This window comes from Ammospiza caudacuta, chromosome 16 (assembly GCF_027887145.1).
Source record: "Ammospiza caudacuta isolate bAmmCau1 chromosome 16, bAmmCau1.pri, whole genome shotgun sequence".
In the NCBI taxonomy this organism is placed as follows: domain Eukaryota; kingdom Metazoa; phylum Chordata; class Aves; order Passeriformes; family Passerellidae; genus Ammospiza; species Ammospiza caudacuta.
This window is the reverse complement of record NC_080608.1, coordinates 10,280,242-10,856,957: the sequence shown is the minus strand read 5'-3', so window position 1 is coordinate 10,856,957 and position 576,716 is coordinate 10,280,242. Positions and strand designations below refer to the sequence as shown.

Sequence of the window (576,716 nt, the reverse complement as noted above, 5' to 3'; positions counted from 1 at the left end):
ATATTATTTCAAGCTCTGTAAAGACATAATTATATTAACACATTGTTTTAAGGGCAGGTTTATGGAATCCAAGGCTTTAGAGAAACCTTGGAGATGCTACTACTGTTGAGCAGCTTTGTTAGGGAGCGCATAATGTCATTTTCTCTTAACGTGTGGGGCCACTTTAAATTTGTGCTTCTGCATTATTAAACCATCGTGGGAAGTGCAGCAGGAGGAAACCCGGGTAATTGGCTGCAGCTCCAGATGCAGCCGCTCGCTCATTGGAGAGAGGAGGATTCTCCCGAACTAAAATTAGACCATCCCCGCCCTCCAGAAATGCTTCTGGAAACAGCGAGGGGAGGAATTGTACCACAGCCCGGGGAGCTGGGAGGGCAGGGGCTGTGCGGGCCCTGCTCCCAAACTGAGCCTGGGGCTGCCCGGGGAGGTGCTGCTGTGGGGTTCGTGTCCTGGGTGCCTGGAAAAAAATTACACAATAAAGAAACTGCAGGAGATTCACGTTCACAGTGAAACACAGATATTAAATTCAACATTTCTTATGTAACAATAATTCTGAAGTGTTCATGCAGGCAGAGGAAGCCTTTGAACTGCTAAATTTAAGCAAGGGCTGTCAGACTTGTGCTCATTGACTTTGAAAAGAAACGAGTTGCTAGAATTAACTCTGAACTAAACTAAAAAACTAAAAACTCTTTCTATCAGCATTTCGTAAAAATAAAACATGTTTATCCATTATCTCTGTGATGTTGCAGTGTTTACAATGTCTTCAAATGAAATATTGGATAGGGTTAAAGAAACAAATGCCACGTGGGCATGTTGGTGAAGGAAAACCTGTATCTGAATTTGTCTTGTGCACTTGGAGCCCTTATTTTTTAAGGTTATGAATGTCAGTCTTCGGTTTTAAAATATATTTCAAGTTGACTGCAAGGAAATACCTGCATATTTTTATTTCTTGTTTCTATATTTATATTATTCACATTACTCATGAAAAAGGTTAAGGCAAAATTGGCTTTTCTTACACTAAAACCAGCTTTTGCTGTAAACTCGCTATTTCCTCACCTAACCAGGGCACAGAGTGTCAGCACCTCTGGCTCCAAACCCTAGGGGATTTTTCGTCTTTCCTCCTTTACCTTTTTGAGCGTGATACCATTAAAGTTCAATGCCTGCACACCTGTGTTTTCTCCGTGTCCCTTTGTCAGTGTCACCTCAAGGGTCTGAGCGCAGTTTTGGCTGAAGTCAGCCGCGAGCCCCGGGTGTTCGAGCACCTGGGATGGCAGAGTTCGGTGAGCACACGGTGAGGAGGAGAGGGGACGAGGCTCGGGGGGAGAGCGAGGAGCAGGGCGGCGTTGGCAGCGCCGCGGTTATCGGGGCCGTTCCCCACCCACGCCCCGATAGCGCGGGGCCAGCTGGCCCGGCTCCACCGGGAGCGCCGGTAAACAAGCACGGGAGGTGACACCGGGCCACTACGGGTCATGGTGGGTGGACAGCGGACACTGCACAGGCAGTTCCTGCCAGCCGACAGCCCCAGAGAGCCGGGGAAATAGGGCATGTGTAGGCAGCAAAAGCGTTGGCATCGCGGCGCGGTAAAATTTGGGGAAAATCCCCAGAGAATGCGGCTCCCCAGCTCTTCTTAATGCCCAGCTCATGATGGTTTAACGCACAGAACGGTGAGGGTTTCCTGATCGTTACACCTTTTTGTTTTAAACGTGAAGTGGCGCGGAGAGACGCTGTAATTGGCTCGCAGTGCCGAGAGCCACCATTAGAGAGCTGTGGCTCGGGGCAGCGCTCCGGCTGTGAGGGAGCTCCCGCCCGCCGCCGCTGCTCAGGCGCGTCCGCAGGAACGCTTCCCACAAGCCCTGATAAATGACCTGGAACGGCTGCTGGCTTTTCCTTTATTCTTTCCCCGCCAATAAACCGCGCTACGTCGCTTCACGAGCGTTTGCTGTGAGCGCGTGGCTCCCTCAGCAGTTCTGAGCGTGAGGTGAAACCTACATAAAGGTTTTATTGTCAGGAAGGTTTTTGAGATGAGCCCCGGAGATCACAGCACTCCGCTCTTTATTCCCGCACCACCGCGGAGCCCATGCCGGGACAGCCACGGTCTCCCGTTGTGTGCTTGGAGCCCGCGGCCGTCGCGGGTCCTGAGGCGCGCTCCGCCTCCGCCGCCATCACCGCGCTGCTCCCGGCCGCCATCTTCGTCCCGCCCCGCCGAGGCCCGCGGGCGCCATCTTGTGTCCGGGACCGGCCCCGCCATCGCCCGGCAACGGCGGCGGGTCCGGCGGAGTCCCGGAGGCCGGGATAGCAACCGCGATAGCAAAGCCGGGCCGGGCCCCAAGGCAGGTGGATCTGGGGGTTACAAGCCGACTTTGCAGCAGGGAGCAGCCAGGCAGGGTCTGCGTGTCTGGGTCTGGTGCTGGGCGGATGAAGAGAGCCAGGGCTGGGAGCGTGGGGACACGGCGGGCAGCGGGCGAGGGTGCAGGTGCCATTGTGTGCCGTTCTCTGAGGCTCCGTCAGGATCCCCCGCAGCATCCTGCGCTCGCAGTTCTCTCTGAAACGTTAAGAGAGCTGAGGGTGTATAGCCTGGAGAGGCAAAGGTTCCATGGAGACCTTCGACCCCGTCCGAGTGCCTGAAGGGGCTCCAAAAGAGTTGGAGAGGGACTTGCGACCAGGACAGGGAGAGTCAGGAAAAGGGTGAATGGCTTCCCACTGACAGAGGACAGGGTTAGGTGGGATACTGGGGAGCCCTTCTTGGCTTTGAGGGTGATGAGGCCCTGGCACACGTTGTCCAGTGAAGCTGTGGCTGCTGCATCCGTGAAATGTTCAAGGCCAGGTGCGATGGGGATTGGACCAACCTGGGATAGTGGAAGGTGTTCTTGCCCATAACAGAGTGGAACTGGATGGTCTTTAGGGTCCCTCCCAACCCAAACCATTTCCTGGTGAAAAGGTTACAAATGGACCCAGGTCTGTCAGAAACCCCCTCACTGGTTCCACCACTCTCAACACAATTCTGTGCTCTCAGCTTGCCAGGGCATCTGCTCAGTCAGAAAACCAGTACTTTGTCTGGAGCCTATAAATACAGGAATTAAATAACCATTGAGGAATTACCAGCTCCAAGTCATTAGTCCCACCCACAGACCTCATGTGTGAGGATACAGATTTGGGGTTTGTAGGAGCCCATGGTGGATGGAGGGTGTGGGAGCACAGGGAGCCCACATCAGGGTGTGTGATAATGCCTCTCTCTCCTCATTCATTGTCTAACTTAGTGAACAACAACATTAAATTTTGGCCTTATTTTCCACAAAATGCCACTGCACTGAAAATGGGAATGTGAACTACAGAGTGCTAACTTGTCCAGAGAACATCTCATGGATTTTGTGAGGTGGGTGTGACCCTTTCTGTTCCTGGAGTACATGGTGAGTGTCACCATAGGTGACTGTGCAGTAGACAAATTCCAAATGTCATGTACTGGTGTCATTGCAGTACGAAAGGGGCAAGTGAATTCTAATATAGAAGCCAGGATGGAGGTCTTAATGCCTGAACCTCAGATTTATGTGGAGAGAACTCTGGCTATCATCAAACCAGATGTCATTGATAAAGAAGAAGAAATAGAGGATGTCATTCTCCGATCAGGATTCTGCATCCTCCAGGTAACAGGCTGTGCTCCAGAGAAAATAGCTGTAGTTTATAAGTCAGGAAAATATTTTTCTAGCAAGCAAGCCAGTAACTAAGAGCTTGTGTGTCCAAAAATCGATTCATGTTCTTCATATCATTAAACATTTCTGCCAGGTTCTGTAAGGAGATGCTTTTTGGTGCATGGGATGGAACAGAGCAGACCAACTATATTGCTGACCACAAGAAAACACTGACTTTATTAATAAACTCAGATTTAGTAAACATATGGAACAGATGTGTGAGCTTTCCAATACAACTCTTTGGAGAGGATATAATTCAGATCTAGCAAGATTTTGTGCAGTGTGCAAGAAGATATTAGAGAATTAATTGAATTCGATAGCTGGCCAGTTGCAGCCTAGCTAATTTTTTGTTTTCATTGTTTTTACAGTAAATAGACTTTATTAATATTGAAATGAGCTTATGAATATTTAAATATGCCTGCCCGGGGGGCCGCTGGGGGGCGCTGCTCCCTCGCACCTGTGGGCGGCAGGGCCCCCTCCTCCTCCTCCCGGCAAAGACTTGTTTTGTTTTTTGTTTTGTTTTGTTTTTTTCACTTCCTCCCTAACCTCTCTGGCCGTTTTATTTATGTGCATTTATTATTTGTATTTATTTATTTATGGATCTCTTGGAGCTACTCCAGAAGAGTTAATGAGGATGCTCCCTGGGCTGGAGCCCCCCTGCTCATCAGAAGATGAAACAAAATCGATTATTTATTTATTTAATTGCAATATGTTAGTAGAGTCTTCTGATGTCTGCAGTGACTTTTGACACCAAAGTTATTACGACTCTGAGTATATGGAACTCTTGTGTTGTACAAGTTTGAGCTCAAAGAATGCACTTTGAATTTTATTTTTTGTTGACTGTGGTTTCTGATAAGTTCCCAAAGTTGTCCTGATCCTGGCCACCTGCAGGCTAGGCAGCTACTGGGACAGTCACAAAGCACTGAATGAAAAATAGAACAATTGCATAATTAACAGTGTGGGCTGGAGAGAAACTTGTTTAAAAGTAGAACATTGTGCTATAGCAGCTGAGTAATAAAATCCTGCCCTGGTAATGCTCTTCACTTTTCCTGTACAGTGCTCTGTCATCTGCAATGGCTGTAGTTTGCCTGGGCTAAAATCACATCTTACTCAAATGGGCTCTTCCTTAATTAGCTTGGAAAACTTCTGCTCTTTGTTACTCTCTATCTAGAGGATCCTATCTGACAGAATCAGAGGAATTTCAGAAGTTACTCTGTGTTCTTCACTTGAAGATATGACTCCAGGAGAGGACTCTATGCTGCTTTTAATTCTCTAACCTGTTTCAATGTAGCAAGCAATTTTAATTTTTTTTTCCTTCTACACTTTATAGAAACGGAAGCTCCAGTTAAGCCCAGAGCAATGTAGCAACTTCTATGCAGAACAATTTGGAAAAATGTTTTTTCCTAATTTAACAGCCTATATGAGTTCTGGTCCTATAGTTGCTATGGTTCTTGCTAGAAATTGTGCAGTCTCATACTGGAAGGAAATGCTTGGACCATCCAACAGCCTAAGAGCCAGGATAACTCACCCTCACAGGTAACTCACTGGCTGGCCTTGGGCAAGTCAGTAGGATTATTTTGTCATTCTTTGGATTCAGACCAGAATTCATTTTTTAAAATTTGTTTGTTTGTACAGTACAGATACAGGCTTCTTATCTCTTCAGTTTTCTGCAACAGCTTTTCACTGTTGTTTTTTAGTATGCAAAGTTCTCCTATTTTATGAGGAATTCTGAATGTATCAATATTACATTTTGCTTATGTTTAAAGCAACAGCAAGCCAATGTCTTGTTAATTGGTCCATGTCTATTGCTTTTCTGTGCTCTCAGGCTGCAGAGACTTGGAAGGGATTGCAGTTGCCCTCCAAGCAGTTATTTCCCTTGTTTTCAGCTTAAGAGCTCTCTATGGCACTGACGAGCTGAGAAATGGGCTCCACGGCAGTGTCAGCACCTCCTCAGCAGAGAAGGAAATTCGGTTCATATTTCCAGAAGGTAAAATGGGGCAGTTGGTTCCCTGCCAGTCCTGGGGGTGTGGAGCTCTTCCCTGTCCTGCCCTGACTCCACATACAACTGATTTAGGAGAGGTTGGGTTGGTTTGTTTGACAGGATTGTGGGTCTCTTTATGTATAAACTGACATTTTCTGCTTTGGAAGGCTTACCAAAAATCTGTCTGAGGAGCCAGTGTATTTACAGAGATTGCCTCCACCTTTCAAACTCCGCTCTGGGAATTGGAGCAGTCAAAGCTGGTAAATGAGAAGAAATGGGAAGCTATTGCACTCCAGCAAGTGTTTCTGGCACAGTCAGCCTCGGTTGACTTGAGAGACTGACTCTTTTCTTGGATTCAGTCTGAGTAATTACTATTCAAAAGCAGCTGGATGCTCACATGACAGTGCAATTCCAAAGTTAAGTGCCAGGAAAAGGGCCCTAGAACCTGGAAAGGCTGCAAGAGGATCTCTGGTTTGTAATGTAACAGGATTTGCTCTGACAGAAAGGTGCACATGAAACTGCTAGAAAAGGGTGTCTGATACTTTTTGTCAGTTGTATCACCGAGTTCTATAAAAGATGTTGCAGTTCCTTACAAACCTTACCCGTTGTGTAAACCATGTCTCTTCTCACCCTGACAATCAGAACATGACTAAAGGTGAGATTTTTAGGGTCTTCAGAAACCAGCTTCACACTGGAAGAAGAAAGTGCTAAACAAGGGATATACTGTTTGTCTTCTGCCCCAAATGCATCTTCAAGGATTCAGGTTTTCCCCAGATGATGTGACTTCCTCCCTTTTCATAATAGACTATCATTAGTACAATTACCCCAGGGACAGAGTGAAGAAGTTTAGGGAGTTCCTTTGCAGTTTGTTGTGGGAGAAGCTATAAAACCCATGATGTATTATTAACTTACTAAGGAAAAGAGCAGCTCGCATATTTACAACCTTTGAAAGGATGTTGTGTTTCATCACTGCAGAGGCTGCTTTCTAACACCCGTGCTTCCTCCTGCAGCAATCCTGGAGCCACTCCCCACTGGCCAGAGGGCTCGGGATTACCTGAACCTGTACGTGAAGCCCACGCTGCTGGCAGGGCTCACTGCCCTGTGCAAGGAGAAGCCAGCAGAGCCCATGGTACGTGCAGTGCCCAGCTCTGGGAGGCACTCACCAGCTGTCAGTAACTCCCTGTTCACAGCAGAGCTGCTCTGCTGGTGATGAACTGTGCTGTCAGCTGATGAGCTACTCTGTTATTTGGTTTCAGTAAGTTGATTTGTTTGTTAGAGGTGACACAAGAGCGTGTTATAAGTCCCTAAACAAAATCAGTTTTCTTACATCTGGAGAAACGTGGTTAATGTATCTTTGTTAAAGCTCCAGTCATTCACACCAATAGTTATTTAAGCATGCAGATAATTAATGTGCAAGTTGCTGGCAGTTGTACAGCAACCAGTGTAATGATTTTACATCATTATCACATTTATAGTCAACACTGCATTTTTCTAAAGGATATTTTTCAGAAAAAAAGCCTTAAAAATCACTTGGGATGTTCCTATGAACTATGTGATATACATAAGGCCATGTTTAATGTACTTTGATTGTTCCAGCTCTGTAACCTGTTCACTTTGTATGTCTGGCACTGTTACCATAGAAATCTAGAAAACAGATGAAGTCCATTCCTTTGCCCAAAGGCCAAACCGATTGTAACTATTCCTAACAAATGTGTGTCTGGCCTGTGGTTTAGCACTCCAAATGATGGAGAATCTACAGTCTCCCCAGGCAATCTGTTTCAGTGCTTAATTATACTTGTTAAAAGCTTTCACTGAAAGATAGCCTAAATCTCCTGGCTCCAATTTTAAGCCCATTACCTTTTTTTCCTTTTACTATCCCCAAAAGACATTGGAGACAATGTAATATCTTTTTTTTAAGCAACCTATTGCATATTTGAAGAGTATTCTCATTTTCTTTCCCTTCAGTCTTCTCTTTATTAAATACTGATTTTTTTGTTGTTGCATGTCCCATCTTTCTAACTCATTGTTTTGCCTTCCAGTTAATCTGCATTCTTAGCACAATTTTCTAGTCAATTATGAGGTATCTAACAGTATATTTCTCTATCATTGAGACAGTGCTTTCCTTCCTTGCTTGTAAGAAAGCTGGATGAAGCAGTGTCAGCAGCTTTGCTAAAAACATTCTATTTGCATCTTCTTTGTTGTCCATAATGTCTGTGACCTTGTAACAGAAGGAAAATAGTGTTGATTTGATACTGCTTCAGAAATAAATATTGCCTGTTGCTTTTCAGTTTGTGTTCTGCTAGGTGGCTTACAGGGAGACTGTTGGGATGCTTTTTTTCCAGTATCCTTTTCTTCTTTCCTCTCATTTTGCAGATGACATCAGAAAGTGTCTGTGCACTCAGAAATACTTGCTGTTAGCACAGAGGTTCTCTCAACCAGTTCCTTAAGCAATACAGGATAAATTTATTTGGTTCAAATGATTTGAAGATTTCTTTTTTTCCAAAGTAGTTTTCCTAAGGAGTTTTGTGTTTTGGGCTATTTTGTTTGTTTTCCATTTCTGTCTTGGGTTCTTACCACTGTGCTGTTGTTTTACCTGTCCTAGTGCTCAGCTTGGCTCTCCCTTTGCAAACCTTTAATTCGTGGTAGTAAAAGCAGAGTGTTGCTTACCTTGCCTGTCTGCTGTTCTGTCAGCTCTTTCTTCACAGTGTGCTATGAAGTTTGTTGTTCTCAGCATTCCAGAAACCAGTTGTCAACAGCCTTGTGAAGTAAATAAGGATGTGTTAAAAACTTTGCTTTACAAGTGGAGAAATCGAGGCAGAAGGTTAATTTGCCTCAGGCCAGGCCCAGACTGGCAGATGGAATTAGGACCCAAGGCATTCCTGCCTCCCACATTCTCATTTAAGTACAATGCTGGAAAACTTAAAAGATGAATTTCAAAAAGCAGCCATGTTTGGGTTTTATGTTTTAGGTACTGTAAGGTGATTCAGTGCAGAAGGCTGGCACTCTTAGTGAATTAAGTATCTCTGAGTGTTGTCAGCAGTAATATTTCATTAAGCAGTTTCATGCATATTGTGCAGCAGCATTCCAAAACAGAGCTGGCTGAATTATTTGAACTATGGCTGTAATGGTCTTATACTTTCACAGAGATAAACATTGCCAGGACAAGTTGTCTTCTATAGGTCATGGTGCATTGTTCAAAAGCAGCGTAGGCTGGGAAGATTTAATAAAACATTTTTAAAAAACAGGTTATCTGCATGTCCATTTCTTTCTAAAAGGGCTGAATTTTGTAGCACAGTAGGAGAGTATCTGTAGCAGAGCTTTCAAATAATGCCTTTATATATAATAATGCTTTTATAATATTCTGCTATGAACTTAATAGAAAGCAACAGAAAGCTGAAAACATTTGGGTTTTGTGTTTTTTGTTCACAGATTTGGCTTGCTGACTGGCTGATTGAACACAACCCTAACAAACCTAAGCTACAGTATCATGTCTCTCAGCAAGAGCATCAGCAGTGAGAGCCTGGGGAAACCATCTCACCCATTCCAAGTTACAGATGTGTGTTGTCATTTTTGGTGTGTCCTTGGACTCTATAACCACCTCTGTCTAAAGTAAATGCATTTGTCATAACTGCTTGTGTCCTCATGGGATAAATAACCCTACACTTAGCCAGGATGTAGTGGTTCTAATACCTTCTCTACTGACAGAGGGAATGTAGAATTACACAATAAATTTATTGCACTGGGTGATTAGAAAAAGACAATGTTCTCAGTGGTTGTGACTTACTGCTGTTGTCCACATTTTTCTTAGTTTGGCTGTGTGGGAGAGCAAAATCATTTACAGCAGTGTGGATTCCCAAATGAAGTCCACCTGGCCTGTGCTTTGCAATGCCAAGGGTTGTGTTTCAGCAATTTTTTAGCATAAATGCAGTTATGAAGGGAGGTACTTGGATATAATGTAGAAAACAATTACTGGAGGCATGTTAGCAACTTTGGAATTTTAATTGCTGATGACATCACCCAGCTAAGGTTGTCCTTGAAGATGATTCACTGAAGTCTGATGTATTTTGTCAGAATGTAATCTGAAGGATTTATTTGAAGGTACATTCAATGCACCTTTCCCATCTCAGTGGCAAAGGGCTCAGGGGCTATAAATAACAAGAAGATGTATTTTAGTCAAGTACTAAGGTTGTCTTCCAACATTTGTTTGCAATAAAGGTGCTTAATTGGAACAGCTCACCTTAAGAGTGTTTTCTGTGTTCTCCTGTTCCTAAATGTACACAAATTTCTGTTTTTCTCAAACTTTCATGTGTTCTGTTGAAGAATTTCACAAGAGTGCTCTTCCAATGGGTTAATCCCATGCTGTTTCCTTTATGAAGTAACTAAACTGTTTTTTGGGGATGTGGGGCTTTTTCATTTTCTTCAAAGAGCTGTACTTATACTGTTAACTTCAAGCTTTGTATCTTATGGTTTGTCTGGCTATAATGAAGAAAACTGTAATTTTCATAACTCTGAAATAAGAGTATGCTTGACTAATACTAAACAAACAAGCAATTTCATAATTTGTTTCATGAAAAAACTTGCTTCCCCAATTTGAGTAATTATGAGAAACATAAGTCATTTTTCTGTAACATCAAACTTTGTTGAAGTGAATTGTTTATCTTCTCAGTGGAACAAGCCACTATTGCCAGCCCAGATAACAAACATTTATAAACTGGTCCCTACAGTTCCAAAACCTAAAAATCTTGAAACTGCCAAGATAAGGAAAAAAAAGAAAGCTCAAACCCTCAAATAATGAAGAATAAAAGTATGAGGTGGTTAGAAATACAGTAAATAGATCTGTTTTCAACCAGTTTATTTTGCCTATAATTATTGTCCCCATATGTGTCTGATTGCTCCAATTACAGGACTGTTGTGCTTTGTGGTTTCCTGTCAGCCAAAGAAAAAAATATATTTTCTGAAGATGTCAGAAACTAAAACTTGGTGAATTCGCAAGGCATTCCCCTGTATTTGGTTAGTTACTACGACATTTGCCTGCTTATTTTAATGTGCTACTGTTTGACAATAAATACATCTTTAATGTTCCTGCTGGAGTTTTCAGTTTTGTTTTTATGCCAGAGCTGTGTTATGTTGGATGAGAATAGGTGGGTCCTTACCCGGGGGGTGGGAGCAAGGACAAGGGCAGCTGGTGTTGCAAATGTCACCTTTGTCACCCACACAGTACAGACTCTGTCATTCAGGTGTTCATCTCTCATGGAATTACTCTCTCCTGTTGGAGCTAACACCCTCAATTGCTGGCTGGTGTTTGCTTCCATTTGCCTAAGGAAAAGGTGGAAAGAGAGAAGCTGCCTTTATCCCATGGGTGCCATCCTGAGTCCCTGTGTCCCTGCACACAGGACAAGCATTGGTCAGCGGCTGTCACAGCTGAGATCTGAGGAACCTGCATTAACGGGGATGTGGGCAGAGGGTCAGTGCCGGGAATGTGCAGTGGCAGAGCAGCCTGATCCCGTGGGGGGAGCTGTGACACCACAGGAGAGGCTGCTGGGGCATGTGCTGCTACATTTCTTACGGACTTTGAGTTTTTTATTTAGCCCAGAGTGGTACAGGCTTGGCCAGGGTTATAAATCTGTAGCACAGAAAATGGAGCTTTGGGGAAAAGCCCAGATTGACTGAAAGATGTGTTTCCATTCAATGTCAGCAAGGTGAGATATTCTCTGTGGGAATGAGTGACCTGTCCTCTCCCTCTGTCAAACCAAAATAATTACCTTGCCTTTTAAGTTCTATTGGGCATTTTTAGCTTTGAGGGAGTTCATTTCAGTTTTACTGCCTGAGTGCTGGAGTGGATCTGTGTCCATACAATGAGTAGTTCAGTCTGTTTCCCATAATTCTGTTTTTTCAACAGAGCTCCTCCTGGAACTTTGCTTATCATATACTTGCTATCACCTGCACTGGAAGTTGTTCTTGGAACTATACAGATTGAGCTAGGCTTGAAGTATGTGATTGTTCAGCCTTCCTGTCTCACAAGAGATTTATTATCTTCAGGAAGAGTTAAACTGCCAGGAACCTTGGATGTACTTTAGAGATGGCAGAAGCCTCAGCCAAAGGCAGTTTCCCATTGCCTGCATCTATCAGAGCAATCCAGCGTGCCAGGCTTCAGAAATGAGTCCCTGGCCAGAGCTTGGGACTGTCATTCAGGAAATTTAAGATTGTTTCATGGAGATTTGCAAATTCCTGCTTTTGTCATGTAGGAAAATAAGAGAAGATTTGTGTTTATTCCTTTATTTAAGCTATTAATCCTCACCATCCTTTAAACAGTTGATGAGGGTCAGTGTTCAGTCATTCAGAGTATTCAGATCAAGATGATTTGTGTTCTGCGCAGTAAATGTTGGCTATTTTTGGTGGTACCCAACAACAGCTCATCCTCTGAAAATGTGAGAGTGGTTCTTCTGTTTCCTTTAAAAAAAACAAAATCAGAAGAGAATTTTTTGTTTTTGTTGTTGGAAAGACTTTTTGCACATCATATAAAGATCATCATAAAGAGATAACTTGCAATTGTTTTTGCAGTGCCATTTCCTTTTAGTAGATTTGTCCTTGGACTAGAAATAGGACTTCAGTCCTCTCTACTCATTACATGATTTGCTTTACTCAAGCAGACTCGACACAAGCCAGCGTGGCAGTGTCACCAGCGCCATCAGAGCAAAGAGGAGCTTCCTGATTCTGCTGTTGGTGAAACAGGAAAACCTGCTGCTTTAGGATGGTCCATCAGGAGCAGCTGCCTGCACCCAGAAACCTCCTCTGGTGTGGAGGAGCTCCTCCGGGTGTGGAGCGTGTCAGCAGCAGTGACTGATGTGTGCAGTCTCCTTGGGGGATGCCTGTCACACCATTGTCATGCTGCCTCCTGCCAAGTGATCATGGGGACACTGCCAGAGCTCAGGGGAGAGCTTCTTGTTGGTCTTCTGAGCCAGAAATGAGGTATTGTTGTGAGACAGAGCAGTTGGTGGGAGAAGAAGGCAGTTTGCAGACAAGTGGGTGAATGATACTCTAATAATGGTAACGCTGAATGATGGAGAATTCAGTTCAGTGCTTGTGAGTGTTTTAGGGCTGAGGGAGGCAATGCTTTCTCATAAAGATCTTCATGCTGTGCCTTGCTGGGTGTGCTTATACTTGTCTAGTGTGGCATCAAGTTGTCCCTTGAGAACTCCTGAGAACCCCATCTTGCTCAGCTGTGGTGCTATTCTGAAGGATGATTATTAAACAAATAAACCCAAAACACAGCTCTGGTATAATGTCTGCAACTTTGTTACCATCATATTTAATTTATTGAAAAGTCTTTTCACCTGGGATTGGAATCAACCTGGATGGATCCTGTGTGGCCAGAGAGAAAAGTTGGGTGCTGTCTGTCAGCTGCAGACTGCCTGAGCAAGCAATCACATGTGAACTCACCCTAAGTTCCAGGGAATTTTTATGTGCAAGAACCTAATTTGGCTCTAAATTCTCCTGGCTTTAGTAAACTACTCTACAAACCACCCATGCTTCTTTATTATCTCTTTATAATCAATACTTAAGCTCTCATTTCCTTGCTAGGGGACAGTTGTGTTTTTGTCATCCTTCCAGAATCTGCACGGATTGTCAGGTTACGAAATTCTGCTTTGTCAAAAGCAACATCTTACTGCTCTGCTGGCTGGTGGTTCTTATCTCCCTTAGGTGTTGTAAAGTGTTTTCTTTCTGGGTGGCATTCCTGGTGCTGTGTGAATGAGGCAGTGTTTTGTCCATGTTTAGTTTTGTGCCAGGCCTGGTCTCTGTGTGAGAGAATTCCCAGCAGTGTTTAACTCACGCGTGTGGACAAATCTCCTGCTTGCCCCATAAAGCACTTTAACCATGGGCCACCATAAAGCACTCATTACAGAGCAGTGTTTAAACTTCTGAGATTAACACAGTCTCTCAATTGCACTTAACTTATTTTTATAATGTGTAATTTAGCAACTGAACTGTGGAAAGTTATGGCATAGCAAGGTCTTCTTAAGAACAGTGGTTTCAGCTGTGCTTTTAGGTGCCTTCGCTGTAAATACAGAGCAATTCCATTCTGTTAGTTAAAAGAGAGAGGGAAAATAGGATAATTTCTGGGAGCTGCTCAGATGGTGTGTGTGCATCTGAAATGTATTGTCAGGTGTTGGCACGGCACATTTTCCACATTTATGGAAAGCAAAGAGCTTGTGCCTGATTTCTCAGGAGCCAGACTTGGACAATGCTGTTCCCTGCATGCAGAACACTCTGGCAGTTGCCATTTTGCTCAGGGAGTTGTGCAATGCTATTTTTGCCTGGATGAAGAAAGTTTGATCAAGCCTCTGTTTGAAAACCAGATGCTTTTTCTGTAGCCAGCACATATCTCGACAGCCATGAGATCCTTCCCTGCTAGTTCCCAACTGAACTATCCCAGGAGGCTATTTCAGAATACTTGTTTTCTTCCCAGCTCTTCCATGTAAATATACTGAATTGACCAGCAAAGTTTTGACCGTGACTGTCTTTGTTTTGCAAAGTTCTCTTGTAAACAGGCTCTGTGGGGCTTCCCCAAATAGCCCCATCAGTGCAACTGAATGGGAGCAACAAAGGCATAGGAAATGAAATGTCCATTCCTTTTCTTATTCATGTAAATGATAGTTCATCATACTGTTTATTAGCTTCATATAGTCAGGATCTGTGATGGTTCTTAAGGCTTTTATTGCTTTTTTTTCTCCTTTAATGAGCTGCAATAAAACATTGCCTTGCCAGGGTGCTGACCCAGTGCTGAGGCATTCTCCAAACTTAGCATTATTATTGGTTTTAATTAGTCGTTACCCATCACAGCACAGAACAGCCATGATATATCTTTACTAGTTGTTCTCTCTCTCTGCAAAATGTTCCTTTTTAAGGTGATTTGGGGATTCTTGGAATGAACAAGTCATCCATAAACCTGGTTTTAATAATGATACTTGGTTTCTTTATAATATCTCTCCTCAGTGGATGGGCAATGACGTAGAGAGGAACTGGCGGTACACAGGTGGTACAAGTGTGAAGGTGAGGAATGGAGATGTGAAAAGACTCCTTGTGTCCTCCCTTGGAGCAGCAGGAGGATCTAGAATCACAGAATCATGGAAAACAGGGGCAAATGCACGAGCAGATGGTTACTGCACGTGCTCTGTGAAAATGCCTACTTGGAGGTAGGGATAGGGAGTTAACACCTGTGTTCTCAAGGTCTGCCAGTGGATTGATTCTTGGATCACTTGGCATCTTTCATGTTGAATCATTTCTTTGGAGGCTTTTCTACCTGAATATGGGTAGAGGGTTTCTCTCTGTGGTATCAGGTTTTAATGAAGACAGCTCTATCACTCCAGTAATGCTGTTGCAAGTCTGCTAATCACTTCTGGACTCCATAAAGCAGTCATCAAAAATGAGCAGTCAGTTTTCTTTCATCTCTGGGAGTGGAATCAGGCAGAGCTGGCACAGCTGTGAGCTGTGCATGGAATGAGCAGGTTTGAGCACAGCTCCTGGGTGGGAGTAATTCCTCTCCAGGGTACAGATGGGTCTGGGGCTGGGAGGATCTGTGCTCCTCTGCCCCAGCTGCACCTCCAACTGCTTTCTTTTGTGTTCTGTTCTGTGTTGCTGTCTACAGCCACCAAAGGTGATGATCCAAGGGGAAATCACACGGAGTTCACGGACATGTGTTTAGAGCTGTGAGCAGAACAGGTAAAGGCCAAATGAGGACATGTGTGATTCCCTGCTCTGTTCCAACACAGAAATGAAATGTTTCCCTAAAACAGGAGATTCACCCTTCAGAGCTCTGACCGAGCTCCTCTCAGCTCAGCCATGGTCACAGCTTCAGGAGGACTGGCCTGGGCACACAGAGCAAAGGCTGACAGAAAATTAAAATTTGTAGCCATTTTTATTCTGTTCCAGCTGTTGGGTTTCTTTATAGGTACAAACAGTTGTGACTTTCATCAGCTGACATGAGGAAAAAAGGGGTAAAGTAAAGTATATTTTTAAGTTTAAACATTTTATGTGTGCTCTTATCTTAGAGATTTGCTGCAGAAGATGATGTTTGGTCATGTCCTTGGGGCCTACCATCTGGTATAATTCTACTGACAGATTATATTAATTTGGGTATGACCTGAGATTTAACATCCTGACAGTATAAACTGGCAGCTTTTGATTTTCATTCCCTTGTACTGACAAGAAATTGGATCTTTATTTAACTATCTATCCAGTTCCAATGAAAATTAATAGTTTCATTGTCACCTAGTATTAATTTACAATTCTGTTACAGGTTTTCTTTTAAGGTTGAGAAAGTTTAAATACAGAATAATTTTCATTTGTGTGTGCCAACCCACCCCTGGATGTGAAATAGCTGTATTTGGTGCCAGGGGAGTTTTCCAAATATCCAGTATGTCTTTTATGTGCCCACATGTGTACCATTAAAGGGTTTCTGCTCATGGAGGCTGTAGGATTTCCACACTGGTCCAGAGGTGACACATTACTGATGAGAATTTGCTTATTTTTATAGAAAAAATTATCTTCTAAAAGTTTTGACTTCCCCTGGTCCATAGTGCCAGGGGAATATGTTGAGGCATGCCCTTTTCTGTTTGCTTTCAACAACAATGGGAATTTTTCAGTTAAGTACAAAAAATGGAAATTTCCTTTCTTTCTGCCCCTCTCAAGGATATTTAGGTAACTGAAGCACATTCACACTTGGAGAGATGGGGCTGTTTTGCAAGGGAAAACCAAAACATTCCAGTGCAGCTAATATTGCAGCTCCTCTGGTGTCTTAAGTTCAGGCCACAGCAGGAGGTGCAGATATCCAAGGGCAATGCAGTAACTTTTTGGATCTTTTCTTTGGAAGAAATAATAAGATGAGTAACAGTTAACCCATTCAGCTAAGTTAGTAAGGCTCTGGGGGATGAGAGAGAAATGGGATGTTCTTAGTTCTAGTGGTTTGCTCTACAGAAAATAAACCTTTTCTCTTACATCCCTTCAGGTCCAATCAATACATTTGTCTTCATTGCAGGCAGCATAAATTTGCTTCTTTCCTTACAACCTTCTCTTCCACCCCTCCTTGAGATGTCCAAGGCTGATGAGATGATTGTGCTTTGATTATCCTGCTCTGCCAAACCAGTGGGCTCCACTCTCCAGGAGAGAAGGGCTCTGCAGGGCAAGTGCCAGAATGTTGGCACAAAGCATTTTGTTCCTCTCCCACGATGAATGTGGAAGGAGTGTTTTTAAGCAGTTTGTAATTTGTCACAGTGAGACTTGCAATGGAAAACATGCCACAGCAGAGGCAGCCAGGGCCATAAAGTGCTGCTGCTGGGAAGTGAGGATTATTCTAACACAGGTGATGTCTCCAGGGGGTGTATTCCTCAGGAGCTGGGGCGTGGATGAGCAGTCAAACCTTTGAGGAGCAGGGTGAAAGCAAATATGTCCATGGTGACAGGGACACAGCTGGAATTAAGAAGGATGACTAGCACATCCAAACCTTTTTTAAAGGATTTTGGTTGTTTTTCTCTAATGATCTTTTCTGGTTTCATTTATTTAGCTGTCTTGAGAGTTCACATCTTTCAGGCAGCAGAGAAGCGTCTCCCCTGGTGTCTCAGAAAATGGGGTTTTGTGTTTTGGCCTCTCAGAGGGAGCTGCACACTGGTGCCAGGGGCGAGCAGGGACTGTGCCTTTGCTCTCTGCCTGTCTCTGGCACTCAGTGCTTGTGCAGCTCCTCTCAGCAGAGCTTTGCTGCTTTCTGCTTTCCTTTCTCCACCTCTGGGCCTCAATGTCACCGTGTGGCTTTGGAAAGAAATCAGTCACCCATCCTTCAAAATGCAGGTCAGGGTGCTGCTTGTTCAAGGAGCAGCACCTGAAGGTCAGTTCTGTTATTCCATCACTCCTTAATTGATATGTTTTCCTAAAAGCCAGTAATCTCCTAGGAAGGCATGTCCTGTCTGGGAAAATAAAGCAAGACATATAAATTGCTTTAATGGGGTGCTCTAGTACATTTATATCTTCTTAAAAGGAAGCTAAACCACATGCATGAGATGATAGATGAGTTTATTTTCACATGTGGATTTAATAACCTACCAAGATGTAGCTGCATATTCAGTGCTCAAAGTCATTCCAGGAAAACAGCTCCCTGGGGTGAGGTCAGTGTCTGCTTACAGCCAAGAGAATGAGTGAAGGGTTTGTCAGTGGTTAGCTTGGTTAGGAGGCAGGATGGTTCATATGACACTGAACTGATCAGGGTGATGTGGAAATAATTTTATCTTCTGCACATGACAGAGAGAGTGGAAGTGCCCCTGAGACCATCTGGGGTTTAGAACTCTGAGGAGCTGGAAGGAGCTGACTGTCACTCTGTTCTCTTTGTAGCACTGTTTGTTACTCTTCCCAAATATTTATTGGATCATAGTTGTAATTAAATTTGTGCTGAAAATGTACAGAGCACTCTGTACTTAGTGTAACATGAAACCAGAGATGCTCTGCACTGGAGCAGTACAGTGGCAGGTCTTGGAATGGGAGATAATCCAAGAGCCTTCCCTGTTGATATGGCACTTGCAGAGTTAAAGCACAGGAAATTGTGAATTTTGGCTCCATCCTGTTTGACCATTTACACAATCTCCTTATCAATGTACCTGGCCTGGTCCTGGCAGATTGGATGGTGTCTGGATGCAAGAGGCACAATTTAGTGCTCCCAGCTGCTTGAAAGGGACTGGACAGTGATTTGTGAGCTCTCTGCTGATGGGTGAGATAAAGGGATGTCCTGTGCCCTGCCAGAGCTGGGCCAGCTCCCCAGGCACACCTTGGAGCTGGAGCTGGGTGCAGGCTGTGCATTGATCATTCCTGATCATTCCTGATGATTTCTGATCATTCCTGATCGTTCCTGAATTCCACACTCAGCTCTCATGGCCTGTGCTAGGTGAGAGAAGGAAATCAGTGTGCCAAAAGCATACAGATGTTTATCATGGAATTCAAATAGCAGGTTGGTTGGTAAATCAAGGGCTGAGGCCTGAGATGACAGCACTTACAGCCCGTGGGGGAAAGCCCATGGGACAAACAAGAAACAGGACAGTGAAGCAGTCCAGGCTGGGAAGCACAACTGTGTTTGCCCTGGGATAAATCTTATTAACTTAAGCACATCAAAGCATAAATGTATTGTCTTAGTCCTGAACTCGAGCTGGCTTGAGCAAAGCCATCCTGAGAATCTCTTCCCAGTGCTCCTGTCCAGGACTGGCTGGTGCTCCTGTGCCACATCTGCAGCCTGGCCCTGGCTGGAATTACCTGCTCTCCTGACACCTGTGGTGCAGCTGTGATGCTGGGAGTGCTTGGGGCCTCGGGAGGTGTTCAGGGCTGAGTTAATTTAATTATTCTCCTGCTCATTGGCTTCAAAATCCACTTAGGGAGGAGGTGCCTTGTCCCTATCACAACTGATGGCAGCTGGCCAGCAGAAATCTGCCTGGCAGGAGTGGGAAGGAAGAGCTGGGCCAGAGTAGGTTTAGCTTCAAGGCACTGGGCAAAAGGGAGAGAAATAGAAATTACTGCCTTTAAAACTGCCAGCTCTGCTCTTGATGGATGATCCCCTGGAAGTGTCAGGCCAAGAGCCCCAGCTCTGGGAGTTAGAGAAGCCTGTGGAATTGAGAAGAGATGGGAGAAGACAAAATGTGTCCAGGCTTGATCTGAGTCAATAGAGTCCCACTGACACCACAACGCAACATTTCAGGCCAGGCACTGCTCAGAGCCCAGTCTGGGTGCTGGCAGCCAGGCAGGTGGGACAGGCAGTGCAGCCATGGTCCCAGCAGAGCTGACAACCAGCAAACTCAGCCCATGCATGGCCTGACTTTGAGCCCAAGAGAGGCAACCCCTGTGCCTCTCCCCACTGTTTTACTGTCCTTCCACTGAGCTCACCATTACCATCTTTTATGGCATCAAATGTGCTGTTGAAAGCATCAGAGGAGGAAATGAAGGGCCCTTTACTGTCCAGGCTCTGTGCTCACACATCCCCTGACGAGCTATTCTCACAAGGGGCTTCAATTAATGTTGCATGGGACACTAAGGAAAGAATAGGGAGAAAGAGAAAGAATAGCTAAAATACTATTAGAGATCTCCCTATTTCCCATCACATCCTACTGCTTGTACAGCTCTGCTGTCCCATTTATGACAGATTTAGGGTTAGTATCTTTCATTTTTTGACTCTTTCATTCTCTAACTCACTCTGTCCCACATGATTGCAACTCATCTTTGCCTCCTGACTGCATTTGGTGAACATTTCTTAGCTGTGGCCATCAATCTCTGCTCCTTACCTGACTTAGAGTTACCACTACTTCCCTCTCCTTTCCTCTCTGCATTTCAGACCCTCTGGGAGGAATGAGTGTGGGTCCAAGAGTCCAGTGAGTGTGGGTCCTGGTGCACACTTTAAAAAGGTCTTTTCCAATCTCCAGGAGTGTTTGAACCAAGTCCACTTGGTCTGGCAGAGCTCTTGTGTGAAGCTGTCCCAGGATCCGTCCCTGCAGATACACAATTGTTTAATTAGGGAGCACCTCATCCTTCTTGTTCATAAAATATGAGCCACTCTGTGTGTTTGGTGAAGGGGGAACGGGATAGGAGAGGAAAAGAGAAAGAAGGAAGCAGTTAGTTTTGAAAGTACATTGCAAGTCACATTTATCTGATTTTCTCTAATCTGTCAATCTTCTGTTATATGGCCGAGCTCCTTGGGGCTTGTTTGAAAAGGGGGAATTTACTGCACTGTAAGCCAGCAAAGTGATTTGCAAAGTGGATTGTATCCTAGGAGAGAGCAGGGAACCAGAAAAGGAGGTGGGGGAGCTTGTGCATGCCCCAGCAGAGGTGTAAAGACCCTGTACATCACCAAAATTCCCTCCCAGCCACCACGGGGGCGTTTTTGGAGGGACCAACCTGCTCTGTGTCCATTCCTTGTACCACTTCATACCAGGCATATGGACCAGCAATGGGCAATAAACTGACACCCTGGCTCCCTGTACACCTCCTTCTCCTTGGACAAACCTTTGGAACCTTTCCCAGTAGATCTGTGCTTGATCAGGGCTCCTGGCTGGGAGGGCAGCATGAATTCACACTGAATATGCAGAATTCCATGTTCTCTCCATCCAGGGAAAGCAGATGCAGCTCATCCCAGTTATTGTAGGTGTCCTCCCCAACCGAGAAATGGTTGGGAAACACTTGTAACTCTTTTTCTCAGGTGTTGCAAAGAGGATTTGTTTTGTAAATAGCGAAGCTGTTAATTGCCCTGACTTTATTAACAGGGAGCCGAAAAGGCGTTAACAAGTTTGTGTTGCTCTGCGCTGGCACTGAGCCAGCACCAGTCCCTCTGTAAGGGGAAGGTGCCAAAGCTCCTCTCAAAGTCCCTTTGCCCTCTAGAGGAAAAAAAATAAATTAGGCACCCCTTTAGCCAAAGACTTGGGGTAACGTGTGAATTTTGTAGGAGGGATTTAACTCGGATCACCACGCAGCTCAGCCCCAGGGGATTCACTTTCTGTCGGTAACAGGGACTGGGGTGTCCCCAGGCAGCACAGCTGGGAAGGCAGAGCTGAAAAGAGCTTTAAAGGTTGTTTTCTGCCTCAGCTTCTCCCCAGGCACAGGTAGAGGGGAGCACCTGGACACAGCTGTGGGAAGCCCAGGAGTCCAGCAGCTTTGAAAGTCAGGCCGGTTTAGGGATCTAACTTTAGCAATCTCACGTAAAAATGTATTGCTGAAAGCTAGAGTTGAGGTTTCCAAGTCACTGTAGTCACTAACTGGTCACAAAAATCTTTCCTGTATACTCCAACAAGCCACACACCCAAATCCTCCCATCTTTCCCTGAAAATTCCTGCTGACAAATCCCATGGATTTAATCCCATAAACGGATGCTTTTCCATCCTCCTCTCTGGGACTGGCACTAGCAGCAGATAACCAGGGGCTGATTCAGGCCCTTTAACTTTTTCCTGCCAAGGGTTGGTTTTGCAAGTGGAAAAGGACCTGTGCCTTGTTTTCTAAGGCTTGAGGGAGTTGCTGGCACTCGCTGGTTTCCCTGCAGCAGATGCAGCGTGACCAGGAATCTACACTGCATATGAAAAGGTCACTTACCCTGCTCAAGAGAGGAGATTCTAACACTTGTCAGCTTGAGTGATGGAGGCTCTGCATGGAGAGCCATAATATTCATGTCAGGGAATTGCCAAGCCCTCACGGAAGTGTTGAAGATGGATGGCCTGGGGATACACTCCTGACACTTTAATACTGGGGGAGGATACAGCACAAACATCTCATGCAGAATTATAATCCATGAAAGGGCACTGGGGGCATAATTTAAAGGTAATCCAGCAGGCAAGGAGTTTAACAGCTGGAGGGAAGCAGGCTGGGGGAAAGGAGGGATGCTGTGGGATGCAGGGGGGCTGTGGTGGGGCTTTGGGGGAGGGAGCAGTGCCAGGCCAAAATCCATCCCCCTCCACGCTGCTTGGCAAAATAACCTGCAGAACCTGCACTTTGTGTGTTAATGAATTAGATTCTCTGCTTGCTGGTGGTCACTGTCAGCAGTGTGACCTGTTGAGGGGACAGCCTGGGGCAGGTGCCTCAATCTCTGAGCAGAAAAGTCCCTGCCAGCCTGCTGGGAGGGGCTGTGGGGCACACAGGGGCAATGCTGGTGTGAATTCCCTGCCAGAGCCACCCCTGCTCTCTGTTCTGGCAGAGGGAGCAAAGGAACCAGCCCAGATTCAGCTGCAGTGCCAGGTGCCACCCTGAGCCCCCACAGGCACAGCCCCAGGCTGGCTCTGGGTGCTGGGCAGCCCTGGGATGGGCTGTCTGTGTCCATTGGCACCTGCACCCCAAACTTCACCTTCCTGCCTGCCCTGGTGGAGGTGACCCCAGCCAGGGCCACCTGAGTCTCCTGCCTGAAGGGGAGTGAGGCTGGGCAGGCATTTCCAGCTGCAGGGAAGGAGAAACCAGAAGAAACCTGGGGTGGCTGTCCCTGGTGAGGGTGCTGGGATGGACACCTGGACAGCAGCACAGCATGGCCAAGGGCACTGGTGAAACAGGGACAGGGATAGCCCTGGGATAGATGGGAAGGGCTTGTGGGCTTAGCCTGGGCTGTTATCATGGTATGAGCACCCCAAAACTGACCCTGTGTATTTCAGCAGGCACCTCTGACATAAACCTGCCCTACTCTGTGCTGATGCTATAGCTGGAATGTATTATTTCATCATTTGAAGTATGTTTCTCTTTCTCACTAGAAATGGATGGTAAAGCATCCCTCTCCCACAACAAAGGCACAAATACACTGGGGGAACTCGGGTGTCAAACCTCCAGAAGGGCAGTGGTGATGCTGAGCTGATTCCACAGATTTCTCACCCCAGAGGATGCTCTGTCTATGTCAGTAGCTGGTCAAACATGAAGATGCTGCCCCAGAACCATCCAAGTGTCCCCACAGCCCTGCCTAAAGTGCCCCTGCTCCAGGGCAGAAGCAGTGCTGTCACTCTCAAGGGACAGGCAGCAAGATTTTGCTTTGAGTTCATGCAGCACCCAGCCCAGATTAGAACTTTTGGCTTTTCATTGTAATTAGGATCAAAGCTGTTACAATACCATTACTGTGGGACAGTGTCAGGTTCCTCCTCAAGCCCTTAGAGAGCCAGCCCAGCTCTTCCTCCATCCCTTCCTCCATCCCTTCCTCCAGCCCTTCCTCCAGGTGTGCAGTGAGTTACAGGGATTCGGATCAGTCAGATTGGAGCTGACTTGTGTGATGATAAACAAACCTGTGCAGGTTTGAAGGCATCACCAGGCCCTGCAAAAGCTCTTCAAGGAGCCTTCACAGGGCAGCAGTGACAGGACACACAGCAGTGACTGTGTGTGCTCCTGTTTGCTTTAGAAGCTGCTCTGCCGGGGTAAAAAATCTGCCCAGGTAAAATCACAAGTGAAATGATGAGCTCAGTCCTGTGGCATCCTCAGTTTGTTCCCCTGTGCCCCATGGCATTTGTGAGGGTTATTACAGAAAGCACAGCAGCAGGCAGGGGTGTCAGGGCTCCCTGACAGTGCTGTGATGGATTAAGATGATCCTGAATTTCTATTGTTTTGTAGTGAATGTAGTGAGAATTGATGGCTGTTGTATCCAAGCAACAAGGAGGAGGATAAGGAAGCTTCAGCTTCTCCAGGACTGTAATATCTCTGGCAAGGTGCCACTCTAAGCCATAGAGTTGATTTTTGTATTTGTTCAGTCTTGGTATTGTCTCTGCAAGGTACAAAAAGAGAGAGGAAATCTGTGAAATCTGTGCCATGGGATGGTGTGTAACTTTCTCTTGAGTTTGCTTCAGTTTGCATTTGGTCTCTGGCTTTTGGGGTGATTTGCTCGGGGCCTCAGAGAGTCTGGGAACCAGAAATATAAACGGCTTTGATGACAAATTTAAGGAAGGACAGTTCATCTCCAGCATTTAAGCACAATGGGGTGGATATGGATGCTGAGTTGGTGGGAATGGGAGGGCTCAGTGGGAAAGGATTGGTCTCAGCAGTGGCATCTCTGCTTCCCTCTCCAGCCCCATCTCCCTGGGATGGAGCCTTTGTGGGACAGAGGTCTGGTCTGGTGCTGTTGCCACCTACAAACCTGTTCCTTCTAATTTTCTGTGTTCATGTCAGTTTGAAAAGGTGCTGCAGAGAAATGGGTAGGATGTCACACAGCATGTCCTGCCTATTCTTGCTCTCTGGGAGCCCTCATCTCCCAGGATTTTCCTGTGTGCTTCATTAACCTGCTGCTGCTATACAGCAGGAAGGTTTTTGTGTGCTTGGGAGTTATCCTGGTGAAATAGTTTCCCTCCTCTGGGAGCACAACAGGGACTGTCCTGTATATCCTCATTTTGTGGGATTTTGGTGGCACCCTGTGCCTGCAGGTGCTGGGGCTCTGGAGCACAGTCCAAACCAATACAAAAAGAGACCCTGGGGGTAATATTAGTGCAGACAAGTCAACCAGTGCTCGAGATGCAGGAAAGCAGCTTTGCTTGTCTGTTTTTATCACTCCCAGTTCAGCCTAAATTTTTGGGGCTTGCTACTGCTGTTGTGGCAACACTGTGCAAAAATCTTGGGGTATTTTGGTTTGGTAGGGTGAGTTACTAGAAATAGCCACCCTGAAGGCAGCATAGCCCCTCTAATTGATGGGGGCTTTAATAAACCCCACTTTCTATAAAATAACTGCATGGGAGTCAGCTGTGCCTCCCAAATGTGTGTTCTGCAGGCTGAGCTCCCTGCTCTGGCTCTGGTGTGTGCCCAGGCTGTGTTTACACAGGGAGCCATAGGGAGCCCTGGATAAAACAGCACCGGAGCATTTGCAGCGTGGGTGCGGCGTGCTGGCAGAGCTGTGGGGGCATTTTTACACTTGTCTCTCCTCCTCCTCCTCCCCTGGCTGGAGAGCAAGCTTGGCGGAGCACCCTTGCTGTGCCATCCTGGGTGTGGGTGATGGCACAGCCCGGGGCAGCTCGGATCCCAGGAGCAGGAGATGCTCTGGGATGGGACAGCAGCACCAGCGCTGTCCCTGCTGCCCTCCCCGGGCTGCCGGCACCCCGAGCCGCAGGGAACCAGCAGGGAACCAGCAGGGAACCAGCAGGGAACCAGCAGGGAACCATGAGACACATTCACAAGTGTCCCCGAGGTTTCTCTCCTGCCCCAGTTCAAAGGGTTCCTCTCGTGCCTCCGAGAAATCCGCGCTGAGCGCCGCTGCTGGCGCTTTCCACATCAAAGCGGGGCAGCCTCGCTTTGTCTGGGGGATGTCGGGGCGAGGCGAATTAAAGAGAATTTGGGAGCTTCAGAGTCAGCTTTAGCCGGGCTGTGTCTGCATACTCAGCGCTTGGAGAGGGCGAGATTACGGCGATAGGTACTAAAGCCAACCCTCCGGGGACTGGAGGCTGGAGCCAACTCACTGAGACCCAGCCACTGAACTCACTGCCCTCATTGGATTAATGATGAGGAAATTCCTGGAAGTGCTGGGTTTTACACAGAAAGGGACAATCTTGCACCTAAAATCATACTGCTAGGAAGCCAGAAAGGAAAAAGCCAATTATTTTCATTGTGGTTTATTGCAAAATACAGTCCAAAATCTAACTCTTAAAGGATACTTTAAAAAATATAGTCAAAACAGATTGTGCTAAGCAATAATGCAATTTATTAATAAACAACATTAGGCATAAAGAATTCTGAATTCTTATCTGTTAATTAAAAAAAATATAGGAAGTGTAAAATGCTTAATTTTATCCAGTACAAATACATGAAGCTATTGTCTATTTGGAGCAAGGCTTCTTGTGCCAGAGTACAAAATTCAAAAAGGAGGAGAAAAAAAAGGCGGGGAGGGAAATATGTAAACACTGACTGTAAACTTTCCAAAGCCCTCAAAAGGCTGCAGCTGTCGTAACGCACACCACGACACTGTTAAACCTCCTCTCACATCACAAAGTGCATAAGTTTTCCTCCAGAGATGCTGCCAAGCAGCTGCTGTGCACCAAGAGCAGGGACCTGAGGCTGCAGGGATGGGATCACCTGGCTGGACCTGCCACAGCTCCCATTCCCACCTCTGGCTGGGGGCTGGAGTCCCACTGCTCCATTGGCAGACCACTGGCAAGGGCACGAGGGGTTGAACCCACATAAACCATGAAATTCCTCCCTGTGTCCAACACACAGATAAAGTGACTCCCGAGAAGAGAGAAGCTACTGGTAAACATTGAGGAAAACGCATGGAAGCAAGATGGACCCTCAATGCCCGCACCTTGAGCTCCCTCCATCCACAGGAGACCCCAGCAGCTCACAGGGTGCACGCCCAACCCTCTGGACCCCAACATGAGGACCCCAGAGAGCCTCCCCTATCTCCTGTGGGCCCTGCTCCTCTGCCGGCTGTGGTTGGGCGCGGCGGGGTCGCGGCGGGTGCAGAAGTGCTTGGCCACCATGGTCCGGCACTGCTCGCAGCGCACGGTGCAGCACCAGTGGAACTTGCAGTTGCAGCTGGACACCACCTCGGTCCTGCGCTCCTCCACGCGCAGCCCGCACTCGGTGCAGAGCCGCCGGCAGCTGCGCTTCTCCCACTGCGACAGGTTCCTGCCGCTCTGCAGGCACTCGCGGCCCTCCGTGCCCTGGTGGCCCAGGCTGGCGTTCCTGGTGCAGTAGTCGGGGGAGTCCTCCAGGAACACGAGCTGGGTGGCGTGGATGTGGTGGAAGGTCTCGGCCGTGGCGCCGCGGCTCTCGGCGCTGTTGCCGGCCCTCAGGCGCCGCTTGTCCATCTCCAGCTTCTGCGCTTGGTCGTACTTGAGCTTCAGCAGGTTGCCCACCTCGCGGAACTCGGCCAGCTGCAGCCAGCAGGTCTGGATGCTGCAGCTGCCCGACACCCCGTGGCACTTGCAGGCTCTCTTCATGGTGTCTTTCACCGCCTTGGGGGGATGAGGTGAAGAAATTAGGGAATCTCAAAATCAGGCTCTACAGCACTTATAATGTGGGGACACTGCAGATAAAGTGTCTGGTTCTTGGCATGACTTCAGATCCTTCCAAGAGCTGACCTCTTGGAAGGTCAGCAAGCTCCTCCCCATACCCAACTAAAGCATTTACTAGTCCCAGTATAGGCGATAGAAAAGACACCATTGGTGCGATAGAGACTACGTACTGTAAGGGAAAGATGAAATAATAATGAAAACTAAGCTATAAACAGCAAAAATCAACCCTTGTACCTTTTGCTCTTAGTTCCAGGAAAACATCTGTCCCAGGGCTAAGTGGGCACAAGCTATTGTCCTCAGCCCTTCCAGGAGAATCCAGGCCAGGAAAAAAGTGCCTTTGTCAGGTCATGCCCTTCTCACGCCACTCACCAGCATCAACCCATGTCCCTTTCAGAGGTTTCATTCAAAATGTGTGAAACTCCTTTGGAATAATCATAGCCAACCTCTCTGCATCTCCTCCAGGCCAAGCACTTCACAGATATTATCTGCCTATCTCCCTCTGATATTTATAAGGTCCCAATCACTGGTATCTATGTGAGATTAAGCCTTGACACACCCTATGAGATAGGTATGTTAAGTGTTGTCATCCTTGTTTTTACAGACAAGGGAAGATGCTGAGAGCTTCCATGGCCCAGGCAGGAGTGGGGGCGAGTCTGGCTGGCTTGTGAGCAGGGCCAGCTCACACCTGGCTGCCCAGCCAAAGAGCTCAGAAATGCATATTGCAAGAAAGTAAGGAAGGTGCTTCTGGCTTTGTTTTACAGACCAGACAAGCCTAGAGGGGAGTACAAATCCCATGCATTTCTGAATAAGTGGTGTGTGCCAGCAGTTAACTGCATTACACAGCTGCAGAAGCTGGAAGGGGGAACAGCTCTTACTGTGATTCCTTGAGTTGAGGTTCAAGGCCAGATCCTGGCTGTGTTTTTTCCCCCATGCAACCACTACCGGGCCTGGATTTTCACAGGGGCTTGAAAATGGGCACCTGAACAGCCTAGATTTTGTTTTCAATATAGACATTATTATTATTACTATTATTATTATTACTTACAAGTCTCCCAACCTCATTGTTGTGCAGGTTAATCAGCGCGCGGGTGTCGTGTCCCGTTTCCAAGGCATCCACAAAGAGCTTGGAGACCTTCTCCCCAAACTCCACGTTGTCACTGCACCCTCCCCAGACCCAGCCTCGGCCACCTGCAGCACAGACACAGGATTATGAACTGACCTGCCCCAAATTATGCCCTGTGTATGGACAGAGGAACGGGTCAGTCTGTCCTGGCTGGTCACTCACCCACGCGGCCGTTCCGGGAGTCGTCGCAGCCGCAGCTGTCGAAGTCCCCCAGGCTGCAGTTCCTGGTCAGGGTGTACATGACCCCGGCCGAGCTGATGGCGTGCACAAAGGAGGTTTCCCGGGTAGCTGGGGGAGAGCAGGGAAGAAAGCTGTCACATGCAAAAGCTGTCACATGCAAATATAGACATCAATCCCGGATTATCAGGAATGAAGATCTCCTGTGCTGCAAAGGTGCAAGAAGAAAATACCCACATGCTCTGTGCAAAAGGAAAGGTGCTACAGAAATGAAATGCTCAACACTGGATCTTTTCAGGCTTCACCATCACAGGGTACAGCAATTTGCTGTCATATTATGCAGGTGTCCATACAGGGGATGGAACTTCTTGCCAGGGGTAGGATTTTAAGGAAATGCCATGGTCCTGCTGTGGCCAAGGTGAGTTAATTCTCCTTTCACCTGGCACTTGGTTCATCCCTGTCCTTCCCTGCCTGGGGGTATGTTGTGCTTTGATCTTGCCTGCTAGAGAAAATGGTCATTGATCCTTTGAACCTGTGCTAACAGCTGTCTGCACTCACACTCCTAGTGTAGTCCTTTGGCTTTCTGAAGACATTCAGATAGACTTGCTGCTCTGGGTGAAAGGAGACTTCTGCCCATTGAAATAAATTATATTGAAATATATCCACAGCTTCCTCATGAAGGCAGTTTCGTAGTGCACATCTCTGGTTTCTCCCTTTGCCTCTCCTGCACTTCTCCCCACTGGAAGCTCGGGTGTCTCTTGCACTGCACTCCCCGGGATGCTGCACACAAAGGGGCAGGAGCAGACACATGGAGCAGGGAAACACTGAGCCTGGGATCCCTAGGAAAATGTTAGTGCTGTCTATGACCCCGGTTAATACAGCTAACGGAAACCAGCGGTGATTTTGGGGCAGGAAGGCCCTTTTCCATCCCGCCCGCCCCGCGCACCGGGCGGAGCGGGCGCAGGTGCGCGCACTCACCGCTGCGGAGCCGGTTGTGCGTGGAGAGCTGCAGGGCGCTCTCGGGGCAGTTCCAGCGCTCCCAGCCGAACTGGAACTTGCACTCCTCCATGCCGCTGTGTGCCCCGGCCGCCACGCTGCTGGAGAACGTCAGGTACGCCTGGCACGGGAAACAGCGGGTTAAAATCCACACTGATTTAGCGTTTATCATTGAGAACAGACATAAGCACGTTGTGAGTCTTTTCCCTCTGTACTTGGCAGGACTTGAGCCGATATGCTCTGGGAAGTCTGGTTCCTTGGAAAGCACTATTTCCCATTTGCAATACAAAATCACTCCATTTAAATTCCTGACAGTCCATGTGTTAATTACCTTAGGTCCTGTCATCAGAAAGTTATTCACAGACCTGAAAAAGAGAAAATAAAATAAATCACCTTACCACAGGCTGAAGAGCATCTCTAAAAAAATGCCCCTTCCACCAAGTTGGACCCTACCATGCTGCTGAGTGGAGAACGGCGCTGTAGACCCCTGTGATGGAGAGGATGAGGAGGGTGCTTCTCTTCATGGCTGTCACAAGGAGTGGGGTTGGATCCCTTTGGCTGCTCCGTAGCTCTCCACACCGCAGGTCTCTGCACAAGCAGGGCCACCTCCCTCCACTCCTTCCCAAGGTGAGCTATGGGGATGGAGCAAAGCTGCAGGAACCTCCAACCCTGATATTTATAAGGTGAAGTTGTGAATAGTCAAAACCCCCCATTCATTTGCTACCCAATGACTTAATGTGATAAAAAAGCTCCCGCTCCAATGGGTGACAAGGAACCGCCTCAGGTTGCACTTCAAAAGGCGGCGGGTGTCCCTGGGAGAGGGATGGTCTGAAGGAGAGCAAACTTCCCTAACAATGGGACACTTTTAACTCTCTTCCCCGCCACCAGCCATCCCTTTCTGCTGGCCCCGAGTCCTCTTGCCTTCTCCTTTTCATCTCCTGCTCGCCAGCAGAGGCTCCATCCCCACGTCCCTCTGAAATAACAAGCAGATGCATTTCTATAGTTCCCCTGCTCCCTCCTATGAGAATTCCCCGAGGAGTTTTAACAACCCTTCTGTAAAGATCTATAGGGGATGGACCTCCCAGGCCTCCTTGGTTTGCAGAGATGCGTTTGAGGGCAGGAATTTTCCTTCTCTCCTCTTTATGATGAAAGTTTCTGCATCTCCATCCTGATACCAGCGAGCGTGGCTCGGTAGCATTTGGAAATCTCTCTCATTTACAGGGCTGCAGCTTGGGAACACTGTGTGAATCATTTATGTGGTTTTCTCCATGATCCAAGGCTGTAATTAGGGGAGCAGTTTTCTGGGGCTGGCAATTTCCTTTGGGTGAAGGCTGCTGCAGCACAGGCACAGCTGCTGCTGCTGCTCCAGGCAGGAGCTGCCCATAGCCTGAGCAGAGTGAGGGGCCTCTGCTGCAGCTGAGCCATCAGCTGGGCTTGGGAAAGGAAAATCCTTATCAGAGGAAACCCAAAAAACCTTTTGGTAGTTACAGCCAGTATGGTAAAGGGTTGTGAGGAGATGTGACGCAGCTGATGAGAAATGGGGGGATGGTGTTTATGGAAACTTCTTGGTCTGTTTTGCGGTGGGTGAATGGTCCTGCTGGCTCACCCTGGGCAGGGATCCTGGCTGCTCCAGGGGCAGTGTGGTGCTTGACCCCAAAGCAGTGCTGTGCTGTGCCAGCAGTGACAATCAGCCCCCTGGCTCTACCTGTCACTGTCCCACTGTGCCACACGGGCACAGCATCTGCCCACGATGACTCTCTGGCCCCATGGCAGGCAGAGGTGCTGCCTTTCTCCTCCTGCTCTCAGCTTCTTGACTGACCCTGGGGTACCCTGAGTTAATCAGTGCTGCTGCAAGGGGACTGATGAAAGGCAGCAAAGTGAGGTTCAGGGGAATGGGTCTGCACTGGAAATGCAGTGGGGAGCTGTCCCACGAGCAGAAGGGGACACACTGGGATAAATCCCATTTTCACACCCAGGCAAGTGGCCACAACCAGCAGTGCAATGGCCAGGCAGGGGGATGTACCTCAATACCTTTGAGAAGTAGTTTTCTGTCCTGCCATGAAATGCTCAAGAGCACTGCAGAGCCAGCAACCTGCCCTGGGGTTTGACACCTCACACCTGGTGTCTGAAGCCGGTCTGTGGGCTCAGCTCCTGCTGCTGGAGACCTGTCACTGCTCTCTCCCCTGCCTGCAGACAGAGCAGCTCTCTCTGCTCCTGGCTGCAGCAAGCACAGGGATTCTCCCTGTCCTGCTGCCCCTCAGTGAGAGAGGAGAGAGCCCTCTCCCTCCAGACTCTGCACAAGGGAAACCTGGAGTCAGCTGGGCAAAGCCACAAACAACCCCTTTGTAACCAGAGGATTAAAATTGCAGATTGGTTAAAAAGCAGGGATGCAAAATACCTTCCAAGTGAGCACAAAGCTGGTGCAGTCCCATCAGCATGGAAAACCCTCTGTGAGTCAGCATTTTAATCATTACCATCCCAAACAGATCCTACTTGTTGGAGCTGTCAAAGGACAATTACTGGGAATGAAGTGTTTCCCATGTATCAGGGGAGCTCATTGATTACAGGCCATGCATATGGCTTGGAAATCTGCGTGCATTTTCTGCATGCACACAGGTAATTCTGGGGGGTTGTGTCTGGCTGCCCCTGAGGCCATTTAGATGGGCTTTTTCCTTGTCTGAGACAGCTTGTGCAGCTAAAAAAAAAATGTTGGCATGTCTGCTCTGTCAGTTCACACATGATACTGCTATCACATGCCAGAGGAATAACAGCGTCCCTGGGCGTGAGCAGCCGCTGGCAGGACCACACAGCTCTCTGCCCAGCCTATTAAAAATGTCCTTTCTAATTAAAGTCACAGCCATCCCAAAAGTCACTAATAACGTTGTCACTTGCACTAGTTGTCAGCAAACAGAGCAGCGTGCTGGGACAAGCCTCCCCACACTGCTCCAGGTTTTTCCACAGGAACTGCTCAGGCCTGGCAGGCAGCACTTCTGCAGGGTGCCCAGCAAGGAGTGCACTGATCCAAATTCTATTTCTGCTTGACTCTTCCACCTTAGGCAAAAGCAGACCTGAGTCTTGCTGTGTTAATAAATTTGCACTTACAGACCACTTTGTGCGATGTCCTTGCAGTAGAAGGGATTAAATATTTGCAGCTGGGTAAACTGAGGCACAGGAACGGGTGGTCTGGAGATCTTGGGGTGAATCAGTGAACTGGGCAGAGCTGTTTAGAAGCTGATTTTGGTACTTTGCTCTGTAAGTCACTGGGCACATGTGGCTCTGGAGGCTGCAGGGTTGGATGCTCCCCCATCACCCATGGGAACAGCCCACTGGTCACCCCATGGTGACCCACCCCCTGTGGGCCATCTGAGAAATGCTGCTGAAGCTGGTTTCCCTTTGATTTTCCCACTGCCTAGAGACTGCTTTTGGCTTGGTTCTGGATGGGGAAAAAAAGCCTGGAAGGCAAATTCTGTTCAATTTACCTTGTTGTGAAGAATGTGCACTGCCAGTGGTTCTGGGCAGCCTCATGAGCTGCCCAGCATGGAGGCAGCACCAGACCCTGCACCCAGTGATGCTGAGGGACAGGCTGCCTGCAAAGCAGTGTCTTGAGTGTCAGCTGGAGCCCCTCGGCTTAACTGATGAAATGTTTCTTATTTTTGTGCTATGTAACCAAACAGGCAGTGCCTTTCATGGGATCGTCAAAATACTAAAGCATTTTGGTATCTCCCCTAATTAAAAAGATAACAATAGCATATACAGCCCCAGACACCCACAAAACCCTTTCACACCACAATGTGGGTTTTCAGGGAAGGCAGACATGATGTAAATCAGTTTATCAGGGTGGCAGGTCCCTGGCTTGTGCTGCCCCGTGGCTGTGGACAGCAGGAGAATAAAGCACAGGCCACTTGCTAAATTGCCCCTGGCAGGTGACACATTCAGAGCCCTGGCGTCAAATCCTGCATTGCTGCCCTCCTCACAATAGAAACCCACCTGGGTAATTAGAAATCACCCCCTCTCTGGTGAGGTGCAGGATGTTTTATGGTGCTCTCTCACACTGCTCACCCCGGGAAGCCCCCCAAGCCCCTCGGTCTGTACACAGCAAAGGGGATGTGGCCCTGTGCTGCACAACCCAGAGCCCTGCAGCTGTGGGGCAGCCCTCCTGCACACCCAGCTCTTCTAGGAATTTTTATTTTTAATCTTAGACTTCCTGTGTTGGGGAAAATATGTCCCCATTGTTCTGCCTGCTGCACAGTCCCCGTGGGCTGCTGCAGCTCCCAGCAGCAGCAAACAGAGGCAGGACCCAAGCCCTGGACCTGGCAGTGCCGGGGGGAGTTTTGCCTGTATAATGAATTTGTTTTAATTAATGAATAGTAATTGGGGATGGAGATGTAACTGGAATCAGGTATTGTGCCACACCTACCCCACAGGCTTGGTCCTCCTCATGCCTGTTTTGACACACAGAAGCAGCCCAATATTTACTGAAAACAAGATTAAACCACCCAACAGAGCTGGCTTAGGGTGTGCTTTCCCAGTGAAAATAATCATCCCGAGGATTTGCTGTCTCTCAGCAGCACTTTGTGCCCTCAGCTGTACCAATGCACCCAGTTTTTCTGTCTTAATTTTCACCCTGGTTCCCAGCACAGCCTCGGGCATTGTGATGGGGTGAGCAGTGAACTTCATTAGTGAGGCCACAAAAAATCAAGTCCAAGGTAAGAGCCTCTTCCACTGAAGGAAACTCATCCTGGGATAGAAGTCAGCACCACAGGAAGCCCCAGGTTGTGTCTTTTGGTTCTAGGAAGGAAAAAAATTGAGGTTTGGAACCAAATTCTGATCTTTCTAGACACAAACTGGCCAGGGACATAGATCCTTCCCAGCAAGGGCTGTCAAGGTGATGTGGGAATGTCCTGAATGGGGTTGTAGAAAAGGCCTCAGAACATTGCAGAATTCTTGGATCTGTGTGCACAAGATGATGTGTTAAGGCTAGAAATGAGAAAATAGAGATGGGGAAACTTATTCCATCAACAAGAGGCAGAGCAAGGGGCTCAAGATGTAGATTTAATTTGCTGTGGGCTCACCATGTGTCAGGAAGGAGGTGGGTGAGTGCAGCGGGGAGGAAGGGCTGTGAAATGGGTCAGGACCTCTCCAGCCCAGCTGGCTGTGGACAGTGGCTGCAGGGGGATTTCACCCTGCCAGCAGCAGTGCCCATCTCTGGGGGAAGCTCTGAGAGCACCTGGCTGCCCCATGACCTCATCAGCCTCACCTCACCTGCCTCCTTTAGGTGTGTCCCCCAAAACCCACAGGGCTGTTTACACAGCAGCCTTATAAAGCAGGCACAAGTGTTTTGTTTTTCTCTCCCTCTTTAAAGGAAGTGTCATGCAAACAGAATCAGTGCAGCTGATAGGTTACTGCCCGGGCATGCATGCAGGGACCAGATCTGTGTCCTGGCAAGGTGTCACCTCCCAGGTGAAAGCCTGTCCAGGAAGAGATTGGGCACTTGATACAGAGGAAAATTATCACATCCTTCTTAATTATTCCTAGCCAAACTCAAGTTAAATTAACTGATTACAAGCTGGCTCATGTGGAGCTCCCCATCCTTTCCCAGCATGGGTCCTTGTATTGCCCATTTGTAGCTCAGGCTCTGTCATCCCTCCTGTCCCCCAACCATTTCATGTCACAGATCAAGCCCAAAGATCTGAAATTCTGAGTTGGATGATATGGGTGTTGCTGCTGGCTCTGTCTGGCACACTCAGTGTGGGAGGTTTTGAAACTCACAGAAGAAAATGGTGATTTGAGCCATGAATATTTTCTTTAAACTTGCCTTTGTTTCTTTGGACAGAGGTGATTCCAAGTGAAGAAAGCTGTGGCTTCCTCTGGAGGAATCTGGGCTGAGAGCAACTTAAGAAATTCTTTGAGTTTTTCTGGGAAAAACAAAGTGAGGAGAAAGGTTGCTTCTGGCAGCAGCTTTGCCCACGAAGGCAGTGGGGAGCCTGAGCTGCTGTGGGGTTTGTTCCCCCTGGTGCCCACCTGGGCTCTGGCACTTTGCTGTGCTTCCCCTAAGGAAACCCCTCTTGTTTTGCCTGTCTAGGAAATGGAGAGCTGGGCTGGGCTCTGTATTTCCATTTCTCAGTGCAGCTGGGCACTGATGCCATGTCCATACCTCACTTCTATCACTCTGGCAGTGCCTTGAATTTCTCCATCTCTGAGGCAGGAGCAGACAGCTCTGGTGTTGCCTGAGGTCAGAGTGGGATGACAGCTCTTTGCAAGGTCTCTGGTTTTCCTAAACCGGTTTGAGGCCTTTGCTGTTCAGTTTAAAGTTGATCCAATGGGAATGCCTAAGGTGAGGATCAGGCTCAGGGCTCCATCCCATCAGCATCCTCCAGGCACAGAGAACTGCTAGGACACTCCATGGGGTGAATGACACCCTTTGGAGACAGATTTCCTTCATCTTATTCTGGTAAATCCCAGATCTGCTCTGAACAGTGAGCCGTGGTGGCTCTGGAGAGATCTCTGCCCTGCCCTGCGAGGATGAACGTGCTTGGCTTTGCATTGTAAACTCTGGGGGGTGGAAACGGAGCCCCAGCACCGGGATCAACCCAGCCGGCACCAGAGGGGACACTGGAGATGGCAATGTCCCCGCAGCGTCCCAGCAGTGTCCCTGCAATGCCCCTGCAATGTCCCAGCAGTGTCCCCTCAATGTCCCCACAATGTCCCGGCAGTGTCCCAGCAGTGTCCCCACAATGTCCCGGCAATGTCCCAGCAGTGTCCCCGCAACGTCCCGGCAATGTCCCCACAGTGTCCCCGCAGTGTCCCCGGCAGTGTCCCCGGAGGCTGGTGACAAGGCTCCCCCCTGTGGGACATCCCCGCACCGCACACCGTCCCCAGCCCGTCCCCAGCCCACTGTGCCCGCTGGCAGTGCCCGGGGCACACGGGGTGGCCCAGCCTGCAGAGTGTCCCCAGCCCGCAGTGCCCGGGGCACACGGGGTGGCACAGCCTGCAGAGTGTCCCCAGCCCGCAGTGCCCGGGGCACACGGGGTGGCACAGCCTGCTGCCTCCATCGCTGCCCTCGGGCTCAGCCCCACAGGCACACACCTTCAGCCAAGGCTCCTCATGCCTGATTTCTTCATTGCTAAATGAAATGTGTGATTTTGGACCTGCACACTTGTTTCTTTAACTCTTTGTGGTGGTGACTCCTCCCTGTGCCAGCAAGGATGGGGGGACCAGCTGTGGTCAGGCGTGACCTGAGGTAGCTCCCGTGATTAGATAGAAAAATAAAACCCCTATTCTTCTCTCTGAGGAGAAGAATTATTTCCAGCATCATGAGAAAACAAAGCAGACCAAGGAGGATTATTTTCCCCAAACAAGATGCTGTTTGACAACACCCACTTGGAGTCACACACAATTTTTTTCCTCCCTTGTTACAACTTCACCAAATCAAAAATTTTGATACTGAGTTGGCTTCTGAATTTGTGAGATCAGCTTAAAATTCCTGATTTTTTTTTTTAAATTCTCATTATTTTGTTCAGTGCATACTGCTGGAGCCTTAAGAGACCTCATTTTCAGGTGTCCCTTTGACCAGAGCAGCTAGAATCCTCTTTTGCTCCCCCCTCCTCTTCCTCCCTTCCCGATTCCCCACAGACTGAATGAATTCTGGCCCCGGGCCTTGAAGCAAACACGAAGCACTGGGAGATCTGCAGTTGATGGTAGGAGTTGTCAAGAGCTGTTGTCAGCACAGCTTACAAGATGTGCACCAACCTTCCCCAGCAACTGTTCCTCACCGAGCCAGCTCTGCTGGCAAGGCAGCAGCACGCGGAGCCGGGCACAGGAGATGGAGGCAGAGCTTTCCCTGCTGTCAGTGTGAGCAGTGTTGGGCTGGAGGAACACCCCAGCACACGGGCTGCCACCCAGCCTGGCCCAGCCCCAGGCTGCTCTCAGTCCCAGCCCTGCAGGCTGTGCTGCTGGACACCTCGGGGCCCTGGGTGGGCTGGGAACAGGTGGTGAGGCCAGGGCTGCTGCCCGTGCCAGGGCTCCAGGAGGACACAGAGCCTTTGTTTGCCCTTGCACAGTGTGGGAGGCTCCCCCAGCTTGGCACCAGAAGGTTTGTGCTTTTCAAAAGACTATTGTTTTCACCCTGTGTTTTTGGGAAAACAAGGGGTGAGCCAGGCAGAGGCATGAGAACCACCCTGGCTTCTTCTGCCTGGGGTTTCTGCTGCTGTGGGCACCTCCCTGGCTGCACTCCCAGCCCTGACCTCCTTCCCACGTGCTGTGCTTCACTCCTGATCCCACAGAGCTTTTGCAGATCTTCCTTTGCTCACATCTCTCCCTGGTTTCTTTCCCTGATCTCTCCCAGCAGGAGAGGTCTCTGCTGCATCAGGAGCAGCTCTTAGGGCAGAACAAACACACAGAGGCGTTTTCCAAAGACTTTTCCAGCCTTGGCCTTGCACAGGCATCCCAGCTTTTGTTGTGGTAGCAAAACACTGGCCAAAACCCACTGCCCTTGTCACTGTGGAGCTGTGGCATGTCTCAGCAGTCACATTTGGGGCTAATTACCCAAATAAGAGAGAACACCCAAATATATTTGAAAAAACCCGACATGTGCTTTGAGACTCGGCCATGGTACCTGAGCTGGGGCTGGCAGGGCCTGCAGGGCCTTCACCAGGCTCCAGCTGTGGGGGAACACACAAATGCCCTTTGCCTAGGAGAACCAGGCTCTGGGCTTGTTCTCCCTGGCTTTCACTGCTATCAAATGCCTGCCTAATGAGATTTATTAAATCAACTCACTTTGGTGTAACAACGACAGGAATGCAGATCTCTCTGCCGAGCCAGGGCTTGCTGCAACTGTGCACAGCAATTAGAGGTGACTCACAAGGGCAGGTGGGCTTGGCCAGGATCCTGAGAGGCCTGGCCCTATCCCTGGCATCCAGGGGGCAAAACTGCCTTCATGGTGATGCCAAGAAGGTGGGTGTTTATCTGCATATAATGTTCAGCTGCATTTAATGATTTTTCTTGCTGTAACTGCATTAGCATGGGAGGTATTTTTCCTTTGGAGGAGTTGCAAGGTAACACCTTGTTCCTGTACCTTTACATAACAGCAAGGGGCTGCTGCTACTTGGCAGAAATATTTAAGTTTCCCACCTGGAGCTGGCTCTGTTTATTGATGAGCTTGTCTCCATCACCATGGAGGCTGGGAAAGGGCCTCAGTTCCTCAGCTGGGTGACTGTTGGGGAGCCTTGAGCTGGAAGATGCTCTTCCAGGGAGTGAAGGTCAGGTTAACACCCAGAAGGTGTTTCCTAGGTGTGGGTAAGGTGTTTGCTTTGGTTTAGCTTAGCTTGGCTCTGCTTGTAGCTCCCTCTCAATGGCAGCAACAAATATTTCCTTGTGTAATGCCTGGAAGGATGAAAATTCCCTCTCTCAGCCTGAAGTAATGAGCAGTTGCCTGGTTGGTGTCCCCAGCTTGCCCCACAGATAAGGCCTTTAATGCTCTTAAGATAACAGGGAGCCAAACCTGTCCCTGCTCTTGACAAACTTTAATCTCCTGATGCAGTTCCTGGGTTGAAATGGTGTCCCCCAGCAGCAGAGAGGGATGTTCCTCAAACCAGAGTACTGCAGCTCTGTGTTTGTAACTCTGAGCCTCTCTGAGCTGCTGATTGTGAAAGCAGCACTCCCCAGCCCTGCCATAAAGCCATGCTCCACCTGGGGCAGGTGGGGAAAGCTGGGAAGATCTGCCCTTTAACCTTGAGGGGTTTTTCCAGGTGAGCAGGTGTTTGCAGCCTTTGTAGTCAGATCCTGGGGTGGGGAATGTGACTAAAGTTCTTCTCAGTCTATTCAGTGGGGTGAGATGTGTGGATAAAAGCACTGAGATGCTGGTTTTACCATTTCAGGTAATTTCAATTTAAATTTAAACAGCTAAACTGGGAGCAGGCTCCATGGAGGGAGACTGAGCCCTGCAGCAGCATCAGGAGCAGCCCTGAGCCAAGTGCTTGGGCAAACCTGAGCTGTGCTGCCAATCCTTTGTGTCTTGCAAACACAAGAGGAGAATATCTGAATATCTCTGTTGTGTTCTTGCTTTGGCCAGACCTCCCTTCCCTTCTGCCCAAGAAGTGCAGGCTAAGAACACAGCCCAGGCCTTTGATTTTTGGGAGAACTTGTTGGCACAGAGACCAGCCCCTGTTTCAGTGGTGCCAAAGAAGTTTTTGGTGATTTACAGTGTCTTTGCTGAGTGAGTTGGCAGATGCTCTGAACTGGTAGAGGTGGAGGGAGATCATCACGTGAGACAAAACCAAGGATAAACTCTCATCTGTGGCCTCTCTGCTGAGTGCAATACAGAGCTCCAAAACCATCCTGGGGAGAGGAACAGGCTGAATGAAATCTGGTTGAACAGTAGGAACCCTACAGATTTCCATAGGTGGTGTTGCTCTAAGTGCTATCTCTAAATGCTTCCTCCATGAAGGAGCCATCATCAAAGCAAGTATTTGAATAATGTCAGAGACTCCTTGACCCTGGAGTATGCAGAGTGAGGGGAGGCCATGAGTTACAAAGAAAAGATGAGTGTTTTCTTTGTTGCTGGACCTCTAGCATTCCTTACCTTTTACACAAAAATCAGCATTAGCAAATCCAGCTGACCTGAAAATAAATACCCCTTTGAGTCAGGTGCCAAGGGGTCCTCAAATGAGGATGTGAAAAAAACCCTTCATCATGAAAAGAAAACATCATCAGTGTTGAACTGATGAACATGGATTGAAACAGCAATCTCATCCCTTTGAGCAGCACCACATTAGCAAAGCTCTGACAGAAATCAGTGCTCCTCTTGCCCTGTGTTTTCCTTTGGTCTCCTGGTCACCTCTGGTTACTTTCTGTTGTCACCAGAGATCACAGTCTTGTGGATCCACTGCTATTTTAATTGCAATTCTGACTATCCACATTCAATGTCAGGTGTCAAACAGCCCTTAGGCAAACAAGAGCTTTCTGGCCATCATCCCAACCATTCCCCTTTGTTTCCTGAAGCCTGCAGGCTGCTCTCTGCCTCACCCCATGCAGGTCCAAGCCCAGACTAACCCTGCTGAAGTACACAGAGCTGCTCTCACTTCACAGCACAAGTAGGATCAAACTGAAGCTCCAGGGACAGCAGTTTATCTGCCCAGAGTAAGCATTTGTTTTTCTAATATGATTGCAAATTAATTCCAGAGATAATGTGATCCCATGTAATTGAGAGTCCCCCGAGCTGGTACCAGTCTATTTTTGCCTAGTCCTCTGCAGACCAGTGAGGATGTTATTGCTCCACCAGTAATGAAATGTAGGGAGTCCTTTCTTGCTTTGAAAGTTTGTGTCTTACACCCCTGTGCTGCTAAAGATCTTCCTTTCATCCCTAAAAATTAATGCAATACTTAATTTTCTTTCTTCCTTCCACCTTCCCTCATTCTTGTATTGCTTGGTATGAGATGGGCCAAAGGCTGTGTTTGTGCTGCAGTTATCACAAGGCTGACTGGATCTTTGCAAGTTAGAGAGACAAAAAAGCTGTGGAAAGGGTGCTGCAGGCCTTTTCTTCATCTGGAATGTTAATTTGAATATGTCCTCAGCCCAACCATCAATTTGGCATGGAATCTGTAAGTGGGTACCTGTCTCTGGAACTTCTAATCTACTGCTGGGCAAGACTGAAGCAGGCCAGTGGCTTCCCCATGCCTGCTGCCAGGCTGGGGCTTTCAAAGCTCCTGGCACCCCCAGTTTGTCCCTCAGGGCTCCCATGAAACACCTTGAGTGCCACAGGGGATGGGGGTGAAGTCTCCAGGCTGCTGTGAGGGCACCCAGGAGGTTTCTGTGGATTGGTGCCATGTGGGGCTCTGGGATTCTGCAGGATCCAGGGATGGAGAGGGGCTGTGCTCCACCAAGGGCCCTGAGAGTGCCTGGGGTGAGGATCCAGGGATGGAGAGGGGCTGTGCTCCAGCCAAGGGCCTGAGAGTGCCTGGGGTGAGGATCCAGGGATGGAGAGGGGCTGTGCTCCACCAAGGGCCTGAGAGTGCCTGGGGTGAGGATCCAGGGATGGAGAGGGGCTGTGCTCCACCAAGGGCCCTGAGAGTGCCTGGGGTGAGGATCCAGGGATGGAGAGGGGCTGTGCTCCACCAAGGGCCCTGAGAGTGCCTGGGGTGAGGATCCAGGGATGGAGAGGGGCTGTGCTCCACCAAGGGACCTGAGAGTGCCTGGGGTGACCCTTCCCAACCTGCCCAAACCCTTGGTCTGCTGAGGAAATGCAAACAAAGGAGGAAGGATGTTGGTAAGAGTTGCAGTGTAAACTTGATTTCTGCAAGGCTCAAAGACAGTTGGTCAGAAGAAACTGTTTATTGTGAGGTTTAGGAAAACAATTTCTATGCAAATTGCTCTTTTTTTGCTAAGTAATGGGGTTGATACAGAACTTGGAATTAAAATTTTAAGAGTACAAATACATGTATATTCTTCAACAAACACAAAACAAACTTCTCCAGGGAACATTAAATGAACAAATGTTTCCTAACATAAATGGGCAACAAATATGGGGTGGGAGGGATAAAATAAAACAACAACCCAACTCAGAAGCCAAAACCCCACTGAAGAAGCAGCAGTCACATCTTCAATTTTATGCTCAGGCTGTACTTTCACTTTGCTTTTCCTGTTCGATAGCTGGCAGAAAAACAGGAAACAAAAACACCATCAGTAAACTTTACTGTTTATGAAAAATAAACTCTGCCTTCCTATAGAGACAGACTGAGGGAATTTTGGGGTGTACAGCCTGAAGAAAAGAAGGCACTGGGGAGAATTTAGAATCCCTTCTAGCACTTAAAGGAGCTGCAAAAGAGATGGAGGGGGACTTTGGACAAGGGGCTGGAGTGGCAGAAAAGCAGAGAATCTCTTCACACTGACAGAGGGCAGGGTTAGATTGGATGTGAGAAAGAAATTCTTCCCTGTGAGGCTGGTGAGGCCCTGGCACAGGTTTCCCAGAGAAGCTGTGGCTGCCCCATCCCTGGAACATCCCCGTTCTAGGCCAGCTTGGAGGGCTTGGAGTGACCTGATCTAGAGAGATGTCCTTGCCCATGGTATGGGGTTGAAACAAGATGATCTTTAAAGTCCTTTCAACCCAAACCATTTTGTGATTCAATGATAATGGTTCTGCAGGACACCAATTTCTAGGGTCCTACTCAAAGCCAGAGAATTAAATCCATAATTGGTTGTTTGGATCACCCTGAAAATGACATCTCCTTCCCACATCTGCATAGCTAGAAGGGAGCAGGTCATGGTGTGCAAAGCTCCTCTTGTATTTACAGCTTTAGCATTGGCAAGGATAATAAAACAGGGGAAAAACAAGGGAAAAACCAGGTATCTAATGTTGAGACTGTGTGTGTGCATGGCTATCAGCACACACATCCACAGTGATTAGCAGTTCTCTTCTGAAGGAAACTGCTCCCAAAACCTGCTCCAAATGCTCTTTTCATGTCTGAAGCTGAACATGAATCCCAGCCTCACCTGGCTGCCTGTGCACAGCAGGAATGGGAGAAGAGCCTGCATGAGAACAGCTCAGGGTGCTTTTCTGAGGGAGATTTTCTGTTAGATGAGGATGATGATGGGTTTGCTCACTGCCTTATTCCCACAGAAGGTGCCTGCAGGTCTCCTGCCCAGGGCTGACAGCAGGTACCAGTGGGAGGCAGCAGCTCATCTGCCTGATAACATTAAATCCAGAGCCCAGCAGCCCCTGGGGATGCTGCCTGGCCTGCCAGCGATGGGCAGAGGGTCCCCTGTGCCTCCAGGGGGGCTGGGAACAAGGTCATTACAAACAGACTGATCCTGTTACCAGCACCCAGTGGGAACACTGGTCTTGCTTTCAGCAGAAGGAAGAGCAATCCCATCAGAAAGGGTTTTTCAGACAAAATGCACTGCTGGTTATAATTACTGATATCCTTGGAAGCCCAGCATAGAGTCTTAGTATTATCCCCACTTAAAGTCAGGGATGAGTTTGAGCCTGTAATCCTGTGATTAGTATTCATTCTGCATATGAACTGCAATATGGATTATGTCCTTGCTACTCGTACTTCAAATAGCCTCATAAGCACTTACTTTCTTTAGTGGGCAGTGGATTTTTCTCTCTGGTTTCTGTCTTCTTCAGCTTGGTCTTGTCAAATGTTTCAATTTCTGCAAAATCTGGTTTGTCGGACATGATGGGTCCTGACAAAGAAAGGGAAAACACACCCATGGCTTCATTAGCTAGTGCTGTGATACCAGCCATCTGCAAAGCATTTTCTCCTCAAGAGAAAAAATATTAAAATACCATAAAAATATTTATTCAAAAACCTCCACAAACCTAACACTCAATCTGGGACCTTTCCCTGAGGCTTGTCTCTTTTAGAGCAAAAGAAGAAACACATAAATAGAATTTTCTGTAGATTTCACACATGCAATTTCTAAAAATTGTATTTTGCACATGGCAACAAGAATAACTGGTAATAAAAGAGACAATGATTAATTGCCAGTAATCCACAGTGCCCCCTGACATAAACCTGTATTTTAAGAAATGCTGCTAACTGGAAAATCTACAATAAACCCCAAATCCAACAGGAACAAAGAGCTTAGATTATGATTTTCTTTTAATTAATAGGATTTGTCTTTCATTCTGAGCCCCCTGTACTGAGTACATCCATGCCCTGAGCTGCTGTGGACACTTGAACATAACAATAGAGGACCGGTTCCCCCAGCCCTTTGTTTGCTCTTGCTCCATATCCCAGTCACAGCTCAATGGCTTTGATTATACTCTATTATAATAAAGAGAATTCCACAAAGCACACCAGCATTTCACCTGTCAAAACTTCCCTAATCCAATTCCTCTTTTTATTAAGAAATTCAAGTTAAAATCCAGCCTGGGCATTATTCCCCTTATTTCAGTGGAGCTTCCCATCAAGGCAAGGCTTGGCCCGGAGATGGCTGATATAATTATATTTTTTCCTTCCTGCAGAAAATCAGATTTCATTGCTATCTGCACTGAGACAACAGAGTAAATATTCACAAGGAAAAAAATAAAAAAAAAAAAGAAAAGCTACTAAAACCACATGGCATTACCGTCTGGCTGCTCTCTCTTCAGCTGCTTGGTGGCCGTCTGAGGCAGTGTGAGTTGAAAAAGGTCAGGGTAATCCCTCCTCTCCTCTCCTCTCCTTTCCCCTCCTCCCCCTCCCAAACCCATCGCTATTAATATTGATTAGTTTAGTGCTGGGATTGCTCAGCGTTCAGGGAAAGGACAGATTGCTCCTGTAGAAAGTGCATGAGGGAGGGAGATGGGAAAACTGACATGGAAAACTGCCAAATTACATCTTGATTTTTCTTTTATTCTGTTCTCTTCATTTACCATGACAATCATATTGAAGTTTCCCTTCCCACCATTTCCCGGTGCTGAGGTTTGGGGTGAGGTTGAGGTTTGGGGGTGGCTGCTGCCAGATTGCTTTTTCAGGGGGGGATGTAGGTGCATTCAGCCACACTCCTGGATGTCGTGCCCCCCTGCCCAGGCTGGCAGAAGCACAAGCCTGGGGCTCTGAGGGCTCGCAGCACAGCCTTGGTGTGATTGCCATGACCAAGGGCCAAGTCTGAGATTAGCACAGCCCAGGCACCACAGTGACACCCAGGAATGTGTCCTAAAGGGATGCACAGTGAATTTCTGCTTGTGCCTGGTTTGGTAGCTGTTAATTCACTTGCTGGTGCCTCCCTCAGCCTCAGCTCAGGAAGCAGGGAGAGAAGGGCTGTGTGCATCCTCCTGGATACTGGTGTGGTTTCCTCTTGTGTACCTTTCAGTGTCTCACCTGAAATTCCTGTCTAGACTCCATGACAGTCAGAAGGAAGGAAATGAAGTTGGGATAAAATTGATTGTGCCCTAGGAGTAGCTGGTTTTCTCTACTGACTGTAAGACAGCTGAGTGAGCTCAGAGGCACAGAGATGTCTCAGCTGACTGAGAGCCCCTGGAAAATCTGTGGATCTTTCTGTTGGCACCACAGGCTTAGGTGGAGTGGGTTTGAGTTTGACACGTGCGCATGGAGAAAATGGGTTTAATGTGCTTAAATGAGTCTTAAGGATCTCTTCTTACAATGTTTGTTTAAACTAAAACAATGAACAGGTTTGTGGTTGGACTTGATCTTAAAGTTTTTTCCCAGCCTAAGGGATTTGTGCAGGCTGGCTCAGTTATCTCTGCATCTGCACTGACCACACCAAATCACTGGGTGTGTGTGTGCGCACCATATTTAATGTCAGGGCTCAGTTCCTTTGCTTCCATCCTGCATTTCCAAGCAGTTGTCACAAACAGAAAGCTGAGTTCCTGACTGAAAGCCCCAGGGAAAAAGCAGGAAGGCAGCCACTGGGTGAGTATTTGGTGTAAGCTGTAGCTGAAATTTGGCACTGAGGAGTCTTCGTGTGTCTGTTTGAAGAGAGAGCATTAAACTCTTGTTTGGCTGAACACAAGATTTAGATCAGAAAATACTTTAAAACATAATCTGAGTGATTCATGAATCCAGGCAGCTAATGAGTTACAGTTTTTAATTAATATTTAATATTTGTCAATTTTTAAAAATAACAATTATAATTCTGATTATGAAGAGAGACTAAAAGGACAAAACCTCTTAAACTTCAAGAGTAGCACAAGTTCTCTCAGTTGCAGACAGCAAAGTGTTCCGAACAGCAAAGCAGAAGAACCTCACTTTTTGTTTTCTATGTCCAGTCACAGGCTCTGCCCCCAGGACCCACAGCAGAGCTCAGGCTCTTCTAAACATGCTAAGACAGGGTGAACATGCTTGTTTTCACCACCACTACCACTTTAATTGCCCAATTTATTTTCCAACCTAATACTTAAACAGTTTCGGATACATTGTTTGGGTTTTTAGGCTAAAGATGACCAAGTTTTTAATTGATATTGGGTTGGGTTTGCAAGGAAGGTGCAACAGTGTTGAGAGAAATAACATAATGATGAGAACTTACACATTCTCACTCTGCTGAAATCAGGAGATACTCATCTCAATAACAAACATCTTGACCATTGCATAAAGTGCTTGTCAAGTTTCTGCAGCTTGTAAATTCAGTGCTGTGGTCAAACACAGCTCATGTGGGATTCAAACCTCATGTTTATATACTCAGTGCAGCACACACAGCTGGATGCAGTTTACATATGGAAAATTTGGAACTTGGCCTGAGGGCATTGCATATTTTGAGGTAAAGATGGGTAGGTAATATCATACTCAGATGCCTTTTCCTTTCACTAGTAATGGAAATACTTTTGGTATATATGAGCAGCAAAGCTGTTCTTTGTCAGGTTTTTAATTGCAGGATTTCAGTCACTGTCTTCAGTAAGGGGAACATGGCATTTACCTGGCCTTGGGAAGACTGTGGTTGCAATGAAAACCTCAACTTTCTACATGTTGCTCAGAGGCAGAAGAATGTAGTGTATAGAAATGTGAAAAACCAGGAAGCCAGTGGAGCACGCAGACTGTAGAATCTTTATACATGCTCTACACATAAAGCATATAAAGCTACACTGCTATGGCTGTGCCTGAAAAGCTGCCCCATACAATGGAAACTCTATTTTATTTCAATTTGTTGCCAAAAGATGAAGGGCTGAGTCAAACCTGCCAGGACTGACACTTCTGATACCAGTGAGTCACCTGCCATTGACAGCATTAAACCATGCCTGGCAGCACAAGGCACCGAGTCTGTCAGACACCCACAGAGCAGCAGGAAAAACAAACACTCGCTCCCAGGATTCGGTAATAGGTGAGAGGAAACATTTAGAGAGCTCAAGTGAAAAGTCTGAAAAGTGAAGCTGGGAGGTTTGGATGCTGCTGCCACTTGCCCTTTTCCCTTGGCTGCTGTCACTTGGAAGCAGCATGCCCAGCCCATGCATATACACATATATACATATATGTATATATGCACACACATATATATGGGCTGTAGCCTTCAGTGGGCTGGGGGATGCTGCGCTCATGTTTGGCACAAGAGGTGCTCTGGAAATGCCAAGTTTCATAGAGATGAGGTGGGCAAGTGCCAGAAGAAAGGGTTTCTTTCTCCTTAGTGGGAACCAAATGGTCTCAATTTCCACGGGGAGCTGAGGGGGGACAAAGCACCCTAAGGCGAGCAGGCGGGTAGAGGAACAGACGCTTGAGCAGATCAGTGTCTGTAGCTGAGCCAATAAGCTGACACAACTGATTTTATAATCACATTAGTGCTGTCTCGAAATAACACGCCCACTCAAATATAACAGTGATTTCATTTTCAAAATGCTGTGGTATTTTTGGTGCTAAAGGTAGGGGATCAATTTGTCAAGGCTGAAAGCTGGGCTGGAATCTGCACAGACCCTAATTCCTGTAGGTCCCTGTGAGCACTGAGCACCTTCCAGGCAGGTAGCAGGATTGGGTGTATTATGAGCTGTCCTTAGAAGGTTTCCCGTCCTCAGGGGAACAGGAAAAAAAAAAGACTACAGCTTCACTGAAAGGGTTTTCTTAGTTCTCTTTGTGCCTTTTGTTCCGTCTTGCTGCCAAAAAAAATATCCCTGTTTGGGAACGGAGACAGGTTCCCAGGCTAAGAGACAATGAATCCTGGGGGTGTAAGGAAGGCACCGATCCCTCTTTGGCAGGCTCTCTGCTGTAATGCTGCACTGCCACTCAGTAAATACTCCACACTTGTCTTACAGTGGACATTTTAGCATTACCCAAGGTGTTTCATTTTCCTTACCAAGACCATTGAACCTTGAGGGTAGTGCATGCAGAAGATGAGGGGCGAGGAGAGGCAGTTGTAGACAGTCCTTCTCCTTGGGTTATTTTTACCAACCCCATGTTTTCCAAATAGCTCAAGAGTTCAGACAAGTCTATACCAGAAGCCCTGTTGCAGCACAGAGCAAAAGGAGAAAACATAAGCTAGTGGGAGTAGAGTTTCCTCTCTCTCTCTCTTTTCTTTTTTTTTTTTTTTTATATTATAAAACTTGGTATGGGAGTGAATTTTTAAGAGTTTAACCAGATGGAGATTCTTGCAACAGAGCTTTCTCAAGAACTGACCCAAAAGTGTCTTCCAGCACAAAGCACTTGGCTCTGGCCTGGCCTCTTCTAGCAAAATGTGTTGACCCTTGAATTAATTATTTAAGGAAAAAATAGAATTAATACAGAATGTCCATGCACAGGCTTCTCTCCCCAAAGCCAGGGTGGGGAACAAAGCATGTGATGTGTTAGTCACATTAGTTAGTGCTACAGAGCACATGACAGTTTGTGATGAATACTGGTCTACAGACACAAGTTTAGCATGACTTTGAGTCTTTAACAGTCTTTTTTTTTTCCCTCCTTTCTGTCTCTGGACAGAAGCACCTCCTGCAAGCAGCAGTTTAGGGAAGAAGTAAGACAGGGAGATCTTGGATGAGCATTGGGAGTGTGCTCAAACATGGCTTTTCTCAGTGGAGCTGGCTGCTCTGAAATTAAATAATCCACTCTTGAGATTCTCCCTCTCTTTGCTTCAGAGGAAAAACATTACCATTCAAATTGTGGCACCCACTGTGCAACAAATAGATAACCAACATAATCCAGGAGAAGACAGATCAAAGATCATAAAATCCAGACATTACTAGCTTTATGTTAACTTTACATTTTCCTTTTGTCCAGAGGAAAAAGGACAATAGGTGGGTCTGTTGTTACAATCTGTGCTGTGCTGGGGTAGCTACAGAGGTGAGAAATTCTTCATTCCACTGGGCTGTGGATGTAGTTTTGAGGGGCACCTCACCAGAACTTCTCTTTGTGTTGCCAAATCATTCCACTCTCAATAGCCTGGAACCCCTGGTAGTTTGGTTTTATGTTTCAGAAGAAGATAAACCCTGAAATTTTTCAGCGGCTTAAGGAAACAAGGCTGCTGAAGCAGAGGAACAGAAAAGGCAGCCAAGTTATCTTTTCTAGCTGATTACTCTGAGCAATTTACAGAATAAAAACATGTATTTCTCCATCATCTTTTCAAAAAATAATTTTCCAATTTTATAAGCTTGTTATACAGTGTAAGTCAAACATATAGGTATTACATGTTGTGTACAAGGTGAACAATTATGTAAGAAAATGGTAATAAGTGAGTTCTACATGTGTTAACTTCTGCTTTTTCCATGAACGCTGCAAGTATTTTACATTAAACACTGGTTTTCTTTTTTAGAATGTGAAAAAGAGAATGAAGAAAGATGATACCCTTTACCTCTCCTGGCATCTGAAGTGAACATCTCTTTTTTCAGAACCTGAGTGAACTAGAACATTTTTAGTGAGTACTCGTATGATTTTTTTTTTCTTCCAAACGTGTGCAAAGTGCCAAAATCAGTTGGATTAAAGCTCTGTCTTCATCCCAGGGTTAACCTGAGCTCTGTCAAAGTGACTCCCCTGGAGTTAGTGTACCTTGGGCATGAGTGACCACACCATGAAATAACATGGGAGCAGCAGAGAGTGATTGTGTTGGCACTGACAAATTGTGGGAACGGGAACTGCAGCCTTTGCTTACCCAAGGTAAAAGCAGCACAGCAGCTCGAGCACAGATTCCACGTGAGGGCAAAGAATGGCAATTCAACAGTGATGGGGACACACAAGCTTTAATTTGAGTTAACTTTAGCCTTGCATGAGTGTGTGTATCCACAGCCCAAGCTGGTGAATGCAGAGAAAAGCAAATAGGAAGTAAAAAATGCAAGTGTGCAGTACTGCAAGTTTCGCTTGCCTGGTGCATACACTGAGTGATTTTCCCCTTTGGATGAATACTAGCTCACACAAAATTCAAATAACTCAGCTGTCTACAGATGGGGGGTGGGGAGGAGTGTGGGAAGGGGAACAGACGGAAGGAAATGGAACTGAGAAGACTGAATTAACCTTTCGATGTCTTGAATTTCAAGGAGGGAAGAACTATCTCTTGTTAAATCTGCAACCATGCAATTAAAATATGAACAAGCCTTAAAAGACACGTTTGACCCATATTCCTCGATTTCTGCTTTAAAGACAGATCTTCTAAAACCGAGATTCAGATCCAAAAAGTGTTCAGAGGCAGGGAAAAAAAATCTCATGCTGTAAACGTTTATTTTAATCACAGAACTCTAGTAGAAAAATGAGTAAAAATGTCTGACATTTACGCAGAACGTGTGCCTTTGATACTGAATTCAGTTTTTAAAAAATCCTTACATATGTGTCTAGTTATGGCTGACAGGCTTTGAAATGATGAATGGTGTTCTCTCAGCTGGAGTTTGTGTTTCTATAAAACAGATCTTTTAACCTGTTTGCTTGAGCATTGTGAAGCCTCATTTTTTAATACAGGGCAAAGATTTAAAAATGAACTTTGCTTCTTAGGTGCCCTTTTGGACACCATGAGTTAGAACAACTGTATACTTGCTGATATGAGAGTTTCCATGGAGACTTATGGATGTTCAGCAAGGCCAAGTGTCATGTGCTGGGCATCCTGAAACAAAATGTTTGTTAGAAAATGCTGGAAAAGAACAAAGTAAAGACTCAGCTTGGGGACATGTCTCTGTTTATGGATGAAATACACAGGAAAAGAAAGCTCTTTGTAGAGCATCCAGCTGGAAAGGGTTTGCTAATTTTCCCTTGGTGTTGAAAGGACTCACATTTGTCAATATTTTTTGCAAGGTATCAATAGGATCCACTTAAGGCAAAAAATTGAGCACTTCCAAGTTCAGAAGAATGTATCAAATAATTTGTAGGTGAAAAATTAAACCCAAAAGCAAACACCTTGCTGACATACAGATAATCTCCAGGAAAAACTGTTTGACATATAATACACAGGCATTACAACACAGTGTCTTGTTTTGCTACGTGTCAGATTCCCATTTCCTCCTAGTAAGATAATAACCCAATAGGAAGGTAAGGAATTGCATGGCAGGCTATCAACCTTCCAAGGATTCTATGGCTTTGCAAAGCTGATTTCAGTTCTGAAGTATTTTAGCTCAGTTTGTACTAAGCCTTGTACAACCCTGAGCACAGTGATAAGGATATTTTTCTTTCAGTTTCTTTCATTTCTGATGAGCTGTAATGCAGGGCTCTTGCTGGAAGTAGACTTAATTGGAAGCCAAATTCTTCAGAGAATATTTATTCTAAAGCCATACTAGGTCATGATGGGAGCTGGGGATACATGAAGGAAAGAAACATGGCTCCAGTTCTTCTGTGACACATACAGGCAACAGTGATTTGTGCTTATGAATGGCTTTTCCTGAAAAGAGAGGAATTACACCAGTAATTATTTCAGATTTACTGAGTTACTTTGTAAGCACTTAGCAGTCAATCTCTGCAAAACTTTTACACTGAACAATTTAGCTGTAAGGACTTGTAGGAAAACACACTGAGCTGCAGAAATGGCTCCCCATTCATGGTGTGGCTCTGGACATGGATTTACTGATGTGACAGGGATGCCAGGGCACTCTGGCTCTTCAGTCCTAGGGGCCAGATGCTGACCAGTCACACCTGCCAAGCCCCTGGAGCTGTGCAGCAGCTGCCTCTCTTCTCTCTCTATTTACTATCTTAGAAAATGTGGCTAAAGCATCAGACAGAGACTAAGATGGTGAAAAGTCTCAAGGGAAATTCTTACAAAGAGCAGATTAGCTCACTGCATTTGTTCAGCTCAGAGATGAAGAGACAGAGGGGGGCTCTCATCACACCCTGCAGCTTCCCTCAAAGGCAGGAGGAGATGCTGATCCTCTCTTTGATGACCAGTCATGGAACCTGAGGAAATGGAGTAAAGTTGGGTCAGGGAAAATTCAGGCAGGACATGAGGAAAAGGTTTTCACTGAGAGAGTGGTTGGCCACTGGAAAAGACTCCTCAGGGAATTGGTCCCAGTGCCAAGTCTGCCAGAGTTCAAGGAGCATCTGGACAATGCTCTTGGTCACATGGTTCAGCTTTAGACAGTCTGTGAGGAGCCCTATCCTTATGGGCCCCTTCCAACTTGGGATATTCTATGACCCTCTGACTCCTGGGTTGTCCTCAACCTTTCAAGCAGACAGCAAGAACACAAAGTGAGCAGAAAAGCCTAAAATGGCAGCCTGGGACTGCATATGTCTGCCCCCTGCAAGGAGCCTTGGAAGCCTTTGAAAGAGGTAGGATAAGCTGGCATGGAATGGTGTATTCAGAGCCAGTTCAGAGGAGAGAAACCACTGCCTTGGACTGAAAAGCAGCAAACAGGTGCTGTGCAGTGCCTGCCTACCTGCCTGCCTCTGCTGCCTGTCTCTCTCACTGCATGTGCTTTCTCTGTCAGGTTCCTTGCAGTTTTGTTGCTGTCAGCCAGCCAATGGATCTGCTGAAGAGCCAGCTGGAGTCCGCTCTCCCCCATGTTTCATCAACAAAATTGCCAGCTTGTTCTGATTCAGTATCTTTATTGTTGTTGATGAGGCTAAATGAATCAGAAAGAACACGGCTATGTATACAAAATACAAATTCAGAAACCTCATCCTGATGCGAGGAAATTTTATTAGTGCTTCAAGTAGAGAAGTCTGCTGTGGAAACAGACAGAGAGCACACACAGACCATTTCCCCTGACCCTACATGTTTTATTGGGTTTGTGTGGTACCTCCTAATGGCACCAAATCTTCCAGCAGGAAAACGGAGTTTTAGATCTGATTAAAGCCAGGTTAATTTACTGTGGAGTTGTGACTCTCCCTTCTTTGGATTCTAAATGCAAAACCTTTTAATGAGTCTTGTAAATGTATCTCTAGATAAAATTCAGAGCCCATGCTGGAAAACCTGAAAAAAAAAATCCTCCCAGCTATTGAAAATACAGAGGTTTCAATTAATCCCATCCTGCCTGTATAATTTTTTCCCCTTTCATATACTCTTTGTCAGTTTTTCACGGGAGGAAAAAAAAGCTTTTCCTGAGAGGATTTTTACTAACTAAATCCAAGTTTCCTTAAATGCCTTATTAAACCCACCACCTATGGCTGCTGGCACTGCATGACAGAAAAAGCTGTTGTAGTTTCAGCGTGGCATGTGGGAACCACAGACTGCCAGGCACTGCTTTTAACACTTCGGGTGTAAGCTTGCATCTCCTCTCTAACTTATGCTAACTCACTTTAAGGGTGCTAAATTTTATGTTTCAAAATGCATTAGCTCTTTGTCAAAGGGCACTTCATTACTTCTGGCACACTCGCATTTGGGAAATGTTTGGCAGTGATTGCTCTTGATGCTTCAGTTCAGAAGATTTACAGGAAATATCTTAATATGGTTATCAGAAAAGCAAAACTGGAAAATCAGAATCAATTATGCCAAAAAAGACTTCTGAGGTCGTTGAGTCGAACCTATGTCAACCAGGCCATGGCATTGAATGCCTTATCCAGGTTTAAACAGCTCCAGGGACGGTGTCACCACTACCTCCCTGGGCAGCCCGTTCCAATGTCTGATCACCTTTTCTGGGAAGAAATTTCTCCTCATGTCCAACCAAAGCGAGCAGGGTACGAGCCTGCATGGTGGCACTGCTGGCCATGGTCACACTCTGGGCACCCCAGGATGCGAGGAGAGTCTTAAACTGCACCAGAGGTTTAGGTTGGACGGGAAGAGGAATTTCTTCACGGAAGGGGTGATCAGACATAGGAAGGAGCTGCCCAGGGAGGTGTTTAAGGAAACAGCGGACGGGGCACTCAGTGCCGGGTGTGGTGGGCGCAGTGATGCTCGGTCCAAGCTTGGGCTCGATGAGCTCAGAGGTCCTCCCCAAGCTGTTTCACTCTGTGACTCGGAGCCCGCACAGGCCGATGCGGGCGGGTGGCTGAGTTACCGTGAGGGAACATGATGAAAACGTTCATTTAGGGGCGATCCCCGCTCGCCCCCCGGACCGGGCCGGGCGCGGCCGCCGCCGCCTCAGGGCGCGGGTCCCGCCCGCCCTCAGCGCCCGCCCCGCCCCGCGGCACGTGACCCCCGGGGGGAGGCGGGCGGGGGGCGCGCGCTCTGCACCTGTCAGTCAGCGCGTCACTTCCGCCCGTCGCCGCCGCTGCCGTCGGGGACCCCCCGCTCGCGGCTCGGAGCTCGGAGCGGCTGTGAGGGCACGGACGGCGTCGGCTCCGGCAGCGCGGCGGCCGCGGCACACGGCGCGGGCAGCGGCCGGCGGAGGAGGGCTGCGAGGAGAGCGGAGCGGCGAGGAGAGGCCCGCGCCGGCCCCCGGGGTAGGAAGAGGCGGAGGAACCTGCCGGTGGTGCTGAGGACGGCGGGGAGGGCGAGTCACCCGGCAACGGTGAGGGGCGCGGGGCGCATGCGCGGGGGGTCCCCGCTCGGGCCGCTCGGTGTCACGTCAGGCTTCAGGAACCTTCTGGCACCGGCCCGAGCGGGGCGCGGGAACTTCCTCCTGCCCAGCCGCTGCAGCCGCGAGCTGTCAAGGGGCGGCAGCGTCCCCCAGGCTGCTGTCGGTGGGACGGCAGCGCTGACAGCCCGGCTCCTGCAGGAGTGTGCGCCCAGGCTGCGCCCTCCTGCCACGGAGCGGCCGGGTGCCCCTGGCAGGGCGCGCTGACAGCCCCGGTCCCGCTCCCTCACAGCCCCGGCCCCGCTCCCTCACAGCCCCGGCCCCTCTCCCTGACAGCCCCGGCCCCTCTCCCTGACAGCCCCGGCCCTTCTCCCTGACAGCCCCGGCCCCTCTCCCTGACAGCCCCGGCCCCTCTCCCTGACAGCCCCGGCCCTTCTCCCTCACAGCCCCGGCCCCTCTCCCTGACAGCCCCGGCCCCTCTCCCTGACAGCCCCGGCCCCTCTCCTTCACAGCCCCGGCCCCTCTCCCTGACAGCCCCGGCCCCGCTCCCTCACAGCCCCGGCCCCTCTCCCTCACAGCCCCGGCCCCGCTCCCTCACAGCCCCGGCCCCGCTCCCTGGCAGCCCGGTGGATCTCAGAAGTTGGCACAAGGGCGGTCACTGCATCGCCTGGGTCACCAAGGCAGCGCTGGGTCATGCACTGAACGCGCCAGGCTGTGACCGAATATATCTTCCGAGTGGTTTGCTGCTGTGGGTTTCCATTGTTCATGGAAGCTCCTTAGGGATTTCAGTGGAAATGTTTCTTGCTATCAAAAAGTTGCTTTAATATGAGATGGCCCAGTGTTGGGGTGCTCCTTCAAGATTTGGAAAAAAACAACAAAACCCGACAACAAAAAACCCTCCCATCACAAACTGCAATGCCAGCTTTCAATGCACAGCTCTCTTATTCTCAAATTCCTTGGTCTGGCTGCATTTTAAGAAATTTGTATAAAATTTCTTACTGCTGCCAGGCTCAAGATGGGGAAAAGAGGTAACAGATGAAGAAAGTAAATACCACATTATAACTCTTGCCTGTTAAAAAAAAAAAAAAAAAAAGAAAGTGAATATATGAAGAATACACAGTTGTTTATTTTTTTTTTGGCATGTGTTCCTGAATGTCCTCAGGGACAGAATTGTTAGTTTGTGAATTTAGAACAAATTGTTAAACTGGATTAGTGTTTAGGTTTGAAGTTTTCCTGTCTTCCATGCAGTTTAATCTGCAGTATAAAAAGAGCAGAAAACTGATTTGTTTGCCTATATTATAAGCAGTTTAGCTATTTTGTTTTCTTTTTTTTTTTACTGCTCATAACTAGTAAATTGCTTTATGTGTTCTTTGTTGCATAGACTTTAAGATATTTAAGATCTCTTTTAATCTTCTTTGTCTGTATTTTGTACATTGTTTGGCTCCATAGGGATTCTTTCCTTGTCTCGACTATGTAACAATAAGGAATTAAATACCTCAATGCTTTGAAAGCATCAAACTGGAAATTTACAGTATTGTTTTAGAAAAATCAATCAAGTAGAGTGTCCCATGGTTGCATTTAAGGAAGCTGACTCGGAGAGGCTCCTGGTAGCTTTTAATGCTTGCAGATTTTGACATGAACAACATGTCAAAACATCTGAGTTTGGCAAATGATCGTTTTTACCTGCTCTGTGTTAGTTTGGGCACTTCATTTTTGTGTTGCTTGAAACACTGGAGGATCTTCTTGCACTCATAAAGACTGAATTTAACATTTGTCATGTGTGGCTCATACCCTGAGAGCCTGTGCAAGCAGTGAAGCATTGCTCTCTAATGTATATAATGGCACGTTTGAAAAGCAGGTGAGGCTGGAGAAATATTCTGTGTGTTTGGAACAGACATCAGAAAGTTTTGAGTCCCTGCTTGCTGCGTGGGAAGGCTTTATGGGCTTGGGTTTTTTCCTTCTCTAGTACTCAGCCTTTGGATTTCTGCTCAAATGCTACAGCTGAGCAGTGATGCCCCTTTCCAGGGGGAAAGTAAGAAAAACCCACCAAGTCTGAGGTGATTTTTTTTTTTTAGTTTGGATTTTTTATATTTTTGTGTGGTGATTCTCTTTTTTCCCCCATCCCCCACAAAAGAAGCTGTGGCTGCATGGAGGAGGAAGTGATGTTGGTTCAAGTTGTCCTTTAATTCCGTGCATAGCAGGTTAACCCTACTGCCATATCAGCACACAAAAATCTCCTGGCCATTTGGGTGGGAGTGAATCAACTAGTGCAGGGCAATTCTTCATTTCCATCTGTGAGGATGAAGGATGGAAACTTCTTCAACTTTTTTTCCTTGCATTGCAGGCCTAGTTGTATATTTATTGATAAATTCAGACTGTTATTTAAGAACTGAAAATTAACATTTTATCCAAAACATGAGGAGGAGATACAGAAGTGAAGGAATATTAAATCTTTTGTGAAGGGCTACAGAAGAAGGAGATTGTTACTTGTCATGCAGTTTGTAAAGTGATGGCTCTATCAGTTTTTCAGCAGAGGGGCTCTGTGTCTCTTGTCACAATTGGATTCAGGCAGAGCATACAAGAATTTCACATTGCTCCCCGGAAAGTTAGTATAATTGAGCAATTCAGTCTTGGTAACTGTTATTTTCTGTAAGGTTCGAGATCAAAAATTTTGTTTGAGAATGAGTAGCTGTCTCAAGGCTTGGTAAATTCAGATTTATCTTCACAGTTTGTACTGGCTTGATAGCCAGCTCTTGAGATTTGTGGAAGTTCAGTTGGTTCAAGTGAATTCTGTGGATTATTGCACTCTAAAACATAATATATTTGTTACTGCATCTTCTACCAAGCTTTTTTTTTCTGTCAAGCTGGTTTGTTTTGAAGTCTTAAAAACATAGTTTAGAAGGTCAAAACCTGTTATGTTTGCAACATATGGGTGGAGTCATTCCCTACAAGAAATGGGTAATATTTTGCAGGCCCATGTTCTGATTAGTGAAAATAGTTCTATTGTGATATTAACAGTTCTACTCTTGTGGTCTTTCCCCTGTGAATGTGTGAAATCCTGTGTATTTGTCTTAAGAAAAAAACAAAAATGTGCCATTTGAACTTAAAATACAGATAGGGCTTTATGTTTGTGTTCAAACAGCTTGTAACAAAGACTCTGGTTGCAGAGGCTTTTTCCTATAGAGAGCTTTGAATGGTTTTTATTTTCTTCTCTGTTTGGACATTTGTAAGGACATTTGGGTGGGGCATGTGCTGGATGTGAGCCCTGGATGTGGTGGGAGCCCTGCACTGATTGTCCAGGTTGCAGTGCTGCTGGCAGCTCTCCTCATGGGGCTCTTCTGTTCACAGTTCCTGCAGTGGGCTAGGATTAAAATTTGTGCTCAGCTGTGTAGGACAATAACACATGGACAGAACTGAAAAGGTGAGAGCTGCAATCTTATCAATGTGGTTCTTTCTTCTTTTATACCCTTTTTTAAGTGTGTATTTTTGAAAGGTTTTCTCTCCTTTCTGCTGAACTTTATATTTAATGAAATCTTTTGTTGTCTTGGCACTCTAGAAATATAATCAGGTTAGTTAATTTTAGTCTGCAATGTAACTCTTAACCTTGTGATTTCTTCAAATTTAGTCATAATTAAGTTTTGACAGAGGACCTCAGTACCAGACCCTTTTTTTGTGGGTTTTTTGGGTCTTTTTTTTTTTTTTTTTTCTTTCCCCATCTCTTGAAATTCAGAGAATCATTGCTGCAGCACTGAACTCTTGGTTGAAATGTCTCTCTCCTGCCGTGGGGGTGCTGAGCCTGTCCTTTATTTTGGTGGCACGTGCTCGAGGCTCTGCCAGAGGCAGCGTTTGGGTATCGAGGGGCTGTGAACCATTTGGTGATTGCTGAGTTCCAGTTTGTGTTTCTGCTGACCTGTTTGGGAGGGCAGCAACAAACTGATGATAAATGTATGTAATAGGATAACTTATGTATAATGAATTAAGTGCATTATATATTTATAGTTTGCTTTTTTGGTGTCTCTGAAATAGCTTGGCTTCTGTTCCAAAGTCTTTTTTAACAGCAGTGACAATTGTTAAACTGCTTTGGTTTTATAACGTGAAGCTTGCAAGTTGCATAGTTTTGCTGATGATTTCTTCCTGTCTGCTACTTTACTGTACTTTAATGCCATTGCAGCCAGGTTCTGCATGATCTGATGCAGGGGCAGTGAGATTTGTGTGCTTGTGGAGTAGAGCTTTGCATTGGGGGGTGGCGAGTAGGATGAATATAATTAGCTGTTACACAAGATACAAAAGCCTTTTTATTTATTAACTACTGTTGTTAAGAGTGTGATGGGATCTGTGTGAGCAGGAAGTTTCTTTAGAATTCTGCACATGTGCATTGGCAGCAGCAGATGAGAGCAAATCTGGCAGTGTGTGGTGGTGGGTGTGAGCACTGAGCAAACAGCTACTTTTTCTGGGATCGCTGATGGTTTTATTTTCTTGCTACAATGTACTTGGAGGATTCTAAGTTGCTGTAATGCTGGTAAAAAGCCTTTGGATTTTATCTAGTAAGTGAATATAAAACATTCCTTTTGCTTATCAAAATCAGCTAACATTTTGATGACCTCTCAGCTTGTTCTTTAAAAGTGTAGAATATTTTTGGAATGTTGCTTAAATCAGTCACTGTATTTGGGGTTTTTCTAATGGATTGGTTCTGTCTCTCATGAGGGTCTGTGAGCGATGGGCGTTTTCAGAATGTGCTCAGGTTCTGTCAGCTGAAATTGTAGACTAAACTTTAATGACTGGAAAATAAATACTAATCAGTATTATGGTTTCTTGGCTTGTAAATAAATGAAAAAACCCCACAAATTCCCAAATGATATTAGTTTTAGTTATATCTCTTCCAGAGGAGTTTTCATGAGGTGTTTTGTTTCTTTCTTGCATGGAAACGACATAAAGGCTTAATTTAAATTGTTCTAATTTGTAAATTAGAAGGCTTGCTGCCACATTCCCAGGGAGCAAAAATTGCATTAGAATTGCATTCCACTAAATCTTCTGGTGCATTTTTTGTGCTTCTACTTGCTGTGTCAGTATGAGCAGTATTTTGTCAGTTGAGTGGTTTTGAGACCATCTCAGACGTGCTGCTGGCCAACGATGGAGAATTTCTGTTGAACAGCACTGAGGTTTAATGTGTGTGTGAATGCACATGTGAGGGCATACACAGACAAACTGCTCATTAATGAGAGCTGCTGTTCATGCTTCTGCTGGCTCCTTTTTGATTGTGTGCAAAACTGCAGTGGGCTGGTGTCCTTCTGATTCCTGCTTAACCAGAAAGCAAACAGGGCAGTGAAGGGTTGGGAACCATAATGAGCAACAAAGGGAGCAGCAAAGTCACATCTGCTTGGGAAGAGATTTATTCTAACATGGATTCCTTCAACACTGCAAGTGAAATTTTGTAGTTCTACCTAATTTCAAACAGTATGCCTTAATGGGGATGGGGATTGTGTTCTTAAGAAGACCAGCTTATTAAATTTAAAATAATAAGTAGCCCAATTTGGCAGTCTAGACTTGTGGCTAAAATACCTCTTGATAGCTGATTTCACTGAGCCAGAAAGAGGAAATCTTGCTTTAAGAGTCTATTTTAAGCTGATCTTGCTGGTTTTAAAACTTTTATTTTAAATAATTATTGTTTTGACTTTCAAATGTATTAATGAGTACTTAAATGTGATTATTCTTTTTCCATAGAGGATGCTCTGTGTCTGTTCAAGCACTGGCACATCTCTGCATGCCTTTTACTGTACTCTTGAGACAAATTTGTTCTTTCTGTGTCCTGTAGATTCTGTTTGTGGGATTAATTTCAGTTTGTCTTTTGTATAAATTTACTGCAAGCCATGTCCCCTCCCCAGCCTGGCCATCCTTGCAATTTTGACTGGACTATTTCAAACAAGCAAAATGCTCTGGTTTTACTTGTTAGCTGAACAAAAGCTGAAAATCAGACGAGGAAAAGCTCTTTTGCCCAAAATCTTCATCCATTGGGAATGCTCACAGTAATTTGAGTATACAAATGGCATGAAAACCAGTCAGTGCTAATTGTTACAAAATTCAGTTTCCTTTTAACTCAGCAAAACTAAAGAGTGAGATGAGGAGTGCTGGTTGCCGTTTTTGGAGGCAGAAATAAGTGCAGCAGTCAGCGAGTGGCTCCGTGCGCTCTGCGGAGCTGGGACTCAGGAGTGCCCAGGGAAGGCTCCTTGCTCTGCCCTGCCTGGCAGCTGCCTCTGGGTGATGTCAGGAGGAGAGTTCCTGGGATTCCACCTTGCAATCTGGCTCTTAGGTTTTGGCCAGCATTTAGAAATTCTTCTTAGAAAATCTGTTTAAAATTTGATCATTTCCAATTTAGCAAAAAAATCAATTATTTATTTGGATTGGCAGTATGTTTGCTGTAGGCAGCCAGGGAGATATCACAGGTTTTGTCTATAAGTAAACATAATACATTATTTTTCTTCATCAAATCTAGAGGAAGAAATCAAAAACTTTGGGACTAATGTTTTTGTGGAATTTAGTTTGTAAATAATTATTGCAGACAAGGAGCATTGATCTCTTTGCACTGCAGGATGTGTTTGTGGTCTGTTAGGACTCAGTTTGCAGGCATGTGATGCTTCACAGGGTCACAGCACTGCAGCTGAAAAAGCCAAAAAAACTTGAGGTGTATTTCCTGAGAAGCTGGGATGAGCCATTTTGTTGCTTTTTTCCCTATCTAAAAATCTTAGTTTTTACTTTTTTGTATTAAAAACAAATATTCACTGGCGATGTTTGCTAATGCCATGAAATAATGTATTAACACAGAGCAAAACAGCAGTCAGTGTTAGCTTTGGGTTGGTTTCAGAGACAATACGAATTTCTTGCTACATAAAATGAGCAAATAAAAGAATTGCTGAAATAGTTGAGACTTGTGGCAGACATTGTACACACAAAATTAATGTTTTCATTCCTATGGCACAGTTTCAGTTTGCAGCCTTTCTCTGTTTATTTTTGCTTGTTGCTTCATTCCTTTGTTTTAAGGAAAGGTGGTGGAACCCTGAGGACTTTCATTTAAAATGATGCCCATATATTATTTGTACTTCAGTCATTAATGTAAAAGCTGAACTAAATGTAAATCTAAATTTTCATGTGTATTCCTCAAATATTAGCAGTTAGCCATGTATTCTGTGGGGTTTTCAGTGGCATTTCATGTGTGGGTGTAAATACTTCTCCAGTTGCCAAGATAAGTGAATGCTGTTATGATGGCAGAATGAAGCTCACGGTGCTGTTTTCCCAGCAGACCCTATAAAGAACTTGCCTTAATTAAAAAAAGCAACCCAAATTTTTTTAAATAACACCAGAGAGCACTGAAATCCACAATACAAAACAAACCTCTGTATTTTACCCTCATTTAAGATGCTTGGGCTCAACATGTTACAAAGGACATAGTAAGTTTTTTCAGTCCCTTGTAAAATTGTGGTGTAATATGTGGTTATAATAAGGTGTATTTTTACTTTCCTGCATTTATGTTTTGTACGGCATGATTGTAGCTTAAGGATGTGTGGGAACTAAGCACAGCAGTCCTGATGTGCAGAGTCACCGAGACAACCCTTGGGGGGCTCGGAGGTCCTGGAACGTTGCCAGAAGTGTTTGGTGGTTGGACTTTGAGTAACAGCTGTGTGAGGATGGGAGGATCACACGGGGATAAATGGTGAAGGGATAGATTAATTATAAAGTGAAAACACAGGTTTTAGAATCTCAGTACAGGGGGGTTCTAAGGGGACAAGATGGAGGAATTAGGGCGTGTCCTGTCCTTCTTCTTCTTCTTCTTCTTCTTTTTCTTGTCATCCATCTTTGGTGGTGATGGTGGCATTTTGAGATTGGTTCTTACTGAATGTGCACTTGTCAATAAGGGTGAAAGGTACTGGGGGAAAAGGGAAATATCTTACTCTTAGTTTTGGGTATAAGGATAAGTGACCACCCTGAGGGCAGGCAGCGTGCGATGGCTGGCGTGCTGTGCGGAGCTCTGTCAGGCCGGGGGAAAATATTGTAGATAAGAATTCATAAACAACACTGGAGACAGAAAAACCTGAAGACTCCTCTCGTCCTTTGGAGCGGGGGCTGCCCCAAGGCCATCCCGAGCCTTCCAGGCCATTGGAACAGCCGAGGAACGGGACAAGGATGTTTTTAAATGTTTGTAGTAACAAGCAGGGGAAGTAGATTGAAAAAAATGCAACCAGAATGTTTATAATTAAACTCAAGCTAGGTAGTTTTCTTTTGTGTGGTTTTGTTATTTTTTTTTTTTTTTAAGTTGCTATTTTTTGTCTTTTTCTTGATAGAACTTGTGAAGCATTTAGGTTATGAAATTGTGAGGGAGAAACATGCGCTTAGAAGGATCAGGATAATATGGGCAGAAGAAGAAAGAGTAGAATGAGTGGGTTAGCTCCTGTTTGATTGGGGCAAAAAAAAAATAAATTAAAAAACTCCACAGCATTGCTTAGAATTTGTGAAAGACTCTGGAAATAATCCTGAAAGTTGCATGTCCTGTCCTGGTTCTCGTGTGTGCCTGCAGTGACGTGCTGCACTTCCTGAGTCACGGGAGGGCAAACGGGAAAGCTTCTGATCCACAGAAAAAGGGCAGATAAAATGTTTAATTATTAACAGTTTTTACAATGTTGGAAATAGCAGGAAGTAAAACTTGCTGAAATAACTTGAATAACATTCAGAGTTTCTAGCTCTTTCTAGATTTGGTAAATGTCAGATTAATTGTATCACAGCCTGTGGAGATAGCAGAGCATGAACTAAAAGGGAAAAGACTGAACTGCTCTGAAAATAGATTGTTGTGTATAATGATATATTGAAATGTGTGTGTCTGAGAAGGTGAAAATGGGGCTTTCACTAATTTTTCTAGGTGATAATAAGCCATATAAAGCTTTCTTCAAAGTATAAACCTGGGTTGTAAATCCGGTTTTGCTCTAACAATGAGACAACCAGGCTGTTTCAACTTCATTCTTACCTTGCCAATCCAGTTAAAATAGAAGTTTGTATTCTTTTTCTTTTTTTCATGCCTCTTGAATGAAATTAATATTCAGGCAGCCTGTTCATCTGCTGAGCTTTCATGTCAGTGAACTGAGCACAAAGTTACCTCTGCTGAGAAAGCTGGGCTGTAAGATTGTTCAATTGGTGCAGAATTATGAAGAAGTGGTTACTTCTAATTTGGCCTTTTTATTAGGTGATGTTTGTTTTGAAGGTTTGTTTGTTGGTTTTAGTAAGTCAGCCTGAAGCATTGTGGCAGATCCATCAAAGGTTTTCTGCCAGGTGCCCTTGACCCCACAGCTGGCCAGTGAGAGGTTTTCTGTTCATTGTGGGCAAGCTGACTTTGGTAGAGCTTGAGAAAATAAACTGTGTGCAACTTCATATTTTAAATTTTGCTTGATATGTTTGGATTGATTGAAATCTACTTACATGCAAAGATTATGTTGACTTTCTCTTAAAATACCAGAACAATAAATAAAAATGGCTGTACCAGGCCTCCATAAATTATAGGAGGTCATGAATTGCAACTGCTTCATTGTTGGAACCTGGTAGGATTTTTTCGTAACCAAGAATTTGCAATAACAGATTTTAATATGATAGGGTGAAAAAAAAAAGTCAAACCATTGACTAGAATATAACCCTTCATTTTCTGTTGTCAGCTCACCTGGAGCCCTGATCTCAGAGCAGGATTCACTTGTGTGAGGCTTAAGAGATTTACAGCCTGTGTGTAATTCAAGGCACAGAGACCATTTAAACACTTCTAAGCCTGAAATATTTTTTCTCTAGGTCTCAATGCAAGAAAATGCTGAGGAGATGGAAGCAGTCTTACATAGAGATTATGACCAACTCCCTCAGCACATGGATGCACTTTGGGGAGGGTTGGGAGCAGCAAAACTGCTTTATTCAAACTGCTGAGAGTACTCTGGGCTCCTGTTGTGATAGCTAATGAATGGTCTGGCATTTTGGTACTGAAAGCAGAGGGCTTGGTTGTCAGGAATTTGCAAGTGAAGATAAAGTTTATTTGTCCTGATGTGGAACAGAAGCAGGAGCTGTGGGAGAACAAAGGGAGGGAAGGTACTTGTCTCCAGGCTGTCATATCAATCTCCAGTTATGAAACAAAAGGTTTCAGTGAATGTTTTGAAGCTGGGGAAAGCCTCTTTGTTATCTAGTTTTGGTGATGAGTGTTGTGGTTATGTGTGTGTCACGAGCTGCTTTTGCCCAATCAGAGTTGCTTGAGTTTATTTAGAGCAGGCAGTGGGGAGATCAAGGGGCTGATGTGACTCTGACTGATTCTGGGCATTACATTGGCTCCACTCTGCCATGAAGCTGCAATTTAAATTTTTAATACCACAGAAAACCAGAAAGGCAATTTACTGTGGTTTATAGCTATTTTGAGAGCTGAGAACATGAAAAATGTCCAGATAATCTGGATTCTAAATAAAAGGTGGCAAAAGTGTGGGTGGTTCTGTGGAATCTGACATGGTGAAGTTGCTTCCTGTATCCAGACCTGATGATCACTTGGACTCTGAACTGGCAGTTAGGACACGTAATAACTTCCTAGAAAGGATGATCAGTACCATCAAAAACTGCTTGACTGTAAAGGTTCCTTAGTTAGGATTTAGGTTTTGCTCTTGCTGTTTAAAGATGTTGTATTAGACCAGTGCCTGAGATCATTCTAAAACTTTCATAGCCATTAAATATTTTAGCATGGTAGGTACTTTAAAACACTCTGTGTAACCTACTTAACTCTCCTTGATTCTTTGGAAGAGGATTGAATGAGTCTGCAAATTATTTCATAATTGTTAAGACTTAGATGTCCAATGCTAACTTTCACTTCAGATTTGGTTAACTCATAAATGAAAGGAGGGATTTGCTGTTTTAGGGGCTCTCTCATAAGCTGTGCTAATGTGGGCTTTATGCTTTCTTGTTCAGAACAAGAAACTGATGATTTGACAAGAATTCCTCTAACGTGATGTTTGGATTCCTGACTGAGTTGAAAACTGTTGAAAACTTTATGATCTAATAATATTTTCCTTCTTTTCAGATTAACTGCTGAAGTACTGATCGAGTTCTGCTATTCTTCAATGAGGAACTACAGGCTGATCTTTTGCCATAATCTTAAACAACCATAAATGACAGAAGAATGCTTGGTCAGTGAGGGCAGCTGGCGCAGAAAGCGTTTTTCAAACTCGGCTGTTTAAGTACTCTGAGGTGGGTTTCTTAACTGTTTCTTAACTTGCTTTCCTGGGGAAAAAATAAAGGAAGAGCAAGTGTGAATTTCAGAATGTCTAATCTATTAGAATTTACCTCTTGGTAAACAGAGAATTTTAGTTTGGTTGCAGTGCTTTGACTAACAGCATTTACTTCATGTTCTATGTGCCAGCTTCTGTCAAAGTGACTGCTGGCATTTAAGCAAGTATGTTTTCTTTTCTTTTTATTAGTTATTTTGAAATGACTGTTTTTTCTTTCCTAGGAGAAATATTTTGGTTTTGACAGGATTACAGCCTGACTGACTTACACTGCTCTTTGTTATCGATCTAGATCCTTTATCAAGCAAAGACTTGCAAGTGAAGCTCAAGCTTCTGCATGATAGAATGGTATCACTGAGCATCTAGAAACTAGCTTTGGGGGTTTTCTGATCAGTAAAAAATTTAATTTGATTCAGGTGTGGAAAGCTTTATTATGTAGACCAGAAAATGCCAAGTATATTTTAAAATTATTACAGCCCAGTTGAGTATCACAAAGTACTTAATCATTTCATATGATTGAAATTAGGGTTTTGGTTTGGTGTGATCCACTGGTTTCATTTCCTGTTGAGAGACTTTTGTATTGAGTTCTGAGAGCCTGGTTACTAAATACTGTCAGAAAAAGTACTGAGGAATTTACCAAAATACCTTAGAACTTAATTAGAAATGTGGTAACTAGAATTTTCTGCATTTTCCTTCCTGCTGTATACATTCTTCTCAGTCCTCTGTTGAGGGCTGGACAGAACACCTCAGTGGTAGTCATTTATTGAGCTGGCTGTGTTTGGAGACATTACAGAACTGTCCATTAAAGCAGTGCATGGATGGAGGCAGACTAGAGAGTATTTGCATTAGGTAATTAAAACACTTTGTGTTACAGATTAATGCTTTCCAAAACATACATTTAACTGGGCCTTTGGGTTTTAATTTCTCCTATTGACAGAAAAGACAGCTTTGATTTTTGGCTGCAAAAAGATATGAGGAAGAGCTCCTCCCCTTCCTTGAGTAACTGCAACTCTGTTCTTGCTAACAAAATATTTGGAATTCCACTTGATGAGCTGCAGCAAGAAGGGCAACCAGACAATGAGGTTCCATTCATAGTCCGCCATGTCGTGGACTATATTGAGGAACATGGTATGTATCACCTTGCCTTATTTAAAATAATGTATTTCACTGGCATTCTTACAGAATGGATTGTGGGGTTTGAAGAGTACTTGTTTCTGAAGTTAATTATTCAGCTGGATGTGATTTGGCTGTTTTGGGTTACTTCCTTTCTTTGCTCCTTCTGTTATGTGTATCACAGTAATGTAGTCAGCTCTGCAGGGCACCTCATAGGAAATGCTGTGGTTTAGGTACTGCTAACATGTCCCTTGTTATTTTATTGTTACTGGACACATGAATGTGTGTGTTGGGAAGGGAACTGTGGAAAACTGTTGTCCAGAAAATGTTTCAGTCAGTATGGGAATTGTACATAGCTGATTATCACTATTTTCTCCAATATATTTGTCCATACCAGAGCTAAAAGTTTATTTATGCAATTGTTTTCCTGACTCAGGGGGTCTGGAACAAGAAGGACTTTTCCAAGTCAATGGGAATGCTGAGACAGTGGAGTGGCTCCGGCAGCGATACGATAATGGAGAAGATGTGGACCTGGTTAAAGAAGCAGATGTACCCTCAGCTATCAGCCTTCTTAGATTTTTTCTTCAAGAACTTCCAGAGCCAGTTATTCCAGGCAGTTTGCACATACATTTGATGCAACTTTCTCAAGGTAATAACTCTTTTTGATTCAGTGTTTTTATTTGATGATTTTAAGAGTAAAACCCAGGATTGAATTGAGATTTGTAGTGGCACTAAGGTGTTTTTTGTGCTCTGTGTAATAGTAAGAGTGATAATATTGCTGTGCACTTTGGCAGTGTTATCTGTCAGGACTGGAAATGGGACTGAAGAATATTCACTTGGTGTGACAGCAGAATTCCCTTCTATGACTGTAAAATCTAGTGTGAAAATTGTTTTTTTCCTCTCATCTTTGTATAGATCTCTGTGGATAGGTTTACACATGGATTGTTTCTAGCATACAATTCCCCAGTTAGTTCTCTTTTGTTGAAGATAGAGAGAAACTTCATTTAAACTTGCAGCTTATTGACTTTACCGACTTTTTTAAAGTGTAAAAGTTATTTCAGAAAACTTTAAAGTTATCTGTAACAAGGGAATCAAACCACATAAACCCTGAAACAGTGCTTTCAGATGCTAAAATGATACTTTTGATTTTCTCTAACTGGGTTTTGCCTGTCTGATAGACATCTCAGTCAGTTTTCGGAATTACATCATCAGCTGCATTTGAAGCAGAGGAATTGCTTAAAAACCTGCAGAAGGCGGTAGCAATTGTTGAGCCGTGTGTTAGTTCTGCAGTTAGGTCAGGCTCAGTTCTCAGGATGCCTTCATTGCACAGCAGGGTGTGGCCTGTGTGCATCGTTAGGAGCTCATTGCAGGCAGGTGGTTCCTCAAAGAGAGGTGATTTGGCTAATTGGGGTGTGAATGTGGTCATCCCAGAGCACGTGGCCCTGCTTTGCTGCCAGAGGACTTCAGTTAGGGTAAAAATGTTCTGCTTTTGGGTCTCTGGTTGTTTAGAACTCAAGTTTCAGGAGGGATTGCTTAGACAAAACATGGAGATGTGTCTGTTCAGAGTGGTCTCATTATCACCTTGCTGTGGTCTTCTTGTAAAAGTCTACATTGTTAATGTACTTTTTTTTTTTTTTTTTCCTGTTCCGTTTCCAAAGTGCAATTTCTAGAGTAAGAGCTGTCAATGAAATGTTCATTTTAATGTGTAATGTGTTTGGACGACCATTTCCTGTGCTTGGTTGCCTGTATTCAGGTGCTGTAGGTGTTGACTGTGTCTGAGCAAATGAAATCCTGCAGATCCTGCTTGGTGCTCCTGTACATGCTCAGCAGGGAATTTACTCACTCTTTGCTCTGATATCAATAACTACTACGTCTCTGCCCTCTCATCTAGAGGGGCAGAGATGGTTCATCATCTTCAAGCATGCTTTTCCCTCTCTAACTAATCTTAGAATAGTTTTCAAGAGTCTGAGAAAGAAAGAGAGGCCTCTTTGTATCAATTTTTCTCCCATTTTGCTTTCCTGACATTTCTTTTCCTATGGATGAAATTTCTCAGTTAGGTACAAACAGCTGTAAATCTCTGAACCTTGCTGCCTGTAAGGCTGATGGAGTAACAAATAAGATTTATGGGGACATATTTTGATGAAGAGTATAGTTAAATGGGGTGAGAAAGACGAGATTTTATGGTGACCCTTTCTCAGATCTGAAATTGAATCAGCAAGCTTCAAGCTGAGCACTATGAAGATGATTACCTTGAGATAGCTTGGATTTATCAGTTAAGTATTATAAAAGCAGGTAGAGTGGTGAGAATGGGATGCTTGTAAAGGAAAAGGTGTCAAAGCAGCTTGTTGCCAGAAGAATTTAAGTAGATGGCAGTTAACTCACTGTTGGAGCTGTTGCTATCTCTAGAGCTCTTCTGTGGAGCTGCTGTTATGTAACAACGGTAAAACAAAAACATTTCAGAGTTTGCCCTCTGAAATCAGGAATTTGAGTGGGCATTAATTGGGGAAAACGTGCAGAAGAGAATGTGGTGGATTATGAACAAATGCAAGAAAGTTTTCACATTTTAGGTTGTGGTTTGGTCAAATCAGTTGTCTTTTCAGAAGTAAGTAATTGTCAGAGGCAAAAAGCTGATTACTATCAAATAGATACCTTCTTTGTGACTAAAATATTTTTATTACTTTTTCAGATTATAATAATGAAGATGAATTTGGAAGAAAGTTGAGGTTCCTCTTGCAGCAGCTTCCACCTGTTAATTACAGTTTGTTAAAGTTTCTGTGTAAATTTTTAGCTAACGTAGCATCACATCATGAAGAAATTTGGTCAGCAAGTTCTTTAGCTGCAGTCTTTGGCCCGGATGTTTTTCAGTAAGTTAATTATAAAAGTTAATTCACTGTTTCTGTGGGAATTTGAGTGTCGCTTTGTAATTTTAAGTCATTCCTGGTCCCTGAGCAACAGTAATAAAGTGCACAATATGTTTCAGGCAGAATCCTTTTCTGTTCCCACCCACTCTCTCACCGCAGTTTGGTTTTATAATTTTTGCTGAGATTTAAACAGCAGCTTGTCTCTGGACTGTGGCATGAGAAACCACTGTTTTGATGATTGCATTGCTGTATTTATTCTGAGGTTCAAATATTTTAGTGGTAATATATAAGGCTACTATATGTAGCAAGAAAACAGTTCTGGAAAAAGGCTGGTAAAGTACCAGCTTAAACTGTTGTTTCCTCTCCACAGGAAAATATTTGACTTTTAAATACTCCTCATGAAAATTTAATTAACTGAATAGTTGCTAATTCATGCTTTTTAAATATAAAATAGTATAAAGCTTTATAAGGCACTAGTGTGAGGGCATGCCTAAAGTTCTGTGTGTTCAGAATGGGTAGGGGGCAATGGTGTGAAGTATAGCACTGAGTCATAGGAGACTTTCAGAGGTGTTCTTTGGGGAAATGTTGCATTTAGATTTTTAAACTAAAGCAGTGTTGAAATCTTTAGCATTTACACAGATGTGGAGGATCTGAAAGAACAGGAACTAGTTAGCAGAATAATGGCAGGACTTCTGGAGAACTACTATGAGTTTTTTGAAAATGAAGAGGAAGATTTTTCATCTACTAATGATTTAAGCTCAATAACTGAGCAGGTAAGAATATTTTGAATGGCTATATGTTACCACTTAACTGTTATACACATTTATATTTATGAAAGATTTATTGAAATACAGGTTCTTTAGTATGACTTAGAAGTTTCTTGCAAACTGACAAAACCTGACATTTTCTTAATGGTTGTGAAATTCTTGATTTTATAGTAAGTGTAGCTGTACTGTATTGAAAAATACATAGGAACTAAACCAACAGTGATATCCTGCCCAACACAGACACTTATAAACAGCTTTCTAATTACCAGTTTAGGAATAAAGAACTGTTTTTTTGATCAAATGAAGAACAACTCTGTTGTTGGTCTTGGTCAAGAGTGTTTCTAGATGTGTCTTCCAGGAATATGCAGGGTCTCACACTCCACTTGATGATGTTATCAGTGGTGCTTTCCTGTGCCAAAGTTTTTGAATGGTGTTTCTGATTCTAAGAGTTGAAAACTATGGATTTTCTGTAAAGAGGAAAAAGGGGAAAAATAAGCAGTTGCTAAGGTAGGTAACAAAGAGTACTGAATTTTACAGCCTATTTCACAAACCCCTCCTCTAGCAAGACAGGTAAGGCAAGTACTGGGGCACTTGGCTGCTTCCTCTCCCCTGCAGTAGGTGCTGATCTGGTGTGCCAGGCTGGCAGCAGGTTCTGGAGTGAGCAGTGTGTGCTGTGAGAGCTCCTGGGGCAAACTCTGCCCCTCTGCAAAGCAGGAACCTGGCACTGAGAGCTGCCCCAGCCCTGCTGCATGCAGGGAGCTGCTGAGCAAAGCTGGGCTGTGGCTCCTGCAGCTGGAGGAGTCACTGGGTTGGGATCACTGCTCTGTAAACCAGAGCTGCTCTGTGCTCTCATGCTTTGAAATTATTGCCTTGGCTGTGCCTTGTTGTGTTTCAGCAAAAGGGTTTCCTAAGTACAGAATCTCTTTGGTGTGTGGTTTTGTTTGTTTTTTCCCTTAGCCGGAGGACTGGTGGGGTGTCCCTTTAATTTCGTGGTGTCTCCAGCAGATGTCAACAGTGCACTTGTGTGAGGCCAGAGCGGTGGGACAGAAGGGCTGCTGTCCCTGCAGGGCGCAGCAGCTGCCCCAGTGTGTGGGTGGCCTTGCCTTTGCTTCACTGGCACATCCTCTTGCGATTACAGAGCAAAATCAGGGATAAATACATTTCTTGCGGGGAATGTGGTGCCGTATAACACGTTACACCCCTTTGAAAAACTAACCAATATCTTCTCTCTGTCTTCTGTGTAATTTTAAACTTCTGAAGTTTCAATTTTTCTTAATTTAGTGTTTTTGTTTTACACTGGTGACAGAAACTATAAAGCATATTTTCTTGAGGCTGCTGCTTTAATTTTTGGGTTTGCAAGATTGGGAGATCAGTAATCAGTCACAGAGACAGCTTGGGAGTCAAACAGAATCACTTTTTTCTCTTTACCTTTCCATGTTTTAGACATAGTTTCCTTTAAAAAATAAAGTTTGCTGTCTTGAGTTACCACTTGGTTATATTGTTTTGCTTTTTAAATTTGTTATATTTTGCTGCTTCAGTAAAAACATCTGTGTTTGGAAACAAAGAAACAAAAATAGACGAGAGCACAGAAACTTTGTAAGTTTTCATTCTGAGCTTTGAAGTCTGGGTTCATAGACGTCTGTATTGCCTTCCCCTAGGAGGGTTTGATACATGGATAAGGCTACCTGTGGAATAGAGGAGAATGATCAGTTTTAGACATAGAAGAAGAAAGGTTGTGTAGTTCATTATTTCAGTGTGGTTGGGATTTTATTGTTCCTTCATTCTGCTTGTGTTTATTTTTGGCATCAGAGGTGCTTTGTGCTTTTCAGTTTTTGTCCAGTGTTCAAGAGCAGCTTTTTAATGGTGTAGAATTTACAGTTTTACATAAAAGCAAGTCTAGTGTGCCTGGTTTTTCCTAAAATTGAAAGGTATTTCCTTCTTCATGTTACTTTCATCTTTTAATTCCCTGGACCTCTTGGAAGGAGCATTTCAAGCCCTTAACTTTGATGAAATATTTTTTAGATCAATGATCTCTTGGAAGAAGAGGAAGATGTAAAGCTTGAGCAGTCAGAAGAACTTCCAGAAGACAGCACAGAGAAACCTGTGGAAAGGCCAGCTGTGGTGCATCTAGATATGACAGGGAGTCTCTCAGATTCCAGGAATGTTACAGCATCAACAAGGTAACTTGGTTCTGCCTGGAGTTTGGGTTTAAGGTTTGGATTGTAATTTATTCTGTCTGAGAGAGAAACTGCCAGACTTTTGAAATAAATGTTGGTGTGTGCAAAGTGAAGCTTTAGAAGTAGGTGCAGTTCTTATAATAGTAAAATGTGGGTTAAAATAACTGTTCCCAAATTCAGCAGAGGAATGCCTGTAGGATCAGATGAGATTAAGTATGGGAATTTATGCAGGGAAAGTTAAAAAGAGCATATTTTAGTGAAACTGTAAAGTGGTTTTTAAACAGTAAATTCTACAGCAGAAATAAGAAGAATCTGCATACTGGTAGATACAAAGCTGTTCTGTACCATCCTTGCAATGGGAAACCCTGGGACTGTTTCTTGTCATGTGGTGCTGGAGAGCTGTGGGCAGGTTTGGAAGTTGCAAAATGTGATGTAGGCAGGAATGTTGGAGGGTGACCCAGCTTTAGGAGCAACTCCCATAAAAGAATGTGTAAAATTAAAATCATACTTTCATTTGAGAGCTTATTGGTGCTTGCTTAATACACAGATATATATTTTACTTGTAGTATGCAAGGATTTATTGCTTTATTTGTACTTAGAGTTTACATTCTGCAGATGGTGAGTTTTACCTCTTCCCCTCTGCAGCATGTGTTTAGTATGGGCATTGCATGTAAGAACTTGTAGGGATGAGTGAGGAGGAATGTATAATAAAAATGTGACTAAAAGCAGAAGAAATGCAGGGAAAATCACAAGTAAGTCACTGCCTAAGAATGGGTAGTGGATTTTTGGTTGGAGTGTGTTCAGCTGCTGGCTGCATGCTTCATTCTGCTTCATGGCAAGAAACTGTAAAATACTAAATAATGCTTGAATCATTATTCTGTTTTGTATTTTTATATTTTAATAGTTAATTATCTTTATCAGTAATAAAGCTTCTTATTTTTAGTTTGAATTAAATTTTAAAAAAGTTGTTAAAAAAGTTTACCTATTCACAGGTATTAGGTTGCTTTTGGAATGTGTAAACACAGCAGTAGTGACAAACTCAGCATGTTTGAGAGTTTAAATTGGATAGCCTGAAGAGGCAAACATTTTTACTAGATGTTTAAGGTTAATTAAAAATGAATAGGCATTAATTATGGTTGGCATTGTAAATAATTTGTGGGGAAGGATAAGGAGGAATCCTTTAGAAGAAGGAGAATCTTGACTGTAAAACCAGAACAACTGCAGGAAACAGTTAAAAAGAAATTAAGTGAATGAGAAAGTGCTCTTTATTAGACTTTTAACCACTATAAATACTGTAAATATTTTCCCAAACCTGATGGCTTATATGTACACATTCAGTGACCTTTTTCTGGTTTTAGTTTCTTAATGTAAAAAAAAAAAAAAATAAAATTAAGAAAGCAGATGTTAATTTGAATTTATTTGGATTATTTATCTTTGTTCGATGTAGAGCCTTTGGCAGTTTTTACAGGAAGGAGGAGGAGAAGTAGATCTCAAACATGATTCTTGTAGCTCTTTAAGATGGGGTTTTGTTTCCTTTTTGCTGTTGGGAACCAAATATCTGTGTATTTTGGTCTCTCTATGAAGAGTACTAAAAGAGATTGTTTATCTTGATTTGTACAATGGGGCATCTGACCTTCCTCCTTGTTATTTGCTATAACTTGCTTCTAATTTTGCTCACTGTCTTTTTTCTCCACTCATTCTGTTTGTTCTTGCTGGAACCTATGACCTTCCTGCACTGCATGGTGTTAATTTGACTGAGTTAGAGATCTTGTGAGAACGTGGATAATCATTAATGCACTTTGGTTTAGTGACTGCTTGAAAATGGTATTTCTCATAAACCTGGGGAGTGATCTTTGAGCCCATTACCCAGCAGGGAGCATTTGTTGCTCCCAGGTTGGTGTTGAGCACATAAAGGAAATTTGTTCTCCTTTACCAGGAGCCTTTTCCCCACGGCTCTTTGCCTTGTGCTGTCCTGACTTTTGGAGTAAAGAATTACTGACTCAGCATTACAGCTGAAATTTAAGACATGCTGTTGAAATAAGTACTTTAGAATCCTCCTCTGTCATTATTCCCAATTTTTCATCCCTGAGCCTTGCCAAGCAATATTTGCTTTAATTGGGCAGTTCATCTCCAATGTTGTCAGTCAGAAGCCTAATATAAAATCTCTTTGGTTATATGTGTAAAAATACGAGATGTGACAGGCAGTAAGTTATATAAACAGTTTACATTGTTTCTACTAAATGCAGTGACAAGGGCAACATCCTCACTGCTTCTGGGATATTTTTGTTAACCCTTTTGATATTTAACTAGCTCTGATCAGAGAGAAGTGATAATGCCAAGGGAGACAAAATCCATGGTATAGCTGCCTGAATAGAAGAGCTGCCTAAACTGCTAAAGAATACATTATTCTTTTAATGTAGTGCTGTTTTTAGCATCCAAATACTTTTTCCTCCTTCCATCCTGGAAAATGTGTAAACAACACGTTAGGAGAGCTTTCAAGTGTTGATTGGGCAGCTTATTGTCAGGAGTGACCTCATGTTGCAGTCGATTTCTATTTAGACTGCAGCCCTTAGTGCAGCACTCCAGAGGTGCCGCTCACAGGCAGCCCCCGAGCACAGGCAGCAGCATGCACAGCCAGCAGCCCTCAGCACGCTTTGCTGCCTTCCACATGAGGCATTTCTACCTGAAGTGCTCTTTTGGGATAGCAAAAATTATCAGAATGGCCTGCAAAGTTCTGCTGCACAGGTAAATATACGAAAAGAAAATGTCATTTTGGTATGATCTCAAGTAAGGGTTGAACTTTTAAAATGATGGGAGATTAAATGTGGTTTGGAGATAAAAAATGAAATAATAGCACAACTGATTATTTTAATGAGAAATATGAATCTGTGTATGGTCAGGAAATTACCAAGGAAAACTTGGACATGTTTTATCTCCAGTTAATGTATTTTTCTACTTGAGATATGTTTTTACTGGGACCTTTTCTGGCTAGGGAGCTAATGCTGGAGGGGTTCTCAGGAGGGAGTTAGCATTATGAAACAAAGATGTTTACCTTTCTGTGTCTTGCTGTGTCATGCTGCGTTAAGGCTCTGTCTGGCATTATAAATTACAGCTTTTAAAAAGTATTCTGGAACTGTGGTAGGTGGGCTTAGAAGTTGTAGTGGCTTTTCACTTAAAATTGTCACATTCGTTTCAGAAAGTGCTTAATTGCTAAAGTGATTTGTTGAAGATGTAAGATATTCTTCATGTAGTAAGAGGATTCTTTAGGATTTGTAATACTGCTGATTTATGCACAGCTTTTGCTGAGTACCTCTAATGCTCCCAAAGGTATTGAGTGAAAGCACTGGAGAGCCATCCTTTGCTGGGGGCTGAAGGTTACACACTAGGATGGAAAATTTTCTTCTGAACCATGTCTGGAATCATCTGCATTCTTTGGAGATGAGTTTGATTCTCCCTGTTCTTGACACATTTCCTCATTGTCTCAAGTGGTAGAAGAAAAGGTTTTCAAGTCATCAGTTTCCTATAAATAGTGTTTGTACTTGTGCCCTTGACTGAGTTTTTCTTGCTCTCTTTTGCAATTAGGGTGTTGCAGTGTTCTGTGCTCTAATTGCCTCATTTTTTTCTACCAATCTGTCCAAGGAGTGACTGTTTTATTAGTAATTCAATTTCAATCTACACAATTGTGTATTTGTACCTTTAGAATACCAGCATACCTTTAATACAACTTTGTAGAACTTACTGAGATGGATACTAAAAGCTACATTTGTCATATTTTGAAATATTACTGGGATTTTTTCCCAAGATTATGCTTCTTTTATCTTACTTTGTTCATGAAGCTAAACTTGTAGCTTCAAATTTTCATTTTTTATTTCAAGTATTGTTAATACAGAGTATGTTTATCAGGAAATTGACTTTGTACAGGTCATAGGGCTGTGCTGAACTTCTGTGCATGGAAATACAAATGACATGTAAATATCCTAAGCTGTAAACTCCCTCCTGCCACTTTTTGTTTGTAAGAAAAATATAAAATGTCAGCGTGTCCCCCCTCAGTTATTTGATCTGCAGCTCTGAAATCAGTGGCTACAAGATCTGGCTTCCATGTCAGGTGTTTTAATTTCCTGAAGCTGTGTCTGCTTGGAAATAGAAGTGGAGTGTTGCCTGTTCTGTCAATGCATTTGCAATAGATCAGCTTTGGCTTTTCACCAGGCAAACACACACACAAATCATAAGATGAACTTGATTTGTCAGCCAGTTTCCATTTTTAAAAAAGGGAAGAAAAGAAATTAAAAGCATCTATGAGCACCTGCTTGTTCACTTTGTGTCATATGGGCTTTAAATGCTGTGCACTCTGCTCTTGGCCCAAGGTGCAAGTACAAGGTGTCTAAGGCAAACTGGCATACTTATTTTTAAATAAATACTTTAACCACTTTATCACCTTATATTTAATTGAAAGCACTTTATTGCTTGTGTTTCACCTACTTGGAGGAAGGAAAAATAAAGAGTCTGCTTGAGGTGATTTCTCTCTGGTGATGGAACTACTAATAAACCTTCTAAGTTCTAATCAAGGAATTCTTTGCTGTGTTGAAACTATTCTTGGGCAAACAGAGAGACTGTCTGCATTTTTTTAGTGCAAGCAAGGCTCATGGCAGTCAAAACTGATAGTGCACCTCACAGAGGTAATAACTTGCTCAGTTCTCCAGGGGAGTGGCAAGCTCCCTTGTATTTCAGGGTTTACCATATGCATTCATGAAAATAATATTTTTAATCAACTTTGGCTGCAGTGTTGTTGCATGGTAAAGAGTAGAATAAAATTTTCTTCAGCTTTTTGAGCTTAATTATCTGTAATAGAAAGAAAAAGCCTTTTTTAACCTCCCTCTCTGCCTCCAACTTAAGCTGAAATTAATATTAAATTTTTTTCTGAGTGAGATGTGTGTGTTGCAATTCAGGGCTGTTTATAGCAGATTTCTCATCTTTTATTCTTTATTGTCACTTCGTCTGAAGTTTTAAGTATTCTGTTTATAATAAAATTTTAATCATATTAATGAAAAATTGTAGAGGGACCACACACATGAATGAACTGGCTTGTGTTAGTTATGTTGATTTCCACCCTCCCACCCCTCCTCGAGGAGCTTTCTAGGCTGAAGTGGCTTTGCCTGGAGATTTCCAGATGCTTTACAAAAATCAGGCTCCTGTCCCAAAATCTGCCTTCTACTTGGAATGTTGTAGCTGTGCTCAGAGAGTGTTGTAGATCTGTTGAGCATTGCAGAACAAAATTATGCAACAGTGGGAAGAACCTGTGGAGGAAAGCAAAGTAATTTGGAATTTGCTTTAGGCAGCAAGGTTAAAATCTGCATTCTTAAGCAAGGTGTCAGGAAATGTTTGACTACAGAATGATTAGTATTTCCCATGGGAAAAACCATACATCTGAGAGCTTGGAGCTTCATAACACAACAAATATTGGCTCTTGAGAGACTGAAATCTGCATTGCTGCTTCTACAACTTTCTGCCTCGTGATGCTGCTCCTTAAGATTTTGTTATTTAAATAATAAAGGACTGCAAATCAGGGTGTTCCTTCCATGTTTATTCTACTTCTGTTAGCTGCATCACATGCAATATTTAAGTATTTTTAGGTTGCTTTCTGTTGACTTCAAGACTTCTATTTAGTGTGAGAAGTTTCTGCATTATATTAATTTTTCTTTCTTTATTGCAGTGCTCATATCTCTCCCATAAGTATCTTGCCAGCCTCTGCAGAGTAAGTATAATGAAAATATCAAATGTTTGAATTGTGCTCTTACTAGAACATGCATAGAAGTTATGTATCCTTCCAAATGAATGCAGTAGGTTTGATTACAGTTATGAAGGAACATATTTTAGTCTGAAGGATTTCACTGGTGGCATTTAACACTAATGCAGGAAATACCAAATGCCTGTCAGCGTTGTTGGCTGCAGGAGCATGAAAGCAGAATGTGCTCGCATCCAAAGTCCAAAACTTTGATTTTACACTTAGGTACATCTGAAATTTTTTACTTAACTTTATAATACCATTCATATTGTAATTTTAGCACAAGTGATGCTGAGTAAAGTTCAGTGGAATTCTTTGTACATGTATGGAGGAAAAAATAAAAGCACCATTTCAGTTAAAATGGGATTAAATAGCTTAAGATTTTTACAGGAGGATTTTTAGAGGCCTCTTTTGTGTTGGGGAGGAGCTGCCTGAGAGGTGCTCAGCAGAGCAGTCTGTTTTTAAAGAATACTGTTCTTTTCTTGATGAAATTTTGGGTGTATCCTGTGTCCTTTATCGGGTACTTGCTGATTGTTGCTCCTATTTGTTGGCTTTTGCCTTTTAAGATGACAGCCCTGTTCAGGAGAGGGTGCAGCCACGTGAGATGAAGTGGAGCCTAATCCAGGGTTGATTCTGACCTGTTATAAACACTGTATTTTATTGTCACATTAATCTCTAAGGCTTTTATAAGTTTTTGTGTATAGTTGTTAAAAAATAGGTTAGTTATTTTAGTGTGTTGATTACTCTTAAAATACTGTTGATAAACTTCATAATACTTCATGTAAATGCGTGATTTCCACTGCTTTTTGGAAAAGCTAGTCTCTTTTGCCTTGAAGTACTGCCATCAAAGATTATTGTCGTGTAAGGTTTATCTGTGCCTTTCTGTCTACATGATCAATGCAAAAGTAGATCTCTTACTAGGACTTTTCCATCTTTTTTTTAGCATTTTAGAAAGAACAATCAGAGCAGCTGTGGAACAGCATCTCTTCGACCTGCAGAGCAGCTTAGATAACGATCTGAAACACATACAGCAACAACGACTGGGCTGTAACAATGAAACAAAAAATCCCGGTGGGGATGAGGAAGGATCTAACAACCAGTAAGATTTTGTTGTGTCTGTAATGAATTCTGTAGGGTTGTGTATCTTAACTCTTCCAAAAAAAACTACCCTAATTCTCCACCTCGACCCAAAAGTTACAGCTTTGGCTGTTGAGTTCAGTTTTATCTATTTTAAAGCAAATCAACTTCCATCAGGTGCCAGTAATCAATAGCTCTTGAAGCAAGTATTTTAAATTGATCTTGTAGCTAAGAATGTTGTAAAGTGTAGTATCGGCTGAATTCTGTGCAAATAGCACAGAAACTTAAATTTATTCAAGTGCTTTCATTCTTATCTCATCAACATGACTTACAACAAAATTTTAACATCTTAAAGCTATTGCAGAATCTGTTTCATAACCCTGTCTTTCTGTGTCAACATAGCTACTTTACTGCTCTGGCTGCCAGTGGCAATGAAACAGCCAGAAATGGATAGAATGACCACTGTGGGTCTATTTGCATGCAGTTCCAACCTTATTTGATCAGATTTTATTTTTCTTGTAAATCAGGACAGATTCTGAGTGTAGTGATTGCCATGGCAGCATTTGGAAGCTGATACATTTTGGTACATTTCATTAAAAATAAGTAGTCATGATTAATACCCAGATTTCAAAAATGTGTGAAGATTTCAATACCTAAATTTCTTTGTTACTCAGAGCTAGAATACATGAACAGAACCTGAAATACATGAAAGTGTTCAGCGACTCAAATGCTCTTTTCTAAATTGTTCAATCTTTAGTGGTTTTAGAAGACAGGAATAAAGTTTGCAGTGGATCATAAAAGTAATAATCATTGCTGGTAATGATCAATTAAATCTGAGTTTAGTGCTAAAGATTCAATGTCTTTGAAGTAATTTGTAAGTGGGTAATTGCCTCACAGCCCTGGAGCAGCTGAATTCCTTCAGTCCCAGTGTAAGTGCTGTAAAGGTTGGCTGATCTCAGAGGGGGAGGCTCCAAGTGCCATCACTGCTGGTTTGAAACCAGTATCCTCCTCTGGCACAGACACTGCTGCAAATGCTTCTGATCATCATTCCACTGTGGATTAACTGGGAGAGAGGATACATGATATTGTTCTTCAAGGGGGTGTCTGGGTTCTTTAAAGCAGCAGACTGTGCACAAGGCAAATACACAGTTAAATTAAGAACTGAAAAAAGCAGTGATCCAGTGCCAATTTCTTAGTGCTAATTTAATGGCTGGAATTAAGAAAAAAGAGCTAAAATGTTAATTTTCAACCCATCCTGTTTATTTTCTCTATATCTGATAGAGAAGGAGATTTCTTGATGTGGTCTGGAATTCTGTTTGAGTGAGGGCAAGGAAGGCAAAGCAGTCAAAGGCTTGTGATGAATGACAGAGTCATGTGGTGGCACATAAAGAATATATGTGAATACAAATGTGGTGTCAATTAGTTTTAATCTGGCTGTAATGTTACATGCCTTAAGTTGAAGTCTCAGCAGATTAAATGTTAGAAATAATGGGATTTCTCACTGGAGGGGAACCCAGTGACAGTAGCTATAAACTAACTGGCTTTGGTACTGAGAGGAGTGGAGCCACAGCAGTGTCATTGAGTCCCTGTAGTTTCAGGATGTCTTTGCTTCTGGCTATTGTGTTTTAATTCCTTAGGCTGGTATAGTAAGTGTGGGGTGTATGCCTGGCTCTTCAGACAAGAAACAAATAAATACATTTTAATATGTCTGTCATGTCTGGATGTATAAAACATCACATTAATAATTAATTTTGCCTACAGGTCAGAATAATTCTGTTCAAAAAGAAACCCAAGCAAAAAACATCCAGATGTTTGATAATGTTCAAGGGCGGGGGGGAAGTGTTTATTTTTTTTTTTTTTTTTCTTTTAAAGGTGTAACAACAAATTTCTAAAGTCTTTCTGTTTGTATCTTCAGGAATGATGTTATTGAAGATAATGACACTGGTAGCAGTGAAAACACAGGAGCCTGCTCTGAAGTATTGGTTTGCACTGATTTAGACAGTGAAGCTATGAAACATGATACTGTAACTGAGGAAGAAGAAAGCATTCAGGTGAGAGGAAGAATCTCCTGTATATCAAATCATAAATTGCTGCAACTTTAGTGCTCTAGAGATCCAAGTTCTCCTAGGATCTCTGATGTAGCATTACATAGTGCTCTTGCTCTGTCAGTTGTCTTCTGTTGTGCCATGTGCACTGAGAAATCTCTGTGTCTTTTGGTGGGACTTGTTTGGTCCCTGACTGATATTTTTCCATTTTTCTTTCACAGACACCAGCCCTTCCTTCTGCTGAGGTAAGTTGGAGTATGAGGCAGCATAGCACTGGTTGGAACAGCCTCTGTGTTAGTGAAGGCTTCCTGAGGAGCAGAAGCTGTAGAGCTGAGATGGCAGCATAGCCCAGAGTCACCTTGCATGGATCAGGAAAGGGGAGCAGTCACTTTGAGACTTTGCAGCCTCTTGGCTGTGCTTGTGCTAGGAAGGTTTGGTTTTGTCATTAGCTAATTACAGCCTTTCCTCTCCATTTTCTAGTTTCTTTTGTGGTAGGCAGAGATGTTCTGTTCTTTTCAGCACATCTTTGTCTCTTCCCTAGTTGATGCAATCAGGGAATTCTGCAAAATATGTGCTGACAAAAATGAAATCAAGGATAACAGTTAAAGTGCAAGAGAAGAGAGTATTATGCCACTCTGCATCAGGCATATGCAGGTGTCAGATAAGACCTTCCAATGGAAAAAACCAAATCTATAGTTCCTTATTTATTTGGTAACACTTTTGTTGCTACAAATCTAAATGATAAATTATGTGGGTGGAGAGATTTGTTAAATGTGTAGAGAAGTTTCTGCAATGGTTTTCAGCTTCTTGCCTGTGAGTCCATAAATCTTCCTGAGAGTTTCCTGAAAGATAAACAGATAAGCAAACCTATTGTTTGTAGACTTAAATTAACTAGAAGAATTTAATAGGTCTTTGAACTTGCAAAGATGGGAATGGATTCCTAAGCACAGTGCAACTGAGTTGTCTGGAATCTGTATTTTTATTAAAACAAAATGTTTCTGTAGTGCTTTTCACTATTGTGATGTGTTCTGCTCTTGGGCTTTTGTTTGCTTTTGGGGATCCCAAATGACTCTGAATCACCTAGCAAGCCAAATTTTCCAGTTGTTCCCACAAAGTAGCATATTGTTTTGGAATCCCATTCTGTAAATTAAATTTCACAGAATGTATTAATTGTCCTGGTTCTTTCCTTTAGTGCCAAAACTTGGTCTAAAAAATAATTAGATTCTTATCCTATAGCACAAAATGCATAAAACGTGGTGTTGGATATAAAAGGGAATATGATGCTTGTGAGTGCACAATAGAAATATTTTCTTGTCAAACCTGGTGGCATTCTTGGCCTTTTTTTGCTTTTTGATGGACTTCTGTCCATTGCTGTCAGTAGTAAGGTGACATTTTAGTGTGGAGTTTGGCTTTTTTCAATGTTAGTTTTTACCATCTTTTTAATACACTGTTTCAAATGCTCTTGGAGAATTGTACCATTTATGGAGAGGTTAAAGAGAAAACGTGGTGATTCTGCTGTGTGAAAGGAGTTTGAGAGGAGTGTGTAGGGTGGTAGGAAAAGAAAGCTCTGCATGTGAGTTCTCCTTTGGGCCCAGAATGGAAATAGAAGCAGCTGTTTGCACAACTCGAGTAAGTGTGACTGTGCAAGACTTGTACAGCTCATCTCCAGGCTGGAAATTATCTGCTGGAGTATGACAAATGCACTGTAATTAAAAATTGTTTCCCCAGATTGGAATTTGACTTGAGGACTGAAATAATATCAGCAGGAGAATGATGTTTTTTCTGACGGGGGTGTCAGTTGCTGTCAGCAGCATAAAACTGGCAACTGTTGGTGTGTTTGAAGTCTCCTGGTAACTTGATGTTATCTTCAGGCACTGGAAAGATAATTTTGTGAGAATTCCTGAAGTCTAAAACCAAATGACATATTTTATATTTCAAATTTCTTTTATTCCCCCAAATAAGAAACTTTTCTGAAGAAATCAAGTACTGGGCCTTGGCATAAATACTTTTAGTGAACAAAGTTGTGACGTGGATTCATCTGAACTTGTTTTGTGAGATGGTGTCATAGAACTGACAGCACTTTTTCATCCCCTTCCAATTCTTTCTGCTTTATTTAGTAACAGGGATTAGTAGCTCCTTTAAAAAGTTTGTCAGACTTGTTTCATTTCATATATGTTAGATACAACAAAAACTCAGAGGTTTTTGAGACTAGGATGTACAAACTGCCATGATTTTAGTCACCCCAAAACTTCATATCATGAGTGACAATTTTAGGTACAACTTTTATTGAAGAAATAATAAAAATGGTTTATCTGAAGATGGAAAGTTAGTATCTGAGTTCTGGTGATTAAAACACCTGGACACTGGCCTTAATTGAGATGTAAAAATGTCACATGGTTAAAAAGTGTGATTTCCATTGCCACACACAAGGAAGTTTTAGTTTTTGAGGGCATTTTGTGGTCAGAGATGATTATGCAAATGTTTTCTGTTGAGAGAGCCATTCCCAAATCTTTCTAAACGTTCTTTTTCCTAACAGACTGCAGACATATTATTGAAACCATGTGTTGAAGATGAAGATGTTGATGAAGAAAATAATAGTGAAAGGTTTGTGGTTTTTTATACTCATACAATCTATATGATTAACCTACAGATTTTTTTTTTTTTGTGATCAGCCCTATGTTCTGGGCAAGAGAAACAGAAGGATAAAAATTTATTTTCTACAAAATATTTTGACACATTTTATTGCTCTTAATGATTGAAGAATTGATGTTAGCAACAGTGACTAGCCAGAAAGCCTTGTTAATTTGCAGCTTTAGTTCAGCACTGATTGAAATTTCAGGTTTTTTTCAGTTGAGTTTAAAAATGTTGACTATTTGAGAATAAAGGTCTGAGCTGGTTTTATTTTCAGCTTTGTTCAAGTCTAGTTGTTTACATGCTATGACTTGAAATCCAATATGAAGATCAGAAAGTGGAAAAAAGGTAATATAACTTTTATCCCTCAGAGTTTTAATTATTGCCTGAAGTAAATACATTGGCTATCTGCTTAAACTGCATGGGGTTTGTAAAAAAAATATAAGGGGAGTGTATAGTGTTTACTGTCCATTTAAAATGATAATGTCCATTTAAAATGATAATGAGGTCTGTCTTCTTTTTAGGGAAAATAGTATATTGCTTGATGGCAATGATAGAAATTCTTCAGAGGCATTTCTGGTAAGAAAGATTTTGTTTGTATACAGATACACGGCATCTTATAAGATATTCAAATGTGAAGTAACACAAAAAATTTAGTTTTTAACATCTTATGGTGTTTGGTGCTGCAAGGCTTGCAAGACCTCTGTTAGAGAGCTCATCATGTCACTTCACAGAAACTTAGGGCAGCACAGCAAGTTTGTGCTTATGCATCTCATGTAAGAAATGTTTTGGAATGTAAATAATTGATTGCTGTTGCAGTGTGTGTGTCTATTTTTAATTCCTTGTGTTTGGAGAGATTTCTTTTTTTCCTTAAAGTTTCTAAAAGTGCTGGAGCTGATTAAGTACCTGATTTCCAGCTGCTGAGTAATAATAAACTTGTTCTGTTTTTTAAATACAGGATTCAAGTAGCAAGCCCTGTGATCTCAATGCAAACCCTGATTCAGAGGTGCTGGGGGACGGCAGCGTTCACGTTCCCGAGGAAGCTCCGGCTGTCCAAGTGCCACATCTGGATCTGAAGAATGTGTCTGAGGGTGACAAATGGGAAGGTAATTCTCACTCTTTAGCTCACACTGTAGTTAGGGAGGAGTGATAAATAAAACTATTTACAGAGTAAAAGCAGGAGATGACAGCATGTTCCTGTACACATGGTAAGATCAACCAAGTCATGACATAGGTCTCATCTTGTTTCAGAACCATCTGCAACTTAATTAAGGACCTTAAAAAATATAAGGAAAACTAAAGAAGGAAAGCAAAGAAGTCCAAGTTTCATTCTAGGTGGCATGTTTTGTTGCTGTTTTTTATTGACCCTGAGTCTCTCATCCAAGTCTTTAAAAACACTTTGTCAAGTTATATAATTTAGTTAAAATTATCATTGTGTCTTGTTTGTCTTTTATTTTATTAATTATAAGCTATTGAATTGGCTGAATTTGACTTAAAATCACTAACCTGCCAAACACAGCAGTTCATACTTCAGTTTTTCAGAAAAATTTGTCAGTTGTTTTGGTTTCCATGTCATTGGAGAATTTGAAGCAGCTCTGAATTTTCAAATAAAGGCTGAAGTTGCAGATGTATTTTTTTCTGTGCCCCTTCTCCTTCCATGGTTTGCATTTTAGGAGAAGAAAAATACTTATAACAGTTTTCTCTCAGACAGGATTCCCTGCGTTTGTGACCATATTCTTCACTGCCTTCCAGGTTTAGCAATCCCCTGAGCTTGTGACTTGACTGAATTTTATTGCTCAAATGTTTAGTTAAACTGTTAAAACTTTTGTTTTACTTAAAACAACCATAAGTTCTTTGTGACCAGAGCAGAACACTCTTGTCAATACCTTCTTTTCAAAATACTTCTCTTTTTATGTCTTCCTTATATCATGTTTCCTCTGCCTGGTGTTGGAGTCATCACACCTTAAAAAATGCAAGTGATCTAAGCTGCTAAACCACAGTGAGCTGTCACTGACAGTGCAATGGCCACAGGCCACTCAGTTCTGGTTTGGAAAACCTGCAGTACAACTTGATAGATGTATGCAGGTTAACTGTGCAGGGACAGGGTTTTAGCTTTCAGCAGGCTCTTCCAGTGACAGCTGTTCCTTGAGATGCCTTAATTGTCACAGTGAAACCTTAGCAAGGCACTGGTAGCAAGGAATCACTGCACTGAACTTGTGGTTGCAGTGTTGGAAGTATTAAAATGAGGGAAGTAAAGCTGGAATGTGTGTTCTGTACCAGTGCAGCTTGGAGCTGTCAGCACATACAGCTTTGTCCTGAAGCTCAAGTGGTGAGAACTGATTGTTGGTTTGTCACTGCTGTTGACTGTCTTGCAAATTAATTGACTTCATCAGCCCACACTTCTCTTTTAACCCTTTTGCAAATAATGAGGTTTTCAACTTGTTATTGGCTTCATTTGTTTTGTGCAATATTTGCTGGTTGGTGCTCTTGAGCCCTAGCAAACTGCACATTCAGGGTAAGTCCTGGCATAGAGAAGTCAAATTGCAGGCACCCAGAGACACTGAGTCCAGGTTTCCATCTTGTTGCCCAGGTTAAGAACAAAAGCTAGAACATAAAAATCCTGTTTATGTTTTCAGTGTTTTATTTAGTTTAATTGCTTACTTGCACATTACATTTTGTTGCATCCTCTATTTGTGCTAAGATGACTTAATATGTATTCTCAGAAGGTTTGTGGCATCCATTTTCATTATTTCCTTAAATCTGCTCATGAAGTTGCTTTTGGTTTTACTTCCCCAAATAGCTTTATGACTCTTGTTTTGAAAATAGAGCAGTGTATCTCTTTATAAATTTATATTATAACTTCTTGGTATTAAATCATGTTCTTTGCAAGAGGTCTTAATCTCACTGTGAAGTATTTGAACATTGACTGTACTTCAGTCCTGTTTAGGATGGTTATTAGGAACTCAGCCTTCCAAGGCACTGCAAGTCCTTGTGGCATTCCACTGAAGTAGAGTGATTTTGTTAAGAAACCTCTACTAGTCCAAATTCAGTTACAAGGTTTGGGTAATTAAAGCAAATCTAGTAGAAAACTAAAGGCCTGTATGCAACAGAGTTCTTGAAAAGCAACATCAAATGCTTGCTGGCCCAAGGTGAAAATGCAGAATGGTTGATTTATATTTCTGAGTATTTTTTCTGCATTTGCTCTGCTTTTTGGAAATCACCACCATCTCTATTATTTACAAGCTCTGATCAAAAACATTGGAGCTTGCCTTTGTTCATGTGAGGATGCACAAGTCTCTCATTAAACTGCAATAAGTCTTTACTATTCCTCTACCAGTTCTTTGTAAACCTTTCCAGTAAAAGTTCAAATTGGCTGAGGACTGAGCATCCTTACCTGCCATGGGAATTGCTTGGAAGCTGAGAGTGCTCAGGGCCTGGTCCAAAACGATGGGATGTTTTTCCCTGGTACTGTATCTTCCTGCTTTACATGTTATGTATAGTTTGTTCTGACTGTGCTGTGTGTTCACTTTAGTATTTTTGCCATTCTTTTTCATTTTATTAGCGCCATGCCCTATCACTTTCCCCCTCATTGATTTCAAAACAATGCATCTGCAGAGAGAAGGGGAGGGTAAGTATGGTTCGCCATACGTTCAGTTATCTGCCTTTTGATAGTTGATGGTTTGCTTTCTGACTAACCCTTCACCTGCTGTCCCTTATATCTTGGGAATATTCTGATCTGCAGCTTTTTTTGTTGATTCAAAAAGGTCCCCTTCTTGTATCTTGTACTGTGCAAACAGGCAAGATCACAGCTGAAAAACAACAAAAAAATTCCCAATCATACTTAGTAAATGTGCAGTGGAAAGCAGGTACAAGGGTTATTTTTTTTTTTTGAAGATTACTTTGTGGGTTTTATTGTTGTTCTGCACACTTTGAACCCAGTTTTCAAATTTCTGATTTGAACTAGGAAAAAGAACAGGTAACTCTGAAAGGAAAAGGGGGGTGGGATTTTAAATTGAAGTAATTGAAAGGCTGTGTCAGCTTTTTTTTAGACAGCAAAAAGCCATGCCAATTATAAGAAATGTTAGCAAGGAGCTTTTCATAGGGATTTGAAAGAATTGATTGTTTTGGAATCTCCCTCCTAAAAAATCACCTTCCACAAATTAAGCAATCTCTTTTTCTTAGTGTTGTAAAGGTAGATTTTATCATAAAACCCAAAAACACTCCTTGAAAAAGACTTAAGCAAATGGGCATTGTCCCTAAACCTTCTTCAAAACCAAGAAGACCAACTTTCAAAGTACATGCATACAGTATGAAAATGAATTTCCACAGCAAAATACTGCAATGGACAATAAACATATTCTTCTTATTTGATGTATATTTCTGATACATAAATAAGGCTCTCTTACACTGTTGAACTGCTCAGAAATGCATACTCCCAAGATACACTTTGAAAAAGGGATCCTAGTGTGCATACTTCATTTCAGTACCTTTTTCTTTCAGTTTTATGACAGAATTTGTAGCTTTCTGATGCATTTCACTGTTTTTATTCACTTTGTGTATGACACCACATCCTCTAGAGCATACAAGACTAAGCATTGGGTTCGCATTTTTGTTTCAACTCTTGTTGATAGTTCTGGTAACAGAAAAGTACCATTTTGTGTCTTTTTTTTTATCTCCTAGATCCATTTCCTGCTTTCAAGTCTTGGCAGGAGGACAGTGAATCTGGAGAAGCTCAGCTTTCCCCACAGGCTGGGAGGATGACTAACCATCCATTGGAAGAGGACTGTCATCCCATTTTGTCACATCGGAGTTTGGATTTTGGGCAAAGCCAGCGTTTCTTACATGATCCAGAAACGTTGGACTCTTCATCCAAAGCACTTTCTTTTGTTAGGTGTGTATTTTATTGCAGTCTGGGGGCCAGGATGTGTTAAGCCAGGATGAAAATACATCTGTTTGAGATTGCCACGAGTTTTCATGATCTGAATGAACTGAAGACCAAGGTCAAACACTGTGTGACCATTTGGCTGCTCTGCCCGCCCAGGAACTGCTGCAGAGAGTTGGAGCAGAGGTTCAGCTGGGGTGGGATTGTGGCTCTTCAAGTGGCCTTTGACAGATGCTGAGGGAAAGAGGATAAAAATAGGACAAGATTGCAGAGCTTTCCCTGGCATTTGGTCACAGCTTCGGACAAATGGCACTTCCTGGGCTGAAAGTAGTATTTATATCCTTTGTTTACCAGGCTTTGCTAGACTCTGGTCTGATTTTATGTAAGCTCTGGCATTTTTTTTCTTTTATTTTTTTAGCCTAGTATATTAGAGTTGTCACTAAACAAGCTGCAGGTTATTTGTATTTGTGAACTGGGCAGTGTGACTCTCCAAAACTGTAAATAACTTGTGAGCTGTACTGTCTGCTCCTGTTACTGGGAAAGGGAAGTTGAGAAGATTTTTCATGCTTGTTAGGGAAGAAATAATGTCATAAAAATGAGAAAGCCTGAAACAGGAGATTGGAACAAGTTTAGAGTTTATAGTTGTCTGTCTGGCAGATTTATTGATGCAAAAAGATCCTTGTGCAAGTTTTCTCCAATTAACCACAGAAGACATTTTACCAAGTACTGTTAAAATGATGTAGAAGACTGACCTGCAGAAAGTGCTGATGATAATAGCTCTTCTCCTCATTCTGAAACGAATAAGGATCTGCTCTAGTGGATTATTAGATTAGTATTGCTAATATCTTGGACTACATAGATTCCACTGGCTGTGTTGAGGGATGTTTCAGGCACTTTGTATAATAAGTGTTCTGGAAAATTCTCATGTCAGTTTTGAAACAAAAAACACTTTACAAGAGCAGCAAATGTCGAGGAGCTGTGTGAAAGATGATGTAAAACCAAAGCCACATACTTTCTAAGTCTGTTAGCAAAATCTAAGAAATGTATTAGTAAGACTAACAAATTATGTGAATACTTTTTGGCTTAATTATCTCTTAACTTACCTGAGACAGTTGAGTGAAGCTGTTTAATTCATTCATGAAGAATGAAATTATTAAACTCTTTCTTAAATATACATGTTGTTTGCACTCATTAATTATCTAAATTACATTTTAAAAATGTTTTTAAACAGAACACGAAGAGCATCCTTTAGCTCAAAAGATGACAAAAGGGAAGATAAGACACCTTATCAGCTTGTCAAGAAATTACAGAAAAAAATAAAGCAATTTGAGGAACAGTTTGAAAAAGAGAAAAACAGCAAGGTAGGTTAGCACTTCTGTCTTTGTTCAGGATAAACAACTGCATGGGAGGGCTGAGTGACTCTTGTGGTTCATTATTGAATAACTGTTCACAAATGAGAATTTTGTTACACACTTCTTTCTGCAAAGGGAGCTGAGCAACAGCAATATTAGAAAATGTGCCAGAATGCCAGAGCCAGAGGAGGAGAGTGACAGTTCTGCTGAGAGACTGAGGCCATTTCAGATGTGTGGAAAAGCAGAAGTGTCTTACCACTCTGTGGTTCAGCTGCTGAAGTTGCTTCAGTTTTATTTTCAGAGATGTTGTCACTGAGATCTGAACTGATACTGAGTGGCATTCCTGTTCACATTCACCATCACAAATCTTACCAAATCTTTAAAGAAGTATTTATAAACAAGTTTTAGTGTGTTTGTTTTAATATGTAGTTTATTTGTATTTTTTTTCAGCCTTCCTATAGTGATATTGCAGCCAATCCAAAAGTTTTAAAATGGATGACTGAACTTACCAAATTGAGAAAGCAAATAAAAGGTAAGAGATTGCTACAGTTTCTTCTTCTCTTGCAACACAAATTATCTCCATGACTGAAATGGCTGTGTCATTCAGCATTCAGCAAACTTCCACAGCACAAAAATGTTTCATTTCTACATTCTGCATTATTCAAAAATTGAATTATTCTTATGGCTTTAGTTCTTTAGGAGGGAAACTTTCCATATGCAAATTGCTGTGTTGCTGTACTTGCAGTTAAATAAACTGTGTTATTTTAAACCTTTGGACTGAGCAGTTTTTCTCTTTTCAGATGCAAAGCAGCGGAGCTCAGAGGGAGAATTCATACCTCAAACACGTCCACGAAGTAACACTCTTCCAAAAAGCTTTGGTTCCTCTCTTGACCAAGAGGATGAGGAAAATGAGGATGAGATGAGGGTTGTGCAGAAAGAGAAGAAGCCCACCAAGGAAGCTACACTTGAACTCATTTTGAAAAGATTAAAGGAAAAACGAGTTGAGAGATGTTTGCCAGAAGATATAAAGGTAAGCATAAGGTTCTTTCTGAGACAATAAAGGGGAAATAGAGCACTTGAGATACCACTTTATCACATGATGATGCCTCTGGCTAACAGCCCCTTGCCAGGCCATCATATTTCAGACTCAGTGGGGAAATTATCAACATGAACCACATTCTCCTTGCTCTATATTAAAATGTTTGCAAGTTTGTGCTGACAATATTGAACAGCTTTAAATGGACGAAGGTGGGTTGTATGATGTTAACTAAGCTAAGTTTGGCTTAGGCATCTGGATAGCGAATAAAAGTGACTTGTGTTTGATTAAATGCTAATTATTCTTGATAGAAAATGACAAAGGACCATTTGGTAGAAGAGAAAACATCTCTCCAGAAGAGCCTCCTGTATTATGAAAGCCAACATGGACGGCCGGTAATGCTTGGCTTTATTTCAAACTCTGCCATTGTGTGCATAGACAGCAGTAACTCTTGAGCAGTACTAAGACCAGAACTTAATGCTGGTGTGGGGGTTCTTCTTTTTCCTTCTCCAAAACACAGAGGTATCTATTGGCCTCCATGTTGCCATCTGAGGAACTTGCTGCATTGACTTCTTAAAAAAGAAAAAAAGTATGTATGAATAGGCCCCCTTTTCAGAAATCAGCAGTTGATATGAGTCTGCAAAGTGATGGGTGTCATTTGGTGCCTTATATGTCTGTGAGGCAAAGAGATGTCTGAAAAATAAACAAGATTATTGAATTTCCTCAGAAAAGACCAGAAATGTTATTCTGGATTTCACAGAAACAGAAATGAAAGGACAGTTCCCACCCTCCTTCTCTACAGTTCCATCTTTTTCTTTTTTCCCTTTCATTTCTGTAGAACCATCATCATTGCCAGGCACACATCTTTTCCCTCACTTCTTGGTCCCTTTTTGCCTCTTTTCCACGGATATTTAAATACAGGGTTTGCCTGTGCTGAGGCTCCCTTAAATTTTAGGAACCGCTTAAATCTTTTCCCTGAAAAATACAGGGTGTTAAAGTGAGAGAGAATGAAAAAGCACCGAGTTATTCCCTTTTATCTGCACAAACCCCCTTTCATGCACACAGTGTAAGGTAGTTTTATATTCCTAGCTGGAATGTTGGTGGCCTGGCAGGAGAAGCACACAGCTTTGTGTTTGCTTGTCTGTGATGGAGTGACCGGTATCATTAATTCTCTGGTTTCTCTGCCTCTAGGTTACTAGAGAAGAAAGACATATTGTGAAGCCACTTTATGACAGATACAGACTTGTAAAACAAATGTTAACTAGAGCAAGCATTACTCCTATTCTTGTGAGTAAAACAAATGCTATTTCTGTTTATTTTCCCACTTTTGAACTGCGAGGCTGCCTTTAGAAAAGCTAGTGACACTGTTGTGTGAAACATCTTTCTTGTGAAAGATACAAGATATTGTTGTCATTGTACTTGAGGCATTTGATTGATTTACTGCTGAGAACAGAGCAGTTCCAAGCTTTCTGTGACCTTGATGGCTCTTGGGAATTAAATGGTTCTCTGTGGAAGTAAGTGAGCTGTGCTAACTTGCTGTGGCTGAGATGTTCCCAAGTGCCTGTGCTAGGTATGGATCCCCAGGACATACTGTACTTTCAGTCCTCCCCAGAATAGTAACACCAGTTGCAGTGCAGGTTGCTGTCAGCAGAGGCTTGAGTGACAGGATTGCCATCAGAACCATTTCATTCCTTCATGCTTCCTCAGAGAGAGACATGTTACAGCACCTGCAGCATCTGTACAACATCCCTGCTTTTTCATTGTGTTTTCGCTTCATTTCCTTCTGAATTTTCTATCCTCTCTCTGTGGTCTTCTAAGAGATGAGGAAGAAAAGTTTTCATACTGTGCAAGGAAATTGATGTAACCTTGTTTATAGTACCTGTAAAACAGCTGGGGAATTACAGCCAGCTGGTTTTGTTCTGCATGAGCCACAATCCAAGCCTTGCATACTGACCCAGACTTGCAAAATACCTGTTTGGATGTTGGCTGCTGACCCTTTTGGAAGGAAGGGACTGCATAGCTGACACGAGATAATCTCTTTGCATACAGACAGTTCTTCCCAGACACAGGTAGCTGGGCTTACTCAGCAGCAATTTAATCTGCTGTTTACATTGTCACTGACAGTTCTGAGCTCTCCCCTCTGAGCTGGAGTACACTGAGATAAAGGGACCAGGTCAAGATTTTGCCTTTCTTGCACATACATTGGTTTTGGTGGCTCCTTTTAAAGAAAAACATGATTTTTGTCACAGTCAGGTTTAAGGCTTTTCTATCAGAATCCCTTTCTGAACTCCATAAACACAGGCTGCTCTTAGGGACCACTATGTTTCTGTGGGGCTGGTGAGTCACAGCTTTTTGGTAGTGCCCTTGATTGATTGAGCTCTATCCCATCTCTCCCCTCAGAAATCTGACTTCAGCTGAGATGGGTTTTACATTCTGGGCAGCCTTATGACTGTACCATAGCCATTCTGACTTTCTGGCTGTGAAATAAAGGGATGGGTTACAGCCCACCAGAAGGATTTTAAATTCAGGAGAGATGTCAGTGACATGATTCCTAACCTGTGCTGTAGGCAGCACCTGTAAAATCTCTTTCACAGGTCTTTGGTTTTGAAACCTATAAGAGATATGAGGAGCTTTCTTATATTGCCAAGGATTGTTCAGGTGTAACTTCTAAGTAATATATATTCAATAATGGATTTTTAGGTTTATATAACAGTTAATTCCATGAGATCTCTTACTGTATTCTGGTACACCAATGACATGCACTGAAGCCTGTATGGAAATGTCCAGAAAAGCAGAAGACTATTTCCCTTTCATGAACTAAAGTTTTTGACAGGTCATTGTCTGTGTGGCTTTTGTGTTTCACATTTTCCTGTCCAGAGAACATCTGTTGGAGCTGCTTCTGCTGTCTGGGATAAGGGATGAGCAGGACATTATGGCAGGTGTGCAGCAGGCACCTGGACAGGGACACTACTTTAGGCTGGAGTTTAAAGGATTTTGGCTCTGAGCTGGCAACACATAGCTCTGATTTCACACTTCCACCTGCAGGGCTTCAGAGTGGTCTGGAAAAGGAACCAGGCAGGGTTATTCCCAATGAATGCCTGGTAGGAGCATCCAGCTCTGCCTCTGTAACTGTGCTTTGGTTTGGGAGGAACAAGAATAAATACAAATTCAGAGCTATCATTGCACTTTATGAATCTTCTACAAAACATGGAGAGAGCAAATTCTTTTTAGTCTGAAAATTAATATTGTAAAATAAATTATAAGCTACAACAATTATTTCTGTGTCAAGGATACTTTGGGTACCTGAGCTTTGTGGGTTGTGTGGTTGTTTGATTTGTGCTCTGTAAGTATGTTCGTTGTCTTTTATTCATCTTAGGGAGGAAATATTGGGTGTCTTCAATGTAATTCTGACATCAAACAGCACTTGATGTCTTACTGTACCTTTTGAAACAAATTTCCATTTTTTCAGGGCTCACCATCAACCAAGAGGCGGGGGCAGATGTTACAGCCCATTATTGAAGGTGAAACTGCCCATTTTTTTGAAGAAATTAAGGTAGGTGCAATGCCTTTAAAAATACTCCCAGCACTTGTAATAGGGAACTGAAATACATCATATTTGTTTTGAATTTCTGTTTTCACTTTCAGGAGGAAGAGGAGGAAAGTGATGGTTTGTCTACAGATCTGAATGAAATCTTAAAAACTGCTGCCCAAACACAGCCTGTTCTAAGCCCAGTTGAAAACTCTGAGTCTGATATTGAAGATGGTCAAGAGAAACTCACCCGGGACCTGAGGCTCTCCAGCACCCGAGCTGCTTCTATGTATGGACAATTAAATGGATAATTTAATTATGATAGTTGTAATTATTGTAGTTAGAGTCATGATACTGAATCTCTGATGATGGGTGAAAGGAGTGACATGTTCAGCAATTCTCAGGAAATGTTTGGATTGAATGAGTGTTCTTTGCTCTGACATGTCTGACTAAGATCTTTTTGTACTCAGTGAATTATTTAGTATCTTCTAAACCTTCTTCAGCCTTACTTGAGCTGTGTAGACAGCAGAAAATTTATACTCCTTTATTAACTGCTAGTTTGTTCTCAATATTTCACTTTCAAACTGACAGCATGTTCCTTATGAGCCAGACAAATAAATTATTAGTGCAGCTATCTCAGTTGTTTCTGAGGAATTGAAGTTCTATTGTAAGGCCAACATATTTTTCTTTCACTTGAAATTTTTAGGCCTGAATTATTGGAGCAACTGTGGAAAGCCAGAGCTGAGAAGAAGAAGCTACGTAAGACATTACGAGAATTTGAAGAGGAGTTTTATCAGCAGAATGGAAGGTTTGTTTAGCACAATACCAGATGCTGGGCTGCAGCCTCATTATGTAGCCAAGTGTGTTTTCTAACTTTGAATCTTGTCAGCTGGAATCTGATCTGTTTTGATCTGCTGTGAATAATCTCCTGAGGGAGAAAACTTTGTGTATTTTTAACAGTTCCATTGAAAAAAACAGCATTTAAAAATACCTACTAGAAAGTATGTTTTTGTTTATTTTAAAAACCCCATATTATCTCTGTTCTTTAACATGGGGCAGGGAAATTTGCCCCTTGTTCCAGTAGGTCAGTTCTGGCAGTGGATATTTGCTTTACCAGTAAAAGTTTTTCTAACTTTTATTCTCCATATAGTTTAGTTCTTTTAGGTTTCTGATTTGAATTTGTTTTGTCATGAATGGGATTGCATTGCTGCCCATTGTATTTTGGAGATGTCTCATGTCATGAGCAAACCTAACAACAGTCCTAAGAGGTCACTTCCTTGACTGGCAAATGTTCTCACTTGACTTTGCCTTCTCCTGTATTTCTCCTGAGCTACAAACTCCTGTAACGTGGCTTCATCATGCACTTACTGAGTTTGGAACAAAACTCCTTTTGACTTCAATGGCAAATAATGAGGTTAATCATATTAATAGATTATTTATTATAGTCCAGCAAGAATAATGCTCTGCTGCCAATTTGTGGGTCAATCTTCTTAGAGTAAAAAATGTAGGTTGACTTAAATGTGACTTTTTCTGTAGTGTATACCCAGGATCTGAAATGAAACTCTTCATATCCTGTTAGTAAAATTCCCAGGAGAGCTTAGGGCAATGGTTGTTACCCAATGCTGCAGCAGTTCTGCTGAAAATTTTCTGCTGGATTTTCAATTCAGTTTTTTAGGTGATGGCAATTTTAACTACTATAAACTAAAATATGTCATGCCTCTTATTGGTGAACAAGCTGCCAATAATATTTTCACCTGCCCTAAAATAACTTCCTGTAGCTGCTTTTGTGTTTGGCTTGCTGCAGGATGGATGATTTAGTTGAAATTTTGATGTTTTTCTTTTTACAGGAATGTACAGAAAGAAGATCGGGTCCCAATGCTGGATGAGTACAGGGAGTACAAGAAAATCAAAGCCAAACTGAGGCTGTTGGAAGTCCTTATCAGCAAACAAGATTCTTCAAAATCAATTTAAATTATATTGCTCCAACCTGTTGAGTAACATGCTGTTTCCATATACTACCCCTGTACTTATTGGGTGCTTGTGTTCATGTGTCATGCACTGTTGAAAGAATCCAGTTTGTGCACTTTACTGTGGTGCCACTAGGACATGTTTGAAGGGTAAGTAGGTCCTGTCTAGAGAGCAAATCAGGTTTCTGAGTTTGAGACTGCTCTATCCAACTTTAGCAAACACAGTTTCCATCGAAGTTTTGTATTCCAGATGCATCCATCCTGTTCCAAAACAACCATAGCCTTTTTTTTATCTTTAGCATTCAAGAACTTTGAGACTTTTGTTATTACTAACCTTTTGCATTGTTGAAGAAATTATTAATATTGTAATGCTACACCGAACTATTCCTCTTGCCTAAAAAAATCAGCAAATTAAGGGTACAGCTCTTAATTCTTGGAACACTTAAACAGACTGTAATTCCTTTCAAAGGACTGCTGTGGAACAACTTTGATTTTTTGGTATTCTAAATTGCACCTGTACACAGTAATAATTAACGTCTATGGATTTTGCTCATTAGCGGTCACGTTTCCTCCTTGATAAAGATGACAGTGGACAAACCAGAAAGTGACCTTTTCTTAGTGGCTTTTAAACCTTGGAAAACTGAAAAGTTCAATCACATGCTGCCTACAGGACTCATGTCATTGTTGTTCATTTGATCCCTTTTTGGGTTGCTGTTTATCAGCCAGTGGTGACGTAGTGTTTGGGCTGAATTGGATACGGCATCTCCGCTTTCGGAAGATTTGAGGAGCACAGTGAACAGTGTGGTGGTTGGGAAATCTGGTGGTGCTCAGACTTGTGTGGCTCCACAGAAAGGAGCTGGCTTAGGACAGTTAAAATCCCACTGTACCTGAAATGAGTATGGTGTCAAGGGCTAAAATCAGAGTAGTTAACACGCACCACAGGGAGAACCGGCGGTTTGGAGTGGAAAGATTACTGCTGTTTATCACGGTTTTGTTTTACAGTTGGAGAATAAAAATACATTATCTAATCCTTACGATGTAAGCAAAACAGTTTATGGGCCTTGCATGATTTAGCTTCAGAGTTGAATCTAAATAATGTTTTGAGTATCACATCTGCTGTGCTGAATGATGATTTAGGGACTAGCTTTGCTCTGCAGCAGCCATCCGCAGCTGTTTCTGATCTGGCAAAATCAAAATGTTAATTTCAGCTGGTGCTTTCTCAGTTGTTTTGTTTTTTTTTATTTCAATGTATCAGTTTGATTGTGGCCATGTTTTGCATGCACCTACTCTCACTGCATGTTTTTATGACTGGCTAATGTCAACATAGCAACGATTCACTCTGCTTTATGAAAGACCAAAAATGAACTTTCTCACAATGTAAGAAATGGCTCGCAGTAACCTCAGAGACTTGCTGTTCTGTCATGAAGCATATGAAATAGGTTGCAAGTAGGATTTTTAGTGCTCAGATTTCATTTGTGTACTGTAGAATACTTCTTGGTTTGTTTTACTCTGCTTGTAGGCATGTATTTTTGGAATTCAGAAAAAAAAGCACTAAAACTATTGAGCACTGGTGGTATGCCTTTTTTTCTTTTATTTTTTTTTTTTTTAACTGCAAAGTGATCTGGGACCTTAGAGAATTATGAGGTTAAAGTAGTCTTTGAGACCATTTACCAATTTTATTCAGTTCCATTGTGCAATGTACACTTCAGTTCCTTTTCTATCAGTCTGCAGACACGGGTGTATCCAAACATTGAAACTAATGTGTACTGTATAGTGTTGTACATGAATGTTTGTGTTTTATATACCACATGCAAAATGTCAATATGCACTATTTAAATGTTTTAAATAATATATTCCTCCTTTATAATGCTTAAATCTATATGATTCCAATATTTTTATAAGTGAGTGAGTGATCAGACTGGTTCCAATTCAGAATTAACAGCTGCTTTGTGTTTGTTATGCAGTGTTTGGCTGTTTATTCAGTATAGTAGATAAGCATGGCAACAGTTATGCTGAGTGTGTTTTGTGCCATCCTTGTTGAGCAATAAATAAATGGTAGAACTAGGCATTTTGTGATATAACAGTTTTACTTTGGTAAAAGCAAAACCTATATATCTATATGGATATATAGATATGGAATATATATAACTAAACCAGATATAATTGCATTGCTATGTCTGGTGCTCATTGTATAGACTTTTATAATAAAAGTACCTTAACCTTTATTGTCTTGTATTTTTGTTTCTCATTATGCTTTTTCCTTCACTGCCATCTCTTAAAAGGGAGTGCTGAATCCTTTACTGCAGGGTGCTGTGAGCAGGGTCTGGATTCCACGCCGTGCCCTGGTGGTGGCTGGGGTGAAACTGCATCCCCTGGGGCCGTGCGGGCTGTGCAGGGGAGGGGCCCCAGCTCCTGGACGGACGGCGGGGATCGTGGTGCCGGCTGGGCTTCCGCTGCTGCTGGGGTGACAGGGAGCACACCGGGACACGGCTCCTGCCTGCCCCAGCAGCAGCGGGTGGGTGCAGGAGCCAGCCCGGGACCGGTCATTCACTGCCCTCGGCTGAGCACATCGGGTGTGTGTCTGTAGCCGCGAGGATCTCTCAGCCTGGAATCAGAACTGCAGCTCTGTATCCATGAGGATCTCCCAGCCCTGGAACCAGTACTGCAGCAGTTACTGCTGTTTGTGGCCAGGAAACATTGCTCTTGCATGTGGTGTTTGTGAGGGGTCCCCAGGACAAGGAGAGAGATGGGAATCTACTCACAAGTTCTTAGAAGGCTGATTTATTATCTTATGATATTAGGTTACATTATATTTAAAAAAATGGTATACTAAAACTAAAGAAAGAGGAAGGATACATCAGAAGGCTAGAAAAGAATGAATAATAAAAACCTGTGACCCCTCAGAGAGTCACTCACAGCTGGCTTTGATTGGTCATTAAGTAAAAACAATTCACATGGAGCCAATCAAAGATGCACCTGTTGGTAAACAACCTCCAGAGCACATTCCAAAGCAGCAAACACAGGAGAAGAGAATCAGATAATTATTATTTACATTTTTCTCTGAGGCTTCTCAGCTTTCCAGAAGAAATCCAGGCAAAGGGATTTTTCAGAAAATATCATGGTGATGCTTGCACTCTGCTGTACACACCAGAAGATGCTTTTCCTCTCAACCAAAGAGCCTTTCATAGTATGTTGTGAGCTCACAGAAAGTGGTCAAGGTCTTTCAAGCTGACTCTTGTGTTGTGCTCTGTGAAAATCCATCTCTCTTCAATCTAAAGCGTGGCAGGGACTGAAGAACTCCTGAAGGTGAAGACTGCACTGCAGGTAAGTGGGAACAGGAAACCAGCAAGTTGAGGGAGCAAGGGAGGAAGAGGAGATGGGAGGCAGCCTTGGGCATGTTCTTTGGGTTGGGACAGGGTAACCTTCCCTCTGATCACATGGCCTTTCTCTGAAAATGGGGGAAAGAAATTCTTGGGACATTGGCCTGTAGAATGTACAAGGTTCCTACTGATCTGTTCTACAATCCCCCATTTTTCCTTAAATCATCATTTACTCAATGAAGCTTGCTGTGAGCAGGATGCTAATAGGGAAAAAAATTCCCTCAAAGAATCCCCCATTTTTCCTTAAATCATCATTTACTCAATGAAGCTTGCTGTGAGCAGGATGCTAATAGGGAAAAAAATTCCCTCAAAGATGGTTTAGTGGGAACTGCTGCAAATCGATGTGCAGTGAAGTAGGATATTAATGACGAAAATAACTGTGTTGAACACTGTTAGTTAAAATGGAGGAGCAGCATGTTTCTGAGGGTGCAAAAAGCTCAGTTATATTAGGAAATCTATTACTGGAGAACCAGTTCTGAGACAATGCAAGTCGAGGGTTTTCCAAGCTTTCCCTCTCCAAGCAGATTTGTGTCACTGCAGGGAAATGCCAGGCAGGGTTTGGAGAGGGTGTCCTGTGCCCCAGGGTAGTGAGGTGAGATTGAGGAGAGCTTGAAAGCTCTTTTGGGAAGTTCTGGGAGAGGAAATGTGTGCAAAGGTTTTGAGGCTCTGTAGGAGAGGGCTGCCAGGAGGAGGAAAGGTTGGAGATGTCACAGGTGCCACACACCTGCTTTTCTGCTGTCATGCTATTGAGTAATCCAGATAAACAAATCACCAGTGACCTGTGTGTTCTGGGACAAGTGTCCTGGGCTGCTGCCTGGCAGCAAGATCCCTTTGGAGGGAAGGGAATAGGGGTTTAGTTTTTAAAACTGGTCCTCTTAGAAGAGAGTGGATGGCTTGGCTTGGCCAAAGTCCAAAATCAGTGATCCCCGGCAGGGCTGCTGTGTTCCCTGACTGTGCTGTTGGGCTGGAAATCCCCTCCTGGGAGCCTTGGAATGCCTCTGCTCCCTTCTCTGTGACCCTGCTCCTCCACACTGGGATCAGAGACAGGGAGAGCAGAGCCCGTGGAGCAGCGTTAGCATTAACGAGGTTAATTAGCATTAACCCCGGCAGCTGATGCATGAAGGGAGCAGGGGTCGGGGTGGATGTGAGCCAGCAGGTCCGGGATGCTCCGGAGCTCGGGATCTGCCCCTTGGTCACTCAGCTGAGTCTCAGAGCTGCCCCAAACAAGGCACAGGTAGCCAGCTGCTACCTGAGGAAAAGTGACTGCAAGTGCCTGAGGTGCCCAGCCTTTCCTTGTGTCTTTATGGAAGCATCATGCCTCACTAAATTGGATTTCACACATAGTAAAGGTAAGAGCTCCCCTGATTATCCAGAAGAGGTTCACTTTAGCATTACATCTAGAGAAATACATATACAGGATATGGGTTTTGAAATACAACCGCTGGTAGGATTAGTGTAAGATTCGGGGGCTTGGGGGCCGGGCTGTGTGTCCTGCAGGAACAGAGCTGGGCAGGGCCTGGGGGTGCGGGGGGCGCTGCACTCCCTGCTGGCCCCGGCTTTCCCCGGGACACTGTCCGGATGGAGCCTGGGCACGTTTTCCTCCTCCTGCGCTGAGTCCTGGCGACAGACGGACAGCAGTGACTGCCTGGGGTGCACAGCCTCTGGCCTGCCCGTAACCTGTCCCCAGGGTTACGGGAATACAGGGATTGAGGGATAAAAGGGATGTTCCCGGAATTCCGGCTGGTGCGAGGATGGAGCGAAGCGCCCTCTGGTGCCTGTGAGCTCTGAGCCGAGGAGAGAGATTTGGGGATTTCCCTGAAAGCTTAAATTGATCCCTTTTCTCTGACGGTAACAGATAGCGGGGTAGGAATTGTTGAGAGATTAGCATTAACCTCTCGCATGAAGGGAGCAGGGGTCGGGCGATGTGAGCCAGCAGGTCCGGGATGCTCCAGGGCTCGGGACCTGCCCCTTGGTCCCATAGCTGGATCTCAGAGCTGCCCCAGGGCTCGGGAGCTGCCCCTTGGTCACCCAGCTGAGTGTCAGAGCTGCCCCAAACAAGGCACAGCAGTTGATGTCATCCAGGCATTTGTATTTCCAGCAGGGCTGGGCAGTTCTCAGAATAGCACCTGAAAGGTTCACAGAACAGACCCAAAATGCTGTTTATACATTTATTGAGAGTCCTGCTCCTCTTGTCCAGAAATAGGAAAATAAGGGGGGGTAGTTGGTTTTAATTAAACTGTGTGACCAATCTGTTACCAGCTGAGCTCAGGCATTTTGCTGTGCCCTCTGTGTCCTGAAGCTCTACTAAACCATTCCCTCCCAGAGGGCAGCTGTTGCCAGCCAGTATAGAAGCACTTAAAGCATCTTAACATCACTGACTTGGTGCAGTTCTTCTGCCTCTGGGGCTGTCCCTCAGTGAGGTTTCAGCACGGCTGCAGCTGCCAGGGGATGGGGACAGCATCTGCAGGAGCAGCGTGCCCCACCCTGCTGGGATGCTGCACTGGAGATGTCGCCCTGAGCTGGGACTGGGTCTCTTCCTTCCATTCCTGAGCTTTGATAACTCCCAATTCAACACCAAAGGGATTTAAAAAATAAAGTAAGTCTCAAAGCCAGCATGGCTGACTGGGACAGCAGTACCACAATCAGTCCTGCAGGAAGAGATTCATGGAGCTTTGTGGGGAAAAGTGTTCCACATCTGGCTGAAAGTAGACTTTCCTTCTGGCCCTTCCAAAAAGACAGGATACAGAAATACACTTTTTTTTCAGATTGGAGAGTGATGGCAGGGATTGTTGTGCAGTAATGTTTACAGCCAGCCTGGGGGCTTTAATTTTCTTCTTGCAGAAGTGATTTTAAAATAAAAATATGTTGTACAGACACAGACTTAGCCCAGTGATGGAACTGGAACAAAGATTGCTGGAAACCTTTTAGCAAAGCAAGAGGAAGGTGCAGTAATATTTCCCCTTGCTGTAGATGCAGCCTGTGACCCAATAGATTGCTGTGAAACTTGTTTGTTTTCCATACATCTGCTTCTGGTTAACATTTGGGGAAATGCTCAGCTCACAACTTTATACAGTCACTAGAACTCACTGATCTTATCCTGCTGCCAATTCTGCTGTTCTGTGTATGACCTGGCCTGAACAAGCTTTTATTTGACTTTATGGGCATAATTGGTGATTTTTCTTTATTTATGGGTTTAGTTTTGCTATTCTTATGATGTTAAAAATAGTATCCTGTGGAGAAATAGCTTTTGTAAGTCACAGTGGGGGCAACTGTGACTCCTTTTGTATTCTTCAATTTCCAGAATGCAACCAGCAGTTTCTAAGATTACAGGAAATAATAAAGCCCACCTTTTCCTCAACACTGTCTCCATTGGTTTGGCCCCAGAGCACCTGGTTAGGAACCAAGGTAGTTCCTGGTTTTGGAGAAATATGCCCTCTCTGTCCAGAGGTCAGTGTGTGTATTTGCAATTAAAAATGCAATTAAATTAGGTGTGAAGGCAGTCCTGAATCAAGGTCAGAACATTTTGCCTCCTTCTGCAGTTAAGAAGTAGCAACTTTTTAAACAGCTTTTGGCTACAAAGCTATGACTGCCTTGCTCTCTTACAGCCAGGCTGTCTGTACAGGTCATACCTGGCTAACATGGGTCTAGAAAAGGCTGAGTTTAGGGAGGCTTTTGCCTGTGGTGATTTCCCAGCTGCTCCAATGGAGACAGCTGCCCACGTGCAACGTTTTTTTAGCTGAGCTTGGAATTTGCATGACCCATGATCATGAGGGGGAGGTAATTTTAAACCCCTCTGGAATCTTATAAACAGAATTCTCCCTTTGAGCTGCACCTTTGCAGCTCACCCATGGAAAGGTAAAAGTGAGCGTTCATGCTGTGCTGAGGAGCACTGTGATTCCTGAGTACAGAGAAAGGGAATCTGAACAATACTTTATCCAGGGAAGGAAGATGTTGACAGCATGTTTACAACATGGTGTTGTAAAGAACCAGGATGCAAGGAAACAGAAATCTGGAGAGACATTGGCATAGCCAGCAGCTCTTCCTTTAGCAGACCCTCCTCCAGGGCAGGAGATGCTGGAGGCAAGGGCAAGGATGGATCCTGAAGGAAAGCAGGAGCAGGGAGATCCAGCCCAGCTCCCTGCCCTCCCTTCAGGCTGCCATTCTGCACAGGGAGGACTGGATTGGCTTCAAAATATGGCTAGATTTGAGGAACCTGAGCTTGTTGGGTGTTTTGTCATAAGCTGTATATCTCTATGAGGCTTTTCTGGCCAAACCTCTTGTGTTTGTGCTGTGTCACCCATCCCAGTTTTACTGTGCCAGCTCTGCTGTGCCCCAGCCCTTCCCTGCTCTGCCAGGTTCCAGGCTAAAGCAAACAGGGTGGGTAATGAGTGGGGAGGACACAGAGCCACAGCCAGGCCAGCAAGGGGCCCCGGACCCTGGGCTGAGCAGCCTCTCCAGGGCAGGACAGAGCCTAAGCAGTTACTTCAGGTTAGACTGAGCCTGACCAGGCTCACCCTGGGGCTCTTTCTGCAGGGCTGGCCAAGGCTGGCAAACACAGAGGTGAAATCATGGGGCAACTCACCCCCACAGCAGCAAATGCAGCCAGTTCTGGGCACTTCTGGAGCATTTCTTTCTCAGTTTTACCACGTTTGTAGCTCCCTAGATGATGGGTGCAATGACAAAGAGGCAACATGAGACTTGTCAAGGCCACAGGATTCATCACCACTCGTGACTGATCTGATGGACTCCACGTGGGAGGGGTGTGGGGGGCTGAGAGCAGCCCTGGTGTCAGGAAAAACAGGGGGCTGGTGATAAATGCAATCCCTTTGAATCATCTCAGGCCTTAATTGACTAATATTGCTAATAACAAGGACTAATAATCCAGTCTTTGACCTTGAAAAGGCTGAGAAATCTTTCCCAACAGCAACCAGAGTACAGACCGGACACCAACTATTGCCAAAAAATGGGAAGGATGGATCTGGGTCTGTTCCCTGATCTGAGTTCTGCATTTTTAATGAATTACTCTCTTGCCAGCTGCTACCTGAGGAAAAGTGGCTGCAAATGCCTGAGGTGCCCTTATGGAAGCACCATGCCTCAGTAAATTGGATTTCACACACCATAAAGGTAAGAGCTCACCTGATTATCCAGAAGAGGTTCACATTAGCATTACATCTTGAGACATACATACACATTTATGTTTATGAAACACAAACACAAGTATGATTAATGCAGCTCTGGTTCCTGCAGGGATCCAGCTGTTCTGCCTGAGAAACACCAGCTTCTCCTCACCCTCCTGCTCTGATGTGGGTGAAGATGTGTCCTCCACTGCTGTGCCAGCCCATGGATCCCAGCTCCATGGGGATAATGAGGGGGCTGAGGAGTGCTTCCATCTCTCAGAAATGGGGAAACAAAGCAGCTCAGCTTATGGGACCTGAACTGATGTAAGCCTGGATTTTTATTTTGTAATCCTTGTTAGTCCTTGTGTTCTTCTGCATGCAAAACTGATGACTAAAGGCAGACCTTGAAATAACATTTTCTTTACATGAAGTTCTCAGGAGATACAGAGCCTTAGCATATTCCCAGTGCCTTTATTTAGTTACTCAGCACCTTCACAAAACAACAATTGCTTATTAATCTGGATTTCACCCAAGATGGGCCAGGCAGTTTATTACTTTAAAATCTTATTTCATTACCTTAAATGAAACAACTCTGGTTTACATAGTTCATTGTTACTTAGGCATGTTCACATGGTCTCTCTTATGTTAAATCAGTGCTAAATGAAGTGTGTGAAGCAGGGCATTTCCAGAGTATTTTTGCCTGATTCCAATTTATAAATATGTGATTTAAATTAAAGCCTCCCTTTAATTGATTCCTCCAGAGATGATAGAGGAGATAGAAGCACTAACATGTGCTTCTGCTCAACTGGGCTTGCTCCTTCCAGTTCTTCCTGTCTCTGCCATGGATTTCCCATGCCAAATACCCATCTTTAATGTTGGCACAAAAACAAATCCATGGTTTATCTCAATGTAAACAAGAGAAAAGCTCAGCTAATTGCACTCATGGCTGTTACTGATGCAGAATCGTGGCACTTTCAAACATTTCTGTGCTCAGACAGGATTACTTGCTCAGATTGATTCCTTAGACCGAAGTCAGATCTGTCTTCAGCTCAGTAATGACATTTGCTGTAAGTATGCTAAAAAAGTGTGGAATTACAGGAGATGGATCCAGTGTTGTTGCCTCCTTTCAGCTGGTGGACCTGGGCTGTTTCCAACAGCGAATTCTTTTGTAAATATGACTGTTGTTGTTTGGGAGGGTTAATGTTGTGTTGTGGTAGCATTTGTCCCAGCAGAGTCCATCCAACAGGAATCCCTTTGCAAACTATGAAAATAATTTTTATTGAAGTCTTTTTCCTTGTGTTTTGTGTATGATGCAGCAATTAGCTGGCCTGTTGTTTTCCTAGGCTGGTTATTCAGAAGTTTCAGCATTGTCTGTACCCAGAATTTCTCCAAACGCATTTGAAGGATTTCGTTGCCTTTCCTGAGCTGAAAACACAACATTTAGCACAAGGTTTTTGGGAGCCACGAGGTGAGGTTGCTCTGAACTTTACTGGGAGCATCTTCATTTGTTTCTCTGCATGAAAACATTTCCGAGGAAAGCCTTGCCCTCCAGAAATCCCAGAGCTGCTCCTGCCATCCTCAGCAGAGGAGAGCTCCAGGCAGAGGTGGGACATGGATTTGCTCTGGTCTGTGCTCAGCACCCTGAGCTCACCAGAGAGGAGGGGCAAGGAGGGGATGGGTGCTCACAGGCTGAATTTGGAGGGTGACAGCAGCTTCTAAGCTTGCTCTGCCATTCCCACTTGTCACTAAGCTGTGCTGCTGGGAACTGAGAGCCATTTCCACTGCAGGGACGTTTCTGGTTGGATGATGTGTGGGGTGAGGAATGAGTACTGAACGAGGCACAGCTGACACTGTGATTGCTGGTAAAGAGTGTGAGGCACCTCAGGTATTCCATTTGTGTGTAAAAACACCTGCCAGGGAAATGATGCAGACTTTCCAACCTGCCAGTGGAACCTGTGGGCAAACTGGGTGCTGATTTCATGTGATCAGCTCCATCTCCAAATGTGCCAGAGGGGAGTTATCTCAGTGTGTTTCATCACTTGGGCAGCCCAGAGGAGATGTGTGATCATAGAGCTGCAGGATTTTTGGGGAATTTAACAGTCAGTGTAATGCAGTTCAGATTTGGGGGGTTATTTAATGGTACAGCAATGCAGGGTGAAACTGAAGTCTCATTTTTTCTGTTCTGGAAGATGCTTGAGAGGTTTGCTGACTGTGCACCTTGATGAGGAGGTCAGGTCAATCAACCCCCACAGATTTTCTTGTAGCAAGTACAGTTGAAAGACCTCCAGTTTTGGTTTTATTCCATGGTATTTAATATTGTTTTTGAACAAGGTCTCTGTGAACAGCAGCACACAAACCACTTGGGTGACTCAAATCAACAGCTTGTTGAGAGTCAACAGCAGGATAAGTTGCAACCACTCCTTGATTAAAGGAGGGAAAACATGATAGCCCTAATGATTCATATCATGGAGGGCAGCTTTTGGGTCAAGTGTGCAAGGAGAAGAAATATTGATGTTGCCTCACTGGCATGGTGTAGTGTTAATAGGGTGTCAGCATTTAGTTTATGCTAAATATTTGGTTTATGCCAGATGACAAATGACAGTGGGAACAGACAGGGGAGGGGACAAGTGGAAAGCTCAGGAGGGTAAGCACCCATCTTTCCCAGGCTGCAGCTGATGCCAGGCATTCAAATCTGCTTTTAACAGATCAAGCAAGGAAGAGTCACAGCTGATTGGTTGGTTATTTAAAATTTTATTTGCCTCTAATTTATTCTCATAAAAACACTCTACTCTATTTGGTTTTAGTATTCAGACAGTACAGACTTCTGATATTACCATGAGTGATATTAGAGAAGCAGCACAAATCAAGCTACCTTAGCATGTAACCAAGCGCAGGTGGAACTAAGCCCACCCACACTTGTTAAAACTAAATCACCTGCTTTCTTAGGCTTTCTAGTTCAAATGCAATACTCAGTAATGGTTACAGTCACCAAACCATATAAATAAAATCTAACATGGTAAAACAGGAACAGCTGAATGTGCAAGAGTCAAGGTAAAAATATGCAAGTAGGTATTTTGCTAATTAGAGCAATCACCAGTTAACTGCATCTATGTTGTAACTGTCTCTTATGGGTGTGAGGTTTTCCTCTTCATTTCCAGTTAAAGTTCATCACTTTCATACAGTCCAGACTGCTCAGCCAAACGCTGAAACTCCCCTTCTGGTGAGAAAGCTTGTTTCACATCCAGTCCTCTTCCATTGAGTGCCAAGTACTTGCTGAAGGTTGGTCGAACCCGTAACTGCTTTGGGGCTGGAAGTGGCTTATTTGTATGTGCTGGAAGAGAGAGAAAAAACCTCTTTTAGTGCCTTCCAGAGTGCACAGAGACCCATGGCAGGCAACCCCATTGCTTTGGATCTGCAATATAAACCAGCAAGCCCTTGGGAAGAATTTAGCAGACAAACCCATATCTCAGACACCAGAGATTTATATCCACCCTCTTGCTTGTTGGAATTGTAGTCTTTAAAGGAGCAAAAGGACACTCCACAGTGTTCTGTCCTAAACAAAAGAGCTTTTCCCAGGATAGTTACTATCTATCTGGGAAATAAATCCTCCCAGCAGTCTGAACATCATGAGATTAATCTTGAGGGCCAGCTCTGAGTATAAGATGCACTTTCTGTGGCCCTGGGACCTGGAACTTACTTGCAACCTCTAGCCTGGCATGGCACGTGGCCACCCCTGCCCCGTTGACAGCAGACACGGTGTACCAGCCAGCATCCTTCTTGGTGGCATTGTGGATCAGCAGGCAAATCCTTCCAGTATTGTCATGGAGCAAGCTGAAAAACCAACGTGTTAATGCCCAAGTGCTTTGAGGGGCAAGGAGAGAAAGCAGAGTTCGCATGCTGAGGAGCTGAGAAAGCCCCGGAACAATCCTCGCACACTGTTCAGACATGAATATTTGTGTTAGAGCCAGCAGTGATTCACATCGTGGCATCAGTGTGCAGCCCCACACTACACATTTTGGCCCTGAATCTGCGCTTCCCCAGGGCCCTCTGCTGCTGCAGGCACTGAGAGGAGCCCTGGGCACAGCTCTGTCCCCCTGTGTCCCCAAAGGCTCTCAGCACGTGGCCTGTGCCCCTGTGTCACCCCCCAGGGCAGATCCAGCCCCCAGCCTGCTGCTTACAGACCCAGCCCATTTACACCTGACTGAGCCAACACTGGTTGCTGTTTGTAACACCCCGATGCCAGCTGAGCAGTGGGATACCTTATTCGGTCTGTATTATATTGTACCATTTCGTTGTTTCTTTTCCAGTAAATCCGAGGGGTTGGGATGGCAGAGATCTGGCATTCCAGCCTGGCTGTGTCTCCTTCAAAAACCTTTTTGCTTTGGGGCTTGAAAATGAAAGTTGGAGGCATGTGATGCTCTTTAGCTGAATTAAAGAGGAGAGATAAGGAGGAGTTACTGGAAGTGTGGAATGCTCATGTCATGCTTGTTTTTTAAGATTTTGGGTTGCTAAATTCAGGAGGACATGTGTTCCTCACTGCATCTCAGCCTGCAGGCAGCTCCCATGAGCTAAAGGGTGTGGTGAACACAGTCCACCTTAGAAGGAGAGTCAATTAACACATGTTATCAATCCTGGAAAATTAATAACATCAATTAAATTAAATTCTGGACATCTCGCTATATCTAAATATATATTCTGGATATCTCACTTTATCACTATATCTAAATATCCCAATAGAAGTGTCTTGAAGAAATACTGCATCCTAGATGTAGTTATTGAAATAGTCTTGGAATAGTAAGTTGATTTTAATTGTTTGAGCCTAAATTGATTTTTATTGCTTGATCTTGGATATGTGGAGTGCTACCTCTGCTTCTTATTACTTGAATGTCCCAAACACAGGGAGAAAAGCAGTAGATTGCTGAGATTTCCCAGTGTGTCCAGGGAACTATCAGTGCTCTCAGTCTTACCAATTACTTCCACTTTTACTGTGAAAGATGCTTCTCCTGCACGGTTGACAGCCACACATTCGTATGTCCCTGCATCAGCTGATTTGACTGCTTCAAAAATGAACGAGTGGAACCCCTTTTCTGACACTATCATTTTGTGGAACTGATCCTGGTGAACCATCCTTCCATTCTGGTACCACATCACATCTGGAGTGGGGAGCCCACTGACCTGTGAGGGAGAGGAGAGCAGGGAAGAGTTAAAGATGATAAAATCCCTCCAACACTGCAGGGAGTTTGATGCTGATGGTTGATCAAACTGCAAAGCTGTATAGTGTTTCCTAGTTCTGAATATTAATGTGATATTGCACAGAAAGGCTCAGGGAGTGCTGTGGAAAGATGAGCTTTAGCTACAAGACAGTGGATGCTGTTCCTGCAGCCCCCTGTGGTTCCCTTCCTGCAGGTGGCTTTGATCAGGCCCAAGATGCTGATTTTGGGTTCAGCCCTTCGTTCCCAGAGCTGTCACTGCTGCAGTGCTGGCACCCACAGCTGATAATGGCTGTAAATGAGCTCCAGCTCCTCCACAGCATCCAGAAGTTTGGGCAACCTGGAGGGAGATGGCTAAAGGCCATGTGTAAGTCTGGCCAGAGTTTACTGAAGCAAAGAGGTGGGCACTCATTAGGAAACCTGTGAGGGAGGGCAGGGTCCTTTCTCCCCCCAGGGCTGGTACAGCTGCCATGAATTTTAGGCCATTCTTGAGTTTTGTTTCTATTTAGGGCATTTCCTTGCTTGTCTGCTCCAGCAAAGGTACAGTGAGTCGTGGAAGACTCACTGAGGGGAGGTGAGTCCTGCACAGACCTTGCTGGATGTGTGTCCACTGAAGCAGAGGAGTCCCTGTGCAAAGCACAAGGTTCCCTGACAAAAAGCCTTTTTTCAGCAGGGCATTAATAGTCATTCTTCCCAAGGAGGTCCAGAGACATTCTATAGTGGTCTGTATTTACCACTAGTTAGCTTTAATCATAATCTTATGCAGATAATTCCACTTATATTTTCCCAGAGAGAATGCTGACATATTTAGCCATCTCCTGTTTCTTGGTTTCCATAGCCTGGGGAGACCCTGAACCATCTTCCCTTAGTGCTCTGGGTTATGAAAATGCAAAGGCACTGCAGAGACCTCTCTGCATGTCCCACACCCCAAGAGGGAATGGAATGGGAGGGAGAGGTTGGCAAAGGAATTGGGAGAGGTTGGCAATGGAATTGGAAGGAGAAGTTGGCAAAGGAATTGGGAGAGGTTGGCAATGGAATTTTGGGAGAGGCTGGCAATGGAATTGGGAGGGAGAGAGGCTGGCATTACTTTAAAGTCCAGCCTGCAGAACCGCCCCTCCTCGATCACCACATCTTCAGGCACTTGTGTGAAACGTGGCTGGAAAAACTTCTCCTGGATTGAGTCATGTCCACGATCGTCGCCTCTAGAGGATGGTCTGCTCCTGAAAATGGGACAGGAACAGTAAATTGTGTAAAAGCTACTGTAGCACAAGTGGTATCAAAGCTCTGATTGCAGCTGGAGTCCCTCAGCTTTAGGAATCTAACAGTTCTGGTTGGTTTTTCAGTTGTAAGTCATGACTTTTGATCAGTCACTTCTCTTGCTCAGGTTGTTCATTTCAGCACACAAGAATAACCTTCATTATGGCCTAATATCCAAAAGACTTGACAAGACAATTTTCATGTTTAATTTTCATTATTTATAACAATTTCATTCAATATTTATGTATTTATTATAGAAATATTATATTCATAATTTATATAATTTCATTCAATATTTATATTTCTTTGACTAGAAATTAATCTTCTAGAATACAAAGAGTATTTTTCCAATGTGCATGGGAATTGCATTTCCCAACTCCCAAGGAGTTTTTAAACCTCTAATGCTATGCTTAGAATTCACTGGATTAAGATCATAGGCATCATCACCCATCCAAAAATGGTAGCATTTTAGTCAAAAAGGAGTGAATTTAGTAATTACTACTTTAGGAAGAGTGATAAGTAGTGAGATTAAATCAACATTGTCTAGAAATGTTTGAAATAAGATCTTGAACAAGTTTTTGCTTTACCTGACATGTGTGGTGGGAACCTGCAGCCTGATGTTTTCTGCATTCTGGTGCTTGGGAAGAGAAAGAGGAGAGGTGAGTTCACTTGGAAAGATTTATCTGTAGACTGAATCAGAAGCCTAAGTTCATTATCCTGAGTGCTGCTTAAAAACAAAATGAATGTACTTCAGAAGTCCTTGGGACAGGAGGCAGAGGAACTTGCATGAGGATCTGACACACTCTGTGCTCACCGTGGGCTTGCCATGGCAGAACTTGTCATTGCTGCCCAGGTGATGGGTGCAGCAGCTTTGTCTGGCACACAAGGTTTTCTGCCAGCCCATAACCTTTGTGAGAGAGGAGCAGCACTCCTGGCAATGTCTAAGCTGAGAGCTGAGTACAGAGTGTCCTTCCCCACAGCAGGAATAGCAGTGGGATTGCTGGCAGGAGCCTCGTATTGTGCCCACTTAAATGTGGTACCAGCAGCCATGGACACATGCTGAGCTGGAAAATACTTTTCTTTCTAGATCACAGCACCAGCTAAGCTCGCTGACAACTCTGAAATCACATGGCTAAATCTGCTAAAGTACCCAGGATTGATTCCTGTTAGGAGCCAGGATGTTTGGAAAACGCGACGGGGTTTGGTGCCAGCGACTCGTTTTAGCAATGGAGTCAGAGAGAGCAAACTCTACATGGAAATTTCTGGAGTGCTTGCCTTGGGCCATCCCAGGGCTTGGTTCTGTGCTCTGCAGCCCAGCCCTGTGGAACATTTAAGCCTGGGTTTAAACTTGAAGCAAGGAGGCAGTTTTAAGTTCGGGGGGGAATATGACATGAATGAGGGTTTTGCTGGGCTCAGTTCATGTACAGTCCAAGGCAATTGCCTGTATCTGCTCATTTACACAAGTTCTGTTATTACTTGTCCTGTGAAATTATGTTGTAGTGGTGAAGCTACTGATGATTCTAATGACCTGTTACATGGACTGAGTTAAGTTCCTGAGGAATCAGTGAATGAAATATTTAAAAATAAGACTGAACAATGGAAGTAAAATGTCCCAAACATAAGCCAATCTCTGCTTCCAATGTTCTTTTTTAAAACAGCATTTCACACATGCTGAAAAGTTGTCAGTCAGCCTGTTTTGACTGAATATTTCATTGCTGTCAGCAAAAGATGAGGCTTCCCCTGCTCTCTGCCATTCATGATTTCTCCTTCTTTCCTGATCTTGCCAGGTGATTGCTGGGGAGAGATAGCTCAAACTGTGTATCCCTCCTTTGCTGTGATGCTAAGTGTCTGTTCCATGCAGGAGTTTTGCTGAGGGCTCTCTGGCAGGTGAGTGCCTGCTCCTGGCTCTCTGCTGCTGGCAGCAGGAGGGGTTTCTGTCCTGCACAGGTACCCAATGCCACACCATGGACATTTCCACTAACCTTGAGCACAGAGGCGCCAAAGAGAGCTTCTAACTGGCTTGAATAACCAACAAATGATGCAAATCTCCAACTAAAACTCTTTGGAAAATGCCAGTAGTGATAAATTCTTGTCTATCAGCATGTGGGCTGCTGAAATAACTGCTTTGCATTCTCTTAATGGCTGCAGCCCCCTGCAAGGGCTAAAACCCAACCAATCTCAGCCCAAGGCCACGACCTCTTGAGGCCAATGTCACTTGTTCCCAGCAGTGGCAGGTGTAAATCTTGTTGTCCTGGCCCAGCCTGCACTCAGGCTGCTGGGAGTGGGTACCTGGCTCCCTCGTGGTGCTGCTCCCTGCCTGTCACAGGCACTGGGGGCTGTGCTGTGCAGCTGCTGCTGGAATTCCTCCCTGGAGAGGTCATTCCTACAGATCAGGCACAGCAAGGGAATGGGGCTTGAATTTTCCCTCTGTGAAAACACCAAACCCCTGCCACGGAGAGCTCTGCCTTTGAGAGCCACCCCTCACCTGCACTGGCAGCAAATAAACCCCATCTCTGCCCTCCCAGGTACAAGCAGGCCACAGCAGAACCCCAGGGAACCCTTTCTGCAGAGGCAGTGCCCAGTTACCTGTGCATTCTGCATGCTGTCTTCACTCTGTGAGTCCAGCACTGAGGCAGCATTCACTGGTCCGAGCAGCCTGCGAGCCATCCTCTCCTCATAGGTCAGTCTCTGGGGGCACAGTGCACAGCAATTCCAGTCACAAGCCCATTCACTGTTTCAGATCAGCTTGTTAAGAGCACGTTAATATGCCACAAGTTCACATTAATATGCCACAAGTTCAGGATGTTGTCAATGGAAGCAGGAGCTGACCACGTCTGGCCCAGAGGGTTTGCAGTCTGTGATGCCAACTGAAGTCAGCCTCAATATATACAGCACTGAAATGCATAAAAGATTAAACTGCCTGTTCATCAAAGCCTCCCTAATGCCATCTGTGGCCTTCCACTCCTCCTCTTTCTCTGCTGGGATTATTTATGGGTGGCTGATGGCATCATCCACAGAAGCCAGAGTAAGTCCCAGGGTACCTTTCTGTCAGGGCTGGGAAAGCTTCCCAAGCCATTCAGCTGTGGAGCTGGAGGCATGATGGATGCTCCCAAAAAAGCCACAGCAGAGACAGGCACAGCCAGAGGGGAGCACCTCTGCCCCTGCAAGCACTGGGGAGGCTTCTGCCAGCACATCTGCAGGGTGAAATGCTGGGCAGGAGGCAAGGAACCTTTCAGGCACGGCACAGTCGGTGCCTGCACTCTGGATGTGGCACACAGGGATAAAAATGAGCAGAGCTAAATCCAAGCTCTGTCAGTTGTGTTACTTTAGAGAAGCATGTTAGCACCAGAACTCCTGACACTTTGCTGCCCACAAAGTTTCACTCGGGTTTGGATTTTGACACAAGGGTGAGCTCTGACTGAATTTCTGCTCTGTACAGATACACATGAGTTGGCTGCTGGCTGGGGAAAGCTTTGGGAGCCTTGAGGGACTTTTCTTTAGAAGAGAGCACAAGACCTTCAGCAAAACCTGTGAGAGCTGCCTATCCCTGAGGTCCTTATGTGTGTGTCAAGTGTGGCTGAGATTGGCCAGTTGGCTCAGGCTTGTTGGAGGACAAGGGGAGGAGGACACAGTGGTGATTGCATAAGACTTATTTTTAGCCTGGCTTCTTCCTATGGGAAGAAAAGCTGACTTGCTATGACAAGGTTTCCTACAGCACATAGGACATTCCTGTTTAGGGGCATATTCAGTCAGATTTGACCTATTTGTTTGCCCATTCAATATTTAAAATTATATATATGACACAAAGCTGTTCTCCCTGATGATCATGAGAATACTCCTTTCTGCTTCAGGGGAAAGAAGATGGAAACTGAACGCTGAGCTTTTACCAGTCTGCCTGCAGCCAGCAGAAAGGCTCCCACATTAGAAACCTGCCTGCTCCAGCTGCTACTGGTAGCAAATTTTCCCCCTGGATTTTGATTTATTGGTAAGGGGGATTCTATTGTGAGCCTCTGCAGAATAAATAAGTACTGAGGCTAAGAGGCCTTCTTATAGGAGACAGGCTTTATGATAAAAGCTCATATAATTTCTTTCATTTATTGTTGTTGATATAAAAGAAAAAAATTTACCCCATTTAGTGGTGATCCCTAGAGTGAACTTTCACATATTCCAATTTTTCTTCAGGTTCTAATAATTTTGAGATGTTTATTAACCCCAGTGCTGAAAACCAGGTTGTAGTCATGTCTAGAGAACTGAGGCATTCTCCTTGTGTTTTTAATTTCCTGTGGATCAGTCCAACAGGATCCCCAGAAGAGAGTTCAAATTTGTGCCACAGCTCTAAACATGTTCCTTTCTCTTTCACATTGAAAGAATATTCTGGTCATGAATGGCTTTTGCTCTGGTGGGATGTGTCGAGGTTCTGAGTAAAGGGCAGTGCTGCTCCTGCATTTCCTTCTGCTTTTAGCTCAGTTTGGAGGCTCCAGCCCCTGGAGCAGCACCTCTGCAGCCTGCCTGCCCTCCCAGGAGCTCCTTGATCCCTTACCTGGTTGCCATTCTGCAGGAGGCTGTCCTTGCATCTCAGTTTCTTCTCCAGGTCCTGGATGAGGGCCTCCTTTGTTCCTCGAATTTCTTGGTCTGATGTCTTCTGCATAGAGTTGATGCTGGCTTGTTTGTTATACATGGGCTGTGAGTAACTACTCATACAGGAGGAGAAAACAAAGTTATTCCTGAAGGCCTGATGGATTATTTGCTTCACAGAATGCACAGAAAATGTGAGCCTGCCCCTGAGAACTGGGGCTCAGATGAACCCACAAAGCATGTAGGAGGAGAACAGGCCAAGTTGGGCAATTGAGTATCAAAACCTAAAGGGGAAGAAGCATCATGGTGCAGCCAAACCACTGAGTGTCCTCACAACACAGCATCCCTGCATCCTGCAGTGTCCCTCCCAGCCTGGCCCTGCCATCCACAGCCACGGATACAGCCAGCTCCCAGGGCTGGGTACCACATCTGGTTCTGGAAGACACCAGGAAAAGAGGGGCAGCCATCAGAATGGGCTGCAAAGGTCTGCTGGAGGTCACAGCACTCTGTGCTGACAGGTCTGACCTGGTCTGTGACCTGCACTGGGGTCTCCTGTGCTGCACTTGTGTTCAGAAATTATTTCAATTCAAAATCCTCTTCCTCCTGTGGCTTGGGAATTGGTTCTGCTGGCTAGACTAGAGTAGGAGGGTTATAATTCCAGAATACTCCCAGCACTGCTTGGGCTTAATAACTTAATGTGAGTTATAAAACTTGAGTGATTTGCCCCAAAGATGAACACACCTCATGTCCCTGTTTGCTCATTAGTAGTGAGATTGGAAAAATAATTCCTCAACTCATTGCATGTTGTATTTAAGAGCAACTTATACAAAAATCCTAGTGAGGCACCCAAGCCCTTTGCTATGGAAACAAACAGCCCCACACTACAAACCCAAACCCCAGCAGGGTCCCAAACCCTCCAGAGTCCTGCAGGACTTCAGGAAACTCTCCCCAGATAACCCAGCCTATCTTACCTTTCCCCTTCCCTCAGTGCCGTGATTCAGAAAACAGACAGAAATATTCTGATTTCCTGAATGCAGACTGACACTCAAACCTGGGTTTATATCCAAGTCAGCAGGACCCCCTGCCCCTATCAACTTTCCAATATCTCACTTTGTGTGTATTCTACCCTGACTTTCCCCAGGACCTCCAGCTGATATTGGCAGGAATACAAGTTGGTGAGAAGGCAAGGCCCAGCTCCCTTTGAGAGCTCACTGACCTTGGAAGATATTTGGATTGCAGCCCAAAGGCAAAATGATATAATACATATTTAGGAAAGAATTTATTCTTTGCTCTAAAGGGGTGAAATTTTCAAGGGGCTGCCTTGCTTTTGCATGCATGATTAATAAAAGGGGTTTTGTAGGTGAGTTTAGATCCACATCATGATGTGGAACATGAAAATATTGCTGAGACTTACTAGACTCTCTAAGTTGTGTTGGGGATATTACTGTCTTTCCCTGTTGGAAAGAAATTAATTTGAGATAGGTGCCTGTCTTCTGTTCTAAATAACCTTAAGAAATTTCTGTCAAATCCAACTAAACAACTCAAACCAGCTCCAGCAAACTCAGCCAGCAGCCTGTGCCATGCCCATGGTGCAGTTTGACTCCCACACAAGGGCGAGCACTCCTACCCTGACCTGTGCAGCTCTGCCTTGCACAGCGCAGTCAGTGGGAGCTGTGCAGGGCCACGGCTTTGCCAGGGCGTTGTTTTGGGGTGGGCAGCGCTGGGACAGGCCGGGGGAAGCAGGCAGGGTTAGCAGCTGTGTGTACTTACGGAGGTTCCACGGGAGAAGGAGCTGGGCTGCTATAGCCGGGCTGCGAGGGGAGCACGGAGCACAGGAAGGCTGCGGGGGATTGGTTAGGCATGGGCAGCAGCCTCTGGCCAGATGATGAGCTAGCAGGAGACTGTGCAGATGCAGGAGTGATGGGATAGGTGGATTCCTTAGGGGCGCTACAGGAAGGCGAGGAGAGCGTGATTGAAGAGCTCAGCGATGACGAGGAGGAGAATTTCTGCCCGCTGGGGTTACGAGGCTGGATGAGGATGGAGGACTGTTTGATTTCTCTGCTCGGCTCTGTGGAGGCTGCCGCAGGTCCTGGAGGCTGCTGTTGCCCTTGGCACACGTTCTTAGACTGGATAAAGTGTTTTGGACGTTCGTAGTTAAACATGGTTGGTTGGCACATAGAGGAAACGGATGGGAGATTAGGGACACTCATAGGAGAGGTTTCACGGCTGTCCTGGGTTTTAGTTGGTGGTAACTGGCTTTGGATAGGTGGCTGGTAAAAGCTAGGTGACAGGCCACAAAAGTTTTCCTGGCTGGGCTCCTGGATAGAATGGAACCCTTGCCTTGCAGAATAGAGGCTTTCTTGGAGTGGATTTTCCCTTAAGGAAGACAATACAGATAAAATAAATTGTACGTCACAAGCTGAATCACCAAAATGCTCTGTTCTGAGCAGCCACTAGCAATCCAAACACTATGAAGTTAAAGTTCAACTTGATTAAAGCTTGAACTTAAAATAAAGTTATTTAGGATTTATTAGAACTGTACCATGACTGTATGAGCATTTTGGGTCACAGAAACAAGCCACACAGTCTGCCTGGCTCAGGTGCAATGATCACCAGGCTTGTCATATGTGCCAGAGCCCAGTAAATGCTAAAGGAAACAGCAATTGGTTACCACCTGCCTAAATCTATAGATAAACAGAGATTATCTACTACTGCTAAGCCAGGTAATTTCCCGTGTATCATCTTAACTAAAGATCCCTGGATCCTGCTGCTTTGTGCCCTGTCAAAAGGCTAAATGTACTATTTCCCAGAACCAGCTATCTCTGCCAAGAAATTCCTTGTACCATAGGGAAGCACAAAAGTTTCACTTTCAAGTCTAAAATGAAACTTTTGAAACCAAATCTGATTTCTTCTCTAATGGGTTTTGAATTCAGAGTTTCTAATATCCAGCTGAGATTTGGGATTAGAATGCCAAGGACTTCGTGTCTCTGAGGTGATTTCCTGATATTTGCTATTAAGGCTGCTAATTGCCAGAAGGACATGAGCTGCAAGATAAGGTAGGGCAAGCTGAGCTGCTCAGAGTCCTGATTTATTTTGCAGGTAGGTGTTTGATATCTAAAAACCCAGGCTTTCCATCAACTCAAAACCTGGGAGAGTTTCATTTCGCAAGCTTTTTAAAATGGACAAATTACTCCAGCTCCAGGATAAAAAAAATAATCCCCCCAAATAAGCATAAAGCCACTAATAAAAAGAAAAGGAGAAGAAGAAAAAAAAAAGAATATAAATCCCCACAGTTACATGTGCTGGAAAAAATTGTAATCTTGCCCCACTGAGATCAGCTGTTTCACTGCTATATATACACCCAGTGTATTGTATTCCTCTCGTTGGAGAGCCCAGAGAAGGGCTCCACGAGGTCATAAATTCCCATGGGGGGAGATAAGTGGAGACGTTGCTCTGATATTAAGGACTCAAGGCTTTCACTTCCTGCAGGTATTCATCAATATTAGTTGTGAATTAGCTGTAAGTAAACAGAGGCCTTATAGTAAAAATTCCCTAACTTTTCCCGTGTCATACTCTTGGAATTTGAAGCTGGCTCAAACTTCTGGAGCATGTCCACACTATGTCCCCATTCACTAGTGCAGAAAACTCGTTCAGTCTTGTCTTTATCCCGTTTTTATATCACTACCAGTGCACGGATTTGTGCGTTCACTGTACCACAGGCTGTGGACAGCAACCAGCGTTTGCTCTGTTTTTTTTTTTTAGAACGCTGCCCTTAACCAAGCTCTGGTGTGCAGCGTCACTTCTCACGGCAAGGGATAAGCCATGTTTTCCTCAAATCGTTCCACCTTGATTTGGGAGGGAAAAAAATAAATCCGAAGAGATATTCGACCTTACAAGGTAAAACCAGTAAGTAATATCAGGGACAGTTTTCCTGCTGAAAATCAAACCCGTGTTTTGGCTGTGTTGCTGCCCACGTTCCCGGTGACACCGCCGCACCGTCCAGGTGCGGTTCCACCTTAGCACTCCCAGCAGTCCCTCTCGCCACCTCCCTGGCCAGCCTCCGAGTGGAAAGTGACGTGGAGAAAAGCCCAACGAGCGCCTTACCTACCGCCTAGGAGCTGTCACCTGGGCCGAGGCCGGTATTTTGGGAAGGACGGTCATTCACTGTCATAGCCGCCCTCTGCGCGGCGGGATGAGCCCGGAGGCTTTAATGTGCTGCCAGCGGTGACACCGCGGGCCCGGCCTGTCCCCGGCCCCCGCCAATGTCACAATAAGAGTCTCCTTACACAGCCGGGCACCGGGCAAGGACCGGGGCTTGGGCAGGTGCCCGCGGGCAGCGGATCGGCGGCGGCGGCGCTGGCACTGCCCGGCTCCGAGCCCCGGCTGCTGCTGCTGCTTTGGACCGGGTCTGTCCCGGCTCTGCCTCTGCTCTGCCCCGGCTCTGTCCCGGTTCTTCCCGGCCGGCACGGCTCTGTCCCGGCTCTGACCCTGCTCCGCCCCGGTTCAGTCCCTACTCTGTCTCCGTTCTATCCTGGCCAGCCTGGCTCTGTCCCAGCTCTGTCCCTTCTGTGTCCCGGCTCAGCCCCGGCTCTGTCTGCCCTGTCCTGGCTATGTCCCGTCTCTGTCCCTGCTCTATCCCGGCTCTGTCCCTGCTCTATCCCGGCTCTGTCCCTGCTGTGTCCCGGCTCTATCCCGGCTCTGCCCCGGCCAGCCCGGCTCTGTCTGCTCTGTCCCTGCTCTATCCCGGCTCTATCCCTGCTCTGTCCCTGCTCTATCCCGGCTCTGTCCCGGCTCTATCCCGGCTCTGTCCCGGCTCTATCCCGGCTCTGTCTGCCCTGTCCTGGCTATGTCCCGTCTCTGTCCCTGCTCTGCCCCGGCCAGCCCGGCTCTGTCTGCTCTGTCCCTTCTCTATCCCGGCCCCGAGGGGCAGCCGTCGCTGCTCAGCGCTGCCGGGAGCGTCCCTGGCTCAGCAGAAGGCACAGAACCGCAGAAATGGGCAGCTTTAGAACAGAAAAGCAGCTGTTCTGCCCATTGCACCGCCAGGGAGCAGCAGCAAGGACTGCCACAATATGCTCGAAAGTCCCGAAATCCCACTCTGTCATCCCAAGGAAATTCTTGCCCAGAGAAGTTGTGACTGAACCACCACTGGTGTTCAAGGCCATGTTGGATGGGGTCCTGAACAGCCCGGTCTAGGGAAATGTGTTCCTGCCCATGGCAGAATAAAGGTCATCTCTAAGGTCCTTTCCAGCCCAAACCATTCTGTGGCTCTAAATTCCTTGTTTAATTCATTTACTAATTTGTAGCTAATTACCTCTGTAGTGCTAAAGCTCCGATTTTAAGGCTGTGCACATAGCACACACCCTAGAGCCAGGTTTAAACGTGGATTAAATCCCCGCAGCCGCGGACCCGAGCGAGCCCTCCCTCCCTCCCTCCGTGCCCAGCGCAGCTCCGCCAGCCCCGGGGCCACCCAAACCCCGCTCACACCCGGTCAGGAGCGGCGGCACCGCTCATGGATGTGTCTGAACAGCCATAAACTGAGTAACACAACCAGCCTTGTGGGAAGAATACGATAAAAATACGGAAATATAAATATTTTGCTATTTGTGTTTGTTATTACACCTATTTTGCATCTATTTTGTTATTACATCTATTTAATATTTTGCTGTTTGTGTTTGTTATTACATCTATTTCATCTGTTTAGATGGATGAAAAAAATGCAGCTGAGGTGTTTTCACCAGAACAGCAGCAGGTCCTGCTGGCAGGTTAGGTGATTCATATCCCTTTCATTACCAGCTTCAATGCCTAATTACATCTGAAACTGACATTATAGCGTTTTAAATATCTTAATTATACTTCGGCATAAGTATATGCCAAATATACTTTTGGCATATAAATTTATTGCCCGAAAGTTCCGCTGCGTGCGGGCTCTCAGCTGCTCCCATCTCCTTCTCCTGGGTCTGTCAGCACAGAGATCTTCGCGAGGTTAATCCACCTCTGGTGTTGGTGCTTAAACATCGTTTGTGAACGAAAACTACAGAGCAGGTGTTAATTGAGTGCTAATTTATATAAATTCCGCGCATGAAACTGATTAAGGGAGGGAATGCGTCCCTACTTGTCTGAGAGGTTGTTTGCTCACAGGTGAAAAAGAAAAAAAACCAAAAAACCGGAAAATAATGAAAAAGAGGTGGTTTGCACAGAGAGGGGCGAGTACTTGAGGAAAGGCAGCCGGGTCACGATCACGGCCCCGCAGGGAGCTGTAAAGGGCAGGCTCCGTGCTCAGGCTCCCTGGCTTCCCACCAACCTCAACTCAGCACTAAAATCACCTGCGAGGCATCACTTCAAGGAGAGTTTTACACACTTACAAGAGTGGACACAGCCGGGACAGCTCGTGTGAAAGAGAAGGAACAGGAAACCGTGACATCCAGAAGGTAGGAGAAAAGGCGAGAGACCTGGAAGCTGAACTGCTGAAGGCAGAAGAATAAATCTCATCTCTGTGCCAAGTAACTCAATAGCACCGCGGCCAGCGCTGCGAGGCGTCAGAAATCAGATTTTCTGTCCTGCCTTCAGTTTACTCTCTAAGAATGGTGCCCTGCTGCTTCTGATTGGGTTCTCTCTCCTCACTGCTTGAGTCATGCAGCAAAAAATGTCTAGAAAAAGAGTTATGGATCTTTTGCTTATTAATTAAGACACTTAAAAGCTGAATACTAAAATACCTGGCAGTATATTAGTGCCTGAAGCCTCTTCTTTGGCTTGGATTGAGTTTCTTGAATGAAGTTAGTAATCAGCAATGGTTTTATTCTGCTTCAAGGCTGTTGGGGACACTGCAAGCTGCAGGTGTAAAGGGCTCAGAAAGAAGTAGCTGGTAGTGACAGGCTTGAATTGCATTTTCTGGCTTTTGTAGAGTTCCTGTTGCTAGGCAATAATTGGGAGAATATGGGTACAAGGATTTCATTCATTTTACAGCTATTCCCAGTAATGGCTTTGTTCTGTCATCACTGCCGTTGTTGGTATCTGCCTTTGGTAATACAGTTGCAACCACACTCACTACCTGAGGGAATTATATGCTAAATCTGACTAACAAGACAGTTGTTTTACAGCCAGCCATTAGCCATGATTGCTGAGTTTGAGGTAGCAGCAACATTTACAGTACTGAGTCACATTCATAATGATGTTTCAAAGCACCTGGCAGTGTGTCTGTGGGATTTAAAGGTATTTAAATTCTCATAGATGGGTATATCTAGAAATTTTAATAGTTTCTCGTTGTATTTTGAGATGTGTCCAAAGCCTGGACTAGTTAATATTTTTGTTTATATATATATATATATATATATATATATATATATATATATATATACACACATATGTTACCTACATTCTAAAAAGCTATTACATAGCTGATTTTGGTGGCAAAGTAAATCCTTTTTTGCATTAGGGTCTGCTTAGAGTCCCAGATGATTTTCCTGGAGCAAGCCTGGATTTCACAGAAGGGCTTGAAGCCAAACTGAAAGCTTCCTCTTAATGATCTGCATGCTGGTTATTGAAGAAAACCCATTTTTACTCAGTGATTTAGCAAAAAAGTAACTCTCCTGCATGGAGACATCTATACTGAAATATGATCTCTCCCATGTTAAAATTTGAAGGAGGCTGTTGAGAATTGTTAAAATAACTGGTTTAGTTAAAATGGCTGAGTACATCCAAAAATAATCTCTCATGCAGGGAATGGTGTGTGTCAGGGACAGCCTTTGCACGGCCTGTAACAGGATCCGTGCAGCTGCAGGCTGGCACTCAGCTGGGAGAGCAGGCACACCTCTGCCCCCACACAGCTCTCCCTGTCCCTGACACACTGAGGGAATCCTCTGCTGGGCTTGGATGGCTGAGCTGTCACCATTCCAGGCCATCATTACGTCTATAACCCCTGAGAAGCCCTCCAGAGATGGGGATGATGTCACCAATCCATGCTTTCCAACCTGATTTGCTTCTCTGGAGCAATCAAACAGGATAACTGGTAGTTCAATAAGTGCACAGTGACTTGAGAGCTGCATTTGGGATGGAAATTGGATCAAGTCTTGTTATAAAATGGAATACTGATTTACTGGGGGAAGATCTCCATCTCCTGAGTGGGGAGTGTCCTGCCCTGGCATGGGACAGTTTTCCTTCCATGCAGTGGGTCACTGGCTCAGTGCTTTTCCTCCACAGAGTGCTTTGCAAGTCCTGTCTTCACCACGCTTACAGGATCTCGGGTTTTATTGCTGTCTTCCAGAATAGGAAACAGAAACATGAGGTGATGCCACTTGGCCAAGGCCACCAAGGAAGGCACCTTGAGATTCCCCAGGTACTGTGATCTCTGCCTCATGCCCTGCTGTGGAGCCAAAGGTCTCCTAGAGGACGACTGTTTGGAGTGATGCTTTTAGGTTACACACAGACATAACTCCTGCAAACAACTCCAGCCCCCCCGGATGCTTTAGGGGGTCACACCCTCGGTCAAATGGAGCCTGGGCCGTGACTGCCAGGCTGGTGCTGCACATTGTCATTGTCACCAGGCAAACAGCTCATGCTGCTGCCTGTGCCTGGTCCCTGTCAGGCTCACCGGGGTGTGCAGCTGGGATCCCTGGGCATTCATGCCCCAAGTGCTGTACACAGCTGGCCCAGGGCTGTGAATTTCTCCCTCTCTTACCTCAGAGGCGAAGCCCGAGGTGAGTTCTCGTAAGCCCCATGGAGCTCCTCAGCCTGGCTCTTGGAGCTCTTCTGGCCCAGGCTGGAGGCTGCAGGGCCCAGCCCGGGGCTCTCGGGGCTGTAGGAGGGCACAGCAGCTGCCCCACGCTCCTTGGCCCCTGCCTGGCTGCTCCTGGGGAAGCTGGGCCTCTTCATGGTGACCTGCACAGCTGGCCTGGGGGCAGCACCGCCAAAGCTGTCCAGCTCCTTGGCTCCTGCAAGTGGAATTGTCCCCAGGTCAGGTAGGAGCAGTGGTGGCTCACCAGGGCAGTGGAATTGTCCCCAGGTCAAGTAGGAGCAGTGGTGGCTCACCAGGGCAGTGGAATTGTCCCCATGTCAGGTACGGGCAGTGGTGGCTCACCAGGGCAGTGGAATTGTCCCCAGGTCAGGTAGGAGCAGTGGTGGCTCACCAGGGCAGTGGAATTGTCCCCATGTCAGGTACGGGCAGTGGTGGCTCACCAGGGCAGTGGAATTGTCCCCATGTCAGGTACGGGCAGTGGTGGCTCACCAGGGCAGCAGAATTGTCCCCAGGTCAGGTGGGAGCAGTGGTGGCTCACCAGGGCAGCCGTGGGATGGGAAGCTGGAATGTCTGAGCAGGAGGATGGGGCTCATTGTGCTCTGCACTGACTGAAACCTCCATGAGCCAAACCTGGCTCTGGCAGGGCTGGGGAGCTCTGGGCACATGCCAGGGGCTGTGCTGGTTGCAGATGGCTTCCAGCATGAGCCAAACAGCTCAGGTGGAACCATAAACAAGGTATGGACACAGCCAATGTGTTGGCCAAGCTGGAATCCCTGGAGGGATGAAGCTCAGGGATGAGACTCCTCTGAGAGAGGTAACACCAGCTCCACCTTGTCATCCTTGAGCCAGGAAGGAGGGGGACCAAAAGCACAAACACAGAACAATCTGCATCCAGCTCTAAGAGCTACCCAAGCAGAATGCTTTTTTGGGGGGGCATTTCTCTTCTCTTGAGCCTACAAAATTGTTTGGGTCTGGCTTCTGCTTGGGAGATATCTGTGATTCTGCCTGATGCTGGGCAGCAGCACAAATTCTTTTGTGCTTAGCTGCTCAACACAGAAGTCCATGTGCTTACCTGGGGAAACAGAGAGATGTGCACTGGATGCTGCAGACCCAAATTCATTTTCAGCTACACATTTAAATATTCCAGAGTCTTCTGGGAAAGCTTCTGTAATAACCAGGGTGCAGACTTCCTCTGAAATAAGAGATTCAGGCATGATGTCGTAGCACAAGAGGCAAACCTGTGGGAGCTGCTCTTTACAGGACTCTTTACTTAGAGGTGGGGATTGGCACTAATAAAGTGCAAAAAATGATGTAGAGGGCATGGGAAGTCAAGGGGTTTAGAAGGAGAAAGATTAAAGAAGAGTCTTCCTGTGACATTAATGAAACAAAGCATATTTTTGTGGTGTATTGGTTTTGATGTTTTAGTTGGTTATGTTTGTTTGTTGGTGGTTTTGTTTTTTTTTTTTTTTTTTTTTTTTCTAAATTCTGTCATTTCTTGCACAGGTTTAAAATATTATAGGTCAGAATGGTAGATATGCTTTCTCTTAGCACAAGGTACTCTTCGTTGGCTGAATGTAAAAGGATTGATACCTTTTTCCAAGTGTTGTGGAAAAAATCAGGGTGCTTGCAGCAAAAACAAGAACTTGAAAGCTCCTGGCCTGACTGACTTTTGTCTTCTGGCTACCTTTGGACATTGATATTTTATTTTGGATGAGGTGGGAAATACTGAGTGTGGTGAGGAGTCTAACAAAAAATGCACAGTGTACTTACCAGGAACTGCTGATGAACAAGCCTCTGCTCAAGATAAGAGAGAAAGAACTTCAATTATTATAATGTCAGCATGGAAAAAAACCCAAACCCTTCATCCCTCACTCCCTTCCCCACCTCAGCTGTCACCCTGGTCACAAGGGAACCCTCTCCTTTCTGTCCATCACAAGGAATGGCATGTGGGTAGGGAAGGCTCAGGTGTGGCTGGGGAACCTGGTGGTACAAACAGCTCTCCACTGAGGTGATGCACAAAGAGCTCCACTGAATTTGGAGCTGGTTGCTGTGTGTCACAGACAACTTTTATAAAAAATCCTTTCCTTAGGATTTCTTCCTTCTGAGAAGCTGAGAGGCCTCAGGAACAAAATGTAAACATTGATTATCTGCTGTTGTGGAATGCAACAGGTGCATCTGTGATTGGTCTCATGTTGGATGTTTGTAATTAATGGCCAATCACAGTCCAGCTGGCTCGGCTCTCTGTCCGAGCCACAAACCTTTGTTATTCATTCTTTGCTATTCTATTCTTAGCTAGCCTTCTGGTGAAACTTTTTCTTCTATTCTTTTAGTACAGTTTTAATGTAACATATATAATAAAATAATAAATCAAGCCTTCTGAAATATGGAGTCAGATGCTCATCTCTTCCCTCATCGTGAGGCCCCTGTGAACACCACCACAGCTGTGGGTTGGGCCCTCTGGAGCTCTGACCTTGTGCTTGGGAGTATAAGAAATGGTTTGAAATGAGGTTATGCCTTTTTCCCCTTAGTTCATCAGCAGTTCTAGCACATGGCAGCAGTGCCCCCATGGCTCAGCAGGGCTGTCATCAATAACCAACAGCCTGGAATCTGCCCCTGCTGTGCCTGACCCACTCAGGCAGTGCCAGGGAAGTGCAGATTGTGCAGCATCCTGTGGCTTGGGGTCATCTGATACTGTAAATGCTGCTCCTATGAACATCTCCTGGGTTTATAGCAGTTCTCATTCCCATCCTGCCCCTGTCCCAGTACAATATCTGTGCCCAGGAGCTGCAGCAGCACCTACTTTTCCTCAGGGTTCGGAAATCAGCAGAGTCCAGGATCTGGTCGTACTCCCTGTACCAGTGAACCTGCAGGGGGGGAGTGGAGTGGACATGGCACTCAAACACCACCAGCTGGCCCTTGCTGGCCCTTATGTTTTGTAGACCCTGGAGGAGAAAATATTTGTGTTATATGGGGAAATACTTATATCAGGCATTTAAATATTTCCCCACTGAGGCATTTATTAGGACATGATACACCCTTCAGGGAGGAAGATGGTCTCCCCTGTATTTTCATTTTTCTTACAACAGTTGTCTGCATTCTAAATGCATTTGCAGTGGGTTGTGAGTGGAAATTTTTTTTCCAACACTCATTAAAGCCTTGCTTGTGCATTTAAATAAGATACAAATACAGGAAAAGCTTCTATTCCACTGGATACAACATGATAAGGGTGGTTACAATGTGAGGTTCCCACTTCAGCCTCCTTTGCAGGAAGTAAATGAGATTAATTCCTGTAAGTGGCTCTGTCTGGATCATTTATCAATTAAGATGTTAGTTTGATAACATCACTGAGGAAGCGTGCTAGCTTTTTTGAATTGTAAATGAACCAATATTCCAGCCTAGCAATACCTTCTGATGGAACAAGAAAATGCAAAATCTAATGCTGGAAGTTGCAGGATGGGCTGTGTTGTTCTTGTGCTCTTTACCTTTGTAAACACAGGTGTGGTTCCATAGGCAGACCCAGACAGGCTCAGTGAGGGACTCTGCATCTAGATGGCAAAGAAAAGAGATTTTTATAGATTGAATTTTTCACATGCAGAAACCTGGCTGTGTTGCTGGCACTTTCCTTTGAAGGAGAAGAAGATTCAGGGTGTTTTATCTGCTGTTCATGTTCTGGGCTAATAAATACCCCATGGAGAGTTTCCTCCACTCAGGTGCTTCAAAGGAAACAACTCCCTGGCCTGCAGACACCAAGTGAGTGGGAAGAGGAGCTGATAACCAGTAAATGCTGCTCAGAGCTTTAAGCCAATTAATTGCCCACATCTGGCAGGCTCTGTGTACAGATCAGTGCTGCTGCCAGAGCTGTTCCCTTCCACAGAGAGCCTGGCCTGGTTTAGCTGGTCCCAGGTCTGGCACTCCCTGGCTTGGGTCATGTCTGTGGTTGCTACAGTGAGGCTGAACATAAAAAAATGAACAGGATTTTTCTACTCTGTCCTGACATCCTCTGTTAAAGCTCAGCTGCCACAGAAGCTCCAGTAAGGCCTCTGATTAAGCAAGAAAGGCAGTTTTGAGGTAATTAAATATTTGCAGTGCCAGATATGTCCTTGTTCCATGGTGGAGTGTTGATGTGCACTCATCTCTGTCTCATTCAGCTTTGGAACCATGTGTCTTGCATATGAATGTGCAACAGAAGTGCTTGGGTTTGTTTTGCTGTGACACTGGCCTTTTTTTACAACCTTGTCTTTGAAACAACCCATGTTTTCATCTCTTTCCCTCCCAGCCTGGGTTAAGATGTGAATGTGTCTCTAGGTGCTCTGGCTTCCCCAGCTCTTGGCCACATTTGTGCTCTAACTCTCTGTTCTGAAGTGAATCTTTGAAGTATAACTGTGGCAGCCCCTTGGGCATTTCCAGCCCTGTCACCTGCTCCATCAGTTCCTGGCAATTCTGACCAGGAAATGTTCTAAATCAGAAAACTCTTTTCCAGGGCTTAGGGCACAGACCTTGGTATTAATGCTGACATCTGCCTCTTACACTCTTGCTGAAAATGAGCCTGAGTTGATCCTTGCAAAATATTTCTAGGATGCTGTAAATAATAATTTAAAACATGTGTAACTGCTCTTTGAGTGTCAGTAGATAAGGCTGAGTTAAATTGGTGTAACTCTGGTCAACTGAATGGTTGTGAGAGACTGCACTGGCTGAGGAACCAATGGACAGAAAAACACTGGTGGCTCTCTGCTCTTACCTAGTGTGGGGAAAAAAACCAGGGCAGGACAGAGACAGAGGCTTTAGGAGGCTGAGAATACTTGATCCAATAATATTTGGATCACTTACTGTGACATTCCTCTGGCCCCGACAGGATGCTGGGACTTGCAAGGAGGCTTAGCCTTTGGATTGACCCCGAGAACCTGCAGAGACAAACAGAAAGCAGTGTGTGTTTAGAGCCATCTCCTTTTCCTTACAGCACAGCACTGACTGTTTTGTGAACTGGACATGGGCTGGTTGGGGTCACACAGAGGAAATAGAAGTGTCCTGACTATTTTAGAGTAGGGTCAGGTCACCTCCAGAACATGGAGACACCGCAACAAAATTATTGATACAGACCTCTATAAAAGACCCAAGTTGCATGGATGGCTCCTGTCCAAGGTTATAGCACGAGGCCATCAACAAGGCTGAGCTGTGATGCAAGGGCTGCTGGATAATCCCAAACCCTTGGATGTGGGAGCAGGGCCTGGGAATGTTTTTGAGTTGCCCTGGGTTCCCACTGCAAACCAATCCTGGCTGGACTCCACCACAGATTCCCGTGGTGTTGCTTTCCAGTCTATCAGGTAACACTTGGTATAGCCAGTTTTCACGACCTGGAATACTGGATGATTTCGGCTTTCTCTGTTTTGCCTCCAAAGAAAAGGGGTGATGAAAAATCAGATATGTTCAGATTGTGAAAGGAGTTCCTGGACTGATATATCTGTTTTAAAGAGTGTCCCATGCACCTGAGACACCATTAACAAAACTGCATTGGAGAATCATTGCCCCTTCCTTTTCTGTACAACAAAATACTTCATTATCCTCAGAACTGCCACCACTCTTCATGTTCCACTCTGTTTCCAAGTCCATGATCAGTCTGGGCTCACACAAAACGTGCAGAGGGCACAGAGGTTCCCCTGTCAGAGGGGACTGTGGCCATCTGTGGTGTGGGACCAGAGCACAGGGAGGTGCTGCAGGAGGCATTGCACACACTGTGCCTGGGGCAAGGTCTTGGAGAGAGGCTGCTCTACTGAACTGGATAAGAGCAGCTCCTGACAAGTTTCCAGTATGATGAAAGAGGCACTGAACTTTAGCACCAAGCAGGAATAGCAGCAGCTCATGAGTTTGTGCTCAAGACAGTTCCTCGATGATCACTCCTGCTAAAAGCTCCTGACGTGGCAGAGACCCTGGCCAAGGGATGGTGGCTGTCAGGGCTGCAAGGGTGCCTGGCCTGATGCCCTGTGACACACCAGGCAGCCAGTGTTCCCACAGCAAATGCAGGCAGCTCTGCGTGGGCTGCTGCAGCTGCCAGAGCTTGAGAAAGGCTGGGGTAACTTCTCATCAGGGCAGATCCTGTCAGTTCAGCTGAGTGAAGACCCCATCACTGGGAATTCTGCTTGTTCTTGGCTGCTGCAGGTGTGTACTAAAAAGCAGAAGCCATCCTTGAAATCCACGTTGCTGGCAGCACCTCTGTTTGTAGATAAGCTCATCTTTCACACGCGTGGCTCATGTTGGATGCTCTGTTCTCACCTCCTCTTGTGTGGTCCCTCTGTTTCACAGTTTGCTTCCCATGAGTGTGTTGGATCTCACTGTTAATATTAGGTTTAGGTAAAGGAGAGTTCATGGGAACAGATAAAAGGCTTATGAGCTTCAGTGCTGGGACAGCCACTGCTTTAGTCTGAATTCCCTGGTTTTGATTGAGACCTGAGGGCTGAGGATATTCAGTAAACCAGGAGACTCTTAAGCCTGCTGAACGTGATGGCTGGTGCTGCTTTAAAGGGCAGAGTGTATTTGGGAGAGTAAATGCCCTGAGAGCATTTGGGCACTGGCTGCAATGCTGACAAGCTCTGCCACTGCTAATTGGTTTCACGTGGTTGAAATAGTGGGCTTCTGTGGGAGCCCTGTGTGTGTGGCTCTCCAACTCAGCAGTACAAATGAGAGGAGGTCATTCAGCTTCCAAGAAAACACTGGAAGGTCACTCTGAGGGATCTGTTTTCTCTCTGGCACATCTCCTTTTCCTTATGAGTGATGCTCCAGGCTTCTGTAGCTGTCAGTTTTCAGATTCTGAGCTCCTGATCCCACATCTGAGGAGCTCTGTGTGTGACCTGCCCCTCTGCCTGTGTTTGCCTTGCTAAGCAGAGAGGTTTTCTACAGCAGGTTAGCAGACCTTGCTCCCTGTGAGGGTGATGAGGTCCTGCCACAGGCTTCCCAGAGAAACTGTGGTTGCTCCATCCCTGAAGTTGTCCAAGGCCAGGCTGGATGAAGCTTGGAGCAACCTGGGATAGTGGAAGGAGTCCCTGCCCATGGCAAGGGAGTTGAGATGGTCTTCACAACCCTTCCCAACCCAAACCATTCTGTGATGTTACGAGTCTGTGAAGAGTCATCACCCTACAATTTACGCCCTTGAAAGAATATCTAGCCAAGGTTTTACCTTGGTGAGTCACTCTAGCAGTCCTGGTGTCTCATGTAAATGTCAACCTTTACTTAGTGTAACTCTAGATCTTTGTGAAGGGGACAGAATTAGAGTCAGCCAAATGAAGAGTCCAAGGACCTTTGCAACCCAACACCAGGATGATTACAAGGTACATCCAGATCATGCTGTTGACACAAACCGTGACGACGACGCTCTGGCATTACCTGAATAGCTGACATGGCTGCAGAATTATGCTATGGGCAACACTGGGACAAATTTAACACGGGGCTAGGAAAGTATTAAATCTGCACAGAGCCCCTTTGCCAGGTGTTTAGATCATGGAAAACACATCAGGTCTGTTTTAGGAACAAGACGAGCATCTGCTGGATCTGAAATACACTGCATTGCAAAGAGTGTGTGCAGAGGGGAGGAGCACATTGAAAATTTACACTTAGGAGTGAGGCAGAGTTAGACTGCAACCATCACACTGATGTACCAGCTTGTCTTCTATTTAAAAAACAACCTTGAATAGATACACAGGATAACAACTTCCAATTACTTTGGAAATGCTGCATTTTGCAAACCATCTGCACGTACCTGATGGTGCTACTCATTTTCACAGAGGTGTTCAAGCTTTGGGAGGGTGTGCCAGACACTTGGGTGTCTTGTGGCACTACTCTAGGGCTTAACAGAGATATGAATAGGTCTGCAGAGAACAAGGCTGTCCCAGTGGCAGTGGGCTGCAGAAGGCTCTGTCTGGAGCTGTATTTCTTCTGTGCCATATGGCTAAACAGGGAAATTGTCACCGCTGAGTAGCGAGCTCCCTAGTTGTGAGCTCCTCAGTAGTGTGAATGTGTGATTATAAAGTGGCTTCTCTGTTGCTCCTGGGGTGTGAATAATGAGACTTCAGTAGGAAGTGAGAAAAGAGTGATTTTATTTGCTTCTCTTTCGACGCTCCAAGAATCCTGAGAGGATCAGTTGGACTGCAGAGACTGCTGTGATTTGTGGAACAATTTCTTAAAATCACTGCTCTTCAGGTGGGGAGTAGGGCAGGTTTGTGTCAGCTGGGATATTCAGAAAATAATCAAATAGCTGAAAGAGGTTATTGTAGCCATTGATGAGTTATTCACAGAAACTGCAGAATCCTGGTTGGATGTGAAGCTTGCTGAGAATCTTTCTAAATTATGGAAATGCAGCTGAGTATGTCTCAAAGACCTCTTTTATTTTTGTCATATTTTCAGAACAGTTAGCACTGAAGAGCACAATGTCAGAGGCTCGTTTTCTGTGAATTCAGCTTTTAATGCCTGCCATGAAACAGGTTGGGGATTTGCATCTCAAAGTTGTGTCTGGCACTCCTGTGGACATTTTCATACACGTTTGGGAAGGGCAGAAAGGTGTGCTGGCTTTCAAGGACAGGCTCCCTCTGGAATTAGCAAGGACTGGCAAGCACGGACACCAGCATGGCAGCTGGAATGAGTGTCCTGGGTTTCATGCTTCAAAGCCACTGCTAAGTTTAAGCTGGGTCTGTCCATATTACAGAGCAAGTGATGCAAAGAAAAGAGCGTCAGCTCTCAGAATGTAGTGGCATTTGAACAATAACTGCAATATAGGAAAGAGCACAGTGGAAAGCTTAATTTTGGAACTAGTAAGGCGGATCCCCGATGAGATGGAGAACAAATGCACCCAGTGTGTGGCTGACGTGGCTGTGGGTGCAGGTGTGCACATACTCAGGGTGCTTGTGCTCACAGGCACGTGTCCCACTCCAAGAACAGTGTGAAGAGATGGAGCCTCAATATCTGTCCATTCAAATCTCCTTTTGTTTGCCTGGAGGTGCCTGGGGCAGAGCAGGGCCCTGGCAGGGCTCGGGGGCCGCCTAGCGAGAGCTCACACACCAGGGCCTCATCCAGCACCTGGGACAGGCTCACACCCCAGGGCTGGGGGGAATTAATTTTATCCCTCGTGCTGCATGCCTCCTCTGAGCACAGCTGTTTCTCAGGGCTGGAAAATCCTGGCTTTCCCTCCCTTTATTTGGATAACAGCTGAACTGCCGACAGATATTGGACACTTGAGCCAAACTGGAGTTCCTAGAACCAAGTGACTAAATCCCCTTTTAAGCACCGACATTAAAAGATGCCTCGAGCTTATTTTAAGAGATGCTAAGCTTCCACTTGAAGTCATGAGGCTCCATACTTGTTAAAGTATATTCGTGTCAAACAGAAATCCTGCTAATTTCCTTCCTTTCTTCCCTGTAAGAAAACCCAGCCCTGCCCTACTTCATTGCATGCCAGAGCATTACAGAGCTGTAGGAGGATTTTGAGCCCAGACTGCCTGACATGTGAAGCTGCAGGCCCTGGGGTGAAGGCTCTGTGCCCGTGGCTGTGACCTGCAGAGGATGTGCAGGTGTGAATGCAGGCAGCAGCACTTGGGCAGTCTCTGGGCATCCTGTGCCTGCTGCTCTGTGCTGTATCTTTGGCATTCCCATGGCACAGGCACATCCCAGAGGTGGTGTTGGTGGAAGCTGAGGGTCCCTTATGTGAATCCTATGTGCCATGGAAAGAATGTTGTTTCAAGAACCTGTGAACGCTGTCTCTGCAGTTAGGATGCTGTAACAAAGCTAGATGGAATTCTTTCCTGAAAGCTGCAAGGGAACACCCACAGTGTCTCAGTCTCCAGGATTCCTGCTCCCTAAGACCTCAGAGTTAGTGTGAGTTGGTGCCCCAGGGCAGGGCAGGGCTGGCACAGCTCTGAGCCATCCAGCCCCGTGCTGGGAGCATCCATCGGCTCCTGCTGCACAGCCTGCCTGTGCTGGAGGGCATCAATCCCATCCCAGCCCTGCTCTCCCTGCACGCTGCTGCAGGGTGTCATTCCCATTCCCACAGGATGCTGATGCAGCAGAGCCTTGTGGCCACATTTCTCTTCACAGAGAAAAGCAAGGCACAACTTCCCAAGGATATTTTATGGGAATAGCAGTGAGGAACCTCAGAGAAAGAAAACCCCAGTTCTTATGTCATTTGCTGTGCCTGTGTTTCTGCACAAATTGAATGCATTGTGGAAGATTGTTTACCTGAAGGGAATTGGTGATTGGATTCTGGTGTGAGAGTTTTGATTCACTGGCCACTTGGATCCAGGTGTGTGTGTTGGGACTGACAGTCATGAAATTCTGGGCAGTTGAGTGCTTGGTAGATTCATTTTAGCTGTAGTGTAGTATAGTATAGAATAATATAGTATAATAAAGTATTAATTAGCATTCTGATGTCAATGGAGTCCACCTCATCTTTCTCCCCTTTGCTGGCGTTGCCCTGCACTTACTATAGATCCTCAGCCATAAAAAAAAGCTCACAGTGTTTTATTTTAAGGTCGAAGTTGTGCCATGCACTGTTCAGGCAGGGAGTGGGTGACCTCCCCAGCACAGCCCAGTGACACCCTGCTGCATGCCAGAGGGAGGATCAGGTTAGCAGGGCCAGAGAGGAGGGAAGGAGCCTGTCCTGCCCCATGCTCCATGTAGGGCACACCTTCCAAGGAGGTGGCTCTCATTGCAGCAGGCTGAGGAGGTGGGAATTGTGTGACCAGCGCAGTAAGTGTGACTCATGGCTTTGCTATCCAGAGCCCCAGGGATGACTCTGCTGCCCTGGCTGTACCCTTACTTTGCATTTTCTGCAGCGAGTTCTGATCTCCACTGGCCCAGACCACACCTGTTACATGTCTCTCCTTCAGGAAGAAGGACTTTTTGTGAACAGCACTGCAGGAATTGCAACTGCTACAGCATCCTGTAGCACAGGATGTCTTTGCTATAGTAGTAATTACCAAAATGGAGAAAAAGCCTTTTCTGTCCCCAAACATCATGATTTTACTTAGCTGATTTCATTTGCATGGGAATAAAAGGAAAGTGTGTCCTCAGATGGGAACACATTCAAATGGGATGTCTCCAGAGTGACAGCAGCAGCTCTGTTGCACTCAGATGCAAATAGGAATGTGGGGTAGCTTTTGCAGAGCCTGCATAACATTTTTCTCCCCAGTGCTATGCAAAGCAGCACGTGCCTGCTGTAGCTGCTGTCATCTCCTGTCACACAGGTGTCCCTCGAGTGGTTACTGACTGGTGCTCTGATGCTGCTGCCTGTAAACCTGAAATCATCAAAGCTGGCAGATCCAGAGATGAGCAAAGCTCCTGAGCCTGCTGAAATGTCAGCTCTGCTGTCCCAGGGCACGCCAGGCTCCTGAGCTGCTGCAGGGAGGGCAGGCAGTGACAGTGGTCCATGGGAGCTGCTCCCAGACAATACCCCAGGCAGGGGAGCTGTGCACAGAGCCCTCCATCACCTCTCTCTCTGTAGGGGAATGCAGTATGGGTAAATGAAGGTGCTATAGAATGTAATGTTATCCCCTAAAGAGTTGCCGCTGAACCAATTGCTAAAAGATTAGGAGCAGGCCTGATGTTAATGGGCCACAGCCGTAGCAAATAAGAACAGTGTTATAAAAGAGGGGATTGGTGGGAGCTGTAGTTTTTGGTTGTGCTCTGAGGAAGAAGGAGTCAGTGCTCAGAGGAGCAGCCTATGAGAAACATTGAGGAGGTATGACACTCTGGAGATATGGAACCTTTGCATAGAACTCTTGATATATAAGACATCACCTCTCAGCTGTGCCCTCAGTGAATTCTGGCCCAGAGATCCTGTCCCTGCTCAGCTCCATCAGCCCTGCTTGTCCTGGGACAGGCAGTGCCAGCCCCTCCAAAGCAGAGCAGAGTCAGGGGTGAGATCTGAGCCAGCACAGATAGCCAGGAACCCAGAGCCCCCTGGAGCCTGGGTGCTGAGAGGGGTGATATTTAAACCTCTCTGGTTTCCCTGACACTCCAGGAGATGTTTTTAGCCCAGTGGTCAGAGAATTGTCTGTCTGGGCTGCTGAGAGGTGGTGCCATGTCCCCATGGTGGTGGCGCAGGGTTCTGGCCAGAGGTGCCTTTCCAGAGGCACTCAGCAGTGTTGGGGCTCCCCCAGGAGCTGGGGGGTTTGTGCTGAGCCTGTGAGCCCCAGGAGCAGCTGCTGGGCCTCAGGGATGTGTAACCTGGCTCCCTCCATGCAGTGCAGCGCTGTGGGGAGTGGGAGGAGAGCACAGGGTTGGGGTCTCTGCCCAGATCCTGCCCAAGCTCTTCCCTCTGCTGCCCCCTGAGCAGCAGAGCAACCTCAAGCCCCTCTCAGATGGTGCTGGAGCACGCTGTGGGTGCTGTGCAGTGATGCCAACACAAGGAGGATATTTTCTGTAATTTTTTCCTCTGCATGGGCCTTGCAGAGGCTGGAAGGCTGCTGTGCAGTGGGGCAGAGCTGGGGCCTCTTAAATACTTGCTCTCAGGTCCTACCCCTGATTTCTTCACCCGAGGAGCTGGGGCAGCTTCAGCATCCAAAAGAGGATTTGAGTCTATACCAAATTTGGATCTGATTCAGCAGCAGGGCTTGTGGTAACTATCCAAAACTGCTGGGAGCCAGAATGCACCATATAACCAATTCAGAGAGAACAGCCTGCTGCACGTGCTGCAGCATCACCACAAAACTCAGAGCAGGACATACCTCTTGCACTGGAAAATGGGGTAAAGAAAACGATTCTTGTCTGGAGGCTTTTGCACGGAGCATGAATTGTGCATTTAAAAAGTGTAAATAACCAGGATATTGCAAGCACTGTAGTTTGGAAGCCTGTGTGTAGAGCTGAGGTGCAGACTATGAAGCAGTTAAAGGTGCCAATTCCCCAAAACATCATTGTTCAAATTGCCTAAATTAACCTGTCACTGTACAATCAAAGGCAGCCTTTTATAGGGAAATAACTTTACAAACCCCAAGCCATTTCACAGAAAATTGAGCTGGCAGAAAGGATTGCATAAAATTAAATAACTTGCGCAGATGCTTCTTGTATGAAAAATGAGTTCTAATGGTTATTGTCTGTGCCCAGCAGGCATCAAGACTGTGCCATCCAAGCTCTCCAAACACCTCCTGTGACAGTGCCACGTGCCCAGGGAGGAGGAAAGGTTGGTTTCAATGAATTCTGTGGGATTTGGGCTCCCACAGACCCCCAGTGCCCAGCTGGTGCCAGGCAGTGGCTGCTCACAGCCAGCAGCCCATGGGCAGTGTCTGCACAGCCAAACCCCCCCAGAAATAGGAGCAGGCTAATTTTAACTCCAGGGACAGCATTTGATATGGAAGCAGCTGGTGTCATACAAAACTCTGGGGCTGTGAGCAACCCGAGTGCTCTGCTGCAGCAAATCTGTTCATTTCCACCCAAAGGCCACCAGCAGCCAGGCCTGATTTTAGCCTGCACTTGGCTCATTATAAATCAGAGCTGTACATTTGTAACCGTAGACATGCTGTGCCCAAACTCCCAGATTTTAATGCCATTTCTTTAGAAAAGTGAGGCATGGAAAGAATGCCTCACTTTTTCTAAAGAAATGGAATTAAAATTAAAATGGAATTAAATACCTGTTTCTGTCACCCTGTAATCATTTATGTTTTACCTGTTTGTGTTTGCCACTGCTGAAAAGGTTTCCTGGTCACACTCCCTGTGCTCCCCTCTTGTGAAAAGGTGTTCTACAGTGAAAAGTTGATTTGCTAGACATCATGCTAATTGCCAAGAGCACATCTAGGCAGTGATCTCAGTGTGTGCTTGGATTGCCTTCTTTTTGGCAGCTAACACAAACTTTCTGGGTAGAAAACTCCTAAAATACAGAAGGGCTTTAATTTCCTGTCTTCTGGAGAGTGGCAGAGGTAGCATATGTGCCAACAGTCAGTTCAGGTGTCCCACAAGCAATTGAAATTGCTTTATTATTGGAAAGTCTCTCAAAACCAAAAAATGTCTGATTTAATGTGTACCCAGCTGCATTGGGAAGTTGTCACAAGTATGGCCATGTCAGGGTGGCTTTGTGCTGCAGGCCTGGCACCCAGCAAGGGGCTGTCCCTGCCCTGTGCAACCTTTGGAAATTAAGAAATGCCAACAAAAAGCATGTGAGGCACAGGAGGGCTTTGTGTCTGCCTGCCCTCCCTGCTACAAATGAGAAGTTTGCTTCTGCTTAGAGAGCTGGTCAGTAAATGAGTTTGAAATGTTAAATTAGGTTTGAAATGTTAAAAGGTAAATTAGCAGCAGAGGTAGAGGAGAGTTACAGCTCTTGTTAATTGTGTTTGTGGGAAGTGGACAAAGTTCCTCTCTCAGGCAGTGAGGACACCACTCAATTTTCTTGGTGCCTTTTGCAACAACAGTGAGGAATTTCTCCAGGAGATTCCAGTGTTAGGGACAAAGTTCTTGGATACCCCAAACCTACTAATTAATCCATCCAAAAAGAAAAACATGAAAAGGAAGAAACTTAGAAAACAAAGGGAATTAAGTTCATTTCAAGGGGCAAAATTTGCCTCACACCCTGATCTGCTGAGGAAATCCTTGACCCAGCAACTCCTTTGGAGGTTCCACACTCCCATCCACACTTGGCCACTGTCACAACCCTCTGGATTAAGCCTACAGATGCAGGGGGATAGAATATAAGAAAATAAAGATAGTGTAGAGAGTAATCTCACCCCTAAGGAGTTGCAGCTGGGTTAATTATCAAAGATTAGGAACAGGCCTGACTTTACCAGGCCACAAATGTGAACAATGAGAAGAAGAGTGCTGTAAAAGAGTGGGGTGGCTGGGTGAGAAGGGAACTGGAGTCAGTGGCTGCTTTGTGAGGAAGAAAGAGTCAGTGCTCTGAGCAGCTTCCCACGAGAAACACCAAGATGGTTTGGAACTTTTGTGATTGGAGACAACAGCATGGAACCCCTGCAATGAGATGGCAACATCCAGGCCTGGGCTAGGTGTTTATTGTGCCCTGGGGCTGGGCTGTGGCTCCTGGAGGGCACTGCCCAGCCCTGCCCATGGCCTGAGATCACCCTGTGCTGCTGCAGGGGCACAGACAGGCTGTCCCCCCTGGGCTGTGGCACAGGAACTGTGAACAGCCAGTGATGAGTTCTGGTGGCACAGGGCTGGACAGGGAACTCCTGAACTTCTGTGGCTGTAAATGATGCACTGGCAGAGAATCAGAGCAGCCTGAGCTGCTGCGGGGTGGAGCACAGGGGGAAAGGCTAAATCCACATCCCACCACTGTGGTTCTGGTTACCTGCACTCCTACAGCTCTCAGTGCTCTGAAAAGGCACCACTGAGAAGCTGTATTATAATATCTGGCCACTTTCTTCCCTGTAGCTCTTTTCTCTTTCCCTTTGCCCAAGCCACGTTTAGGAGCAGGCTGTGGAGCCCTGTGGGTGCTCTGCTGCCCAGCCCATATCACAGCTGAGGGTCCTGGGGACCATTTCATCTGCTCTCAGGGCACTGAATGGAGCACTGGTGGCTTGGCTGCTTGCAGAGTACCCCAAGAATGAAGTGAGACATTTGAGGGGGCAGAGCTCATTGTGGCTTCACCCCTTGTGCCCCTGCTGGGGTGCCCTGGTGGGAAGTGGAGTCCTCTCCTGCTCTGAAATCTTCCTGGGTGCCAGGCTGAGAGGGGCTGATGCAGGCAGCAGGACTGAGCCAAGGATGCTGTGGGCTTGGAGCTCCTGGCTTGCCTGGATGCTCAAATCCCCACCCTTGATGAGCCCAAAAGTAAGAGCAGAGCTTGGTGTGCCAGCAAGGGGAATGCTGCTCTCTGAAAAGGGAAATCATATCCCTGCCTCTGTTCCCCACCTCTGAAAAGCATCAAACATCCTGAGAACATGGTTAATATGAAAATAGAAATTAAAGTGTTACTCACCTCTGTAAGCCATCAGTTTGGGTTTGGGGCTCCTGCTGCCAGCAGTTTGTGTCAGTGCTGAGCCTTGCAGTGGAATGTCTCCTCTCCAGCAACTCCCTCTGAGGTCTGAGGCTGTCTGGGGTGGTGGGTTACATTTCTAATGTTCACATCCCTGCTTGTGAGTGATGGCATGGCGGGAATGTCAGCTGTATGGGAATAAACTGCAGCAATTTATTCCCTCCAGCCTGCTTGAAAGTCAACAGGGTGGCACCATTAGCTGAACAAAACAGGTCCAGTGTTGTGAGATACAAAGGTGGCCAGATCCATAATTGCCTGTAATTTGAAATGCTAATAGCCCTGAGTGCTGGAAAGGTGCCAGCTCAGGTCGATTGTGTCTCTCCACATTGAAAGGGAAGTGCAGAAAAACTTCATTAGAAGCAGGACTCTCTTACACAGATCTGGAATGTCAAGAATTCTCCATTCACTTGGGATAGAAAGAAAACCTGAGCTTCTTCCCAGATGCTGAGGAATGCAGGGAGGTGTCTTGGTGGAGCCAGCAGGTGTCTGGCTGGCTGGAGCAGCCTCAGAGCTGTGGGGTGGAGTTTGTAGGGGCTGAGGGGATGTGGTGATGGTGGCAGAGCTGCAGGGCACTGCACACCTGTATCTCACACCAGGTGCTCTGAGGAATCCTGGGGAGGGAGGGAGGGAGGTTATCTCTGAAGGGGAGGGTTTTGTCCCTCAGTGTCACTGCAGCAGCTGTTGGGGGTTCCTGTGCCCCAAACCCTTGGAGGAATTGCTTTGTGTGATGATGCACAAAGGGCAGGATCCCCAAACAAAGCTGACATTGCTCTCTATCTATAAACAAATTGGTTCCTGTCTGCCACCCCAGCAGTGCCCTTGCATGGCTGGGCTGGGTTATCTGCCCAGGCTTGGCTTGGCCAGCCTTCAGCAGCTCTGTGGCCATGGAAATAACCCAGCTGCTTTGCAGAACCCTGCCCAGCAGGTGAGGTACTGATAATTATTTACCTTTTGTGGGATTCCCCAGATTCCCAGTTTGAAACGTGACTTGTGGTTTGCTTTCCTACAAGCACAAACCCTCAGAGTTTTCCTGTTGCCTTCCTTTGCTTTATTCACACTGAGGCCCAGAAGCTGTGCAAAAAGGTATAAATGACTTTTGGCTAAAGCATCACTCCTGGCACGGTTATTAATGGTGGTTTTTACGTTTTTTGTGTATCAAGACCATTTGGGCTCAAGGATGGGATGGGTCCTGCCTGTACCACTGGTTATGGTGTAGGGGTGCTCTCCCCTTCTTCTGGAAATTCTGCCACAAGTCAATGGGATTTACTCGGATCCCCTCACCAGACAATCCAGCCTGAGGAATTTAAACTATTATTCACCTCTTGGGGGAGTGATTCCCAGATGAACTTTTGGAGTTTTTTGAATGCAGGGGTGGTGGGAAGAGACTGGCTATTCCAGCCATCTTAAACCTTTCCCAAAATGGAAAAGCAGCAGGTGCAAAGGCCACAAATGCTGGGGCCCTCCTTCCTGAATGGCTTTGTCAAGGGCCTCTGAAGTGACATTTCATTTTGTACATCAGATTCTGAGGCAGATGAATAGGGACTTCTTTTTATTTTATTTTTTTTTTTTTTCAGAGAGATTTCTGAATGAGGAATGCAGGTAACAAAAATCTTCTTATGGAAATGAAGAGATGTGCCCGTGGAGAGACTGAGTATCTGCAGTGGCAAGTTGATGTCTGGGGTAGTTTTAACAGTAAAAATTGAATTAATTCTGACTGTTGTATTCAGAGTTCAGACAGAAACTCCTGAGGAAACCCAGGTCATCTTTCACCCCTGTGTGAAGGAGCTGGGCACAAGCTGGTGTTTGTGTCACAAGGGAGCTGGGGATGTGGCAGTGCTGGGAATTTTTGGAGAGAGGAGCTCCAGGTAGGCTGGCAGGTCCCAGCAGTGTTTCCCAAAGAGCTCCAGGTTACCTGTGGCAGTGACAGGCTGGGTGTGCCAGGGAGGCTGTGCCAGGACAGCTTCTGCACCCACTGCAGGGCTGGGCAGGGTGGGGACATTGCTGGGGACGGCCTGGGCTCTGCCTCCAGGACAGGGCAGAGAACGTGATTGCAAATTGGACATCACCATTTGAGAGAGAGGAGAGCCTCTGGGAGGTTCCAGTGCATGGAGGTGTCATTGTCACAGCCTGGCTGATGGCCCAAGGCAGCAGAGGGGCTGTGAGGGGGTCCTGGCAGTTCTCCCAAGCCTCCCCTCCTGCCTTCCTACCCAGGGGACTCCACGTGGGTGGCAAGCTCTGTAGGCTCTGCCAGGTTTGGCTCCATCAAACCTGTCTGAAACTGGAGTCACCAGTGGACTCAGCCAAGTCTGGTTAAACTGAGCCAAGGCTGAGACCAGCACGGGCTGGGCTGCCTTCACCTGCACCAGCACACTGCTCCAACCCCAAATTTGGGATGGTGCTCTGCTCTCTGTCCTTGGGTTCCTCTGGCCTCAGAGGAGCAGTGCAGGTTCCTGTGAGGGCTCTGTTTGGACAGCAGGGACACATTTGACCTTTCTGCTGACATTGCTGTTCCATTTAAGATCTGATGTTCTCAGTGAGCCAAACAGATCAGTAGTTTTCGCCTAGGTGCTTATCATGGGCATCTTGTAAATTCAGATTATCTCTGACCACATTGGCCAAATACTCTTCTAAATTATGCTGGTGCATATTGAGCAAGTGTGGTGGAAAAGGAGTGCAGAGGAGGAGGAGCAATTTGGAACTTTGCTGTGGCATTGCTGGCAGATATCCTCAGTCATCTGTCAGTATTAACTTTTGAAAGCAACTTAGCAGAGGTGCCTGCTTGCCCTCCACATGCTGAATCCCAGGAACAATATTTCAGTGGGGAGACTGGCTAGGCTCAGATTAAAAGTGTTGCAATAAAGGCATTACTGGATGCTGCCTGGAGGCACTGCTTTATTGGGTGCTCTTTCAGCTCTCTTAGTGCTGCTTTCTGGCAGCATTCCCTGGGGTTTCATTTCATGTATTTTGATGTATCTAATGTATTTTCCACTGTAATTTAAGCCTGTGCCAGTCTGGGCTATACAGATTTGTCCATAGGCAGCTTGAGGAGGGGGAAACATTGTTGGGTGCTTGCCAGCCCTGGGCAAGCCCTGATATCTATATCTGATATCTATATCTGTGCTGACGTGTCCCCAGCTGGGTTCTCTGCAGGCTGCATCAAAAAACAGCTCTGCAAAACATGTCTGTGGCAGACAACTTTTATGGAAAATCCTTTCCTTAGGATTTTTTCCTCCTGAGAAGCTGAGACCTCAGGAACAAAATGTAAACAATGGTTATCTGCTGCTGTGGAATGCAGCAGGTGCATCTGTGATTGGCCCATGTTGGTTGTTTCTCATTAATGGCCAATCACAGTCAGCTGGCTCAGACTCTCTATCCAAGACAGAAGCTTTGTTTTCATTCTTTCTGATTCTATTCTTAGCTTAGCTAGCCTTCTGATGAAACCTTTTCTTCTATTCTTTTAGTATAGTTTTAATGTAATATATATAATAAAATAATAAATCAAACCTTCTGAAACATGGAGTCAGATCCTCATCTCTTCCCTCAACCTGAGACCCCTGTGAACACTGTCACACATGTCAGTTTTATGTGAATTTCCTCTGTGGATGTGGGTCTAGGTTTTGCAGCTGAGATATTTCCAGAGAGGAATCTTTTATCCTGGCCTTTCCCTAAGCAACGCACTCGCTAAAGGAGACAGGGCTGCACTCACCACCATCTCCATTTCCCGTTGTGATAGTGGTTCCTACAGCTGGGTTTTCCCCTTGGTGCTTAGGAGATGGGGTTAAATTATTGTGGCAGAGAAGGCAGGGCCTTTCCCCGGGCTGCCTGGGCAGGGATGGTCGGGACACAGGACACATGTGGAGCGGGGACTGCGGCGCCGCCCGCGCTCGCTGCTTTTAGCCCTGGCAGGAGCTCCCAGCGCGCTCGGGATGCCGAACCAACAGCTGCAGCTCTCTTGATGGACACACAAGCACCTCTGGCCCCCGAATTTTCAGGTTTTCATGGCCATAAACAAGGACATTTAAAAGTTACATTGCCTGTGCTTTGGCAGAAATATTCGTCCTGACTCCTGTGTGGCACAGCGCCTTTTATCAGCATTTGGAGACCAGCAGGTGTTGGAAGGCATGGAGGTTGGTGGGAAGCCTTTTTCTGGCTAGACAGCAGGCTTAAGTGCTTAAGGCAGAGCCCAATGGTCAGTATAAATAGCTGTCTGTAAGAACAGTGAAAATGGTTCTCATACAAAGCAGCTGAACTGGGACCAGCAAAATAATATCCCTGGTGAAACTCACACCGATGTCCTGAGACCTGCTGTCTGTGTCAGGCTGGGTGCAAACTGGGTATTCTGGAAAGGCTTTTTCCAGGTGGAGACTGAGAGCCTCTGCAAGTGCCTTCAGTGGAGGAGCTGGATCAGAGGCTGGGATTCTCTCTGGTTTTATATATGGAGATGGTTCTGTTTATCCTAAACAGAACATAATTTTTAGGAAACCAGCTTGGTGCTCTTCTCCTTGGATGGATTTTTGAGCTGCAGGTGTTAAACTCCTGGCTGAGGAGCTAAAAGTAACTGACTAAGCTAAAGCTAAAAGTAATTTCACCCTAAAATTAAGTGTCTATCTCTGTTTCTATCCCATTCTTTGCTTCTAGAAGGGCATTGTGTCTAATTTCATGCAGCATCAAGGATTATGTCAGCAAGGATTTGCTAGTGATGTTTCCCATGTCAGCAAATTTTGCCTAAAACCTCGTTTATCCCTAAATTGCCACAGGAGACCCTCAGGCATCTGGAGGATTTTCATTTATGCCGGACACGAATTAGTCAAGTCTTAATGTTCGGTGCTGCTGTTCCCGATGTGCTGTGGCTCCAGAGCAGCAGATGGCAGCAGCAGCCTGTGCTGCCCGCAGGGCTCGGGCTCCTCAGCACAGCCTCGGCTGTCACCAAGCTGCGGAGATAGGACAGGGATTTTACCTCGGAAATCCAGCTCACAGCAGAGGTGCGGTTTTTGCTTGTTTGGTTTCTTTGTGTAGATTTTTTTTTTTTTTGGTTTTTTTTTTTTTTTCTTGCTGTTTTGTTTTTGGCGTTTTTATTTGGTTGATTGTTTTTGGTTTTTTTTTTCCATTTCTTTTGGTTGCTTTTTTTCGTTTTGTTTGGGTGTTTTTTGATGGTTTTTGTTTTGGTTTGGTTTTTTGGTGGGTTTTTTTTTTGTTTATTTTGTTTTGTTGGTTTTTTTGTTTTGTTGGTTTTTTGTTTAGTTTTTTGGGGTTTTTTGTTTGTTTTTTTTGTCTTATTTGTTTTGGTTTTGTTTTGTTTATTGTTTTTTCTTTTGGGTTTTTCTGTTTGTTTTTTGTTTTTGTCTTGTTTTTTGTTTTGGTTTGGTTTTTGTTTTGGGTTTTTTTGGGTTCTTTTGGTTTGTTTTTTTTGGGGTTCTTTTGTTTTGTTTTTTTTTGGTTTTTTTTTGTTTTTTGTTCTTTTTTGTTTTGTTTTTTGGATTTTTTGCGGTTTTTTTGTTTTTGTTTTGCTTTTTGTTTTGCGCTTTGTTTTGCGTTTTGTTTCTTTTTTTGTTTCTTTTTTGTTTCTTTTTTGTTTCTTTTTTGTTTCTTTTTTGTTTCTTTTTTGTTTCTTTTTTGTTTCTTTTTTGTTTCTTTTTGTTTGTTTCTTTTTTTGTTTCTTTTTTTTGTTTTGTTTCTTTTTGGTTTTTTTTTGTTTCTTTTTTGTTTTGTTTCTTTTTGTTTGTTTCTTTGTTTGTTTCTTTTTTTGTTTTGTTTCTTTTTGTTTGTTTCTTTGTTTGTTTCTTTTTTTGTTTTGTTTCTTTTTGTTTGTTTTGTTTTGGGCTTTTGGTGGGGTTTTTTTTGTTTTGTTTTTTTGGGTGTTTTTTGGTTTTTTTTGTTTTTTTAATAGTTTTTTTTTGTTTTTTGTTTTGTTTTTTGGGTTTTTTTGGTATTTTTTGTTTGTTTGGTTTTTTTATTTTGTTTTTTGTTTTTTTTTTTGTTTTATCGTTTTTTGTTTTGTTTTTTTTGGGGGGATTGGCTTTTTGGGGGAGTTTTTTTTTGCTTTTTTGGTTTTTTGGGTTTTTATGGGTTTTTTTTGTTTTTATTTTTGTTTTTTGGGGTTTTTTTTTTTTTTGCTTTTTTTTTTCTTTAATCTAAGCATCTTCACAGACAGCTGGAGACTGTAGTTTTACCTGTAATTTCCCTTCCCCTCGTGGGTGCCTCACTGCAGTGCTCTGAGTGCTTTGCAGCAGAACACAGAAGTGGCAAAGCTCTGAGCACAGCTCTGGTTTGTTGTCTAACAAACACTTCTGTACATGAGCTTTACCTGGGGCAAGCTTGTGGCACTATCAGTGAAAGCTTTTAAGCTGTCAGGTCAAATCAGAGTTGTTGGGGCCATGTGGCCTGGTTTTGTAGCTGGTCCTTGCCTCCCCATGAGTGTTTTCCCAAAGCCATGGACACTGTCTGGAGCTTCTCCTTGGTGTCTTCCTGTGCATCTCTCATTGTGGCCTCGCCTGGGACCTTCCCCATGGCCTTGCTCCTGAGCTGGGTAAACATCTGGGATGCAGATGATGGTGAGGGTGCAGATGCTGTGGTGAGGATGAGATGCTGTGCCTGGTGAGGATGCAGGGCTTGGTCCCCGTGGGCTGTGGGCACCATCCTGGGTCCAAGAGGAGCAGCTCTGCCCAGAGCACATGGGGGAAGGACAGTGTTTGCAGCAGCACATGGGAGAGAAGATTGATCTTCTGAGGGATTCGAATACCCAAGTCCATTAGAGCTCCCTGGGAAATAACTCGGATTCATGCTGGCAAACCTCGGAAATCGTTTTAAATTAAGTACCAAAACCCAATGCACTGCAAGACTCCCAGCATGTAATTCTGAACCCATTAGGAGATTTGTGCTAATTTTGAAAATAATCTTCCTATTTTAAATATTGCTTTGAATGTATTTTGAACTTGACTATTTGGCAGAAGCGGAGCAATTAAATCAAAGGGAAGATTATATTGTGTTACTTTAATTGTGATGGATTGAGTCATTTGCTGAAGGAAAATATCTACAAAGCATGTCTAAGTGCAGAAGCAAAACTGAAAACTGGTCTTGGCTGTTCCCTGTGATGAATATGTATTTATGTAATGCATTCCTTCTCATACCTTGATAACCCCAGGGGCCCACAGTGATGAATGAACTCCACTGAGAGCTGCAGGGAGATTGTCTCTGAGCCTGTGCGAGCACGAGGCACCAACATCCAGGTCCTGCATGCATTCATTTGTGATTTATGGCTTTAAAGCTGCATTAGGGGGAGGAGGAACATCCCTGACTATGCATTGCACCACTATCTATGCCATTTGGGGTCCAGAGGACTGTCCCATGGCTGTTGCCAGTGCTTGCTCCTGATGCCTGTGCCAAAGGCTGGCAAAGGAAGGTTGGGGCTTGTGGGATTTTGTGAGAGGCCTGCATTAGACAATGGGTTCCTCTTCAAGAGCAATTGGTGAACCCTGCCTGATTTCCACCTTCAGAAAATTAGGCAACAAATGGTAGACAAGTGATGGTTTTATTGAAACTGTCCTTTTTGGAGGTTTAAATTAAATGTAGTTATTAATCTGTGACAGTGTTCACAGGGGTCTCAGGTTGAGGGAAGAGATGAGGATCTGACTCCATGTTTCAGAAGGCTTGATTTATTATTTTATTATATATATTACATTAAACTATACTAAAAGAATAGAAGAAAGGATTTCATCAGAAGGCTAGCTAAGAATAGAAGAGGAAAGAATGATAACAAAGGCTTGTGGCTCAGACAGAGTTCAAGCCAGCTGGGCTGTGATTGGCCATTAATAACAAACATCCAACACGGACCAATCAAAGTTCCACCTGTTGCATTCCACAGCAGCAGATAATCGTTGTTTACATTTTGTTCCTGAGGCCTCTCAGCTTCTCAGGAGGAAAAATCCTAAGGAAAGGATTTTTCATAAAAGATGTGTGCCACAATTAATCCATACAGCAGACTGTGGTTTTGGTGGCTCGTGTTTGGTGAGTGCTGGGCACTCAGTGCTCCCAGTGCCAGCGGCAGCCAGCTGTGAGTGCTGGACACCTGGGGGACCAGCACAGGAGGAGCAGGGCCAGCTCGGAGGCTGTGTGACCTGTCTGATGCCACCACGCTCACTGAGCTGCCCTCAGGGCGTATCATCTGTCTGAGCCTTTCCCATTCCTATTTCTGCCCACAGGCTGCTGGCAGCTGCTGTCATTAGAGCTTCTAACTCGAGCAGAAATGGTGCTAAATGCTGCTGGGGACAGGGAATGGCTTGGGCCAAGCTGGGGGGAGTTTTGTCCAGCAAGTGATGTCTTGTCATGAAAGGATCCTATGTGCAAAATTACAGGAGCTTTTGCTTCTAATTAAGCTGCACCTGTGGAGCTCCTGGGGTTAAGGGAACAGAGCTGCACTAGAGGTTTTTAAATCTGTGTGCTGTGGTAATAAAGCCATCAGTATTTGAGGATGGTGTTGGCTGTTATCTGTCCCTCTCTGACCCTTCCTTGGTTAATGAAAATAGCAGTTGGATAAAAAATGCAAAGATTTTGAGTTGTGAAAATGTGTGTTTGCACCACTAATCACTTGAAAAATCAATCTCCAGACCTTCATTTGTTAAGAGCAGCTGATTAGCTGCTCTCTATGCTTTTTCCCTTTTAATAAAACCCCTGAGTGGAACAACAGAAGGGCTATAATTAAGGAGCAGTTTTCCCCTTTCTGTGTGACATTCTGTCAAATGTTAGCCAGTGGGTAGCTGGCATACACAGGACAGAAATGCCTTTGCCCTGTTGGGGCTTCACCTGTGACAGGGAGATGGGGCTTTGCTCCTCTCTGCAAAGACAAACTTGGGGCTGGAATGTGGCTGTGCTGGGTTTGGCAGCACTCTCTGTCCCTTGCTCAGCTGCCCTGGTGGGGATGATCCTCCTTTGCCCCCAAACTGCGCCTTGGAGGGGACAAAAGGAGCTACAGCACACCCAGGCTCTTGGCTTCCATGTGCTTCTGTCTCAAGGGCCTAGGTTAGATGATGATGATGGTGACACAAAGATCTTTTGACATAGCAAAAGAAAACTCTAAGGTTAATACTCTGTCCTCCCTGTGTTTTACCCTGGAGAGTGATGGCTTTGGATGAAAAAGAATTATTCTGAATTGTAAAGATTTGTGTGTCTCTTAAATGACTTCCCTGCTCAAAGGCACACAGTACAATTTTTCTATCCAGGCTGCAGGTTAAAAGGAGCTCAGTGAACAAAGCTGAGGTCTTTGTTTTCTGACTGTTACCTTCTGGTTTCTAAATGGCCACATATCAGCCATCTGGCAACAGGAAGGGTTTAGTATGAAAAATTAATTAGATAGAATCTAAGCATAATTCTGCCTTGATTTTCTGCAACACAATAATAGTTTGTACCCATAAAAGACTAGTAGGAAATATGGTGATAAAATGACCACACCTCTTAAATTTTTGTTGATTTGCTACTTTTTTTAAAAAAAGTGAAGAATTGTCCCAGCTGAAGATATGCCCTGTGCAGGTTCTTGCTGTGCTGCCCAACCCAGCTGTACTGCAGGTGTGCCCACCACAGCTGCTGCCTTGCCCAAACAAGGGTGGCAGATAACGACAATAATGACAATATATGGCAGTAATGACAGACTGTGCCATGATGGGTTTATGGCGTGGATGAGTAATTATTATGGACTGAAGCAATTCCACAAGCCTTGTGACTGAGGCTCCAGAGATAACAAGACAAAATGTCAATACAATAAAAGAGTGAGATGGGGAGAGACTTTTGGTTTTCTTCCTTCTTTTCAAGACTGAGCCAAGAAAAAAATCTGATTGTTGCATAAATTCAGGCTCTTCATATTAACATTGGGGCCACTAGGAGAAAAATACAATTTCAGCTTTACTCACATAATAATGAGCATGATGTGGAACTCAGCTCAGGGAGCTCAGGCACAAAGCTGGTCTGGATTCTCTCAGGGTTTTGTCTAAATGCAGCTGTATCAATTCATTGATAATGCTCACTGTCTGTAGCAGTGTTGGTGTAAGGTGTGGCAATTTAGCAATCAGAGCTCTGGGTTTCTTGGGAAGCAGGGCTGGTGCAGGAAGAGCTGCAGGTTCTCCAAGAAAATGCAGAAAGGGACTGCTGGGAGACAAAGCAGAATGAACAAACCTGGGCAAGGATCTAGAGCTGAGTTTGTCCTGACCTTTGGTTACACTTAAAACGAGGGAGCTGATCTGCAAATGTGTGTTCTTTGTGATATCCAACACCTTCACATTTTGGAAGTGTTTAAAGAGCAAAATTCATGCATGGGGAGAGTTGTCTGACCACGTTGGCAGGACACTGATTTCGCTAGGAAAGTTCAAGCTGATGTTGAGCTGGAGATCCCAAGGATGCTGATGCAAACTTCCAGCTGGTGCAGTTGTGCTGACCCAGCCCCTGTGCCAGGGAATGTGGATGTGGGGTGTGCTGAACCTGTTGGTAATGGTGGGAGGGGAGATTCCTTGGCTTATGTGTGCCTCACCTCTGCAGAGGTGAATAGGGTAGAAAATGTCTTTTGAGGAATTCCTGTGCTGCACTGCAGGCCCAGTGTTTCTCGAGAGTCTCAGGTGTGCTGTGGAAAGCACAGCGCTGCCAAAATCTCTGGGAAGGAAAAGGATGAGTCTGGTATTTGGCTGTTTAGTGTGCAGGAATTCTGCTGCCAAAAATCCCATTACTTGCTTAATAGTGCCAAAAATTGATCTTTGATTCCTGATGCTTTGTACTAGTGATTTTTTAATTTTAAAAATTACCTAAGTGGATGGAAAAAGACTTTTTCATGTATACGTAATGGCCGGTACAAGTTCCAGAGTGTGTTGGTGCTTTGCTGTGGTTTTTGTCTGTGAGATTTATTATTGTGTTTTGTGTTTTTTTGGTTCTTGTTGTTGTGATTTTTTTTTGGTGGGTTTCATTGGGTTTTCTGTCATTGGGGATTTTTTTGTTTGTTTGTTTTTGTTTGGTTTGGGAGTTTTTGGGGATTTTGGGGTTTTTTGAGGGATTTTTGGTTGCCTTTGTTCCCCCTGCAAATCAAACCTTCAATTTTCACTGTCCTGATTGATATACCTGAATTACAGGTTGTAAAATCCTGGTGCTGCCTCCTTGTATCATGTAGATGTTCTTGCTAAATCCTGTGAGAAATATGATCTCTATTCTTTCCCAGTAAGCAAGGGAGTGGTAGAGAGAAGGGAGGGAAAGGGAAACTGAAAATCCAGGTAGAGCAAACTGAGCACTGGAGGATTCTAGAAATGTGATGAGCTTTGAGAAGGAGTAATCCATTTCTCATATACATTTCAGAATATATATATATGCAGGAATACATATGTATATATGACTACATAGGTATATATATGAATACATGGGGATATATATATATATATATATATATATATATATATATATATATATATACGAAACATATATATATGTATTTTGGAAACTTAGCCCAGGAGAAACCTTCCTCTCTGTGTAACCATCCCAGATAATAACACATTTCCCACCTTCCCACCTCTGGCACCAAAGTGGCTCATTTTTGATGTACTCAGTGCTGTGTGAGCCAGATTTCTGTCTTGGCTGCCGCTGGGGACATTTAAGAGGGTTCCTTGCTGTGTGAAGGAGAAATCCATTGTACCTCTGTCACCCCCTGGGAATTCTGGAGCCTTTCAAGGCTTTTTGATTAGGACTGCAAAGTGTTCATTTTTGCAGGAGGATGACTGCTGAGATGTTAAAACTAGATGGGAGATTAACCTAAATGCTGAACAGTAGGGTTAAAAGAATGGGTTTTATACAGCCTGAATCATTTGATTTGAGAGGAATGTTTGGTCTACCAAAAATTCTTTAGAACAATTTAGAAATGGATGCTCGTAGGGAAACGGTTATTTTATATTTAGTGCTGCCTAAAGCTGGCACTGGGATGTGGGCAACTTTTGATAAGAAGGAACTGTCAGTACCTGATTTTCCACCTGACTTTATGTGGAAGCTGTGCCCAGAGGGCTGGGCAGGGGCTGGGGAGCACGGGGTGGCCAGGTCTGCCTGTGCTGGCAGAATGAGCTGTTCGAGGAGTGAAGGACTCATTTCATTGCCTAGAGTATAAGTTAGCTTTCTTTCCATCTGGTTAAATAATGTCAGAGCCAAAGCAAATTTAAATCCAGACACACAGGTTTGCAAGAAGAGCAGGAGAGAAAGCAAAGTGTGTAAAAGTAGGTCTGAGGACTTGGGTAAAGGAAGAGCAGGGAGTGTGAACCTGTGCTGTAATAGCACAGTGCTGATTCAACTACCTGCAAGGAAGGTTTATGGTGTGCTGAGCAGACATCTTGGCACCAAAGCCTTATTTCTAAATCTCTCCATCACAATCCCAATAGAGCTGGGAGCTAGAAATAGCGGAGGTGTAGCAGGAGCAGCATATGGTGAGCAAGGCCCTCTCCAAGACAGGGCTGGAGCTGGGGCCAGGCTGTGAGCTGTGTTCACATCTCATTTCCATGCTGAGCACCAGGCTCCAGCTTTTGGAGCAAACAGGTGCTGATCTGACTGTTAAAGGTGGCATGTGAGTAATGCCTGCCTCGGGGACCCGCTGATTGCTCTCCTGGTAAAACAAGTGAAGTCAGTATAAAAGGTTGACAGATATTCATGGAGATCAAATTTGACAAGCATCCTCTAGATATATGTAATATAAAATGCAGATGGCAGTAATTTGCAGGATTTCTGGATTCTGCTTGTCTAAGGTGGTTCTGCTGGTGTCTGTTTCTCTATCGAAATATCAACTTCCAAACTCATCAGGATCCCAGAGATGAAGTGGGCAGGAAATGAATTTCTATTGATTTCAGCCCTGCTTTAGTCTCTTGCATGACAAAAAAAAAAGGAAAACAAAATTATTTTTTTGCTTGGTACATCTGCCCAGATGTACCAAGCTCATTCCTCCTCCACCAGCAGCTCCTCTTCATGAATATCTGTTCACCTCTTACACTGATCTCTGCTCACCTCTGCCTTTGTGCTGGCAGCTGAAGTGGTCTCCACTGAGAGATTTTGGTTTTTCTGAGAGAATTCAGCTCCCAGTTTGTCAGCAACATGAACTGGGACAGAGGAAAAAACCCAATCCTTCAGAGTGGGGAGGCCCTGAACCAGAGCAGCACCAAACATCTGGTGGGGTCAGTGGTGGTTCAGCTACACCCACCCAGAGCAGCTTCCTGGTGAAGTTTTAATTATGTGAATTTATGATTATACTTCAGAAAAAGCATTTTATCTAACTGAGCATGGGGGTTAGATTAGATGATATCAAGAGGCCCCTTCACATCCTTAACAGTTCAGTCATTCTGCATATTTTAAAATTCTACTTAATTGTTAAACTAGCAGCTGACTTTTTTTAGCTTTTCCAAGAAAACAAGAGGCAGCTATTATTTCTTAGCAGCAGATGTACAGTAACCCTTGATTAAATTAATTTGACTGTTCATAGTTTTTCTTTGTTCATAATTTGTTTTTGCTCATAACTTGCTGCTGCTATTCTCAGATGCTTTTTGTACAGCTGCTGCAGATCCCCTCCATGCAGAAACACACTGAAAATATTTTAACACTCACCTCAGCCTTTTAGCATGGCTTGAGTACTCCTAAAATCTTAATACACTGTATTTTTCTTTAGAAAGAGGCAAGAGCTCAAAGCAAAAGCTAATCAACTCTGTAAATTGATAAGTCACCAAAGTAAATTAGGCTAACAAAAAAACTTCAAAATCAACTTTTCCCTTGAAATAGTTGATTTTTGTGTATCTCAATGAATAGTTTAACAGTATACTTGGACTTCCATGATTGTTGGGTTTTTCTTGCATAATGCCCTCAGTATGTCTCTGTCTGGTCTCTTTGCATGATGGGGATGGGAAGAAAGAAAGTTTTTGTTATCATTCATCAAAGGCTTTCTTTTTAAATTTAGTGTCAGAGCTTGGGTTTCCTGGAACATCAAGCAGCAATTATCCCCCTGTGTTTGCTGACCTTCCAGTCAACTCAGATTTTGCTTTTGGATTCAATGCTAATTCTGGGGCAAATTTTTAAAGGAGTCTCAAGTTCATCTTTAGTGGGAAGCCAGGAATCTTGTTCCCAGTCAGTCACAGGACTTCCCTTCCTTCAGCCAACGACTCAGTGCAGTATGCCAGTGGTTTTCTTTGAATGCCTAAGTGCAAGTGAAGTTTTAGCAGGTTTTAGTTGATAAAGAACATTTCAAAAAGATGGTTATGCCCTCAATGTGGGTCAGGTTTTGGGGGCTCTGTCTGCCAAGCGTTGGAGTTGTGGAGAAACTGTTCTGGGATCTCCTTTCTTCTATTTACACAAAGATTTTTGACTTTTGCCTAGGTTTACTTCTCACGTGTAAGGATTTATGCAACACGTGATTGCATTTGTCTGAAAAGCAAACAGAACCCCAATACAACTCCCACCCCCAAACCCAATAATCTGATGGGGACTGAACAGCTTCCACTGGCCAAATTTGGGGATTTGATCAGTCATGGGTTGGCTTTTAATAGTTTTCATTTTGGCAATTCCTGAGGTGGCTTCAAGGTAGAATTAACACATGGACTCATCTGACACAACTCTACCACCCAAATAAGTGCAGTCCTAAAATAAATAATTTTGTAACTTGTTAGTAGACAAGTCTGTTGGCCCTTACTGAGGACAGGAGAGATTTGGGTGCCCTGGGCAGTGCCAGGGTGCCCTGGGAGATCTGTGCCTCTGTACTGCAGGTCTGAGTCCATGCAATTAAACACTGCAGGAGTCTCCAACCAAAAATGGAGCTGCCAAGGGGGGTTGAGAGATTCTCTTTAGAAGGAACTCAAATTTTCAGAGTTTCTTGTGGCTCTAGTAGCCATTCCTGGCTGGAAGAACTAATTCATGGATTGTTACAACCCTGACACCTACGTGAATTAGCAGGTTTTCCTCACCAGGTGTGAGGGTGAAGTGAATTCTGCAGAGAGCAGCTCCACACGTGCCAATTCCATCACATTATGTAAATAGCCTGTGACTAATGGAGAAATCTACGAAATGAAATGAAAGAAATGAAATGAAGTGAAATGAAATGGAAATTAAATAAAAGGCATCAGTCAGTGCATTTGCATGGAAACCAAAGGAACCTTGTTTAAAAATGAGTGATAGTAGACAAGATAATTCTACAGTTGCCATTGTGGAATATTTCTAAGAGTCTTATTAGCATAGAATTGAAGGGACAATGTTGTTTATGGAGTCTGTGAGGTTCCACTCAGTTCTGCAGCTGTCTGACCCTTCCTTCATTGTGAGGTTTCTCAAAGCTTCGCTACAGATTCGTTCTCCTCTCATTTTTAAAATTGCTTTTCTGTGTCTACTTTTATCTATTTTTCTGTCCCTGTTCTCATTTTTTTTCTTCCTCTGCCTTGTACCTTTTAGCTTTTAAAAGTTTTCTTTCTGTCTCCTTTAATTGAGCTGGCTTTTCCTATTTTTTAGGGTTTTTTCTTATTTGTCACATACCCTGTTGCTTTTTAATTTTATTATGTGTCTTTTTTTTTTCCCCTCTTCTCTCATCCTGATGCTTTAGAGGATCACCTTAGCACACTGCTATCTCTGGAGTGTGCTTTGTACCCCTCTGGGTTTGTCAGGACATCTCTGGAGGTCACCCCTTCTCCTCAGAGCAGTCTTTTGTCCTTTCCTCCTCCTCATTTGTCTCCTCTGGGTCAGCAGCTCCCTCACACACCTGAAGTCTGCTCTGGTCCCTTCCTGAGTACCTTTGTGCCCTCCAGGGCATCCCTTTGATCTGCAGCAGACTCTGCTTCTTTCTTGGAACTCTGGATCTTCCTTTGGACCTTTTGGTGATTCTTGGTGCTCTGGTGCCCTGTTTGAATGAGAAATGTCCTACCCCAGTTACAGACAGTACAATTCACAATTCACCAGCTGGCCAGGGGGATGGTTTTGCACAGGGCAATATTTATTTGTCAGTCAATGGGAGAAATCAAAGTCTTTAAATCACACACAGCACTGGCACTGCCTTTGTCCACAGACAGGATTACAGTCAATAATCAACTGAGCTCTTTGCTCAATGGAATAATCTCCACAGTCAATGGCAGTTCCCAAGTATCTAACCCTAGTTATAAGGTTATAGGTGCTTAAAGTGAAACCAATCCACCATAAAATACAAAGACATATAAGGACACAGTTCATTTACAAAGATGTTTATAAATACATCGGTCTGGTGTGCATGACCAAACCACTCAAACAAAGCTCTGACACAGTTTTTATTTTTTAAAAAACAAAGACTTTCTATGCTGGAATAGCATTGGGAGTTCAGGCTCCCCCTCTAGGTTTCTGTAGTTAGCTCCAGGGTGCTGCTTCCCCAAGGCAGCTCACAGTTCTCCAGCTGGTTGCATCAGGGAACAACTTTCTGCTGAGAAATGTTGTTAGTATATTTTCTACTTGGCTATACCAATAAAACAAGGGAAAATAAAGTCATCAGCATTACCCAAGACAGGGCAACATTTGCCAGTTTAGCTTGAGCAATCTTTAGTATCAGGTATTGCAGTTCCATTTACTGCCGTCACACACCATGTTGGAGTCCATAACACTTATGCTTTAAAAACAAGTGATTCCTCTTTGTTCCTATTCCTGTCACAGTCAATTGGCTCCTCCTGACTTGCTTGGAAGCTCAGGACCAGGATGCAGAGGAAGGCAGTGGATGAGGGAGAGAATGTGCAGCACTGAGAGCGGCGTCTGGGACAGTGAGGATCCTCTGCTCTGTTAACAATGACTGCTGCAAGTGCAGCTCTGAGGAGAGATGCTTGATGATTGAATGCTCAGGACAGAAATGGAGCATCCATCAGCACTTGAGTCAAGTGAAATTGTGAGAAAGAAATGAGAAGGAGAAATCAAGGCACAAGTATTATTGTTCACTTTTGATTCTGAAGCAGTGTCATTGCTCAGAGAGCTCCCACCTGCTAATGAAGAACCCTCTTATGCCAAGCATTTCAGCCTGGAAGGAAAAATTGAGTGCTTAACTCTGATCAGGATGTCAGGAGTAGACAATTGCTACTACAAAAAGTGATGGCAATCTCCTTTTTTTTTGCCTGTCTAATACATACTGCCCAAGCGCTTCCATGGAGAGACAGCAGAGAGACCATCCATCAGCATCACATTATCTGAACCGGAATTCATTTCATGGCTGCTTTAAAACCACTTGGAACATGACACTGAAACCACCTCTGCTGTAAAAGTAAGCACACCTGGGCTTGGGGACGGGATGGGATGGGATGGGAGCCACTCAGGCCAAGCTCACACATGGGAATCTCAGCTGGGCCTGATTCAAACTTTAAATACTGTCTGAGACATTTGCCAATGAGAGTAATCTGAACTATCCTAGTATTAATAAATTAGAGTAAATTGTGAATGTCATGTGCTTGTAAAATGTTTTAAGCATGGGCCTTGAAGCTGTAAACAGTGGACTTAAATTTGAGGAAGATGGTGATAGAGATTTGTGTTCCAAACCCAGGGAAATTGAGTTGATAGCCCAGCCTCTGGCAGGTGTGACACCAGCATTTGTTACAACACTGTTAGGAAATGACCTTCTGACAGGAGTAGATGGTTTTCAGTGCAGGCACTGGGATCCCCAGGAAAAATGAAGTTCCTGGATCAGATTTGTTTTCAGTTTACCCAAGTGCAATGAAGATAGTGAATCACTTTGTTACCCAGGGGTCTCAGGGGTGAGAGCAGCAGCTCCATCCTCTCCCCTTGGCCAGAGCCCAGCTCCTCTGGCCATGCACAGCCCCAGGGTCACTGACTGCAAGTTGCTGCTCTTAATGAAATGCCTGTTGTGCTGAGCACACAGATGAAGAGTATCAGCAATAAAGGCAGCCCAGTGAGCTGGGTGGAAGTTCACAGGAATAGTCAATGCTGAGATACTCTCAGCAGTCAGATCACTGGGCTTTTTTAGTATTTAGCTGTCTCCTGGTTTCTTTTCTATGATGTTAAGGTTTGTGTAATCAATTTCAAATGCATGATATTTGATTTAATTAGAAAAAACCCCTAAATTATGCCAAAGCTAATCCATACCTATCACTCAGATACTTGATTACCATGTCACTGATTCTGCCAGCCTTGCTATTGTGATGGGGCTGCCCTTATGACTTCTAAGGGCTCAGACATGAAGAGATTTCACTGAGATCTTTTCCCTCAGTTTGGATCTGGGGGCACTTAACAAACCTGAGCATCTGCAGGAGCTGCTGGGGCTCTTGTGGCAGAGCTCCTGTGATGAGCAGGGTGGTGCAGACACTCTGAACTAATGCTGGAACAACAGAGCTGTGCCCAAACCCTTTAGGAAGGTGATGCCTGTGGAAAGCAGTGTTTCCTCAGCTAGAGAACTTCACAGCCTTAAGGTGAGTTCCATCACAGCTGAGTCATCAAGGAGATCACTGAAATGTGAATGTGAATTTTTTTTGCTTAAGTGGGCATTCATAAATTGCTAAAGTTAGAGAATACTTCACAAGGGACCTTATGTACAAGTGTTAGAATGAGGGGTTTTGAAACTCAGAAGAAAAAATAGAAGGGGCTTTAGCAGTAGAAGTAATTAATTATATTTAATTTGATCACGAGGAAGCATGGTGAGCTTTTGGACTAAAGTGTTCTAAGTACTGTGTTTAAACAGCTCAATATTAACTGATTATTTATGTTGTCACTATATCATGGATGAAGAAGAAGTTTGGCTACTTTTTTATGGCCACATTGGAAAGTGGTTTTTAAAATGTTTTAGTTTAAAAAGAGTTGTGTTCAGTATTATCCCTTTAGGCTTCTCTGCACTCTGTTACAAAAGAAAATGTTTTCAAATACAGAAATTGTGTTTCTGTGAACAGAAATGACCACATCTGCTCGAGTGTGCCCTCTTGCTACTGCAGAAATATGGGGGAAAATATTGCTGAAATTTAAATGCAAACTTAATTTTCTACTGAAAGAGAAATCTGAGTAAGTAGCTAGAATAAAATTGATTCTGAGTTCATAGTGAGTTGTTTTGGTAATGGAGATTCTAAAAGGTCTGTTGTGAGGAGCAGTGATGATGGTAAGAGAGAAAACAATGAATCTTTACTGGTGCTTTGGAGAATGCAATGCTTTTAGGAGAAATGCTAAATATATATTTTGTCTTGAACAACATCATTCTGAGTGAAACTTGCAGTACATCAAATGGGTTCTGTTTTAGTGTTCATTAAAAAAAAAAATCCAGCTCTTAGCTTTTCGCTTGTTAAAATACAATTTCTGGACTGAACTGGTACTGAGCCAAAGCAAACTGCATGAGGGGGCTGAAAGGAAGGTGGTGGAGTCTTAGGATAACTTCCAGGGCTTTCCTTACAGTGTGAACTGCCTCTAACTGCAGATTGGTGTAGGGCTGGAAAATAAAAATGCCAGAAAACTGTGTGTGAAAGGATGCTGAAATTAGGAAACATTTTTATTGGAGTTAAGGTAGCACACCAGTGACTTCAAAACTGGATTAAAAAAAGTAAGATGTTAATACTGTTTGTAATTTATTATGATTGATCTTTAGGGCTGTTGGAAGTGGTTTTACCAGCATTAATACTATCATAAAGTACCTGCTAAGACTGTGCCTATGGGAGCATAATCCTGGTTTTGCTGAACTAAATGGCAAAGACCTCCTCTAAACTTGGTGGCAACATGACCATGACCTGCAGAAAAAGGCCATCTGCAGCAAAATACAGAATTTTGGAAGCTGCAATTAGATTATTTTATATATCCACATGGGGATTATTTAACTTCAGAGATCCCTTAGATGCATCTGTTTGCAGGTTTGAAAGGGCAATATTTTCATATTCCTCTTGTGATGCTGAACACCTGCAGTGGTGAGCTAGCACTACCAAATCCTTCTGAAAGTTCCTGTTCAGAAATCCATAAAAGATGGGATTGATACATGTCGAGATCATGGCCACAAGGTGGCAGATTGTAAATGCCAGGTTGTGATTACAGCTCATTAGTGCCTCGTAGTTCCAGTCAAAAACCACATTGAATATATTGAGAGGCAGCCAGCAAGCTGCAAAGGTCACCACGATTGACACTAGCATCATATTGATCCTTTTGTTTTCACTCAGCCTGTTCTCATTCTCTCTCATCCTGTCTATTTTACCCCTTCTCCTTCGAAGACACACGAATATCCTGAGATAGCAGACAAAAATAAAGCCCAGTGGGAAGCAGTACTGGAAAACCAGCAGGCTGGTGGTGAAAATCAGCCTCTCTGTAAGAGATGGCCATGCCTCGATGCAAGCCACCTTGTTCTTGTAGAAATCACTGTGGAAGGACAAATGTTTGAAGGGCTCATCTGTTATTTGGTGGAATACTAAAAAAGGAGTGGATATGATGAGGGAAAGCCCCCAGATGAAAAGAATTCCCCAATAAGCATGTGAAATATTGGGCTTCCAGCCACGGGGGTTCACAATTAACTGATATCTCTCAATAGCAATGAGTACAAGTGAGAAAATGGAGACTGAGACAGACAGGCTTTGTATGAAAGAGCCAATTTTACACATTGCCTCCCCAAATATCCAGTGGTCCATTAAGGTGTATGCCACTGTGACAGGAATGCACATGATACAGATCAGGACATCTGATAAAGAGAGGTTGGCAATCAAAATGTTGGTGACATTTTGAGCTTCTTTCCGTCTCTTTATTATAACAATTAAGCAAAGATTTCCAACAAGCCCCACCAGTGTAACCAGTGTGTAAGCTGTAATTAGCAAGAATTCTGCAAGGGAGGAAAGGTGGCATGTATCAAAGTTCAAGAACTGGGAGAGGCTAATGTTAGAGAAAGTTTGGTTCAGGATCTCGCTGGGGTGCTGAACAGCTTTATCCATCCTGAAGCATCTTCCAACCTATGGACAAAACCTTGCATTATTTAGAATGTAATGCATTTAAATTTTAAATGTATTTAAAATCACCTTTGCATGGAGATTTTCACAGCAGTGAGTACTGTGGGTCTATCATAGTCAGCGTCCTTAAAGTTTGGAGCAAATCTAACATGATTAATTAGAGAACTGGAAAAGCAGATGGTTATCAGTGGGTTTATGCATCCCTGTGGAAGGAGGTTGGTGCCACCTCTCTGAGGTTCTGCACTCTCAGTGCTACAGATCTATAACTGATGCACAAGAAACAGCTGTGATAGCAGCTCTGGCTGAACTTGAACAGACACTCTCCCACAAACCCTCTTTTACCAGCTGAGGATGAAGTTTGCTTTTCAGAATAAAGTATTCTAAGATCTGTCCCTGCTGAAGATTTAAGAAGGTTTAATGGATTCCAATGAGGATAATCTGTTGCTTTTGTATTACCAGAAAAGAAGAATTGGGTCCTGCCATCACTCTGCTAGCTTAGACATCACACTTAGATTTTCTTTAGAACTACAAAGCACTGTGAGTTAATACACTCAATCCTCCTGAATTAATCAAAGTTATGTGTGCTTGAGATCAAATGGCATTCAAAACCTCTATGAATGATAGCTAAAAGGGAGTTTCCTGTTCTACTGATGCATTGAAGATAGTATGTCCTTTTTCCTAGATCTGACCTGAGAAAAATGTAAACAAAATAAAGCTCACATTGTAGTTATACAGAAAATAACTCCTCTTTCAGCTCTAACTTAAACAGGAGTCAAGCAAAAAAATCTGGGATTAGAACAGTTCTGTGGTTTTAAAACTTATATTAATGGGAAGAGTTATATTCAACATAACATCTTGATGGGTTTGAATTTATCACTGAGTGCAAAACTTAATTTAAAGGCTCACCAGCTCTCTGGCCAGAAAGGGGTTATTTCCAACCCGAGAAAGGAAAAGCGTAGTATGAAAAGAGCTATTTTAAAATTTAAAAATAGGTAATTGATATATATTCCACACATATATCTTTCAAAACTCAAGTTTAACTCACCTTAATTCCCCTGTGAAATTACTGGAAAACTAGCTGGAAGGAGATCATTCTTCACTCCCAGTAATGGTGTTGAGAGCCTGTGGAGAAAGGAGAATGAAGAAGCAGTGGGAAGTTAGAGGATACACAAAAAGAAGGAGAGATGGGTGGATGTTTTATTATTACTAGAAAAAAATCTGCAGATTTGTCAGCCCTTTCACAGAAATGGTTGCCATTATTTAATCACTAAGGATTCTTAAAAGTTTGGTTGCCTGTTGCAAAATTAAACACTAAATCCAGGTTTAAACTGGAATTATGATTCTGTAGTTGTTTTCCCATCGACACTCAAAGAATATTCCAGCCAGAGTTATATCCCGGTTTGCTTTATCCTGATACTTTTCTTTGACATAAGTTTGGCTGCTTCAAATTAGGATCCTAAAAAAATCTCCAAAAAACACCATGCTCCCCTTTGGAGCATCTATTATCACTCTCATTCTGATTAAAATAATCTTTTCAATCAGCTTATTCAAGTGGGAAGTGGCTGTAGATAAATGTGACTGTGTGTGGCCCTGACATCCCAAAAATGACTTGAATTGTGGTCAGGGCTAGCACTAAGCCCTGTAGTCTCCCTACAGAATGTACCTGGCTTGGTTAAAGCTGTATTGGGGTACAGGAATGTGCTCTCTATTCACAGAGTGACAAAAGTATCTTTTGTCTCCTTAAAAAGGAAAAAAGCTCAGAAGTAAAAAGACACCTCATAGGACTTTGGGGACTTCACTTTAAACTTAAGGATAGCCAATTGGACAGGGGCTAAAAAGTCTCACCTAAGCAATTTACTAGAAAAAGAAGAAAACCAAGAAACTAATTGCTTTTGTGAGGTGTTTTACAAGGAGCAAGAACCTCTTGCACCTGGCTCATTTTTTTTTCTTTTAAGAGTTTTGTTATTTTGCCTTTTATTAAAACTTTTCTGTTTCCAACACTACTACAGAAGCCATCCTGCTGATTTTCTGCATCCTAAGGTAGCTGAGCTGTCTCAGGTGTGATATAAATCTCCAAGAGCTTATAAGACCTGGCTTGAGGAGACCTTATATCATTGGGGAATGACATGGAAAACTGTACAATCCTACTGCAAAAACTACGGAATTCTGGAGGCTCTGATAGATTTTGCAGTCCCTTGCAGGTGTCCCTAGTTCAGTAGGGTCAGAACAAGAGCTGGGTACTCCACAGTGTGCCCACCAGGCTCCACAAACTGCTCTGCTCCTGAGGCCAGGAGAGAGGCCAGGGACTGTGACTGCCACGTGCAGAGCCTGATGGTGTGGCTGGGTATATATATATATACACATATATAAATAAATCACAAATAGACTGAAATACATGAGAAGCAGCCCCTTCAGGAGGGCACTGTCACCACCTTTCCCCGGGGCAGCTCTGGCTGCCTGGCTGGGGTTCTCACACCCGAGGCTGTTTGTGCTGGAAGGACAGAGGCACTCAGTGGCAGATTGGCAGCTGTTCCCCACTGGGATTTGCTGCCACTTCAGAAGGGTGAGGATCTAAAGCCTGGCTGCTTTGCCCAGGGGCGATCTGTCTCTGCAGTGCCCGTGGTGTCCACCTGGCTGGCACAGACCTGATCCTTCAAAGACAAACTCTGCTCTTCCCTGCTTTTTATGTGAGCAGGAGAAGCTGTGGGGGACTCAAAAGGCCACGAGGCTGAGCCAAGTTTGTAATATTTTATGCACTATTTGCTAGGCTTGTTTATTTCTCCATGGATGCACAACACAGTTTGATAGCAAATTCTGAGTGTCCTCTCCCAAGAATTCAGGACGGTAGAGCTTCTCTGGCATTTGGGAAAAGTCTCTGTACTGACCTAACCAGTTCACTTGCTGCATCAGTTTGAGGCACACTCTCCATCTACACTGTCCTTTTCTCAGGAAAATGTGCAATTTCTTTTCATTCTTTGGTTTGTGCTGGGAGTTAAAGAGTGCAGTCTTTAGTACACACCATTCTGTGAGGCAATTTAAACATTTCCTTGGCAATAAAACAAATCCACCTGTCTTGGTAAACATCTCATAGCATTAAAAAATAAGTTACTCGAATATTTACTACAGCATGTTGAACTATATTGTAATACATATTGGCATTTTTTAATCTAATAAATAAATGTTATTGGAATCAGCATCCTTGGATCACAGCTGATACCAGAATTGAAGTGTTTAACAAAAAGAATTAATTGCTTCAAGCCCTAATCCATGCATTTTGGAAAAGATTCTCTACCACAGTAAGAGTTTAACACTGTAAGATATTATAAACCCCCAGTCTTGTTTCATTCCTCTGTCTACAGAAACATTACTGAAATGTTCATAAGCAAAAGAAAGGTTTAAAATAAAATGAGTTTTAGAAAGGCTTTCTTTCCTAAGTATTTTCTTACCTGTGTTAAAGATTAACAGTCCCGTTCTTTCAAGGTGACCAACAAATGTTTCAGTTACAAACCTTAAGTTCCTAAGTATTGCACAGATAAAATGTGGAGGAAAATTTACATTCAATTTTAAATATAGAAAATAAAATAATGCTTTATAAGATATTTCAGTAACTTTTGCCATAGTTCTATTGATTTTCTGACTTCTTACCTGATGAAAAATTCAAGTCATATCCACACTGCTTTAACAATTTTTCTTTTCCCCCAGAGCCAGCAAACACATCTTCTTTCTGTATGAAAGAGTCCAGAGCAAAGCCATGTCTCCTAAAGCCACACTTAAACTCTCCTTCCTTCTGTGTGTATCAAAGCCCAGATCCCCACTTTGCAGCAGTGCTGAGGCTGCCAGGCTGTGGGAAGGCAGCTGAGGAATAAAACCAGCTCTGGAATCCAAGAGGAGACGAACAGCAGTGAGCAGGGAGGAGGAAGGACCAGTAGTCATGGGGATGGATTTTCCTCCACTGTGCTGCTTCCCTCCACCCTGTCAAACACCTTATCATGCAATTTCATTTTCAATTATTTAATCTGTTCTCTAGTTCAAATGTTTTCCCTCTGCAGGGTTTCATACATAAACATCTGCAGATGGCATGTTGCTTTCTTAACTGATACAGCAATACAATGAGCTGCTTGGAAAGAGCATGCACATCCTATTAAGTGTATCATTTGCTTTATTGCAATTAAGATAATCAGATTTTTATTATAAATTGATATTTTAGCTTGCACTCCTCAGATAAAACCAGTATTCCTGAAAAGCAAGGCATGGCACCCTGCACTAGCACATGGTGAAAAGGGGCTTTATTTTTCTTAGTGTTTTTTCAGTAAGAGTCCATATGTTTTGTAGACATGTTTATAAAATAGGCATTCAGCTTACTCACTCAATATTTAGAATGAACATTTATGGAGTGGGAAAGGAACTGCTTTTCTTAGGATTTGCAGTCTGGGAAGTTGCTCTGTAAACTTGCATTTTTACCTGGGTCCACTTAACTTTCAGTATTTCAGTCAGTTTTTTAAGAGAATGGTTTTTCAAAAAGCAGTAGGATTTTTGGGATGAGCAATACTGATGCTGTACTGAAGTGCCATTCAGAGCTAATTATCTAAAATATAGTTGGTTGTCATTCTGTAGTATTTGAATAAAATAGGTGCAGGGGGGAAAGAGCCTTTGTGACCCTGTGACCAGATGAACATCCTGCTTTTCATGTATTTGAGTCTACTTGAGATATGTTTGTCCAGATTTTTTTTTAACTATCTGTGAGATCTTGGATTCAAGTGCCTAATTGACTGCTAGGAAGACTGCCTTAACACCTCCCCATAAAACTTCCTTCTCTGTAGTTTAACCCAGTGCTTTTTATTCTAGGGGTGGCTTGGGAATTCTGATATTTTCAGAAATGTGAATATATTTTTCTAAAGCATTTCTAGAGCTTGCTGGGTTTGATTATGTCAGTATTACTATAAAAACAAAGCTTTGCCAAACAATTTTAGAAATTCTGCTTCTGGTTTTAGTGTAACCCCAGGAAGTTAATCAGGACCTGAACGTGCAATGTGATAGATAAGCATCAGAACAGGCCATAAAAATGCATATCTACTTATGAAGCAAATAAGTCAATAAAATTAAAAGATGTTCTGATTCTATTTCTAAATTTCAAAGGTCATTTTGCTTATTTACACATGCCTCTGTTTCCAATATAATTCTGCATGCAGTCCTTCATTTGTGGAAAAAGTGGAGTCTTTAACATATGATCCATTGCTTTTTACAGTTGTATCAGCCTGCTGCCTCGTGTGGACTTTATTGTGCTGTAAGTTGTTGTGAATTAGATCATATCCAGCATCAGAGGCTTGTGGGTGTAGCTGCTCCTGGTGTGTTTAATCCTGATGTCAAAGGTATGTGTGCTGAGTGGGACCCATGGCTCTGGAGGAGGGATCACAATGTGTTTTTTCAGCCAAATATTGGAGTGTCTGTTTGCAAAAAAGGTTAATGGATAGCAGAATTGTATTTACTTTTTATCAGTGGTATTGTCATTTCTAAATTGCTCAGTATTAAGTGACAGGTGAGGTGCCATAATAGGTTTTTAAACTTAAAGTTTGTAAAATAACTTGTGTAGCATTGGCAATAACCTGTTGGTGGAAAATAACATTTAACTCCTCAAATAACATTCAACTCCTAAGTTCACCCTTTGCTCTGGCATTTACATGATTCCTTGGCCAGCAGGAATCTTTGCTGATGGTTGATCACTCTCAATTTTTGCTTTTGCTTAGTTGTTTCTCCTATGTACCTGTGCAGTCATCCTTGTTTCTGCCTGTTGCATTCTCCTTCTTCAGAAAGCAAGATTTAGTAGAGATGTACATGTACAATTTCTCTGCTTCCCACATGAAGGAATTCTTTAACAGCAGATTGGCCAAGAGGTGGTGCAGACACCTGTAACATCTCTGAAGGGTCATGGAATCACAGACTGGTTTGGGTTGGAAGGGACCTTAAAAATCACCCAGTTCCAATGGGCAGGACACCTCCCACTAGATAAGGCTGTTCCAAGATCCATCCAACCTGGCCTTGGACACTTCCAGGGATGGAAGTCACTTCCAGGACACTTTCAGGGATGTGGCAGCCACAGCTTCTCTGGGTGATTTCTTCCATTGACTCACCACCAATACAGTCAAGAATTTCTCCCCAAATCCCACCAGACTCTGCCCTCTGTCACTACAAAGCCATTCCCTCTTGTCCTGTCATTCCAGGCCCTTGTCCAAAGTCCCTCTCCAGCTCTCTTGGAGCCACTTTAGGCACTGGAAGGACTCTCTGAGGTACCCCTGGAGCCTTCCCTCGTCAGGCTGAGCACTCCCAGCTCCCCCAGCCTGGCTCCAGAGCAGAGCTGCTCCAGCCCTTGGATGCAGCACTGCAGGTGGGGTCTCAGAAGAGTGCAGCAGGGAGGGAGAGTCCCCTCTGTCATCCTGCTGGTCACACTGCTCCTGATGCAGCCCAGGACAAGGTCAGATTTTTCAAATGCACTTTGCTGGCTCGTGTTGAATTTCTTATCAATCAACACCTGCAAATCTCTCTCCTGGATTATTGCTTCCTAATAAATACTGTTCCTCATAGCACTTCAAAGAGGCATAGAAAAGTAAATAAGAATAATTGGAAATCTCATATGTTAGTGTTGGATGTGCTGGTTAATGCCATAAAAGTAAGATAATAAGCTGTGATGGAGGAAAAACACACTCCCCTCACATTTTCCTGTTCTGTGGAGAGATCAACAGCCCAGTAAGGGATTCTCAGTAAATAGCTCATAATGTGACCAAACTAGCAACAGCTAAGTATGCACTGGGACTTTTTCTCCATGGATGTACATGTGTAAGTTGAAGCCCTGCTCCATGACTCAGAGGTTTTTTCCTAATTGGAAATAATTGCCACAAAAATAATTCATGTTCACTACCTGGAGTTTAGGTTTCACTTCATTATACTGCATAGCTCTAAGGGACACCTTTGCAATATCCTTGATGCCTGGTCTCAATTTGAATTCTCAATTAGCTCATGACTAGAATGAAAAGTCAACTGTTTAAAAATCTGATATAACTATAAATGAGTTACTTATAATAACATATTAATTCTTAAAATTGTGTCATGCCATGAACTGTTGGCTAATTTCTGGAGCTTATTCAGTTGGCACAGAGCTGAGATGGAGAAGAATAAACTCCCTGGCTGAAAGGTTAGCATCTTAATTTTTTGGGTCAGCCAAGTTACTTTTCTCACTGAAAAAGAGATAAGATATATGAGTAATTGTAATAGGAGTGTGACTGCACAAATTCATATTTTATAATAGGTTCCACTTTCCAAACCCTGATTCAATTCTTTGTAGTTTTTTAGAACTTCTCCAACTCACTTTTACCAAAAGTCATCTCTGCCAAAAAATTATTTCAATAGCTCACAGATTTGAGGGGAATATGACAATTTCTATTTGTTCTTTCCCATTCTAGAGTCTTTTCATAACAACACTGTGAGCACAAAATCCCGCTGTTCTCATGGCATGGCCTCTTGCAGGGTCTTAATTGTTAATTAAGAAATACTTAAATAATCAAAAGGTTTTTCCCATTAATCTTAGTCTGTTTCAGTTTTCCAGCATGTTTCAAACTGTAACAAGCATTTTGATTTTCTGGATTAAAACCAGGAATTCTAGATTGCTATTTCTTGTCTAGAAAGTCTTACTTTACACCACCTCATTTAAGATTCCTTGAATAGCATGGATGTCTGTCAGCTAATTTCAGGCAGGTACTTACTGAGCTTCAGAGCTCAGCTCTTCCTGCTATGTTCAAACAAAGTTCAACATCAGTCATGCAAAAGCACCACAAACCCACCCCACAGAGGTTCTGTAGAATGAGAAAGAGTTGGAGTCTAGGAACAGCTAAGGGGAAAAAAATAAAAGCAAGTAGATTTTAATTTAATTGGAAAATACATAATGAAAAATTTGCAGGTGAAAAAGATCAGAGTGTGGCTGAGATTGTTGCTGGCTCCAGGTCTTCCTTTGGCAAAACCTAGGATTGGATCCTGGTGTGTCTCAGACTAAGATACAGTGAAAATTCTCCCCTCTCACATCTGTGACAGCATCACTACATTCTTTGATCCTTCACAAGAATCTTGACTTTTGAGACCGTATTTTGCTGCCTTGCTTTCATCCCATCACTTCAAATTATGGCCAGTTTTTATACACAATTTTAGGAAAGAGAAGAAAGGAAATAATGAATTATTAAAGAAGAGGGAAAAGATGAAAGAGGAAAAGAGAAATTGAACTTCAGAGGGAAGAGGAGGGAGGGCAGGGTTTAAGGAAGAATGGTAACTTAAATCCAAAGAAAAGGATGCAAATTCAATTCTCTGATGACTTTCCACTTCACCCTTCACAAAGGTGTGTTTCTTTCTTTAGCAAACTCCCCTTAAAAAAGGCTCCAAGAAGATTTTGTTTAACAGATAAACTTTGATACTACTTACTGAAGAAATAGTAGCTGTGGGTTATCCTGTTACCTTTTTATCTGTAGGTTATCTTCTTTTGCATTAAGCAAATACAAGAGAGGGGTAGTGTTTTATTCCCCATCTGAATTTACACAAGGCAGAGATTTTTATCCTGAGGAGTGTCATGTTCAGACTTTAGGGGGGTGAAAGTCTGTCTAATTGCCTCTCAGTATTTTTTAATCTTTTTCAACAAAAACCCCTCTCCTGGTCACTTCTAATTCATGAAAGTCTCCAAAGTAAGATCACAGGTTTGATGTTTATGCAGATGAAAGTGCAAACAGTAGTACAGAGTGAAAGAGAAACTTTCGCCAAAAAGGCAAGACTTCCCAAGGACAGCTGTACATCTTGCAGAAGTTTTTGCACCTGTAACTAAAGCAAAGTGCCAGGCTGGGAATGCTCATGGTGTTGCTGTATTTTTGCAATGCTCCCTGTGAACAACACAATTACACTCTGCCTGACGTGTTGGTTTGGGTAGGACTGAGCCTTCCAAAAGTCTAATAATTATCTCATTGAAATGATGAAAATAAAAATCTTTGCTTCTGTGTGTATCTCAGAGTGATGTGGGAATTTATGGTTGAATTCCTTGTATTCCCAACTGTTCCCACCTATATGGAGTTAGAAAAATCTGGGTGAAATGTTTGTGTAGCTAAGGTGATATTATTACAGTTTTCAATGTGAATGCAGAACTAATTCAGCAAACAGTCTGCATGAAACTTCAAAATGCTTTCTGTCTGCTGAAAGGTCAAACTAAACCTAAGTCTAGAGCCTTGTACTATACCAAAAAATTAGTTAAACTCATTAAAAATTCAAGTAATACACATAAATTGCTTAAAAAAAATCAGTGCCTGCCAAGAGTAGAAGCCAGAGATGTAACTAAAGATGTTGAAGCTAGTTAAAGAGATATGACTTTGCATTTATATGAGGGTTTAGATATTTATAACTTATGAACTACTTCTTACTTCATTATATTTTTCTATTGCCCTTCATGCTATTTTCCAAAACTTAATTATTCCTTTTCCATCCTGGCAGTTTGGACCCATTAAATAGAGTGAAAAAGTTATGTTTCTTGAATGACAAAAATTGATACAAAGAATTCCTTAATAGTTTATTCTGCATCAGCTTTTACTGAGAATATTTGGTAACACAGGAAATTATGTTGGAAAGCTCAGGTCTCTCTCTGGTTTTCAATCTCTTAAGCAGCAATGCCCTCCTGTGGACTCTGGGTAGAATAAGTTCTTCTGAATAACTAGAAAGGTATATGGATGAACATGATTTGGTTTTCCTTCTTCCTAACACATTAATTAAAAGGTCCCATGAAGACATTTTATTTGATTGGCATTATTTGGCCAATGTTTCTGGTTTGAGAAACACATTTCCTCTAGGTAATGATACAGGTGGAGCTTTTATCTGAAAAAGCAGCTACTTTAGAAACTTCAGCTGCTGATTTTTTTATTCTATAGGTTGCTATCAGAATTGAAAAAATGTCACGCTGCATCTGCGTTGTCAGAAAGTGAAAAGCATGTATTTCTTTGGCATGACACTTTCCTATGGATTTTTATATCCATAGGCTGATATTATGCATTTACTAGTTTAGAGCAAAAAGCAGTTTAAAATTCTGTGGGAAGCTGCTGTGGCTGCTGCAGTGTTTCTGGTTTACATCTCACACACATTGAGGCTCATCTTTGCCTCTGCACTCACACTGTGGCAGCACCTGGGTCTTGTGGGCTCATGTAGCTTGAAGGATGTCTGGGTTTTGGAAGGACAGGTTTCTGCGAAGGAAGGCATGAGCCTGTCCTGAAATGGAAAATGTAAACCTCCCCCCTCCAAATTGTTAAAAATTTGAAATGAAGGGTCTCTCAGACAAAAAGTATGGGAGCAGGAAATAACAGTTCTTTAATAGGGAAGAAAATAAAAAGATAAACAATGCAGTAAGCCAAAACAACAACTGACAGAGTCAGAACTCAACCTGACACCCTGTGGGTCAGGGTGCTGGTAGCAGTGCAATTGGAATTGTGGCTGCAGCCCTCCTGGAGTGTCAGGTGTGGTTCTGCTGGAGCAGGGATCCTGGAGAAAGATGCAGTCTCTTCCTCTGAAGATCCAGTGGAAGAGGCAGCTGCTGTTCCTGTGGGAAATCCAGTGGGGAAGCTGTGCTGGTGTTCCAGAATCTCAGATTATAACCAGGTAGGAATGCTTGGCTCCTCCCTCTGGGTGGGACATCGCCCAATGGGATGCTGTAGTTCTTATCAGCCATGCAGTGACAATCAATAGCCTGTTATCAGCTGATGTGGAAGAGATAAGGAAAACTGCCCACTTAACAGAACACAACTGCCATCCAGATGGCAAATAGAATACAATTTGCTTGGCAATCCAGGACAAAGGAAAAGCACATTCCAGGAGCACAGAAAGGCACCTAGCTCCTGGGAATGTGTGCACCAAGTGATGACTGGGTACCTCAGCAGGTGTGAATCCAGCAGAATTTGAAAGGACTGGCTGGAGCCTCCAGGCAGCTGGGGTGACCTGGAGGACTGCAGTGGGGTGTGCAGGAGAAGCTGGTGTCCATCTGGCTGTTCTGCCTGCCCCAGAGCCTGGGGGATGTGTCAGGGCACGTGGATGTGAGCAGGCTCTCAGCCCTGCCAGGCAGGGACTGAACTTGGAGCAGGATTTTGAGTGAAGGTGTGAATGAACATGAGCTCACTCTGGCAGCTCGGAAAGGCAGGGGCACGGCAGGACAGAAGGACACCAGGCCAAGTGCAGTCTGGCCTTTGTGCATTTCCAGAGGAGACGTTTCCACCTGCAGGACATGGATATGTATGTCTTAAAGTGTTTTCCTTTCATTTACCAACCAGTTAAAAGTGTGAATGAAGAGGAAGAATTTGGGCTACACCTGAATTGAGTCAGCAGCTGAGTTTTCCTACTGATTTGCTCACATCTTAAAGAGCCTCATCTGCTCCTGATGCAAGCTGTGGCTGTTTTCTTTGATCTGTTCTTGGCCTACTTGCCTGTCTTGCTTTCAGGGAGAGAAAGTGCCTGAACACAAGCTTTGTTTTCTTTGTTATCTCTTGAGGCCATAATTTATTTTTCAACCTTTTTGCTCTCAATTACTATAGGACCATAAAACTCTCATGGATTATTTTCCAAGTGACACATACTAATTTATCTTGGGAAGGGCCATACAGCTCTTATAATAACTAGTACACAAAATAGTTTTGTATTTCCTGTAATTTATGTGCAGCTTGCAGACAGCCTCTGGGAAGATTTTTATTTAATACAGTAGGATATGTTTGTTTATTTTAAAGCCACAAATATTTCAGTGGCATTATGGGATATTCTCTTTTCCTAAACTACATGAAATGATGGTGTCAGTTTATGCATGGAGATAAATGGATTTAAACAACTTTGCTTGTGACTGTCAAACACAGGCATTTAATAGGTTACTCTTACTATGCACATGGCTATAACATAAAAAAATCCAATCTGAGTAAAATCTGTATTTCTGTATTGCAAGTACCAATGCTACAGGCAATGATAATCATAGCCTGTGAGACAAAAGCACGTTCTGCTTCTCTGGATTTCCTCTGGGGCTGCGGTTAACCAACCTTCCAGCACAGCCAATGTTCCTCTTGTGTCTGTGTCTCCAAGGGAGCATTTCCAATTGATTCCCATCAAGGGGATGCTGCAGTTCTGCTTCCTCCCTCCTGCCAGCACCAGCAGGTCACATAAAAAAATGTTTCAGAAAGCTGGAGCAGCTGAAAACCAAGTCCTTTGTCGTGATAAAACCATTTATGCCTGTTTCAGTTCTCTTATGTGGATCGCTGTGTGTTTGCAGAAGCATCAAGGCTGGCACATGGGAAAAGGCAGGATCAGTTCAGGAAACTTGGAATATACATCCTGACAGTGCCTAATGCAAAACAGCAGCCATTCTTAGCTCCTGCTTAATTTTTAACATAAACCCTCGTGGCTGCAAACCAAAAAAAAAAAAAAAATCTTTCTAATGAAAAATTCTCTTAAGTTGAAAGTAATGCTGCAGTCTTCATGACAGCAATGTTTAATGCACTATAAAAGTAAGAGGGGAAAAAAAGGAAAATTATTTCACTATTTGTCATTCCACAGAGCTTGCGCAGTCTTCAAAAGTTCTAATTGTTTTTCTGAGAATATGCCTCCTTTTCAGAACTAAGGAGAGATCTAAGGCTGAGTAGGCTGTGATAGGGCTGGAAAGAGAAAGGGAAAGCAGGGGAGGAATCGGTAGCAGGAATAGTGAGTGAGAAGGAATCACAGAAAGGTTTAGGTTGGAAAAGCCCTTCAAGATCATCGGATTCCTTCAGCACTGCCAAAGCCACCCCTGCACCGTGACCCAAGCGCTACATCCGCGCTGCCTTTTAAATCCCTGCGGAGACGCGACTCCACCACTGCCCTGGGCAGCTGCGCCAGGGCTGGACAGCGCTTTCCGTGAAGAATTCTTCCTTTATATCCAACCTAAACCTTCTCTGGCACACCTTGAGGCTGTTCCTGTCATCCTGCCCCGTTGGGAGCGGGCTGCCAAGGGGACGGGGGACACAGACGAGGAAAGAGCCGCGGCTGCCAGGAGCAGACAGCAGCAAGGCGGAGCGCAGGGTTAAACCCCGGGGAGGGCTGGGGAAGGCGAGGGCGCGGTGAGGTGTGGGCACGGGAGCGGAGGGTTAAACCCTGAGGAGGGCAGTCCGGAGGGTTAGGGAAGGCAAGGACAGGGTGAGCACAGCGGCGGCCCAGAGGTTTAAAGCCCGGGGAGGGCAGGGTGAGGTGTGGGCACCGGGGCGGAGGCGGAGCCCGGCCGGGGCCGTGTCCAGCGGGTACCAGCAGTGTCCGTGTCCCCGGGGCGGTGCCCAGCGGCGCTGGCCGAGCTCCGCCTCACGGTGCCAGCCACGGCAACACGAGGCAGCGGCAGAAATGGATGCACAGAGAGTTTCAATGAACGTGAGGAACCTCTTTAGCAGTGACGAGTCCTGGGACAGATGGGGTGTTGAGTCTGCCTCCCTGGGGACACCCCAGACCCGTCCGGCTGGGTCCATGTGCCGTGGCTGGAGCTCGGGCCAGCAGCGCCCCGGGGCTCTCGCCGCGCTCTGAGGGGAGGCCCCGAGCCCCTGGCGGGCTCCGCCATTGGGGGCGCGCGCGGGGACGCCCAACGGTCCCCGTGGTTCAAACGCTCCCGCGCGCCCCGCCCCCCGCTCGCTGCCCTGCCCCCCGGGGCGGGCCCAACCGGGAGGGAGCGCGCGCCGGGCCGGAGGCGGCGTCCTATTGGCTGCCGGCCGCGGGCCCGGCGCATTGACGCAGCACGCCCCGCCCCCCCGCCCGGCGCGCGCGGAACGCGTCCCGCGTCCCTATTGGCTGTCCGACGCGTCCGTCGTCGGCGAACGCCGGGACTTTTGCGGAGGTCGCGCCCTTTCATTGGTTGCTGCACACGTCCACCGCTGCTTAAACCACGCCCCTTAAAGGTGAGTGGCGCGCGCAGACGGCGCATCGCTCTCATTGGCTGCCACGGCGGGGGAGCAAGGCTCGGGGGGCGGGGCTCCCGGCGGCCCCTTTGTGTGGGCACCAGTCGCCGGCCGCGCTCCCGAGAAGCTGCTGCCGCCATTTTGTGCGCGCCTGTGTTCGCGCCCACCCCCGCCCGCCTTTCCGGGGGAGCGGCGGCACCGGGGACGGCCCGACTGTGCTGCCGGTCAGGTGAGGCGGAGCGGAGGCGCCGGGCCGCGCCGAAGCAGCTACCGCCGGCGGCCGCCGCAGCCGTGAGGTCGCGTTGCTCGCAGGGGGAAGAAGCGGCAAGACGGAGCAGGAGGGGAAAAAACCTCCGGAGCTGCCCCCGAACAGGAGGAGGAGTCTCGGCGCCAGGCCCAGGCGCGGCCCCGGAGGCAGCATGGAGAACTCGCAGCTGTGCAAGCTGTTCATCGGCGGGCTGAACGTGCAGACCACGGAGGCCGGGCTGCGGGAGCACTTCGCGGCCTACGGGACCCTCACCGACTGCGTGGTCGTGCTGAACCCGCAGACCAAGCGCTCCCGGTGCTTCGGCTTCGTCACCTACTCGGCGGTGGAGGAGGCGGACGCCGCCATGGCCGCGTCCCCCCACGCGGTGGACGGGAACGCGGTGGAGCTGAAGCGGGCCGTGTCCCGGGAGGACTCGGCCAAGCCCGGCGCTCACGCCAAGGTGAAGAAGCTCTTCGTGGGCGGCCTCAAAGGGGACGTGGGCGAAGGGGACCTGGTGCAGCACTTCAGCCAGTTCGGCCCCGTGGAGAAGGCCGAGATCATCGCCGACAAACAGAGCGGGAAAAAGCGCGGCTTCGGTTTCGTCTACTTCCAGAACCACGACGCCGCCGACAAGGCGGCCGTGGTCAAGTTCCACCCGATCCAGGGCCACCGAGTGGAGGTCAAGAAGGCCGTGCCCAAGGAGGACATCCAGGCGGGCGGGGGAGGCGGCGGCTCCTCCAGGCCCTCCCGGGGAGGTAGAGGAGGAAGGGGTCGGGGCGGCGGCGGCTCCGGCAACCGGGATCACAACGGGCTGTCCAAAGGAGGCGGCGGCTACAACAGCTACGGCGGCTACGGCGGGGGAGGAGGCGGCGGGTACGGCTCCTATGGCAGCGGTTCCTACGGCGGCGGCGGCGGAGGGGGAGGCGGAGACTACGGCAACGGGTACGGCGGGTTCGGCAGCTACAGCCAGCACCAGTCCTCCTACGGCCCCATGAAGAGCGGCGGAGGAGGTGGAGGAGGGGGCGGCAACTGGGGGGGCCGCAGTAACAGTGGACCGTACAGAGGAGGCTATGGTGGGGGAGGCTACGGGGGCGGCTCTTTCTGAGCTGGAGCGCCCATACCCATTGATGGGGGGGCGTGCAGAGCCCTCCCTTCGATACGGGGCAGCTTCCAAATGGTTTCTCCCCTCATTCGCCGAAGGGCAGCTCCTTTTAAATGCCTCCCTGCTGTGGGAGCGGCTCCTAAATGCCCCCTGAGGGTCGCCTCTGCTGCCTGTGCCACTTCGTTCTCTCTGAAGATGGACTGGGCCCCACATACACATATTTTGTGTTACAGTCATTGATGGACTCTATTTTTTTATTATTACTTGGACCTTGGTCGTTTTTATACTAGCAACGAAAAATGTCTTGTTTTAATTTGTTTTTTGGGGGGTGCGGGGTGGGAAGTGTCTTGCTGATCTGGAGTAAATACTGGGGAGGGTTGGGGGGAAGTACCTTTGTTGTAAGGACTCGATGCCTGGATACTACGTTTTTTTCTACAAAAGCTACTCGGATCCCATGACTGACTTTTAACATTTCTGTAAAGGAAGAAAAAATGGTTTTTACGTTTTTTATTTTTTAAATAAATCATTGTGTTCATTGACCTTTACACGTCTAATTTTTTTTTCCTAGGATCAATTCCGTACGGTTTTAAGGCTTTTCTAGGTTTGAAGCAAGTGTTCCTCTGCTTTAAAATCTCTGTGTACTTAGAGTAGTAAATATTTTGTTGCCAGTAAAGGTCCTAACTGACTTTTTTGCTAGTGGCTTTCAAACACTCGACAGAGAAATTTTTGAAGTACTAATCCGTGGATGTGGTCTGTTTTTTAAATACTCACTCGTTCTCACTTTGGGAGTTTGTGTGCATCCACCATCTTGTACTAGGCAGTTTGACGTGCTGACATGGTTGGTCAATTTTTTCTATAGGACTTTTCCATCAACGTATGTACTGTGTAGTTTTGAAGAAATAGTTTGTGTTAAGCATGTGTTTCATTCATATAAAATGTTCAGAATTTCTTACTGCTTAGTTTTGAAGTCCTTGGTTTGTCTTGTGTGTGATTCCTTCCAGGAAAGGGTCGACATTTATCCCTTCTATTAAAGGCGTACTTGTTTTCCTAGCCCCGGGTTAACAGATTTCACTCAGAACTATTGTCCTTCCTGCAAGTTCCTGAGAACCCTCGCAGCTCCATCTGCTGTCAGCATGGCAGCCCCGTGCTGGGGCTTCCTTAAAGCAGGAGTAAAACTGGCTTGCTGACCATTGTACCAGACTTTGGAAAGTTATTTTATGCCGCTAGATGACTGGTGTAGAGTGCAGTGACATCTGCATGTGAATAAAGATGGAGTCCCTGACTGCTGGTTGGCTGGGAGGGGAAAGGAATGGATTTGCAATACCTGCCTCAGCACATAATTGAACAAACAATAATTGCAGTTTGCCCGTATTTCAGAAAGTGGTGATCTAAACTGGGCAAAGAGCTCTGAGAAGTGAGCCAGCAAGTGTACCACTAACATAGGTGCCAGTTGTAAACAAAGATATCTGTGTAGTCTGCTTGATTAAAAAATGTATATTTGTAGCCCTTTCACGCAATAGAATTCAAGTTTGTTGTTTATTAAAAAGCTTAATGTTTTAGGGGAAAACTGCCTTCCTGCATAGAAATATAGAATAGCAACGTTTATGGGTTTATGGATATCAAATAAAAGATTTGAATTCCTTATATGCTTGAGTGAGAGTATATATGGTGTAGGGCATGCATTTAAAAAGTACAAAGTTATGTTGACTTCAGGTTTCTAAGCTCTTAGAATGCTGATGTTTCATGGGGCTGTATCTTAAAAGCTGCTTTTTGCTTTCCTCCAGATATGCAAGATATTAGGCAAATAATTCCCACTGGTTCCAGTGCAAAGTTAAATGTGTAGGGCTTGGTGCTTCTGGGCTGAAGAATTTCGAATGAAATTTCAAGGTATTGTTACTATTTGTTACCAGTCTAACTTGATGATTTAAATTGAAATGAGCTTTGTTGTTATTATTAGTGAAACTGCATCACCTTAATTGCCTTTGTGAGCTTAAACAGGGCAACCTCTTGGTATCATCAGGATTTAAACTGAGCTGTTTCCTCCTGATTGTGGTTGTTTGTGGCTCTTATGGAGACTGGCTTTCTTTGGCTTAGCTGAGCTTTTATGAATGAATAGGTTCCAAATAACTTGCTGTTTGCAATTATACTGTAATTTTTCTATCTCAAAAGCCTCTTAGTCACTGTTGTGCACCAGCATCTCTTATACATTGTTGTAAGTCAAGTTTCAGAGTCTGAGTTTGTAAAACACTGCAAGTGCCAGCTCTTGCCTGTGCACACCTTCAGGTGGTTTTATATCATTGAAGGCTTTTTCTGTACCTTTGCACTTTACAACCATGTTGGACAGTCATCCTTGAACTTCATTTGAAGCACAGTTTTCATGTTCTTAGCCGAAATGAGCAGCAGAGTTCTAGGTTGTGTGTTAGTTCTAGTTTGGGGGTATGATTTAGTCCTTTGCAGTGTTGTTGCCTTAACCCTATGAAGGAACAGCCTGGCTTGCAGAGAAATAGTTAAATTCACTTTTGTGATGTGTCTTGTCATTTGATTTAGGAAGTTAAAGGTTTATGCACCAGCTGTAGCTTTATGGTATTTTCATGTTATGTGCTGTGACAGAATATGTTGATACTAGGAACAAGTAGGTTTTAAAAAAAGTGACTTTGTGAAATCTGAGGATTTGGGAAGTGCTGTGCTGAAATGTGCTGTTACCTGTGTGCAATAGTCCTCGTGGGACTAAAGTCTGCTGGGACAAAGAGCTGATCCCAAAAATCACACATGGATTAGGGAGTGGGCTGCCTAGTGTCACCCTCAGGAGATTGTCCCCTGTTTAACCATGTGGCTTGAGTAGGTGGCACCTGCTCTGTGACCCCTGGTGTCTTGGGAGTGAGAAGTTGTGACCCTGCAGGTGCCATTGGAGAGGATCCTGTGAGGGATCAGGGAAGGGGCAGCAATGCCAGGGTGTACCAGGAATACAGAACAGTGCAGATCTCTATTGGGTGGCATTAAAGACACTGTGACTTCAAGACTCTTGGAATATAAACCTGTTTCTAGGACAGTGATTTGTTGATAAAGCTTTGTTCATGTGTTTAAAGGTATTTAATGATTTTCTGAGCCCTGGGTCTGCATAGAGGTGCATAGGAAGAACTGAGCTGAAATGAGGTGTGTGGCTGGCATGTAAATAAGTTTGTGACTTCACAGTTGCTTTAGGAAGGTCACAAAGATAGAAAAAAAAGTAACTTTGCTTTCCTTAGTTTGTAGTTGAGTTCTTAAGTTCCTATGTCTGAAATAATCTTAATGGCCTTCTGTTCAGGATGAAATGCTCCATTGTTTTGATGTCACCTGTGAGAAATAGAAAATAAGAGCAATTAGTTTGCTTTCAGCATTTAATAAAGTAAAAACGTGGTAGTTTTCTTAAAACACAGATGTCCTTTTATTTTTGTAATCTTCATGACCAAAATGGAATTCCCAAAACCAAACTTTCCAGGCTACAGTGTCACTGAACTCTGTGCGTTGTGATGTACATACAGTTTTTTAATAGTAATGGGTGTTCATGTCTGCTCTAAAATATAATTTGTTCTTGACTTGTAAATTTTATTTGGCTAATAAAACTAGCCTAACTTAAACTTTCATAATACTGACTACTACTGCATTAAAAAGAAACATGCTAAACACCTGTACATGGAGTGCAGTGATACTTGCACAAGGCTGTGCAAGTACCTCCCACGTGTTTGTTGTAACATCAGATGCTGGAAAGGTGGTTTAGAGCAGTGCTGACAGCTCAGACAGCTTCCATGGCAGTAAATCTCTGTGGGTCACTGATGGAGTGACACACAAAATAAAAGCTGTATCGTGTCCTGCAGGCTCCTGTAGTGTAACAATCCTTACCCTCCAGAGCTGGGCAAGCTTTTGTGTTGAATTTACAGTAGCTGCAGTCCAGGCTCCAGTTCTGGCTCTGGCAGTCCCGTGCTGCTCCCAGGAGCTCTGCCCTGTGGGGAGGTGGCACTGACAGGAGGTGTGTCTGAACCCTACCAGATACTCTGCACATCTAGACTTAACGACCTGTGAAGCAGAAATACTTAAAATGGCTAAAAATGTAAAGTTCTCAAATGCTTTGTGGTGTCCTCCCCCCCCCCCCACCCTCAGCTGAGATCTCTGTAAAACAAATTTTGCTTTCATTTGGCATTGGAAGGTCTAATTGGATGGTGTAGGTCAGAAAAGTGGTTTATTGCCCTGCTCTGCCAGCTGATACTGCCATCCCAGCATGGCATTGCCACTGCTGCCAGAAAGGCTCTGAGTGGTGCTGAGGACCTCAAGCTCCCATCTGAGTGTGAAAAGAGAGCAGCTTCCTTTCTCTGCATGCCTCAGAATGTTTATTCTGAAATGAAAAAGCTTGGTTTAAATCATTATATTGTTAATTAATCCCTAACAAATGGCCTGAAGGACACCCCTCTGATGTGCACACAGTGAACAAAACACGAGGTGTTCTGTGAGAATGGGGTTTTGCTCCTACAGTCTGTCACAGGGCTGGGTTCCTGATAGAAGGCAGTTTATTCAAACCTTTAGATTAGGATTGTTTGACCTGTTGTAGCTACTATGGATTAGTTTATCATGTAATCCAACAGTTTATACCACATTTATGTGGTTTACATTGTTACAGACCTTTACTTTCTGAGGTATTTGGAAAAAGGCATTTTCAGTGGATTTTTCAAACTCTATATGGGTAATACCTTGGATTAATATTAGGCGATTAAAAGTGTAACACCCAATTTTCAGTCTTTCACACTAGCCAGAGGCATACTTTACAAAACAATGGGTTATTTAACGTGTTTTGCATAACTGATTTTGTGATCTGGTGTATGTGTCCCTTAAAAAGGAGTTTTCTGGTTGTTATTTTTGTATTTCTTAATGAATAAAACAGTTGTATCCCTGATTCCCTTGAAAATGTATTTCACAATGCAAGCACACCAAAGGAGTTTTGAGCTAGCCTGAACAAGCACTATTTGCTTTTGTTGATGGGCATTTTTTTGGTCTCCTGTTGAAGCATTACTGCTCTGTTATTTCTGGAATGTGCATTTATACACACACACAGATGTTACCTCTACTTCCACTTACCTTTAATGAGTATTTATTTGTGCTGTAATGTAAGCAGTACTATTGATGAGTGTCAGATGTGTATTTCTCATTACAAGATGAAAGTCTTTCTGCTATGTATGTTTTCTTGGGAATTTTGTATATTTACCTGTATATGAGGACTTTTAAGGGGCTGATGACGTTGGGTGCTTTTCTTGTTGCTGTTCACTTTGACAAATCCTAGTCTTTTTACCTTCTCTGCTCCCAGAAGTCTCACCAATTTTTATTATATATAAATGGGTGGAAATAGTCACTTTTGAACTGATAGCTCTTGTTCATATGGCTCTCAGAGTGTTTTAATCCTATAAAATCTATATTCCCCTTAAAAACATCTCTCTGGGAAAATGGGTAGTGGGAACTCAGAAGGAACAGCAGCTGTAAAGCTGTAGTTCACTGCAGAAGAGAGACATTCTTCAGATTTTTCTGTTTCCTGTATTACCTGCTGGGTAGACTGAACAGTTAAAAAGATGGTACAGTTCAGGTCTAGGCTGTAGCAAAAAAAAAAAACCCAGCCAGCTTAAAACCCAAAATTCAAGTTCTGTTCTCCGTGGTTCAGCCTTTGCCAGTAGGAGTCCTAACCTAAAGCTGCAACAGCATTTTTTCAAGTACATTCTCAGTGTGGTTAATCTTGGTGTAACTTCTTTTTGCTAAAAGTCTTTGAGGCAAAGCTGCAATGTTGCCTGTTGTTGTTACAGTAAACTGAGGCTTAGAGCAGAGCTATTCTCAGATTGTCAGCCATCCAAGGAACCAAAGCTCCTTAACTTGGAAAACTAGATGTCAAGCCCAGGCAGACTAATAATGCCATCTGTCTGAGGCATCTGGATATTAACCCTCTTAGCATGATGCTTAGGGTTTCATTCCCAACTGCTTTTGCAGATGGAAAGTACACAGATTTGAAAGAATAGCTCTTCTTTTTTTAAAAAATTAAATTGGGCTCTGTTGAGCTGTGTACAATTTTGGTGCATATTATATTCATCAAACTACTATAAATACCTCTTTTCATGAGTAATGCAGTGAGGAATCTATGCCAATTTAGAAGGGAATTACATTTCTGGCTGGAAATATGTCAAGATGCACATTTGCTCACCACCATCAAAGTACCTATCACTGATTAACATTGCAGAAAAATTCCTTAGAAGCAAAATGAGCTGACGAATGTGAAAGTACATAATTTGTTCAAATGCTGCTTTGTACCTTGGAATTGCCAACTGGTTTGTCTCAGAGAAGCCCTGTTCTCCTGAGAATGCTCTTTGAATTTAAAGACATGCAAAGGCACACATATCTGAAAACACACTGTCAGTCTGTAATCTAGTCAATATAAAAGATGAGTACCATGTCAGTCTCTTCTGTCATTTCTGTAATTTTTGTTGCTTTCTGTAGCTTTACAATGGACTTTCCCTCTTTTGTTAGAAAATTTGCTTTCTACAGAACCCTGAGGGGAGGGAAGCATGAGTGCAGTCACTCATGTGACTGACAAAGTTCAGGAATGCTGACCCTGTTTGCAGCACAGGTGTGGATTAAAGCAGTGCTAGGTAAAATGCACAAGTAGTTTGGGACTGGAAGTTGATGTGCTTTTTACTTTTTCTCTGTGGATCAGTAATTGTTTTCTGTACTGCACACTAACCCAGCTGCAGTGGGAAGCCTCCCTCTCCCAACCACACACTCTGATGAACAAATTGCAGCATGGGCAGGGCATGGCCCTGGGGGAGGCTGTGCTTACCTTGTTATTGTATACAAGCACAGCACTATCAGCTGTGTTTTGAAATACTTTACTCCAATTTCATCCTCCAGATCCTCTCCCTCCTCAGAAGAGCTGTCCTCTGGTTTCAGGCTCACTGGCTCTCCCTGGGCTGGGTCACAGCATTGTGAAAGATTGCTGATGCTAAATCCCCAGTTCTCTCCTTGTGCTTATTTAGTACCTCTTTAAGTTTTAGTAATCTTTTAAGTTTACTGGGTAACAAATTTGGCCAAAGTCCTTCACTGTGAAATTTCATTTGGAGTTGTTTGTTTTCTTTCCACCACTGTAATAATGATGCTCTGTTTATTGGAAGGGGCTCCTTTGAGTCCTGATTGCAAGGTCAGGACTTCTCCCCCAAGACCACTGCTGGATGTTTGGAGTGGTCATTGCTCATGCCTCTTGCACAGGGTGGTTAGCAGCTGCATTCTGCAAGGGTAGTGCCACCTTTCTCCTGTTACTTTGATGGAAGAGTGTCCTCCTGAAAAAGAGAAATCCCCAGCAGCACAAGGAGCTGCAGCCCTTGCAGTCACTGTGCCTTTTCCCTCTAGGCCCATCCCTCCATTCCTTTCAGCAGTCTTAAATGCAGGCAAATTATTTTTTTCTCAAATGACATCATTTAGATGTTATGGGAATTTTCTTTTACTCACCCAGGACCAGTTAAAACCTCAACTTCCTCTGTGTGGTATCAATTTTACTTTTAAATCTTCGAGGCGTGAGCTTGGTGGTGAATCAGCACCAGTGTGTTTTGGAAATGTTAGAGTGGCTTGGGGTGTAGGTGGTGGCAATGGGGAGCTCTTGTTTTTCATATACTGGGGAGTCAGATGAGAGGGAGTTGGGAAACATCACCTTCAGAAGGAAGAGCTGGGCTTGTTTTATTGCTGGAGCTGCTCTGTGCCAAAAGTGTTGCAATGAGCTGATGCCACACACTCTCTAATGCCTTTCTAAAGTGTGGTTTTTTTCTTTCACAGGGTGCACTTCTGTGTGAATGAGAGGATGGGAAAGCTGAGCCCTGAAAAGCACACCACAAAAGTCGAGTAAGTGAACAGAAACCTGAGCTGAGCCCCTGACATACAGTTCCCACTCTGAATAAACTATGGAATATTGAACAGAAAAAGAGGTATGTCCAGAAAATACCAGGCAAGATAATGAAGGTCAGTTACCTGTGAGGAAGATATGCTGCCTGAAACAGGTTTTTCTGTTCTGGTAAAATAATGTGCCTGCAGAAACAATCCTGTCTAAACTTTTGTGTATGACATCTGTGGGTTTCACTCATTTGTGTTGATGTTGCAGCACATTATGTTACAATATGAGGGTGGTGGGCTGTGTTTCTTGGCTTTTGCAAAGAGCAAGAAATGAAATGTTTTAAAAAATTCCAAGAAGAGAGCAAGACAAATGAGTGTGCAGGGAATAAGAGTAACAAGAGACTTGGGTTATGGTGTTGAGATCCTAAATGGGAATGGCTTTGTTTATGCTGTTCTCTCTAAGTTATAGTATACAAATATTAATTAAGCCATACATCTTTATGAAGCATATGGATAATTTCCCCTTATTACAGAAGGTAATAAGGAAGCATTAAGGGTTGTATTTTAAAGATGAAGAATCACATTAAAATGATATCTAATTAAAAAAAAATGTTGGTAAAAATAATCCCACTTTTTGGTCCACAGCCTGAATTTTTCTCAAGTTCAGTCTTTTTCTGAAGAAAAAGTTTGTTAAGTTTGTTACTTTTTTCTGAGCCCGTGGCAAGAACTGTACACTCAGTAGGTGCAGACTCTAAGGAGACAGAGAGACTTGGTAGATTTAGGCAACCTTTGCCTTTGTTCCAGTGCCCACAAGAGTTGTTTTTAAAGCCTTCTTCCTGATTTTCTTTTCATTTTGAGCACTAAATTCTAAACAATAAAATCAATCTGAAAATCTTCCTGCAAATTTCTGATAAATATGTAATGTGACTGCAGGGCAGGAAGTGTGTGCCTCTGACATAGGTGACTGCAGTGACATCCGTGACTGATGCTCCAGGAAAGAGTCAGGAGGGCAGCGGGGAGAACATTTTCAGCTGGTGGGTAACTGCTGGGTAGGTGAGCAGTGGAATGGCTCATGCCCCAGGAATCACAGATGGGGGTGAAGATGGTCTGGGGTCGTTGCCCTAAAGGTGGTAATGTTATTGTAAAATTGTTGCAATAAACCCACTGTTTGTAGGAATTGTGATTTGTACAAAAGAGTAAAGGAAAATAATGTTCTGAAGGCAGATTTTGCTGGTCTGCAGGAGCTCAGGAGTGGGATGTGTGCCAGCAGAGGGCAACAGCCCTGAGCGCCGCTGGACAGGCTGGTGCTGCTGCAGCATCCACCGGAATGCTCATCCCGGGGAGTGCTGGCATCCACCGGAATGCTCATCCTGAGGGAATGCTGGCATCCACAGGAATGCTCATCCCGGGGAGTGCTGGCATCCACAGGAATGTTCATCCTGAGGGAATGCTGGCATCCACAGGAATGCTAATCCCGGGAAGTGCTGGCATCCATAGGAATGCTCATCCTGAGGGAATGCTGGCCTGGCTGCTCCTGCCCTGCTCTCCCAGTCACACACTTCAGAACACAGCCCACCGGTGGGACTCTTTCACTGCCAGAGCATCCCTGGGTCCAGCCCTGGGAAGGTCCTTACCTATGAGGTCTCCCAGAGCATCCTTGTGAGAACTTGTGTTCCTGTGAGCTGCTGCAGTAGGTAAATTGTAGCTGCTGATTTGGGTTTGTTACTGAATTCTAGCAGCAGCAGGGCAGCAGATAGATACCCTCAGGTCTCCTCTGCTGAGGCACCTCCATCTCCAGGTCCCTTGGGAGCCAGTACCTGAGTACCACCGCCAAGTGACTGCACTTTGTGCTACCAAGGCAGCTATTCCAGCAGATACCCTATATATTGCTTTTCTTACATTAATATTCTTAGAGAACCTTTTCCAAGAAAACATATGGTCTAAATACAGACCTATCTGAGTATCTACTTAATTAAGATGACAAAAGAAGTTTATTTAGAAGGGACTCCTGGAATTAGTCTGGTTCAAAGAACACTCAAAGCAGGACCAGCTTCAGGGTGAGATCAGTTTGGTCACTCAAAGATAAATATATAACTTAATATATATGCATTAAAAATAAATATGTTTATATATATATATATCAACATATATTTTAATCTAAATATCTGTATCTCTAAAAAACCAGAACGAAAAATAATTTAGGCTGCGAAGATGTAGCTTGAGAATCTTCTGTAAATGCAGTGTTATATTTACACCTTTCCCAGCTCTTCAATGCTGAAACCTTTTTTGGAGCAAGATTTTTGAAGAAGATTTCTGAAGGAAGTTGATGAATAATTTCAAGGAAGAGATTATGCAACTAAACAAGAGCTGCTAAAGATAGGAATTTCTCGATATAGGTCTCTGGAGCTTGAACATTGGTATATACCTGGAAACAGGTATGTGCAGGGGAGTAAAGTGTTCCTGAATTGTTGTTTGCACTGTATTCAGGCAGGATGATCCAGTGATTCACAACTCTTGCAGTTTGCCTTGCAGAACTAGAAGGATTTTTCCCAATTTGATGCCATTTGCTTTCTGCTGGGTTTTTGGGAGGTGAAGAGTGGCCTTTCAGGCTTCTGCAGAGACTGTGGAGATTGACAAGGTGCTGTCTGATTGTATTGGGGCTCTTCACAGAATTAAATTCTTGTAAGCACTCGGTGTCCTTTCCTTATAACCTCAGCATTAAACCAGCTGCTGGATTTTGGGCCAGGAGAGAGTTTTGGATCAGATTGGTAGTGACTGTTTTTATTCCCTCCTTTTGTGCCACTTTTATTGAAGAAATTCCTTGCTGCTGTGGAGACACTGGCAATGCTTTTCTCTCCCATCTCCCTGTGGTTCCTTGGAATTGGGGGCTTTGGTCTTTCACTGTAGATCTGACGATTGTCACAGGAATCTGTGAAGGTTTTGATGGGCTGAGGGATGGTGGGACTGGCTGGAACAGGTATTTGGGGACCTTTCTGCTCTGAGAATTGGTTATATGGTTGTCAGTGATTGAAGGTTGATTAGATGTAAGGTAATTTTTGGCTACTTGAGACTAGAAATTTTTGAAAGAGGCTAGAAAAATTCCACCCATCAGGTGTCACTAATTCCTTTCAGCTGAATGCTTTTTCATGCTACCAGTCTTTGCTTAAAAATAAACAAGAAGTTTTTGCCTTGGGGTTGTTACCAACATGATTATTTTGCAAGGCTGCTGTAAAGATAATCTCTGATTACTGGAACATGCTTTTGTTCCACTCCAGCAAGGACTATTCACTGTTTTGCTTGTCTGTCACTGAACCTTTCAGGATTTGTACACAAGCCTGTGGGGCAAAGCATGTAAGAAGGTATTGCTGGTTTGGTTCAATTTAGGTGCTTTGCTCGCAGGCTGACTGGAGTGAGATGTAAATTTTTAAGGTGAAAGCCTAATATTTTGTTGTTGAAAAACTTTGTGTTAATAAAAATACACAGGCACTTTGCAGCAGTTTAAGGACTTGCTCTTGTATCTGGACTTTTTATGATTACTGAGGGATTTACTCAGAGGAAACAAGTTCTAGCCCTCATTTCCGAGGTAAATTCTACTATTTTTATATAGTTGCTTTTTCTCTGGTTTGAGCTTGTGTCTTGCAGTTTTGCATGTTGTGCATCAACAGTGTAAGACTGGACATGAGGAAAGTACTAAGGGATCTGGATGTTTTAAACTGATAGTTTAACAGGATTGTCTAGGGAAAACGAAGGAATTTTGCCTGAACTCTGTGTGAGGTTTGACTTCATGGCTTTATCTGTATTTCTTCTCTTTAGGGGTAGGCTGCCAAATGGTGTTTAAATAGCAGGACTCTCAATCCCCATGTGTCTTTGATAAAGTCCTTCAAGTTTCAGGTGTGTTAAGTTTTCTTACCTGAACAATTAGGGTGATGAGTAATTAAGATTCTCAACAAGCTTTTGAAACCCTCCTGTGGAAGGCACAATAGCATCTGTTCATCATTGCTGATAGGTTTTAAAAAGATGTATGAAACTTGGGCTGAGGACATGGCTTGAGGAGAAACATACAAGAGTGAGGTAATTTTATTTACAAAAGAGATGAAATGGCATCTTCAAAGAGAAATCTCTTGATACTTCTAGTTATCTCTTCCTTTTGCACAAGAACATTTTGTGAGTGGATGAGTAATGAAGAAGGCAAATGTTTCTTGTCTTTAATACAATTAACCTCTAAGGCCTCACTGGTGCAGAATAGAACAGAAAAATTCTTTTAATAAAATGAAGGGGGAAAAAAGATTTATGTAGAACTCTGTGCATTTGTATCAATTGGAATAAAAATGACAAATGTAATTTAGTGTAGTGCTTTAGGCTAAATAGCACCTGCAGTTGAGGACCCATATTGCCTGTGCAGGGTCTATCTATAACAAATCTATCTATTTGGCCTGATAGATTGCATAAAGGACAGGAAGGCTTTGATAAATTGGGGAACCGGAGGCAAGATCCTGCTTTCTGCCGTGGGAGTGGGGAGACTTTGGGGGACTGGGACCCCCTCCTTCCTCACCATCAGCGCTCCTCTCCTGCGGGCTTGCACTCGGCACGGGGGATGCTCAGCCACTAAACTCCTGTCCGGTCCGTAGATCGCAGGGACTGCAGCAGTTTGGGCCGCCCGGAGGACAAGTCCCGTGCAGCGGGGACGGATGCGGTGCCCGGGCGCTGCCCCGGCGGGTCCCGCTCGGCCCGGCCCGGCCCGGGGCTGTGCCTGACCGATGTCGCTGCGGCAGCGGGGCCGTGCCGGGCCCGGAGGGTGCGGAGGGCGGTGCGGGGCGGTGCTGGCGTTGCCCGGAGACGCTGGCCAGCCCCGCCGCGGAGGGGAGGGGGCTGGCGGCGCGGGGAGCGGCGGCGCTCGGAGCGGAGCGGAGCGGGGCGCGCCCGGCACGCAGCGCTCAGCGCTCCCGCAGGAAGCGGCCCGCGGCGGGGGCGGCCGCTCGCAGCCATGCCGGGCCCGGGGCGCTGAGCCGGCCCCGCCGCCGCCCCGCACAATGGAGGAGGAGAGGTGCGTACCGCCGGCAGGCAGGCAGGCAGCCTTTGTGTGCGCCCGGAGCGCGGCGGGATGGGGATGCCCTTGCCCGGGCTGTGCGCAGGAATGCGGGGCGCGGCTGCGGGAACCCCGGCGGGGATGGACGGAGCCCGCCGAGCCCCGGGGATGTTGCAATGTCATGGTGACAGAGGCGAAGCCGAGCAGCCGAGGGGCTTCCGTGCGATGTGCTTGGGGTGGAATTAAGGACGTGAGGGAGGCAGGTCGGGGGGTGTTCGCTAAAATGGAGGTGCGGGCCATGGGGCTGGGATGCCGGACAGTGGGCTGAGATGCCGGGCAAGGAGGAAGGGTGCTGGACAGAGGGGTGGAATGCCGAACACAGAGGTGGGATGCAGGACAGGGGTTTGGGGTGCAGGACAGGGGGGTGGGGTGCAGAACAGAGGGGTGGGATGCAGGACAGGGGGGTGGGTAAGCTGCCCCGCCGGCACAACGTGCTGGGTTTGTGTGTGCCCTGCCTGCGCCTGGAACCTCAGGCAGCCGACTTTGGCATTCTGCTCAAGACAGAGTCGCTGATATTCGCTGCTTTTCTGAGTCACGAGTGAAAATCCCTCACGCCCGTGGGTGCTTTGGGGTCGGTTTCCTGCCGGCGGTGTGCGGTGCTCGGGCAGTGCAGGGCATCCCGCGCCTCCCTCGCACCGGAGCTGGACTGTGTAGACTTTATTTCCTGCCAGGCAGATATTTTGCTCCAAAACCCGCGTGAAGAAGTGTTTACAGAGTCGACCTAATGTCCACTGAACCCATAAAAGATATTATTCTGCGCAGGGACCTCGTGCATGCCAGAGATGTTCAGTGTTTTGGCTCTGCCCTCATTGCTTCCCTCTGTCAGGTGCCTTTTGCACACCAGAAGCTACTTGTGCTTCTTCAAATGAAGCGTTAAACTGGTCTGGGGTTTTTACAATATTTTTTAAGAACAGGATATGCTGAGTGCTTCCTCTTGTGCTGGTGACCTTGCAGGGAGTGGGGGAACAGAGAGGGGGCTTGAGCTGCTGGTAGGACTAAATGTCAGGGCTTGACAGGAGTTTTGTTTGAATATGATACATTAGAAAATTAAGCTGGAGTCAACCCCCAAATTCTGGAAATTTTCCTTCTGTTGAGGGAAAACATTCACAGCAGCCTGTAGGAGTTGTTTTCCAAGCTCCAAAGGGCAGCTTTCTACCCTTCTGTGACTCAAGGGTTGCAATTGTTTGTGTATTTAATGTGCAAAACCTTTCATCCTGCCACGTTTCTCATTGCAGGGCTTCTGCTTTCCCTAATGGTGTGAACAGTCACCTCTGAATATTAATCCAAATAATAATTAATTTCAAGTGCCTTGAAATCTTAGTTTGTCACGCTAGATGCCAGCTCATGGAATGGGATTTCCTTTTCTTGTTTGTTTTTTTTCTTTTTTTCTCTTTATTTGAATAAATGAGCCTGTGTTTGAGGAAATGGAACAGAGCTGTTTTGATACCCCAGGCTGGGCTCATCCTTGGCACAGTTGTTTGTTAATTTTTTTTTTGATGGCTGCCAGCAATGGTCTCATTTTGACTGGGGGCCTTTTTCTGGGGATACAGTGGTGAAAAAGCCACTGGGAAAATACCTGGAGTGTTTTACCTTATCCTGTTTTTTCTAGACCATCTGTTTTTAGGGCATGAAGGGCTGTCCTCATCAGCATGTTCTCTGCCTCTGGAAGTGAGGAATGATTACCCAAATTGTTGCTTTCATTTCTAGTTTTTGGGAAGAGGAAGGCGGTCCTGAACTGGTTGTGGGCAGTAGTGATGTGGGGTTTGACTCTTGGCAAGAAAAGCTGGAAATATTCACCTGCTTTCTGGTTAAAAGGGCACAGTGTGTGGGGCTGTGCTGGAGCTGCTTTGGCTGCTCAGAGGAAGCTCTGGGAGGAGGTGCTCAGAAATGAGCTTGGTGCTGTGCCTTTACCCCCCATTTAAACTCAGATCTGTGTTGGGCAGACTGCTCCTCAAATTTTACACTTGGTGGCTTTCACTATGGCAGAGTTCCCCCTGGTTTTTAATATTATTGCATTTTCCCTTTTCGTGGTTGCTGAGGATCTGTGCTGTTGGTGCTCACTTCACCTCTGACTCTGGTCCTGAGCCTGGCCAGACTCAAATATCCTGTTAACTTGCACACCAGGACACTCAGTGGTATCATGTGCCCATGGCATTGCACCTGAGCAGAAGCACCTGAGGGCAAGGGAGATTTAACCTGAAACGTTCACATGAGGCAATAAAATATTTCAGAATCCTGCTTTCCTTTTACTGAGCTTATAGTAAAATGATGGCACTTCTACTTTATGGAGAAATTGTGTAAGGCTTGTAGTTAGGCGTGGTACTCTGGTTCTGAATTTGCAAGAGTTTGAATAGGAAAAAACCCTCTGGAATGCTAATTTTTGTTAAAATATTAAAACACCTGTGGTTTTATATTTAAGTGAAGGTAGTCTGTGGTATCTGAGAAATACAATACTTGTCTTTGAAGGCCAATGGTATTGTCATATTTGACTTATTTTGTGTTGTTTCCATTAGTGTCAGCAAAGACTTTTCTTCTCACTAGTTCCCAAAGTCTTCTTTCCCCCTGAGGTCTTGTTTGATATGAATACCCTTTTGGGATCTGCTGTATGCCAATTGTGTGTTTTCCTAAGCTAATGTTTCCATGTTGATCTAGGCACTGAAAAAAATCAACAAAATACGAAAATAATATTGCTATTAAAAGAAAAATAATCCTTTCCATTACGCTGCCTCCCATATGTTTTAATGATAATGCATTTCTCTGAAATCCTCTCAAAACCCAGTTCAGTATGTGGATCCCTTCAGTCACAATTTTTTTAATGTCTTTGTATGTACCTAAAGACAAATTCAAAAATTGAGATTTTTATAAATATGCCATTACACTGACATGTTTTCCTTACTGTGTCTGCCTAAATACAGGCAGACACAGTAAGGAAAAGAGGAATAAAATACAGGAATAAAACTATTGGGCATAATGTATTTGTCCTGTGATTTGGGGTGCTGATTCTAAACAGAGAATTAGGCCAGTTAAAGTAAAATGATTTTTCATTGTGCTTAGACTAAAACTAACACTAATTCTGGTCTCCGTTGATCTTTGTAGAGGTATTCACGTTTTGAAGACTACTAAGTGCTACTGGGCATCTGTCAGGTTTTTAGGCCAGAGTGATGTCAAACCTCTCAGAAACTGTTGATTAACATTTTCTGGTGATGATTCTTACATATCCCCAAAGAAGCTCCACAGACTTTGGAAATTCATGGTTAGCAGGCACTTTTAAGTGAATCCAGGGCTATGAAGCTGCTACAGAGGTGCTGGATTGTCCGTGCAGGACTCTGAGCCTGGGTGCCCCAGCTTGTGGTGCTGAAGCTGTGCAGTGTTGGGGACTAGCCAGGAGAGCAGAGCTGAGCCTGTGCTGCTGAGGCAGGAGAGGAGAGCAGCTCCCAGGGATGCACAGTGGGATGGGGCTGGGCTGGACATGTCTGGTGTCCCATCCCCAGTGGGAGAGCCTGGTGGAGGGGGGCTCTGTGGTGTTCCTGTTGGGTTGGGAGCTGAGCCTGGAGGCTGTTCTCCCAGAAACATGAGCAGAACCTTGCCCCTCTGTGCTCTGAAGGAGACTGCATTTGAGATCTGCCCTTCCTCCAGGGTGAACTCCTGGCTCCCATAAAGCCGGTGTTAGAACTGGATTTGGCAGAGCTGGGATTTTTGTTCCTGGGATTTACCAGCTCTCTGCACGGCAATAATCTTGCCAGGGGACACTTTATCTCTAAGGAAGGCTTTTATTCTTTCACATAATCTACAAAGACATCTGTAATTATTGCTGGTAACTAAGGCAACCCAACTTTACAGTTGGTACGTGCGGGCAGCAGAACGGTGGGGTATGGCTTTTAAAATACCTTCCTGTCAGCTGGGTGGTGGCCACACTTGGGCTGGGAACCCTGGCAACCTGTGCCCAGCCCTGCTAGGGGGTCCTGGAGAGGAGGAACACGGTGTCAACAGGATGGTGATTAGCTTCACTGCCTTAATTGGGCACTCTCAAATAGGGGTTCATTTGTTCTACTTGGGGACATCACTGAAAGGCCACGCAGGAGGGGGCAGCGGGGCTGGCACTGTCTGAAACTAAGAGCCTCTCTGCTCATTTTAGGAGCATCCTGCTGTGCCTGTAAAGAGGATGTTCATCTGGCCCAGGGAAATTAAATCATTTGTCCATTCACTGAGTGCACGGCCTCGGATAGCCCAGGAATAGAACAAATTGCTCCTGGCAGCTGCTCACGAGTCCTGCTGCTGTGGTAGGACATCAGCTTGGCAAATGTGGGGACAATGTCCCTGTGCTCATGGGCTGCAGGGGCTCTGGCATCTCCAGTTGGTCTTGGCTGGCATCTTTGATCAGAGGACCCTATTCCTCCTTTGCTTTAATCCATTAAAATAACAGCAGTGTAATAAATGTAATAATTCTCAGCCTTGTGGGGGGACAAATCTCAGAAAAGGCTGTGAAATGTAATGGTTTGGTCTTCTCAGGAGCAGCTTTTGCTTTCTGTCAGGGTGCATTTGCTTGGAGCATTCAGGTTCTTGCATTTTTATGTTGGAAATGTGTCAGTGATCTCTGAGAGTATGTGCATGGGAGTGTAAAATATCTCTCCCAGATAAAATCATCCTCTCTCTGTTACTGGAACACAATTCTATCGGAGCTGAATCAGTCTTTGAGATGAGTTAAAGGCTCTAAGCCATTAATTCCTCAAATTTGTTTTTTTGATATGAGTCACTTGGAAAAAACTTTAAATAGCATATCTTGATCTTTTTTGAAATAAGTTTTCAACCAGACATTCTGCAGTATTTTCTCTTTGGCAAATTCTGAAATCTGCCCCTTTTAATTAAGCTGAGGGTGTCTCTTAGGATGATTTTTAAAAGCTTATCTTTCCTGCTTTTTAGGAAGAGCTGATTGATCTTCTTCCAAAATCCTGAAGCAAGTTTTTTTGCTTTTAAAATACACAGACAAATGTTGGTGCAGTTGAGGCTTTATGAAAGCTTGACATTTGACCTGACATTTACTTTGGTGTTCAGTGAAACTTGCTGTGTTCCTTGAACTGTATCTTTTGCCAGCAGAAAAGTTTGAACATCTTTGGTCCCTGGCACTGGAGAGCTAATAAACAAATCTCAGCAGTGTGCTTGTTCTTATTAAAGAGCCCCCATGGTTTCTGTGTGCATGGTTGGGTTTTGGGTCCCTGGGGTGTCTGTGAGGCTGCCCAGGGCAGTGTCCTGTGGTGATCCAGATGTCCTGCCCTGGAGCAATGGGAGTGGCTCTCCCTGATGCTTCTTTTGGTTTCACTTTCTTTTTATTTTTTATTTTTCCTTTTTTGTTTACTCTGCTTACTTCCTGTACGTGTTCCAGCTTTGGAGCCCGAAAGCTCCATGAAGTCACTTCCAGCACTTCCAGAGCCTTTTTTCCCCTTCTTGCCTCAGTGGTGCCACATGGGCAGGTTTAGCTGTTTAAAAATCAAGGTTTTATGCTGGGGTGTTGAAAGCTGTGGTCACCTGGCCTGAAGTCCCAATGAAGGTTTGTGACAGACCCTGCACTGAGGCTTAGCTGGGTTTGGCTGTGTCCCTGCAGCAAGGAGGATTCCTCACTGGAGTGTGCAGAGCTGGGGAAGAGCCAAGTGCCAGCACAGCTCCATGGCCAGGGACACCTCTGGCAGTTTGTGTGGCACAGAATGAGTTCAGTGTTCCTCAGGGACAGAAAAGCTGTTTGTGTTGTTGCCTGGTACCAGTCCCTTGAATGCTGAACATTGAACACGAGGAATTCTTTCTGATTTTTCCTCTTTTAACCCAGCCACACTAAGCTAATTGGATGATGAGTGTAACGGAGTTGGGAAGTTGTCTCCCTCCCTGGGACATGTGCTGAGGGATGTTCTGCTCAGCCTTGTGGCTTCACTTACGGCTGAGAATATTCCACTCGCTCAGCAAAGTGAAAGAATTGGCTGGTTTGTGGCATTAACCTTTGTCTCAGGCACAAAGCTGGAGGCTGCTCAGTATGCAGGCTGGATCTGAGCTGTGTGCAGCTTGGCTGCTGCTCAGCCTCTGGCCTCTGCAGGAAGGAGAGTGCAGCCCCCAAAGGCTGCTGGGGGGCAGAGAGCTTTGTGTGCTGTCAGGGGACACGGTGTGGTGACAGCCACTGGCCAGGAGCAGGCAGGGTGTAATGTTAGCCAGGGCTTCACACTGCAGGGGTTGTAAACAGTGAATGATGTGTTTTTCAAAGGGAAAGTCAGTGTGTGTAAGTGTGCTTGTGTATAGAGATATATGTGCATGCATGCACACCTTGACAGGAGCTGACAGGGTGTTGTGGGAAGGATCCTGCCACACTTCCCTGCTCTGTGCCCTCCTTCAGACATCACCCTCTGCTCACCAGAGAGCCAGGATGCTGGGCTCTCCAGACTGCTGGTTTAGCCCAATTCAGCCTTTTTTATCAAGCCAGCCCAACTAAGAAGGGTGGTGGGGAGGAGGGGACAAAGGTGAAGGAGACTGTCCCTTGGAAGGAAAAGCTCTGAGAAGGTCTCCAGTCAGGCACATGGGGCAATGAAGTTATCTCCTGAGATCTACCATTCTCTAGGGGTTGGTTTTAGACAAGGACAGCCCTCCTTGGCTTGTCTTGTTTGCCTTTGCTGCCAGGGTTTGAGGGGTCAGCAGAACAGAGACCTGCCTCAAAGTGCTGCTCCCTTCTCAGGTGGGAGCCTTGAGCTCTGAGTGATTTCACAGGCTCTCAGACCAGGGAGGTGGAGATATTGACCTGCTGTCAGTTGTGTGTAAAGAGCCAGTGCTCCCAACAAAGTAATGAGGCCACGTGTGTGCCTTAGGCACCTGTTGGCCTGGTTAAACACAGCACAGAGCTGAGTGCCTCTGGTTTGACATTACCTATGGAGCTGGTGCTTCTGCTAGGAAGGTTTAATAATTCATTCCATATGTTTCAGTGGCAATAAATAGACTATTTCTGAAATGGAAAGCAGCTTCACTAAAGCTTTGAAAGCTGTGCAGGGAGATTTAATAGCCCTTTTCTACTTGCCTCTAAAGAAGATACAAGTAATGTATTGTGTGCTTGCCTTTTTCAGATGGGACATTGAAGGCTAAACTTCTTTTTCTCGGTATGAATGTTAAAAAAATCCATGGTACTCTTGTAGTTCCCAGTGTTGAAGTCCATTTCTATTCAGTGAGGCAATTATGTTCTGGCTTGAATTTCAACTTATACTGCTTTCCTGGCCTGAAGCCTGTTAAGACTGGGCTTTGTCCTCAGGTGTTTGGCACTTCTTTCTTTTCTTCCCTGCTGGCTGAAATGTGGGCTGAGTTGGCTTTCAGCATCCATGCAGAAGTAGCTGCATTTTTTGATGTGTTTCATGTGGGGAACCTAAACTGACTGACTGACTTGTGAGTAGCTCCATGCTTAAATACCCTGTGCTGCAGTTTTAGGATGCTTGTTTTTTAAAGTGCCATTGAATCAAACCTTCTGCTCCTTTTTTTTTTTTTTTGTCCCTGTTTTTAGCATTAAGCAGAGTTCCCGTTCCTCTGAGGCAGCTGAAGATGAAAAGGACCAGAGGACAGTGACAGTCAATCCCTCTCACATGAGAAAGGCTTTCAAGGTCATGAATGAATTACGGAGGTACACTTTTGACTTACTGGGCTCCCTCTCTGGTTTAGCAGAATTGTGCTGATTGAGGGACATAGAAAATAGTCTGTGCCATTTTTATTACAGCTAATGGTTGCATGTGGAGGATTAATCACAAATAATGATTAATCCTGAAAGTCCTTTTGTGGTGGGCTGCTCTCCCCAGTCTCAGACCCCTGTCTTCCCAAAAACGTTATCTGAGCCATGGTCTTCATTTATAGATGATAATTCATTTAGTTTTTCCATTACTTACAGCAAATTCAGATGTAAACTATGTCCTTAACTGAGATAAGGGTCTGAAACCCAATAATAGAACATTACAGACATTAAGACACCTACACATAATTACAGACCAAAGATTATTAATGTACTGTTCTTAGCCTCTTTAACTAGCAGCATCACTCAGTCTGGGCTCAGCACTCCAAAGTAAGGGGTGAAACAAAGCAAGTACTCAGGAAGAATGTCAGCTCTCTTCTTGCAAATTGAAAAATTCCCATATTAGTTAAAAGAGAAGACCTTGGTCTTTACACAGCTGTGTGGGTACAGGGAGAACAGAGGCTGAAAAAAACATCTGTGAACACAGCCTTGAAAACTGCTGTCATCACATCAGCAAGGTGGTGGCAGTGGTTCAGCCTCAATTGTTTCTTGGTGGCTGTTATCCCACTAAGCAGACAGAAGTTCAGTGAGCATTTCTCTGACTAATTCATTAGACTTTTCACCTTTCTAGTTTTAAAAAGAATTCTTATGTAAAGTATGTGTGTCACACTCATGAATGTACGTGCTCCCTAAGTGCTGAGGGGATGTGATGAAAGCAGGTAACAAACACCCTCTGCTCTTCTGCACACTCCAAGTAATCAAAAGATGCTCTAATAGCTAACTCTCCATGGATTAAGTAGTTTCCTAATACACACTTCTCTAGTGTGGAGAGGGATTGGAAATGTTTCCTTCCTCAGATATCTGACAGCAATTCTCTGTTGCATAGGAACAAAATGGAAATATTGTAACTATTATATGAAGCAGGGTGTGTTTTTTTTTAACTTTTAACTGGCATCCTTCTGGTCCTTTCTTTGTACTGAAAGCAAAGGATCTGAAGCTTAAGTTTTGTGCATCTATATTCAGAAATCTATTGTGCTACTGTTATTCCTTTGTTAATTGAAGCAGAGTGGGAATAACTGGAGATAGACAATGTTTCTTAGTGCCTGTGGTTAGGTATCTTGTGCAATACTGAAAAGATAAAATATAGAAGAATGAAAGCTGCCATTAAGCACCTGTATGAGTACTGTTTTTTTTTTTTTTTTTTTTTTTTTTTTTTTTTTTTTTTTTTTTTTTTTTTTTGTTGGCTCCTGTTGCTGTTGTGGAATATACAGTTTTCACATCTCTTGAATGTGCACTGAGCTTGGGATCTGTTAAGCTCTCAGCAATCAGTGTTAATAGATGCCTTGGATAATAGTTTCTCCCTTTACATGCATCCAGAAATCTCATTCAGCGGGTCTAGAAAAATCATGCTAAACCTTTAACCTATATACTATATAGAATCATGGAATTGTTTAGGTTGGAAACACCTCTAAGATCATTGAGTCCAACCCTTAACCCAGCACTGCCAAGGCCATCACTAAACCATGTCCCTTAGGCTTTTAGTTGGCAAATGTGGATGAAATTAATTTTATGAATGGTACTTTAGATTACTATAGCCCAAAATGGAATTGAGCAGAGCACCTTTTACATAAGCTAAAAGAAATGAGGAAGCTTCCATTAAGAGGCTTTTAAAGAGGTCCCATCATTGCCCCTCCCCTTTCCAAACTGGAATGAATGTAGGGTACAGACTGCCAGCTCCTACTTTCTTCTGTATTCCAACTATAACCCTTCATTTCACAGCTGTTTTTTCACATATTTCAATATATGGAGAAGAAGAGACATAGCTGGTCCATTAGAAGCTCTGTGTATGTTTATTTGATAATGCAGTTTCCTAAAGACAAAGTTCAGTGTGGAGATAAGTATTTCCAAAGAGAAGGCAGCATCTAGATTTACAGGACTGATCCTTTTTTTTGGGCTTGACATTTGAAAAGAACACCCTTAGTTTGCATTTGTATGCTTAAGCATCTTAAACCAACTTATTGGGAGGCTGAGCACTTCTTGCTGTCGGCATCTGCGGAGCTCTGTGCAAACATTAACTAATGAATCCTCAAAGGACAGACGTGGGGCAGGCAGAAAAGGTCACTCCTTAATGAAGTGACTTTTCCAAAGCTCTACAATGAGTCAGTGGGGGAGCTTACAAGGTATTTTTTTTTGGTTTCTCTCTGGAACCCCGTTCTTTATCCCAGTGATTCTTAATCCCAGACTAATTCATGAGGTAAATGAAGTCCTCAGGCCCATGGATAAACTCCAGTGATTGATACCTCTGCTCTGGCAGATCGCTGAGGCAGCCTCTGCACAATTATTTTATTTCTAATTTTTGGTCATATTTTGGTGGCCACTTTCCTTTGTGGCAAGCATGGAAGGGAGTACAGAAATCACTTCACTTTCCACTCCACCTTTTCCCTGTGGAAAGACAGAAGTGGTGCTGGTGTTCCCTTGCATGGCTATTTCTTGTCTTACAGATCTACTAGAGCCTGACCAAATCTTGTAGTCGGTAGTGCCCAAATCTTTAAGCTCTTCTGTGCCTCCTCCAAGCCCTGCTTGTTTGAGAGGGGAAGGAGCTGCTTGTCCTTTGTTCTTTGAGCAGCATGTATGCCTCATTTGGCTTCCAGGTTTTGTTCCCCTGAGGAAAGCAGAAGCACAGGCAGGGCTGCAGCCTCAGGAGGATTCAGGCTTTGCTGTGTAGGCAAACAGTGACAGGAGCTGGTACTGAAGCATTAGAGAGCCTTCCCCTGGGCTTTGGCAGAAGCTCAGGTGCTGTGTCTGTAATGGTGGGTCGTCCATTCTTTTGGGGCTGTGGTGATGTAGCTTTTAGCCTGACAGGGAGTTCTGAAATGATCTTTGTCCTCTCTGGTGTCTCCCCAGCAAGCGGCTCCTGTGCGATGTGGTGATTGTGGCCGAGACCGTGGAGATGGAAGCTCACCGGGTGGTGCTGGCAGCCTGCAGCCCCTATTTCTGTGCCATGTTTACAGGTACTGCTTGTGACACCAGACAGTGTGGGCTGAGCAGGCCGTTGGGCTGTGTCTCTGTCAGGAGCTGCAGCACAGGCTGCTGAAGTTTCCTTGAGAGAGAAGGGGCACGGATGGGTCTGCAGTTTGCTGTACTTGATGGGTGATGCTGGTCACCCTTGACTAATTCCTGTGGGGTGAGTAGATAGCATGTGGGGCACTGTAAGGTTACTGGAGAATTTGGCTCACTCCTTTGTGTGTTATTTTTTTTCCCCCCTAACAAGACCTTGGATCATGAAAACATTACCACTGAGCACGTGTTCAGTGCCCTAAATGTTCATGGTGCACATCAAAGAAGTTGCTGGCACAGGAGTTGTAGTTTCAAGGCTCAGTCCTGCCGATACTGATTTGGCAGTCACAGATGTTTAATCTCCCATGGCACTTTTTTCTGCTGCCTGAAATAACACCGTTGTTCTCTTGATCCCAGTGTGTTTTAGCAGCCCAGCTTTTTAACAGGGTGAGTTGCTGCAGCCCAGTGTGTTTTGGTAATGACAGAAAGGAAGAAGAGGACAAAATTCCTGCTCTGATCACCTGATCCTTGAAGCAGGTGCCCTTCAAAGGCTGTGACCAGATGGGTCAGCAAAAAAACCCAAAGAAAGCTGGGTCAGTCCTGAAGAAGGGGAGTAAACAGCTTATTTAAGTCATTCTAGTAAAATTAGTGTGGTCAGAAACTCCTGAGCTTCATTCCCTTCTTTGCCCTCATTTTCAGGATAGGAACTGACAAATACAAAGAAAATTATTGTACACCCCAAGGAATGGTTTTTACTGCCCCTGAGCTCCAACATTAATAAGGTTCAGGGTTTTTTCCCTGTTTCATGTTCATTTGCTTGTGGTCTGGGCCTTGTTTTTTCCTTTTAAAAGCCTTGAGATTAGACCTAGTTTAATTCATTTTTCTGGAAGCAGAATGCAGCATTTCTCAGGAAAGAGCTTGTTGTTAGTGAAGCTTTTTTCCTTTCTGTGATGGAGGTGGGGAGAAAACCTCAGGTGTGAGATGTGACACTGCCCATGGTGGCTTTATCAGTGTGGTGAGCTAAGGTGGGGAGCATTTGTGTTTTCTGGTACTGGCTGCATGGTGAGGCAGAGGAGCAAATGCTGCTCAGAAGCAGCTCTGTGTGTGGGCAACTTGTGGTGCTTGTTCCTGATGAAGATTTTAATAAAGAAAAACCCTTGGAAAAACCCTCTGATCCTTAGAGGTCATCTGAGTGGGAAGGTGGTTGTGCAGGGCTGCTCATGTTTCCATGCAGGAATTCTCTGGGCCGTGTAATCCCTCACTCTGTGAGTTAAACAGTAATCAGCTCACCCATCATGTGGCTGCCCTGGGCTGGGTGACAGCCTGGCAGCCGCCTGTCCCCTCCCCCTGACGAGTCCCCGGGGCCAGAGGGTCAGGCAAAGAGCAGCTCTGCCTTTGCTTTCAGTCTGCCTAGCCCAAATTCCCAAGGATGGCTCGTGTGACCACACAGAGTGTGTGATCTCCTTCCAGCTGCACGGGGACAGTTTAAAATCACACCTTCAGCACCATCTGGGTGTTGTAATTTGGTTTTTTGCACTGTACAGCAGTGATAGAGCCAAGGGCTCACGTTCTGAGCTGCTCTGTAGGGGTATTTGCAGGAGCTGCTTGTGCACACTGAATTCCCTCTGGAGGGTCCCCCAGCAGTGAGTGATCAGTGTGGAGCTGTGAGCACTGGGAACCACACTGGGACCCACAGCTCACCCACCTCCACCACTGCTTGCCCTGCAGGCTCTGACTGTCAGCTGGCCCTGATTTTGGAGCCATGAATGACCTTGTCATGATCCTGGGGTCTTTCCTAAGCCATGAGTGTCCTCTGGTTAGCCATTCCTCTCTGAAGTATTCCTGGAAAGTCTGAAATGGGGTAGGCACATTTTCCATTTGTATTTCCAGTGCTGAAGGAGAGATGGGACCAGCACTTCCTGAGTGTCCCTTTCCATGCTGGCTTTCTAGATCGTTGGGAGGTCCAATTCTAGAGCATTTGGTTGCTGGTCCTTATTGGCACTATGCTGTGGGGAGGATTTGGGACAGTGATGTCTGTCCATTTAGAAGAAAACAAAATCATTTCAGAAAGGGTGACAAATACTCCAGTGACACTGCTAGGACTGCTTCTGTCAGATACCTTAGGAATTTTGGAAGTGCAGAAGGAGGAAGCAGAAACCTCCCTTGCAGGTTTTATGTGCTGCTTCAAAGCACTCACTCCATGTGTGAGAAGCTGTGGTTTTGTTATCCAGTGCACTCATGCACTCACATCTGTGACTTAGGAAACAGCCAAAGCTGTGGCTTTGCCCTGGGAAATGCAATGTGTAGGAGCAGAGCAGGCTGCTGTGCTGGGTAAACACAGCACTGTGGGCTGCTGCAGTTTGGAGTGTGGTTCATCCTGTGACAAAACAGAGCTCTGCTCTCTTCTTGCCCTGATGAACAGAGGGGAGTGGAAAGGGCGCTGCTGGGGTGCAGGAAAGGAATGCCTCCAAGAGGGGCTGGTGTGTGCTGTCTGTCTCCTACAGAGGTCTGCTCAGAGCCACCCTGCCTGTTTTGCCTGCCTTTGCTCCCTCTCACCTCATCCCTGGTGTCTGCCTGGCTGCAGTGTGCAGGGATGGGGTCTGTGCAGTGCATCCTGTGAGGCGGCCCTTCCTCATGTGTGAGAGGTGCCAGTGATTGGAATTATTCTGTAATTAAGGTATCAGGTAGGGCTGGAGTCTGACTTATGAAAGACACCCTAGGAGTTGTGTTTTGTGGGGTTTAAGGTGTAGGGGTTTTTTTCTGAAGAGATGTGAGATGAGATGCCCTCAATGATCCAGCACCCAGCTGCCCACAGGCTGCTCCCCAGGCTTGCCCTGGGTCTGTTGCCTGCTCCTGGTCTGCACCAACCCCTGCCTTGGTTCCCTTGTGGTGTCTCCAGGCTCTTTCCCATTCGCCAGCCCTGGAGACTTGTCCCCCTGTGACAGTGGGAGTGGCTGGATGGCTCTGGGTTGGGTCCTGTCCAAAGGTGGGCGCAGCACACGGGACCCTCCCGGGCTGGTCCTGCAGCAGAGCCAGGGGAGGCTGTTGGTATGCAGGGCTGGCAGCTTGCTGGTGGGTGGGAAAGCCCACACAGCTTTTATTTTTGTTGCTTGTGTCACATGGATGCCACCAGGAGAGATGATGTTATCAGATTGGTCCCTGCAGGCTATTTCTGCATTGATCTGTGTGTGTGTGTGGCTGAGCCCCTCCCCACACCGAGGGTCCTGCAGGGCTGGGGGTCTCACTCACCCTCCCCATGCAGGGGGTCACTGGTTGCTCCTCACAGGCACCTCCAGCACCACAGGGCTGATAGGGACTGCTCTGTCCTCAGAAGCACCCTTTCATCTCTGGAGATGTTTGGGGATTTTTAGGGGGAGGAAGTATGTGAAGATGACATTTTGTCAATTAAAAAGTCCTACCTGCTTTGAAGGCCTCCCAAACGTAGGCCATTTATCCCTTTGTACTGGTACATTTGTATTCATGAGCTTCTCTGAATAACATTTCATTATTCAATTTTAAAAACTGAATTTGGGGCAAATATTATTTCAGTTCTCGGGATGTTGTTGACTGTTCTAACACTCATGGTCCCACCCCACTCCTATTATTCACCTCCTTATTCACATAGGGAAAGTCAGCAAAGTTCAATTAGCAGGATCCAGGTTCTGCTCAAGCTTGGGCCCTCTTTAGCATCTGACTGTGCTGTGCACTTACTGTGCCTGGCCACGTCCTGTGGAATGCTGCACAGAGATGTAGGCTGTAATTACTTCTATAGGCTGCAGGAAATATTTTTCCACTTAATCCCACAGCAGTACTGAGTCACCGGATTTCTGAGAGTAGTGATTATTCATGCCCAGGTTGAAGAATTGACATTTATTCGTGCTCTCCTTTGTTTAGCTTTGTTTTTCCACCTATCATTTTCTTTCCGCTTGGGAGTTTGTTCTTTCTTTTCTGTGGAGGTCCTGGTGATTAGCTCCTGGGTGAGGTCAGCATGTGTGGGGATGCTGAGAGGGCCTTGGGGAGTCCTTTCTCCTCCCCACTGGATGTTTTTGTTATTCTGATGTGCTCCTGTTGCACGGGGAGTGTGGAGGTGTGCATAAAGCTCTGGGTCATGAATAGGCTCTTACACAGCTATGGGGCTTTGCTTTGTGTATTCAGGGAGGAAATTATTGCTCTAGTTCCATGTACTTATGGGTTTGGGGAAGGGAAACAGTTTGCATCCAGAGGTGTGAGGTTGGGAAGGGGAGAGATGAGAACTGCATCTTTCAGTGGATGCTTTGCACAAGGTGTAAGTGATGGATAGCTTACAGCAGGGTAATTTAGGAGAGAAGCTTGCTGCATGCTGGGTGTAACTGCTGGTCTGTGTGCTTGTTTTTCCGAGCAGGTTTCAGCTTCTTTCTAAAGAAAGAGAATAACACTGCATTGCTTTTAATGTAGGGTATACAAAAAAAATGCTCTACTGTCGCTGTTATAACATATTCATTCATATTAATTCATATTCATTTATTTTCACTCATATTCTTTTAGCTTCTTTCTAAAGAAAGAGAATAACACTGCTTTGCTTTTAATATAGGGTATACAAAAAAAATACCCTAATGTTGCTGTTGTAACATATCAATTCATATTCATTCATGTTCATTCATGTTCATTCATATTAATTCTATCCATTTGTATATATATTACAAAACATTAATAAATAGATATAAAACTGTTTTTCTCAAAGGCCTTTGTAAGACACATCCACAGTCTCTTGGAGTCTGTCCCTGTTCTGAGACATGATTGAGGGACATACTGGGGGTTTATTTTTAGCTCTTATATTTGTTTGAACACAGGTGAACCATGGCAGGTTCTTTTCTGTCAAGAAACTGAGTTTTTTGCATTTATTGATTTATGTTTACACCAGTGTCCTCAATCTTGAGTTGTTTCTTAGGTGGCATTAGGAGGCTTCTGGGAATCTCACTGGTGGTTCCTCAATGGTGAGGGACAGTGCCAGCAGTCAGACAGCAGGAGAATGTGCTGGGTGTGTGGGGAGCAAGCTGTAACTGTCCTTCTGAACTGAATTCCAGGAGACATGTCTGAAAGCAAGGCCAAGAAGATTGAGATCAAGGACGTGGATGGGCAGACCCTGAGGAAGCTGATTGATTACATCTACACGGCGGAGATCGAGGTCACCGAGGAGAACGTGCAGGTGGGTCTGCTCCAGCAGCTCCTCTGCAGAGCTTGGAACTCAGAGGCACAGGTTCTTCAGGGGTGAGGGGTCTCCTCAGGCTGTGGAAAGTAGTTGAGCTTGAAAAGAGCTGCTTCCAGCCTGTGTTTAGTCTTGGGGCACTTTAGTGCTTTCCCCACGCTTCAGTCATGTTGCATTTGGCTTTTGTGTGGAGCTGTTGTAACAAGAGCAGGCATCTGCCTTCCAAGAAGCTGTGCTGACTTGTGGGTCAGTCTGTCGAAGGTCAGAATAGACTCAGACAAGCAGTGAGTCAAATGTTTTAAGGCCATGGCACAGGAATGTGGCTGTTAGTTTTGAAATTCTTCTGGGTAGTTTGAGTTGTTTCACAGAGCTTTGAGTGGAATACATTGTTCAAACGAGGACATTCTTCCTTTTTTTGTGTATGCGCTCTGTCTTGAATTTCTGAGAGGTAAATATTTGTTCACAAGTGGAAAGAGTAATTGAAAGGCAGCCTTCAAATAAAGCAGGGTGCTCAGGAAGAGTGTTTTGCTGTGTCACTTGGCTGTAGCTGCTGGTAGAGCTCTTTCTTTGACTCTGCTTGTATTTGTGGTAAGAAAAAGGCTCTGCACTTAGCCACTGATGTCTGGGAGGGATGCTGAGAGCTTGTGTGTGGACATGCTTTTCAGCTGGTCTGTTTTGTTTGCAAGTGGCAGTTTGAGCCTGTTGTCTTCCTCACTTTGCCTTGGACATTGCCAGGGGAGCAAGTCTGTGACAGTGATGTTGGGGAGAGTTTTGTTGACCTAATTAACATGGCAAAATTAGAGTGGTTCTGCTTGAAATGAGGTTCTTGCTGTGAGCTCTTCTGCTCCAACCCCTCAGGCAGAGTGCAGTTCTTGCTGCCCTGTCCAGGAGCTTGGCCAAACCCCTGAGCCAGTCCCATCCTTCATGACCTACATCTGTGGGGGCCTTTTCTTGCCCCTTCTGCCCTCTGGTTTCACAGATGTGACTGTTTGGTGTGCTCTCAGCCTGGCAGTGTCATCCTGGTTGGGGTGTGGAGCCTGACTGCCCGGCAGTGAGGAGACCTTCAAGGTGCATTATGGCAAAGGAGCTGAGACTCAAACCCAGCCCTGGGTGGCTTGGCCTGGCTGATGCTCTGTGACCCACGTCAGGGTCATCAGGAGCTGGCACAACATCACTCACTGGGGGACTGGGGTGGGGCTTCTTCCACCTCTGGGGTCTCCCATTGCTGGAGGAGAAATGACATTTACACACCCTCAGGCTGTAAATTTCCCTGTTTCTGTGAGGAGTATGCAGGCTGTATCCACGTGCTTTGTGAAAGGTTTCCTTTCCTCCCATGCTGCTGGGTCTTGGGTGCTCCAGAAGCTCCCACTTGGCATTTGGGATGTGCAGAGCTTGGGATCCCATCTGCTGAGCCTGCCTTGGATGGGGCTGGGGCAATGACCTCAGCTGCATTCCAGTTTTGGTGCTCCAGCTGCACTGGGGTGTGAGCAGTGCTGTGGGAGCAGCTCCATCCTGCCCAGAAGGTCTCTGAAAATCCAGGTGTTGCCTTTCCTGAGCAACTAGACAACCATATTTTTTAGTAAAACATAACCAATGCCTTCTGTGGCCCAGGGATTACAGGGAGTTAAAGCAGATCTCTGGCTACATTATGGCTTTCATCTCTCAGACAGTAAGTTAAGAAAATATAAGTTTTGAATACTAATTTTTTTTTCCAAGTCTAGTAAAGCAGGTCCTTTTACTGCAGGATTTATTTCAATGTCCACTCTGTATTAACTCTTCAAGCTAGAGGCAAATTAATTCATAGGAGCTAAGAAATGAAGCTGATCTACTGCAAGATTAACTGACTATTTTAAATTTTATTACATGTTTAAAGTGTTCATCCTGAAAATGTTTTATGGCATTTAATATAATTGTGTTATGAAACCAATAGAAAGAGAAATTTGTATCCTCTCCCTGGGTGTTTTACTCTGAACAAAATGCCATAAACAGGTTAATATTCACCTTTGGCCACAAGAAGAAAAGGTTACATAAGTGAATATTCTGTTATTTATTGGAAAGTTTCACATGAAGGCTAAAAACAACAAAAATTAACCTTCTTATAGTCTTTCATCTAAATTAGTAGTGTCAGTGTTAGAAAGAAGTGAGCAGGTTTGGTCCCTTGCATCTCCACATCCTCCTGCTGCACAGCTTTGGGTCATCCATCCATCCATCCATCCATCCATCCATCCATCTGGAAGGACACCTCAGCAGTGTCTCTCTGTGCTGTTTCAGCAATGTTTCTTTGCAGCCCTGCTTGGACACAGTGAGAATTTCTCTTTTCCCAGCAGGTATCTCCTGAGCTCTCCTGTTTCCTTGTCACATGTTCTGAATCTGTAGCTGGGCAAGGATGCTTTTTTAAAGGAGTTCTTCGGACTTCCTCAGTGGCTGGAAGAAGCAATTTCTGGGTACAGGTGCCAGGTGATGTCATTATAGAAATTATGAAAAGACAAAAAAACTGCTCAATGGCATTGACTGAGCAGGTGCAGCCAAGGTATCAAACCTTGTGAATAAATGAAAAGACACTGTCTTGTCAGTGAGAAAAATAAGATGAGAGCAGGATAGAAATGAGAAAAAGATGAACAGCAAAGGTAACATGGAGTGCAGAATGAATGTTTCTAGGCTTGTTTGAATGCTGAGCAGTGCCCAGCCCTTCACAACAAGAAGCCTTTTAACAACCTCTTTTGTTGTTTCTTTCCTAATGGAAACCTGTAATTTTTTTTTTTTTTTTTTGCTTTTATAGGCCTGGTATGGGCTCAGGAAGTGAGACTCTTTTTCTAAGCACGTATTTCTGTAGCTATTGTGCAATGGAATGACACAGTGTCTTTTGTTTTGTTTTTTTATGGAAGGATAGATATGTGTACCAGGGGCCAAGCCTGTGTGGCCAGTTCCAGTCATCATCTATGTAGTGAGTTCCTGGGGGTGGCCATCCAATTCCTTCTCAGATTATGTCCCAAATGTGCAGGCAAAGGGGATTTTCAGCTCATCCTGAGCCCATGAGGAGGGAATACTCTCTTCTAACCCTGCAGGGGTACCTGGGTGAGAATTACCCCAGCAAATGCAATGTGCTTTATCTATTGGAGCTTCATTCTTGGAGTGGGATTTCAGGGCAGTAAAGGTGCAGCAGTAGGAGGGCTCAGGGCTGATGGATGATAGAGAAGTTTTACCTGTGAACATGTATTTGGGATTAAGCCTCCCACTTGTTTGGAAGGCATGGAGCAGAGACAGAATTTCTGTCTTTATTGCAGTCGTGTTGTACTTTCAGGAAAATCCATCCTGGGATTTCTACACCTGCTGCCTTCTGTTGTTCCTCCTTTGTTGCATCCCACATCAAGGTTGGTTGTAAATTTTGATATGCATGATATAAAGACCTCATTCATTTGAAGATGGAGTGTGATACATATATTTAGAAAGAAGTTGTATCATGCAGTTTCTGTAAAAGGAAGGAAAACTAAAGTGAGTGTCTCAGGGAAATTCAAAGATGCTCAGGTTCCTGGGCTGATCTCAATGGAAATCATAAACACACATCAGAACACAGGGTCTGCTGCTCCCTACATGTGTGGGGTAGCTGGTGATTTTAACACATTAATTACCTGAATTTTTCAATTAGGTCTTGATTTTGCAGCTGAAGTGGTTACGTTGCTGCCTGCTTTCCAACACTCATATCAAACTGCCAGCTCAGTGATGGAGAAGCTCTGCATGGTGTCCTTGAGCAGAGCTGAATGAAGAGATTTGGGAGCAGGCTCCTCCCTGTCCTGGGCAGGGAAAACACCTGCACCTCTGGCTCTGGACAGTGAATATCTTAGTGTATTCACTCCTCAGTGTGCCCCAACCAGCCTTACCTATGACACCTCATTACTGGTGGGCAACCTGAGAATTACCCTCCTGATTAAGAAAGTCATTATCATTGGGGTTGTAATGATTCCCTGGAAAAAGTCCTGATTAACCTGGTTTCACAATTAAGTTGTTAGGAATGATGTGCCGTGGACCACATGTGAGGTGTCCTTGTGCACTGCCACAGTTTGAGATATGGCTCACACAGAGAACAAATCTGAAATCAGCTGTCTGGAGGAGGTAGATATTGAACCTGTCAGCTTTTCAGGCATAGTAATTGTCATAAAAAATGTCTCAAGAAAAGAGGAAAAAATATTTGCTAGGAGCTGCAATATTCCTGTTTCAGAAGTGCTTCTGCACCTCAGCTTTTCCTGCACACTTAGGAGTTCAGAGCAAGGAAAGAGAGTTCTCTGGCAAGGGCAGTTTTGATGATAAAGGGTTTATAATGGATCAGTCCATCTCTCTTCCCCCTGTTCAGTCCCAAAGCTGCAGCTGTAGTAAGTGCAAGCCCAGGGTGGGGCAGAGCACCTTTCAGCAATAAATCAGGGCTGTTCCTCCCTGGAGCCAAAGCTCCTTGCTGTGCATCTCCCTGGGGTGCAGGGTCCCTGGGCCATTGCAGGGCTGACCCCTCTGGACTGGGAGCCCTTCCTTAAACGCATAGAAGACTTTAAATTGGCTCAGCCTTATAGAAAGCTGAGGAGAAACTTGTGGATGTGGCACCAGAGCACTCTGTTGTGCCTGATGCATGTCTTCACTTTTTTGTTTCACTGTTTAACCAAGGCATGGTGTGTCTGAAGTTGGAGAAGGCAGCTCAGGAGGGAGGTTGCCTGTTGTTCCCCTGTTTTCTCTCTCATCTCTACATCCTTTGTCCATCTCCTGCTCCTGACAAGGTTTCTTGGCTCCCTGATGCTGTCACACCTTCCTCTGTCTGGGCTATTTCACCTCAGGTGGAGCATTTAAGTGGAAGCACAGTGATCAGCCCTGATGTGCTGCCTGGGAGCAGCTGGGCTGTAATAAAGCCTGATTGCCACCCTTGCACTCAGAAGCCACATTAAGCTAATGCCATTTTATCTCCACTATTTGTGCTGTTCAGAGCAGCTTGTTTAAAACTGAACATTTTACCTGCCTCGCAAGCACAAAATCCATTTGTTTCTCTGGGCAGGTGCCTGGGAGCTGTCTCCCTGTTTGGGCAGATGTGCAGTCCCAGCTGTGGCCCTGGATGTGCAGCTGAGGCTTACAGCCAGCACTTTTATTTGGCTCCAATTTGGTCAAATTGTCAAAGCTGCTTATGAGCTTTAATACATCCCCTGCCTGGGGGAAATGCTCCTTTCCCAGTTTTGCAGAGCAGGAATGATGTAAGTTGAGTTAACTTTTGGCCAAGGCTACCTGTAAGGCTCTGTCACAGTAGGGAATTAACCCCAGCCTCTGCAGTCCAGCATTAATGAATGAGCCTTATGTATACAGAGCACTTTTGGCTGAAAGATGTTTCTAGTTTAGAGACATCAAAGGTCTCTGGAAGTAATTGCCCAGGAAATGTTGTGTTAAACTTGAAATTTGTGTGGAGTCTGCAGAGCACAGCTGGTGAACTAGATGTTATATGTATATATAAATATATAAAAATATCTCTAGACACACACCCATAGATGAAGCTCTGGACATAAATTAGGCAAAGCAGTCAGTCTTAGTAGTGATAGCTGATAATTTTGGCATAGTTTCAAAAAATGAGTGGGTTTTGATTTGGAGGCAGATCTGGTAGAGAAGCCAGGTCTCACAAAATTGTTCATGGCTGTTGAATGCAGATATTAAGAGCCAAATCCAGACCCATGTGAGTGACTTGCCTGGATATTAATGGGGTTGCAGTTTGGTCCTGCTGCCTGTTTAGGCAGGGCATTTCCTCTTGTTATTTCTAAAGGAAACAGACTTTGTTCTCACGGAAATCCTTTGCTTGCTTTTTGCCTTCCCTGGTAAAAACATGAGGAGTGTTGAGACGTTCAGCTGGGAAGTAAGAAAGAGAAAAATCGCCTCATTTCTTGATAGGCTTTTTATATCCTATTTCTGAGAAGTGCTGTATGACAGTGCCCCTTTCTGAAGGCTGAAGTGGTGTCAGGCTTCTTCTGCACTGCTTCTCAAGCCAGCACAGGCCATGGCAGCAGCACTGGCTTGTCCAGGGGCTGGTGCATGTGGGGATGGTGGTGAGCCCACCTGGACTGGCAGGGATGCAGCCTGGATGGATGGGGGTGCACAGAGGAGGCTCTGGCTGTTCGGTACCCAGAGATGGCTTGCATGGAGGCTGACTGGGCTACCCAAAGCCTTTATGTAGCTCAGGTGTTCAGAAATGGTTCAGCTAGAAAGAAAGTGGTTCACAGCCAGGTTTAAAAATCCTAGAGCACTGCTATCTTGACTTAATCAAAGCCACAAACTAATCTGCTCCTGGCATCAAGAGGCTTGGGCCAAAACGGGCTCCTGGGTTAATTGACTTCTGTCTTTATTGTTGCCTGCTGGGGTGGCTGCTTGGCAGGCACTGTACAGCTGGGCTGGAGTGGAACACAGGAGTTCCTTAGAAAGACCTGGAGCAGGCTATGAGTGTCCTGCCCTGGTGTGAAATGGGGCTGTGGTGGCAGGGACAGGGAGGGAACCTCTTTATCCCTTTGCTGCCATCAGGATGCAGGGAGGTGAATGCTGTTAACCTATTTGTTTTGTTTAACAGCTGCTTTATTTTTTTGAGTTGGCAATAACTGTCCGGAAATGTGTGCTCAGATGGTGAGCACAGATGCCCAGTTGGAAGGACGTGTGAGAGGCAGCCAGAGCTATGGAAGAGCTGGAGTAAGACATGTCTGCAATTGCTGTTGGACATAAGAAAGGAAGTAGCTGATGTCACGGGCTGTAATGTCCTGATGGATTTTGTTTTCTACTTCCTGTCCTTCTCATTGGCCTCAAAGGTGGTTTTTTTTTCCCCAGTAGATGTCACATTCATCATCCATTTCTGTCTCCTTTTTTCTGTGCTTAATTTTGGAGGTACAAAGCAGTACCTCATTTTCAGATGCAGCCACGATCCACAAGTGTCCCCAGGATTTTGTGTAAGTGCAAATGAGAGCTGCTGATTTGAACAGTTGGACCTGTCTTTCCCAAGAGCCTTGCTGTCACCAAAACCTGCTTGAGCTTCTGGGAGCCCCCTCTCTTACATGACTGCTTGGGCACTCTCCTCACAAGCAATAAGCTTTTGTTGGAAGTAACCAAGTCCAGGATTTTGAGGACTGCTTGGCTGCTATGGGCTTTGAATCTGGTGGCAGCAAATAATACAAATCTGGCTTATAAATAATATAAAGCCCTTTGGGTGAAAAAAAAAATAAATCTTTGTGCAGGACCTACCTGCAGCAAAGCCAGAAATTCAGGAGCATCTGCAGTTGCTTCTACCTTGTCCTCACTTTGCCTTGAGGTCTTGTGGGGAGAAGCTGGGAGAAGCTGTGAGAAGAGTTCCACTTATAGCCCAGTGTAGGATAGCTGTTTTCATGTCTCAGAGCATGAACAGGGATCTTCTGCATATGGGTAAAGCCAAGACTTGAACCTTCCCTCTGATAACCCCACAGGGACGTGTCCCTGTCTGGAAGGGAATTGCCTCCGATCTGTGCAGGCTGTGAACCACCCCTCACTGCTCACTTTCATTCCCCTCTCGTGCCTTCGCAGGTTTTGCTGCCAGCTGCCAGTTTACTGCAACTGATGGACGTCAGAAAGAACTGCTGTGACTTCCTGCAGTCCCAGCTGCACCCCACCAACTGCCTTGGCATCCGCGCCTTTGCCGACGTGCACGCCTGCAGCGAGCTGCTGCAGCAGGCCAACGCCTACGCAGGTCAGGGCACACGGGGGAGAGACAGGGGGTCTGTGCAGCTCAGCCTGCCCCAGGCACTGCAGCTTGGGGCTCAGCATGTCCTGCTTGGGCCCTTCACGTTTCTGGTGTTGCAACAGGAAGGGAATGATTTGTTTAGTTCAGCGGTGCTGCGAGTTGTGAAATGCGGTTTGGTCACAGGGGAGGTAAAGAAGGAGGAGTTTAGGAGGTAAAAAGGTTTGATCCTCTGGATCTCAGCTCACAAAACAGTTCCTGAGTGTGGTGCTAGCAAGCCCTTGGTGTGCCTGTCGAGCAGCTCAGTGTTGGTGCTGGTTCCCTGCCCTGGGAGAGCAGCAGGCACTGCTGGGCGTTTCCACTGTGGGAATAAACAGCAATGGGCAAAGTCAAATCCTGGGGTGGGAGCTGGAACACTCAGCTGAAATTGCCATGCAGCCTGAGGCTCTGATCTGTGCAGCAATGGCCCCTTACCCCAAGGGAGCACAGATAGGCTCCTGTTTCTCTGGGAGTGGATGTGTTTGGTTGCAATAAGCAGGTGCAGGCAATGGCTTTCAGCATTTCTCCTCTACATCATTAATGTAAAGCTTTTTTTCAGCCAGCCCCAAGCTCTGATTTGTCCAGCACTTTCCAGTCTCCTCCAGCAGAGTTGCCCTTGACCTCTGCTTGGGAGAAGCTGATAGTTTTCTCCCAGTTTGTTTTTCTGTTTTCTGATAATTTGTATAGGGACACATACACCTGCTCTTTCCCAGAGCACCTGCTCTGTCCTGCAACATTTTCCTTTTTAACGGTTTTGCCCTTAATTGGACCATAAGTAGGCTCAGTGGAATAAAAATGTATCCACTGAGTCCTCCCCTATTCTCCTGCAAATAAAACTAAAACCTTTTCAGCTGCTCTGGCTGTATTATCCCCTGGAGAAAAAGGTACCCTGGAAGGAATGGTTAATTGTATAAAAGCTTGCTTGTAATATCTCATTATCCTTGTTTCCAGGCCCTGTTTAATCTTTAACCCAACAAGCAGTGCATTCACTGTATATTTATTTGGTTGTTTGGCAATTAGAAGGTCTGCTTTGTTGTTTTATTGGCCTTCATAGGTCCCAGTTAGTACAGCAGCCCATGTAATGTTAATGGAACTCCATTAATAAAAATGCCATTAAAATTCTTTTCACTATGTTGTTTATGTAACAGCCTTAAACCAAGACAGAAGTCCCCAAGCTCAAGAGTCCATGCATTCATGAGCTCAGTTACTTGAGAAATGCTCAGTTCTGGCCAATGGATAACTTTAGTAGGTGAAGGAGCCTTCTTGATGCAGGCACCAGTTCCTTTATTAAAATCAGTAAATGTTCTTCCCTGCTTCCAACTAATAATGAGAGATCAAATACCTTTCTGCTGCCAGATGCAAGTCCAGAATGAATGAATATCAGATTTGGCCCAGAAGTCAGAGTGCATCCAGCTTATTGTGTGGGGAGTGTTTCCTGCCTCTTAAATATTTAAGGCCTAAAGAGTTCATTAGATCATATGTATATTTCCAGTATTAAATTTTATCCACATGCTGCTATTTCTAATCAGAGCCTTTGCCTTAGCTGTGGGGTTTTGTCCTCAGTAGAGCAAGGAGGGTCTGGCACTGGGGAGTCCAAGTCCAGGGTCCAACTCTGCAGCAGCAGCTTTGGTGAGGGGGGCTCCAAAAATCTCCTCTCTGCAAGTTATGCTACCTCATGTCCCTGTGGAGCTGCTTTTTGTCAGGAAAAGCACTTTGCAGATGTGAGAACTCGAGGCAGATTTTGCTGCAGAGAGAGCTTTTTGGATACAGGAGTCTGAGCTTCTCAAAGCTACAGAATTAGAACTTGAAAGAAGCTGCTTCAGATAAAGTGTCTGAGATTCATGTTTCTGTAATTCAGCCAAAGATAAACGGGGCTTAGCAAGTGACAGGTGAGATTAAATTGGCAGTATATGTAAGAAATTCTTGCAAAACTAAAATTGCTGCAGCTGGCTAATGACATATTTGACCTAGAAATTATTTTTTAGGAAGTGATTATTTTGTGTGCCTTTTGGCTAGATATCAAAGCTTGACAGATTTGATGATGCTCAGTCATTATTCTTCCAGATTGGGGTTATATTAATGCTTTTTGTTTCCAAGTGGCTCCCAGAGTTACAGTATGGAGGGATCTGGAGGTAAAAAAGGGAGAAATAGAAATTTGTATAATTAAGTGGAAAGGGGAAAACTACTGGGAAGGTGGATGCTCTGGTGGCCAGGTTATTCACTACTGTGGACATTGGCCCTTGTCTCAATTGCCACTTCTAACTGTGTCTGCCTCTGGAATATTCTCAGTGGCTTTTCAGAAAGTTTAGCAGCATTTATGAAAGCATTTCATGGGGCTGGTGCTGCTTGGAATAACATCAGGTTTCTCTATGCTGCTCTGGGGCTGGTTTGTGTCTGTGCTGCACTCACAGCTGCTGTGGGTCTGAATGCTCCTGCCACGTGCTGAAAACTTGGATTTCATTATAATTTTCTGTTCCCCCTTTTCGTTTGTTGAACAGAGCAGCATTTCCCTGAGGTGATGCTAGGAGAAGAATTTCTTAGCCTTAGTCTGGACCAGGTTTGCAGTTTAATATCAAGTGACAAGCTCACAGTCTCCTCTGAAGAAAAGGTACAGTAAATTGTATAGCAAGAGTGGATGTGAGAATGCTGGAATGTTTCTAGATCTTACACCAGGAACTGTTATCATGATATGCTCCTTTGGGGCCATTCTCCAACAGAGGTCATGTGGAAAGGAAAATTAAAATAATGTGAATCCTAAAAGCACATAAAAATGACCTTCACTTGGTTGTTCTTGCAGGAAGTTATGACCCTCAGATCCATATCAAGCTCAAAGCCCTGGGGCTCAGAACCAACTACTTTCCTTCTCTGGAAAACTAGGAAACTCCCGTCTGCTGTTGTGTAAAGCATTTAATACCTGCTGTAAAACCTCAAAAAAAAAAGTGAATTTCATTAGGCGGGGGAGGAATATTGGTTTCTGTTACATGTTGGCTAGAAAAACAAAAGGAAGCCCAGAACCAAAAGGAAGGAAGGAAATATTTTTCTAGTATCTTCAGTGTTTTTATTAAAAAAGGGGAGAAAGGCCTGGTTGATACTGTTTTTGTGGTTGAAACGTTCAGCACATCTTGTGTAGTCTGGGCTCCTGGGGAGGAGGGTGAGCAGGGTTTGTGGTGCTTGGTGAGCTCAGCCCCATTCTCTGCTCCGAGTTTCTTGTGGCCTGCTGCAGGTTCTGGGGACAGGCACGTGCCTCCAGTCCTTCAGCTCATCTCCAGATTGTCACTGTGGGGAGATTGTAAAGTCACAGAATCAGTAAGGTTGGAAAAGACATTTGAGATCATTGAGTCCAACCACTAACACAGCACTGCCAGGTCCACCACTAAACCATGTTCCTAAATGTAAATGGTCACTTGTGAGAGGCTACAGAAGAGCTGGGGGGTTGTGTGGTTTGTAATTTGAGGGCTCCTAATGAATGCCTGCATTTGGGTGGGCTGGGGCTGGGCCTGGGTGTGGTGGTGCTGCACATCCTCATGGGTGCTCTGCTCCTGCTCAGCCCCTCTGGGCTGCAGACACACGAGTGCTCTTGGGCCCAGAGGGGCTGTGAAACTCTGCAGAAATCCTGCTGCATGTGAGGTGTGGCCTCAGGGGTGCTGCCTGCTGATCCTGAGCCAGCAAACCCAGAGGCTCCAGAGGCGTGGGGCTGCGAGGTGCCCCTGGGGCAGGGCCAGCAAGGGAAACAGCAAATGGCACAAACTCACAGCCCAATCCCTCTGCCTGAGCACGGCAGCCTGCAAAGGGAAGTGCAAGTTTAGTAACCAATTTTTTCCAGCCCTGTGCAGCATTGTTCAAAAGCTTTTATTGGCCTTGTGCCCAGGGGAATCAAAATGCTCCTTCCCTCATCTGAGCTTTACACAATCAAACCCAGTATTTCTTTAGCTGACTGTAAAAGAACTTGTAAAAGAAAAGATTGTTGAGAATGCAAGGCAGTGGAAGGAAATGTAAGCATAAGCTGCGCGTTCAAAACAACAGATCTGAATAACAGGAGAGAGGCAGAAAATGAGAATGGAACATAAACATGAAATGTGCTGGAGTTCAAAGAAGTGCTGGAAATTGAGGACAGACTTGGAGGCTGCTGTTTCATGTTAACTTCATGACAGACAAGCCATTTTCCTCACTTTTATTCTTCCTATCTGCTAATGTTTCAGTTATATATTATATAAAAGTCTATATGTGTGGATACCAGTCTATACATACACATGTATATCTCTGTGTATGCATGTTCAAAATATTTCAGAAATCTGGCAGCTTAATTGTCACAGCCAGATTTCACAAGGAGTTTTCTTGTTCCTCTCCTTGCTGTGTCTCATACCAGAGCATTGCCATCCCTGGATCAATGGGAAGTGTTGGATCCAAGTCCTGCCAGGATCAGGGAGGGAGAATTGCCCTTGGAATGCCTCAGAAATTTGTGTGTTCTCCCCTTCCTCTGCCACCCCACAACTAATACCAACTGGCCTAATAAAATATATCCTTATCTTCACCAATTTTGGTTTATTTATACCCCTAGGCCATCAGGAGGACAAAAATTCTCTGCTAGCACAGAAATCTATTTTAATTGTCAAGTGGTGACAGCATTTTCTCATCACTCATCTCCTTTCTCTTCTGTCACTCTTGTTGTACCAACCTCTGGAGTTACACAAGCCTTTTAAGAAAAGGGCAGAGGTTTGCTGTCCCTGCTTGCTCTTTTTGCTGTAGCCAGTACAGTACCTGGAAGACAGTTTTATTAATGTTTTCTGACCCAATTGGCTCATTTTACTGTTTGCAAGCTAAAAAAAAACATATAAAAATAATAATTATTTGTTATTTACTAAAGATGTATGAAGTGGAGGGACTTGACAATGGTCTCCTGCCAACTCAGAACAGTGGCTAAAGAAATTTTTTAGAGGGTTGGGATTTTTTGGATTGGGGATTCTACGCAGAGTCTGGTAATTGATTCATTGCCTCATGCTGCTGACATGCAGCAGAAGCTGATGCAAGGTTTGGCCCTCACTCTTGGGAGTCTCTAACAAATGGATTTTTGGCTGAAGAGACTGGGAAAACATCTGGGCTTGCTCTTTCTTTAGGCAGCATGCAGAGAGGGGATATTCCAGGCTTTTACCCTTCTCCTCCACAGAGTGGGAAATTTACTTCTCCCAAGCTCGGGACTGCTCCTGCAGCCAGGCAGGTGCCAGCTGCCACTTCAGCCCGTGCCCCAGCTCTAAATCAAGCTGTGTGGGCAGCTGCTGTGCCCATCCCAGCCTGGCAGCAGGTCCTGCATGGCTGCAGGGTCCCGGGGGAGCGGCAGCAGCTGCTCGGGGTCTGCAGCGGGCGCGGCAGGACTGCAAACAGATGTGGCCTTTAAATAGAGATATTGCTGTCTTGGATTAAAGCCTTTTTCCCTTCTCTGAAATTAGGAATCAGAGCCAATGGATGGTGCCAGAATATGAATTTTTTTTTTAAATAGTTATTTTTAGAGTAGGCACAGCAGGGAAGCATCAGTGCTTGCCTGACTCAGGAGTGGACGCCAGCACCGAGGAAGCAGCTTATTCCTGGTGCACATTCCTGGTGCACACTTGCCTCACCTTCCTTTACACTTGCTCACTGTCCTCCTGACCTGTAGCTGGGTATGCCTCAGCCTTGTAACCCATTCTGCAGCTCAGAACTTTCTGCACACTCTCTTTGTGCAGAAGAGGTTAATGAAAAGCCTGTTTGTCGGCTAAACATTTGCTTTATCCTCCTTCCACATTCATTTGCAATTAAAAAAAATCTCACAACAACCCAGTTTCTACTTTAAAGGCCTCATAGCCAAAGTTGAAATGTTTGTTTGCTTATTTATTTTAATTTTAAAGTACTGAAAGTCTCTACAGTATTTATTCTCCTCAGCATTTGCTGTGGTTTGATTACACCGCTCCCTGTTGGGTTGCTTAAATCCTCATTGCAGTGTCCTGAATTCCAAGCAGTTCAGCAGGAACTTTGTTGGCACAGGAAATGAGGCTGGTGCTTTACTGCATTTTAAAAGTATATAGCTTAGCCTAAGAGGAAGAAACCCCTTTCTGCTCTGCATCTCCTTCATGGCAGGATGTGTCTGCCAAGGCCCCCTGCAAGTACATTTACCAGCAACAATTGGGGACTGAAAGATGGTGCCCTCATTTTTGGTTGATTTTGTCAAATTAGTGACCTTGGACCAAACAAAATGGTCTCTTGGGGAGTGATGGGCGGGATGGAAAGAAAGAAATAATTATCTGTGCAAATTGGCCTGACCATTTGGTGACCCTGGAAGGAAGCTGAAACCAAGGGTGCTTGCCTGGCATGCTGGAGGATGGGCCAGGGATGCCTTTGGGGGAAGCATGGACAGATGGAGTCTCTGCTCAGCCCCCGAGTGACTGGGCAGTGAGAGGGCTTGGGCAGTGGTGCCTGTAGATGTGGTTTATGTGTCAGAATTTAATTCTATCTCTGTGGGGATGCTCCACTGCAGTGATCCAGATCCTGCTGTGCAGCATCCGAGACTGCATCAGCCCCTCTTCCTGCCTTGCTGGCTGTTTCAGGAAGCCTTTCCCACTGCTGGTGACATTTTTAGGCCTTTCTTTTGTGAGAGAGGCTCCCAGTTACATAAGCACATGCATATTCATCCAGGAGCCCACATAGGAGGCTTCTCCTGGGCCAGGGCTCTGCCCATGGGGCTGTTTGTGAGCACTTTGTCACGGGCTCCAGCTCTGGATGCTTATCTCAACCAGCTGGATCTGGAAGTAAAACTAGATTTTGGTTCAGACCAGAAGCCCAGTGTGCCCTTGTTCCCCAGCTGGAATATCTGAGTATTTTTAGCAGGGAAATGCAGGCAGTGCAGAGGCCCCATGGCTGCAGGCAGGGCTTGCCCTGTGTGTGTGGGGAACTTGTCCTCAAGACTTTTTGCTTTCTGGGGGCTGGTGGAACTGCTGCAGTGATTAAATATGAGTGTAGTGACTTTACTGTGTGGCCAGGCTCCTGGAGGAGGGAGATCTCTGTTATCAGGAGTAATTGTTGTGGCTGATTTCATGAATAATGTCCAGTGCAAATGTCAGCAGGCTCATTAAGTTTCCTGGCTGCCTTCCAGTGCTCATGTCCAAGAGGTATATGATTGTTCTGGACATGCACTTAGCTCTGGGAGTGATACAGCACATCTAGATGTGAGGCTGCTTGTTAACATGCATGGTCAGCTCAGCTCTTTGCTACAGTGCTGCTTGTGCTCTGTGCAGCCACAGCTTTTTCATCTGTTTGATAGAGATCTTGCCCCCCCCTTCCTCTGATGCTCTAAAATCACTGTGCTGCTGATTTTGGGTGGGTGACTCTGCAAGGAAGCTGTCTCTTCCCCGTTTAATTGTATTTATCTGTGCAGGTGTTTGAAGCAGTTATCTCTTGGATCAATTATGAGAAGGAATCTCGCTTGGAGCACATGGCTAAGCTGATGGAGCACGTTCGCCTGCCCCTCTTGCCCAGGGATTACCTGGTACAGGTCAGTCTGCAAAGAAGACATCAATGCTTGCACTTAAGCTGCTGGCTGCTCCTTAATCAGTGGCTGGGCTGTTTGTGTCTGAGATGGGTAATTTGGTCTGTTGCTGAGTCTGTAAACAGAAGAATAAAAGCAAACAACTGAGTGGACTCTGAAATCAATGTGTGCTTCAAAAACCTTCTTGAAAATGGGACTTGTGCTCTGCCAGGCACTGCTGAGAGCAGAGCTGCTGTCCCTCAAGGGGAAACATTGATAAGTGAATATCTTGTGATTTTTCACCCTGAAAATACTCAAGTGGTGGTGTTACAAGCTCGTGCAGCTTTTTTCTGTCATGCACAGGCAAAACATCATAATGGAAACACATAATGTGTGATAAGTTTGGTTTGAGATGTGTGCTGTGCATGCATATGGGTCTGTGTGGCTGGCAGGGGAGGCACTCTCTGACTCAGTCTGACTTGGAGATTGCTCTTCATAAATGAATTCCTGGCATCTGGGCCTACATAATGAGCTGAGAATTCCCAAAGAAGGGGTTGGCATTTGGGCTCTTAGCCTATGATGCTTTTATCATACATCTAAAAAAAAATCAATACAATTGGTATAAAATTGGTATTCACAAGACGAATCCATCATGGTTTTGCTTTTCTTTCATCTGTATCTTCTAATGGAATAAAAGATACTGCCTCTCCTTAAAAATTCTGACTCAGATAAAAGAAATCACTTTGTATCCAGACTCCTGGTGAGTCAAGTGCATCAAGTGTTTGGCAGAGGGTGAGAAAATACTCACTTCTTGTGAGTGATCTTGGGAAAAAGTGAGAAACTTGGATGTTACTGCATGTGCTTCTTTGGGAGGAGCTAGAAATCTGTATTTGTCTCCTGAATTTTTTTTTAATGTTGGTACATTTGAAGGGAAATTCCAGGTTACATGTTCTTTCCCCAAAGCTCCCTGTGACCTGTGCCAGTGTAAATGATCTTTGTTGTGTGTGCATGTTCTCAGACAGTCGAAGAAGAAGCTTTAATCAAGAATAACAACACCTGTAAAGATTTCCTTATTGAAGCCATGAAATATCATTTGCTTCCTCTGGATCAAAGGCAACTAATAAAGAATCCCAGGACAAAGCCAAGGACCCCTGTTAGCTTGCCAAAGGTAAGCTGAGCTTGTCACTTGGTGTCACCTCACCCCTGTGCCTGGTGCCATTTTCAGTCCTTTGACAGGAGATCCACAACTTGCTGAGTTACTCTTTACTGACTCAGTGGTTGTGCTTGGAAGTGTTTTACTCCCTCTTCTGGCACTGCCTGTGCCCAGCAAGGAGACATAATTAAGTTGAATAAGCTTAGATAAGCCCTTAGGGGAAGGAGTGTCTCTGCTCTTGAAGGGTTTTGTCGGCCACAAGTGGCTGCTGGAGTGCTGGGAGGGCTGCCTGAGGTGCTGCTGCCTGGTAAGGGCGTGTGGAGCCCTGCTGAGGAGGTCACAGTGGGTGTCTCTTCCTTTCCTGTATCCATAATCAGAAGCCAGGAAAGCAGGAAACAGCACCCAGCCCCGTGGGCAGGAAGTCTGAAGTGAATTTCAATGGACTCAAAGCAGCAACTGAATAAATAATCCTTGTTACTCCCCACGTTTATCCTGCAGGCGTGGGATGCTCCAGCACCACTTTATTAGTGAAGAAAAAAAACGACCACAGGAGCTTTTCTCTGTGCCCCAGAGATAAACACAGTGTGGCACAGTCTCTCAGCAGACTGCCACTGAAGGTGCTAGTAAGCAATTGGAGATTCCAGGACATCAAAAGCACAGTGTGTTATTTTTCCAAGCACAAACAATAATGAGGTTGCTTTGTGGGATGGTCTGTGAGATCTGTGCTGTTTCTGATGTTTGGATACTGGACTGTCCTTTGAGAAGTCATGGTTTTGCAGCATGTGGCAGTGTGTGTCAGTGTCCTATCTGCCTGCTGTGGCTGAGATGAAGTTGGTAGAGCACAGCTTTGGGGCTATCATGGAGGGCTGACCCTCATGGCCCTTGTTCAAGGACTAAAGTAGTTAAGGATAAAAGGAACAGCAAATCAGTGAGTTCAGAGGTTCTCAACATCTTTTATAGCATGACCTGTGAGTACAAACCCAAATCCTTCTGCAGGTTTCTCCTCCCTTCTTTTGAACTGTGAAGAAAGGGAAGGAGGTGATGATCTTTCAGCAATCCTGTTACTGAGAAACTTTCATCTGGCCTGTTGGTCCTGCTGATGAGGGATTATTGTCTGCTGTGGAATCCCTTAATTCTGTAATCGCATGAAGCCCTGTGGCTTCCATGGGAGACTGTTACACAACTATAGTCAGGCTGTTAATTTACACTTAATTTGGTTCCTAATATCATGTTCTCATCTTTGTAGATCAAACAGGCGACTATTTCCATGCTCTTCAAATTCTTTAAATTGCTGTCTAGCTCTCTACTTTTAAAGCAACCTTGCTTGGAGTTGAGTTTATCTGAGTGTCCCAAGTGACGATCTAATCCCCTCAGCTACTCCCGGCTGCCTTGCAGAGGCTAAAGCCAGTTTTCCAACCACTCTTTATCTATATTTGAAGGCCTATAATCTTGTTTCTAGCTCCTTGGCCTTGTAAAAATCAGATTGTCTTGGGTGATGTTTGATTTGCTGTGGTAAGGGGAGCCAATCCTCCCTCCTGATGGCTGTGGAGGGTTGAATGAAATGTTTGCTGAACCAAGTGCAGGTCCAGCTGCTTGCCAGTGCAGGTGTTGGTTTGCAGTGCCCAGCTGGGGCTCAGAGCCATGGGGCACCCTCGAGTGCAGAGCTGCAGGCTCCTGGCACCCGTATCCATGGGGAATTTGTCTTCTGGCAGCAGATAGGGCAGATTTGGGAAGGATCACACTGCATGCTGCCCAGATCTTCTGATCTTCTCACTTTCCCATCAGTGTCCACCCCTTGCTGTTGCTGGTAGTGGAGTCTGGGGCTGGATGAACCCTTAGCCTGACCCAGCAGTGTGGTTCTTCCACTCCTGAGGTTGCCCTTGACCACCTTGACATAGCCCTTCCCTACCTGTAAGGAATTCAGGGTTTAATTCCTGCATTTCCTGCAGTACCTGTGGCAGCCAAAAGCCTTAATGAAGCTGACAAATCACATCCTTCAGCAGCCCAGACCCCCCAGGTCGTGACAGTTGTGGTGATTTCCCCGAGTGTCGCCTTCCGCGCAGGTGGCACCGCAGCTGTCACGGTTTATTTGCTGAGTGGCATTGATTATTTTTAGCACCACCATGGAGATAATGACTAAACAGTGGGCTGCCAGTGGAAATTATGCTGGAATCTTCTTCACTTAAAAATACTTTTGCAGTGAGTCTTGGGTATGCTGTGGTGCCAAAAGGTTTTGTATTTCAAGGGGAAATTGGGCAAGTTGCCCACCTTGGACACAGTGAGGAAGGGTAAATGGGGTGGCATTTAGCATGCATTAAATTGGAGAGAAATTTAGCATGCATTCAATTGGAGAGAAATTTTTCCCCCTTGAAATATAATTGCCTGAAATAAGTGTCCCTGCAGAGGCTTCCAGCTGACCTTCAGCACGTTTTGGCAGCTGCTCTTGATCGGGTTGTGTGATGATTTCTCTGCAGAGACCAGCTGCCCAGGGTCATGTCTGAGGTTTTCTAGCTCTCCTCTTCCCCCTGCAGGTGATGATTGTGGTGGGTGGGCAAGCACCCAAAGCCATTCGCAGTGTGGAGTGCTATGACTTTGAGGAGGAGCGGTGGGATCAGGTCGCTGAGCTTCCCTCACGGAGATGCAGAGCAGGTAAAGGGAACTTTTGCTGCCACCTTCTTTGTTTCCCTAATGCCATGCCTTCTTTTTTCCCTACAGCCATCTTTCCTTTCTTGTTCAGGTGGATGTCCTGCTGTCTAGTGGGGCTGCTCCTGCCTGTCAGCCCTCCCACTGTCTCCCCTTCCTCATCTCTCTCTCCTGGCTATTCCTCCATCAGTGTTTCCCCTCCTCCTCCCCTGTTGCTGTCTTGGCAGCCCACAGGGGTCCAGCTTTTCTTGCTGGTTTCCTAGTGAAAATCAAAGGAGCTGAGTCAGTCCCTCTTGGTGCGGAGGAGTGGGTGATGGAGAGCAGATCTTTAAGCTGAAAACATCTGACAGGGCTGTGAATGTGGCTCACCATTTGGTGTTCCCTCTGGCTCACAGAATTACTCACTCAGGTGTGAGCTCCATCTGTGCCTTGTGCTGCCATGTTTTCATGTGCATTCCACCTCCCACATGACACGCATGTTTTATCACGCTCGGCATTAACCGGCAGAAAACGCCGATTGACATCGACCCGCATTCCGCTCTCCCCCGCCGCCTTTCACACCCTGGTGGCAGCATGTGGGCAGCTCCAGAGGGCTTGCTGTGACCCCCTCTCCCCTTTCCAGGCGTGGTGTTCATGGCTGGCAGTGTCTATGCCGTGGGAGGTTTCAATGGCTCGCTGCGGGTGCGCACGGTGGACGTGTACGACGGCGCCAAGGACCAGTGGACGTCCATCGCCAGCATGCAGGAGCGGCGCAGCACGCTGGGCGCGGCCGTGCTCAACGACCTCCTCTACGCCGTGGGAGGCTTTGATGGCAGCACTGGTAGGTGCTGGGCAAGCACCAGGCACTGCCTGGCCTGGCAAAAGGGTTTTTGGAGGCCCTGCAGAGATTGTAGAGCCTTAGAGCGGTTCTTGTGCTCTTCCCCTGGGGTTCTGTAGAGAGGGAGCCAGAAATGGGGTTTGGTGTGTGTTGTAACTATCCATGTGCACGTTCTGACCTGTCAGTAGTTGCAGAGAATCTCACCCTTATTTTCTTTTCCTTATTGTTTTCCCTATTTCTCTGCAGTAAACCAAAATTATTATATTCCAGAGAATCGCACCCTTTATTATTTTCTTTCTTCTTATTTTTAGAACTGTGATACAGTTCTTTCAGCCTCATTCTCTGTGTGATTAAGCTTTTTCTGGGCTGAAAAGGGATTTTTTTCCTTGTTTCAGTTAAATTTTTCATAGCAACATGAATAAAATACTAGCAAGGAATCTTACAGGGATTTGTCTTGGCATGGCTGCGTGTTTAGATTCACACCTCTGCCTCTGCTGTAAAGCTCTGCCACTTGGTTAAGCCCTGAACTAACTATTGCAGCAGGGGCTGGGGGAATTTTTAAACCTTTGCATGGATGTTTTGGAATGCTTGAAAGGATGTGGGGCTTTTGGGCTTGGAATTTGGACTCTGCTCACCTTGGTGGCCTCAGCACATTGGAGGGGCAGCAGTCCCAGGGCAGAGGTGATGGGGTAACAGTTTTCCCAGCCACTGAAGAAGTGGCATTGCCATGCTGGTCCCAGCCTGAAAGGCAGGGTGTTAGGAAGTGGGATTGCAGGAGCATGGTGGGAATTACGGGCTTGGGAGGAGGTGGAAGGCAGATGAAAGTGCAACACCAATCTTTTTTTCTTCTCTTTTTTTTTAATTAGAAAACCTGTGTATCCCCTTTTTAACTAGGTCTGGCATCAGTTGAGGCCTATAGCTATAAAACCAATGAGTGGTTTTTTGTGGCTCCCATGAACACAAGAAGAAGCAGTGTTGGAGTTGGAGTTGTGGAGGGTAAGAAAATGAGCAGCCATTTCCATCAAGCAAATGTTACTTGTCAAACAGAAGCCTGAATGGTTAAGTGCAGTAGGAGGGAATGGCAAGAACTGTTCCCTACCCCAGTTGGGAAAGATTGATTTTATATGATGTAATTGCTGCAACTTTTTCCATTCTCCTCTTTATCTTGGTGAAAAATCATGTGTAGCTTTCCAAGAGGCTCAGACCTGTATCAGAATAGCCCATGCCTCCTGTGAATGCAATCAGGTATGTGCAGGTTTCTTTGAATCCTAATTCTGCTGGGCTGGTTCTGGCTGGTGAGAGCCAGCACTGCTGTGTGCTGTGTGATGCTGCTGCTGCTGGCAGACGCTGCGTGGATGGAATACCCATCATGGAAAATCTGCTCAGCCAGAGCAACAGCAACAGAGTTTGTCCCACAGCCCCAGGCTGGTGGTTTGACAGGAATACTAAAACCTGTGTTAATTGACATCAGGCAGAGCTCTGCTGGGGTTCCTGAATGAGCAGGGGTGATGACAGCACAGGCTGTGGCAGCTCAGAGCAGGGTGGGAGGCTGGGCAGGAGGGTGGCAGCTGCTGGCACCTCTGGGTCAGCACCAAACTTGGGGCAGCTGGAGCTGAGCAGCTCGGTTTGGACTCTGGAGAATGAAAAGTTTAAGTAGGAATCATTTATTCCTTTACAAAATCTATTCTGAAGCAAGTGAAAGGCTCTATTTGAACTTGTCTTTAGTGTGGCATAGCACTTTCCTTAGTGCAGAGCAGCTTTGGCACAAGACTTATTATAAACCATATAAACCATGATTTACAGTGCTTTGGTTGGACCTGTTTGAGTGGGAAGTACATGGAATATGTTAGTGTACCTGAAATATGTTTATGTGAGAAAAACAAGGGAGATAAAGTCAAAATAAATAGTGGTCAGTAACTTAAATTTGCATGTTTAAGAAGCACCTCCTTCAAAATTGGCCCATGCTTGGGAAGTGCTGGGCTGCTATCAGTCATTGGAATTTATTCAAGTGACTTGAATGCAGAAAAAGTATTAAATATGGACCTGAGAGATGCATTTTCTACTGGAGACTCATGAAATCCTTTTCCTTTCCTTTTTTTGAAAACACAAGTAAGTGTTGCATATGTTGGAGTCCATGATAGAAATAATAAGGGCATGTGATGGGCACAAGAGCTGATCACACTGGTGTAGGGAACAAGCTGCAGCCTGCAGTTAATCCACAGGGTTCATCTGAATGTGACAAAAATTGATCTGATGATCAATTATACACTGAAAATACCTAATAACCTATGTCAGCCAGGGAAATTGATCTTGTCTTGCCTAGATTGGCACTCTTGTCTGATTCACTGACAAAAACTAGGCAGGACCAACAGCACAAGTAAGAGTTTGAAATGTTCCTAGAGACAGGAAGATGCAGAAAGAGGCCATGAGTGGGCCTGAGGGAGAAAGAAAAGAGCCAGCCTGTTCTTGGAGACTTGCAAACATCCAGAATCAGGAGGATGCAAAAGCCTGAGGCTGAAGATAACTGCTGGTGGGAGTCTTGTGCATGCAGAAAATTGCACAGCTCATTCATGGCCAGATTTTTCTGTCATTGATTGATAATTTATATTATTTCTAGGTTTTGTGCAAAAATTTAGGTTAGAATTTTTCTACATGTTTGTCGAGCTTATTTTATGATATGACATTATATTAAAGAATACTATACTAAAACTTTACTAAAGAGTAGAGAAAGGATACAGACAGAAGGCTACAAAGAATAATGAAAACTCGTTACTGCTTCCAGAGTCCTGACCCAGCTGGCTGTGATTGGTCATAAAGTGAAAACAATTCACATGAAGCCAATCAAACAACCACCTGTTGGATAAACAATCTCCAGACCACATTCCAAAGAAGCAAAACACGGCAGAAGCAAATGAGAAAATATTGTTTTCATTTTTCTCCGAGGTTTCTCAGCTTCCCAGGAGAAGAAATCCTGGCAAAGGGATTTTTCAGAAAATATGACAGTGACAGGTTTAGACATGTCCCCTAGAACCACCTGAGGCAGGGCTGGCTGTGCCTGTGGGTGAGCCTGGCTGTGTAAGAATAGAGATGTGGGACTCCAGGCAGCTCTTCAAAATGCAGTTTATTACATCCAAGAGGTTACAGCAGATCAGGGTCATGGGTGACAGAGCCTGTGCCTACAGCTGTCAGCTCCAGCTGCAGGCAGGCCTGGAGCTATTTTTGGTTAACTTGCATTATATACTTTTCTTTCCTGAGCATCTTAATACAGTAGAACCAATTGATACCTTAACTTTTATCTATAGCCTATCATAACTGCTAAAATTACCATATTCATGTTACTGTTCTCCAACGGCTAAAAGTATGTCACAGTTCAAGCCAGAAGTTGTTTTTCAGTTTTCTCGCAGTGGAAAATTCTGAGACCTTTTTTATACCTGCAACATTTGCTGACTTGTTTGTCTGTGCTATCTTTCTGCTTGGTGAAAACATCTTCTTGTTTATCCTTTGCTCTAAGTCCTAGAGGTGGGTTGATCCTTTGCTCTAAGTCATAGAGGTGGGTTTATCCTTTTCTCCAAGTCATAGAGGTGGGTTTATCTTTTTCTCTAAGCCATAAAAACCCTTCCTAACTAACACACTCTTTTCCTCCTTGGTTATCCGGTAAGACCGTCTCAGCAATTCTTTCCTTCTACATCAAAACTTGCTTCCATCTCTATTCCTCCATGAGACTCTACATTCACAAGTCTTTCTGCCAGGCATATCTGTGGGACTTTGTCGCCACACGTGCACCCTTGCCAGCATGGGGAGCCGTCACCTTTCCCGTGTGTGTTGCAGGGAAGCTGTACGCGGTGGGCGGCTACGACGGCGCGTCGCGGCAGTGCCTGAGCACGGTGGAGCAGTACAACCCCGCCACCAACGAGTGGACCTACGTGGCTGACATGAGCACGCGGCGCAGCGGGGCAGGTACTGCTCGGCACGGGCTCCACTGTGGGCTTTGCAGGCAGCCCCGAGATGAGAATCTTGACTCTTTCAGGAGGCTGATTTATTATTTTATGTTATATATTATGTTAAAAGAAAGTGATATAGCAAAATGACAGTAAAAGAATAGAAGAAAGGATTTCATCAGGAAGGAATGGTAATAAAATCTTGTGACTGACCAGAGAGTCTGAGACAGCTGGACTGTGATTGGCTGTTAATTAAGAACAACTGTCGCAGACATCTTTTTATGAGAAATCTTTCCTTCTCCTGAGAAGCTGAGAGGCCTCAGGGACAAAATGTAAACATCGGTTATCTGCTGCTGTGGAATGCAACAGGTGCATCTGTGATTGGCCCATGTTGGATGTTTATAATTAATGGCCAATCACAGCCCAGCTGGCTTGGACACAGTGTTGGAGCTACAAACCTTTGTTATTCTTCTTTCCTTTCTATTCTTAGCTTAGCTAGCCTTCTGAGATGAAACCCTTTCTTCTATTCTTTTAGTACAGTTTTAATGTAATATATATCATAAAATAATGAATCAAGTCTTCTGAAATATGCAGTCAAATCCTTGTCTCTTCCTTCAACATAAGACCCCTGTGAACACCATCACAAACAACTACATGAGACCAATCACAGATGCACCTGTTGCATTCCACAGCAATAGATGATCATTGTTTACATTTCGTTTCTGAGGCCTCTCAGCTTCTCAGGAGAAAAGATCCTAGGAAAAGGATTTTTCATAAAATATGTCCGTGACACACCGCCTGCTCTGCTCACACACAGGGAGGGAAAGTGAGATTTTCCATTGCTGGGCTTGCAAGTGCCACCTCTTGTGTGCCCTGCTTCCCATGAGGGGTGAAAATGTAATGGCTTGGAATCTTTCAGCAGCTCTCGTGGCTTGTTGTATTGCAGTAAATAGTTATTTAGTTGTTTGCACTGGGTGTTTTGGTAGTTTGTGCTGTTCACATGATTTGTATCCTGTGACCTCGTGGTTTTCCCTTTTCCCTCTCATTTGCACAGTGTGTAGGATAATAAAAGTAATCTCAGATTTTCCCTTCTTAGCTAGTTTTTAGTTGATTTTTTGCAAGAGCTGGTGATCTGGAGTATTAGAGGAAAGGATCTGTTGTGAAATGATTGGATTCTAGTCTTGATGGTTTCTAATTTCCTACATGATCTTGGGCCAGGTAGTAATTTGTCTTCTTTGTGATTGTTCCTCTCTGAAAGGGAGAAGAGCTCTTATCCACTGCATTAAAATCATCTTCAGGAGAATGGGCATTTGTCATTGTTGATCTTAATGCTCAGTGTGTGCTGTGAGTCCTCCCTGATATTGAATTGTGCAGGAACCCACAGGAAAGCCTAGGGGCTGCCCTTTGGGGCTGAAATGGCCCTGCAGGTTACGCTGTGGTGGGAGTTCCCTTTTGAGCTGGGCAGGTTGAGGCTGCTCTCTACACCCTGTGTCTCTCTCCTCACTCCAGTATCTTTTCTGTAGCTCCAGGTGAGGTAAATATGGACACACTGTTGGTTTGAGTTCTGTGGAAAAGGTATGTGGTATCTGCTTGATGCTTAAACCTAGTCCAGTGCAGCCTTCCAGGAGAGCAGAATGAGTTTCTCCTATTGCTGGCAGTGTGTTGAAACAGCAAGAATTCTGTGGCTGTAGTGAGATGGGTTTTAGTGAGCTGTCTTTGTTGGAAACACTCTGAGTGCTGCTTTACAAGTGTTTCTCCATGTAGCCAAGTCCTTTGTTAGGAATGCTCATACTCCCCTGCCAAACTTGGCAGTTTTCTGTCCCCACCTGACAGCTGAGCTCCTCAGGCTCTGGTTGTCCTGCAGAGGCCCCTGCAGCAGGGATGGAGGGGACTGTCCAGTGCCACTGCCACCAGCAGTGCTGCAGCACAGTCTGCTGTCCAGCCCCAGCAATGACACCGTGCTCTGCTCTCCCTGTGCTGACATCTAGTGGGGCTGGGGACAGGTGTCCCCAAGTCCCTGGAGGCACTGGGGCTGAGGGGATCTGCAGGTTCTGCCCAGCTTTTGTAGAATCATAATTTTTTTTAGATTGGAAATGACCTTTAAGATCATCAGGTCCCACTGTTAAACAGCACTGACATGTTCATGCTAAACCACATCCCCAGGTGCCACATCTGCACGTTTGTTGAACACTCCAGGGTTTGCTGGACCAGCTGTGTGGTTCACTTCCCCTGTCCCTGCATGTCCTGTCTCACTGCACAAGGAGGCAGTTTAATGGGAAAAAGCTTGAGCATTTCTGACTCTTTTATTCTCTTGCTTGCTAAATTAGTTTACTCATTAAATTATTTCTTACAAGTATAAGATTTCCACTAACAGCTGAATATAATCAAATGCCAAGGTGCTGCACAGCCAGGCTGCTGGGCTCACATGCAGTTAAGTGATTTTCCATTTCCCAGTGACCTGGGAGACAGCTGCTCCAGCTCAGGAGCCAGGACACACATGTGGATGTGTTCTGCTCTTCCCAAGTCCTGCATGTTGGAGTACTTCAACCACACCAAGGATGTGGCCCAGTAATGTGGATATTTATGGCAGTTAGAGATTAATTGTATGTTTGCCAGAGGTGAACCATGAGTCCCAATGTCATATTAGGATTTCAGCACCTCCTGGTACAGTGCGAGATGGCTGGCCCAAAACCAAACCCAGCAGTAGCAGGCTAAGATAATTTGGAGACGGGAGAGGTGACACTGTACCTGTGTACCTGTCCCCAGATGGGGATGCTCCTGATGGAGCTGCAGAGCCTCAGTGGTGCCTGTTCTCTGGCTCAGCAGCTGTTCCTGCCTTCTCCTTTCCTGACCAGGAGAGATCCTTGCACGGGGACACCAAGTCAAAAACCTGTTGCTATCAGCCTGGCAGGACCCCTCCCTGCACACTGGTTAATGCCCATGGTTGAAATGATGTGATTCAGATCTGTTTCTGTTTTACTAACATCCCACCTTGTTAATTTTAATAGAGGCCTTTGAACCTATTAACAAAGATATGTTGCTGAAAGTTTTAACTCTCATGGATTGGTGAACATTTTAATTAACTAATTTACTTAATATTAGGCAGAAGTAGCTTTAAGAACCCTATCATTCCCACAGTGGCCAGGGGCCTTCAAAAATGGCTGAGAAGGTGGCATTGGCGGCACCTTGTCTGTGCCACGTGCTGCCAGGTTTTGGGGTGGGAGTGGGAGGAGAGGAACCAGGTGGCAGCTTCAAGAGCTATAAATTGTTGAGGAGAGCAACATCATCCAAGGGATGAAGTTGTGTGTCACAATGGCAGCAGGAAAAACAAATGGCCTGGAAGGGGAATCAGGCTAAAAGCAGAGGGTCCCATGGTGGAAAATATCAGGCAGATGGAAACTAAGAGGGGTGGGAGGCAGAGAGGAAGTCAGTGCAAAGAGATGGAACAAGGGCAGAGGAGTGTCCTGGGACTAGACTGCTGGTCTTGGATAGCCTGACAGCTTCCTGGGAGGGGACATCTGCCAGGCACTACTGTGCAGGTTGCTGTGGTGCCACGGGGTGGGTGGGTGCAGAGCTGACCGTGTGATCTTGGTGCACATGTGGCCATGCTTTTGGAAGTGCCTTGGAGAGGCCAAGGCCATGCCCAGGGATGAAGCAGGGATGTGCAGCCCTGTCCCTGTGCTGTGGCTGACCTGGCTGTGCTTGGCAGGTGTTGGTGTGCTCAGTGGGCTGCTCTACGCCACCGGGGGCCACGATGGGCCCTTGGTGAGGAAGAGTGTGGAAGTCTACGACCCAGGGACAAACACCTGGAAGCAAGTAGCAGACATGAATATGTGCAGAAGAAATGCAGGTAACCATGATAAGCCTTTCTGTGGTGGTTGGCTCGGTTGTCTGTGTGTGGTTTTTGATGCAATTGGTGTGCTCGTGGTGTATGTGATCAGTGTTGTAGAAGATAAAAATGGGAGTTGAGGGATCTGCTTGGGGGTGAATCGGAATGTGGCAGCAGCGCGCTGTGGGGGATGAGTTGGCTCCTGTCTCACCATCTGTGCTCTGCTTTGAGGGGTGTGTGCTGTGAATGGTCTCCTCTACGTGGTGGGAGGCGATGATGGTTCCTGCAACCTGGCCTCGGTGGAGTACTACAACCCCAGCACAGACAAGTGGACGTTGTTGCCAACCAGCATGAGCACAGGGAGGAGTTATGCAGGTAAACAGGCAGTGGGAGAGTGGGCAGCAGTGGGGTCATCCCTAAACTTGAGGGCTGTGCCCCCAGAAGCTTTAATTGTACTTTTTTTGTATGTTTTACGTTGATTTCAGTAGGAGGAACTTTCACAGAAGTGGTAGACACCTCCTCATTGCTGGCCTTAGGCTTTGCAGGATGATTGTAGCCACGTGGCAACCCAGGAGCTGCTCCCACCATAACTGTGTCTGTCTGTTCTTACAACAGGTGTGGCTGTGATTCACAAACCCTTGTGACACACAATCAAGCCAATGTGAGGAGCAGAAGTGAAGTGGATCCAGCCAGGTGGTGTTGGGAAGATGACTGACCTCTGACTTGACCCATCTCATTGCTGTTAATGTCTTAGCATGACAAGTGATACGTTGCAAGCATCATCCACTCTGCAGTGGATTGCATAGCCAAGTGAAAATCCCTCTGGGGACGTGTTCCATGCTAGACACGAGGTGTTGCTTGTTATCTGTGGTGCAATCAGCTGTTCTTCTCGATGGCATGTGTCCTGAGATAAACACTGTGCTTGGACTGCAGGCACGGGATTTTTTGTGTGAAACAAAACTGCTACGTTTGGGCATGTGAGTAAAAACGAATGTTTCTGGATTTCTTCCCTACTGATGCTCCGTGCACATTGCTGGTTGAACTACTTACTCACTGTGCCTGGAGGGTGGACTTTAATACTGGCAGGGGAAACTCCTGAGTTCCAGCAGAGAAAAAACAGCAGAAATGGACTGGAACAGGGTGGTCTGGCTCGAGTGTGACGCTGTCTCAGCCGTACGTTTGTACATGCCACTGGACTGCTGTGTGTATCCCTGAAATGCTTGTGGAAATAAACACCATGTGGTTTTTCTACTTGCCATGGATGCTGTGTGCTGTGCGTGCCGGGACCTGCTGGGCAGTGCCTTCCCTGGGGCTGAGCTCTCTGCACCTGAGCCACACTGCACCCACAGCCCAACACTACACATGCTGCTCCCACGGGCTTTGTTGCTCCTGTGAAACCAGTGTTGCTTGAATAGAAAATGTTCCCAACCCACACTTTTCAGCTGTGCTGAAAGCTTCAGTTCTAGCTCTGTCCAGCATCTCAATGCCATTTCATAATAGAGCATTTAGATGTTAAAAAAAACCCCTTATGGTGCCATTAATGTAGAGACATTCCGTGCAGTGAGAGCCCTCTGTCACCCAAGCAGGGATTAATGAGCCAAGTAAAATACCTGCAGTGTTTTAATGCTTCCAGAGCAGGGAGATTAACTAATCACTGTCACTGTAATTGCTATTTTAGTCTTGCCCTCACTAAAAGCATTCCTCTATTAGTATGAAGAACTCATAAGATTATTCCAAACAGACAAATCTAGATCCATATGTAAGAGACCTGTCTTGCTTATATACCAAATTCTTAAAGTTTCCTGTTTAAGAAGATGTTTGACTTTAAAATACCTTTTTGTGTCTCCCTATGGGCTCTGACATGCTTCTGCATACAGAGGTGAGCTCCAAAAAGCTCCTCAACTAAAGGGAACTAGTGAGGAAAAATATTTTCTCTACTCTTTTTCTTGTTGTTTGGGTTTGGTTTTTTTTCTGTTTTCCACTTGTAGATCAGCTGAGGCTTTTTGTTGTGGGCAGCTGTCCAGAGCTGTTATGCTGGTTTCTGTCTCCATAGATCTGCTCTGTGTGACCTTTGACAGTAGAAGAGAAAAATACTTAAAAATTTATTTCAGAGGGATCCAAGCTGCATCATCTTGTGCTGCTTTTGGAGAGGAGTGGGTTTCTTCTATAAATATGTGTTCTTTGGTGTTTACATGCTAGATGGGTGCCTGCTCACTGTGGAGAAACAGCCCCTGCCTGTGTTGTGTCACTGCCTGCAGAGGGGCTGGCATTCCCTTCATGGGGAATGTGAGGTAGCTCCCACTCCTCTTGGGATGTTCTTGTTCACAAACAAAGGCAAACTGTCTAAAGAAAATGCATTACTACTCTTTATGCTACCCTTCCACTGTATGTGAGCTGAGAGGTCTTGAAAATAATAATAATAAAAAAAATTAGTCCTTTCCATAATACCCGTTAAACCTTTTGCTTTGAGTTTTACAACCTGCAGTGAAATGTGCCAAAACCAATACTGTGACATACTGCTCTCCTGTGAGATGTTGCTTACTGCAAAAGCCATTGAGGCTGGTAGGAATGTACCCTGGTAGGAATGTACATCCCAGTAGGAATGTACCCAGTAGGAATGTACATCCCAGTAGGAATGACCTGAGTAGGAATATTCCCCTGACTGCAGCTGCCTTGGGGTCAGAGTCCTGAGATGCACCTTTATGGTGGCATCATAAGGAAGGTGATGAGGCCTCAGCTGGGACAGAATTCCAATTCAATTCCAATTCACTGTCCCAAAAAGTGCTTCCCTTCCATGCAGCCTGGGAATAAAGGATAAAATGGGACAAACAAAGCATTTCAGTGCAAGGTAGCATCTGTTGTTAGGCAGAGGTGACTGGACAAGGCTGGACGAGCATTTGGGCACTTGTTACCTCTGGTACAGACATAAAGCTGAGTAAACTCCTCTATAAGCTACTGTGCAGCCCAGCTGCAGCTCAACAGTTGGGAACAGCTCCCAGCCAACATTCTCACACCTCTGGCTTCACTGGAGTAGAGGCCAATATTACCCAGAGACTATGAGTTTATGTGGGCTGGAGATAAAAATTGGTAGGTACTGCTAGAGAGGGGCAAGGCTGCAATTTGCTGTGTTTGTCAGGTGGGCAAAGTGGGTACAACTGGAGGTGGGATAATTTTATCCCCTGCTCTCCATCTGTTCACAGACCTTTCTTAATTACTAGGTTTTGGTGGTTCTCTGCTCTTGTAAAATGGCATTTCTGCCCAGTGCTGGCCCGGAGCTGGCATGCTGGACAGGGCTAGGACTCACAGCCCTTGCCGGGGGTGGGGGATGCTGTTCCCAGCCCAGCCAGTGCTCCTCGTGCTGTTCCCTCCCTTCCTTCCCAAACGTTGCAGTGTTATGCAAGTCAAGTGACCTCGTTCTCCAGCTATGCAATACAAACAACGCGTGATGAACCAGCTGTGCCCCCCCACCCCCAAAATGCTTTTGGAATTTGTCTTTGATGTGTGGTTTCGTGTTTGTATTGTTCATTTTGAGCACCTGAGCCAGATCCTTTACAGATTGCCTTTTTCTAGGACTGAAAACGTAGCATTAGTACTAACAAATTTTATTGTAAATATTTTTATAAGACGATTTAAAATAATTTTTGGATTGCTTTTTATGGTCTTCAGTGACGTTTCTGGATCTAATTCGTGCACTCCAGTGTGGTTTCTGCTGGCTGTGGTGTAGGTGTGACTCTGTATGTTCTCTGCACAAGAAATGCCATGTTGTAAGGAAGATCTGGGGTAGCTGCTGTGTTGGTTTGAATGTTAGAAGGACAGCCTGGGTTCCACATTATGAGATAAATTCAGACCCATTACCTCAGTCACCAGTAGGCCCTTAGATTATTGGTTATTTTACAATGATTCCAATACCCTGATTTAATTTCCTCGTGCCATGAGTTTGGTTCCTGGGCAGTTTGGGGGACAAGCTGTCACTTGGTGGTTCTGTTTCTTGGCTCCTGCATGAGCTGCTTGAAGACAGAGATACTGCCCACAACAGCCTGGGCACAACCCCCAGAATGCCAAAATCAGACAAATCATTGCAGGAGTTTTAGTAAAAGCTTTACAGACCAAACTTTAACCTCTTCCTCATGTTGGTCCTTGGTGAATATGAACACTTTCCTCAGCTTCATTCTGTTGTAATCTCTTTTTGGGGTCACCCTGTGCTTGACTCCTGTGGGTTTCTGGCCCAGGGTTTCCTCAAGGGGATTTTGCTGCTGCAGAAAAGCCCCGAGGATGAGCCCCAGCCCCAAGAGCATCATGTGTGGTGCACACCCTGCTGGGCTTGCAGCAGATTTAACTCAAGCAAGCTGTTGTTTAAACAAGTCTGAACGAAGTCCATCTTTTCCATTGGTGCCTAATAGATAAATTGGGGGTGTTTAAAATAAATTTTCAGTTCATTCAGTTTATCCAAACAGTGTCTTTTTATGGATGTGTACAACAAGTAATTACCATAAATACACTTGGCAGTGTTTGCATGTCACCACCATGAAAGTTTAATACTCTTCTCTGGTTTACAGTGTTTGGAGACCAAAATCCTTAATATCCAGCGAGGTGTGGTGCCTGTTCATCAACCAATGATGGCTCAAAGGATAAATGCTGTATATCAGGCTACTGTGATGGTTCAACAGATGAATGCAGCTTGGTCTTAACCTTTGGGATTCATTATTTATATATTGTCAAAGCAGTTGCCCCCTTTGCCCACATCATGCCCAAAAATCACTTTCATGTGAGCATTGTTGCTCAAAGCTGCAGTGTTTGGGAGTGTACTAGATATTATGGTCTGAATATGGGCTCATCCACTTTTTTCATCCTCCTTTATCTTTGTTTATGGATTTATAAATTATTTTCCTCTTCAGTGATAATAAATAAATATTGATAATTTTAATTTGTATATTTTATGTATAAAGACCCTCAAGGGTAATGAATGATTGTGAAGTAATTTACTTGGGTGTGAAAAAATTTTGGTTTTGTAAACCAGACTACTTTGGTTCAGTAGCTGACAGTATACTCTAACAAGTTGGTTGACTGTTTAAGCTAATTTTTTAAATTAAAGATTTTTTTTTGCATGAGTGTGGAGGACAAAGGACTTTGCAAAGTAACTCTCTTGACAGCTGTCTTGTCCAGAGCGACGAACAACTCAACAAACATTCTTCACTGACATATTTCTATTATGAAAGAAAATCACACTGTAGTTCCCCATCATTTAATTTGAATAAAAACTGGACTAATGAAACTTTTCTGGGTCTGATTTGACTTTATTGACTTCTGACAATGAGGAGCAATCTCATCATTCCACATGGCTTTATTTGTCCCCTATTTAATCACAGCAGATGCCAGCCCTGGGTCACTCTGCCCCTTGCTGTGGGGTGGTGGCACTCACACGTGCTGATGCTGAGATGCTGCTCTGATGATCTGTCCCAGATTCTGCTCTGCTCCTTTTCCAAGGCAAGTTAAAAGCATTTCTCCTGGGGCTGGGGAAGCCCTTGGTTCAGGGCATGGCTGGTAGAAGACAGAAACTTTTAGGGAATGCAACTGGGAAGAGAGAAATGCAAAAAGTTTAGCACCAAGGGCTCAATATTTCTTAATAACACCATAAAATAACACATTAGCCAAGCCACCCAACTCATGCTGCTTTATGCTCACAAAAAGTCTCACTGAGCTCTTTGGTTTTCCAGAAATGCTCCTTGTGCCTCCCTTGTCTGTTAATACCAATGTACAACATCAAATCTACCATGTGGGATCCTGAAATTTAATTACCTGATACACAGATAATGAATGACATATTGTGGGTTGCTCTAGGCAGCTGGGGGACTTTGCAATTATTCCTGATTTCATTTCAAAATGACTTTTCTCTTGTGCAGCTGGCTCCTTTTTATTCATGTTTAAACTGATGAATCTATGAACCTGCAGCTAAAGAAAAGCCTTGGCAATCCAGGGAGAAATCTCACTACCTTGACTTTGCTGCCTGATTTTTTTTCTGCTATTATTGTTTCTTTTTTTCACCTTATATTATATATCACCAATCTTATATTTTCACCTTTGGGCATGTTTTCCACCCTACATTTCACCCTTGACAGGGCAGAAACTGTATAGCAGTAGCTGCCACCTTGCCTCATTCACCTCAGAAGGGTCAGGGTCAGGGTTTTGCAGTGAGGAAAGGAAAGAAAATGGGGAAGACTCCCCCAGAGAGGTTCTAAGGTCAGAGGAGCAGCTCCTCTCTTTGCTGTTGGGTGTCACACATGCTGGAATAACCCAGGGTGTGATGAAGCCTCCTCTGCTGCAGAAAGGTTTTGTGATTTGGTGCCTGAGTCATCTGGAACCGGAATCAGAGGTAGGGCAGGAAACTCCAACAACTTCAGCTATGGAAATTCCAACACCTGATCAAAGATGAACCTGTCCATTTGTGAATAAATGAGGCCAAAGATGAATCTGTCCGTTTGTGAATAAATAAGGCCAAAGAGGAACTCCCTGTGTCCCTGTCCCTGAGCTGCACTGATGATCTGAGTTGGAGGTGGGATGTGGCTGTGGAGGGTTCAGATGGCAAAATTGCCTCTGCTCTGGCTGGAATCTTGTTCTTTGGCTGTGCTAAGGGTGGATGGCAGAGAAAACTGCAGTTAAAAAATAACAGAATCTGTTGGATACTTTTGAAAAAGCCTCTAGGAGGCAAAGGACCACTACAGAAACATTGCTAAGAGCCACCCAGGGTTCCCAAAGCATCCCACAGTTGCTCAGTGACTGATGATATTGCCTCACAAAATGTTATTCTGCACTGCAAACAGGCTCAAAATCACTTAACTACTCAGTGACACGAAATATTCTAAGAAATTTGCCAAAGTGATTAATGTTAACGTTCTTGTTCAGCAAATTGAATGAGATTTAATTGGCACAGCTGCTGAGACTCAATGCATTTGATTTGGCCTTGATTTACAAAATATGTTATCATGAGCCTCCTCCTTCTTTCACTGCAAACCTCTACAGCCTCTGCTAAGCACATTGCTCAGTGAATTACTGGTCTTAAATGCTAGAGGGATTTTTTCCTCCATTTAGTAAGACTTCTGAAAGGGCCCTTTGAAGTATGAGTATCTGTCCCAACGGATCTGTTCTTCTTACCCAACCACAAGAGGTTTAAATGTTACTTTTCAATGTTTTTCTTATACTTTGTTACATTATATTCTTTCTACAATATTTTGTCACTTATTATAACTTATTATTCTTAAAATGCTCCTCATCTTTGACTTAGGATAGAGAAGATGCTGCAGGATACGTGGTGCACTATGGTCTAGTCTCAACCCATGGACAACCCAAGAAAAAGGGGCTTTAAAATCCTGCAAGAGCAAGGATTTATGTCTCAAAAATCAGTCGAGTTACTTGTTAAATAAGTTGTTTTTAATAGCTGTATCTTGAACATAAAACATGCTTTTATTTTTCAAAGCATATGTGACACTGGGAGTAGCTTGGCTTATCTAACACAAAATGAAACCAATATCTTTACAATCTTAGTTAAATAAAAAAAAAAGGTGGGAAGTCAGGTGGAAGCAAGTGACTTAAAGCAGGATCACCTGCTTGATGACTTAATGCCATCAATTGGTTGAAGCACAGGAGTTGGCTGCTCGCTTGTACCCATCCCTTCAGCCTGGGAAAGCAGGGAAGCTTTGATCCCTGTTCTGGGCTGTGTCCCATTATTCTCTGCAAGAAATACCTCAGACACCCAGCTGGTCCCAAAACCCTTGTCCCAGAAGGTGCAGTCAGGGGCTGGTTTCTGTGAGAGCTGCTGTGAGGTATAAATTCAGTTGGTCCCAAACCCCTTGTTCTAGCAGGGGATGGTTTCTGTGGAGCTGCTGTGGTGCACACACCAGATTGGTCCCCAAACCCTTGTCCCAGCAGGGGCAGACAGGGGCTGGTTTCTGTGAGAGCTGCTGTGAGGTATAAATTCAGTTGGTCCCAAACCCCTTGTTCTAGCAGGGGATGGTTTCTGTGAGAGCTGCTGTGCTGCACACACCCAGCTGGTCCCCAAACCCCTGTCCCAGCAGGTGCACACAAGTCTGGTTTCTGTGGAGCTGCTGTGGGAAGCTGTGCCCACTACGAGGAGGATTTGGCAGAGCAGGTTCCACAGGACATCGTACCCCAAACCAAAGGAGAGCAGGATGGGTGAGGATGGAGCTGCAGCAGAAAGGGCAGCCACAAAGCAGGGGGAGCTCTCAGCCCCATGGGGGCTCCCTGGCACACATTGGGGTGTTTGGCAGGGTTGGTGGTGGCACCTGTGCCAGGTCACAGGGAATTCTTGTGTTCTCTCCTTTGTGCTTCGTCTCTGCATCTCTGATGGTCATGCCGTAGGATGAAAAAATTCTGGGATATTTTCCTAGAGGGAGATGATGCACTGAGGATACAGCACCACAGATTTCTCTTGGCTTCACCTGTGCTTGGAGATGGATATTTTCTTGAAAAGCTATTCTGTGTCTAATGAGTTCCAGCATTTGATATGTTTGTTTATGGACAAATATTGCAGCCTCAGGTGCTGGCTGCAGGAACGTGATGCTGGAATGTGATGGTCCCCAGTGCAATCCTGTGGCAGCAGGATGCACTGAGGGGCTGGATGCAGCCAGGGTGCTGGGCTGAGGCTGCAGGTTCAGGTGGGACTCCTGGCCTGGCTGTCCCAGCAGGGGTGATCCATCAGTGCCATCAGCCTGTTTGCTGATACAGGGCTCCTGGGGAGCCCTGGGTGATACATCAAGTGATAGCTCTCTCTGATTCCTTTCCAGGCTGTTATTTATTATGACTTTTTTTTCTTTCTCTCTTTCACACTTCAGCACTTTCCCTTTGTCACCTGTGTGTGCACGGTGTCAATGTCACCAGTCCTGCAGCTGGTGTCCTCTGTGCTGGTGACAAAGGGGAGCCAGGGGGGTGTCCCTGCTCACAAATGTCTCTCAGCTGCTCGGTAGCTCAGGGCACAGTGTCAGCCTGAAGGGTGGTGCAGAGCCAGGCAGAGACTGGGGAGCACCAGAAGAAGAAAGATCCTGTCTTCACAGAAGGGTATCCTGAGACAAAAGAGATTTATCAGGTTGTCATTTGCAAGGGGGTAGACAGAAGATAATTCCCATCAGGGTTGTGAAAAATGCCCGTTACCTGAAGACAAACTAATTTTGTTTTTTCTAGACTGAAGGTCGCAATGAGCTTTAAAAGTTAAAAAATTGTGTAGGTATTTTAAACTTGCTTAGAAAGCAGCTGCAAACCTTCATCTCAAAGGAGACCTGAATTTGGGTAAAGAAAACTCTATGATTTTTCAGTGCTATGTGCAAGAGAAGGAAACTTCATTTATTGAAATAGGGTTCCTCTCAAAAAAAAAAAGAAAAAGTGAGCAATCACAGCTTTCAGTGTCCCCTTGTCCTGGGGAAATTTTAGTGTCTGTCATAGTGATTTTAACATTTTGACTGTGGTCTAAACATTTTCTCTTGTGCAGCAACTACCTAAGAATATTTAACCCTAAATTAATCCCTCTCTATTTTTTGTGTGTTTTTAATAATGTCTGGTTGCTATGTTTGATAGTTAATATGGCAAACAGTTTTTTCTGAAAAATGGAATTAGAAAGTCCTAAAAATGCATGTTAGAAAATGGTATCAGCTTTCTCTAGACTCAAGTAGCAGATATAAAGAATTCTTTCTGCCCCAGCAGGTGCTTATCTAGTGATAATTCAGGTTTTGCAGATGTGTGGCTGGAGATATTAGATATAATCAGGCAGCTTCTCCACGAGATTCTCTATGTGCTTTATTATAAAGCCTATGTAATTTTTCCTCCCTTGATCTAGTTAATTCTGCAGTTTCAAATGCGTGCAGCAATTTGAGTCAGCGCGGGGTAAATGTCTGTTTTCTCTGCTGCTGGCAGGGTGCAATCATCCCCAGGCTGTGGGAACAATCACTCCAGAAAAACCCCTTTGAATCAGTGGCAGTGGGAGGAAAGAGGCTGAGGAGCCTGGAGGGATTTGGCTCAGGATGTGCCATGCAGAGCCCTGGACTCTGGGGGTCAGCACAGCCAAATAAATGAGCGTGAGCCTGGCTAGTGAGAGACTTTGTGATTCATGGGGAATTCCTGAGAACAGTGTTTGGGGAAAAAAATATAAATATTTTCTTCTCAAGCAGTGCAACTGCACGATTCCAGCATCTGTGTTGTATTTTGCATGCAGATTGGGATGAAAAGTACTGAAAGTGACACAAATCCTTCCTGCTCTGTTCTTCAGTCATCACATCTGAGCCTCACATTAAAAATGAGCTGGAGTTTTTGAGGGTTGTTTCTTTTGAGCCATGTACTTTGTCATCTCTTTTCTGGTAGGAGGTGCCTGAAGCTGCAGTGAGCTGAGCAACAGCTGATGTGTGGGGCAGCATTTGATTGATCTTGGGGGCAAAATGTGTGCACTTGGAGCTGCAGCGTCAACCAAGCCTCAACATTGGCTGCCTGTGAGCTCTGAGGGGTGTCATGAACTGTTTTGTGAACTGAGCTGTGTAAAAGGCACTGGGGGGCTGGAGTGGGCCCAGAGAGGGGCAGGGCAAGGGTCTGGAGCACAAGTGTGATGAGGAGCAGCTGGGAAAGGGGCTCAGCCTAGAGCAGAGGAGGCTCGGGGGGACCTTGTGGCTCTGCACAGCTCCTGACAGGAGGGGACAGCCAGGGGGATTGGGCTGTGCTGCCAGGAACAGGGACAGGATGGCAGGAGCAGCTTCAGGGTGTGCCAGAGGAGGTTTAGGTTGGATATCAGGGAATAATTCTTCACAGAAAACCCTGCCCAGCCCTGGCACAGCTGCCCAGGGCAGTGGTGGGGTCACATCCCTGGAGGAATTTAAACGAAGTGCAGAGGTGGCACTTGGGGACGTGTTCTAGTGCTGGGGTAAAGTTGGACTTGATGATCTTGGAGGGCTTTTCCAACCTAAACAACGTCATGGCTTACCCCACTTCACAGTTTGATTCTCTGCTAATTCTCTTCCCCTCAAGAATCTCAAAGCAGAAACCATCCCTTACGCATGGAGATAAAGAGAAGGAGGTTTAGGGTCTCTCTCCAGCTGGGACATGCCAAAGATGCCTGGGAGAAATTTGGCTTTTTGCCTTCTGCATCATGATTGAATCCTGCCAAAGCTGCTGATCCTTGAGTGCAGGTGACAGGGAAGGATAAGAGGATGCTGCTCTCCAACAGCTGAGTTCTGGGATTCAAATCTAATGGAAGCAACATTTAAATTTCAAGTCTCAATGACATCACCTACAAGCTCCTCAGCTCTGTAAGTAGCATTTAGTAATTTCTGGATGCCACAGGATGATTTTGTTGAGCAGGTACAGTTGGTAGCAGGGCAAACAATTACTCTTGGTAGAAATCACAGCCCCTTATTTATTTCACTCTGCCTCCTGCCTCGAGGGCTTTTTTATTTGAAACTCATGAAATAAGGCCCCAGAGGTTATTAGCATCTCCCTTTTCTATCATAACCCAGAAGTGGGCACTGCCTAGGAAGGCACTGATTGCCTATGCTGTCACTGGCTTGTTGATGAACCAGAAAAGCTTCTATTAGTTTATGGAAATGAGACTGAGACTTACACAAAAGCTTGACACCATGCCATGTTTTTAATTAGTTTTTTTGAAAAGATATGCGAGTTGAGACACGCATACACTGCTGGTTCTTAATGTGGCTGCTAAGGAGCAGGTCCTTGCTTCTGAAATCTGTGTCTTTTTGCAGTGATCTCATTTTATAATTACCATTTAAACAAATCAGGCAGGTTCCTCTAATTCTGCCCTTTCTAGAAAATACCTCTTCAGTTGGCCTGCTTCTTTCAATGAGAGATTATCTGGATTTGTTCACAAGCAAATGTAAAAGCAAATGGTAAAATCAAGATCAGGTACTTGATTATTTGCATAGATAGTTTTAGTACTAACTGAGGCTTTTCAATTAAATGTTTTTCCTTGACATTTTTAATCTTATGCAGCTACAACAGATTCCTCAAATCTTGTGGTTTATGGATAGGATTATTAGTGGAACCTGGCCCTATTTGTGGCTTCTTGAAGGGATCACTAAAATTTTTAAGACTTTTTCTTTACTTTTGTGTCAGGAAGCAGCTTTACAAAGGTGAGTAAATGTGGAAAAAATCTAACAATACAGGTGATTGCCTGATCACCTTAAAATATCCCCTAAACTGTTCAGTTTCAGATTGTGACAGATTAACAGATGACAGTTTGTTTCATCACCTTTGGTAAATCCAGCTTTAATTAACTGACATTTTAATGGGTCCTTAGTGGTCACAGGCTTCAGTATAACTGAATTTAATTTAATTTGTTGGGCATGATTCTGCACTGGGGAAGTGCACAGCCAAGCCTGTGTTCTGATCCCTGCTGCAGCAGTGCCAGCCCACAATCCATCACTCACAAGTGCCATTGAGAGCTGGTCCAGAGCCCAGCTAAGGGCTGGGTAGGGGCAGCAGGAGGCTTCCCCAGCTCTCCATGTGACTGCAAATTTGTAAATAGCTGGGAGGTCAGGGTGGTTTATTGTCGCACACATCTTTTTATGAAAAATCCTTTCCTTAGGATTTTTTCCTCCTGAGAAGTTGAGAAGCCTCAGGAACAAAATGTGAACAATGGTTATCTGCTGCTGTGGAATGCAACAGGTGCATCTGTGATTGGCTCATGTTGGTTGTTTCTAATTAATGGCCAACCACAGCCCAGCTGGCTCAGACAGAGAGTCCGAGCAACAAACCTTAGTTAGTCATTATTTTATATTCTTAGCTTAGCCAGCCTTCTGATGAAACCTTTTCTTCTATTCTTTTAGTATAGTTTTAATGTAATATATATCATAAAATAATAAATCAAGCCTTCTGAAATATGGAGTCAGATCCTCATCTCTTCCCTCACCTGAAAACCCCTGTGAACACCGTCACAGTTGATTTATTTATTTAAAAGAAAAGGCACATTCCCATTCCCTGCAGGAGTGGTGCCTGGCAGAGGATGTCACCTGGAGGTGACACTGAGGGTCCCTGCACAGCTCCCTGCTCCCCAGCTCAGTTCAACACCAACCCAGGCACAGAAACCTCCCAAGGACCCCAGAAGTTGCTGGTTTGTAACACTGCACATTTCTGAGGTAGCTTTTTAAAGGGATCTGGAGGAAAAGCAGCCCAGCCCAGTGGACACCTTTGAACTGCCAGATTCACATCATGTTGAGGTGACACTGAATTCTTCCTCTTGCAGAATTCAATATTTGAACAACCCTTCTTCTCCAAACCAGGTATTATAATCTTAGAATAATAACCATCTCTCTCTTTCACCAAATATATCTTCCATCCTGTGTCTGGGCTCCAGTGTCCAGAGAGACACTTCACCTGCTCTTCTAGTGCAACTCATATTTGTCCTCTTGAATGAAGCTGTCTGCTGCTTGAAAGTACACAGATGTGCAGAGCATAAGCTGTACAAATGTTAGCACTTGAGTTTGAAGGCCTCTATTAAATTGGCCTGCCTATATTTGCATGTATATTTACTTAATTCATTTCTTTACCAAATATATTCAGCATGCCAGGGGAATATTTCTCTGTTTTACCTGCTGGCAGGGCATCTGTATCACTTCCCACCTGAAAGTGATGTTGCATCAATCTCTACCTCTTGCCAAAGATATTGATTTATTAAGAAGCTAAAATATTGTGTTTAGAGCACAAAATTTAATTTAGTAATCTTAAAAAAAAATTGCTGTACTTGATACCTTAGCTGCTCTGCTCCCTATGCCTCTAGCTGGAATATTTACAACTATTTTTATTAGCCATGTACTTGTTCTTCTCAGTGGTCACAGAGCACAGAAATGTTCTTTGTCACAGTGATCTGGTTTGGTGTGCTATGTTTATACAGGGCCTTTTTGTTCTGATGGTGCTGTATGGAAGCTTTTATAAAACTGACACAGATTGAGACTCTTCACTTTCATATTATTGAAATCATATAATATCATAATTCATATTATTCTTGAAGGGCATCTGGGAGGGTGTGAGAGGGTGGGGGAATCTCACCAAAACCATGCTCTGCAAGCAGGTACTGCCCAGAGTTTTAAAGATAAATGGTGTGACAGCCCATTTTACTAAACCACAGCTATAATGAAAGATGATTTGGTGATCTTGGCCTGGAAGGGTTGGACCTGCCAGCCCTGATGTGGTGGCTTTGCTGTGTCTGGATTCATCACCTACAGCACCTGGGGAGCTTCTCTGAGCTCATGACCTCGATGGCTCTGTCCATCCTTCACCTCCATCTGTCTGTCTGTCTGTCTGATCTCCTGGCCACTTCCAAAGGGGTTTATATGAAATGGAATTGGAATATGGGGGAATAATGCACAACTTGGCAATGCAAGGCACTGTCAAGAGCTGTGGAATGACAAAGACAATTTGGTTAGAGAGCCCTGGCTAACAGGAGAATTAACAAACTCAGCTGCTGCCAGAAGTGTTTTAGCCAGTGAAACTCATACCCCAGGGCCCAAGAAACCCCCATGGCAGCAGATCCCAGTTTCTCCAGGCATGCAGGAAGGACAATGCTCACCCAGCCACCCTCTGGCAAAGCTCTTTCATGATCCCTCTGAAGGCCATTCACTATGCCTAGCATGTACTGAAATTACAACTAAATAAGTAATAATATTAATTTAATTTAACTATTAGCTGAATATAGCAAGGATTTAAAGGAAAATTTAATTTCTTACTCTTCGTGGTGTAATATTGCTTCAGCAAACTCTTCAGCAGAGGATGGGGAACCCTGGCAAGACTAAATATTGCTAAATGCTGCCTTTAACCATGTCTCAGCACACAGAGGATGAAATTAATGAATCTGATGATAATGAAGGTATAACAACAAGATGAGTGTTGTGCCTACAGGTTAATTATCAAGTAATTCAAGGGAGGCTGCCTTTATAAGATTGATTTGTGTGATAACATTGTGTGTTGGTTTTGCATGGTCTGGTTTTTGGTAGTGGGAGGCCACAGAGGTGGCTTCTGTGACAAGCTGCTGGAAGATTCTGCCATGGCTCTGAGGATGGATATGCTGCTGGCCAGGGCTGGGCAATGAGAGAGGCTGGTAACACCTCTGTGATAACAGATTTGGGAAGAAAATCAAAACAAAGTGGGACACAGGTTTTTTTCCTAGCCGGAGAAGAGGAGGAGGTGAGAACATGTGAAGGAAACAGCCTGGAGACACCAAGGCCAGTGGGGAAGGAGGGGCAGGAGGTGCTCCAGGGGCCAGAGCTGGGATTCCTCTGCAGCCATGGTGAGAGCAGGGGAGACAGCTGTGCCCTGCAGCCCGTGGGGATCCAGAGGGGATGCAGAGATCCATGCCCAGCCCGTGAGTGTGACGGTGCTCACAGGGCTTCTTGGATGAGGGAAGAGAGGAGGATCTGACTCCATGTTTCACAAGGCTTGATTTATTATTTTATGATATATATTATATTAAAACTATCCTAAATAATAGAAGAAAGGATTTCATCAGAAGGCTAGCTAAGAATAGAAAAAGAAAGAATGATAACAAAGGCTTGTGGCTCAGACTCTCTGTCCAAGCCAGCTGACTGTGATTGGCCATTAATTAGAAACAACCACATGAGGCCAATCACAGATGCACCTGTTGCATTCCACAGCAGCAGATAATCAATGTTTACATTTTTTTCCTGAGGCTTCTCAGGAGGAAAATTCCTAAGGAAAGGATTTTTCATAGAACTTGTCTGTGACATCTGGGGATCCACAGGGATGCAGAGACCCACTGTAGGGGGACAGAATATAAGAAAATAAAGGTGGTATAGAAAGTAATCTTACCCCTAAGGAGTTGCAGCTGGGCTAATTATCAAAGGTTGCAAACAGGCCTGACTTTAACAGGCCACAGCTGTAAGCAATGAGAAGAGTGCTATAAAAGAGTGGATTGGTTGGTTGAGGGGGTCCTGGAGTAATTTGGCTGCTATGAGATGAAGGAAGAGTCAGGGCTTAGAGGCGCTGTCCATGAGAAACACCAAGGAGGTATGGAACTCTTGCAATAATAATACAGCAACATGGAGCCCTTGTGATGTAATGACAACATCCACCCACAGCCCGTAGGGATCCATGGGGGATGTAGAAATCAGTATGTTGAAGACATAGTTTGGGAAAAACTGTGACAGTACAAAAAATGGGAAAAAACGTGAGTAAAGCATCTGTAAGTCAGTGAAACTCCGCCGGGTGATAGAAAGGAGAGGCACGGAGTGTTGTGAGCTGTAGTGGCATTGAAAGAAGCCAAAAGTAGGGCAGGAGTGCAGATGTCTGAAAATGATGATTTTGCAAGAGGAGGACTCAGCAAACGAAAGGAAATTGAGTTGTTTGCCATGAAAGATGGTGGTGCTGGGAGTAGCAGCCTTGGTTTGAGCTGTCCACGCAAAAGCTCTGGCTGCAGGGCTGGCAGCTGGCTCTGAATGAGGCAGAAATCTGCATGCAGTTTCAATATCTAAAAGCTCACACTTTGACTGATTTCAGTGCTGGAATAAGCATGTGGAGTTTAATAGAAATACAGTTCTGGAGGATGGGCCACCTGAGGAGACATTCCTGGTTTGGAATAAAGTCTCTGTTCCTGTGACACTGAGTTAGTCAAGGATTATTTTGGCCATTAAAGGAGACTGAAACCCTCAGGAAAAGGAGTTTTTTCCACCACAAGATGGCATTAGTTTTGCAGAGATAGGTTTGCAAAAGGACCTTAGGCTGGAGAAAAGAGTGGGTTTAAAATAAAAACAACATTTAAAAATTGATATCAGGTACGAACCAAGTATTTGTCTCACAAGTGTTCCTTGGAAAACTGTGTTACCTAATTTTGGGTGCATAAAATGAGGGTCCCACTGATCAGATTAGCCAGTGCAGCTGCTGATTGTGATCCTACTGGCATGAACCAAATTTTGCCTGCAAATGTTTTCTGCTGTTTGTGCACATCAGATCTAAGTGAGTTTATATTTCCCTCATAGGGGTCCTAAAGCCTTTCAGTTGTTTGCTGTAAGCTAGCAACAATATTTACCCTCATTTAAAGCTCATCTGATGTGTTCTAGAGGTCTTTATTGTGGTTTGCTTTACAGAAATCCTCATTTACATGTTTGATGCTTCACATGTGTATTTTCCAAGCCTTTTTCAGGACTCTATTTTGGCTCTGTGTGGCCTCATAAAGTTTTTTGAGGTAAAATCCCTCTAAATACTTGTGTTTCCTCATAAATCTGTGCATATCATCAGCTGGGATGCATTTTATATTAATTTAGATAATGTTGTAGTTATTATTGTAAATCCAGGAGTAATCTACTAGTAAATTCAGAATATATTGGTACTTCTTAGACTTCTCTGTTCAGAGTTTTGATTTTTTTTTTTTTTCATTTTATGCTATGAAAGATGTCCAAAATCCTGTTTTGTACCATAGTTCTGTGGTATTTTCTAAATAGAGGCTCTTTACAGCATTCCAGGATGGTCAAACTCCTCTAACAAAAGCTAAAAATAAAAAAATCTGATTACTTTTTTTTTCTTTCTATTTTTTTCTCCTTCATTTTGTCTTAAAAGCACTTCTCATAGTGTCACACTGGAGACTGTAACTCATGGTGTCACAGGGTTATGACAAGGAATTTGGAGATTTATTAAGTGCCACCACAGGTTCTGCTTTGCCATGTTTTACAATTTAGAGCTGCCAAAGGATTATTTCTTTCAACTGTTGTGTGTGTGTTGCTTTGGCTTCCGTAAAACTCTCAAGATTCATGCTTTGTTTTCCTGCTTTTAGAAAAAGTCACAGGTTTTGATGTGTGCTTGTGGTGGACAGTGAATTGTCTTGGAGCCCTTCCTCTACCAGCAATGCTGAATCTCCATTCACTGCACAATAACGTTCACCTTCCTTTGCTCCTCCTGCAGCTCTCTGGTTTTTCCTGAAGCATAACGGGGGGCTGCTGAAAGCATGATGGTTGTGTTTGATCTTGCATGTACTTCACACATGACATTCAATGGGTGTTTGCGCCAGCAGGCTCCCAAACTTGGCTTGGGAGTGCTGTTTGTTACAGCATGCAGTCCCTTAAAAACCAAACCCAAGAGTGTGGTGGTGTTCACAGGGGTTCCTGGATGAGGGGAGGGAAGAGATGAGGATCTGACTCCATGTTTCAGAAGGCTTGATTTATTATTTTATGATATATATTACATTAAAACTATACTAAAATAATAGAAGAAAGGATTTCATCAGAAGGCTAGCTAAGAATAGAAAAAGAAAGAATGATAACAAAGGCTCTGTCTCGGACTCTCTGTCTGAGCCAGCTAACTGTGATTGGCCTTTAATTAGAAACAACCACATGAGCCCAATCACAGATGCATTCCACAGCAGCAGATAATCATTGTTTACATTTTGTTCCTGAGGCTTCTCAGCGTCTCAGGAGGAAAAATCTTAAGGAAAGGACTTTTCATAAAGGATGTCCGTGACACAAGAGGTATTGCTTGACTTGATGTGTTTTTGACATGGCTGATCCTGGAAGGCTGAACAAGATTAGACTGAGGGACAGGGAGGAAGAACGGCCTTTTCAAAACGATTACACCCTGACTCCACAATTAATTTTGTCTATTTTGTCAGATGGTCTGACAGAATTGCCAGGTTAGCACCTCAAACTAACCAGGAGGTGGTGGCGTCCACAGAGCAGCCCAGGGCTGCTAATCAAGGAGGAAATTACCTTTGCTCTGAGAGGCACTCCAGGGCTGAGGCCATTTCATGCTGGTCTCAAGGTGTTTCATCTCTTCACCATTTTGCACCAAAAACTGACAGAGCATCAAAGCAATGCCCATGTCTGTGCCCTGGAGGGTGCCAGCAGTGCCTGGTCCTTTTCCCAGGAGGATTTGCTCAGCTGGGGCCCAACAAACACCACAAAGGAGCAAAGGAGGCACCTGCACTTTCCTGTGCCCATCACTGACCCCTGGCCATGCTGGGCCAGTCCCAAACAGTGATGGCTTTGCCTCTCAGGGCAGGGCAGGACTGTGCCGTGCTGAGGAAAGCCAGGTTGTCCTAGCACAGGCTTGCCTGTCCAGTTTAATGTGGTTGGGGAGTCATTGCCTATTTCTCCCTTTTTCTGCAGAACTTGGGGATTACAGGTGTGGTGTCCCTCTGTTAACCTGGCAGTTGGGAGCCCTCCATGGTATCTCCTGCTGGAGCAGATTTGAGGGAAGAAAAGGTTCATTTCTGGTGTCAGTTACCCTCCTCCCTGCAAGCAGAAATGTTCCTTTTAACTTTTAACTCCCCAGGAGGCAGGGTTTTTGTCTTTTGATCTTTGGAATGTTTGACAACTCATGTTACCAGACTTTTGTTTGAAATGTGCTGGAAATAGGTCTATTATTTTTCCTTCAATACAACCTTTCTTTCATAGACCATTTGAACTACTTAATCATGTAGAGGTAGTGCATCATTATACCATTTTCCCTCTGCATGTCCACTTAATGGCTTTTTTACTCTTTTTAGTTCAAGGCACTTCTTAATTAATCCTTCATCAAAATATTTTAAATATTTCTTTCCTCTACATTTTAGAAAAGTAGATAAGAAAATAAAAAGGCAAATCATTTAATTGCAAGCCTTGTATTTTTGCTATCAAAGCTCTTTGACAGAAAACCTGCAGGACCCAAGATCCTGGTGTATGAGGGCAAAGTGTCCATCAACTCTGAACATGTTTTAGACACATTTTGTGGTAGATTTTGCTTTATTTCTGCAGAAGCTCTGCCCTTCTCATTGGGCAGACTGTGCACAACCTTGTGTTTCATGGCATGGCAACTCACTTTGGTTTTGTATCAGTTCTTTATTGGTGGCTGTAGCAAGGACTGAGTGCAAAGGCTCCTTCTCATGGGCCTGTTCTTGGCTGTGAATTTTCCTCATGGCTAGGAGGCATCTGATGGAGAAAGTCTTTGAGAATTCTACCATTCCTTTTCTGACAGTATACAGTTTATATTGCCACCTGCCAATCTCCAGTGCTGCTCAATACGTGTTCACATTGACATCATAAATTTCCTGTGTTGGAACTGTGGTATGTGGCAGGGCAGGTAATTTGACTCTTCCCTCTCAACATTCAGTTTTTATTTTTTTTTTTTTCTTTAACTCCATTTGGATAGCTGTACTCTCATACATAATGTATTCCTAAAAATGTATTCAAGTTTGAGCTGGCTGAACATGGTCCCCAGAGTCAGAATCAGTGCTACTTACAGCCAAATAATCTGATGGGTTCCCCCTGTGTGGGAGACGCTGGGGGTATGGGAATGAACTTCCTCCTGGCTTGGAGAAGTGAAGCAACACTTCAAAAATAATGGAAGGGTTCCTGAAAGTGTTTCTGGGCTTCAGAGGAGGAAAAGAAGGGCTTCACCAAGGCTGAGCAATGCATGTGCAGCACAGTAATGGAGAAAGGAAAGAGGCCATGGGAGAGAGTCCAGGTGCTGAGCCCAAACAGGCTGGGAGCTCAGATGTGAAACAAGAGGGACTGGTGGAATTGCTTAGCTAGAAATGAAAGTAGTATTAAATTAGATGGAATTCAAGGGATTTGAACCCAAATGTACCTAGAAGTTCACCTGGATTTGGGTTCTGCAGGTGCTGTTTGCACTGCAATCCTGTGTGCAGTGACCTGCAGCTGCTGCTGTTACAGCATGAGCAGTCCCTGGAGAATTGTTAAGAATCAAGAAAGGCATGGGCCTCCTCTAAAGCCTGCACAGCCTGATGTTAAGCAGGTTTTGGGGAGGCACCATGTGGGTGTGATGACCATGCGTGGTGCTGGCTCCTTTGTCTCCAAGAAGCTCCCCTGGAGTGTCCCTGGGGAAATGCAGGAGAAGGACTGACAGATCCCTCTCTGTTCACCTCCCCCTGGATGCTGGAGATGGGGCTGCTCTGCTGGAATTGTTGGGATGTTTTTCCCTGTTGTAAATGAGGGAGGAAAGCCATTTCATCCAAGGAAATGATCTTTCCATGTTAATCAGCAAGGGCCTTGGCCAGTCTCTGAATTCTTGGAACTGACTTTAAAGAGGGAGATATGCATATGTTTGTGATTATTGTACACCAGCATTATTTTGCAATGGGACTGTTGGCAGAAGCTGTTATTGGGAGTTTTCCCTGTCTTAATTTAACTGAGAGTCATCAAATTAAATTGAACCAGAGAATGAGGCATTCTGAGTTCAATATCCTTCCTCTCCTTCCTCCTCCTCTGCTCCCAGTCCCACAGATAACGTGAGCCCCAGAGTCCCTTGGCCAGCAGCCCTGCTCCAGGCCTGACAGAGTTTTCTCTATTTGTGAGAACAAAAGCTGCAGTGAGCCTGGAGCAGTCCCCCCAGACTGGCAGCATGCACACAGCAGGCAACAGATGCTGGCATTTTTTGTAAACCCAAAACCTAATTATGCTTGGAGCAATCCCACAAGTCTGGGGGAAAAAACACCCCTCCAGATTTATGGATTCCAGTCATCACTGCTGGGTTTTAAAGCAGCAGAATACGATTTTCAGTGATGTTCCCTTTCCTCAACCTCAGTAAAAAGGCAGGAGTGAGTGGGGATGATGAGTTTGGTGCCTTCCCACTGTAGGGCTCTGTGTTGGGGCACTCCTCATTACCAGAGGAAGCTGAATTCTCACTGGGGCATGAAACAGGGAACCTGGCATTTAGCAGGCAGGTGTGACCCCCGCAGCTGCATTTAGTGGGTGTTTGGGGCTGATGAAACTGCTTCCAGAGTGCTTTTAAGGATATCTGTCATATTATGATGTCAAAATCCAGTGTGACTATTATTTTTGCTGTTTCAGAGTGGGTATTTCTTGTTTTCATCTATATTGAACGGACACTTTATTCTTATCACAGTACCTGCCCTGCAAGCATGGATAGCTGGAGAACCTTGACCCTTTTATGATCCAGGCTTCCAGAGACCCAGAGGCAAAAAATATGAAAACTGCCTTTCACAAAAATGTAAATTATAAACTGAATAGCAATTTTTTCCCCCATCAGGATAAAATTTGTGTATGCCTGAAGCAGGAGAAAAGCTGCCTAGAGGAGAGGGAAAGCATTTCCCAGAGCCTTGGAAAGACTAGCAGGCTCTGATATACCTCCGGTTCAACTGGACTAACAGCCCATGGCAGCTTTTGGACACCTTTTGTGTCTCTACAGATCTCATTTTAGGTGCAAAAGAAATGTTTTACCTGTGAAGACTAAAGAAAATATATATTCAGTGTGCTCTGCTTGTGGATGATGGGGAAATGCTGTAGTCAAGTTTCATTGGAATTGGACTTGCAAAACAGTTCAGCCACAAGCAGAAAGTAGAACAGTGGCTTTGGGGTGCAGAGGAGGTGAAGGGCTGTGGAAACTGGGCTTGAGGGACAGCTGAGAGGAGTCTGTGTGTGCTGGGGAGGACTGAAATCCACCACGGCGCTGTGCTCCAGCACAGGCTGGCTCTGGAGATGGACAGACTGACAGACAACAGCTTCTGGCATGAGGACTTTTGGCACAATCATCCCCTCCTCCTTTGGGAGTTTCAGGCCCCTGAAAGCTGATGTAACTGAGGCAGGGATGTGGACTTCAGAGGGTGTTGGTAGTTTGTAGAGGGCTGAGCTCTGACTGGAGCTGACACTGCACTGGTTGTGAACCTGCTCCCCAGGCTCCTGTTTGCCCAGGAGAGCTCTGTGGATTTGTCTGTGGTGGTGCTGTGGTTGGGGTGACAGGGCTCTGTTGAAGCAAATCCCATGGTTGTCCCACTTCTTGTGCCCTGGTTTGCATGGTAGAGCCATCTCTGAGTGCTCAGAGCAGGATCCCTTCAAATGAACCCAGCTGGGAACCGGGAATGTGCTCCAGTCCTCCAGTGCATCCAGAGAAGGGCTGCTGTGACACAAACCCCTGGGACATCTCTGGTTTACCATTCCCCAGCACCAGGGCTGCCACACTGCCCATCTCCTTGCCATCCCCTCTGATGCTGAGACAGCAGTTGGACAAAGCACCATCATTCTTTTTAGTACCCTGGCATGATTTGTTACAGCTGAGTCTTTCCAGCAAATCCTGAAGATTTTCAGCAGCTATAAGCTTTTATAGCAAATCAGATTTTTCCATCTGGCTGACCAGTTATAAACACACATTTCTCAAGTTGGCTTGTTGCACTGTGTTGGTATTAAAAAGAAAACCCATGATAAGCAGTGGAGTGTTCATCTGTGCCTGCTCCTGATGACTTGTGCCTCTTGCAAATGAACACAAATAACCAGGAAAATCAGTTTGCATGTGAAATCTCAAAGACAAAAACAAACAACAAAGAAACAAGTTGGTGTGGGGAAGTGTTGAAGGAGGCTGAGCCTGATTGCTGCTCTGAGAGAAGCATTCTAGAGCAATAAAGAGCTTATGGAATATTGATAGGGAGCTGCCTGGATTTCAGAAGTGCCACCATCCACCAGCCTTGTCAGGGTGATGAGACTGACTTTCAGCATCTGTGTTCAAAAGTATTGATCTGGACCTTCAGTGTGAGCCTTCACCCAGGGATAAGCTGCACTAATTAATTTTCCTCGTTTCTTCTGAATCTAGGTAATTTAAGAAATGTCTTATTGATTGTGATTTTGATATGTAAAATTTGTATTTTGTGTGCTGTGAACATAATGAGAAGGGTTTGCCATCGAGGGCTGCTGTGGGTGGCAGTGTGGTGTTATCAGGTGTGGGAAAAGAGGAATATTCCACTTAGTGCTCCCTCCCACTTGTTCTGACATTTTTATTGCTTTTGTGCCTGTTGTGGGCATTTTGGATGGATTCAATGATCACAACTAGAAAGGATGTGAAGTACTTTTGACACTAAAATCTAGCAGCATACCTACATTGCAGTCATAGCAGATTTAGGAGATCTCAACTCAAAAACAGATTTACAGCTAAGTCCCACAGTGTTCCATCAAACTCTGAATTTCTCCAGTTTAAGGTATGGAAAGGATACAGCTGGGGAACCTGGATTTAGTTTGCTGTGGCTTGGCTGGCCTAATTCCCAGTCTTTGGTGGTAGTTGATATTAACCTCTCCCCTAGCACGTGTTTGATTTTGCACCATTTGAAGTAGAGAACGTCTGAGGTTTTAATGCAATTTATTAGAAAAACATTATTTCCACAATGGATTGAAATCAATTGAATGAGCAATTCACTTTTAATCCTCTGTCCTCCCCACCCACCCTGTGCAAGAGGGAAGTCTGGAGGAATTAAAGCAGAATGTGGTCTGGCAGTGTGTGGCTTCTGGCTGGCCTCCAGCAGCCATGTGTTGGGCTCATCACCTGTAGGATGTGGAGTGCCAGGGAGAGTGGCTGCCACATCTAACTTGGAATCTTTGATGAGGGAATTCACTGTGCAGGAGACAACTCCTTCCATGGGGCCTTTCAGGCTGCTTGGCAGTTCTGAGCTTTTTATAGCGAGTCAAATTTCTTCACCCATCTGCTTGCCTGCTTATGAAAATGCATCCCTCTGGTGCACTTGTTACATTTCATTACTGTTAAATAAAATCAAAAGTCAACATACCTTGGCCACTGGCTTAGTCATCTGTGTCGGTTTTTGGTGAGGTGCAGCTCCCATCAAAAGCTCACAGATGCTCTGGACACAAACATCACCCCCTGTTACAGCTCCCAGGTCTCTAATCATGGAATCAGCTTCATTAATGATGAGTGTAAAGGTAATGCACACCAAAGAGCAGCTGCACTGGGAGCTTTCCAAGTGGAAACGTGATGGATACGTGATGCAGATGTTGTCTTTCATGAACAATTACATTTCCCTTGATTACAGCCTCTTGAGAAGGAAAACCAGAAAAGGAAGCAAATAGTAAACTTTTGTCCTGATTGCTCAAGTGCCCTTCATGGAATAAGATGCAGTAAAAACATTTGGGGGGAAATGTTAGAGAGAAATTTCCTCAGGCCTCAGATATTCTGAACATCAAGTCAGTCTCATGCCTTAGCAATCATTTGCACTGCCTCTCCAGTCTTTCTGTCTTGCTCCACTTCTCATGGGGGAAAGAGGAGCACAACGCTCCTGATCTCTAGGGGCAGCCTAAATAGCCTCCTCCAATTTTGCCTTGTTATCTTTAAAGTCTTAAAAGTTAAGAATGCGTTTTATTGTGCTCTGTATAAACAGTCAGCTCCCAGTGGGAAAAGTTAATTAAAATAGCCAATGCATCATATTACCAACCATCTGATAGTGCTCAGTGCTCTCTTTTTTATGGCCTCCTGCACATAATTCAGGTTGCACAGATGCAGGTGCATACAGCCAGAGATGTAAGATGCTCTTAGTTGTAGGTTCATCACCTGTTAAAACACAACTATTATTTATTGCAAAGACAAAAATGTCAGGTCTAGCCCAATACTGTGTGAAACAATAAGACACAACCAGTGAAACTGTGACTTAGATTAAATACTAAACCCCATTCCCTTTCCTTTTTCCTTTCTCTTTCCTTGTATTGAATTATTTTCAAGTTTCCAGGCCCACTTGCTTGCAATTCCATTCTGTTTTTCTTTCCGTATCTTTTCATCATCTTAATGGTTTTTCTTTTTATTTTGCTGGCATTTCTTTAGCTGGTTGGTGTCTAAAGTGGATTGTTCAGAACTAATAGGCACCAATATCCACTCCTGATGGCTTCAAATCCCATTTTGGGTGAGATGTTCTGCCTCCTTGTGCTTCCTTGCCATCTTCTTGGGAGCAGTGTCCTTTCCACCTCAGCTGGCTTGCAGCAATCTGGCTGCCTCTGGTGAAGCCATTCCTGAGGGTATTTAATTTGGAAAGCACAGTGCTTTTCCTCCAGGATGATGGGCAAATAGAAGGGATCCTGTGGGAAGGCAAGGTGGCACTGTGTATTCATCATATGGAAAAGCCTCTGTGCATGCTCCAGTCTTTCAGGTGCTGCTGATGGGACACCAAGCTTTATTTAGCTGGCTTTATAATAAAGTTGTTACCCAAGGCTGTGGGCAGCAGCTCACACCTTTAAATGAGACAGTGCCAAAAGTCAGTGCTGCAGTACAAAAATTTCCCCACCCTGCCCACCTAAATCTCAATTTTTCCTTTAAATAACATCCCATTTTACAATAATAATCAAACCTGAGGCCTCTTCATAATGCCACAGTGCTGTATTCTGGTACAGTCACTCTCTTTTTGCAGGGGATATCTTAGCAGGCTATGACTGTGCTCTATCTGTTTATTTATAGGCTCAGGATTAATGTAGTGTGGATGAAAAACATGTTTACTTATAGGATTGTGACTAATGTAGTGTGTGCATTCTACATCAGTAAACATTAATGAATATTCCTCTGTGAGAGGCTGAATAAGCAAGTGGATTGTGTGATTCCCACACAGAAAGGCTGGAGCTGCAGCCCTGGCACGGGGGATTCTGTCTCCAGCACAGCAGGATGGGGCACTGGACCCATTAAAGAGGCCAGAAGCTGATGTTCCTTTAATGAATAATGACTTGGGGTGCTGAAATGTTTATTGAGGTTAGCCAGGGGTGACATTAAACCCGTGGGATGGCACCAGTAGCACAGAATCCATTTTCTCATGTAAGTACTACTCAGATTAAATAACTGCATATTGAGTATATTGACAAGTAACTGAGGTTGAGTGGTTGGGCACTGTGGCAGCAGCTATACCTGTCATCATGAAATGAGATGGGGAGCAGGGAAAGGTCTGACAGAAAGCTCACAAACAGTGATAGCACAGCACCACCCCCAAGGTGCAACCCAGTCACTCCACCCCAGCCCAGCCCGTGCTGTATTTGCCCATTTGCAGCACATGCAGAGCTGCTTCTCCCAAGATTTGCAGCATCTTCCTTTTACACAGAAGCCTTGGCAATGCTGGGAAAAGAAATGATAGAGAGACCTGAATGGGAATTTGCATAAATCACCACAGAGCACAGCTGCATTTATTCCCTTGCAGCAGAGCCAGCAGCCACAATGAGACAGGAGGGTCTCATCTGAAATGTTCCTGCAGCTCAGCACCTCTGCTGTCTCTATGCAATGCAGATGCTGGCCATGATTGGCACCCTGTGACTTCCAGCCCCCAGCAAGAACTGCTGTCTGAGCTATTCTTCAGCTTTCTTTTCCCCTGACAGCTCTCCTCACAGCTTTCCAGCCAGTCCTACATGTTTGAATTCCTCAAGTAGGTTTGAGTGTGGTTCCTGCAAATTCATCTCAATGCAGGAGCATGGGCTGGTGCTGAATACCCAGGGCAGGTGCATGTGTTGATTTAAGAGATCAAACTGACATGTTTGTGCATCAAATATTGACTGGGGCAGCTCTCTACCTGAAAGGGAGAAGCATTTTTGGCTGCAGCTTGTATTTGCAGAGGGTCTGGCTGGCAGGCACAGCCTGGGATGGTATGTGCATCATTTCTGCATTCTCTTGAGGAGGCTTTAAGCCATACCCTGTTCTGGCGGCTCTTGCCTCTTCCTTCATCCCTCCCAACTTGTGCCCTCATTGCTAAACCCTCCCAGGTGTGAAATGAAGGAGCCTCCTCCTCGTTCTCCTGACACCACCTTGATTGGGAGCTGTAAAAGGAACAGAATATGTGGGTAAATACTTCCAGTCCCTGGTCACAATTTGGGAAAGAAGACAGAGAACTTCCTGCAGGCAGCTTTATTAGGTAACCTGCAAGAATAAAAGCTGCCAGCCAGGGACTGCGCTGCATTGGAGCCCCAAAAGGGTTCTTGGGATTCTGTGTGATGTCACCATGCTTCATTAGCCCCATTAATACTTTATCAAGCAGAAGAAGAAAGTTTTCCTTTGAAGTTATACATTAGGAAATCAGCTTATTATAGCATTAAAATAGTGACAGTTTTGCTTGGGGGAAAGGAAAGCAGGCAGCCCAGCTATAAATACTGCACGGGAGCGATTAATAACTTCAGCAATAAGCAAGTGTTACAAACTAGAAATTTGCTTGCTGTGGCCCCTAAAGCTGAACCTGCTACAGCTCTGATCTTGTTAGTTCATTCTTTCATCCTTTCTGAGCCCAATGCAAGCCCTTGGGGGAGCACTTCAGGCCTAGCTGGTGCCAAGTACTAAGGCACCATAAAAAGAACATTTTCAGAATGATGTGATGGACTAGTTGGGAATGGAGGCAGAAACATACTGGGCTTAGAGCTACCTTTTCTATCAATTACTGTAATATGGCAAAATGTGTATATATCTTTATTGTATGGTTACAGATTGTCTGGGAAAAAAATAAAAATCTCTTTGCTAGTGGACACAAAGGAAAGCACTTTGTCTGGTAAGTGTAATAAAAACTGACCAGCACACTGTGCTGTAAAGATGAAAAGTGCTGTAAACGTGTCACTACCTGTTATGTGGTTTATATGAGAGATTTGTAGCCATCGAGACAAGCTGCCCATAGGGAGGACACTGGGAATTTGGGAGAGGGGATTGTGCTTACAGGGGTATTGGACAGACAGATCCTGCTGTAATCCTTCCCATTAAGGACTTTTTTGAAATCTCTCTTATCAGAGGCAGGACAGTACAATCTAAATACAGACCCAATGGTCTACAGGGTTATCTCAAGTTCCAGGATCAAAATAGGTCTCAACAACAGCTCAGGTCTAATCACAGAGAGAAAACCCCATTTGCTCTTGGGTCAGTGCAAATGCTGTTGCTGAGACTGGGCAAGGCTTTGACATGTTTGCTGGAGTAAGGTGGAAAACATTTTAAAACCCTTTAATAAAAACTAGTTGTCCAAGAGATGCTTTGCAATGAAATCTGTTTTGATGGGTTTTGCTGAGAAGAAAACTTCATGCTGATCAGCTGATGGCAAGTTTAATTTAGTCTGGTGTTCCCTCAGGAGGCCTTGGCTGCCCCATTTTGTTAATCCTCTGTGATTTGTTCATTTGGGAAGGACATTTTTGTGGCTGCTTGTTTAACTGCATGTTTGCATAGCTGCTGGCATAACCCCGAGTGGATCTGTCAATAATGACTATTTCATACACTATTAACAAAGATGTGTCCTGTGCAGACATGGGGAAGTGCTTTGGTGTCTCAGACATGAAGCTTTGTCCTGCCAAAGCCTCCTGCCTCTTTTCCCAGCCCAGGACAGCCCCCTGCTCTTCCCTCCTGTCCCCAGCATTGTTCTAGGAAGAAAAAACAACATCTTTATGGGGATTTCATGCTTAACTTCAAAGGCCCTTAATGATTAGAGCTGAAATCATGGCCTGTCTTATCTCTTGTTATATCTAGCTAATGTGTTATCCCTAACAAAAATGAAGTGAACGAGGTAATCCTTTAAGTTAATAACTTCAGGAATCAATAATAATTCTAGATGCTGTGATTTGCTTTCTGCTTTCAAATTTAGATCAGTAAACTATGTCCCTTCAGCTCCTCTGATAGAAAATGGCCAGAAGATCCCCTTTGAAGTGATGGGCTTTTATGGCTTGTTATCTGTTAATAGTATTTATAATCTAATGGAAACAACTTTCCAAATCTGTTTGAAATATTTTGAAGCTGCTTATCATGATGTAGCATTATAATCCAGCACTAATTCACATTAGCCAAGGTTTGGATTTCAATTTACAGTTGCGGTATTAAAGTTTATTTAGCCAAACTATTGGAATTGATGTGGTGCTCACACAAACAAGGTGCAGTTACAGAGCTCTCTTCCACATTTCCCTCACAACTTTTGGGCAAATTTTCTAAGTTTTCTAAAGATGAGATTTTGGGGGTTTTAAAGTTTTTAAATCCAGAGGGTTCTGAAGAAAAACAAGGCACATATTTCCTTGGTATCAAATCCGCCTCTCTTGCTGTCTCCAACCCTGACAGAAAGAAGCAGCTCAACATCCCAGGCCTGCCTGGTGTGCTTGTGGCCAACCTTGCCCTGGTGGTAACAAACCCAGGCTGGGAAGAAGTGGCAATGTGCAGGTGCAGGAGGAGCATTTCCCCATGGCCATTGGGCTGAGTTCAAAGCAGTTCCTTTTACCATTTCATCCTCTAAATTACTTGAGCAGGATTCACTCATTCTCCTGGCATTTCTGTGCATATTGCACAAGTGCCCTGCAGTACAAAACGCAAATAAACATCAAAGCAGGGAAAATAATTTGACTTCCTCGTCTTTTTGGATGTGCCTTTTTAATTTTTTTATTTTATATATATAATTCCTGAAGTAGCCTGTGGCTGATATTAAAGTGCAAGCAGTTGAAATAAAGTGACAGTGAGTCAACTTCCCAGGAAAAAAGGAACCTTTTAGAGTGTGATCAGATCCTGAAATCTGAAAAACAATATAATAGAAGAGAGGAGGCTTCCTTTCAACAGAAAGAAACTGAACTAAAAATGAAAATTTTCCTGGTTTTACTATTTTTTTGTCAGCTTTGTGCTGTGGGGTGGGATCTTGACAGTATCCCTGGGGAGCAGATGGATGAGGAGAGTAAAGTGCCTGTAGCTGTTCTGCTGCTCTTGACCTGTCCATATCTTTGTTCTGTCCCTCTCCCAGACACTCTAATTTGGGTGGTATCTCTGTCCCACGAGCAGCTGCTGCAGCACCTGGGCAAGGCTCCTGATCTCAGGGTGTTCATGGCTTGGCAACTGGCAGCAATGGAATCCAAGGAAATAATTCTTCAAAGGGAGTGTTGGCAAGCAGCACTTCTGTGAGAATGGCTTCACGTAGACTCAGATTTATACAGTGCTTTAAAAATAAATCATAAATGGAAAGTGGAAAATTATGTTCCCTTCTGTGCTGGGAGGGTTTGGGCTATTCCAGCCTCCCCTCTCCCTGGGCTCACTGCCCACCAGCCTGTCTGCTCTTGCTCCTGACACCTTCTTTATTATTATTAAGAGGGTTTGGGATGCACAGGCGTGGTTATTGTGTCAAATCAGCTAATTGGGGAATTGCTGAGAAAAAATGGTCTTTTTGGAAACTTTCCTTCTGGGTGTTGACACTGCTGTTTCATACCTGTGAAGCTGGAAAAGAGCTGCTGAGGCTGCTTCTCAGCTTTGGGCACATTTGGCCTTTGTTTGCATTTCCTTGTCACCATTTGACTCCATGGATTTCACAGAATGGCTTGGGTTGGAAGGATCTTTGGAGATCAGCTGGCTCCAACTTCCCCTCCCCTGCTGAGGAGACCACCCTGGGTGCCTGAGGGCCCATCAAACCTGGCTAAATAATTTTATGGCCAGCTTTTCACTTTTGTTTTCTCTTCCAAGGTGGGAACCCCTCAGTGTCTGGGTACCCTGTGCCTGGTTCCTGCCATGCAGCTCTGGCTCCCTGTTAGCACACCCACCCCTCCTGCTCCTCGTGTGACCCCACAGCCTGTTCCAATGAAGCCTTTTCATGCACAGGGATGAACCTGGGAGTGGCCCCGAGCTCTGTTAGCACCTGAGTATGATGGTGTTCACGGGGGTCTGAGGATGAGGGAAGAGATGAAGATCTGACTCCATGTTTCAGAAGGCTTGTTTTATTATTTTATGATATATATTACATTAAAACTATACTAAAATAATAGAAGAAAGGATTTCATCAGAAGATTAGCTAAGAATAGAAAAGGAGGTAATGATAACAAATGCTTGTGGCTTGGGCTCTCTATCTGAGCCAGCTGACTGTGATTGGCCATTAATTAGAAACAACCACATGAGACCAATCACAGATGCACCTGTTGCATTCCACAGCAGCAGATAACCATTGTTTACATTTTGTTCCTGAGGCTTCTCAGCTTCTCAGGAGAAAAAATCCTAAGGAAAGGATTTTCCATACAATGTGTCTGTGACACCTGAGCACAGATGGGGTGTGGCAGCCTGTCCTTCCCAGCTGGCCTGGGATGCTCTGGGGTGACAGGAGCAGGGAGCACAGCTCCTGCCCTCCTCACACAGCTTCTCCTCTCCTCACACAGCCCATGCTGTGGCACAAGTTGCTGTCTCAGCATCCCTCCATGCCTGGCTCCATCTGCTGCCCAGGGCTCTGCCTGTGCCCATCACTTGGTCACCAGTGGAATGGCCCCTCAGAAGTGTCCTGCTCTCCCACCAAGGCACTTTGGGAAGCTGAGCAGCTCCAGGCACTTGGTGGGAGCTCCTCACAAGCCCATTTACACTTGGTTATCCTCTGCTGTGCTTTGGGCTCTGTCCTGCTGCTGCAGACCTGGCCCCAGGCTCTGTATCTCTGCTGGCTCACTTGCATCACTCTCAATCCAGGCACAGCTCCCAGCAGCAGCAGCTTTGATATTTGCAGGCAAGGGTAGCACAGACTCATCTAACTTTAGGTGTTTCATTACTCCAATTGCACTGGGGAAATATAATGTTTAATGGCTTTGTGTCACTTGATCTAACAGGCCCCTCTTGGGCTGTGTAACATGACCTATAGAAATGGTGTTGAATTTCCAGCCTGTTAAAATTTTTCCTTGCCCTGCCAGGACTTGCTGCCTCCCACTGCTCACCAGTTTGCAGCAGGGTCCATGTGCTGCCCTGGATGGAGCCAATCTGGCAATATGAGCAATATGAGCTACTGGCTCTCTCCTCCTCCTCCTCCCTGACTGTCAGATGAGACAGAGTAGAAAATTACATATCTGCTTTCCACCAGCAGCTACAAGTCATTGAACTCCCATAAAAACCGGCTTGTGATACTCTGCTTTTTAGCTTGTCTTATTTGCTTGTTTACTCACTAAGTTTTTTAGCTTCAGCGGCTTGTAATGGAATATTGGTTATTAGCAGGAATTAGCAGGATTTGGCTGCTTAGCTTTCCAGAGTAGACTCATTTGCTTCTGTGTATGTTATGTGCAAATACAAAATCTGAATTTAAACAACCAAAAGTTCATTAAAAATACTGGCAGCATATTCTAAGCATCAGGACCATTTTCCTTGTTCCTTCCCTCTGCTAGGTGCTTTGGAACCATTCCTCCTTTGAAACACCCCTGATTTAATTTACCATTCTTGCTCTAGGTGATCTTTGCTCCCTGTAATTAGTAGATGTCTTGAGCCCCTAACATTTGTGGGGGACACTGTCAGAAGGATCCTGTTTGGTGTGTGCTGATGGGCATTTCAAATGCCCAGTTTATTCTCTGTGCCCCCAGAGTTCTTGACTCCTGTGAAAGGCACTAATTAAGACTTGAGACCAGCTCCTGTTGGAGCCACAGAGCTGGGCAGGGAGATTCACCTGTACTGGGTGAGGATGGAGCAGTGTAAAGGTTCCTCTGTCCCTGTGGGTATTGCCTACCTGGGAAAGGCACTCCTCACAAAGGAGGGAGGTTCTGCCTCTCTGCACCCTTAGCCTGCAGTATCCTCCTTTTCTCTCCATAAATGTGTCCTCTTGTACCTTTTGGACAGGATGTGTGGCATTGCAGGTGCTCTGCAGCACAGGAATTTGGGTTCTGCCTCCATCCATAGCACAGGCACGTTTCCACACTCTTCAGTTTCCTTTTTACACTATTGGGAACATGTTTTTGATGTGAGCTTCTCCAAATGCACTGTAGAAACGATTTCAGGAACAGAAAACATGATGGGTGTGTTAATCCTCGTGCAATGCAGAATGCTGGTGGGTTCAGTTAGGAAAATTATGAAAACTGCAAAGAATGGTTCAGATAAAATGAAGGAATTCTCTTGGTAATGTTATGTATTCTTCATAGCTTTGTATGTTATTTATAGCAATATATTTGGCAATCCAGGTTGAATACATTGTCCTTGCAACTTTCAGATTTGGAGCTGGTAAAACAGGGGGATCTGCATGTCTGTGTGCAGCTGCACTTGAGTGCTGAGATTGTATTTGTGTGGGGGGTTCTAGATCTTTTTTTAAGGAAAAAGCTTTTGGGTTTAGTTTGGCTTTGTGCATGTCAGAGATCCCATTTGTCTCTGACTTTGCAGTCTGTCAAACAGAGGTCTCATTTTGTTGCTTCTTTGGAACCACCACCTCTTGCTCTCTCCTCAGCTTTGCTCCTGGAGGTGTGTTCAGCTGAGCTGGGGCAAGAAAAGGCATTTTGCCTCTGACTGAGGCAAATGTGGCTCTGAGAGTGAGGGAGAATCTTTGCTTCCACTGCTGCTGCAATGTTTTCCACCTACTACAGACATTCTCCTCTGCCTCCTCTAATTCTGGCAGATTAAAGATTTCATGTGTTCTTAGGAGCACCTTTGCTATCAAAAGCAAAAGGGACTCATGGTTCAAAGTCATTTAGAAGTGTAGAAAAAATGCATCCTGAATCAGATCTTGATTTTTTTGAAGGTTGTGACAGTGGCATAAGTAAATAACAATGAAGAATTAGGAGAGACCAAAATGGGAAGAGGCTGTGCCAACACCTGTGGCTGTGCCAAACATCTGTGTGAAGCTAAGACAATCTCTTCTATATCATACATATCTTATCAAAAATTCCTACACATTTTCTTCTTTGATAATAATAAACCTTTTCACCCAATATATTTCTCAAGGCTATAAGCTTCAGACTTTGAGGTTCAAATCTGGGGCTGGGCTGCTCATCCAGTTTGCTGTCAGCCATCATTCAAGCCTCTGATTCCTCTCTTGAATCAAAAATGTGCAGTCCCCTCCTGCTTTCTTTTGGCATGCTCTGCACATTTCCTCTCATTTTCTGGCTCTCTAGAGCTTTAAGAGTATGCTGGGAAATAATAAGAGAGAAGATAAAGAGTTGATTTAATGCTTAGCAAATATTGGAAGGATGTTTGTACGTGTGATTAGAATTTATTTGTTCTGTTCTTAGGTAGCAGAGGAGGGTTTGATGTAATAGCTGAGAACATACATGGCAGAAGTTGCTGAGGAAGGCCTTTCAATGGTGACAGCTATGAATTTAAAATTACCAACTGCAATTCACACCTAAAGAATCCTTTATGGAGTGGAGAGGGGTTTCTCAGCAGTGTGGATCAATAGGCACAAATCCATTGCAGGTGGGTGCAAGGAATTTGAGGTGTGCCAGAAATTTCCAAGGAAAGGCAACAGTGAGAGAGGTTTGGGAAAGGGAGAAGAGATTATCTTGTATATTAAAAAGTTTCCTTCTTCTCTTATTTGGGCTGGGGAGCAGTGAGGGGTCACAGAGCCATAATGGTGAGTTCTGGTGTGGGCCAGTGGCTTCTGAAGGATCTCCTGGGCTCATGGGTGAGTGTGATACAGGAATCTGGAAATGCTGAGCTGCTCTGATGTCTGAGCTGTGCTCTGGGGGTGTTACAATAATGCTCTGAAGGAAAGACCTCATTGGTCTGCAATGAACAGAAGGGAAAGAAGAAAGGAAGGAAGTCAAAGGTGATGGGAACTGGAAAGAGAATAAAAACCTGGGTACGTAGGAGGAGAAGAGATCTCTGTTTGAACAGACAGTCTTGTAAGAAAGTGATGTAAAAATAAACCTAATTTGCTTCCTAACATGACATTGCAGCAACATAAGGTTGGAATAAATCCTGAAATGGTTTATTGCAGAGAATATAGAGTAAAAATCAAATCATTTGGGTATGAAGAATGAAGGAATATGTAGGAAAATGGAGTTGTATTGCAGAAAAAAGTCTGTTGCAGAAGGAAAATAGACATGTGGTTCCAGTTCAGCAAAGGCTGTAAATGATGCTTTCATCTTTCTCTGCTGAACTTGAGGGGAGTTTGTAATGAGCAGGCAGCAAAGAAGGTGCAGAGTCAGAGCCCAGAGCAGCTGGAAACTGAGGAATTGAATAAAGGGAGTGGGGATGCCCAAGGGACACAGCCACCCCTTGCTGGCTTCCCTGGGCACAAAGGTGACCCCTGAGTCAGCTCCAGCCCCTTCCAGGATGAGCCCTTAGTGATTCCAAAGGGAAATGAGAGCAAATAACACTTCACAGTCCAACAAACCAAAAAATTGAAAACATACCTAAAATGGCTATCAAATAAGAACCTTAGTACCTTTTAAAAATGTTTTGTTGTTTCTGGTTTTGATGGCAGTGAGAGCAAAGAAATCAGAGAAATTAATGGAACACATTTGAAGTAGAGACATTGTTGGCAAAGTACAGTGGTTTTTTGGGTTTTTTTTTGGTTTTTTTTTTTTTTTTTTAAGATTTATGGATGGTAGGGAAAAACCAAAAGAAAGAGAAAGCATAGAAAGCTAAATGAACTGTCAGAGCTAAAAAGTGTCGTCATTCTGGAACTAGCTGAAAAAAGTCAATAGAAGACAATTGACTTTAGATAAATTGTCAAAAAAATGTCAGCACTTGAGGCTCAGAGAAAGGCCTCTTGACAGTGGAAACTTATCATTTTCCTTGATAAAAGTCTGTTAAGATTATTAGAAATGCATTGATAAGAAGTTTATAGAGCAGCTTTGAAAATAAATGATGAAAGAAAGATGACAAAGAGCAGCTCTGCCAGAGGTAGGAGTGCAAGTGCTCTGTAGCAGAATGACCTCTGCTAGAGAGGGAAAAATGGAAAGCAAGGATATGAAATACATTTTCCTTGATCTATATTTTTTTATGATCTCAAAATACTTTGATATGGAATGCCAAAGACATTTCTTATAGAATTGTAATTCCCTAAACCATAGTGACCACTATGAAGGTTGAGATTGCCAAGTGACCGCTCTGGTAGCAAGATTGCTGTACCTCCAGAGGCTCATTGCATGCTCTCAATGGATGTTAACTCATGGGAATTGTCCATTTGGTCTCTTCCATCAAAAATGTGGGGAGAAAACCAGATTTTTACAATACTTTCATTCAAACAGCCTGGGGTGCTGCAAGACTGGAACCAGCAGGAGCAGCATGGAGAAACCCTGGGTGGGCCAGACTTGTGAGGCTGTGAGCTGGGACACACAACAAATCAGAGCCCTCTTTAACCCTTTGGGAATCACTTCTGGGGGATGCCCCTATGGATTCACTGCTCCTGCCCAGCAGTGCTGAAGGCAAGATGTCAGTGCTGAAATGGTCCAGACATTTCTGTGGATGCTGTGGACCCATTGGGCTGAGGGAGGAAGAGTTGAAACAACTGCTGTGCTTTGAAAAGAAAGTCCAGAATTATGGAAAGGGTATAATTAATCTTATCCCAGTGCCTGAGCTTGAGCAGCTGCAGGAAATCTCCTTACAGACAGGTTCTTCTGATGCCTTTTTTGAAATAGTAACTCCCAGAGTGCTGCCCTGGGGGACTGCCCATGTCCATCACCTGCTGCTTCCTGGGATCCACATTTCCTTGGGTTCCACTTCCCTGATGCCAATAAAGGGGGATGTGGAGTTTCCTCTGCACTCGTGTGAAGGAGATTTGCAGGCAGAGTGAAACTGTGGTTGAAGAACTCTATCTTGATGTGATTTATTTAACTCATGAAAAATGTAAGAAGACTGAATTATATTGGCACCATATATCACATTGCTGGGTGAAAAATTAAGATATATTAGTGGAATTTAAGTGACTAGTTTATCACTGAATTTGCATCATGATTAGCCCAGCTGTCTCTTCAGAGTGCTCTGCCCTGGGTGTGGGCAAGAAAGCAGCAGGCAGGATGTCCAGGTGCTTTAGGAACTTCAGACCACAATAAAGCACACAGAGGTGTGTGGCTATCATGGACTCATGTCTTAATCTGCATTTTGATGATATCAGACTTGAGAGAATTAAGGGGGAGGATTTGCACCGAGGAGGAGGCATTAGTGAAACTCAGAGGGTTTTGTTAAAGATTGAGGAACAAAAGTGAGTTAAATTGCAGGACAAAGGGAAATTTAAAGTGTGTTCTCTGAAATACTGTAATTTGTCAGTACCAGCAGGAGGAGAGACAGAATTCCAGTAATTAGCAAGAGAGGAATAATTTGTAAGAAACCATGAAGAATCCTGTTCATTCAAAGGTTTTTTGCTTATTAATAGAAATTAGGGAAGAAAAGCAAAGTAGTTAATGAAAATTGTAGATTAGATTATTTTATTATTTTATATTATTAAGATTAGATTATTTTCTAATCTTAATTTTCAGTTATATATTTATTTAACTCATGAAAAATGTAAGAAGATTGAATTATATTGGCACCATATATCACACTGTTGGGTGAAAAATTAAGATATATTAGTGGAATTTAAGTGACTTAAGGGTAATAATATAAAATAAAATAATCTGAAGAGAATTGCATTCTAGGAGTATTCAATACTTCTATATTATAATTTTTGAGAAACACAGATTTTAATTCTCAATTTGAACCTCCAAAACCAAATGAAATCTGTAATTTAACAGCACAGTTTATTATCTTTATTAATCTCTACTTTTGCCCTCATCCCTTCTGCCATGTTTGAGTCATTGGTTTCAATTTCAGGTTAAAAAGCAGAATAAAATGGTGTCTAAATGGTGCAGTGCCCATCCAAGCATGGCTGGATGGTGCTGGGCTTCCTCTCCTCACAGGTGCTCACACTGCACAGCACAGAGAGCTCCTGAAAATGTCATGTGAGAAGCAACTGCCCAAATTACCAATTCAAAGGTTATGGATGGAGAAGCGCTGTCCAAGGAAAAACGCCATCATGTTTAAAATCTAGACTGACTAAGTGGCTTAAGAGAGCAAAATTTAATTAAATGCCTGGAGCCAGCCTGAACTGTCGGGAATAAATCTAAATTAAATATGATTACAAAGTGATCTAATAGAATGAGATAAGTTATAAATAAATTAGACATTGCCTGTGCGACAGAAACAAATCAACAGAAAGTCCTTGGGTGTACATCAGTCCTGGTACATTTTTATGACACAAATCAAAATAGGATGAGAATTCCTGACTGTGCAGCAGAAAGGAGCCTGTAAACATGATTGACAAATCTGCCAACAAAAGTTGAGTCCGTGGGGGGTGGAGATGGATCATGCAGCAGTTTCTGTGTAACATGCTCCTGGTTGCTGAGAGGTTATGAATTATTACAAAAAAAGCCTGGGTTGCTGCTCTGCTTCTTTTAATAGCAGAAATGGTGGCAGATTTAAATGGAGAACTCTTGATACAGAAATTAAATGCCATTCCCAGAGCACACTTAATGGTTTTACCTTACTTTCTGCCAGTGAAACATGGCTTGTGACTGCAAAAATAAGCCAGGGAAATTGTCTCCTAAATTGGAATACTCTCTGTGGTTAATCCAGGTCACAATTAACAGAGTAATCCAAGGATTTGAATCTAGATAAAAAAAAACATGTGCTGCACAATTTTGTGTTGCAAAAAGCAAACTGTAATTAACTTGTAGCTGTTGCTTGAGATGAGCCAATAAATAAATTAAGATGAGGTTGGCCGCTTAGCAAATTGTATCAGCAAAAAGACAAACCAAATCAAAAGGCACCTCAACAGTGGCAAATATCAATGTTTTAACAGCTGGCAAGAGCCAGCTCTTCCCCAATTAAAACAGCTTCAAAGAGAATGCCTAGACTTCTGTTATGAAAGAAATAACCTTAGAGAAAGGAAACGTGTACAAACATGGCAAATCTTGTTGTTCAGCCTCTTGCCCTCCGAATATTTGTGTGTTAATTCTGATTTTGCCTGGCAGGATCAAGGGATAGAAGCATGTAAAGGGCACACTCAAGATAAAAAGAATGAGTGTAAACAAATGTTTGAAATCTGACTAAATCAATGGTTTTTTTAAGGAAAAATGTGACCAGAAGTGTCTGGAGACAGGTGAAGCTGCCTGTGGGACCAGGGAATGCAGTGTCCCATTCTGGATGGCAAAATGACAGAGTTTGGTGGTATCAGATCGCTCTCTCCTGAACAGATGCCAGATCAAAACCACCCAGCCCTTTTGCTGAGCTCCTGCAGAAGGCTGTGAGGGTTTCCCAGGGCAGGGCAGCCTGGGGTGCTGTGTGCTTTAATCCATCCTGCCTTGCCACGAGTTGGGGGGCTCCGGGCTCCCTTTGGGGGTGCCACGTGTGCTGTGCAGTGCCAGAGAGGGTCTTGTTCTCTGCCTACAAAAGGAAATAAATGTCTTTCTGATATAAAGGCTGCATCTGTTTCAAAGCTAGAAGGAAGAGAACAACCCCATTTCTGGTCTGCAAGTGCCACATTGCTCATGGGGATGTTTACCATGGTCCCTGGGGCAGTGCAGGGTTGCCTGTTGTGTTCTTTCCACCCCAGCACTCACATTTGTGTGGCTGCTCAGCACAGACACAGCTCCACCCCACGTTTATCTCTGGATTCCAGTGTAAGAGAGGTCAGATTTCTTATGAAATTGTGGTTCCTCCAGCCTGCATTTCAGTAGTTGGTCACAGAACCTATTGCAGAGACTGATGATCAGCAAAATAAGACTGTCAACTCCCTCTAAGCTACCTCTTGCTTTTGGGTAAAAGCACAATGTTCCCTTTTATTTTCTAGTTCTTATCTTGCCTTTTTAGTACAGTGTGAACTGATGCTGGCATGGAAAAACATGACAGTTCCCTGAATCAGCAGACATAGGTTTTAGAATGAATAGGGCTTCTGTGGGAAATTTATTAGGTTTAGAGACAGAATTACAATGGTGCTGGATAAAGTAGAGAGGAATATAACCTTGAGGAAAAAATGAAGTCTACTTCCCAGTTCCCTGCCTATTTTTCAAGATGGCTCTGTACAAACTCAAACAACTATTTCCCAACCATTATTATATATTATTATTATTATTATTATTATTATCATCATTATCATTATTATCATCATTATCATTATAACTATTATTATTGAGATATTTCTGCATTTTGCTCTGCCTCCCCCATGCCCTCAGCAACAGGGTATGTTTATGGCAGTGTTACAGGAACAGTGTCTGTAGCTGTCTTTAGTGGAAGAGGGAAGTGAGATGAGTATTTTTAAATGGGAGATGTAACTTGGTGTCCTCTGCAGGAGGGGATGCAGGGGAGCAGACAATCAGCAATTGCTCTACTGCTTCCCTGCCCAGAATGGGACTCAAATCTCAGCAGGAAAAATGTCTTTTGAGAAAAGGCTTCACAAATCACACTCCTATCACATTAAGTATGTTGTAGCCCCAGGACCTGAATTTGTCCAGTGGGTGTGACTTGATCCACACTTTGCACAGCTGCTCCTATTTTAAACAGCAGTCTCAGCCATGGGGAGGTCACAGCTGCTTTGCTGGGGTTGAGCTCAGGCCATGTGGCTGAACATGACAGTGGGACACACAGGATGTGCAGGTGGAGGCACCTGGGCACAGGTGGGACAGGCAGGACTGGCCCCAGGCACTGCTCCACAGGTGAAACCCTCCTGTGGATGCAGCCCTGAGGTGCTGAGCACAGCAAACACTTTCTGCCAGCTCCATTCCCTGGGAAATGCAGCCTCTTTCTCCATGGGAGTGTCCCTAACTGGGCTGCAGTTTGGGTTTACCCCATGGTTGTGGGGGACAGAAATTAGGAAAATAAAGACAGTGTAGAAAGCAGTCTCACACCTAAGGGGTTGCAGCTGGGCCGATTATCAAAGATTAGGAGCAGGCCTGATTTTAACAGGCCACAGCTATGACTAGTGAGAAGCAGAGTGCTATAAAAGAGTGGGGTGGCTGGGTGAGAAGGGAACTGGAGTCAGTTGGCTGCTTTGTGAGAAAGAAAGAGTCAGTGCTCTGAGGAACTGCCCACGAGAAACACCAAGGAGGTTTGGAACTTTTGTGATAAGGAGACAACAGCATGGAACCCCTGTGATGAGATGACAACACCTGGTGGCTGTTTTGGGGGGCTCAGCTGGAAATGGGAGCTGTGCTCTGTGGGTGCTGGCACAGCCTCTGCTGTGCTGATCCTGGCTGGCTGTAGGAGCTGGGGGAGCACAATTGCAGGATTATTGGATTAAACCACATTTACATGAACACCTGAGGAGAGAAAATACGGAGCTGGCACAAATGCTGTCAATAGAAGCTATTGCGAACAAACTTTTGCCAAGCCACCACAGGGACCTTTTTATTGTTTTGGTATTGGAATCCTTTTGCCAGCCTTATTGTCAAGGGTATCTATACAGGAAAAATGCAGTGCAAATACTCTGAGGTACAGCTGACTTTGCTGCCCTGCTTCATCTGAGGATTTGTCCTTGTGCACTAAGGTAGAGGGGACTTGTTCCTGATCAAAAACTGGCAAAACACATTCATAATTAGATGTAAAATGAATTTACTTACAAGGCATTAGTCATGCTCACCATTTCAAGTAACTAATGCCATTGGTGAAGTTTACTCTCCTTAATTCACACACAGAGAAAAGCCAGGATAAGTAATTGTCTGTTGTTGGCATCTTAATTTTGGAGCTCAGTGCAATATATTTGGTTGCTTGTTTCATGGATCTAATCATTGCTTTATTTGATATCCCTACCCTAGCTGGTATTCATTCTAGAGTTTCATTAAAGAGCACAGGATATCAAGATAAATCAATCAGCCTTTTCTCTTCATCATGGGGCAAGTTTCCTCCGGTAGGGGAAGGAGCTCTTTGTCACTTGCTAAGCTTTGGCATCCCTTAGCTGCTGTTTCATTGCACCTTGGGTGCTGCTGAGCTGCCCTTGCATGGACTGGCTGGTCTTGGGTTTAGAAGCTGCTGGGCTTTGCAGAGCTGGTTTTATGAACTTGGTGATCTTAAAAGTCTTTTCCAATGGAAACAATTTCATGATTCTAAAGTGCTGCTGCATATGTTGTCAGAAAAAGCTGCAGCTGCTGCCCTGCTCCCCTAAAATCAGTGTTCTCCTCTAAAATAGTGTTCTCCCCTAAAAACAGTGTGCTCAGGTTGTGCCCTGGCTGGGTGAGCTCAGTGTGCCCAGGGCTGGAGGGAGGATGCTCAGCTCCTGCCATTGCCCAGCTCCTGGGGCCAGGCTGGGCTGGGCACGGCGCCCACATGGGCTGTGCCCACTCGCTGCTGGCCAGGGCTTGGCAGCAACTCCAGCTCTGGACCTGATTTCCATTTTTATTACTGCTGCACTTGGGGAAAATGAGGAAGTTAGTTATATCTGCGTTCACATTCACATCTCCATTGTTAGCCATGACCCAACAGCCACGTTCTGCTGCTGCAGCACCCAAGTGAAATTGCATTTCTTAATAGGGAAACTCGGCTACAGAGTCTGCAAGGGGCTCTGCAGAGATGTAATAACTGCTTGTTCACCTGTCAAAGTGGAAAGGAAGTTTGGTTGTTGCTTTGAGCATAATTTTTGCTGCTTCTGTGCCATGTTAGACTTGGATTCAATATTAAATAAATCAGAATTCATGAAAAAGGCTGCTCCTTTTCATGGCATTAAATGGATTTTGAATACTGCACTGAGCTGACAAAAATGGCACTGAAGGCAATGGTTGCACAGACTGCAGACCTTTAAACTACGCTTGAAAAGGACATAAATATTTTCTAAAATTTTCTTTCAAATATTTCTGTATTTTCTTACCTTTTCCTGCCCCACTCTCCCTCTCCCCCCAAAAATAATGAATGTGATTTCAAATATCCTGGGAAAGTTTCAGCATAAATATAGGTAAGTTTTAAACCTCTTTAGAGGGATATTGTCAAATGTGTTTCATTAAATAACTTCCAACATTTTTGTTTACTTCTCTTGTACAGTTTTTAAAAGTGCAGAAATAATCCTCCTTGACCCACTGAAGCCTCTTCCCATTTATCAAACATTGATTTTTGTGTTTTGTGCTACAGCTTGAAATTAGCAGAACTGTGCTGATAATTAAAATACAAATGATCATACCAGTACCCTTTGCATATGCAGATCACTTCATATAAACATCATCAAGATAGTGATCTGTAGCTGCTACGTATTGTTTGTATTTGCACATAAAAACAGAGGGGAAAATTGTTTAATGCAATAAAATGTTCATTTAGGGAAAACCCACCTCTCCTCTGCCTGGACAGAGATGAGGCTCCCCCTGGGATGGCCAGGCCCTGGCTGGCAGCAGTTTGGAGCTGGAGCTCCTGCTGTGTGCAGAGCAGGAAAACCCTTCACTGTGCAGGGAGAACGTTTGTACCTGCCTCGAGTCCTCCCTGCTCCTGGCAGCGCCAGAGACTCTGCCCTGCCCAGCTCTGCTGGTTTCTAAGGCAACCATCCCCAGCACATCCATCTGGACGCATTTCAGGAGGCAGAAGGAAATCAAACCCACACCCAAAACCTCCTGCTTGTCCAGGTGTGAATGGCAGAAAATCATGGAACAGTGTGGAGACCGACATCTCTGTCACTGAGCATCTTCAGCACATCTCACATGTGTGCAGCCCTGTCCTGAGGATGCTCAGAGCTGGAGGTGGAGGTAAATATGCTGCAAATGGGCATTATCAGATAAAAACCAAACCAAATAGGCATTATCAGATAAAAAAGAAACCAAACAAACCAAATATACATTATCAGATAAAAACCAAACCAAATAGGCATTATCAGATAAAAAAGAAACCAAACAAACCAAATATACATTATCAGATAAAAACCAAACCAAAATGAAGTTTTCAAGCACATGGACTCACGGATTGTTGCCATGCACTGGGTCACTGCTGTCATGTCTCTGTGAACGGAGACCAGCACCCTCTCTGTAACTGGAAAAAATCCATGGTGGGATGGGGGCCCAGAGCTGAGTTTTGTTGTTTGACTCCACTTTTTACAGGAGGCTGCAGATCTGGGAGCTCACACCCTGCATGTTGTGTATGAGTTACACCATGAAGGGTGGTAGGAGATCATGGACTGTGTGAGATGGTGCAGTTTGAAATCAGTAGGTTGAAATTTGAAGAGTAAAGTTTGAGCAATGACTCTCACACTTGGACAGTAGAGGGTTTTAACTGAATTCTGAATTCAAGCTGAGGAGGTGTGTTCCCTGGACTGGCTACTGGAAACCTTATGTTGGAGCAGCAAACATTTTCTTGTTCTTTTATTCAGGGTGCAGCAGAGGTGTGAAACACAAAGAAGTGCAGATGGCATTGCTTTGCAGGATTCCTGCTGAAGATTTTAGGTGAGAGTCAGGTTGGGAATGATGTTCACTCTGCTTTGGCAGTGGACTGCAGTGAGAGGCATTTATGTTTTGTGAACAAAAGCTTCAATGACCCAAGGGCCCCATTAAAAATAAAAAGATTTTTGGTTTAACAAAACAATCTTTATCCAAAATAGGTGAGCTAAGGTGACCTTCTGTCCTGGTATTTTGCTTCATTCCTTTAGGAAGAAAGTACTTGAGTGCCTTTCACAGTGGGAGGTGAGCATGCATAAAACTGTCCATAACTCTTAGAATAGCATGTCAGGGTGGAAAAAAAAGGAAAGAAAAATCAGTAGGGTGTCTGTGGTGGTGTTCACAGGGGTCTCAGGTTCAGGGAAGAGATGAGGATCTGACTCCATGTTTCAGAAGGGTTGATTTATTATTTTATGATATATACTACATTAAAACTATACTAAAAGAATAGAAGAAAGGATTTCCTCAGAAGGCTGGCTAAGAATAGAATAACCAGGAATGATAACAAAGGTTTGTGGCTCAGACTCTCTGTCTGAGCCAGCTGACTGTGATTGGCCATTAATTAGAAACAACCAACATGGGCCAATCACAGATGCACCTGTTGCATTCCACAGCAGCAGATAACCATTGTTTACATTTTGTTCCTGAGGCTTCTCAGCTTCTCAGGAGGAAAAATCCTAAGGAAAGGATTTTCCATAAAAGATGTCTGTGACAGGTGTGAGTGGTCTGTTGGTTCCTTAGGCAGGCAGAGAGTTCCTCGGGTGGCTGTAAGCAAGGAGCTTTCACCCTTTCCCAGGGTCGTTCTGCTGTGCCCTGAGGACACTGTTGGTGGCAGCTCTGCCCCGAGGCTGGGGCTGTGTCACTGGGAAGGTCACTGCCGCCTCACCCAGCATCGATTGTGCTGCTGCACCTTGAATAAAGGTTAAAGGAAAAGTTTTCTGCGTTATGAAGTGGGTATTGATTTCCTGAAGGCTACTGGGAATTGCACTATGGCTACACTTTCTTTTGCTGAAATAGTGTCACCTTTTTTCCCCTTTTCACTTTTATTAAGGGCCAGGATGTTGCTTTACTCAAGCTCTCTGCAGTCTTTAGTTGTTAAGTGGTTGGCTTTCTGGTTTTGTGAGGGACTGAAATGAGAGTATGATTTTAATGTTCCCTGTTATACCACCCACCAGTTCTGTGTCTATAAAATTTCATTAACTTTAATGATACAATAAAGAAACTCTTAAGAGCAATAATGCGGTGATGATAGAAGGGGAGTAACTCAGAGCACTCCTGTTGTTCATGCACTCCATATGAGGTGACATCTTCAGTAATTCAGAAAGCAAATTTGATTTGATTCATGTTGGAACCTCACAGACCAGCATCACAGGGTGTGTGTGCAAACCCCCCTGTGCAGGGGGAAATTTGGCTTTCACTTGCTGGGGTGCCAAGGCTCACCCCCTTCATTCCCAGCACTGATGCTTGTGATTCAAAACTTCTGCTTAACAGGGCACAACTGCTGACTTATTTTCCAATACACAGCTTATTCAGCAGTCCAAGGCAGGTACAAAATTATTGCATGCTCTCAAATTCCTCTTGCAGGGAAGGTTTTGTTGTTATAGAAATTTAACACTTGATACAGCCTTGCCTTGAAATTGTATGGCCCTGCCAAAAACCAGCCCAGCTGTCCTTTCACCATGACCATTCTGTAAAGAAGATGATTTGTAATTTATTTTTGCAGTGGAATTGCACTCACTATGAGTGGGGACTGCAATTTCGCAAGGCTGATTTAATTTGTTTTCTTGTTTCAAGGACAGATATAATCCCATATTTACAAAGTAATTACATAGTCTTTCATGTATGACTTAGACTGTGGAAGTTATTCATCATCTAATTAAATGAATGGTTATCCTTTAACATTTATTTAGGTAACAGGTAAAAAGTCCTCCAAATTTGTGCAGTACTAAATACAGCTTTACCTAAATTGCAGGTGCTGGTTAAAGTGACCAATAGTTTTGCTACTCTTTAGTTATGTATTCTTTCCATTGCTTTTCTTTGTAATTAATTCAGGAGCATGAGTATTTAACTAGAATTGTTTTTTTTTCTATTTACTGGTATGCTGAGGGGGGTTATATCTGAAACTGAGGATTAGAAAATAATAATTTTGCAACCAACTGAAGTGCCCATGTCACTCATATCTGTCCTGTAATGCCCAAAACCTTTGCCAAGCGTTTAGAGCATTCAAAATAATGATAATGACTTTTCTTTCATTTAGTAAAAGAGAGGGAGAAAATAGAGAAGAGAAACTGAAGTGACCTTTTATGGTAAGCAGAAATGTGCCAATATTGAAACACAATTATCTGAAGTGCCTGTGGGTACCAGCTTCCTGTTGATAACCCGTGGTGCTAATTACCTGCAAGAATTCAGGGCAGATATTTGTGACTTGAATTAATGGGCTCTCAGGAAAGACAGTGCCTGCAGAGGCTATACAGAGAAAAAAATACAAAATTTCAAGATGGAAAAGGTGCTTGTGGTGATGGTGGGGCCTTTTGGTTCTGCTTTCCAGCATTCTCCTCCATGCGTGTGGTTGTGCCTCAGCCAGTCTGTGAGATGTGATGTTTGATCACACCCCTTCAACCTTCCCAGTGATTAGAAATGTGATTTGGTAGCTTCTCCACCTCTTTGTCCCCCTATAGCCTTGGAAACCTGTGGGGCAGAAGCAAGCTGGCCACTTAATCAAAATACAATGTACTGAAAAGGTCAAAATAGTGGAGCAGACTCCCTATATTTTTCCTAGAATGGGAGGCATTAATATTCTGTGTCTTTATAGGCCACAGTGTAATGTCAAGGACTGCAACATCAGAGCAGAAAATAGATAAAAAGCAATAGATTCCCTTGACAAAGATTTTAATTAGAGTGAGTAATGACACAAAATTAACTAGTGGGTTTTTAGCATGTCTCATTTTGGAAGATACATGGAGCTCTGTGAAGTGGCTTGGAGGTTTTTCATTTTGCAAAAACCTGAGTGATTTGCACAGAGAATAAAGTCAGCAACTTTGCTTTTGGATAAAAATGTGCTGAAATGCCCTCTGATGGTAGTGAAGATAGGACAGCATCACTTCTGGGGTATGAGGTGCCCGTGGCAATTCTCTGCCTAAGCCTCCCTGCTCATCTGCCATAGCTGAGTTAATTTGCACATATCCTGCTGGAGAAGTAAATTGGTGTTACATTTTAAAAGGGATTAGGTGGGATCAGGTTTTTCAAAGAGCTTGGTGCCCACCAGGGTGTTAAAAAGCCAGCAAACTTTTGTGAGGGCTTGAGTCCTGCTGCCTTGAGCATCTGGCTCTGGAGAGCCCCAGAAGATGATGCATAATCCAGGGAATTTTTGCAAAGTTAATCTTTACTGCCACACTGCAAAATGCAGCTTGGTTGCTTTCACATAGCTGCTGAGCCACTGAAGATGTGCTTTGAGCCTCAGAAATGCTCTGCTGCCCCCAGCCCAGCCCCTGGGAGGGCAGGTGAGTCCATACACAGTGACAGCAAAACGAGGGCACCTAATTAGGGACCTCCATCTGCTTGGTTAATGCAACCTGAGCATCTCCTGGTAGTCACACCCCACGCAAAGCCAGGGCTGGGCTGACACAGCTGTTCTGACCTGTGATGCCCCTATAAAGGTGTATTTTGGCCCCTGCTGCCCACTGAAGCCCTGTCCCCTCGCTGGGCACAGCTGGATGAGCAGCACTCAGGGACATTGACCTTTTCTTCTGCCCTGGTGACAGATGTTCCTCACAGACACGTCAAAATATGTTCTTTCTACTCCCTCTCTTCTTTTCAGAGTGTCTTTTTATTGATTAATCCAGGCAGGTAAATCTGAGCCTAAAGTAATTACCTTCTCTTTGTTTCATAAGGTCCCTGGGCCCGATATATTTTAATGACTTTCCTCCCCTTTAATGGATATCAAATGACTCTTCATGACATCCATCCTTTCTCCTCAGTGACCCTGTTGGCTGGTTACAGCTGGTTCAGACAATTCTGGGCAAACAGGCCTTTTAAAGATAATTAACATTCAGAAAGGTCAGTTACCCTTGCAGGCCTGCATGCTGATGTTCAGCTGTGAGTTAGAGAGTTTAGCTACTCTTTATTACAAACACCCAATTGAACACCCTGAGCACAGCCAAATCCATTTGTAATAATCCCACACAGCTCTGGCTTTCGCCTCACAGCATATGAATATTGAGCTTTTAATTTTTTTCCAATTCCTGCTACCAGCAAAGGGCTCAGCTATATCAATTCCCATCAAATTGTTACAAATATCAGCTTCTCCCACTGCCTCCTGCCTGCCTACTCCAACACTTGCATCCTCAGAGAAATATTTGCACTTCTTCATTCCCCAACAGCATTGATGAATGATCTTAGAGCTGTGGGAGTTCTAACCTAAGAATTCACTCTCTGGTTTATCTCAGCCCACTTCCATGCTCCTTTCTCCAGGAAAAAACACTTTGGATCTGAACATTTATATCTATTTAGATTTATATATATTAACATAAATATATTTACATATATTTATCTAGATGTGCATATGAATATATAGGCATGAGGAGAAGCATTAGATCTGTAAGATGAGGGGTGCTCTCCTGAGCTGGAACCATCGCAAGAGGAGTTCTATGTGATCTGGTGATACAGAATGTCCAGCAGAACATGTTTAAGGATTGCAGGGCCTGGAGATGGTGATCAGCTGGCAGGGTAGTTTTGAGGACACTGTCTAATCAGGCTGAAGGAAATGGCTTGGTCTTTTTGCTTCTAAATGGGATCGAGACAGATAAGGATTTAACCCAAATTGCTGAGGTGAAAGAGTCTCGAGGCTGAGTGTTTGGAAAAAGCAGCTTTCCCAGAGAATAACTGCTTAAACAATTATACACGTGACTCAAGTAAAAGTTCCCATTATGACCTGCAAATGGAAGCACTTTCTGAATGCACATCCTCCTACAAACTGAAACTGAACTGGGATTTTTCCTTCTTGAGAAAGCTGTGTCTGAAAACAAATGCTTTTTTTTTTTCCTCTTGCTGCAAGAGTAGCTCATTAACACTGAGCTTCTGTGCTTTATTATTCCAGCATTACATGTTTATCTGCCAGGTACTTGTCAGATCAGGCTGCTCTGTGGACGAGACAAGCAAGGGGGAAATGTAATTGTTAGCAAGGGAGGTGGGTTATGGCCAGCACTCCAGTGTCAGCATGTCTGCTGTGTCTTGGATTTTCTTATTTTTTAGCTTTTTTTTGTTTGTTTGTATTTTTTGTTTTGTTTTGTTTAAAGAGAAGCCTATGCTTCTCTTTAAACAAAAAATTTTAGCTCTCATGATTCTCCACCCAGGGCTTGCAGGGCTCAGCAGGAGCATCTTTGGAACAAGCAGATGTGGAGAGGTGGTGGCTGCACAAGGTCCAGGCAAGTTTGTGATGGCCACATGGTCATTATCATCATGGTCAATACCTGGGTTTCTGTTGGATGGTTAATGTGCAAGCTTACATGTGTATAAATGATAAAATGAAGGATTTAAAGGTTTTTGACCAAAACATGGCTTCTATCTCTTCTACTCTTATCACTTCTGAGTAGACCCAGTCTGGGCACTGACACTCCCAGCCCCAGCTGGATGTCCAGCATGGCTTTGGGAACTCTCCCAGTGATTTCTAAAGAAATTTTGTTTCTGCAGGAGCTGCTTGTCTGCTCAGGTCACAGGAGGGCTCAGGGGCTCTGATTTTGGGGCATTCAGAGGATCCCAGCTGTTCTGAGCACTGCAGTGAGGGCTGGTCATTTGAGAAAGAGATCTGGAATTTGCTTTATTTCTCAGACTGAACAAACCCACAAGAACATAAAATCTCAGCCTGTTTGTGCAGACTGTCTTTATTTAAACTACAGCTCCAGGTAATCAGTCAGAGCTGCTCCAATTGCACTGGTGGCTGCAGGAAAGTCTCTGCCAGCACCAGCCTGGGCACTGTTGGACAATATGTTAGAGCAGGAGTAGGTGTCAGTTCTCCTCTCCCATCCCTGCTGATGGTCATTACTGTGCTCTGGCACTCTCCCTCCCACTGATGGCTGATCAATGAGCTTGGCATGGCTCCAAAAGGACTCAGAGGTCAGTAGTAAAACTGCAGCCATTAGTAAGTTTGCCTTTTGTGCCAAGTATTGCAGAATATTTCCCTACCTCCTCCCCAAATAGTCTGCTTATTGAATTGTTACTTTTTTTTTACACTAACAGATGGTTCCTAGTGGCTGGCATCTGCAATATTTGGGAACAGATTGATAAAATTGATAATGACCAGTTTCTGCAACAGATGGCTTATAGACAGATTTGGGTGTAAACTGACAATGTTACATCTAAAGAGAAGTTTCCAATGAACCCACACATTACAGCTATGATTACAACATTATTTAGACCCTGAAAAATGAATCTAAGCTTAGCATGAGCATTATGCAGTGTCTAAGACAAAGGTTAAGAAAGATTGATTAGATAATTAGCATTGCTTTATTAGCCTTTCACCACATCTGCACGATGTTTTTACATAAACATTCCTAGCCTAAAATTAAAATGATGATGTTTTAATATTTATTATGTAGATAGTTGAGAACTCAATTTACTTTATAAAATAGAGTTGTCTCAGATTTGCAAACCCCCTCTGACAGAAAATGATACGTAGAAAACAATAAACTGGCAAGAGTGAGCCCCAGGCCTGGAGGGGTGGAAGAACAGTGACTGCACTTGTGGCTTTTCAAGCCTGCTCCCACTTTGAGCAGGGCACTCTGCAGTCTGGACAGGTCTGGAGGATGGCTGGGGATGCTGAATTGCATTTTTGTGTTGATCCTCTACAGGAACCTGCAGGGTTCTCCACAACAGCTGTGGCGTGTGTCCCCCCATCTGGACAGCAAATGTAAGAATATCCTTGTGGTGTGTGCTGATACCACTTTGACAAGGGATTGTGTGGTTTCCATAGCATGAGAGGAGCCCAGGTTTGCAGCACTTGGCAGCTGAAGGTTCTGAGATGTCTCCTGGCTCCTGCTGAGCCCTCTGACAGCACAGGGCCAGGCTGGTGGTGTGCTGGGTTTGATGGTGTCACTGCATGTGCTGTGTCAGAGCAGAAGCTCTCAGGCTGTGGGCTCAGAGAGACCCCAGAGCAGGGTTCAGGGACCCCAGAGCAGGGCTGGGGGCAGAGCAGTGCTGCTGAGCTCAGAGCAGGGCTCCATGTGCTCGGGCTCTGAGCTCACCAGGGTGGGTCTGCAGTGCTTCCAGGGAGACATGCAGGAGAATGGGAATGCCCAGCACACCTTTACTTCTGTTGGGGACTGTTTTTCACTTCTGATGAATTGCTTTATTCTCCCCAAAACTGCTGAGGCCTTTGAAGTCCTCCCTGTGTGATGTTGCCAATCATTCCTACAAGCCACTGGCCCAGCACGTGCCACCTCCTGGAGATGCTCTACAGCAAGAGGCCACCTCTGTGGCTCTTCTCCAGAGCTGGAGCACTTTGGCTTCATCGCTCTTGGGTTTCTGTGCTTGAAATGACCCCTGAGGTATTAGAAAGTCTTTTCTTTCCCAGCCCCATGACCGAAGAAGTCGAGATTTGTTGGTTCTGCTTTTCAAGGCTGTTTATTGTCTCTTATCTGTTACATTCTTTCTCTGACCTGCTGAGATCTGTCCAGCAGGTGTGGTTGTGGCACACTGTCTGCCCTTGGGGTGGTGTTAGCTTTTTATACTAAGAACTATATGTACTTTATTTACAATAATTTTCCAATACCTATCACCCATGTTATACAGTCTATCTCTACTCTAAACCAATCCAGAAGTGCCACCATCCCAGCAGAAGATGGAGGACAAGAAGAAGGAGAAGGACAGGATATGCCCAGATTTATCCATCTTGCCCCTTGAACCCCCATTCTAAAAACCCCAAAAATCTACTTTTCCACCCTGTGACAAATTATCATTTTACTCAAACTCTTGTGGCTTGTAAATCTTCACACAAAGTTGGTAATTGTTTCCATGGGCTGAAATGGAAAGCACAGGTGTTTTTGACTCTGTGCCAAGGTCTCTGAGCCCCTTGCCAGGGTCTGGAATCACCCAGGGCAGCCAGAGGAATGTCCTGGGTCCCATCACATCCAGCACTAAAGGGTTGTTGTGGTCCCTCTCAGGGCATGAGGCAGTGTGTGGGTGCCCTTTGAGCTGGCAGAGTGTCTCTGGAGTAAAAGCTGCAGGTTCATCCATGCAGCCCCTCAGCCCATCAGGAGCCCCATGGTGTGAGGGACATTCAGCAAGTGCTGTGTGAGGACTTGGCCTTGCTTGGCTCTGGGTTTTCCTACCTCCATCTGGGACTCTTGACTCTGTGAAACAGATTATTCCAAGCTTGCCTGGACACCTGAATTTGTGCCCAAGTAAAACAAATTATTCAAATTATGTCTGGACACCTTAATTTGTGCCCAAGCTCTCAGAGGGGAGCTGTGCTGGAGCTGTGAGATGGGTGAGGATGATGTGTGGGGTGGACACTGCTGATAAATTCGCCTGCCCAAAAGTGCCCTGCTGGGCTCAGCTGCCTGGGGCAGACAGTGCAGGGACAGCTCTGCAGAAGGAGTGCATTTCCATCCTTACTGGTACAGCTGTGGATTTCTGGGTTGTTTTTCTAGCAGTGAGAGAAGAGAGGTACCACAGAGGATAACACCACACGAGGAATCCAGATTTTTGTTGGTACAATTGGCACCATGGGACAGTTTTGTTTGTTCCCAGCAAAGGTATTTATAAATCCAGGTGCTCTTCCTGTAGGCAAAGCTGGAACAGTTTAACTAAAATTAGTGTAAAAACAAAGAAAACTGGAGCAAAACCCCTTAGGGAAGAGCAGTTTGACTGAAAATAGTTCTTTGCTTCTCTTGAACAAACAAACTTTAAAACTCGGCTGCATTAATTTAACCTGGAACTGCATGTTTTGTGGTGTCTTACAGTGCAGAAGTGCAGTTAGGTGAGCTCTCTGCAGTTAGGTGAGCTCTCTGCTCTGCAGAACTGCATGTCTCTACTATTTCTCTCAGTAGCTTTTTAAATTAAATTTAACTTTTAAATTTTATAAAAAAATAAATTTATTAAATTTAATTTTTAAATTTAATTTTTTCCTTCTTATTTTTCTTCCTTAAAAAAAAAAAAAGAAAACTGGTTTGTTTTAAACAGCTGCAGGAGTACTGCTATGGACAGTCCCAGGGTCTCACAGGAGTAACAGCTTCAATCACCTTCACCTGTTTTTTCTGAGTGGCAATTTCTCAGAGCTTTTTGTAAAATATTCCAGCTCTGGTTCTGATTCAGACATTGTGATTGATGTGCAGTTTTCATTGGGTTTGAGTAAATGTGGCTTTTGGATATCAACCTGGAATTGCATTGGTAAACACGGAACTGAATTTGACTGTAACTATTTGCATCTAGTATCAGATTGTGGAAAATAGTGTCCACAAAATGGAAGTGAAATATTAAAATTCTTGAAGCTCTTTAATCCTTTTTGTTCAACACCCATGCGCAATACAAATGTATCCAAACAGTGAGGTTAGTTTATTTACATAAATGCTGCTTTCCCTGCCTTCCTGAGATTATTTTCAGTGCAAATCGCTGTTGTTCGAATGTGCAGTGCTTATAATGACTGAAAAGCTATTATGGCTTCTGCTCTGAGGGATGATCAGCTTCTGTAGCAATGCCCAGAGAAATGTTCTGCTTCCTAATTGTCGCTCAAGGCAGCTAATTTGCCTTTTTTCCCAGTGTCAGGTGAAATGAGGCATTCCTGCTTTGGTTTTTATTTATCTGGCTTGCCTGGAGCAGGCTGAGTAGGGAAGGGAAGGGACCTGGAGCCCTTCTCAGCCCAGGAATCTCCTCTGGCCCAGCCCTGGGGTGTCCCCTCCATGGGGACGAGGCTGGAGGCGTTTCTGCCTCTGGCACTGCCCAGATCCCAGCCTGGGTTTGGGCCCTGAGCCCCTCCAGGCCTGGTCCATGGGGAGCAAGGCTGGAGGCATTTCTGCCCCTGGCACTGCTCAGATCCCAGCCTGGGGAGGCTTTTCTGAGCCCATGGCACTGCTCAGGGCTCAGCCTGGGTTTGGGCCCTGAGCCTCTCCAGGCCTGGTCCATGGGGAGCAAGGTTGGAGGCATTTCTGCCTTTGGCACTGCTCAGATCCCAGCCTGGGTTTGGGCCCTGAGCCCCTCCAGGCCTGGCCCATCCTGAGAATGAGGAAGGTCCATCCTGGCACTGTTTGAGTTCAATCCTTTCATTTTGCTTTCCCAGGAGTTCTGACTTCCACACCCTCAGGGAAGGGCTCTCAGCACCCAACAACTCTATCTGGAGCTGGCTGGGATCTGTTCCTGGCACTAAAGATAAATCTCTTCCCAATTTATAATTTTTTGATCAGGATTCAAGGAAGCCTTGATTTATCTCAGCTACCCCACATCTCCCTGTTATTGACCAGCACAGCCATTTTGGTGAGATATCCCACAAGATCACATTATGTGTATAATTGTGACACTGGTCACAGGGGTCTTATGTTGAAGGAAGAGACAAGAGACTTATGCCTATTTGTAAAGCACTGACTCCACATTTCAGAAGGCTTGATATATTATTTTATTATATATATTACATTAAAACTATACTAAAAGAATAGAAGGAAATGTTCTCCTCAGAAGGCTAGCTAAGCTAAGAATAGAAAGGAATGAATGATAACAAAGGTTTGTGGCTGGGACAGAGAGCCGAGCCAGCTGGGCTGTGGTTGGCCATTAATTATAAACATCCACATGACACAATCACAGATGCACCTGTTGCATTTCACAGCAGCAGATAATGTTTACATTTTGTTCCTGAGGCCTCTCAGCTTCTCAGGAGGAAAAAATGCTAAGGAAAGGATTTTTCATAAAGATGTCTGTGACACATTATTATTCTATTCTTATTCTCCAGTTTGATGAAAGAAAAACAATTGAACACAAGCATAAACTGAAAACCAGCTAAGACACTGAGTGTATTGTTTTTTTCACTTGTAAAAACTGAAGATATGTGAGGTTTTATGTGGTGTGTGAGACAATGATCAAATGTCATCTTTGCAGTGCAGGATTAAACACTGACTCAGGTGCTCTCTCCATATTCTAAGTCCCAGATTCTTCTTTCTGTCCTTATCAGATGACAGGCTCCCAAACTGGGAATTCATGCCCAGAGGCAATGGGAAACTTGGGTTGATTTTCAGGAAGAATGAGAGAACTTCTGTCAGTAATCACCTCCTGCTGTAGAAATAAAGCAAAAAAAAAAAAGGTTTGCCTGGGGCATAAGTGATGGTTGTAATGGTTTTGCACAGCTGGGCTTTTGAAAGAAAATATATAGAGGAAAAAAAGGCTCATTTCAGGAAAATGTCACAAATAGGATGTTGGCTGAAAACTATGGTTTATGCCCAGTGTTACTGAGCATTTTTTAGGTTGTCAGGTGGCCCCAGATGAACAGAAAATGGCACCAAGGTCCAACACTGAGAGATTCTGGTGAGGTTTTGGGTGGGTGCTCCCTCTCTCACATGCTCACACTCACATCCATGTTCATGCAGCTTTCAAGGAAGTTTGAACCACAGTGAAATATCAGCAAGAATGAGCATAAAGTCCGCCTGACACACAAGAAATTTGGGCTTAAATAAAAAAAATACTCGAGGCATGCTGCTGAAATGAATATTGAGTTGTGCCCTGGATTCCTAATAGACACCTTAAAAAAGGATATATTAAAAGGGCAGCCAGTTCCTATTACTTTTAGCAGATTTCATGGTCTGCTTTCAGGCTATTGCAATGAATAACAAAAACGAAATATTCATTCTATTTTCCTATTTGCTTTTTCTAACCTACAGGGTCCCCAGAGCACTGTGGAATTGAAGTGCATCTCTGATTGATAGCAGTGAGAAAGCAACTGTAAGTCAGTTTTAAATTGTTCTAAGTGCAAGATTTATAATTTAAGAAAAATATAGGTAAGGAGCATTGCTTCTTGTTAGTGAAGGAATTTACGGGTTTAATATGTAAATGGCAAGGATCAGCCCAGAGAAACAGAGCAGGTCTCCACAGAAAGTTCACTCAGGTTTGGCTGCAGCCCCCAGGCAGAGCTTGGTCAGGCTTGGTAAAGCCACACTGGAACTTGCAAAACCAGGGGTTTAGGGACACGTCTCTTTTGGGAAAAAATATGTATTTTATATTTAGTACAGTATATTTCACTGGGGCAGCTGCTCCAGCAGAAATTCAAGAGCCATTGCAAAGGAGCCAGCTTTTCTGTGTTTAGGACCATTACACTGCTTTCTTTCTACCTCTCTCTTGGTTAGGGCAGATACCAGATATTCCCTGGTGCTTTTATTCCTGTAGAAAACGTGTTCACACCCAGAGTCATAAGGACTTAGGTAATAACAATTATTCTGGTAATTCTGATTTCTGGTTTCCTGACCCTGCTGGCTTGCAGCTCCTGAAGGGGCAAGGAAGAAAGGTTCCTCTCCCTCTCCGGTGCCTGTGACAAGCATAATCAATAAATGCTGTTGGCTGCACTTCCTGAGGCTCAGAAAGGGATTTGCTTTAGATCTAGTAGGGCAGTGAAACTTAATTAGCAATTGATTATTAAAGGAGTTCACTGATGAATAACAGCAATTTTACAGGTGTAACTTTATCTAGATATAAAATGTGATTCACAAGCACTGGTGGATTTTTAAAGTCCTTGTTGGGACACAGAATAGTTTCCAGGGCTCTCCTTGCTGAGCATCCTGGTCTGTTTGCCAGTGGTGATGTGTGACATCCCAAGAGGGTGACAGGGACCTGGCAGGGACAGGTCCTGGCTGACAGGGTCACAGCAGGGCTCTGGGATGGGTTTTGTGGCAAGGGCTGCCCACGTGCCCTCACCAGCAGTGCAATCAGGGGCTTGGGGGGAGTGACCAAAGTGGCCATAAAAACTGCCTTTAGAGGTGGAGCAGTGCAAATGCTGTGCTTGGGACAGACAAATAAATTCTATGTTTGGGACAGATAAATAAAGCTTCCCTGGTGGCAGCTGAGCAGTGGCTGAGCTGTGTTTGTGCTCCACAAGGCTCAGTCCTCTCCATCCTCCCTCCGGCAGGATGGAAACACAGGGGAGACTGTCACAGACATCTTTTATGGAAAATCCTTTCCTTAGGATTTTTCCTCCTGAGAGGCCTCAGGAACAAAATGTAAACATTGATTATCTGCTGCTGTGGAATGCAACAGGTGCATCTGTGATTGGTCTCATGTGGTTGTTTCTAATTATTGGCCAATCAGCCCAGCTGGCTCAGACAGAGAGTCCAAGCCACAAACCTTTGTTATCATTCTTTCCTATTCTATTCTTAGCTAGCCTTCTGATGAAATCCTTTCTTCTATTCCTTTATTATAGTTTTAATGTAATATATATCATAAGATAATAAATCAAACCTCTGAAACATGGAGTCAGACAGATCCTTGTCTCTTCCCTCAACCTGAGACCCCTGTGAACACCGTCACAGAGGGCCCCCAGGACCTGGTGCTCAGCGCCCACCCTTGTGAAGGTTGTGTGGGGTCATCCCCTGCTTTATCTTTTGTGCCCTTCATCTTCCTCTGCTCCCCATGTCCTGCATCTCCCTCTGGCCAAGGGCTGCTCTGTTCTGCCCCCCTTTTCTGCCTCCACTTGTGTCATGGGTTTCTTTGGTTTATGTATATATATTTTTTACTGGTTTGCCTCCATCATTTTGTCTCATAGGGACTGCATTTAGTACCATCTCACTACTTCCTTTTTATGCTTCCTACATCCAAATTGCTCAGTATATCACCAAATATCATCCTGTCACTCTCTCCCATACCCATTTACTGCTGCTGCTGTTTGAGGCTGCAGCTCTGTGTAAACAAGGAGGAGGATAAATTACCCAGAGGGTTCATGCTCACCTCCCATCACCCACTGGCCATCAGGCACATCACACTTTCCCTGGACACGAAATGGTCCTTTCCCATCATGGGCTGTGGGGTAATAAAATAGTTGCTTACAATAGAGTGGGCTTGAGGTGACAGCAAACCAGGAGTGATTTACCCGCTCTGTCTGCTTTTATTTATAACTTGTGGCTTCTCTTCTGAGGGGGAAAAAAAAGGTGTGTTTTGACTTTCCATTTCAGGATTATGGACCAGAGGGTCAAACCTGAGGTTTTGACTTGATGGTCCCATGACCTGAAATAATGTGACAAGAGGAGCAAAATGACAATTTGCCCTTTAAAATGTTTGCAGGTGTCACTGGGAGTAAATTGGGCACAGAAATTGATTTCATGGTATTTGCCTCCAATGTCGAGGTAAGAGCCTCAGCAACTTATTCAGATTTTCAGTAATTTGGGGCACCTACATTTCTTCCCAGACTTGCAAAGTGTATTTTGCATGCAACAGCCTGGGAACTAACATGCAGTTACTGCCTACAACCAGCAGCATTAGCAAAACATGACAAAAAATGGGTATTTACCATCCAGGCTTACAACTTGTATCACTGTGCACATTTTCAAAGAAATCAAAGATTTCAGGTCAGGTTGGATGGGGCCCTGAGCAACCTGTTCTTGCTGGAGATGTCCCTGCTCATTGCATTTGGACTTGATGACCCTAAAATGTTCCTTCCAACCCAAATCACCCTGTGATTCCATTCCTCATCTCACCATTCTAAAATCCACAGCAATTCCCAGTAGAAGGAGGCTCTGAACCAGCAAGCTCTCACTACAGGCTCATGGTGTTGTGCCTTCCTGAAGGAACATCGCCCATGGAGCAGGGTGATGGGACCATCTGCTCACTAAAGCCTCTTGTGCTCCTTTGGATGTGCTGCAGCAGCATCTCCTGGGATGTTCCTGTTTTACTGAAGGGGATTCTGCATTTCCATGTCCTGTATGAGCAGAGCCAAGCAATTTTCCCAGTGCTGATGACAATCCTGCCAGGTAACTGTGCTCCCACATCCCAAACAGCTCTGCATGGAGCAGGGAAAGAGCTGGAGCTGGGTCCCAGCAGGGATGGGTGAGGTGGGGAGCAGCTGAAGGGGGAATTGGAGATGAGGAGAGCAGGAAAAGGAGGAATTTGAGATGAGGAGAGCAGGGGAAGGAGGAATTGGAGATGAGGAGAGCAGGTGAATGAGGAACTGGAGATGAGGAGTGCAGCTGCATCACTGTGGGGGCTGCTAAGCCTGTGAGCCTTAGATAAACAAAACTAATACCTTCATTTCCAAAACTATGTATTTTCCCTCTTTTCATCTCAAAAGGATAAATATTTCAATTGATTCTGAGATCCTGGAAAACTGAAGCCATCCTCAATCACAGAGCTCCTCTTCTTGCCTACCCACCAGGTGAAATTGCAGAAAAGGACAGCAGCACTTTGCTGTTTGGTGTCTCCAAGCAGGCTGATGTTTGTGCTGGGGTGGGATGGCAATTACAGCAGGGCAGCAACTTTAATTGCCAGCTCTTATGAAATGCAGCAGAGCTCTCTTTACAGAATTTGATTCTGTGGCAAATGTAGCTAGGAAAGAGATTTTCTTAAGTGGACAAAATAGGTCATATATTCTTAAGTGACAGAGGGTGTTTTCACTTGTTAAATAATGTTTTCAGTCATTTAAGTGGATTTTCATCACACAAAGTGGATCCTGAAAAAAACCCAGCACTCACATTATGAATTTATCTCTGCAACCATAAGAAAATCTTCATTTCTGCTCAGTTTAACACAGCAAGTTCAAGCAGCTATTTTGCTTGACAAGGACAAATTTTTGTTCACTATTCACAAAATGGGTCAACTGTGTTAAACAACACCTGTTCTAGTGTGACTTAATCACCAGACACTGAGTTTGTCCCCCAGACCTTTCTGGGAGGACAGGTAGGGTGTGCTAAAGGAGAAGTTGTGTCTGAAAGGATAAACCCCTTTCTGCTTGTGGCAGGGTCAGTCTTTGTGGAAGGAGAGACAATGAAGTCTCCACTCTGTGACACGAGAGCAATCGGCCAGACAACTTAGAGCAAAACCCAACCCAGCTCATGGGAACAGGAAATGTCATTTATTCTGGAGCCAAAGCCCCAGCAGAGTGCCCAGGGCAGCCAAGGCTCTGCTCCATCCCATCCCATCCCATTCCCATTCCCATTCCCATTCCCATTCCCATTCCCATTCCCATTCCCATTCCATCCCATCCCTCTGCACCCAGGTGTGCTTTACCCTGCTGATAACCTTCCCCTGTCCCCAGCAGAGCCCAGGTTCTGCACTGGATGGCACAGAGGGATTTGGATCTGCAGGCTGGGCTTAGGACAAGGCTCTGGGCACTCACAGGGACCTGCTGAGGAAAATTTGGGAATTTGGCAATTCAGTTCCAGCAGTCTCCACAGTGGTGGGCATGCACAAACAGAGCTGATGGAGTTTCCTCTGCCTGCTAAAGGAAGCATGAAACAAATTATTTTGTGTCAAAAGTTTGTAGTAGAGCCATGAGGGACTTCTAATTAGAGAGCTAATGTGCACTTTCCCAGTGATTAGGTAAACATATTTTTTTGTTATTTATAATAGCTTCCATCACACAGATTCAACTAATTACAAAAACTTCCCTTGTAGAAACCATTTACAATTTTAATTCCAATTATTTTTTGATAATTCAGAAACATTTTTCCTATTACTCATCAGAAAGCAGAAAGTTAATCCATTCATTACCATGCTGAAAGGCTGATTTGAAACCAACCATGGATTACAAAGTCAGAGTGAAGGTGAAAATGCAGGAGTTTGCTGTGCAGAGAGTTGAAGGGGGTGGGAACAGCTGTAAAAAACCCCCAATAGCACAAGGCTGAGAAAAAGAAATATTTTGCAGAGCTGAAAAAGGAAATGTTTGCAGTGGTGAATTTACAGCCTGAGCTCTCCTATGTCCTGGGAGCTCCTCTGTTCTGCTCTGTGCCAGCCAGGGATGTGCAGGGCTGGAGCTGCTCCTGCTCCTCCCCTGCCAGAACTGAAATCCAGCTGTGTAAAATCCAGATCTCAGCTGGATCTGCACCAATTTCAAGGAAACCAGAGTGGGAGAGAGTCCTAAGGATGCTGGAAGGTGGAACTTGAGTTTGCATGCCCCAAATCCCACAGAGACATAACCCACAGCACTGTTGGGAACTGCAGGAGTCTTTCCTGTGGCAGCTTTGCCTTTAGAAAATACTTGTTTTACTCAAACCCTAAAAAAGGCCAAAGATTCAAAGTGTCTTTCATAAGCACTGTGGGATGACAGTGAATCTCCTGGGATTCTTTTTGACTCAAAAAAATAGAGGTCAGGTCCTACCCATATCCCTCTTCTTAAATTAGATGCTTTCAGCGGAGCTGCACTGATTTACAGCCCTGGACAAAGAATGAATACATTTGTTTTAACTGAAATGACCTTTTTGTAATGTACCCAATCTGGAAATTAAACATCCCATCTGATGTCCCATTTGGAATTTCATTATATGAAGCTGTAAGACGTTTACAGCTTTTTTCTCTGAAAAGTGATTACGCTCTCTGTTACAAACTCCTATAAAATCCTACAAAATTTGCTTCTGCCTCCCCATTTTACATAACAAACTCCAAATTCAGAAGCCTATAAAACCACTTTATTGAATTCAGTGTGAAAAGCTTTGATTTCTGTACATAAATACTTTCAGAGTTGCATTCTTACTACCTCTTATCTTCTCCAAATATTTACTTAAATACACATTCTGAAAGACAGTTTCAACCTTGAGAAATGAATTGCTCACTAAAATGGGTTTGACAAGCCATGAATGCAGCATTCAGGTTAGAAAAAACAAAGTGTTTTAGTTTTGAAATGCATCTTGCAAAGCAGGTGTGTGTCTTTTGGAGGTGCATGCTCAAAGGTCCAGCTCAGCCCACGTTTCTTGGCCTGAGAAGGGATTTTTGGCAGCTGTCTGTCTGGGGATGGAGACACTTGGGAAGGGCTTTGCAGGCAGAGAGGAAAAGGAGGGACATGAAGAATGTCACATGTGAAAACAGTGGGGGCAGATTTGACCTTTCAGACCTTCCAAGACAATGTTCTCAGCTGGGAGGGTGCCAGACCCACCCAGCAACCTTCACCTCTCCAGACAGAAAAACAGCTCAATGGACACCCATTGTCTCACCATTCCACATCCCCTGTGCTCCTCCCCAGCCCTTTAGGGATCTTCTAAAAGACTTTTTCAAAAACCAGCCTGGGGGTGAGAGCAGCACCTCTGGCCGCTGCACAGCAGTGCCCAGGTTGATTCCATCCAGCCTTTGCTGAGGAGCCTGGTTTGCTCTCACAGTGAGCTGTCTCACAGTGAGACTGTATCACCATAAATCCTCCCTCCAACATGGGCAGAATAAATTGGATCAAGGGAGGAAAACATTCTGAACAGTATGGGTTCAGTGAGAGAAACCATGCAGGAAAATGGGTCTGGGGCTGTGGCACAAACCACAGAGGAATTTCTGGTGCATACTGGGCCTCAGAAGAGCAGGGTGAAGGGATTTTCTCTGGGCCTGAGTCCCTGCTGAGCTGGCACTGCTGTGCACACTGTGACAGGTCCAGCAGAGTCCTCGCTCCCTTCCTGGTGTACCATGGCTCTGAAAGTGAGCCTCTCACCCAAAACAGTCCTTTCTTCTTCCCTCACCTTCCTTTGGTCATGGGATGACCAAAACTGGGAGCATGGTTAGTGTTGTCACTGCTTGGAGCTGCAGAATGGTAAATTGAAGCTCAATATTGGTTAGTATTTCTGAGGATGCTGGAAGCACAGAGAGCTTGTGCTGGAGAGCCAGAGCTCAGCCTGGCTCATCTCTGGCAGCTGATGAGCATGGACGGGAGGCAAAAGGGATGGATCAGCTCTGCCAAAGTGTTTTCCAGCACATCCCTGCACTCAGCTGGCCTGAGGAGCTGCACAGGGCCATGGCTGTGGTAAAGTGCTGAGGTGGCAAGGGTGGCAGCTGACTGCACTTGCCAAGCTCTGGCCCTGGGATAGAGACCTCTTAGAGGGCAAATACCAGCAGACATGTTTGTCCTTGCCTCTTTGGAGAGGCAGCATTGCAGCAGAGGCCAGGCTGCCCCAGCCCATGGATGCAGGCAGGCAGTGAGGCCCAGAGAGGGAAGCACACTGGGGCCTTCCTTGCAGGGTGCTGGGAGGGTCTGTGCCTTTTGCCTTTCACCTCCTGCCTTGCCAGCCTGTAAAGCTGTGAAAGCAAAAGCCTGACAGCAGGAACAACCCCTCACTGCTGTTAATAAGCAGAGGACTAACGAGGGTGAAGCTGAGTGCATTAAGAGCCCACCTGAGCACAGAGGCTCTTCCTGACAGCACTTTGCCAGAAAGGATCCATTTGCTTCCCCCAGTGATGGGCAGGCAGGCAGAGCCTGTCATCCTTGTCATTAAAGATTGCTCCAAAGGGATTAAACACCATTTCTGAGACCTGCCAGGGCCAGCCAGGCTCAGCAGCCCTGCCAGCCCACTGCAGGTGCTTTAGCAGCCTCCAAAGTCACCAGAAATGCTGCCTGATGGGGCAGCAGCACTGAGAGAGCACTTAAAATTTCTAACACTGCCTGGGGAGGAGGGAAACTGAGCCAATGTGGAGCAGATGAGCAGGTCAGCAAAGGCTGCCAATGCCACGTGCATGCTGCACATGTGAGTACAACTCTTCAGAGCAAAAAGCTTCACAATTTTGTATTCTCTGCCCTAAAGTCATTGTCATCTTAAGATTCAATGCAAGGATGAAAACAAATCATGCTGTCAAAAAATCATGCATTAGAAGCAAATTATTCTCTCTAAATGCATCTTGGCAATATAATTGATAAACGGTGAGTATGTGAAATAATTGAAAAAGCAGGGTGGGAACATACAGGATAAATGACTAAAATAAGAAAGTAATGAACACATGTAAATAAAAGCCACAATCAATAGATATAAATTACAGCGTGACAAACTGTAAATAATCAGAGCATTTCAGGCCTGGAATGTGATCCTTCTTCAGGGAAAACTTGTGTTAGCAAATCTGCAAAAGCCTTAAGAAGAAAACAAGAAGACGTGAGGTTATCAGGGCTGTTTGAAATGGCAGACACGATGGATTAGTCCCTGGATTCATTACTCAAAACCTTCACCAGCAGTGTGGAAGTAAGACATGATACCAGCCCACTTCCTTCCTCCACCCCAACATACAAATAATCCTGGCAGGAGTGATGCCCTCAGCCTTTCTCACACTGTTACAGACAGATTAAAAAAAGGGATAGCATTTTTCCTTCCTGATTTAGCCATTTAGAAGGGGCTTTTGAAGGCTAACTCTGGTCTCTTGATTGACTGCACTTTCTCCCTTCCCCCTCATCTCAGGCATCCTTGTGCTATTCAGAAATAAACACCCACTGCTCCCAGCTTCTGCAGATGCATGTATTGAGGCAGTTTTTTGTCCACCATGGAGGATTTTATCCCATTTCTGTTTCCAGGTCCTAAATCCTTTCCAGATCCTGGGGATTAAATTATCATCAAGACCAGACCATGCCAAGACCCTTCAGCATGAGTGGGCATGCAGCCTGCATCAGGGATGAGCTCAGCCACTGCTGCTGAGAGCATAAAGCAGCGAGAGATCAGCACTGAGAATGGACTGAAGAGATTTGGGATGGATGAGGGCTGGTGGATTTATACCCTGGCCTCCAGGCTGACTCCTGAAAATGCAGGTGAGGGATGACAGACCTTCATTTGCTGTTTCACAACATGGTTGCTTTGCCTCAGGACATCCTTCACTCATTGCCCAGAGCACAGCAGGAAGGTTTCTGCTCACCTGCCCACTGTGGGTGCCCTGAATCCCTGAATGTTTGGGGAATCATTGAAATACAGAATGGTTTGGGTGGGAAGGGTTCCTAAAGACCATCCAGTTCCACCCCCTGCCATGAGCAGGGACACCTTCCACTGTCCCAGGCTGCTCCAAGCCCTGTCCAGCCTGGCCTTGGACACTCCCAGGGATGGGGCAGCCACAGCTGCTCTGGGCAACCTGTGCCAGGGCTTCACCACCCTCACAGGGAAGAATTTTCTCCCAATACCTAATCCAGTCCTGCCCTGTCTCATTTTGAAGCCCTTTCCTCTTGTCCTGTCACTCCAGGCCTTTGTCCAAGTCCCTCTCCAGCTCTCTTGGAGCCCCTTTAGGCACTGGAAGAAACTCAAAGTTCTCCGCAGAGCCTTCTCCAGGCTGAACAGCCTCAGTTGCTGCAGGTTTATGTCACATTAAATGAAAGTGGGTTAGAACTGGAAAAAAAGTTTTCTTAGTGCACAGATTTGAAGGAAAGTATCTGCTGCTCTCCAAGACTGAGCTCCTTTGGAAAGCACCCTCAGGAGCAATGTTTGGGCAAAGATTGCAACCTCCACCTTGCTGCTGGCTTGCAGACAATATTATGTGCTAAAAATACATCATGCTCTACATCTAGGAGTAATAAGAAGAAATGGCATTAAAATGCAAAGTATTGTCAGTGGTTATTTCCATGGAAAGTCCATTTCCATTTAATAGCAGAGAATCCATCACGTTCTGCCTTATTTCAGCTGTGATGGCTCCCAAGAAAAGATGTACGTCACAGCATGTTGAAGGCAGTGCCTTTGAGAGGAGCTCAAGGTGTAGTTTCCAGGTAGTTGAGGGGAAAGTTGCTTTGTCACTTTCCTTCACAGCCATGCTGGCACTCACCCTTCCCCAAAAGTGCCAGAAAATGTCACTAAATTTGCCTGTGGTGCAATGTGAGTGGGGGCTGAGGGAGCCTGCAAAGAGCTGCTGCAGGGGGTGTGGAAAGGAAAAATGGGCAGAAGGTTTGAAATTCTGGGTACAAGTGAAAGCAAGGCTCACTCAGTAATTCTGCATCTCTACAGGAGCCCAGCTGGGTCAATGCTGTGCCACAACTTGCACCAGAGTCTGGGGCAGACTGAGCAGCCAGAACGCCCTGATTTTAATGTAGCAATGGTTTGGGACTTACCCTTGTTCCACTATAGCAGAGGATTTAATGAGACTCAATTAGCAAGGTAATTAATTAATCAATTATGTAAAACAGATGAGCAATCCGATATCCTGTTCTACAATGATACAGCTCTTTGTTGAAACTTAATTAATACACAGGCTTGGGGACAAAATAAAAAAAGGAAAAAAAAAATAAAACAACCCAAATCCTAGAGAAGAACCAGTTGGGGAGAATGATTCCAACAGAGGATGGAAACTGGGCTGGAGACCAGATGGGATGACAGTGGAGTTATTCTGGGTAGTTTAACAACCAGGCTGATGTTTGTCTCACCACTGCAGCCAGCTGAGCCAAATGGGGCTCTCCTGCCTGCCAAGACAAATCTGTGGTAATTCCTTCTGTGTGACTGCTCAGTGCCCACCTCCCCAAGCTGGCTGGTGCTGTACATGATGAGGGAGGTGTTCAGCAGATGTGTTTGTTGTTTCTGTGCCTCCCAGCTCCTCTTGCAGTACCAGGGGGGCTGCAGGGCTGAGCTGCAGCTTTAGGGTCTCTAACAACCACCAAAGCTCTGCAGGTGCAGGGTTCCTACGTGACCTGTACCAAAATCAAGGGAGGTATTGATCTTCTGTAACAGCTCTTTGTAACCCAAAGTATTTCAATAGCCTACATTAATCTGTGAAAACATATATCTTGTTACAGTCTCTGTTTTATTTAATTTTACTTTAGGCTAATAGTTATTTGGGTCAATTCTTTGCAGTTGTGATAAATTGACACATCATCTGTGATGGAGAAAAACTGTGTCAGGGCTTCTGCTTTCACAGACTCTTACTCCAACAGTTTTGCATTAACCAGATTTGTGATATTCAATACAGAAAAATCAGTGTCAAACCTGCAAGCCTCTCACACCCTCCAAATAGTTTTAGAGATAATGTGTTTCCAAAGCTCAAACCAATGTGCTTATGGGCATTTCCTTTAGCAATATGCTCTGGAGTCAATTTTCCCATGTTCAAGGGCCAGATTGCAAATGTGTTGGCTGGGAATGGAGCAGAGTCATGCTCCAGCAATGATTCTTATTGAGTAACTATGGATGAGAAAAGGCAGTTACTGCCTGGCAAAGACCCTGCATTTTAAGTTTTCTTTACAAACTCTCCCTCTGCCCAAGTCTTTAGTGTGGAATTGCAGGAATTTATAGCAATATGTAGAAGAAGCTGATGCTCAAGCGCAGTGGTTGCCAGGGACTGTATTTCTTCCTAAGGCTGCTGTCAGAGGGGTTTTTGCACAGCTACAGCTGGAGGGTGACTGCAGAGCCCCTGAGCGCTCACACCAGAGCCTCTCCCTCATTGCTGGGTTGGCAGAATGCTGCACCACCAGGATTTGCTCCTGGCCTTGCTCTTCCCTTCCTCCTGGAGTGCCACTGTGTGGTTTGTGTGTTTTAACCTTGTTTTCAGGGATTCACTTCAAGCAGTTACTGGCATTGCCCAGGCTGTAGCAGGAATCTGCCTCTGCCTCTTCCATGGGCTGACCCTGAGCTGCTCCAGGCACTGGGAATTCTCCACTGGGAAAAACTAGGTTCAGTCATGGAAGAAGTGGATTGGACTTCTCTGTCCATGCTCAGGGGATGCATCGTCCTCATTCACAGCTTACCTAAATCCGGTTTCACTGTTTTCCTTCTCTTTCCAAGATTACACAAAACCATCTCTTCACTCTGCCTCCTCACCCCCTCTAAAAGAGCTGGTCTCATTCCAAAAATGGGAGTGTTCAGAAAGTCAAAAGCTTATTAATAGCTCTCTGCCTCTTTTTAATCTATTCAAAAAGCTGTACAGTGTGCAAAGCTGTTGTGACATGATTTTTCTTTTTTAATATCTCACCCTTTGACTGTCAGTATTTAAGGAAAAATGAAACTAATCATCAGTGAAGGCTGTAATGCTACTGTTTTATAGCTGCTGGGGAGCTCAGGAGAAAATTTTGCAAGAGAAGATATAAAAGAGAGCAAGAGAGAGAGGAGGCGTGTGTGTAAGTGTATGCATGCAGCTCACATTAGAGGTTTCACAGAACAAACAAAAAGTATATTCATTGGCAAAGTAATATTAGTAAGATAAGGAAAGTATATATTGGAAAACAGTGAAAAAAGGGCAATTTTTGTAACTTTGTCCTGAGTGCTCCTTTCCATGCAGAGGAATGACCTCCATCTTCTATTGCCCAGCCTGGCAGAATTTACTGAAGATGCAAAGTACAGTATTTGGGTATGGATGAACTCTACTGTCCTCCAGGTAAGAGTTGTCCTTGATAACATTTTACTTTGAACCCCAAATGACCTTTTATTATTACTGGAGCAACATTTCAGTCACAGATACTCTTCAATATCAATGGGGAAGCACAGGATGTATCTCCTGGGAGGGAGCTCATGGAAATTACTCCAAGATTCTCCTCTGAAAATGGAGGACAGAGTCATGGAGAAGGTAAATATAAATCAGTGCAGCTTATCAGGACATGACAGGTGGGATATATTAATCTACTACAAGTATTTTAATGCATGAAACCAAAGTACAGCATTAAGCCCAGTACAGGAGGGAGTAGCAAAGCAGGGGTGATAAAACATGAGCTGAACATTATGTGAGGTGTAGAGGGAATTCCCAGAAGTGGATATCCCAAAATTCCAGTGGATATCCCATGCCCAGGGGGGTCTAAAGACATATATAAATACATACATACAAACATATTTATTTATTTATTTGTGCATGTATTATGTATCTATTTATATACACGTTTGTAATTAGAAGGGAGTGGTGTGTCTGTGTAGAGCTATGTATGTGTAATACAAAACAAAGCTTGAAAGTGCCAGTAATTTGAAAGCTAGAAGGAATATTAAAAGAAAAAAACAGAGCTCCAATCATCCACCCTTTCTGACAACTAAAATCTCATTTACAACTCACACACCTCTAAGCTCTGGATTTCTTTTGCTTTGCTCCCAGCACTCAGTGCCACACACAGCATCTGACATCTGGAACAGCTGAGACACTTCAGCACAGAAGATCAAACACTTCAAAGAGTCTCAGAGTGGCTTGGGAAAGGGAAAACCCAGTTGTTCTCAGAGTCAGGTAAGTGATGTACTGCAAGTGATGTGTGGTACCCACAGCAAAAATAAACTCATGAATGCAGGCACTTGAACTGAAATTTCAGGCAGGTTCTGACCCTTGATGGCCCAGCTTAGCCAATGGTTAGATATATTATCAGTGCATACCTGATGAGATGACAATTGTGAAAATGCCTGCAAATTGGTTTCTGTTTTCACCTGGTACTTTTAATATTCCACATACAGGAAAAAGGTGATGAAATAACATTTTTAACTCTGTAATTAGCACTGCAATAATGCTGGCTGTTTAAATTGGTTAATAATATTAAAGACAAGCTCTGATTTAATTATAGAGACACAAACCCAGGTATTTCTAAATGAGGATGGCTTTCCACCAATTGTATTTAATATAATTTTGCCTTCATTTATCATGTAGATAATGGCCATTGCAGAGTGTGGCTGTGTTTGTGGAATTGGCCTGGATATCTTCAGAAGAGACAGAAAAAGGTGACAATTTTCAATCTGGAGAGGAAATAAAAATGAAAGCTTCCCCCTCTGCCCTTGCTAGTTCCTCAAAAATCAATTTTAATATAATTTGAAAAGTTCTGATTTTGGTACAGTTATTCCATTCCGTTTGGTTTCATTTCTGCTTGTGAAATAGAGGTTTCTGGAGACCTTGCATTAACTCCACAGATTACAGTTGGCATTGAACAGAGGTATAAGTTATGAAGCAAATATAAAAGAGCATCCATTTCCATGTATGATTAAATGCTTACTCAAGGTAGTGCAGTATTTTTGATCCCCTAAGTTTAATAAAATTCAGGACAGGCAACAAGGAGTCGCAGACAAATTAAAATTTATTGAGACAGACAAAAATGCAACTATTTCAGACTACAGTTAAGCATTTACAGTTAACCAAAGGTAGCAAAATGCTCACATTCCACTTAACTCCTTATGGAAAAAGCATTCAGAATTTACTATGCAGTTCTACTTACTATGATAGTCTACATCCATCTACAGTAGGGACATCGAACTGAAACACGCAATATTTGGATTTCTCCTTACAGATCTACACATTGAACAGTAACAGACATCAACAGCATTGAGAAAAGTATAAAAAGACCAGAACCCACCTACTGTAGAAAGGGCTTTTTGATGTGTAGGAACTGTACAAGGCAGTCTGTGGGTGGCAGGGTGGGACACAGGAGGGGCTGCAGAGAAGCCAACAAATGGAGGGAGCGAAGCTCGAGCGACCTGGGCTGGGTCAGGTGCTGACCTTAGATCTACATCAGTTGCTGCTTGAGGGAGAAAAGGCTACAAAACTCCTAATATCAAAATATTCCCATGCCAGAAATGTACACTGAGACTAACAGACTAGGCTGGGGAGGCAAAGAGAAGCATTCACTAACAAACAGTGTTGTTTTAAATATAAACTTTACATCTTCAATATAAACTGTAGAATAAATATTAAATAAACAGTTCAAATGGTTAAAAATAATAGTACAGAATAGCTTAAAAAAAAGGCAAAGTAAATAAAGAGGATTCTTTGTGTTCACAGCAAAGGCCAGTAATGACCAAAAAAAAAATCCAGCTGTGCTGAAATCTGAACATTTTGATTTAACTACACTAGTTAAAAGGAACATAAAGCAATGCCTAACAGTACCTCATAGACTGTAATTTGAAAAGAAAATGAGGTTAAAAATTGGTTTGTGTTTCTAAAAGAATGGGACAACTCAGATTCCATTTTTCACAATGAGAAAATGTTTGGAAGGTCAATGACTTGATTCAGATGGGAAGTAAGTCTTGCTTGGTAAAAAAAAAAAAGGAAAAGGAAAGAGAAAAAGAAAGGAATTGAATTAAATTAAGTTGGAAGCAAATTAATTCCTTTACAAAGCATGAAAAATGGAAGGGGCTTGATCTGGAGGAGCACTGGTTCTTGGTAGAATTGCTGGTTTCTTTATTACTATTTCATTAAATAGAAGATTTTCTTAATGCATCTCCCCAAACTGGGCACACACACACACACACACACACATGCACACACACACACACACACATATGCACACACATATTTGTGCATAAATGCATATCTACAGTCACACTGAGTTATACATGTGTATATATAGGCTCCAGGTCCCCACCATGGGAGGATGCCAGTGGATCACAAAAGGGCTTTGTTAAATATCTTTGCAGGATTTTGGAACTTGCTCTCAAAGCAATCCAGACTCTGAGCTGCCCTTCCAAGCATGCTCCTGCCTGCTGGACCCTGGGACTGGCCAGGGCTGCCCTGCCCAGCTGCCCCAGCCCATAAAGGGCACATTTCCCACTCTGGCTGGAGCCAGAAGAACACTTGCACGAGTCAAAGAGGTGACTGGAGAGTGTTGGGGGGGTGTGCCTGGATCCAGGCCAGCATGCCTAGAACAGTTTGTGTGTGTCTGTGTGTGTTTCTGGGCTCTGGGGATGAGCTACCAGGGGCCACCCAAGCCAGCCAAAGCACCTGACCCTTCACCAGGCTGTGCTGGGCATGGAGCTGTTTCACTGGGGCTGTTTCACCACTCCATGTTTGAGCTGTTGAGTCTGACAGACAGTAATTGGTTTACAGTTAGATATAAAGCTCTGACTTATAATTCCAACTCTGATTTGGAAGTATCACATGTAAAAGATCACAGCCCGGAGACCACCAGTGGGTGGTGCTGCCATGTCTGCACATGTGAAGATGTTCACATTCCCTTTTAAAGGCTTATTAAACAGCTTTAATTTAACCATATTGCATGTTTACACGGGACACAGCCCCCTGCAGCCTCAGACCTGGTGCTGCCTGCAAGGGCTCAGAGTGCCAGGCTTTGCTCTGTGACCTTTGGTGGAAGGCACAGCCCAGGATAATCTGTGTTGTAGGGACACAGGACTGCCAAACTCCCCCCTGGCTCTGTGTGGAGAATGAGTCCAGCCAGGACAGGAGGATCAGCATAATCTGCTGATTGTGGAGCTCAGACTTATGGCAGAATGAAATGGCAGCTCTGTGCCTCAGGCAGGTCTTGCACAGGACAGCAGAGTCAGGCCCAGAGAGTGTGGGGTTAATTAAGAAAATACCAGAGGAAAACTAGACAGGATGTTTGAGAAGGAACCTACTGACAGTGCTCAATTGCTTCTCACAAAATCATATTTAGGGAGACAGAAATGCTAGGTTTTCTGCTCCTCCTGCAAGTTGGCAGGATTTCTGTGAAAGGCAAATAGAAAAAGTGTGCATATGTGTGTGTGTGTCTCTGTGTGTGGTGCAGCTCATGGAAAATGATTATTAAGTATATTTTTCTAAAGCTATGGGAAAACCAAAGAGATTTATTTGAGGCAGGGCAGATTGCAGGCCTTTTGCAAATGACTGTGATGGCAGATTTTTAGGAGGATGCAGGGGCGTGAAACAACAAATTCCTCATGGTTTTACACATCCTTCTGCATTAATAATGATTATGTAGGCTTGCTCTTTGTTCTCAGGTCATTGATCTGGATAAATAGGAAACAAAAGAGGAGAAAACAGGAGAGCCCCTGCAGCACATGGTACCTGAAAGTAATTCCACTTCTGATCACATCTGAAAGCAGAGGTCCTACCCAGAGGGCTGCCAGGCAGGCACTGGCTTTGGAGAGGGCTGAGAGCCAACATCCCCGGGCCAATGTACCTAAAAACTGACTTCTGCCAACCTGTGTGGCATTTTCCAGCTTTCAACTAACTATGTAGATAACCATGTTGTGACTCAATGCTGTCTCCACCTCTATATCCACCATTAACTCAGAAAAAAAATCTAATTAGTTTTTGTTATAAAAAACACATTTTTCATTCTGCAGAATAACTCACTGGCCAACCACAGGCTCTGCTAAAATATTTATACCTGCATCCTAATGCAAGAGTGGGGTTAAGGTTCCTCTTACTGCTTCACAAAACAGCAAAGACAATAAAATATCACCACAGCACATTACTGCATCTGAGAACTGCCATGGGAAAGGACACTGCAAATAATGTAATGTCAATATGCTCTGATACAAGAGCTTTGAATATATGGGAGGTATTGAGGGAATCACAGACTGGATTTTAATTCTATTCTCTTTCAGGAGTGTGCATTACAAGTGTGCAGCCACACTGAGCCAAGGGGTTTTGCTTTTGCAATATCACCACCTAAAGCTGCTTTTTTGAACAGGTATCTGTATCTGTATCTGTATGAAATAAGGGACAGTTCCTTTTGAGGGCTGGTGTCTTGGGCAGCATTCTGGCTTTGGAAGGAGGGCTGCTCAGTGGAGAACAGAGAGCTCTGAGGTGTGTGAGCTGGGAGCAGAGCTGCCTGTGTGTTATCAGGGACCCTCCTGGTGCAAATGAGCAGCTGAGGAACAGCTCTGGGGGTGCTTATGGTGCAACAAATTCACCAAATGCTCTCCCCTTAAACACCCTTGGTCCAGGACAGCTGCAGCATCTCTTAAGATCAAGAAGGTCATGTTCCTTTATCAAATAAAGAGTGTCAGTGAGCTGATTGTGCCCTGGTGGGAGTTTTGCCTTCAGTGTGAGCTGGACTAAACCTGTTGACTCATGCTCAGAGAATGGAAGGAAGGGAAAGTCCTGCCAGTCCTGGGTTTTCCTCTGGATTGAACCCCTGGTACTGGGCAGCCACTGTCCAAAGATACTTACTCTTCACTGGGACATTATAAATATATACTGGAAAACGAGGCACGTACTTTTCCTTCTTCATGAAAGAAAAATCTTTTTCTCATATGATCCAGGTAACAATTTATGACACAAATTCTCTGACATGAGAGGGGCTTCTTAGCCTTTGTATTGTTTTTTTTTTGAGCCCCTTCCAGGATTTCTTCACAAGATGGATTTCATAAGTGGTGCAAATGAGGATTAAGACACAAAATGGTTTTGAAACAAAACTCATTGCCCCTGTGGATAGAACAAAAATCCCCTAAACCAACTGAACAAAAGCTGTATTCCAAACAGTCCTTTGCTGGAAAAAAAGTTGTCATCCAAATTAAATTGGCTATACAAAATTAAACTCAGTAGAGAGGGAATTTTTGTGCCAGGTACTCTCAGATACAATTGCAGAGATATGATGTGAGTTGCAATATTGTGCAAAACGTGAGTCCTCATCATGATGGGCACTACCATATATAACCAATTTCATCATCCTTATCATCATCTTCATCTTCATCATCTTCATTAGCTGCTCTTACATGAATCTTCAGTTTCCCTTCTTTGTCTTTTTTTGTTGCTTCAGGTTCCTCTTCCAAATCATCCAACAATACAACAGATCCACCACTGCCAAAATCCCCTGAGGTTTCTTGCTCTTCTTCTGAAACAGGTGAGCAGGAAAGGTCATTTCCTCACAGAACACCAAATTCCACATTAATCACCATCCTTGTCATGCAAGCCACTGTCATTTGCAATGTTATTTTTTAAATTAATAGGTTCAGCTTTCATGAAACAACCTTAACATTTCAATTTTCATTCTGAACTGGGAAAAATACATATCTATAGACTCTGCTATTTTTTTTTTGCATAAAACACCCCCTTATGCATTGTCTTCCTCCTAGAGGCTTGACTGGAAAATTCCAGAACATGTGCATGCAGCCCAGAAAATCATTATTCCTTTGTAAATACTTTCATTCCATCACTGCTCTGTATACCATGCTAAAAAACCCAAAAAAGTGGTTTCATTTGAGTGAATAAACCTCACTCTGCAAATATAGTTATTGAAGCTAAGATCTGTGATGTTATTCTGGGCATCCTGGGCCTTCTAGGTCTCTGTTCCTTCTCAAAAAGGAAAGCTGCACTGAAAACCATCCCTGAGGCACTCTGAAGGACTGTAGGTGACATCTTCCTTGTCTGGGCACAACAGCTAATTGGTGATTTCACTTACCTACACAATATTGTCCTGTCAGCAGTTGTATTGGGCTTGGTTGCTAATGCACACAATTTTACACATTTAGGCCTTCCCTTGTCTGGAAATTTCCAGTAGGTGTGCATTCCAGAGTATACAGAACAATATATTTAATAACCATGCAGAGCAACCCCAGTTCCTTAATTTTAATATCACTAACTGCACTTTCCAGGCTTGTAGCAAAAATACCTTAACAATGGTTATTGCCTGCTAACTTGTGCTGCACCCCTGCTGTCCAAAGGACCCATGAGGGTACCCATTTGTGTGTGAACAGGAAAACAGAGGAGCTACTTTGACCTGTGCTACTCGTGTTTTCCCTGTTGTCATCATCCTCGGTGGTGGCACAGCAATGGCAGGGTTACAGCAGTGTTAATTCCCCCATTGTCTGAGGAAAGCAGATCATTACTCACCACAGCTGACTGTGCCTTGCTTTCTGGAGCCAGCTATCTCATTGCCATACTTATCAACACACCAGCACTGCCCCGTGCTGCCATGGCACTGGGTGGCTTTGTAATAACCTTCCTCATTGCAGCGGGGGATGAAAGCACCTGAATAAAATATAAGGTGTGCTCAGTAATGCAATCCTCTGCAGGAGCAAACACACACACAGGGTATTATGAACTTAGCACTTATACACATGAAGATCTTGACAATGTTGGCAAGGAAATACGTGTGATTATCTGGTGCCTGAAAAGGCAAAGGAATTATTTCTGGTGAACTCTTTTCAGACAGCCTGGTCACAGAGTATAAATGTTTGTTCATATCCAGCACACAGAGGAGACTGTCACACAGCTCTAGAGAGAGCTTCAGTCTGCCCTGAATGATTGATATTCCCACAGAGCCTTTTCACATTTAACTCCTGATTTTAAAACTTTTCTTCCCAACTGGATTATTACCCCAACTTCATTAGTTCTGCATTTCCCTCCATTTGCACTCCTTCAGTGTTTATCACGAGTCTTTCCACAACACTGTAATTATCCCTGGAAGGTATCTGCCATCTGCTTGCTATTCATACTCATCTCAGGCACATCCCCGGACTTACTGAGAGCTCCCATGTATAAAAGAAGAAATAATGCACAGGCTTTACAGAGAGGGACAACAGGATCTGAATCAGTAAGTCTTAGGATTTGAAGCCCAAGTTTTGTCTCACAATAAAACCAATATATTTCAGCCTTGTAGAGTGTGGTTCATTCTGGCTTCTGCAGAGAGGGAAACTCTCAGGAGAAACCTATGTTATTGTTCCCACCATTTTCAGCAGATACAGCAAATGTACTTCAGTATGAAAAGCCTCTTGTTCTTGGAGATGAGTTAGCTTTATTCCCACTGGAGGTCAGTACATTCATTTTTCCCTTCTTTGTCAATTGCTTCAATTTGAAACATGACATAAACACCCCCTTGCCCCCAAATTTCTTGTCTCAAATGATTTTTCTCCTTTGTCAAAGATACCAGTGATTTACTGGTGGTTCAGTAAAGTTTTTTAACTAGTTCCATGTGTAGCATCTATTCAGACAGCACATGTGTCAAAGGGGCCACTTCCACTACATTTCTCACAGGAAAAGATGAATGAGAAGGTGCTGCCCAAATGTCACCAGATTTCCTCTATAAAAGACATAAAAGTGGAAGTCAGTCAGTCTCATGCACACAGAGAGTGAATCTGAAATTCACACAAAGTGAATCTGAATATCCAAACTCATTGCTCTGCAGATCTTGTCTAAAGTTTGAGTGCTGCTAATACAGATCTGGCAGATGAGAAGAGAAACCTTTGAACATCTGCAGAAATCTTTGTTTATCAGATCAGTTTTGGAGACCACATCCATGAGTGGGAATATTTTAAATAATGTCAAAGCATGATCTTGTAGCAGGTTTGCTAATAGGAATCACCATTATGTTCATGTACAAATGTAAGCATGCTAGCAACTATCAAAGATTAATTTTCACTATTTATAAGACAATATTTTTAATAACAAATATATGTATTTGCCTTGGCAGTTTTTTGTAAGTTAGTAACCAGTGTTCAAAACTTCATTTCAATATAAATTAGGAAAGAATTTTTTTTTCATATTTATGCTCATGTCCTGCTTCTGATAAGCACTGCAGGTGTTTATCAAGCCATACACAACCTTGGGAAAAGTGCTCAGGTGCTGACTTGGAGCTGGTGTAAATCAGCACAGCTGTACCCACACCACTAGAGCTGCCCTTTTATATCTGATCAACACCTGGCTCCAGGGAAGGATCAAAGGGGCACCTCAGGGACATTATAGGGTGAGCAGAGAACAGCTTCTGCATTTTAAACTGTCTCATGCTTTCTCTTTTCCTAGGGCAATGCAACCTTTTTCTTCTTTCATACAGGCCTTTTTGCATAGTTTCACTGTTTCTTGTAAGGTATGAAAATGTTCCACGCTGCCTGTAAAAGCTTTAGAAGATTTAAAAATAAATTGTGGCCCAGGCTCAGTGCCAAGATAACTGTGTGTGGCATAGATTCACACTTTGGGTCACAGTGAAGAGTGGAAGGTGCTTTTCCTTCTGCGTGGGAAATTCGTGCCAATTTGTATGTAACACTGGAGCTTTAAATATTTATCTATGCATACTAATGTCCCAGTATTTGCCAACCCTCAGAGGGAGGATGCAGCATGTCCTGTCTGATGTGTCAGGTGCAGGTGATAATCTGGAGAGGATAGAGAGTGGCTGGGAACAAGTGTTACACAACGTGATGATTCTCCCTGTGAACTGTACACAAATGTACACAAATCAGCCTCTCTGGTAGAAATGAGCTGGCTGCAAGCTCTGCTATCCTGGAGCATGGCACCCAGACAGGCCATTTGCTGGGTTTGGCATCAGGGAACATCTGGAGCTTTCCTCTCCAGAGGTTCCTGCACAGGCAGTGCTTCCCACAAATGTGAGTCCCTCCCCACAAAGTGCCTCAAGCTACTGAATCCTGCCTCCCCATCTGCCTTTGTCCTGGGAAGGGTTTGGTTATTCCACACAAACTTGAACAGCACTGTTGCATCTGTATCCTCTATGGACTCAGACCTAGACCTCTTTTTTTTTTTTTTTTTTTTTTCATCATTTCCTTATCTATATAACACTCCCCTTCCTTAGAGAACAGGAGGAGAATAATTATATGCTAAAGATAGAGGTAAAAGCCTGTCAGAAGTAAGTACTAGCCAGCACACAGCTCCTGGTATTAGCTATTATATTAGCTAAATCCAAAGGGTTGATATAGGAGAAAACAGTGATGGGAGCAGAAATTTATTACTTTAGTGGAGTGGGAGAAGCATTATCAGCCTGCACAGTTGTATGCTCTAAAAGTACAGTCTCTGCAGTTAATTGTACTCCAGATAAATCTGGCAGGAAAAGATGAATAGTGCTGTTTACTTTTTAATTCAGTCTCCTGGGATGCTAGACTTCATTTGAAAGCCTCCAAATTCAACATATCTAATGGCAATGGCTTTGAAGTACTTTGTTCCAACTGTCATGTGTTTTGAAAAATATACAGAGAAGGAAATATCAAAAGTCATCATTTTTATCAATGGATAAGAGTTAACAAAAACATTCTTCATGCTGGTGCCCAAACTGTAAGTGCTGTGCTCTCTATGTCAGGGTCAGAGGAGGAAAGAGAATAATTAAATATTACTTTCTCTGAAAATACTCATCTCCCTTTTCCAACTTTACCATTGCTACCAGTTATGTGTATGTTTGAGCTTCCATTTCAATGATTTTTCAGACAGTGAAGAGAAAAGACAATGTTTTCTGCTGTATAAATAGCTCTGATATCAAATTAAAATCTCCATGACAGGTGTCATTATGCAGGAAGACTTTCAGGGTAGGTGAAGCAAAGAGTTCCTCTTTATATTATAGTTTTCTAGCTTGTGGAACAACCTGTGCCTGACACCTTGATTTGTTGAGCTTCACCACTTTCATTCTTCTTCTATTTTTTTTTATTATTAATACAGTTGACTAGAAGTTATTTGTGCTAAGGGACCATTCCTACTGCTTTTACTTTGTAATATTACTCCTGCTACTGTGCTCAGATCCAGTGACATGTGCTACAACCACCTGCATGTTGAACTACCTGCAACCCAGGCATCATTCTTCCCACACACCAGAACAAACTACTTATGTTCCAACCTAGATGACATTTATTGCACGTAGAAAATAACAGCAAAGCATAAAATAAATATGGGATAGTCAAAGCTATCTGTTAAGAACTGGGCTTCTTATTCTTTTAGGTGACTTTGAAAATCATGACGCCCATGAGACAGAGAACATTGTGACTTCCTTTGCCTCAACATTCCCTTGAACACAAATTCAGAATATTTACTGAATGGAGCACACACATCCCAAGTGATCAATTCTCCCTTGGCTCCCACAGCTAGGAACAGCAGGAGCTGTGACTCTGAAACATCCTAATCTTCATGTGAACTTGCTATGAAAGGACGATGGATCTAAACCACAGTCCCTGTGGCCTTTAGGAATGTTTATTCATTTAAACCAACGAATCCAGGTTGGGATTGTTCACCAGGCACCAGAACCTTGAGCCCAAATGGCTCTGGGAGAGGCAGGATTCGGCAGAGCTGAGCTTTGCAGGGTGTGCTGAGTGTGAGGAGCATCAGGCTGCAGTGTGGGAGGCACGAGCAGCCCTGCAGCAGAGCTGAGCACACCCTGGGCTGCAGCTGGGGATGCTCTGGGAGCCTGACATGCTCTCCATGATGGGGCTGACAGCTGGGCTGAGGTCAGCCACTCCTCAAGGGTGAAGTGCAGGGCTTGCATCTGTCCTGCTGTGCCTCAGGGGCTGGGCTCTGTGTGCACAATGTGCTGGGACACAAGTTTTGGTAAAACACCAGCACACAAACACCAGGCCACACATCACTGGGTGATTTTAGGGTAGGGAATTAGTCACTTGAATTTTTTTCAGTTCAGCAACCTGATTTTCCAGCAATTAATTGGGAAAATGCCAGATGGGGATTTATTTAACCTAATTTTAGATATCCATCAGAGTAAGTCATGAATCAATTCAGGCTCCCAATAGGCATGAGAGAGAGGGACAGGCATGACCACATCTTACAGCATGAAGCATCCTGCAGGCTGCCTAAAACGAGGTGATATGAATTCCTATTTTCATATACACACAATATACTGAAATATTTTAAAGAGTAATTAGCAAAATTGAACCCCAAGGAAAAGCCTGCATTGTACCATAACTGGAAGGAACATGAATGCATTGGCTATGCACCTTCAGTCACCCTTCAAAAATGGGAGCCTTGAGTATCAAGCAGCCTCCCAGTTCTTACTCTGACCTGTGAGGTGGTGAAGGCAGTATTAAGCTCTGTGCAGACAAGGCTTTGCATTTCTGGAGAGCTGTAAATTAGCTCTGAACCCGTTGCCATGCTAACACCTGTTCTGTGTGTTGCTATCTCATTATTTGTTTAATTTCATAGTGTCAGGCCTACGCTCCGTGCTGAATATTCCCGACTCAAAACATTAGTCTCTAATTGAAAAACCATTACTGCATATAAAGTTACAATAATCACAGAAGCTTTAATTAGTTGAGCAAATGAATAGCAAGTAATCGAACTTACCCAACAGACTCTTCCCTCTACTTAGCTTTTGAATTCTATTCATTTCATTCTGGCAAGGAAGACCTAAAATATAATGTATAAGAATCAGTTTCCAGATGGCACGGGACAAGCTCTGTAATGACTGGCTTCACTGCTGACATGAAATGTGGGCTACTGTACACCTGGGACTGAGAGAAGCCCATATGCTGGTACTGTACTGCAAAACAAATTTATGTCATTAGCTCCACTAATTAAAAAAAAAAAAAAAAAAGAAAAAAAAGGCAACACACTGTAGTTGAGAGTAGTGTTTGGGGGCCATTTTAATTGTTAAACCATTCTACCTCTCTTTTCACCAAACTGACATCATGCCAGCTCCCTGATTTATGACTTGTTAATTGGCTAAATTCTGTGTTAATAAAAGAGTAAATTCTTGAGCTTTCTGTCAGCAACAGAGCTTATTTCTAGACTGTGTGCAGTGACACTTACTACTTTATTCGCTTTAATGATCAAGGGATGTTAACATAGGTCATCTATGACAATAAACATGGTTCCAGAATGCCCTTCACACTGGTGCTGAGCAAAAGGGCTTTCAACACACCTGCCTGCCAATAAGCAAACTCTACAGGCAGGCCCCGAGACACAGGGAGAGCCAAACAGCTCCTGTTTGCATTGCACATGGCCCAGCTCACCTCCTGGCTTCTGGAAGCAGTAGCACCACTCGTTGTTGGAAAGCTTCCCGTCCTTGAAGGAGTCGCAGGAGTTGAAGAGCGGTTTGACACACGGCTCGTACTTGTCCAGGTAAATGGCACTGATCTCCGAGGGATCCAGCAGCAGGTCATAGTTCATGTCAAGCTTGTTGAACATCCAGCCTAAGGAATCCTTACAGATTGGTAGGATGCTGGTGTCAAATCCTGTAAGAACACAGGCAAATATTCCCCAGCTGAACCCCAGTGTGCCCCCAGCACAGGAACCACTCTAAGGTGAAGCCCTGCCAACTTTTATTTTGTGACAGGACTCTGAACTTTGAGCTGACTTGCCCAAAGCAGAACAAAATCCTATGACTGAACTCACTGTGTAAAGCTTAAACCCAAGCACAGCTACAAACCAGAGCACTACTCACACTCTGTGGGAGCTGTGAGGTAGAGAGGGCTGAGGTTCAGAACTGGTTTCTGTAATTTAAAGTTATCTCTACTCAAAAAATTCTTGCTTTTTAATTTTCTTCAGTCCTCAGTCCAAGTGTCTTGGCCTGGTTCCAGGAAACTGAAATGTGATGAGAAAAGGCTGCATCCACCATATTTTCAACCTAGACTGTATCAGAATGCAATTTAAATCCTGTTTCCCAGACTCGTTTCTAGTTGCCTGATCACATTCTTTCCTGCTGTGCTCTTACCTTCTACCTCTCATCCTTGCTTTTCACTTTTCAAAGGCCTGTCTGTGGTTTGTGACAACAAACTGCTTTGATCTGGACTGTGAGCTGTCTGGGGGAGAGAAGAGGTGAAGTGTCTCTGTTCCTCACATCACTCTGAGGGCGGGCACAGCCTCAGCTGGAGCTGCCCATGCTCTCGTATGCTGTACCAGCACCTTCCTGCAGCAACACAGGATTCTGCTTCTCCAGCGCTTTGGAAACCATCACCATCATTCATTTTAATAGCCCAGATTCTTCAAAGACTGCAGCAGCAGCAGTGGTTATCACAGAAAGCCCAAGTCATGCATATAGATACCCACTGTGTATATGAGAGACACGTTCCAGGATCCTGCAGTCTCCAGAAAAAACAGTGGTGTGGGGCACTATAAATCCACACTGTCATGGTATTTTTTCAATGCTTAGACTAAATTCCAAGTTATCTACAATGTAAGGAAGTATATTTGTAATATAGAGATAATAAATCTGATAACAAGGGTATTGGTTTCAACCAGGACTCAGAAACATGAATCCATTGGTTGGGGATTTGCAGGGACAGAGGGCTCCTGACACCCCTGGTGCTCACACTGCTCCAGCTGGGAGCAATAACCTGCCTGTGCACTCTCACTCTGCTTTGGGCCATGTAGAGAAGCCTGATGAGCTTTTTCCTTCAGCTGCAACTTTCACTGAAAGAGGTTAGGCTTAGCTTTATTTGCTGTATGTGTTCCTTTCAGGATGCTGCTTTGTTGAAGTGAAAGCTGAGATGTTGCTGGAATCATGCTGACAGTTTGCCCAAGCTCTGCACCCTACTTGCTATTTTAGGCATGAATCCAAAGGAGAGCAGGGCTTTTTGCTGGAAGCTGTGGTTTTTGTATGCAGCTGTGGCTGAAGGTTGTCAGTGACACAGAGGGACAATCAGAAGGGTTAACTAATGGGAAGGTTTGTGTCATTCATAATACATGTTTCTCTAAGGAAGGAAGAAGGTAAAACCATTTCCTCAGGGCTAGAGCAGCTCAGAAAGGGAAGAGAGAAATCATGCTGAACATTTCATCACATTTTTATGCTGTTATCTCCCATAACATTATCTAATCATGTTTGAGCACAGTGAAAAAGAACAAGGCTGTGTGAATAGATGTAGGGGAGAGCTGCTTGCCTTTCTGAAGCAATTAGAAATATTCACTTAAATAATTGAAGTCATCTAAAGAAGGCAAGCAGGATTTGGTCACTGTGCAATCTTCTGTCAAGTGAAAGGATTTAAGACTCCTCACCTTTGCCTTTACAGAGCAACAGGAGCAGGGCACCCAGTCCTGCCCTGTGCAGGTGTTTGGTGCCAGATTCCCCAACCCAGGGCACGTTAAAAGTAATCAAACAGGCTGGAGTGGATCATTCAGCTGCAGGGTGGAGCTGGGATCAGCTCCAGCTATCCCAGTTTATCAGTTTTCAGGAGAAAAAGAGTTAGTTTCCAATGTCTGCTCTTTTTCTGCAGAGAGATGCTCTCTCTGACAATGGATTTTACGTGCTGTGGTCACATTGCTGCAAAAGATGAGCAACTGCAAGGTGTGCTGTATCATCAGTTGAGTATGGTATGTGTTGCTCAGCCCTAATGGTCCCTAAAGTCATCTGTTAACTGGCAGGGACAAAAGCAGGGAGATCTGGAATGAGCATGCCCCTACAGTGCCTGTAGATTGTTTCTGAGACTTGTTGCCCTCCCTGTTGGGAAATCTCCACCTGTGTGTGCAATGGGGATTCACCACCAGCCCGTCCTCAGCATGGATCTGTCTGAGCAAATCACCAGCAGTGACTGCAGGGAGCACAAAGCTGCTCTGGGACCCACCAGCAGGGCTGGATGGGAGATACAGCTGGGAAAGGTCATTGAGAAGACAGTTAATTACAATAATTGAAGAGGTTTTGATTATAATTTCTTATTAAAAAGAGAGCTTTCACTGTTGTGACCTGAGTTCCAGATTAGATTCATTAAGAGGCTGGTTTACTAAACAGTGCTGGATTACCCAACAATGTGGCCTGGAAGTCCTTAAATATGGAAGTGGTAGGTGCGACAGAAAATCCTTACCTAGATGGTTATTATCAGTGGAAAGTTAATTCTTTCATTGTCCCCCAGTATGTTGTTCAAGGTAAACAGCAACTCCATATTGTCTCCTGGTAAAAGGTACTGCCCATAAATTGCATTGGCAGCCCAAACCTAACAACCCTGGATGTTCTCAGCACCCAGCACCAGGAGTGAAAGCCAAATGTCCCCTAAATGTCCAGCACAGGCTCTGATTCATGGCATAACCAGGGCAGCTGATGGAAAATGGCTTTTGGAGCTCACTTACCTTCATGTGCTCCCACCAGCCTGGTGAGGACAAGTTGACTGAATTAACTTATTTTTAAACTCTTTTGATATACTTATCTATAAATATGATGAAATTTTCTGGATGAAACAAACCCCATACTATAATCCTGTGAAGAATTCAGTGCTTGGTTAACAGGCTGGATTTCCAGCACAACAGACCCAGAATAAGCAACCTCAGAGAGAACTCTGCATTTTCTGTTCATCAGCTCAGTGCTGCAGTGCCTCTGGTGAGAAGCAGGAGGATGGTGCAGGCTCCACATCCCTGTTGGCTCCTTGGCAGAGGCTGCCCACACAAATGCCAATTAATGTCAGCTGAGGTGGTGGCTGCTCTCATTTGGACACCTGCTCACAAGGACCTGGACTAAGACCATCTTGTTCCTCTTTGCAACTGACAGCTGTTCAGCATCCTGACTACTTTCATTCACTACAGAGCTGGAAGGAAATCAAGCTGGTGACCTACATGTAAAAGTCTCTCATCCCATTAAGACAGAAAATGCTCCACCTCCTCTGAACTAAAATGGAATTAAATTTAAAAAAGTCTTTAGGTGAAAATCCTTATTAAAATAAACACACCTTCTGGCATGAAAGAATTATTTTCCCCCTTCAAGAGCTGACTTACATCAGCCATTTTTTATTTTATTAAAGCATACCACAATTAAATTAACAGGGGTATAATTAACCTAATTTCCCCCATCGCTTAAAATAAAAGAAGGAGAAGAAGAAATGTTCCCCAGAAAAAAATCCTTTATATTGCATAGACCTCTAGTAAAAGAAAAACAACACCCACTCCAACCAGGGAGACTATCTGGATACAATATGGGGATGTTATGAATTATCAACAGGCTCAGGAGCAATTTGAATCTGATCTTGCTACCTAATTAGTTCCATTATTTCCCTATGTCAAAACATGTCCCTGAGTTTCTTACATCACTTATTGAGGAGATTTTAATTGCACAAAGCCTTCAGAAGACAAAGTACCTGGCCCATAGTGCTTTGCTGGGATCAGAGAGCTCAGGGAAAGAAGGTTTGAAATCTAAACACAATGATCTTCCTCCTCCTTTTCCTTTCAAGAGACTTACAAAGAAAATAAGAAGGAGTGTACTTTTTTTTTCTTCACCTGGGGGTGAACATAATACACTCAAAATGCTTATTTACACTCACACTAACATCTTGAAAAATTAATGTAGCACAGAGAAATCTCTGCTGGAAAACCTTCTCTGGACAGCTGATGCGTCCGAGGCACTGGAGTCATGGCATCCCACCATCTGCTCCTTCCACTGCCACGGGGGCACATCCAAAATGGATTATTTGGGGATGTTCAGCCTTTTCAAACCCTGCAGGCACAACCAAACCAGCTCAGTTTAATGAAGGGAAGTGTGTGGTGAGGAGGGCAACACAGGCTGAGCCATAAAAAAGGGCAATGTGTACATCAGTGTGGGCGTCCTGTGTGCCAGGATTCACAGACATTCTTTTCCACAGCTTGGGTATGTGAACTTTGCTTTGAATTCTGAGCCCTGTTTAAGGTGTCTTTCCTTTTTACAAATGTTTGAAGTTGGAGAGAGCCAAATACTGCTGTCCTCACCCTGTTTGTATATTCAGTGCCACCAGGGAGAATGTGAGCTGCAGAATTTGGCACATGCAGATTAATTCATGAATTCTGTTGCAAAACCTCAAAAAGAAAAACAAGCCCAAGTTTTGTGGCATTTAAAACTGGCTTAGGTATCTAAACTCATAAAGTTTCTTTCTTTCTTTTTAAATTGATATAGAAGAAAATAAGAAAATGTAGAAAATGTGCCAAACTAAGTCAACAGTCTAAAAATGAACATTGTTGAGATCAAGTGTTTAAAATCATCAAGCAGCCTTTCAAATAAAAGCTGCCAGGAATCAAACTAAACTAAAAAGAGATAACAGCTCCTCTGGGAATCAGCGCAAACACTGCAGAATTACCAGGAATATTTTTCTCACTGAAATTGCTTAAGGAGAAAAAACCCAAAAAACAACTACTCAACACCTTTAGGATTTGGTCTCTGGCAAGGTCACCATGAGGATGCCATGAATCATCTGCATGAAAACATCCTTTTGACAATCTGATAAAATGAGATTTCCTATGATTCTGTGCCTAAAGGACTTCAAATAAAGTTTAAAGCCTCTAAGGGTTTCTGTCATGGGGTTTGAAATGAATTCACATCTGGAAGCCATGATTAGCGGTACATCCAGTTGCTTTTTGCACTGTGGCTCGGATCCTCTGCATGAGAATATCTTTTTTTGGAGCACTGTTTCAGAAATAAGTAGGACATACAGTTTTAAAGACACTGACTTTGTTGTAAATACTGTGCAAAATAAGGGACACGTGAAAAAAGATCATTTACACAGAACATGACTTGTTTCAGCACAGAGTTTTAAGATGTGTGGGGGAATTACTGGGTTTGTCTGTAGTTTTGAGCAATACTGCCCATGGTATATTCTCTTTAGGAAGAGCTAATCTGCTGCTACCCCAGCTTAGATGTAGCAAAACATTGGGGCTGTGGAGACCTGGACCAACAGAAAATGCCCTCCCTGATGTGCTGGGTCTGCTCTGGTGCTCCTGTAGCCTCTGTGGTGTCATTCTACAGGGACATCAGCTGAAAAAAGCCATAAAAGCAGCAGCTGCTGGACCCTTCCAATTGTGGGTTTGGACCCTGGCTTTAGACAGCTCACCCCAGAGAATCAGTGAAGTGAAGTGAAGCACACACCTAGATAAAACTTGTGCATCCTGCTTTGCAGTCCAAGGGCCCACGTGTTTGGGGACACTGTTTGAAAGAATTAATGAGTCCTTACAGAAAGTGAATTTGCATCTTGTCTCTGATGAGCATGACCTCTTTAAATGCTGTTATCTGAATCCTTCCCCTCCCTGGTGGCTAAATGACATCAAAATCAGTCATGTTGGCTTAACCCACAGAGAGTAAATGTCCTCTAGACTGTTCGTATTCTTTCTTTCTTAAAAAAAATGCATCAAAGAAGGCAAAGATGGTGGTATTAAATACCCAGGACACAATGGGCTCCAGCTTTCTCCACCATTTAACTCTTCTAGCTACATGGCTCAGATGTGGATGTTTTGATTATTCTTTCCCTTACATAAACTGTTAGCAGGAATTTTTAAAGTAAAATCTAAGTGAGTTTTTTCCAACATTGGCATCATGTTCCCTATGCTTGTATGCCATATTTTCATCTTATGCCACTGACAATGTGTCAGAAAATACCTGGTGATAAAACTGGTGGTTAAGCAGTGACCAGAGTCCAACCCCAAGGAATGATTTGGATGCAGCCACGCTGAATTGGAAGGTGATGGAGTTTAACAGTACAGACACAAACTACACCACAATAATTAACCCAGCTCTTGAGAGAACTCCCTGAGCAGTTTCAGTTCCTCATACAGGGGTGTTCTCCATGGCCTTCAGACATTTATTAGCCTGATTAACTTGTGAAAGTCTCTCTGCCTTTGACTGCCGGTTTCTAGGGCAGTTTGGGGCAGAGAGAGGGGACAGAACGACTGCAGCTCCTTCAGAAAACAGCAGGATCAGGACTCAGGTAGCTGCTTATTCACTGGCACCTGCCTGACAGGATGTTGCAGCGGTGCTCAGTTAAATTCTCAGGTTGGAAGCTCCTACAACACCCAGAGTTGAAGGGGAAAGGGTTTCTTACTGCCTTGTGCTGTCTCCGAGCTCGTGGGTTTGATGACACGATTGGCATCCTCGTGCAGGGCTCCAAACCAGTCCTTCAGCCTCGAGGCCAGACTCCTCAGCTCCTTGTCTGTGCAAGCTAGGAGAGAACAAAGCAGCAGGCTGAGTCAGGGCCACCAGGGAAAAGCCTCTCCCCAGAGAGTCCATTAGGAAAATTGTGTTTATGGTTGTAAAGTTCTCCTCATTAAGAGCTCTGAAGGAAAAAGAGAAGGTCAGGGAAAAGGATGCAAGATAAAAAGAAAATGTAAGTCATGCTGAATTTTAAATTGTGCTCAAGTACTTCCTTGAAAGCTGACATGAGTGGTGATGGAAGAAGTGCCATGCAGAGCTCCCTGCCAGTTGGCAATTAGAGCTATGTGACTATTTAACTTAAATGTTTTCACCTTTTAGGATTTCAGAGAAAAATACCAGTCAAACAGATGGGGAGGAGGGACATCCTTGCCTAGACATGCTACTCGAAAAAGATGCTAGGGATAATTTATAACTACATTTGGCTTTGTATAAGGCTATTATCACAGTAATAGAAAAAATATATACTTATTTATATACAGAAAAAATTGTTATGTTGCTCTAGTTCTACTGCAAGTGAGATTCTACCACCTCTGAAGGTTGTCAATTCCATTTTGTTATCTTGGTAAAACATTTATTTTCTTATACATTTTACTGAGAAGTATCTAATTTTCCCAGAAATTTATTCCAAGAGATTAATGTTCAGCTGAAGCAAATATTTTTAGGGAAGAAAGCTGCCTTTGCAATGAATTTCTGTCAAAAAAAAATTCTTATTTCTGTATCATGTTTAGTGCTTAAAATTGACACGCTCAGGCAATTTTATTATTCCTACTGTGCACTCATTCTACATTTTAAATGACATTTCTTGAAATACAGAGCAAGATTTTATGCCATAGAGGCAGACATCCTTCACAGTCACAATAAGTCTTTTCCATCTCACTGCACATTATAATATTCCTCCTTCAACCTTATTGAAGAAAATTGAGTTCCACAGCTCTCCCAAGTTTAACTCACTGCTCCAATGACAAGGAACTTGCTGATATGTCACAGCTGTTCTGAGGATTTGTTTGTTCTCACACTTTAGTTTGGGACAGGAATAATTCTGAAGTTAAAAATAGAAATTATAGTATTTTCTAAATTTCAGGGGGAGAAAAAGAAAGATTTCTCCTTTTTTTTTTTCTGTAACACTGAAAGGGTTTGATAAATTTTCCTATGAAAGATAAAGATATGAAGATCAATATCCCTCTAAAGCTGAGTTCAGGTAAGGAAAAATCAGGTCTTAAACAAAAAATCCCATCAATGTAAAATAAATGGAGGACAACACAAAAATAATTGTAAAGTGGCCAACCTTGCTGAAAAAGCTACCACTTTATTTTCTCACTTGAATTAACATCACATTTTACTCATAGTAAACTATCTTATCTTTCCAAGTTGGGTGAAAAAAAAAAGACAATTCATTCATCCAAGAAATGAATAATATAGTTTTACTGTGCAAACATGATACTTATTAAATAATCATGGTGGCACATGGAGGCCAAGGCTGGAACTCTGGGCCACAAACATCCATTCTTGTGCCTTCTGGACAGGTACACTGAGCTCACAGACAGTCAAGGCCCAGGAAAAAGAAATAATAATAAAGGAAAATACCTTCCAGATTTTATTTTCCTGATTCAGATTTGTGTACTTCCAAACACAAAGCCAACCCCAGACACCACAGCAACCCAAAGTGAGCCAAATGCTGTGGGGGACACTGGATTTGCTCCCAAACTCCCCCTGTAGGAAGGCAGGAACAAGGAGCACAGCCTGTGCCCATCCTCAGCACCCTGCAGGATGCCCTCAGCAAATTAAGTCTCTAAAATAAGCTTCACAAAGTGGTCATTTGGTGTCAACTGACTGGGGTAATTGGAATCCATGCTTTTAAACTGCAATACAAACCAGGATTGAATGCACAGCATAGGTGGGACAGAAGTAGTTAATGAATGGTAAACAGAAGTAATTAATGGCAAATCAGACTTGGAACAACTTGTCTCTATAACTGAGCCAATCAAACATGTCAGGGTCTGTAAAATGCCATTTCTAATGAAGCCGTTACAGATTTTTCATGTTTGGAACTTCAGCCATGTTGAGAAACAGCTTTTTTTGAGGGCAGTGTTTGAGAGTGAACCCTGGGTAAATTTATTGTTTTTGTTTTTGCTGACCACAAACCCTGCAGATTTCCTTTGGAATTTGATCTGAGGCATGATTGACAGCAAGCCCAGAACTGGAGTTTTCTGCATTCTGGATAGATTTTCTGTGAATAAATGAGATATTCCTTGAGTATGCTGCTTAAGGATGATTCCACAGTGAGTATGAGGTTGAGGTTCTCTCTTAGGACTGCAGTCTTTCTTCACTAGAATAAATACTGTTTCATGAGTCAAACAGCAGCCAACTTTGCTATTAATATGGAGTGAATAATAAATTTCTGGACAAGACTTCAAAAATTTAATGCAAAGTTCAGTTAATTTTCTATTCAAGTATTTAATGCCCTCAATCTTACTTTTGCCTATACATTAAAATAGAGGAAGCATTCTTTTATTTTACATTTCTTGCATTAAATTTTATTTTAATGCTACCATGTCTGGTTAAAAAAATCCTGCCTTTCTACCCAATGGAACTGCATTCCATTTTTATTTATTTCATTTGAATTTCATTTCATATTAATTTATTTAATTATCAGAGGCATATAATAATTCTGTATTTTTTTGGTTTGGGGCACATTTGGGACAGGAGTTTCATACAAACAAAATCAGTGCTCTGGCATCTAAGAACCAGAGCACTCAATGTTTTATTTCTGGTGGTAGGGCCCATTAGTTATATATCAAACAATTAGCTTGGAGGAGCCCCTCATCTGAGATCCTTACATATAAATTTACATTAGTAGAAGTTATAAAGCATTTTTAAGAACCCTCTTCATGAAAAATGCAGTGCAAATGTACCTCTCCACTATTAATAGAAGTTTCAAGTCACATTTCTCAGATAAGAAGCACAGGGCTGTAGGAGGAATGGATGTGATAATGGGTCTCTTGCTATTTGAAGATTTATAAGGAGAGAACACCGGGGTTGCAAACAATATGGATATTGACATGACTAGAAGCACTGATTTAAAAATCCAGCCTGAAGAGAATCACCAAGGGAGGAGACTCTGCACAGCCCCTCTCTCACAACTGGAACCTGTCCAGTCAACTGTCAGCAACCATTTAAAGCTCTGGTGCTGTGAAACAGACCCAAGTGCACACACATGTAAATAGGCATTTTCACTGGTGTGTGTCTTCTCTGAGATAAGAGACCTGGGCTTCAATTCATTTCCTGCCCCTCTTAAAGAGAAAACAACCCACACTTCCTCACCCTTGCTATTTTACTGATGTCAAATGCCTTAGCAGCCATCTGATATCAGCCCCTGTGTGGCATTAATTCCTGGATCCTCCCCTGCTGATGGCTGTGATGATCTGCTCAGAGCCCATGGCTTTCCTGAGAGCAGCAGGGTGGGATGGGAGCTACTGCAGCCAGGGATGAGGAGGAAGGCTGGGTAAGAGCTGGGAAAGAGCTGGGTAGGAACTGGGTAAGAGCTGGGTAAGAGCTGGGTAGGAGCTGGGAAAGAGCTGGGTAGGAGCTGGGTAGGAGCTGGGTAGGAGCTGGGTAGGAGCTGGGTAAGAGCTGGGTAAAGCTCCCAGCCTGAGCCCAGAGCACAGTCCCTGTCCTGGGGTGGCACTGGGACCTGGAGCAGGGCAGAATCTGCCCCTTCTCTGAGTCAGCAGTGAGAATGCAGGGGAGGATATGAGAGCTGCTGGACCCAACAACATCCTCAGACCTGCATCTGCTGATGTGACAAATTATCCTGCAGAAAGTGATTTATTAACAAGAAGCCAAAGTGCAGATTTATTCCCGAGGGTGAAGCACTTGGTCCAGCAGTTATTTATTCCTCACAAACTGAAAGCACTGTTGCTAAATACCTATTTTCACCAAGCAGAAAGCATTAATCTGACCTAATGGAAAGCCATTAGCATGCTGTAAAGGCTCAGGCTTTTATGGGCCTGCTTTTGTTATGGACTTTTGCAGCACTACAGATACCAATCTAAATACATTGGTGGTGAAAATTAGCAGTATAATATTTAATTTCACTCTTTCAGATAGGGACTTTCAATAGTACTTAGTGATAGAAATCAACATTAAAACTGAACTTACCTGTAGATGTACAAGATTAAATCAATACTGAATCACATCCCATTTCTACTCCAACCTAGCAAAGCAATATTGTAAAATCTCCATCCACTAACAACATAAAACCCCCAAACCTCACAACTCCTACTGCAGTGAATTCTAAACAAGACTTAATACTTAGGAAGCCCATTCCTGCAGGATCATATTAATGTCTCACCTGTGCTGGAATATTCTGGCTAACAAGAAGTCCATATTGTCCAGGAACAAGTTACAGTGATATGTTACACTACTTCCCAACAAGCAAAGTGTGCAACCAGATTCACAGAATGTGTACAAAAGGTTTTGTGTCATTTGACTTTCCTGGCATCTCTCTGGCATCTGTCTGTTGCCTTCTCACTCCTACTGTTCTTATTCTAATAATAATTCTTACAAATACTACTACCAATTTCTTGTAGAGTAGTTTTACTAATAATTCCAATTCCTATTCGTACCAATTACTTGTAGAGACACTGGTTCATATTATTGTTATATAATACTAACTAGTCTGTTGGGTAGAGATTGAGGAGCCCTGAATGCCAAAGGGACACACCCCTGAAAGGTGGAACAGCTTCCACTGTTTCTGTACTGTAGAAGGAAAGAAACTGCAAATGCAGAGAAATAACAAAAATGAAAAAAAAAGAAAAGTTGGAGCTTTAAAAAAATGCATATTTAGTTAGTTTAGTGAGGTTAGTGTTCTTCCCATGCAAATTAAATCTTCAGCTTGGGGACATGCCACTTCTTTTTAATAACCTGCTTAAGGATGCATATGTGCTGCATGGAGCAGAGTCAGTGGGTTGTGGTTGAGGTGACCAGCCACAAAACATAAATAAAAAACAGAAACCTTTGCAAGAGAGCCCATGGACTGAGATACTTTTTATTCCCTGAGCACCAAGAAAGAGGCAGTGGATGCATTATTGGAGCCCAGCCCTGCCTGCTCACAAGCAGAACGCAGCTCTGCTGGTAGCACATGTGATGGTAACAAACTGCCCACTCATTTGTCCTGTGAGCCTGGAGGACAAGTCTGTTTAGATTTGATTAAAATGTGATATAGCACAAACTTAAATGACATTGCCCAATAGTGATATATTCCTCCTCTTAGAAGTAGGACAGGCATTATTTCAGCAATTCAGAAGGGAAAAAAACCTCTCATTTTTTGCATTTTTGAAGACTAACTCAACAAAATTATATGGTAAAACATATTTGAAAACAATGTGGCAACACTTCTTAAAAAGGTTTGACATAAATGTACCTTAGCATGGAGGTTGACAGGAGTACTAATTTTTATATTATCTTTGATTTTTGCATGCTTTGTAAAAAGAAAATGCAGCAATTTTAACCACGCTGTCTCTGACAAACATCATTACACTTTCTTGCAGGTAAGTCAGCATCTTATTTCACCCTGATAGCAAGGTCCATACGTGTGTGGATTATTAAAAAAGGCAGTTAAAAAAATTGTAGCATCTTTTGGGCTAAGAGGGTGGATCTGTCCCAAAAATGCAGAATAGTGCTCTGCTGCTGCAGGAGCTGCTTTCAAAGTAAGCATCAAGATAAATTCAGGGCTGTGCTAGCCTTCCACTTCCAATCCAACCCCACACAGATGCATATAAACATACACACATCTGTGTGACTTGCAGATGACTCCCAAGTGTTTTATATGTGATATTTGGGTGATGCAACTCTGGCAATAATGGCCTCCACAAATATTTCACTGTTCGTGGTTGGAAGGAGTAATGCTCTAATTTGCTCTTTTCATTGAGGCCTCAGGCAGCTTCTTATAACAATAAAAAATGAAGTATTATGCCAATAATTTTATGAAGTAGAAAGGAATGGATTGTTTGCTGTTACTATAAGGAAAGGTTGTGCATGTCAAACATGCCTTTGCTAGTCCAATCAATGAACAGCTCACCTGTAAAACTGCTCCTGAGGTCACCAACACCTCATGACAGAGCTCTACATGGACATATTTGTCTCACTGCATTTTTGGCACTCACTAGCTATTCTTTCACAGGGTTGACACCTATGCTGATAACCACCTCTGATCCTGCTGTCACTTGTTTTGCCTTGGCTTACTTATATACACAGCAGCAGATGCCAAGATCCTGCAGTTCAGACTTTGAGATGATTACAGGAGCAGCTGAGTTATTGGGAAGATGAAATAGGCTTTGATCTGGAGCTCCTTTAAAAAGGCACATTTAAAACACAAAGCTCAGCTAGAACTGTGTGAAGCAAGATTGAGAGCCACAAAGCTCCCTCAGCACTGGAGGCAAAGTGTACATCTGCTTTCCTAGTGCTTACTGCTACTTCCTTTTGTGCTCACATTAATTGTGGGAACCCTGGAAAGTGCATCTTTGCCAGGTGATTAAGAAGCCTGGAGTTTTATTTTAAATACATCCAAACTATAATGATGGTGGGGGACTTTCAGAGCCAAGCAGGAAGCCTGTGGGAGTAATGTCCCTTGTGACATTCTGGCCATGTCAGGTACTATTTAAAATGTTATCTCCTGCATAGTTCTTAGCCTACCAAAATTCATTTGCCAGCTCACTCTAATGCCCTCATTCAACTCTGTCACAACAGCTGAAAGGTGGGATAGAGTTACATCAACTGAAAACTAAAGCAGAGCAAATAAAAATGTCTGACTGAGTGGACTTTTCAACAGTTCATGGAGCACTCTGGATAAAAAAAGGCTTTACAGAGTCATCATCTCCCTTCTTGCCTTCCTTCTTCCCTCCCTCTCTCCCTCTCTGTTTTTCACTCAACTCTGAACAGATGTCCCCAGCAGATCTCAAAGCACAGACTCCAGTTGGCTTTAGCCATGGCCTGTCCAGCACTGGCCAATCTTTCCAAGAGGGATGAGTTATCAGAAAAACTGACCATTGCTCTGAGATTAAAGCAGTGTTTAAAGTAAACACACAGCTCCCATCTCATGGGAGGTTTTCACAGATACTTGACTTCACTGCTGACAGCTCAGTAGATATTGCACTCCAAGGCATTGGGAATAACAAATCAGCAAAGCTGGAAGAATAATTAAGAGTAGAAACAAATTTACTGTGATTAAAATGAAGGAATTATGGGACAGGCTATCACAGTGTGAATATTTGGGTTTTAAAAGGAATTGTTTCCCACAGACCTTCCAAAGCCACAGCTGAAAATGTTGGAGACAACCTGCTGAACTTCACATCCAGGAGGTCGTTTTGCTTCACTTGCTGAACAAAGAGAAATTTTAGATTCTGATCTTCAGTAAAAATGTTCTGAGTTACAGTAGTTGGAAATAACTTGAGCTGGTGATGTTAAGGGCAGCTGCTACTTTCCATAAAGAAAATGGCTTTGAGCTGGAAAGAGCAAAATTCAGGAAGTAAAATTAGTAAATTGAAAGTATTTGAGAAGAAATGGGCAGATCTATTTATGTCCAATTGAAGCGGGAAAGCAACATCCAAGAATAAAAATGAAGAGATTATATTTAGGGGAAAAAAGTGAAAACAGAGGGTGGTTTCACTGAATCTTATGTTGAAGAATAAGCTCATGCACCACCTCTCAAAAAGAAGTTGAAAATATTACTATATATGAAATGAGCTGTAAGAGACCTCTAATTTTTACAGTTCTTTGTGCAATCATAGATAGACCTAAACTGGTTAGGAGAAAACTCAATGGCAGTAGATAATTTTTGTAAGGTGTCATAGTAAAAAGAGATATTAATTATTATTTGATACCATTCTTTTAAAGCACATGAAAGTTGTTCATAGGATAAAACCACTTTTACACAAGTCTGTTCTTCTGACACTACTCCATCTCTTTAAGTTTGTTCAAATCTAAAATTAAGGAGCTCCCAGCTGATCATTGGGGGTTTTTTGTTTGCTTTAATGTGAAAAGGTATTATTTTTATGGGCAGCAAGATCCAAATGCTAGTGTGTGCTGGGTATGGTTGTTTTGGGGTAATGTTTGGGCTCTTCACCCTCCCAGTAATGGCCATTGCTCTGAAGAAACAAACTGCAGAATATTGTAGAAAAATACAAAAGCAAGACCCTCACTGTGCAGCCTGACTGGATCCAGCACAGGACATTTCCAGAGTGACAGTGAACACTAGGACTGAGCTGCTTTCTCATAGGAAAAAACTCCACCCCAAATTCTTCCCAGAATCCCTGCCAGGACACCAGATACTGCCTAAAACCTGCAAAGAAACCCAGGAATTGATTAGAAAGACTCTTTCTTCCAGGAACTGGTGCTCTATCAAACAGAAAAGAAAGGGGAAACCACTGACTAGATTCACTTAATTTTTACTGGAGCCCACTATCCTTACTCTCCTCCTGAGAGACCCTTGAAAAGGGACAGATAAATCCAATTTGCCTGTGCTTGAGCAGGATGGAGAGAGAGATACTCGTGAGTCAGCATATGCCAGCAGAAGCTGGTTTTCCCCCTCATTAACTTTTTTGCACATCAGCTGATTTTTACTTTATACCGAGTCTATCCCTGTGCTTATTTTCTCTGTTCCCTACAGAATGTCATCATATCTGATACCACCAGGGCTTCATTAATGTAAAATGTTGTCATGTGGTGAATTATTCTTAAATGAGAAAACACAGAAGAGAAAATGAGGAGTTGTCGGACGGCCTGTGGCTAGGAGCATTTGAAGGTGTCCCACAGGAATTCCTCCAGCAAATTGTTGGGAAACCTGATTGAAATTCAATAAGAAAGTGCAAATGAGACAACATAGCTCCCCTGTGGATTGCAAAGATCCCCTGACTATGGGCTTGCCTGTGATTTTCTAAGGTTCTGAATTTACATGGGTAGCTGAAAGTTCCAGGTGTCACACATTGAAAGAATTTTAGAATTATTTAGTCTTCATTTTAGTATTATTTTTAATCTTCCTCCAAAAGTTGCCTTATGCCTTTTAGATTTCACTATTTCTTTGGTGCTCTTTAAGAATACAGGGATATAATTTCACATTCCATACCTTTTATTTTTTTTAACTTTTAATTCACTATAGAGCTTGAATATACTTTCCCCATTTTGCCACACCTTCCTGCACACTGAAGTATCTGCAGACGTCAGGACTTTAGTGCACCATTTACTATCCTTGTCACTGTCAGGAAAAGCAGTCATCCCACAAAGGCAACAATCTCATCATGTTATTGTGAGCTAATAACCACAGTGTGGTTATTATCTATGTGTGTCTCAGTGCTAAAGATCAAAAATTATTCCCTACTTCACTTGGTATGACTGATCATAGAAATGCACTTCTAATGTTAAGAAAATCTTGGAGAACTCATTGGAAATTTTGTTTTGGTCTTCCTGAAGCCTTCCCTGACAGCAACAGGAGCCTGGATTTAAATATCTGTGTTCCAACATGTGGACACACATTCACTCTTGCTCACAGACTCTCAGAGCTGCCTCCATGCAAGTAATAATGCAAAAGAATCTTCCTCCTTTAACTGTTGTAAAGGCAGGCAGTAAAGAGAAAAAAATCACTCCTGGATTCATACCCTCTGTCTGTAAAAAGCCCTGCTGAAAGCCCAATTATTTTGACAGATACAGGGGAAAGCCAAAAAAATAAGGACTTAGGTAAATTACAATGTAAGAACTCAATGTATATCTAAAAGTAAATAATGCTTTCAAAGGAAATGGTAATCTTTCTGCATTGAAAGCTTCTGATCTTACCATCTTTACTTCAGATCATATTAGTACTGAGCATCATTACAAGAATGTGCTCTTTGAAGCATGTGTACTCTATTTTCCTTCTATTCATCATAAATACTCTCTCTGTGAAAGCATGCTCTGCCACTGTGCACACATTTTTCTTTCTAAGATTTAATTCATTTCCTAAAGAAACATCATGCTAAAAATCAATCTTGCCAGTTCAAGTTCACAAGGCCTGATTCATTTAACAGATGATTTATTGACAAGTGCGAGATAGAAAATAATGGAATGTTGTTACTAAGAGCAACATTACACATTCCCAGCAGAGTGTACAGGGATGGTACACACAGAGGGCATTAATGCTCCTTCATGGATGAGTGACACATTGCAAGAAGAAAGAAGAGAGCTGGCCATGGCTCAGGGTGCCTTCCAGCCTCTATTCCAGCTCCCCTTTGCACTCCCACCTAATGTTATTGCATAAATCCTGACCTTTGCTGTTGTTGGTTTGATTGAAAAGCAATAGTTTGTGGAGAGAGAGATAAGAAAGCAAGTGTCCTGTTACATAAGCAGTTCTGCAGAGAAAATGTGAAGGTTCCACCAAAACCGCACACGAAGGAGCAGACCACAACTGAGTGTGGTAGTTGACAGTTTGATACCTAATCTGTAAAGTGCTTGTCTAGGTAGTGTCACAGACAGGAATTAAAGACTTCTCTTCCTTTTCTCTTTCCTTCTTTCCCTACTTTTCACAGTGCCAAAGAAAGCAGAGTCTGCAGTTCTCCAGGTTGAATACACCTTGGATTTCTTAATATAGTGTATAGATCCTTTTTATCTTCTACTAAAAAAGACATGGTGAAAAGAACCATTTCCCTGCACCTCCCCTCTACCTATACATTCCACAAGTGTGGTGGGATCCTGGACTGTCTCATAAAAATAAAGAAGATTTCCCCTGAGCTGTCTTACGCTCTCATATTCATCACGACTCGAGTGATCGAATGTGACCTTCAGCAGGATAACTACTTTGCTGTCCCCAAGTCAGGCATTAAATCATCCAAATTCTAGTTCAATAGCTCTTGTAAAAGAGTCCAAGCCCTAATGTCAGGTGCTCATGCTCCTGATTCAAAGTACCTGCACACACCCTGGGCAGAGAGCATCTGGTCCCAGGCACAGAAATGGCTTTGACCTCTTGCTTGTCCCTGAGCACTGAGGAGCTGGGGCTGAGCTGGCAGAAAAATGCCCTGTGTGCTCCAGATCTCATGGCCAGAATCCTCATGGGGAACACAGCAAAAAGACCATTTAACTCCTAGAAAGCAGCAATGAAGCACGGCTGTGCTGCATTAGAAAGCAAGCAGTTCTGGGCACAGCCTGTCCCTCCAGATTGGTCCCTCAGAGATCTGACCCTTTGCCAGACTCCCAAATCCCAGCACTGCATAGCTGAGAAGTTGGTTTCTGTAAGTAACCCATCATGCTCAATGCTAGACAAGCATAGGAAATAACTTCTCATGCATGAAAGACTCTATGCTTTTTGGAAAAAATAAAAAAGTAAAGCAAACCCTTAATCCTTCTTTCTGAAAAATAGCAAGAAAAGATAGCAGGGAACTCCTACAGATTTCTAAAGTGCAAAAAGTGAGGGATGTTTGACATGCTTCATTAAATAGACAAAAATAGGAAATATTTTGAAAACACAGAGTTGAATACATCCATGGGACTCCATAGGAAAAAAAAAGAAGGAAAGATTTAAATCTGTTCCCAGAAAGATAATTTAAAACCAGAATGATACATTCCCTCCCTAGTAATCAGTCTTCAAATAGGATGATTTAACTGAGACACTCAAAATCTCTGTAACAGAAACTCAGGAAAACCCGATTAATTCAATTGTACTGTATTGCACTGTCAAAATTATAAAGTGAAAATGTTAACTCAGCCTACAAGGCCTTTTTACTGTGTAACAGGATTCAGCTGTAATTAAAAAAAAATCTCAAGCACCCACATTTCATGAAAACAAGTCTATATATTTTCCTGTGTCAGAGGAATGGGAAAGCCAGGAGGCAGAACTCAGGCACTGGTGTATTTGCAGGCAGCAGGCACAAGGGAGCAGCACAAAACACCAGTCCAAAGGATTTCCTGAAGATCCCACAGAGGTGCAGGTGACAGGACTCAGCTCTAAGTGTGCAGGAACACAACTTGTGGCAATTGAGTGCTTAGTGGGGAGGAAGTTCCGTGCCAGGGTAGCCTGTACCAACCTCTGAGCCAGCCAGCAAAAGCCCAATAAAAAACCTTTTTTTTCTGGATTTCCTTTAGGTGAGAGATGTGGAATGTGACCTGACATCAGGGCACAGGGAGAGTGGGGAGCAGAGGAGGTTTGGCAGGGTCATGAAGGGAAACCTTACATCTGACAGGGTCTCACAGCTTACAAATTGGCTGCTCAGTTCCTGAGCTGACTGCTTTCCAGCAAGAGCTGACTGTTTTCCCCTTTCAGTACCCTCTCTAGGCACTTTGAAAAGGAAAAGGATTCATATCAATTCTCCATATGTTAAGCTGTATATACAGCATGATGGAATATGTATGCATGCACAGTAACTGGGGATTTTCAAAAGTAAATCTGTATTCTAGGACATAAAAGTAGAGGTCAATAGGTCAACAAAGATTAATAAATTCATTCTTTAGCTCCTATAAGGGATGGAAGGACTCTCAGAAATGAACTGTGATCTGCAATAGAGTTGTAGCTGAATATTCACATATTTCTCAAGAGCTGGATTTTTTGGCTATTGATCTGCCAATCACTTTTCTGTCAGAGGAAATTCAGTTATCCACATCTCACTGAGCCTTTTTCACCTAGTTGCTTTTGTAGGAATTGTGTTTGTTGTATATCTGTATCTTTTATATTATCTCAGAATGAAAAGTTCAATAGCTGCTGTGTTGAATTCTAAAGATCATTATTCAGCTTGTTTAGAAAATGAAAATGACACCCACTTTTCTCTCCTCTTGCTCTCACCATCAGTTTACTTTCAAACAGCTTGGTATATTTTACTAAATTAAAAAAAATGTATCTTTTGTTATACTGGTATTGTCTGCACAAATGCTGCAGCTCTGGCATTGTCCCTGCCAATAGAATATATTTGTAAAACTGCTGAATAAAAGCTGTCCAGTGCAGGAATAGCTAAAGTGACTTCTCACTTTAAGAATGTTGCAATCATTCTCCTTTACAGTTCTACCATAAATCCCAGTGACCTCCCCATTGTCTGGGAACTCACTCAACCCCCTCTGGTTCCTTGGGTCCTGTTCCAAAGCACCACCAGAATTTCCTTCTCAGCTCAGCATCCCCTCTCTGCACACCACTACAGACAGACTCATCCATTCCAAAAAGAGCACGTCCAGCCAATGTTGCTGCCACCCCCTGTTCCTCCATTTCTTCAGCTCTCAGCTACCTTCAGGCCAGTTTCCTCAAGAATCTTTTTCTGCCAGGTTTCTGCTCCTACATTTTTCTGCCTGTCCCATTCCTGCTCTCTGCAGCAATCTGGGAGATGTCCTCGGTCCCCACTCTCCTTTTGTCCTCCACAAACACTAACTCAGTTCAGTTGGCAAGACACACGTGAAGGATGGATGGATTGACTTCTTCCCATCAAATTGAAATTTCTGTCTAAATTTCATACACCTCAAAAATGCCAGCTGGTCAGCCTACATTTTCCCACAGGCGGAGCTGAGCTCCTCATTGCTCCTCTCTAGTGTTTAGACCCCTTCACTGCAGATTTTCCCCCACCCTTCTGTATACTTTTAGTGGGGCTGCAGCCTTTCCTGGGACTGTCTCAAGCTTATCTCTGCCTAAATGTTGTGCAAAGTCAGTAAATGATACTTTAAAACACCATTTCCAATCCATTCTCACAGGTAAGGGAATGTATCAGTTCTCCTCCTGCCTGTTCTCATGCCCTTTCCTCTGGCCTTGCTGAGTTTCACCATCTTCCCTTCATTCCCTTCCAGAATGCTTCTGCAAAGACAGTTTTGCCAAGATAACACAGCCCAGCTCCTCATGCTGACCAGGCCATCTCTGCTCCCTGCATTTTCCCACTGCTCTCCCAGTCCCCACACACACGAGCTGTAAGTCTCACTTTTGAGCCCTTTACATTTCATGTCTGATCACACCTCCACTGAGCCACCCCTGACTCCTCTCTGTTAACTCTGACAGCCTTTATTACCCAGTCACTAAATTTTGAAACAAGTATCTTCAGCTTTTCTTGTCACACCTGTCAGAAACTCCCTGTAAACACCTGCAAAGTCATGTTCAGGGACTTCTGAAACGTGAATTTAACATGATGCCTACAAAAAACCCAGACAAATACATGACAATTCTTGTCTGAGGCACTGACTGTAAGACTGCACATACTGCTGACCCGTGCTGGCACATTTTTAATTAGCAGTGCTAGTGTTGTTCCTTCCCTTTGCTTTATGTGGGTTGTAAACTTTTTGCTTAGAAACCATATTTTTATTCTTTTTACATGAAATGGGCATAGCAAATATCTGACTACTTTATTAGCTAAGCAAGGAAATTGTTAAAAGGGAGGTGTCTATAAAATACAGAACTGTATAACCCCTTCCAGATGCATAAAATGTATCTTGCAAAGGAGATGAAGATGAATATAACAATTTGGCATTGTGTCAGAAAGAAAACCCAGTAATTGGGATGGATGATGATAAAGAGAAAATCAAAAATTCATGGCATGATTTAGTTCAATGTAAATCTGAAAAACACCCCAGCAGTGTCAGGGAAATTATTCTATATTTGTTTAAGCGAGAGGCTGCACAGGATGCAATTCAGCCATCTGTGCTTGGCCCATCTGTACTTTGAAAAGTACTGTAGGACTGAACTGCACCATTTCTGCTGTCAAACCTGGGAGACGTTACAAGAGATGCCAAGGAGCAAGAAGGGTGGGTGATAGCACATTGACTGAGAGCTCTTTTTCAAATTGTCTTCTCTCTAGTCTCTTACAGATGCATTTCAAATCAAAATCACTGACTAAGACTTCCTAAGAACTCCTTGAAATTACTTTTTTTTCCTAAATTGTCCAGCTATTTCTACTCTTCAATGGAAAGACAAAGTACCACCATCAGTTAATGATTATATATTAAAAAAAATAAATAGTGCTCTAAATAACAGAATTAACAGTCTGCTTTGCTAACAAAGTCAGATTTGTTTCCTATGTCCCCAATGGCTTTGAGCCCACAGAACTCTCTAAAATCACATGTGCCAAAGTCATGCCAAACTTCTTTCCCACAAAACTAAATTTCTAAGGAGCAGCTATGGGGACTTACCTGCTCTCTGCAGGACTGGGGTCAGGCCAGGGAACTGCCAAATCTTCCCCCTGGGCCTCCCTTTTCAGCCCATCTCTCAATTTTGTCCCAAACCAGAAGGAAATCACCACTTCCACCTCTCAGCTTGAGCTGATTTATAGGTTCAACAGGTGAGAAAGGCAGTTCAGCAAAGAAAGTTGCGCAGCTTTTGTTAAAAAAAAAAACCTCAAATATATTTAAATGCAATAGAGGAAAATAGTTCTTGATTCAGATAATTCCTCTGCATGGGTTTATTTTAAAAGTGGGGAAAATTGTGTTAAAGCAATTAAAGTACTGATGTTGAGGCTTTTTCCCCCCACTCTTGACTGCTGTGAGGGAACAGCTCTGCTGCATTTTCCAGGGACACAGGGACAGCACCTGCACTCCCTGCCATCAGATGGGATCTCCTTTCAGTATTCCTTTCCTCTCAGATACAACAAAGGCAGCTGCCATGAATTCATATCTATATATTCAGAAAACACTGCAGTTAAGTGTGAGTGGGCTGATACAAAGCCTCACTAGCAGGGAACTATATCTGCTGCAAAGAAAGTGGTAAAATCCACTTAGCTGTGAATTCATACATCATGAACAACTGACAATAATTATTTTAGTCTAGTGCTGCTGACCTGCTTCAGCACTTCCTTCCTTTTTTTCTAATCATATATTTTAGATGGTTTTGCACTTGACTTCTTAACCACAAAGGCACTTAGTAGTTTGTGTTTTCCATTAATTCTCTATATAATAGTAAGTATTGCTTACCCCAAGAGAGAAGTGTAAATGACTGGCTCTTTTTTATTTTTATTTTTTGTGTGATAAGAATGCAGACCTTGTGACTTAGGGCTCAGCAGAGCTCAACACATCTCATGGAGCTTTACTCTGATAAGACTTTGCTACAGAATGAGGGAATTCAGTCAAGTGTGGTCAGTGTAATTAAAATTGTGTTATGCTGTTGATCCACAGGAAGATAAATTCTATAAGAATTAAATGCATTGGTTTGTTAAAAAAATTGGCTGTTTGTTTCCTTGTAAAAAAACAACATCAATTTAAAGATGGTGAATCTATAAATCTGAAATGAATTACAGTAGTTCACAAGCTCTCAGAATAAACAGAGGGCTATTTTCTCCCCTACCAAGAGACTCCACATTCTATGAAGGGTGCAGTGAACCAGTTTAATAACAATTACAAACCAAAGGGATCTACATGCACAGATTGCTGCCTGCTGGCACATTAATCCACTTTTTTTCCAACCAGAGAATCAACTTAGCAGAAAATACTAAGATTTTCTGGGAGTGAAGGTCACAGGTTTAAATTGAAATGTTCTATTCGTAATTTTTTATTTGCCATTTGTTGAAACAAATATGATTAGGTGCAAATAAGCCTGGCATCAAATGTCATGATGTGGGCAGATCTCTTTGCTCTGAGTTGAAAAAAAATTCTGGTTATTTTCCTTGTGTATTAATGGCAATATTTCATCATCTTTAGGAGTTTAATCACAATATGTTCTATCTGGAATATTATAAATCAAGAGTTCTGCTTGCTTGTTATGTGGACCTGAAGTTTAAAGAGACTGGCCTTTTGGAAAAGTTATCCTTTATCACATTTATCAGTCTGTAAAAATCAGAGTAAAAAGTCACCTGTTACAATCTTGTCTAACAAAATATTAATACATACTCTCTCATAGACAGCAGCAATTACTCACAGGGCTGTAGAGATAATGGGAAGAAACTAATGGAAATTACTTTGCACATGCAAGCAAATTCTTGAATTAAAATCAGATGAAAGTCAGATAAAATTGCATCAGGTTTGAAGCTGAAGCCATGTAAAAAATTTTTTAGTTAATGGGCATGCCTTCATTCTGAAAAGAACATTAGCTCATACTGGGAAGTAATCTGTTGCAGATTTATGTGTGAATATTTATAATAAAGTGAATAATATGTATTATATGATCTTTTCCTCAAGTTATTTATGGAGTTGAGATGAAGATAATGTACAATAAAGATTATACAAATAGGATGAAAGATCAGGGCTGAAGAGCAGGAGCAGCTCACACATAGAAGAGAAGCAGACAGACATTTTCTGGAAAGAATCAATTTCAAAAGCCTTGTGCTCATGAGAAGAGAGTTAGGGTCAAACAAAGGATGTGGGGCAGGAAAGAGCCATGTGCTCAGGCAGCTGGTGATGAAATGAAGTTTTTGGTGGCACACAACACATTCAGAAATGTCTTTTTTTGCCAGATCAGGTGGCACCAGAGCTGGGATAGCAACACAGGAGCTGGGAAAAGAGGACAGAGCAGGATGCTGACACACAGAGCTCCTGTAAGAGCAGGATGTTGACACACAGAGCTCCTGTAAGCCAGCCAAGGAGTGACTGAGTGTGAAAAGAAAGGGACTGAGGTGTGTTGGAAGACAGGAGAACACCTTAGGACAGAGGATGTAATAAGAGGGATGAGGAGATGCAGACTTTCCTTCTGCTGTTTCATTGTTATGCCACACATTGCCTCAAATCTTCTCATTTTATCATGATTTTCCAACTAAAATAATCATCTTTAAGGATAATGTCAATAGTTCTGGAGAGAATCAACTGAAGTTTGCCATTTCCCCTTTAATTTAGACTCCCAAAGTTCCAGTAGCTAACAGTGAGGAAAAAAGAAATCAAAAGATGAGGCCTGTGATTTGATTATATCAAAAAACTACATTTTTCACTTCCAAAGTTGTAACTCTGGTAATTTTTTTCTTTCTTTCACCCTTAAATAGGTATTTCTGAAATCTGATATATACCTACCTTGTTCCTTATCGTACTGTTTTTCATACAGGTGGTAAATCTCAGAGGGAACTTCTATTCACTGTGAGCTGTTGCCATTTATTTTTTTTCTAGCAGATGTATGTCAGTTCTTTAAGTATGTTATTTATTACTAAGCTTTTAAAAATCTCTTCTGCAAATCTGTGGGGGTTTTTTACTACATGTTCTCAGAATACTTGCAGGGTGTCAGTAAGGCTTATTTATGTATGAAGTTATTTATAGACAGGAAACAACACATCTGCTTCCTTCAAGAATGATTCCATGTGCAGATAAACACATGGAATTTCCAAATTCTCAAGGAATTCTCAGAAAGTTAATAATGGTTAGAAAGTGATTTAGGGAAAAGTATCTTGGTGTCTTGTTAGAATTAGGTTACAGTGACATTAATCTTTTCCTTCTTATCTAGGTGTGTATGCAACATCTGAAACACTAGTGAGCCTTTTTCTGGAAAAGATGTTTCAATATCCATCAACAACAGCAACAAAGGGTAAAATCCAGATCACTAGCAGCTTTAGGACAGCAGCTAGTTGCTTTGAACTACACTCTAACAACTGGTTTTTCAAAACTGTTGACAGCACTAGGTATCACACAGATATCACAAAGCTACTTGTGAAAGTGGGTTTGTGCTTATTCTGCTGAAATTAATCCCTTCTAGAGGCAGATGAAAACACAGCACTATCACTGCAGTATCTGCCTCACTTGCTCACTTGAAACTCCCCAGTTCTCCTGAGACAGTATCAGATCATCCACATCCCTGCACATTTCCTTCTCATCCCCAGAATCACATAAGGAGGGTGCCAGCATTCTTCTCCCAGAGGAGAATACAGTATTGAATAAGCAAAGTAGGTTATAGAGGTATGCAAATAACGCAGGCCTGAACCCAAACTGCATACATCTATATTTTATTCTAAAGCATGATCTAAGCTAAATTCAAAATTGTGTTTTCTTCAACTGCAAGATTGCATGGACACCAACAAGTTGCCCAGAGAGCCCAACATCTCGAGAAATTTCATTTTAATTTGCTTGGTTTTCACCTCCAAGCTCAGTTAGGAGCAGTTGTGCTGGTGATAGATTGGCTTACAGCGATGAAAATATTGGCTTGGCTTCCTTCAACTTACCCATTCAGGCTCTTTGTTCCCTCTGTAACTACAGGTGTGCCAAGCATGAGGTGAGATGAGTGCAGCTCCTACATGGGGAATGCTCAGTCCCCAGCCCAAGCCTGAACATGCTGGGAATGCTAAAACAGGGAGCAGCACAACACTGCAACACTGCAGCAGAAGGTTTAGTGTAAAAAGTAGTATTTGAATAATTTCTCATTCTTACTACAATCATTAATATAAAATCAATTTATGTTGTGACATTTTCAGTTCTCATTATGATCTCTGTCACAAGAGGGAGGTTTTTAATCCCCAATAAAGTCTTTAAGAGACAGCAGAATAATATGCACTAAGTGTATTATACAGTTTCTAATGTGACCTTTTCATGGTTCTGCAGTTTGACTGCCTGGTCACTGCTGTTTCTTGGCTGTCTTGGCAATTTGAGAGGAACAGGTGGAATGGTAAATAATCAAAATACTAAATCTTTAAAAGGTTAACTTCATACTGCAAGTGACTTGCAGGTTATATATACATTCTGTGCTCTTACTGTGCAGCCCAGAAAAAAGCAGGAAGAGAAGGAAATGACAGACAATAACTGTTCTTAAGTCAGTGACAAAAAGAATTTGGGAAAAGAGGAAGATGGGTATGTAATAGCCACTAATTTTATTCTGCTAGTAGTTCACATGTATTTATGCTGTGTGAAATAATCTACTCTTGATGGAGATGTGGAGGACTCTAGTCACCCTTCACCCTTAAAAGTATATTATGACCCAGTGCTAATTCTCTTCCTGCTACCACGGTTTTAGGGTTTTTCATTTTGTATGAAATTTAAAAGTAATCAAGAGTGAACCTAGCACTGAGTAAAGACGTGGCAGGTAATCATCTTCTCCTGTTATTGTTTTAAATGGGAGCATTTACTGCAAAGGGAGTCAGGGTCATGCAAGAAATGAGGGGACTGCAAGTGCTGAAAGAAAACAGGGTGAAGCCAACCTATCCAGCCAAGGAGAGCATGGACAAACAGGGGTGATATGACCCATCAAACAGGGGTGACATGATCCATCACCTGAATGGATTGCTCTAAACCAGAGCATCTCCTTTTCCCTCTTTGGGGCTGCCCTGAGTTACTGTCCCATAGCCAGGCACAAGAATTCTCCCAGGAAAAGGGATGGGGAGACAGGCTAAGAAAGTAGGTCAGTCTCTAGAATGAATTCTGTGTCAGGAGCAAAAAAAAGAAAGAAAAAATCATTCTAAGAAGGGCTGGACAAAGGGTACAAAATGTCACATGGAGTGATAATGTATCCCCACAATACCCTCACAGATATAGAGAAGGAAGGGAAGGGCAGTAGAGATGTCAAATGATTAATAAAAAATATGATGGTCACCATAGTACAAAGATATAAAATTTTCTATAGCGTGCTTTTCTTGCAAAAGAGTGCTTAGAAATGAACAATAACAACAACAAAAACCTAAAAGGGAGAAAAGCCTCCTTTAATGAGATTTTAGAAGGAATCCCATTACAGAGAGAGAAGTGCAGCTCTGGCTGGAAGGGGCCTTTGTGAGGGCAGGGGAGAGGTCCTGCTCAGTCTGCCTGCAAAGCCTCTATGAAGCTCTAACTCCACATCCTATTTATTCATTCTAAGGATGCGGGAACAGAGTTTTTCAAGTATTCAAAACTCATAAGCAAGTTAACTTTCTGCTCTCTTGTCTGGGAAGACTTTCAGCAAGGGGAACAGCCACAACCACCGTGCAGAGCAGCTCCTCTCTATTCCCTCCTAAAGTGGCAATAATCTCTATTGCTTTGTAGCCTATAAAGCAATAAAGAGCTGCTAGGATTAATTAAACTCTGAAGAGAAACTGAAGTGTTTAATCAATCACCAGTGCTGTTTGCTGCTGCTATACCATTCATAGGGATTATTATATAGCAATGTGAATTACAAAGCAAAGCAAAAGCAATATAAGAAGGGCATTGCTAGTCAATGTTTGGATCTCTAGTTCCAGCTATTGAGGACTTGCTTTTCCATAGTATTTGAAAACTATTAACAGGTCCACACTGACCATTCCCTTCAGCTGTGAGTGCTCAGCACTTCTGCAAATCAGGCCTCAGGGTTTCAAATCAGGAAACTGGAAAATTAGAAGATGCAGCTAATGACCCTTTGTGAAGAATCTGGCTTAGCAAGATGGGCACCATTGCAAAGGAAATCAGAGGCAGGGACTGCACCAGAATGAAATTCTTCAGGAGAGCACACATCAACTGCTCTGCCTACGTGAGGTTTTTGCTTCATCCTTTGCAATTTTGCTGCCTCTTGGGCTGTGCAGCTTTGGAAAAATATGATGGAACTGTTGGCTTCTATACCCTGCAATGTGACATGGCCAAAACAACACTCTGTACTGAGTGAGAAAATTCTGCCATGGACCAAATGGTAGAAAATATGCAGTGAAAACCACATCATATTGCATACAGAAAAGAGTTGAATTAATCCTATCTAAAAGATGGACTTGGTAACCTTTCCCAATTTCAAGTGTACTTGCAAAACTAAACAATTATTTGACAATGATTTCAAATATCAGAGGTATTTAAAAACATATTCAGGAAGCTTCAAAATACACTTTTCTCAAAAAAAGTGAAAACATGGCCTTGCATAATTCCCAGGCTGGTGACATTGAGGTGTGAGATAAGAAGAGAATCATGGTAATAAGCCTTTGAATTCATGCACAAAGCCTGCATTTGTTAACAGTGTGTTTGCTCTTACATTACATGTTAACAGTGGTTAACATCTTTATTGTAGCTATGGGAACATATCAGCAAATTATACATAATTCTAATTTTTTAAGATCATCTACAGAACCCTAAACATGTATAATGGCGATGTAGATCCCTACAAATTGGTATGAACTGCTTTAAACTCTTGTTCTTACAGAGCTGGCTTTATTTCTGTTGAAAGGAGGAGGACATCAAAGCTCCAGGATGGGTCCCTCTGATACAAATCAGCCCTGACTTTAATGGAGCTCAGTGGATTTGCAGCAGGCAGAGATCTTGGCTATCTGATTTTCCAACTGACAACTCTTCTTTATGGAGAACTCCACAGAAAATAAGTATTCCCTACAACCTACAGACCTATGTGTATGGTACAAGCCACGAATACTGAGAAATCTAAAGTCTAGTTGAAATTAAACAGTTGTGAAAAGACAGAGAAAAATGAGTTTTCTGTAATGATAATAGCACTTACTGTATATTATATATGCTAAATACTCAAACCACTTTAGTGAAAAAAGCCATTCATTTCCTTTCATAATATGGTCAAGAGTAATTTCTGGCACAGAGATGTGAGAATCATCAGTGCAGCTTTGTGGAACTGATTACCATGTACTTCAACAGAGACCAGCAAATGCTATTTAAGGAGCAATTTGAATCACTGATGTGGTGATGCAGGAGCTGGTTATGTCTCCTTGATGTGGAAGGATAAGCTGTCACAACACTGACAATGCACAGAGCAACTATGAACTATCCTTAAATTACTCCAGTGCAGGACAGAAATGGAAGTTTGCTTTCCTGTCCTTGTGCTGGCTCCTTTCCAGCCCAGTGACAAGGACATCTGAGCACCATGTGAGCACGTTCCCCCTGAGCAGAACCAGGAAGGATTAATGGGCATCTCCTGAGACCCAGGGAAATGAACAAATGCCTGAGGGACAGGATGTTAAGGGATAAAAGAATATGGCATGGTCACACCAGGTTCATTTAGCCTAATGTACTGTGATGGTGAGAAAAAGTGCTGTTGTTATTCTCCAGAAATTTCTTTCAACTTCCCATGATTTTTTCACTATTTAGAGCTGAGATAGATCAAAAATATGAACAAGAAACTAAAATTCCGATGCAATGACAAAGTGTCTTTGAAGTACACCAGGAACTCAAAAGCCTACATGGTAAGCAGAGTTACATGCAAAATCATTGCTAAAAGAAAATAATGAGATGCTACTGCACTCCTTGGCAGAAAAGAATTATTATTATTATTATTATTATTATTATTATTATTATTATTATTATTATTATTATTATTATTATATGGTTTCTGTGCTGCAGAAAATGTAGTTAATTTAGTTTGAGATTATCAAAATAATTTACAAACTGGGATTGACAAGCTGAATCACCGCAATACTGACATTTATCTTGTTCATTTCAAAGTGATGTCTCTGCTTCAAAAACTGTCAGATTTCATTTTTTAAAGAGTTTTTCAAAAGGTCTTTTACTTTACCATGAAGAATTACCCCCTTAAATCCTGACTCTCCAGTCCAGTCAGTAGACTAAAAAATCAATTATTTGCAGAGTACTGGTTTTGGGGAAGAAGGCCAGAAGATGAGACAACCACATACAAAAGTCATTGCAGAATCAAATGGAGAGTGAAAGAGAACAAATATGGGATTTATCCATAGGGCAGACAGAGCCTTACAAGAAGCTGTCTTCTATTACTAAATTATATTTAGAAATGTATGGTGAAAGGTAGGAGAAGAAACTTTGCTGTGAGTGGAGAAGTTGGCAGTGTCACAGCCACGTGGAGAACCCAATACTCCAGCTTGGCAAGAGGGCAGATGGTCTCTGCAAACTATTTTAACACTTCTTGGCAGAAGACAGCCATTAGATAAAGTAAGGGAGAAGTTGGTCTTCAAAATCTGAAAAGAAATTAAAAGCATGTGCATGACACAACAGTGCCTGGAGCAAGGTAGGTGTCTACATAAAAAACTGGAAAAGAGCCCTCTGGAAATCCAACTGAAATGTTTCTCTGTGGAGGACAGTAATGTTGGGAATTTAGCTGCTAGAGAATGGAAAAGTACAAAGCCGTGGCTAATTCCAAATCCTACACCTGCTAGATAGTGTGTCCTTGGGCCTAGCTGTAGTATGATAACAAGTGGTGAAAGAGACATGAGAAAAGAGAGATGTAACCCCTAAGGAATGAGGAAGAGTTCATGGTATAGTTTAACCAATAGATTGCTTGGATTACAGAATATTCATAAGCTTATTATTTGCTGTATAAGTGTTTGATGCTTTCTTCAATAAACTGGACCTGTGATGAACCAGCTGGTGTCCTGGTCCCCTTCCTATGACACAGTAATTCTTGTTTTGGAAATCAGATGAGTACAGCAGTTGAAGCTGGAGCTTTAAACCTCTGCTGGAGGTTTCCTGATGTGTGTGTGAGTCACAGGAGCTGGGTCTGCATTTGTTTACCTGTGCATTAATGTGAATCCCCAAGGCAATGTGAGGCTGAATCCATTAACATTAGCAAAGAGCATAAACAACTCAAGTAAAGGGGTTTGGTGGCACAAAGTGCTAAAGTGCCCACAACAAGAATGTTGGTTGGTATTTGACAACAGCAAGAGGAACTGAATTGAGAACATAGCCAAGCACCTAGACTGTGTTTAGTGATATTAAAATTATGCAATTTGTTTAGGACTTTCTGTAGCTAGGCCATGTGGCATCCTTCCAATTCCATTTCTTTATGCAAAACAAATAATTTTGCATAGATTTGCATGTTACTAACAGGAGAAGAGACTTATTAACAACATAAATTACAACTCACTTCTATTTAATTTATTATCTTGAATTAGCTGATGAGTGTCCTCGAGCCTTATCTCTGTGTTTAGACACTAACAGAGCACTTATCACTGAGGCATCAGTGCCACTCTTCAGCCTTGATACAGAGCCTGGGATATGGACTCAAAACAGTCAGCTGTGAAATAAAGCAAATTGAATTTTGCCTTGTATAAGGAGGACGATAAGTCATTTGCAGAGGTCCAGGGCATTCTGTTCTATTAAAATAAATTTCCTAAAAGTATTGAATCCTGTAACTGCTTTGCCCCAGAGGATTAAGAGGAGTATTTCCAGTAGAATGTGTGCACCCAGCTGCTTTGTAGGCACCAGTCTAAATCTGAAACCAGTCCTTTACAGCCAGTCTAACAAACTGCCCATAAAACCAGCCAGCTGGCTGGATCTCTTCTGGCTACTTTCTTCTCCTCTCATTCATTGTGACCTACAGCTAAGGATGTTTTTCACACTGCAGACCCATGGAAAAGGCTCTCATAATCTTGTTAAAGGCTGGCATACTTGACTTGCACTACAGAATCCTGCATTTGTCTCTCCAGGGAAATAAACATTTTAAAGAGTCTTTGGACTTCAAAAATGCCTTAGACAAATACAATGGCCACTCCAGTAATAAGTGAATCACTTTTCTGCTCCGCACAAAAATGTCTACAGCCAGGAATTTGGATTTTATGTGCCCTTATACAAACTCATCTACAGCTTGTTGTTTTTTTTGTTTTTTTTAATGCTCACATGTTCTCAAGGGAAAGCAATTTCTCTTTCAAGCAGCAGTGACTTTAGGAAGTCAAAGCATCCAATTGCTAGAGGACGGTTTACTTTACCTCTCATCACTGAAACCCTGCTGTGGAATACAATCTGTTTTCAGAAGAGCAGAGAGGTGAAGGACAAAAACAAATGGCAATTACTCAAAGCCTGTGAAGAGCTTAGAGACTGGTATTCTCTTGCATCAGAATAAGGGCAAGAAAATACACTGGTCAAAATGTTGCCAAGGATAATGCTCTAACATGAGCAGACTGAAATTTGTCTTGCTGTCATGGAGAATATTAAGCAATAATATAATACTATGTAACATTTGCATTTATGGCTGCTTTTTAAGAAAGACTGAACCAATTTGTTAACTTGCCTTTAGGACAGATGTTCGGCAAGGACATGATAAAATATTCACAGTTTGCACTACTAACTCTCATTCCATTATTTCATAATTAAAACATTTCTTGCTACTTTCAGAACCTTGCCATACCAGTGAAAAGAGCTTCTGAATTTGCCCCTTGACTATCTACTTGAAAAATAACTGCATTTCAGGCCAAATTCATGCAACACTTTTCTCAGAGATTCCACCAGTCCAAAATGTAACACATTTAATCCATATTAGGGTATTTGAAGCACCAGGAGAAATAAACCACAGTATTTTTCACTATCATAGTTGCTAGAGAAGCACTGTCTTTAGCATTAGTAAAAAAAAGTTGCTCTAACAATACTTTTATAAACACAGTGACTCTGCCACAGAGAACCTCAAACTCACATATATCTGCAAAATTTCCAATTACAGAAACTGAAACTCCAATGATAATTGCAACACTATTGGGAATTATTTACAAACTTAAGGCATAGGTATCTACAAATAGAAGCACTTCTTGTAACATCTGCTGATAAAAATGATGCCCAAGCAAAACGTGTTTGGATCCAACACAGAAACGTGTTTGGAACCAACCAGAAACGCGTTTGGAACCTGGTAGCAGTTTGCCATAAAATAAGAAAATAATCTCTTTGTATAGGAAGTTAAATGTAGGAGCAACTTTGTGGCCTTCACTAATTCTTAGAGTGTGACACACGAGTCCAGGCTTGTTTAAAACATAACCTGCATTAATGTAATTCAGTTTCCCAAGGTCAGGAGGAGTTTATTTCCAATGCCTTGCTCTTAACAGTGCTGTCGTACCACATGAAATAACAGCACCACATATCAGCAGCTCCTGAATTTCTTTTGAAACACAAAGTCCTGACAATGAATCTGCTTCTCAGGAGCTTAATATATTGTTTGCACTTGCATCTTCTTTATTGTAGCTCTTTTATACCTGTACTTCAATTGCACATGGCATCTTTCCTTTATTGAGGGCTGCAGTTAATCAGCTGGTTCCATAAAGCACCATATAAATTCTGTTTTATGAATTCTTTGTCACAAGAATGTAGCCAAATGCCTCATGTCCCAAGACTCAGCAGTAACACATCACCTTTGCACAGCCTTGCAAAACCATATGGAAATTACAGCAGCTCATGAACAGAAACACCTCAATCACCTTTACTGTGTTAGGGATGGTAAGGAAAAAATAGAAACCAGTGATGTTTAACAGACATGTCTTAAAAAAGAGTGAGGAAAAGAAAGACAGAGAAAGTCAGCCTGGGTATGAGTGGATAGACATTTGCAAGGTTGCCTTTCAATGCAAGAACGTTGGCAGTGTGAAGTGCTACCATGAGCTCCCATTTTCCAAAACCCTTACAAGTAGCAGATGTCTTTCCCCTTTCCTCATTCATCTCACACCCTAAGCTATATGACTACAAGAAAAAAAAATCTAAAAAAATTATGTGCAAAATTAATTCTTTTTCCACTTAATGCATACTGAGAGAATTGACTTAAAGCTGTATTTATATTATTATTTATTAAATACCTATACCAGGCTTCTTTCTCCCTTTAGCTTCTCCAAAGTAGCTCTAACAAATCTTTTCAGTAGTGCTGTAGAGTTAACTTTTAGGAGACAGGACTTTTTATGAGGTTTTTGTATCAAGAGCAAAGAAGTCTGTGACAGGAATGGCTCAGCTCTAGACTAAAGCAGTGAAAAACTCACTCAGTCTCTTATTTCATCTTGGAACTCTCTCTGATAGAGCATTGCTGATCTAAATATACAAAAAAGCCCCAGACAAAGCCTTACCAATGTCCTGTCAAGAATTTCCAGTATTTCTGGAGATGCCCCTCCTGACATCCCTGAGGTTTAAATGTCTTTTTCACAGCCCAGGGCTGCTCACAGTTATTCTGTGACCAGCAGCACAACTGAGGCCTCTCCTCCTCCAGACATTTCTAACCAAGGAGCACTTAGACAAAGCAGATGTTCACATTATTACACCCCAAGTGTATAATTATGCACTTTGTGCTAATGAACTTCTTCTCATTTCTATTGCACCAGCTCCCAAGGACATCCAATTGAAAATACAAAAAGGAACCTTTTTTTAAAAAAAGTGAAATACTGTCCAGTGTTTTTTGCAAACAACTCAATTTCTTGGCATAATGTAAACTGAACAGATAACAATTCCTTCCACTTGCTTGTTTATTGAAAAATCCATTTTAATCATTTATTGCCTTCAGGGTAACAGCATTCTCAAATGCATTTACTGTATTCACTATACAGCATAATCCTCATACAATTAAAAAAAAAATCAAAACAGTTAAAAGTTATATTTGCTGGTAAAAAAACTCTGAAAATTCTGATCTTGTATTTATTTTTTTGTTCAGAACTTCTTATTGCTCATGGGATTTTACTAAATTAAGGAAAATGATTAATATATAAGCCTCATGTACCAATCTCAAATGTACAATATCAAGATTTCTATGAAAGATTTTTTTATTTGTAATGTCCAGAATGCTGGTGTCAATATTTAAAATGAAAAGGAAGCATGATATATAGTTCATAACACTGGTTAGTTTTGTGCCTTTGGCAATTTCCCTCAAACTGAGTCTCCACTGCCCACCTAATAATCTAATTTAGAGATAAGAAACTTCATATATGAGATGCTTCTCCCAGTGCCTCTGCAGCCCACCAGGCTCAGAGGAAAGGACTGCAGATGTGGGAAGGATTTTTTTACCCAGGCCAATCTCATTGCACTTTGTCCCCATATCCCAGTGCTGAGGTATCACTCCAGCACATTTCCTGCCAAGAGCTTATGGAAAATACTGAATTCACAGGGATGGTTTGCAGACCTTGAGTTTTCCATGCATGAAACCCAAGGTTTGTTTGTTTTTGTTTGGTCCCATCCCGAAAACAGGAGATCCTGCAGTTCCAAAGTTATTTCTGGCGTTTTTGCTGGGTTTCATTTCAACCAAACAGCTCAGGCAGGAGCTAATTAATCCCTTTGTGAGAACAACAAACCAGAATGAGGCACCTTTTTCTTTATGTAACTATTTTTTTAGCCACACCTGAATGTTATTGTATAACATTACCAGAGGATGCAACACACTTGAGAAATACGTGGGCATTGCTTTTTCACAGCGAGTTATTACAGAGATAAACAACCATGAACCAGAAGTGTTGGGAAAATCATGATAAAGAGAGAAATATGGATATTTTGTTGTCACTTCACAGTCCCAAATGAAGCCTAATTCTAGTGGTCTCAACCAAGATTTTCAAAAGATGGTATCCCTTTTGCTTTTCCTTTTGCATCCTTAACTCTCCATGGACATCTGAAACCTTTTCAAGAACTGAGAGCTTAAATCTGAATTTCAGTCATGAATGATCAACGAGGTATTTGTAACATGCATCCTGCTGTCTGGAATGACAGTGACATGATTTTATTTTACCCAGTTTTCATTTTTCCTGCTGACAGGGATTCCCTGATAAGCAAGTACTTGCTGCTACAGACTATACTTAAAATTTGGACAATTTTTGACTGTTGTCTGTGCCTGATAACACCTGAACCCCAACTATCTTTGTAAACAAATAGAAAAATAGGTCACAGTGATAGTAAAATCACCTTCAGACAAGCAAGATGGAGCTAAGACTATAAATTATTCAATCCAAACACATAGTGATATCATTGTATAGTCTCATAAAAGAAAATGTTTCCCTATAAACACAGCCTTCTAAACTATTAATGAAATTGGAATACAATATTATAGAAATGTAGTTAAGACCAAGTTTGAAAATCAGCACAGAGTAAACAGATTGCTTAGACATAATCTTAACCACTCTGTATGTTATTATTAATTAGAAATATTATAAAAGCTTGTCTGAATGCTTGTAGGGTCAAAGAATTTATAATTCAGCTCCAAATTTGCGATTTGACTGTCCAAGCTAATGCCAAGGACTGCTCCAAAGAGGCTGCATCAGGAAACCTGCAGGGAAGGTCAAACTGCAATTTTGAGTGACCAATCCAGTTTTCAGAGTTTGACCCTGAATCTGAAAAAAATGTTGAAAGATTGATATTTTAATATTTGGGGCATAAAAATCTATGGTGGTTGCCTAGAAGCTTCTCCATCATTTATTTTTTTGTGTTGCAGGATATTTTAGTGTTTTTGTGTGCATGTTGGACTCCTATTTGACAGAGATGGGCCTGAGCCAAATCATTCAGATTTTAGTAATTTAGTAAAGATTCTCATTCTAGTCCACATCTAAGACAGCTACTTCAGAGAAAACAGATAACATTATTTTTTGATTTACATGCATTCCATTAAACTGAATTACAAAAAAATGCAATTCTTCAGAGGCAAATTAATGTAGAAAGGTCCCTGTTGGGTCAGTGGAAGCTATAAAATATGCAAGGATATATATTTGGAATGAGGTGGTGATATCACAAATGCCATCTTCCTTCTTCTGCATTAATAAAGAATTAGAAATTGAAAAAACCAAGAACTAATTTGCCACAATGCTGCATAAAAAGTTACAACCTGTCTGGAAAGATCAATTAATCTCTAGGCTATACTCATTTATACCTCTATAGACTCAGAATAACTTAACCCAAAGTAACTAGCTCAACACTGTTGATGGAACTATTCCAGATTTATACTGGAATCACTAAAGATGGAATTTAGTCCTCAAGACAGCAAAAGGAAAAAACCCAAACAACCCAGAAACTAGAAAAATATGTATTTGAAACATCCTAAGTCTTATTTTCCTCTGTGTTTTACTGAAAAGGTTTGGGGCTTTTTTTTTTCCCCTCACACTGGGATGTTTTACCTTTAACACCACAATGATAAGCACTACAATTTATTTCATTGTCAGGTTTCCAGAGATTTTTCAAACTTCTTCTTGGAATAAATGTTAGGGAAATATTCCCAACAATGCATAAATCAATATCCATGAGAAAAAGCTTTATGGAACCAGTCTTATTTATTTGATTTTGTTTATGATGAGAGAAATTTTAGTGCTCTAATTATCATTATCAGCACACAAACACCTGCTGTTACTAGATGGTGTTTCTATTAACACAGTGTGCCACTTCAATAGTTTTTTGTTGGCAATCCAAAATCAAATTACTTCTTGTCTGAAAATTATTGTTACTTGCTGACACAAAGTGTTTACTATGTCTGTCATTTTCTAACCTTTTATTTATGCCATAAAAGGAAATCAATAGCCATTTAAACTTTTTTTTTTTTTTTAATGCTGTTTATGAAACCAACAACCATTGAGCTGTCTCAGTGTGTTTTCTTTGGTTTTGTGGGTTTATGCATCCCAGTATCCTTTGGGATCCTGTATCCTTTGTGTGTCCAGGTAAGAAGTTGTCTGCAGGGTCAGTGATCCAGGTGATGTCCACACTGCCCTTGGGACCTGTGGCCATTTCAGATTTGGATTATGTATCAAATTTAATGTGGAACTGAGCAATCCACAGCTACTGGTTACATGGATGAGACCCACCAAATCAATTTTTTCAATATTGTTTCTATTTTAGCAGGTGACCACTCCAGGGGAAGGGGTGAAACCTGTATTTACTGCTAAGCCTGGGTAAATGAACTGCTATAAAAGCTTTAGAAAACATAAGACTTGACTCAGCCTCAGAGAGATGCCAGGGATTTAACACAGCCTTAAAAGTTCTCTCTGCAAAGATTTCAAAAGGATTGAAAAGAATACCCTACTGTTTTTAATATAATTACACCACAACACAGTTATTTTTATGCAGTTCCTGTCTCCTGCTGCCATCTGGGATTAGTCCTTATTTAGCAATGATGAGGAATTATGTCTCATGTCCTGGTTCAGCCTTGAAAATTGTGTCAGGAATTTTGGCCCAACGTGATTCTCTTGCCATGAGAGCCTGTTAAAGAGATGCATTTACCAAAAGGGCAAATCCTGCTGACAGGGATGTTGCTACTGCACTCAGCATCCTCTCAGCAAGCACCTGAGAGCAGCAAAGTGCTGCCTGCTCCTCCCTTCTGTCAGTGCTGCCTCTAAAGCAGATGTTGTCTGCTGTATTTTGGAGCCTGCTATAATTTGATCAAATCCATAGAAGATCATGCCAAAAAGTGACAGCTAGTCAATGGATGGTATCATCCTTAACTTGTTATCTGTCTGGGGCCTGCTGCAATCAATGCTTTTGTGCCAAGTTCCAAACCTTTAGAGCCAGATCAAAACACAACATTTCTACAGGGGACACTTCTGTCTCCTTTTCAAGTTCATGTCAAAGCAGCCTTCACAAAGCACCTGGGTGCTTTCTGTGCATAAATGCTGAAAGCACAAAAAATATTTTAATTCATATTCCTTGGTAAAAAAGCATTAAGGCATCACAGATCCAAACCAAAATTTACTCTCAGGCCTAACCAAGTTTTTTTGGCTGATTTTCCTTTAGGACACAATTATGATGGAAAACACAGAAACCTGAAAATTTGCTTTTAATTTCCATTGTATGAATACTTTGTAAATACAATTCAGAACATCAGTATGGGAATATTGAATGGTGGTGAAAAATCCAATAGTATTTGCTCAAGTTGAAAAGTGATTTTAGATTTGATGTTTGAAATCTCTCTATATTCCTCTTTAACAGAGCTTTGAGCTCTTAAATCCTACCATTTTGGCTGTTTGCACCTACGTGCTCCAATATGCTGCTCATATACTGGTGCAAGAGAAATTTAGACTTGGTTATTCAATGATAAAGTTTGCAATTCACATTATGTGTTGTCCAATTATACACACAGTCAGTTGTATTTGGGAACAGGAATAAACACTACATTAATTCTATATCTGGCCTTTCCCCCATCAGCTCTTGCTTTTGTCCAGTGCACAAAAGGAGGATTCATGTGAGGTCAAGCAGCAGAACAGCCCTCAGCCATCACTGCTCTGCTCCTTCTTCTGATGCTTGCAAGAGCTGGATTTTTGACTGACTCAGTCTTGGAGCTATTGGCTTTTGCTTCCACGAGGAGTGGGTGACACCAACAGCCATCCAGGGGGAGCAGAGGGATCTGTCCTTGCCTGCTTCCTGACTTTCTTTAATCAAATATTAATTGGGTGCAGTCACTTACTTTGCTACTCACAAACAGTATCCTGAAGAGGTGAAAAAAAGTGAATCTTTCATGCTTTGGGGATGCTTTTCCATGCTTTTGGCATTAAGACCGATCTGCTTGTGTAAAAGCTTGCAAGCAAGGAAAATTGTATTGGTAATAGTAATTATTATTTACAGAAACTACATAGCTGAGATTTACTTGAGTAAGTTCATTTCATCATGTAACATTAAAAAACTGAATTGCAGTATTCACACAGAAAATTTTGGAGCAAAAATATCAGATCCTGCATAGTTTAGAGCTAACAAACCTACTATTTACTGATGAAGTCCAGAGGAAAAAACCCACCTGGTTTTCATGAGGTATACTAAAGCTTTGAAACCTTAATTTTGGAATGCTTTTCTTTTATCATTCCTAGAGTTTGCAACTCAAGTAAGTAACTTAGAAATCTACCTGGAAATTCAGTGTCAGAAGGAGCCTTTTTTCAAAGCTAAAGCCACAAAAGGAAACATTTCCTGACAAATCTGCACCAATTTCAAATCAACCATGTTCATGACTCATACTTCATTTTCATAAACTTTAAAATTATCTACTCTGCAATGATGAAAATCTGTGAACAGCAATTTGAAGCTGAAATATTTGCTGAAAGTGGATTTCAGGACTTTAAATTTTTTAGTTGTCAGTCATTCAGACACAAGAAGTAATACAACTCATTTGGGAAACAAGACTGTGGTTTCTTCCAATGAATGTCATGCACTGAGTGCTCTTTTTATATAGGAAAGGAACATTACACCTTCTCATCCATCACACCCAATAGGGCTGGTAGTTAAATGCTACAATTCATACCCTAAACAGTGTAGATTCTTGATCAAGCTTGCCAAGACCTATTCTGCAACTTAAAAATGTTCCCTTGATTCTCCTTAGAAATTTAAACAACACTTGGCATATTTGAATATATTTCCTTCTGCCTATTGACTTTATATTCCCCTTATCAAGATAATAAAATTTCCTCAGAAGTTGCCTTGGGCATTTCTGCAAGGTCAGAAGCACACAATGCACAGACAGGGATAAACCTACTTTAAATTACTGCATCCACTCATGCTCCAGTGGCTCTGCAACCCTGATGGCAACAAATGAAGTCTGGTGTGCTGGGAGCACAGCACTTTGAAAGCAGAGAAAGGGTATGGTCAGACAGAGCCCTGACAGGCTGTTAAACATTTACCAGCCTGCCTGAGCACCTCCACCACTAACAGAGACCAAACAGCAGTCACAGAGCAATGGGAGAAGCTGACAGAACCATATTATTGCAACCACAAATTCACACCTGCCAAGACACAGCCCAGTCATTGCACTGCGTTGGTGTTTTGATAGAATGAACAGCACATTCAAGGCAAGAATCTCTCCACTTGCCAGGAGCTTCTGAAGAACTGAAACAGTTTGTTTCCTATCTGAACTTATTTAGGGTGGGTTTTTTGGAAGCTTCTTTTGATCTAAAAATAAGTTCTGCTTGATGAGGACTCAACTTTCTATCGCAAAGAGGTACCTGAGAACCACCAGCAGATAAGGTTCTGTGCCTTAAATAATTTCTGTCACTGAGAGACAGAAATCACTAGAGTTTCTAGTCCTTTACTTTTGTTGAAATTATAGCCTTATTCATTTTACAGTACTAAATCAGAGGGCATACACACTCTGGAAGGGCAGCTAACCTCAGGGCAGTTTACAGCTCAACCTTTGTCTCTGGGTAGCCAAGTTGAAAATCAGCAGCTATCATAAAAGCATATTGTAAATCTGGGATGCTGCTGTGACTTATGAAGCATATCAAGTGTTTGGATAAATCAAAGGAATCTAAATGGCTTAAAACAGCAAAAAGTAAAAGCATTAGGGCTTGTCTTCTTTGCCAAAATCTTCCATTAGTACCTTCACAGAGACCTGTTTTCTACCTCTCAGACACTGATTCAAAATTCCATTTACGAAAATGAAGAACATGATCCTGCCATCTCCTCAAAGATTTAACTTTATGGTAGAAAGATTTTATTGTTGTTAGTTGCCATTAAAGGTAATAATTCTGGTGTAGTTTTCTTTTGCTTGCATTCGTGCTATTTTATTAATGTCTCCATAGCAGCAGTTAGCATTGGAAAAGGAATTCCAATTTTTAACATGATTGTTAGTCTTCATTTTCATCCTCAAAGCTGGGATGTTTTCGAAGCAGCTCAGGGAGGAGGAAGGAATAAGAGTCAAACACCACAGCCCATTGTTACCTCTGAGCACATACACTTACATTGCTTTCCTTTGATGCTGCTGCCAATTTTATTCACAAGCGTATAAAAAAAAGGTCATGACATTTAGAATTACACTACTTTGGAAATTAAATGTTCCTTTAAATTTTTAATTTCTGAAAGTAATTTATCATGGAATAATATTTGAATATGGTTCAATGAATGTGTAAAGATTAATGCAAACTTTCTTCAAACTGCAAGTTCACAACCACATATGTTTAACCTTGTTGTGTAATAGGCATAAAAATGTTGATATGTGAGCTTGAAGAACTGCATTTCCATTTTGCTGGAAGCATTTGCACTGTTATTCTCCTTAGTATTTTTCCATTGGCATGTCTGTATAAGGCATGAGGTTTAGCTCTCAATAATTTTCTACTTAAGATTACACTTCACAAACCTGGCAACTAAATAAGGAGCAAAAATGAATCCCAATGGTCTGCAGAGTTTTTTCAGAGTTTTATGTGAGAAATCAAACTACTGATCTTTAGGCTAATTCAGCAATATTAATGATATTATTGTAGCATATAAGAAAATAAAATAATTTTGTGTGAACACGTGAGAAAGCACTAAGATACCACACAACCAACATTAATAATAGTAATAATAGTAATAATAGTAATAATAGTAATAATAGTAATAATAGTAATAGTAATAATAATAATAATAATAATAATAATAATAATAATAATAATAATAATAATAATAATAATAATATCCTTGTCACCAGGGCAATGGCAGGAGCATTGCTAGTTCAAGTTTGGCCTCTTGAAAAGCCCTCAGGAAAGTTGCTCTGCAGATCACCCAATTCATTAAATTAATGCTTTGTTGGCTGGAGTTAAAGTTTGAGTCAGGCAAAACAAAAGCCTGGGTTTCAGAATACATATACCCTGTCAAATTGCATTTATCAAGATAAGGGTTATTAGAATCTTTTTTCTCTTGTGTGAATGAAATTGTAAGCTTGAAATGTCACTGAAGATTTATTAATCTGATACTCCTTCTGATAAGGGCAAAGAAATAGAAAGGGCAGAGAAAAAGAAATATTTCTTGTGGCCTGATAAGGACTACAAGAAATAGAAAATATGAATAAGGCAATTTATCAGTGGGCATTCTGTAACTAAAAGACTCAAGCCACACAAAGCGATAGTACAGTTATATATTGATTTCAGAACACTGCCATCTACAACACTTGGTCAAAGTTTGAGAGCTGTGCAGAAAAATGTCTGCAATTTTCGAAAAATGATACTAAACCTGAATTTTCAAACTGTAGGCTGGAGTAACACTTGTTCTAGAAAGTAAATGGAGGCCTGAAGTATATTTCCTTTTCTACTTTCTTTTACAATTTTTCAATATTTCCATTTGAAATATTTGCATTTAAAATATTTCATTTGATTAGCCAGGATTTAGTTTTCCTATGATACTCTCTCAAGTAGGAGTTAGCTTTGCAGCAATTAAAGTGTTTGAAAGCATACCTATTTAAAAAATGATTAGTTGTACCATACCTTTTTCTCAGAATGCCTTACATAGAAAAGATGCCAGTTAAGAAAAGTCTTTCTTACATTTTTATAAGAACACAGCAGGAGCCAAATCATCTGCCATGATTTCATTAACAGTTCAACTTACCAGTTTTCTCTGTCTTGTGTTTTAAACTTTCAGGTCCTGGCAGGCAGGGGCAGGGCCCTTCACATCGAGCTGTGATGGCTTTGCCAGAAGTACAGGCATGGAATTCCATCTTGCACTACAAGCATAAAAAAAGAGCAAGGATACTATTTAGGACAAGATATAAAATAGCAGCTGTCGATTAAATGAGAAATTGTGTTACCAGTAATAACATTGGATAGATTGCAAAACTTCAGTCTCTACTGCAAATACTTGTATAAGATAACACTGACTATTCCTAGTCTTTCTTGTTTTCATTACCTACATTTTAGTTCTGACTTTCCCCAAGAGCTTTGTGCCTGTGTAGTTGCCCTTTGCTCAGTGACTGCCCCATGGGTATTTCCCCATTCTGTGCCCAGCAGCACCAGTGGCTGGACACTGGACTAATGCAGTAATAAAATGAAGTGAAAGAAACACAAATGATCCCTTTGGCTTGATACCTAGGGAACCAAATTCAGCTCTATTTTTTGTCTTCCTCAAGTCATGCTTTTACAAGACCAGAATCCAAGGACTTTTGATACACAGGGGAGTGCTGCCTGTTGTGCCCAGGCTGGAACTCCTCCCTGCAGGGATTGCCCCCTGCCAAGGAAAATGGGAATTCAGGGCTGCAAAATCCCTTTGATCTGAGTTTTATTGAAGATTATGATTCATTTAAAAGCAGGCCAACATGCTTACACAGTGGGACAGGATGTGTTTTGACACAGCTGAAGGACACAGAGCCTGGACCATGGTGTTACCATGGAGGATGCAGTGGGCAACTGGAGCTCACTGGGCAGCAGCCACTGCTGAAACCCACAGCACCATCCTCTGCAATTCTGGTACAGGGGAGCCAAGAGAATGGATGTTGTCACAAGATAAATACCTCCTGCTTTGAAAGTACGGCAAATACCTTGGCTTTGCCAGGGTTTATTTTTGTTAGAAGGGCTCATGGTGGCCCAAGCTTTAATCTAGCAGCAGGGGACCATTATGCTGTGCCTACATCCCATTCTGTTGACATTATCCCCCCACCATCCTCACCTTCAATGCATCAGGGTGATTCTGTGCTCTCTGTGATGTCCTGCCCTTCTCATTTAGAAAATGCAGGGCCACACACAAGCTTGCAAGTGTGCAAGCTTAGCTTCTACTTTGCACCAATTTCTCCCAAGACTAAAGGGAATATATGTACTTATTTTTCAACTGTTTGCTCCATAAATACACTTTGCTCAGAGCACAAAGACAAGAGAGAGCACATCAGAAGGAAAGGAGAACAGGAGAAAGGACAACACTGAGTGCACTCCTGAAGGCAATGACTTTCTGCAGCATATTTTGATAGTCAATGTGTTACTATAAATCTTCTTCCTGCAGCTGGAGTTGATCATTTAATCCCTTACAGAACATCAATTACTTACATATTTTATTATGCATAATAAATGTAAATTATGTATCTAAGCATTAGCAATTATACTTCAAATACCAACCTTTAAGATGGCACCAGCCTATTTCAAGCCTGTGCAGTTAAGAAAGGAAGAACTTTATACTTAGAAACATCAAGGCAAGTTTTTCCTCAGCTATCCAGACAATTGATAAAAATGACACCCAAAAAGCTAAACACAAACCAAAAAAAGAAGCTGCTTAAATGGTTTGTATTGACTGAGGGCAAGGAGGAGAGCCCAGCCTGAAGATCACAATGCTGCAGTCATTAATCACATGTGAGTAAGATTACACCCATGATTAACCACACAATACTCCCACCGTGCTTGTTTGGGATATTTGGTGTTGGGGGATGAAGATTAAAGAATTCCGTCATTTTAAATATTAAATTAGGATAATACTAACTACTTTTCAACACCTAATCACTGTATGTAGCTCTTTATTCCTTCCCTAAAGGAAAAGATGGAGATCTCTTACTTTGCATGTGATGGTGTGCTTACTCACTGTAACAACCTACACAAGTGGCTCAACTTTGGATTTAATGACTTTGCCTAAGCCTCACTAAGTGATATTCAGAGGCAGAGTGGCCACAGAGGATGTCTTGTGGAGCAATAATGACTTTTTGGATTATTCTGCCACTGGATCTACAGCATATAAGGAGCCTACTGGCTTTCTCCAGACCATGGACAATAAAATGATACACTGTGCTTGGAAACACTCTCAGTCTTTCACACCAAAGGGACATTATACATTTTGCAGACATGAGTCACAAAGCTCCTTGCAGTGATTGTGCACAGGATTCTGTGGGAGCAGCCCCACAGTTTGGGGCCAGTCCCTCTCATTTCAGGGGAATCATTTTGCCACTGATATGATTGGAAATGCTTCAACTCTCTGCTGAGCTGCTCTAGTAGAGCTCCCTAGGTTGTGCAAGCTTTGTATTTTTCTGCAGCCTCCCTGGTGTGTGAACTGCATTTGTTTACTCTGAACCCCAAGGCCCACATAAACATCTCTAAACTATTTTACTGCAAATGGAAAAGCAGCTCTGTTATTTGTTGCTAAATGTATATGGAGATCAATAAAGTATATGAGGGGAGAAATGGTTGAACATATTCATGGAAAATTCATAAATTAATTTATTCAACGACGATGTGGGAAATTACTGCAGAGTGTGTTTTGGTTAAAGTGTTCCCCTGAGAATCCACTACTCATATAATGATTCCCTCTTTATTGTCAGTGAATCTACAGCAATGTGTTTTGCATAAGCATTCACATTTGAGGGAGAAAGGAAATAGCTACATAAAATTTATTCCTAGCTATTTTATTCTTGTCTGTTAGTCTCCAGCCTCCAGTCCCTACTAGAGGAGAATCTAGATTTTTTTTTTTTTTTTAATGATATAATAAAACAGTGAATCTCTGCCTTTATTCTGGCTTTCAACTTCTGGCAGTCAGCTTTTCATCTAACCTGCAAGTAAGTAATCCTGTGGAATAAGTTCCTGTGATCTTATCTGCAAGGGTGTGTATTTGACTACTGAATGTGTTCATGGATAGCTTGTACAGCCCAGTGCATTAATGCTGTGAAGAGCTTTGCACCCTGACACAAGCAGCTCATGGATTTGCTTATAACACAGCCAGGTACAGCAGCACATCCCAGCCCTGATGGCACCTTTCAGTGGCAAAGCAGAGTGATTGAGATGTAACAGGATGGCCCAGGGGGCCTGGGACATTTTGTGTGATTGATTCACAAGCCAAAAATCAATAACTGAAAATTTCTTGTAGTCATGCTAACACAGGAGAAAGTGCTAGGTTCCAAACTTCTGTTGCTTCTATCGTTAATTTAATGTGAATTAACCAGGAGGGTATTAGGAATTAGCAGACAATATACATGACAAAGATAAACATGAAGTCTCATTTGAGGAAGAGTGAGCACTGAAACAGGAGGCTAAATTTTATAGTATACTAATTAGCATAAAACTCCTGTGATATTACATCATATTAATGGCAGTGTCTCTAAACTTGTTGTTGAACAGTGCTCTTGCCTGGAAGACACTGCATTTTTATCACCCTACAGCTTTTTACATTTTCACCAAGAATGATTTCAGGGCAGAGTTTGTTTTATGGTGCATCTTTTGTTCACTCACAATATGTCTCTTTGAAACTACACATACAAATAACAAAAGCTCATTATTTTCTACCTTATCTTTTACCCAGTGGCTGCCACAGGCAGAAGCTAAAATTTCCTAAAATTATAGCATGTATATATTTTTAGTCCATAGTTTCTTGATATCAGTAGTGTTCCCTACCTATCTGTCTTAGTAGATAATTAGAATCCATTGGAATTCAGACACCCCTTTGAGAGGGGTTGTTTGTTTACAAGCTTTAGAGCTGTGCTTGCCATTGCTTCCTTAGCTGGGACTCTTATCACCATTTTCTTTATACGCCTCTCCTTCCAGTTTTCATCAGATGGAAAACAAAATACAGTATTTGGAACACACTCAAATCAAGTGTGTTTTTTTAAAAAAACCTGTCACAATAAAATGGTTCAGTATCTCTTCTACAAATCCCAAAAGAAATGTCAGATGGTGCACTCCCATTGCTGAACATATACAATAAGTTTTAATGGGAATTCTCCAAACTTTTCAGGCTCTGTAAAACCTGAAATCCTGAAATAAGGATTGAGAGACAGCAGTCAATCACATGAATTCGTGTTCGTTAAAAAATCAGACACTAATGTGAAGTCTGGAGGTGAGTCTCAGATTCTGGGCTGAGGACAGGGCTGTGTGGTCCCTGAGCACTTCCCCTCCCTGCCCTGGGTTCTGCTGCCTTTTTGCTGCTCTGCAAACCAGAGCCCCCCTGTCCTGTGCCCTGGGACACAGCACCTCAGTGGGCACTGAAAATATGGGCCGAGCTCTGTCCCCAGGACTGGCCACTTGGGCAGCTGTCTGGTGCCATTAGGGGCTATTCCATGGCCAGACCAACACTTGGTGGCTGCTGCAGTCATCTCATTTCTCTGGGCACCCTTCTGCTCACAGAGCACAGCTCCCCACTGCCAGGCCCCCTGCCCTGCACAGACATTACTCCAGGATGGGATTGGCTTGTGCTGTTGCAACAAAAATTAAAGGGAGACTGGTGGAAAAATTAACTATAACAAAAACACCATTTTTTTCTTCTTACAACAGCTACCAGGCAAGCACACTTAATCTTTGCAATAAAAGCTGTACAAAGATATCTTAAAATCCTGGAGCTCTAATTAGGAGCTATGTTCTCCTTATGAGAATACATAGTTGGTGTTGATATTAATGGGAGTTATGCATGCATACCAGTGGTGGAATAAACTCTATTGTGTAAATACATATTAAAGGCTTTTAAAAATGTGTGCTAGCTCTAGCTTTGAAGCAGATGTTATAGCTGATGGGCTCAGAAATTCCCCTCTCTGCAAGGAGTGACATGAAGAACCTTGTTATGTCTCAGGTAAACAACAAATATTTGAGAATGTCTTTCACTGCACAAGTAGCTGACAGGCTGGTGGTTCATAATCTGCTAGAAAAAGAGAACAGCATCCAGGTGAGGGTCAAGAAGAGAGAGACCCAGGTGCAAGGCCACTGATATTAAAGGGGCTGAACAGATTTATGCAGCCAAATGCAGTAACACCAAAAGGTCTCACAGAGCAAAGCTCCAAGGAGCAGAAATTGGTGCACACTGCACAGCTCTGCCCTCTGCAATCCTGCAGCTCTAATGAGGGACAGCTGCAGGACTTTGCCCTCTCAGGAAAATTACCAGGGAACAGAAGGAAAGCATGAGACCCCAGCAACCTTTAAATATCAGGGTAGGTCAGGGAGTCACATCAGCAACTTCTCCAAGCACATGGCTCAAGTCCTTAAGATTAGAATTGCCAGGTTTAAGATTTTAAAATGAAACAATTTTTTTAATTATTAAAATTTTTAGCAGCTATTTTTGTTAGATACAATCAGAAAGTGACATGTTTTTCATACTTTGTGTTTTAAACAATATTACAGCATAATATTGTTTAAACCACAAAGCACCATTTTCAGAGCAACAGGAAAGTCAGAAGATTCATTTTCCAAGAAGAAACAATTGATTCTTGGGCTTCAGAAAAGAACAAGCTGAGTTGCATTTGGCAGCAATCATGCAATTCAGGATGGCAATAATTGCATATTTTGTGGCTTTGCATTACAATTAGAACTGTACACACCTCTCTAAAAATAGCCTTCAGCTTCTCAGGAGGAGGAGAACAGAAGGAGCTCCTTCTTTTCATCAGCCAAAGACAGACTGACTTTAGAAAACACAGAGCTTTATTGCTCCATAGAGGGTCAGCTCTGCTCCTAAGCAGAGTCTATGATTTGATAAATAAATAAAGAAATAAAAATAATAATTAATAAGATAAATATTAAAGACTTCATTAAAGAAAGAAAAAAGAACAGTTTTCCAACATGACTGATGGCTGAGGAGTTAGTAGGATGACTGCTTGTAGGCATGTTGAACCATCCCAGTGTTTGACTGGCAGGGCAGCAAACTAAGCAAATGATCCTGTACTTGTGTTGCTGCAAACTGCCCTTACAGCCAGAGCAGAATCAGCTAATTTGGGGACTTCTGGACAGACCAATGAAGCACAAAATTCTGTTTTATAACAAGGCACATTGCCCCAAGAAACAAGTGGCAATCAGCTCAATGTGAAGCAGGAAATTCTAAAAAATGCAGTTGATGGCATGAGCTGGATGATATGGCATTCAGGCCACAAGACCATGTGGAGGTGAAGGACATTCAAGGGACCATTTATTAATGTAATGTGACAATGAAAACAAATGGTTTCCTATTCTGTGATCAAGCAAGAAAACAGTTCCAGGCACCAAAATCTACTGCATCATAAAGAAATTGAACTTGTTTTTACAAGTCATTTAGATGCCAGTTCTGGAAACACCTAGGTCAAGGGGTGTATGTGGGAATCTCTCAGTTGGTTTATCATCTTTTAAGAAATCTGGGTCCTTATTGGAGAAGTACAGACCAAACAGAGCCAGAACTTGACAGAGAAGAATCCATTCATAAGTTGAAACATTTGTGCCATGTTGATTTCAACTTTTCCTTCACTGGCTGATGAGACCCCAATGAGTTAAATGAGAAATGAAGACAAAGCACTTCTGTCCCTTATATAAATAAAGACACCCATCCTCCCTTCTCACTGAGATTTAACACAAAGCACCAGCCTGGCTTAGATCTGCAAACCACCCTGCTCTCCTCCCATTACATATAATGCAAAGGCTATGGCACTTTGATTTTGGTGACTATTTCAGAGTACCAAGGTCATCCTCACACTCTGGGCTGTACCAGATGGTTCTGTTTCATAGATGCAGGAGTTGAGGTGCTGAGGAGATGATGCACAGTCACCCAACCCCATATTCTACACTCTGTATTCAGTCACAAAATCTTTTTCTGCTAAATGTCCACTCTGCTGTCTCCCTGCAGATCTGCATGACAGGTCACTGATGATGAGCATTTCTGAGCTGCACTTGGGAGTTTGTGCTTTCCAGTACACTACTCTGCTGTATCTCAAGCCATGGACTTTTAAAAATCACTTTCCTCCTGCATTTGCTTTCCTTCATTTCTAGATTTATATTGTATTGCTTTTGCCTCTGTGAAATTATTCCCTATTCTAATGCCTCATAATCATGAGCTGAGAGTTCATAGCTAATAGCACTATTCAAAGTGGAATGAAGTTACAATTTTTTTCTCCTTTAATAGACCAAAGCCATCTTAGAATAAAAGTAAAGAAAATCACGGAAAAACAATTGGAGATTTGGAGTGATCGATGCTGCTTGAAATGTACTTGCCATGTAATTGAGATGCATTCTCATTCTCATTCTGCAGCCATTTACTGATCACATGAGAAGGATGATTTGTCATTTTTACTTGCTCCAAATTACTAAAGGCAATTTAATTTCTCTCATGGAGACGACACATCAGATAACGTGAACATAATCAAGGGGTAACGATCTGTGGCTCTGTGCACACACTGCTGCTCCTGTTACCAGCTAAACAACCACCTGCATATGGCAGAGGGGAGGCAACACCAGGCACTCAGATCCCCAAGCACAGGATCTCCACCCAGTCAATCACATTATAAACACAGCAATTTAGCTATGCCACTGACTACACTAATTTAGATTTCAGATGAGGCAATGCTCCATCTACAGTCATTCCCATACCCATCTGTCCATACCTGGACCAAAAGCAGCAGCTGGTGACCACTATAAAGGGTAGGCATGTTCCCTGAAGGCCCTCATGCAATTGGTATGGTGGCAATATCTTAGCATCCCAAAAATCTATCGGCTCTCCCTATCAATCAGTAATTACAAAGTGTTTAGTACTTTATTTGCAGTTACTTTTGGGATGTCTGATAACAACAGGATGTGACTGGGGATGGGATTCTGACCACTTATGGCTGTATGTACTGAATATCAGGAAAAGTCTGGATAAGTCCTGATATAATATCAGGATAGGCTCAACCCTCTCTCTGATGTATCTAAGTTTTCAAATTAAAGAAAAATTGCTACTATACCTGCTTCCCCTCTTGAAATGTTGGTGAATGAGTCTTGAATTTGTTCTATGCTGGCCATTTTTTCTCTTGACACAAATATTGAGTAACAGCTGGGGTCTTGTTTTGCTCATTTCTGTTCAAGGCCAGGTAGGATGTGGCTCTGGTCTAGTGACAGCTATCCCCACCCATGGAAGGGTTAGAACAAGATGCTCTTTAAATTCCCTTACAACCCAAATAATTCTATGATTTTTGTGGTCACAAAGTTTTGTGCTTCCCAGGGCCATTGTTATAAAATTATTGGGGAGAAGGAGGAAGTACATGGAACCATCTCATAATCCATGGAAAAGGTCTAGGGGGCTCCCAGGAGAGACAGAGCACAAGGGTCAGACCAAGTGCTGTACTCTGGGCAGCAGAGCTCATCCATCCTGCACTAGCAAGGATCTCTTAGAACTCACTGCATTTTTTTCCTAGAAAATGGTGGGAGGATAAGGCTGGAAATATTGCAAAAGAACACCCTGACTTGTTTGACAAGTTGGTGGTGCAGCAAGCAGCAAATCAGGAGTTCACTTGTGCTGCCAGCCATAGGCCAATCATATCACCAAGTCCTGAAGTCCCTCTGCAAAACTGGACACACCAGGTTTTCCAGCATGCATGCTTGGTTTTCAAATGTGTCATCTTTTTCTAACCAAACTTTGTCTTTGCATGCAAGAGGTGAAAGCCAGTCTGAGTTTTTCTGTTCCCAAGCAGCTCCTTGTTCTCTGATAACAGATTTCAGGAAGCCACGGGAATATTTATTCCTGCTCTCTAGAATAGTTATCCCATCCTAATCATTACATCTATTAGATGAACTAGTTCACAGTAGGATGGACAGATTTCACGGACCATGATGTGGCCCCAGCAGTGTTCATTCCTTGTTACAGACGTATGAAATGTACAGTATCCAGCAAACTTCCAGCTCTCAGAGACACTTTTTGTCTGTTGATTAGAGACAGAGCAAACCTGAAGTGTAAGTACAAATATAAAATACTCAGCATCCTGTAGTACCCCTGCTCTGCTTGCTTTTAGATTAGCAACAAGACTGAAGTCCTAAGAATGCCAGCATGCTTTTTAATTGACTTCTCAGAATTTTTATTTTGAAATCAAAACAAAAGCCAAACAATCTCCAATGCTAAGAACAAAACATATGACAGTTACTCGTAAAGAAGCTTTAGGAATGTCTTTTGGAGCATAGCAACCAAGGGAGAGTAAGCAGGCTTAAGCTTTGAAGTTAAAGCTTTCAGCAACATTTCTGATTTCTAAAGAACACAATAGAAACAACAAAAAATTAAAGAAAAAATAAAAAATGGAAAAACCAAACCCCAGGCCTAGTTCAGCGCTCAGTGAATGGACTTGCTGTGAAAGACACCCATACAAAGAAAGCAGAATTAGCCTGTTTGCTTAGAAATCAAGTACCCACAGCTAATCCTTTTGCAGTATTATCCTGTTTTGGCCTTTAATAAATCTGCTTTAAATTAAAGATGTACCCAAGCCAAGAAACACCTCCTTTGATGTTTCAAATGGCTCAAATAAGCTGTTTGCTAGAAAAAGCTCAAAATATGAATTCTGCAACTGAAAAAATAAAAGTCCTTCTCCTTTGCTACAAGGCTTGCACCTCTCAGGAAGGTCAGAGACCATTTAAAACCACAAATCTGAAGCACCTCAGGCACTGGTCCCTCTCGAGTCCCTGCATTAGGAGGAAAAATCCTGAAATACGTCTCTTACAAGCCAGTTAGCCAAAAGCAGCTAATCGTGTTTTTTTTTACAACCATTACATCACATCACTGGAATACTGAAACAAGGAATTTTACAGGTTAACTGAATGCAGGCATAGAGCTTGGAAAAAGCTTGGAACAAGGTAACTAAATTACTGCAAATGATATTTGTATTTAAGCTTGTATAATGAGCTGCAAGCTGGTGCAATAAACTCTATGTTCTTGTTTCCTCTTCCACTCAAGAACACAACTTTCAGTACTTGAACTGTATCAGATGACTCATCATGTAAATAACAGTTTTCTCCTGTTTTGACCTTGACTGCAGAAAGAAGGATTTTAAAAATAATACTGGTTTTACCCACCAAATGTACAGCAGGCAAGTGGAACTAACACCAGCAGCAATCCTAAGGCTGTCCTTAGTGCAGGAGTTTACATAATTGATGGGTTTTTAAGTTCCGACCATCATATGCCAATTTGTTTGATTTGGCAGTCACAACTGTGATTCTAATCAAGTTAGAAAAGCAGACCTGTGATTACCATCATCAAGATTGGTAGCTTTCCCAAAAAGAACAAATTGTGTATTTGCAATCCTCACTTAGTGCTCACTTCCTTTCGAAGGGCGTGTTCTCGCCCAGAACTGTTCCTGGCACAGGGCAGGTCACCAGCCACAAGGACACAGAGCTGCTCAAACTTTCTGCTTCATGCTTTGATCATCTACTTCAGGGAAAATTGTTGCAGCTTTGGGGGCAGGCATGGGAACTTCTGGGAATTTTCCACAAGCCATACAAAAAATGCAGGTTCTGGAGGGGTCAGGGTTAAGTGCAAGGAAGCCAAATCCCTGTCCTGTGCCCCTTCTCAGTGTTCTAAGTAACTGGGCTGGCTAAACAAAGGTAGTGATGGGAGAAAAGAGCAGCCATAAACCAGCACCCACTCTCATCAGGATGTGACCTGTCCCTGCTGCCATTCTCAGCCATGAGACCTTGATCCCATGCAGTCTCATACAAGCAGATGCAGAAATCCTTTTCCCTTCCAAGCATGCAGGCTGAAAGACTCATCCTGAATATTTTTTGGCAAAATGGTTCATCCAGTGAGCACCCACCTTCTAGGTCTTCTGCACCATGAACCAAGAGATATTACCAAAGGAGGTAATATCCAGTACTGGATATTACCAAAGGAGGGAATTGCTCAACACATTTTTAATTTCATTCACTGCAGAGTTTGTGAACACCACTGTTTAAGACAAGCCAAATTACAACTTACTCTGGTTCCATGTAGTTTTCATCTATGTATTATTTTCCTTCTTGCTGCCTTCTGAATTCTCATTAACCTTTCTGTCAGAACTGCATTAAACATGTCCTGTTAATTCAACTTGTTTTTCAAGAAATCTGACATGGAGATGACAAATGCTCATGTAAATAAAACCCTCTAGTTAATGAAGCGCATAATAAGAAACACAAAATTCTAGTTTACAACACTTTTTATTTCAGCTTTGCTACTCCAGTGAGTTCAAAAGTGAGATTTTCTGAATAGCTTTAGCATCTGTCCCTATGGGAGCAGAAGAAAAGGTCATGGACTCTGAAGAAACCTAAAGACTTGAAGAACTTCCTCCAAAGCTTTAGCATTTTTGTTATTTTAATATGATATTCTATGGCATACATATTTCCTAAATAAAACCCTTTACATGCTACTCTTACCAGGGTAGTAAATTTCTCAAGAAAGTTTATAACTTTGTTGGCATTTCTAATGAGAAGATGCAACCTTGATGCAATAAACATTTGTATTCAAGTAAGTTTTGTGACAGAAATATCGCATGTTCTATAAACACCAGAAAATACTTGTTAATCCTTAAAAAAATCCCAAGGAAGTTTAATTGACTAGAATGATTAACTGCCTGATGTACTACATCTATTCTCCTAAATATTATTTTGAAAAATATTCAGTAAGACAATTATGCAATAAAATTACCATTTATATGACTCCTTTCATCCACAAAGGCATCAAAGTCCTATGTATGTATAAAGGTATAAATACCCAGTACTGCTCAAGTGCAGCCAATCCTGCAGCAGGAAATATCAAATGCTCTAAACCAGCAGAAAATATAATGGGATGTTCGAAGGGAGCAATGCTATTTAAATTCAGAGAGATGACAACACCCAATTAACCAGATAAGAGTACTAAACCTGCACTCAAACACAGGGCTTCTTTTCAGACTATTGTTTATTTCCCAGTTGCTGAAAATTAGGCTTCATAAAGCAGCTTTTCTTTTCTTACACACCTCTCTTGACCAAGCAAGGTAGTGCTCAGAGCCTGTGTCAGGAGCCCACAGATGCCCTTTCAGAATCCACTGCTTGCTTTAAACATAAATCAACAAGAATGTAAACATTTTCCACAAACCCATCATTTGCACACTACTAAATGGGTTCTTGGCAAGTCTCACACTTGTACCTGCATTAACTCAGCAGTGGCATTGAGTGGCACAAGGACTGGTAATAAAACCACAAAAGGAATGGTTGGAACCAAATGATTTCAAGTTGGAAAAGCCCATGAGCCACAAATTCTGTGAAAGCAACCCCTAAACCTTACAGCTGAATTGCTACAGGAGTTTGAGAAAAGTAAAACAGTGTTCCCCCTCCCTTCTGCTAACAGTTGCACATAATGAGCCACACAAATGGGTCAAAACTTCTCAGGTTTTCTCCATTTAACATACCAACTTAAAATCCAACAATTTTACTTTAGGAAAACCATAAAGTAGAACTGCAATGTGGCTCATAGTCTGGACATTAGCAAAATTACGAAATACTAGGGCTAATACAGTCTCAGTCTCCAGATGGCCACTGGGCAGATGAAGTTTGTGGCATAAATCTTCTCATTTGCCACTATAAATTCATCAAGCATGAGTGAAGCTTATTAGCAAAACTTAGATGTTATCTCCCACAGAACTCTAAGGCTCCAGAAGATTAAAAATGTTTTCCTGCCATGACAAGTACAATGACCTCATAAATATTAGTAGACCCTTTGGCACTGGAAAATGCCATCTATTCCTGCTTCTGTGTAATACAGGACTGAGCAAAAAAGAATACAAAGATGTTGCTGCTAAAGTTTACCCCCATAGAAGGCAGTCTGAAAACTGCAGTCTGAAGTCATATTTCTGTGCTTCAGAAGTCCATGAAAAACATTTGAAGAGTGCATTTACCCTTTTGAAGGGAATTCAGCCCATTAGACTAAGATCTTTTTTCTGAAATATAAATAGTTCAAGAAGCAAAAGATCTAGCTAGATAATAAATGAGTATTTTTCACATAGTATCAAACAGCCAGTTATACACCATTGATATTTGAACTGCTTTCGTCAGAAAGAGATTTTATTTAAACTTCTTTTGAAAGAGCTATTTCCTAGAATAACACAGCAAAGCTCTCATGTCTAGTACTGTACAGTTTGTTGACCAGTTAGTTACTCATCTATTGGTACGTGCATTTATCCCCCATTTATGTGAATGTTCCATTTGTTCCAAATGGCTGAGCTCAAAGCTGGTTGCAGATGCTTGTGATGTTCCAGACAAACCCTTCCTTTTTTCCCCCTCACAGGTCTGCAGCATTCCTGAAATGTCCATAAATAGAACTCAGAAATTACACTTCTAAATGACAATTCATCACATCTCCTGCAGACTGTAACAGTATTTTAAATTCCTACTGAAGCCTCACCACATTCAAAGTCAAAGATGACTGCTTTTTTTTTGGAACCAGTTTTTTGAGCTCTTCTGTACTGAGCCTGGAAATTACTTCTTGCAGTAGAGAAAATCTGTGTGTGGCTTCTGCCACAGTACCCCAATTGTCCAGAGGATGCCACTTTTGATTTGTAAGGACTTGAGGCATCTTTGCCTCATTGAAACTCCAAGCTCAGCGTTGGTGCCTGCTCAGAGGACAGGCTGGAAATTGGGTCCTAGAGGCAGCATTGGCCAAGCACTGCAAAGTGCCTTGGACAGAAACTGCAGACTTGCCTTTCTTGTCTGGGTTTGGAAAGGGTCCAGCTCCCCAAAGAACGAATAAAAGTGAGGCCAGTCCAGCCAATAAGTGACTGCAGCTCAGAATTAATGCCACAGTGACTGATAACAAGTGCTCAAATGAATTTTGATATGCCCAACCTGCAGACATTTAGTGCCTGAAACAGACACTGAATTCTCAGGCTGGGTTTCTACATGATTCCCAAGCTTCAGACTCATTCTCTCATAGAGAAGAGTCTTGTCTCTCCTTGTCTCTCCTTTGCACTGGTGCCAGAAGGGCCAACTTCAGCATTTGAAGCTTCACCTGCCATTTTAGCAGTGATATTTTTCTCTTGAACATTATGGAGACTGAGTATTTTGATAGGTCAACATTGCTGAAGATAGAAGCACAAATTAACCTATTTTATCTGTTCACTGTCATATATGCACATATTGAAGAATTAATTGTATTAAAATATTTAAAATAATGCAAATATTTTGATTGACAGTATTTAGTACACTGGCTGAAGGTGCTATGAGAAGAATATCTGAAATAAAGAGTTGCTGTGTTGCTTTAAATCAATCACTTAATGACTGTGGAGTTCATTTTTGCAGCACCCAGTGGTTTGCCCTGGACAGCCTGGCAGGGACTCTGAGCCCTTACTTCCATGGGGAAGCATTTAAAAAATCAGTGAGAATTGGCCTCCATCCTTCAGGAAAGGCCTCAGTCCCTCCTTATTCCCACCACAGGTTGGACAGCCTGATGGGTGAGAGCCTCATCACCCTTCCACGTCCTCCTGGTCTCTGGGTTGTCTCACCTCAGCTGGGAGGGCTCCCGTCATCAAGGTGCTGGGAAGGAGCCATGATCAGGATCATTTGGTTTAAAAATGAGATGAAAATGGGTGAACTGTGCTGTCAGAGTGATGCTGAAGGACGACAGCAGCATGCAGAAGGCTGCAGCCTGTACATGGCATCACCAAGGAAATCCATCCCCGAGCAATGCACGGGCTGATGGCTGGAAACTGAGGGGACGTGATGGATTTGCACTACTCCCTCAATAGAAAAAAACCATTTAATTTAGAAAGATTAGATTGTCACAATCGCCCCTGACAAGAGTGCCTGTCTAGCAAGGCCTTGAGCCTATATTTTGGGCTAGAAGTGTGCCTTAGCCAAGACCTTAGAAATATTCACAATACAGGCTGTCACCAGTGCTACATTTCCTTGTCACTCTTTAAGTGTGACTGATTTGCCAAGATCAAGACTAAATTCACAATCAGTGGCAAGGGCACCCAACATGAATTATAAAACTGCCTTTCCTTCCCAGCCTCCTGGATATGCTAAGGAAAATGCTTTCCCTGTATTCATTGTTGCTTTTTATATCCACAGCATATCCTCTGTGTAATGATGCAGGACTGCTTGGTTCATCCCACATCCTCCACCCTGCTCCCACAGCAAAGGTGATGCTCAGTAAGAGGGAAGCATTTAGCTATTAAATATAAAACCTGTATTAAAAAAATGTATTGATTTTATGGCCAAGTGTCTTGTGCTCTGAGATGAAATGGAAATAGAGGTGGTGGTAGAAGTGGAGACAATTTTTTTATAATTTTTAACACTGAGGGAAGTGCTGGTTGTTTAGTGCAGCTCCGAGGAGCTGGGGCAGTGCCTGGGCAGACTCCGTTCACAGATTCAAAGCAAGTAGAGAAAATAAAACCCGAAATCATGAGGACCAGCTAGAGGGAGGAAGGAATAGGAAAGGACCGTTCCTTTCTCTTCACCTTCCCAAAATCATGCAAGCAGAGGTGAAACTCAAGTCACTAAACAGACAAACCATGCATCCAGAAGAACCTGTGAAGTCAAAAGATTAACTTTTAAAATTTCTAAAAGTGGCTTCCTGGATCTGAGCAGAAGCAGGGAAATTACTGCTGGTACAAAGGAAACAGGAGGCTTAGAGCACATCCGACTTTGGGTGGCAACTGATACTCTCCCAAACCCAGGATTCAGGCCAAAGCTAAAGTTGTAAAATAAGGGAGGCAGAGAAGAGCAATGAACAGAAAACCCTTGATAGTGCTCCCAGCTCCTACAGTGACAGATGATGTCTTGAGCATATTAAGAAAGCAATAAATCCCACAGAGTGATCTGCCACCCTTAAAGCACAGTGTATGCTTAGCCTTGAGGATTTTGCCCAAGGGAAGAAAATACTGGAGTTCCAGTGCCAGCTTACATCTCAGATTCTCTTCCACAGGTAGCTCTAAGTGGGTCACAATTTATTGCTAGACTAAGATATAATGCTGAAGTTGCAGAGAGCCTTCTCTGCAGAAGAATTAAATGGTGACAGTTCAGGTACTGAGGAACTGGGTTTCACTAATCACAGCACTGTGGGTAATGAAGAAAGCTTTCTTCTAAGTCACTTTACAGAAGTTTGTAAGCTTCAGTGCTTTGAAAGTCACAAGACTTACTCCAAGCTTTCACATTCTGTGCTGTGGGCTCACTCACACAGATGACATGGAAAAGTTTATGATAGTACATCAAAAGAAAAACACTAATTAAAAAGGCTTCCCATTAAAGAAAATGGAAACAATGACAAAAACTAGATTTAGAGTAAATTTTTAGATTAGTCATAAGAAGGAGAAAAATTCCATAACGTTATAGTAACTGTCTACTTACAGAAAATAAAGGCTCCAAGTTAAACTAACAGAAAACCAGAATGAATGAGATTTAAGGTTGAAATACCAGGAAACTGTTGCTGACCATCATTCAAATGCTGTGTTGCATCAGCCTGTGAGGGTGTTCCACACTGACATAAATGAAGAATTCTTCTCATATCACTTTTCTAACCAATACAATTGCTGTTGTTTAGTCACAGACCAGCCTGGATGTTGCTCAGAATCATATCCTACTATTTTGCAGTTATGATTTAGGTCTGAAAACTTTTCTAATGGAATCAACAAACAGAAAGAGCTGAAATTTAGATAATAATGCCAAATTTATCACCACAGTAGGAATATGATTCACCTGTAAATCTTCAAGAGTTTTTCACCCTTCACTCCTGAATTACAGCTGTTGCCTCATCTAAAGCCCTGCATTACTCATACTTTATCATTGCAGTAATCTGACAAAGCTCACTAAAAACCTAACAAACTTCTAATCAACCTGTATTTCACCATCAATGAGCAAATCTATGTCAAATACCCCTGGGATCACAGCACTACCTTCACAGTGGTGCACTGGGCACTTCTGGAGTCTCAGTTCATGGCTCCAATCAATGGCCTTTGTGCCTCAAAAATCCTGACTGCCTTTCTTGCTAACTGCACAGAGCTAATGGAAAAATGGCAAAAGAACATCTCTGTTACTATATTTGTTGATGCTGTGAGCTCTTAGCCAGATGGAAGCTGTTTATTGCCGATTATTTTCAGGTATTCTTAATCCTAACATCTTGTTGTAGCCATCAATTTATACATATTATTTTTACCAATCTAATATTTATCCAATATTTCACTGTATTTGACAGCAAAACCTATCTCTGTGTATGACCACATGAGCTCACAACATTCTTGGTCCATAAACACCCCTGAATTAATCTATACCTGCCTTATTTCCTATTTTCATTTCCCAAGGAACAGCTTCTTTTTATTTTTATAGACACTATATGGTCCAAAGAAACAGCTAAGTGAAAACATAACAGTTAACTGCCCTCAGCCTGCAGCCCATATCTTTTGGCATCACCAGGAACACTTAGAGCTGCAAGACTGGATTCAGGAGCTCCTAAAAGTAAAATTACTGCTGCAAAGAAAGTACACAAGCATCTCTGAAGACAGAAGTGTCCTCACCTGACCCCTTTCTTAAACACCAGCATCTACAGCTTTAACAAAAGCACTGGTAGCCCACAAAAACCAAACAAAACCTGCACACCAAAACCCTAAAGGTTGCTTGTGCCTCCTCTTGTGGATGGGTGCAGAGTCCCACTCCAGCTCTGGTGCACTGATGAAACGGGAATTCCAGGGTCTGGTTAAACTCTGTTGGATCAGTCCCATTGACACCTCCCAGCAGGGCAAAACACTGACCCTGCTGTGCCTGAAGGTGTAAGGGCTGACACCACTCACGGTGGTGCCTCCTGCAGGAGCCCAAGCCCTCACTCTGATCCCTGTTTCCCCCAATTCAGGTCTGGCTGGTGACATTCTTTGCCTCCCAGTGCCACCACCTGGGAGAGCTGCCTCACAGAAGGCAAAATGTGTTTCAAAATGTGAGTCTGAGTGCCTGCAGGTGATGTCACTCAGTCTGGAAATATGGGATCAGGCCTATCAGATAAGTGTTCAAACTAAATACAACAGGATTTAGAACATGCTTTTAGATTTAAGGAAAAGTGCAGTCTTTAAATTACTGCTCTAGAATTTACTGGCTTAAAAAGAAAGACCTTAAGGCATCCCATCAAAGAGTTATATAACTCAAAAGGGTTTTCCTTGCTCAGTGTTGCTTGTGCAAGATAGATTTAAGTAATAAAAAGTGCTTCTGGCACTAACCCCTCTATATGGGCTTTATGATGACAGATTTCAGATTTGAAAATAGAGGTCTCCATACAGGCTAGCATTCTTCTTCTGTGCCCTTACAGAAGCTTTGACTGGTCATTTTCTACTCTTTATTTATTGCTTTGAACTGAAAAACTTTTGCTACCAACTTCAGCAGGAATTGGTCATGATGTGGATCAGATGGTCCCAGGTTTTGTGCCCAGCTCAAACCAGACCCTACCCCAGCCTGGTGCAGCACAGCAGCTGAAAGAGCCTTTTATTTCAGTCTTGCTGCAATTTAAATTGGCTACATCTGATCTGTAAATATCTTCAAACTTCACACAGTTTGTAGCAGCAATCATCCCCTGGGTGGCAGATGCCTCTGACATATCTCTCTTGAGAACGTTAAACACAGAGACTTTAAAACTGGAATATCTAGCAAACAGCTTTGCATTGGCATGAAAGGCAAGAGAAAATACTTGAAATTCTGAAGTTATGAGGAAAAAAGTCCATTAACAAGTTGAAGACTTTATCTGTAGGAGGCTTTAAAAATTTTATCTAGTCTAATTGGTATTTAATAAGACAGGTTTTTTCAAACAGTGCATCCACAGTCCCCAGTAAGAATCCCTGTGAATGAAATTAATTATTTTGTACTTTCTGCAGATTTCAATTTTACATCTTTAGATATTCTGCTTGAAATGTGTAGATAGTCTGGTGCTGCTTTTGCCTGGCAATGATGTCATTTCCACAGATAATTAATCCCATTGATTAATTGGATTTGTTACTTTTAGAGGGGCAGCTAAAAGAAGTAGTCACAATTTGTGCCAGTTTTATTTGTGAACTTCCATTTACAAGTCTATTAGAGTTAGGTCAAAATCAAAAAGTGGCCCACAAAACCCAAGAACTGGCTGTTGATCATGATCTGTGTCAAGAAGTCTTGCAAGTTATTTATGCACTGAATCTTACCCAAAAGGTGGAAGCACAGTACACATATCAAAACAGATTTGAGAACACCATTGGTTTGACAAGCTAAATAAGTGATTTCATACTTATCTGAGGTTTGAAATATGCTGGGACACAAACAGTTTTAACTTTTTCTTTTAATATTCTATTTATTTCACTGGTGTGGCCTCTCACTCCCATGTGCTGCTGTTGGCTATAAAAATATAAAGATCTCCATCCTTGGATATCCTCTCCCAGAAAAGCACTTGGCACCTGCACCTGCCCAAATTGAAGGTGCTGAGCAGTGCCCCAGCCTCCAAAGGGAGCTGCACCCCACACTCCAAGGAGGGGGGAAGCTTCAAGGATGTCATTTTTTTTGGATTTGCTACTGGAAATGCAACTAAGGGCTTCAAGTCTTCAAATCTCATCTCTACCTTAAGCTTGATAGAGAGAGAGCTCCTCCAGTACATTTACAGCCAAACCAGGTTTTTACAGACATTATGCTGTGTCATTCTAAGCCAGGGAGGTGTGAGAAAGATGTGCTTTACCGCAGCTAGGAGAAGGACAGCTACTGACTTACTGAAAATAGCCAGATTCCTCCTCTCCAGTCAGCTGGGACTAACCCAACACTTCAGTTAGCCTGTGTACAAAAGAGAAAAAAGAAACCCCAAAGAGTCACCTAAAACCAAATAGTACATGGTGGCAGACAAGATGCATTACCTGGTGTGATTACATGTGTGCACAAAAAGGAATTCTGAGTCTCAACATAAAATATTAAGACTGCAGGCAAATTTTCAAGAACCATGTGTGGTGCACAGCTGCAGACAGATATGCAAGAATAGGACAAAAATATTCCCCTGCTGACTGAGCCCCATTAACAGTTTCAGCTCACCCCCAAGAGCTCAGGCAGGGGTGGATATAATTTGCAGGAGAGACAATCCAGCAGGGAGAATTTGTGTGCTGCTGCCATGTACTGCCCCAGGACACGAGAACTATTTGCAGAGGTCCTGCAGGGTTAACTCTGCCAGGCTGGGCAGAAATCCAGATTAGAGCTGCATCCTATGAGGGTTTCCTGTCTTTTCTAACCTATACAGGAATTGGAAGAGACAGCTTGAATAACTTTGCCATCTCCCCTCTGAAAGCCTCTGCTATTCTATTAATAATATCTTACATTTTACAGCTCATTCTCATCATGCAATGCAGATGAACCAGGGCTGTGCCTACGTCACTCACTGAAGAAAGCCACCCCCATCCCCATTCAACTGCTGAACTTTCCAAAGGCTCCTCACCCTGCCTGTGCTGCCTAAAGAAACTTCTCTTTAAAAGACATTTTGGTACTTTCTTTCCAGCATCTCAGTAGTTTTTAAAAAGTTGGGGTTTTTTATCAGACAGTGCAGGTTACCATAACTCTTTTGATATATCTGCTCTAGCCAGCTGCAGAAATTCATACTGAGATCTCACAACCAGCACTGCTGAAACCTGAACTTGGAAACTTCCATCTCTCCTTTATTTCCCTAGCTTTCCATCAAGACCTCCTGCAAGAAAAAGGGAGTACAGCCAGCTAGACCCAAAATGACCCTGACCCACTTCACTTTCTTTTCTCACTTTGAAAAGGTAAGAACAATGAAGGCATAACTTCCATTAATAAGAAAATATCTGCCACTCTCAAACACATGTAACAAAACATATACTTTTTTCTCCTAGGAAAAATTATAAAAGTATATTTGCAGCAGGAACTGCTTGTACTAAGATTACATTACATCAAACTACAAGGATCACATTAAAACATGCAACATTATTTCTCCTTACATACTTATTTCTATCTGTAACACATTAAAATGGGAAAATAAGAGTATAGGTCACTGGAGAACAATCCAGAGCATGTGGAAACAAAAATTAAAAAGTATGACTACATGTATTTTAAATTCTCTTCTCTGCTCTCCTCTAATTATGAGGAAAATATCCTGGATGAAGGGAATGCAACTAGTTGAGCTCTCTGATTCTGTTTTGTGTAGTACTACCTCTGGGAAGTAAACCCTCAGTGAATCAAAAAATTCCACTTGTATCATCTAATTGCCAGTGACTGGGCACAGGCCCAGTTTGTTCAAGGTTTTCTGCAAACAGTGAAATGGAGTCCAATTTTTCTATGGATTCATAGAAATGAATCCTGATGTCTTTCCCTTCCCCTATAATATTCTCAGCATTGTTTTTTCTCCTTCCCACAGATCCTCTCCTAATACCACCAGTCCAAAACCACCTTTGACATCCTCTGCAATGCTCTCAGGTCAGTCAAACCTCTCCTGACATTTCCTCTCCTTGGAAGGAATAAACACTTTAGAGCAGAGTACATGAGGTATAGGGAGGGGGAAATGGGGAAGGGGATTTGAACAGCCCTTGAAGGATAAGACAAAACCCTCTGGAAATGGCCCAATGCTTACAGCACTACCAAAAGGTAATCTGGATGACTCCATGTTCGGATGGTTTGGAGCACTCTGTCCCACCTCCACCACTTCACTCTAACAAAACCAAACCAAACAAACACACACATAGCCCATCACCCCCAACCTCCCCAAAGCCACTCCCTATCTCCTCAGGAAGAACTGTCAACATGCAAGTTATCATTGGGCAGGCTCTCAGCGGATTTCCAGCCCAGGGTACAACTATTTTGAGGGTGAAGAGACATTTCTCTCTGAATTATGCCTTAGATTCAGTGAAAGTTCAGGATACTGATTTTGATGAAAACTCTGGGATCTCAGACTGACATTATGCTATAAAATGCTTTCACTGGAAAATATGCACATCATTCTACTTGCAACAACTATCACAATATCTCCTCAATATTATGTGTATAATATCAATGTGATCTCTTTCTAACACCAACTGAACATATTTAATATGATAGAATTACTTTGTGCACAGCTATTTAAAAGCCACTTTAGTTGTGGATTTACACAGCACAGATTTTTTCAGCTATGAGGAATGTGTTCAGTTAAGCACCTCATGCCACACTGACAAATCACTGAGTAATGTCAACCCCAAGAAGTGTTTTCTAGTCCTGTTATACTACAGGGGCACATTTGAGCATAATGTAGAATATGAAGAAGATAATAATGAGATTTATGTGTGTAATGGAAACTATGTGCATTGCACCTCCCACACACTGTTTAAGAATTATGCCCCACAAAATCATTTAAAATAACTCATATTCTACACACTGTGAACATCTCATCTGAAAACTACTCCTCTGCCTGCTCTATTATACAGGGCAGCTCACAAAGAACAAGCATTATGACTTCAGTCCCTTTGAGTTTCTAGGCTTTTCTTTTGAATGCTAAAAATGCAAACCAGCTGTATCACTCAAATAATCTGATTTTCCAAACCACCTACATTAACATACTGGCTGAAGCCAATTACAAATGCCTTAAGGCTTCTAGCCTCAGAAGCACAACCTGACAGGTCAAATTTTATTGTTTGCTCCATCCATCATTACTGACACAGTAACTCCAAGTACACAAGTCACAGTCAACTCACTGCTGCTTCTTTCTCCCTGTGCTCCTGCTGTAATTTTAATGCAGAGGCTTATTAATAAGGACATTGCCTTCTGTCACTCAGTGCTGGCTCCTTCCATACATGTGGAAAGAAAAAGCTCCAAGTTCTGCTTTTATTTTAACATCTAGTGCTCCTTGCTTTGGTGTAATGTGCCCAAGCAGTCATTGCTGCTGCTATGTTTCATCCAAAAATACTTCTTAGAAATCTAATGAAATGTTTTAATAAGAATTAAAAATATACCTCCCCCTGCCCCCCCAAAAAATCAGCCACATAATAACAAACACCAGGAAAAAATCATGCACTTTTGGAAAATCTAGAGAAATTATGTTCTAAACAAGATGTTCATTTACTGTGTAAAATACAGCTGACAGGCCTACATCTTCCAGCCTAAAACAGGCACAGAACTGCATTTTTCAAGATGCTAACAGGATTCATTCTTATTTAATTCAGTAAGACTTCAGCACATATATTTAAACACATTCCCTAGAAACCCCCTGTTTTTCTGGGTTTTTTTTGAATAATGAGCAGCCAGCAGCAGGAATGTTACATATTCAGACTTCTAATTATTGGCAGCACCTACCTGGGTGCCTAAATAAAAACATTGTCCTCAACACTGCAGAAGTTCATAAACAGGAAGGGGGAAAATCAGCAACATTCTAAACATTATTTCATCCTTCTGAATAAAACACATGTGGGGAAATCAGAAAAGCATGGGGACCAAGCTCTCTGCAAGAAGCTGCCCTTCTCCAGCATTAACCCTTGCATATAAAAAAAGGGAATGTGCAATTTCCCTCCCTTGAAAGGAATGAAAACCCCACAAAACACCAAAACCAGAAGGAAACATAAATCTGTATTAAGATTATTTTAGAATGCTAGAAATTGCCATAACAAAACCCCAAATTATTGTTGTTGGTGGATACCTTGGTCAAGATATTTTAGATATGTATAACTCAGCCCCACACACATCTTCCCAGTCCATTCCTCTTTTTTTTTTTAGTGTTTTTGTAACAACTGATTTGAAAATATGAGGAGCTGCATCATCATGCAGCAGGTTCTAGATACACTTGGTGGGTAAGCATGAATCTAATCTATTTAAGGAAGATAAATTTAAATGAATCCTATCAATGAAATCTGGTCAATCTAAATGAACACAATACAAAAAACCATAAAACTGCCAAAAGAGTAGATTTCTTCTTTTACAATTTATTTAGAGTTTATTGTGCTGTGTGAGCACTGGTGAAACTCAAAACAACCAGGCCAAAATCCTGCACTTCTGCAGCACTATAACATGAGCACACTCATTTGCTTTAGAGAGCCCTGAGTATTTTCAAAGCCATTTGGGAAAATGGGCTTATACAGAATTCAGGGGAGTCGGATGTGAGAGAAGCAGCCTTGTGCTCCTGAAGCTTCACCTCTGCCTGTGCCTCAGTGATGGGGGCTGTGGGATGGAAACCTGAAGGTTGTTTTATTCTGCATAGGTTCTCATTCTGCCTTTCCCAGCATGGTATTTATACATCACTACTGCAGCTGTATATTGAGAAGGATTTTTTAGGGAGCTCAGAGCAGTTTTTCTCTATAGTGACGTCACCAAAATAATATGAAGGAAGAGTTACCACTTGCAGCAACCCACCTAACAGAGGCATTTAATCATAATCTTCTCCAGAGTCTTTAGGCTTGACTTGATAATTAAAACATTCAACTCTGACAAGCCTTAATATGGCAAAATAACAGATTCAGGAATTAAAGAGAAAATATGGATTTAGAAAGTGACACAATATGTTAATCACAAAGAACCCAGTCTGTGCAAGGCTAAATTGTTGTGGACTGAGAAACGTTAGAATATGGAAAAACAAACTAAAAATATCTTTTCCCTGCTAGGCAAGGTTAGAGAAAGGAGATAAACATCAGCATACCCCAATTAGATCAGCCTGTTTAGCTCATAGTTGCTAAAACTTTGGCACACAACTTTGCATAAATTTTGAGTTCTGTCAGGGCCTTTTTGCTCACTGACCCCAGCACAAATTAAAGCAGTGAAAATTTTAAGTGATCTCTCTTAATAAATATTATAGCAAGGAAAAACAAAACCAGGTTGTGATCCATTTTAATCTATTCCCAGAATATCTCCAGTCTTTCTCTGTCTTGCCTTTATGCAAGAGCAGAGAGATCACCAGGCTCCAGCAGGACCAAAGCAATCCCCATCTCATTCCCACACTGACCAGTGGCTTTAACAGAGCTTTAAGTAGCTAGTTTCCAACAAAAAGAATCTGTATGTTTGTAAGAGGTTCATTCAGGGAATTAAAAATGCCTTTTTTGTTGTTTTTCCTTTCTTTGTTCATTTTTTCTTTTCTTTACTTTCCTCCCCCAATCTGTTTTTGCAAAGCTGCTTTCATGAAGACTCCTCCAAAGACTAAGGGGATAGCAACAACCAGTCCCTGAAGGAACATCATGTCCTGGGCCACAGCAATTTCTCATTAATTCACAGAATCTCAAACCTGGCAATATGACAAAGCAGCCCTTACTCTGTAAAAATTGCCCAGAGCTCCCTGCTTTCCCCCTCTATCTGTTGAGTCACTGCAGAAGCCTCTGTTCTGGCTGTTCTCACAATTCATACTATGTCAGGTAAAAATCCTTGCAAACATGTATATATTCATGGGCTTTAGCTGGGGAGCTGTCACAGAAGCAGCTGCAGTGCACAGATGAGTGGTTATGCAGGGCTATTTTTTTCCTGGTTAGGATGTAAAATTGGTAGAGCATTGTTTGGGGTTTTGAATTTACTATCTGACACCACTGAAAAGCAAAAGCTTCTTCACTTCAACACAGAACTAAATGGGATTTGAAAGGAAGCTCAGGAATTTGCAGAACTGAATGATTATGTGAGCAGAGTTCAAAAGTGCTATTTCCCAGCTCCCTCAGAATTTAACAAAGGTTACCCCAGTCAGGGGGAAGCACAGATCTTTGTCCTGGATTGTTAATTTGTGGCCAAGACACTCTCATGAGGCATCACTGGCAAGACTGTAGGAGGCAGAAAACCATTTCTAAAGCATATTAATTGACCAAAAGAGAAATGCCATTCTTCAAGCATATGCAAAAATGCCCTTTACAGTTAACTACCTTAAGACACTGACATGGATTACAAGGTACAGAGAAATACAGATCTACCTTGTTCCCAATTTTCTGCTCATTTCTAGAGACCATGCAGAGAAGAACACCATATGAACAACAGGATGTCTTTAGGATACACAGCACTTGATCAAAAAACATTGCTCATCTCATGCTTCAAGCCAAATAAAACTGTGCAGCCCTGGATGCACAGCACAGAACTCTGCCTGTTTTGCCTTCTGAGAGACAAAATTTATTATTTAGGAGTTGATTATGCAATAACAGCTTCACACAGCTTTTGGATTACACAACTCAAGTCTCACAGGCCCAGAGCACAGGCTGAGGGAACATCTGCCTGTGGGAATGCAGGAGCCAGATGTGCCACAGTCAAAGGAGGGGATACACAAAGGTGCTCAACACCAGGCCAGCTCCAGCTCTCCCACAGTCCTCTGAGTCTCCCATTTGGGAGAATAAAGTCAGCAGTGCTAAAAGCCTCATGTCAGAGGTATTGCTGCAGTTAGGAACTCCCCTGCAACACATGGAATCAAACAACACATGGAGTCAAATATCCCTATTATCAAACAGGGATAATGCTGAAAATCTGCTACTAGAATAAGGAAGTAGTTAAAATGCTGCAAAATCTTTTTCCTGTAGAAAGTTCATTCAGAATGGTTCACATCCCATAAAATCTATCAATTTTCACAAAGAGATATATGAAAGAATAATTTATTCTTGTACCTCCCACCAACAATCTTTAAAATGTATACAGGGAGCAGATGCATAAGGATGACTTGATTTTCTTGCCCTGGAATTCTTTAATCATATCCTGTTACATCTCACTTTCCTCTCCCCCACCTCCTCTCTTATTCCTTAGCTTTCACTTACAAAACCAGACCAAAGCTAAAAGTTAGCAGAGAATTTAACCTAACCCTTATCTAAGTGGGCACACAAGAAGTGTTAAGGCTTGCTGAGTCTTTGAGTATCTTGTTTTCCATCAGAAGAGGCCAAGCAATCCCTCAGACAAATGACAGAGAGGAAAGGCTGTGTAAACCACAGCTGAGGAGCAGCACCCCAGGGCTCCAGGACAGGCAGTGCAGCCAATAGATTGATTATGGAAAACCAAACCACATGGCACTAAATGCTCAACAGTTAGACCCTTTAACAAGTCTTTGCTAATTGTGTTTCTGCATACAGACCCCTCCTAATTAAATGCAGCAGCCTTCACTTTGCACACATTTAACTAATAGTGGCTCATTATTTTGGTCGTTATTTTTTTCTTCTGTTTCACAATTGTTGGAAATTTTTTTTCTTGTACATCCCTTAATATCAAATTTATTACCTAATGTTATGACAACAGGACACGATTTTTACATTTTCAAACAGAAAGAGACATGATTATGGACTAAATTAGTTCACAATGATTTAATTAAAATTTGCAGAACAACAATGTACCTAATTAGAAACATAATAATTATGCCAATGTACCTTTCCATCTTTGAAGGGACCATTAGTCATTGAGGTGGTATGTTTTGTAATTTAAGATGATCCTAATTTTCATTTTCTGACTAGTTAAATACAGTCATCGTCATGTTCATGTAATTGCTTTATTAACAAGCTTAATTAAAGTTCCTGTAAAACTGACATCTTCAAAGTTATTCTTCTTAATGTGTTGCTGACAAAAACATTAACTAATTACATTGAGCTCTTTACAGGGCTTACGTACCTCATAAGCTTAATTCATTAGTACTTTCAAGAGCTTTGAAAATCTGCCTGTAATAACCTATGGAAGTGCTTTGTATTGTCACAATATTAAATGAAGCTGTTACACCCAGGAAACTTCTTTGTACAAAATTATTATGTGCGAGATGGAGTACATGTTAAAATACCTGCATTTCAAGCAGCAACTAGAAAAAAAAAATCAGTGCAATCTTTGATAAACCTAAGCTTCTTAGAGTTCAAAGCCCACAGGGAAGAGTGATCATTTATCAAGTTTTCCAGAAAGACAAGCAAATTCTGCAAGTTCAAAAACCACTACTTTTTCAGTTGCTGTAAACAGTGTACAGGGACTGAGTACATACAGACCACATCTGTGTTCAAATTTTGTCATGCAGAAGTGCTGAATTATTGGTGCAACTGAAGAATTCCATTGCTTGGAAGAATTAGTTTTTCATCTGGAAAACAGAACTAGAATAATAAAAAACCCAACCACACAGCCTAATGAGGGGTCTTATCAATTTTCGTTTTAGCACTTACGGATAGCAGATGAAGAAATCCAGATCAAGTTCTCAAGATTTCAGAAAAAAACCCAGAAAGGTTTAATGCCTAAAAGCTGGTGAGATTTTTTAAGCAGTACAACTCCCAAACAGGAAGCTAAATCAACTTTAGAGCCATCAAAGTTCTCATTACCTTGTGTCTCCTATAGTTTAGGTGACACTTAAATCATTGTAGCACAAGATGTGGGCATGGCATTTTTATGATTTTTAGCATTCTATCATTTGTCTTTGTGCTAGAAATCAACACCTCTGAATATTTTCCAATGGAAGATTAAAAAGACAAGATTCCTTTGACTAGCCCTCAATAAATTAATTGTGGGGCTGAAGGCTTCCATGTCTTTGGTGGAATTCAACAAGGCTGAGTTAAACATCCTGAACTTCTGTCTACATCGACCAGTAAGCTCAAAAATTGAGGTTTAGTTTATCTTTTGTTATTTTTTCCCCTATAACCCTTGCATTATTGATTTGGTTGACTTTCCCCAATTTTGCCAAGAAATTCTTGCCTCTAGGTCTACTACATTTCCTGAGAAATAGCTGGAATTATTCCAGGATCAAATGGCTAAATGAGAGCTTGTGAGATGTATATTTAGTACATGTGCATTTTCTTGATGTGAATTACTGGGCATTTTTTGACACCCAAGTTTCATCTGCATTTAATCACCCAGTCATACTTGTGTCGTATCTTTTCCTTTTCATTCATTTTTTATCCTCAGATTAAAAAGTATGGGAAGGTCCATTGCTGCTGTAGGATGGCAGCCCCAGGTCATCACTGAAACACTTTGATGCTGCCCTGCCAGGCCAGGAGCCCAAATCCCTTTTCCCACCTGAGCTGTACCTGCAGGAGAGCCCAGACCCACCTGCAGCTGTGTCTGCCTGTCCCACCTGGCTGCCAGCAGCAGGAAAAGCCCAATGTGCACTTTCAGAAGATTTTTTTCCCCCCAAAACTTTGTGGCCTCTCTCCAAGTTTTGTTCACAAGCTCAGCAGGAACCTGCCCCTTTTCCCAGCTCATCACTGCCCATTTAGAGATGCAGAGCCAGGACCAGCAAACACATCCCTGCACAAAGCAGTGCCCACACTCCTGTCCCCCTGGGTGCCTTCTCACAGTCAGTGCTAGAACATGGCAGCACTGCAGGGCCAGAAATAATTCCTGCTAACAGCACTGGCATGGGAAAGAAAATTACGGAGAAAACTTTGATTTTAGTGACTTGAAGGCAAGAAAAAGGGATCACATAGTCTGGTGAATTCTAACAGTGAGTTTGAGGGAAGCAGTATGTTATTTTTGTAAAAGATACTAGATACTCATGATCATTCCTGATCACAAACACTAATACATACTATTATTACATACTATATTATTATTATTATATTATAGACTAATATTATATGTTGGGACACTAACATACACTATTTTATTTTAATTCTCTCCCCGAAGTATTTTCAGCTCATTTACTAAAATTAATCTTCTAAAAAAAAAAAAAATTAAAAAATTGAATTTTGCTACAACGGGAGCAATTGATTGTAAAACATACAATAAATAAAGATGAAACTAAGCTGTTTCAGAATAAATCTTTAAAAAATCTCCTTTGAAAAAAACCCGAAACCCAAACAGGCAACTTCAGGGAGGTGTCTCTGACAGTCAAACATGTCAGCACCAGGAAATGTTTCATGTCTTCATTGTAGCTGTCAGGCTTATATCATAATGACAAAAGCTCAGTGAATTTATAACATTGGCAGTATGTTGATGAAAACCACTTAGATCTTATGGTGAGAAACAGAGTAGGCCAAAATCCCTTTTGGAGCTAACAGAGAGGCAGGTACAGTGTGTTTATACAGTGAGAGAGGCAGGTGAGATGCACAGAAATGAGTGCATAGATTGACAGAACATGAAATGAAATCTCTTTACTACAGAATGTCTTATGGACTCAAGAGTTCAGACAGAAAAAGTTGTTTTTAAAATGATCCCACCTTAACCATAAATACCAAAACTAAATTACTGCAATACACACTCCTAGAGAGAATTAAAGAATAACTTGTTTAACAGGCAAAATGTGGCCATTTTTCCTGCAGTCTGTGTGCACAGATGAGAGTTTCTGCTCTCATTTGCTCCTTCTGGCCATGCAAATCCTTCAGCCAGAACAGGAGAGAAGCTGAAATTACCAAGGCATGGCAGCATTTTAATATTTGTGTCCATTAATAAGTGGAGAATTCAAAATGCCCAGCTGAGAAAATAATGTAGCTGTCACAACACACCAAAGAAATTTTTTTTCCTGATAGCTTTATTTTCCTGTTTGTTTGTTGAGTTTTTTGGCTTTTTTTTTTTTTTTTTGGAGAAGGCTATTTTTGGATTTTAAAAGGTAGTTTTACTGGCTGTTAAACATTAGTTTGTATGCATGAATTTAAGAGAACCTTAAGGGTATTCCCTAAAAAATGCTTTCCAGTGCCTGAAGTGCTGCTTTTGGGACATGTGTCCAAGGCATGGAAGGCTTTATTTGCTAATGGGAGATCTGGAATGCTGAATGGCTGTGAAGACATTTTCTTTTATTGAGTCAAGCCCTAAGGTGATCGTATTTTCAGTATAACAATGAGTCAATTTATCCCCACTGGGTTATGGGAATTTTTTTATGGTACCATATATGCTGCATCTGGCACACAGGCCTATTAAAGCCACAGGCTAAATGAATTGTAATATGTTACCCATGCAGTCTAGGAAAAAAGAGACAATTAAAAATAAATCTATCACTGAAGAATGATTCTGCTAAGTTACTTTATGATTTGGAGACCAAGTCTTAAAAAAACCCCAAACAAACTATCCCCAAATCCTCTTGTCTAAACAAGCCAATCTCATCAAATGATATTTCTTTTTCAGTTGCATCATCAATATTAAAATTGTTCTACTTCATTAAGAGAACAGGCTATTTAGAGAAACATGAATCAAGAAAGTCACAAGATTGCAATTTGGCATTCTGATTTGCTGTTTGTCAAATATGGAAAAGCCTACATTTATTAGCACTTTTTACATGAAAAAACATTCCTAGGGTAACAAAGAGTGTAATTCAATACTGCCTAACAGCAAGAGGCATTTCACCTTCACCCCACATCCCAGCTGAGTGCTGCTCAGGAGCTGGGGCTGCAGGCAGAGCTCACCTGGGTGCTGTGGGTGTGACCCCAGGCAGAGTTCACCTGTGTGCTGTGGGTGTGTCACCTTACCTGGATGCTGTGAGTGTGTGTCCTCACCTGGCTGCTGTAGGTGTGAGCTCACCTGGCTGCTGTAGGTGTGTGCTGTAGGTGTGTGTCACCTCACCTGACTGCTGTAGGTGTGTGTTGTAGGTGTGTCCTTACCTGGCTGCTGTAGGTGTGTGCTGTGGGTGTGAGCCCACCTGGCTGCTGTGGGTGTGTGCTGTGGGTGTGTGCTGTGGGTGTGTCCTTACCTGGCTGCTGTAGGTGTGTGCTGTAGGTGTGTCCTTACCTTGCTGCTGTGGGTGTGTCCTTACCTGGCTGCTGTAGGTGTGTCCTTACCTGGCTGCTGTAGGTGTGTTCTGTAGGTGTGTCCTTACCTGGCTGCTGTAGGTGTGTTCTGTAGGTGTGTCCTTACCTGGCTGCTGTAGGTGTGTGTCCTTACCTGGCTGCTGTAGGTGTGTCCTTACCTGGCTGCTGTAGGTGTGTTCTGTAGGTGTGTCCTTACCTGGCTGCTGTAGGTGTGCCCGTCGGAGCCGCAGACAGCGCTGGCATGTGCCACAGGGCAGGGTTTGCACTTGGCCACGTTGGCTGCTCCAGCCCAGTGCTTCTGGGCCAAGTTGCCTTTCTTTTGTCGAAGGCTGTAAAATAAAGACACACCACGGTTTTTGAGTAGTTTGTATAAAACGGAAGAATTAGAGCTTCTCTGAATAAAGCTAGATTTTCAGAACAGCATTAATTTAGAATCATTTCAGTTGAAAAGACCTTTAAGATCATGGAGTCCAACCATTAACCCAGTGCTGCCAAGTCTACTAAACCATAATTTAAAGCAAGTCAATTAAATACAGCTCCTAACAATGCTTTTATAATATGGCATATTACAGCAGGCAATCTAAAAAGTCACAAATTGGTAGGCAGATCTAGATTTACAGCACTTGGTGGTTTAATTTAGATTTATAACTACAGATGATTTAACTTCAGAATATAGCATTTCTTGAGCCACACATCATTTCTGGTGATGCAGGCAACATTATACCAGGTTGTATTTAGAGACACTTTCACCAAGCCTTCTCAGAGCTGCCAAACTGGTGCTAAGGTAGCAATGATTTTAAAACAAAATCCTTCAGAAAACATTGCAATTTATACTGTGCTTATAGCAATATACAGAATCACACTTTTGTGTGTGATTCTGTATATTGCTATAATATAAAGAATATAATATACAGCCAGGAACCCTTTTGACACACCAGCTACTGAATGATCAGCTGAGGTTCTCAGATCAATCACAGTCCCCCAGGAATGCCATAAAGTCACAGGGAGCATCTCCAAACCCACCAATGTGTGTCCCTGGGGAGTGACTGCACTTGTGTTCAAGTTATAGAATACTCAATTATTGCATTAAAAATGTCTATGAAGAAAGACATCTGCTCCAAAAACTTATTGCAAAACGTGCCATTGACTCTAACAGCTCATTTTCCTGTCATAATGAACTACTTGACTGATAGGACATTAAGTAATTATCACCAGCCTAATGCTGCAAGCTGATGAAAAGTTTGCTTTAGATACCCCAATCCAGTGTTACAATGCAGCTTCATTTTGGTGGTGTGTACTTGTCTTTCACTTGAAAGCATTTACAAGGGAAGGCAAAGCATTGCAGCAGCTTTGCTGGAGACTGGTAAGAAAAAGAACTGCCATCTGTTCTTGTACCACAGGAAGAAAAAAGATATGATATAACAGTTCAGCTAGAAATGCATTTCAATGTGCTGCTGCTGAATGACTTTATCACAGTTTTAGGAAAATATATACAGATATTTTTTAAAGCAATTTCACTGCAGCTTGCAATTTGCTACACAATACCAACTCTGATGTAATGACACATCCAGCTGCTAAATAATATAAATTCTATTCTTTCATCTCAGTCCTAATTTCACTGAAGTCTAACCTTTGCCAGAGATGAATAGTACTATTAAGAAGATTGGGTCCACAAAAGGAATCCAATCATGATATAATAAACTGTGAAAATAGAAGCCAACTATTTAAGACTAAATTCCCTTGTAATTTTGAAGAAGTCTCCTTAATGCAGAGAGCAGCACTCCATGTTTCAGATGCATTCTGCCTACAAAGGAACCAATATACCAGGTGCTAAATGCTGTGGGTAAGGATGTTTATTGGCTCTGAACCCCCTGAAGCAGCTCTGTGGATCTGATGCTTAGTTATCAAAATGTAATGATTATCTTATTTTCTTGACCTCTTTGGATTACAGGCATGACTTTTAGTTTTTTTTTTCAGCTTGACAGGAAAATTTCCTCATTTACTTTACTTACAGCCCTACACTTCTAGAAATGCACAAACTCAGAGTCAAAAATATGTTTGAATGTTGTACTGTAGATACTGATGGGCACAGTTAGGAGACAAATATGAAAAGAGCTGTGCCTTTCCTCTGGAGTCTGCAGAAGGTCAGAGCTTAAAGCAGATTTTTCACTGACTTTAACTCCTACAATTTCAAAAGATAGCTCCTTTGCTATACATAAAATTGTTAAGAAAAACATTTAGGATTAGTTATAGAAAAACAGCCAAGAAATGCTAAACTTGAAGTGTATGATTCAGTGCCATCATCATCAAAGCCATCAGCCACGAAGCGTGGAGGATGGAGAGGAGTGAGTGAACTAACGAGCACCTCATCAAAATTAAATATATTGCAGTTCTTAGCTAGACTGATGCCTAAAAAAATCACAGGAAGTGAGAGGGAAGTATAAACACATTGTACAGCATTTGTGGACCACACTACATCAGATATTCTGCATTATCACATTAAAAGAAAAGTCCACTCAGGACAGGGCTGCTTGTCCATCTCTGCACGGCCTTACACTCCCTTGCTCTCAATTTATTTAATCCTTTGATCCCTTCAAGATTCATATTGCAAAGCCAATTCCTACTGGAAAATTCCTCTGAAGCTGATGATGTTTTTCATTCTCCCATCATCACTTAAAAAAAAAAAAAAGAAAGAAAAAAGTAATTAAATTTGATTGTTTCGAGCATTCCAGCAGCTCATTGAGCCTGGTGGCCCTTTCCATCACTTTACAGAGATGATAAAGAACATGCACAGCCTTAGGCCTGAGCTCTGTTCTCAGAGCAGCTGTCTGGAACACAACACCAAGCCTGGCATGTCCCCTCAGCTGGGGACCTCAGCAGGTTCACCTGAGCCCCATTTGCTGTGTTCTGCCTGCAGACACTGAAGGAAACATTTACTCTTCCTAACCCCCCCAGTTGTCTTCAGGATCTTCTTTTAATAATAAAGGGAAGTTTATTCTCTGAAAGAGTGATGTTTTATAACAAGAATTTACAGTGGAGTAGATCCCAAAGCATTCCATTAATATGAAATAAAGACTAAACAATTTTAGTAGGACTTCATATAATGTGTGCAATGAGGCAGAGAATGCTGCAAGGAATCTGAAGCTCCCTCATTCCTGCAGGTGCATGGAACTGGTAGCACAGCAGCCATTTCTGTGCAAGAAACAATCTGGCTTTCAAAACCTAATATATTCTTCTCAAGCTGCAAGTTTTTCCAAAATGAGAGTGCAAAGTGCCACTGTATTTGAAATAAGTCAAAGTAATTTTTTTCAGCTTGGCCAAGTGACCAGCAGCTGAAAGTTTTAACTGGATACCCAGGTACCCCAGCAAAACCACAGCTGAGAACATATCTTGTAAAAGGAACATCAATTTTCCAAACACAAACATGTATTTTTCTGCAGTAGTATTTTTGAGAGGCTAGATAGGACTTTTGGAAGCTTTTCAATCCTATAACTCCTAACAACACATCAAACATACAAACAAACAAATTAAAACCTAGACAAGAACATTGGCTGCCATAAGCAGCCAGCCAGCAAATCCCCTCTCAATGGAAGTGCATATTCACATACTCTGGGAATGCTCTGCTATGCTAATTACCTTGGTTTGGAATGAATGTGTCAGGAGCAAGCCAGGCCAAAGCAAATTAGGCTTTTTTTTCCTGACAACCAACTTTAATCCTGCTCTAAGATTCAGAGTTGAAAGGATCCACGACTATTTTCAGAAGCTGGAACACATGAATGTTTTGGTCAAGTATTAAGACTTACAGGCAAACCCTGTCAGCTTTTGTTTTGCAGACTGGCGAACCAATGCACCAAAAGGAAAAAGAATTATGGAGTTAGTAAATTTTACAGTATTCAGCCTCTTTTATTTTGTTACATAAAGAAACGTCAGTGGTCTCAAGCATTCACAGTTGCACAGTGACTGAAGTTCATTACTCTTTACACAGACACACTGCTCACCACACACTGTGACAATCCTGGGAGCTGCCATCTGCTTGGCTTGCACAGGAGCAGGGACAGCGCCTGAGGCTCTGCAGATGCCACCAGCCAGATGCCAGGAGGGTGCAGGGCAGCTTGGGGCAGCCAGAGCACAGACAGCTGCACATCAGCACACAGTTCCAAGCACAGAGCCCCAGCCATGCAAAAAGGACCTTGAGGAAAAGTGGCTCCACTCAAGGTTTTATGGCTTCCAGGTGTGCCCAGGGGAGCCAGCTCAGCCCAGCTGGGTGCAGCTGGCAGCCCCAAGGATGGGAAGCACCTGGCCCCATCCAGCCTGGCAGGGAGCGTCAGTTCTGGGCACTGATGGGGAGTTTGAACTGTGCCTTTGAGTCAGCAAAAGTTTCTCAAACAAAACACCTTAAATTGACTCAGATTAAAAAAAAAAAAACCAGCAATGAAACCCAAAAATATAAAGCCTTAATTCCTGACCAACCCCTGATTGCATGACAGGCTGAGCTATTTAGGGAATCTCTGTATTTTTCTGGTAACAATGTTTTCAGAAACAGTATAGAAACACATATATGGAAAAACCTCTGGCAAAGTCAAAATAAATGCACTTGCAGAGAAAAAAAAGATGTTTTGTTTCTTTACATCTGCAGTCTATTTACATTTAATTTTATATTTAACACATGTTCAGACTTTTCATTAAGATGAAAATGTACAATATTGAGAGTATGTTACTTGGCTTCAAGATCAATTACTCCCAAATGCACATACAGTAAATTAGCAGATTAAGCATTGATGGGTTTAATGCAATTATAAATCAGGCTCCTTTGGCAGGCTACTGTTTTGAAAGTCCTGAAAAACTTTTAGGATGAAGCAGACAGTAAATAGAAATTTCTCCTTGGGACTTTAGAACTTATTCAGTAATTTTATTGGACAAGAAAAAGACACTTTACCCAAAGGAGTTTTTGTTAGGTGAGTTTTCAAAGGTGTGCTGCAAATAAGAGCAGAAAGTTTCTCAAAAACCCCAACAAATAAGTTACACAATGTCTTCTGACAGAAAGTATCAGGTAAACAAATTGTGAGATTGGTACTGTCTCTTCTTGTTCTTTAACTTGGTGTTTCAGTGATGTTACACAACCATAGAATTTGGCTCAATTCACGTTGTAAATTACTTACACCTATCTTGTTTTCTGGGCTTAAAATCATACAACTACTTTTTTCAGGTCCTATTGAACAGGACTGAGCTGGTTGGGATTTTTTTTTTTTTTTTTTTGATAGAACAGGCCTTATGTACAAAATACGGACTTGACAAATCGAAATTATTTCATGGGGTAAACTGGTGTTACTGAACTTTTATTGACGTTGCCACTCCTAGCTGGGTTGGTTGCAGGAAAGGCCAACTCTTCCCAACAGTCTCTTCCAGAGATTTCTTCCCTGGAAGGCAGGTTTGAGTTAGGCACCCACAGGAGGGCCCACCCACTGCAAGGATTCTCCAGGTAAACCTGTCTTTGGGCTCTGTGAGTTGTGTACTGCAGATTCAATTATAGCTCTCACAGACATATTCCTCAAGATTAGGATTAACTTCATCCATCCATCCTTCTTTCTTTTTGGATGTTAAAGCAAAGAAAAATTCCTAAGTCACATAAAACTATTTTAAGCTGTATTAAAACAGAATTGAAAAGTTCAGTGCACCAGAGCAGGTACCAGAAGCTGGAAGGAGCTCTGACAGTAAACTTGAATGGCTTCCTGAAGCTGGAACAATTCACAGTGAGAACAGTTTAAAATGTACTGTCTGTACCCTCTCCATGCCTCATGCATAGTTTGTTCATGTCCCCCTGAAGGAAGCTTATCACACTGAAGATAAAGCCAGCAGTGCCTGCCTGTTTTTATCTTTCCTTTGCATAAGTTGTTTCTCTTGTTCTCGAGGAAAAGAATGACAAACCTGAAATTTACCAGTATAAATGACAGTGTTCTCTTCTCTCTGTATCATTTTGGCATTCTGCTAGAGTTAAAAGCTTGGCCTCATTTCTAGAACCTTTCATATTTTTCACAAGAGCTGTGTGTACCTTGAGTCACTACCAGACAAGATTTGTGAAGAAAATAGTCTACACATATTACCTTGAAAAATAAAGGTACTATGCTATTGAATCTGATACAGACTCTTTATTTAATACAAACACTGTAAAATGAGAACAGACATATGATTACAGCAATTTCTCCACCTGGGTTTTACATTTTCAGAAACAAAGAATAACAACATGCAGCCTTGCATGTCAGCATCATCCCACTGTACTAAGTACCACTTTCCCTGATTTCAATATTCAAAGAAATAACTTCACCTAACTGGTTTTACTTTCTCTTGCTGCCTTCATATCTTCTCCCCAGCAGATCTGGCTTAAAAGAGCCATAAGAAATAACAAGACCACTGCTCGCTGGTAGATGTGCAAAGGTTTTAATGGGGCTTGGTGATGGCTGGGGACCCTTCTGGCAGAATGGAACTCATTCAAGACTGGCCCCCACAGCAAATGGATACTGTACTTACTAGCTATTCTTTCAAACAATGACATTGATGAGATTATATTAGTAATTAAGTCTGTCCAAAGTGTTCCCAGAAAGCAACTGGTTACTCAGAAGACAGGGTTAGAGATGACAAATTTAGGGAAGAGTTAAAGCAAAAATCTCAAGTGCTGAAGAGAAAGTGTACCGGGTGTCATTCCAGTGAAATGAAAACATGGATTTCCAAGGGAATAGGAAGAGTTGAGCCTCCATTTCTTACCAACAGTAAGAAGACATTTTGAAATAAGCAAGAGGGAAAAACATTCCAGAAGGAACCTGTCAGCTGGATGTAAGGAAGGTTGAAAGATGTTGTACAGTGTATGTTTTGCAAGAACACCCCCTGACACATCTTGCAGGGAAAATGCCCTGAAGATTCCTGCATGGATCCCACTAGGTCCAGCTGGCAACCAGCTTTGAAAAGAGAACAAAGGGCCTAGGGACCCAGGGTCCTCAGGGTTATTGGTTCTGCAAGATGAAAGAATCTTGTTATTTTTTTACTTTCTCTGTGTTTTAAAGGAAGAAATTACTTGGAAAAGCTGACACAGATTCTGAGGGCCTGGAAGACCAGAAAAGCTCTAGTGAGTTTGATTGAGTTGAGGCAGCTGCTGCAGGTGACTTCTGAGATCCTGCAACACCAGTCAGGGAACCCCAAATGCAACCACTTGAGCAAAGCTACTCAGAAAGCAGCAAGGTCTGTGTCTAAACAGATATAATATGTAATTTCAATATGGATACTCTGAAACTGCCAGGACAGCTCTGCACAGTATCAGGGTTTCAGTACAAGTATCTTTCTGAGATGTTAGTTCTGGCTTTACTTATTCCTGGACTAAAAATGATAAGGTTGTTTATTAAGGCCATTGGAGAAGTGTAAGGATTTCTGCTTTTGAGCAGTCAATGCATAAAAATGGTGTTTGAAAGTTCCACTTACAGTCTTAGCTAACAGATTGTTGTGCTTATAGGCAATTCATTTTTTAATCTGAATTCTAAATGATTTTCAACTTTTAGACCTAATATATATGCTTAACAGCTGCACAGGTATGAAAACAGGCAATGTACACAAAACAAAAGAACAAAAGCAAAAAATCCGCACAAACATAAAATCCCAGTGTTCTTAAAAGTCATTGTGCTCTCCTGAATAAATAACACAGCTTCTAAACTCCGCCTGTTCTCATAAATTTTTATAAGAGAATTATTTTCCTTTTCATCGTTATTTTTCCACTAACATGAAAAGGAATCTCAGACACCAAACTATGTAAAAATAAAATGAAGTGCCTTGAATTTCAAAGGAGGAGGGCAGATAGCAGGAAGTTTGTAATTAAAGCTGAAACCTTATTCACCACTCATCAGTTTGCAGGATGAGTCCTGCATTTCATATGCTGGATGAGATGCAAGAACTTGGCACCAACCACATAACGGTGAAGGGTGCAGCACAAGTACTATCTTTATTTTGGCACTGGCCCTCTTTATTTCCTTCTAGGACAGCTTATTGGTTTTTCCCCTATTACCAAAGAATACATTTTGAAAGGATAAAGGAAGCTTTTCTCTGCCCAGGATCTGATTACCCTGATATTAAAATAATGCATTGATCAGGTCTGCCTCCTCCTGCTGGCAGAACTTGCCAAGATCTCCAAGGAGGCTGAATTGCTGATGGTGTGTGAGATTAATCTGAGCTGTCAGGTTGTTTGGGGAGGAAAGCCGATCCTCCCTCTCTATGCATTGTTTCATGAAATTAGACAGGTTCAAAATTGTTTTCACCAAACCTGGCAGAGCAGTCATTTCCCACCAGTTCCCTGCTCCAGCTCATATTTCTAGTTCCAGTGTTGAACCCTGCATATCCATGGCTGTGCAAACAGGTGCAGTTTACTTAGTGAGGCTAAAATTCAAGGCAGATTTATTGGCAGCATTTAATAACATTTTAAAGCTCCAACCTGACCGATGAATCCCACAGAAGCTGAGGATAGAACAGCTTTCAAACCACCCTCAGTCTTGGCCAAATGCAGAGGTCTGTGAAGTTTAGCACCATCAAAGCTCTGATGTCTCCCCAGACATTCAGCAGTTTGGCAGAATGGAACTGATGGAACAAATGAATGGCCTGAAAGAGGTGACAGACTCACCCTGGGGTCTTGCTCAGCTCCATGTCCTTCAGTTCAGTTTATAACCCAGCCTTATTTATTCTGTCGTGCGCAACACAATCCTTAATTCTACATTCCAAATGGCTCCACTACCCAAAGTATGAGAGTTTTTTTTTCTGAAGCAAAAAAGTTCAGAAATCTTATTGTCACGTTGCAACTCCAAGGGAAAAAAAATCAATGCTGCCCCCCCAAAGCATCCTCAGACAGCTCAGCTGTGTTATGCTTCATTATGTTGCTTTTGCTTATCCTAAGGCAAATAACATGCAATCCTCAGAAAAAAAAATTGACATTTTGCTGGTAGGGGATGGGAAAGTAAATGAATTTTAAAAATATTGTAAAAATTCTTGCCCTTCAGGCACTGAATCAAATGTTTCTGTTTAAAAATGACTACACAGTACTCCTGTTCTTGAATACTTGGTGCCATGGTTCAGACAATCAGTTACAAGCTGTGCTAGCAAAATATTTGCCCCTTCTGACACATTTTATTATGAGATAGGCTTATTAAATTCTCAAGAAAGCTACAGCAGATTAAGCTGCTGAGGATTTTTACAATTAGCATTGATTACCTAAGAATTCATGTGTGATTTCTGAACAGAATTGGCTTGTCAAACAACAGACAATTAAAAAAAAAATCAATCCCAAATCCACCTCCAGAGTGTAGTCAAAATCCACTATTCAAGGTAAGTTCAGAGCAATAATCAGAATGCAGTTTCCTATGTCAGAATAAAATGAATGTTAGTGAAGTGCATGCAAACTAAACCAGTATAAATACTATAAGGAGCTGAGTAATTTTAAAATCCCATCCTTTTTAGCATCTAAATAGGCTAATGCCCCTGTTGCTTATTCAGCACTGCTGATTTATAGAGCTCAGTACTATGAATGTCTAAACATTCTGCTGAATTTCTCACACATTCAGTGCTGTCTGTCTGGTTATTGGATGCTGGAGATGGAGTTCATAATATCTATACCATTCCCAGCTTCTCAAATGAGGCCATCAGGAGCATTAACCCATCTTATATCAGGCTGTGTCTTAATGAAAGGTGACTACAGCTTCAGGAAGGGCCCAACTGATGGACAGCATTTACATAATCACATTAATTTATGACACAAACTGAATGCACATGGTCCAGTGCAGGGACAGCACACAGTGAAACACACCTTTGGGTAAAATTTGAAGATGAGTTCAATTGACATACTTGCAGAAACTGCAAGATATACATTTCATGAGGTACTTCCAGGGAGTGTTTAAGGTCTCTCTTTGCTGTGACCTTGAATCTCAAAGCCCAGCACCTGTGCCTTACAAACCATCCCTTCTTCCCATATTCTTTCACCAAGTAGCTTCAGAGGCCCCTCTACCACAGAGATTAAGGTGGTCTTAAAAGGCAATGTATCTACTCATACTTTTGATATTGTCAGCATTTTACAGCTGCTTCCTCAAAAGTTTACTTTTGATTTTACTGTGTAAAAAAGAAAGACTCAATCAGCGGCATATTTAGATAGAAAGCATAACATTACCTGGGACTTTAGCAGGTTGTAAAAAAAAATTAAATACTTTGCTGCTGAGTTATTACACAGGAATCAGTTTCGGGTGTTGTTGGCTCAAGATGTGCCCCTTTGCTTTCCATCACTTCTTGCCACCCAAATTTCACTTCAGGTACTCACATTGATTCCTTGGACTCCATTCTTATTCTTTCCACAGTTTCTCTGCTGCTGTGGTAGAAACATAAGGACTGCACCAATTCTTTGTCACTGTAAATTAATGCTATTATTTTCCCCCAAATGTTGTTGCATTTCTTCAAAAAACACTTTTGTTTACTCAAATCCTACAGACTCTGGTCTATCTTCTGCCTGACCGGCTTGGCTGACTTTCTCCTCTAGCCCTATTTTCCCAAGATCTGGTCAGCTATTTTAAGGACAAATTTTATAAAATTGTGAAAAAATTGCAGTGTCCTTTCTTACTCACTGCTGTATTTAAACATTTTGATTTTAATCTTTCAGCCTGACTGCTTTGCCCTGACATCCTCCCCCTCAGTCTCCTTTTCCTCACACTTTTTCCCTCTTACTTCTGAAACTTTCTTCTGCTTTATTCAGCCTCAGAAATAAGGCCACTAGGAGAAGCAGTTATTTCTTCATCTACTCCTGACTGTTCTTTTCCTCTCTGCTAGGATGTATCATATTAAGTGTTATATTCTCTCTAAATTGTATCTCAATGTCATTTTGGTGCTTTACCTGTAATAGTTTAGTCATCTTTCTACACTTGAGTCCTTGGAAGTCTGAGAAACTTTATAGGAGTCCTCTCTGGCTTATCCTTCCATCTCTTTGCACTATTATTGCCATTTCCTCTCAGGAACATCTTGTCCACATTAGAAGCTCACTATGTCAAGACCAAATATCCTGTATTTCTTCCCACATCATCTTTTTCCTTTTTCAGCTGCTGTTTCCCTGTCACATTTATTTGGATTTATTCTTTAACCATATCCTCCCTTCCCCAGCTGCAAACCAGAGCACATTATCCTTCTGCTTTCCACAATGCCCAAGAGGCAATCATGATTTTAGCTATGTCCTATATCTTCCTAAAATTCTTTCAGATTATCTTAGCAATCATTCTCTCATTTCATTTGTTTACAATCTATTATTTTATTTTCTGTCTGCACATTACTCAGGGTACAAATGTACTTTTGGATTTAGGGCTAATTAGTAAGCAATACTTTTGGTGAGGGTAGAACATATTTGCAAAGGTAAAATACAAAATATGAATTTTTTCTTTCCAGAGCTGAAAACATGCACTGGGATGCTTTCTTCATAAGCCCATTTCCTTCCATCTAAAGGAAGGCAGAGGCTGGTTAAATCTTCCTCTGAGGGTTGCATGATAGCAGCTGTAAGGCTGTTTTTTGTATTGATAACTGTGCTTCAGATTCATGCTCTACTGATCCTCATTTTTTTTCCACCTTTTGGAATTTAGCAGAGGGCCCTCTAAACACTGAATATCTGCAGCACTGAAAATTCAGCTTGTATTTCCTGACAAGGCTCTGCAGGCAGTTTATCTCATCTTGATGGTGATCCTGAGGTGTCAGTGTCAGAGCAGCTCTCTCCTGGGCTGGGAGGAGGGCAGGGTTTCCATTTCAGCACTCACATTTCTGGTGTGCTGCACAGGGCTGGGTGAAACCCTTTCTGAAATGAAAAACCTCTCATTGTGATTCATCCATAGGAGTTTCTAAAAGCACTATGAACCTGTTACACAGGCAGGCAGCTGGTTCAAAATGAAGCAAAAATTTCTGAACTAACGAAGGTACTAATTAGCAAAACCCCCAGATTTCTGGGCTAAGATAAAGTGTTGTTGCAAATGAAACATTTATGCACAGATAAAACATAGAGGCTCAAGAAATTAACTATGGATGAGGTGCTAAGCAGGGATGACCGTGGTGTAATTCAGCTTGGCAGTCCTGGGCTCAGGGTAAACTGGGGTAGCTAAAACCACAAAAATCTGTCAAGGGACTTGAAAGAGATTTAAAGCTACCCAGAATAATGGCACACACATTACAACATAGGGCAATGAATAATGGACAGAATAATTGATGCAACAAAACTATAAAGTGTCCTTTTTGTTCAACATGAACCATCTATTTAAATGCCAATAAGGTACAAATTCAGAATTTATAAAAAAGAGGAAAGAAGAAGCAGAGCATGTGTAAGTTTCCTGTGTTTCTGTCTGCTGAACTGCAAGGCAAGGGACTGGATGCAAGACTAGAGGAGCAGGTTTGGGTCTTCATTAATGTTTTCATCTCTTTTAACCAGCTCTGTTCACCTGAATTTTTAACTCATTACGCAAATGAACAAAAACTTCACATTATGTCTTACTACTAAGGTTAATTAATTTTCTACAGTTGAAGATCACTGATTGTAACAACCAATTAATCAGAATTATTTGGTTTGTTTCATAAAAGAAGATGGATTGCATGGTGACTAAAGCTAGAGGCCAGATAAATGAAGCAAAATTCCCTACTCTTACTCCCCATATATATTAAAGAATATTTTCCTAGATATTGTCATAATAAAGCTGACAGTAGCAGTTGCAATAAAATAAGAAGCAGAAGCTATTATTTCTTACTAATATTAGTAAGCAAAAAAAAATTGAAAGGCTCAAAATATTTGCCAGTGAAAGGAGAAAAAAAAAGGGGAAACAGAAGAAAAATTGACAAAAATGCAAGAGAATCTGAAGTTACAAGCTGCAATGTGCATTAGTGACAGGCTGAATGTTAATTCTGAACAAAATATGTTAAATTTGAATGCAAACAGTGTTAATAAAAAGTTTGTAAAGATTTCCTTGCAGAAGTGACATAACTTCAATACTTGAAATATGTTCAGCAAGATCTCTACAAAACTATTCTTTTCTAGTAGACCTGCTGCTTGAAAAATTTACAGATTAATGATTCAGTCTGGGTCAGAACTGTGCCTGTAGTAGAAAACTCTTCTAATCCAAATCAAAACTGTTGTGACCGTCCTTCCATGACCCCCTTAAAAAAATCAGCTGCACAATCCTTTAGGTTTGAAGGACAAAAAAAATTACAGTGAAAATAATTGAGATTTCAATGAAATGCACAGCATGTTTTAGCCCTTGGATGTATTTTTCTTTTTTTCTTTTTTTCAAAACTTAACATAGTTTTGAAATTTGACACGGTTGTAAAAGAGCCTCTAGGTAAAAACTGTTCTTTATTTTAAAACTGCATGACATTGTATAGGAGAGTGTTCATTCAGATGTGTGAGATAACATAAGCCCTCACTAAGGGAAAAAATAATTTCAGAGTGAAGACCTAGAAAGGAGAAAGCACAGTGACAGAGAATGTTTATTTCATGACAAGTTTTGCTGCTGGAGTTAAAGTAAAATGTAAGCAAGACACTGCAGTAATTAGAGCGATCACATCACTAAGTGTTCACAAGATTTGTGAGCTTTTTCTCTTTCTGAATCCTGCAGGTGTAGTAGGAGGTCCTCAGAACACTGAAGCATCTGCTTTCCCTGGAAAACTCTGCAGAGAGGTAATGACAGAAATTGCCTATTCTCCCTAGGCACAGATCAAAGATAAGTTGAAGGCTATTGGGAAAGTATATTTTGCAATATTATTACTTATTAAAGATACTGTCCCAGGAAATGGAAAAGAAAGAAGACATGGGATGTTTTTTTGTAGCTGGCATTCATTAGAAACCAGTGAAGACCAAGGCAAAGGATTTCATCTTTCACAAATCATAATACAGTGTGTTTAATAACTATCATTTTAGAAATAAAATATGAAAGCACCAATGCTGGATCACTTCCAAATAATGAAAAGAGAAGAAAAAAATATCTCTAACACTTTTCCAGGAGCAAACTCATACTCTATCTCCAGAGATGATAATGAAAGATAATGTTTTATTTTCTCTAGGTGCAAATGATAATTGAATACTCGAGTCAGTTGGAGCTGTCTATATGCTACTGACTCTCTTCACAAGCTTAGCATGAAATAAATTTGTCACTCCACGAAGATGGGAGGTGATGACAGCACCATTCTAATTTGACTGACTTCTCAAAGGTGTGCTGGGAAGTTGTGGGAGTGGATTTTATTTCCAACAGCACTAGAGACTCAGTGAATCCTGAGTGCCAGCTGAGTGCCATAACCATCAGGCTGCTGGGTGAATTTGGCATAATTAATGAAGAGATCAATCTCTTCTCCAATTAACACCAAAGGAAAGGACTAAAACCTCCAGACTTTCAGGGAAAGAGAATTCAATAACTACTCAGAGAAGATCCAGAAGTCTATTCTACCTGAGTGACAAGGCTTGAACCTCTCTTTTTCACATTCTACATTCAAGGTCTCTTTGTCATCCTACTCACATTTGTGAGGTGAGAGACTTTCTTGTCAAGAACTATTCTTTAAATTGCTAGAAAATGTTTTGTTGAATTGACAGGAAAAGCAGTTTGTCAGAAGACTCCAGCACACATCTACTCAATGCTTAAAGCTGAAAGCTTGTTTTCATTTTGAGCTTATTTCTATTTCCACTTTCTCAAAATGTTCCAATGTTCAAAAAAAATCTCAGCAGAGAGTCAAGTCCAAACTAAGCAAATCTACAGAGATAATTTCACAAAGTTAAGAGCTAATCCAAGAACAATAAACCCCCCAGTTTTAAGTATTTTATCTAATTGCAATACTTGATTTCATAGAGGTAGCAATTTTACACTGACTGCAGTGACTGCAGTGCAAGATTTCAGCTTTATTTTTTTTTACCACGAGTTGGAGTAGGAAATAACTCTATGGGATGTGTCAGAATTTTTTATTTTTTAAAATTGTAGTTACTGAACATTCTGTATTTGCTTGTAATGAATCTTTTAGGATTTCATTGTAAAAGTAGAGAACATAAATGCAATAAGTGATAACAAAATGAAGGCTTGTTAATTCTCTCTTAACTAATTTGAAAACTTGTTAATCTTCCTGCCCTTGCTATTTCACAAAGATTTAATAACACAGATCTGTAGAAATGTTTTGTGATAATTATGCTCCATTAATGTAATGGAATCTGTCATGATGTATTTCCTATTTATTTATTTAGACAGCTCTATGCTGTAGCTGGTTAAGTAGCTTAGAATGACTATACAGATCAAAGACACCATAGAATAGTTTCAGTTGGAAGGGACTTGTAAAACATCATCGAGTCCAACCCCCTGCAATGAGCAGGAACATTTTTCTTATGCCCGTGATTTTTCTGCCCTGCCTCTCAAGACGTAGAAGGTGCTCATAGGAATTAAATTCTCATATATTACAAGACTGCTTTAAACCTTGAGAGAGAACAAATATTCTTTCAAAAGTTCTCAGGTATTACTCTTTGTGCCTAAAAGGTGAATGGCTCAGCGTCACCTATCTATACATAATTTGGGAGTAGAACAGTGATACCTGAGCAAACACATTTAAAGAAGCAAAATACTCGAGGTTGATTTCTAATCATGTTTAGCACTGCCTACATACAAAGCTTTGAGCAGAATGTACTTTGGTGGCTCATGTCCATAAATAATCTCATCTGTGGTTCATTGGTTGAAGAAATCTGATACAAAATGACTAAATTGAAAATCTGTAGGTAGAACTCTTGATGAGCTCTGGCCAAGCACTAAGGAGGTAATCATAAGCTTGTTAATAAAAAGAGAATGATAGAAATTGAAATATTAAAGAAGCCGGAAGTAATAGATTAAAAGTTAATTTTGATAACATAACATGCACCAAATAAGAAAATGATTGATGCAAGAAGCTCCTTTTCATTGTTTTCATGTGCTATTTCTTTCAGAAGAATGCCATTAGATGGAACTGCATGGCTCTGAAAGGGATCAAACACCAAAGACTATCTTTTTCAATTTTCTACTTTAGCTGACATTCACGTCTTTGTTGTTAATCTAGTTTGGAACTGGCAAACCTCTGTGGAAATATCTTCACAGCGCAAGTTTTTTGCAAGCTTCAACTCAAAAATGAAAGCTCGTTGATGAATTCCTTAGGGCAGTCTTGGCTATGGTTTCATCATTTTTCCTAGTGAAGTTTTGTGCCTGAAATGAAGGATGTTGAAGGAGATGTGAAATTTAGCAGAACTCTGCTGGAAACCACTCTCAGCTTTGGTGGAGCCAAAGCTCTCCCCCAGCAGAGCCCTACATGTAGGTAGGAAGCTGTGAATACTCAAGGCAGGAGGTGTGGAAGAGTCTGACCCAGCTGATCAGAATTTTAGCCTTTGTTATTGGTGCCTTTCACTGCCAGGGAAAGGCTTCAGAAGCAATAACTGGCAAATCTCAGCAGTGCAAAGGTAAAATAAAATAAAAAAAATAAAAACAGTTTTGCAAACAATAAAGATCAGTTTTTGTTGGTTTAAAAGCTATGTGTGTTGAGTCTGCACCACATGGAAGACACACAGTTGGAAAAAGCAGTAAACTGGCCAGCATCAAATGAAATGCAATATTTTTAAGGCCTAATTTGCAAATTTCATACAAAGTATATTGTTTGTAATATTGACTGCAATTGGAATGTATAATGCCATTTACCAAAAGGCAGATTTAAATTTAAATGCTGCATGTCTAACATTTTTCCAATATAACAGGATGCTGGAAATTGAAGAAAAACTTCAATAAAATTCCTTTACTGTAAACATCAGTCCCAATCTTACAAAAGCATGGCTTTTATTAGCACTAAAAAGACTTCCACTGAACACATTTATGTCCTGAGGCTTCTACAGCAAAAACCAGCAATAAATTTAGAATCTCCACTAAACAGATTATTGTATAAACACAGGATAATTTTTTGGTGCATTGGAGGTAATTTGTGAACATTAAATAGTAATTTACAACGGACTGGATTACTCAACAGATTTAAGATAGGGATAAAAAGCAAAAATACAGGCCCATATTAAATATTATCACAAATTTGCTTCCAGCAATTCTATGGTTAAGATTTTTATAAAGAACACAAAGAAGGTGAATCAGGAAATACATCCTTAACTTACTGGGCTGTGATAAACCCGAAAATATTGCAGATTCCAAGTCATGTGAGGATTAATGTAGTCATAGAAGAAGTCAGACAACAGCAAAGCAAAACTACATCCATGTGACCACCAGGGCCAGTGGTGAAATGGAATGGTGCTGACAAGAATCCAATGTGGAACTGCCCTCCTGGACCCCACATCCTCTTACAACAACCTGTTTGTGTTTTCATGATAGTGATGATGATGTATGAAGATTGATTGAAAAAGCATTGACAATCCAAGAATTATGAGGCTACTCCATATGCAAAGCCTAACAGCTTCTTAGAGAATGAGGATTCACAGGCAGTGAATCCCTTCCAATTTTATTCATTTGTTCACTATTCATTTGTTGGCAGATCTCGTGACATTTGCCAAGCATATGACATTTATATCAATTACAGTTTTCATTTCTTGCTCACTTTAAAGTGAGCAAGAGGAGCTTTACAAACAACAAAAAAGCCAACATCCCTTATGCTATCAACAGCTCACAGTCCAAGTCAGGAACAGAGAAATGCCATGGAGGAGGTGACTGAACTTTTAACTCTGCCTCCTTCCAGTTATACTGAGGGAAACAGGAACTTTTGGATGCTAACTTAGCTTTGGATGGTGGCTCTTAACAAGCTGATAAGAGCTATGCCAAGGGGTTTATATATGACCAAGATATAGTCCCCAAAAGAACCCACTGAGACAGTAAAACCACTGAAGAACAAACATGATGTTGTCCTTGTTTTACCTTTCATATATTTGAGTTTTCCTGCTGGCTTGTGTTTCCCATGAATCTGCTGCACAAACTTACATTCACACAGTAACTTTCAGACATGCATATTCCATCATTATACATTAGCTTACATATTAGTCAGAGCTCAGAGCTCTAAACACTGCATTTTATATATGGTTTGTATGTAATGCTGAACTAGGTATGGCATTTACTTCAAACTCTTCCCCTGGCCTCCTTTTTGTTATCATGTTAATAAAAAAATGTTTTACATTACAGAGAAAAGTAATTAGTGTGTGTTTCTAAGAAGGATGAAACAAATACAGAATATTATGCAGGAGTATTTAAAGCAGCAAACTGCTTTACTGCTTTATATATTTACAATATATATCAATTTAGAGATCACAAAGTGTCAAAGCCAGAGCTGTCCTCCAGAAAGCTCAGGTGAAAGCACAGCTGGAATAAAGACTTCCAAGCTGCACACATTCCAACAGGAGTGATGGAAGAATCATCAGAGGTTTAAAGCAGGCGTGGATAGAACAGCCATTTTAAAAAGAGGATTAATTTCAGAAATAAAAATTAAGAATTAAAATCTTAACATCTTTTTTGATAACTCAGAGTCACTGCAAAACCAAAGATCTAAAAAGAATTTAAACAGCAAGAAGATGAAATGATAATTTTGGGTTTCTTTCTTTATTGATCTTAGCAGCCAAACCCAATGATCTCTGCTACAAAGGAAAACTGAAACAGGCAAGAGGAATGTCTTTGTAAGAGAGCTTGATTTATAAGAAAAGACTATGAACATTTGCCAAATCTAGCAAAACAATAGAAGGTAATTATTCCAAAATAAATATTGAGGAACCATTTAGAAAAACTCCAAAAGTTTTAGCTGGATTTGAATAGACTTAGGCTAGATATTAGCCAGTTTCCAACAAGAAAGGTTTGGATGTTCAGGATTCACCCAAATGGAGTAAAGGAGGCAAAAAACCTTATTATCTTTAAGATAGAACTTGATAGGCTTATGAAAAAGTTTATTTTATACTTTTGCAGAAAGATTAGACTTAATGATCCAAGAAGTCACTTCTAGTCCATTTTTATATACTGCTAAAAGCATACAACTAGAAATATTATAAGCGGGAATATTGCAAAGAGGTATTAAACTCATTCAGTAATAGTATCTTTAAACGCAAAAACCTATTTATCAATGCCAATTAAAGTGCAGAAAAAAAGAAATTATTTTCTCATTCTGTTCAACATGAAAGTGCTCTGATGATAGCAAAGGTACCCAGAAGTATTCAGGTGGTTTCAGTGAGTGCTCTGAAGCTGGTCTGAAAGGAACAACCAGCAGGAGATTGTCTCAATGCCCACTGTGCCTCCTTTGTGCTTGCAGCTCTCTCTGGGGAAAGCAGAGCACAGTGAGGCAGGAGATGCAGGGTAGAAGCCAATCACCTCAGCAGTGAGATGTTCACCCAGCAGCCTGGAGCTTGGTGGCTGTGAGTAAAATACCCTGAATCCCCTGCTGACAGCAAGAACAACTTCATCTCCTGGCATGGCCAGCACAGACAGGGATGAGGATGCTCTCTAAAGTCTGTTATTAGAGAGCTGTGCATTACCATATATTTAAAAAATTACTCATGTCTAGGAAGAGCCCATCACCGTGCACTACTCTAATGAGGCCTAAAGCTGCTGGAGTATGAAGCAGTTCTGTGGAGAGAGAAGCAGAGTGGCTACCTGGCCTTGGGATGCAGAAAGTCCAGGCTGTTGGTGACAATCTTGTGCAATTCCCATGGGAGGTGTCTGTGCTCTGCCTGACCATGGTTTTTCATGTGTACATTTTTCTGTAGAAGTTTGGAAATTCATGGAAATACCAATATGCATGGTGTAAAATTTGAGCTCTTTTTTGCTTTGAGTCAGTAATCCAATATGAATTTAAAGATGACTGCAGTCATCTTTGACTTAAAGCCAAGGAAGGATCTTTCGTAAGTTTGTGAATTGTTCAGGGGTCTTTGCCTCCGAGTTTTCAAATATACCAAAGTCAACAACATACCTAGAGCTTGGGAAAGCCAGAAAACAGCCTAAAAGGAACATGATTTCTCATCTGTTGAGAGGACAGACCATAGCCAGCTTCCTCCAGAAAGCAATCAGCCGGAGGGTGTTTGTGCAGAAACCCCTGGCAGCAAGTAGGTCACTGGAGGCTCAGAACTGAGTCAGCTCACATCAACGTGTGGGATGAAAGCCAGTCCCTTCACAGCCTCTCCACATGGTCTCTTCAGTTAAAAGCAATTTAATGCAGGCAGAGCTGAAACTGAGAAATGGACCACTTTGAGGGGGAGACCTACAGTTTACAAATGACCCTGGCTCAGTAGAGTAATATCTGCTTTTAACACCAGTGAGTGCTGTTCCAATATTCAAGCGTCTTTGGACTGAATCCTGGGCAGTTACTGATGGAAAATCTCTTGGAGGAAAAGCTATTAACCTTTGGGAGTTCATGCTTAGATCATAATTTTCATAATCAAAATTTTAGAAATAATGTAATGGGGAATAAAGGATAGTGCCAGACTCGTATGCTGTTCTCTCTTAATAGTCATTCGTCCCCTCGAGCACTTATAGATTGATGGCACATCATGCCACGTGCTCTCTGTCTTATGAAAAGGCAACTTGGACTCCATAACAAAACAAACATTCCTTATTTCCATGTGTCTGTTACTTGCCTGTTGCAAAATCCCAAGCTCTTGTGCTGTAGTGGAGGCACCTTTGTGGTCAGGCAATCTGGAGATGAAATACTTTTAAAAGCTTTCAAGTTTCTTCCAAGGACTTGCACATATCACTTGCACACCCCTTGCACATCACATTATCTACTGCACTTGGCTGTGACCTCAAAGGCCCCTCTCTCCTTGATTTTTCTGCTTCTCATTTCTCTTTGTGGACAAACAGCATGAGCCACAGTCAAACTGTGCAATGTACCGTGAGGGATTGGATATTAGTAAGAATAACAGTCTTTACAGAGTAATGCACTGGAGTTAACAACTTACAAAAAATACCCCAAACAACAAACATTTACTCAATCCTGTTCATGTCTAGAACTTTCATTCACTGAGGATTAAAGTAACTCTCCAAGATTCTATCAGAGCTGCCCTTGGGAATAATATGTCTAAATTCTGGCAATTTTCCCAGTACAATGGCTTTGTTTGAAAGTAACTTAATGCAATCTATTTGGTCTTGTGGTTGCATGTTTCATCAAATATTTCAATGCTCTTTCTTCATAAGCAACAATTTATGCCAGTAGATTAATCAATACTCAGCACTAGAGGTAGATAAAATGTTTTTCATAAAAACATTCCTTTTCTTTTTTTCTGTTTATTTTTTTTCCTAGGAAAAGTCAGATTTAGAGAGTTCAAATCAGTTTGCAGATATGTGTAAATATTGTTGTATTGTTATTTGGGAAAAAATCCAACCTATTTGAAATGGCTTTCTTTTATAATAAAACAATGGTCAAAAGATTTTCTTTTGACTCTGAACTGTTCAGTTTTCTTCCCTCAATTCTGAAAACATTAACCAGCAAAAGAATTAATTGATGCTCATAAATAAATCTGCAGGTAAAAAATAACTCATAACTGTGAATTCATCCCAAAATTCACCAAGACCACTGGAGATACATAAAATAATTATGATATTTATGAGGTTTTGGTTGGATATTAGGAGAAGTTTGGGCACTGGAAGAGGCTCCCCAGGGCAGTGGTCACAACATGAAGCCTGACAGAGTTCAAGGAGTATTTGGACAATTCTCTCAGGCATGTGGGGGGATTCTTGGGGTGTCCTGGCAACTGGACTCTATGTTCATTGCCCAAGTTTGGTTCTCCTATGGATTTCTCACCTACTCAGGCTTTGAAAAACATTACCACATAAATCAGGCAGAATTAAATGAGCTGAGGACCAAGCCCTCCATGGCACCAGTCAGGGCACTGGGAATGTGGGAGCAGAATTTCAGCACAAGAAGCTGTAACCCCCAGAGGAGCCCTTGGTATTGTGCCAACCCTTCATTAGCATTAGCAATGGGACAAACAAGAAAAAACACAAGTCAGAGAGAACAGTAAAACAACAGGGTTGAGTTTTTAGGCCCTATTTTAGCAGCTTTTAAAAGGTGATTGTTGATGTAATCATAGGCATTGAGGAATAGCACTGTTTCAAATCCTTGCTTAGGTGCACAACTTTTCAGTAAATCCCTAAAAGTGCATTTGCTGTGGTCAGAGATTTTTCTGTAATGCTCCCAGCAGCTCTCCAAAGCAGGTGGGTCACTGATATCCTGGCAGTGATTGCTTTGACTTCCCCTTTTGGATACAATTTAAAGCACTCACTGGCAAACCAAAGCAATGCTATAAAAATGCTCTATTTCACATATGGGGATGTTTTACTTGACTTGTTTTGAACAGAGTCCTTCCTAACCAGAAATGGTGCATCAGCTGCAGGATTTGTAAAGAAAGAGAGGGAGATTTGTCTGCTCCTTGTGGGTAAGTGTAGTTGCCAACACTGGCATGCTGGTCAGACCAAGGCATTGACGTGTAATTTAGAAGAACAGATGTTTTATCTGGGAACTTGTCCAGATCTTAAAAAAAAAAAAGTGAGAAACTCAGTAGTAGACTCTTTTGTCAGCAGCATTATCCTTAAAAGTCCTGGAGAAATAGTGAGTAAGTAGCTGGATTTCTAAGACACAGCAGAGAAGCAGGGAAGATGTGTGACTATCTTTGTGAGTGACTTCCATTGCAGTGATGAATTAATTGGTCATTGCTGGCCAAATTGACTGAACAAAGCTGTAAACCCTGGACATGTTAGTATGGCCATTATTTTCACATCAATCCTCTCTTCTCACTCTGTTCTTTTGAAAAGAGCCCAAGAGTGACATCTTTCCTTCCCATCCGCTGCACTGTCAGCACCAGCAGCACAAATGGCTTAAAGTAAAGGGACTGAGAATGCATGAGATAACTTTGAGAGACATTTACTACTGCCTTTCATGCAAAACTGAGCTAATAAAGACTTCTCCTCATAGATGTCCAAATTGAAAGGGGTTTTAATCCACTCAAGATTTCATAAGACTCTATCACTAGTACAAGGACTATTAAGCATGTAAGGAGGCACCTCCAAATTTATCTTTTTCACACTCTTCAATTACAACTCAGTCTTGCCTTTTCTCTAATTGTACTGTCCAATTCATACTGTAAATAGTATGTGCTGAGAGGATGTGCTGACAAAACTCTATTATCTGTCTGAAGTACCTCTCAGACATCTTCTGCCTTAACTTCTGAAGTACTAACAGCTTACTAGAAAAATTAGTTGGTTAATGCCCATGGAGAAAGACAAAAAAAAAAAATAAACTACCCAGTGGTACTCCCCTGTTATTGTTTGGGTTCTCCCATCTTTCTGCTTGTGACAGGCTCTTCAAGAAAATACATACAAATAAAACACAAACAATTAACAAGGATAAATATACCAACAGGAATCCAAATGATGCTATTTTGCAAAATTCCCTTTGGGCTATGCCCTTTTCCCTGAATTGTACATAGTAATCAAATGAAAACCAATTATTTTCAGAATCAGTATGAAAAGGAACAAGAGACTGAAAAAAAAAAATCTACAAACACAGCAAGGTTAATTGGGGAACCAACTGATAGTATCAGTAGATCCAAAGGGCAGAGGGTTGGAATTGGATGATCTTTAAGGTCCCTTCCAACCCAAACCATTCCATGATTCAAGACCCAGGGCTGCTCACGAGGTGACTGTGCAGGGGAGGAGGAGCAGGGAAGGAGGAGGCTGCAGATGCTGCACAGGAGAGGCCAGACTGCCCCTGGGGCAGGGTCTCAGTAGCTCAAATAACACATTTCCATGCAACTCAATTTTCTACACTGCTACTGAGCTCCTGCAGTGGTTTAAAAAGCAGGCATTCCAGCAGAAAGGAGATGAGATGGGAATGGTATCGTGCTGGCACTGGTGATTTCAGAGTTTGCAGCACACTGTGCCTGGAAAACCACAGCTCTCCAGCCAGGCAGGCACTGGGGGACACAAACCAGCACAGCTCTGTCTGGGAGGCTCAGCAATAACAAAGGTGTTGCTCTCCATTACTTCTTGCTGAGCCAACATCCTGTGCAAAGCCACTGCAGCAAGTTGATAATGATGCATGAAATGTAAAATCCTCCTGAGCACACCCAAAAGCACCTTGGATGTGCAAAACAATCACAGCAGCACCGTGTTATTTGGTAATTGTTACTACATGTGCCCTCACTAATATATTCAGATTTTAGCTGGTTTTACATAGGTGCAACTCCACCCCTTTTAATGTGTTTACTCCTGATTAACACAGCATTTAATATGACTGGAGTCAGATGTACAGCAGTATTCAACTCAGGCACAGAAAAAACCAGAATGCTGTGGGACTGAAGATGAAAACCTTCAGGGGGTGTCACACCACTGATTCAAATCAACAGACAATTTGCCCTGGTTACTTCCCTCCTTGACCTGTGTACCCTCTGAGGCCAGGCTAGCAGGGTACATGGAGAATAAAATCACTGTAGGGTTATGTGTGCCATGGTCACATATCAGCAGTAGTTCTTTCAGCATTGCAAAACTTGCTGGAAATTGTTTGGAGAATTTTCAAACTAAGTTTTCAATACTTTTTGATTTATCTCCATAGTCACAGTGCTACTCAAAGGTTTGCTGAAACAGCTGCAGGCAGTGGAGGAATCATAGAGAGATCACATGAAACACAGCTTCCTTTCTGCAAAGAAAGGATATTCAGTTCCTCTGCACCATTCCTCTGAACATTTTGACTACTTTGGAGACGTTAAATACTGGAAATAGCTCAGAAAGCATTTGGCTCAACATCTGTGTCTATATATCACAAGGACTACTATATAATGCAACGATTTAAACCAGGTTTCAATCCATCCTCACTAGAAAATATAAGCTACATAATGTCAAAAATATCATTAGAGTGTGAGCACTGCACATAGCAGACTCCTAACTTCCTTCCAGGGATCATTCCATACTGAAAACCAAATACTGAACACACTGCCTCATGCACATTACACCATTAACTTTGGATTATCAATCAAGGACTAATTTTTCTTACAGGATTAGCTTCCTCAACCAGGTGACAGTGAGGAAAGATGAGATGTAGTACATGGGAATCAGATCATCCTGAATTCAGTTTGGCTTAAACTAAATTCAATGCAATATTGGCTGATAACAACATTTGGGGACCTGAGCTGTGTTACAGGCAAATTTTTTCTTCCATACTAAACAGAGAGAGAAACTGAATAGCAGTCCCCAGATTTATCACTCAAACACAATGAAAGCAAGACAATGTATTCTCCTTAAAGTGCAGACCAAGCATTCAGAGCTGCTCATTACAGCAGTACACAATTTATTCTGTTCTATATCTGCAGGCAGGTGGAGGGGCTGATAACTCCAGTTTAATTCTGGGTCTTGACTCATGCTCTGGAGATACTCAACTCTAATTTCCCTACTGCTTCTACTAGTTCTCCTTCCAAAATAGGGCAAAGTTACCTTTTTTTTCCTCAACATTTGTTTATAAATGTCTCAATTCTTGGTTGTAACATATCTCAACCCATGATCAGTAGGCTTTTCTTCTTCTATTTGTAGCTTCTCTCAGTGAAGTTCTGTGGTCTAATTTGAACATTTTGGCCTTGTCACATATTAGCTAGGCCATTTGCTCTTAATTCAGTCATTCAGCAATCTGATCTGCCGATTTCTCTAGTTATAAGACTTCTCAAGGAGTTGCTCTACAAAATTCCACCAACATTTTTCAGCTCTTTAGCAAATTTAGGCAGACGTTTGATACACTTAAAAAGAAATCCTTATTAATCTCCTGCTAATTACTTCTAATTAAGTTACCAGAAGTGTAGATATTTCTGGCACAGTGTTTTCATATTTCATGTTTTCAGTTTTTAAAATATGCATAATTACTTCTCTCTGGGGGGAGCAAATCCCTCCCAGAACTGGGAGAGAATTCTGCAATCCACACCACAGGATACAGCATGTTCTGGGTCATCTTTTTTAAATATCCTCAGCTATAAATACAAAACATCTGTCTTTTTTTTTTTTTTTTAACCCAAATTAAAATTTAAAAAAAATGTTGCAAAATGATGGGGTTTTTAATATGAATTTTGGAGTTTTCTCATTTTCCTTCTTCTCCCACACTGGATGTCTGTGGCAGACACAGAAGCCTGGAGGAAGGGGAAGGTTCCTCACCTGTGCACCAGCTGCTTGCGGCTCACGCAAATCGCGGTCTCGTAGTCGTGGGTGACACACACTTTGTGTGGGCTGCACTTCACCTTCAGGCAGGGATCTTTGGATGGATCAAGGGCTATAAAAAATTAAAAATTATTATCACTAAATCATTAAATTATTAAATAATTTTAAAAAAGATTTATCATTAAATTATAAAATCATTTAAAAAAGAAAGTGAGAAATGCACACAGAAGGCTCTCCCGGCAGGTGACAACTGGTTAGAAGGAACATTCCCACACGTGAGTGAACAAATACTTTGATATTTTATAGTATGTGCTGCTGTTTTCAGACTGCATGGGAAGTAGAGAAGTTTACACAGAAAAGATAGATGGAGAGCTTAAAGACTCATTACTGAGCATTACTAATTGGTGTTCACATTAATATTAGACATGAGACTTTGGGATGAAGTTCTGGTTTAACAATCTATATCACGCTGTTTATTTCACAGAAAAGCTATGTCTGCATAAAATGTACTCAAATAATAAAATGACCAGTATTTTAGAAGCTAACTAATAACTGATATAATGCAGAGTGCTAATAAATTTAATTTCACAGCTGCTGTAAAACAGACATAATATTTTTAGAGATAATTTTTAATTTTTTACAGCTAAGCATCCCCTGTATTCAAAATGCTTGAGTAGAAAAGCTACAACAAAATAATCCTGGCTTTCATACAACAACCTGCAGCACCAGCATGCTGTCAGAGTTGGGATCAGACAGCACCATGACTTGCCATCTCAGAGCAAACATGTCCAGGCTCTTGTCCCATTTGAAAGGTATCTGTCTAAATTCATTCTTCTACAAAAGAAGGTTTCTAAAATCAGCAATAAGACATTTTCTGTCAAAATGAATTACAAGTATTCAAAATATGGTTATGTTAACATGTCAGAAGGAAAGTCTCTGCCATACCAGTCACACAGAGAAATTTCACTTTTGTTTGAGAAGTGATTTTTAGAGAAGCTCTTTTTGGACATTCTGTTGCCATGGATTTGACTTCTGCTCCTCTTCAATGTCTTTAAATCCCATTTTCCCTCTCCCATACCTCCTCACATCTTGGTCCATTCTTGGAAATGGGCAACTCTTGGTTTTGTCTTGGGGATGGTATAAAGCTCTTTCTTGCCCTTTACAATAACCATTTCTGATTTCTACTGAATAATCAGAGAAACTTTCAAAGGAGACTATTTGAAATAGAAGAAGTTTCAGTTTGCTGTGTACCAGATTTCTCTGAGAGCAAATATATTTCCAACAAGCAGAGGATTCTTCTGTTTTCCTTCGGGTCTGAAGTGCTGCAGCTGTTCTGTGCTGGGTTAAACAGCCACAGCTACAAGCTCCTGCCACATTAACACCCATTACACATTTGTGATGGGCAATTAAGCTTCACTAGTGCATATGTATTTACTGGAATGCCTTTGGTGCAAGACAGGGGGAAACCGTAAAGACAAAGCAAAAGTGCTAAAAGCTTTTTCTTTTAAACCATTAAAACTGATAGAAGAGGTGAAGTGAGCAAGGAAGGAGAAAAGACCATCTGTTTCCTACACCATAAACAATAAGGCAGCAACATTCAATGTGTTGCCGTTAGGAAAATACATAGGCAGTGTTTGAGGAGACAGGGTCTATCCCACTGGAAAGACCAAAGGCTGTCAAGGCTCTTCAGGGATGTTTTGCTGTTGCCTTTTGGTGTCTTTTTTAAAGCCAGACAGATGAGAAGTATATGATTCCCTGCCCTTTACATTTCCAGAACACAAACAGTGAGAGACACCTTCTTAATCCTCTTACTTCACTCTCACTGGGGGCTGAGTTAAGGACTGAGGGAGATCTTCGACAGGGATTTAAATGGCAAACCACAGTTTCCTGTGCTGGCTGTCTACCTGGATATTCTTGGACTGCAAACCAGTGAAACACCCTCCTTCTGCAAAGCCTGTAATGAGTGAGCACCACTTGGAGCGTGCAGGGTCACCACATCATCGTTTCAGTGCCTGAGGTGGTCCAAAGGTCATATCCACACACAAATTAATGACCAGAACTTTTGCTCTCTTGCAGCTGGCCTTGCTCTGTTGCTGGAGCCCATGAACATTGTTTGCTTCTGCTGGCAACACATCCTTGATGCAAAATGCTGCATCGACAAAAATCGCTGTGCAAACTGGCTGGGAGCCCAGGGCTAAGAGCTGCCAGGAGCTCTGGGCTGCTGGTAAGCACAGCCTGGCCTTGTGCTCAGTGTTCCATCAGCCAAAACCTGAGGAGTGGGGATGTAGCTTTAGCCTGGAAAGTCAATACTAGTTTGGCATGAATAAGGAGCAAAATTTAGGCCCACATGGTCTATGAGACATCATGCACAGCTACAATACTTAGTGTTTTTTCACAGCAAAATTTACTCTAATCGGTGAATCCATTCCAGGAGCTATTTAGGTCTTCCAAGGCAATAAAAATGCATGCAGTTCTGAAATAACATCACACTATACATTACTGGTAAAAGGAACACAACTTTCAGTATTTTGCAATCTAAAAATTTTCTATCCTAAAAGAAAAAACACTGTTGAATAATCATCAGGAAGGAAAGCAATGGGAAAAGATGTGGTTGGAAATCCTAGCCTCCATTTCCTTACAAATCTGGCCTCAAATTTCTATACCTTTGTGACTTGCTTCTAAAATCTGACAACAATAATAATGTTGACAATAAATCCTCCTGATTTCACCAAGTATTGAGAACTCTATAATTTCATCATCACTGTGCCCCAAGTGGCCTCCAAGCACAACATCTCCCACCAGCCCTCTCTATTTGCAAACAACAGGTCTAACATAGTCCCTCACTGAGACTGGTGGGCTCATCCACCAGCTGTGACAAAAAGTTGTCCTCCACACACTCTAAAAACTTCCTGGACTGCCTTTTTTCTGCTGCATTAAGTTCCCAGCAGATGTCTGGTAGGTTAAAATCACTGACAAGAACAAGGGCTGGTGATCCTGAAACATTCTCTAGCTGTTTATAGAATGAGTTGTCCACTCTTCCTCCTGGCTGGGTGGACAATGACAGACTCCCAGTAAGATGTCAGCCTTGTTGGCCTTCCCCTCAATTCTCACCCACAGGCATTGAATCTCATTGTCATAAGTTTCAACACCCATGGCATCAAAATCTTCCCTAATATAAAGGACCAATGGTGGAAAACCTCATGAAAACCCTTAAATGGAACACATAATAGAAACATCATTTATTATTCATTACAAACAGCCCTTACATGCAGTTCAAAACAGTAATTTATCAAATAAAAGCCAAAGCGTGGACTTTGTCAGAAGACAGCAAAACCCCATGATGTGGATTGTTATTTCTGGATATTTTTTCCCTTATGCAGAATACATGATCCATATGAACATAAAAGTTCAAAGCATGGATTTATAAGTCTACAAAGTTCCTCAACATGTTAAATCCATTTGGAAGGTTGTTCTACTGCTAAGCAACACAAGCCCTAAGGAGAGTTTGTAATAAGAAACAATTTCTGAAATATGCTAATCAAAGATCATGCTTTGTTAATCAGATTTCTACATGACTAGGAGCAGATGCTCATCACTGGGAGAAGAACACACCCTTGGGAATAAGACGAAACATAACAACCATATTTGTCATTACAGTTCTTTTTGTCCTAAAGCAATGAGTATGAACTCTTTGAAAATGAAGAGCTAAAAGTACAAATAAACAAAGTGACAAGAAGATGTTACTTTATCAGCTTGAAAGGAAAACTACAGCCATCCCTTCACTATGTCAGAGAGTCTGCACTCAGCTCTGGCTGCACAATAATAACAAAAATACCTTAAGTCTGGCTTTGAGATGTGAACATTTTCCCAATTTTTCTTTAGGCTGAGTCTGAAGGTGAAACTGATATGATTAATTAATCTCACTTTAGAGTGGCTGAGCATTCATTCAACATTTATGTAGGGAGATATGTGTCCAGCCAGTACTGGAATTAAATGTTTCACTTGGACAAAAATTCTCTGATGAAAACCCCCTTCAGTCATCCTCCCTATCATTTTTTGAACCCAGGCTCCATGGTTTCCTGTTCTGAGAATTTTCCATGGATACTGGGTCTCCAAGGGAAGGATCCATCCCAGGAGGCAGCTGCCTGAAATATAGTACTGGACATCTCAGTATAATCATTTTCAGAAGATTTTTATCTTGGAAAGATGTAGGAAATTAGAAAAAATATCTTCTTGGCTTATGAATCTCACTCTTCCTCACTTCACACCCAGAAGTTTCTGTTGCTGACATTTACTTTCTGGGAAGCTGGCCTGGTAGTCAGAGCTGAGAAGTCTCTTCCTTTTTTTTTTTTTTTTTTTTTTTCTGGCCTAGCTTTTATTATGCAGGGCAACCTAAATTCCCCCTTAAAATGATAAATCTTCTATGGTAATATCAGAGACAGACCAAAGTAATCGGTAGATGATAAATACCAGGGATTGCAGGATTGCATCATTCTCTAAAAACCTCCTAATGATATGGTGACATTGCTTTCCAATACCAAAAGGGCTGCAAACACCAACTGCATCCCAAATCTCTTTCTGTCCCAGCTCCACACAGCAGTCCAGAGAACTTTCCCCTATGGACTGAACACACTTTCCCTCTCCCCTCCTTGCACCATTCACCAGAGCTGTGGATTTGCAATATAAATCAACGTTGGACAAAGACCTACCAACAGTGTTTGAAATACTTTTCTATTACATTTCACATTTTTATTTATTACCACAATAAAAAAAGACTTATGACTTGCAGGAAATCTTAGTTCAGTCAATGGCAGTAGAGGGGGAAGTTGCTGTGTAAGGATGTAGTCCCATATGCTGTGCCAGTGGGTCACTGTGTTAATCACAACAGAGCCAATTTGCTTTTCACACATTTGACTTTAAAAGGGTGATAACAAATAAATACTTTCAGTGTCTCACAGCAATGGATGTGTAATCCTGCAGAAACTGTACAACTAGTTCACAACAAGATTTATGAGGTTGATTCTGTTTTTATGACCATTCCTTAGGGGGAAGAGAGTATTTTAAAAATGTAGCTGTTTAGTGAAGCTGAAATGAACTGCACAATAAAAAAGAGACGGTGCTATGTAAATATTGGGGGGTTTGTATTTAAAATTGCCTGCCAATAAGCACTATGATCATTCAGTGACAAAATAGTCCTGCATAATGCAATGTCAAGAGCAGTTGCTTTTATGCAATCCCCTTGAAACTGTTCTGACTATACAAGAAAAGAACATCTGCTGGGGAGGTATGATGAAATGGAAAATGAGACCTGCTGTTTTCAATACAAAGATCCTAGTGTGCATTTTAATACAAAAGAGATCGATAATAAAACGAAGTCAATTAATGATGCATTACATGATATGTGTGCATTTCAATATCTGTGTGTTACTTGATTCCAGCTATGCTTCACAAGCAGGCAGGAGAAGGAAAGCACAGTTCCTGGCTGTAGAGGCCAGGAGATGGGCAGGGAAGGGAAGGGCAGGAATGGGAAAGCTGCGAATGAACAGCTCTGGGCAGGCAGTGGACAGAAGGCTCTGACTCCTCCTGCCCTCTCAGCATGAAGCTGAAGTGACATCTAATGTCAACCTGCAGATCTAGGAGGGAAGGTTTCAAATCAGCATCATGTGTCCACTTCCAGCAGAGTGAGGACCAAAGAGAAAGTAACTGAGGCTGCTGAGTAGGGCCTTGGAGGAATTTTACTCTATGCTTCCATGAAAACCATCATGGAGCAAATGTGAGGGAGCCATTAAGCCAGCTGAAACATGTTAATAAAAATTCCTACAAGCTGCCTTGATTTTTGCTAGGGAAAGGACATATTTCCAACACATGCTGGCTAAGACTAGCTTTGGCTTTAACATTTTGGTTATTTGAAGTACACCACAGCCTTCCTATCAGAGTTAGAGCGTCATCAGTTTCATGGTGAATTTATGCTATTTTTTCTGAGGTGAAAATGGTAATACATATTAACTTAAAGAGCATTTCTCTGTGAAGGCATGGTAAGTTTCCAGCGCTCTAGTGGTAAACTGGAGCCAATCCATGAGCTGGGGTTAGACTGTCACTGGGGCTCCATCCAGGTGCAATGGGAATCCCCCTTGAATGGACAAGATGTCCCAGGAAGCCCCCGATGGAATTTCAGGCTTTTACAGATTCAGAAGAATTTTTTCTTTGTTGGAGCCAAGTGTAACATTTATTCTCAGAGTTGATACTGTTAATAATTCTGGTCTTACAAAGTGTTATTTAACAAAGGATTACAAGACCCACCCAGCATATAAATGTAAATAATACCAATGGTTTTATTCTGCTTCTGCAAATCTTGCCATAAATCATTCAGCTTCATTAGGGAGAAAATTTGTGTTAGCCCACCCCCAAGTTTAGGAGAGAACATGTCCTCCAACCACCAGCTCTGATATTTAAGTCTCTCTCTCTCTCTCTCTCCCCTCAGAGCAGTTTGGATACAGAAATCAATCCAGCTTAACATTAATTACTGAATGTTTCAAATACGTATATGAATTATTTTCAATAAATGGAATTTCCCAAGGCAGTTAGGCAATAACATCTCAAACTGTCAGCATTTGCTCCATCCCTGTGTAGTATTTTTGTACAGCTTTGTTTTGGAGCACTCTAACATCTGAGAGGCTGAAGATGCTGATACAGTGCACAGAAACATCTATTTTAATTTTTACAGACACTTTAAAAATCGCTTTTTATAACTGACATATAATTGGTTTTGACATTGCTGAGGGCCATCCAAGGCAGAAGATGCTTCAAAGGACTCTGCAGATTTCCTTTCTGAAGAAAAGGATAAGAACCCTTGGTATTTAAATTAATTTTTCTGACGAATATACAGAAATCCAATTCAGTAGAAAAATTAAAAAAAAAAAAAAACTGAAGAAAAGAGAAATAGGACAGGACTGGAAGTTAGGAAATGTGCTTCCACTGGTGGGTGTGATAATGAATCACAACCCTCAGTGCAGGGGCCCTTTTCACAAACAACTCTCCTGCCCTCCAGGCAAGGTTTCCCCTACGTGCAAGGATGGCTCACTGCCATCAGTGCAATGAGTACAATCCTGCAGCAGAGCCACGGTGCTCCCTCAGCTCCAGGCAATTCCACTGTTGGATAATTTGTGCTTGCACGTGTGCCCGAGGGTGTGTTTCTGCATATCTCACTGAAGGCAAAACAGACTTAAAAAAGGCCCCTGACAGAAACATATTGGTCAGATGTTACATTCAATTATTAATTCCAGGGAACAGTGGGGTTGTAAAAATCACCCCATTCTCTGGGACTCAGAGGGCTTTGGCAGATGTTTAATGACAGCAGCTCTACTGATTCTACTCTGGTTTAGAGTTCCCAAAACCCCCAGGTGGTCCAGCTTCAAACTTCCTGGGATGGAAGTGAGAGCTCCAAAACACTGCTCTATACTTTAGTTAGTGGAACGGGAGGAAATGCTGAACCCTCTGTGCCTGCCTTGCATGGAGGGCACAGTTCTGCAGGATGGGCTGGGAGAGACCCTCAGGACAGAAGCAGAGCTAAAGGTGACAATTTCCTACCACTGCTCAGCTCTGTGGCCTCTCACCAACACAGGGAGGACACAGTCCCCGTCCCCAGGCTCTCCAGGGATCTCCGGCACTCCAGCCTTTCCCTGCTCTGCCTCAGCAGAGAGAGAGACATTGGGAGAGCCATGGGGAGAGCCATGGGGAGAGCCATGGGGAGAGCCATGGGGAGAGGGCCATTGGGAGAGGGCCATTGGGAGAGCCATGGGGAGAGCCATGGGGAGAGCCATGGGGAGAGCCATGGGGAGAGGGCCATTGGGAGAGCCATGGGGAGAGCCATGGGGAGAGGCATTGGGGGAGAGCCATGGGGAGAGGGCCATTGGGAGAGGGCCATTGGGAGAGCCATGGGGAGAGCCATTGGGAGAGGGCCATTGGGAGAAGCATTGCTGACCTGGTCCCCCTGGGTGCTCCAGGCCCTCATCCAGGATGGAACACCCTCCCTTGCACTTCCACTTTCAATTTCCTGGCAAATGAGTGTGAGGAAAAGAGAGACAGCCTGGGAGCTCTGCACTGGTAGATCAGGCTGGCTGGTAACACCTTGCCAAAGGATTCTAAGTCAAATTTAAGTTTTGTAAGAGGCTGAGGCTGCGTTTTGCATATCTGTCATTGAACTGGGTCCTGTGACACCACCTGATCCCCTTAAACCTTGAGATCCCAGCGCCAGAACAGAGCTCTGCTTCTTTCCAAATACCTGAAAGATTTTATTCTCTTTGCTGCTGGGAAAATACTGAGAATAAAAACTAAAAAGTTATAATAACATCAAAACCATACAAAAGACTCTATATCATCATAAATAAATTAAAAAGGAGAAAGTATATTTAACTTAACTTTGAGATTTCTGAATGCTTGGACCTAACAACCCTATGGTAAGTTTGAAGTACTGAATATAATTTCTCCTGTGAACTGACTTAGATTATTTCTGCTTTCTGTTACACTGGAGTGAATTATAATTTATTTAGTGGGATTTAATTTAATAAAAATTATGTTATTCCAAGGCCAATGAAAACAAACCAGGTTATACATTCTTGTGAAAATAATATTTGAAATTATTCATGCATAATTAAAAATATACCATTCCCATTTCAGATTAATGCAAATATATATTTTAACATACTCAGAGAGGATTTGCACTGCATGTTGTGAAACACTTCTGTAATACTCCTGAAGTTGTTGGAATTTATACTTCAACTGAACTAGTAATATAATAGGTAGAAAATTGCTATGATTTAATTCAGATAGCTAACTCATAAGACACTGAACCCTTTTCCAACTCTGATTAAAAGCTATAATGAAGTTTAATACTATGAACTATGACTAGAAAAAAAAATGAAACAGTAACTCTTTTATATTTTTCACAGAGGAGAATATTTAACCAATCACATTTTATTATTCAATAGATTTTTTGTCATTAAATCTCATTTCAAAACATGAACAACACGTATATTTTTAATGCTTGTTTTTAGAGGTAAATGCAGAAGAAAAACTGCATCACTATTAATCCCGATTCCATCAGCAAATAGTAAAAAATAAGGACCAAACTGGTTTTACAAATCAGTATTTCAGTATGCATAATTACAACTCTTTTCTAACACAGCACTGTAGAGAGCTAAGCAAGCAATAAAAATTCTGGGTATGAGTTCTCTGAAAGGCTGACGAGGTTGCTCTATTTGTCGACTGAATGTCAATGTTGTTACAGTTACAGCAATTCCAGCTAGGCTGCTGCCTATCTCCACATGCCTGGATTTAAATGTGAGGGAAGACATTCTGCTCTGGAAATGAGAAAAAAATCTACTTTTCCCATTAAGTTCCTAAGCTTATTCTCTAGGATAAATGAAACAGAATTTGGCTGCAAACATTATCAGCTATTGCATATAAAGTTTATAAGCTTGTCCCAGGAAATGTTCAAGGCCAGGTTGGAGGGGGCTTGGAGCAAGCTGGTGTAGAGGAAGGTGTCCCTGCAAATGGCAGGGGGTTGGAACTGGATGATCTCCAAGTTCCCTGCCATCCCAAAACAGTCTATGCTACTGGGATTTTCTACTTCATGAATAAGCCAGAACACTGATAACATTCTTTAAAACAATATGTCAGGGAAGAATTCTCAAATTTGCACTTTTTCTTAGTGTTCTTAGCACCTTAGTGCACAGGCAGTGGCTGTCCTAGTCAATGGGGCAGCAAGAACACCCTTATACTGTTCTTGTTCTATTATTGCCTTTTTTATCCCTTGAGATAAATGAATTTGTCACTCTGTGCCTCAGTATCTTTCCCAGCATTTAAAATGGAGATAGCAAAACTCGTCTAGAAATCAGCCTGGGACTCTTGGGAAGCATCACAGAACACAAGCAAAGGAGCCTGAGAATGACTTGTAAGGGAATGGTTCCAGAACAGTCCAACTCTGCAGAACTAAGCCATTTAATGAGCATTTATGGCAGCCTGATTGTCTCCATGGAAACATGAGAAAAACACTTCATCTTGTTCACCGACAGAAGATTTATTTCCATATTACATTAGTTTTAGTGCACACTGAGCAAAACAAATACTAAAATAAAAGGCTCTTGAAAGAGTGATTTCATTATGAAAACAGCAGTTTCAGTCCTATGATGTGGAAGCACCTCCTGCCAAGGTGATACCACTGTGGAAAACCTTGCAGATGGGCAGTGGTCTGTGAACACCTCTGGAAATGGAAAAAATGGAAAAAAATCACAGAATTGTATGTTTGCAGGTAAAGAATTTATGGTCAGAAGAAACCACTAGAATCATTCAGTTATAGAGATTTTAGCCATCAGACAGAATCAAAAATACCCCGAATGATGAGTGCTGCTTCTGATGCTGCACATGGCTTGTACTTAATCCAGATAAAGGAAACACATCAGAAGTGGAAATTGGCTGGGGCTGACTGGTGTAATAGATTGTTGCCTAATGGAATTTTCATTGCTTCTGAGAGGAATTACCTAAGCAGGAAAAGATGAAGCTTCTCTATGGATAATCAATTAGTCATATAATTGATATCTGGAAGAGGTTTAAATGGGAAATAAATGAAAGGACAAACACCCAGCCTGCCTGGTTCTAAAGTATAGCGAACATAAATACAGCATAGAGAATTCCTTCTTCAAGCATGAGTTTAACAGAAACAAGTTCTGGGAAAACCAGTGTCTGATACCATTGCTCACTCCAAAATGCAAGAGAGAAACTCTAATGTGAAACAAATAAAGATGAAAACTCCTAAATTACAAAATCATTTTGTAAAAATTAACTCCACTCTGCTGGAATTGAACAGTAATTGCTGGAATTGTGTTAAAGGTAAGAATTTTGAGACTGGGCATCTCTAAAAGTAGGAGAACAGTGACTTTTCTGCACAGAATGAGATGAAAGGGTAAAATTAGCAGGTAACCTCAGGAGTGGAAAAAGCAGATTGTCAAATGGGCTGGAAGACAGAAAGTGGTCACAAGGAAGAGAATTGCCATTGCAGTTTAGAAGTGTTGAGTGGAATGACAGCAACGAAAAGATGAAGTCACAGGACTTGTACCACACTGCAGAATTTATGTACAGAAGGAAAAAAAACAAAAAACAAGCTTAGGTTCTTGCAATTTTTTTTTCCTTGCTACAATTTAGTTGCTGGCATCTCATAATCCAATATTTAATTCACACAACCTGAAAGTACTATCTTGGTTTTGAGACCCCAAAATTAATTTTTAACAATGAAAGATCACCTCTAGAGAGCTGCTGCTAATCAAAGTTGTCTTTATATAGATCTTTGACAAATACTACAATTCTTGTCTCATTAATGCATTGCAGGGCATCATGATAGGTCTTTTGATAAGTGATAATTTTTAAACCCAATGTTTAGAAGACTTTCAAGGAATTCATAGTTTATTATGGAATTAATAGTTAATTAAAATGTTTTATGTTTTTAAAAAAATGCATTGATGAAGATCTCATCTGACAGAGGAGAAATGTTTTGTCTCTTGCCACTATTTAGCTAAAATAATTCTGAAAGAAGATCCTTCATGAAGAATTAAAGTTTGAACAGTTCCTTTTTCGAGTAACTGTGGAATAACTAAAATGTTGTTTTGTCCTTTTCCTACAGAGAAAGAGCTGAAGCTGCCTCAGGCAATACAACAGCAAACTCTGTAACCTTGCACTCAGCATGGTAGCTAAAATTGACTTCTACAACAGAGGAACAACTGTTCATAAGAGAATTGCTTGATTTCTGGAACACCTAGGCAAGAATTTCCTTGGAAAAGAGCAAGGTCCCTGAGTTATGAAGTCAGACTGAATTATTCAGGGTTCCTGATGTACATGATATTTTTTTATTAGAACAAGATAAAACAGAGTTCTAATAAAAAGGAACCCTATGTATTAGTAAAGGTGAATAATTTAAACACAAAGTAGCAATGGAATTGGAAAGTGGGGTTTACTGAGTTTCAGGGAATATATATTATATTTCCAGAGTCAACTTGTCTGATCTGTCTCTAGACATATCTGGAGGCATTGCACCAAATACTTTTCAGTTCCAAACAAGATCCTTATGGGAAAATGACAATTAGAAACGGCACAATTGACCTGAGTATTAAGGAGATTAAAAAAATGCCATTTATATAAATTTGATATTACGTTGAGAAAACATAAATTGCAGCATAATTTATCCATTCCACTGCTTCTCTTGCAGAATATATTTCAATTTGCTTTTAATCAGTAAATTGCCATTTTAATACTTCACTACAAAGAGGTCTTCTATACTTCCAGAAGAGGTTGGAGCAAGGTGTTCAGTAAGAAACTCTCAGTGAGGGCGTATCTCACATCTCTGCTCCTTTCTGATTCCTCCTCTCTACTTCATAGGGTTTGCAGTAAGCCCCTGTGATATTTGGGCTGACACTGAACTGGAAAATGAGTTTAGCTTGATTTTGCCATAGTCAAACATTAAAATCTGTTCAGAGAAAATGTGTTTGTCTGACATGAATACTGAATTTGCATTTATAATTTGGGCAAGATCATTTTCCAGCTGATGTCACAGCACTTTTCAGGATACAGATGCTGACAGAAAGCCTAACTCAAAATTTTTATCCACTCAAAACCACATCAGAACAAAGACTGAAGACAATCTGAGCATGCCAGGAGTGCAGAAGGGAAAAAATAACTGAGAGATTCATGTTCTGTGCTCTGACCCTTTTCCAACACTTGGGATATTAAAGAAAATTTCCTGAGATCCAGAGGTGGGGACAGCTGTACAAACTAATAAGCCTGAGCAGCAGTTGAATTCCAGTCCAGTCTTCTCCATCACAAGGAACACTGGCACATCACTTCAGCTGCTGCCTCAGTGCTGGGTACCATTAAGTTCATCAACAACAGAGTAAAAATGTAATTCTGCCCTTGCAATTCTCTTGAGAGCCTTTATGTTATACATCACAATTTAGATGCAGAGAGTCAGCATTTCAGTGCAGGGTATTCAATTCAGCTATTCACTTTAACTATCCCTTGATTAGACAGTACATATGGATTTTTAAAAAAAGTAAAGACATAAAGAAAATATAATTAAAAGAAATAACAGGATTTTAGTGTATTATTCCATGTGCATTCCTGGTACCAATGAGTTATGAGGAAATATCACAAAACCTCAGATTAAACTACAGTAACAGCTATTGTACTAATGTGCAAGACCTAATGAGGGAATTCCTTTCTCTCTTTCTCACACAGTATCAATTTCATGCCCTATAGATTTTTAAATGGCCCACAAATCTTCGTGATTTTTTTTTGTTCTCTAAAGGAAGACTACCATAGGAGGTTTTTTAATGTGAGTTGAACAGTCAATAACAATCAAGATATTTATTAGGCATAATGGGCTCCTTGAACACGGCAGATTCTATGTGGGACGTGGCCATTAGTGCACATGTGTAGTAGCCCTTACTACTGGTCCCAGTCTGCTGAACTGGATGGTCCCACACTGACATTAATTTATAGGTTGATTTTTTTCAAAGGCTTGGCAAACACTTCAGAACAGGAGGTGTCGAACTGCCAATGTCATTGTTTCCAAAGAAACATCCTTCTTTCCTCCTTCCAGTGGATTGTCTCAGTGGCTCCTCCTTAAAGTTTCCTATCAAGCTAATTAATTTAGCAGTCTTCCAGGCTGCAGGATGATTTGAAACTCAGCATATTCTCCTACTGATAATTTGCTAACATGTCTAAATTTCACATCATTAACTACGTTTCAGGTAGATTTCTGGATCATTTGGCTTTTGAAGGAAACAGGACAAAGCCAAAAGGCTGCAGCTAAAAGGCTTTACTGACCCTTCTTATTTCCTTGAAGCCTGAGAAATCAAACAGATGAAGAGGAAGCTTGGCAGGCTCATGATACAAATACAGAGAAGTGAAGTGTATTTTTACAGACAGTGGATTGTCAGGTTTTTGTAGTGAAATAAAATGAACATATAGTTGCTTCCTTCTGTGAGTAATCTGAAATAAGGTATTCATCCTGCTTAAAATCCCAGAGTGTTACAGTTGGAGTGCTGATCCTTTATAAAGCTGTTTATCCACAACTTCCTCTGCTGGCATTCACTGGCAATTAAAACTTGCTATAGAAATGTCATCATCCATGAAGAGCCATTACCTGCATGGGAAGTACTAAGTGCCTCCATCAGAAAATGTGCAAATTTGCAAATGGCCATATTTTTACAGATACTTATCTTTCAATGATGAAACACCAGACATTATCATAGACTGGTGGAAGATTTGCCTTCTTTGGGATGAGGATTTCACTTTCTGCTTTCAAATGGGCTTTGCTAAATGATTCATAAGATAGAACCAACAGGAAAGTAGGGAAATGCTTATCTACACAGTAGCCTTGGTCACTTACAGGACTAAAATACCTTATTGTACTGCTGGCACATTCGAGAAAAAAGTGCACACCAGAAAGTAACAAATCGAAATAGAATAACAGTAGACACAAACATTCCTGCCACCATGAAAAAGCTGTTAGCTGAGCAATACATATCACTGCTCCCACCATGTTTTAAAAGAAAAAAAGCAAATCAAACAGTAGGGACAGGTTGGGTCAATGACCCCATCTCTGCATGCTGTTATAGTGCCAATATCTTTGTCTCTCATGCTTGATAGAGCTGTCAAAAAGAGGAGACTGGAACAGCTAGAATCTTTCATTCTCCTGTAATGCATAATTCACAACTCTGGTATTTGCTTGAACTGCTGAATGCTGGGCCTTACAACCAGATAATTAAGTAATAAAGCATAGGGGATGTGTTGCATGGTTCACTTACCAGTTTCCACAAGTTCATGTAAAGATGACAACGCGCATTCCTACGTGTGCGTATACACAAGTAGTGTAGGTAGACGAAATATAAAAGCTTCACGTGACTGCTAACATCTAGGTAATGCACATAGCTTCCAAATGGTGCTCAAGATTGTCCTACACCCCAGTTGAGGATTTGCCATATAACACACCATTATACTGTCTGAAATGATCCCACATGGAGATGAGGAAACTCACAGTTGAACACACTGTTTACCAGAACAAGCTTTGGGCCCTCCCCAAGAAGAAGATCAGCTGGAAGCCCCTTTATTGCATTAGATTACACATTTAATTACATTATCCATCAACACCTAAGAGCTTCTAGACTCCTTTTACTACTTCCTTGGGATTAATTGTGCCTATTATCAACCGTCCTAGGTCAGATTGTAAGAATATGCAAATGCACAGTACAGCCTCAGATTTAGGGGGAAAGACAGAAAGTCCTTAACAGAGTATTGCTGCCCATTAATGACATCTCAAGCTGTGTCCACACTCCCATGTCAAGTTTCTTCCTCTCTAGGACCATGAATTTTCTGCATCCAGTATAAAACCAAGTAGTTATGCTTGTTTTATTAGAAAGGAAAGAGTGCATTTACTATTTTGGTAACATTTGAAAGAAATGTCCCAGATAAAATTTGTACATTGCAGAGAGAGGGAATTGGGCAGGAGGCCATCTGTCTTCTGCCTGAAACTGGTAAAAGCTTTCATGGGGGTACTCTGGGGATCTGGCTTAAGTGGGCTGGCAAGAGAAGGAAATAAATGAGAAACAGTTAATGAAGCAGAATGTGAGTGAGCATCAACCAGTGTGATGACTCTAAAATAAAGATACGTGCTCTTCTTGTAGATTTGCCTCAGACTCCTGAGGCAAATCTTTAGCTGAGAACTCCTACATGAACAGCCCCCGGGGAGCACTTAATGTTACGTGAAGAACAGAAGGCTTCATATACTGGCAACTGTGCATTTTCCAGTAGAAAAAAAGCCCCAGACCTAAAAAATATCAATCAGCTAATGCTCTTGGAAATGCATGAGAGAAGAGAGAGAGAGAAGTACTAAGAGACAGAAGTACCAGAGATTCTTTCTGTCACATCTTCTGTGGGCTCACTGACCCCATTCCTATCTCTAGCACACAGATTACTTGAGAGCTTGCAAAGGCAAATGAAGTCCCCCATAAATGCTGTTTCTCAGCATGTCAGTGTGTTTTGCTACTTTAACCACAGGCTGCCTGGTTGATGGCATAAAATAATCCTAATTTTCCCCTCTAGAGTTTTGCCCAGATCCCATTTGCTAATTCAACTTGCAGCCAGCATTTAATTTAACTCTAGGCTGTATCCTCTGCTTTGAGGCTTGCTCATCTTACTTAAAACAACTCAAAGGATTCAATATCCAATTAACTTTCTGAAAATCTAGTTGTTCCCCAGTTTTGCCAGTTGGAATGAGTAAGTGCTAAATTTACTTACCAACACAATCTTTTATTATAACTTGACATCCTATCTCATCAGCACTGCCTTGAAATATTGACCTGGGAAACGATGCTGATGTTTAATTGGGGTGGATGTGGTGGGAATGTGTGTGAGTGGAATTTCATTAAGTAGCACCTCTCCAAGAGGGAACAAACATAAATGATAATACATTTCCTAGTTGGAAATGTCCTAGACATGAAAATATGGGAACAGGCAGCAATTAGAAGATGCCAGAATTTGGCTTTCAAGGTCCCAAGCTATTGTAATGATTACACTTCATTAACAGGTAATAATTACCAAGGACAGTTGACTACATGTCCAATTCAAGCTCTTATCCAAAGTGTTTGGCTGAATGCCTGCTTTGAGAAATCTGTGATATGGAGAGCTATGACACAGAGCTTCTCTGTGCAGGGGCTGCTTGTGGTGAGGGGAATTGCCATTTCAATAACACACTTTCAAACTAAAACATTCTTTCTAGTAGCTGCAGCAATCTAAAGCACTTGGTGTCCATTTCATACAAGGGAGTGTAATCCCTTAATACATTCCGTTCCACATTTCCTTGTATAATTCAAAGGGACAAAAGTGTGAGTTGCTCCATTTGAGAGACTAAAACAAGAAATGAAAACATTTATATCACTTAAATCTGACTCATTCACACTTCTATTTAAATCTGAAAAAATCAAAAGTTCTCCAGTGTTTGACAACTACCAGCTGGGAAATTATATTGATATGGAAATGTCAAGACATAAACATACCAGGTGGGAAGCCATCTCATTTAACATTAGAGTCCCACACTGTAGGCATCTAAAACCCAACCACTCTCCTGACTTGTTTTTTATCAGCAATCTGACTATGAGCTGAATTACACCCTGGAGTATCTATTGCCTGTACTGATGAGAAACAGAATCCAGACAATCAGATCCATAGTAACAAACACTGAAATGTAGACAGATGAATCTCTGCTGCTGTGATGATACACCCTAAGGATACTGCAACAATCCATACAGGGAAAAAAGAGAACTTTGGCAAGCTCCTATGTTACTGAGGTATTGCAATTAAAAATATTTAATTACTAACAACACTATCATGGAAATAAAAACAAACAACTCGACCAGAGGGAGTCTCATACAATTTGCTTGTGAAGAATTCACAAAATCCATCCTTTGGCTATTTCATACGGGCAATTTTTAAAGTGCTTTCCTTAGATAAGAAGAAAGAGAGGGCTATCTTATCTTCCATTATTCATCAAAAAAATTCAAAAAAGCATTTATGCTTTGAATTTAGTCAGCAGATATATCAACAGGTACCATAGCTATTTATTAAAGAAGCAGCATGTTCATCCCTGTACCTGAAATCAAGGACCTGTCTCTGAATGTATCTTTTGAGTGTTGAGGTTTATAAGCTTGGTAAGCAGGATTATGGATTCCCTGTTTAGACTACATGATTTACAGTGACTTTGTTAACCTGAGCTTTTATATTCCAGTTATCTATCAGAACTGGTAGCTTGTTCTGGTAGATACAGCCTAACACTATTAGCACCTTAGGAAGATTTTAAGTATCTTAAGTAATCCCTCAAGAATGTTTTAAAATTGCAGCAGTGGGCCACTTTAGCCTGTGGGGAAAATGAAAGCAAGTTTATCAGTTTTAGGCAAGGAAATATGGAGAAAAACAGGCAGAGCTGGACAGAGAATTCTGGTATCCCTGGCAGCCAGTTCTGTGCCAGTTCACTGAAATGTGCTTCTCTGTCATCATGATTTAGCCAAATTGTAGGCTGCACTCCGCATTTGCAAAAGTTGGATATTTCTGGATGCAACTGCATGTGAGAAAGACCTCAGTTACCAGGAGTGGCTTGTCCTGGCTGGCTGAAAGACTGGCAGTGTCAGGATTAAAGAGAGGATTATTTTATTTGTGCTGTAGACAAGAAAAACCCCTGTATATTCACAGAAATGTGAATATGACACAGTAAATCCTGGGGCAGATGCAGGCTCCATCCCAGAGCTCCCTGGTGAGGCTCTGCAGGGATGGACTGGGCAGCAATTCCTGAGTGCGCAGTGTCACACACGGGCAGCCACGCCAGGAGTGCTGTGCTGCCTCTCACACTGCACTGGGCTTGGGGGAAAAAGACAAGGACAGGAACATTTCCTGCAACTGCAAACTCTGCTGGTTTGGGGGAGAATTTCCCACCCCTCTGCAGAACTCACAAAGAGAACTGACACCCCTTATACACACAGTACACTCCCTACAAGGAAAAAGGGAAAGAACCAGTATCAATGGGAGAAAGAATTAGGAATAATAGGTAAACTAGAATTCACATGGCATTAATAAATCATGGCCAGATTTGAATACAATTAGCTTAATGGACATCAAGCACAGGAAGCAATAGAAAGTGAATTGTGTTGCCAATGCCATTAAAAAAACATTTGTGCTCTTGGGACTACTGTAGCTGGACATGTATTTCATATTAGGCTGACTGGCGCATTTCAAAACGAAGTTGCAAACTTGAGAAAAAATATTTTCCGTATCTCCAACTAAAATCAAATTCCAAATATTTTCTCTGTTATGAAATGCTGAGTTTTTAAGTAATGATCCCTTCAAAGTGTGTCAGACAGAGAAATGTGCCTTCTGACAACTTCTTGTGAGGGCAGAATTGGATCAGAAGATTTTAAGATTAGCAGAAGCATCCCCATATCCCCATGCCTAGTGGGAGGCTTTATCTCCAAGAATATCTTCTCAATAAGAAAGTTCATTATTTGTTGGTTGTTTCAATTATAGATAGAAAAAATTAAATAAAGATTTATTTATGCCCTGAATGCTGACTGTATAAATATTCATTCTTTCTCCTGTTGTCTTTTTATTTATGCACTTGCTTCACACCCTAAGAGTTTTTAAAGGCATGAACAGTCCCCTTTGGGAAAAGAATTTTATAAGCAAAAGGATTTTTAGTTTATTACACTAATAGCAACAAAAAATATGATTACTGCTGAAGGAGATTTGTGCCCCTCCAAATCCTTCAGGTATTTTTGGAAACACTCAAAATGGCAGTGTTTTTTCCCTCTGTGGAGGAAATCTTTCATACCCCAGTGTAAAAGCAGAGTGGATATTCCCACTGAGCAGGTTAAAGAGCTCATCGAGTTTGGTGTTAAACCAGGGGCATCTCAAGGAACAGAGTGTACACAGAAGGCAGATGGAAACAATTTCAAGTCCACTTGAAAATTCCCAAAGCAGTAAGGGGCACATATGTTTTTATTTCCCTAGGCACAGGCTAGGAGAGAACTGTTCCTGATGTGCCTATGGAAAATTTCAATTAGCATGAGGAACACCAAGATTTTGCTGAGGATGGGTTTGTGGCCACCCCAAGTGACACTGATTTTGGGAGACACTCTGTACCTCTGGATCTGAACTGCCTCAACTCCTTTGCCAGACCTTCCTACAGATTTATGAAGAGGCAAGCAATATGGTTTGTCATAAAGCAGTTTCACACTCTCTCTGTAAAGATTCCTGCTGCTTTATTTGGATTCTCAGGCACAGCTCTCCTGCCTTCTTTCTGTACTGCTGCACAGTTCCATTCCATCTCCACAGTAATCTATAACAATTGAGTCTGAAGTGAGGCTATTAGGGAAAGACAAAAGCATCTTGCTTCAGGACTCTCTATAAATGAGAAACATATTCCTAATTTCATATTGGTATTTCATTTATTTTAGGCTTGTAAAGGGCTCATATTCTCTAATCATGCAAATGGATAGTGTATTTCCGTTTCCATCAAGCTTCTGATGTCAATTTTTTCTTCAGTGTTGGGGTAATGGAATTTTTTATTATTTTTTATATATTCCACTGTGGATATTTGGTCTTGATTTGTACATAAATAGAACAATAATGGAGGAGATAATTATTGCTTTTACAGAAAAAAGGCTGCCTAACTATGGAGTTGTCTTTCTAAGTATGCTGGATTCTACCAAAGAAAACCTTGGAAGGTTGTAATTGAAAGCGAGTGCACCCCTGGCAGACTTTACACTGATAAAAAAGGGCATGATAATTAATCACTTGCCTTATTAGAAAGAAATGATTCTACACAATGATTAAAAATTACTACAAGAGCTGATACCCTGTTACCTCCTCAGGAAGACAGCTTTGTGGATACAAGAGACAATAACTGCAATTTCTGTCAGTAACAGAACACAGACAAACTGCAAGGGACACAGTAAGGGCAGTGCTAACACCAAGGAAGAGATTATTAAAATACAATATAGCCTAAAACCATCTCCTGCTGAATGAAAGGAATGCTCTAATAACATATGTGATTAGCTGGAAGGAAAATCTCAATAGAAAACTTTCTCTAATTTTGTCTTCTCAATTATGTATTTTTTCCTTAAGCAATGAACCCACAGACCTTACCTATGGACTATTATCTGATTAAATAATGGTATATTTGGTTTCAAGATATACCACATCATACTCATCATCACCTTGGACATTGTCTCTAGAAACCATTTTATGCACATGACTCAAGCAAAATCTAAGACATCTGAAAATGGTCAGCAGCCTTGAAATTCTGTATAAAGCAAAAATAGTTTTGGCACTACTAAAAAAAAACCCAACAAAACCCAAACTCCCAAACAGAGACCACTTTGCTACCTCAAATGAAAACTGCAGAATTTTGCTGTGACCTGGTGACACCTTTCTGGTTGGTCATGACTGATAGGGATGCTAAATACTGAGTAATTTCTTTCCATGATTCTTACCTTCTCTTGATGAAACAACAGATGAGAGGAAAGAGGCTGAAGGGGAAGAGTGTGTTTGTGGGACTTGGTGCTATTACATAGGCTTAAATTTAAAATGAAGCTCAATAACCTTTTCAGCAGTTACAAAGTCTGAAAACAGAGTCAAATCAGCACTGAAATGAAGCTACCCTAAAAAAACACCCTTCCTTTGAATATTTCAGACTAAGGACAAAACCAACCATTTAAACCATTTAAACCTTATTTTGGAATCAGTCTGATATCTATGACCTTGAATTTTCAGAAATCAAGGCACTGTGATTTATCAATGGCACTGCTGTAACTGTCTGACAGACCACACAGGCAGATTAGAATTAACCTCTGGCTCTGAAAATGCATCTTTTCAGTGTCTTCTCTCATGCCTGGGGAATAAAAGCAACAGGAATATACTTGGGATATTAATGACAAAGAACTACAGCAGTTCACACTTTTTGCTGACTGTGACTCATTAGCCTTGTCTGCCCACCCATCCTTTATCTCCTCATAATTTCTTACTAATTATCTTCTACATCAAAGCTTTTGGGTGGTTCTAATACTGCAAAATCATCTAATGAAGCACCATACTTCAAATTACATTTTATGTAACAGCAGGTTGCCAGATGAGTAAAACATGGCAGGAAAAATGCCCAAGTTTCAAACCATTGGACTTTTCTTGTAGTCACAACCCTGGAAATAACAACTGAAATATTCAAGTACCCAACTCTGCATTCTGGAGGGACTGGGAAACATGCAAGTGTGGAAGGTGGTGGATGATACCTGCCACAAGTGAGTGTTAAGCCTTGATTCATTCAGTATGAAAACAACTATCACAACTGGGGAGCTGTCTCTTAAATCCTCTTTTCAATTCTGTCCCCAAAAGCTTAGGTATCTTGGTCAAGGCAGTGTCATAATAAATATGAAGAAATTACAAAAGCAATGGTTCACCAAAGCTGCTCATTGTCTGGAGCCTTTAATATGGAGCTCAGTAACCTCAAACAGACCTGAAAGAGGTGGGCATGCTGCCACCTCTCCTGCTATGGAAGCGATCCCTCTCCCAGCAGTGCTCCTCCTGCCCGAACACGGGATCCTGCTGCCTGACAGCACGGCCGGCTCGCACAGCCAGGCAGGCACAGGAACGACAGCGATGACATTAAAGCAGCATCTCTGCTGTCACTGGAAACAAAGGCCCCATTTGCTGTTTCCTCTGTTGAGGCAGGTGGTAAACAAGCACTGCAGAGAGCTCCCAGCACAACAGGGCACCGGCAGCACGGCAGATTTTCCATTGCCCTGTGTACTGGCTTTTGTAAGAAAGCTTTAGGGTTGAGGCTGGTATCAACACTTCTTGCTCTTCAGGCAAAACACAGGCAAGTCTTATTAAAACAGCAAGTAGAATTTTCCCCTGGGATGTTCAAACAAGCTGCCCTGGAGTGAAAAAAACCCAGTCCATTTATAGTTCCATGTGTGCAAGATGCCCTTCTTCAAACTTGACATTTGTGCACATGAACAGAAGCTCAAATATCAGGTAAACAGCAATTCTTTGCTCAGTTTCTCAGAATTCAAAACTTTGGCTGCTGTATGGAAATTCACAGATAAAAGGGCTTTTTTTTTCACACTGACCAGAACTGCAGCATCACTGTCACAGGAAAGTGATGAAGCTAATAACTTAACGAGGTCCCCAAAGGATTGAGCATTTATGCAGACAGCAAGAATACCTGGAATTATCATAATTAACCACACAAAGGATTTTAAAGCTTAACTATTTCAAGGCTTAATCTGGTATCTGTGAAAGCCCAGGAGAAGACCTAATGGGAAGAAGTGTGCAGCTGTGCTGGGTGGCTGTGACAGATGACTGTGACAGTGGCTGTGTGTGGCTCCTTTCTGGTTCACTTGCTCTCTGCACACACTGGCATCCCAAACCCCTCACTGGCACATTAAGAATCCACATATGATCTGGCTACAGAAGGTCCTCTTTTCTCTGCATCATTCCTGCTGGCCCTGCTGCCTGCAGCTATAGGGAATTTCTCTGCTTCTGAAGGTGTCTTTGAAGTGGCCTTCAAAGGACAGTGCTGTGTGTGAAGGAAATTCCTGCCTATTTGCTTATTGTTCAATTTTAACACACTTTTTTTTCTAATGCATCTGCCTCAATCCCCTGTGAAAAAGGGGACATTGGACTTGCTCATGTAATTTAGAAAAGAAATTCCCATTTTCCTCTGTTGTTTTTATCCAGCCAGCATGACAGACATTTGCAGACTTAAAATCCAAATAGGCTGTGCAGGTGGCTGACTTACTCAAAAGGCAAAACTGACCTCACAGAGAGAGAGAAACAATTTCACAGAGAAATTTCACTTTCACAGAGAGAGTGAAATAATAAAACAAATTAAAATTATAAGTTTCACTGCATTTATAATTATTCATAAGAACAACTGGAGAATCCAGGAAATGCCAACAATGCTGTGTCAAACATGCATGAAATGGGAAAAGAAGCTCTAGCCCTTCAATGTTTAGTTAAGACCAGCAACCACTGCCTCCCATCTGGGCCTAAAATTATTGAATAATTATTAGAGACATGCCAGTGCACTGGGATCTCAATGTTTCTGTGTCACAGCTGTGAGCCAGGAGCCAGGAACCCAACAAGGAAAGCCCAAGACATGTGCAGTGGTTATTTGTAGCCATATGTGCATGGCAGCCAATCCATCTGGAGCCTGCTGTGCATGCCACATATTTTTGGGAGACTGGACTGGAAATGGGGCCTGTCAATATCCAGAGTTAATTAGTAACATTCTCTTTGCCTTTTATCTTCTCTGCCTTTCATCTGTGGATGTTTTGCTACATGAGATGCTGAGGTGCCCTTAGACAGAAGTAGTGTTACAGTGGCTTAAATATAATCCCCAAGTAGTTTTAAAACATACTGACATGTGGGGGGGGTCACCTCTTCCATGAAGTTAATATTGGTAGACAGGGTATTAAAACAAAATAGCTTCTTTTGATGTGCAGATTGGCAGATCAAGGAGTTGTAATCACTGAACTAAATCTCTCTGAAAGCTCTGCAGAATACATATGCTCATTAGAGCACAATATTGCTACTTAGCAATTCTCTGAGCAATATTTATAAAAGGAATAAATACAGTTAATGTGAACAGTTCCATGACTTCAATGCCTGGGCAATGCATTTGATGAGTTTTAAAGAGGAATAAGATATGCCTTAAGCCTTAATTTACCTCAATATAATTGACTCTTGACAACCTGGGCAACTGCTACAGATTGTGATCAGAAACAGTTTATTGTACGACTTGCTTGTCCTTAGTGTTTTACAAGATATATCTAATATTTCTCAAATAGAAACTCACTGTGAAACCTTAGTTATGATAAAAATCACAGGAAAAGTTTTAAGAAAGATGGTTTAATTAGTGTAATATTTAAGATAAACTCAAGCTCAGTAACACAAATTAACATGGAATTTGCTAATCAGTAAATCATGCCAAAAACTGAATCTCAAAATAAATAATTCCCCTTGCCTTTAGACTGCCAGGATTTTAAATATAAGATACTTCTATAATGCAATTTTTGATGTTTTACATTGCTGCTTCTGGGTTATCATGTTGGTGACATGAGAAAAAAAATCCTTCTCAGTAATTTGTTCATATTATACCCAAACCTTTATAGAGGATATAATTTTACTCATATTATATATATATTTATGTATCAATATAGTTGTAAATAACAAAGAAAAAAAATGCAACCCCTGTAACTAAGGAGTGGACAAATACAGGAAACACTATTCTAAATCTTCTCTTCCAAAGTATTTGGGAAACAAAGCACACATCTACTCAACTGAAAATGAAAAAAAAAAATGAACAGCTTGGGAGCTACAGACAGAATCCCCAAATACTCAGCAAAACTCACATGGAACTACAGAACCTGTGTGGCCTTTTGGCTCTCAGAGCTACAAGCAATGGATGATATTAAAAACCCATTATGGTTGAGGAGCTGCCTGGGCTCTCTGGAGCCTTTTGAGGTTGTTGACCACAAGCTCTCTCCCCTCTCAACTCCCTCTCTCTTCAGAGAGATGAAAGAGAGCTCAGATTTTTTTGCAACTGATGTGTTTCACGGGAAGATCATTTCTCCAATGTTCACTGCTAGAGAAGAGCAAACAGGAAGTGCTTCACCCACTGAGAAGAGTGAGAAATGAGTCCGGAAGAATTAGAAAGGAGTTGCTGCTCCATCCCCCATGGGGACATGCAGGTGAGGGAAGCCTTTTGTTTAACCAGCACCTTAAAATGCCACATTCAATCCCCCCAGCTGCTTACACACATTGCACTGATTGTACCAAAGGCTCAGAATGAGAGGTTTGTCTTTGCAAATAACCTGAAAGGCTGGTACCTGAGGTAAATTTGTATAAAGGAGGAAAAAACCTACCATTAAAATCTTGGAATTTAGTAATGGTCTGATGGCCCTAAACTATTTCATGTCTGTCATCCCCACTTGACCTCTGGCTTCCCTGTCCCACAGGGTCACAGTGATGACTCTCCATCCTCTGCAGTGCAAGGACCATCAATTTACTGCACACATGAATAACTCTCTTCCCAAATTGGTTTCTTCTGAGAGAAGCAATGAGACTAATTTTGCAGTTTTAAAGCATTATAAGGGCCCAAAGCTGCCAACAACCATTTAGATATGAAGCAGGGTTAAATTTCATGACACACAGCTGGCACAGCTTCATCAGATATTAGTGAGAAATTCGGTGATAATTGCTGCCGAAGATGACACTTTCTTGTTCACTTATGAAGTGTGAAGATCAAAAGCCCTGAGAATTTTTAAATAAAAATACCTGCAAATACATATTTCTATATACTAAAATATGCACATGTACAGCACAAGATAGCCTCTTTTGGTGACTAACACCATCTTTTACTTCCAATGAATTTCTGAGGTAGAAGGAATTATGTACTTGTTGCACTCCTAAACATTTTAAAATGTTCTCTGCTTCATGGTGCTGGAGAACATTTCCTCTTGTGTGATGTGACAAAGCAGCTCTAGAATGATGTAATGTTTGACAGTACTGTGCCATCCAAGGACCTACAGCAAAGGACACTTCTTTGCCCTATTCAAAGATGATGAAATGATGGTCTCAATACTCAATTACTTTAACTGATTGTCTCCTTTTAATCCATTAAATTGGAGTAGGTGGATTAATGCCATTTCAGGAGCAAGACGAAAAGACACCTACAACACAGGAACGTTATGGTAATTGGCACTTGCAAAAACAGAAGCAGTGCTTGAAACCTGTTCTCAGGAGTGACCTGATCCCTCAGGTGAATATAAAAAGCCTCAACTCTGCTTTGACTGAGTGTAGCAACAAAAGAGTTCTGAGGGCTCTTGTGAAGAGAACTGAACAAGAAGAGGGCTAAACAAGCCTCAACTCATCAGTGTCAGTGGACCTTATGGGGGACCTTGCATCCCCAAGGAGATATGCAGTAATTTGGAGAAGCAAAGCCTATAAAAATGTATTAATTATCACAACATACAATACTGGCCTAGCTGGCATACTGCATACTGTTGCCCTGTTGCATTCTCCTGTAAAAGATGATGTCTAAGATCTTGGAAATGACATATAAATCCTTAACAACTTCAAGAGAGGGGCTCAAGGACCTGTCCCAACCCGTCACCCCCAAGCTCTCCTGCCTCCACATTTACTAGAGCACTGTGCTGCATTGTGGGGATTCCACAGATAATCAAGGGTTGTGGCTCAACGTTTGTTGTAATTTTTAAAATAGCTCACTGAATTTCATTAAATGTCTCAGTAGAGGCTATTTCTGAGCATAGCTGTGAAAACAGATGTCTGGAGAGTGCTGTATTGCAAACCTTGAGTGAAATGACAGATCAATCTTTTTACAGAGATTCCTGGGGATATAAGAACTTGACTCTGTGCCAGCCAGGCAATGGCAGCTGCCCAATCGGGACAGAAAGAGGATAAAGCAAATCACTCATGCTGTACCCAGCCAGAGTCACCCCTTCCCTTGCCTTACCCTGGTGAGCTGGGGGTGTTTAGCCTGGAGAAAAGGAGACTCAGAGGTGACCTTATCACTCTCTACAACTCCCTGAAAGGTGGCTGTGCGCAGGTGGGATTGGTCTCTTTCTCCAGGCAGCAACTGACAGAGCCAGAGGACACAGTCTCAAACTGTGTCAAGGGAAATATAGGTTGGATACTAGAAAAAAGTTTTTTATTGAAAGGGTGATAAAGTTCTGGAATGGCCTGCCTGGAGAGGTGGTGGAGTCACCATCCCTGGATGTGTTTAAGAGAAGCCTGGATGTGGCGCTGGGTGCCAGGGATAGTTGAAGTGTTGGGGCTGGTTTTGACTTGATGATCTTGAAGGTCTCTTCCAACCTGGTCATTCTGTGAATTCCTCTGCAAGGGCAGAACAATATCAGAGAGCTGTGCCTGGAGCTGTGCTGACTGCCAGAGCTTCGGGTCAGCTTCATAAAGAGGCACCTGTCCCTGAGTGTGTAAAACCCATCCCTAAGCAGGGTGGGAGCCATTGCATTAACAGAATATGTGAAGATCCTAAAGCTGTTTTTCAACCCCCCCATTGATGCTGAAACAGTGATAACAACGATGTTCAATGCCATACAAGTACTATTCAGGAGGAAAGGAGAAAAGGTGGGAGGCAAAGACAAAAAAAAAGGAGGATCAAGATAGGTAGAATAAGATCAAAGATTTAAGGAAGGGCTTTCCTAAGAGAAGTTATCATAACTAGCATTGCAATAGTCAAGTAATCATTCTTCAGCTTCTGGAATCCCATTCCCTCCCAAATGTTTACACAATGCCATAGTGCTGGAATAACTTTCCTCAAAAGATTCCTCACAAATACAACAGCTATACATGGTGTCCTCTTAATTAACATAACATTTTTCAAGTAGGTCAAGTTTTTCCAATTCAAACACAGACTTCAGCCCTGCCAAGAGGTTCTACACACACTCAATATGTGTAAACCATCCCAACTGGAACAATAACAAATTATACTGGTATTTAAAACACAGAAGAGGTTTTTTTTAAATATAGTCTAGAATATGCTCAGTACTGCATTTTTTATTTATCTACAGATTCCTCTGAACTCAGAATGCCATGCGAAGGCTCACTGCAAACTCTACACACACCAGGGATATGCATGGTCTGGAGAGCACACTCATGAATACACCACAAAATTTGCCCCCAAAGGATCTTGGCATCACAGATGTTTAAGCAGCATCTGTAAATTCTGATCATGTTCAGCAGAGATTGGAAGAAAATACAAATGGTAGCTAGGAAACAAAGACACTTGAATAGGAGGAGGTACAATAAGTAAAAACACAGTATCCTTCACCCAGCTCCCAGACTTAGGCATATTTTCTTGATTTGTTTATTGACAACACACATAGGATAGAATAGTAATATACCTCAAGTGGCACTATCAGGAGAAAATTGGAATGCAGAGTAGCTTAAAAATCCTTTCCCAATGGAAACAATATTCAGTAGAAAACAACACATCTTCAGTTTCTTTTCTACAAGTGGTGTTTTGTTTTGTTTTGCTTTGCTACTTGAAAACAGCAATAATATATTATGGAAAACCAGGTGAGGGAAGGAAGGAGGGTTTTGTATTTCAGGCACTGGACTGTAGCCCCTGAAACTTGGGTTCTGTCCTGAGGAAGCTTCAGACCTATAGGTATGGTAACTGAACTTCACTTCTGCACAGGTCATATTACCATTCTTGCCTACTTCAAAAATATTTAATGTAAAAGTGTGAGACTGCAAAGAATTCATATATTACAGTGACAGGGACTGTAAAATCATCCCATTTTTTTAACCTGACAGAGCTGACAGGGAAAATTTGAGTTATTGCAGGATTCTCTCTTAGAACGACAGTAGGATATGATTCAGGTGAAACTCTCATTTAAAAAGAAAAAAAGTCTTATTTTCTCAAAAAAGTAAAATTAATCCAACAGATGATGGTTTCCTTGCCTAAAGTTGTTGAAATCCTTTCTCAGCCAGCAGTAATCTAAAAACTCTCTGCTACTTCTACAGGCCGTAGCATCAGTGTTTCTAAGCTGTTATTCTATGATATATTTTTTAAGCAACACCAAAGCAAAAATGAGCTATGAAAACAATTATTTTTTCTAAGTAAATATACTCTGTGGTAGTTTTGACTTTTTTTTTTAATAATGGTTCATGTTGGGCCTTTTAGAAATACCACAAATGTCTACAGTAACTGAGTTCTACATCCTGCAAAATTCACCTTACACTTTAAGCTATGATTGCATGGAAGAATCCCAAAAAAGTCTGTAACAGACAGCCACTGATTTGTGTTTGATAGGACAAATTAATTCTATTCTACAGGAGTAAGGAAACCATTACACAAGTCTTGAGCAGGCTGCTGCCTTACAAATGATCACACATTTTCCTCTCCATCAGCATCCTAATTCCCTGAAGACAACTTTGTTTTATCACTAACACACTGGGAGTCCACAGTTGAAATCTGCCTCTGAGATATGTGCTTTATTTTCACTGCTTTTATTGTTATTTTTTTCATGCTAATTAATTGTTAGATGAATCAAGATCCGCATGAACTGGCATCTCTGAAATCACCAGCTCTGATGTGCTGTCAACACTGAGCCCATGGGCTGCATTAAAATCCTGCATGGATTCATCTCCATTTATCCTCTAGGGTTGGGGTTCAGGTTTGCAAATGCTTTGTGAAACAAATTCTCTTGTAGAAACAAATGGTTTGTTCTGGACCAAACAGAATAGCCTGGAATGCATTTAAAACAGAAAATTGATTTATACAAGCTGCTTGAGAAGTTCTGTTGTTCTTCAGTCATGCCTGGACAACACTGAACGGGTGGATAAAAATGTAAACTGGAATATACAAGGTCATCACCCAACGCACATATTTTTTAAATGCATATTCCCTTGCATGAGCACCTCAACATCATCTGAATACACCTCTGGAACAAGCAGAAACATTTTCTGTTTTTACTTTTTACACCACAGAACATCATCACAAACTGAAGTGTGGCACAAGCCCTCAGGGATTCTGCAGCACCAAACCCATCTCATGGGGCTCTCCTTCCTTCCACATGGTTACACAGCTCCTGCAACACCTGCTCTGCTCCCTCTGGCCTCTGCTCAATGGGCCAAGCTTGTTCCATTTTCCATTTCTGCAGGGAGACATGCACTGCTCCCTCTGTGCACTGTGACTCTTCTCTAAATCAAATCTCATTTTGTTAGATGTTAAGATAACTTAAAATACCATAAGAGGCTAAACAGGAGGCAGCAGAATGCCAGAACTGAGGAAGGAATTATCCATAATGCAAACATTTCAGGAAGCTGAATACCAGAAGGTCCATAACATTTTCTGTTCTGAGCTTCCTTGCTTTGTAGATCTTTTTGACTAAGTGGCTGCATTCAGTGATAAGTATCTGAGCTGCTCATCTTTATGAATTTTGCAGCTGAAACAAATGCCCCAAATCACAGTTACCTGACAGGGCACCATGGGGAAAAAGGGTTCAATTCATTCTCTGTGACTTCTGGAAGAAGCATTTATCATATAAACATTATTTTCTGAAATACTGAATTTGAAGTTAAGATAAGTAAAGCTGACATTTTTTAATGTTTGTTCTCCTAGGTGTACTAAAACTTGCTAAGAACTTTTTTTCTTAAGGGAAGCAAAAATCTCACTCACAGTGATTTCTTTCCTCAGGAATACTTTCAAATTCATTAATTTTAATAGTAATTTGGTACTTTCAGACCCTGTAGTATCAAGAAAAGAAAAACTTTGATTTCACGTTAGTCTGACACCATTAAACCAAACCAACCAAACGTTCCTCCTGAATTTATTTAACCTTTTCTTTTATCTGCAAGCTTTCATTATACAGGGCACCTGCACAGCAAATTCAAATTTCATTTATCACTCCTTTTTAATTTTTGTTGTTCCAATGTCTGCTGCATGCTCCTCTTCCCCTCATGTGCCAAAGCTGAACTCCCCGGCGAATGTGGGAGATGTCTTTGTCCCCACAGCTACTCTAACAATTTACCTATTTCTGTAATACTGTTGACATTTCCTCTAGAAGACAAAAACACAAAAAAAAGAGACAGAAATGTTTTTCCAGGTTGTTTTTCTTGGTGTATATTTCACAAAAATATCTCAGTAAAACATACCAGGAACAAAATATCCGTGAAATCTTACACAGCAATTACTGCCTACTCTACAATAAAACAGGTAATGGATAGAAACTCTCCTTCTTGGTATATATTACATGAACTCAGTGTTTTTCCAGTCTCAGAATAAAAACCCATTCAGCAAATAATTGAATCTACTCTAAAGGAAATAACAGGGCAGCCATGTTCTTCATCAGCTCAAGGATGAGCCCCCTGATTTCCCTGTGAGGCTCCAGGAAGCCTCCAGTGCTTCAGGGGTTTGTGGACAGAGACTCTGCTGCAACTCATCAAAGTTCCCCTCAAAGCAATGGAAAAAATCTGAAACACTGTGACAAATATCATTTAATATCAAATATTAAGAGGAAGATTTGTGACTCAGGCTAGAAACTTGTATGTTTTTCAAAGCACAGCAAGACGCACATGACTGTGTGGTGGTGCTGCCTTCGTGAATCTTACTGAAAATAACTTGTTCACCTTTAACTTATTCAGCAAACCAAGAGGCTTTTCATCAAAGCTGCAACTGTAATGAGTTCTGTAACCATAATATAGTTCTTTCTCAAAAGCACCAAATGAATGCACTAATCCTCTGAGGAGCCATCACTAACTGAATTCTTTCAGAATACATTAAAATTTACAGCATAACCAGAGCTTTTGTTTTTCCCAAGATGATAATGTGCTTCAAGGTTTCCGTTTTGAGCTTCTTGGTTCTTTTGGTTTATTATTTAACTATTTATTTTACCTACATATTCTTTATAAAGGTAAAATAAATAGTTATGTATTGTCATAAATACATAATAATTATTATTGCTGTTATTTAACAGTGTTGGTACATAATGGGAAAATATACTAAATTTTCAAATAAGCGAATGGACCACTCAGATTTAATGATGAAACACTTAGACTTTGTCAATTTTCTCCTCTCTCTAAGATGGCAAACCCCAACAACTTCAAAACATGACTGTCAATTTGTTTCTGTAGCTTTTTCAATGAAAAATCTATCCCCTCCTTGAAAAAATTCACTGCCAAATGAGGTTCTTGTGAATTTGGCAAGTCTTGAAACCTTTGGAGTGTCACTGGGGTATCTATTGGGCTTCTATCTATTACAATTGCTGACATAGGATTGCTTTTCCTCCCCTCCTCCGGGGTTTACTTGCATTGAAGTCAGGACTTAAATCTTCATGTAACTCTTTTATCAGCTTGTCACTTTGGTGTACAAAGGGCATTTCTGCTTGACAAGTGTGTTATAAGTGCTCAGAATTTAATGAACAAGACAACAAAATAGGAACCAACAGAATACTAATAATTTCATGGAAGAAGATAATGAATATTTGCAACTAAAACTTGAAATATTTCTACAGTTCTCATATACACACCCAAAAGAAAAGATGCTTGCTGTGAAGTCAGACATACTTATCTGCATTATATAACATTAATGAGGTTCCCTGCTGTTTCTGAATTAACTTTAAGTACTTTTGGTCTAATATTTGCTTACAAAAATATAACATTATAGTATTTCAATTTCCCTTTATGTGGATTTTAATATTTCTCTTGCAAATAATTTAGTTTCATTGAAAAAAGTCCCAGCAGCTGTATCATGATCTTATCTAAAACCTGCTGCCAAATTCAGATTTTATCATTTGAAATTAATTGGTGTTAAAATTAGATGTTGATAGTTGTGTAGCAGTGTGTAATGTTGATTGTGGCAGTACAACGCCCCAGCTAAATCAGATGGGTGAAAGAAGGACCAGGAGCTTCCATTCCTTGAAATACAGTCAGAATCTGTGAGACAGAAGCAGAAGTAAGGACCTACCATGACACAGTAACAGTGCTTACACTGAGGGAGCAGTTTCTGTTTTTGAAGCGCAGTAGAACATGTTAAAACCCTCCTAACTCAGCTATATGGAGGATATAATTAATCTCATTTTAGAGATGAAGGAAATGCAGCACAAGTAAGAGCCTTGGTAGGTACCAGACAGCTCTTTCAACATGAGACAAATAATTCTCCAGGTCAACATTTTCAAAGGCTGGCACCATTAGACATATCAGTGCTTAGGCTGGATTGCAACACTTTCCAGGGTGTCTGGAGATTTCAGAGCTGGCTGCCTTTGATTTTGAGTGAGAGAGGAGCAGGGAGGATGCAAAGGAAAGGAAAAGGGATGGGCAATGTCCCAGTGTCCCAATGCATCACCAATGTTCAGTGCACAGCAGCACTGAACGTGGTCAGACCCCCAAGACACTAATTAACCACACAAATCACCCAGAAGGCACAAACTGTGGCAGAAATTTCTGCAGTCCATATACCCAGGACACCTTTGATTTTAAAGAAAACACAGGTACCTATGAAAATACCATTCTGACCAACATTCATGGCTTTTCCTAAATGTGAGTTCCTGTTTAGGTACAGCTCTATTGAGAAGGGGATTGTAGAAACCTCACACATTAAAATGATTGTGTTGGAACATGTTGGAAACAAGAAAGGAAAATAAAATAAATTACACACTATTATCACAGACTGACTGTCAACAGCCACCTCCTATTTAGGTCCAGGAGCAGAACCAGGGATTTCATGTATAAATGCATGGACAAATGTATATTCATGAACTGCAAACCATTCCAATTTGCTGGACAAATGATTTGAAAGAAATCATCTACTGATCTGAGGATGCTGATTTAGGAATCTCATACATATTCAGTACCTAGGTGTTTCTTAATCAACTAATCAAAGCACTTGACTAATTGATTGCTTTCTGCAGTGGGGTGAAAGTCAGTTCTCCCTGACCTGGTCTGTGTTACTCCAAGAACTGATGATATCTGGTTTTTATTTGTTCAGAGAACTGATTAGAGCTGCTTTATAGCTGACTTATTCTTAACATCTGCATTTTCTCTGCTGAAAATTCCTTCCATTCTGCTTAGCACCTGTGTTTGAAGAAAAGTTGAGTAATCCTATCAGATTTCTTTCTAGTTTTCTTATCAATGTTTGATAACCTTCACTGGCATCCACATACATTTAAAAGTTCCCTGGCAGATTTCTATTTGTGCTCTAGCTGGAATGCTTTGCTGAAAACCTTGATGGATCACCAGGTGAAATCAAAGCTTTGGGACCTGATAATGAAATCTTTTTTCAGGAAAAACTGCTGCTGAGGTTGAGCTGAGCTTCCTGTTCCAGGAGTATATAAAAAATGAAATCAAGAGAAAAAACAGGCTCTATTCTGTGTCATACTCTGTAGAGAGGGGTTTCCTTAACCCCAGAATTTCTCTTAGTGGCTTTTCCAAGCATTGCTTTGAATTTTATTGTTTTCATGTTACAGGAGAAATACACTTTAAATAGAGTTTAAAAAGTAAATTATGAAAGTGGGTTTTTTCCATTTTAATGCATAAGACGTCTGAAAACATTTGAGTTAACATAAATGGTTTTGATAAAGCTTTTACACCAACAGTGAGATTTAATGGGAAACATCAATTGGAAAATATAAGTAAGAAAAAGAACCCATTTCACATGGTTCTGAGGAATCATCTTTATTCTTACACTCTTATTAAATTATTTAATCAAAGTGACAAGTTGGGAGAAAAAACAACCTGTGAGAAAGAAATTTGCAAAGATGCCTAAAGATATGGTATAATGATAGGTTTTAAAATTCAAGGGAAGTTATTTAAATATTCTGCAGATAATGCTGAAAGTGAGAGGTAAAATGAGAGGCTTTTCAACACCTGTTGCTTTTCAGTTCTGTTCTCCAGGAGAATCACTGTCAGAGTCTAGAAAGAAACTAAAGGCTCTTGTCACTTGGCAGCAAACGAAATTGCTCCTGGAACTTGCTTTTATTGTTTTGGCTAAATTTAAGAACCATAGAGATGATTAACTGGTCTCACAGCCTTGGAAACTGAGGTTATTTGTGGCTCCAGAAAAGAGAACTTACAAATTTAATGCAAAGAACCTGAATGCTTCTTGACATTTTCTCACTCAACCTCCCTAACCTAAAGGGCAATAAGGTTTCTATGTCCATTTTAACACAAGTCCAGAGACTTCCAAAAGTCCTAAGCAAAACCCAAAATTTTTATAATAGGAATATTTATTCACTGCAAACAGCATGTTTATATTCTTTAGCATATAACTTAATTTTCAGAGGGGGCACATGTAAAGAGAGGAGCATTAATCAATCTACCAGAAGATTTTGACTTGCTCAAGTCAAGCCTTGAAATCTTCTGCCATGTAAATAAAATCTTAGGAAAAGACTGTTCCCCTATAGGGAATGCAGGGAGTAATTTTAACATAAATGCAAACTTTCAAAGTTTCAGAATTAAAACATACCAAAAGTAAATATATTTTATAACAGCAGTGTATTTCCCTAATATATCTTTTCACACAGAACTAATGTACAATGCAATCACTTTGGTGCAGCAACAAATATACTCATTTGAGAAATTTTGAGTTCACAAGAAATAAGCCTAAAGGAAAAAGGAGAAATATTAATTCCTTCAATGAGATGCTCACAATCTGGAGGGAATTTTCTTCTGAGCAAGACCTTTACACTGTGAGGATGGAGTCACACATTCCTATCTAAACCTGCAGAGCTGGCAGCAGAATTTCCTGCTACCTTGGGATTGTAGTTTTACTATTGTATAAAATTTCAAGGACAGCTTTTTTATTTTTCCTTTACTTTTACTGTAAGAGCCAGGACTCTGTACATTCCAGTGTAAATTGAAAGCAAAGCCTTGAAACTGTGTAGCATTACTGTGGATTTACAGTTTTATAACTGAGAGCAGAAAAGTGTCCCTAAATATTCAAGGTTATTGTGGAACGATTTTACAGAAGAGAAAGATATTACTTTAAGGATAAAATAGGGAAATTAATCAAAAGGGATTAAAGTGAGAAAAATCTGACAATTCCAATCACTTAAACAGCACAAGGATGAAATCAACTTGTCTTACCATAGCTATATTACACTAATCCCTTTTTTTTTTCCCTCAGGAGGAAGAAGTGTAAAGTAATTGCAGAACCAGCTAGATCCCAAGAGTATACTGCTGATTAAGAAAAATAATCCACTGAGAATTTTACCAAAGCTTTTAGAACAAACCTTACTTCTAGACAAAAACTGTTCTTTTGTAACACACTGATGTCTGTATGGGTATTCTGGTGAGAACATGATTGTTCCTCAGCCTTTCTGCAAACATGGTCAGCAGTAGCATCAACATTTATTGTGTGAGGAGGGGAAGGAGCAGACATCAGGGTAAGAATATTGAGGTACCTCAGAGACCACAAAGACCAGAGGAGGAGCACAGCCTGAGCTGAATACACTGGGCTGACTTTCTCCCATCATATCAAGTGGGAGAAGGCAGTGAAAACTCATAAAGATTCCCAAATTCTCCCCTCTTCTGTTCCCAGCAAACCCATGGTGCTACAACGGGGCCAAAGGCCAAACACTGAGGTTAAAGCAAACTTCCCAAATGTTTCAAACATTTTTATCCTGCTGGCAAAACCCAAGAAGGCAGGCTGTCAGAAACCATCCATGCATCTCCCAATGATTTAACATTCACACGGGCAACACTTGAACCACTGACCTGAGTATTTATGGGTATGGAAGGAAGAAAAAAAAGGCTAAAAGAACCTGTTTATTAAACAGAGAGCAAGAATACAAATGTTCAGCATTTCAAAACCTTTTTGTGTCACCAGATCAATGCACTTCATCACTGACCAAGATGGCTCCCAAAAGTGTTCTATTAACCTTAGGAAAGTGTGACAAAATGTCATTATTATCAAAGTATACTAAAAAAAGAAAACATACTTCAGCAATACAGAGTATTTATTTTTGAACTTCTTTTAAACTTCTTTTATTCCTTCTAGATTTGTTGTATGCTTCATTTTTTTAAGCCAATGCTACCAAAGGCTGGGGAGGGGGGGTGGACCCAAACTATAAGCAGTACAAGTGGAGATGATTATTTTGAAATGTAAGGAAACACATTCTCTTTTGCATTTCCTCAAATTGATAGAGGAATACCCAATTTTCTTTCCAGAAGTAGCAAATGAAGACTGTTACTACAGGCAGGGGCTATTTTCATAACAATTTGTTAGGTAAATATCAGGAGACTTTTTATTCCTACCTGGGGAAGAAGATTACAAAATGTTACGTTTGATTGAACCTGACTAAACTTATATTACTTCATATAAAATGCCTTTGCAGAAATTAATGCTGAAGTCAGTTAAAGGAGATGCAAAAATAAATATTGTGAGAGATCAGCATTATCATGGAAGTAAGAAAATATAGATAACTTCCCTTAATCCATGTATTTGACAGTTTGTCTGTGCTACTAGAGAACAGCAAAGCTGTAATGCCATCAATTTTCATGTCTTTGATTTTCAGATGAACAAGAAAGCTCCACTGGGGAGGCAAACAAATTTAACTCTTTTAGCAGCAGGCTTACTATCTGGGGATCCCTTTTCCTAGCTCCTTTAAAGTAACCCATAAATTTCTGAGGTGTTTTGTGGACTACATAACTGAAAGCTACTGTTATAGAAATAAATCCTGCAAGCAGATCAGGATAGAAAAAGACTAAAAATGCAAAAACACTAATTGCAGAATGCAAACCAAAATGTTATATCCTTGATTTAGTGCTTTCATATTATGATTTCTGGTTTCATATTCCTGAAATGTTTGACTTTTTTCACCTGTTTCTCCCTGTAATCTGACCACAGAGTTTCTATGGTATATTGGTTTGATACATATTTTTCATTTTAGAACTTTAATCTGTGACAGCATCAGACAAAAACTATTATTATCTATAGTGACACAGTGTTCATGTTTCATTTTTCACCCATCATGATGTACTTAAGGAAAAACTAGTTTGTATGGGTACACAGTAGGACAAGGATCAAGGATTCCTTTTCCTTTTTTCCTAGAGTGGGAGAAGACACAAACTGGTTAACCACAAATATTTTACACATGAGTTTTTACTAGTAGACTCTCTAATGTCAATAATTAAGTCCAAGTAACTGTCAGAGCTGCTAAAATTCTTTGAAGCTTGGTATTTTGATGCTGCTCATGTACAAATATCCTCTTTCTATTCTACACCTGAAAACCTCTTTCCTGCAGTTTCCATTTTTGATATTCCTATGTTTTACTGGCTGCTTAAGGATATCAGCAAGTAATAATTATGTATTATATAATACATTGCTGGGAAGTTATCCCAAAACAACTTCTGTTGTGTTACCTAAAAAGCAATATCAAGCATGAATATCATACCCAGATTATTTATTCAGCACTTATTATACTGTTACTGCCATAACCCAGGTAAAAAGGTACTGATTATGACAAAGGTCCCCATATGATTATCTTCATTCTTATTTCAGACTGAAGCAATTTTCCACTAGGTTTTTTGGGGACCTACTTTCAAGTGTTCCCATTAGACAAAGCCTTGTGTATAAGTTACAAGCAATTTAATGCAATAATCTAGGAAAATCTTCCTTCAGATGATAACAGAATGTGTTAGAGTTGGCACTTTGGTGACAGTGTTCGGAGAGTCTGGTCTCTTTGCTGTGGATTCCTTTTGTGTCTTGCTAATTAAATCACACTGAAGTGCCTGCTTCAGTAGATAATTTTAGTTTCTGTTTCTAGTTCCTGAATGTATTAGTGGTTTTATGAGAAATGTGACCACTAGTTGACAGGTTAAATGGAAAAGCATCTTGGCCAGAAGTGCTGTCACTGGATGGCAACTGGGGCATCTCTGGAGCTCTGATGCACTCAGCAGCTGCATGCCAAGGATGTCTCTGCTCCTCACAGCTTGATCAAATCAGTTCATAACAATTAAATTCTCATTTGGCCTCCTCTGTGCTTGGCCACTCTATGCTGAAAGTCTCTTAGGAAGTTTAGAATCCACTGTCTTTCTACATCTTTGTACAACATTATACCATCAGTTCCACAGTCCCTTGCATGCTATTATTGTTATTATTTTTTGTTTTCAAAATTGATGTTTGTCCACCTGCCAGACTAATCTCAACTGACGTTCTCCAGCATCTGTATATGTTGGCTGATGTCCAGTGTGTGAAAACTAAATTGCTAACATGTCTCTTCAACTTTCCCATCTACAAGTTTGCTTTGTTTTGCTGCCATTACAGCAAAAGTCCCCATGCAGGTTATTTTTCATTCTCATGTTATTTTCTGCCACTACCCATAGGTATTCAATTATTTTCATGACTAAGTGTATGCTTCTATTTTTGCATTTATTTTACTTCAATTCTTCTGTTTTCATTAATTCCCTAACTTAATGAATTATCTCTTCTCCTTTTATCCTGCATTCAGTGTAACCTAATGACTAGAATTTTTTAAATGTCTGGAGATCTTGATAGACTTAGGATAGATTCTCTGAATGCTCATTTGATCTCTCTCTTTGCTTGTATTACTGATCTATCAGGAATTAACTCATGTTTTGAGATTTGATAATTGCATGACTCAATCACTTGGCACAGCTCAGCTAAATAGTACTTTAGTGTTTATTCAGGTCCCTAACTGCACAGGCTTGAGTATCTTGTGACATTTTTGTGGTTTGCAAATACTCCTGCAGTGCTCCTGGAGCTCTGTGTGGATCCCTTTGTTTGCTGCTGGCTAATTGCTGCTGGTCTGTGTAACAGCACTTCTGCTCATGTTTTGTTTGTGTTTCTGCTCATGTTTTGAGCTTCTCATACAGCACCCACTGTGATCCAAAGAATATTCAACAGTAAATAAACCCTGTTTCATGTCCATCTGCCCACAGGCTGGGGCTTGGTACTTTTCCATTAGTGCTGTTTGATCTTTCTGGTTGGTTTGTTTATGTGTACCTGGAGGAGCAGCCTCACTGTTAACATCATGTTCTCTCCTCAGCATAAGAAGAAGGATCAAAACCACACAACAGTGAGGCTTTGTCTTTTCTCCCCATAGAGAATTTTTCTTTTTAACATTGGCAGGCATGTTATCCTACTCCCCACTGATTACTACCTCACATAATGCCCCCCTTTGAAAGAAGCAAATTGCTGCTACAGAAAACCCTTTTCCAACCTCCAGTGAGTTTCCTGTGGCACACAGAACCCAGATATTATGCCATGTTGTTAACCACCATCTGCAGGTTCTTTATCTGTTAATTAACTATTTACTCCTTGCAGCTCTCCTGTAATGCTTTGAATGAATGTTTCTCCAAACCTGAGGTTTGCACATACTGACAGAACATACACCACAGCCAAAAAAGTCCCTACACTTCATCTGTCACTGTCACAAAAGCAGCCAATTACAAATCATCTGGCAAAGCATCTTTAATCTAACCTATTTTTATTTTGCTTGCCATTAATTTGTTAGATCAAAACCATCAGCTATAGAAATGAGTTAGTTCACTCCCCAAATAAAATCAGGGAAGATAAGTAGCTCACAAAATCGTTTAAAATCTGTGGAAGCTGATAAAGCATATTTATACCTTTTTCTCTACAAGTGGTACAGTCTAACATAACTGTCAGGTTTCCCTGGGTCTGCTGATTGCTTATCTCCCAGTACATCACAAAGAACAGTCGGGATTCTGGGACATAAAGGCTGCCAGGCAGGGTTGATTGCATTAACTGGAGATCAATGCTACAAGTATGGAAATTACTACAAAGGTATATGGAACCTTCCAAAGAGAATCAGAGCATCCATTCCTGGATCCAGTTCATTCCTGGATCCATCCAGTCCAAAATTCAGAAATTTTTAGATAGTTGAATATACCAATGGTTACACAGGTGTGCAATCAGTTCAAAAGCCACATTTTAAAATATGTTTCCTTTCCAATGGTAGACTCTGGGTGATGAGTTACAGGAGTTACATTATGCTAATACTTGTTCACTCAACAAACCTTGCCTTCACCCAAAGAACAACAGTAACAAGAATTTGTTTTCAAAACTGGGTATGAACCAATAAGGAGCCTTCCTCTAAAAATTTGCAAAGTTATTTGCACTTAAGGAGACACAGAGTAAAGTGGGCATAAAAACTTGGTAACAAAGCCCAATTTCTTATGTCCATTTTGCACAGATACAGAAAACAGCCATCGCCCAGGAGGTGGAAATAAGGCCCATTGGTTTATGCCCAACACAATCAATAAAATCTCCATCATCTTCAGTCAAGCTTGATTTAGTCATGCAGAGAAGAGCTCCTATTGAATATTGCATCTCTGCCTATTGATATTCCTGTAGATTTCAGTGAGAGTGATCATCATTCAAGACTACAGATCACAGCATCCCACAAAATCAAGCACTTGAGTAACAATTTCTGCCCATGAAGAGTTTGAGGCTCTCAGGCATCTTCTGATGAGGCATAAAGTGTGAAAGCTCCATCCTTTTTAGCTTGGCTAAGATGATTGCATAAGTGTATGCTGAATCCTTTTATTACATATCAAAGACATTTACCATTTTGTATGAGACTTGAAAGAACAGTTTGAGGATTTGCCAGCAATAGCTTTTAAAAAAATGTTTACAAGGAAAACAGAAGAAATTACAGGGTTTTAGAACTATTAATATATGAGCCTAAAATTTTGGGACAGGCACCTCTGCATACCTGAGAACATCTACTGTGCTGAAGTATCAATTTCCATGAAAAATTTATTTAAGAAATCATAGGAGAAAGGTTTTTTTGCTTTCCATATAACCCAAAATTAATGTAACATAGCCTTAATGTACCTGAACTTCTGGAAAAACATTCTGACCCCTCCTGAAAACAGGTAGAATCATATAAGCACCTAAACTTGACTAATAAGCAAGGTGAAGGAAGAAGTGAACAGCATTTTCACGAGCTGATCTTTCACCTGTGCCAAGAGCTGACTCTGGGATTCCCTGAGCCCTGCTGGGCAAAGTTTTGCTCTCAGGAAGGAGAAAACTCAGGAAGAGCAGCTGTACCTCTGATCCACATCAGTGTGACTGCTGGGACAGATCCTGCACTTGGTCATCCTCACATCCTGCTCCCATTTAAGAGAATTAAAATGCTGAGGGATATCAAAACACAGACCTACCTCAGGCAGAGGCAATTTCTGGAGCAGTCCTAGACCTTGCTGGGAAGGCTGTTTACATTGCAGACTACTGGCTGATAGTGATGGCCAAATCAGTTAAACAAAATAATTTCTCTCCTACTCTTCCAAGTGCCCCCAAGCCATTTAAAATTAATGGCAAATGAAGAAAATGGAATAAATAAATTTTCAGGTTTGCAAAATACTGCATCTTTTTCTGTAATGACATTTTTTGCCTCTGCCCATTCATGATTTTACAACTCATTAACAACTACTTTAATGCTGCTCAAGCTTCCACAACTTTCTCCTAGTGCCAAAAAACAACCACTAGAAAAAATTTTGTTCCATGAAACATGGAACCAACACAACTAACAGCGGCCAAAACGCAGATACCAGAATACATACATAATTTTTTTTCCCCAAAGTTATTATCATGGCTTCACAATTTTACTGCCTCCCTGCTGAAATATTTGGTCTGCACATCTTCATCCTTAATGCACCTGAACAAACAGTTCCAGCAACACAGATGAATAAAATGTTGAACAGATGCAAATGGCTTCTATCTTATTCCTATTCTGACAACCAGCTCATGCAGTCATCTCAGGTCGCTCCTTATCTATCTACAAACAACTTGAAGTTTTCCATAATGTTTCTTTTCCCTCTCTACATTGCTTATATTGATGTTTCCTTTATTTTTCATTAATTCAACCAAATCTGAGGAGCAGCTTGATTAACGTTGCTCTTAAGCAATGGATTTATGGTTTGGAGATGATCTTCTGTCATGCCAAATGTATGATGTGCATTAACACTTCAATTCAGCAAAAGGCTGCTGCCAGAGCTCAATTATAAACAAAACTTTTAAAAATCAAGAGACTCCTTGTATTACTCATTTCACTGGCTGCCCTCCAGGTCAACTGCCATTATTTATGAATAATAAAAAATTCTTTTCACTATATCATGTAGTTTTAATGAAGAGAGTTCTTACTCCTATGGAATAAGGAACAAAAAACTCAGAAATCTTTCAGTGCAAAGGTTTGGACTTCTGGAGAATTATAAAAAAATGATGTGCCTGTCTTGCAGCAGATTTCAGTATAACATCAGCATCTTTTTTCTACCCAAGAAGAAATTCCAGATCAAATTTGTGACAATAGAATATTTTCCTCCTTTGGGAATGGAATGCACTTATTACTGCCACAGTAAATTGGGACCTGTTTGTTTTCCAGTCCTCAACCCTCTGCTTATCAGATCTTTGAATGACAAATTAATATTTCCTCATTTTTCATATCAGGGAAATAATTCTGACATATATCTCAAATGAAAAATACATTTGTGCAAAATGCACAAAAGGAACAAGAATGATGAACATTTCACACTGATTCCAATGAAGCATTTACAGCACATTCAGCACAAGACAAAAAGGGAAAACAAAAAGTGTATTTTCCAGGCTTGGTCAATACACCTGAACCAAACAGATCATCACACCTCCAATGTTGGGTTTTTTTCAGAATGCTTATCCAAGAAATGTTCCTCCCATTTTGTCCTGAGCTGTACTACACAGTACAGTATATACACAGTAAAATACACAGTATAGTATTTGAATGTGATAATTGGGCCCCAAGTTAGAAAAAATGCAAATACTGTTTCCCTGAGTGCCTTTTATTCATTTATTTTATTTTACCTGAAATTCTAAGAGCAATGAAAAAATTGCAAGCTTTGAATTTTCCCACATTCTGGCTGCCCTTGTTATATAGCAGGAAAAAAATCTGATGCTAAAGAATTAAAAGCTTATCTTCCTACAGCCCATTTCTGAAGCTCTGGCCACTAGAGGACACCAGGAAATACCCTTGGAGATGCTAATTTTTATTGCCCAGACCCATTTAAAGTGATGTATTTACATATTTATCACTTGATGAGCTGTATCTTGATAATACATTTAATACATGCAACTGAACTAGCCTGCCTGACCTCAGCTGTATCACTGGGAAAAAGATTCACTTCTCAAGTTTCTATTATAAAAAAAAAGAAAAAGGGAAAAAAAACCACAGCTATACTTATAAGACCTAGAAATGTAAACATCAAGCCATAATTCCTTTCACTAGGCAGCCCCACTTGAGCTATGCATGAGTTATATGGCATTTGAGATGACAGTCATATTTGGGGTGATTAAAGGATATTTGCATTCTTAATAATGTTTTTTGCAATTCAAATTCATATCTTATCCCAGGAGTGATTTATAAAAAAAAAAATCAGATTACTTCCAGCTTTTAGAAAAAGTGCCTTCCTTGAAATGAAAAGAATAGCCTTTAACCAAAGACAGAAAGAGCACAACTTATACAGATGAATGTGGAGAATTTGCATAGAAAAATAGAGCTGCATGACTAAGAACTACTTCTTTTAATATGATATCTATAATAAATGAGTCAAATACCTCATGCCAGTGCCTTGTTAGACCTTTGCACATCACTCACTACACAATCCCAAATGCTGCAATGCATAGGAAGCTCCTCAGTTGGTGTTAAAAAGTGCTAAACAGCTGTTCCTGCCAAATGCTGCATGAAATACTTCTGTCTCAATACTGCACCTACTTAATCCATGCTGCCATGCAATCACTTCTTCTCATGAAATATTTCTCTCTAATATTTTCTTTCCATTCCTTGCTGATTTTTGAATCCAATTTTGGCCTCATGCTCAAGAATATTTAAGCCAGAGACCAGTTTTCTACTTTTACTTGCCACACTCAGAAATGGGTTGAGTGAGTAAGTACCACAGGGCTTTTGAGTGGAAAACCAACCAGACAGAAGTTGTACATTCACTTGAAAGTTGAGGGAAAAAAATGAGTCAAGGCCTGCTGGATAAAGTCCAAGTGATCTGAAGGAATGCACAGGCAGGGTTGGGAGAGAGAACAGGGTTACACATATCTGGAATTAGAAAAGTTTGAGCTGCAGACCCAAAGTCTAAGTTATGTGCTGAGTTTTGGCAACCTAACTTAGGATGAATTAAATGAAGACACAAGTGAGCTGACCTGTAAAGTAGCTTTTATCTTTATCATTCCCAGAACAAAACAATGATGGATTAAGAAAGCAATAGTGAGTGTTTGGAAGGAAAACAGACACACAAACACAAGTGATGAGAGTAGAAGTACTTAGTAGGCTAAAAAATATCAGTGCACTGAAGCAAAGCTAAACCAGGCATCTGGGGGCTCTAATAAAAATGCAAATCTTGACTCTGCATCACAAATAAAATTGAAAAAAAAAAAGGAAAGATGTCTCTTTAACAATGCAGAGAATTCTGTGAGAGCTGAGATCCTAGATATCTGAAGGGTTACTTGTGCATACCATCAAGCTGAATCATTTCACAAAAGCAATTAGCAATCTCTTTACTACACTTGCTGATGGCAAACTCAGGGAACCAGGGTGGTCGGGGCATTGCTTCATCCAGGGTCCTGAACTCACTAATGAAGAATTCTGCAAAGTGCCACACGAAGCTGATGGGCTGAACTGAGGTAACAGATAACTGAATTAGTTTTTAGTTATTAGTGTCCTGTGCATCTGGCCTCTGGTACTTCAAAGAAAGAGCTGCAAGTGAAATGTATTTTTACGTGATTTAAATCACAGTTCATCAGGAGTTTCATGTGCCACATCTCCAATGATCTGATTGCAAAGAATTAATGCACTTCTGTCTATTTTTGTCTTTTCCTTGCTCAGCTTTGTATAAGGAAATCTGTTGCAAGTTACTGTGGAGTACTAAAAGGATATGAAAAATCTATCGAGTTAAAATATTAAGATACTTCCCAACCCAAGAATGTTTTTTCTGCATAAGATGCAATTTTAACAAATTATGGCTAGGTGGTGGGTAGCAATATATAAAAGTTAACACAGCTTCTTCACTCTGAAGTTAAAGATGCTTTCTCAGTGAAATAGACTTCTAGAGATAGAGGACAGCCCCTTTTTTGTTGCAATATATCAGGGACTGAATAAGCTTTTTAAGTAAATTAAGAATGTTAATCACACTAAAAAGTGTGTCACAAAATCATTTATCTACTCAGGCAACTAAAAACCTCATTCTGATGTCAAGGCTGTGGATTTCAGCTAAGACCTATAGGACTGCAGAATATGAGAGAACTTGAGGTAAATGAGAATGAGGTAAAAATTTGGTGATTAGCAGAGTTTCTCAACATTTGGCAATCTCAACAATTTAGTTACAAATATGCAATTGGTACAAACACTTTGACCTCAAATTGGAGAACCTATAGGATACCTTGTAAAATACAATCTTAGGAGTAAAGAAAAATCCTTAATTCAATCTTACTTCCCGACAGTTGTAATTAATGACAGAAAAGTCACCAAGCTTGAGTAAGGCACGCTGAGTAATGAAAGCTGAGCAGGTCATTTCTGGCTCAATCACCTTTTTAAGGCTGATCCTTCTGTCTCTCCAAGCAGGAAACTCCTACTGCAGTCAACAGGAACTGTGCACTGAGAGGAAGAGGGATAATGATGCATAAGGCATTCCTGCACCTAACTAATGAGCAAACCCAGAGCTTTAAAAGTTAAGCAACTGAGGGAAGTTAATTTTTCTGGAGTTTGAATGGATTCACAACATGACTTTTACAAGCACACACACGTAGGATCTGAACCCAAGACCTCTGAAATCAATGGGAATCTGTTTTATGTCCATGCTTTTTTGATTAGACTCTCAGCAATTCATTTAATACAAGATATGAAACAATTTACAAGGCTAATTTATGTCCATTTTTTCCAAAGTGTACATGCTTTGCAGTATATAATGCTGTAAAATAGAATGTGTTCATAATAGCCAGGCTAATTTGCAGCAGATTCTCAAAATCTTTTTGCAGAGGCAATATCAACTCCAGCGATACTCTGCATACCTAAGTTGTTGGATATTTCAGCTACTAGTAATGCTTCTAAAATTGAAATGAACTTTTAAAGTGCATCTAGTGTAACATTTATCTCCTGCTATCAATATGGGATGTTGTGAACTATTTTGCTAGATAGGGCTAATAACAGCAGCTGACTTTGCAGCACAGGGGTTATAGAATGAACCTTCTTTGCACCTTATCTGATTTCAGGTCAGTCAGCCCCTTTTGAGGAGAAAGAAACGCAGGTTTTCCTGCAAAGCTTCTCAAAATAAAATATTTAGTATTGTCCACAGGCTGAGGAGTGATAACAAAAGAAACACAGCTGGAATTAAAATTCTGCTCAAAAAGAATGAAAAGCAGCAGCACTGAGAATTTCTCAAACAAGCCTATCAGTAGCTGCACACATTTCTGTTCAATTATACTGCCTTTACTTCAGAGTTAATAAAAATCTACTACATAATGCTTCTTTATGGAGATTGATGGACATGTTTCATGCTAATTCCATCCTGAGTTAGTAAGCCTTTATTTGCCATGTCAAGGCAAAAATGATGGCAGGCCGCCTAGCAGAAATGCCAGCACATACTTTCAAATGTCATTAAGTTGCAAACCAAATTAAACTATTGACCAAATTAAAGTGTTTACCACACATGCCATCTACACCTCACTCTTGGTAAAGGCTGAGGTGACACCTCATGGGATCAAAGTGCATTTTACAGAACTGACACTCCTGGCTCCCAGGAGAGACTGCATGATAACATCTGTAAGGGGCACAGATGTGACTTCCCCATGCAAGGAGTAGGGAAAAAAAACCAAAAAAACACAACAACTGACAAATGCAAAGAAAAGCATCAAATATTGTTGGAAATATTATTTACTTCAGCAGAGCTGAATTACACTCTGAATTGTAAGTTTGCTGACATGGAGAAGCTCTAAGTCTGGAAAGATTGTCCCCAAGGGATATTCTTGTCCCTGCTGATACAGAAATGGAGGTTCCGGTGGTTCAGCTGCCAAGCCCAGCACAGCCACAGGCTGGTTCTGACTCCAACAATCACATTCAATCTGCCCACAGCTCCAGCCACAGCAGCTCTCCTGCAGGCAGCACGGACACTGGGGCAGTGGACAAAATTCACACTCCCAAATTTCTTTTGTGTACCAAGACAGGACTTGCAGCTCTTGCTCTATTCCTTTGCAGCTATCAGCCTCAGACAGCTGAGTTTCCCTGCATGAAATATCTAAGTGCTAAAAAGTTTTCAGCAGCTCACTTTCTGACTATGAAAAAAGACTCTGACAAAACCACCTTGACTTCTTGTTGTCACTTTGTCAGTACTTAGTGCCTGACGGCTTTGATTTAGGTTCAGACACTCTCAGCAGGAAGGATGCTCAGTTCCCAACAGTGAGAACAAGGCTCCTGGGCTTTGACCAGTTTGATAATGGCCTTGCCAAACAGAACAAACATTACCCTGGCTCAGCAAACTGCTCCTAGGGATGTGTGAAGCTGGTACATCTGTTCCTTCCCTCCGGGCTGCTGGGCAGGCTCAGCACCTCTGGAGGCTCAGCCCTCAGAGAATGTGGAATATCCAGGATAATTCAGAGCAGCTGCTAAACAGTCAGCATCCATCCTCACTCCCCAGACACCAACAGGCAAAACTGCCCAGCCAGCACAAAATGTGCTAAAATGAACACAGGCATCTGAGGAGTTGAGTTCATTTTTTTCACATTATTCTGTCTTTACACAAGGGGTATTTTGCTAATTGGCATGATTCAGTTAAATGAGGAGGTATTTTGAGATTAAAAAACATAGCCCAAGTGTTGGGCTAATGGAATGGGGAGCAAGATCATAAGCCACAGAACTGAGGAAAGGAGCTGTCATGCTCTGGAGGTTACAGTTAAAAATGATCTTGGGAAATGAGAGGAATGAGTAAGGCAACAGTCAGTACACACAAAAACAAAGCAGCAGCATCACAAAGCAGAAATCAAAGTAATAAACACAAAATGGGGATTGACTAGGTAGAAATAATACAAAATGAGATCCCAGCATGTCAACAAACTGCAGGCTGAATAGGAATCAAAACTGTCAAGCTGCTGCAACAAAACTAAACTCTTTTAACTGAAGTGTATTATCAGGAAAGTCTTAACTAAAGCACAGGAGATGATTATTCTGCTCTATTAAGCATTGTTGATACCCTCAGTTGGCACATGTCTCTGTCTGAGTAAAACTATGAACAAGGTACACAGGATAAGAATGTAAAATGAGGATAAGAGTTCAGGGGGGGACAGTAAAACTGATAAAATTTTGAATATGACTTCAAAGAAAATGAGAATTCCCATTCAGATTCCAACATTGGGGAAGCAGTGGGAATTCATCCCCCACCTCCCTGGGAGAGAATATGGTGAGCAGAAAGCCAAGGCAAGAGCTTTGTTTCTGGTGAGATGGTTTCATGTTGGAGAGTTTTACAATTAGAAGAAAAGACTGAATTTCTGAATTCTGAAGAGACAGCTGGGTTACAGATTTTAAGTATAAGAGCACAATGAGGAATGTGCTGATTATCCTTGAGGAGTCCATAGAGTTTGAGCGTGAACATGACCCATCCTCATTTTCCTGGTCATCTTTAGACACTCAAAGTGTGAGACAGAAGTTCTGGGGAGTGCATGAGGGACATTTACGTGTAATTCCATGCAATCACTGTGTGGCAGTCATATTAGAAATAATTTTTCCTGTGATTGACTGTAGCAGCAAAAATTACTCCAAACTTTCAGGCAATATCTTACTTCTTTTAATTATCAAGTTTTGTTAAAATTGGTTATAATCCCATTACAATTTCAGTGGTACATTAAAGTAAAAACATGACCACATCTTAATATGACAAAAAATGTAAGCCAAATATCATTATATCTTTCCACAGCATACTGTAAATCTAGAGCACATTCATTTTAGATCATGTTTGGAGTGACCGTTAGGTGGAGAAGATAAAAAGAAATTTTGAGAGAAACCGTAAGGGCTGGATTTTGCAAGTGAAGGAAAAAACTAAAATAACATATTATTTTGGCTACTTTTCTATTTCTTTATGAGCAAATAAGGCAGATTGGAAAAATGATCATTCCCATCAGGAGGTTCTGAAAAGATAAAAAATAGATTAAACTGCTCTTGTCTTTTTGTTTGAATGTACAAGCAACAGAAAGCAATTTCAGTTCAGAGAGGCTGAAGGTAAACAACAGTAATCTTCAGTTTCATTTTCATTCTGGCAGGTCTCCTTGCTGATGCTTTGCCCTTAATTGCTTTTCTAGTTACCTGGTTGAGCATAACTGTGTGAGATCATATATAAACAAACTCACTTTGTTTTCTCAACTCCTGAAGAACCAACATTTTTTCCACCCTGGATTATGCAGTTCTGACTTCATTAAGTAAAAGGTTGACCTTTTAGAGGTTTTTTTTGTTTGGCTAGGATTTTTGGTTGTGTTTTTCTTTTAAACTTCACATTCTTAGCATTGCTATTTTCTGCCTCCATGTAGATATGCAATTTTTGACAGCAAGCCTTTCATTCATGATTCCCAGCTGCCCTACAGTCATGGAAGCATCTTGCTGCTCCCTGATCTTATCTTTCCCTTTCCCCTGATTATTTCTGATAGCAAAAACACCAGGTGTCCACAACTGGGGGCTGATCTGACCTTTCTGATCACACAGCAACTCCTACAAAAAGACACTGAAAAAGCATTAATGGGAGCAATCAACTCTGCTGATGGGGAACATATCAGCACTTCACAAGTGAGAGGGATCCATGCTGAAGCAGTAAGAAAACAGATAATAGCTGGAATGGAGAGAGTCAAAAGTAGTAGAATGAAAGAAAAGGCTGAAAAGGCAGAGAAAACAGCAAAGTTCACAGAAGCCAGAAGATACAGTACTGGAAAATGCAACAGAAATTCTGAAGGAAAATGAAGCCAAAAACAGACCCAATTAAAAAAAAAAATTAAAAATCAATGGATTTAAGAAAGTCTTATCCTGAGATTCAACAGGAACTTTCAGTCTCTGAAGAAGTTCAGATGAGCCAACCATTCTGCTTTATTGCATCCTGTCTTTTATCCCAAATAACTTCATCTCCCCTCTCATCCCCTAAAAGTCTCTATATGTAATTTTGAAGTAAATAGAACCAAAAAGAATGTAAGCATCTGGGTTGAAAATCTGCCTCCACTAGGATAAATGATTTCCCATTGACTACAAAGAGATTTGGTGTTTCATCCTCAGAACATATTGAGCATGTGAACTTTAGATCCTGCAAGATTACATAGAATCAACAGAGTCTAAAAGATATCATCACTTTTTTCTTATCAATTTACAGAAAATAGTATCTGAAGGGTACACAGAAGTGCAAGGTTTTTTTCATTTGAATGAAAAATTGGATAGAATTTGCATGAGCAAACTCAAAGCTTTTATAAAAGTTCACTTGGCCACATGGGACAGTGCAATGGCAAGAAGCTGGAAGAGCTGAAAGAACATTGGCAGTGAATAATGGTGAAGGCCCTAAAGGGATGTGGGGCCAACAGGAGGGTTTCATCCTCACTGGAAGCTTGTGGGTACTGATCAGTCCAGGGCAGGGTGAGCAGAAGGCTGAGGGAAGAAGGAAGGTGTTAAATGGCAATTGGCTTCTCAGTGCCTGTTCCACCCACACCTGGAGGGGCTCCTGCTCCTCCCTTTCTGTTAGCCCAGAACTGCCTCATTACTGATTAATGATCACTGAACCTTGATTCCTGATTTGGTACTTGGGACCATCAAGGTGGCAGAACCTGAGAAGGATGATGGACTTCCAGGGAAGAGAAAGGATGAGAATTTTGCAACTGTTTCTTTTTTTCCCCCTGAGTAGTTCTACTGAAATTAGGAGGGCAGTCCCAGTACAGAATAGCAGAGTACACAATTCATGGAAGTCACACACATGAACATTTAAACTAAGCAGGGGAGGAGAGGAAAAAGAAAATTTTATTATTCCAATTATATGCACATGGAGCTAAAACTCAGTTTATATGATCTCATCTCAGGTTCCCAAGAAGCTGACATCAGAGCTAGAAAACAAAACTTTATTTCAAGATTCTTAATCTAATTTCTAATGGAGTTAGGGAAGAAGCTCATTCAGAGATGTGAAGGATAGATTTAACCATTAGACCATCATGTCTCATGGTCTATGCACTGTTTAAGAAATTCCAGGAGTGGGGATTTAAATAATCTTCCATAACTTCCTGTGGTTGTTTTCTATTGGTAGTTAGAGACCAGTCTTGAGAACTTTCCAGCATGGCCAGAATGAGACAAAGAGGTTGTGCAGACTCCTCAATCACAGAAGTGCTGCCCTGAGTCAAGTTTAAGTAATAGTTATTCTTTGTCACATTGATATTTCACTTGTTCACAATGCAGAAAAAAACCTCAGTCCCTCCACATAGCAAAGAATTTTCACCTTCCTTTCTTTTATTTAAATTTATTTAGGAGACTATACTCAGACTGCACAAATCAAAGCACATAAACCAAATCATCAGGGGTGTCTCATGACTCAGGGAGAGAGGTGTGCACACTGAGAACACATAAATCACATGGGAGTGATATCCAGCATGCAAAAGGAATGATTTTGGGCATGCACAATATTTTAAAGATCAAATTGTCATTTAAAGATGCAAAACCTTTCATGGTAATTCTCATGGTTTTTGTGGGTTTTTTCCATATCTATATCTACTGTTATATTTTAAGGGAATTCTTCTCTAATAAAATTCGGTAATTTAATGCACTGATGGTAATGCTGATTCAATTTTCTGCTTGCATAAATATATTCTAAACCCATATTATAAAAAATACAAAATACCACTGGCTCTAGGTGTAAAAATCTGTACTTTTAATTATTTATGTAGCCAGAATTAATGATCCAGTAATAACTCTCATTTGATTAACTGATCAATCATACTCTATCTGCACTACTATAGCATAATATAGGCATCCACTAAGAAAACATTAAAAAATAAAAGATCAATTGGGTCTGAGCATGGATTAAAGGATTATTTGACCAGATGAACGCAATGAGGCTGAAATTATTTCAAACAATGTGGAAACACTATTTGTTTCAAACATCCTCTTCTGTGAGGAAGAACTCAGGGATCTGTGGTTAAGACAGCACTGAAAGGAAACATACCAAGTCTTCATATAAAGAAAAAGCCACTACATTTAAGGAAACATCCAGTTGTTTATCACTTCAATGGCACACAACATGAAAGTTTTCAATTCAAAGGCTTGAACTTCAGAAAAGGAAAGTTCAGGTGACAAATTTCCAGTGGTTAAGAATATCAGAATAAATTGCTGGGGAGACTGTGGACAGTGAGGAAACATCAGGAGTGATGCAGATAGGGTTGATGCTGCCTTGGGGGAAGAGGTGAATTACTTAATTCCTTAAGAGTGTCTTGAGATAATGACACCATGTCATTTCCCAAGCTTTGCAAGTTTAGTGGATTGAGGAAGTGATGAACTAATTATTTATATGAAAAGATTCTGATAGGATGATATATCTACTAAAGTAAGTTTTAGCTGGATTTATAGTTTGTTCCCTGCCATTTTCATCTCTAGCAGATGAGGTGTGAAATTGCTTCAGCAGAAGGACTCAGCACATAACAGCATCAGACAGCATTTAGAAGAACAGAACTGTCAGGCTTCAGGATCGTGCTGAGCTCATCACTCCCCTCTGCATCTGCAGTTTCCTTGTTTATGCCATATTTTCGAGGGAACTGTGGAAGCCAGATCTGGTCACATGCTTATTTTTTTCATGGTTGGACTACTGACACTTTTTCAGTCTCTGCAATGAAATTGTGCCCGAGAAAACAGCACTGAATGGCAAAATTACAAAATGGGGGAGGTGCACACAATCCCTCTGCTTCATCTGCTTTATTTACTTTGAGAATTCTTTCAAATCCATGACCTTATAAGCATTTGAAGAATGAGGTTGGATACCTCAGACACCACAATAAGAGAGAAGCAAGGAGCCCACAAGGTGCTGGCCACCCCTCAAACACCCTCAGCAGAGCTGATGGAGGGATCTGAGCACTGCTCTGGCTGTCGTGTGAAGGGAAGGCAGAAGATGAGAAAAGGCTTCTTAATCCCTCCAAAGTGTCAGACAATTCCACCAACATCATCAACACTGCTTTTGCACCTTAGTGCTTTTATCTGAGAGGGGAAATGGCCTAAATGCACAAGCTAAGCAATTAATCAAAGCTTAAGAAGCAGCCACATTTCCCCTACTATTGCCTTAATGATGCTTAAATGGACAGGAAAATGTAAATGATCCAAATGCCCAGTAGCCAGGTTTAGATCAGAATGACTGAAAAAGAGAAATACCCAATGAACATGTGTTTTCCATCCAAATTATGTAAGTCTCAGCCCAATTTAAATGACTGTAACTTCACCAAGGAGCCTGCACGTAGCTGAGGGCAGAATTTGACACTGATGGAATTCTGCCTTTGTGTTCTACCCCTCAGTAATCCATTTAAATCTATTTGTCATACACTCCATCCAGTTTCATAAGCTTAAAGGAATTTTTAGTACATCCTTTCCCAAAGAAAAAAGGATGCAAAGGAATTAATGAATTTAGAGTTAATGCCCAACTTTATTTGTTAAGACAGGAAAATTATATTATAATTCATTAAAATAAAATCCATTCACCACACATATCCAACCCTAGGCTCTTTATGTGTCAGAGATGTCACCTAAATTCACACCATTTGGTGGAAAATAAATGCTACTAAGTTTTATTAAAATACTTGTTAAACCACATCTACCCTAATTGAAATACAAGAAAAAACATTGTAATTACCTCCCTACTACAGACCCTACAAAGATTTTAATGAACTTTTTTATTTAGTCAGCATACCAAAAATTAATTTCTCAACTAAGTATTCTTATCATTTAGGAAATTGCTGATTTACATAATAATGGTCTCTCATAATTATTTAGTGTTTTAAAAAAACAAGCTTTTAAATAGTTCAGACTCTAGTTTTTAATAGTTTGCTTTTGAAACCTCTTGTGCCAATGTACTGGACAAACACATGGAGGGAAATAGTGAAATAGAATTTAACATAGACATCCCTAAAACAAATAAAATTGTTCACAAAAACCACCTTAGTTCCAGATATACGTTTAATTTTTCACTCCTTGCCTTCACCACACAAAAAGCTCTATTTCCATCTTGTACTACCTTGCTCCAGCAACCTCCTGAAACCACAACCCCCCTTTCCCTGAATACTAACTAAAGTGAGATAAAAACTTCATTATCCTAAAGGTGTAAAGAGTATGGATTCAATATTTTAATTAAAGAAAAAAATAAAAAAAATTGAAAACCTGTACAGAGATCACAGAATTCCTGTTATTTCAGAAAAGCAAGCAAAAGACTCTTTTCTCTCTACTAGATTAATGAAAAATACAGCACACTAACAGGCAGGCAAAAATCAGCCCTGCCAGGGGACTGCCACACAAAAAATCCATTATTAATCCACATGATCCTGTTTCAAAGCATTCAACATCATCTTCTGCATACTTTAGTTTTGCTTCTCTCAGCTTTCTCCTTCTTCCTCATCCTTTCCCAACTCAAAAAAAAAAAAAAAAAAAAAAAAAAAAAAAAAAAAAACAGTAAAAGGGACACTAGCACAAATTTCCAGCTCCTGAAGCCTTTATATTCCAACACACCCTTTTTCCCACTGAAACTGGGGGTAATTTTCAAATACTCTGGCAGAGTATGACACAAGGGCTGAGGAGTGTGTTCCAGGAGAACCTTTCTGCTTAAGGGACACTTGTCATGGTTATTTAATTCCACACATTTCCTCCAAGGTCTTGTCTTCATTTGAAAGCCTGGCAGAATTAGTTGTTCTTTAATATTTCAGAAAATGTGGATAAAGCAATTTCCAAATATCTTACGTATAACTAACATGAGCTGTGTCCCAGTTGAGATCAGTGCCCAGAAGAGGCCCTGTGTGCATCTTGTCTGCACCTGGTCCCATCCAATTTTAGCCCACTGGAGGTTAATTAGGCTCAGCCAAACCTCAGAGTGGCTTCCTAATCTGAACCACAGACAAAAGGAACAACCACCTCCAGCTTTTGGGTAACTGTGCAGGTGAGAAAAGTTAAGCAACTACATCCTTTCTTTAAATCTGCAGCCTGTGAAGTTAACTTGTTGCATTTTTATAAAAGCCATAAATATAGCCCTGGAGTGCATTCCTCCTCCTGGGCTCTCTGCTTCCTCTAGACAGGTGGTCTCTCTCTCTCCTCTTTCATCTCCAACCTTTATTTCTTTTCCTGTCTTAAAAAATGAAGTACCTGACTGACTGACACGAACAGGCCTATTTCCAAATCATATCAACACCTCCATCTGCCAAAAAGTTCCTCTTCAATGCAATTTCCAAGGCAGAGCTCTCCACACCGGGCGCCTGCCACAGTTCCATACATCAAGCATCCTGCTCACAAATGCACCACATGACACTAACAGGGAACACAACTTCCCCTACAAAATCAAGGGAGAGCAAAGTAATAGAAACTGAAAGAAGATAAAATGTTTCGTAGGTAGTGGAACATCAGCGGATAGCAATTTCTCTTTCAAGCCACAGTATACTTAATTTATTTATAGGCATTGGGAAAAATGTTATTGCCACAGCTCTATGTAGGAAAATACACTACAAGTGCCACTTCATGAAAAAGCAGCTTAGAAGTAGAAACATAAGGAAAATGAATAATATTTCCCTAAATATCAAGTCCCATTTCTTGCAATGATGAAGCCAGGAGCTATGTCAGGCAATTAGGAGGGGGAACAATTAAGCACAGCCTATGGCCAGCACACAGCAATGTCATATTTAGGAGTTCTATTGATGAAGTATCTAAAGATGAAAAACATAACTCATTGTCTTTATGTCTAAACTATCACAACAAATACATTTATGTTTCTGACACTTGGATATAGCATTCACATTAACATCCTCCTGGTATTTTTCAAATAGACTTGTGCTTTTTGCGACTCTACTTGAACCTGGCTTTTCATGGTTTTGCTTTTATCTTCTTTGGGATAGCTAAACCTAATCTGGATTTTGAGGATAAATAAATCCATTGGGTTAGACTGAATTAACTATAACCATATGCTAGAGTTGAGAACAGGATTAACAAAACCATGGCTACTGGATTTCTTTTAGCTAACACTGAGTCCTTAGGCAGCTTTATGTCCACTGAGACAGAACCAGACATTTTTTGTTAGATGCCTGTGTTTAACACTATGATGTGCAGAGGTTCTTCCCTTTCAGTTTTGCAGCCTTCTGGTTATATCAGTAAGCTTTCACTGGATTTAAATTTGAAAGGTCATTCAAAAGGGCCCAATGAAGAGAGAAACAAGCCTCAATGCTGGAGCCTTTCCAGCAAAGATACATTTGTTCTTAGAGAATATGTGCCTCTTCTAAGGAATTTTAAACCCCAGCAGTTAAATAAAGGATAAACTCCATGAACACACAGATAGATCATATAAAAATAATTACAATGATGCTCACTTACACTGCATTAAAGGTGGCTGTAATGTGAAATGATCCCTAGGATTGCTCTACTGTACATCCAGTTACCACAGAGTTCTGTTTACTTGTTACAGATAAGATGGGAAGTGAGAGATTGATTTGATTGCTCAGTTTATAAATTAAAGCTATCCCAGGAGTAGAACATACTTATATTGCAGGTTTTATTGTACTGCTTTGCCTTGTGGTTAAAGTGAATCTAACACTTCCACATTTTGGGCAGTGCAAGGATGTACATCCATAAGGAAACAATGCTGCTACTGATCTTCCCTGGGTAAAGCAGAATAAACCCTCAAACAGACCTTCCAAGGAGAGCAGCAGAAATAAAATTTCAGTCTTCAGATTTCCTGTCCTTGCACTTTAAAGAAATATATGTAAATTTGACAAGCCTTTCAAAGCTGTTGGCAATAACTGCTAAACACAAACAGGTGTTGATGCTGAAGTCCATGGATATATTACAACCAGAGGACTCAGAGAGAAAAGACAGAATGAGATCAAATGACTAAACAACACTTGCCAAACTAACTTTCAACATAATATGCTTAAGGAATTTTTTAGCACAGAATAGCACCAGAATATATTTGAAAATTTCCTTTGTTCATCTTGCCATTGACTGCTTAACATCAGCAGTTTGGAGTTTAAAGTAACTTTCCAAATGACCAAGGCTGCAAAGCCAGAATGCAAACAATCATATTAGAGAAGGAATAATATTATTTCCTGCAAATATGTTTAATTTGAAGCAATGAGAAAAGGAAGTAAGATGGCTGTGATTCACTTAGGGTTTTGATGACCTGGGCACTTAGGTTTTCAGCAGAGGGAGACTTAATTCCGAAATACATAGGTATCATCACATCTTAGCTCATGAATTGAAAAAGAACAGGTAATGGATTTTTCACCCAGATCTTTAGCCTTAGGGTTAAATCACAACAAACAACTACTAACACCAAGTACTACATCCCTGGAAGTGCTCCAGACTGTGAGAAAGCAAGAGAGAGGGAGAAGCAGTCACAGAGAATGGGCCTCCTTTTGCCAGTCCCTGTTTACATTCACAGAGCTCTGCAAGCCCACGACAGCCATGCTTAGTGCCTATCTTGCACTTTATGAACATTACTCACTTCAAATAAAAACCTGCATTTTTGCAGGTGGTGCCAAAACATCTGTCAAGGATATTGGTTCATTTATTTTTTATTCTTTGCTTTGACTGGAAATTTATTTTAAGAAATACTTCCTTCAGCATTTCTTCTGCGATTTCAATGGAATTAGCTGGTTTTCATTAATCAAATACAATCACAGAGTCACAGTGCTGGAATGGCAGTTCTGGGAAGGATGCTGGTTCCATTCCCCCTCTCCATTGTAGACCAGCTACCCCTGGGTCACTATCTGCAAGACATTTGTCTAACATGTTCCAGAGCATCTTGAACAGTCTTGACATTCTCTTTAAAATATTTCTCCCAATACTTAAATATTGCTGCCACTATGAAGGCTAAAATTAATTTTCTTTGCTGCAGTGTAAAATTACTCTCCCTTGTTATATCCAAAATGGATGTAGAATCAGCCCTCCACCTGCAGTTAATTTTAAGTATTTGGAATCAGTATTTGTGCACTGTTTTGCTTTTTTGTGCTTTATTTTGGTTTGCCGTTTTGTTGGTTTGCTCCTCTCCTTCATTCCTTCTTCACAGAGGATATTTTCTGCAACTCTGATCATCCCTGTTACATTTCTCTGGGTCCTTTCCAGTTGATTCCCAGTACTCAAGAATCCTGGTACTCAAATGTGGGCAATGTATTCCAGCCAAGGTCTTACTGGCACTGCTTAGAGCTGAAGGATTACTCATGGTTACACATGCCAGTGCAACATTTGCCTTTTTTGGCAGCAGAATGACATTGTTGACTCATGTTCTATTTGTAATCCAGTATAATCCCCTAGCCCTTTGCTCCAAATTTATTACTCATTGGTTTTCATCCTTTTTTGTGCAGATGATTCTTCTTAGATAAGAACTTTGCATCTGCCTAGACTAAATTTACCCTTTGTTTTCAGAATATTTCTTAAATTTCTTAAGGTGACAGAATTTTATTTCTGTGCCACATTTAATAGGCAGCCTAATTTCAACATCTATAGTTTAATTAAAATGGTAAATAACAGTAAATGTTAAAAAGTGGGAAATAATACTGGACCCAAAAGACATCACAGAGACCTCTACTCAATTTATCCTCCTAGCCTGACACTGAACCAGTGACAGCTACTACCAGAATACAGCTTTCCAACTGATTTCGTATCCACCTAAGACTTATTTCTTTTAGACAGGACTTCTTTAACTTGCTTATAAGGCAGTAATGGAAACCAATGTCAAAAACCTTATAAAGTCAAGATATGTGATACTGCAAGCTTATTCCTGAGTCTCAAGGCCTGTAATTGTCACAGAAAAAAACCTGAGTTTAGTTTGGCATCCATGTCAGTTTTATTCACCCCCCTTATCTTATTGATACTAACAAATATTTGCTTAAATATTTATCCTAGTGTGTAAGTTTTTTTCCCAGGATTTTAGGTTTAACTCACAGGATACATTTTCCCATTTTCTTCCTTTCCTTAATGAAAAAAAAAAAAAACAATGTTGCTTGTCTGTTCCCAATCTTGTACAATTTCATAACTTTTCAAGGATAATTTTTAGCATCTCTAAAATTATTTCAGCTAAATCCCTTAAACCATAGATCAGTTCCAGCTGATTTTTAGATATCTAATTTACCCTAGCCTGTCCTTTCCCTCATCCAGAATCTTACATTCCAAATGAAGATATCAACCATTCCACCTGGTCTCAGCAGCCCTTTATGTGAAAGCCAGAGCAAAGCCAGGTGCCAAAGCTTTGGCCTTCTCAGCAGTGCCTGTACAAGAGCATCTCTCTCCACTGAGCCTCATTCTTCTTGATTTCCTTTTCTTGCTTCTAATAAACCTGTAAAAATTGTTATTTCTGAATTCTAGCTCATACATCTTGTTTTGTACTTGACTTTTTGGGTTGGGGCTACCATTCTTAAGAGTCTACTTATCTGTACTTTCTGTAGGCAACCTTTTGTCACTACAATCATTAAGGGTCTTGTCATTAGCCAGGTTCCTGCTTTTGGATAATTCACGTTTGTGCTTCCTACACTGAGCAAATGCTAATTATCCCTGTTTTTCTTCCTCTAATTCTTAGTTTACTTAAATCTATATTTGAAACAACTTGTCATTATTTTGATCTTTTTCCCTTTCTAAAAATTCTCCATTATGCATTTATATGGCTGTTGCCACTCTGCCTTCTACTTTTATTCTCCACAGGAGTTCCTGTTTTTCAGCTGAAACTAAATGACAGTAATCATCCATTAAGTGACAAGCATATAAACATGTTTAAATACTGTTCAAACTATTATTCTGACTGGATAGTGATTCAAGGGTCACTCTGGCATGCAGATGCTATACCATCCAAAATTAAAGTCAAATAAGATTTCAAAATTGGAGACTTTGCCCCTCATTGGTTTGGCCTTAAATCAGAATGCAAGCCAAAGCTGTTTGGATAATGCTCTGTGGTTTCTCTCACAGCAAATAAGGAAGGAAGATTTCCAGGCATGTATTTTACAAACATCATCTTTAAAGGTCTAGGTAGGTTACCAAAAATGAATTTCTGTATCCTGAAATGAAGCTCAGGGAAGGAGACCTCTGCTCCCTGAGAGATGCCAAAGAGAGCAGGGTTGGGTTCTGTGATATTCCTCCAAAATGCCCTTATTTCAATGGAAGCTGGCTGAGCATGGGGAGGGCATGAATTTCCCTTTGAAAATCATGTCTGCTTCACAGTCAATGAAGTAAGAGATATTAAAAGCAAGCCAGCACCATTATTGACAAAACTAACAAGTGCTCCCCAAGTGCTAATAAAATTCCAGCCAAGCAGCCTATTGATCACTGCCTCTGCTCAAAGCACATCAGCCATAATGCAATCACACACAAGGACCCCAGCCTGTCACTCCCTGTGCCATATTTAATGACAAAATTGGTTGCTCACAAGCTTATAAGGAATTTAATAATACACTTCTAGCATGCAGAAAGAACCATGTGCATCTGCCTGGAGATGAGCAGCCATATGTTCTTGAAATGCATTTGATGGGAGACAGTATATTTCATGTGCTGCATCTCAGCTATTGTTTTTGGTTGATTCAGTTAACATGTTCTAAAATTGGACTGATTTACTGAAGATTTGCAAACATAATTCATGTGCACTTGCACTATGAATAAGCCTCTAAAACTAATTCAAGCACAGTCAAAAAATAAATTGCAAAATAAGTTATTCAATTGAAATCTGCCATCTGAGGCACTGTAATAGAAAACATTTATTATAAAACTAACATATATTTGTGGCTTGAGATGTGTTCAGTACTAAACATCTCTTTGTGAGGAATTTATTCAGTCTTTTCTGAAAAAACATCTTAACTGGGCTAACAGAAAATTACATGTTCAAAAATAATTGCAGGTTCTATGATTTTCATCCTGCATCTCAGGCTTCCAATTTTCACTGCTTTTGTTTTAGAAGGCTTATGAATTTTAGGCAAACTTTTTTTTCTGCACAGCTGCAGAAGCCCATTTCTGGAGTCTAGATTTGTGATTTAAACACTGGAAAGACACAGGTTGGATGTGATGCACAAGGAGAGGAAGCACTGATACCAACACATTCATCTTGAAATGTAATGCTCTAAATTTGGTAAATTCACTTCACAGGGCTGCTGGGCTATGAAAGTCATAGGCTATGCTACACTGGAGGCCTCAGTCCACTCAAAAGCAATGTTTCCTCTTCAAAAGTGAGGGTATTTTGCTAGTTCAGCCTTCCATTAGTGCTCAAGGGGAGCTCTTTGAAATGAGAACATGTCTGTAATTAATAATGATAGTCAAGTCTAAATGAGTGTGTCTGACATTAGAGTCAGTCATTGATAGGTCCAATTCAGGCAGATAAAGGTTTTCACACAATACACTGGAATAAGGAGTCTGAATTTTTAATTTTTTTTTTGTATTCCCTCCTCTCCAAGGGCAGATAATGAAAGCCCTGAGAAGGAACATCCCTGTCCAGATTTCTCAGTTATTGGGGAAGAGGATTGGGAATAGAAGTGAAAAGAAAGACAAAGGCTGGAAGACAAGGGGGAAAGGTCAGACTGTTTCTAACCAAGAGCTTTTTTCTTGCCCTGAAGTTTGGAACATTTGGCATTGCTACCACCAGCAATGGGTAAAATTGTACCCTGTTTGCAGCCAGTCCTTGTGCCTCAGTGCTGAAGGCAGAGCTGAGGGAGGGGACTCAGGCCAGCTCCATCCACTGCAATCATCTGACTGTCACAATCCAAATGGGAAGGGGGAAACTTGCACCTCTTTGGACAGAAAATTACACAGTTCAGTGGATGGTTTTAAACACATATTTGGGGAAAAAAATCAGCAACACCACAGAATCACATTTTTACCCCTCTTACTGCATCCTTCTAGAGATGTGTTAATAATAATAATGGCAGCTGAATGTTTTAAAGGTGTTTTGATTCAGAGCTCATACATCTGCAATACAAAGTACACCCCATTACTTCCACAGTGTCTATGTTCTGGGCAAAGATGCTTTTAAAAAGTCATATGGAAAACTGGACACCATTCCAAACTGCTTCCAGCAATTTTAGGGGTGGCTTCTGGCCGAATTTTTTAGTAACTTAAACTTATTTTTTTTTATTTAACAGTTTTCAATTAACAGAATCCATAAAGTCTTAATGAGTTCATTTTCTGGCAAGTCTGAATAGGTGCTGAATATGAGACACATTTCAAAATATCTTACTTGAGTTATGCTAAAGCTTTCCCCTATTCCCTCTTTTCTTTCTCCAAAGTGGATGAAGAAGACTAGGAAAGTATGCCAGGTTAGCTGTCAAGCTACTTAAGAACTCTCAAATGACCTTGTCAGGAAAAAAACCCAACTCTTTGATTCATATTTCAAAATCTTGACTACCTGCCCCTTCTGCTTTTTTGCTTCTGTTACTGTGACAGAATCAAGTTCAATATTAATGACCAGCAATCATTTCCAGGCTGCAAACTCTGCTGCCTTCTGCAGTCCAAGTGCCTCGTTAGCTCAGCTCTGTCAGTAGATCCTTACTTTTGTATTGGTTTCTGCTGGGTTAAAGATGAATATAAAGCTGGGCTGGTAGCTCAGCTGAAAAAAAAACCCTCTGATCACTCAAGTGTCCTCTGAGTTGCAGTTTGAACCACTCAAGTTGACTTCCCTTGAACAGGTTTGTTATCAAACACACCTCATGTCACTCCCTAGAGGTTTCAGTGAAAGCCATGAATGCTTTTTTTACAAAACAAGGAATTTCTTTTCTTGAGACAAACACTCAGGTATTTCTCGCCACACTGTGAGCAGAAAGCAGACAGCTTGATTACACTGTTAATTGTTTTTCAATGCACAATTAAATAATTCATCCTGCTGAATAAAGCCAGCTTTTTGTTAGAAAAGAATACGGGATTGGTTGGATGCAGCAGACTTCTTTAAGAGATGTAAATGAAGTACAAGCCTGGAATCAGAACTCTGCTGATTTTCAAAAGCACTGATCACTGTTGGGTTTTAAATCTGTTAAACCTGTGGAATGCTCCACTACTTTTGTGAGATCCCTCTGGCAGGTACTTCCTGCCTTCGGTTACTTCCAACCCTGCCCTCCCAGCCCGGTTCTACACTCTGGCTCCACATAAAGACTTCACAATTAAAATATTCAAGCAGGATTTTAGATTTAGAATTGAGAAGTAGATTTTCAATATTAAAAACTCGTAAACCTGTCCCAGAAAGTTCGTGTTTGCAAAAAGATCTTTACCTTGGTAACACTACACTTGGAATTTCTATAAAACCCCAAATCTTTTTTCATTCATCTACTGGAGAAGTTTTTTTCTCTTCAGTAACTAGGAAGAATCTTGGTCCTGTGACGTTAAAAGAAGCCTTTGAGATATCTCTCAAAATAACAACTGTGTGGTGAGAATACAGACCTGCCAGTGAATTCACAGGAGCAAGCTAGGGCTCCTCACCACTGGATCTGCACAAATTCTCTGGATATCAGAATCACAAAAATATAAGATGAAAGCTTTTCTATCTTCAAAACCATACAAGAGCATAAGGGACATTTAAACTATCCAAAATGAAACAGAACAACATGGGAAAAAATACCAGGGCAGGGAGAATGGAAAAGAAAAACAGATTAAACAATTGTCTTGCAGCTCATGCGGCATAAAAGAGCTGGGACAAATTCTTCTGACTGTTCTTTTTCCTCTCTGTGGAAAATTACAGAAATTAAAGCTTTGGTGGGAACATCTGGGAAAGATAAAGCTTCCCTTCCTTCCTTCCTTCATCTCAGCAGTTTCTATTTTAATACAACTCCCTCTATATATACATAAATATATCATGTATACATTTACACCCATATACATACCTATATGCAAATATAAACTGAGGATTATTCTTGTCAGCATCTGACTCATAGGGCCCAAAGCAGCAGCATGTGACTTCTCTTCATTTTTTGGGTGACAACACTGGGATCAATGCCTAAAGACTCACATGCTCTGTGTATATGTAACTAAACTAATCAACAGTTTTCAAGCAATATTTTTTTTTAATAATAAATCTCTTTAGAAATGTTTGAGTGGCTATTTTTAACATTGTAGACAGGGCGAGTTTTGCCACAACCAAGAGTAGTGACCTCTGTCAAAAAGAATGATCTATTGGCCAAATAAAACCCATTTGTAAGATTTCAGTGAGAAGAAAGCAGTGCACAGTTCTTTGTGCAGGGCAGAGCATCTTGCTCAGACTGCACCCACAGTCTGCATTCTGTCTCCTGAGCAGAGACATCCACAGTGTCAGAGAAACTCTGCCCTGAAAAAGAAATGATCCTTTTCTTTACAAAGAGACAGAAATCTTAGCAGACATCCGACATATCCCTTCAAGGTATCCATGTGTGACTTTAGATTCTCTACAAGCATTCCTGCTTTTGCCCAGAGTCAGACATCTCAGTAACACAATATACAGGATAGTTTTAAAGCATGTCAATTCAAAATCTCCCTGCAATACTTTGCCAGGATTTACCTTTTTGTTTTTTCTCTTGGGAAAACAGAGGGTCACAAGGCCTCCGAAAGTGGTAGGAGCATAAGTTGTATTTGAAGTCAATAGGATTTGTAATCCTAAATCCCTCGAATGCCTTTGAAAACCTCTGTGGATATGTGTCTTGACAAAAGCATCAACTTTGCCTTTCCTTTGACACTGAAGTTTCATTTCCCTAAAGACAAAGAATCTACACTCCTAAGCTCTAACTCCAAAGATATTCCTGTGAGCTACAAACAATACAAGGAACATGCTTGGCAATGAAATATAGAAATAGACACAAAGTGAAATTTTCAAAAGCACCTTCAAAGACTTCAAGTAAGTATTTTCTTCTTAAACACTTGAGTAATTTTGAATTTCTTTTTCCTAGTATGGCTGTTGTATCCAGTGCTATCCTGGACACAATTAGAATGGGTTTTTTGGGGTATTTTTCCTCTCCTTTAGTGGCTGACCTTGAAATATTTGAGGTACTGCCATAACTTAAACACTCACCAAGACAAAGTGCAAAATATCGTTTACAAAGCCTGCATCTGAAAGAGCAGCATATACACAGCACCATTTCCCTTTTAAAATCAGCCCTGAAATCCATGCATTACAGCTGATTTCAAAGAATTGGCCCCTTGAGTGTTAGAAAATGCAGTGGCTACATTTACAACATTAATTTAGCAAAGCCTTTAACATGAAAGAAAATGAACGTGAAGATCCCTGTTTTAAATTGCATGTTAAACCAAGATTCATGGTTACAGAGAATCTCTCTGAGCACACATTTCATCATTGAACAGCAAGTGGAATGGATGGGGATTTAAAAACATGGTGAAAAAATAGCGAGATGAGTCAAACTCTTCTACATAAACCACCTCAAGCTGTGACTAAATTGGGAAGGAGATGTAAATATGAATATAGCTCTTCACTAATGCATGGGACAGACAGAGGAAGGGAGGTATAAAGCATATGGGGATATCACAAAATAGCAGAAGACAACCACAAAATGTGTACTGAGTTTACCTTGATCAAACGGCTTGTTTGGATTCCAGTTTCTGAAATAATCATCCTAAATAGGGATAAAAAAAGAAAAAAAAAAACAATTAGTATTTTCAGTACTATTTTACACAACTAAATGAATCAACTTTTTGATTCTAACAGATTTAGCTGCAATAAGATAACACTATCAACATGTTGTGTCCTAAAGAGTAGTAAATGCAGGTTGGAAATTAAAGAATAAAAGGTTCTTGGATTCAGCACCTTGAATTTTTCTTCTGGATTGTTTTTGAAAGCATGCCCACTATTAAATATTTTTTAATAACTCTGTATGATTTCATGTTAGCCTACAGTCTATGTAAAGAAAGAACACAGTGTTCAGGTAGTACAACATGATCCACACCATCCTGGTGTAGCGAAAGATCAGCAGAGTAAATTCAAAGATACATCCTCACATGTAAATAACATCATAGTGAACGTATAGAAATACAGGAGTAATACTGCAAACATTACATTTAAATAGTACAACAACTTCCAGGAGCACTTACAGTGAATATTTTTGTCACTGTTCCACTACTGAACTTTAAAAATTTTACAAAATCTGATGTAAAGAGATCATTGTGCTATGAGTGTTGTGGTTCTGTTTTACACAATTCTCACAGGATTTTACACTGGAGAAAGCAGGGACTGTCAGAGTGCTTGGACAAATAATGATTGTTGCAAACTAGCCTCTCTCCAGAAAGAATGGAAAACTGCATGTATTGGATCAATCTGTATTCTGTGTACTTAGCAAATATTTATCTGAAGGCAAAGTTTCCCTGCTTCAGGGAGCGCCATCAACCCTAGTGCTGAAGAACTGGGAGTTAAGCCCAGCTGATATATCAGTTTCAGCACACTCTGTGTATCTCACTTGTGTCCTCTTTCAGAGGACGTGATAACAACAGAATTATCTATTTGAGATAGGGAAGCATAGAAAATTTCTACAGCACTGTCATATTTTTCTGCATATTAATCTTTGTTTCCTTTTCAATATATCCAGTATTCTATATTCATTTCCTGAGGGATGCCACTAAAGAGATGTATTCATCAAGCAGTCCAGAATGACACTGAGATTTCTTTTTCCTGCCAGGATGGTAACTAAAAACCCATCTGTGTGAATAAGAGACCTAAATTATTTCTTCCATAGGGCTACATTTGCCATTTATCAAAGGTAAACTGAATTTCACACGCTCTCATGCTATCCAGCTCACCCTGACCTGGAATATTTTGGAGACCTGGAAGTCAGCATGACTTTATGGGGTCAGAGCAGGCTGTTACAGGAGTGAGGACTCCACAGCCTCAGTGAGCACCATGAGATGCACTCCATGTTCCTTCCAGAACACTGTGGACAGGATTGTTCTGGAGCAGGCAATCATGGCCAAATGCTGGGTTACATCAAATTATTCTGCATGACTAGGAGAAGGAAATGTATTTTTTTTTTTAACCAATATGCTCATGCTCAGTGTCATACTGACTTCATGGATAGGGATAATGTTCCTCAATAACAGCAAAGACTGTTACCCATAATTTATTTCAAATCCATCAAAAGTATCTTTTTTTTTTTCCTTCACAAGTACAGAGTTTGGCACCAGAAATAGAATCACAGGCTTGCCTTTGAATTTCACAGCTTTGCTAATACAAAACCCCCTCATGGTTATACAATGCTTTGTAACTGATGATGATGTACTGCTAAATTCACCAGGCATTAATCACTTTTCAGAATGTGTTGGATTTTCAGCTTTTATAGAGGAATTTTTTTCAGCAACGAAATATTCTTTTTTTGCCTTCTTAAATATTTTGCAAGGTGTTGCTTTGCTACTGGGTTTTCAGCATCAGAAACTGTTAAATAATTCAACTCCCAGCAAGGATTTCTTATGCTGGTGGCATATGGAACCAGTTTTGAAATAAGGATTGGAATGGGGGTTTATCTCAATTTCAGTGTCAAAGGAATATTTTACAAAAAAATGCACCTTCCTCAAAAAAAACCCTACAACACAGCAATCTCTTCTGTAGATCTATTATTCCTCCTCTTCTCCTTCATGCAGGCCTGTTTAGTATTCCATTTTGAAAATTGAAATTATGTTTATTTTAGAATGTGCCTGAAACCACAGTGTGATAACATAGAAAATACAGGGAAAAAACCCTAAAAGGTGGAATAGGGAAAACCTTTGAGATTTTCAATATATAAACCCCATTATTATTTATAGGAGTAAATAATGACTATACATACATTAGAGCAATACAGTCAAGAGCAGTTCAAAATAACTTCTGCAAGTTGGACAACTGTCCTGGTTTCAGCTGGGATAGAATTAATTTTCCTCTTAGCAGCTGGTACAGCACTGATTTGGGATGGGAATAATGTTGATAACACATTGATGTTTTCGTTGCTGCTGAGGAGTGTTTACTCCAAGCCAAAGACTTTCCAATTTCCCAGGTTTTTGCAGAGAGGAGCCAGGAGGAAGAATGGCCAGGATAAGTGCCCCAAACTGGCCAAAGGGATATTCCACACCTTAAAGGCCAGAATAGAAACTGGGCTGAGTTGGCTGGGGAGAGATGGTCAGTACAGGGGGGCACTGCTCAGCAGGTGCTGAAAATTGTACTGGGCAGTACTTGTCTTTCTTATGGAATAATAGTAATAATAGTAATAGTAATAATAATAGTAATAATAATAGTAATAATAGTAATAATAATAATAATAATAATAATAATAATAATAATAATAATAATAATAATAATAATAATAATAATGTTCTTATCACAACTCATGGGGTTTACCTTTTTCCTCCCAGTTCTCCTCCCTTTGCCACCTAGGTAATGGGGAGGGTGAGGGTGGTTGGTTGGTACCTGGATTAAACCACAACAACAGAAAATACAGAGCCTGGGCTTCACTTCAGACAAGAACTGAGACTGAAGGGTTGTGGCACCATAAAGGTGAAACTCACCCTGTGGATATGGGGAGCAGAAAATCTGTGTCACATTTAAATACACACCTCAAGCTCTGTCTCAGAAGCTGGCAGGGCTTTGTGCCAGTCCTCAGGAAGGGGTGAGATTTATAACAATATCCTCAAATGACTTTGTTAGAAGGTGGAACTCTGTCTCTGAAGGAATATCATCATTTCACTGTGACTTCTTCCAACAGAAAAGCAGCACATATATATATATATGTATCTATATATCTATATATCTATATATATACAATCGACTTGATCTATGACATTTGAATTTCCATTCAGTAAAAGACCTTCCTGACATAAATCTATGCATTTCTAAGCATTCTACTAGAGTTGATACTAATGTTCTCAAAATTCCTTGCCTTCTGTAACAAATAAAACTTAAGCAATTTTCATATTAACATTTTAATTAATCAATATTAACACAATAGTTAACATGTATCAATGCATTTCATTTATAACAAAATCAACAGTTGATCAAGAGAATTTCAAATATAGAATGGATTATGATATATTGTAAATATTTTTATTCACTCTTATATTTACAAGTTAAAATTGAAAAACCTACCTCAACTTCCTGAACACGTAAGCATTACAAATGAGAAAAGAAAAAAAGAATGAAATAAAGCAATATAAAATTAGGTTAACATTCATCAGTTATCTCCTTAGTGGTCTTTTAAATGTGAAATCACTTATTTCAGATGACCTTCACCCCCAAATGAAACAATTTTCTCTCTTTCTTTTTTGCCCTTTCCACCTCTGCTGCCATGACCTACTTTTTATCTGCTGCGCTATTAGCCAAATGCCATTCTAGTAATGTGTTTCTTTCTTGTAGATCACCAAAAAAAGGCTTTTTCATTCCCTTTTGGCAGGTAAAACCACCAGAAAGTGTTTTCCATAGGCTCACCTGTACATACATGGTATGAGAGAGACATAATTTAATTTTTTTCCTAGCTGAATTTAAAGACTATTTATTGGATGGACTTTGAAGGGAATGCAAAACCAGGCACAGGGCCACTTCAATACAGCAGGTGACAGCAAGTGAGAAATATTTTTGATGAACAAATATTTAAAAATATCTTTCTTCTTCCACAAAATTCACACTTAGAAGGTTTTGCCCATGGTTCAGTGACTGCATATGACTAAGTCAATCTTTTAATTAACTGAAGGGACTGCACACCTAAAATCATGCATGAGAAGAGAAGAGCTGATACAGCAAGCCAAGGGTGGATCTTACTCCCTTAGCTAAATTCAGGGTTATAGAAGAGTGATGGGTTGGTTTGGCTGAGTCTCACATCACAGGTTAAATATTTCACTTCCAGTTTCAGGAAAAGAAATTCAACTCTTGTCAAACCAGGCCCAGTGCAATTCTTGAGGAAATCTAGAGTTGTATTCTCCTCTCACTAGGTGTGGGTTAAAGCCCCTGGTAAGATCCTTTTCTGCCCCCTGGATGAAGTCTGTTGCCTGCCTGAGGTGGGCATAGCAAGGCAGGGAGCCCAGGAGCTCTCACACTGAAGAAGGCTCTCCAGTGATTTCCACACCCCAATTAAATTGCAAGACTGGAGCCGCCTTTTCAGTTTTGCATCAGGGAACCCTTCTTTTAGATTTTACCCTCGGGATATCTTAGGAACCAATTGTGAACATAAATGGAAAAAAATATATAAAAGCAAATATAAATTGCTAGACTTGGGCCTCAGTTCTTCACAGCGTTTTTATTATGTTAGTTGGAGCAATTAAGAGATTGGAACAAACACATTTTCACAGAATCACAGAGCTGGAAGGGACTGACAAGGATCATCAAGTTCAACTCGTAAGCAAATTGCCCACATGGGGATCAAAACAGTGACCTTGGCATCACCAGCACCAAGTCCATTTTGCCACACCGTGCATAATAAATCCTTGTTTCTTAAGAAGACCAAAATGATCTTTTAGCATTCAGTATGTGGCTGTCAAATCCAGCCAACTTGATCGATGTGCCATCAACAACGTCAATCAAGAGAATAATCATATCTTAAACTAAGTATGCAAAGGGCATGATAAAAATATTTGTTTAACAGTTCACAAAAAGTTTGTATCAGAAATTTCAAAATTCTCCTTCATTAGAACCCTTAGATTCATCAGAATTCATAGACTGGGTTCTGATTTGCAAAAAATATCAAGCCTTGAAGTAGATCTGGGTCTAATACAATTTCCTATTAGTCACCTCAAAAAAGTCAGCAAATATAAATTGTCCCTAAGACCAGAACATTAATATGAGACTGTTCTTCTCTCCTATTGCCCCTCTCATCACTACAATAACAATACAGTTTAAAAAAAAAATGAAACTAATGGCAAAACAAAACACATTTATCCTCTTTTCCCCTGCCAGCTAAGAAAGCAAACAACAGCTTCTTGTTCTCCTGAAGTTTAAGTATTAAAGTTATTCCCACTAATCCTAGTGTTTTGTCACTTTGAATTTAGTTATTACCTAAGACTTGATGTTTTGGAAGAGTTAATGAAGCATGGATAATTTAACACACAAACACTCTCTACACTTTATTTACTTGTCAAAAAGAAGCTCTTGCAAGATGCTCTTATTTATCAATACAGCCAAACATTAGTTAAATGCCTTCATAAATATTTATATTTGTTGCATTAATTGAGCTTATAACTTATTTGTATGACTCAAGCAGAAATCAGATGCTGACTAAAAACATTCCCCTGATTTTGTACCTTTCAGAGGCAGCTCAGCTCAGTTTGCTTGCCCAAGCCTGGGAGCATCCCTCAGGACTGCAGCAGTCTCCAAGGTGCAGAATCATCAGGGAAGGCTCACAGGGCCCTCCTGAGGAACCTCCTACACCAAGGAGGAACCCCAGGACTCACAGAGACCCCTGAGGAAGCAATCTCCACTCCCAGCCCCTCCTAGCCAACATGAGTTTAAATTTCTACGTACCTCCAGGAGGGCAATTTATTAACACTGCTTTGCAGTCTGCTCACTATTTCCATCTCTCACCTTCCATCTATGAATAAACCCTTCACCCTCATAACGACCAGCTGGAAAAAGTGGTAATTACCAGCTCATTGCTTTTGTTAAAATTAGCTCCAGGAAGATGCAGCTGCATTTTCTGCCTCTCTACCTTCCAGTGCAGAAGATCATTTCAACACCAAGCAGTTTTAAAGCACCAGCTGCTGCTTGCTAAAGTCAATCCAACCTGTCATAAATATCCCCCCCAAGGCCTATTGCCTGTTTTAAGCAAATAGCTTGTGTCAGCAAATTACACATTATTTATTTATCTATTTATTCTTTTATTTGCTTAAGAGGAAGAGAATGTATTTTACCCACTGAGTACTCCAGTGAACAAAGCTCCCCAATGAGATCTCTATGTTAAGATATCTCTAACCAATTCCGTGCTCTCTCTCCCCTCCAGGAATCAGAGAACTGCATCCAAACAGGATGCTTTGGCTTAGTGAATTAGTAATGCTGCTGATGGAGATATTTAGTTTTAAATTTTGTATGAGAAAGCTTTAAGTTTAGGGAGAAATGTCCCAAAAAGGCCAGGAATATCCAGGTTTACTGAAGGAGCTCCCAACATTGAGTGGTGACACTGAGAATCCATGGTAGAAGAAGCAATGTCACATGTGATGAAAAGTCGGCAATATCAGGACCTGCCTAGAATGTTAAGTCATTAATAAAAATATAATGAATTGATAAAAGTATAACCATTCACATTAGATTCTTATATAATGGCAAGTACATTAACAGTGATTTATTAATAACAGTATAAAATTCATAAATAAATATCCTAATGAGGCCTCAGATGTGTATGGCATTGAAAAAATCCTTGACCATACATTACAGTCTCAGATTTCTCATCAGACTCTAATTCTTAGACTTTTGCCCAGATACCACTAATGTGCAGCACCAACTTCTTCTGCCCATATTAACAGCCCAGAATGTTACTGTGTTTCTTATTTTCAATAATTAAAAGGGTTTTTTTTTGGTTGGTTGGCTTTTTTTTCTGCTATATTAGGAAAGATTTGCCACTCCTGATTTGCGAAAAGACTTTTGCAGAAGTTTCCACGAGTAATAATGAGAAAAGTCTATGCTGAAAGTTTCACCTTTCTTAACCATACTCGCAATCATTCACTGGAGTGGCAGCAATTTTAAAAATTACAATATTTGGAAAAAAAAATTAAATATTAAAAATTAAATATTCCTTACCACTGAGCCCATATCCGCTAGAAAAAAAATTGTAATTTCTTACAACTCAGTCACATGGGCTTTTATATAGAAATCTTCCTGCTGCTCTCTTGGGTTTTGCAGTTGGTGGTTTTTGTTTCATATTTTATTTGGTTGGTTTGAGTTGTTATTTTTTGAGGGGTGGGTTTTTTTTAGCTGTTAGGGTGTTTTGTAAAAAGACAAATATAGTAAAAATTAAAAATATTTCTTCAAAAACTCCAAACCACTCTTTATTTATCCAAAAGCATGAAGCCAGAGTGCATGTCTCCAATGCTGAGGGCAAACAGATGCTGATTTTCAGTGCCTGTGCTCCAAGCAGGATGAATGAGGCCAGCTTGGAGCCACTGTGGCACAGCCCTGTGCCAGCACACATGCCTGACAGAGCTGATATATTTGGGTGGCTGGGACAATCACACAACTATCTGTGCTGGAAATATCTAAAACTGGGGGGCTGGCAGGGAAAAAGTGCCTTGGTTTTGTTATTCTTTGCTGTCCCTTTTGGCAGACTAACATCAGAACTACAAAGCACTTCTGCCTGAACTCCTCCTCTCATTAGCATGTGCTAAAATCCTGTTACCCCTGCCTGAATTAAAAAATTCTCCCTAACTTCATAAAGCTTTTCAGAGGTCAGAGCAGGTTGTGCTGCAGGCTGCACAGCTCTCACAAGGCCAGCAAGGCACAACTCCCAAGGGATGGGCTCTGATCCCTGCTGGGCTGCCAGAGCTGCCACAGCCCCAAGGCCAGACTGACCCCTGGAATGGGAACCATCAGCTCCCCCTTTCCCCAGCTGAGCAGCACCCACTCAGACAGGAAAGAAGCAGCAGAGCCAGAGATAACACAAATCTATTCCCTCTCCTTCCAGGTGTGACTCCTCAAAGCAGCATTGCTTCTGCTCTCTGAAATTCCCAGCTGGACTGCCAGGTGAACTCACTGCCTCTGGTGAGCCTCACAAGGTCCCAGCTAATGCACAAAAATAACAGAAGTGCTCACCATGTGACATGAAGATTCACAGGTCACAGCCTGGCCTAATGATGCTTTCTCACATGATCATTTGCTTGTTTTCCTCTTATCAAAACAACCATGCCTTGATCTCAGTTTATAATTGCAAATACTACTGGGGAATGGCCCCTGCAGGGTCTCTATGGAGAGACTTGTATTGTTAATAAATCATATTCTCAACAGGGGTAATACTGAAAACAAACCTTGAAAAGAGAGCTGCTGAACTCTTTCCACATCTTAATTTTCAGTCAAAAATTCAAATTACGTGCTTAGAAAGCAACTGGTTTTAGGCAGCTTGAAAGCCAAACACATTAACCTGAAGGTTATAAAGCCATTGGCAATGTGGCTGCACTCGCAGTACCCTTGTTGCTTTGACAATATTCTGCAGTAGCTGTTTTTGACACAATCACTGGTTCTTTTTAGCTGATCATTTATGGGGTTGTATCTGGAGAACAACACCCACATAAAAAAAAAATCTAATGCTACCACTGCTTTCACACATGGGAACTGCTTTACAGAGAAGAACAATTTGCATAATGATTAAATACATTGCTAGTTCTTGGTTTATTTTACAAGTTTTCAGAAATTTCTTCTGAGTCATGTAATTTTTTTTTAAATTTACCAAAATTGGAATAATCTTATTATGAAAAAAATGTGATAATTCTCCTAATATCGAAGTTATAAAATAGAAGTTATGCATAAAATATTGATGTTCCACTCAAATATACAAATCCCAATAGTCAAAACATACAAGGCAACAAACAGCAGTTGAATAAAATCAACTTATCTAACTTTGATATTTAGGGACAAAATTTTCTGTAGAGACAATTAAATTAGTTACAGTGTCCCAAGTCTTTCAAATACTTATTTAAATGCATAACTAATGATTGGAAGGAGACTGTATAAATTATACTGGATTATGAGCAATGCACTGTCCCTGGGAGCACATAGACTTTGTACTTCATTTGTAGCTTCAAAGAAAATCCAGCTCCAAGTATTGTTGAAGAAGTCTCTGCAAAAGGTGAAATCAAATGTGCTGCTGTTGAAAAGGACAACTTTGCAGCCCTTTAGTCAGTTTTAGCCGATATCTGAAATTTCTTAGAACTGCATCAGGAAGAAGCAGTCATGGGCAACCAGTCCATGACATAACCAGCTGCTGAGTATGGGAGAGGGTTGTGCACATTTTAGATCAGAAACCCTGTGAGCCATTACAAATGTGCAGCTTCCATTCCAGTTTATAACATCATTTTCTTAATTGTCTCTGACATTTTATCCATTCTAAAAAAAAAAATAAAAAAGAACACTACATCAAAAATCATTATGCAAAACTGAGGGCGGGTTAATGGGAGCAAACCAGTGAAAAACGTGCAGCAGTTCTGCAAACAGAAACGCTGCTCCCCTTCTGGTAAAGGCTCCTCACTCTGAAGTTGTCACCAACTTCAACACCCAGCAGGTTATTTTAGTATCTTGCTCAGTTTATAAAAATCATCATGTGATGGAAGTGTACATAATAGTTGGGGCTGGTTGATTCAGTCATCAGAGTCACAGAATGATTTGGGTTGGAAGGGGCCTTGAGGCTCATCCAGTTCCAAGCCATGATGACTCCCCCTACACCAGGTTGCTCAGGGCTCCATCCAACCTGGCTTTGAACACTTCCAGGGATGGGGCATCCACAAGTTAAGTCCCTTCATTCAGAAAAGTCCTTCATTATGCTCTTCTGTTACTGATAGACCTGTGTTATCTCTACCCATTTCCTGAAAAGTCATTGGAGATAGACAAATGCAACTTTTTTTAGTGACAGTTCCTCATTAATTTATTACTCTGATTAAATAAGATTTTATGAATATTAAGAAAATAATTTTCTGTGTCAGTTGTAAAGTAATAATGACAAGTTACCTTTCCTCAGTGACTGCTACTTGCCATCTGGCTGAAGCAATAGTATTTTTTAGAGAAGCAGGCTTTTTTGGAATGGTATTTCAAAGGATTTAGCTCAAGTAATCAATAACAATGATTAAAAAAAGTAAGCTAAAAAGGCCAAAGAAACAGAATATTCTGATTCAGGCATCAGATAGCTAAACTGCAGTAATGGTTCCAGTGGGATTCAAATGTCAAAGCTGTTGGTGTCCACAGCACAGATTTTCACTACCTTTGAGCCTACTTTATTTTAGCAGAAGAGAGCACCTGACTACTCAATTTGTGCATAATTTGCTTTTAAGAAGCTCACAGAACACTGTCCAAAGGCAACTTCTGATCCATGCCGAGCATTTTAAGCCACAGAAGTCTTGCATTTGCGATGAAGAAGGTGCTCTAATTTGCACACCTCTGCTAGGAGAACTCCTCAGCAGCAAAGGAACTCCAGCATTACTGGATGAAGATTTTACTCCATCTCAGCATCTTCCCCTCAAGGAGGGAGGGAGTCAGTGACCCCTCATACCCTAAGCACTGATTCCAGAACTGCTCACCCCAGAAGTACTGCTGCAAATCCTACATAATAATTTCAGCTGGAAGTCAATAACAAACTCCATTCTGTTAATATACTTGGATTCTTAGTTTCAGAATCATGTCAAACAAAGGAGCAGAAAGGTTCAAAGATAACTCACCGGTGTTACATGTTTTCAGAAACTTTGATCATTTTATTTATGCTTGCACTGGCACTTGGTTCGTCATCTAAGATTTGCAACTGTGTACATAGGGAATTTCACACAGTAAGCACTCCAGAAACCACACTCAGTTTCAATTACTTACATTCTGAGCTGCTTTAGAAAAGGTTAAATTATAAATAGGAAATATATATTGTATTAGGCTTCTACAGCTGTGATCACAATGATAAAGCAATATTCAAGCTAAGTTCAGATAAAACCAAGAAAACTAAGTGACCTTTCATTTCTTCCAGTAGCATGCACTGGGATCAAGGCCACACATCTGAAAGAACTCCTGCAGGAATATATAATGCACTCCTGAGGCTGCCAGAACATGAGCCTCTGCATCAGTGACAAAAGGTCAGCATGTAGTGTGGCATGGAGTGAACAATGACATGAGAAACAAAGACGTAGCAAAACTTTGTTTTCCAGTCTCAGGAACCTTCTAACCAAGTGCCTGTGGCTCAAGAGAATAGAGAGCTCCCAGATCTCAAAACTTTTGAACTGTTCAGCTGTAAATAGAAGCCTGCTCCTGATCTCTAGACATTATAGTTGCACACTCTTGAAGGGATTAAATCATAAAATGGGTCTAAAGAAAATCAAAACAGCATTTTAGCAAAGAACAGAACCTGAAAAATCCAGCATTGACAGACATCTGAAGGGTACAGAAGGTCATAGAGAATTCTTTAAGAAAAAGAACATTTGCATTTTGATCAGCTGTAATTTTACACCTGAGGTCTAGTACAACTAGCTATTTAATTCTAACAACTGAGAAAATAGTTCAAACTTGCAGTGCAACTAATCTCCAAACCTTAGAGATATAAAATCAAAGGAAATGTGTACTTAGAGAGCAGCTGCAACTACAGGATATGGAATTAAAGAAATGTGCTGAGGATCTCTGAAAACATTCACTACAAGATATAAAACACTAAATTACCTGGCAATTTAGAGAAACTCTGGCTGCCCCATCCCTAGAAGTGTTCAGTGCTAGGCTGGATGGGGCTTTGAACAACCTGTTCTGGTGGAAGGTGTCCCTGCCCATTACATGGGCTGGAATGAGATGATGATCCCCAAGGTCTCTTCCCACACAACCCATTCTCTGATTCTGTGATAATACAGTGCCATTAAAGTATTGATGGAATTAAGACTTGTTTTAGTAAGGCAGAGAAGATAATTTTCACATTAAAGCTTCATAGTCTATTTGTAGGTTCTCTCAGACAGCTCAAATTAGAAATTACACTTCAAACCCACTAAGATTCCATGCTCCACAAAATTAAATTCACCTCCACAAACACTATGAAACTTCTAATTCATGTATGTTTGGGATTTCTGAGAAACTAAATAACAGCAGCCCTTGCTCCAATGGAGTTTGAACAGATTAATAAAGCACCATTATTTACAGAATAATTTGAAATGTGTTAAATTTGTAGCAAGCTAACCATGAAATGTGAATTATAATCATGTGTTAATAGGGAAACACAACCCAAACTTTTCCAATTGCTATGAAACAAACATCTGGGGACTTGCCTCATTCTGCCTGAATTATAGAGAGTCAGGAATGTGACTGCTCAGCTGCAGCAACATTCATTCAGATTATTACCTTGCCTGGCATTGTCATTCCTGACACTGTATTTTGGCAGATTCCAAGAAGGCTGTCAAGCCATTTGTCAGCTCAGTCAAACATAATATGAGCTGGAGGAATATTTCAACAGAGTTGAACTCATTTTCACCCAAGTATTTTGAGAAATGTTTGTGAGGGAAACTGCAACAGGAATTCAAGAGAAAAAAATTCCAGATGAATGACAAATATCCTGGAGAATTTTAATATTGGCTGGAAGACTGGAAAAATCTGCCCTCTTCTAGATCTCCCAGTTTGTCTAGTCCTCAGAAAATAATGGTTTAACCACACTGAGACTGCTACAGTGGTTTAAAGGAAACAGCATGCACTTGTTTTCATGTTAGAATCCTGCAATCAGCTAATAAAATGCAAATTATGGCTTAGTGTATCACTTCTTAACAGAGGATTGAGAACATCTGATGTCTGAAAAGCACTTATGTGACAGAGGAAGGACCAGACCCTTCAGCAGTGGCAATTTGCACAAGCAGGCTTGCAGCTGTATCTCAAGGAAGGAAAGCAGATCCACAGAAAATGCTCCTGCAGTGCAGAGTCTGACACCTCCACCAACAAGGGCAGGCTGCCTGGGGACTGGATTTGCAGAATGGGATAATTCACACTGAGGATCCAACATCTGCTCTGCTCATTAATTCACACTTAGCTCCAGCCTGATCCTCTGCACTGATCTCTTGGCTGTTAGGTTCACATATCTCCAAACACATCTTGTTTTCTCCTTGCACCAATAAAGAATCCATTTGATGTGCCCTGCAGTGTGCAGTGACTGGAAACAAATGGGAGGTTTGTTTCTGAGGTAGACTGGGATGGAAACTAAAATGCTAATGAAGAAATGTCGTGTGCTCACTGCACATTGCTTCAAGACCTTCAAGGACTAAAATAGATCCTGATTAAATACAGGATGGCTAAATCTAGATCCTGTCAGCTGAACTGCTGTGGGATGAGCAATAATACTGACTGAAGAAAAACTGAGGGGAAAGTCTGACCCAGTGTGAGATGAATCCAGAAGGTGAAGTACAATGCAGCAGCAAAAGGGCAAGCAGGAACCACAAAAGCCATCTGCCAACAGACCATATTTTGCACTTTTTAATCATTCTTTTCTTTATAGCAGACCCTCTTCTGAGATTCCATCTATAGTTCACCTCTGAGACAGGCTGGCAGATCCTGAAATTTGCTGGAAGGCACCATTATACATGGGCAAATATCCTTTCAAAAATCAAGTGTCATTAATCATGACAAGAGCCATGAAGAGCTTGAAGAAAATGCCTACAATGAATCTCACATCTGCTCAGAAGGATGAATAAACACACACTCCACACCAATGTCCCTGCAGGAAACAGCACCGCTTTATTTGGCTGTGTTTTGGCTCAGTAGAATCCCTTCTGCTCTATATCTATAAATGGGGTAAAAAATGGAGCCTTGATTTTTGAAAAACCCACACTAAATCCATACACTTGGAACTTAAAATAACCATATTTAATATTCTGTGTGACTTTCTCACTGTAAGGTGACCCTGTAGTGTGCTTTCCTGGCTACCATATCTGTACAATTACACTCTCAACTGCAGCCCTTTGCCTCTCTTAAGACTCTTAGCACTGTCTGATTTACAGCTTATTGTATCAAGTTCTGTATGCTTAATTTCACATTCCTGCCTCAAAAAAATTATCAACATTTCAAAATAAGATGGGGAAGCAAAAATTCATTGATCAAAAATTTTCATAATTCCGGATTTTAAGACCTTCAGAGTGCCCCTTCAGTTGTACAGTTTTTTCCTACAGGTTTGCATTGACATTAAAGAGAACTGCGCAATTACCTGTACATCTTTTATTTCTTTATGCAAGGTTCAGTGGTTCTGTGGTTTACAAACACTGCAAAGATTTTTCTGTGACTGCTGACAACTCCAGCAACAAAAGGAATGTTTACTGAAGATTGTTAGCTGCTTTTGTTCTGAGCTTATTGCTTCAACTTTAGTATGCAACTACCTAAAAGATTTCTTATTGCATCTCTTTACCTTGGCTCAGATTTTCTTAGTTTTCCATTCAATCAGGCTAAACCTCCTTTGCTCTCACTGGTCTGTTAAATTTCTCCCAACTTCATACTGGCTTTCAGCCATCCATGTTAACATTTCTTTGTAAAAGACAGTTTACAGTTAACCCTGTTCTGTCCCTTTCCTTTTTTCACTCAAGCATCTTTAATTTGTTCTTCAAGCTATGCCCCCAATTCTTTATTTCCTCTTATTATGAGCTTAGCCTGGCTGTTTGGCTTTCTGCAATCCACACCTCCAATGTATTCTCACTATCTTTCACTCTGGCAATTCTTTATGTCAGAAAAACAACTCCTATTCTGACTTCTATTTCACTTCTGGCTGTCATGGAGATACCATGATTTTTCACCATCTGTCCCAATGCATTTGATGGATTGTCACTAGAGTTTCTCTCTCCTAAATGTCCTTGATATCTTTAATTACCTATTTCTCTCTGTTTACTTTGCACTCACTGGGACAGATTATATAAATCAGGAGTACGTGAACTGAAATTAACAGATTTGTACAGATGTAAAAGTGACAGAAATGAGAGCAGAATACTGACTAAAGAAATAACATCTAATTTCTTTCCATATATACATCTAATGGAAAATCATGGCTGAGAATTTACAACACTTCTTCCTATGCTTAGCATAACAAATTCCTTTCTGTCATCTGCAGCAACAGCACTGGCAAAGCCAGCAATTCATGACTTGCTTATGCTGTAGAGTAAAACAAAGTCACATGTCTATTTCTTATCTGCCTTTTATAATATAAGGAAATTTGATGGAATTTCCTGAAAATTTATTATTTACTGAGTGCTCACACAAACTTGCCTTTCTTCACCATCCTGCCACTTGCAGATTCTGATGGTGTTCTGATGAACACTGCTTATTTGTACCTGTAGTACTCATCAACTAGACGATTGATTGCTTCCTACTTTGAATTTCAAAGCCAGACAACATCAGTTTCCAGAGAAAGCCAAACTAGATTGTAGTTTATTTGTCTGAAGTTTTAATCTTCCAGTGGTTCTGTGAAAGCTGAGCCAAAGAATTTATCCCTAGAAAGCTGGACACAATACATCCCCTGGACCCACCTCAACAACTTACTGTCAGTAAGCTCAAAACATAATAACCTTCTCAATTTATTACAATTCCAGCATTTTCACACTGATTATACCTGATTCTACTTTCAGTCCATTCTAGCCAGGCAATAACATTGTATATTTTTTCATTTAATGGATTAAAATTCCACTTCACTAAGAAGAAACCCTCCAAGTACTTCTAATCCACCATCACTTCCCAATTGTGATTTAAACACTGATTCCTCTTTGATGGTGAGGATTGCAAAGGTGCTTTGCAGAAATCAGTTCAGATGTGGACACAGACACACAGCCCTGCCCCAGGGCACATCTCCAGGCCTCCTGGGCAGCTTGGGCTGGGCTCTGCTGGCCCCAGGGGCAGGTGCAGTGGGAACACTGAGGAATGCAATGAAGGAGAAAAGTCTCTGATCCCTTACCCAAGTTTTTTTGGCTACATGGTTTTAGGGGCTGCTCGCACAACTCTGATCTACAGACTTACTTTTCCACAGACAGCATGGTGAGATTTGAAGGTAGCTTGGCCACAGTTAAAATTGTTAATTTTCCCAAAAAGGCAGCAGCTGGCCTTTGTTCATTCCCAAACTCTACATGGGCTGTGCTGTGCCTGCTCCTCTGTCTGATGTGCTTGACTGTTCTCCACACATGGCTAACCAGACCATTCTCTTTACCACACCAACAACTTTCTTGCACTTGCAGTCACTTTCTCAGTTCTCTCCTCAAGCAGTTAAAATATCTCCTCCTTTCCCAGGCTTGCATTGGCAAACAGCCCTTCAGGAGCAGCTAACCTCTCCAAAAGTGACCTAGTCAAGTTTTAGCAGCTAAGACTATGAAATCCAAATGTTGATAAATCATAATACCCCAAAATACCCTTCAAATAACAGAGATGAGCCTTGGTTTTTTCTCAATATAGCTCTTCAAATGTCAGAACTTGCTTGGCTCTTTGGAGTGCAGTGCTCTGAGCCACCTCTGAGCACTGAGCTAACTACAGGTATTGCTGCTGTTCAGCAGATTGATAGCTGAAATATTTGTTTTATTTATATACATGATATATATTCTCCTGGCTGTCATAGAGTATGCTTAGCTCTTCTGAAATGCATACCAAAAAAAAAAATAAATCCTGAGATGGAAGATGGATAGAGCAGGGTTGGATGTACAACCAACAGAAAAGTCCTTCCAAAGCAAGAATCATGTTATACTTGCTGCCTTATATATCAGTGTTATTTATTTTAGCCCATCACTCAAAGTAATTTCAAAGAGAACCTGAGGGATGTTCTGGGGACCTCTCATCTCCTGTGTCAAATTCATATAAATACACAAAATACTCAATTCTACTTAAAACCATTTTCTTCCATTTGAAGTGTGATGACCTACACTTTTGTATGCTAAACAAGCTCTTAACATTGCTTGTTTACTGCAATATTCCCTTTAGCAACTGGAGCTGTGGAGTGGCATGATGATTGATTCTGCTCTTGAAAGTGATTTACAGATGAAAAAAATATATTTTTTATGTTCAACTGTATTCTAAATTGAGTTGCTGTAATGTAAAGAAGTCTGATTAGGTAAGGTCTGCACATTTTTTAATGGGTACTTGTTTTTTGCAATAAGCAATTTTTGCCTTAAAGAACGACCAAAAATTACACAGTACAATTCCTTTCACTCTAAAACATCCAAGGGTTCTAATATGTGTGCTTGCTGGTGCTGGTTACTCCCACAAAGTGCCTCTGACTGCTCAAGCTCCAAAAAGACTTCTCATTGCAGTGCATTTCCAAGCCTACAGAAAGCCACGGTCCAGCCTCTCCATCCCATCAGACACTCCACTGGCATGGGGCTGATTGCCTGCTCCCCTGCTGCTGCAGGAGAATGCTGCAGAGTGGCTGATGGATCTGCACAGGGTGGGAATGGAGACAGCCTCTGCAGCCATCCATAAACCCCACTCATTTCAGCTGCTTGCTGTCTGCTACTGAGAGGAACACTGGGAAAAGGGAAGGAAAAGGGCTTTTATGTTTACTTTTTTAAACATACAAATTTCCCTTTATCAGCTGGTATGGCAATGTGAATGACTGGATCCTAACACAACCCTGAGTATCATATCTGATAAAAACTAAGACATATATTTCCCCCAAAAAAGAACGTGACAGCATCATGTTCCCTTTCCTCTGGAGCATCCACTCCTGATCAACAAACATCAGGGATCATTTCTGATGATGACTAGCCTATCATAGGCAAGAAAAGGAATTTGTTTAAAATAAATAAACCAGGACAGAACAGTGAATATATTGCACTGCAGTGCTCAAGAAGCAGCTAAATTTTCCTGCAGAACAGATTTGCTGAAATTCTGACATCCAGATAAGGAGAGGTGACTAAACCTTGAAAGCAGGTGAATTGAGGCTGGTTTTATGCACTGACTCTGAGATGTTTGAGTTCACCGTGAAGCAGTGCAAAAGTATTTTTTCAGGAACAATTTTTTTCCTTTAGAAAAAAGCCAAAAAGAAAGAAAAAATAGGCAAGCAGATTATATTTCCCAGGTATGTACCTTTGATATGTTCTGCATTTTTTCTAGTTTTGTTATTTGAAACATTATATATATTTACTTTTTGAGTAAAACTAGACATGAAAAACAGAGCAGATAAAAATCTGTGTCCGTGGGGGTAGTTTTATTGGAAAAAAAAGATAACAAAAGGGCATCTTTTGATAAAATGAAAATGTACCTATGACACGTATTGGTCAAGGAAAATGCCTTTTTTTTGGTGGAAATATTTGAGAGAAACTAAGCCCTCACCTGTATGCAACACTGGCAGTTTGGGCTGGCACAGCTTGTGGCACTGGGAGGGCATTTTGGAGCAGGCAGCACAATCAGCTTTGACGGGGGAGCCCTCTGGAGCAAGGACATGAGCACAGCCCAGGGCTCTGGAGAGTCACTGCTCTGCTGCAGCCTGGGCCTGAATCTGTTTGTGAAAAGCTTTTCCAAATGGCTCCTCCATTCTCTTTGAAATGGTTTTCAAGCTGAGGCCTCTTCAGTTTTCCTTGTTATTTGAGTTCTGTTATGATTCACACACAGCTTTATTTTGCTTTCAGACTCATGCCAGATTCAAGTTGGACATGGGGAGAGGGATGACTGCTAATAGAGGGAAGATCATGTTCTGGGGCAGCAACTGACGTATAATTTAAACCATTCCAACAAACCTGCACAAATAACAACTACCTGGATAACCTAATATATCTTGGCTTGAGACATAAAACTTTGCTATTTTGAGAAAAGACCAGTTATTGTTTCCTCAAATATTTACAAAAGCACCTTTGCAGCTGTCTGTCAATTGAATTGAAGTCCTGCCTGAATACAACAACTAATTGTTCTGGAAAACCTGTTATCATCTTATTGCAAAGCTCCCATACCTTCTCATGATTTCTCATGTGCATCTCCTCACAGCACTGACTCCTTCTTCCTCACAGCACAGCCAACAAACTCCAACAACTCTCCCCTCACCCAGCTACCCCACTCTTTTATAGCACTCATCCTTACTGGACACAGCTGTGCCTGTTAAGGGCAGGCCTGTTCCTAATCTTTGGTAATCAGTGCAGCTGTAACTCCTCAGGTGTGAGATCACCTTCTGCACCATCTTTATTTTCTTACATTCTATCCCCCCCACAAAAACCCACCCAGCTGTTCTTGCTAGAATAACCTACCTCAGAGGTTTTGGGATGTTCTTACAGAACATCAACTTCCCCTATAAATAATCACTTTGTAGAAGAAAGAAAAGCCCCAACAGGAGCAGAAGTCTCAGTTTGCTGTGGAAGCACTGCCACACAGGCACAAGAACATTTCCAGTTCTCCCAGGACAGAACATGTCCCAGATATGTCCTGAAGTGAAGCCCATAACTCCAGAAGTGAAAAGTGAATTCTGCTTCAAAATCTAGGCTATCTAAGCAAATTCTTATGTAAACTGTTGCCACAACACAGCAGGAGAGAGACATGATGAATTAAAGTATAGAGAAAAAAGCCTCTTCATCCCAATAACCACCCATTTAATTCTCAGGATTTACTCTTAATTAGTAACATTAAGTTGTAGACTTAATGAAATGAAACAAACCCAGAGAAGGTTTTTCAGTCACACTCATGCTGTCTAGTTAACACTGCAGGGTAGTAACATCCCCAAAAGTAGAATTTGATCCATTTTTCTAGATAATAGTTGTTTTTAGATCAAATACAAATTGCAGAGGCTTATCCTTCCCATTATGTAATTTAATTGTCAGCCTCTCCCTTCTCTACACAGAAAAAAGATAAATGCCTTTTTGGCTTCCAAATTCGTACCCTTGAGACAGACAAAGCGTGGATGAACATATTAAACACCAGAGCTGTTGTGTCCTGGTGAGAATGAGGGGATAATTTTCTTTGCATCTTCTGACCTGCTATAGAAATCTATAGCACATTAATCATTCCTAAACTCAATCTCAGTGTGAGGTGGGAGCAGGGTAATTTACTGTGTCTGCATCAGATTTTTCTTTCATCAGACTTTTATACAGCTCAGTGGAAGAAACTAATACTTAAAAGCTTAACAGGAATGTATTTCTGGTGAGGAAATGTTACTGTTACCCAAATGTAGAAATGAATAATTAAGTCTCTCTTAAGTAAGCATCCACTGTATAATAATTCCTGAACTCATTCATGCCATAAACTGAACTAATTAAATTAGAGATGTTTCTTCACCAATATGCAACAGATATGTAAGCACTGAGACAGCAGAATGATGCTCATAATATAAATACCTCCATAGATTAGCCAAAACTGACAGCCTAATTCCTGGATAACATCAGAGGTGAAATGGATCAACCATATGCTGTAACTTTTGGAATAAATCCTCTATCTTCTTTATTCATGAGGCTTTGTGCTTCTGAAAGCCGTATGCTAGAGCCTTGCTGCTCTATTCTGTTTGCTCCCTTCAGACCTGGGGGTCCTGTCTAAGGTCCAAATAATGGAGCTGAGGACACTGCAAGACAACACCACATTGGGAAAGAAGAATCGCTTCCTTACTGGAGGAATACATTTTCACAGCTGCCTGAACCTGACATGGGCTGGAAAAGACCAGCCCCACCCTCTTTGTCATTATTTTTCCCTGTACCAGTTCTCCACTGTCTCAGCACAACCACTCACACAACTGAGTACTCCTGGGTAAGGAACTGCACTGATTAGAGTTTTGGGTGGGATAACTCTGCTCCCTGCCTGCTCTTCTTATCCATCAACTGGATCTCCTTTGAGGATGCTGAAAATCACTCAAGCCCAGGTGGCACTGAGCAGTACTCAGCTACTCTCAGCTACTCTCAGTACTTTTCAAGGCACAGATATACTTCAGTAATTTGCTACAAGGATACACCCAAGGGGTGATCTCAGAGCCCTCTGCAAAACCTCTGAGAAAGAAGGACAAAGAGAAGAACCCAGCTCCCACTCCATATAAAAGGACTGAAATCACAGCAGTGTTTCCTTTGTTTAAAACTATGTTTTGGCTTAGAATGAATAAAAATTCACTACTGCTTAGAAAATAGCACCCAGCACAATACTTCTATATACTTAAAGGACCAAACTCATCAGAACAGTCTGGCTGTTCAAACTCTACAAAGCATCTGTAAACTACAGTTCCTGGCCAGAAGACACAGAGGAAGGTGATCCTCTGCATTTCTCTCTAATTCTCCTTAACACATCATGAATTCAAACTGCTCAGAATTTACATATGTATTATGACCCTTCTCTGCACATTGGATTCTACTCATGCCTCAGTGCTGCAGGGAACACACTGGAGTGACCATGCAGACTCTGGAAAGTGTTCCTGAACAGGGATCCTCATGTTCTCACTCTGTTTGGCTACTGAGCAGCAGTTATCAGCATCTATTGGAATTTCCTTATACTCATGGCAGAAAGGGATACAGTATCATTGTTCTACATTTAGAGCTATATGATGTACAGAAAATTACCAGAGATGTGGCATTCCTTGAATCCCTGCCACTTGTCACATTCACAACTTTTTATTTTGCTTAGTGTTTATAATGGTTTGTTCAGCGCTTGCTGAGAGAGGGTGTGTAATGATGCTGTAAAGGGCCAAGTCCTCATTAGACTCCTAAAATTATTTAAGATTCCAGCCAGAAACCCTGGAAAGGGATCTCATGAGTGCCTATTCTTATCTTGTCCTCCCTGAAGCCATCAGGACAATTTTTATGTCAAGATTCAAAGTTAGAAATGTTCCTGTCCAAAAAAACCCCAAACAAAAATGCTTGAAGTATTTCCAAAGGAGGATTTCTGCATATATCGCCTTCTCCTACAAATCAAACCCAGATATCTGGGGGTGGGAGGAAGGTTGGGCAGAGACCAAGCATAAAAGCAGTGCAGTTTGATTTAACTGTCAGAAAGCTCTGAAGGTAGAGGAGTGGGCTGGACTGGAAAGATTACAGCTTCAGCTCCATATACCCTCCTTGATATACACAACCCATTTATTTCTCCTAATCCACCCTTTCCATAAAGAGGCAGGACAACTATTTCTGTACTTGTATTAATATTGTCATTGATGCCTTTGCAATCCAGGAGGTACCAGTGAGTATTAGCATTAAGACATCAACATTCCATCACTGACACTGGCACAAATTCAGAAAAGGAACAACACTGAACTTCTAAAACACTATGGAAATCACCAGGCTTTCTGTGTCCATATTCATTGCACACACCTTGGAGTGTAACAGACTCACATGACTTAATCATCAGCTCTAAACACTTTTTTCTACTGCTGCTTCCCCACTTTAGCAATTTTCTGTTATTTAAAATGCAGAATGCAAGTGAAATAAATGCATGCATGAGCAAAAAAAACACAATGCCTCTTCCAGCCATCAATACACACTGGCAAACACACAACTGCAATAATGGGCCCATTGTATATTCCTAATGTTTCTCATTAATCAAATCTTGTTTGTATTAGAAGAAGGAAATAACTGTATCCAAATTAACTTGCCAATATGATAGCCATTAATAACACCAGAGTGAAGACTCATGGAATGCAATTATGGTAGCAAAGTAATAGTGGTACAAACATAAAACATGATATAGTTGATACAAAGAATGGAACAACATGCATTGTCAGCTGCATATATAAAGGTGCTTTTGCATGTTCTTATTCCTCTAATTCCTTGAAACTGAAGCCACTCTCAGTCCACTCAACAGCTCAGACAGCTGTAAGATACCATTTGCAGAAAGTGGCTGGAGGTCATTCTGCAGGATGCAGAGAAGACAGCAAATGTGTGGGAAACAAAGGTTCTTGAGCTGTGGCAGAACTTCATTACTATAAACTAAGATGGAAGATCAACTTGTAGGTAGGGCCATTATTTCTGGGGAAACGCTAGAAAGGAGTTGAAATCACAGCTTGAGATAGGTGGACTCAAGATAGGATCACCATCCTGTGATCTGAGACTCCATGCAGCCACTGCAGATCTCCCATTCTACAACACTTTGACATGGAACAGAATCAGGGAATCAAAGCTCCCTAAAATCATGAAGTCCAACTGTTAACCCAGCACTGACAAGGCCACCGTTAAACCATGTCCCCAAATGTCACATCTACACAGTGTCTTGGGAAACTTCTTCCAATGTTTGACAGTCCTTTCAGTGAAGACTTCTCTCTGATAAACAATCTAAACTTCCCTCATTTCTCATAGCTACACTAAGTTTTTAGTATATTTTCCTAAGGATTATGGTATTTAAACACTCTTTCTGTGTTGGGGTTTGTGCACAAGTGACCAAGCTCTGAATACACAGACTGATTTTAAATCAGTGTGGTGAAAGAGCAGGGGGCTTCACATGTAACTATATCCCAATAGGAGAAATGGATGAAAAGAGAGCTTTTCCAACTGTCTCTGCTAGAATAATAAGGCTGTGGTAAGAACACATATATTATTCATGTGCCTGATGCTCTATGAAAGCTGGAAAAGCTTTCACATGGCACAAATCTGTAGGAAACCAAGCCTCATTAATTTGCTGCTCAGTGAATATTTACTGATTCCAATCTAGCTATCAGTGCAGATACTGTAGACTTATCTGTTTTCTACAATTCCTAACCTGTGAGTCTAAGATTTTGGCATTTGGCCCACAGCTGACAAGGGATGCAAGCAAGATGAACAAGCCTGATAGAATTGTAGAACTTTTTCTCACTCTGTGACCAATTAGTTCACTTGACAGAGTTTAAAAAAAAAGACAAAACAGTAGCAAGCTTCTAGGAAGCCCAAATATCCTAAAAATACTTAAAATTTTCCCAAGTATTTTAGGGTTTAATTCCAACTACTCACATGGCCCTCACTGGAGTCACTGCAGCATTTTTGTTACACTTCAGGAAGAAGATAATTTACTCTGCAGATATTCTCTGAAGAAAACATGATTATCACAGCTGGGGAAAAGCCAAGCTAAGTGTCCTGCGCTACCCTGACACATGGTAATCAGTGTCTCACACACCTGTGAAGGAGTATTCCACAGGTCAATACTCAAAACACTCAGGCAGGGAAGAATCTTGACCAAGTGATGCTAAGATTTCTCTGAAGGCAAAGGTTCTCACTTGACAGGCCTGTTATGTGTGTGCATTTCTCATTCATGCTGCCACAATGGCAAGTGAGGAATGGCTGTGATGACACAGAAATACTGCATCAGTCCTAGACACTGCCACTGAGGTGCTGCAGGTACTGACAGCAGCACAGATCAGCAGTGTCAAAACTGCTCTGAAAAATTATTTCATTATAGGAAAGGAAGATGTGATTTTAAAATTGTCTTACTTGGGTCTATGAACTGAATTCTTGCTATTGAGCAGTCAATAAGCTGTGTTGTTTAGGAATTCTTGAAGACAGAAGAAACTATGAACATAATATTTTGGGATTTTCAGGTTTTTCTTTTAAAAAATACAAAATTAAAAAAGGAGACAACATTTCAAAGCAGCTACTAAGAGATGGATTTTCCCATCTTTTCACATCCCAGAATTACTCCAAAAGCAAAACAAAATTAACCCTGAACAAAATTCCAGTTTAAAAAATCAAACCAAAACAAACTCCTAAACTACATCATTATATTTATGCCACTAAGACTGCAGGAGGCTCGAGCTTTTCTGCAGGGTTGGTGCAGCAAAGATAAGGGATCAGTACACAAGAGCAGCTGTATTCCCACTGAGGGTTAAAGGAGCACTCTGACTAGCTGCATATCCCTGCTTTGCCTTGGAATTGTTTCTTTTCCTGTTGAAAATTTTCCATTTTGCATAAGATACTTAAATATTGATTAATCCAAAAGGCCAGGCAGATGCTTTTTTTGCCAGGCAGACAGATAAGTTGGCAGACAGCCCAAATGGACTGTAACATGGGCATTCATTAATATTTACACAATTTTGTTGGAAGTTTAAGAGTCTTAACCAAGGAGTCAGAGAGCACACAGCATAAAATACATCACAAGACATCTCCTCACCATCTGGGGATATGAAGGTTAAATGTCCATAGCTAGGTGAAAGATTTTAGCAGGGCACAGCAAATCTTTGCCTAAGCGCATTCTCTGCTTTTAAACACTACCCCAGAAAATATTTGATTTCTCATTAAATAGTCTGGTTTTTCCTGGAAGATATGAAAACACTGCTGCATAAAATATTTGCCCAAAACACAGTGCAGAAACACACAGTTCTATGATTAGCAAGACAGAGAAATCACCCTGCTGAACAGTTTGCTGTTCATCTGTGCAGTTCATAGACAATGAGGGTAAAAATGTGATGGAACAGAAAAACAGTACTTAATACACAGTATCAGACAATACTCACACAATCTATATTTCAGAACAGGCTATTTCTGTCTTAAAAATTGATTTATTTCTTCCACCATACCTTGCAATACCCATAGATGACATCTAATCAAAATTAATAGGGTCATCCAGAGTTTTAAGTAATAGAGGAAGAGGAAGAACTGCTTCTAGTTATTGTTATCCTGGCTAATACAATTTAATATATTAATGTGCTAAATGTATTAATGATAAATGTAATACATAACTAATGTATTAAGGGATGTGCTAAAGTTAATATTTTATTGTGTTAGACCCCCTGCATTTATAAAACTCTTCATCTCTCAGTCTGTGAACAGAGCCCACACTGACAACTCACAAGTACAGTGAATATAGAAATAGCTCTGAGACTATTCCACAGCTTTTAAGTTAGTAGTTGAAATGCTAAATCAAAGGGTCCAAAAATGTTGAAAACTTCAATAAAATCTTTTTCTTCAGTAATGAGGATATTCCTCCCAAGAGACAGTAACAAAGGACTGGTTAAAGAAATTTAAAGTTTTAATTTTATTTGTCTTGGCCACTACATCCTTACCTTGAATTCATGAGTAGCTACTGGTTTCAAGAGAACCCATCTATCTCACTCAGCTCCTGCAGCTCTGGGATGAAAATGGGAGACTAGAGCAGAAAAAAGTTTTCCTCATACTTTTAGACAAATAAATAAAAACTCCTTCAAAATCTGGGTTTAGATATTAGAATTGAAGCACTTAGCTACTCATGTGACATGACACACTTGCAGTTGCACATCTTGCTTGTTTTTGTGGGGGATCTGATCAAAAAACCTCAGTGCACAGTCTTGGGTCCTAGATGTATAATGAAAGGGTTAATGCCAATGTTGTCTGAAATACCCAAATGAAGGCTTCCTGCAAATTTCACTCTCTGCTGTGCCCTCACACAAAACAAACAAAACCTGGGTTGAGTCAGTGGGAGTCTCCCTGTGCTAGAGCATCCCACTGTCCTTGTTTGGGTCAGGAGCACAGAGCCCTGCCCTGGTGGGCTGAAACATCTTCAGGATTATATTTGCTTCAGGATGTGTAGATGTGCCTATTACACTCCTAAATCTCAATCTTCTCCCAAAGGCCCGAGCACAGGGACACACCAGGATGTGTCACATCAGTGTCACACAGACACAAATGGTGATTTCCCACCCCACATCCTGCCCTGGGCACGTGGGCAGGAGCTCTCCTGGGCACATTCACTGCTTTTCCTTGGTCATCTTTCTAGAAAATATGCTCATCTTCTCCTACAGAGGCTGGGATTTATGGCCTCTCCTGCCCACTTCGATATTTTTGCTTCGATCAATTCTGAATTATACAGCAGGAGAGCTCCAAGAGAACAACTCCCAACCACAATCAGACAGTAAATACAGGGATGGCTTTGAGCCCCTTCTAGGTCAGCACAGAAGGGAATGTTTCATTCTCTTCCCAGATTCAAACCCTCAAGAATTCAAACATGAATATAGAGCATCTTGTCCAATTCTGTTGCTACATCTCCTTTTCAAGAGCTTTAAAATTAAATGTAAATTTAAATTATTTAAAGTAATGACCTTTAATCTTGTGAAACGGGATTGAAGGGTTGAACAGAATTTTCCCCATTAGGAATTACACATGGGGACCTCTGGCCCTCTCTGCTGCTGATTACAGTGGATTTGCCTCATGTCCTTCCCAAAGTCCAGCCTTTCAGCTGTCTCTTGGGAGCTGTAGACTGAGGATATCCCACAGTGCATTTATTTCCCATGTTAGATCTCCTCTTGGACCAAATTTGAAGATCAGCTTCAACACAGCACCATTCCAAGGGCCCAGCTTCCAACATTTTTGTGTTAGAGGGTTTGGAACATTAAATGGAGTTTCCCAAGACAAAACCCTAATGAATTATATTTAAATTATTTTTTAATAATTCCAATAGGAAAAATGTAAAATGAAAAGCCTTGAACTGAATTCTAAAAGTCCCCTCTATAAAGTTACATTCCCTGGGGGTAAAAGTGTCATGCACAGGAAACAATTCTTAGAGAAAGTAACCTGCCTCACCAGAGCCTCCCATAGACTATTTTAAATTCTCCAAGGCTTTTACTTTGGAAAATTATTTTACAGCTCAAAGAACAATCCTTTTGTCTTGAAGTCCACTCTTACTGATACACCCCTTTTCTCACAGAAAATAAAATCCAATCCTGTATATGACTTTGTTTAAATGAACAGAGATTTCACACGGATGATTTATCATCCTTCAGCAGAAGGCAGCACCAATCTTATCAGCATACTTTGAGTGTCAAGAGTTCAATTAGAACAGTTTGTAGCTGGCTGTCTTATTGAAGCCAGGGGACCTGAGGTCAGCATTGATGGTATATTTTATTGATGGGGATCTTTCCTTGACAGTTGTTTAGAGAAACACGAAAATACGAAACAGAGCTTTGAGAATAACCTCTAAAAATGCTGCAAAATGAGCAATTACTTATCATACCTCATCCCCTCTCAGGATGCTTTTGGGCCTTGGAATCTCTCCCAAAAACAGTGTCTGCTGATCAAATTCTCCATTAATGCCAGCCAAGGTATAGGGATTGTACATCCTTTGCTATCTTAAAGCTTCCCAACATTAAAAGTTTCAAATGTTGTCCACAGATTCCAGTACTGGAAGGATTGCTTTAAAATTGTGCTACTTCAATACTAAGAGCACAACAAAATTAATTATAGTTTTCTTGACTCAGCCTGATGTGTTTCTTACACATAAGGAATAAAAATATGTTCAGAGCTCTTGTGAATTTCAAGATCAGTGATCTACTCAGAAGCTTCAGAGTGACAATGCAACCAACACATTACAAATGCCCTGTGCTTCTAAAGCAATTCTAGATCTAAGGAAAACTTCAAAATTTCATTCACACAAAGAAAAAAAAAAGGTCCTATCAAAATGAAAACTTCATTTTATGGTCTAAGAAATCATTTTATAAAAATAAGTGGTTTTACTCAGATATCTCCTGAAAAACATGGAACAACTCATTAAGTGGAAGGTGCCACAATCCATGGCAGGGTTTGGAACTAGATGATCTTTAAGGTCCCTTTCAGCCCAAACCATTCCATGATTCTATGATTTGGAGCAAAGCCATAACTTTGTTAGACACCCATTTTTAAAATTTGTTATTATCTTTGATTTACAGGCAGTCAAGATTTCAGTGCAAATAACTATGCAAGAAACCTTTCAATGTATTACGACTCCATCATTTATGGAAAACAAAATAGCCTCAAAATACTTTTTCTTGAAATGTAAAACAGTTTTCAGAAACAAGGTGCTCTTCTCAGTGGTTTCTGATCTCTCCTTCTTCCCAAAACATTTTCTCTGAATCAAGTCAGGTATTCTTAATAACAAAAATTAAAAATCAGATGCCTGCCTGAAGCATCACCTGGAGAGAACAATTCTTCTCATATTAAATATACTGCAGTAAATACATAACAGGCCATCAATGCTCCCAAGATAAATGCAAGCATTCCAACCCCAAAAAGTCTTCATTTTGCCAATTAAAAAAATAATAGTTAATGGAAGCCTATTCCACCACAGGCACAGTAGTAGGGAGATATGGAATAAGCACATGGATATATGGTTATATAGATAGATAACTGCATTATGGATACAACAAGGTTTTTAGGGAATTGTTAGATATCCTGTTTCAGTTTGCATAGTCAAAGAACACATTCCCAGCTCAAGGGATTCAATGGAGAGAAAGCACAATCATAACCCTTAACCCCAGTGTTTGAGTCCTCTGGTGGAATTTTCCTTTTTTAACAGATGCTTGGAAACTAAAATGTCTTTAGCTTAAATGATTTGGGTGGATAATTAATTGTCTGTTGCTCCCACAAAGTGAGAATGCATCAACATAGAATATAGACCTATTTTGAAGGACAACAGAGCAAATAATGTTTAAATCTTTCTTGAAAGCAAATAACTCTGACTTGTCCAATTGATAAGAGCAGTGATTTCAATACAATTGAATCAAAATAAAGCAGTTAAGCATTTAAGACTTCAGTAACCTTCCTAAAAATCAATCTTTCTGTTAAACTAGCCTCTCTGCCATTCCTTAGCTTTCACAGCTTTAAAGAACCAAAAGTGCTATAAAACACCTGTGTGGTGAATGTTTTTTTTTTAAGAAATCATGTTTGGGAAACACTCTAAATAAATTTAACAAAATCACCAAAACCTCCACACCCCAAACCAGATGCTTCTCTGGGAAACTGGGTGCCCCACATGATTGCTGCTTGCATGCATATGTGTGACTGTGAGAGAGTGACTGATTGCCTCATCTCATGGTGAAGATCAATAGTTGCTTTAAAAGGAGACAGATTCATGGAAGCTATTGAATCCAAATAGTTTATTGCTTTGTGCTCATCCTTTTGTTTAATGGCAGCTCTCAGAGTCACCTCAGCAATTACTCTTTAGGTTGACTTTCAAGTAACTTCCTTGCACATCACATGGCCTTTTAAAGGTTGTGTTGAAAAGCAGCATCTCCCCCTCCCAAAGTGTTTAAAATAGAGGTGGTGTCACATTCTTCAGCATCAGATGGTGGCACTTAGTAGGAGGTATATACTAAGAAAACATTGCAATTTACTTTCAGCCTCTGGAGCAATCTTTGATCTCTGGAATTAACTACTTGTCAGAAATGTCAGATTTGTGTTGCTAATTTTGAAGCCAAAGGAGTTGGTAACCTATTGCACTTCAGATAAACATCCAAACACCTGTGGGCTCATCTCGAGGTACCTGACCTACCCAAATCTCTGAGTTTCCTACAGCGCTCTGGAAATCCATTTACTTCTATTATTATTACATCATAATCCAATGAGTCAGCAGGTTTCATTATTCCATAGTTTGTGTATTATTAAAATACAGATTTCTTTTTTCATTATTGTCATAGCTGTATTTTTCAGCTTCTGGCCAATCAAGTTATTCTCTCTACAGCACTGTAAGTCTCTGCCTGCCCTCACCTCCCTCCGTTTTGTAGGAAAAGAAATAATCTTTGAATAGAACATTTAATTATAAGAAATCTGAAGGAAGAAAACTGAACCTTTCATCCAAAATCATGAAAAAAGAAATCTGGTAACTCAGGTAACTGAAAGCCAGATTGCTTTCCTCCTCAAGAGGTGATGTTGTGAGGATGACAGGCTGTACCTATGGCAGCAGACTGGCCTGAGCTCCAGTCTCAGTGAGCTGGTGTCACATCAGGGTGCAGACTGCAGCCTCCTGTGCCTTTACTAGGAGCACTCACACAGGGGGACCTGTCAGTTGGGATTTGGGGGTCCCTTGGAGCAACACCAGTGTGGGATTCACCCCGTGATGCCAGAGCACTCCCCAGGCTTAGACACAGGCACTGTGCTCTTCCCCACCAAATTATTTGTCATGTCTATCAGTGGCCAAAACCAATAAAGCCTTGAAGTGACTTCTTCACAAACTTTATTCACATCTATAATCATGTCTCAGAAATGCAGAATATACAATCACAATTACAACCAAGCTAGAATTAAACACAGCATCAGAGGCTTGTCAAAGATTTTTAGCTGGGAGGATTCAGCTATCATGACTTGAAGCCATGGTGGCGGCATGACAGACAAGCCTGGACTTTCTTGGGAGGACAGAAATGGGTAAATCTAAAACACAGTACCTTACATGATCTAGTTGTGGAAATAGTATAGAAAAAGCAGAAAATATCTTGCAACTTAAAAAAAAAACCCATCAAAATTTAAAAAGCAGCAGTAATTCCCAGCCAGCCTTTCTTTCTCCTTATCTGCTTAGGAGCCAGGCTCACCTCCTGTTGGTGCCACATTACACTCCCTGCATCAATCATTGCTCTGAAACTCTCACTTTTTCTACCCAGTGACTTGTTTCACACACCACTAAGAGCAAACCCAAGTTAAGGCCACACCACTAGGTCAGAAAAGCAAAATGCTCACATATCTGATCAGTGCTTTATGACAAAACACCACTGTGGAGGCTGCAGCAATCAGACAAGCTTTATGCACTGCTCCAAGGAGGGAAGACACATCAAACTGGGTACCAGATATTCAAAAACTGCTCTCCCCCATGGTCTGTGCACAATCCAGAGCACACACACCATGGAGCTGTAGGGAAGCTCCTGTCAAAGCCCCAGATTTCAGCAAAAATCCCCTCTCATCCTGCATATCCCAAGGGGCTCCTGTCCTCATTTCACTGAAGCATTCCAGTCCTGCTTCCTCCCACATTCAACCTCCCATCATCTATTTATTTCTCCTCATCCATACTGGGGACTGTGGATCTCAAGGTTGCCTAGAACAAGTTGAGCTCCATAGGCTCCAGATAAAACATTGTGTCTATTTGCACTTCTTTAGAAGATTTACAATCTCATTCTACACTAAATCCCAAGTAAAGCCACCAAATGTAATGGTGTGTGTTATTACATGGGTAAAACAGAGCTCAGATTGCTGGCTTTGCCCTGCTTATGTCATCAGGATAGCAGCTATTCCCTTATGCCAACTAAATACCACAGATTAGGCTAAATTCCTTGCTCAAGCTATGTTTACTTGGTCACTCTAATTCAACATGAATCTCTGTTGCCACAGAAATAGAAAACAGGGATTTTGTGTCTGTATGAGGCTGAAAACTCATCTCTTTTTTTCAGTCAGCTTGGTTCCTAGACAGAAGCTACAGAAGCATCTGGGTTTATATTTATAATTAGGCTTCACAGTAAGCATAATACACAGAATAAAGGACATGCCATTTCCAGAGGTTAGATTTAAAGATGAAGACTTGATTTCAATGCTATTCACCTCATATTAATATTCCACTCGGCAAGAAAGCCATGCTAATCTTCAGGGTATTTTTCTTTTGTTATATTTTTTCCCTTTTGAAATCCTATGAGAAATCTAAAATCAAAATTAGTATGATAATTTTTTCACTTTTTTTTTCATTTGTATTTTGTTTATACTTCATCAGTATAATTAAACAGCATATCCCCAGAGAAATAAGTGCTTTGGCTTCTTCAAAGTGAATCAAACAGGCTTGGTTGTCCATCAATATATAACTGTAAGTGGCACATTGGCACCACTGTCAGGGGCCCTTCCTGTGCCTGGAACAAATGCCTCTCCCATCAGATAAAAGCAGTTCACTTCAACACAGGGGAAATATGCAATGTTTATTAAAATAGTGTCAAGTATTCTGGACCAACTGCCAGTGAACAGCTTTATCATCTGAGTGACAAATATTGCCAACAGCTGCAAGGGAAAACCAGTCAGATATTCTCCAAGGAATGCACCTTCTATCAATCTGTCCACTCTTGTTATAAAAACTGTTTCAGATATTTATATACAGGACATGACTTTTCCTTCCAAATAAAAAAGGTTAAAAAAAGGGTAGGAAAATAATGGGAAGGAAGACAATGGGTTCTGGAATCTATCTACTATCTGCTTTCTTGACATTTATTCAATAAAATATTTCGGAACAAACATGCTAAAATACATTTTGTACAATTCCTTTTGTTCCACTTTATGGCCTCAGAATGCTTTGCTTTCAGTTCTGCCCCTCAGTTTCTTGCCTCTAAGCATTGCATCAGAAATCTGTTTTATTTGGACCCAATATTTAAAATGAATGTTAGGTGCTAAGAGATGCATACATTTAATTATTACAATCCAGAAAGAGAACAACACTGCCAAACTTGTATCAATTTCTTAAATAAAAATGAATTAATGGACTGGAGTTAATAAATGGGTAGGGAACTGGAAGCAGATGGAGAAAGCTTCTGGGACTGTTTGGAAATATAGGTTGAGTTTTGAAATCCTGATAGGTGTTTGTCTATGTATGTTGGCACCTAAGTTGCAGATCCAGACCTTTACTAAAAATAAGTGGTGACTGTTGTCTAGGCAATTTGCAAACTGGGACACATCTAGCATCATTTGTCTTAAAAAAAAAAGAAAAAACAATCAGATTTTCTCACCCACAACTGTTGGGCAAAGAAAATGCCAGCAGGACACAGGTCAAGGCCCCAGGAGCACTGAGCTACCTGGGCAGCAGCAGGACAGGGTGTTCCAGCCCTAGACAGCAACTGCAGGGCAAGTGAAGCTGTTAAAGCTGCACAGATAAGGAAACCAAGGTACAAAGTTGGGAACAGTTTTGACAAGGTCACCCAGCAGGACCAAAACCACAGCTGAGGAAACAACCCACACATCCCAGTCCTGTGCTCCCATTAGGCTGTTTACCCAGAATATGCATCTCCCATGGAAGCATTCTCCTACACCCTCTTCCTCCTATATAATTTTGTTTAACAGCCTGCAGAAGTTACAGCTTATGTAATTCTCTCTAATATTTACAACCTCTGGTTAAAACAATTGCAACCTATTAAAGTGTGTTATAACCTCACAAAAAATAACCTTGTACAAAAATCCTCCACAGCTCTGTATCCCTAAATCTTAACAAGGTAATTGTTAGCAGTAGATTTCCATCTCTGCAAAGCATAAAAGAGTCAAACAGCAGACAGCTACATTTCAGAATGCAGACACACCAAGGCAGAGAGAGACTCCTGTACATCACGGCAACATGAGTAAGATGAGGGCCAGGGACCCCAAACATACCTGAAACACAGAGCCAGAAAATACACAGAGCACAGGGAGATACATCAACCCAGCAAAGGGAGAAGAGGATTTCTCCTGTATCCACTGAGTCATGTGGTTGCCACCCCAGCAGTATCTGCTTTGTTACTCTTTCAGAAACTTGTCATCATTAGGTACCAGTCATAAGGATTTGATTCTGATTACTCTGAAAATCCTGAAGGACAATGCACTGCGTGATTCAGTGCACACAATTCAAGGAAGGACCATATAATATGCCCTTAGATGGGAAAATGTTTAAGAAGTAGAATTTAATTCACTATGGAAGATGGGTAAACCAGAAACCAACTTAGTCAGAGCAACCCCATGTACACTGTAATTATGGAGTTATATCTAACCTTGAAATTCCAAATCTGTTACTCTGCATTTCTTCTGCTTCACTTGTTTCCCACTGCCATCACTGTGTCTGATCTAATAACCTGCCTGTGTTTCTTGAATTGCTTTTTCCACACATACTGGCTGGATGTTTATAGAAGGCTCTCCATTTGTTATTTTCTATATGATTTTACTTTCTCAGTTTCTATTGACTGTTGACAGCCTTAGTTGTATACCCATTTTCTCCTGCTCAGTCTTGCCTATGCATTTCATTAATATGCTTTTTACTTATTTGTTGGTCTTTTACTAATCTGGGTTTAGTCCCATTCTCTGAAGCTCCCCATCTCACCTCCCCACTCCATCTTCAGGAAATATTCTTGCTCAATTTAATGGGTTTTGCTAATGAGAGATGGCAAAATCCTAAATAAAAAAACATCATGAAACGTATCTGTCTGCCAAAAGGTGACTTTTTATGCATTCATCCTATGACAAGGACAAGGGGCTGCCAGTTTAGGGCTCTGTCTTGTGTCCTGGTAAGAAGCTGCAGGTACATAAACCCATCTCAGAGATTTGATTACACTGGGGGAGAAACTTTGCTTTGCTATTTCATAACCTCCCTTCTTGCAGGAAGGTCAGAGTATGAAGATGAGCCTCCCACTGTGCTCTTAGCTTAATTACAGAGAGTGAAGAACAACTTGATGGACGACCTTCTTGCAAAATCACTCATCCCTTGGCCTCCATGAGCTTTCATAATGGAGCTGAAAAAACTGTAGCAAATGATAAGAGGAGGGTATTAAGAATTTTCTGAAGAGCAAAAATGGCTGCAAAACCTTGTGACAGAATTTCAGAACTTTAAAGCCTGTTTTTATTCCTAAAGGTCCAAAGCTGACCTGGTTTTTTTCAACACTGATTTTCTTCCTTTGACATTTCTAGTTAATAACTAAATAGTTTCTATTTCCAACAAAAGCCCACATTAAATAGGACTTTGACAAAATGAGAAGAGAAAGAAAACATTTCTATATTCATATTAAGTATTTCTGTACTCACATTAAAATTCACTAGAATCAAATGGCTAGAGGAAGAATACATTTAGACATAGGTGAAAATCATCAGTCCATCTTTGAGAGCCATTCTCCCTTGACAAGCTCTGAGACAAAGGGGACCAAATTTAGGAAGCAGTTTATTTCCGCAAGGGCAGCAGCATTGGGTTCAGTTTTTGCAAGAAGAAATATATTTGGCATTTAGGGTCTAATTTAAGAGAGGTTTCTTTCTGTGGCAATGTTTGCTTGGGCAGCTCTGCTCCTCCAGCCCCACCTGTTCTCCCCCCTGAACCACATGCAGCTGTTGAGAGGACAAACATCTTGACTGGAACATCACCACAGCCTGGTGGGCTGCAGAGGCAGATTTACAAACACACAAAATAAAAATCATGGAACTGCCTAGACTTGAACTTCCACTGAGAAGGTTCTGGTGAAACAGCCTGAATCCTTCACATAATGAGTCAGAGGAAGGACTGCAGGCAGACATGAAATATCTGAGCTGATACCAATCATTGCTCTTCTCTCACCTGTCTTCCTCAACACAGCTTGAGATGAAATCCCATCCTGTTCTGATAACAGTGCCATGGAAACAGATACCCTCCCATGAGAAGGTTTTGGATTAAATTTACTTGTGGTTTTCAAGAGGAAAATGTAAAAAAAAAACCCTAAGATAAAGTTTAGAAAGGCTATTACTTATAAGAGGAGTTAAAACCTGATTTTTTCCCCCTCATTTTCTGAAGCCTCTAGCTTTTTCCATTATTAGGAAAAGGCAAGACAATTTCCCATTTAATCACTTGGATTCAATCTCTGATGTAAGCCTTTTCTATTTATATATGCAGCAAATTTTGATGGCAAAATTTTTATAGAAGACATTTGAGCTGCTAGCAAAACCAGAAAGAATTCTGTATATTGACCCATATGAAAAATAATCCTTTTTCTTACCTAACATTAAAACCCATAATAAGATATGTTTTAGTTAATACACTCCCTATACACATGCTATACCGATAAGAGAAATGAAATGTGTAACCTAATGTTGGAAATCTTCACCAAACTGTCTTTCCTTTGTACTCTTTAGATTAGAATGATTTTTTTCCCTAATAGCCTTTCAACTTCTCAACACACATTCTCTCTTCCCCCCCCTACAGTATGTTTTTATGTTGTAGCTGAATTTATCTGCAAGTGATGAAAAGGGTTTCCTTCCATTTGCTTCCTACAGACACCCACCAATAAGAATGTGTTATGCCTCTGCAGATCTTTTTCAAGAAAATTTGCCAGGGTAGATCAAGCATTTAAAACACATTTTTCCTTTATCTCCTACCTCCTATCTAGCTCCCTTGAACTCCAGTTTAATAGGCACTCATTATTACCACAGAAAGAACTAAATTACCTCAAAGTCCACGGAACAGGAAAATACAGGATTGCTTTTTCAGGTATTGATTCTGGAACTGTATTCAGAAAAAATTCTCTCACCAGCCAGTTGGTCTCAAAGGAAGGTTACAGAAACTTAACTCACACAAGAGTCTTCAGTAAGATATAAATAAGGAATACTTGTTGGGGAAATGGTGTTTAAAATGAACATTCTCATTATTAGGTGAGCACATAACTCTATGGAAGCTGGCCCCACTAGGTCCATTTCAGAAAGATGTGGTTGTCCATCCTCTTTTTCTCAGCCACATCAGGACCTGAGTTGCAAAGGAAGAGACACATACCCTGTAACTCTTCAAAAATGGTGGGGGAGTAGGGGAAAAGTGAGAAGAATTAAAACAGACCAAGTGAAGTACATGTAGGCGGTTTACATTAACACTTTTTGACATATCAATAGCTTCTATTTTTGGTAGTGGTGGGGTTTGCTTTTTATTCTATAAAATAGCACTGAATAGCATGACTGTCTTAGAGGTTTTAAAATTCAGAACAGCTGGAACAGAGCTTGAAAAAAGAGTTGGCTTTTCAGAGGGGCCTTGAGGACTATTTTGTGGAAGGTGCTGGGTATCTCATTTCTTCCTCAGAGGGAACACATTTGCACAAGAACAAATCTTCCCAAAAGTAACATCACACCCAAACTTGCACTGAAATGTTAACAGGAAATTAAAAAAAAAACCCAAACTAAACACCTTCCTACTGTTTAGCAAGTGGAAATTATATATAACAGCAGGCCCACAGGAGGAACACGATTCTCAGAATCCCACATCAGCTGTTCCCAAGCCTTTATGATGTTTGTTACTCTGAAAATGCAACTTCCCCCACACTACCCCAAGGAAAAAAGGGACAAAGAAACCAGCATCTGCCATCTTGCCATTGATTCTCTCTAAGAAACTCTGCACTTTATTTATCTCTGTCAAGCATTTGGAAGCAGACATTCATACATCCCAACAATTGAATCCAACTCCACAGGCAGTGCCAATTCTCCTCCAATGCAAGGGTGACATGCCACACTGCTCATAGGTCATCTAATCAGCAGTGAAATAAAGAACTGCCAGACCTCATAACATTTAAGCTGTCCACAGAATGAAGTGTGCTGCACGTACCCCCGGGAACTGGCGTACCAAACACACACTGCAACATTGAGAAGCCTGACTCAAAACTCATTCCAATTTAAAGTTTCCATTTTAATTAACTTCTTCTGTTACATTTTGCTTTGCCATCATAGCATAGGATGGGAAAATACAGCAAGCTAAGCAAAGGTTTATAGTCATGCAATTTAATGTAAGAATTTTAAAAAAAAGCAAAATACAAAGCTTTATTTGCCCTTAGATATATATGTACAACTGCCAGCTTGTAATAAGGGATTTTTTTTTCTTAAGACAATGTATATTTTTAAATCAGGAAAGGGCAGAAAGTGGGTCAGAGTCATAATTGGGTAAATGCAAACAACCAGAAATTAACTCAGATCTCCTCATGTTTTACAGAGCAGGCAGGGAAGGTACAGTTCTGCTAACAGAGGGCAGAGGAGGCCTTTAGGAAGAGAACCAGCACCTGAAGAACTGCCAACACCATCCATAACCTGTAAAGAGTGGCTGTAAAGAGACCTGGAGCCACCTGAGTGGCTCTGAGAAACCTGCTGGCAGCTCCTTCCTGCACTGAGGAAGGGAACACACCTCAAAAGGAAGGCAGACTTATTTCCAATATGCATTTTTCTTCACAGTCCTCCTGCCTCAGCACAGCCACAGGTCAAAGCCTTCAGCAGGCGACGATTAAAAAGCAGAAGCTTTTGTCTCTTCAATAGCCTTAGAGTGAATGATTTTATTTGGGAGCAATCTGTGATGCAGGGAAAGGATTTAACTGCAGCTGCACCAGCAGCTACAGATTCTCTCTTTAACCTGATTCTTTTTTTTATTAGTTCTTCTTTATCTGTTTATTGGCCCAGGGAGTACAAGGGTGGAATTGAATGAGAAACCCAAGGGAGCTTCAGTCTCAGTCAATGCAATTTTCCTCTCTTTAGAGGCTAAGCACAAAGCCAATTGCTCTCCAGAGTTCCTTAAACTCTCATCCATCTATGAAACCACATTCATCATCCTCATCCCTACATTCTTCTCCCCTAACACAGTGGCCCTTCAAGTCCTACAGACTTTTTTCCCCAAAATTCATTGAGACTTAAGAAACTTCAGTACTGTCTTTTCTTTCATTTTTTTAAATGCAGCAGAACACCTAGAAACAGTTTTTACATAAATTTCCCATTTATTCTGCACATCAAAACGATATGGGGAACACAATTAAGAGGCAGTTTTAAGTGGAAGGAAATTTAAGTGAACCAGAAACACTAACTTGTTCATGGACACTGAATTCTTCAATGGCCCTTTGAAATTGCCCCAGGAGTGAAAGCTGGGGAATAGAACAGTGTCATGGGAACAGGCACTAAAGGAACAGCAGTGAGAGAAACTCACAGTGACTCTGGAAATGGAGAAAATTGGATACTGTGCCCTCTCAACCTTTAACACATGCAGTCTGCAGGTAAGATAAGGAACATTCCCCAAAAGATTAATGCAGAAGGAAGTGTCTATTCTTTATATTCTTGTAAATAGGAAAAGAAGCAATCACATCAAATTCCAGCAGAAATATTCTGACTAGAGACTAGAAAATCTTATTTAAGTCAAGAGGAACAAAGCTCATGTGCAAGCTGTGGAACAACAGGCAGTAGGAATATTTAGTGTTTTAACAGACGCAATAAATATTTGCTGGGAAAAGCACAGGTATTGGAGCAAAAGGGTCAGCCAAATAACTTAAAGGTCTTGCCAGCCTATTGTACTTCGATTTAAAACCTCTTCATAAAATAGTTTATCTAAGCACAACCTACATTTTAGCTGCACAAAACCTGTTCATCCTAGTCTGTGTCATCAGCTCAGGTTAGAAATCTGTTCAGTGACATCTGCAACTGCCTTTTCTTCAGCAACAGGGTATTCCCTCCTCACTCTCTTCAAATGTCTGCTTAATCAGAACACTTAGTCAAAATACATGAGATTTTAAGTTTATTAATGTAAAAATGTCTCTAGAGCTCAATTTATATCCCATTATAATTTACTGCATTTTAAGCATATGCAACAACTATTATTCATGCAATCAGAAATGTTTTCCTGATTGCATTTATGCAGTTTTCAAACATGTATTATAACTGACCTTATTAAATATGCTGAAGCACCACTTACACAAAATCATACAAAGGCACAGTTCCTCAACTGAACTCTCAAGTAGCACTTACAAGCATGAATCAGTGCTAATTGCTTTACATTTATCATCTCTGAAATTAGAGTATGGGCAAAAGTTCTCAAACAAACAGCTGTGTAGGTCACAGCTTGGCAACAGCTTGCTAAGCAAGTTATTTGCTCCCCCTTCACCCTAGGCTTGTTTTTTAACCCCATCTTCAGCCAAATAATCTGAGAAAACATGTTCTTTCTCATCACCTATGAATGTCTACTCTAAATTTATAAATATTCTATCAAATACAGTCAAGTAAAATCATTGGTTTAAAATGAAATCTGAAGCTCAGGTTCTAAACAGTGCCATGTACTTCACAAGCAGAAATTCTGAGACTGTCTGCATTCTTGGTAATTTGTTTTATGCCAAATAGTCTTCTGTTATGTTTTTATGTGTGTTTGTTCCAAAATAAAATTATTCCTTTAAAGTTTGTATGTTAAATAAAAATCAAAACAATGAGAAGTCAAAAACTTCTGTAGAAACATATGCCCTTTTTCTTCAGTAGGCAGAAACAAATTACAGAACTTGATTGCCCACAACTTTCATCCTTGTACAGTCAATGACCCTTTCAAAAGATTTGCCACAAACATCCTTCAAATTCAAGTGGAGAGTGTTTTAAAAGTGCCTTTACAAAAGTGTCTAGTGGTTCCATGTAATTGTGTCTCCCAACCTCCAGCTATTAAGTTTACCCCATGTTGACTCCCAGCAGAAATATTCTGAATTATATGTTTTCTGAGTGACATCAGTTTACATCAGGAAAAGATCTGATCCACAGTTGTGGATTTGTTTGTTTTTAACCAGCATTCATAGAACACTTGAGTATTACTTATGGAATGAATGCTTGGCAACTTGGGCACATTTACTCGAGCACATAATCAACAGTTACACTTTGGGAATCAAGATGTGCAGAAACACCATGGTGTTAAAAGCTGGAAAGAAAACAGAAATAAATAATAACCATTCTAGACATAACCTTTCAGAGCACATAGGACCATAGAGACTTTTTTGCCTGGAGGCTGTACACGAATCTGAGGAAACCAAGGTGTGGATGTCAGTGTGATGTGCAAAGACCTCGGTTTAAGCAAGATGGGGCACCTGCTTCTCCTGTTCCCATTAAATGGCCCCCAGGAGCAGAAGTGCTTGTACTAATCACACCCCACAGTACAAAAACCCTCTCCCTCCTCCTCGATGGAGACAGCCTGATAGGTTTGGATAAAACTAAAGGACTTGTATGAGAGCTTGGCAAGACAGAGAGGGGATCTCTAAGGCACTCCTCCCTCTCTTTGCCAAGAGGCAAATGAAAAAAAGTTACACCCCACATTATCATGATAGGCTGACCACAGCACCCCAGATCTCTCCATGGAAATCTTCATGGCTTTTACAGTGTGGAATGAACTGAGAGAAATCAAAATTGTGAGTATGTTTATGGAACATATTTCAACTACTTGCGTCCCCTGTACCAGTCACACACACCTGAGTTGGACTGGGCACCAAACCATTACAGATGCATGAGGACAGCACCAGAGGGAGGATGAACCTGCATCTCTTTAGGGACTGAAACTGTAGGGTGGCAATTAGGATATTAAATCTGAGATACTTAACCCAACTATTATTGCCTGTGAGAGTCCATCCCAGCCTCAGCCCATCCTAAGAGGTAAAATTTACCTTCACCTTAAAAAGGGTCCTTTCTTTGATGCCAAACCAAAGAGCTGGCACATGTCACAGCTGCCATCAGCATCACTGCACAAGGTGTCAATGTCTTCTTTGCTCCCAAAGAGGTTTATTCATCTCAACAACACCAGCTTCCTTCACAGAATCCTTTGCAATTCAAGGGCAAGGCCAGAAAGGCTTTGGAATTATTTCAGGCTAAATTTCTTTTCAGAGTAGAATAAGGCCCCTGCATATATTCACGAGCCCTGTGACTCATTTGTGGCAGTGAAGCAAAAGCCATTTGTCCCATATCTCTGCAGTCAAAAGGACAGAATGAGAGATGACCATGACTGTGGTGTGAGCCCAAGAGAAGATTCCTGTCTTAATGAAAACACTTTTAAACAAAGAGCTACAATCACAAGCAAAGTCTAATGGCATCAGGGAAGAAGCTGAACAAGGCTCAGACAGTTAATTTTACTTTTGCTTCAGTTTTTCCTGATTTAAAAAATAGGAATAATACAGTGAAAGGCACTTTGGAATGGATTGGTGAGCAATATTATTTTAAAACTGGGGATTACTACTCTGCTTTAAGATTAGAGGTAAAACATGGCTTGAAATGAAACATTAAGTTGACTGACAGAGTTATTAATATTCTCACACTTCTTTGACTTACATAATGTGATATGCAGCCCTTTTTGAAAGCTAGGAAAATGATGCACACCTGATTTGTCTTCATAAATCATTTTATTTTTACCTATAACAGCAAGACAAACTCCCTAAGAGTAATGGAACAAGGCCTGAATGATACTGAATTTTCACTTTTAAGACAATCTGATAATCAGATGCAAGCCTTTAAGTTTTTCCTCAGTTGCTTAAATGGCAATAAGCATTGCTTAACTAACATGGCTATAAAAGAAACAGGAAAGCAAAAGATGAGGTCTAAGAATGACAAAGCAAGATCAGGGTGAGGACGAATGAACCAAGTGGTAAGAAAATATTTTAAGAAAATTGAGAAGGAAGAATTCTACTCCAAAATGTTGGCTCTGCTCAATGGCACTTACTGAATACGCCAGAATAATATGCTGCAGTAATAAAGACACCAAGGTTCAGATCATGCATCTTTTTTGGCATTTTGCTGAAATGCTGAAGTCACCAGTGCATTGAGAGGCTTCAAATGAGTGATCCCATCCTTCTCAGTCGTGCACACACCTCTTATGTTCTTTTCAGTAATAATGAAATTCCTCTCATAATAGTTTTTCCTCACTCTTGAGAGCATAATTTCTGTCTATGAAATGTTTCCCTGAAGAAACAAAGCTAATAGACTTTTGCCTTAGTTGCTTTTGTCAGTGTTTTTACCCTGGTAATTTCCTAGGAAGGAATTTTTGATTAAATTAATGACAAACAGTTGTCAAATGGAAACATGGCAAGGATATAATAAGCTGCCTCAAAGTTTGGGTAAGCTCTTTCCCCTCAAATCCAAACTGTAATCACTGACATGCATGAGGTGATGCATTGTTAGACTAGTTGAAGATTTTCTATAAAAACACACTTTGATTGAAAGTAACATTTTTTATAAAATGCTGTTTCTTGGAGATGACATCTGCTGTCCTTAAAAAAATGTGAATGTTTTGGTGTGCCAGAACACTTGGAAGAAATCTTTATATTCACAGTCAGAGATGACTTAAGAAAAAAATTTTAGTCTTCCCACAAAGAAAGAGAAGAGTATAATCCACTTGGTTCTAAAAATTAATGAAAAGAAGATTTAATGGTCAGAAAGATCAGAAGAAGGTGGAAATTCTATTGAAACTTTACTGAAACAAGAGGTCCTTATCATATAAGGAGATTTCCAGGTATATCAATTACCAGAGCTCACAAAAGGGATTTCATCACTATGGTATACCATGGATTTTTTTCAGCAGTCTGTAAATCAAGTTATATTCAGAGATTTAAACACAAAACTCTTTATGTAACTCCAACAGGACAAGGAGAAAGAAAAACGTAAACTCCAACAGCTGAAAATAAATAAATCAATTAATTAATATGTAGGCAGCACAGGACCTCAGAACTTTACAACTTCTATCACAAAATCATGTTTTGAGTCCCTGTGTAGAAAGATACAATAAATAAGCATGTCTAAGTGAACCCCATCACTCCAAAGAACACCAAAAATTGCTGCAGCCCAACATGGCAAGGAAGAACCTTCCTAACCCAATCTAAGTCCAGCAGATGCCTCTGAGCTCTGTTAAATCCAAGAGCTCTGGTTTTGCAGATCTCAGCAGGAAGCTAACATCAGCCCTTTCATGACAACAAAGATGCTCTGTGCATTTGAAATGGTTTTCATTATCCTGAATATATGTTAATATCCTTAAACATGAAATAGATCAAAAAGGCACAGATTCAGCCTTACCTCAAAGACAGAGAATTCCCAGACTATAAGGGAAAGTGATGAGGTTTTAATGTACAAGAAGAGAGACTTATTGTTCAAAAGATGCTGCTAAAATGGCAATGTCTTTTTATGCTTACTTTTCATGGAGCTGTTTGCAGGGCAAAAAGCTTTCTTTGAAACGGTTTCTAGCAGATGTAGGATGTCTCAGAATTTTTTAACCCTGCAATAACACAGGAAGGAAGGAAATTATTTTTGATTTTTTTTATTCAGCTACTTATTTTCCTCATCCTATTAATAATCTCTTATGTAAAACACTCCTGCAGAAGCCCTATTTCAGAAAGTCAAATTAAGCCAAATAATTTTGGCAGACAGAGATATCAGTCATATGTGCCTGACACATTTCAAATGGCTTGGTTTCTTTCAAGTTTTGCTCCCTCAGAGGATTCAGCAAATGAGCATGTTTTCAAAAACTATTTGGAGATCCTTAACAGTACTTGAATGAGCCAAAACAAATACTATCATCTTACTACTTAATGTTGTGTATCATTTTATTTGTTCATTCATAATCTGGATACAACTTTGATATCTATACAAAGTCTCAAGTCATGTTAAATCACTTTCAAGGAAGCATTAATCATTACTGCTAAAAAAGAGTAACTGTCCATCATATGGCAGAGTCACTTGTGCCTCCAAATTCCCACACCGGTCCAGGAAGACTTTTCCTGGACTGGTACTTATGCACAAATTAAATTTACTTTTGTTTACGTCAAAAGGAAGTAAGAAGGTCTCACTGCTGTGAATAACAGAGAATGAGGCATGGCTCAGCTCCTCCAGGAAAGCCAGCATGAAGTCAAGGTTCAGGGAAACCAAGTGCTCTCCAAGTATGAAAGGGTAAATGACACACTGCCCTCAGTAGGAAAAAATTGCAACTGATGACTCTGTGGCAAGGGAAAGGGAGATCCTTTCCTTCCTGAAGCTCAATGAAACCATAGATCAAAGGTACAACTCAACAGAAGGTAAGAAATTCAGGTAGGAAGAGTCTTTACTTCATTGGGAGCTGAAGTTGCAAGTTTAAACACTGAAATGCCTTGAAATTGCCCATTGCCATAAGATATCTAGGTACAGATATAGATACAGATACAGGACATAGAGCCTGCTTTCCTTCATTGCTCTATTTGTATATGTGAACACAAAGAAGAAATCAGTTTTATTGCTCATGTGGCAATTTCCTGAGTGAAAAGGTGTATGGAAAAGAAAATCCTGAAGTTCTGCAAGAGAAGGAAATCTGAAAGGTCCTTACAAGTGTTAGACAAGAATCCCTGGATATGTTAACTCCTGATGTCGAGAGGCCGCTGCCTTCTCTGTATTTCTGAAACATCCTCAGATCTACTGTTCTGCCCTGTTCTGGGAGCAGCCCACATCCCATGGAGCTTGCAGCAATATGCTGATACTCAACTTGCAGCTTTCTAAATTGCCCCTTGAACAACACACACTAAGGTTGTTTTATGGTTTGCATGTAGCACAGGCTGCAGCTACATCAACATTTCAAGTTTAATTGCAAGCCACCATAAATACACTTTTAGAAGTTATGCGACACATTCTACTGGAAAAACATGCAAATTATTTTAGCTTTCTTGATGGGCTCTAACAAGATTTTACTTTTTAAAAGCTACTTTATATATATATACATATATATACACCCCTCCTAGGTATTTTTACAATGACTTGGTAATTATTCAGCTGCAGCTTCCATTCTCAGTTCCATCAGAGGAAGATTTAAGAGGGACTGTAATGATGATCTGTAGGAATGAGACTGGACTGCTAAGTCACTTTTCAAGAGCTGCCACTGAATTCTGGAAATTAGTTGAGAACAGATCCTTGAATTGCCTCTAGCCCCATTGAAATACACACAGTGAGACAGAACAGCTTGTCCATTTTACTGCATCAGCTAAATTGTGCACTTAGCATATTAACTGCAGAAATACCCCAAGCAAATTTCACTTACAAATGGCTACAGGCCACTTACAAACAGAAAATACAGTTAATTATATTACTCTGTAATTCTATGTTAATACTGTTCATCTGTTATCAGAGATGTTTATTTGGTCATAAATGATCTAATTCTGTTTTTCCAGGAACCATTCTAACAAATTGCTTTGGTAGAGATCCCTTCCTCTTCAGTCAATAGTCAAGTTAGCAGGAACATTTTGCACTGAATTTATGATGTACTTCTTGTGCTTTCTTAACACTATTTTTGCAAGTTATTTTAAAATGCATTTTTGCCTTGCACAACTTTAATATCAGATAAAACAATCCTATTTCATCCCATTTTAACCAAACCACAAATTCATGGAAATTTTCAACCTTTGTGCTTTTAAATAATATTCCAGTAGTTCCAGGCAGAATTTTCATTCAGATATTTTTTTTAAAATCATAACCCAAAACCCCCTTTTGCACTTATTGTGATGTTAATATGATCAGCATACAATTAGGGATACGTAAAAAAAAAAAATTGATACTTTCTCATATCCTACCAGCCAAATGTAGGCCAGAAGCAATAAATGGAGGGAAAAAAAAAAAAAGATTAGACTGTAATAATCTTAGGGTTATTATTATTTCACTTCATAGGCAGCCAGTCTTCCAAGCCTACCATTTGCCAGCCTGGCTGTACATGAATGAATTGCCTGAACAACTGGTTGAACTTCAGCACCAGAGAACATGAAGGCTCCATTCTAAAGGTTGTTAGAGAAGATATTCCTGTGGTGCTGAGCTGAAGCTAGACAAGATGAGCATCCTCATGGTCAGAACATTTATGGAGTTCAGTAGAAAATGTATCCCTGGCATTAATTCTCTCCCTCCTTCTGACAAGCTGTAAAATTCATCAGAGCATACCAACAAAGCAAAAAAACACCAAAAAACAAAAACCACCAAAAAAACCCCGAAAAACAAACCAAAAAAACCCAAAAAAACAAAGAAAGCACCTTTTCACATAAAAATTGAAATAGTGTTCACTCAGTTTTTAATTTACTATGTGTATAGACTTTCTAAAACATAAAACAATGCTCCCTACCAGGTTTTGGGTTCACTAAAACTGATTTCCCCTCTTCAAATATAGAAACTGAACTAAGAAATCCCCTTCTACTCAGTAAACTGACCCTGAGAAGTATTTACGATTATTCTGCTTTTTTTTAAAGATTGAACATTATGGAAGATGTAAGGGCAGTAACTGTTCACAAGAGAAGTGGAGTCAGTTACAGGTTCAGTCAACTCTTCTGACCAAAACTTGAGCAAATCTAGAGCATAGCTAGTGTCTGAACTCCTAATTGTGAACTGGGATTGATGATTTTGTAACTCAAATCAGAAATCCATCACTTACAGCTGTTCAGATGGTGCAACAAAAATAGAACACAAGACAGAAGTCTTCTAAAGTCCTCAAACCAGACCTGTCAGCAAACACTTCACTCCCTTCTCATTTTCATCATATCCACATCTGGTGACTGTGACTAACTTACTCATTCTGTTTGGCTCCCCAATAAGGTTGGGATTTCTGCCTTAGAAGAATTCAATATCCTCAGAACTGTAGGGTTTCTAAAGTTCTGAAATTGTCCCTCTGCAGACATCATTCTTGTCCTGCTGGAGCTGCTCTAGGACACCACCATGGCTCCATAGGAGTGGCTGAGCACCAAGCACAGAACTCTCAACGTGTCTGACCTGTTATAAGGCTACTTTTTGATCTCCACATTACTATAAAGTAAAGTAGTTAAACTATTAATTCTCTTGGCCACAATCCAATTTTATTTAAACAGAGAGAGTGAGAGAACACGAGAGAGCCAAACAGCTCTATTTGTTGATGACACAACCAAAGGTTTGCATCCGTTATGCTGGAAAAAAAGGCTAGGTTGTGATGGACTGCCCTTACTCACTGGTTATACTTAACTTGTCATTACACACAGCACTTTTAAAAAAAATTTAAATTCATACAATTTCAGCAGGCAAGAAAATAGGAAATCAGACACAGCTTTTGGAGACATTCAAAGGCTACTTAAGATGGTGAAGAACTCCACAGAAGCAATTGGAATGTTTTTTGCAAGTACTTTCTGGGTTTTTTTATCCATTATATTCCGCATTAAGTAATCAGCTGGCAGCTTTAGTAAGACTGCTCACAGGGGTAAGGATGCTACTTTTGTGACTTGAAGAGTCTGTTGAAGCAAATCTCTTGAATGTAGAGAAGAGAAAATAATCCACAGGAATACTTCAGTGTGGTATGATGCAGTTAATAATCCAAAATGCAGAATCATTAAATTAATGCCATCTAATGTACTCTTTTAAATAGTACTTATAAATATTTTGATGAAAAAATCAAAATTCTGAGAGAAGTTTCACACATCTATATTCTGTCTGGTTTACAGTAGCTATCAGATATACAGTGTTGGGACACATTTAGAACAGTCACTGCAGCTAAAGACAAAAGAGTAGAGCAGGAAGCTTCCAACTGTGGACCAGATGGTTCCCTAAGTAGGGAAGCCTCCTCCTCAAATTTTCCTCCAAGTCATTCTGTCCATTTAGAATGAGGTTTTCCTGTCAGAATAACAGAATTTGGAAACATGCATTGTGAGATAAGTAGAAAACTCCTAGAGATACAAAAAATGTCCTTTGTCTCCAGGGAATTCCCTTCCCACCTGGTATAGCAGCCTCAGTCTGTTAATGGTCCTATTGAAGCTTTTTTTTTCAGATTATGTAATTTCCAACTCTCCCTCTCAGCTACTGGGCTGTGAGTTTAAAAATTTAACAGCAACATGACATTACTCCCCACCTGGCTCCCTTTGCATTTGATATTAAGGAGAGCGCAACAAACTTTTTCAAAGCAGTTTTGTCCCAAACATGCTCTGATTGTCAGTACAAGGAGCATCCACCAAGACTTTTGCAAAAGGTTTCCAAATTTTCATTGCTTTGCTTCCTGATGCTACATGCAATATAACAGACAGAGCAGTCCCACTGTCTCATGGAAAATCTTATGTGCCAGCAGAGAGAACTTCAAGCATTAATAACTCCAAACATTCAGAGAATAAGTGAGTAGCTGCTACCAAATAAAAAAGTGATTCACAAAAAAAAAAATTAAATTCCTGATAGTTGTATTTAGAAAAATAAATATGTAAGCCTAGCAGCTACTGACTTGTGGCTTCCTAACTTTTTCTACACAGTCTTGAAACACATAAAAGATGACAGTGAAATGTAACTAACTGTAGGACTAGGACATTAAAAAAAAATATTGACCTGAAAGGCAGGATCCCTTCTGCAAGCATCTGGTAATGTCACACACATATTGTGTCTTCAGGCACTCAAGCTGACTCCGAGCCAATAAGAAATATTGGCTCTTACCTCCAGAAATACTTTTAGATAGTTATGCTAGTTCTGAGGCATTGAACAAGCCTCAAAGACAAAACAGCTAACCTGTACACCCACTGATTTGGTCAGATTTTACTTTGGAATCTCTAAGTGTCCTTGGTTGTGTGGTAGAACGTGTTCAGTTGAGCATTTTTGTACCAGCACACTGCTCTGTGCTAATGCGTTGCTGGCCTTCTCCAGAAGAAAAACTTCTCAATAGCTATTTCTGATTAATTGTTCAATCTAATTTACATTAGAACACTAGCAAATTACTTTTGCATTTAATATTATTTTAAACAAACATATAACCAGACATTCAGAAAAAACTGAGAGTGGAATGCACTAGAACAAGGATTCTAGTCAAAAATATTCTAGGGTATTACTGTTAAAGTGTGTTGGTTTTTTCAGGTGGCATTTGAAATGGTGAAATAATTTGTTAAAGAGCATGTAATGTCCTAAGTAGAGTTTAGCTACTTTTTAAATGCCACCCTGCACATTAGAACTCCAAATATCTGAAATTCTCAGCAGGAATTGCATATAGTGTATTATGGAACTGTACTTATTAGACAAATGGGGGACAGTCAAAGCTCACTTTCAAGTTCCTTATGTCAGAAAACTGCTCTTCCTGAAGCATTTAAAGCAAACTTCTGATTCACTGATGAAAATAAGAAAAAAACTTTTGCTCTGAAAGTTTTACTCTCCAGATGGTGCAGAAATATGGAACATAACCATAGAACTTCATGTTTACAAAGCACGTGAACAGAAAGATTATAACATTAATGAATTCTACTTTTCACCATCATTTTCATTTTAAAGTATATTTTTCTAACCCAGCTTCTCATTGCTAATCTATTCTTTTAATTCTGCAATAATCCATGAAAACACCAAAGATTCTTTTTTCCCCAAATGGCATTACCATATAAATGAGGAAAAGCCAGCAGGTATAGTCTTTAATTTTACAGCCACTTTGCTTTTTGAATAAAATGCAGGATTATCTGAACAAAGCTGTTACCTGATGTGTCCCAGAAGTAGCTTGACCACAGACAACACCTTCAAATCAGCAAAACAGGAGAGAACTGACAGTGAAAAAGGTGCAGATCTGAAGTTTCATATTCAGATCCCAACTGGATGATCTTTCCCCTCAAGGGTAAGGCTGCGTCCTGCCCTCCCCATCCATGCTCTCTTTGGAGCAGCACTTTGGGTCTGCAATGTGACATTATGTCCCCTTGTCCTGCCATCTCAGCTCTGGACTTTGAGGCTCACCCTGCCTTCTCCACACATGCAGGGTCTTTTGCTCTGCAGTTCCTGGGCATTCTCAGATTTGCTCCTCTGTTTCAGTCACACCATGGAAAGAGTGACTGCACCCCCTCTGAGCTGCAGATAACTTATCAGCTGGCAGTACTCACAGCAGCTCATCAACAGGTGAGCCCCACACCTGATAGAATGTCATTTCCCTCTGTGCTCTAGAGTGGAAAATTAAGTCCATTTTTACATGCCAAGTTTCTGTGTATATCTGTATCAGAAAACTCATGGGTCACTAGGGCATAACAGAGGAGAAAATGTTTTATTTCTGTTCCCTTCCCAATATATTTCCTTCTGTGGCCTACTTGTTAAGAATATCCTATTACTGTAAAGAGAAGGCCACATTCTTTCACTTTTCCCTCTGGAGTTGTACATTGCTTTGTCCCCTTTTGCAAAATAAGTAAATTATTTATGTTTCCAAGAGAAAATCACTGCAGCATATTAAATACAAGATTTATTAGAATTATAACTTGGCACTAGGCTCTTCCACGCTGCTGACTGCCTTGAGTACCCCAACTGCACTCATTTACATTCTATAACATCTACAGGTAAGTTAAAAACTCTGCAGCCCAAAGGTACTGACTTGGTAAGATTTAGTGTCATTTTCATAAGGAAACTCATATTCCATTCAGAACTATGTGTTGATTGAGCTTTAAGTATAGAGAGATTCTGCATCAGGAGACACCTGAATATCAACCTGAAAGGCAGGATCCCTCTGAGCTGGTGTCTGGGTTTCCTTTAGCCAGGAAGCTGAGGCAGGCTCCATTCATCTCATGCTAACACAGCTATCCAAATTAGGTCAGATGAACCACATCCGAAATTAATTGTCCGTTTCACTCCAGTGGCTGCAAAACAAGTGTAACCACTTGGCTGAAGTACAACTATAGTGCAGCCTGCTCAGGTTAGATCAGATGAATTGCATTTAAAGTGTATCTTTTGCTCTATTAAAGCCTGAAAGATCACCAGCCTGGCAGAATTCTGAAATGAAAAAATCAAGACTGAAACATGATTGTGCTGCTTGCCTAGCAGTATGGACACTGATGCCAGTTCCCTTAGAGAGGGATTTTCACCACCCTCACATACAAGTTGCTTCCTGAAAATAAGGTCTGTCCTCACCATCAAAAAAAAAAAAAAATTAAATAGTTTATAGGTGACTTTGCCCTGCTGAGCCAACATATGGCTCTTCAGTTAATCCCTGCAGGTGTTCCTGCTGGAACCACAATTGTTTCAGCTAACTATGGAATGATAAACAGGGAACACTGGAATAATGAGAAGCAAGTATGGAAAGGAAAGGTCAGGGAAAAGTCCTAGCACTTTTAATATGTGATATTTTAGCTTATGGAAAAACTAAATTCTCCAGAGAATTAGAGTCAATAACAGCCTGAGGAAACCATTTCCTAAAGCACTTTAAGTACTAAGAACCTCCTAGGTCCATCTAAGGTACTTGTGGGGCCAAGGCATGGTGACCATTGCAAGCCACACAAATGCCACTTTATGGTCTGTACACCCTTCCAGGCAAATGCCAACTCCAAGGGTGTTTGCCTAGGAAGATGGGATATTCTGTAATTCAGTGGCTTTGGTCATACAGGAAACCTGAGAGGGTGTAAATAGAAAACAAGTTTTCTAAATCCCTGCCTTGCACCTCCTTGATGGAGCCACACCTCCTCTGTGAGTTGAGTCATGACTGAAATACCTGCATGTTTGCCTTCTTTGGGAAATCACCCCCTCAACAGGTCCAAAACAGCCAAGAGAGTAGAATAAAACTTGTATCTATACACATGTGATGGATGGCTTGAACACAGCACAAGTCACACTTCAAGCCTGCAGTTGCTACTCCAGTCATTAGATAAAAACTAGGATATTCTTCAGTCCAGTCATGGGTTAGGGTGGCATGTTTTAGTTACAGCCTGGTTTCAGTTTTGTGTACAGGCTGATTAATCAGGCTGTACATGGCAGAAACTGATTTTACTTATATGGTAAAGTCAGTAACACAGTAGCAGCTGTGTTGTACATCAAACAGCATGACTAGAAATGCATTTATGGGCACATGACAGCATGTGACCCTTTAGCTTGCACTATACAAATCAAACCAAGTCATCCAATGATATGACTAATATTACAATAAGCTACTTACGTTTATTTATTTGAAATGCTATAATAAGGTATTCTAAACAAAAAGCAGTGCACTGCACTCTGAGAGACAGAACAACTCAAAGTCCAGAATTTCAATGAATTCAAGTATTTCCTTATGTCAATTAAATTCTTTTTTTTTTTATTTTTTTAAGGTCTTTTACCCCATCAGACATACTGAAACAATACAGACCATTACTGCTGAGTGAAGGCAGAGCAGGTTCCATTCCTGCACTGACTCAAATCTGAAGGCAGATGAGGATCTCATATCTCTGTACACATGCATGGTAATGTGGCAACTTATTCCTCTGCCCTTTCCTGGTTTCTGCCCTGCCTATCTGAAATGTTACAGCTGTTCCATTTTCCCCATTTGCAAAAACATTTAGCAATTCTCATACTCCTAATTCACAGACTTGAGAGAAATATCCTCAATGGGACCATTCATTTTACTGCAACCACATAGAACCTGCAAACCTTCAAGGAGCCTGTGATCAGGGTTTGAAATTACTGTTATCTTCCTATACAGGTGCATTTCCCACTAAATAGAACAAAACGTTATAGAACACTATTTCAGAATAACACAATGTAGTTCATCTAATCTGAGGCTTCTCTGTCACCCAGTAAAGCTATAGAACAATTTTAATTTATACTCTTTTAGGAAATTCAGTGCTCCTGAGGCAGACTGCTCACAGAGAGCAGATCTCTTGTCTGTCAGGGTTCACACCATTGCCTCTGCCCAATGAACTGTGATGGAAAGCATTATTTTGCCTTCCTCTCCCCTTCAATCCCATCACTCACCCAAACAGCCCATGCAAGCTCTCTGCCGTGAGAATGCTGCTGTTTGATGGCTAAACTCAACAAAACCAGAGGAGCTGTGATCAGGGTATTAGAGCAGGGCCCCCACCTGCCTGCCCTGACAGCCTGACTCAGCCCTTCAGCATCCCAACACAGCAAACACTGGACACGTGAGTGATACCAGGGCTGACCACTGGCAGACAATCTCCTGACAATACCCCTGACTTTCCCTTCAGAGAAATAACTTTAAAGAAAAACCTCAACCAACTTGAAATTGTTACATAAAGATGACAAACCATCAGCTGAAAGAACTGCACTACTATCATACAAAGAAGAAAAAAAAAAATAAAAACCCACCCTAATATTTAAAAGCTATACTTTACATAAGCATTAAGCTTAGAAATTGACAGCCACATGCACTGAAAAAGAACACCATGTCTCAACTCCCACAGAGCACAGCTCAGCAGGAGTCACAGGCATCACAACTGCTCGTGCAGCCACTCAGCAATGACAACAAATTTCAGCTATAAGGAATCATCAATAGTTCATGAAGCCCCTGGCTCTTGTCTCTCCCCTCCTCCATCTCACCAGAAACAAGAAGAAATTCTGTCCGAGGGTCCTCTAGGTGTCTGGCTTTTCCAGAGCCACCGTCTGTAAGAGAAAACCTAAGTTCTCATTAGTCATAAATTGCCAGTACATAATCCACTATAATTCTCACACTATCTGACTCAATTTGGCAGTTGTAAAACACAGTAAAAACAGGAAAAAAAAAAAAAACAACAAAACCATCCCCTATCCTTTTGGTTGAACACTTCTATATCAGGACATGAATCATGGAATCACCACATCATTCAGGTGGGGCAGGCAAAGCACAGATACACAACTCTTCACATATGTGAATTATTAATGCCCAATATATATAGAAATAGGCAATAGACATTTGTCAGATGAGTTTGTGATGTGCAACAAATTTCTGGGACTGCCCTCATGGCCCATTACTTCCAAGAATGTGCCTTGCAAGCATTTGCCTGGACATCTGGGCTCAATCATCTCAGCAACTGCTCCCTACAGGAGTCAGGAACTGCTACTTTAAGAGATGTTTGCCCCAGTTCCAAAAAAACTGGATCTCTTCTGGCTTCTTAGATGCAAAGGTGCTATTGCCCAACTGCATACAAACCAAATATCTTCTGAAATACACAGTACAATGGCACTGGCTGGTCAGAAGACAGCACTGTGTTTCCACAGCACTACTGGGAATTCCCATATCACAAGCTTCCTTTCTATGCAAGCTTATCCATATAATTGATTTTCTAATATTAAAGACAGGATATCTGAGACAACTCCTCTATCAATCAGCCCATCATGCTTATAAATTAACGTTATTGCAAACCTGGGCTTTGTTCAGGTGCAGCACAATGAATTACTTCACCAAGAGAATAACATTTATTTCTAATGCTTTTATCGATCTTCATTTTTGTTATTTCCCTGAATGCTGCTAAAACCATGGTATAAGCAAACCAGCCTAAAGCTTAGAACATGCCAAAAGTCTTAATATACTACATTACATCATCCATGCTGATCAATACTTTCCTTTAAGGCACTGCTGGAAAAACATGCAGTTACCTTTCAATAACTTCTGTAACAATTCATTAGGATTAAGAGATATAGGCTGAACTGTTATGGATGTTCTTTTCATGCCAGTGAACATCAGCTTTTTCTGTACATTCAAAGGCTTTCATATTATTGCTCAAGTGCTGCTACTTGTCAGGTGACACTCACATGAAGATGCATGATGTTCTTTCTAACAGAGATCCCATATTAATAATGAAAAATCTGTGTGATTCCAGAAAATTCAGAAATATGCAGCAATAATAAAGTATATTACAATTTCAGGAAAACACAGTCTTGGAGTCTTTTGAGCTCCTGAAAAATACCTGGTTTACTTCATTCTGCAAATGCAGGATTATTGGAGTTTTATCAGCAGATTTTTGGATAATAGCCAAGCCAAATTCAACAGAACAGCATTTTAGTATTTTTCTTTGGGTTTTTATTAATCTTGTTATTTCAGCAAAGTTACACTGACTTAAAAACAATGAGAATGAGCTAGGCTGAGAGTATTTTAATTCCTCCCGTATACTGCATTGAATAGAATTGTGAGCAATAGAAAAAGAGAGAGTCAGAACCTGAACTTCTTACATACAGAATAAAAAAAATACTACAAAGATAAACCTGAAAATCATTAAGTGCCATAAGAGGAAAGAAGGAAAATTACACTTAAGAAGCACCCTGAAACATAATAGTTTATTTCCAACAAAAGCCACTATTCAATGGATAGACAAACTTACTCATTGTATTCCAAACAATCCAGTCTTTGTCAGCTCCATAAATCACAATAAATCATATGCAACATATTTAAAATAAACAATGAAAGAATAAAATGACCCCTCAAAAGACAAATAATGCCTGGTTCAGAAATGTTTTGGAAACTAATAACTTGTATATGCCTGATTCCACTCAATTCCCAGTGGTAATAATAGATTAATGCTAAATTCATTAATCACTGCAAAAGACAGAACTGCTACAAAAGAACCATGTTGGGACTGCTGCACTAATGCTCCCCATGGTGTGAGATTAATGTGTGGCCTATACAATAGGAACCAACGCAGTGATATTGCCATTTATAAAACTGTCTTAACCTTTTTATTCAACAGCCTGCCCTGGAAATCAAAGCTATTGAGCACATTGGTGTTTTTGATCTCACTGCACCTTTGTTTTGCTCCCCAGTCATGAAACTGCAGAATCCAGTGCCAAGTTTCTATATTACAACCAGTATCTTGCCAAGGTAGCAGTGTCTTATCAGCTTTGATCAGCTGGACACTCAGTCTCCCCCACACACTGGAACTGCCTTCCAAGTGTTCAGCGGCAATTCTCAGGAGCTGGTCAGCATTTCCTCACCTACACTAGGGAAACTTCACAGAATCACAGAAGTTCAAGACTGGAAGAGACCTATAAGATCATCAAGTCCAGCCGATGTTCTAACTGTTCAACTAGATCATGGCAGCAAGTGCCACATCCAGTCTTTTTTTGAATTCTTCAAGGGATGATGACTCCACCACCTCACTGGGTAAACTTGTATCATTCCTTCTTTTACACCTATTCAGCATGTTCCCCATGCTTCTTAATTTTCCATTATAGCAAGCAATTTCTAATAAACACTCAATAAATGCAACATTTCCCACAGGTAGCACTGCAAATCTTCCATTGCTTGACAGAATTGTCATTTAACAAGGATGCAAGTGCAGAGGCTTTCATTAACTGAAAGAAAAATGCGTTAATTGCAGTTGCATCAAGAACACATACAAGTAAATTCAAATTTGTCTGTCCCCAAATTTGCTAGCAGCTGGGTCAGCAAAGCTTCTATAACAGCAGGCTCAAGTAGAGAGCAGGATCACACTGCAGAGACCTGAATTCTATTTGTGGCTCTGCCCTTCACCCAGTAAAATGTCAAACCCAAAAGTTATATCATCACTCTGCTTCTGATTCCCAAAGTAGAAACACCCTTTGTGACTTCAGAGAAAGCACGAGGTGTAAGAGTAATGCCTTCCAGTACTCCACCCTCATTAAGGGTGTTGACTACATTGTCAGTTCTGTGGACATGTTAAGACACCTCAAGAACAGTGAGAAAGCTTTGTGGTCCTCTCCAAGAACGGGATCAAAATGCCTGATCTCAATGACTCACTTTAAGGGCAGAGGCAACACCTGAAGTGCCGTGTCAGTGTAAAGGAAAATCTGGTCCCAATTTTTAAATTTCATGTAGTGGCTTCATTAGAAATATCTCTAAACCCCACTTGAACCGGATTATTTGAGAAACTTAAGAATATGAGGTGTGGGTGCAAAGAAACTGAAGAGGAAGTCTGCCATCAAAAGAACCTCCCCTTTTTATTTCTGGGACAACTCCTAAGGCAAGAAAAATTCTTTTGCAGTCAAGTTCGTAAAATACGCACCACAGAAGTCATAGTGTTGTGGCAGAGATATTCTGAGATTAAGGAAAGTATTCAATTTTTCATCCTTATATGTTGAATCAATGTGTAAACAATTTGTTGATTTGCAACGTATTTTCACACTGTAATACATTAAAGATTGATTCCCATTTTATTTAGAGGTCATGAATTCCTTTAAAAACAATGCATGGATCAGCAAATTCTTGTTTTACTTGTAGGCTACCATCTGTAAGTCTTACTGGATCTATTTAATTAGATTTCCATGCAGCATCTGTAGCAGTGGAAGATGCAAACAATTAAGCTTCATGATTTCTTGTATATTATAAATGTCACACAACTAGTTGCTGCAGAGCAGATAATTCCTTTTGTAACTGGAATTTCCGTCATGAGTTGCTCCGTCATTTATAGCAATTAGAACTTTGTAAATAATTTCATATAATTGGGTTCACTTTGAATTACCTTTTCCTATAGGATACTTATTCACACACTACAGCTGTAATGAATAAGCAGAAATTCACAACAACCTTGCAAAAATCAGTACACTGTGATGAAACAGAATTTTACATGAAAGTCAAAAGGTAACAGGGGGGTGCCTTCTTGTAAGATTTTGAAAATTGTCATTGTTGCCATGAAAAGCACAGCTCAGGAAAAACCTTACTATATTTCCTAGACTCCCTTTCTAAAGAATTCACAGTCCATCAGAATTTTCTGAGGGGTTCTTTTGTGTGCAGATAGATTGATAAACAAACAATACACTGTATTAACTCTGAACTAGAGCCCCTATAATCTTCCAAATGCTTGAACTCAATATGTTCTCTAGAAAACCAGCGAACTTTGCACCTTCCTCTGGATGCACCCAGTGATAGTGCACATCACTTACCAAGGAAAAATATACCTAGAACGTGTGATTTAAATTTACAATTTAAAACATGAGGCTTAAGAAATAAAAGAAAATAAATCCCCACAATACAACCCAAACAGAACAAATAAGACCTAAAACAAGAAAGGAAGGAAAAATAGGCAAGGGTGGATGATGGCTTGCAGATTTCAGCCCTTGAATTACAGGGGTCAGTGCCTGAACAGCTCCAAACACCATCAGAGCATTCAGGGTTGAATGCAAACTGAATATTCATCCTCTCACTTCTGAATGCATGTGTAAAATGCTGCCACTTACCCAAACTCCTCACAAAATAAAAGTAACTTTGTGGGTCCTTGTAGTTTCATTTATTGAGCCCTTGGGCTCAGAGTTGTGTCTTGCCAATCTGTCTCTGATTAAAAAAAATGATTACAGCTTTACTGCTCTCCTCTTGCAGCTCCATAACCTTGCAAAACACTTGCTGCTGTGGCAATCACAGTTCTATTTCTCTTCAGCTATCAGTTGTTGCAAATGATTTTAAATGTTGCTTCTTATGCTTTGAATTTGCATTTTTGATACATTTGATTTGCTGCCATAATACATGATGCCACAAGCAGTTTGTTGGTAGCAGTTTGGATCCTCTCTAGTGATTCCTAGGTGATGTATTCATTTTAACTGATATTTTCTTCATTTGGTGCCTCTAATTTAAAAACACTGTATGTCTTGAGTATAGCTAGATATTTATCTGGCCAAAGTTTGTTGCTCAGGATGCAATCTCTTGGATAAATTCTTCCATCTCACAATCTTCAGCCACAGAACATTCAAGAGAAGGGATACAGTGAGACTCTTATAACCCATACATCTCCAGTCTGGTTCAGAACTCTGCTGGACTAGAACAGGGCATTCATTATAGGGGGCAGAAACCTCAACCCTGCTGACCTTGCACAGAATTGCCTCATAATCAGGGACCCACAAAGAATGTTTTTAAGCCTTTATACTGCAACTTGCACTAAGCAATACTTAGATCTTGCTTCTGCTCCATTTACTGCTGCTCCTTTCATTATCTTCATTAAAGCTGGCTCTAATTAAGTGGCTGGTATATATTTCCAGCTGCATGGCAATAAAGGCAAAATACGATCCTAGATCAATTACTTGTGACATGCTCTGCAAAACTAGAAAATACAGTGTATTAATCAGCATTAAGTTAAGATTCCTGAGCATTAAAAAACGTTTAGCAGATGAGCCTGGATTCTTCTCAAGGGTTTACTGTGTTATCAAAGGCAAAATTCCTTAGACTATGGACAGTAAGAGTTAAATTTTACTGATGTGTTCCATTTGTTGTTGCAGGTCATTCACAAGGACAGACATGAAAGGGCATCTCTTCTGAGCCTTGTAGAAAGCCTTGCCAATGACACAATCAGCCACCTAAAGCAGCAGCATCCATGCATGATGTGACAATCTGATCAGGCCTCAAAGCAGAAGCAAAATGTGTATGAAAAAATCCCTCCCAGGGAAAAGTTTTCAGTAAGAATCTCCATTAAAAAAAAGAACTCTTCTATTTCCTCTGAAGGTCAGCAAGTACTCAGCATGTCAGACTAAAAGTGACAAACTTTGCAATGAGCTCTCACTGAAAGCAGCCAGCTACACATCCCTTCTCCTTTTTTACTGAGAAGTCTTTCTGCATCAATTGCAGCACCCTGAGTCTCTCAGGTAACCAGTCAGTAAGTCACTGACTCAGACAGCAACTCCCACTCACATATAACAAAATCCTACCTCCAGCAGCCCTAACTGCAACAGGGGAACTTGCTGGGAGAGTTATTGTCCCCTGGAAATGCTCAGGAAACACCCATCACTTTTGACAAGAATGTCCTATGGGAAAAGCAACAGTTCCTTCTATCTTAGGTCATCAGTGAGTTCTCCTTGCAAACCTCAGTGGCTTTGCAAAAGAATTGCAAAATGGGAAGAATCTGATTTTACTGTGCAATAATGAGGCATTTCCCTTCCACTACCTCCTTCTAGAGCTGCATCCATCCAGGTCCTGCCTCCTGCCAGGATTCACTTCACACCCTCCTCTCCAGGACTGACAAACATGCCAGCTGCCCTGGGGACAGGCTCCTCACCATCGATTGATGTGGAGAAGCATGCTAATTGTCATTAGTATTGTCAACAAATACCACAAAAGAATTTCTGTAACAAAAGAAAATCCATTGGAGGATCCTTTCCAATGCAGGAAACGTTTCCCAGTAACTGACAGCAGGAGCTGTATAATGGGAAGTGTCACTCATGCTCTCTTATCTGATGTTTAAGGGTTATCTATTTACACCAAGGACGAGTGTATAACAAATCAATAGCCACCTTAAATCAAAGAGTAATTACATGGAAAGGAAGGAAAAAAAAGGAAAAAATTAACAAGTCAGGTGTTTCAAAATACTGTAGCATCATTCATTAAGATCAATGCCAATATTTAATTGGAAAATCTTTCATAGATTACTTAGTAACTACTTCAAAATAAAAACCTAATCTACAGCAAGTGTGATGTGGCCTATGGAGGTAGATCTAGTTAAGATCAATAAATGAGGAACAGTTATTCTGTCCATTTTCTTAACATGATCCTCTCCCTCCCTAGGGCTCCCAGTCTCTCAGTGACATCCAAGTGCTGTTATTTGGAGCCATCCACCAGGCAGTGCTGCACAGCCCAAAACCTGAGTGCATTGATTCCACATTGACAGTGACACACTGAGTAGAGAGGGAACAACATCCAGCTGTTTCTTTTTTGACCAGTTTCTTTTTTGATGTCCAGTAAAGTGACTGAATTCATGTTTTCTGACCATAAACCTTTCACCACTATGTTATTTTGCTCAACTGTTGAAATCAAAAGTAGCTCCCTTGGTCCAGCATAACAATTTCAGTCACACTGGCAAGCTCCTGTCACTGGCAACATCTTGCTCTTGGGAATAAGAATTCACATAAAGCAGAAAAAGGAAAATCAAAATTCCTTGCTCAAGTTAAGTCCTCACATGACATGAATTTCCAGAAGACACAAGACTGAAAAGCTTTTTACTTTACAGTTCTTTTTTACATTACTTTCCAGTCATACCTCCAACAAGATTAAAAAAACCAGTGTATTTGCACATTTCTCACAGTTAAAGTTCAAAAGAATAATTCTTTATATGAATCAGTGACATTACAAAATTATTCTTGTGGAATATGCCCTACTCATCTGAATGTATATACATTTACTTTTAAGAGGATTAGAAAGATAAATTTGTATTGTATATACCTGAGTATAACACAAGGAAGCCTGGATGTAAAGCTTCAAATTTCCCATGCCAACCTTTTCCAAGTATGGGAGCTGACCATGAAGAATACCAATAGTTCAATCAAGCTCTGGCTTTAATACTCTAATTCAGTTTGGATGCAAACCAAAGCAGGGCAAAGTACTTTATTTGGGGCACATTCAGTGGGCTATCAGATGAAATGCTAGCAGGAAAAATTGCCATATCAAATGCAGTATCACAGGGAATAAAATCAATAGAGAAGACTGCCTGTATCTGAAATCTGAACAGACACACAGAGTGATTGAGCAGAAATACCAGTAAAATCCTTTAGATCAGACCTGCAAATTTAAACAGATTTAAACTGCTAAATCATAATCCTCACATATCCTTATGCAGTTAGCACATATTATAAACTATAAACAAAGAGAGACATTAAGATAGCTCAAGGTTTGAATTTTTTTTTTCTCCCTCTCTTCTGTTTAGAAGCTGTTACTATTTCCATTACTTTTTGGATTATATTGTAACAGTATTGGACATGACATATGAGTGTATGCTTTGGGACTCTATTACCTGAATTGTGCTAGTGAACAAATTCTAAAGGCCACTTGCAACAGCTTTCTTGTGTTCTGACTTGAAATGATATTTTTTTGGCCTATACCTCTTTATGTTTGCTTGAGGCTACTGACTTAAAAAGCAAAGTACAGATGTGTTTCAGAAAAATAGGCTTCTTCTGATAGGATTGTTTTCTTGTCTTTTAAGAGAAAGAAGCTTTAAATTATTGTGTAGTATTTAGTACCTTCATGTGGAAAGCATGACCCCACTAGAGGTAAATTTAACTGACTTGAGTGGGACCACAATTTCAACTTTAAACAACAGGCACTCAAAAATTACAAATAACTAACATCTGTAAGTGGGTAGAAATTGAAAAACACTGGGAGAGGTTCAAGTTCAGGAATAAACACTTGATTTGATTTTGATCAGCAGCTGAGGACAGAGAGCTGCACATCAGCTACAGAAGTGCTCAACAATGAAACAAGAGCTAAGACAACCACTAAGGTGGGTTTAGTTTTGTTTAAAGTGAAGGCTTCAGAGCACCAATATGTCACCAGACTGCTTGAAAATAATGGCAAATCTGTCCTAGTGACTAATCTTTGAGCCCTGCCAGCACTCAGAATTTAACAACACCGAAATGGGGAAAGAAAATAATGTCACCTTGTCATTCTGAAATGGTCCTATAATCAAAACCCTTGAAGTGGGTTCATACAGAAGTATCAACCCCACTAAAACAGAAGGCAAGCTCAGCTTGAAAAGAATAAAATACATTTTGTGATCTCACAAAATACAAAATGGCACATTCCATATCTCCTGCAACACTTAGTCATTTATTTGGAATTGTCAGTAATTTATACTGCTTATTTGCAGGTCTGCCTGCAGCCTTACAGCCTCCCACTGTGATTTTGTCAGATTCCAAGCCTAGCAGGGTCAGGCTGGGTTAACTCTTGTGTGTAAGACCAGCTGCTACATTTTACCCTGCAGACAGCTGCCTTTCAAAGGCAGGTAAAGCATTCCACAATTTTATGAATTCTAAGCAATAAATCAGTCACTAGAAGATTTTCCTTAATACTCTTTGCAGGATTCAAACACACCTATTCTTTTGTGTAACGTATTTGTAGATTTTATGGCATCTACATACATCCACCACACCGACCACAGCATTTCTGGTTGCTTATTACCAAAGTCCTCTTATCAGGACTGAGTGATGTAATTACTTTTGCAAAAAAATAGCTTTCCAGTGAAGGCAAACAGACTTTGAAACTTGTAACTATGCAGCTACATATTTGGGCTCCAAATTCAACCATAAACTAATGAAATGCATCATAAAACAGAAATCCTACAAGCAGCTATGGAAAACTCTAATTTGGAGAAGGCAAACCAGCCCACTGAACTCATCGTTATTCTTTAAAGTTGAACACCTACTAAAATATTTGCAGATTTGGCAACTCTAAGCATTATGTCTGCATATTTAACAGAACTGATAGTTAACATACTTGTTACAGCTACCAGAATTCAGTATTCTTTATTTTAAACTCCTTTGAAAGGAAGGCATTCTCCTCACCTCCTTCCCAAAGCAAGCCTTTTCTCCTGTAGTTTTCCTATTTACTCACATCAAAAAAAGCACCATGCAGAAAGAAATATGGGTAAGTAGATGTATTTGAAGAGACTGCTGCAAGGAATCTGGTTATAAAACTTCAGTTGATGTCACAGATCGCTACACCTTATTGTATCATACATAAGAATCATAAGCAAAATTGTCAGAAGGCAACTGAATGGAAAGATAACTTGTACGCAGCTGGATGATAAAACCAGTAAAAAGAAAGGAAAGGTTATATATTTCTTTTACTTCAAAGTATGAGGAGGCCAATTGCTTGAAGAGCTTATTGGGGTCTGCAAAAACTCTGCTGGTTGCACTGGGGCTAAGCTCAAATGTGAAAATAAAGATTCATTGAAATTATTGGAAATATGACTGACTTTCATTCCTGTGGTTACACAGTATGTGTGCAGGCAAAGTGGAAGGATGCAACCAATTTCAGTAGATCTTTCAGAAAATGGAGAGGGGCTCAGAGAGGCAGTGATTTTCCTCACACTTAATTTTCTCAGGCTCTCTGGGAAACTGCTTTGACACACACAAGGGATCAGATAAGTAGAAACCATGGTTTGTCATGAAGATAAGAGAAGCAGGTGGGAGGTTATTCTGCATTTCTGAAATATGCTGAAGCAATATCTTCAATCTGACCATGATAAAGCTTTATCATGGTGAGGACTTCACAACTTCATTAAAACAACAATTTATTCAAAGCTTCCAGCAAGGTATCAAAACCATAGCATAGCCATGCTGTCTGCTTAGTGCTGCCGGCCAGAGAAATTAGCTAACCATTATATTGACTCAATCAAAATAATGCAATTTAATTCCATGGTATTTTACATAATAATGGTCAGGCTACCATTTTCCTGAAAGACAGCATGACATTTACAAACTAAATTAATTTCTCTAGCACCTATAAAATGGTAAATACTCAATATAAAACATTAACCTCAGGTTTCAAATAGCTCTTTCACATAATGCAACTTGCTTTATACAATACCTTTATTTCCCATGTTAAATGACTATATCTGCTTTACATTAGTGTTTATCCCTTATTGGTGTTTCAAGGGGCTCTGTTCAATTTATTTGCAGGACAGACAAAATTACACTTGTTAATGATCTCCTGTCTACCAGAAAATTTAATGTTCTTAGCTAGGCTTTAGGCTTGCAGGAAAGATTGCACTGATCTGGTAGCTATCCACCGCTTTCTCAGGAATCCAAAATCTTTCTAATCTGGTATCTCTAAATGACTTCCCTTGAAATCCAACACATTCCAAAACAAAAGAAGCATTCAAAACATACAACCCAACTTTGGAGAGAGATACATCTCAGAAAAGAAGCTTGCCCTGATTAGGGGAAAATGAGGAAAAAATATGATAGTGCTGCCTGCAAGTCACAGTGGAGAGTGTGGTACTTGGGCTTAGCCTCAAAGCTTAAAAGACATAAACTCCATCTTCCAGAGTATAAAGAAATGATCCTGTAGTGCTACAGAAGCAGAAATATCACTGTTCACTTCTTTTAATATTTTGAGATCAACTGTAATAGATTACAAAATTATTACACTTCAAAGAGACTCTTTGCTTTCATGTGGGTCCTAGAAAAAAAACATTAAGAGCACAAAACCTGGACAGCTAAGTCCTCCAGTTCATGTGAGATTTGCATTAGATTCCTTAGGTAAGAAATGTATTAAGCCCATTACTTGTTTCAGGGATATTGAAATAATAATTGTCCTTTAGTCAGTAGTGTTAGTTTTATGGTAGACACAGCAATGAAGAGAATCTGCATCTTCATCTCCTATCTAGTCTCTTGAACTGGAAGTAGAGATTTTCTTCCAGCTAGACAGATTTGAAAAACTCCACGTTTTGGTGAAACTGTGCTTAGGGAGCTTAAATAAATGCTAGCATTTACAAGCTAGACAGACTGCTAGAGAAATTAGGACTCAGAATTAGCCTCTGCACTTCTGCCAAGGTTATATCATTTTTCAGCACTGGTTCACTCTTTCAAGTCCTGTAGTCCCAGATGGCAGGGACTGCTGGGCAGGCATAAGGACCAGTTTTCAGTGTGCCAGGTTTAAGATGAAAATCAGACTGATCACATCATCATTAGTTTGAATAAAACAGCTCTGCTATGACTTACTGACTAACAATATTTAGCAGCAAACTCACAGAACTTAGAAGAACTTGGATTTGAAGGAATATTAAAAAAAACTATTATGACCTTATTGCAAAAGTCCCATACATTCTTGGAGATTTCTCATGGACATCTCCTTACAGCACTGATTCCTTCTTCCTCACAGCACAGCCAACAAACTCCAACTGCCTCCCCACCCAGCTACCCCACTCTTTTATAGCACTCATCCTTATTGGACACAGCTGTGCCTGTTAAGGGCAGGTCTGCTCCTAGCCTTTGGTAGTCAGTGCAGTTGCAACTCCTCAGGTGTGAGATCACCTTCTGCACCATCTTTATTTTCTTACATTCTATCCCCCCACAGATATCTAATATAAAAAGAGGGGAGAAAGATTAACACTAGGAAAAAAGAAAGATGATGGACAATGGAGATGACAGAGTAAAGAAAGAGTAGAAGGTGCTACAGAGTCAACTACAAGAGATAGAGCAAGATAAACCAAGAGAGAATGAGAGATGGAGGTGGGAAAGTGAAAGCAAAAGCAAAACCACATGAACCTGAGAATCAACATCAGGGGTAGAGCATGGACAGTCCAGAGATGAGTGAATCATCTCAGGCAGCACCCAGCTGGGCAGAAGGTGTTTGCACAAACCCTTTGAAAGAAGGGTCTGTTTGCACAGGGCCTCGCAGAGCTTGGGTACAACTTTAAAAAAGCCACACTTTCAGACTGACAGATGCTCTGAGGTGGAAGATTTCTGTAAGGCTCTTTTAGTAGCAGAGTTTATAGTTATTACAAACGGCTTCATTGTAATTTTCCATGTAAAAGGAGGCAAAAAGATTAAAAAACAAAACTAACAAAAATTCTCCCCTTCACTAGCTAAGTGAGTCAAGTATAAAAATATTCTCAAGCAAATGACAGCTTTTTAGTTCATCTTTACATCAAACAATGACAGCAGTTTGCATGACTCAGGCAGATGATTTGGCTGTTGTCCTCTCAGATCACTCCAGAAGGGAGGGAAGGAGAGAAGCAGTTTATTTTTAAGCATGCCTTACTAGCAAGATTATTATGAGAAACCCATTAAAATGTTTTCTTTCCTTGAGAGCTGAGTTCTTGCTTAAAATCAACTTCAGAGATAAATAAGAGTAGGAGGGTTCGTGGGAACCTGGAGACAAAGCAGGAAGCCTTAAAGAACAGAAAGAACCTATTTTGAAAATCTGAGATGCTTTAATTCTACTAAGATCTCTTTATCCAAGACATGAACCAAAATATTTTATAACTAAATCTCTTTCAGGAAGCACATCACCTATCCCTATATTGTTGATGAATATGTCAAATACAGGATTTTAAATGTCAGTGCAGAGTTTCCAAAGGGAGAGAGCACTGCCTGAAGGATAATCTATACTAGTAACAGCCCTTTCAGAAATACTGACTTAACCTTGTGTGAGGCAGGAAGATATTCTATCTGGTTTTCAGGGACTTAGCCTGAGGCTAAAATAGTCACCAAATGGATAAAAGTCAGAAAACTGGTCACCAGAAGGAAAAAATGAAGGGCACTTAATTATTTTTACTTTCTCTACACGACACTTCAAAATGGAGATAAGGAAACATCATTTTTTTCTTTCTCAAAGACTCTTTTCAGCTCTAGTATCACATTAAAATTCATAACTCCAGAAATCATGAAAGTTTGGCCTCTGTTATCACAGTCTATTATTTCCATGGGAGAGTTCAACATGTTTTAAGGGAATCCTACACAGCTTAACTCACTGCAAAATACAGCAGAAGAGCAGATGGAATATCAGCTATTTCTGAACAGAACTATAACAACATCATAGAATCACAGAACATTTCTACTCTAGTTGATAGCAAGGAGAACAGTAGAAAGCTGCCTCTTTGCTTATGAATATATCTTTGTTGACAAAGAAGCTCTTATAAAACAAGGTAAATTCATTCTATAGATGACTTCTTTATAAAATGTGCATACAGGTTTGGCAGAAAATGCTTCAGATTTTTCTCTGAGAATAAACAGTAAAACGTATCTAAACAGGTTTGTATTTAGGCATAAAACTGTGAATCTTAAACAATACTTTGTGTAATTGTAAATAAGTGTGTGAACAATTTTCATACAAACAAACTGCCAGAGACAGTTTTAATCTGGGTTGGGTGATTTTTAATTTTTTCTTAAACTCAGCCTTTTTTGCCCTCAGAATCTCAGTAATAGGGACATCAGTGCTTCATGGTGCCAGAACATCTCAAAATGCTAGTGGATCCCTTCCACAGAGATCTCAAGCACATTAGGATTCCTCTTTCAGAGCAGTCATCCTGCTTGCTGCAGACTCACAGAAATCTCAGGGCTCTCTTGGCATAAAATTGCCACAAGTGCCAAATGATTGAGTGGCCTCTCCCACTTATGGGCAGCCCTACCCTGGCCAATTATCAACACTCTCCCAGGCACCAATCTAGGAGCCCTGCCAGTGCTACAGGGATAAAAGCAGAGCCTGTGGATATTGGATATTCTTTTTAACTCTGGCTGGTAGTTTGTCATTTCATTTGTAAAGTGAGGTTGGACATGACTTTTAGTTTGGCATTTTCTTATTGTTTTTATTTTCCAAATTACAGTGACAGCTCCTACTGCTTCACTTTTGGGAATTTGTCATGAAAATGTGAAGCATGATCCAAGGTCTATCTCTGAAAAACAGACTTATTTTTCTCCTATTCAGTAGGGTAAAAACAAGACTGTAGAGATTAAAAATCCATATATGTTGCTTTGCTTTTCAGAAAGTGGAAGCTGAAAATAAAAATAAAACCATTTATGTAACAGAAGTGATGAGGCTGAAATGAAGGAGGAGCTATTCCCACAGCGTTCCAGCATTTGCTATTTGTGTACTGTGAAAGCAAAGGATAAAAGAAGTGCTCTTAACTAAGCACAGAAGTGAAATCAGTGTCAGATTTACAAGGAGTGATGAACTGGAAGACATGGAGGGGTAGTTGCTGTGTTCAATGCAGGAATACAAAGGAAGTCACCAACCATCTCCTCCCTCTGTGGGCTCTGTGTACAGGCCCAGCAAAAAGGATTTGCAGTGCTCAGGAAGGGTGGGCAGGCAAAGGCTGAGCACGGCTGCTGACATATGGAAAGGAGGAGGGAGGAGAAGGAGCTGCATGATCACAGCAGGGTGCAAATCTTCCATGGCTTGATTTAACACTGCACTTGTTAGAAAGTTCAGAAAGGCAGGAGTGCCCCCAAATCAGGAATTCACTCTATAAACAGTGTTTTGGACAAAAGTGAGCAACAACTTGCATTCTGCCTTTCCCCAGAAAGAAACACTCCATAGGCAGCAAATTAAAATTTGTTTTATGAAATTCCTTTTGTGTTTTCCCTCCTGTCACTCCTCCCAGTTGTTAACAAGATGTTTACTCCCTGTTGTTGGATTTCGCAGATTTTCACCATACCAAGCACATTTTTCATGTTGTGTTGCTGAGCAGTCACTTAATGATCTTTTTCAAAACAAAAGTCTTCTCCCACTCTCTGTACATTCCTGAGGTACATCCCCCCCACCTTCTCAAACCATCCACTCAACTCACAGCCCTAAGTACTGCTGTAGCTGCTGGTGGCGCTAGGGGAGGGGATTAGGTGGCCTGAATTTCCTCCTCAGCTTTTTGCACAGTCATGTTAGTGCAAGTTCCAGTCTGAGCTGTGAGGAACAATTCCCAGCCCAGCAGGTAGCTGTAAGCCCTGTCATTATGGGGAACACCATGTAATTCCTCAGCTCCTGAAGGCAGCTGGAGTTTGGAGCAGCACAGCTGCAGTCACTTCAGACCCTGGGTGATGGATATGGCATTTTATCTATTCTATACTTTCAGCAATTAAGCATCTTCTGAAGCTATGAACATGCAACTAAGAGCCATTGAGCTGGTGGTTCAGCAATCACTATGAGGAATGGCATCTTAAAAAATCCACTGAAAGCTTCAAAAACAAGGGAGAAAGCAGAACTCTTCTGGGCAAAGTTCCTACAACTCATGGGCCTGTTGGCTCAAGTGGCTGTAATAAGCCAATAGATTCTGGAAATTCTTGGTGAAAGAACCATTTCTGACTAAAGTTACAAACAGGTTGGGCTTAATTCTGCTACGGGGCAACTGAAATTATATTGCTTTTGTAGCTCTTGTAACTGAATGCTAAGATGTTGTGACTATTTTGGTAATCCCTAAAGAGAAAATACTTCAGCTAACTTAGAAAAAGCTATTTCTGAACCTGAATTGGTTTTATGGGATGTGCAGAAGAAAAGAGAGTCCCAGGAACAGTCAAATCCTGTGACAGTGCTGCTCTTTCAATAAACTTAGCTGAAATTTGTCTATAGTCTGAGCAAACTACTCTTAACAAGAGCAGAACACTGAGAAGGCAGAGAGATTTTCAACACAAAAAGACCCCATATTGACATGGTTGTTTTAATTCAGTTCTACTACTGACCACGTCAATTGGAGATAAAGATTAATTATTTGTATTATAAAATTTATACTGGTCAGCAGTACTTGGAAAGATGAGAGGCCCCAGTGAACTCTCAGCTTTTGCACAATCATCTATAGACAAACACAAAACTACCATATTCTGTGAACTATTTTCTGTGAGGAGATATAGGGAGTTCACAAAAGAAAAAGAAAACACAGCTCAAAAGATATTTAAATTTACAGCTCAGCATCTGGAGAAAAACAGGAGCTATCAAAGATCATTTCATTGGCTATTACAGATATTCTCCAAAATATTACATACATAGAGGGAATGGCACTACTGTTCTCACAGAAATATTTTTATCTGCATCCATAGAGTCTCCAGGGAGAAAGAGTGATACAGTTTCACAGAGAAAGAGAATATCCAGTTCATTGTGACTTGAAGGTAGATACAGGTCATCTCATAGAGATAAATATCTCAACATGGGTTCATTTATCTTTTTTTAAGAAAAGATAAAAGCAAAAAAGAAAATGTGATCTCGACTAGATTGGATGGTTGCAATAATCCATTCAGCTCCTTTGGGATGGAGAATCCCATATTTCTACTTTATCAATGAAAAACAGATTTAACTTATTTTTCTCTTCAGCAAGCTTCTCCTTGCTCCTACCTCTCCTTAAAATCAAATATTTCTAAGTTTTGAATTTAGAACATGGAATCACGCAACTAATCAATCAGCCTTTACATCCAGAATCTCATCATTTCCAACATTACCTCATACATATCTCAGTGATTGTGCCTGCCGGGCTACCACTGCCTTCTAGAAAGATTACATGGACCAAAAGAAACCACTTTGTTTTGCCCTCTGGCTTTCTAAGTGAAACAAGTGTCATGGTGAAATGCTGACAAAATTTTCTCATGTTTTCCAGCTTTGAAAAATTGCAGCACCATGTTCATGTTGGAAGCACACAAGTGAAATATATATCCAGGGTTTTTTGATTTGTTTTGTTGGGGGTGTTTTTTGATTAAGGTACAGTACAAAAGTTACTGGAATTTGAGCACAGAACAACTAAATTGTTCCCTGCTGTGCAGATATAGGACAGGGAAAGGGGGAGATCTTAGGGACGTTTTGCTGTACTTCCCCTACACATAAATTCACACATAACAGATTTCAGGTTTGCAGAACAGTAAAGGTTGAAATTATCCTTTTGAAGCACAGGACATGACCATCCAGGAGATATTTTATAAGTTTAAATGTTTTCCATGTCCTACACACTAAATTACACCAACTGTTAGAAATTATCTTCCTACTTTACTCCTGCACCACTGTATTGGAGCATCATCTAACAGAGCAAACTTCTTCCAAAATAAGCTTGCAGCAGCACATGATCACTCAATGGATGCTCTGTTTTAAACCAAGCTTTTACCATCTGTTCCTCGGCTAATTATGAATGCTACAAATACCCACAACTACATTGCAAGGAAAAAAAAGTGATTAAAGTGCATATATTCTTTCTGCCATGCATCTTCATTGTTCATCTCAAATGAAAAGCAATACCACCCACCACACACGTCCCACAGCAGGAAGACCACAGAAAGGCAGATGTTCAGAGCTCCTCATCTGGCAATCAGCCATTGGTGATTACTCAGAGTCCAAAATGTATTGTGTACAGTCATCGAGACAAGCTTAAAACTGTGCAGAATCACACACACATCTGAAATGGGGCTTGCCAGCAGCTTTGCTCACAAGAACTCTTTGCTGCCTAAGTCAGGGTCACCAGGATGCTGCTCAATAGGTAAACAATTCTCAGCTGCATCCTTCCTTAATCCCTCCTGTTCTCCTCTCCCTCTAACCCTAACACCATCATCAAAGTGTCATTTTGGAATTCCTTGGAATGAAGTGAAACATGGTTTTCCTCATCTACCTTTTTCCCATTCTCTCTGTGTTTATAGATTCATTACCTGCTATACATACAGATACATGTCATGTTCTCATTTCCACTTTCTGCCAATTATTTTCCATGAGGAGAAATCACTGGGCTTTAGTAAAGATTGTTCCAGACATGGTTTCTCACCTAATGGACCATGTCTCCATTTCAGTCATGACTCCTCTCTCTGGATCCACTAAATCATGCAGCATTCATTTGCCTCTGACACAGATTGTATGCTTTGAGACTTTGGGATTTTTTTCTTGTATTAGGAGGCCTTTTGTTTGGTTTCTTTTTTTTTATTTTTTTATTTTATTTATTTCCTTGTACTTATAGAAATAACTGAAAAAAACACATTTATTCCATCATCGCTGTTTCAGTAATTCCTAATTTCAGAGAGCTTCAGCTTTAAAATCAGCCATGCCTTAAGGATCTTATGGCATCTTATTTTATATCCACATCTCTCCTTAGTGAGTTCAGATTTTATAGACAACTTTGTGTCATTCTGGAGGGAACACATCAGCTGCACCATCCCTGATAGATCAGTAATGGGTTTGCAATTATGGTGGCAGGTTTCAAAATTGCTTCCTATTTGCAGCTTCTTTTTTTGCTAATGGAAACTGCAGCACATGCCACATCTGTCTGTATTTGTGCATTGCCCTGCTGTAATAGAATATTGCTCGTTCTTGATTACACAGGGACATAGTCTGCCATTAAAGTGTGGATGCAGTATCTCAACAGAAACTGATGCTAAGGTTGTGAAGTTACTTTAAAAAATACTGATAGCAAAATATGGCCCATAAGAAGTTGTTTGGATTTCTTTTTCCTTTACATACTGAGATAGGACTATTTGTGATGCCATATGTTACTTTACAAGGGGAAGTTTCAATATATTTTATCACGGTTCTAAATTTGTTTATAGTAGCTTTTTGTGAATGCTCAAAAATTGTTGATCTATATCCATTAAAGTTCCTTGTACTCGTGTTCAGTCTTCTTTTCTCTTTTGCAGGCAGTGCACACGGATAGGAAATGCTTGCTCACAATCTGCAACAGCACTGTCTCCAGGGGAAAAGGATTACATTTCATCTCAGGTTATAAGTTCATTACAAGTCACAAAACCTTTGCTCTGCTGAGCTTTTTAACTTATTAAGATAAGACACATGCATAAGAAAGAAAGCACTTCATCAGAAGAGACAAAGGCTTTATAAAAAGGAGACTAAATATAAAACCAGACATTTGTGTCACAGAAGAATCCTCATTTCAGTCCATCTTGCCTCACATTCCAATGAAAACAAACCCTTAAGTGTCTTGTTATATTAAACTTAACTTTGTTATATAAGCATGAAGAGACTAATAAATCTGTGGTCACTGATGTGAATCACCATATCCTTCCTTATGAGCAAATATATCTGGTTTACCAGCTTCCTTCATGCTGCATAACTGCAGTTCTACACATAACTGACAGTATGCAGCATTTTAGCAGTTTATATTTATTCTAATTAAATGTGGCATAATTTCCTTTTGGATGCTGCTGTCCTGAGTGAACCATAATGTAGAGATTCATGGTTATGCTTAAGGAATACTGCAGACAATTCTGTATTTAAACCACTGATTATCATGTGTTTATAGATATCCCCACTGAATGCAGCACTCCAGTGTACTTTTATTAAAACAGGGGTTTTTTTAGACAAGTTTTAAAAAGATCAGTAGATGTAAAAGACCTGAGCCTCAAGAGTTTCACTAGATGTAGTTTAATATAAAAATTAGGTAAACACAGGAAATCCACTCTGCCTAATACCTCTGCTTTAACAGGAAATACCTAGTCCCTCTCCAATATGCTATTCACCTAGTGTTAAATAAATAATAAACAACATTTAGCTAACATAAAAGATTGCTTACCCTGACTTTACTTTTAAAAAAAAAGGGAACAAAATTTATCCCTTATATACCTTGAGTGAAGTTAATGTTATCAAACAAGAAATGAATCTGGGCAAATTAACACTGCTATCAGATAGTGGCACATATATCCACACAGACCTGTTAAGCTTTGTCTTTCTGTATTCCAGCACAGTTCATCGCTCTGCAGAAGAGCACTGTCCTGGGACTTGCACAACATAAATATTGTTGTTATATCTGGCATTAGCTTGATGGATAACTCTGAACCAGCTTTATCCTCTGCTTTCACATCTGTCTAATCTAGAATACATCCCCACGTGCTTAACCATGTCAGAAAAGTGCTTTCCCATGTAGTACGGGATGACACAAAAAGATTCAGGATTTTCAAGTGAGAGGAAGGGTCCTCAACTCGCACTGCCCAGCTTGGTCCTCTGAGCGGCTCCAGCACTGGACAGCTCCGGGCAGCACAGCCAGCTCATTGAGCTGCTCCAGCACCAGACAGCTCCGGGCAGCACGGCCTGTTCATTGAGATGCTCCAGCACCAGACAGCTCCGGGCAGCACAGCCAGCTCATTGAGCTGCTCCAGCACCAGACAGCACAGCCTGTTCATTGAGCTGCTCCAGTACCGGACAGCTCCGGGCAGCACGGCCGGGCCTCGGAGATGCTCCAGGCCTGGACAGGCACGGCCGGTTCATTGAGATGCTCCAGGCCTGGACAGGCACGGCCGGGCTCTGAGCGGCTCCAGCCCTGGCTGCCTCTGCTGGACCCTCGGCAAACCCTGCAAGAGGCAGAGCTGCACTCTGCTCCGGCAGCAGAGCGGGCACTGGCACACGTACACAGACAGAAGGACTGACAGAGCTGTTCTAGAAATAAAGTGTTCAAAGTGCAACACTGTTGTTATTCACCAAGAAATGCCAGGGAATTCTGAATTCTCTCAAAATTATTTTTATAAATATTTACCAGTTGTAATCAAATTCTGCCAAGAACTTCAACACCCCTAGTACACACAGAAACACTATTCTACAAGCAATGTTTTCTACTCCCTTGAAGAAACAACTTAGCCTAATTTCTTCTTAATCATACAAGTATAATTTTCAGCCTCTCTACCATTCTCTAACATTTAAGCATCCCCCCTACTGAGTTCCAATGACTGCAGCTACTTTTCCCTTTCTACCTCAATCTTTTGTCCAGGTTCAAGTTCTCTAACTGCTGCCACTTGAAGAGAAAGCCAGAAGGGCCAAACACTAGAAGATAGTACACAACACTAGAAGACAGTGCTGGAATAAACTTCTGAAGGGACAACGGAATGCAGGGAAAGAAGGATGAAGACTGATGTCCAAGCTAAAAACCACACAAAATTTATGCTGTGCAATTTCAAATGAAATTGTGTACACTGCTGAATTTCCTGATTAGACAATTTCAAAGCAACCCGCAGAGACAGACAAGTATCACTTACCTCTGTCAATCCCTGTGCTAGTCAGAACTCAACTGTAAGCCGTGATACATTGAAACCTTTTTCAAAAACTAATCTGAAAAGAGTTACTCTGACAGTAAATTTTAATAAACTATTTTTCTATCTACCTGGGAGAAAGCAATCAGTGAAGTAAATTTATGACACAAAGTTCATTAAGAGGACAGCTAAGATCACAGAATTAATTGAAGTCCCCATGTACCTATTTAATGAGAATGATTTTCTGTTACCCAGGACTACAAGCCAAGTCACAGAAGTGACAGATAAAGACCAATCTACTCCCTGCCAAAGCCACTATTGAGTAGCTTAGCAATTTATCTGTAAACTGAATTTTGAATCATATCTTAGCCTTGAAAGTCATTAGACATTAGCTGCTCAGTCCAAACATGTAATTCAATTTTCACTGCCAACCTGCTACAGCAAATCCCCCAAAGATAACTGCTGGAGTTATCTAGCTGATAACAGACTGCTTACTCAGAGTTAGCACTTGGTAACTCCACAGCAACAAGTCCCTTTCTAAAGCTGGAAGAGTTAAGTGGTGGAAGTACAGAAAATCACACTGGAGGCAGCAGCACCACCTTAATTTTACTCTGTGTCAATTCTGCTTTGTTGTTTTGGTTGAAATCTATAAAATGTGTACTTTGTAGACTACAGATCTTTGATTTTCAGATAGTTTGATTCTTCCAGGGACTTTGAGGGAGCTTCTTCTATTTACCAGCCAGACACCTGATCTTTCAGGCTTTTCCAATTCCACAATGTCCTCCAAAAGGCAAAGAGAACTGTTTAATCTAACTGGTCTGTTATGTACTGTGGATCTTTGTCCAAGAGAACAGGAAGATAAGCAATACAAGAATCAAACTCAAGCTTCACTAAAATCTTTGACAATTTGGCAATTTTTGACAACTAGCTTCAACATAACCAAGGGTTCACTACAGCTCCTTTGGACAAATCTCAGTTTTGGTTACATAAGGAAAGGAATAATCATACTGTCCTTGCATAAGCAGATGTTATCTAAAAGAAATAGGTTTTCACACCCAAGATGTAATATTTGAGCTCCACTTTCCTCATGAAATCCTACTTCTTGTAAAAGCAGCTCAGCTGCTCCACCCTAAATTCAGACAGGCTTGCATTTTACCCTCAAAACACACACACAATAAAGACACACTGACTGGAATTCCATATCTCTAGCCTCATGGTTAAAATTATAAGTATAAAGCAAATAGTTAAAATTTATGAGAAACCCCATCCCATCCCCTTATCTCCCCTACCCCCCCAAAAAAGAGGTGACAGTATCCTTGATGGTCAAAACAGGGTATCATAAATACCCTTTTGGCCCTTGAGAATAATGGACTTTTTTTTCTGGACCCTAACCCTGGACAATTTATCTAAAATAAAAGTAGTATCATTTACCCACAGACACCTGAGCTTGATAGCAGCTCTTACACTAACTTAGCCATCAGAACTCAGCCTCCTATAATGATTTTCAATCCACCCATTTGATATTACACTGAGACATGGCTCATTTTTGTGGCATTTTTTCCTTTTTCCCTTTTGTGAATTTCTCAGGAATCTGACAAAATTACATTTTGAATTTGGAATAAAACAAGCCCCTGTAGAAAAGAAATCCACCAGGAGGTGGGGGTGAGGACAGGACAGGGGCAAGCAATATAATACAAGAATGGTTACTCTAAAAATGCATAAAACATGTTGGAGAAAACGTTAAAAGCACAGAATTTCATGGTAGGGATATGATTTGTGACTGCAGTCTGCAGAACCCTTCTGTCAGTGAGGAAACTATTAAAGTTATAATTTGAAACATAATACAGAAACTAACACCCTAGTTTTGTACTGACCTACTTAACTTTAGAGTCTTAGGTAATTCCTAGGGAAGCTGGATAAATGTCAGTTAATTAGAAAAAGCTGGCTCTCTGTACCTTCCTTAAGTTAATTATTCTGACATAAATGCCATTATTTTTCCCCTTGTCCACTGCAAAAGGAAAGTGTCAAGTTAGAGAAGGGCTTTTTGAAAAAGCATATCTCCTCTGTTGTAAGAAGCTGATTATGCATTACACTTGCACAGATTCAGTTTCATGTTTTCCTATTCTTTTAAATTTCATGCAAGTACATCTCAGCTGTACTTTTTGATCACATTTATATTCCAGCCTTGTCCCCCTGTTGAGTAAGAATTGCTCCAAGAGAACCTATGCTAGAAGTGCCTGGGTAGACTTATAAATCACATTTCAACTCTGTTGTACTGCAGATCCACTGGAATACACACACACACAGTCTTCACCTTCAATTAAATCTCAAGGTGGGCTTGCAATGACAATCTCCTGGGAAGCCAGCCTGAGGTACCTGTGCCCTGTCACAATCCAGCCACTTGGTACATCCATTACCCAGCCAGGAAATATTCTTCAAGAGTACTGTAACCTTCCTTATGACTAAATTCACTACAAATAATTAGCAGGACCTGAATGGATTCTCCAGGAATGTATGTATTGAATGTACCAATAACTGCTTCACAGAAACACTTGTGCTTATATTTGAGGTAAAAAAGAAAAAAAGATATGTTCTGTTGATCAAGTTATCAGCAGAAAAATACTTAATTCTTCCTGTAGACCTAAATAAAATATTAAAAAAAATAGAAAATGCAATATCAAATCTGGTAGTGAGACCCATTGAAGGCAGGTGTTTGCAGGGAAGGAACAGCAGAAAGAACCCAGTCTACAGAAATGACCTCTTATCTCAAAAATCCCACCAGAGCAGGAGATATTTGGGCATCATAGATAAGATTCCACCACACTACATGGATAAGGAGCAAGCCAACATCCAGCGAGGGGCTTTAAATCTCATGATCTAAAAATCCAAGACCTTTAGAATCTTGACACAATGCTGGATTTTGTGTCTTTTTCTCAATAAACATTCTGAAGAAAATAAACTTCTTTGTAATGACTTTTGTTTGAGTAAATGAATGTATTATATTATTTCAAAACAGGGTCTTTTCTCCTATGATGCTGGAAGGCCTTTGGATCAACAACTCCATAAAAATCTTTCATTAATTTTACTGATCAGAAGAGCTCACAATATTCATAATTAAGTGGTCCCTTCTATACATTGTACATTTTTATGTCTTCAATAGAAGCAGAAATCTTTCATTTTCTGCATTCCTACAATATATTTGCTCTCCTCAGAGTAGCATTACTTTTGCAACTTAGAATAACTCTGCAAATCAATGAAAGTACACAGGCTTTCCCTCTCATCTATTTCAAGCTGAGCTGCCAGGACCCAGAATAAATTTGTGTTAGCTCTCAATTCCATGACCTTCCACTTTGTACTTTTAAATTTCATTTCATTTCTATTACCTGAGTTCCCAAGGTCTTCCAATTCTGCCTGCTTGGTATTCCAACCCTTCTCAGTACTGGTCATGTTCTCCAACTCCCTGCTATCAAGTTTCACTACCACACTTCTAATTTGGGGCTAAAAAAATCAGAAAATGGTAAGAGCCAACAAGTGGAAACGCAGTGAAGAAGTGTGAAGAGCCAGCCCAAATGACAAAAATCAGTGGCAAAGCTGGAACAATACAAATCCCCCAGTTCCTAATCCTGTATTTGTTTTGTCCCCTAACACTGCACTTCTGATCAGATGTGAGGAGGAATTTGCAGGCTCAGAAAGGTGATGTACATTAATACCTGACAAAATTGTCCCTTCAGTGGTTTGTGTCAGAAGTCTAATATCTATCTAACCTGTTGATAGCCATCCTCAGCAGGAATAGTTATGTGTAACTATTTATCCCCAGCAAGTCTGAGCAACGTGTACACACAGATGATGACATTTCATTCCTTGCTTCTTAGGCTTGCACAGTCTCAAAGCATCTCCAGGCATAAAACACATGGAGGTTTTAACATGATAGCCTGAACTGAAACTCTGTAAGCAATAAAATTTAGAGAAACAGCTTAGTTCATGTTCAGAACGTGGTCTGGCAGCCTGCCATGCATAAACATGCACTGAAACCAGAGTTCATGCCAAGATTCTTAGCTTTCAACTTCATAGAAATTCCTTGTGGGGTTTATACTAGATCCTCTTAGTTCATTTAACTTTTTTCTTCCTTTTTGCAGTTTAATCCATGGCTAGTTGAACTCATTACCTTTTTATATATAAGCATTAATAATGTAATAGACATAACTCCAAGCAGAAGTAATAGAATTAGTCTGTTCGCATAATTTTGATTAAAGACAGATCTAACACTAAAATGACATTTATTCTGTGCCTTCTGTGCCAAGCCTCTATGAGCACAATGAGATGCTGCAGTGTGACCTGTTACAACAACATGTATGTTTATTCCATAACAATAAGGGAATATTCTTACATCCCAGGGCTTGGAAGAATTCATTCAGCAACCAAATCTATTCTGAAGCTCCTCTCAAGCCAAAGGATCCCTCTCCACAGGTTTGATCAAAAGATTGAGGCCTTCATATTTGGGTTCTTGGTATCAGAAGGTCTAATTTGACTTTCATAATCCTCATGTCTGCTTTTCCAAGCCTCAGATCTGCACAAGGGAAATAGCTGGAGGTCCTCCCCAGAGAGTGCATCTTGCTTACTTTTTTCTTTTTCCAGTAATAATTACATTGATTTACTTCTTATTTTTAAGAAACTTACTAGTCAGTTACTTAAGTATGTACCAAGCCACATTCAATATATGGATTAGGTGAATAATAAATTCCATATTACCACAGATTCTGAGCTCTGTCCTTTCTTATTTACAGCTTAAACATATAGTTGTGAGGAAGAAAAATACTATTATCCCCAGCTGTAAAATGAAACTTAAGATTTTGTCATGTATCACACAAAGTCCATGGCAGACAAGGAAAAAGGGGTGAAAGACAGACTGGAGTAGCAAGTTTAGATTGCACTGAAAACTTATTAATCCCACAGACATTACACTGTTATTGATGCTGGGAAGATGTAAAATATAGAAGATTTTCAACAGCAAATGTTTCACAACAGATCAGTCACACTGGTCTCACAAAGCTGTTTTGTTTTTTTTTAATGGAGAACTTAACCAAGAAATTGTGTTCAAATCACATGAAAAGATTGTGTTGTAAACTATTGTTTTAGACACATCCCTTGAGGCCTTTGGAAAATGATGACACATTTCACACTATTGAATTCAGTCACATTTAAAAACTTAACATGATTCTGTAGCTGTAATGCAGATTTCAAATTAGGTGTACTTCTGTGCCTTCTTTTCACACAAAAGTAGTGACTGCTGAGACAATAAGTGCAACTACCATTCTGCCTTTGCCCAAAAGAAATATGGGTCACACACAAAAAAAAAAAAAATCAATCAATAATTTCTCCTCAAATTAGGCCATATTGGCCCATAGCTCAATAAGGCTGACCAACCAATTAATTTTGAAAATAACTGAAAATGTTGAGAAATGCTTAATTTAAAATTTTATATTCAATTCACATCATCTGGGTAAACAACCCTCCCAGTACTGCAACATTATGACAGATTTATATGCACATCTGTGTGTGCAGATGTTTCTGCTGATGCACATAAAGTGGCCACACCCACTGAGAGCTTCAAGCATCAAATCTCAGCTCCACACCTTCAGTGTTTTTCCTCACCATCCAGAAGGGCACATTCATGTAAATATTTGTGCAAATATGTTTATGTAACATGACATAAATTTCAGAGAGCAGCTAAGGGTAATTGTGCTAATTACTGCAACCTTGCCTCTGCTGATTTACGAGGTACAAGGCTTCTGCCCTGGAGTGACTGCAGTGTCAGATCCCAGAAAGTTTAACAGCAACACCATTTCTGCACTCCAGCCTCCTGTGCAAAGCCTACACTGAGAACCTCATGTAGACATGATGTCTATAAAATTCGTTTATTAGTTTGGCAAAGAGGGGAAGAAGGAAGATAATTTTCCTAGAAATAACACATATCCACAAAATGCTGGTCTAGTCCATCCACAGCAACTAATACTCTTATGATGCATCTCATTGGGCAGCCTTTTAAGAAATGTTTTAATAAATATTTTTAAAAACTACCCCCAACAGCACAGCCATTAAGTAAGGACCAGATTTCTTCTAACCACATTTCTTCATGCAAGAATTGTGCTGTCATTGTTGTACTGCTATGCTGGCAGCAACTCTACCTATGCATGTCTTCACCTGTGGGCACAGAAGCTCTGATGGAATATTATGATCCAGTAAATCAATCTGGTTGAAGACAAGTAATTAAGAGCTTAATTATTACATATGTAAGCCTTTTATGTTTTTTTTTTGGAAAAGGCTTAGTAAGAGATGATTACTAGTCTCTGTTAATTTGCTCCATAAAAGGTTTCATGAATAATCATATGTAAAATGCTAGTTTTGAAGTAATACAATAGAACCATTAAGATGGACAGATGGAAAGATACCCAAGCTTTGCATTAACTTTGTATTACTGCTTTTGCTTGGCAGACCACTGGTTAAGGTTGGTTTTACTTTTCCATAGAATGATTCTTCCTACATTAAAGAGTTCTGAGGCTTATGAGGTTTTTTAGCATTTTCAGAAGGTCTAAAAAAGCATTCTTAGCTGTGAAATCTTAAAATATGAGAGGTATTAATGAATATTTTCCACAAGAAGAGGAATAGTTTCTCTGGACTCATGAGACTGTGTCTTCGGAAAAGGGGCAAGAAAAGAAGTTGCAAGGACTCCAGTTTTAAAGAGAAAAGAAAGAGGGAAGCAGAAAACAAAAATTACATCAATTTAAATAAAACCTTTAAGCCTTGTGATTAACATGAGGCCACCATTTGGAAGGAGACTGTTGAAAGCTTGCTTGCTACAAATCTGTCTCTACTTAGAAGTGTTGTCAGATTAATGTGTCAATTTCATTCAATTTACCATTTTCAAATGCTAGTCAATTCTCACGTCAAGTGGGATGTAGAAATTAACAAGTGAAATCCTCAACCTCTGTTCCCCAGAAGACTAAACCAGATATTTACAAAGATTCCCTTGAAGTCTGGTAAATCTAAGAATCCATTTTTACTGTGGAATGCCTTTTTCTGTACGAGAACTCAGCAGTCCCAGCAGGCGGATGTGATCAGTGACTGCAAGTGAAGACACACTCCAAGACAGCTGTTAATTGATACCATTGCTAAGGCCACACTCTGTTATGCTGAGATTCTGAGCAGCATTTCTCACACAGAGTTGACCAAAACTACAGAAAAACACACGGAGAATAAGCTAAGCAGGGACACACCACATTTAACTGCAATACTTTGACTTCCCCTTTGCAAAGTCAGATCCAATTTTAGGATCGCAGAGACAAAAGCAGAGCATAAAAGTTTGACTTGTTAATATCCTATAAAAGATCAGGATTCCTAAATAAATAAATTCTTAAAGAAGGGCACTACCAGAACTGCTAGCCAGCTCTAGTCTTCCCTTTCCTAGAATCTCACTGTGGCAACGGTGCACAAATCCCAGAAAATAAAGAACATTTAACCTCTCTGTGCTCATGATCAACACAATCAGTAAAGCTTCCATCACACAATCTTGGGCAGACTGAAGCAGGGTTTTCTGTGTGCTCCAAAAAAGCTTCTTCAGTGTACAGACAGCAGAAGTAAGAGGAACTACTTAAATATTACTTCTATTAAAAAAGTTGTATTTCCCTTTCTGCTGTTATTGACTTAATACATGATTGTATTCAAACTAGGGGAAGTCTAGAATTAATTCTGAGCTTAAGAAATTAATTTGTTCTATACAGATAACACATCTTGAAAATATCCTTTTTTTCCAGACTAAAGGGAAAAAAAAAAAAAGAGCTAAAGCATTGCTTTCTTCAACACTACACCAGCCTCAAAGATCTCTACAGGCAGAATTGACAATAAAATCCTTTCCACAAAAGCTGCAGGCACAAAAAGCTTCGCTGTTTACCACCTTGTGGCTTGAACTGGTAAGTATTCCTTCTTACACACGCACCATTCTATCATTTTTCAGTTAAGCAGACTCTTAAGCAGTAAGCACTGAACAAGAAACTTCACTCAAAGTTCCTCAGAGGAAAATCGAAGACCATAAGAACAGCAAGACTGACACGGAGCCCAGGCTGCCCCAATCGATGGGGTAAATCAAGAATGCCACGACTGTGTGTCCAGCTCCCAAACAGCCCTGAGCATCCTTCACACAGGCAGCAACCGGTTGCCCAAGCTGCATTTCTCTTCTTCCCACAGCTCTCGGCAGCCAGCAGCCCCCTGGAAGGATGCTACGGTCAACAACGGAACGAGAAACATGCGGTAAAGCGACAAGTACTCACATCCCGGAATTTGTTCCAGTACTTGTCTTTATCGTACTGCGAGACGGTGCTCAGCCATTTGTCGTTGTCCAGGAAATTGCCATGATTGCTGTTACTCGTGATGATCTCAGGATGCCGGCTCTCCACTTGCAGGAAGCACCAGGCAGCGATCACCAGCACCCCCGACATCTGCAACGAGAGGAGCGGAACGAGGAGCGCCGGGGGCAGCGGGGCAGCCCCGGCTCCTCGGGCACCCAACTTCTGAGGGGACCCAACTCGGGGCCACTCGCCCCTCACGGCCCTCGCCAACTTCTGCCTGCGGAGCTGCCGGCTCCGCCGAGACCCGCCGAACCCCGGCCCAGCCCGGAGGGGCGGGGAACAGCATCAGTAACAACAGTAATAATAACAACAATAATAACAACAATAAAAACAAACCGGGCCGCTGGGGCCGGGCGGGGAGCAGCCAGGGGACAGCAGCGGTTCGGAACCGCAGCCAAGCCCCCCGCGGGCGCAGCCAGCGCTGGCTCCGCGAAGTTTGGCTGCCAGGGCGGAGAGGCAGCTCCTACCTCCGGGCAGTGCCGCCGGCCGGGCTCCAGCACCGTGCGCCGCTCGTCCTCCTCCCGCTGCCGGTGCCGCGCTGCGCCCGAGCCCGGCGCGGTGCCGCTGTGCTGCGTGCGGTGCCGCGGTGCCGCTGCGCTCTGTGTCTGTGTCTGTGCTGTGGCGGTGCCGCTGTCTGTCTCTCTGTCTGTCTGTGTGTGTGTCTGTCTGTGTGCCTGTGTGTCGGAGCCCGCGCGGAGCCGCTGCCCGTGGCGCGTCCCGAGCCCGCCGTGTCCGCGTTGCGGGTGCGCGCGGGGCGGGCGCGGCCGCGGCCTGGCTCCCCCTGGCGGGCGCGGGGCACGCTGCAGCGCAGGGGCGGAGCGCGGGCAGCGCCGCCGCAGGGCCGGGCCGGGCCGCGGGGCCCGTGAGGTGCGGGGGGCGTTAAACACAAACAAGAGAGTCAGCGTTTAAATACCGCAAAGCAAGAGGCGGATGGTGGATTCTTTTCGGTGGTGCCCAGAGACAAGACAAGGCGCAATGGCCATAGATTAAACGCAAGTTTCACCTGAACATGAAGAAGAACTTCAGGTGGAGGGTGCTTGGAACGGGCTGCCCAGGGAGGGCGTGCAGTGCCCCTGTATGGAGACATTAAAAACCCATCTGGACACGGTCCTGTGTCACCTGCTCCAGGTGACCCTGCTGCCCCGGCATTGGAGTTGGGCTGGGTGATCTCCAGAGGTCACTTCCAATCCAAACAATTCGGTGATTCAGTGAAACCTGGGGAAGGGTGACTGTGAGGATACCTGGAGAGGAGAGCTGTAAGCAACCCTGAGAAGGAGATCTGTAAGGAATCTTGGGAAGGAGATCTGTTAGCAATCTTAGGGAGAATGCTCTGTGAGGATACCTGGAGAGGAGGGCTTTAAGCAATCCTGGGAAGAAGATCTGTAAGGAATCTTGGGGAGAATCCTCTTTGAGGATACCTGGTGAGGGTGCCTGTGATCATGTCTGGGGATGATCCCTTGGGAGAAATCCTCAGTCAAGTCTTCACTACCGCTGCAGTCTGAAGAGACATAAAAGTGGCCTTAAAAACATAAAATCCTATCAAACCGCAGCTTTCATAAGCTGGAAGGGATGACTGTCTTGAGTCAATGGTTTTACAATTTACGGGAGCAGTGACATTTCCAAAGCTCAGAGGTCATCCCAGGTTTGTTCGGGAAGGCGCTCCCTCCCTGGGCCACCACGTCCCACACTGTAAAAAGGTTTTGCTCCTGTGCTGGGGAATGACCTCACACCCTGCCTGGGAGGTCAGAAGGGTGCAGTGAGAACAGCTCCTGTTGTTAAAAATGGGGAGGAACGTACAAGGGGAACTGCATTGGTCTGGGAACTGGGCTGAAAGGAGGAGACCTTCTCCATTCTCAGTGGAGGAGGTGAGAGGGAGAGGCTGGCTGCTTTCCTACATCAGGGAACTCATCCCCTGATATATCATATGATGCCCTAAAATGAGGATATACACTTTTGATGGTCATTTTCAATACAGCTGTGACTACTGTTCCATGTGATATTTTTCAAATACGGTTCATTAAATGTCTTGTAAATAATGCTTTTTCTCTCCAAAAAGCAGTCAACAAGGTTAATTCCACATTTTCTGACAGACACAGTAGGCATTTCTTAAGTAATACAGAACAGGGTCACGTTTATTTATTTTTTTACTGCTGCATCTGAGCACTGAATGCAGGACACAGATCTATTCCTAAATCTGATTTTAAATACACTTCTCAAATGTGATGTTACCTCAATAAAATCCTACGGGATTAAAAAAAACAGTGAAGTTTTATTAATTTTAACAGCAGAGAACAAACACATGCACAGAAGTGCCCCGCATCGAATCCTCCCCTTGGTGCACATAGAATCTAATGAAAAGTACATGCCTGCAGGAGGGCAAAATATAACCCAATAAAAGCAACAAATAGAAGAAATCCAAACTGAAGCCCTGCAGATTTGGATGTAAATCCTTACCTAAAAGCCTTGCTCTGCCCTCCTTTGTACAATGGACTGTACTGTTTTGCTGAAGGTGGCCCAGGGCACATATTCCTCTCAAATCTCTCTCTGTTGTGCACAGACCATCCTATAAACTGTTCATTTCTGTGGGAGATAAGGTTTGTATAACTTCCACCTGGCAGGGTCAACACAGGCTCCCTCCCTTCTTACTTAGATTAACGGGATACTGCTCAGTTTACTCTGTATGGGCCTTTTCTGTAAGGCTTTTAACAATAGAGAGTTTGTCTCTTCTGCACAGACATTAAAGATCTTTCACCATTTTAAATCTGATGGTTAAGAGATTTTCCCTGTCACCTTACAGAAATCCGTGGCCATTCAGCTTTACACAGTTCCATTTGACTCGTGTTTCACCCCAGACACCACTGCATTTCAGCACCACCAGGCACAAACCCTATTACCTGCTAAATACTGGAGGACTTTTATGCACCATGACAGTTGTGCAGAGATGCACTAATTACTGCTTTCTTCATTCCACTGGAGATCCAACAAACTCAATTCTCCCTTCACCAATTCTTCAACTCATGAATTCCTAGGCTTGGCTTGGTAAAAAGCAGCAGAACATTGTTTCCCCCCAAACTTGCAGGAGTTCTACCTGTTATATATTTATAGGAGCAGTTAGTTCACCCCTGTAAAACACACTTGTTAGCACAGTGAACCAGGCTCAGTCCTTTGGTGACCTCAGTACTGTTGACTTCACTGAGTATGAAATAGGCTGCTCTGCTTGCCAGTTAAAGAGCTGAATGATAAATTACAGAAACATTGTCTATAAAGTGAGTAATTACTTTCTTACATGTAGAATTTGTGTCAGAAATGTGTCTTCATTTATTTAATTACTTCATAATCCCATATTCAACACATGGCTAATCTTTCTTGATCCTGTAAAACACAGCCTTCCTGTTTAATCCTGATAGCAATCTCTATCACTCAGCAGCTGCTGCATTTCACCTCCACACTGTTTATCATCCACGACTAGAATTGAAACACCCTTGTCGGCTGGTTTTTATCTTGGGATGGTGCTATAATTGCTTCTAATTCTCCTCCAAAAATACAGTATTGCAGATCTCCCTGTTGTGGATGACTTAAGTATTTGGTATTTGGATGTAAACAGCTTCTTTGTTCCAAATTAGAAGAAATACTGAAGAGGTAAAAACCTTTCTTTTATTTTTGGGGGGTTTTCTCTTTTTTTTCTTACAGCTGTAAAAAGTGCCACAGTATTGAATTTGGATATTATTTGATAATTCAGCTATACAAATCTTTTGATCAGAAGTTGTATTAATAGCCATACCCTGCCAGTTCTCCGTGCTGTGGCCTGTCCAGGTTTGCTCTGGAAGCAGAACCCTCTGGTGCAGAAAGAATTTCCCACATACACACACAAGAATCAAGGGACAGATCTCAACTAAGACCAAGCTCCCCGTGCACAGGAATGAATGTCTTTGTTATCTTAATAGCGCACTTTGGAACTCTCAGGTAACGACAGAGCCTTCAGCATCAGCCTTGCCAGCAGCAGAAACACAAACCAAGGATGACAGGAAAACCAAGGCAGGCACTCCTGCTTTCCCTGAAGCTCCCCTCACCTGGCCTCCCAGCAGAGCCCATAGCCAGAGGCTGTGTACCCAGCAAGGTTAAGTCCATAGCAACAGCACAGAAGCATGTGCAGGATTTTACTTCCCCCATTTATATTTGGCAGCAAGATTCACTTTTTCACCACCTTGATTGCTTCCATAGTTCTTGAGGCAGAGGCTGCAGCCTTTGTAGTGGCACCTCAAAGCTTCTGTGGACTTTTATTCATGGCTTTCCTCCTTCTCTTGTGAGCCACAATTCCTCTCATTCATTTTTTTTTAACATTCACTAAGGAAAGAAAATCTTTACAGTGACCAATGTTTAAAGCGAATTTCTTTACTGTACCAGAGTCCTTCATGACTGGATTAGAAAAATTCAGGTCTGGTAATTTAAACAGACTTAAAAATATATCACTATAAAGGTGCATGCAGCTGGATAGACCTTTATTTAACGACCCTTTGTATCTTCCATATACTGTCGTATCCTTTTAATAGACAGGAGTTTTATTTCCTCCTGTGAGTCTCAGAACTGCAGATTCAGCTTTGTTAGCTCTGCTGGCCAATTGTGCAGAAAAAAAACCTAGTTTAACCTGTGCAATAAGTGATTGGTGGCTTATACAAAGTTCCTGAGACATTTGTTCATTTTACAACAAGCCATAATTCTGCTTTAAAAATACTGCAAATACAGGTTCTGATTTGACCTCTTTATTTGCCTCTGCTCCTGGCCTCTGCTCCCTGTGCCAGCCACATTTTATTGCAACAGTGCCTGGAATTTTGCAAGAATTTGCTAAATTCTTGCCACCAGAAGTGCTGTGAGTATGTCCCATGGCAGGAGAGTTATGGGTTTCCAGCAGGCAGTGTCCCCATTTACTTTGGTGACATTGCAGTTGGTGCAATCCCCCATGTTCTCATCCTTCTGAACCACTTAACCCCTTAATGTGATAAATTAAATCACTTAATGTCAGTGATTTCAGTGAAAGAGAAAACATCCAATGGCCAGAAAGGTTATCATGTTCTGCAATCTATTTGCTAGTTGTAATTACCCAGATTAAAGCGAGTTGAAATACTGGCAAGTCCTGGACAAATTAAAAGCTGAACACAGATTATGGTAAAGAGCAGTAGAAACAAAATAATTCAAGTAAAAGAACAGTAAGAAATTAAAAAGTAAAATTATTTATCACATAAAAAAGTGCAAGGTGGTTTTCTAGGTAAATCTTTCTCAAGTTGCAAAGCTGTCTTACCCATGTCTGTCTAGAAGTGAGAAGAGAAAAATACATTTAAAATTGAAAAGACTCATGTTCACATAAAATGTATAATCAAGTTCAAGGTTACACTTAAACTGAAAAATGAGATTGAGGCAGGTATTCACAATGTTCTACTTGTGTCTTTTGAGGCTAATCCTCAATTTCCTGTGTCATGAGCAAAAAGAAACAATTCTTTCTGAATGATGCCTTAGGGCTGATGGCTGTCCTAGCCACTGTGGATTGTTTTGTGAAGGATGTTATAAAGTCCAGAAAGAGCCTACAAAACCAGAGGCACACTAGGTGTAAGGTAGGCTTGTGATTGGTGTCCTTAGAACCTGCAGAGTAACATTAAAAAATAACTTAACTGACATGAATCAGTCTTTTTGGGTCACATCAGAACATTCATCAATTTAAACACTAAGTATTTAATGGGAAGTTAATCCCTGCATATTTGACAAATGGTTTCAATTTTTTATCTTTCTAGTGGGTCTGGTGATCATGACAAAAGTAATTTTATAGTATTTCACAAAGTATCTTGTAAAATGGCAACCATATTTTATAGTGGCTTTTATTACTACTGGAACTTTTACTAGGAATTACATCACAAAAATCGGTTAACATAAATATTGCAGTGAAGAGCTTTCACCATTTAATGCCAGAGTTAACTCTGCCAATGTAGCCTTCTTTTTCAGATGGAAAAGGTCATTAGAATTAAATTTGTTCTCAGACTTTTTACTTAGCTGGGATGAAACACTGGTATGAAGTTTTGTAGTTCTCTTCAACCTGGAAAATATCATGCCATGAGCTGTTACTGTCAAGCTGTCTTACAGGGTTGCCTTAAGCCTCTCTATAATATATGAACAGAAGCAGAGATTTGGAGATTAACAAGTGGAATATAAAATGGGTTTGTTCAATATTTACCACAGTAAGATCTGTTTTGAACATCTGCCAGGCACCACAGCAGAAAACAATAATAAATAGCACCACTTACATTAACAGTCAGCTTTCAGAAATTAAATTTGCATAGAAGATGGAGCATCATTAATGGTATAACTACATACATTAAATTTACATTCATGTAAATGTGAAAGAAGACTCAAGTATCCTTGTACTTTCTTTTCTTCTCCTTCAACTTTCTCATATTTCCCCATTTTTGCTGCAATTTTTCTTTGATCTTTGACACAACCTTATACAGCCTTCACATTGTGAGCCCTTTATGGTTCTGCACGATAATTTCTTCCATTCTTCCCTTTCTCCTTTTGTTTACTTCACTCTTCCCTTCCCCCTTTTCCCTTGTTCATACATACAAAAATTCTGACAAAAGCAGCAGCTTTCCTGCAGCTCATGGAGCCAGTGCTGCCTAATGGACAAGGAGTCCCAGAACATCTTGCAGCTCGAGGCCAGGCTTGGCATCAGCCCAGCTGCATATGGTTATCATCAGCTTGGAATCTGCTGAGTAATATGGAAACAACTGGAACTCGGGATTTATTGTACCAAATATTCTGGCTCTCACTAAACCTTCTTTTCATTAAAGAAAATAAAATACAAGTATTGATGTCTATAGATGAGGACAATAAAGATGAGCCACAGCTGAGCCATAATGGTTTGCACACTCATAAACCCTCCTCAGTTTTTGTGGCTTCAGTGCTTTCCTTTGGGGATAATGTGAAGATGTGCTGGAATGAAATACTCTCAGATAATGCAGGGAAACAATTTTCTTTCTGCCTGTCACTACATTTTAGGTGTGAAGCTTAAACTCTCTAGGGAAGCTTACAACTCTCTTTGCCAATAACTTGGACCCTTCTGGAAAGCCAAATGCTGTTTCACACAACCACCAAATCCCTTGAAGCCCAAGTGCTTGAGATGAAGAGTTTGGGAAGGGAGGCACTGGTTGTGGCAATGGCTGGAAAAGGGGAAGAGGTGCAGGTAGGATTGACCTCAGAGTCTGCTGGGAGCCAGGGGAGCTCTCAGGAATCTGAGGATTGTGGACCTGATGTCCCAGGTGTGGCATGAGGGTTCTGAAAGTCTGATTCTCACAGGCAGCTTCAGGGGTGGGAAAAGGAAAAGAAGGAAAATGAGACTGGTCAGTTCTCATACTCTGGAGACCATTATGTCTGCAGAAACATAACAATAATTTTCCAGTAGAAAAACAATTTTTTAATCTCAAGCAGAGTAAACACTTTTCTTAAGTGTTTTGCCAGCTCAAACTAAATATGGAAAATTTATACCATTGCCAGAGGACCTGAAAAATAATCTTTTGTGATTGTTTTTGCTCATCTACAAGTGCAGAGCTGTTGGTTACATACACACACTCCAGAATATTGTACAAAAGTGCAACAGAATAAATGGTTCTGCTTGATTATGTATGCTTTTCTGAATCCAGTTCATAAAACCAGCCTGTCTAACCTGAGTTGAAGTAAAAACTGCAAATTCCAAATATTCATCTGAGTTCCCCTGAAGAAAAAAAAACTAATACTATTAGCAGAAGTCAGCTCTGCATGTTCCTGGCCCATATACTTTTAAAAATGAGAGTATTAAATTGTTAAAGAGGCAAAGATAGTGACTCCCCAAGGCTTCATAGAAAAATTTATGAAGATATACACAAAGGTGACTTTAGACATTAAAAACTCTAAGAAAAGGTCTGAAGTCTTGCCTCAAATGAAGCATGTGCTATTAAATATTGTCACCTAGGCCAGCAAGAGAGACCACACTGAGTGAAAGAGCACATTAGGAGATAATCACCAGCACACTGATGCAACATAGAAAGAATTGCCTGTCCTCTGCTGTCCTCTCCAACCAGAGAATTTAAAAACAATGTCTAGAAACAGATATATAACAGTTATATTATTCTGTCCCTCTCAGCAGCATTCTTGCAAGAAACTACAATTAAATAGGCAATCCTGTGTCTCAGTTTATTTTTCTACATATGTAAATACTGACAAGCTCAATAAACTGCTTGGTGTATGTGGCTTCAGTTTAAGCCATTAGTTTGAAATGTGGCTTCAGATTCCTGCCCAGTATTCCTCATCATTCATAGTCCAAAGGGTTGCTGGAAGAAAGTGTCAAAAGAACAAAGAGCCTGCCCAGACAGACTGG

The 576,716-nt window shown here is 42.1% G+C and overlaps 9 protein-coding genes across 17 annotated transcripts; 4 read left to right on the top strand and 5 right to left on the bottom strand.

Annotated features, from left to right (window-relative positions):
• The first annotated feature begins 3,283 nt into the window (after nucleotides 1-3,283).
• On the top strand, nucleotides 3,284-10,680 carry NME5 (NME/NM23 family member 5). 2 transcript variants are annotated; one of them, XM_058815410.1, is made up of 6 exons: nucleotides 3,284-3,370; nucleotides 3,472-3,638; nucleotides 5,014-5,219; nucleotides 5,570-5,670; nucleotides 6,675-6,793; nucleotides 9,094-10,680. In XM_058815410.1, the coding sequence occupies exons 2-6, from the start codon at nucleotides 3,510-3,512 to the stop codon at nucleotides 9,178-9,180; spliced, it is 642 nt and encodes a 213-aa protein (XP_058671393.1). In that variant the 5' UTR covers nucleotides 3,284-3,370; nucleotides 3,472-3,509; the 3' UTR covers nucleotides 9,181-10,680. The 2 variants fall into 2 exon arrangements, with proteins under 2 accessions (XP_058671393.1, XP_058671392.1); XM_058815409.1 differs by having other exon boundaries at nucleotides 3,333-3,638.
• Nucleotides 10,681-26,504: 15,824 nt separating this feature from the next.
• Nucleotides 26,505-30,641, bottom strand: WNT8A (Wnt family member 8A). 2 transcript variants are annotated; one of them, XM_058815447.1, is made up of 7 exons: nucleotides 30,500-30,641; nucleotides 29,875-30,053; nucleotides 29,753-29,786; nucleotides 29,404-29,542; nucleotides 28,411-28,536; nucleotides 28,171-28,313; nucleotides 26,505-27,065 (listed from the first exon to the last, which is right to left on the bottom strand). In XM_058815447.1, exons 1-7 carry the CDS (start codon nucleotides 30,617-30,619, stop codon nucleotides 26,505-26,507), a joined length of 1,302 nt encoding a protein of 433 aa, XP_058671430.1. In that variant the 5' UTR covers nucleotides 30,620-30,641. The 2 variants fall into 2 exon arrangements, with proteins under 2 accessions (XP_058671430.1, XP_058671431.1); XM_058815448.1 differs by lacking the exon at nucleotides 30,500-30,641 and having other exon boundaries at nucleotides 29,875-30,084.
• An 11,160-nt stretch (nucleotides 30,642-41,801) lies between these two features.
• Nucleotides 41,802-44,650, bottom strand: LOC131564806 (thymosin beta-4-like). The gene is made up of 3 exons (XM_058815393.1): nucleotides 44,491-44,650; nucleotides 43,495-43,602; nucleotides 41,802-42,066 (listed from the first exon to the last, which is right to left on the bottom strand). Exons 1-3 carry the CDS (start codon nucleotides 44,609-44,611, stop codon nucleotides 42,029-42,031), a joined length of 267 nt encoding a protein of 88 aa, XP_058671376.1. The 5' UTR covers nucleotides 44,612-44,650; the 3' UTR covers nucleotides 41,802-42,028.
• A 9,737-nt stretch (nucleotides 44,651-54,387) lies between these two features.
• Nucleotides 54,388-99,334, top strand: FAM13B (family with sequence similarity 13 member B). Of its 4 annotated transcripts, none has more exons than XM_058815107.1 (25): nucleotides 54,388-54,625; nucleotides 65,706-65,872; nucleotides 66,848-67,038; nucleotides 67,460-67,672; nucleotides 69,710-69,887; nucleotides 70,513-70,657; nucleotides 72,674-72,831; nucleotides 78,539-78,580; nucleotides 79,554-79,709; nucleotides 81,603-81,738; nucleotides 81,954-81,977; nucleotides 84,269-84,336; nucleotides 84,888-84,942; nucleotides 85,322-85,469; nucleotides 87,926-87,991; nucleotides 89,044-89,254; nucleotides 90,477-90,606; nucleotides 91,048-91,129; nucleotides 91,398-91,627; nucleotides 91,945-92,028; nucleotides 92,825-92,920; nucleotides 95,103-95,186; nucleotides 95,279-95,451; nucleotides 95,869-95,970; nucleotides 97,010-99,334. In XM_058815107.1, exons 3-25 carry the CDS (start codon nucleotides 66,882-66,884, stop codon nucleotides 97,131-97,133), a joined length of 2,862 nt encoding a protein of 953 aa, XP_058671090.1. In that variant the 5' UTR covers nucleotides 54,388-54,625; nucleotides 65,706-65,872; nucleotides 66,848-66,881; the 3' UTR covers nucleotides 97,134-99,334. The 4 variants fall into 4 exon arrangements, with proteins under 4 accessions (XP_058671090.1, XP_058671088.1, XP_058671089.1 ...); XM_058815104.1 differs by having other exon boundaries at nucleotides 54,394-54,557; XM_058815105.1 differs by lacking the exon at nucleotides 87,926-87,991.
• A 9,032-nt stretch (nucleotides 99,335-108,366) lies between these two features.
• On the bottom strand, nucleotides 108,367-120,911 carry MYOT (myotilin). 4 transcript variants are annotated; one of them, XM_058815260.1, is made up of 10 exons: nucleotides 120,773-120,911; nucleotides 118,439-119,044; nucleotides 116,634-116,784; nucleotides 114,680-114,781; nucleotides 112,681-112,730; nucleotides 111,924-112,056; nucleotides 110,594-110,801; nucleotides 109,886-110,051; nucleotides 109,324-109,457; nucleotides 108,367-108,957 (listed from the first exon to the last, which is right to left on the bottom strand). In XM_058815260.1, exons 2-10 carry the CDS (start codon nucleotides 118,876-118,878, stop codon nucleotides 108,785-108,787), a joined length of 1,557 nt encoding a protein of 518 aa, XP_058671243.1. In that variant the 5' UTR covers nucleotides 118,879-119,044; nucleotides 120,773-120,911; the 3' UTR covers nucleotides 108,367-108,784. The 4 variants fall into 4 exon arrangements, with proteins under 4 accessions (XP_058671243.1, XP_058671242.1, XP_058671244.1 ...); XM_058815259.1 differs by having other exon boundaries at nucleotides 120,777-120,839; XM_058815261.1 differs by lacking the exon at nucleotides 118,439-119,044 and having other exon boundaries at nucleotides 120,773-120,791.
• A 40,187-nt stretch (nucleotides 120,912-161,098) lies between these two features.
• On the bottom strand, nucleotides 161,099-166,084 carry LOC131564878 (neuropeptide Y receptor type 6-like). The gene is made up of 3 exons (XM_058815491.1): nucleotides 165,878-166,084; nucleotides 163,278-163,354; nucleotides 161,099-162,235 (listed from the first exon to the last, which is right to left on the bottom strand). The coding sequence occupies exon 3, from the start codon at nucleotides 162,215-162,217 to the stop codon at nucleotides 161,099-161,101; it is 1,119 nt and encodes a 372-aa protein (XP_058671474.1). The 5' UTR covers nucleotides 162,218-162,235; nucleotides 163,278-163,354; nucleotides 165,878-166,084.
• Nucleotides 166,085-176,310: 10,226 nt separating this feature from the next.
• HNRNPA0 (heterogeneous nuclear ribonucleoprotein A0) lies at nucleotides 176,311-179,102 on the top strand. Its single transcript, XM_058815310.1, has one exon. It carries the CDS (start codon nucleotides 176,601-176,603, stop codon nucleotides 177,531-177,533), a length of 933 nt encoding a protein of 310 aa, XP_058671293.1. The 5' UTR covers nucleotides 176,311-176,600; the 3' UTR covers nucleotides 177,534-179,102.
• An 11,184-nt stretch (nucleotides 179,103-190,286) lies between these two features.
• KLHL3 (kelch like family member 3) lies at nucleotides 190,287-239,355 on the top strand. Its single transcript, XM_058815218.1, has 15 exons — nucleotides 190,287-190,458; nucleotides 198,020-198,136; nucleotides 201,143-201,249; nucleotides 206,359-206,480; nucleotides 214,035-214,197; nucleotides 216,726-216,835; nucleotides 221,630-221,746; nucleotides 222,738-222,887; nucleotides 225,404-225,521; nucleotides 226,138-226,335; nucleotides 227,227-227,328; nucleotides 230,161-230,289; nucleotides 233,980-234,120; nucleotides 234,331-234,474; nucleotides 234,715-239,355. Exons 1-15 carry the CDS (start codon nucleotides 190,445-190,447, stop codon nucleotides 234,741-234,743), a joined length of 1,761 nt encoding a protein of 586 aa, XP_058671201.1. The 5' UTR covers nucleotides 190,287-190,444; the 3' UTR covers nucleotides 234,744-239,355.
• A 65,280-nt stretch (nucleotides 239,356-304,635) lies between these two features.
• Nucleotides 304,636-568,992, bottom strand: SPOCK1 (SPARC (osteonectin), cwcv and kazal like domains proteoglycan 1). The gene is made up of 11 exons (XM_058815131.1): nucleotides 568,789-568,992; nucleotides 568,244-568,411; nucleotides 484,099-484,144; nucleotides 417,265-417,379; nucleotides 391,293-391,425; nucleotides 359,521-359,635; nucleotides 322,712-322,828; nucleotides 315,965-316,186; nucleotides 315,297-315,359; nucleotides 310,128-310,265; nucleotides 304,636-309,129 (listed from the first exon to the last, which is right to left on the bottom strand). The coding sequence occupies exons 2-11, from the start codon at nucleotides 568,409-568,411 to the stop codon at nucleotides 308,939-308,941; spliced, it is 1,308 nt and encodes a 435-aa protein (XP_058671114.1). The 5' UTR covers nucleotides 568,789-568,992; the 3' UTR covers nucleotides 304,636-308,938.
• Between the last annotated feature and the right edge of the window lie 7,724 nt (nucleotides 568,993-576,716).

Coding starts and splice junctions, on each gene's coding strand:
- NME5 (XM_058815409.1), top strand. CDS start 3,402: ATGGTGAGTGTCACCATAGGTGACTGTGCAGTAGACAAATTCCAAATG. Junction 3,639..5,013: donor CAGGATTCTGCATCCTCCAG/GTAACAGGCTGT, acceptor TACACTTTATAG/AAACGGAAGCTCCAGTTAAG. Junction 5,671..6,674: donor TCGGTTCATATTTCCAGAAG/GTAAAATGGGGC, acceptor TTCCTCCTGCAG/CAATCCTGGAGCCACTCCCC.
- WNT8A (XM_058815447.1), bottom strand. CDS start 30,619: ATGCTACCGAGCCACGCTCGCTGGTATCAGGATGGAGATGCAGAAACT. Junction 30,054..30,499: donor AAACCAAGGAGGCCTGGGAG/GTCCATCCCCTA, acceptor CCATCCCCATAG/CTCACCTTGGGAAGGAGTGG. Junction 29,543..29,752: donor TTCTGATGACAGGACCTAAG/GTAATTAACACA, acceptor TTCCCGTGCCAG/GCGTACCTGACGTTCTCCAG.
- LOC131564806 (XM_058815393.1), bottom strand. CDS start 44,611: ATGGGTTTGGGAGGGGGAGGAGGGGAAAGGAGAGGAGAGGAGAGGAGG. Junction 43,603..44,490: donor GAAGAGAGAGCAGCCAGACG/GTAATGCCATGT, acceptor TTTCTTTGTCAG/GACCCATCATGTCCGACAAA. Junction 42,067..43,494: donor TCCACTGCCCACTAAAGAAA/GTAAGTGCTTAT, acceptor TTTTTCTGCCAG/CTATCGAACAGGAAAAGCAA.
- FAM13B (XM_058815107.1), top strand. CDS start 66,882: ATGAGGAAGAGCTCCTCCCCTTCCTTGAGTAACTGCAACTCTGTTCTT. Junction 92,921..95,102: donor CAAGCATTACTCCTATTCTT/GTGAGTAAAACA, acceptor CCATTTTTTCAG/GGCTCACCATCAACCAAGAG. Junction 95,971..97,009: donor TTTTATCAGCAGAATGGAAG/GTTTGTTTAGCA, acceptor TTCTTTTTACAG/GAATGTACAGAAAGAAGATC.
- MYOT (XM_058815259.1), bottom strand. CDS start 120,829: ATGACCGTCCTTCCCAAAATACCGGCCTCGGCCCAGGTGACAGCTCCT. Junction 114,782..116,633: donor TCCTGCAGAATGGCAACCAG/GTAAGGGATCAA, acceptor CTGTGCCCCCAG/AGACTGACCTATGAGGAGAG. Junction 109,458..109,885: donor TATAATACAGACCGAATAAG/GTATCCCACTGC, acceptor TTGGTTTTTCAG/CTTGCTCCATGACAATACTG.
- LOC131564878 (XM_058815491.1), bottom strand. CDS start 162,217: ATGGATAAAGCTGTTCAGCACCCCAGCGAGATCCTGAACCAAACTTTC.
- HNRNPA0 (XM_058815310.1), top strand. CDS start 176,601: ATGGAGAACTCGCAGCTGTGCAAGCTGTTCATCGGCGGGCTGAACGTG.
- KLHL3 (XM_058815218.1), top strand. Junction 206,481..214,034: donor TCACCGAGGAGAACGTGCAG/GTGGGTCTGCTC, acceptor GTGCCTTCGCAG/GTTTTGCTGCCAGCTGCCAG. Junction 230,290..233,979: donor CACGCGGCGCAGCGGGGCAG/GTACTGCTCGGC, acceptor TGTGCTTGGCAG/GTGTTGGTGTGCTCAGTGGG.
- SPOCK1 (XM_058815131.1), bottom strand. CDS start 568,411: ATGTCGGGGGTGCTGGTGATCGCTGCCTGGTGCTTCCTGCAAGTGGAG. Junction 417,380..484,098: donor AAACAAGCCGTTTGATCAAG/GTAAACTCAGTA, acceptor AATTTTTTATAG/CCCTTGATCCATCCAAAGAT. Junction 315,360..315,964: donor CTGCTTCCAGAAGCCAGGAG/GTGAGCTGGGCC, acceptor ATTATATTTTAG/GTCTTCCTTGCCAGAATGAA.